Genomic DNA, 576716 nt, shown 5'->3' with positions numbered 1-576716 from the left:
GAATGGCCACAGGAGGAATGAGGTCGCTGCCCCATGCCTCTCGCAGAGATGCTGAGAGTGTGAATGAGAACAGCTTGCAAGGGGCTCTGACAGCAGGGCCTGGTGAGGAGACCTTTTGTAACCTTCCGGACCTGGCATTGAACCAGATGGCAAGTCATGTGACCCAAGTTGCTGTTCCCCTTTAGGCTTCCTTCGGGGCTCACATCCCAAATGCCCCTACCCTCTACAGTAACTCTGGGGAGGGGACAAGTGGTGGTTCTGGATGCACTGTGTATGTTAAATTTAATGGCTGTGTACATGCACATTTTTTCCTGGCGTGTCTGCAGCTTCTCAAAGGGGTCTGTGACCCATAAATTGTTTAACTTGGTATCAGGTTATCCAGACTGGACCCACATGGATGTTTACTTCCAGAAAATCCAGTTTCCACCTTTAAAGGTTGCCAACATTCACCCTGAAGAAGTGCTCACTTCTTCATTGTGAAACCCTAACATTTACCATGCATCCTCTGATCCTCTCTTCCTCCCAGGCAGACCTCAGTTTTCGGCACCTAAAGTGAACTGGTCTCCTGTTCAACCACACCCCCAGGCTGAAGGTAACATGCCTAGCTACAGAGAAACCATCTGCCTCATCCAGACATCCTGCGTCTCAGCAGCCCTTTCCCGAAGGCTTCTTAAAAATTTTAATTTAAATGGCATGGGCTTCTGCCTTATAGGAGTTTTTGTGCGTTTCCTGGAACTGAACACAGCTTCCTAACTTGAAGTACAAAGTTGTTCATGCACCAGTGACCCTATCATGGCAAAAATGATTTCCGTCTTGTTCTTGTCGAAATTCTTCCTCAATCCTGCTTTAATATGAGGCCTGAAAGCCGACTATAACGCGCTCGTGGAAGTCAAGTGCAGCAGAGGAAGGTTTTCCTCAAGGATTGCCCTGTCCCGGTAGAACTTCATCTTATTTTTTCACGTGTACTAAGTTCTGCAAAGTGTCTATGAATAGCCAGTGTGTCAAAGCTGGGTGATGATTGCCTGCTCCACAGAGGCAGTGTGGCTTAGCAGTTAAGGACATGGATAATGACCCTGGTGGCCTGGCTAGAAATCTGCCACTCCTTGGTGTACAGCTGTAACCTGCACCTCAGTTTTCTGAAAATGGGAACGGTCATACTTATACCCTGTAGGGTTCTCTGCACATGAAATGGTTTAATATAGGTAAAGCCCTAGAACAGAGTCTTAGGCACTATCTGTGTGAATGATTTTATGATTTAAGGTGGGTTCTATTTTCAGAAAGCTGAAAAGACTGATGAACTCCATAATAACATTGTGCCTCTAAGACACAATAATCACTGGCAATCTATTTCTAAGACTTTGTTTTCTTCACAAGTTAATCAAGACCAACGAACACTTGACTGAAGCTGAAGATTTTCTGCTTTCAGCATTCTAATGATATTCATCATAGTTTCAATTACAATAAGTTTGTGAAAACTTTTTATTACTAATACTTGTACTTCTGTTTTCCTGTTTTTGCTCATTTTTTACAACAATAAACAATAACACTTTCAAACAACTGCATCAACCTAACATATGGTACAGGTCAAATGGAACAGCAGTGCTTCAAGGAGAGGACCGTTGACTGGTGGTTGGGTTACCTTATGACATCTCAACCAGTTCACCAGGGGATGCGCAGAAGTCCAGGTCTGGTGAAGGAAAGTCAATTTAGGAAATGTCAAAGTCCAATGTGTGATGGTGGCAATGGTTCAAAAGCCAAAGATCACTGAGGCTGGGACATGTTTCCGGGTTCAGGTCCCGAGGTGCTTACTGAAGGGACAATTAGCATGACATTGGAGGCAGGCACCCTTCGCTTTAATAGCAGACTCATGCCAAGTAAGCTGGTTATAAAGTGACCATTCAGAATGTGAGTCATATGCTTTAAATTCTATGATAAAATACAGGGAAGTGGATGGCTTTGGAAAGTTCTGATGATGGGGCCAGGGACTGCAGTGAGATTTCAGAGCACTTTTAATCATTGCTGTTCCTTCCCAGAGCAGAAGCTTAAAACAGGGAAATTCTTGATTTTTTATTTTTTTAAATTTTGGTATCATTAATGTACAATTACATGAGCAACATTATGGTTACTGGACTCCCCCCATTATCAGTCCCCACCACATACCCCACTACAGTCACTGTAGTGACTGTATAGTGCATAGTAAGATGCTATAGAATCTCTACTTGTCTTCTCTGTAAAACAGGGAAATTCTTAAATGGAACTGTGGTGAACTCTGCTGTGCGCTCTGCTTAGGGTGCTACAGGTAGCGGCAGACCCTCGGGCCTGCCTTCTTGGTGTGGCCTGATCCCTCCCCACTTTTGTCCTCCTGGAGAATATCTTGCGTTATACTTGATAACGCTCACTAACATCTCCATTTCTTTATCCCACTTTGTGACTGACTGGGGTTAAGTAGAGCTGGTGTTCCTCTTTCGCCTTATAAGTAGGGCTAATGGAATTTTGATATTTTCCTTACTTTGATGGCTAGATTCCAGAAGTTGGGGGATTCACACGTGACTGAGCAACACGTGGCTCTGAAACATCAAGAGAGGCCTGATGCTGATGGGGGTTTTCACATGCTGACAGGATGGCCCCGTGGACAGAAGTTACCAAGGGCCCCAGTGGGGGGACCATCGCCCTACCACACTTCAAAAAGACTAAATACTGAATTTCCATCCCCTTGGTGACCATGCACCCTTCATTTTCATGCTGGGATGTGAGTTCTTTTAGTGATGGGGCTTGCCAAACTGATAAGGGATGGACGCTGTTACAATGTCAAATGGTGTTTTCTATCTCCTTTCCCTACTCCTGTCACGCCAGTGTGCATGTAAGATCAGTGATGCTCTCTAAGCTTGTGTCGCTCAGCCTGGCTGCCACTGTCTCTACATGATTCTGAGGACTCCCGGGAGGTCCCAGAGATGGAGGAGAGTCCAATCTTACGGTCCTGGCCAGATTGAGCTTTCATGATTGGCCTTGCCATCCTTATATTTCTCCAGACTGTAAGGGTTGCTTCTGCCTCAGAGCTGCGCATCTCTATCCTAGCGGCTCTCGTTAGCCGTAAGGTCTCGTCCAGCTCTCAGATTAGGTGGTTCCAGGGACTCCTGCTTACCTCCTCTTGCCAGACTCCTGTACAGTTGTCATAGCTGACAGAGCAGGATGCCATGTCACATTTCACCAGCAGGAATGGGCATTTAACATGTGCAATGCTTCCCTTTGAAAGTACCTTACCTTGAGAGTTCTAGACACTAAAATGTTACTACCTTTATCAATCCTGGAAGCTCACTCATTTACTTCAAAGAAAGTGTGTTAAAATTATCCAAGACCATTCAAAAATCCATTAAAAGGGGTTCTGGTATTTAAAACATTTTATTATTTTCCTGATTATGAGAGAAATACATGCTCATTGCAAAAAATTAAGAATATATCAAAAGTTACATAGAAATACAGTCTCCCAGAATCTTGTCTCTCAGAAATAACCATTAGCATTTAATGTGCCATCCTTTTTTCTGTGCACAACTATTTATAAAATTAGGTGGTACTTTATAAACAATTTTATACTTGCTTTTCTCACTTTGCATACCCAGAGCATTTCTCTATGTCATTATCTATTCTTCAAAAATACCATTTTAATGACTATATAATATTTCATTGTCTGGTGGTACTGGGATTTATTTAGCTAGTTCTCTATTTGCAGGCTTCTAGGCAGTTTCCTATTTTTCATGATTATAAATGATGCTGTGAAATTCTTGTCCAGGAAATCTTTATCTGGATTTCTGATAATTTCCTTAAAAGAAATTCTCAGAAGGGAAATTATAGTCACAGCCCTGCTGTGTGATACCTCTCCTTGCAGTTGCCTGGGGAGGTAAGTAACTCCTGTCACCCTCTGAGCGGGTGGCCTTTTCTGCCTCTTAGACCTGGGCAGAGGATCTTTATTCATCTGGAAGAGATGCAAAGGGGCCCCAGCAGCACCCCCAGGCTATTTACCTGAATCCACTGCATGCAAAGCAGAGCTTCCCCCTGCAGGAATCACTTCATAATTAACTTAGAGACTAAAGCATATTTAATTAACTATGGAAACCCTCCCAGCCATCTGCCTCTGTTTTTATTTGAGGAAGATGGCAGATCTTCTTTCCCTTAGCTACCTCTTTGGAGGTGGAGCTCATTTCCAGCATCTTGGTTTTCTTGTATGGAGGAGGGCCCCTGCTTTGCGGGCGGGGTTCCAGAGTGCTGCCTGCCGCTGGGTTTAGCTTGAGGCAGCAAGCTGGGTCCGAGGTCATGCAGGCCCCGGCCGGGGCAAACTAGGCCAGTCAGCGGCAGTACCTGCTTTGGCAGAGCCCTGGCTGCGTTCAAGGGCCTGAGCCTCTGCTCTTGGCTGCTGTCCTAGGATCATAGGCTTACGGAGCATTGGTGCAGGCCTCCCTTAGTTCCTCACCTTAGATGGAAAGGCCAATGCTTCCATCTCTTAGGCGAGGAAACTGAGGCCTGGAGAGGCTCAGGGTGTCCTGGGGGACATGGAGTCTGAGGCCTAATTATCTGTTCCTTTTCTGCACCTTCAAGGCAGCTGGTACATCGCAGTCAGAGGATTTTAATGGAATCCTAAGGGCTATAATGGCCCATGATGTCAGAGCACTTTAAAAAGTGCAAAATGCATTCCCAGATCACATTTTGCTGGATGCTTACCTGGGTCCAGGGGCATGCAAGGGAGACTTAGGAGGTCATGTGACTTGCCTGTAGTCACATAGCTGGTAATCGTGAGTGTTGAAGCTGAGATGGAAACACTAAGTACTCTGATCTGAGTTTTTAATACCTCAAAATGGTATTCCTCTGAGGGCCCTGACTGGGAGCTCTGGGCAGTGGTTCAACAGAACACTAGTCCAGTTATTTATTTATTAAGATATCACTGATATACACTCTTATGAAGGTTTCACAAGAAAAACGATGTGTTACTACATTCACCCCCACCATCGAGACCCCCCATACCCCATTGTAGTCACTGTCCATCAGTGCAGTAAGATGCCACAGAGTCACTATTTGTCTTATCTGTGCTAAAGTCCAGTTATTTCTTAGGATATCACCTCCTCCTGGAAGCCTTCCTGGACGGCCCCTGCAGGCTCAGTTTGGAAGGAGGGCTGGTTCTCTGCCCCTTTGTCACCCCACACATTCCTCAGTTTTACACCCTAAGGCTCCAAACATCGTGCTGTATCTCCAGTTCTAGCAAGCACCTGGCTTACATTAGTGGGTTGATAAATGATGTTGAATTCAGTGCAGTTGAATGGGGTACAGGGGTGCTCGCTTTAATAGCTTCCCTTCCTTCTTCCCTTTCACTTTTGCAGGGGGCGTCTGAGATCCCCATGGGGCAGTGCCATATGTGCCTTGGGATGGTCCCCAAGGGCTGCCATATGGACCTACTCATTCTGCCAGGCAGGCTGTGTGCCCAGATCTGGGGACTGACAGCAGAGATGGGGATCCAGTCCACAGACCCCAGCCAGGTAGATGTGCTGACAGGCCTGGAGGGGACTGGACACCTGCCACCAGGGTACCTTGGGATTTTTCTGAGACTCATTTTCTCCTCTATAAGATAAGGCAATCTGGCCCCTTCCATCCGCCATGTTCCATGTCTTGTGACTCTATTTGTAATGACCCCTGGCAGGGGCCAGGACCAGTGGGATGAGGACCACGGCAAAAGATAGAAAGGCAACTCCGTGAGAGGGCAGGACACCAGGCCTGCTAACTAAGCTGAAGTGCATCCTGCATATCAAAGGCTCCAGCAGAACTGGCAAGTGTGAAGCTTGAAGAGCTCCTGGATCTATTTTAATGTTCCTCCCAGGCTGAAAATATCTTTCCTTCTAAGATGTAAAAAATTTGCTCCCTGAGACTTGTCTTCAATCCCCTTCTCTCCTTCTCCAGGCACTACAGGCAGCATCGAAGGTGAGAGAATTTGTGATGATGAATTAAGAATCTTTAGGTATTTCTCTATAGCTGCCTGTTAAACCCAAAGCAGTCTTGGTTCCGTTGAAATCAGATTAACCAAGAAAGGTGGTTAACTGCCACCCGCCTTGGTGCTCAGCTCACCACCTGGGCCAGCCATTCTCTGAAAGACTAAAATGAGTGTGGAGAACTTACTTCTTTCTGTCAAGGTCCTGATCCACAGAATAGAAAAACAAATCAATGGAGGAAGATAAAAGCAAAATGCAGCTCCTTTCAGGGAGCATTAGGGAGAGAGAAATAGAAAAGTTGCAGCCGTTTGTTTTTAAAAATTAAGAGTGGGAGCACTTAACATTATCTGGTAAATACAACCAGCAATAAAACTAGACTTCAGCTATATACTGTGGCCAGTTATTGAGAGAGACTGAAGGCAGAGGAGGAGAAAGAGGCTCAAGTAATGGGGGAAGGGGAGACAAGCAGATTCAAAAGCAGGTGACTAGAAATAAGGGGGAGAAAATCGAAACAGAGAGAGAGAAATGGACGAAAGACCCACATTCAAAGAAACACCAAAGTTCAGAGGAGAAGAAGCCTGTACACACAACACAAACACAGGCACTTGGTGAGAAGAGAGACATTGCTGGGGAGGCCAGAGCAAGGGAAAGAAATGGCAAAGAGGGTGTGAGAGGAAGACAGGCAAAGATGGAGCTCATCCAGGAAAAGAGCTATTTAAAATAATCACTAGGGCCGTGGCTGGCTGGCTGTTGTTTTTTAAGACACAAGCATTAGCAGAATTGCTTCCTTTTTCAGAATTACTTTGTAATGTGTTTTCATTCCTATCTATACTTTGAGAAGCACAGAACTTCAAGATCCATTTCCCTCCTTTGCCATGGCAGAAAACCCAGTGATCACACTTCCAGGAAGGAAGACATCACACCCCACGAGGGAGCCTTTTGCGATGTTGCCACTGAAAACCTTTCAAGTACTAATGTGTTTTCACAGCTGCAAACTGTCCCGGGTCTCACCTCTCAGGGCAGCTAAATGGCCTGTAAGTAAAACCTCGTTTGTTCAGAGACCACCGATTTGGAATTGGGGATGATTAAACCAGGGCCACAACTGACTGTTCCACTCTGCTTGGTGACAGTTTGCTGAGCAAATGACTAATAAAAATAAGATGGCAGCAGATGGGTTGAATGAATGAAAAGAAGCACCAGGCTCTCTGGATACATCATGCCAAACAAATACCTTCCCAAACCCGCCAAGCACTCACACATGTCGCTGCTGGAACGGCCCTGCCTCTGTCTGGTAAAAAGCACTCCCATCGTGTTCGTCAATCAATTCCTATATATTAAGCATCTCCTCTGTCAATCCTCTTCCTACAATCTCCTACTCCCTCAGGGGTTAATCGGCCCTTCCTTGGGGCTCCTGACCCGGTTGTGTTAGCTGTGGGTCTTAACATATTCATTCCTCTTGGGCTTGTTATCTGGGGCTTTGGGGACATCCTGTGCATTGTAGGACATCCTTTACCCACTACCCACTAGATGCCAGTAGCCATAAGCCATATCACCCCAGCTGTGACAACTGAAAATGTGTCCAGTCACTGCCAAATGTCCCCTGGGTGGGGGCGGGGAGGGTGGTTAACAGAACCCAAACTTGGAAGGAGTTTTGTTTGGGTGTGTTGGCCCTCAGAGAGGTGCTTCCTCTGGACTCTCAGTGCTAGAATGGGGCCTGGCATAGATTCTGTGGAGGAGGAATCCAGACACCTGGGACTGTGCCCATTGAATTGGCCATTTGTGCATATATCATGTTGATCCTTGAAAAAGAAGCATGTCGGTACATGAGGTCTGTGACCAAATCCACAGGTCTGTTATTGAATGCTGCCCTACTATGAGCTGTGGGAACACTCATTGGGAATATAAAAGAAAGCTTCCACATTTAAGGCACTTGTGAGGGTCTAGCTCATCGGAAAGGACCTGCGTGGGGATGCTGATGTAGGGATGCCAGGCAGCTTATAATGAGGTTTTGACGCAATGCACGTTCCTCCAAGGGGCTACGGGCTTAGTGAAGAGAAAACCAGAGTGGGCTGCTGTTCCCGCGGGGGGCTCAGGAGACTACATGGAATGCGACCTGGGCCCTTAAAGGCGGGGGGACTCGGATGAGGAGAGAAGAGTTGGGGTAGATGTGGTGCGGCCTGGGATCTGGCTGGCCGGGCCCAGAAATAGGGTCTTGATTCAGGGAGGCCAAGTGTCTCTAAGTACGTCCTGAAAAGCCTTCATCTGTGTCACCTGGGATACCAGGCTCAAATGCAGTTTCCAGGGCCACCCAGGTGTGTGAATCACTTTTGGTGGGGTGGGCCCAGGACTCTGTATTTTTCACATACCCCTGCCCCCCTTCTTCCCTTCCAGATGATTCTGATGCTTACTGAGATTTGAGAACTATTTCCTTGGTAGGGAGGGTGCATTGTCTTAGCAATAGCCTTGGTCTTCCCCTGTGTGCAGCCGGCAGGGTTTACACAGTCTGTCGGAGGGGTTAAGTGCGCAGGCCGTGGAGCCTGGTTCCAGTACTGGTTCAGCCATTGTTAGGTGTATAACCCCAGGCAAATGACTTGAAACCCCGTGCCTCCATCTTCTCCTCTGTAAAATGGGACTGATAATGTCCCTGCCTCATAAGATCTTGGTAAACGTTAAGTAAGTCAATACATATAAATGCTTAGTATGTTGCCTGGCAGATACACATGCTTGTTCAAAAATATTAGTCATCATCCTCATAATTATCTTGTTAGCATTTGATGCTTGCTGAGGGTTTGAAAGGGCTAGAGCCACCTTTCTTTAAAATATACTCTGTCACCCACGGCCCTGCTCTGCTTACCTCACCTTGCGTCCAGTTACTCCAGAACCTGAAGGTTACTGGGCCCTCCGTCCTCCAGTGGGAAGCTGGCCCTAGGCTCTCTGAGTGAGGGGAGAGGCAGTACTGGGAGCAGAGGAGTGTCCTGGCAGGGTCACATTGCTCCTGGTCTGCTACTCTGAGAGGAGATACTACTTGCGTCAGCAGCTCTGGGGTGGACATATTGGAGGCCCAGAGCCTCCTCTTGTCCTTGCCAGGTGGCAGTGTCACTTCTAAGCAGCTCTCTCCCTGAAGGGTCCCGAGCCCAAGCAGAAAAGCAGGAAGGGTAGAAAACAGCTCCATCTGCGTGAAGGGCCGCAGCCACCTCCCCATCTGCAGCAGCAGGGTGCAGTGTCCCGAACCCTGGCCCACAGGTCCCCCTCTGAGCCTCCTGATAACCCTGCAGAGTGGGTGTGGAGGCCTTCCCTACACCATGTTTTTTTTAAAAACAGCCTTATTGAGAGAAAATTTGCATACCATACAATTTACTCTTTTGAAGTATGCAATTCCGTGTTGTATAATGTATTCACTGTGTTGTACATCCATCACCACTAATTTTAGAACATTTCAGCACCCAAAAAAAGGACATTTTCATCATTCTCATCTCCTACTCCTCCCAGCCCCTGGCAACCACCAATCCACTCTCTGTCTCTATGGATTTGCCTATTTTGGACATTTCATACAAATAGATTCATACGATATGTGGTCTTCTGTGTCTGGCTTCTTTCAGTTAGCATGGTGCTTTTAAGGCTCGTCCATGTTGTAGCATGTATCAATTCTTCATTCCTTTTTGTGGCTGAGTAGTATTCCATTGTATGAATATACCACATCTTATCCATTCCTCAGTTGATGAACATTTTGGGTTGCCTCCATTTTCTGGCTATTGTGAATAATGCTGCTGTGAACATCTGTATACAGGTGTTTGGTGAACATACGCTTTCATTTCTTTGGCTATATACCTAGGAATAGAATTCCTGGGTCATATGGTAACTCTGTGTTTTAACTTTTGAGCAGTTACAAGATTGTTTTCCAAAGTGGCTGCACTGTTTTACATTCTCACCAAAAGTGCATAAGGACTACAATTCCTCTCCATCCTCACCAACACTTGTTATTATTTGTCTTTTTGATTATAGCCATCTTAGTGGGTGTGGACTAGGATCTCATTGTAGGCTCATCCCACTTTATAGATAAGGAAATTAATGCTCAAAGAGGTGAAGCAATTTGTCCAAGTACACTCAGATAGCCAGAGACAAAGTCAAAATTCAACCAAGCATGTCACTTCCAAATCCACACTTATTTCTCTTACACCAGGCAGCCCTCTGACTGGATGACTTTGTCTGGGTTCCAAATGAAGTGGTCCTGAGCCCAAGTGGTTCTTGGGATTCACACTGGTCATGGGACAGGGACACACTCCTGGCCAGGCTGCAGGCCAATGCTTATAGAACACCTCCTATGTGCCCACATCAGATGTAAATAAATAAGGCAGGGACAATCCTTGCTCTCAAAAGGGACTGATTTATCAAGATGCTTCATCAAATGATGATGGATTTTTTAGTCTCTAGTTTCCTGTGTGCCAGCAAAGGGCAGAAAGCTGGCCTGAGGGAAAGGAAGAATGGGAAGGCACCCTTGGTGAGAGGCTTGGAGAATAGTGGTCTGAGCTCGGCTGAGGAAGACTTGGGCTGATGCAGAGGGGCATGGCCAGAAAGGAGAGGGTCAAGTTAGAGAGGCAGGCTGGACTGCTTTCAAGGATGGGGTTTAGCAAGTAACTGAGGAGTGATTAAGAGGGAGAAATGAAGAGAGTCTGAAGGAGGAGGGGAGACACAGCAAGGCTGCTCAGTATAATCATACCAAATACATGCCTTCTATTTAGTGAGCACTTCAGGGCTAGGCACTGAGCTGAGTGCTTTGTGTCTCTTACAAGGTAAATGTTAATATTTTTATTTTACAGGGGAGGAATCTGAGGCTCAGAGAGGCTATGTGCTTCAGCTAAGGACACACAGCTGGTGAAACTCAGCAAGTCAGACTTCAAGCCCCATTCTTTTAACCACTCAAATCCATGCTGAGTGAATAACTGAGGGGCCTTATGGGAGAACATGCTATCGGGGGCACTGGAAACGGGAACCCAGCTCAGCCTCCCTTCTGGAAGTCTGGCGTTTTTGGAAATAGAAAAGCTCTGGAGCTGATGGTTTTTCCTGTAATGGTTTCAGCCCGTTTGGGTTTTCACACTTCAGTTTACAGCCTCAGTCACTGCTATTTGCTCATTTATTTATTCTTTTTATGAAAAAAGCCAATGAATTTTTAATCAAATCGAACTTGAGTATGTGACAAGTGAACCAGAAACGCTTCCAAGTCTCAAGGTGGTGATGGTTGGGGGAATAGGAAACTCATCCCCATCTGCTTGGAAGGAGGTAGAGATGCCAGGAGTGAGGCCCCAGGGGTTCCGTCAGGGTCTGGCACAAGCGGGCAGGTCGATCCCACACCCTCGTCTCCAAGCTTGCTGGGGAATCATCTCTCTGGGGAATCACGTCTCTCAGGTATGCTGGCGGACAAAACATCCAGCTGCATGAGGAAGGTCTAGCCTGGGGGGTGGCCAACTGCTCCTGTAAAGGGCTGGATCCTGTAGGCTTTGTGGGACACCTATGGCTCTGTCACATCCTCCTGTCTTCCTCCTTCCCTTTCCCCTTCTCCTCTTTCTTCTTCTTCTCCTTCTCCTTCTTCCATAACAATTAAAAAATGTGAAACCCATTCTTACCTCCTGGGCTGTCCAGAAGCAGTGTGGGCCAGATTGCCTGTAGGCCTTAGTTTGCCAACCCCTGGTCCAGACATATCTTGGAAACTAGCTTGAATGAATTGCTGAACTTCTTGAGGCTTCCTATAATATATTTATTGAGCACCTACTGTGTGCATGTCTTCCTAGCACAGAATGTTCACATTCTTTTCCATGGAAAGAGCATGAAGATAAATCAAGAAGCTTAGTTTTAGCTGCTGTGGGTGTGAGGTAGGAGGAACAGCAGGGGACCTGGAAAGAGAAGGTCTGGGTTCCTGGCCCAGTGTCCAAGGAATGTGCAGAACCACACTGCAGAATGGGAACAGTTATGCATTCTTTGCAATATTAAATAATCTAAGGAATAAAATAATTTTGAAATACACTTTATAATAGTAGCCATATTTAGAGAGTTGGGGTTATATGTATCCACGAATAGCTGATTGATGGGATAAAGACTATAAAGCTATCATATCAGAGATGTCAGTTAAGGAGAGAAAAGTGGTTGAGTGAGATGCTGTCATTTGGGACTTACTATGTCAGGTCCTTTTACCTGTGTTAGCGTGTGAGCGATTTAGGCAGTATATCAGTTAGGACTGGGTTTGGCTGCTTCCTTAGGAAACCCAAAGTAACAGCTGTTTAAACAAGAAGTCTCACAGTGTCAAGAACCCAGGATACTCTCCTTTTGCTCCATCAACATTTTATGTAGCTCCCATTCCACAAAGTCTTCTTATGGTTCAAAGTGGCTGCTAAACCTCCAGCCATTAGATCTGTATCCCAGGCATGGGAAGGGAGAAAGGAGCAAAAAAGAAGAGGGTTAAAGGATCCACACTGGCACACATTTTACAGAAGTTTCTTGGAAGCTGGCTCCAAATACTGCTCTTTAAGTCTAGTTGGCCATACCTAGCAGCAAAGGAGACTGTGAAAAGTCAGTCTTTATTCTGAGTGGCCATGTGCCCAGCTAACACTAAGAGGTTCTGTTTTTAGAGAGGGCAACGAATGCTGAGTTCAGCAACTAGCTAGCTATGGCTACTGCAAGTAGCAAATTCACAGAAAGGACAGGTGCCTGGGTGGCTGGATCAGGGAGGGCTTCATCAAGGAGAGAGACTGAACCTAGCTTTGAAGAAATAGACTGCGTTTTAAGTGGTGGACCTGAGTGGAGAAAGCATTCCAGGCAGGAGGTAGAATGAAGTGAAGGGAAATACACTCAGTGTGTGGGGGGGGGGGGATAGTGAGCAAACTAGTCTTGCCTGAGCACCCCTGTAGAGGAGGTTGGAGGATTAGTGTTGGAAAAGATAATAAAAATAAACTGCAGCCAGTGGGGACCCTATAACCTTGGGTGATATGGTGCCTAGACCACTTTGTGTCTCCCCAGAAGCTCCTTTCCTCATTTCCTCCCTTGGATATGTGGGCCCTCTCCACATGGCGCTAGGACGTCCACCTCCACCCGCATCCACTCAGACCCCAGAGAACCTTGGCATCTTTGTCCCCCTGAGCCCTGTGAGTGGGGGTTGTGCCTGGCTCAGCAGTCTCTGTTCTCTGGGCTGCTGACTCAGGCTGCTCCAGCTGCTCTCTTGGGTTTGAACTTTCTCAGGGATAAGTTTAGGCTCCAGTCTCTGTGTGGTCCCAGCTCTGGGTTGGGGGTTCTCAAGTCAGATTTTCCCAAGATAACACTCATTCCAGCGCCATGGTGGTGTCGGCCGGTGGCTCACCCTCCGCTTGGAGAGACGGAGACAGGTGGGTGTGGGGTCACCCCAGCCCTCAGATTAGCTAAGAATAGGAAGCATAAGAAACCCCACTGCCCTCCAGTCACCCTGGTTAATCTCTAGCCTTCTCTTCTGCCCAGGCTGAGATGTGTAATCGGCCGGGGGCTGCAGAACCGGCGTGGGGCTTGTCTTAGCAATTCCCCTCTAGATGGCCTGGCGTCTCCCTTCGGAATGTGTGGGCACTTCATGTCTGAAGCTCTCAGCCTTGGGGCCTTAGGCAAAAGTCCCAAACCGTGGGATTTTGAAACAGGACATCCTGGCTGAATGTCCCGTTCAGTGTATTATTACATTTCTTGAGTACAAACCACGCGTCAGGATCCGTTAGCCCCTCAGCTATGAGGTTGTTACAAGTGAAGAAACAGTGAAAATGAGGGAGGATCGAAATATCCCGGGAAAAAGGCAGGAGAAAAGAGGCTGGGAAAGAGGTGGGGCCAGATCGCAGAGGCTTTAGGACCAGACTCAGAGGCGGGGACCCTCTCCTTTGAGCTCAGTGAAGGATTCTGAGCAGGTTGTGATGCGGTCTCAGTTGTGCTTTTGAAAACTGGACTTCAAAGTAAAGTGTGGGGTGAGTTGGAAAGCGTGGGATGGATGGCAAGAGAGGTGCAGGTGCCTTCCCATTAGAGTGTAAGGCCTGGGAAGGGCTGGGGTGTGGCAGGGAGAGAAGGGGAAGAGGAGAGGGGACAGGGGGGCGGGCAGGCAGAGTGGGGAGGGGGAGGTGGAAGGAATGAGGGTTTGGACCCTCTGTTTCTTTCATTCTTTGCTCTCCAGGAACATACAATTCCTGAGCGCCCACCACGTGAGAGACAGGCTTGGACACACAATGCAAGGAAGAGCCACAGTCCTTGCAGCTCACAAAGCGGAAGAGAGGAGGGGGACAGTGCCACTGGATGACTGCAGGGCCCTTTGGTGCTGAAGGGCCTTCAAAATACTGTCTCAGTTGATCTTTGTGCCTGTCCTGTGAAGCAAGCAGGACAGATATCCTCATGCCCATTCTACAAATGAGATAACTGAGCCCCAAGCAGGTTGACTTGCTCACCGATATACAGCTGAGTGGGACAGAGCTGGAACTCAAATCCGGTGGTCTTTCTGCCCCATCAGGCACACACAGGAAAGGTGCCCAGAGCTCTAGGGGCCATGGAGTTGTACAGAAAAGCCGAGGGTTGGTTCTAGAGTTAGACCGCCTAGTTCCAAAGCCTGGCTCCCTCTCAAACTAGCTGTGTGAAGCTAGGGAAAATTTCTTCACTTCTCTGTGCTTTAGCTCCTCATCTGTTAAATGCAAAGAATAATACCTACCGCCAGGGTTGCCTGGGGCTCACTTGAGATACTGTATGTAACATCTCAGCCCAGACCTGGCCCAAAGTAAGTCCCCTGTACATGATTCCACCATTACTCTTATACCTTGAGGTGTGTATGACAGGGAGGACACTCCAGGCAGAAGCAATGAGCCTCCTCAGGGGAATGTGGCAGGGACCCAGGCCACTGGCAGGACCGCCTCTCTATGCGCACACCCCGTGTAACAGCTGGCACTCGGTCTGCTTTTTCTCCTGCATTCTCCCCCATCCTCCTCTTTCCTTTTCTCTGTCCCATCAGTTTTTCCCTTTCTTCCCTGCCACTCTTTCCTCAGTTCTGCTGGGAGCCTGGGGGCTAAAAACTTTGCTGACACCTCCCCATTCCCTCCGAGTGATCATGGGCTGGGAGCCAGCCTTCCAAATTGCTTTGACATCCACTGAGGAGCATATTCCAGAAGTACCAGCTGTTCACCAGGTCTGCTAAAGGACATGGTTGGGGCACTGGGCTTTTCCTGGGGGGAGAGGCTTCTGCAGGCAGTCCCCCAACTCCTTATGCTGCTTCTCCTGATCCTCAGTCCAAATGGTCTCCCTTTTATTCAAAGGAGAGAGAGGAATATTACTGTAATCTGCCCTCTGGTTTCACAGAAGGTAATCAGGAAAGAGATGAAGGGAGAACTGGGCTCTGTGGTTGTCACAGCTGTAGTGGGAAATGATTTGTTCATCAACCTGTAAAAAGTTCCCAGCCTTGGCCGAGGTAATTATCAGCCTAGGTGGCCGGCCAGGTGGAGGTACGGGGGAGGTGAGGCTGTCATTTCCAATTCACCGACCTCCATTTGCTGCTTGGTCAAGGGGTTCAAATGAAAAGGTTAATGAAGAATCAGGGGATTTGTTCATCAGGTTAAGTCATGTATACACAGCACAAAGGCCATGTCTGTGCACGATAACTGCTTCAAAAAACCAATTCAGTTCTGCATACATTTATTGACACACACCTCCTTTCCTGCCTCCACCAACAGATGTGTCCCCATCTTTTCTGGACTGGGTGTATGCTAGGCTTTGTCTTTACAGGGTTGGGGGGCAGGTGATACATTTGTGCTCACTTGGGAAATGGGGCCCACACCACCATGGAGGGCAGCCCACAAATAGCTGGGCTCCTTTCACCCTAGCCATTGCCTGTGGTGTGTGTTCCTGGGCAAATCACCTCCTTTGTCTCAGGGCGGGCTGCAGTAGATCAGCAACTCTTAATCATGAGGGTCTGTGCGTGGATGGGGTGAGGGGAGTGGTTGCAACAATCACCTTGGATGATGCTTTAAACTCTGTCCCCTCCCAGGAGTCTGATATGGGCCCTCCACCTAATGGCATCCAAGTTTGTGGTACACATAGTAGATGCTATGGGGTCACCTTGATCCCCCCTTCAGGACTGAGGTCCTCATTCCTCCAGCTGCTGGGAGTGTTGGCAGATAGTGACTGTCAGCTGGGTCCCTCTCCAGGCATTGCTCTCAGCCCACACAGCCATCTCACTCAAGGTCATGCCACCTTCCTGCTTCCTGGGGCCACTGCATCCAACTATGGATGTGGGGTTGTAAATACGCATTCTTTTTTGCCCCCAGACAGGACGACTCAGAAGGGTCATCCCAGCTCCAGAGGTCCCTATAGGACTGGCCAAGAACTTTGTTGAAACCGCATCCCGGTTCAGCTAATCTCTCTTCTTTTCTCTCCTCCCTGCCCTCACCCCCAGCTGTTAATGCCAAAAGCACCCTAATAAATTTCCCATGTGCAAACCTCCAATTCAGTCTGTTTCCCAGGTAATCCAAAGTAAGGTAGTACAAAAAACATTGAGGATTATCAGACCCCATGATCACCAGGGCCATGCATCCAGTCAGCAAACAAGCATATGGCACCTATCTAGCCTAACTCCAGCCCTAGACGTCTGCCGGGATTGAGAAGAACTCCAAGTGGGCCTTGAAGGGTAAGTAGAATGTGGAGAGAGGTGGCAAGGCAATGAGTGCAAGGAAGCATTGTGTGTGTTGTGGAATTCCTTACTGTTTTATCCCAGCCAGTGGAGCAGCCGCCGCAGCAGAGATACAGCAAGTGAGTGGGTCTTTGAAGTTGTCACGGGTGGCCAAATTTCCTAACGCCAGCACTGGAGTGGCGTGATCTGACCTCTAACGGGATTATTGCCTATTGGAAGTCCTATCTTGTTCCAGCCACATGATGTGTGCCATTGGCATCCCCTACCCACCCCACTTTAAAGTGGTGATCCACCTCCACCCCACAGCCAGCATCAAACAGGAGGAAGCTTTTAGCCCCATAGTATTATTTACAGCCTTTGTCATGAACCTATCACTACCACATGCCATTTTCAGTTTTCTCTGAGTCGTTCCCGGAGACCTCAGCTGTGGCCCCTTTCCCTCTCCCCTGCCCAGGCCTTTGCAGACCCTCCATGACTCTGATGACTGAGGTTGCCCTCCCTTTGCCATCCCTCAGCCTTTGACTCCCTCCTCATTTGCAGCCCAGACATGTTCCTTGTCCCATCCATCTCCTGCCGTGCCAGAGGCACCCCCAGCCCAGGCTCTATCCTAGCATTGCCCTGGGTGGCCAGGTGCTCTGCTGGCCCATAGGCCCATGACCACAGACCACATTCAGCATTAATGGGAAGGGTACATGCAGCTCGTGAGGGAGTTGGGGACTGTGGCTCTGGCTGGGGCACAGACTGAGATGATCTTCTCATTCTGATCACAGCAAGGAGCATGCAGTGTCCTCTTCTTTCCAGGTCCTTCATCTCTACTCCCACCTGGCACAGTATGGCTTCTGGATCCCCGTGCAGGCCCCCCAGGAGAAAGGCAGGCTTGAGTGGAGCTGAGCCATCAGTAAGGCAGCAGGAGGCTTCACCTTGATGGAAATCAGGAGGGAGGTAAGCAGGAGGGAGAAGAGAGGTTCTGTCCACGGGGCTGACAGCAACCCTGGACATTAGTCACGGAGCTTCTCTACGAGGCTCAGTGCCCAGCAGGGCACCGTGAGGACCCCAAAGGGCAGAGGGAACCAGCTCCTGCCAGAAAGGGTCTTTTAAGCAAATTGGAGACCATAAAACGCCCACATGAGAACACAGGAATAATCTAAAGAGTCCATATAATCATGGGTCTCAGGAAACCGGATGGGGGAAAGGGTTCTGGCTGTCTTGATAAAGGGTCCCTGAGGCAAGCCTGATTTTAGGGTCTATGACCTTTAAAGAAAAAAACACTTTTTAATGAAATGTTCTTTCCTTAGTCACCATACCATTTCCTAGAATATTTAAAGCCTAAAGGCCTTGGATATAAAACTAGTTGATCTAACTGCAGTTTAAATTTAGGTACTAATGCTATGTTTGAAGTGAAAGCGTGTGATTGGCTTTTTAGTTATGTCTTTAAAAAGGATTGGTGAGTAATTCTTGTCTGGGGCCCATCCCCAGACCATATGGCTACGGTCGTCGCTCAAGCCCTGCTTGTTCCAGGCGCCCAGCTGGACGCAGGAGGCTCCAGGGGCTCGGCGCTCAGGGAGTCCTGCCCACCCTACCTCTGCCCAAGCAGTCCCAGGACCGGAGCTGCTGGGACTGTACATCCCCCTTCTCCACTCTCAGGATGTGCCCTCCTTTGGAAGGGGAGAGGCTGCAACTTGGGATGCTCTCTTTAGCGAGGGGCCTCCCTGCCTTCCCAAGTGGGTCTCAGGAGGGGGCAGCTTGCCTGCGCCTTCATCCAGATTATATCTTTGTGGATGGTCACTACTCGCAGAGGAAAGGACCTGCTTTAGCTCTGTCACTGGAAAAATTACTCTTTCATCAAACTGAAACACTGATCCCTGGCTAACTTGCTGCATGAGAGGCAGGTTTCATGTCTACTTGCCTGTCTCTCCTTTGAAACAAGAGGAGTTGACTGGATGGTTGAGCAGGTTTCATCCTCACTGTCTCCGAGTCAGAAGGTGTTGGCCGGGTCCTTACTTACCCTGGACATATGTGCACCCCATTCATCCTCCTCACTCCCTGAAGTCCTAACTCCTTGAGAGCTAATACTCAAGGAATTCGCCACTCACAGGCACCCTCTATTCTCACGTGGGACTGCTGCTTTCCATTTTATTTGGTTTTCTACCAACAGAGCTGGGCTTAACCAACCAACAGCACAGACCCTAAAGGATCCCTCACTCATCTCTCCTCTGAGACCTTACCCAGAGCCAGGCTCACTAGCAAACTCCTTCTTTATTTTCATGGACTCTCAAGGGAGAAGGCAGGGGACATGACCAACCCCAGGGCCTTAGTGCCTTGGAAAGAGGAAAGAAGAGAGAGAGGAAAGAATAGGGTTTCACTCCTCCAGACAAAGCCTTCACTCTGAAGTCTTAAGGAAGGACTGAGTGAAGCCAAGAGGATGCTGGTGCAGATGGGAAGGTGGGGATAGACACAAACCCCAATTCAGTGGGCGATCAAGATTACCCAAGGTTTCCCCAAAGACGCTTTCAGAAGGGACGTTGAATCAGGATTTGCAGAGTGATGGGGACAATTATGTTGTGAAGACAAGTAGTAATAGGCAAGTTCATTGTGTGTGGGGAGCAGGAGAGCTCAGTGGGCTCCAGTGAGCCAGGCAACAGGAGTGTGAGATGGGTTTGGAGAGATGCAGGACTGTGGGGCAGCCAGATGGCCAGGGCCCTGCATGCTGGAGTCTAGACGTGCTTCTAGTAGGAACAAGAGAGATGTTGGTCCTGATGCTGGGTTTCTGTGAGTTGGGTTTTTGTTCTGGGACTCCCAAACCTGGGGAGACATTGGGGCACAGGCATAAGTTGGTATGTGTTGAAGAGACAATGCAGATAGAATTCATTTGTGTCTTTATGGTTTCATCCAAATTAGTTGTAATCTGGTCAAGAGTATTAATTCAGTGTTTATTAGTATTTGGTAATTAGCTCCAACTCAACCCAGGCCTTAGAGACTGGCTGTCAGGCTGTGTGATTGCTTCCCTGCCGGGAATAAGGAGAATGGGGCTTCAATGTTTGGTAAATACTAGGCTGGGGAAGAGAAATGGATTTCTTTTCTCTACAGTTCAGCAATTTTGTTATTGTCAATTCCTATCCCAGTGGATCCTGCATCCCACGCACAGCCCTGGAAATTCTGTCACATCTGGCACGTCTGGGCACAGGAGAGGAAAAGCTGGGAGGGCCACCTGGAGGAGGGTCCAGGGCCCTTCTTAAAGGGAAGTCCAGCCGCCCTGGATGGGCCGCAGGGTTGCACCAGCCCTGTAGATCCGGCACCCCTCACCTCTTACCTCCGGCCCCAGTTTCTACCCTATTTTCTAGATGTTGTATTGCCTTTAGCAGAAATCCAAGAGCCTTTCCTGTCAGGGGCCCCAGGGGCTTCCCTTCCTGTCTCCCTCTTGCTCTCCGCTCCCCAGCAGCATGGACACTGGAGCCAGTGCCAGGTCTCACCACTCCCTGCCCTCTCTGGTCCCATTTGCACCAGGGGCCAGTCTGGGGAGCTGCAGGAAGGGTGGGGAAAGCACGCTGGGTCTGTGGACATGAGTGAGTCACTCTGAGTGGGAGTACATGACAGAGAGAATATGACTCAGTTAAGAAAACACAATGTGGGTGAAGACAGAGGATTGAAAACCTTTACCTGTCCAAGAAAATATGGAAACTCAGAGGCCTTGGAGTGGAAACAGCTGGTGCCCACTGAGGCCACATTGGCCTGATGGCCCTGCCATTCTCGGGTCTCTCTTTGGGTCACTGATGTGTACAGCACTGTCTTCCTGACCCTGTCCCCTCTGCATTCTTTGACACTTCCTTGTGTGTTTGTCTTGGTCCCTTTAGCCCTTCGTACCCAGTGAGGTTGGTGAACAAAAGTTTCAGGGACTCTTCAGCCAGCAGCTCCCCAGCGAGTAGGTCTGTGTCCATCAAAGGGGCTGAAGCTGGTGGCCAGTGTCCTAGCCTGAGTTTTAGAGCAGAGTCTACCATGGGGAAAGACTTTTAAGGGTCTGTCTTAGCCACTGAATGTGGCAATGGGCTGTGTGAGTCTCTCTTTTTGGAAAATGGGGAGAGGGATATTATCTTGGCCACTATGGGCTGCTGCCTTCCTTCTGTGGCCAGTGTCTTGAAAGGAGCAGGAGGGCAAAATGGTCTGCAGAGGCCAAAACGTACAAGGAAAAAGAGCAAGGGGACCTTGCCACAAGCCATACAGAACTGGCAACACCTGCCTCAGGGCCTTTGCACATGATACTCTCTTCCCATGTAAAGCTCCTTCCCAGTGTATCTGGATGGCCAATTCCCTCACCTCTGTTAGGTCTTTGTTCACATATCACCTTCTTAGTGAGGTTTTCCTGACCACAATAGTTAAAAATGTCACCCTACCCCCAGCATTTTCTATCCTCCCTTTCTGCTTCATTACTTTTTCTATAATAAATATCACCATTTAGCATACATATCTTTTACTTATTTGCCATGTTGACTGGATACCTCCTTCCACTAGAGAACAGGCTTCACAAGGGTAGGAATTTTTGTCTGTTTCATTCACTGCAGTATCTCCTACATCTAGAAAAGCACCTGGCATGAAGAAGGTGCTCAATAAATCTTAGTTGAATTAGTGAAACTACAAAGACAATTCTGAGTGCTGTTAGGACAGATTATAAGCCCAGCAATGGGTCACCCACTGTAGGGGATGAAGTGGACAAGGTGTCAGTCAGTGTCAGACTGGGATTCAGGAGAGCTGGGCTTGAGCCTCAACCCTACCCCTTTCCAGCAGGTAAAGCAGCCCGCCCTGCCTCCCTCCAGGCCAGGTGTGTGACACCCAGGCCAGGTAATGGAAGCAAAAGGGGGCTGTGAGTTATAAAGGGCTGCCCCTCACAGTCCTCCTCATTCTGATTCTGCCATTTTGTGTGGGGCTGGCCCGAGTGACAGTGTGGTCAGGGGAGTTTGGTGCAATTAGGAATTTCTTGGAGGAAGTGAGTGTTGAGCTGGGCTCTAAATGTCCAGGGATCGACACTGGCAAAGGTCCAGAGGAACAAGGAATGTGGGGTGGGAGAGAGGTAGGGCCTCTGTGGAGATTCAAGACACAAGGGACTAGGGGAGCTTCTGCGGCTGCGGCCACAGCTTCTCAGGCTAGCGTCTGCTGAGCTGCTGCACTCCACACAGGACATCCATACAAGGAATTGTCCCTCTCCACCGCCTTGGTGTGCTGCCGGTTGGCCTCGGGGCTGTAGAGACGGGCCTCCAGAGGCGAGAGCTGGACGGTCAGGGACTCCGGCCCTTCCCCTGGGGCCCTGCAGCCTACTCGCTTTGCACAAGGACCAACTCAGCCCCCCTGCCTTCTCCCCATGCTACAGCTTTTTGGTTTCAGTCTCCATTCCTCCCATTCCTGACTATACTTTCTATGTGTCTTAATGACATTCTCAAGACAGAGCATTTCTGTGCCTTGGAATCAGCCTGTGGATGGAGCAGCCACTTGCTCACTCCTCATCCAAGTCCCTGAGTCTGGAGGGAGACCAAGTCACACAGTACATGCCAAGGGGTACGTGGCTTCCTCCTTTAGCACTGGGGGGCAAGGAGCATTGATTGAGAAAGGCAGTTGGGCAGGGAAAACCAATGGCTGGGGGTTGAGTTCAAGTCCTCAGTACCGTCTTGCAGGCCAGGGCTCCAGGGTGGATTCTGGGAGAAAGATAAAGGGTCATTGTCATAGTGACCCTGACTGAACTTTAAGCTTTACTTTCACTGCCCCTTCATTCGCTCACCAACCCCCAATGCCCACCTCTGCCTGTGCCATCTCCCTGCCTGGCTCTTCTCCATTGATTCACATCCCACCTGTCCTTCAAAGCTCAGCCCCACCCCGTCTCCTGCCAGAACACTTCCTTAATGATCCAGCCTCTTGGTCTCCCCCTCCTCTCCTCTCCTTCTTATGGCATTTTTGGGGTCACCTCATGTCGCTGTTTGGTTCTGGTAACTTCGCTTTGTCTTTCCAACTGGCCGACAGCACAGACATCATGGACCCCACCTCAGGCCTTCGCTGGGCACACAAAGATCCTCACAGAACTGTACAGGCATTTCCCTTCAGGGCTGGAGGGTCTTTAACCATCTTCAGGTCAAATCTCCCCATTTTAGAGATATGCAAACTGAGGCTCAGAGAAGTGGAAGGTTTTGCCCAAGATGACATAGTCAGGGCAGAGCTGGGATTGGAATTTGGGTCTCTCAGCACCCTGCCCAGGAGAGAAGGACAAGAAGGGAGGGGCTCTGGCCGTGAAGTTGGTGTCACAGGCTGCATGGTAACCCGGAGCCAGGGCAGCCGGGGCAGCCAGGGAGGCCTCACACATCAGGGAGTAAGTGGCCGCCCACCTGGGGTGACCCAGAGATGCCTGGATCCCACCCTTCCCTGGAGGGACCAAGAGCCTGATATCCTACCAGGAGTCATTTGTGTGTTGGGGAACAGGCGCTCCCCAGTTTCTTCTTTTAAAACGCAGCCCCTAAGAGATGGCTGCAGAGCGTGCTGGCTGGGCCCTCCTTGCAAGGAAAGTGGGGGCAGTAGTGGAGGAGCCTTACAACCTCACCTGTTTCTCAGCCTGGCTCTGGCCATGGGCGTGGTGTGTGTTTCCCGATTGACAGGTGATCTGAAAAATAGCCAGTCCAGGGATCCAGGAGGAATACATTTCAATGAAATGTTTATTATCAGGGTTCTTCTGCTTTATGAGGGAGCAGCAGGTTAAGCTGACCAGCACAGGCCGAGTGGGGGCTGAGTTTTCCCTAGCTCCTGGGGAGGACTGGCCTTCAGGGCCTGCTCCTAGCCGCTGCACAAGGGCACAGGTGTGACTGTTTTACCTCACCTTCCTTTATCTATTCCCTGTGTAGAACTTGAGGGAGGGTAAGGGTGATTATCCCCATTTTGCAAGGGGGAAGACTGAGCCCCACAGTGGCTAAGTGGGTACAGAGAGAATCATGAGGCAGAAAAGAAATAGGGATGGGATTTGGGTCCTGGTGCGATCTCCACCCTAAGTGGACATGTGATTTTGCCCAAACCTTTTATTTTTTTCTGGGTTTCTTCACTCATTTATAGAGGTTGGGCCAGATCAATGACTCTCAGAATAGTTTTTTCCATCCATGAGTGCACACGCTTGCACCCCAGCCAGCTACTTCATGACTGCTCCAGGGGCTGAAATGCAAACCCTCATCCCCCGCTCCAAAAAATTTATCAGAGCAAAGACCAAGAATGGCATTGCAATGACACCCGTGCACCTGCCCTCGTTTTTATAACAAAATCCAAGGCTTTTGCATTGATGTTTAGGAACAGATGATCTATAGAGCACCTGGATCACTCACTGTCTTGAGAAACTCCAGCCTTCCTAGGTTCCCCTGCTCAAGGGCTGAGATGCTTTCTGGCTGTGCCCCAGTATTCGTCCACTCAGAGGGGAGCAAGGTTGGGCCAGGGCTGATGGCAGGAAGAGCTTGTCAAATGCCCAGATTCCTCTGCCACACAGGGAGCCTGATTTACCAGGCCTCCAGAGAGATCACAAGATGCTAATAGATCCCCTGGGGATGACAGGCTGTGGCAGAGGCTGGGAAGGCAAACTGCGCAGGCGGCTCTCACTCCCCGCAGAGTGCTAAGCACTGCGGACTGCAGTGGCTCTGACGCTGCTGAGCAGCCCTGACCAAGGTCACTCCTACCTCCAGGTGGACAAGCCAGATTCAAGGGCACTGCTGGATCGCCCTGCAGGAGCCTCTAGGCAGCACAAAGGGCCTCCCTGGTGAACCCAGGTTGGACATTTTTCTTGTCCTAGGCCAATTCTGAACTGATTTCAGAGGCTCAAAGTGCAGAGTGAAGCATTTCAATGGAACTTAGAGCCAGAGGAAACAGGAAGAAAATTACCACGTATTATGATCTGGTGGATGATGGTGAAGTCTTCAGGCATCATCTCATTTATTCCTCACTTTCCAACAGCCTTATGCTGCAGGCAGCATATTCTATTTATAGACACAGAGACGCCAAGCAGCTGGCCCAGGGTAACACAGCTGGCCAGAGGCAGAGCAGGAATTCCACCAGGCCTCTTTACTAAATCAGGTGAGGAAGGCCAGGAATTGGAATCCCGTTTAGGGGTGGACAAAGGGGGCCTGTTTCTTCCTTCCTTTGCCCTGAGTGAGCAGATACCCTCTTTCTGCACCAGCCCCCATTTGACTCTCCTTCTGAGATCCCATCCAGGGCAATGCATTTTCTCTTTAAGAAGCAAGAGAATCCTCATCTCCTGCCAGAAGAAATCAATAATTTATGAAATACTGCCCCAGCCAGAGCAGAGAATGATTTTTTTAAAATGCTTCTTGATATACTATAATAACAAGTCTTCTAAAGGGCAAAAATATTTGAATTAAGGGAAATGCATGTTTTAAGAGGTGATGGAGGACCTGAGATGGGCAGTGGGGGTGGCTGGGGAATTAAGAGAGACTCTTGGGCTGGGGCTGGCTCAACTGTCCTGAGGTGCCAAGCCTGAAGCCACCATAACTCAAACGGAATGTGTCCTGGGCAGAGCAGTGCAGAACTGGGTCCAGCAAAGGGCTCCAAAGGGCCTCCATCCTTGATGCTTATTAGGTGATAGTCATATGTGCCCAGGTCTAAAACTCCTCTGGATTTTAAATTCTTGCCTCTTGGGACCTGCTCCCCTAGACTGGTCCTCCAGGCCTTCCCACCCAGGTGCTGTGGGCACAGTCACCCACTGTGGTAGACTGTGTTACTGTTCAGCAAATATTTACTCTCCCCTCCTTGCTGTGTGGCCAAGTACACTGCCCTGCCCCACTGACTTTGGCTTTGCCAGCGGAATATGGGTGGGCATGACTTCAGCTCATCCAAACACAGACCTTAAATGTGCTTGCATGGATGGCTGGGCCTCCTGGGCTCCAGCCCTGTGCCCTGAGAAGAGCATGCCTGCTCTTTCAAGCTGGATCCCAGGTTGAGAGACATGTGGAGCAGAGCTGAATCCCACCCACAGCCAGAGCAGTCACAGGAGCCAGCCTGCAGACTCATGACCTCATTTTTTTTTTGGTATCATTAATCTACAATTACATGAGGAACATTATGTTTACTGGACTTATGTTTACTAGACTCCCCCCATCACCAACTACCCCCCACATACCCCATTACAGTCTCTGTCCATCAGCATAGTAAGATGCTATAAAGTCACTACTTGTCTTCTCTGTATTGCACAGCCCTCCCTGTGCCCCCCCTCATTATACATGCTAATCATAATGCCCCCTTTCTTCACCCCCCCTTATCCCTCCCTCCTCACCCATCCTCCCCAGTCCCTTTCTCTTTGGTAACTGTTAGTCCATTCTTGGGTTCTGTGATTCTGCTGCTGTTTTGTTCCTTCAATTTTTTCTTTGTTCTTATACTCCACAGATGAATGAAATCATTTGGTACTTGTCTTTCTCCACCTGGCTTATTTCACTGAGCATAATACCCTCTAGCTCCATCCATGTTGTTGCAAATGGTAGGATTTGTTTTCTTCTTATGGCTGAATAATACTCCATTGTGTATATGTACCACATCTTCTTTATCCATTCATCTGCTGATGGACACTTAGGTTGCTTCCATATCTTGGCTATTGTAAATAGTGCAGCGATAAACATAGGGGTGCATATGTCTTTTTCAAACTGGGCTCCTGCATTCTTAGGGAAATTCCTAGGAGTGGAATTCCTGGGTCAAATGGTATTTCTATTTTGAGCTTTTTGAGGAACCTCCATACTGCTTTCCATGGTGGTTGAACTAATTTACATTCCCACCAGCAGTGTAGGAGGGTTCCCCTTTCTCCACAACCTTGCCAACATTTGTTGTTGTTTGTCATGACCTCATTTTTATAAGACACTGAGATTTAGAGGTTGTCACACAGCCTCATTACAGAAAAGTGAATACACCCTCCTGCCCTTCTGCCTCCATGTCCCATTGGAGAAGCATCTTCTTACCTCTCAGCCAGGCGCCTCATTGTCAAATTCCCTCCCTTTGAGAAGTATCCACTTTCTTCCCAGACATGCTTCAGGGAGGGCAGAGCAATCTCCCCCACCTTTTTCCATGATGAAAGCCCTTTTATACAGTATTTACTCATGACTTATACCCCCAAGACTCAGTGATTTCATTTGGTAGCCATAGATGGGGACCAAGTCATGGGGAGGAACACAGTGATAGAAAAAGCAACAATGAATTAGTTATCCTTTAAAATTGATTATGTTCTAATGTATGTTTTATCCAATAAAGGAGCAGTTGAGGAATATTTGCAGAGCAGTACACAAACATAAAAAGTGGCATATTTATACCGTCATTGTTTTATATACTACAGATAATGTGGACTCCTTGCAATCTGAGGTACTGGGACAAAAGTGTGAATTTTGTTATAAGACAGATCACTGATCAGTAGGCCACTTAAGTTCCCTGGACCTCCGTTTTCTCTTCTGTAAAATGGTGGTAAAGACATCTAAGCTGGAAGGTTCTCATAAGTATTAAGGTAAGAACATGAATGGTAAAGTGCTTGGCAGATGTGCAAGGTGCTTGACTAATCTTAGCCTTCCCTCTCTTCCATCTCTGCTGCTTATTTAGCTCTGTGACTTTGGCCCAGATTTAGAGTTGATTCTCGGCCTCAGTTTCTTCATCTGCAGAATGGAGAGCCCAATACTTGTCATGTTGCTGGGGGGTGACCCTGTGTCCTGACTGTGAATGAACCTGGTGCAGGGTTAAGTACGGCAGCAAGTTACTCCTTTCTTTCTTCCTCAATATCCTCATCTTTTTCTTTGTGACCATGTGCAAACCACACGTCTCCAAACAGCTTTCCCAAGTCTCCCCCTCCACTCAGGAGCCTCCTTGAGGACAAAGCTCTTCTCCAAGAATGCATTTGCCACACGCTAACACACTGACAGCTGATGTCAGTAACACAGAAGACCTAATCACAGATTCATCTAAGATCCTGTTTACCTGCCTCAGCCATGATCATGTGCTCCTTTGGCCTACCATCCAGAATCTTAATTACAGCAATTAGTGCACGGCAGCGAGTGACAAACTGGATTTCTCAAGCCTCTACCAGATTCACACCTGCCTGTACTACCTGAGGCCAGGTGGGGTCAGCCTGTCACACCTGGCGCTCATGGTGTGACCAGGCTCCCACCTGTAAGACTTGATCACTCTCCATGACAGAACTAGAACTGGATTCCCCTCAGGCGGGGACTAAATGAGGCAGGAGTGTCTGGCTGAAGGAGAGACCACAGAACTCCTATTTTCACACCTCTAACTGGGCCGCAGTGGCCTGCATCGGGCTCCTGAGTGTATGCTCTTGCCATCCATGTGTCCCTACCTCTATCCTTTTGCTGTTTGCTCTGAGGACAGTGGCAGGATGGATATTAATATTCCTGATAGCGAGGACTGACTGAGCATCCAGTTGTGCTGGGCATGGCACTGAGAAGTAGTTCTAAGTGTGGTGGGTAAGAGCTCTAGTTTAGGGTTTGGAGCCTAGCTCTGCTGTGTGACCTTGGACAAATTACTTAGCCTCTCTGAGTCTCTGTTGTTTCCTCTTTAAAATAGGGCTCATAGGGCATCATGGGGGCTAAAAGGAGACAATGCTTGTAGAGTGTTTGGTGCAGAGACTGGCATGTCAGAAGAGCTCAAGAACTGTCAGATATCTTTGTGTCTTGATGATGAGATGACTTCTCCCAATAATTCTATGGAGTAGCTGACTTTATTCCCCCTTTTACAGATAAGGGAATGGAGACTCAGGGAAGCTAAGTAACTTGCCCAAGGTCACACAGCAAATAAGCAGCATTGCACCTGGTCTATGTAGCTCAAAAGCCCTTGCTTATAAATAAACCTGTGGGAGACCAATGGAACAGACTAGACAATCCAGACATTAACTCAGACATATATGGTCAATTAATATTTGATAAAGGAGCCATGGACATACAATGGCGAAATGACAGTCTCTTCAACAGATGGTGCTGGCAAAACTGGACAGCTACATGTAGGAGAATGAAACTGGACCATCGTCTAACCCCATATACAAAAGTAAACTCAAAATGGATCAAAGACCTGAATGTAAGTCCATTAAACTCTTGGAAGAAAACATAGGCACAAACCTCTTAGACATAAACATGAGTGACTTCTTCTTGAACATATCTCCCCGGGCAAGGAAAACAACAGCAAAAATGAACAAGTGGGACTATATTAAGCTGAAAAGCTTCTGTACAGCAAAAGACACCATCAATAGAACAAAAAGGAACCCTACAGTATGGGAGAATATCTTTGAAAATGACACATCCGATAAAGGCTTGACGTCCAGAATATATAAAGAGCTCACACGCCTCAACAAACAAAAAACAAATAACCCAATTAAAAAATGGGCAAAGGAACTGAACAGACGGTTCTCCAAAAAAGAAATACAGATGGCCAACAGACACATGAAAAGATGCTCCACATCGCTAATTATCAGAGAAATGCAAATTAAAACTACAATGAGGTATCACCTCACACCAGTAAGGATGGCTGCCATCCAAAAGACAAACAACAACAAATGTTGGCGAGGCTGTGGAGAAAGGGGAACCCTCCTACACTGCTGGTGGGAATGTAAACTTGTTCAACCATTGTGGAAAGCAGTATGGAGGTACATCAAAATGCTCAAAACAGACTTACCATTTGACCCAGGAATTGCACTCCTAGGAATTTACCCTAAGAATGCAGCAATCAAGTATGAGAAAGATCAGTGCACCCCTATGTTTATCGCAGCACTATTTACAATAGCCAAGAATTGGAAGCAACCTAAATGTCCATCGATAGATGAATGGATAAAGAAGATGTGGTACATATACACAATGGAATACTACTCAGCCATAAGAAAAGGGCAAATCCAACCATTTGCAGCAACATGGATGGAGCTGGAGGGTATTTTGCTCAGTGAAACAAGCCAAGCAGAGAAAGAGAAATACCAAATGATTTCACTCATCTGTGGAATATAAGAACAAAGGAAAAACTGAAGGAACAAAACAGCAGCAGAATCACAGAACTCAAGAATGGACTAACAGGTACCAAAGGGAAAGGGACTGGGGAGGATGGGTGGGTAGGGAGGGATAAGGGGGGGAGAAGTAGGGGGGTATTAAGATTAGCATCCATAGTGGGGTGGGAGAAAGGGGAGGGCTGTACAACACAGAGAAGACAAGTAGTGATTCTACAACAGGTTGCTATGCTGATGGACAGTGACTGTAAAGGAGTATATAGGGGGGACCTGGTATAGGGGAGAGCCTAGTAAACAAAGTATTCATCATGTAAGTGTAGATTAATGATAAAAAAAAAAATGCAGTTCCTATGTGGTGACCTCTAATGAGTTCTACACAATGATATAAAGGACATATAAAAGTGTAGGCAAAGGGTCTGTTTGTGTTTATACAGAGGATCAAAGCCTAATTTGGCTACCCCGAAAATGAACTAAGATACGATATGAAAGAGAACTTCCAACATCAGCACTCTCGGGAAGACTCATGACAGAAGATGATCATCAAAAAACCCCAACAAAGATCCACGCACTGCTACAGCTGTAGATGCACTCATCCCACCAGCTCCTGGACTTGCCATGGGAATGAAGGAGATATCTAAGCTGGCCTGTGCATACAGTAAAACAACAAATTTGACTGGATCTATACTGTTGGAACTCAACCAAGAAGTAGGAGAAGTGCAAATTGTAGCGCTCCAAAATCTTACAACTACAGACTATTTACTGTTAAAAGAACATATGGGATGTGAACAGTGCCCAGGAATGGGTTGTTTTAATTTGTCTGATTTTTCTCAAACTATTCAAATTCAGTTAGATAATAACCATCATATCATTGATAAGTTTTCACAAATGCCTAGGGTGCCTAACTGGTTTTCTTGGTTTCACTGGAGATGGCTGGTAATTACAGGTATGCTTTGGTTATGTAACTATACTCCTATTATGTTAATGTGTGTGCACAATTTAAGTAGTAGCTTAAAATCTATACATGCTGAAGTTACTCTACAAGAAGATATGTCAAAGAAATAATCAATCTTCCCATGTTTTCTCCCGCCTGCTACTTCTATAGCTTTTCTTCTTCCTTCCTAATTACAACGAATTCTTAAATAGAATTCGTGCCTCATATCAAATTTACCGAGTATCATAACTCCTCCAAGTGGTAAAGATACCTCAAGACAAATGCTGGGCATAGAAGCTACAGGGCATAAATATGCAAAGAAATAAAAAGCTAACCATTTCAAACAATAAGGCTTCTCTCTCACTTACCAACTTAACATTTCCCTGTATGGCCCCGGAAGATGACTGGTTAGCCAGAGACGGGTAAGATTCCTCAAGGGAGGAACAACCTAAGACAGGCACAGTCGCAGGGGGGTCATCAGGTGAGAAATTGGGGATCAACAGAGGTGAGGCTTAGAACCTCACCCCCCTGTTCTGAGAGAAATCTTCTGCATATGTGGATGTTTTATTGCCCTTGTCTAGCTTGGATTAACACATAGTCTACAGGCACACACCTGATCATCTATGTTTGCTCTATTACAACACTAAACTATGTTTTCTACCTTTATCTTGTATCTACCTACAACTTCAGCATTTTATTAAGAACAATAATAACAAAGAGAGAAATGTGGTATCCACATATAAATCAAGTATAAAAATCAAATGAGTATTCATATTTGAACTGTTTGTAGTTCATAATGCATGAGCAAAACTGAAAGTTTCTGTGATGACTGCCCTTGTACTGTTCACCATGTAACTTATTCACTATGTAAGAATTTGTTCTCCATGTTAGAACTTGTTCGTTATGTCTTACAAGATGGGAGACTGACGAAAATTAGGCTTGGGGTGGATTAATGATTGTGCATTGAGCATTGACTCCCCTATACAGAATTTTATTGTTGTTAACAACCATTTGATCAATAAATATGAGAGATGCCCTAACAACAACAACCAAAAAAAAGTACACACTTCCAATTGTAAAATAAATAAGTAACCGGGATGTAATGTATAGCATAAGGAATATAGTCAAAATATTGTAACAACTTGGTATGGTGATAGCTGGTACCTAGAATTATCATGTATATAAATGTTGAATCACTGTGTTGTACACCTGAAACTAATGTAATGTAATACTGTGTGTCAACTACCCTTCAATAAAAAATAATTATCTAAAAAAAAATAATAATAAATAAATAAATAAATAAATAAATAAACCTGTGGGAAGCCACTGTGTCCGATGGAGAAACAAATGCCTCCTGGGTGTCCATGTGGAACACTGTCTCATACCTACTGTCATGCCTGAGTCACTCTGTGGTGTGGACCCCTGGGGAAACAGTGGGGCTGTGAATAGACCTGGCTCAGAGCCCAACCCTTTGGGGTTGACAACCAGCGTGCGGCTCACTGCCTCTGGGTTTTTGCAAGTTCTTGGCACTCCTCAGCCTCAGTTTCCTCCTCTGCACAATGCAAGTGAATGAAGCATACTTGTGGCTTGGATCACATGCACTCTGGGGTGCAAAGCAGTGCAGTGTGGTGGCTGACATAGAGTAGACACTTGAGAAATGTGAACTCCTCTTTTTTCCCACTTGTTCTGGAGCTGGGGTCTCTCCAGTCACCCTCTGCCTGGGCCATCTCCCTCTCTGCTTATGCATGGGGCTGGTCCTAAGCAAGGCTCCAGCCATCAGCCCCTGGGCCCTTCTGTGGTGTCTTGTTCTGTGCTTGACCTTCACACAACACAGGGTGGATGTGGTGACACTCCACCCGCTCCTCTCTAGGCCTCTAGGTGATGTCAGTGAATCACTTCTTCTCTATGGGACTCAGTTTCCCCACCTGTCCCTTCAGTGGCAGACCAGATAGCTTCTCTTGGATGGCCTGCATCAAAATCATCTAGAAAAATATTTTAAAATACAGACCCTGGCCCTACCTTCTGGAAGATCAGCTTCAGTAGATGGGATGGGGCCTGGAGTCTGTATATTTGTTTCCTCAGGTGATTCTGATGCCCCCCACAGGTATAGGAACCATCAGCCTAGGATTTTAGCTCCCTGCAGTTCCCCTAGCTAGGCTGCTATTCCAAGTAGGTACCCCTCTGCCTGCTCTGTGTGCTCCCCTCCCTCTGGGCTGGGTGGATGCAACAGGGGACTGGGACTTGCTGGTTGGAAAGAGGAGTGACTTCCCAAGTCACACAGGAACCTTGCCAGATACCTTGGGGCAATCACAAGCTCCATTGGAACTGTTTCCACTTTCTACTGGGGATGAGGCTCTTCTTGGCTGGGAAGATTCAGGTTGGTTGATGTAGTGAGATTCCTTTTCTCATTTTCCCCAGACCACCCCCCCACCTCCCACCTACGAACTAAGGACAATCAGAGGTGTTGTCCAGGCCTTTGCTTTGTCCACAGTTTGAAACAGCTGTTGTATGAAATTGCTGGGGACAGGATGGGGGAAGGGATGGCTAGACTTCCTCATTTGTTTCCAGTTTTGGGGGGAGAGTATCCCATGGAAAATGCATGCTTTTTTTTGTTTTGAGAATGATAGGGATGGGCCATCAGAGTGGGCTTTGAAATAAGAGCAGCTCACCATCAGTAAGAAATAAAGGTCAACCATGACAGGAAAGCTCAGACTGTAGAAAGAGCTGTTTTTTTGTTTTTTGATGATATTATTTGTTAGAATCAGAGCAAAATCCAAAACTTATAAAAGAGTGTCCCCTGAAAAGTGCCCTTGTCACTTCAGACACTCAGTCCCACCCCACACTTTCTCCACAGAGACAGTCTATGTTGATAAATGCATACATGGGAAAATCACTTTTGTTCTCCTCAAAAAGGTAACATCCTATCCATACTCTTTTGCCCTTTGATTTTTCCACTTTACTTACCTTGGTGATCTTTCCATTTCAGCACATAGAGGGTCGCCACACTGTTAAGAGGTGCTGGTATTCCATTTTGTGGACAATTAGCTGATACTGTATTAGCCAGGTAGGTCATTTTTCCATCTTTGTTTTACAAGAGGTGCTTCAATACAATAGCACTGCAATTAGGCTCTTCTATACTTAATCTGTGGGATAAATATCTAGGAGTAGAATTTCTGGATCAGAGGGCATAAGAATTTTTTAATTTTGATGGGGCCAAATTGCCTCCTCAGAGATTATGCCAATTTACACTCTCACCAGCGTTATAGTAAACTGTGTTAGCAAATACTCTTTAAAACTGCCGATTTGATAGGTAAAAGAGTGCTAACTCTGAGAAGCCTAATTTACATTTCTTTCCTGAGTGAGGCTGAACATCTTTTCATGTGTCTGAGAAAGAGTTGTTCTTCCTTCCTCATGAGCTGTGTGTGTTCTTTACTTGCTAGTTTAGCATGTGGATCCATGTTCCTTTTCTTATGGATTTGGAGGAATCTTTACATATTAACAAAACAATCCCTTTGTCCTTTGCTAAGAGATGCCCATTTGTTGTTTGCTTGTGGTATTTTTTTCCATGGAGGAAATCTTGACTTTTATGTAGTCAAATTTATTGCTTTTTTCCTTATGGCCTCTAGAGTTTGTATCATATTTTAAAAGGTCTTCCCACCTCCAAATTAATTTCTAAAATCTTTTAGTAGTATCTTTATGGTTTCATTTTTTATGATCAAGCATTTGATGCCTCTGAGATTTGTTTTAGTATAAGGTGTGAGACAGGGATCCAACTTTGTTTTCCCATTGTTCCATGCTTTTTAATCCATCACATCCCCAGTGATCTGAAACACGATTTTCAACATACCCCAAATTGCTGCTGTTTTTTGTTCTCATTCTAGAGTGTTTTTTTTGTTCCATTGATCTATTCATATTGTTTTAATCACCATAGCTTTATACTATTTTAAATATCCAGTAGGTTTAGGACCCCCTCACTATTCTTTTTTAGAAGGTTTCTGCCTCCTATTACTTGGTTGTTTTTCTGTATGAACTTTAGGATGAGCCAGTGCCAAAAGGAAGAGGCTGAGGCAGTGGAATGTGGGGCCGCGCCTGCTGCCTGCCGCCGCTGGGCCTGACGTGCGTGCGCGTCCGACAGAGAAGGTGAGATGGAACTGGATACTTCACGTGACTTAGGGACGTTCTCCCTCCTCTCCCCCTTAATCAAGGAGGGCTTTCTGGAGGAAGAGAAGGTGAAGGAGGCAGAGAAGAGGGAGAAGGAACCGGAGGAAAAGCAGAGGTAGAAGAGAATCTCAGAGCAAGGAAGAAAAGAGGCCTCCTGGCAGAGAGGATTTGATGACAATTCCCTCCTGGGGAGAAGAGATGGGTAGGATGAGGCCTTTTGGAAGAGGAGCCAGAATCGAAGCTGCAGGGAGGTTTCCCTGAGATTGGAAAGGAGTGGGTGGGCGAGGAGGTGGAGGCCAGCTGGGAGGCCCAGGCCCAGGCAGGTGGGGGGTGGCCTGGAATTGATGAAAGGCATGATTAGAGAGGAGGCTGGGCTCTGAGTCACACCGGCCAGGCTTTAGTTACCAGGCTGAGCGACCCCGGCTGGTAGAAGACAGGCCGGAACGGAATCAAGTCAGGAGCTCCAGTCGTCCTACCCGGGCCTGTCCGTCCGTCTCCTCTTCCTTCTGGTGACAGAGAGTCCCTCCCACACGAGGACCCGTGGCATAGCGTTTTGACTACTGCTGTGATCAAATGGGTGCATTTGCTCCCTGAGAGGCATCAGAAGCCTGCTTTTGGGAGCTTGTGATTTGGTTGTATATCTGGGCTGTAACAGAAGCACATGGAGGGAGTGTTGTGGTTTCATTAGAAGTTACAGTTCTCCAGACCAAAGAAGGCAGAGGAGCTCAGGCCTGGGAAGGGGTGCAGAGACAGGACTGCCTCTCCGGCGCACGCCTCCGCCCCGCCCTGGTGGGAAGGAAGGAAGGGCTGTATGCACTGGAGCTTGAGCCTTGCCCGCAGCCTTGGAAGATTCCAGCAAAGGGTGGATGGAGAAGGAAATGAGGGCTTGGGTGAAAATGAGCCTGGAGGTTCTCTGTCTGCCCAAAGCTTCACTCAGCCCCAGTCTGAGTGACTCTCACCCCAGGGGGATGTCTCTGTGTGAGGAGCCCCTCAGCCCCTGGCAAGCCCCAGGCCCAGTGCTGGCAGACCACTTGCGAGGAGCTCTTTGGCAGCAGCGCCACCATCTGAGCCCCTGTAGGGGATGGCTGGACCCCTCTCCTCCCACTTTGCACCCTAAAGCTGGCTCTTCTCTCCGCTCCCTCCTGGGCTCCTCTGGCCTGGGAGCAGGGTCCTGCTTGCCCACCTGAGGACCTTACAAGGTTTCTTTCCTCGGCAGTTCAAATCACAGGATGTCATCAGGTCCAACTCCCTCCGAAACACCGTGGCTCAGAGAAGGCATGTGAGGCCCTGCTGCTGCAAAGTGAACCAAGTTATCGATGCGACCAGAATCCAGGTCACTGCAAGCTTTCCACTGACCCCGGGCCACCCCCTGTGTGCTGTGGGGAATGTTCAGCATCCCACTCCTGGGCTCACATCCTCACGCCCAGAGGAGTCTGCCTGCACACTAGGTCTGGGGCCGGGGCTGACGGTCCTTCCCAAGAGCCAGGGCATCTTGGTTTTACTGAGCTCAGGGGTCAGTACTTTGAGGAGCTGTGTTACAGTGGACGGACTGTTTGTTGGTGGTTGGGTTTTTTGATGCAAAATACAAGCTATGGCTATGAGGCCACCAACACAAATCCACAGGGAGCTTGTGGGACTCAGTAGAAAATGCTCTGGCTGAGGACCCAAAATTTAAGCTCTCTGGAAGTCATTTCCTCTCTCTGGGCCTCAGTTTCCCATTCTGTAAATTGAGGGGATTAGATTAAGTAGTCTTGGAAGGCTCTTTCAACTCCGACCTACTCTGATTTTCTCAAAGGGCTGTAAGGCCAATGACACTATGTCCCAAGCACCCCAGTACAGATGGGGTGAGGCCCTCTTAGGCCTCCCTAGGAGAGGCCTGCACCTTCTCCTCATCTTTGGCTCAGCGGATAATTGGTGGGTAGAACTTACTGTCCAGTCACCAGGCATTTCCCATACATCTCATTTTTAGAAGCAAGTAGCTGCTGGTGAGCCTGACGCCCCAGTCCAGCAGGAGGATTCAGCCCAGGAGGAAAGAAGCACGTGAGCAGAAAACTCTCCTTGCTGACAGGCCAACTCAGTGGGCTCCTCCTGCCCCAAGGCTCTGCTCTGTCAGGGCAGCCAGGGGAACCCCCAGAAAGAACATTTGCTCTCTTGAGTCCTCAGAGGGCAAAATATGCTTCATGAGAACTGGCAGAAGTACATAAAGTCAGTAGTGTAAACTATGAAACAAAAGCCAAAAGTCCGTTTATGATGAAATAGTATAAAGAAAAACCAAGAAAAAACCAAACTAAAGAAAAACCACAAGCCCTGCAGCATAATGACGGTGACAATGACACTTCAGATCCATCATCTCTGCCCAACCTTGCAGCCCCCTGCATGGACTTCCGGTTCATATCAAAATTTTGCAGAGCTTTGCATCACTCAGCACACATACTTCTGATCCTCCCTCGATCATTTTCAGCAGCAGTCGGCTGTGTTTTTTCCTTGGCGTCTCTGTTAGGGCAAGGCCAGGCTGCTATAACGAAGAGGCCCAATATTAACTCGGAAGATAGAAGTCTAACTCTCTTCCGTAATTAGGTGAACATTGCAGGTCAGAGGGCAACTCCGTTCACTCAGACAAACACACGGGAACCCAGATGCCTTCTGCAGTGTGGCTCTGTTGGCCCGCAGACGTGGTTTCAAGAATCAAGGCTGGGTTTCCATGATGGCACAGCCCCATCCATGGCTCCAGCCTGGAACTGAGCCCGTCTCCTTGCTCACATTCTGTTGGTGAAAACTTAGTCTGACAGTCACACTGAACTGCAAGGAAGCCTGGCTCACGTGGTCCTCAGTTAGGCTCTCCTGTGCTTGGATACTTTATTATTACTGAGGAAGGAAGGGAATATAAAGTTTGGATCTCTGAAGATGCTGTCAATCCAAAGTTTTCTTTCCCCTCTGACAGTTGCATCATGGGACCGGGCTGTTACAGCATCATCTGTCCGTTTACTGTCTCTCCCTCCCCCTTGCTCTTTCTTCCCCCACTCCTTCTCCCTCACCACACCTCTCACCCTTAGGCTTTCTTCCACCTCTTCCCTCATCTAGTCCAGAACTCCTAGGATAAGTAAGATGGACTTTCTAGGTGCACACCCATGCCCCAGCTGGTCAGAACTAACAACAATGATGTGTGTCCCTAACTCCTTTCCATATACTAGCTCTGACCACTTCACCTGTGCTGAGCCATCCCCAGGCCAAGTGGCGCTTGAGGATGCAATTGTGAAGAAGAAGGTGGACTGTACAACAAGAAATAGCACTGATTTTGTAGATAGGGGACCTGGATATCATGTCCTGGTTCTGCCAGTTACCAATTGTATGATCCCAGGGCAGATAGCTTGGCCTCTGCTCTGAGTCCTTTAAAAAAAAAAAAAAAAAGGAACAAATGCAACTTCATCTGCATACTGTAAAGAGGTTTTGTGAGGCTAAAGCAAAATAATGTTTGGGTAAAAGCTTTGTGTCTTTTGAAGTATTTTTCTCTAAGTAATTGAAACATGTTTGTTTATAGTCTGATCACTCCAGTTTCTCAGTTGGATTCAAAAACTCAGTCCTTTGGAGACCTAATTTTGCTGTTTGTTTTATCTGCTGATTTTCATTTACAGTGAAAATTATTTTCTTGTGTATCTTGTAATTTCAGGTTGTGAGCTCATGTTCACCTGGGCTTTCTTATCTGTGGGAATTCTGGGTTAAGAGCATCAGCTTCAAAGAGGATTAGCATGAGCACCCCAGGGTGCCACTAATCTGGCCCCACTTGAAGTAAATTTCTTGGTTTGGGGTTTTCCAAATCACATAAACAGTGTACATTTATCCCAACCAGCAGAGGAGAGGAAACTCTGATTCCGGATTCTCAGCAGAGACTGACTTTTTTCAACTCAGAGCCCAGGTCAAGACAGACATGTTTCCTTCAGTCTCTTTTTGCTTACCAGATAACTTTTCACTCCAGATTTAGCCCTTCAAGGATCTAGATTTTATACTGGGGTCTTAATCCTAACTTCCTGCCTTCTTTGGGTCCCCATGTGGATCTTAAAACTCAAGACCCTATGTTAAGGAAGTGGGATAATGCTTTGAGGGAAGCTGCCACCTTCAATATCATCTTAGCTTGCTTTCTTTTCTGTTTTTTCTTCCTTCGGGACCCCTGAGGATTGCCTCACCTGCCTGTGAATTCAGTGCTTCGTCCAAACGGTGCTTGTTGTGTTTTGCTTGGCGTTTCTAGGTGTTATGTGGTGGGAGAGGTTTTCAAGGTGGTCAGTGGACTCTGAAATCCCATTGTCTCTCAAGTCTTTTTTTAACTCCTTTTCTCCTCTTTCCCTTTTTATCCCTTCTCTTTGGCTCCTTCTCTCCACACTGAATCCACACTTGTCTGCTAGACTTCAGATGTTAGTTCTCCATGTCCTAAGGAAACATTCTGACATGTTTTCTGCAGTGCTCCTGGTAGACATCCCCAGGTCCTCCGTTTGGTTTTCCACCTCCAGCCCCTAATGTGACCTGTGAACAGCCCAGACACTCCACTACCCCAGCATATGCCCTCAACCTTTATCTTCTGCACAGACTTGTCAGAATCTCTCTTTATTCATCTAGAGTTCTTCAACGCATCACTATTCAACATGTCAAAATGTGCTCAGCCAGGAGCAGGTTGAGCTTTTTATAATCTCTTGGGAGCTTTCCTCCTTTGAATCATTGTGAGCATTATGCATCAGAAAAACTCAAAGTTTTGATCCTCAGAGATTCAAATGTCAATGCCAACCCTTCATTCCCAGCTCTTCACATTGGCAAGGTCCTGTGAGGTCCAACTATGAGCACAGAGGAACAGGAATTCGGCCAACCTCTTTCCTTCCCAGAATGTATTCAAGGAATATGAGAGAATTCTGGGGTGGGAGAGTGGGCAAAATTGTCCAAGAGGGAAAGAAGATTTTTGGCCCTAATTTGAGGGTCATTTTTCTCTCTGTTGGTATTCCTCTCCCATGGACTGGGCCCTGAGACCCTCATTCAAGCAGGACTCTGGGGAGAGTTTGCTGAATCTCTCCCCACAAAGGGAGTTGATAGGGACTTTGGGATGTGTCCCCTCTCTCAGGGGATTTTGCATGGTAATAGGAGGCAAAGCCTCAAGCCCACAGGACAGGATCCCAGACTTCCAGGAAACATTGGGAATCAGGGGTCCCATTTCCAAGGCTCCTAGACCTGTACCTACAAGGTTGTCCCTTGACTCTCTACTTCAGAATCATTGCTCCAGCGCTACACTCCATATGCAGTGTCCCATTTAGTGCTTACAACCATTCTATGAGTCACATGACATTATCATCACCATTTTGTAGTACAGGAAACCAAGGCTGAGTGAGGCAAGAGAGGTCCTATAACTGCTAGGTGCAGAGCCAGGTTCGACTCCAGGCCTGTCTTACTCTGAACCCTATCTCCACCTAGTGTGCTGAACTGTTTCCCGGAGGCTGAAGAAGGGTGGGCAGGTTGACCACTGCAATTGTCTGGGTAAGAGCTGACATCTGTGCATTACACTTCAGGAGGCCTGTAGCCCAATGGCTTTGGAGTCCGACGGGTTGAGTTCAAAGTCCAGTTATAGCCCTGACTAGCCAAGTGACTTTGGGTGATTCTTTACTCCAGCTCCCACCTCCAGTCTCTCCTCCCCTGCAACCAGAGCGGGCCTTTAAAACACAAATTGGATCTCACTCCTCTGATTCTTTATCTATTTTGTTCTCTACTTTCTCACCCATAAAATGGGGGTTGTGTGTTAGAATGAAAGGAGACAACGCGGTTAAGTATGGAGCATAGGGCCTGGCATGCAGGCACCCCCGGAAGTGTAGATAACTAATGAACTTGGGGGCTACAGGGTGGAGGCTGCAGAAAGAAAGGCTGGAGTGGTATATTGGCAGCAGGATACCCAATTCCTCCTCAGCCTCTGAGCTCTTACTCAGCGTCATCCTCCACCCCCTTCCTGTCACCTCCCGATGGCCATCAGAGGTCTGAAGCCTTGAGACAGGGACAAAGAATCCAGGTTGGACCCAGCACAAGGAGTCCCAGGCCGGTGTCGTGGGCTGCTAAGAGCAGAGCCAAGGAGGGTGATTTAGGCAGGATGATTCTAGTCACTGCCCTCCAAAGAGAGGGAGTGGGCTGAACTGGCTAGCTCCAGTCCTCGGGCTGGCTGCCAGCTGCCAACGCTGACAGGCTCATAAGCTTCACTGGTGCAGGCAACTGAACTAAGGGAGTGGGCTGATGGGCAGGAGGGATTTTTAGGCTGCACTTTAGGCGATGAGACATGGAATTGGCATCTGAGCGGCTCTAACTACAGGTGGGAGGAAGTCACCTGCCAGCACTTCCAGCCTGCAGGGAGAAGACCCAGGGGTTCCTGTACTTGTGGTCTGAGGGAGACGGACAACTTCTGGGGTGCCCTCTGGCTGGTGAAGATGGAGGAGGGCTTGCAAGAAAGAGAGAACAGTGCGTGCAAAGGCGTGGAGTTGTGAAACAACAGAGTAACAGTGTGCTGACCACTTAGGATGGTGAGAGGGAGGTGGCACTGGTGGCCCGGGATGGTGGGTGGAGTCGAGAGCTAACCTCAGAAAAGCCACAAGTGGGGGAAGTTTGAGTGCTGGACTTACAGCCAAGGTACCTGACTTACAAAGCCCAGGTCTGCCATGACCTGTGCATCCTTGAGCAGGTCATTCTCTTCCTCTTTGCCTCAGTTTCCTCATCTATTTATTTATTTCTATTTTTTATTGCAATATAGTTGATATACAATATTATACTAGTTTCAGATGTGCACCATGGTAATTCATCAACTATATACCTCACTAAATGCTCTCCACAGTAAGTGTAGTCGCCCCTGTTACTATACCAAGACATTAGAATATTATTGGTTATATTCTTTATGCTGCACTTCCATTCCTGTGACTAATTTATTTTGTTCTTGGAATTTTGTACCTCTTTATCCCCTTCACCTATTTCACCCATCCCTCTATCCCCCTCCCCTATGGTAACCACCAATCTGTTGTTAGTTTTTATGGGTCTATTTCTTTTTTGTTTGTTTTGTTTTTTAGATTCCATATATAAGTGAAATCATATGGTGTTGTCTCTCTTGTGTCTGACTTATTTTATTTGACATGATACCCTCTAGGTCCATCCACGTTGTTGTAAATGGCAAGATTTCATTCTTGGTTTCCCCATCTGTTGAACTGAAGACAGTCCCCCTCACATGAGTTAAGGAGAAGAAGAAAGAGTAGTTGACTATGCAATTTGCAAATTGCAAAGCGTTCAGTTATTTGGACTAAGAAGCAGACAGGAACAGCTAATCCTGGGGAATCTGTGATAGGAGGTCTGAGAGTCAACCAGGAAATAACTTCGCTGAGAAGAGAGAGGGAGAAAACAGGGACAGGTGGGAGTGTTCTGGTAGGAGACTAAATGTGGCCAGCAGGCAAGATTTTGGGTGTCTCTTGGAAGAGTCAATCCAGTTGCTTTCTGCACAAGCAGTAACGATACAGACTGGGCCTCTGTGGCTGTCAGTGGGTTGTGAACAAATAATTCTGTTGTTCTCTCTGGGTACACAGCAGAATTACATCCTCTGCCTTTGAAGCTTGGCATGCCCAGGACAGTATCCCTTCCAGGTGGAGGCTTGCAGAGCCACCCATCAGTGCCCCACCCTGGGTCATCCTGCCAACTTCTACCTGCATCACCTGCAGCTCTGTGCCTGGGGATTTTTCCAGCTCACAAAAGACAGCTCTGCTTGCATGCACAACAGGCTGGGGGTGCCAGGAAAATTACACACCATCACCTCCATCAGCCCCAGTCAGTGACGGGGGAGTTGGGCTATGAATACCTCAGCTTTCTCTGCCTGCAGGTGGGCTCACCCTGTGGCATGAGATCCTCACCACTTCCCTGGGATTTCCCATGGGATTATGTTCACATACTCACAGTGGTAGCTGGCTTTATATGCATTCTTTATTTGCTGCTTTCTTTTCCCCATTGCATTTTCCCACTCCAAATGGGAGTTGCTTGCAACTCCCAAGTAAACTTTCACACTTGCACCATTGTTTCTGGGTCTGTTTCTGAGCGGTCTTTCCTGCCGTCATGAAAATGCACTGGCCAAGCAACTGGCAATTTCCTAGAGAGTGGCTGCTCTGTCATCCTGAGGTGAGGACGACTGGACGCTGAGCCCCCAGTGGACTCACCATGGTCTGGTAGCAAGGGTAAGAAACCCACTGAGGTTGGGGATTGTCTGTTATTACAGGACAGCCTCTCACACTCTGATTGACCAGTCCTTGCCTCCTCTCCATTCACTGCAAAGACACAGCTAACTCGAGGCATCTTATGACAGAGAGAAAGACAGAAAGAACACACAGATATGGGCACGACAGTGTGAGTGTGTGTGTCGGGGTGGAGGGTGTGCATATGCGTGGGTTGGGGAAGAATGGGAGGAAAGGAGAGATACCAGTTTGAAGGGAAGACCAGCACAGGAAAGGAGGTGCCCAAGGAGCCTGGCCATGGGGAGCCAGCAATAGAAAGAATAAAAGATTCAAAGGCTCAGAGGTCCAGTGACAAGGGGCCATGGTCACATGGCAAGTTGATGGCTGAACTAAGCCTAGGACTTGGGCTTCCTGACGCCAGTCCAGGGCCCTTTCATCTGAGCTACGTACTGCATCCAGAGGGCATCCCTTCTTTCAGCCCCGCTGGAATTGTAGGAAGAAGCACACGGCAGGGGTCTCACATTCTCCAAGCACCTCTAGCTACCGCTCTGTCCTCAATGTCTGGACGACAGTGGCACATACACACTCAACACCGGGCTCTAGGCTGGCCCTTGAGCACATGTGGGGATGAGCAGTTAAGGCCCTTTTGCTTGCAAGTAACACAGATGGACTTTTGCCAGCTCAAGACGAAATGGGGGTTGAGCTACAGAGATACTGGGCCTTCTAGCTAACATCACAGACCTTGGGAAGAAGAGCAATGAGAACAGCTCTGGGGACTGAGCCCTGTGCCACGGACCTCCTTCCAGGGGTCGCCATTTCTGCCTCTCACCTGCTATCCTCTCAGATAAAAAGTTCAGATTTCTGGCAGAAGGAATCTGACTGGCTAGCCCTAGTCAGGTGTTCTTCTTCACTCCTATTTGCTAAATCCAGGCGAGGGTAAGTTGGGAGCACACCGGGGCCCACACCTGAGGATGGCCCATCTCCAGAGAAGAGGGAGGCCATGGTGAGCTCAGCAGACTAGAGGAGTCAAATTTGTACGTGGAGTGTCCTCTTCTGGCATCTGCTCACACCTCCTCTCAGGAGGTCCCCCTCCCCCTTTCCCAGGGAGTCTCTGTCACTCTTTGACCCTCCCTGATGCTGTAATTACTGAGGCACAAGGTGCTGTGGAGACAGTCCTCACACCCCTTGTGAAGATGAGCAAAGTCTACCGACCATGGGCACGTGAGGCTGAGGGCCGTTGAGCTTCAGGACAGCCTGGCTGTGGTGGGGTCCACTGCTGTTGCCTTTGTATATCTTGGTTTCTTCGCCCAGCCAGGGGATGCTTAGCATTGATCTGAGCCAGTCAGCACAGTCACTTGTGGACAGAAAGTGCTAGAAGGTGTTTTTACCTGCTCACCAAGTTCCTATGGGGAAGGCTTCAGGTTTGTCAAGAATTCCAGAGCCGGATTTCCCTGGCTCGTCATACCTGAGGTCTGTCAGTGGAGTTTTGCCAAAAGAGGGAGGCCTGCCCTTAGACTTAGCTGCAGAACTGCCCACAGCATTCCCTCAGCTAGCTCTCACCGCCCCTCACCCCCGCCTTCACTCCCCTGGGACTCTCTCTGGGTGCCTCTAGGCCAAAATGTCCTCCTGCTCTTTGGACAGAGTCTGACCAGAGGCCCTGTTGTTATTTTCAGTCCTGTTCTTGTAGTGGTCCCTGTGGAAGGAGAGAAAAATGTCACCCAGATAAAGACACAGAGCATAAAGGAGTAAAAAACCAAAGAGTGACATTTGGGAACATTTAGACAAGAATGGCTTGGGCAGGGCTGAGCTTGGGAGGAGGGAAAAGGTCAGAGCCTGGGCAACTGGGGACATCAGACGGCTGACATCATGACAGGAGATGCCTGGCCCAGGTTCCTCTTACATAATGATTAGAGGTTGCTCACTGAGCTCTGCCAGAGCACTTGCTGTGTGCTAAGCACCTTCCATTCATTGTCTCATTTAATCCAAGGAAAACCCTACGAGGTTGTTACTACTGTTAACTCAAATGAAAGATGGGGAAACTAAGCTTTAGGGAGGTAAAGTAACTTTGCAGTGTCCCATATCCAGCCTAGACATTGCCCCACATCCATCTGACACCAGATCTTAACCATTAAGTCTTGCTGGGCTACCAGGACCTCTGTGGTTTGGAGGTTCAGAGCACCTGAGATGTCTGAGGAGTAAAAAGCTTTATCTAAGCAGAGGAGACGTGCTAAGACAGAAATCCTCATGCTCCTGCAAAAGGGGGTGGCAAACGGAAATGAAACTAGCTTGGAAGTCAGAAATAATTGCGTCCCCACCCAGGCTTTGCCTCTTACTATCGTGCTACCCTGAGCAAGTTACTTATTGAGACCCACAAGTAGAACTGTGCCATGATTGGCCAGGCTTGGATCAGGTGATAAGACTTAGGCCAATCAGATTGAGCAAGATGGCTGCTCCCAGTCCAATCCCCTAACTAGAGAGGGACTGGGCAGTGCTTTGCCCAGAAAAGATGGGTGAAAAGTTCTGAGCAAATTAATATCTTTTATTTTTCAAATTCCAATTTTGTTTCTCCTCATTCCCATCCAATACAGAAGTGCCACTACAGAATTTACATTCTGCCACTTCCTGTCCCCTGCCCCTGGTGCTTGCCCCTCGGCTTTCTACCCGTTGGGCACAGCTTAGCCTGACTGAATTAGCTGGGCTTACAGGCTTGATGGGTTTTTCTGAGCTCAAGGAAGCTCCCCCTTCCTACATCTATCTTAAATGTCCTCTCTCCTCTGCTGTGTCAGCAATTTCACTATTGGAGATACACATTTTGGCGTAACAGGATTTGTTCACATTAAAATGCGTGTCTTCTTGTGAGCAGCACTCGCTGTCTGAACAATTATCTGTGATTCGGTACCAGAGGTTTTAGCTTTTTCCCACTTTGGCAGAGGAAAGGCGGAAGAAGGCTTGAGAGGACTTCTTGAGGCTGTGTTGGAGAGAGGAAGAGAGTCGTTGCAGAATGAAGCTGACCATCCTCCTGAGTCAACCAGTCTATTCCAGGTGAGTCCAGTGCCTCTGGAAGCCTCAGCCATTCTTATTTCTTCTTGGAGAAGCAGTAGCTGTTTCCCTCTTTTCTTTAGTGCCTCTTTCAAGTTTATTTATTTAAACTTTTAAATCATGCCGTAATTGTAGATTCATACACACTTGTAAGAAATCATACAGGGAAATCCCATGCTCGCTACCCAGTTCCCCCAATGGTAACGTCTCGCAAAACTACACTAGAATATCACATCCAGGACACTTACACTGATGCATCCGCATAGGGAACCTTCCATCACCACAGGGATCTTCCATTTGCAAGGGTCTTGCCGTTTTATAGCCACACCTACTTTCCTCTCCACCCTATCCTCTGTTTAACTGGTGGCACCCGCTAATCTGTTTTCCATTTCAATGCTTTGTCGTTTCAAAAATGTTATATAAGTGAAGTCATACACTGTGTAACCTTGGGGGTTGTTTTATTTCTGCATAGTTACTCAGCATAATTCTCTGGAGATTCATGCAGGTTGCTATGCGTATCAATAGTTTATTCCTTTTTATTGCTGAGGAGTATTTCATGGTAGTAGTAGCCACAGTTTATTTAACCATTCCCCTCTTGAAGGGCAACCAGGTGGTTTCCAGTTTGAGGCTATTCGGAATAAAGCTGCTATAAACATCTGTGTATGGGTTTTTGTGTGAACACAAGTCTTCATTTCTATGAGCAAAGGAGCTGGGACTAATTATTTCAAAATGATTTTTTAAATTACATATATATACTGAAGTACATACATAAATATATATACATATAAAACTATATAGATGGTATTTGTATTTTACATACTATGTATTATATAGAAATTGTAATATATGTATTAACATAATTTTAAATAATTTTTGTAATATTTTTGGATTTACCAAAAAGTTGCAAGGATAATAATACAGAAAATTCCCTCATGCCCCTCATCCAGTTTCCCCTAATAGTAACATCTCCCATTACCATTTTTCACAACTAAGAAATGACATTGGTCCACTACTATTAAACTCCAGGCTTTATTTTACCAGTTTTTCCAGGAATGTCCTCTTTTCTGTTACAGGAGCCAATCTTGGATCCCATATCACATTTAGTCATTTTTCTGTTCTTTGCATTAAGGCTTCAGCAAAGGGACAGAAAGCTGTTGTGGAGATGAAATGGGGACATGAGAAAGGCTTTTTAAAAAGGCTATGATATGATTGACATGCAGGACAATGCAGCCTTTATAGTGTACAGCTCTGTGGGTTTTGATAACACGCACAGTCATGTAATCACTACCACAATCATGACATAGAACACTTCCATCACACCCTAATTCCCACCTGCCCCTTGGCAGTCAACCTTTTCCCCTATCTTCAGCCCAGACAACTACTGATCCACCCCTATTGGTTTGCGTTGTCTAGAAAGTCATATAAATAGAATCATATGATATGTAGTTTTTTGGGGGTGGGTGGGGGGATGGGTCTGGCTTCTTCCACTCAGTAAAATGCATTTGAGATTCATTCACGTTGTTGCTTGTACCGGCACCTCATTTCTTTTGATTGCTGAATAGTAATCTATTGTAAGGATATAACAGTTTGTTTATCCATTTGCCAGTAGAAAGACATTTGGGGGCTTCCATGTGACAACATCTCTATATTCACATACAGGTTTGTGTGTGTGTGTGTGTAGTTTCCATTTCTCTTGGGTAAATACCTGTGAGGATGATTGCAGGTTGTATAGTGAGTGTATGTTGAACTTCATAAAAAACTGGCAAATTGTTTTCCAAAGTGGCTGAACCATTTTGCATTCCCAAAGAGCAATGTATGTGAGCTCCAGTTGCTTTGCTCAGTCGACACTTGGTATTGTCAGGTTAAAGTAACGGACAATTTTAGCAATTCTTTTTAAATTTTACAGACCTTCTTTCTCTCTCTGCTGCCCCCACCATGTGTACTGGTGAGGCAGGGTGGGGTGGGGTGGGTGTGGTCACAATCAGGAGAACCTTAGGAGTGGCTCTCAGAATCCCCCTGGACACTAGAAACTTCAGGACAGCAGTTTTTAGGAAGGGGTGACTGCTGGGAAATGCGAGGAGAATCAGCACAAGAGGAAGGGCAGGAGGGACCCTGGGGTCACAGGGCTGGCAGTGAAGGGCCTGGGGGCAGTGATCCACAGTGGCAGAATGTGGACGACCTGGCCTGTTCACTCAGGGCTTGTTGGTAAGGGGAAGGGGTCTCCCCAGTCCCGGAGGAGGCCCCACTGCCTCAGCACCCTCCCTCTGCCCTCCCAAGCCATCCAGCAGTTTCCAACAGAGAACTGCAATCTCCTGGGATCCCCACAGGCTAGAAGCAGTGGTGGGGCCTGGGAACTGAAAGCTTGGCATCGAGCACAGTTGTGTGACACCCGAATCTTGGGGCGGGTGGCTAAAGGGCCAGGTCCCTGGAGCCTCCTGGGATAGTCAGGGACAGGGAGGGGCAGCTCAGATTTCATCACTGCTTGGTGTGTGACCTGGGCTCTGACTGGGCAGCAGAATGATGCCAGGCCCTGGCCCCTGCTGGGTGATATCTTTCATCAAGAAATCACTGTCCTTTCCCAGCCCCACAGAGACTAGTCTGGCCCAGACTTTGGGTCTGGCCCAGAAGTAAAGAGACCAGATGTTAGTCGTGCTCCAGAACGGGACCCTAAACAGTTAGTTCGGGAGGGTGTGTGAGGTGTGCATGTGCATCTGTGTTGTGTGTGTCTGCAGCATGAGGAGGGTGTCATACAGAGACAGCTTATTTATGTGATCTTGGACCAGCAACTTAGCCTCTTTGGGTTTTGATTTCCCTGATTTGTGACTCAAAGGTGTAGACTTGAGTAATTTCCAAATTTCACCAAATATTAGCATCACCTGGTCTTTGTTTTTAGATTTTACTGATTCCTGGGCCCCACCACTGACCCACTGAATGAGCATCTCTGGGCCTGGGGCCCTGGCATCTGGATGTTCAACAGGCTCAACAGGTGGGGTTTTGGGCAACCAGCGGGGAGACCCATGACCTAGAAGTTCACTAAGTCCAGCGTGTGGCAGCTGTGCCACAAGTTAGGGAGACTGGTCCAGGGAGGTGGGAGGGGCCGGGGCAGGGGTGCCACTCAGTGGCCAAGAAGGAGGAGGAGACAGAGGTGGGAACCAACCAGAAGTGGATGCAGCGGGCATGGGGCTCATCTTGTGCAGACAACGGAGGGTTTAATCTAGGCAGGGAGAGAGCTAGGCTGGCACCCTGGGAGAGAAGTCTTTGAGAAGAGAAGCCCAAGTTCTTTGCCCACTGCTGTTTAGGTGCAGGTCCGAGCACCGTGATGCAGTTAGAAGAGCATCACCTTTGGGGTTCAGGAGAAGGAGAGGGTGGGAGCAAGGGAAGGGGAGTGGGGGCACATTCCATATCTGCTCAGAGACTCAGCAGGTCTCAGAGAAGCTGCCTCAGCCTGGAAGGACACTATAAGCCCACAAACCCTGACTGACTTCTAGGGAATAAATGGCCACTTACACCCTGGCCAGTCCACCCCCACTGTACCTGATTCTGCTTGAAGGACTCAAGAGTCCTGGTTTGCTGCTTCCTGGCTTTGTGATGGTGGGCAAATGCTCAACCTCTCTGACTCTGTTGTGTCATTTGTTAAATGGGAATAATAATTACACCTGCCGTATCTATCACAGTGTTAACTGTGGGCATCTCAAGATTTTATGTGTGAGGTCTAACTCAGTCATTCCTTTTATCTGCATTCCACCGTGAATGTCTCCCACCTGCCAGTGCAGTTTCCTTGTGTGTTTTCTTGTCCCAGGGCAGCTGGATGAGCAGTGGGGTCAGTAAGAAGCCGGAGGCGGTCCAGGACGCCTGAGGATGAGTTGTCACTTCTGAGCCTGGAGGGGGCTTCCTCTCTGCCCGGTTCATCCACGGCCAGTGGGAAGGAGAAAGAGAGAGAATATGAGAGCGCTGCCCTAAGCCCCCTTCACACCTCCGCCTGGGGAAAGCCGAGTGGGAAGAAGGTGGTGGAATCCCCCTCAACCCAGGGACAGGAGCTGAGGCCCCTGCTGCCAGAGAAGACCGTGGGTGGGGGTCTTCCTGGTGTGGAACCACTGCCCCTCCATCCCTTCATGTGAAGGTCAAGGAACTTTGTGTCCAAAATCAGGACAAGCAAGCTATATCATTTTCAAGGCCCCGCTCAAAGTAAAAATGTAGAGTATGTGCTCAGAAAGTGTTCAGACTGCATTATGCCGAAGGCGGGCTCCTAAGTGTGGGGCCCTGTGTGACTGCGCAGGTGGCAGCTGTGCCTCAGGAGAGTCTGGTTGTGGTGTGCAGGAGTGTGCAACATTTGCCACGGGGAATTGCAGTCATTTTTTGAAGTGTGTGCTGTCTGAGCGCTGCCTCACTGAGCCATGGAGGCCACTGCTCCGAACAGGTTGGGAGGCTCTAATTTGTCCGAACAAATAGGCCCCCTCACAACAAATAAGCCTCCATCCCTAGGATGGAGGCCTAGGATCCAAGAGGCTGCAAAGCCAGCAAGTACATCAGAAGGGCCGTGCCCCTCCCAGCAGTCCAGGTCGAGGCTGTAATCAGGTCCGTCACCATTCCAATGCAGTTTTGGTATTTGTCTTGGCCGATTAGTTAAAGTCCATTTCTCCCACTAAAATGCAACCCTTGCGACAGGGTGAGAGGCAGGGCTTGGTCCGTAATGCATGTCTGGAACCTAACACGTCTCTTGGCCCGTGGAAGTGCTCAGTATGTGTGGGTGAGCAAAAGGATCCGCTAGGATTTCTTTAAACCTCTGGCAAATGTTGGCTTTTAACTCTAAAAAACAACAACTATTTGCTATTAGTCCAACCAATTCCAAGAGGCACATCTCACACTGGATCACCATGAATTTGCACCAGTGTAGAAAAGCACTGTTTCATGTATCACACTGTGAGGGTTCAGTCAGTCAGTCAGTATGTACTGAGCACCTGGTCTTGGCCGTGCCGGGGCCCTGGGGATACAGTGGGAGATTAGCTGATGTCCCTGTCCTCGTGGAGCTCACATCCTGCGGGGACACAGTTAAAAAGCAAACACAGTTCACACTACACACACAACAATGCCAGGCAATGCTTTATACTATGGGGAAAAATAAAGCAGGGGAAGAGGATACGGGGAGGCAAGTGGGTGGGGTGCTATTTTAGACTGAGGGGTCCACAGAGGCCTGCAGAAGAGCTGGTATTGGAATTGAAGCTGCCACCAGAGTGAACTGGGGACTCAGGGCATCCCAGGTGGGGGACAGGATCCAAGAAGAATTCCTTGGAGGCTCAGGGTCCTTGGTGAGCCAGCAGGGATGCACTCTGTTCGCCATCAACATGAATTAAAAACTCATCTGGCTCAGAGCCTGGGCTGAGTCATCTGGACAGCAGTGGCCTCTTTTAAAGAAAAGAGTTCACCCCAAAGAGAGCAGCGTGGCACCCTGACAAGGACCAGGGGCTGTAGAGTTTGAAGCAGAAATGTGTTGAAATCCCAGCTGCAGCAGGATTACGGTTCATTTCTTAATCACCCTGTGCCTCAGTTTCTTCATCTGTAAATGGCCTTAACAGTGTCTCCTCCATAGGGTTGCTATAAGGATTCAAAAAACCCGTGTAAAGCACTTAGTGCAGTGCCTGGCATGCAGGGGGAGTTGGGTAAACGGTGCCCTTTACTGCTCTTGTGCATGCTCTGGCTCCCAGTGGACCTGTGCTTCTCACTCATTCATTCCACAGTTATTCCACTTGCTAGTTGTCAGGTATCCAGGGGAGGAACACCTGAGCTGTCCAGATGTGGCATGGACAGAACCCCAATCCAGAGGCAGAGCCCTGGGCATTCGGCCACTCCTACCTGAGTGAACTAGGCCATGTTGCTTTATCTCTTTGGGCCTTAGTTTCCCCAGCTGGAGGAGGGTTCAGCTTGGCAGTCACTAGGTGGTCAGTCCTGGGGCCTGTCAGCTCCAAGGACGCAACCCCATGAACGGAGAGGGGGGTGCCTCATGGGGACATGGCGGGAGCAGTCTGCACAGTGGGAAGGGGGCATGCGGCACATGCTCAGGAGCCTTGGCCGGCATGGAAGGCAGCCAGGATTGTTGCAGGAGGAGGCCGTGCTGCAGAGGAGTCAGACTGAAGGTGAAGGCACAGGAGGAGGACCTCTAGGAGAGGTCTGTTTTCTCCCGAATTCTGTTTTCACATCTAGTTCTGGGAGTAATGATGAAGCTTATTTGGGGGCCACCATACGAAGCTTATTTGGGGGCCACCATACTTTTTTGCACACCCTCGCCTCCTTTCTAGCCCGCCTTTCCTTGGAGTGCCTTGGCCTCTGGTACTGTCCCCTTTTATTTCATTCTCCTTCCTCCCACATCAAAACGTACCTAGCCCGTGTACCTTTCCCTCGGGGCTATGGAAAAGTAGGCCCTAAACGTGCTCATTCTTTTATTCACAAAGCTTTTAATGCGCTCTGTGCCAGGAACTATTTGGGTGCTGATGACATAGCAGTGAGTCAGACAGACGACAGTCCCTGTTGGATTGCATTCTTGGAGCTTGCATTCCAGAAAGTTAAGGGTCAATAATGATTTAGTGCAGCATCTTGTTAGAATGCAGATTCTCAGTCAGTAGATCTGGGGTGGGGCCCAAGAGTCTAACAAGTAATACCTTGTCACAGGTGTTCCTGGGTCACAGTTTTGAGGTGGTAAGGGTTTCCCTGTTATCCCTTGCAGGGGGATTAAAGTCTGAAAGAGAACTCCCTGAGATGGAATGACTTACCCAAAGGAATGGCAATCTAACAGTGGAGACCTGGGATGGTGTAACTGGTGGTGGGCAGGTACTTGAGGGCAGTAGGGTCACTGGACTGGCCTTATGCGTGGCTGCTGTCTTTGTCTATGTATAAGGCTGGCTCAGCTTTCCAGGTCTAGCTCTTTAGCTCCCCATTGCTCCTGTTCAGCCAGGCTGTGGGTGAGAACATCTGGAAGGGATTCCCTGGAACTGGAGGGAATTTCCAGGCAAATGAGGCTCTGTCAGCCCAGCCGGGAACATCCCCCACTGCCATCTGCTCCCAATGTCATTACAGAGTCGGTGTGAGAGGAGCATGGCAGTTCCATCTCCTCCAAGGGAACATCCACGCCCTGCTCTGGGCATGCCTGAGAACGCCCCCTGCTCCTGCTGGGGGCCTGCTGGGAGCCCAGGTCCCGGGGTGCATGGAGCAAGGCCCTCCCCTTCTCCCTTTCTCCTCTGGGAGGTGAGGGGCCTTGGAATTCCACAATGCTCTGAGGGTCTTCCCACAGATAGTGATGGAGGAGCGCTGCCCTGGTTGTCAGAGGCAGTGCTGTCAGCCCAGAACTTTTTCATCCTCATTAGGCAATATTTTTCCAACACTCTCTGGGCTACCGCATCTTGGTAACACCCACTTCCGTGTGCCAATGGCCCCATGCACAGGGGGCTTTACAGCTTGACCTCACCTGATCTGCCAGAAACTCTACAAAACTGTATTCTCACGTTCTTAGGGATAGGGACATGGCAGCTCAGAGAGGCCAGGCTACCAGCAGGAAGTGGCAGAGTCAGGATTTGAACCAGAGTCACCCAATGCCAAAGCCCAGTGTTAAGCCGTTGGTCATTCACCTCCCTACATGTTCTGCCAAGAGCAGGTCCTGGCCAGGAGCATGGCAGGGCTAGATGGGCACTCTTCAGCTGAAATCGTGCCTCTCCCTCTCCTCTGGCCCCAGGACTTTGGGTGGTTGTGCCCAGCCATGTTTGCCTCATCAGGCAGCACCTGTTAATGATTGTTATCAAGTCTGGAGTTACCCCAACGATGGGTCTCCTATTGTGACATCCTCCTTAACAGCCATTGCCAGAACAGAACATCTAATCCCAAACCAGGAGACACGGGTGCGCAACCGGGACCTCCCAGGGGACTCCCACCAACTGCTAAGTCACGGGGCTGCCGGGTAGGATAACCAGGGTTTGAGGTCTGCTCTTGTTGGGGAGGGGCTTGGACTGCAGTGCCTCTACCCTCCATCTCCAAGCCCCACCACCGTTTGGGGCTATGAGGTATCCTCTGATGCTACTAGCTGGGCATTTAGCTCTCTGTTATTCTGTTCTATTAGCCTCCCACCGCTAGTACTGTCCCCCACTCTTCCTCTTAGCATAGGTGCCCCTGGCCCAGGAACCTGTGCTAAACTGACAGATGGATTAGCAAGTCTTGATGTGTGGAGCTTGTGCCAAGCACAGTGAGACAGACCGCACTGCCCCTCCCTGTGGCCGGGCTGGGACCACAAGACTAAACAGGACACAAGATAGCTCTGTCTTCACCTGCTCTGCTGCCCCTTTGTCTGCTGTGCCCTCAGCTTTAAACCTGAGCTGGGCAGGTGTGATCTGGGAGAGAGGGCTCTTTGGCCACGATTGGCTGAGAGATGAAGGGCCCCTGAAGAAGGGCCTTTGTTTCTGTGGTTCACTTTCACAGCTTGGGGAGATTGGAGATAGTGCGCATTCCCCTCAGCAGACCAGCTGTGAAAGGCTCTGTAAAAGCCAGTCTGTGGGGCTCTCGCCTATAAATGGGAGGACAAGTACTGTTGCTTTAAGGGGCTGCACCACCTCCCCTCTCAGGGAGGAAAAAGAAGACAGACCTTGACTACCCAGAGGAGAGGCAGCAGCCTGGCTGGGGTGATGGGATCTCAGGGGGCAGGACCTCAGGATGCTTGGAGATAGGTCCTGGCAGTGGACCGGCTGTGTGTCTCCAGCCCAGTGAGCACCTCTCTGGGCTTTGGATCCCAGTGAGAGGAAGGAAGGAGTGATTTCAGAAGATGAGGGTGCAGAGTGTTGGTGAGAGAAGAGAGAGTGATTAGGAAGTGGCTGCGGGTTGGAGGGAAGGGGCACTAGGAAGCAGGCGGTGGGAGAGACTGGACAGGCTCCAGTGGGCTGTCTTCAGAGGCTGAGGGCCCCTGCCCTGGCCTCCACTGTCTCCTGCTCCTCCTCCCATCCTGGGCACCGCTGTCCAGGGAACCCATGCTGAACTGGCAAGTGGGTCATCAAGTCTTGAGGAGGAGAACATGTGCCAACCACGGTGAACTAGACTCCAAAGGGCTGCGCATCGTCCTTCCCCCCAGCACTACCCCATCCCCAGGCTCTGTTCTGGTCCTGTTCCCAGACTGAGGAGTTAAGGGGTCCACAGGTTCAGCATCAAGTCACCTGTTATCTTTCCGGTTCCCCTGGAATCCAGCCTCACCCTGGGCCCAGTGCCAGTTGTGGGCTTGGATCCCAGATCTGCAGCCTTTGCGGCTACACCTACCTTCTGCCCTGGGTCTCTACTCCCTCTTTCGTAAAATGATCATAATAACAGTGCCTCCTTCCCAGGGCTCCTTCAGGATTAATGAGATAACTGGAGCTCCCAGCAAAATGCCCAGATGTGTTAGGAGCCCTGTGGCTTTTAGATGGCTTCTCCTTCACCCCTCTTGATGAGCTCCCCAAGTGGGCATGTTTACAAAGATCTTGGCCAGGCAGCCTACAGCCGTGGTGTATGGAGCAATTCCCTGCTGCCACCATCAGTGTATAGGGCAAGGGGCTAAGAGGAGCTGTCAATTATTGAGCACTTTCAAGGGCCAGACCCTTAGCCTGCAAAAGTTGTAAGCCTCATATCATCCCCTGGATTGGAAACCAGCCCCCATTCCCAGGCTGGCTGGGCTGTCTCCATCACCCCACCCTATAAGACACAGTATCACTCAGGGGATGGGTGGCCAAATGCTGATGCAACCAGGTGAGGAATACTAATTCTAGAAGCAAAGTTCCCCAAATGGCAAGGTCAGGGCAGCAAGTCATGCTCAGGCGTACACAGAGAACAAGAGCAAGGCTAGCAGCCCCGAGAACCCCAAACCTGCTGGACTGGAGCCAGAGAGACAGAGCAAGCAGAAGCCTGTGGATGCACAGGGAGGGGGCTTATACAGTTCCTTCTGCTCAATGCAGTTCCTCCGATCTAATAGCAGTCAATAGGAAAAATGATTTACTCTACAAAAGTCCGATATATAAGCATGACTGGGCAACATTCCAGGGAGTCCCCAATCTCCATCATATTTCCAAGCCAAGCTATTTCTCCGAGAATCCCACAAAAGGGCCAGACACTTGGGCAATGTGCAGACTTGCCCAAGGTCAAAGACACTATTCCAGGTATGAATTTTATTGCTAACCAGGTGACACTTGAAGAGGTTCACAAATCAGGAGGAGAAAAAGTCTCTGGATGTTATTACTTAATATAGCCTGGGAGGAAGAATAGGGCTCTTTGTGGAGCAATGAAAGGGATCCAGATAGAGGCAGGCCCCTGCCCTCCTGAGCAGAAATCATCTTTTCCATCAGCAGTTTCTGCTTTGCATGGCCCAGCCTCATTGTTCTGCTGAATTCCACCTGGGGCCAGAAGAATGCATTCAAGTACATGGCAACTCAGTGCAAGCCTGCTCATTTCTACATGAGGACCTGAAAGCTGATCTACTCTAGCCATCATTATTTAGAAATATTTTGACAAATAGTTTCTTTAAAGATACTACTATTCCTCTCCCCTCTTTTTGTTGTTTATCTCTCCCACTCCCACAGGAGCAATGTAGTTCTCCAGCACAGGTGCACTGTAGGGCTAGAACATTGAATTGAAATGCAGCACTGGGGCCTCATAGACAGCGATGGTAATATGTGCACCCAAGAGCATAAATCCAGGTGGCTGCCAGCAACTACAGCTCCTCTAGATCAAACCTGCCATAGACACAGCCCCCCAGTCGTTCTCTTCCTGCTCTGTCCACCCCACTCCTCTGTCCTCCTGTTTTCCTCCTCTGTTCGTCCCAGCACTGGAGCTGGTGGTGAGTCAGTGAGACCTCTTTCCATCCTGCAGGACTTGGGGCCAGAATACCCAATAAGGATATTTCCAGGAAGGATGTGCAGCCAGCAGCAGAAGGCTGGGGGACAGGATGAGAAGCACCTATTTGGGAGGTAAGGCACCCAAAATGTCAAGGCCAGGGCAACAAGGCATAAAAGAGATAGCTCAACCCTTAAGGGTTTATGTTGTAGCTAAGAAGGTAAGGCAAGCTTTTCATCATGTCACTTACTGGCAGAAGGCAGCGCTGTAAGAGAAAGTTTGTTGGCCTGACAGATGTGAAGGGGCTGGTAGAACACACAACTGCTCCACCCAGGTTTGGGGGGTGTGGTAGCTTGTCCCCAAGGTGGCCGTCATCCACATCCTCCTTTTCTATGTACGTATATCATCCTCCCACCAAGAGCAAGAAGCTATTTCTCTCCCCATCGTGAATCCAGCTTTCCTTAGTGATTTCCTTAGTGGCCTGTAAAATGTGGCAGAAGTGACGCTCGGAATTTCAAAGGCAAGAGCATAAGCATCTTGCAGCTCCTGTCTGAGCCTCTAGGGACTTGGGGCCCTGAGCCGCTCTTCGAGACCAACTTCCCTGAGGCTGCCTTGCAATGAGGAAGCCCCAGGTGTCCTGTGGAGAGACTGGGAGGGAGGGAGAGACTTGCCAGGCCACCCTCTGTCAGTTCCAGCTCCCAGCCCCTAGAGTCATCTGAACTTCAGCCCCGAACATGCAGGAGCAGAGAGGAGACATTCCCTCTGTGCCCTGTGCAAATTCCTGACCCACAAAATCATGAGATACGATAATAATTCCTTGTTGTTTTAAGCCACTAAGTTGTGGGGCCTTTGCCATGCATCAGCCAATGACCAAAAGTTGGTGGAAGGTGTAGGGGCCGGGGAGCTCTGTGACCCCCCCACTTAAGACAGCACCCATCCTCTCTGCTCCCCAGGCCCTCCTCTGCCTAGGCCTCCGAAGCCCTGGGGAAGTCCCAGTTTATATTCAGTTTCCTTCTAGAAGTCCAGTTTGGAAACCAGTTCACTATTTGGGGAAGAATAGGAAACACTGGAGGACGGAGGTCCCGCGCAGCCCCTCCCCGGGGTGGTCCTGGTGGGCCGGGGGTGGGGGAGGAAGGCATGCAAGCCTGGGTGCACACAGGGACTGTGACTTCCCCCAGGGAAACCATTCCCCAGACTAAAGCCTGCAAGAGCTTGCCCAAGTGGCTAGAGGGGGGTTCTAGGGACCCCAAGGTGGGAGAGGCCGTGGGGGCACTTCTGGGTACGGGCCAAGGTGGGAAGACTTGTGGCTAAAGAGCTGGGCTGAACCCAGCCAAGGTCATAGGCAACCCCAGCGTTCCTCCTGGAGAAGAAAGGGGTCCTGAGGCTGGGCCCTGGGCCCTGGGAGATGGCCGCAGGAGGCTATCAATGCCGCCTACAGTCTTAGAATGCAGTCAGCTTCTGTACCCTCTACCTGGCACCACACCTCCAGCCATCAGGAAACACTGCAGCTTCCTGCTTTGGGGGCCCTCACACCCCTCCTTTCCCCTCCTTTCCTGTCAGATCCTGGCTCAGCTGGTCATTGCTTGGCCTCCCTCTGGTTCCCTGCACCCAACTTGCCCCTCCCCCTGTCACTCTTCTGCCATCCCCCCTCATCACAGCACACAGCACCCACCTGCCCAAACATCTCCAGTTACTTCTTGATCGCTGTGGGATGAAGCCCCTCTGTGGCCCAGTGGCCCCAGACGTTGGATGCCTGCCTGTCCTTCCAGCATGGCCCCAGCATAAGGCCTGGCTCCTGCCTCCCTGGCCTCCCTTGCGGGCCTGTGACCGCCTCTGTGTGGTTCTTGCCATGACTTTGCCAGACCTAAGCCTGCTGGGACTTCACACCTGCTGTCCGGTCCGATGGCTGGCTGCCTCACTCCTCAAAGTTGAGGGGCTCAGCTTTTCATTTCATTTCCATCAATTTAAATTTAAACACTGATACACGATACAGTTATTGACAAATTTTTAAGTATATGTGGAACAATTTGGGCATGTGACCCTACCTTTTCAATTGTTAACTTAGTGAAAACCAAATATAGATCTAGCTTAGGCAATGAAAAATACTGGTGTCTAAATTTGGCATCCACATTGAGATGCGCTATAAGTGTAAAATCCACACTGGATTTTAAAGACTTCATACAAAATAAAAAAAGAAGAAAATATCTCAATACTTTTTTGTTGATTACATGTTGACATCATATTTAGGATTTACTGAGTTAATATAGAGAGCAAAGAACAACAATATATCTTAAGATTAATTCTATCCATTTTTGTTTACTTTTTAAATGTGGCTACTAGAAAATTTTGAAATTACATATGTGGTTTGAATTCCATTTCTATCATAAACCACTGATCTAGCATATGATTCAGCCCCCCACCCTGCCGTCCCCTCCCCAACGCCCTCAGGCTCAAACACTGGCCCCCGTGGGCTTATGTGTAGCCCATACCTGGCATGCCGATCTTGGTATGTCTCATGCATATTTGCAAGTACATGCGTGTATTCCTGTGGCTTTGTGAACAAATGTTCCTATCCACGCATGCATGCATTTCTGCATCTGGACTTCTCCATGTTTTCGGTGTGAGAGCACCCACATTGCATGAAGTTACAGGCCAGTGACTGAATGGGAGCCCAGTGCCCATTGGGAGTTGACAAGGGGACAGGGCCTCGGCATGAAGCCTCAGGCTGGTTGTCAACCCCTGGGGCGCACGGGAACACAGTGTTTCCTGAGCAAGTTGATGAGACTGTCATGTAGGACAGAACCAACAGCCGCCCTGAAATCAAAATAGATGACAGCTCCTTCTCGCCCCTCGCCAACGAGGCCCGTCACTCTATCACTGGAGAGGAAATTAAATTGGTCTGGCTCAGTTTGCTGTTCCCAAAGCCAATTTGGTCGCTTCTGTGTAGTGTGTTATGCACTTCTGGGTGGTGTCTAATTGATCATTTGGTTTATTGATAAATTTCCAAGGTATGGTCTGTGGAGCTAACTGCACACAGGAAATCAGAAGGATGTCCTTGTTCCTTTTCTAAAGATATGAAACAACCCATCTATCCACCCATCCATCCAGTCATTCAGTTATTCAGCCAGTATGTATTGAGCACCTACTGTGTACTGGGCAGTGTGTACAATAAAAATAACTGTGGGGGGAGAGTCTGAAAAACTGGATTCCAACACCAGCCCTTGGGCAGGTCCCTGCTTTCTCCGGGTCTCAGCTCCCCTCTGTGAAATCAGGGCATTGGGCCTCTGGCTCTGGCACTTCAGGACCAATTTTCAGGGCAGCAATTCCTCATTTCCAGGCAGTGGTCCTCCCCTGGACCTCGAGGCTGCTTGGGCCCGACAGCGGGGGGAGGGAACACAGGACTCAGGGCTGCTGGCATCCCTCACTCCCCAGCAGACATGCAGGGCGCTGGAAACCCTTTCCGGCAGCACCCGCCCCACTGGCAGGATGTGCATTCGGGCAGCCCCAGGGCTTCTCTCCCTGGGGCCACGTGAGGGCTCCCCAGTTCCCGTCCAGCCCCTCATGCCCCCGGCTTCCCTTCCACCCTGGGCTGGCCCTGTTTCGGCCTCTGCTTCTTAGTGCCCTGCAGGCTGGCTAGAAAGCCCACCCCCTGGGCTCTGGGACGTCTCATCCGGCTGGCTGTCATGGGCCCCCAGGACCCATTCCAGGGCCTCCTAGGAACTTTTTGCCTCAGCCTGGCTGATTGGTGCAGAGTAACCGAGCTGTGCTCATCTGCTTACCCAGGGTTCTAAGTTCCTACCAAGAGAATCAGACACAGCAGAGGCTTTCTCAGATCCTCATCTGAGAGCCATCAGTCTTCGTAATGAAGGTGCCTCATTACAGGCTGTCTGGGCTGCAGGTGGGCAGAGGCAGAGGGACAGGGATGGGGAGAGGGGAGAAGCTTTGTCACTGAGCTATGGCTGCTTTGATCCTGCCTACAAAAAGCAATTTCCTCTGGCTCCTCCTCCTTTCAAACCCCTGCCAGCACACGTCCAAAACTACAGTGACGGTGGCATGTTGGAACATCCCAGAATTCAGGAAAAAGGACAGGAGGAAAAGTGGATGTTGAGAGCATCCATAGTCACCTCCCAGAACAATCCCCTCCTTTCCCCCAGCTAACCTCTCCTCTGTCCCATGAATGCACTCTGATTTCTGTGGTACCCTGAGCCTAGCTCCATGCCTGGAATGTTGTAGTTGTTCAGTAAGTACTATTGACTAAATGAATTTCTAGCCCTAGAATCACTCCAAGAAGATTTCTTGATAATAAACCAATTCAGGAGGGGCTCAGAGTAACATCTATTCACTCACTGAGCATTTGTTAGGCAGCTCTAGGTTCCTGGCACTGTGCCAGGTGCTAAGGACTAAGATGGTCAGACAAAGAAACCATTCACCAGTATGCATTGTGTTCCTACCCTGTAGCAGGCTCTGAGTTCTGGGTTCTGGACATAGAGAGGTGAATAGGACAGATATTCCTTCCTGCACAGAGTTCATATGGTCCCCTCCACAGGAGAAAGACAATAAGCAAGTACATAAGAAACACAATGATTCTAGATCATTTTAAGTATTGTAAAGGAAATATGTAAGTGCTGAGATGGAGAGCAATTTGGTGGCCTACTTTGCATGGGGCTAATCTAGGAAGGGCCTCTCTAGGACCTGAAGCCTGAGGAAAAGGAGCAGGGAGTCAGGAGTCAGGAGTCAGGAGAGGACACAGCAAGTGCAAAGGCCCTCGGTCTAGAAACAGCTCAGTGGACTTGAGAACCAGAAAGGAAGCCAGTGCAATGGAGGCAGGAATGTGCAGGGACACCCTGAACCCAGCCTGGAAGGGGCAACATTGACACCAAGACTTAAGGCTGAACTTGCCGGTTCTCTCTGGTCCAGTATAGCCCTCGGTCCTTCTCTCACCATGGACTTGCTCCAAGACTCCCTCTCTTTCCCTGCCAGGAGTAGGGGGCTCTACTGTGGTGCCAGCTGCACCCTGCTCCAGCCCAGAGGACCTTCCCCCAAATGATCTCCCTGCCCTGAAGCTTCTCAAAGCCTCTTTTGCTGCTGCAGGAAGCTGCTGGGTGGCAGCGACTGGAGCTACCTGGGGTAAGGGAGTTTGGCAGAAGTCACTGCAGCAGGGTAATATCACCACCATGGCGAGTCCCTGCCTTTCATCTCCCTGGAGCTTTTATTATCACTGAGCCCAGCATCTAACAAATAGCCCCATTGCTGCCTTTTATCTGTTTGGCTTTCAACTTGAGACACTCTCTCCAGGGGCCTTGCCTGGTGACAGCTCTCTTTAGAACTACAGAGTGGGCTATGCTAGACATTTGAGTAATAATAACAATACTAATAGTAATAATTAATGATGTAAAATCAGCTCCTTGCTTATTAGGATTCTGTGCACACCAGGCACTGTGCTAAATGCTTTACGTGAACCATTTTATGTAATTCTCACTACCCCCCTTATAAGACAGGTGTTGATAAGAGGCTCGGAGGGGTTAAGTAACTTGGTAAGGTTGCACAGCACACAACTGCTAGAACAGACATTAGACCTAGGGCTGTCTGCTTCCACCGAGGGCTGTCCAACTCCACACTCTTCCCTCTGTATACTAGTGGTTCCCAGCTCCAAGCTAGTTTCATCAGAATTATCAGGGGAGTTTGTTAAAAATTAGGATTTCTGGTTCCTCAGAAATCTGATTCTGCAGGTTTGGAGCGGGGCCCAGGAATCTGGTTTTGTTTGTTTGTTTGTTTCTATTTTAACAGTTTCCCCAGGAGATTCAGGAACAAGGCCAGATATATTTAGGTACAGGGCCAGGTGTATACAGGTACACCACTATGTGCATATGCTTAACCTTCAAGAGCAGAAAGCCGAGAGGAGGTGGGTTGGGGAAGGGGAGGTCTTCCAGAAGAGCACATCTTCTTCTTGGCCCCATCCCCCCACCTGTCCTTTTCCCAAACCCGGTCAACAGCCAGAAGTGAACCCTGACCTGCTCTCATCTTCTGCCTGCAAAGGGAGTGGCAAGGAAACTGGCTGAGAAGAGCCTGGTAGAAGAGCTTTCAGGGAACATGGGAGGGGCTTGGGGACAGGGTAAGAGGCATGAAGGTGGGGTAGGTGAGCTGTGGGGTCTCTGGTCTAAGTGTCTCCAAGTTAAATATGCGAAGAGCTGCAGTGATGGTAGACTAGCATGACTTTTCAATGATTGAACAAATATTTATTAAGTAGCAATGTCAACTGCTACTGCCCAGGAAAGGTGTTTTAGGGCAGAGAGGAGCCTAAACACTGACCTTTCCTCAAGCCTCCACGCCAGTGCCTAGCGTTCTTGTTGGGACATATTACTGCTCCAAGACAAGTTTGTTGAGTGAGTGAGGAGCTTCAGTTCCAGTAGGAGGGCAAGTCCAGAATCAAGGAACAGCAGAAATTAGTACATTCAGTGAAGTGCTAACACATGCTACGGGCTGGGTGGGCCTCGAGGACGATACACTACGTGAAATAAGACACATACTGTATGAGTCCACTTTGAAGAGGTCCTCCGAGGAATCAAATTCATAGAGACAGAAAGTAGAATGTTGGTTGCCAGGAGCTGAGGGGACTGGGGAATGAGGAGTTAGTGTTTAATGGGAACAGAGTTTCCATTTTGCAAGATGGAAAAAGTTCTGGAGATGGATGGTGGTAGTGGTTGTATAACAGTGTGAATATATTTAATACTACAGAACTGTACACTTAAAAATGGTTACATTGGTAAATGTTACATTACGTATACTTCACCACAATTAAAAAATTTTTGTAATTGTGCTACATTATCTTGCTACACTGATGGACAGTGATTGCAATGGGGTGGGGGTGAGGGACTTGATAATATGGGTGAATGTTGAAACCACAATGTTGCTCATGTGAAACCTTCATGAGATTGTGTATCAACCATAAATTGTGCTACATTGTGTAGGAGTAGTAAAGACTGTTATTTCCCTCCCAGTATCCCCTGTCCCCCTTTTCCATAGAGATACAAATTTTAGCTGGGCACAAGGCCACCCAGCTAAAATTTCATGTAAGTGTGGCTGAGGGTCACATGGGGGTCACACCTGGCAGAGCCATCAGGTGTGAGACCCTGAAATGGAACCACATCAGCCCTGTTCTGGACTTCTGTGTGAGAGAGAAATCGACTTCCATCTCCTTCAAGCCACTCCTATTTTTTTGTTTCTTTGTTATTTGTTCCCAAACTTAATCCTAATGAATACAGAGGGGGTAGAATGAATGGTGGTGAGAGTTCAGGGGGCAGCAAGGACCATGAGGGTCAGAGGATGCGAGGAAGGCCATACAGAAGACACTGGGCCAGTCCTGACGGATAATGGGGAGCGATGAATGAGGCCTGTGTCCTCAGGAGCTCACTGTCTGGTAGAAGAAACAGATGTTTGCACATTATCTGCAGCCAGGGCCACACTGCAGTCAGCTAACATTTGGGGAACCCTTGGCATGTGTCAGGTTAGGCACATGACAGACTCATATTTAATCTTCACAAACAGCCTTTGAGGTAGGTACTGTAATTCTCATCCCTGTTACTCAAGGGGAAACTGAGGCTTGTAGAGGTCAGCAGATTGTCAAGGTTGTATAGCAGAGGCAGATCAGGGATGGTAACCCAGACAGTTTAGCCCAGAGCCCATGCTCTTAACCACTTCACTAGGTGGAGTGTAAAGGAACTCAATGGAAGGAGGGTTCACGTTCATTTGTAGGGTCCTAGAGAGCTCTCGGCAGAAGGTGACATTAGTTCTGGGCTGTAAAGGAGGCGTGGCGTGTGTGTGTGTGTGTGTGTTGGGGCAGCGGGGTGGGGGCGTGTGTATTCCAGACCAAGGACACAGCAGAGGCGATGGCGGGGAGCTGGGGAGGCTGACCGTCGAAAGGGATGGGAGATGGCAGTGGAAGAGGTCTCCACACAAGGAGTTGGAAGGAAGCCCCCTCTCGGCCCAAGAGTATTCCTGGCTGAAAGGTCTGGGTTAGAGAAGGCTGTAGACCTGGGATGATGGATCTTCCAGATATATTATGATTATTTTGTACAAAGGCCAAACTTTTCTTGAGGAGAAAGAATTGGAAAGATACCATGGGGAGGAAAGCAGGCAAATTCCTACCTAGCAAATTAGTTGTCATTGGCTCAATTAGCATCATAGGAGGAGGTACCTGGGAAGGCGATTTTAAAAGAAAAATTGCAAAATGCTTGCAAATGTCTATGGAGCGTTCCAGACCATGGATTTTGAAAACTGAAGTCTTTCCAGAGAGGCTAAAGAGAATCCAGAATTAATTTAAAGCAGAAACTGATAACAGTTTTTTTGGACAGAAGGCATCCATCTGTACTCAGGGATTGGGGTTAGTTTAAATCTTGCTCCAAATGAGATTTTATCTTAAATTTAACAAGCAAAAGAGAGGAATTAGGTAAGTATTCATATAATTGTTTTAATGTCTCTGCTTTATGAAAAACCAATCTATTTATGAATGGCAGTTCCTGAGGAATCAGCCATCCCCCTGACTCATGCTCTGCAGGGACAGCTACTTGATTTGGGGAAAGTTGTCAAATGGAAACTAACCAGCCCTTCTAGGGCACCGTCCTGCCTTGCCAATGCCACCCACATTTTGGGAACAGAATACAGATAGGATGTGGGCTGGGGGAAAGAGAGTGGGCATGAGGGAGGCATCTGACTCGGGGGCAGCTCTGGCCTGCAGAGGGGTGAGCTCAACACCCCTCACCCCTTCCTGGTACCTTTTCTGTGAAGTGCTTGAATTTTCTGTGATCACAGCATTCCCATGGAGAAGGCAAAAGAGCATCCACAAAGTGGCATTATCTCCATTTTGCAGGAAAGGTGAGATGTGGTCATCGCAGGGAGGTGATGTGGTTTTCCTAGGCACACAGCTGCCAGGTAGTGCAGGAAGGGCCCCCAGTGACAGGTGGGGAACGTGGATGTCCAAGCAGAGGCATGATGGGTGGAGGCAGTGTCTGCTCCCACCCAGAGTAGATTGTGGGAGGGAAGGAAGTGGTTAGGGACTGAGTCTGGGGGACCTTTCTGACCCCTGTTCTTTCTCATGCCTGCCCACCCGGCCCCAGCACCCTCCTGCACTCAGTGGAGGGACCACCCCCTTCCTCAGGGGACTGCTTCCAAGTGCCCTGGAAGAAACTTTAGACCAGACCATTTGCCACCAAGCTCCCTGTCTCCCATGCATCTGGATTCATTTTTCTTTTTGCAAAAAAGGAAATGAAATTTTATTAAAAGAAAATCAATACCCACAACATAACCTGCGGCAGATAAATCAAAGAAGCTTCCGTGTCAGTCTCATTGCCTTTTGCAAGGATTCCCTAGTGTCCCTTCCACTCTGGCCAGAAATCTGTCACGGGGTCGCTGATAAGCCACTTCTGAGAAGCCAGCCCCATCCTCTTGTCTTGCCAGCAGCTTCGCTGGGCAGCCCTTCTCTCCTCCCATCTTGTCTCTGCCTCCAGCCCGGCAGATTCCCCCCAACACCCCGGCCAGCCTCCTAGAGGCTCACTCCTGCTACCCGCCTCAGTGCCCCGCCTCTCCAGCAGACCAGCTCACCCTTTCCTTCCACATGTGGTTCCATGTCTCCTCAACCAAGAAGCAGGCACTTTGGAGTCAACAACCTCTGGGCTCCTCTCATTCCTGTGTGACCTTGGGCCCACTGCATAACCTCTCTGAGCCTCAGGTCCCTCGGGATAAAAATGTGGATAATAACACCACTTCCACTGCACTTTGGGGTCAAGGGAACCGCCTAATATATGTAACAGCCCTTCACACATGCTCAGCCCTGAGAAGCTCTCAGTAATGTTGGACTTCTTTCTCTGGGCCCGTCTGTGCCTGCTCCTTCATTCAGCCTCTGGGCGCTGAAATGCCTGAGTTTATCCTGGGAACAGAGCAGCCTACCCCTCTCTCGACTTGGTGCACCCAGTGTGGTGGGCATCAGTCTCCCCCCCACCCCACCCAGGGACAGGGCTGAATTCTGCAGGGAAGGAGCACCCAGTGTACAGCAAAGGGAGATGGGGGCCAGAAAGGTGGAGGAAGGGAAGGAGCAAGGACAGGAGGAGGGGAAAGGAGAGGAGAAGGAAGGAGTAAAAGGAGGAGAAAGAAAGAAATCATGAGGGCAGGAAGGAAAGGAAGGAATCCGTCAGCAGCAGCAGGCATCTTGTGAATTCCACAGTGGTAGGTGCAGAGTAGGGGCTGGAGGCACCTTGTGGGGACGGCTGGATGTGAGGGTACAGGGAGGGGAAGAAGGAAGGAAGGGAGGAAAGGAGAAGGAGAGAGGAGAAGGGAACGTGGCCTCAGTCTGTGTGCCCCTGGCCCGGACTTCCCTCCCTCCCCAGCTCCACATCCGCCTGGGGCGCACGGGGGCCCTGCACTGCCCGGAGCACCAGGAATGCCCACCCAGGCCGGACAAGGCACAGCACGGGGGTGGCAGAAGCAGCCCGTCCAGACCCAGGCGCCCGGCCGGGGCAAGGCGCGCTTGCCCCCCTCCTCCTGAGGCCTTGCTGAGGGGCACGGGGGCTCCTGCCTGGCTGTAGGGGAGGGCGAAGCAGGACAAGCGCCCTCTGGAGATGACTGGGCTCGTGAAGGCCTGCCAGCGTGGATGGGCAGCCAGCTACCGCAGCTGCGGGGCAGGCAGGGGCCTGGCAGCCAGGCCAGACCTCTGTCCCCCACCCGAGGGAGAGAGGGGGGCTGCCAGAGCCCACACTCAGCCGGAGGTCCACAGAGAGCCTTCTCGCAGCTGGACTCTGCGGGGCTCTCCGAGGCAAGAAGAGGGAGGACGGCGGATCCTTAGCCTCTGGCCCCTTCCTTGAGATTCTTGTTGCAATGAACCCAGTGAAGCCACTCAATCTGGCGGCAAGGAAATCTGTTTAACTTGGATGCACTGTTTCCCAAATCTCTTACATCCTGGAAATTTTTTTTTCTTGAGGGTGCTTAATCCACATTTTGAAGATACTAGAGTTTTGTAGGATGCAGCTTGGAAATGCTGAGGTGGACTTGGGAGGAGAATTTTGGCACTGGAAATACTGGAAAGGTCACTGAGGTCCCTCTGGAAAACTCCTACCCATCCCTTGAAGCCCACATCAGATGCCCCTGAGCTCTCTGTGGTATTTCCCTACTGGAAGAATTAACCAGCTGTTTACCTGTGCCCTGTGGCCCTCACTTACCACTTTATTCTATTCATTTCATGTGTTGTTTGATTGTGTCTGTCCCTTGCTAGACAGAAGGCCCTTTGAGGGCAGGAGCTATGTGCTGTTCAACTTTGTTTCCCTACCACCTGGCATGCAATTTTCAATGTAATTTAGTGCAGTGCCCTTTTTTTTCACAAAGAAATAAGCTGAGACCCAGGGAGGAGCCAGACCATCCCAGTGTTCCCTGGTTGGATCAGTGCCTGCCCCTCCCCTTCCCCGACACTGAGCCGCTTCTCATGAGTGCTGGGTTTTCTCCCTGGCATTTCTGTTAACACTCAAGAAGGAAAAAGACTCAAGTAGGGAGAGGCCATAGCTAGTATCTCCATTTGGTTCGGCAGATGTGGGCTGGTCCTTTCTGTTCCCTCGTCATTACCTTGTTTAGGTCACTGGTGGCTGCAGGATTGGTTTAAAGGCTAAAGCCCCTGACCTTCGTCCTGCCCTGAGGCTGGTGAGTAGAGGACTGTGCTCCTTCTTTTGTGTCTGAAGCTGACTACGAGTGTCCTAGTGGGGGGAGCAACCATCAGTTAAATAAGCCAGGTGAGGACATGGCATCCTGGAAGCAACAGAGAGGGAGCCTTCATCAGCAACTCAGCCCCTTCTCCGGCCTTCCTCAGGGGCCTCAGGAAGGGAGAGCCTGGAACTCCGCACCACCTGTGGGGCCAGGACTGGGAGAGCAGGTGTAGGGGCCAGAGAGAGCAAGGGGGAGCATTTATGTCCTGGCATGTGTGTCTCCTGGTGTTTATGTCTGTGTCCTCAGTGCCTTACCCCTCCTTGGGGGTCACATTCAGGGTGTTGTTTCCTGGGAACAAGGGCAGAATCGTATCTTGGACCAACTAACAATTATGGGGTGGGCACATTTTGTGCTGATGCCTGGTGGGTGGGGTGGGGCACAAAAGACACAGGGGAGATAGTTTCCTAGAGCTTGGTTAGCAACTAGTTACCCCAGACATGCCTCTGGATCTTCTCCAGGGCTAAGCAGCCAGGAGGGACCCTGCAAGGGCAGAATGATCCAGTGTCAGCCTGGGGTGGGGCGGCAGGGTGAGCGGCCACTCTGTAGGCTGTAGAGGGGGCGCAGGTAGGTGGGGTCAAGGGCAGGAGGACTGGGCTTTCAGAAAAACCATGTGCCATTGGCAAAAGTGTGGGGTAACAGGACACCCAGGTTTCTGTAGGAGCCCTACCCTTGGGCTGGGGTAACTGAGTCCTGTGCCCACAGGGGCTTCCCAAGTTCCTCAGTAGGACGAAGCTCCAGTCATTCCAGGGGTGACTTGCTCAGTTCCCTTCCCTCCCGTGTTACTTCCCCCTCCCCTACCTGGTGCTTCCTGGTATCACCCCCAAATAAACCACTTGCTCTTGACTCCTTATCCTAGGGTCTGCTTCTGGGGAAATCCACCCTAAGACTGTACATTGGCACAATCTATTTGGAGGACAATTTGGCAATAAGAATCAAAATTATAAACATACATGCTCATGGCTCAACAGTTCCACTTCTAAAAATTTATCCTACAGGTATACCCACGTATGCCCAAGGATTTAGGAACAAGGCTATTTTTAGCACCACTCCTTCAAAGAGCCAAAATAAGAAACCACTAAATGCCCATCACTGGGGACCAATTAAATAACTTACAGTGCATCAAACCCATGGAATATTATGCAGCCATAAAAAAGGATGAATGGAGACATTTTTTATGGGCTGATTTGAAACAATCTCCAAGACAAATTGTTAAGTGGAAAGAAGCAAGGTACAAGAAAGCATGTTTGTATGAAGCAAAAGGAATATACAGCTATAATTGCTGGTTTATGTGAATAGACAGACTATCTAGAATTGTACCCAGAAATGGATAACCTTGGAGCCTCTGGAGAAAGGAATTAGGTGGCTAAGAGCAGGGAAGAGAGGGAAATATTTAGGATAGATCTTGTGTACTTTTTGACTTTTGCATCGTGCTAGTTCTGTGGTATATGTATATATATAAAATAATTGTAAAAGCATAACCATATGCCTGGGTACCTGACCGCAGAGATTTGGTATAATAAACAATCCAATTTTAGTTCATCTCAGGAATGTTGAACCCATAGCCAGTGGTGTTCAACCTGCCTTTTCTCTTTGAGCATTCCCGTCAGGTGGTTCTACACCTTTACCTCAGGCCTCTAAGTGAGGAAAGGAGGCCTGCGTCCAGCCTTGCCCCAAGATGCTAAGAGTCCAAGCCGTCCTTCCCCTAGCCCTTGCCTGGGATGCCAGAGGTTTCCTGAATCTTCCTGACACAGGGAAGGTTGCAGCCATTCCTTTAGTGATCTGTTCAGCACGCAGACTGCCATCTGTGAGAGGATGAAAGGAGGTGCCGCCGGGCTCGGTGACGTGGCCTCTCATGTGAGTTCCTGTGGGCGGGCCCTGTTCTGTTTCTGTATCCCAGGGGCCTGGCGCAGCACCCAGTACATTTGTTGGAGATGGGTGGGTGGATGGATGGATGGATGGATGGATGGATGCCTTTTTGCCCCAGAATTCCAGGTGCGGAGGAACAAAGGGGAAGAGGCCCCCCTCCTTCCAGCGCCTGGTGTCCGAGGTTGGTGGGAGCTGGCGAGCAGCGCTCTGGAGGTGGACACATCCGGCTTGACATCCCAGCTCTGCTCTCCTGCTGCCACGTGACCTTCAGTGAGTCTGTTCACCTGAGCTTTAGTTCCTTCATCTATGCGATGTGTGCGGAGGATCGAATGAGATTCCACAAGGGGCTGCCCACCCAGTGGGCTCTGCTAGGTGTCTGGCTCTCCGACTCCCTCCTTGGGGCAGAAGAATGACCACCACCGAGACCAGACGGTGTCCCCCAGTGTCGCCCCTTCGCCTCCATCAGCCTCCTTCATGCCAGGAAGGTCCTCCCCCTGTCTAAGCGACATCCTCTTGCTGTAGCCCGAGTCCATGGCTTCCCATACTCTTATCCCTGGGCAGGAGGGAAAGCTGTCAGCGCTGTCCCACGGGAGCCTTTTCCGGATCTGAAGGCACAACGGAAGTCAAGGTTGAGTCTTGTCAACTGTGGGCCCAGCAGCCCCAGCCCTCCCACTTGGCCCCCAGTCTAGTCTCCTTCCCTTTCATCCTCTCTGCCCCCTCCTGGGCTCAAGAACTCTGAGTACAAGGTCAGCTGAGAGTTGTCCAGGGTTCCAGGGCACAGGCCTGCCCCTTCTCCCCCGACTTCCTTCCCTCCACCCAAGGAGCTGGCAAATAGCTGAGATTCTGGTGACAAGGACATCGAACCCTGGGCCCAGCAGCCCTGACAAGTTGCATTTTACAATAAATCCCCACAATTAGCCCCTGCAAACAGTGCTGCTGTCGCTTCTCTGATGTACAACACGGAATTAGCTTAATATCCCTGGCAACCAATTCTCAGACTAAAAATAGTTAGCTTGTGGGTTCACCTTTCCCTGCTTGACATCCAGTCTCCGCTGGTGCCAGAAAAGGAATGAGTCTGGGGTCCAGGTCCTGCCCTGGTGCTGCGGGGACTGAGTGGCCAGCATTAACCCAGCTTTAACTAAGGTCACTGTCAAGGAATTATCCAGCAGGATAGGAGGCAGAGGCCGCCTTCTGTAGAGGAGGGAAGCCAGGCTAAGATGTTTTATTTTAATCCATGGGCTTTTTGAGTAGGCAGCCACTTTCCCAGAGGACTCCCTGGGTGGCCTCCTGAAGTACAACCTCTTCTGCACCTGCCACACCCTGACCCACTCAACAGCAGCACACACCACGCCTCAGGGGTGCAACAGACAGGGAAGGCTCCTGGCCCACTTGTCACCTTGGGCCAGTCAGTTCTCTCAGGTTTGCACTTTCCTCACCTGCAGAAAAAGGGATTAAGTGATGAGTCCTGTTAGGCATTGATGTGCAGACACTGTGGACTCTGGACTCCCAATTTCCAGCATGTTGTCTCAAATGTCCTCACAAACATCAAGGGCCCTGAAATGCCAACATATCAGCTGCAAACCCCTTCACAGGCCCTCAGGCAGCACATGCAGAGTGACAAGCCTTTGTCGGACCTGTATGTTAATTTTCCCTCTGAAAAGAAATCACTTTAAAGTTATCTTTGAAATCCTGTCAAGTTCTAAAAATCCCCAAATTCCTGTCTCAGAGCTACTTGTCTTACTCTCTCTCACTAGAGTCAACAGGAAAACACCAACCATCCCTATAAAACAGGTTGTTCATGAAGTCTTGTAAGTCAGTCACATCTTAGGATGAGTTTCTAAAGTCCTTTCCTGGAAGAGGAGCGTAGAGTCTTGGGGTCCCTCATGGTGGTACCCATCATGTTAGGACATTGAAAGCTTCACCTGGCTCCCCACCACTCCTATGAGAAGCCCCCATGTGGAAGCCACGGGCCTCCACAGCTGTGGCCCCAGCCTATCTTTCCAACCTCAAAACCTCCCAGTCATACTGTGGTCCCGATTTATAGGACTTCCTGTTCCCTGAACAGCCTGAGCACAGTCTCACCCCTGGGCCTTGGCTCACAGCCGTGCCTCTACCTGGGGTGCCATTTTCCCTTTGCCCCTCTGTCCCACACCACATTTCTCTGTTGGTGGAAACCTTACTCATCTTTGAAAATACGAATGCCACCATCTCTTTCGAGAAGTCTTCCCCATCCCGTGGTTCGAATGACCCCCTCAGTGTCCCTCTTCCAACAGCACTTGGAACTGTGTGGTGTCAGAGCCAGAAGGTCACAGGGACCATCTTCACAAGTGTTTCCCAAAGTATTCTGACTGTGACCCATGGTAAGAAATCCACTCTGTGCTATGACCCAGCACACACACATGTACACATACACATGTATGCATAAAACACATAAACATACATGCATATACACAGTGCATACATATACACACTCAACTACACATGAGTAGGTACACATGTACACGCACATGCAAACCCACACAGATACAAAACACACACCTGTACACACATACCCACAACTGATAAACGTTTCTTTCTGAGAAGTTGCCTCTGTGATAAGTGGTGCTCTCAAAGGTCTGCTCCCTTTTTTTGAATGTGGTTCTGACTCCCTGAATTTATTTCAACATCTTGTAATGAGTTGCTAACCACAGTTTAGAATATGCTGATCTAGCTCAACCCCTTATTTTGCTAATAGAAATACCACAGTCCAGAGAGAGAAAAGGACTTGTCCAAAGTCACACAGCTGACTGATGGCAAGACCCAGACCAGCTTCGCAGAGACTCCCTCCTACCACACACGAAGCCCTTGCCATTGGTCCTGCAAGATTGTAGGTCCACAAGGAAAGGATCGTTTCCCCAGCACCACCTGCCTCCCTCTGTGAAAGCCTTGCCCATAGTAGGTGCCCAATAAACGGCTCCATTGGACTGGTGGGATAATAATGAGAAAGTGTTGGGAAGTCGGTGATGGTCCTGGTGTAGTGCCTCAGCCTGGAGACCAGCTCAGCTCCAGCTCGTTAGCATGCTGGGCTTAACCAGGGCTTAGGATGCTGAGATGCTGAAATGCACCATGGAGCAGAAATCCTGCTGCAGTGCGGGGAGGGTGAAAGAGAGGTGGATCTCACCAGGGAAGGGATGTTGGAGGGAAGGTGGGCAGGGGTGGTGGTGATGGGGTGGGCATCAGAGTGTAAGGGGTCATTGAAAATCTGAACAAGCTCCAGAGAGAATGGAACTGGGAGAAGCAGCTTAGGAGGTCAGAGGGGAAGCAGGGATGTGCAAAGAGAGAAATAAGATGGTGGAGACGCAGAAATGAGCAATTTTGACACAGCTCTACCAAGTAAACATCAGAGGCAACACTGCTCACCAGGTGGCCGGGAGCCACTTGGAACTTCCCACAGCCTCATCCCCCACCACTGCCATCCCCTCCACCCACCAGAGGGGAGGTGCCACCAGCTCAGCAACCCACCAGAAGCCTCCCATCAAGTCCCAGGCCACACGGAAAATTAAAGCTAAGAGCTGGGCAGCCTAGGAGGGACAGTCACTGACAGGATGGGCAGCTACTCTGCCATACTATGTCCTTGGACAGCGAGAGACTTGGAGTGGGCAAGCACAGACTCCTCACGTGGCCATCCCCCATGACTGCTCTCTGTCCCTGCTGTGTACCTGTGATGGGCGCAGATGCAGAACACAGAAAAGGAGACAAGTAGGGTGGCCTGGCTGAAACTGGGGCCTGGAAATTCATTCATTTGACAAGTATCTATCGAGTTCCTGCTGTGTGCCAGGCCCAGGGCTAGGTGTGCTGGAGTGTAGCTGTGAACATGACATAGAACTTAGGGTGTAGCAGGGAAAGCAGACACGGGACAAGGGTGTTTTGAGTGGCACAGGGAAGCCCACAGAGCTAGCCTGGTGCACGGATGAAGGCTTCCTAGAGGGAGTGAGGTTTAAGGTAAAATTGCCAAAGACGAAGTTGAGGAGTCCAGATGAGGAGCTGGAATGTGATGGGTGGCCACGGGAGCCCCTCGGGTCTGCGGTTTGGCGGGGTCTCCTTGGCTGTGCAGCATTAGGAACTTTGTCATTGAAGCTGCCTCCAATGGGATAGAGCTCAGCAGGGCTGACTCACAGTAAATAAACCTTCCAGAGGCTGAGTCATACATCAAAATGCCAATTTGTTTGTCTGTAATGGAAGTATATTTGGCAGGCTAAGCCTCATCTGCAGCCTGCTTGGGGATTGGAAAGCCAGGGTGTGAGTCTCAGTGCCACATCACATCAGCTATATGGCCCACCTCTCACCCTCTCCGAGTCTTGGTTTCCTCATCTGAAAGTAGGGGTGATGATGGTTGCTTCAGGTTGTAATGAGGATTGCATGTGACACTACCTCATTTCTCTCAAAGAATATATCTAGTGACTTCTGACGTTTGTATTTAATTTTGACCGACCATGAATGCACATGGTACCAAGTGCCGAAGGTACCAAAGGATATGAGTTGAGAAATGAGTCTCCTCCCTGTTCTCAGCCCTGCTTCAATCTTCAGCTATCCACTTTTCCTCCTTGGAAACAACAAACAATTATCAGCCTCTCCTGTAGGCCTTTTTTTTTTTTATCTCCAAAAAGACTTCTTTTATATATATATATATATATTTTTTTTCAATAGTAATCAGTCTCCTTTAATTATTTATTTGTTTACTGAAAGAGAAACCACATATATTTTTGTTGAAACAACCCTGATAAGTTTTTTGGTTTTTTTTGAGAGGGCATCTCTCACATTTATTGATCAAATGGTTGTTAACAACAATAAAGTTCTGTACAGGGGACTCAATGCTCAATGCACAATCATTAATCCACCCCAAGCCCAACTCTCGTCAGTCTCCAATCTTCTGAAGCATAATGAACAAGTTCTTACATGGTGAACAAGTTCTTACATAGTGAATAAGTTCTTACATGGTGAACAGTACAAGGGCAGCCATCACAGAAACTTTCGGTTTTGATCATGCATTATGAACTATAAACAATCAGGTCAAATATGAATATTTGTTTGATTTTTATACTTGATTTATATGTGAATCCCACATTTCTCCCTTATTATTATTATTATTATTATTATTATTATTTATTTTATTTTTTTAATAAAATGCTGAAGTGGTAGGTAGATGCAAGATAAACGTAGAAAACATAGTTTAGTGCTGTAAGAGGGCAAATGTAGATGATCAGGTGTGTGCCTGTAGACTAAGTGTTAATCCAAGCTAGACAAGGGCAATAAAACATCCACGGATGCAGAAGATTTCTCTCAAAACAGTGGGGGTGAGGTTCTAAGCCTCACCTCTGTTGATCCCCAGTTTCTCACCTGATGGCCCCCCTGCGACTGTGCCTGTCTTAGGTTGTTCCTCCCTTGAGGAATCTTACCCGTCTCTGGCTAACCAGTCATCTTCCGGGGCCATACAGGGAAATGTAAAGTTGGTAAGTGAGAGAGAAGCCTTATTGTTTGAAAACGTTAGCTTTTTACTTCTTTGCAGATTTATGCCCTGTGGCTTCTATGCCCAGCATTTGTCTTGAGGTATCTTTACCACTTGGAAGAATTATGATACTCGGTAAATTCGATATGAGGCACGAATTCTATTTTGTTGTAATTAGGAAGGAAGAAGAAAAGCTATAGAAGTAGCAGGCGGAAGAAAACATGGGAAGATTGATTATTTCTTTGACATATCTTCTTGTAGAGTAACTTCAGCATGTATAGGTTTTAAACTACTAATTAAATTGTGCACACACATTAACATAATAGGAGTATAGTTACATAACCAAAGCAGACCTGTAATTACCAGCCATCTCCAGTGAAACCAAGAAAACCAGTTAGGCACCTTAGGCATTTGTGAAAACTTATCTATGATGTGGTGGATATTGTCCAACTGAACTTGAACAGTCTGAGAGAAATCAGACAAATTAAAACAACCCATTCCTGGGGACTGTTCACATCCCATATGTTCTTTTAACAGTAGATAGTCTGTAGTCATAAGATTTTGGAGTGCTACAACTTGCACTTCTCCTAATTCTTGGTTGAGTTCCGACAGTATAGATCCAGTCAAATTTGTTGTTTTACTGTATGCACAGGCCAGCTTAGATATCTCCTTCTTCATTCCAAAGGCAAGTCCAGGAACCGGTGGGATGAATGCAGCTACAACTGCAGCATCACCTGGATCTTTGTTGAGGTTTTTTGATGATCATCTTCTGGTATGACTCTTCCAGAGAGTGCTGATGTTGGAAGTTCTTCTTCATATCGTATCTTAGTTCATTTTCTGGGTAGCCTAATTCGGCTTTGATCCTCTGTATAAACACAAACAGACCCTTTGCCCACACTTTGATAAGCCCTTTTTACCATTGTGTATAACTCATTGGAGGTCACCACACAGGAACTGCTTTTTTTTTTTTAAGAGAAAGGAATATTATCAGAAAAATGTACCTCCATAGCCAATCATCTGACACCCTTTAAGTGATCAAAATTAAGGATATTTAAAGCATGCATTAATTGTTGATTTACAGTTAGTTTTATCCTATCAGGGAGTAACCCCCCTTTTCTTTCTTTCTTCTTTTTTTTTTTGTTATCATTAATCTACACTTACATGAAGAATATTATGTTACTTCTTTTATATTTTAAAAGTAATTACAGTTTTAAAAAAATCCAGAGAGAACAAAAATGAATACCACGAACATTTTTTTCTTTTTCCTGAGCCCCCAAGCTCACACACCCCATAGTGACCTGTGGTCAGTGGTTTCTCATGCTCCTCATTGCTGGTTCCCAATGCACCTTTCAGAGAGAAATCTGCCCAGGGGGCCAGGTTACAAATGAAAACATGCAGGATTAGTCAGGAAGTGGGCAGAAGTGATGGGAAGTTCCCAGGGGACATTTCTATCAACTTAGGGCCATGGAATGAATTGCCTTTCTTCACTCCAGGAGATTTATCATCCACCCACCACCAATCCATCCACCAGCCCTACTGGCTGGGCCCTCTGCTAGGTGCTATGGGGAATACAGAATGAATGAATGAAGCATGCTCTCTCCTCTTGCATCATTTATTAGTGGGACAAAGGACATAGATCCATGGATTTATGTAAGTCTGAAAGGGACAGAAGAGGTCCCCTAATATACCATTCACCACCACTTCCATTTCACAGACAAGGAAACTGAGACTCAGAGAGAAGATGTGACTTGCCTAAAGTCACACAGCAAGTGAACAACTAGGCCAGGGCTGGAGGGCAGGTTTTGGGGGCACAACCCTAATGTAAGGTAGGAACTGAAGCAGGAGAGAAGTGGGCCTGGAGTACTGTGGCAGTTCGGGATAGTGATGCCAGCGGTCCTAGAGAGGCGGCAGGGCACTCCAGGCAGCTGAGAGCGCCAAGGACAAGCACCAAAGCAGGGAGCCTGGGAGCATGATGTTACCGGGGAAGGTAGGTTGGGCAGGAGATTCCTGTCCAGTTAACGGGGCTCATCCTTGGGAGTTCAGCAGCCCCAGGCCAGGACCCCCAGGGGACCCCTAGAGTCATGCAGTGCACAGCTGTCTGCATCAGCACAGTTGGAGAGGCATGGGCACAGCCTAGCCTTGCTGCTCTTCATCTTGGACCTCCCCACCTGCTGCTGCCCCCTACCTCAGAACAATATCCTTCCAGTGAGGTTTGAGGAGACCCCTAGGTCTCTTCCTGACACTTCTACTAACCAGTCTCCAGCTGAATTCCCTCCACTGGGGTCTCTGCTCATTTGTTTTGGGGTGCCTCACATCCTGCTTCCAGCCCTTACCCTGTCTGTTGTCAGGCACCCCAGGGAGGCCTCAGCATCCCTCCAGTTCACTGGAGTCACATGCAAGAAAGGACTCATTGTGCACTCACTTTTGCAAACTCAGCTTCTGAGCAGCCTGCATCAGACCAAGGTCTTAGCAGGAAACGAATGGCCCACTTGAGTCAGCTCATTTGAGAAGGGTTTATTAAAGGGACTGTTTACAAAGATTTGCACAAATCAGGGAAACCGCCAAAGTCATGCAGTGTCTTGAGGCCACTATCTTGAGATTCAAAGAGACAAGGGGAGGAAGAGGTCACTAAAACCCTGAAGGAAAGTCATGGAGAGAGGCTGCCATGGGAGCAGCAGGGACCCTCAGTCAAGGCACACAGCCAGCCCAGGATTTATAGCCAGGGCTTCCTATTGGCTGAACCCAACAGTAAGTGGGAGGATGAGGAAGTTCAAGTGTACACTTCACACCAGTCAGCCCTGGAGCACACAGCAGGTAGGGAAAGGTCGAGGGTGGTTGTGCAGGGGCAAATAGAAGGTCCCCTGAACACCCAGGACCTCCTCCCTCACTGACACTCCCACTCTCCCTTTGGGTCCTCATAAGTCCTACTGGGATCTGCTCCTGCAAATGCAATCCCCACCTGTCTCAGATAATTCCCCCTCTTCATCTCCTCCTCTGCCCCATGTTTCAGGAGCCCTCTGTGCTTCTCCCTCACCAGGCCTGCAGGGGAGACCTAATAACGTTATCACCCCCTCACCCTGACCACATAGGGATGGAACCATCTGGCCAAGCTCAAGGCAGGCCTCTCATATAGGAGGGACTCATGCCAGCACGAGGGAAGGGCAAGCATGAGGCCTTCCTCTTCAGGAATGAGCTGCTGCAGTGTAGCTGCTGGGCCAAGCCCTGGCCTGCACTTCTCTGGCTCAGGCATGCCTGGGGTGCTGGCCCCCATCCAGCTGAGCCACTGGGGCCTGGCCAGATGGCAGCCAGCAAAGCTGAAGTTGGCTCTGAGCCACAGGCCTGGCTTTGGAAATCAGGCAGTGAGTGGCCCACAGAATGCAGCTTGCCCACAGGCACCTCAGGGCAGGGGTGGCACAGGCCAGCCTCATCCCGGCTGTGGCTGACTGCATCTAGGCCTCAAGTCCCCTGAGTCTTGCAGGGGCCATGGGGCATCAGCCAAGCCTGAGGAAGGCAGTGTGGTGCAGTGCAGAGCACAGGAGGCCGACAGCTGGGGGCATAGCTCTGCACCCAACACACCCAGGCTTGGAAAAATTGCTTCCTCCTCTGGGTGGGACCCTTTTCCAAAATGAGAGCTCCTATAGAACTCCAGTATTTAAAACTGGTTCAAGCAAAAGTGCACTTCAGTGCTCCTCCTCAGTCTCCCCATCACCACTTCTTGCTTCCACCCCAGCTCTAGCATCAGCCCCTGAGACATCTCTTGAAATCTTGGGGTTCTACAGAAAATGGTTTGGAAACCCTGGCCTGTGTGCTCCCCGAGTGGCCCCAGGCAGCTCTTATATGCTGTGAGTTTTTAAATGCATAAAAATAGACAAAATATTACCATAAATTCCCATGTACCCATCACCCAGATTCAACATTTAACAACTCATGGCTAATCTTGTTTCATTAATATCCTCACCCATTTCCCCTCTTCCTGGATTACTTCAGTGCAAAGCTCAGACATCCTGTCATTTCATCTGCAAATATTTTGGGTAGTGTCTCTAAAAGATAAGGACTCATTTTAAATCATAACCACAATGCCATTATCATGATTTTAAATATCTAATCAGAATTCGTATTTCCAATTGTTTACTTGTAGACCTTTTCTATTCAGTTTGTTAGAATCAGGGTCCAAATGAGATCCACAAATTGCTGCTGGTTGATATGTCCCTTTGGTCTCTCTTTGTCTTGTTCTGTGAGTTGTAAATAACTAGTGAAGGTCAGGGTGGCCAGTGTTCATGGGCTTCTCTGGGGGCAGTGAGGACGTTCCCAGGAGCCTGGACTGGAATCTGCTCAACCCAGATTCCCTTTTCAGCACCTGAGGGGAGGGAAGCAAAGGGGTGAAAAGGCCAGGCTGAGGCTCAGTGCTGTGGTTTCCCACCAGCAAGCTGTAACTGCCTGTTTGGGGGGGCCCCCACCCAAGGCTGGGGTTAGGTCAAGCCCCAGAAGGGGGGTACTTCACTGGGGGTGAGAAGAATCCAGAAGAGAACAGGTACCTACACAGTGCACAGCCCTGGAAGCAGGTCTGATCCAAGTAAAATTGACCATTAACTGCAAATGTTTCATTTGGCACCTGCCGAGATGCAGGGCTTTGCCAGAGGCTGGCACTGCAGAGACAAATGGGGTGCAGTACCTGCCCTCTAGGAGCTCGCAGCTCTTTGGGGAAACATATAAGCACAGGGTACAATCTAACATCTAGACTTCAGTGTACCCATCTGTAAAATGGAAATAATAGCATCTTATCTATTAGACTAGCAGATTTCTGTGAGAGCCCTCCTAGTTCTAAATGAGATTGTAGGAATAGGAAAAAAAGAATGAACTATACCCATAAGAGGTGGAGGGAGGAGGGCAGGGCACTAACCTGGGGGAAGGGACCGGAACATTCTCAGCAGACCCAAGTTCTTACGCCCAATTACCACCTGGATGGCCTTAAGCAGGACACCCCCACCAGCAGCGTTACATCAACGTTACACTAGGGCATCAGTGTTTTGGAAATGATGGAGTTGAGGAAATGTAGAGTGGGGAATCTTTGCCTTTCTGTGATTTTTTTGACAAGAATGTCTGCGTTTGGATCCTAGCCCCATGGAAAGCCCAGGTTTCTGCTGTCCATGGTACCAAACTATTGTCTAGGGCAAAAGGCCTCAACCTCAGCACTGTGGACATGCCGAGCCTCATCTTTCTTTGCCGTGGGGGCTATCCTGTGCATTAGGGGTGTTTAGCATCATCTCCCCACTAAATGCCAGTAGATATCCCCCAGTTGTGGCAACAAAACATGTCTCTATACATGGCCAAATGTTCCCTGGGGGCCAAAATCATCCCCAGTTGAGAACCACCAACCTGGGCTAGAGGGGTGCTATTTCTCGTAAAGATAAGCGAGTGTGGGCCGTCCTGTGGACTCTGCACACATGGCTAGCATCTCTGATCTGTTTTTGCTTCCAGAATTTCCCCAGGGTGTCAACCCTTCTTACTTCAGTGCATCCTTAAAAAGTCTTCTTTAAAAAACAAACAATTTCAATTGCCCTCCTGGTTACATTTAATAGATGCAAAAATATGGTAATTGTACGCAGGGTATGCACACTGGCCCTTGATTGATACAGATGCAGACTCAGAGAGAGGAGAAGGAGTGGGCAGGTCACCCAGGGCCTCTGTGGTGAAGCTGCCCACCCCTGCCTGCCTGCTGTCGCTGCCAAGCTGGTTCCATGGCTTGCCTTTGCTCCGCCCTTTTGTCCATCCACTGGGAAAAAAGAAAGGGAAAAACTGGTCCTAGAACATCATTTTCCTGGAGCCAGGGCCTCCTATCACCATACAGGAGGGTCCCTGAGGGTCTAGGCTCAGGTCACCTCTCTGGTGTATTGGAAAATATCTGGAGCAAGAGCGAGAGCTGGAATCCTGCCTGTGCCAAAGCCAGCCATGTGACCCTGGGCAAGGGATCAACCTCTGAGCTCAGCTTTCTCATCTGTAAAGTGAGGCTATTAATACCTCCTTCACAGGGTTGTTACAAGGATTAAATGAGAAAATGTTCGTTAAAGAGCTATGCGGTACAAACTGCCGTACAGATCCTGATTAGCATTGATATTACCTGTTGTTCTAAACCAGAGAATGAATAAGATCAAGCCCTTTACCCAAGGAGATCTAAGCCTGTCCCCGGCCCCATGCCAACTGTATCCAGCCTCACGCAGCCACGGCACCCCCGTCACATGACCCCATCAGGCCTGTCTCCTCCCTGCCTCGTATTTGTTCTGGTTGTGATCCTCCTGCCTGGAAGGTCTCCCTCTCTCTTCTTCACCTGTCTACCCACTTCTTTCAATACCCAACTCCCAACCCACCTGCTCGAGATCTTTCCTTTGATCAAGGCCAGTTTGCCTCCAACTGAGCTACTCTACAACCTCAAGCCAAAGTATGCACAGTATGGGGTAGATCTGGGTGGACTATGATGATGATAATTTATAAGGTTTAATAATAAAGACAGCTAACACTCTTGAACCCTACCTTGTGCCAGGCATTGCACTAAGCGCTTTATACGCATTAACTCTTTTTTTGAGTGCTGGCCTGCCATATGGGATTGAACATCTGCCTCTCTGCCTCCAGACCCCAACACAATATCACTTCCTTGGTAGAACCTTCCCCAATGGCCCCAGGCGGAATTAATATTCCTGCTTCCATGCCCATGGTGTCTGGTCCATTATTGACCTAATTTCAGTAGCTTTTAATTATTTCTCTGAGTGGCTGTCTCCCCTTCTGGCCGGTGAACATCCTGAGGTCTAGGGCCCTTTTTTATTAATCTTTATTAACCTCAGCATCTAACAGTGACTGGCACATAGTTGCTGTTCATTAAATGTTTGTTGAATGAATGCACAGATGAATGGAGCAATTAACACCATCTCCCCTGATGTTCATGTCATTTTATAAGCGGCTCCCTCCATGAGGCCAGTTTCCTGACCTCATACTTCAGAAGCATTCTAGACTAGTGCTACTCCAAGCATGATCCGTCTGCAGACTACTTGCTGTCAGTCTCTGACAAGATAAGTGCAGAAATTGAGAGTAAGCATTTAGAAAATTTAAAGCAATTTGACAGAATAGTTTTATGTCCATTGAATCTAAGAGTTTAAAAAAATTGGCTACTATTTTGTATGTCTTTATGTTTTTTTTCATGTTTCTAATAATTCAGTTCCACTGTATTTTGCAATTCATTCCACAACAGATCAGAAATTTTTAAATCAAGAACTGGTTCTTTGGCATACATAACCGGATTAGTAAGGTCCCAGACCACGGAACCCACTGAATGCCCACGGTTAAAGCCAACTGGAAGTCCCACCTTGCTGAGCCCCATCCATCACTACTTGTTCTCACATCTGTCTCTCTTGTTTGGAAGGACATGGAATTGTCTCTTTTATTCCTGTCTGGATTCCTCCTATTTCTCCTTTATTCCAAATCTGGCAGGTTACTTGAATGAAAGCTGATTCTGGTCTGGGCCTGGGCAGGAAGAGGAGTGGGCAAGGGAGAGGTCGGATGAGCGTTTAGGGGAAGAGAATGCTCAAATGCAGCAGGAGGCCACCCTGAAGAGGGTGGAGAGGCTGCTTAAGGAGACCACCCTGAGCCTAGGCTGGTGCTGGGATGGCTGGGGCTGAGGTGGGGGGAGGGCATGAAAGGCCTCAGAACTGGCATCTTCACCAAGCCAAGCAGATGAAAGCTGGGCTCTTGAAGGTGGAAGGAAGTAATTTCAGGACAAATGAAAGGGATATGGAACCCTTTTAAGGAATAGGTGTTAACATGAGGCTCTCAGTAACCCCCTGACACAGTCAAGGCCAAAACTATAAATAGGTAGGTAACAGAGTAACACAGAAGCCCCCTGTGGGAGCAGAGGTGTTAAGTCAGTAAAAGCAATACAGACTATCAACACTGGGAGGATGAAAAGTGCCATCAGTAGACGCCCCTTTAGAAAGAGGTTTGCATCTGAGGCCAAAAGGCAGGAAGAGCGAGGCTTGATTACAGTCTAATTGATGGTATTAGCATATTTAAAGAACATGCCACGGGGAGAATGAAGGGGCTCTGAAAGGCAAATGTAGATGGTGTTTATTAAAGAGAAACAGAATCTGGAAATCTGGAGCTGTCTCATCTCAGGAGAGTCAGCTCCAAGGTCAGGCAGGGCTGGGGAGTGAGGCCTAGGCAAGGCCTGAGCAAACCTCCCTGAGGACCTACCAGCTTCCTCCAGAGCTCTGATCCCACAGTCCACCAGTGCTGTGACCTCCTAATCAGGAAGTCCACTTCCCACAAGGAATTGCCTAGAAGGAGGGACTGTGCTGCCCATATGTTTGAACACCTCTGGTCCACTGGATGACGTCGATGGTGACTATAGCTAACCTTCATCAAGCCCTTTATGTATGCCAGGCACTGTGCCAAGCCATTTACAGATATTAATTCATTTAAACCTTTCAACAACCCCATGAGGGAGTTAAGCCTGCCCCCCAGTAGGTGAGAAAATTGAAGCACTGTTAAATAATTTTGCACATTTATACAACTTCTAAGCAGAAGGGCCAAGCCTCCAACTGAGCTGTCTGTCTCCAGAACCTTCACTACCCTAGACCACTCTACATTTGATTTTGTTGAGAATAAGTTGGCAATCTGATTGGTGCACCCATTTCTTTGGAGACTGGTTGGGGTGAGTTCAGGTGGAAGGCACTAACCTCATGGGGGTTTGCAAGACTCGCAACTGTGTGCTTCATCTAGAAAGTGCCACCCTATGTGGCTAAGCCAGTGTGACCAGCTGGCTTCCTGGGCAGTGCGCCTCCCCACTCAGTGCTCCAAACCCCATCAGGGCCCAGCCCTCCTGGCACTTTGAGCTGGGAATCAGCAGACTGAGAACTAGGCTCACCAGCTATAGGGCTTTGGACAGGTCGCCACTGGTCTGTGTGCCTCAGTTTCCTCACCTGTGAACTCAGTGTTAGAACACACTATCTCTTACAACTTCCCTTCTAAAGGTGGGACCTGTAAATGTGCTGGCTCTTACCCAAAGTCAGTGGGTGGAAGGGAGGAGGGGGGTGAGTGCAGCAGGGCACAGAATCCAGGGTAGTTAGGTTCAGAGTTAGACTTCAAAACCGGCTCTCTGCCACCCTGGGCCGGGGCTCTGTGAGTGCTCTGGCTTCCCCTGGCTGCAGTTGGCACAGCAGGCTGAGGCTCTGCCGGGTAGAGTAATTTATTTACCTCCCTTTTTTCTGCTCTGGCGGGAGGATGGAAGAGGCGGGAAGCAGTCAGAAGGTCTGTCCAACTGGAAAGGTTGGAGAGAAAAGTTTAAGGGGTGGAAGCTGCTTCTCAGAGCTGCGGTGGGATAGACAGCTAGGGAGCCAAGCCAGACGAAGACCAGGTCTGCCCGGGCAGCTGACCCCTACCCTGAGGCTTCGGCCTAGAGGGGGCGCTGTGGCCCCCACGCCCTGCCAGCTGGGTTCCTAGATGCTCTCCCCTCCGTAATGCAGTGCTTGCTCCACTTTTCCCCCTGCGGCGTTCAGAGGCCCACCAGTCCTGCAGGGCACTGCGGTCTCCCTTTCAGCGTGGGGTTAGCTCCTTCCCTGGACCAAACTGGGCAGGAGCTTAGTTTGTAAATTGAATGGGTGAACGAGCGAACAAATTAATTAATGAGGTATCCTGCCGCAGAGCCGGCGCGTCTGCGTGTACCTAGCGTGGCAGTGCCGAACGCTCTGGGGGTTGGTCCCAATGTCCAGGCCTTGCTGAAGTCGGGGCGGCGGGGACCTTCCGGCCAGTTGCAGGGCGGGAACTGCCCAAAAGCAGTTCCCAGCTTCACCAGGTTTGCGTGGCGGCTCTTCTCAGTCGGGGCTGCCCCTATTCCCCAGCCTCCAATAGCCCCGCTCTCACAGAGTCTCCGGAGCCCCCCAAGTCTCCCCATATTCCCTTGGACTCCCCAGGCCCGGACCTCAAGCCGGCGGAAAGAGGGATGCTGCCTCCCTCCCCGCCGCTTCCCCCCTCCCCATCCCGGCTTCTCCCCGGGCTGCGGCGGCCGCCACCGCCGCCAGTGCGCCCCGCGGACTGCCGCAAACCCGGGCGCAGCGAAAGGGGGTCAGCGCGGCGAGGGCGCGGGTAGCCGGCCCTGGGAAAGGGGTGGGGATTGAGGAGGCGGGGCGGGGTGGGGCAGAGGGGCGAGGCACGGGGGAGGACAGAAGGGGAGGGGAGCCGAGGCGAGGAGCGCGCGGGCCGACGGGGAGGCGGCGGGGCCGAGGCGGGCGAGCGGCGGCTGCGGGCCGGGCTGAGTCAAGAAGCGGCAGCCGGACTTCCCCGAGGAGGGGAGCGCGGGAGCCAGCGGGGCCGCGCCGGGCTGGGGGCCGGGAACCGCGGTGGCGGACACCTCCGTGCGCGCAGGGACAGAGGAGCCCCGCCGCCCACCCTGCGCCGCGCGAGCGCGCCACCGCCGGCCAGCCCCCCTAGGATGTCCGAGGGACCCAGACGCCCAGGACGGTGACCGAGCGAGCTCGAGAATGGGACAGCGCCCGCAGCCGCGGCTCGTCAAGGTAAGCGCAAGCCGGTCCGCCTTCGGGCGCGGGCGCCCCCAGCCCCCGCAGGCGCGGGCGCGAGTGGGCTGTGGATGTGCTGGGGTCACTAGGTAGACTGTGCACAGGTCCGGGGGGGCCGGGGCTTGAGGGGCAGTCCAGCTCCCTCTCCCTGGACCTTTGGAGCCGGCGTAGAGTGGGTGGGGGGAGAACTCGGGTGAAAAAAGCAATCGTTGTGGCGAAGCTGCCGGGATGTTGGCGGAGGAGGGGGTCCGCCCACCCGCCTAACCAGCTCTGTGTGGAGAATCGCTTTAGGCGTTGGGAGTCAAAATTTGGTTCTACCTCGCGCCCCTCCCATGCAGACCCCGACCCTGGGATAGGAGGTCTAGAGATGGGTCCCCCCAGTCCCAGCACGCTCCCATCAGCTGTCCCACCCCGCACGCCCCCGCCCGGTTCTTGGGAGCTCCTTCCTGCCCCTGCCGCTCCGTGGAAAGCTGCGAGTCCAGGGAGATAAATGTCCCCGCGCCTCGGAGCCCTTGATCAATATCGCAATCTCCCGGGAGGAGACTGTGCATCCGGCGGTGGTTACCGTTCCTGTGTCGCGGCCGGGCCGCCGGCGGGAGCACAACGCCGGCTCTTTGAGCCTTTGCACACGCGGGTCCCCGGCTGCGCGGGCGGCTGCGCCTGCTCGCTCCCGCCCGGGGTCTGGCAAAGCTATTCCGGCGCCCGGAGTTTGGGAAACTCGCCAGACCGCACGTCCAGCGTCTGCCGGCTGAAGTTCGGGGCGGTAGGGCTGCCCTCGCTTCGTGTACGCCTGGGAGGGACTGGAGAGTTGACAGCCTGGCCCGCGGTGGGCCACAGCAGCCACTTGCCAGTGCTGAGCGCTTCCCGAAGCGGTTCGTCTCGCTGGGTGTTGGCTCGCCAACCGCAGCCGGAGGGAGTGGTGGGTGGGCCTCGGCTCCGGCGCGTGGATCCTCCGCCTGAGGTTCCGGACTCTGCTGGGTCTGTGTGGACGACCTGAGCTACGAACACCAGCTTGACTGGGTTCAATGCGTATAAAAGCGATTACATTCAAAAGAATTGAATGGACTTGAGGAGGGGTGCGGATTGACTGCATTTCATTTTTCCATCAGTTTTTAAACCAACTGTACGGATCCCAGCTCACAAAGTGGTTTTGAGTTAAACCACCAAGACTAAAATGCAATTGGTGCGGGTTCATCAGTCGAGACGGTACCGGTTACTGAGGCGTTCTCCATTCTCGCCCTCCCTCTCCAAAATATTTATATGTTGATTTTTAAAAAATGACTGAGGATTGGTTGGATTGAACCCATATCCCCATCTCGTTCATTATTGAGGACTGGCGGTGGACCCAGAGATTACTTTCTGGGTGATCAGGGGTAGTTGGGAGAGGGGAGAAAAACATCCAGAGAGTCTGAATAGATGGCATTGAATGGTTATTTTCCAGAATGCTTGTGTGTACCAAACCTTGGTCTAAATTCACAAATCCAGCCAAATTCAGCCTTTTGAATGGATTCAAAGGATTGAACTGTAGGTTTTTGTTTTGTTATTTAAGCTTACATGGTAATAGGTCAATGTTCTTTCTCCAGCCTTTTTCTTAGAATCGTGTGCAAATCTCTACTTAGAATAATCACGTTTTCCTATAAGTAAAAAAAAAAAAAATCCTGTTGTTGGGAGTGTGTGTTTCTACTAGATGGTGAAGTGTATGCCCCTTGTCTGGCTTAATAAACTTAGTAGGTGTTCAATAAATATTGAATGAATGAGAGGCAGTGAATGAATGGGCAGCTAATGCTGGTTTCAAATAATACTGACATCTTTCTCTTACTTATGTAGCCTGTGCACCTTGCTGGATATTGTTCTACCTGCTTTGCAAATGTTAAGTCATTTTGTCCTCCTAACAGCCCTAAGAAATAGGAATTATGCCTGAGGCATGGAGGGGCTAAGTAACTTATTCAAGTTCACACAGTGGAGGAGCCAGATTTCAAACCCAGGCATTATGGCTTTAAGGTTTCATTCTGTTAGCTTTTACCAGAATATATTCTAAATCACTTAAATCTCATACTAGACTTCTGCCAGATGAGAGTTTGGGTAGTTTTGTCAGTATGAAAGTATGGATCTAGATGAGTTAATCCAAAATTCAGCCCTGTCCCCAACCAGTCAGCCAGGGTTGGGAAAGAATCCACGCTGGGTTGCTTACTGTGGGCCTAGCACTGTCCTGGTACTGAGAACAGGAGTGCAGAGGGAGAGTGGGCATGTGAGTGTGCATGAGAGGGTGGTGGTGTGTGAATGAGGGAGAGGTGATGTGTGTGTGTGAGTGCATGGATGCAAAGGAGGAGATAAGTGAAGTATTGTCTCTGCCCCCAGGGAAGGGGGGGCAGCTCCTCACAGAGAGACCTGTGTGTGGATCAAAACAGTGGTCTCCGTTGAGTATGAGGGTGCAGAAATCAAGGCCAGGCCGGGGTACAGTGAGTTCTGAAGAAGGAACTGGTTTAATCTCTGTTGCTCTTATCATAAAGCTAGATTTAGCATCATGACACAAAATTTGGAAACCACTGGGGAAAAAACCTCACCCTCCTAACACAACCACTAACTATTACCACTCTTTAAATAGTCCCTGCAGGCCCTTTTCCAAGTGCAGGTTTGGGCACAGCTGGGCCATTGGGCACACCTGCTCACTTACTGTGTCACAAGAGCCCCAGTCTGTCCTGTGTTATTTCCCAGCCTCCAGAGAGAGATCATCAACCTCTGCGTATTCCCTGTGAGTGGGTGTTCTCTGCCATCCCTCTTATCAGTGCACATTTGGACCATTTTCCAAATTGTTTCTTGACAAACAATATGGAGCTGGGTTTTTGAGAAGTGCATTGGCAGGAGGGATAATGAGAGCAAAAAAGTGAGTCTAGGGTGGGGCCATGGCTGCCATGGGGCATGGGGACAACTGACCTGGCCACAGACCAGGAGCACAGCAGGAGAGTGGGACTGAAAGCCAGCTCAAGCTGTTCAGATTCAACGTGACCAGCTTCAGGAGAGGCAGGACTTGGGCCAGTCCGGTTTTCAAGGAGGGTATAGATTCCTGGAAAAGCAGGACGCTGACAAAGGGCCAGTGAGGATGAGCTCAAGAGGAAAATCCATTTCTCACCTTCTCCACCCTTTGGCATCTCAGAGACCTTCAGCAATCAGTGGGGTTCGGTCGCACAGAGGAGTTTGGGGGGGGGTCCAAGGTGCCCCTTGGCAGCACTCCAAGTCCCCACAGTGCTTGCCAAGCCTATAGGCCTGAGCCCCAGCCACGGTGTGACCTAGAAGGAAGGGATTAGGCACAGGACGGATCATTTCAGCAGCTATTGGGGTGGAAAGACCATCAGCCTGGAAGTTGGCAAACCTGATTTCTGTCCCCAATATGCCTTTGATCAGCTGTGCAACTTCAGCTGGGTCACCTTCCCTCACTCAGCCACAGTTTCTCTGTCTATAAACAGAGGTATTGGACTGGATTCCATGTTACCTTTCACATCTCTGTGAAAGATCCATTTCCAAACACTCCTAAGGGCAATGACCATGACACAGGTAGGGCGGGGTACAGTAGGTTGAAGTCCCAGCTGCAGGGCCTTGAACTTGGTGTTTGGACCCAAGTACCCTTCTGAGCTCCGTGTCCCCTGTGAAATGGCAGCGGTTCTTAACTAATGAGGGTGAGGTAAGAATGAAACGAATACACAGAAGTGCCTGGAACTGGACCTAATAATCTACTGCATGTAGTAGGCATTTCACAAATGTTTGTTAATTGGATGGATGGTGTTACTTAGTTCAGTATTGTATAATCAGAGCGGACCCACTGCTGTTCCCATGAGATGCCAGTGTCATGTCAAAGCAGAGAAGGCTGAGAAATGCCAAAACCACCCTGGCAGAAAAGACTGGAACTGCCCCTTAAGCCCACTATGTTTAAAAAAAAAAAAGGAAAGAAAGAAAGAAAGCACTGAACAGCTGATGCAGCACCCTAGTGGTTTGGAGAATCTGCTTAGGGTGGAGACTGGGCTGGTGAAACTCCAGCCCCTTGCTGTGTCTGGGGGAGAGCAGGTTGGTAACAGGTGGCCTGGGGACTTTCTTGTTTCCTCCTGTGAGGAGAGGGGTTGGGATGAGTTCTCCCAGCTCTGGCTCTCTCTAACTGCTCATGGTATCAACAAAAGAAAGAGTGAGCCCATTTTGGAGCTAACACCAAGTCGAGATTTTAGCTGGATGAGTTTGTTAATTACAAATGACTACTGTCTACTTAGATTCTCAGGGGGATCCTGTCATCAGAGTCCCTTGGAAGCAGCAACTGTAAGTCATTATGAAATGACTTTGGACTTGTCTGTCTCAGCCAGCCATCTCTCACTTCATCCAATGTGGCAGTCAGCATCCCTGTGCGAATGAGAACATGAGGTGAAACAGATGTGGGCTTGAATCCTGACTCTGCTATGAAGCCTCAGGCAAGTGAGGTTATCACTCTGAACCTCAGTTTCCTCATCTGTAAAAAGGGGGAAAATAGTGCCTACTTTATGGGATAATCATAATGACTTCATGAGATGTCAGATTTGAAATTAAGCACAAATTGCAGTGTCTGGCATATGTTAAGTACTTAATAAATATTAGCTATAGTAGTCACTCACTGAATTTTGTCAATCCAAGGAAGATCATCAAAGGAGAAGTGGGGAGGAGATGGGAAGTGGAGGAAGGACCTCTTGGAAATGTAGAATCTCCTCTTGCCCAGGGTCCTTTTCACAGTCCATGGGAAGAAGGGTTAGGTCACCTGCCATTGGCTTGTTCAAAGGTCAGAGGACAGAGGTGCCTGCAATTGGCTCTCTGAACATCTCTGACATGTGAAAACATTTGATAATAAAAGTAGAGGCATGTAGGGAGGATAATACAAAATGATTAACTCACTGATGGGAACAATTATTTTGAAAACAACTAGCTGGATTCTATTAAACAACAAGTTATTAACTACGCCTGTTCAGTATAAATGGTGTCTGCTTCAACAACATTGAGAAGGAAGGAAGGGGGGAAGAGAGGGAGGAAGGTTTGGGGAATGTGGAAATATACTGCCTTTGCTATAAAATGAGCATTTGAGATGCAGTTCTGGGTCCCCTTTACACAGAACTGCATGTTCAAATGCTTTAGCCAAACATGTTCTTTACCAACTGTCCACCCAGCAGCCATGAAACTGGTTCAGGGACAAATGAAGATGTTTGTGGGGGCTCTTTCTGCCCTATAAACACACATAATTTCATGATCCCACCCCTGGGTCTGTTGGGCCCCAGGGAGCAGCCCCAACAAGGTGCTTAGAGGTGGGGCTTGTGGTGTGTGTACCTGTCCCCACCCCCTCCGCCTGTCAGTCTATTCCCAGCCTCCAGCCAATTTGGCTGTGAGACAGGATGCCTAGGTCAGAGCCCAGAACAGAAACTGGCCCGACTGGTCCAGCTGCTTCCGTGGCTGAAGAACCAGGGAGGTGGGGTTTGTTCTACACAATTTCGGGTCCACCTGCCCGTGAGTTTTAAGAGCTAGTGGGGCTATCCTGCGGCACAGTAGGAGACTTAGTTGAACGTTTAAGTGCTGGGAGGTTGGGGCCTTTGGGACGATGTATCACTCAGTATCCTTTGCAGATACATGGAGCCCAAGACTTGGAAGGCAGCTTGCCCACAGTGATGGGCTAGGGTGAGAGATGTCTGTGGCATTTCCGTTTATAGCAGGGATTTTTCCCCCGTTGGTCCATGTTTCCTCAGCCTCCTTGGAAGGGTATGTGAAGGGCTTGGTGGTTTCCAGAGGTCCCAGCCGATCCTGGAGCAGCCCTGCCGCTGTGGAGTCAAAGCTGGGTAGGGAGAGGTAGGGCGGTCCAGGGCTGAGGGCTGGGCTGCATGGGCTGGAGAAGGTCCAGGAGGGCCTGGCTACCTGGGAAGGGGTTGAGGGAAAGCCCTGGGCTGTCTAAGGTGCATCCTGACAGGTCCAGGCCCCCTGCACTGGGGGCCCCAATCCCACTGTCAGAAGCAAAGGCCCAGCAAACCCATGAGCCTGCTCAGGGTGTACAATTTATGATTATATATGAAGTAGGCATGCAGACAGACAGACAAGCAGTAAAAGACAGCAAGAGAAACTAAAGGTGATGCACAGATGGGAAGCATTGGCTGAAGTTGGCCTGAGGCAGAGAGCTCAGGACAGAAAGGCCTGGAGGGGAGAGGAGCGAGGCTGGCAGGGAGACCAGGAGAGGTGGCAGCCGGAAGAAGACATGCGCTTCATCTTTTCTTGTCTTGCTCCGTACTTTCTCCCTAGCACCCAAGAACATGTGCGCCCGGTTCGGAGGCCAGAGGTAGCATTTCCTCTCTCCATTTCTTAGAAGAATCACCACCCTGTCCCAAACCCACCGCCTGGAGCCTTGCTCCTCTGTCAGGAGAGCCCCGGAGAGCAGGGAGGGACGCTCTGAGGCCCGCCATGGAGCTCTCCCCATCCCACACCCTCCCAGTGCCCCGGGGCTGGCTCCCCGCGGAGTTCAGAAGGAACAGAGCCTGTTGCCTTTGTGGTCCTAGCTGGCCTCCCACATGCAGTCTCTTTCCTACACATACCTACACTCTCACACACGCTGGGACCCCAGGGAATGAACCACTTTTGCAGCATTCATAATAGTTTACACCCCCACCTCTTACCCCTCAGATGCTACTATACTGTTACCATGAACTCATCTCTGAGCACTAACTGGCAGGCAGGTGTGCGGCACCCACCAGCTCCAGGCCGGGGCTGGAGGACTGACTCCCAGAGGAGCAGCTGGGCACCCAGGGCCATGGGGCCGGCAGTGGGAGTGGATGGCAGGTTGAACAACCTCCCCTGGCCACATACACCTGGCTGGGAGGCCAAGAGGCTGGTCCCACTCTAGAGGTGAAGGAACAGAAGTCCCGCTCACCTGTCGGTCCTCACCTCTGGCCCTCCCTCTCAGTCACCCTGCTGTCCTTCCTACCAACCCCCTCCCACACAGAGTACTCATTTCCAACACCGCTCTGCCTTTGGCCATGCTGTTGCTGCTTCTGAGACTTCTGCCTCACAATGTCTCTGCACCAGTCCTGTCTGACATGACCACCAGTCTTCCTGAACATCCTAATCTCCTCCTCCAGGAAGCCCTCCAGTTTAAGTCCATCTCTTACCTGTGGTTGCTTTCTCTGCATCTCCTCCCCCTCACAGGAGTCTCTAGCTCATGGTGGGCTCTCAAACACCAGAAGGCCCTTCAGCTCTTTGGTGGGTCTGCCCACAGGAGGCTCAAAACACTTATTAGCCAGACCCCATATGGACTTCTGACCACTCTCATCTAACTCGAGCCCTTGTTCCCACCACAGATTCTGAGCTTTGCCTGGGCCAGGAGGATTCCCTTAAAAATACAAGACTCCTCAGCCCCAAGTCCAGTACTCCAAGCATGGTAGGCACACAATAGATGCTGAATTCATCAGACTGGCACATGGTCCTCTTGTGCATGATAACAGTGTAGCCCGTGCCCGGAAAATTGGACAACATCTGAATTGGTCTAGACACTTTTCAACAAGGTAAGTTTGTTGACAGCAGGTGAAGATGCACAACAAGGACAATTCACATCAACATAACAAATGCTTGATTGCACTAACAAATGGTGCTGGCAGCAGTCCCCACCGCCCCTTGAGTAGCACTGGTCTGAAGCCCTCCTTTGGGGCCAGAATTCGTGACCCAGAATCCCTGGTTCACTTTTCTCACGGGTCTGGCTGCTGGCTCTGCACCCGTGTGCCTCCCGCTATCGGTACTCAGGGGTGTAGTGGCTCTTTCTGGCAGCAAAGCTGGGCTGCTGAAGCAGAAAGAACTCTGGCCAGGAGGGAGGAAACCGCCCTTGCCCCTTGGCAGGTCTGGGTAGGTCCCTTCCCTCTGATTCTCATTCGTCAGCCTGCACCTTGTCCCTGAGGTTGGGGAAGACTCATGACAGTCAGTGGCCACGAGCGCTGGTTAAACCAGGGAAGCCCATTCTCTGTGGTGGGCTCCAGACAAAACTCACAGAATTCAGCCCACCTTGCTTTTAACTCTTGTCCCTGGGCTTTCCCAAGACAAGGGAGCTCAGCTGCTCCAGTGCTCCATGACATGGCTCGGCCTCCCGCCCCCAGGGTGCTAGCCAGGGGACAGCCCGCTCCAGAGCCTAGGCTGGGTGGGCCCCGCTCACTGGCCCTGGCCATGCCTGCCTGCCCCATGCTTCCCGAGGTTGGCCACATTGTCAGGCAGGTACCTTCCTGCTTTGCCCTTTCATCTCCCTGGAGTAGCTGACAGGGGAATGCTGGGACAGCATGGAGGGAAAAGACCTCCCATCTGCCCAACTGTCCAGGAACAGTCATTCATTCCTGCCAGTCACCTGCCTTCAGACTGAGGCCAGGAGGTGGGTGAGGGACTGAACCAATGTCCCACAGGGCGTTTGCTAGACAGACAGTTCCAGGGCCTATTCCTGTCTTGCAGGCCTGTGTCTCTTGTTCTCCCATTCTTTCCAGGGTTCACTTCCGCCTCACCATCTTCCTTCCCCTTCCCGACTTGTGTAATTTGCCAACAGGTGAGTCTTCTCAGAGCTAGGAAGGCACTGAAAAACCCTACAGCCGGGTTTCCCAATCTCAGCAGTCCTGACCATTGGGGCCAGTGGTTCTTTGCTGTGGGGGCTGTTGTGGGTAAAATTGTATTATTTCCAAGATCTCTCACTTGGCTTTAGTGCATCTGCATATCAACAGGCATTCCTCAGGGGTGGAGAAGTAGTTCATCTCCATATCAGTGGGTAATTACCTGGGCCACCAAGGTCAGGGGGAGGTCTTGCTTGCTTCTGCAGGAGAGAGAAACAGTTCTGGACTGCAGTTTGTAAGCAATAAGCGGATTTTAAACTTTATTTCTCTCTTTGACTGATTTCGGTTTTAGAGGTATTTTGCCCTGGGATTTCCTCTTCCTGGAGTTACAGCCGTCCTGCAAATCTGAGGATGTTGAGCCCCGTCCTGGCCTTTAGCCACTAAATGCCAGTAGCACTGCTCCAATTACAGCAACCAAAAATGTCTCCAAATGTAGTTACCTGTCCCCGAGGGAACGATACTGCCCCATTGAGAACCACTGGCCTAGTTCAGCTACCCTCAATCTGGGGACCCTTCAGGATCACCTGGAGAGCACTAAAAAACAGAGGGACTCCTGAGCTTCCCCTTGGGCATACTGAAGCTGAAAGTCTGAGGTAAAGCATGAGACACAGAATTTTCTATCTCTCAGATGCCAAGCAGTCTCTGGAAACTTGTGATTCCATCTAAATCACTTCTTTTACAGGCAGAGAAACAGACAGAGTCATTGCCTATCTTACAGACAATTGTATGGCTATTAGTAATGTCCTTAAATCTCCCTGTTCAGTGGGGTTTGGTGGTCCAGTGGTCCCTTTAAACCAACCCCCATGGCTTTGGAAAGCAGTTGCTTCTCCAGGAAAAATAGCCTCAAAACCTTTAGCTGTTTTCTAATAGAACCTAATTTTCAGCCATCAGATGATTTCCTTCCGCCTTCCTGGCCCTCTGCAAGTGCCCTTTAAAATGCAGTTTCTTGAAGGACGTCCCTTTTCTGCTGACATGAAATACCCCTCACGTCCCATGCGTCAGGGAGCAGGCTAAGCTGATAGTGCCACCTGCATAGTTGGGGACTTCGTGCCTGTCCTGGCACCTCGGCTCTGTCTCCCAGAATAGCAGATGCTTCTCCCACCCTCCTCAGGAATAGTTTCCCAGTGTCTGGGAGCTTCTCACACGGCTTATGGAACCAGGGGCAGGGGCCTGGATCAGAGCCCCTGCAGGGCTCCACTTCTTTGCAAGAACGAAACTCAACCCTTCTTGATGGAAGTGTCTACTCCATCTAGTTCCCACTGCCAGCTTTTGGGGAGCCAGACTGCAGCCCAGACCTAGAGGCCAAGAGGCATAGGAGACCTGTACCTCCTCTTGGACCATCCATGCTGGGGTGGGGGGAGGAAGGGAGGCAGGATAGGCGGGGAAATAGGTTGTCCTGCCCAGGGGCACAGTCTCAGGGTTGGAACACGGCTCCCAGGGCAGGCCCTCCAGTTACTGTGGTGAGCAACCTTGAGCACGTTCCCACCTCTGTGTGTGTCCATTTGTCATCCATACAGTGGAAAGAGAGAAAGGTTCCAACCTCTTGGTGTTGAGAAAAGCATATGAGAAAAATCCCCAAGTCTGTACTGCGTAAACCAGCTGGAACTTAGAGAAAGGAGGAAAGAAGAGAGGGAGGGAGGAAAGAAGTATGAAAGACAGGAAGAAAGAGGAAATGGAGGCTAGGGAAGACAGGGAGAGGTGAGGAGATGAAGGAAGCATTAGTGGGTGAATCCGAGGGCAAATCCCACCCAAAGGGGACAGAGTAAGTGCGTAAGAGGCAGGGAAGGGCAGGAGGCCAGCAGTGCTCCAGGGCGCTGCCCACCCCCCCCTTCCCCATGCCCAGCAAATCTGCCTCCTGGCCAGTGATGCACGCTCCACTTGGCAGCGTCGCTGGGAGCAGAGTGGTGGGGGCCGGTGGGTGTGCGTGCCCCGGGCAGGCAGGGCCCCGTCAGTGAGCGCTTCTGGGAGGAAGGCCAAGTCAGGAAGGAAGCAGCCCGCACACGGTTGAGTAACAGGGATCGCCACCGTTTCTTCACTGCTACCCGTGTGTTCAGCTCCGAACTGTCATAAATGCACCATATCGTTGAATCTTTCCAGGAACTTTAGGGTGTAAATATTTTAAACCTGTTAGCCCCATTTACAGGTAGGGGAACTGAGGCTCAAAGAAGTTCAGTCATCCAAGGTCACACCTGTAGGAAGGGGCACATAAAAGATTCCACCATGGATCTCTCTGGCCCCAAAGTTAGAGGACTGGATTTCTACTCTCCTTAAGTCCTGGATGCAGAGCATATTCTAGCCTGGAAAGGAATGCAAGGAACACACTGTCCTCACTTTACAGAAGAGGAAACTGAGGCAGGGAGAGGGTAGGGGAGTGACTTGTCCATGACCAAACAAGTTATCAGTCAGAAAAAGGATCTCAGCCCTGCACTTCCTACCCCAAAGGTCTTCTGCTTTCAGCACATCCTTCTGGAGTCTGAGGTGGGGATCAATGCAGGAAGTGAAGACCCAGAGTAAGACAATGGTCCTCGTGGACAGGAGAAAAAGAGATGCAGGAAGATGGGGAATAGAAAGGGAGCCTGTCAAGTGTCCTGGTGGGAGTCGTTATGGGACCCCTTGGTCAAAGAGGCAGACAGTGAAAACTCATCTATCTGTTCATTCGCTTGGTCAGTCATTTGTTCATTCAACAAACATGTATTGGAACCTAGTCTGTGCCAGGCCCCACTGAGCTTACAGAAGTAGCCAAACACAGACACTGTCCTCAGGGAACTTACAACACAACTGGAAAGTATATCTGGGACCTTTGCAGGAGGGTGGGTGCTTCCAGAACTGGGGCCTCATAGTCCTCACTGCCCCCGGAGTGGCTGAAGCAGGTGGCCGACCCACTGCTTTTAGCTCTGCTGTACAGCCCCAGTAAGGGAACAGAGGAGTGAAGGAGCAGGGAGAGGGGGCTGGGCACACCCTCAGCCCGGGGGCCAGGGAAACGGTGTAGAGGTGGAGAACACGCAGGCTTACCCTGCTCTCTGACTGTAGGCAGATTTCCCTTCACACTTTTTCCCACTCTGCACCACAGCAATTTAAGTTAATTAAATACAACAATAAATTATTTCTCATCTGCCTAGAATGATCTTTCACTGCTCACCCACTTTTGGGGAACACAGAGGTTCTTTCCCTTGAGGTGAGGACAGGTTGTGGCTGTCAAAGGAAAAGGCTGCTGGGGGCGGACCTGGGGGTGGGCAGGATGGAGAGAGGAGGCTGCTCAGTGGGCAGACGCCCTGGGCACTCAAGAGGGCTGAGCAAGGGCACCTGGCATCTCTGTCCTTTGTCCCAAATCCCATTTTACCCTGGCTGGTCTTCAGAGCACCTTTGTGTGGATCAGAAAAAGGCCCCGCTGAGGGTCCCAGCTCTGCTGGGGCTCAGCCTGCAATCCTACCCCCCAGTGACGCCTCCATTTGGCATCTCTGTGCAGGGCAGAAACTGCACAATTGCACATGGGCCTCCCCTCTCCCTGCATTTTCAGTCTGCAACTACAGCTATATCCCTTGTAGGGGCAGGCAGGTTTCAGGAGAGTTGATCGTGCATGATTTGTTTCTGTAGACTAGATCATAGTTTTTAAATGCAACAGGGGAACCAGCTTTTTTAAGAATTCTTGATTTATGACCCCTCTTCTTTTTCATATTTAGATTTTCTTCTCTCGGCTATACTTAAAAAAACAGGCTACATCTTGCCAACCACGTATCTGATAAGGGGTTAATATCCAAAATACATAAGGAACTTATACAACTTGATAGCAAAATAAATAATCCAATTTAAAAGTGGACAAAGACCTAAATAGGCATTTTTTCCAAAGAAGATACTCAGATGGCCTACAGGTACATGAAAAAGTGCTGAATGTCACGAATCATCAGGGAGAGGCAAATCAAAACCACAATGAGATAACACCTGGTAGATGTTAAATGGCTGTTATCAAAATGACAAGAGACAACAAGTGTTGGCCAGGATGTGGAGAAGAGGGAACCCTCGTGTGCTGTTGGTGGGAATGTAAATTGGTGCAGCCCCTATAAGCCAGCAATTACACTTCTGGATATTTATCCAAAGGAAATGAAATAACTCTCTCAAAGAGATATCTACATTCCCCATGTTCATTGCAGCGTTACTTAGGATAGCCAAGCCATGGAAACAACCTGTGCCCATCAGTGGATGAATGGGTAAAGACAACACTGTGTGTGTGTGTGCATACACATATAAAAGAACATTAGCCATAAAAAAGAAGGAAATCCTGCCACTAGTGACGTGGATGAATGAATGTTGAGGGCATTATGCTAAGTGAAATACATCACAAAGACCAATTCTGTGTCATCTCATTGATATGTAGAATCCAAAAAATAATTGAACTCATAGAAAGAGAACTGTCTGGTGGTTGCCAGGGGCAGGGGGGTGGGAAGGGCAAGGGGAGCAGAAGGTACAAGCTTCCAGTTAAAGTTGAGTAAGTTCTGGGATATCATGTACAGCATGGTGACTACAGTGAATAATACTGTGTTGTATATATGAAAGTTGCTAAAAGCGTAGATCCAAAGGTTCTCACCACAAAAATAAATTGTAACTGTGGGGTGATGGGTGTGTTAACTAACTATATTGTGATCATTTCACAGCATATACGTATATCAAATCATTATGTGTACAACTTAAACTCACTTTGTTTTATGTCAGTTGTATCTCAATGAAGTTGGAAAAAAACCCAGGCTACACCTGAGCACAGTGCAGAGCAAAGCAGGGTCAGAACGCTCAGATACTGGGGTTATGGAGTTAGGGGCACGAGGCTTGGACGCAGACCCCTGGACCAGGAGCAGGCCTGCCTTCCTTGGCCATCAGGTGGCAGTGTTTGCTGGGGTCGGGGGCTTGCCTCTGCGGGTCACCAAGGAAGGCTGGGATCTTGGCTGCACTGGGGAGTCTCTTTGGGCCCCAAGTCAGAGTCCACAGCAGTCTTTAAGGCCAGGGAAGGCAATAAAGCCCTGTTTTATCCCCAGTGTCCTGAAGTGCCTCTGTGGAGCAGGTACCTCTCGGCCCCCGCATCTCTCTGGGCCTCAGTTTCCCCACCTTCAGGTGATAAAGTTGCCAGGCTATGATAGCCTGCTGCTCAGGAACCCACTTGGCATACCAGGCCTACTGGATCCATTCCATTCCAGCTCAGTGTCTGAGCCCCTCCACGGGCTGCCTGTCCTCTCCCCAAAGCTCAGGACCCTGCCCTTACCTGGAAGCCCTCTCTCTCCTTCTCACAGTCCACGTCCACTCTGCCATCAAACACCTCCCCCAGGAAGCAAGGGGCTGGGTGAGGTCACTAAATCTGGTGGTTTAAAAAAACAAAACAACTTTCCTTTTAAGCTGAAAAGCCCCTTTCCAAGGAAAAGCTTACAGAAAAGGCAGAACGGCCTGACTGAGACAGGGGGAGCCCCTAGAGCTGCAGCCCCTCCGTCCACGCCTGGCTGGAACCCCTGCAGGAAGCCTGCTCTAGGTAAGCCCTCTGGGTAACTGAAGAAGACCCTGAGGCCCAGGGGACCAAGTCATGGTAACAACCAGATGGACGCTTGCAGGGGACTTGAACTTTCAGAAAGCATCTCTCTACCTGCTCTCCCCAAGGAAAACATCCCTGTGGCGCAAGTAAGAAAGATCCCATTGCCCAGAGGGCCCAGGGGACTCACCCGAAGCCGCAGTCAGTGGCAGGGCTGGGCTGTGAGCTCAGCAGCAGGAGGCGGCGGCTTGCTGCAGGATCCCTCTCAAATGCTGCAGCTGTGGCTCTGCCGGAGTGCCAGCTTGGCCCCTGACCCCTACAGAAGGTCATCCAGGGGCCCCTGGGGGATCGCCCAAGCTGAGCATCAGATGTAGTTGGGGAGGGGAGGGAAGGCAGTTCCCTTCTCCCGGCTCCTCACAACTTTGGGGAGGTGGGGCAGCCCCTTGGGGCCCCGGGGCCACCCTTTTCTCCCTCAAGTGGCCCTTCAGGGCCCTCCCTCAAATTAATCACCAACCATCCCATCAAAGGAAAGTGCACTTTGTGCCTAAAAGGCTGATCGGAGCTTCAGCAACATAGTTATTTACGGTCTCTAATAAGCATTTTCTGAGTGTGATTAACCTTTACGCCAAAGTCACACTGGGAATTGGGATGGCAGCTTCAATTCCAGCCACGCTCTGAGCAGGCCTGGGGGTGGGGGCTCGGGCAGCAGCTGTCAGGCTCCAGCCCTCCCACCCAGCTCTGTGGGCACCAGCACCCTTGTGCCTCCTCTGCCCATCCCTTCTCCCCATGTCTTGTCCTGACCTTGGCCTGGCCAGGCCAGAAAGCGCCATCGTCTGTCCTCCATCCATTTGAAAGAGCTGGATCACCTGCTTCCCCAACCCTAGTCCCTAAGCCATGCTAAAAATGGTTCTGTGACCTTGTGCACCTCGACTGAAAACTCTGCCCCATCTGCTTTTCCAGCGCAGTGCCCCTTCACGTCAGGGACCCCCTGGTTCCTTGGACAGTCATTTTATGTGACGCTATCATCGAGCTGTGTCACTCCTTGGCTTTCTCAGATTTAACATGCAAGGTCTGGCTCTTCGGCACGTGGAGAGACTGGAGCTGAGGCACAGATTTATTTAGGCCTTGGGGCTGTTGGGCTGGCAGACAGAAGCGAGGCGATCCCTAGGAGTGAGCCTAGCACTCCGCCAGCTTCAGAGGTTCAGTGCTATTTTGGATTTGCCCACCAGCTGTTGGAAAATGGTAAACCTCACAAAGTCCTGAGAACCTGGTTCAAAAATGGTTCTGAGAAGACAGCCAGCTCTAGGGCTAATGATGGAGGGGAATGGTCCAAGAAAGTGGCAGTCCTTCAGCCAAAACCTTTTGATTTGCTTTAAGAGAGGATGGTATGCCCGATTTGGGGGAAGCCCTCTGATGCGACCCCTTCACCACTTGTTCCAGCCATATTTTGTCGCGGGGTCTAGACTTGGATGAGAAGGGGAGGAACACAACATTCTGCACTCAGTGACGGGATTTCACACCATCCACCTTACGTGTTGGTGGACCCCAGATTAAGAACTCTCAGCTTTAGAAAGAAACAAACAACTTTGCCAAAACTTCTGGGGTCTTTTCCTACTGTGCAATAATTGCCTCTTGATGGAGATGGAAAACTAGTGAACATTGAAGAGGAAATTAACATGTGATGGCAGAAAATACACAGAAAAAATCCAACTTTTCATGGAAATGTGATTCAAGAATAAGCCAGAAGCCTTTACAAACACTTCTGCAGAGCAGGAGGTGGCACAGACCCAGACTCTGTCAGAGCGGACCTGTCCTGAGAGGAGCAGTGGGTTCGGGAATTTGAAGGAGCCTTTTTCTTTGTTTATGTGAAACCAGCCTTTTATTGGTAGAAAATGACCTTGTGAACCATCACATCTGAGGAGATGTGAGGGTCAGGGTTATAGACAGCCACCTAAGGGCAGACTGGGTAGCCCTTTGCTCTGTGGCATTTGGTCTGGTTTCATGGTGAATCCAGATTTGCTCTGCTCCTCTGTGAACCCCAGCGTATTAATATTAAAGGCTAAGATCTCTTGGCCTGTGTATTTGCTATCTAATTAGGACCCTGGGGCCTAAATGCTTGTACTGAGGTGGTTTTGTGCATTCAGAACTAGTCTGAGGTTTCCATTTGCAACATCAGGACCGCCAGCATCCAGCGCGTGTGCAGAGGGGACATGGGACACTTATGGGGTGACTGCGTTGCTTTGGTTTGGAAGGTTGGGGAAGATGCGGCCAAGGGGAAAGGCTCGGGACCCCGCTCTTGAGGACTGCAGAGTTGCCCGGGTGAAGGAGTGGGTCAGGGTGAGGAGGGGGCAAAGAACCGCAAGGGTAGAGCTGCTCAGACGCCAGCAGGATCCGTGGGCTGGGGAACTGGTGAGTGATGCAACATAAATAGAACATGGCTTGCGGTCAAGGGGGATCTGAAAGACCAAAGCAGGAAGAATGAAGTATAAAGCACGGCTTCAGTATTAGAAGGATGATCGTGGAATGTTGGGTAGTGGGGCTGATATTTGCAAATATGGTTTTTCCAGTGTTTTAACTTTGCCTGTGGCTGGGCTGAGTCTGGGAGCCCACTCCTACTGTGTGTGTTTCTGTGTGTGTGTGTGTGTGTGTGTGTGTGTGTGTGTGTGTGATGGGAGGTGGCAGGGGTGGGACAACAAGCTGGGGCTGGGATTTCTAGAAGAGTCCTTGGGCCATCCCTGCTGAGCGGCCCCTCTCCGGACAGCGCACAGTTGGGTTCCTGCTAACTGCTGAGCAGAGCAGGGCAGGCTTGTCAGTGAGGACACGGCTCTCTGCTTAGCTAGCAAGAGCCGCTGGCTCGCCTGGTGGCTTTCCTATGCTCTCTGCTTCTGCGTTTTCGTTTGGAAAATGAGGGTAAAGATATTTCTCCATCTCTGTGGGGATACTGAAGTTTAATTACTTATTAATAAAGTGTTGGAAGTTCCTTGGGGCCAGAGAGATGAATGGGTTTGTTCTAATAACTCCGGTGTCCCAGGAGCGAGTTAGCTGCCCCCAGTGCCAACCCTCCACCTGCTTCTTATCCTGTTCAAATCAAATTCCAGGGGAAACAACTGCCTCCCCTCCAACCATGACTAAATGAAGATCACCAAGTTCAAATCAGCCCACATGACACACTGCACCCTATTGTGGACCTCAAACACTATGTAATTCAGTATGTATTCAGCAAATTTGAGTGCAGTGAACAAAATCCCCACCCTCATGGAGCATGTATGCTACTTACAAAGGACTTCTATGCATACTGCATTGCGTAAGACTGGGAGTGAGGTCTAGGATCTGTCTTTACAGGTGAGGAAACTGAGGCACAGAGAGGTCACTTAACATGCCCATGGCAGCACAGTGAAACTGGTGCTGGGTGCCAGGTCTCTTTTGACTCTAAATCTGTAGGGAGGGTGGTAACCTCAAGGGAGGAGACACAGTGGTGGTGAGGGGGTACTAGTTGAAGAAGGGCAGCCCTCCAGGTGTGGGGCCCATGGCACTCTCCTCCCAAGGAGACTGAAATTCTGGGATCAGAGTGACATGGAACCCCTGGGAGGGTAAGGGGCAAAGGTTCTCCCCGGAATAAGGCAGCCATCTTTCCAGACACATTTATTCCTTCTGTGTCTGGGCCTCAGTTTCCGTATCTGTAAACAGAGGCAGCCACACCAGCCCCAGGAAGAATTTAAGTGCCATTGCAGATGTAAAGGGCTTGGTAAACAGTAAGGCACAGTTTGTGGTGAACAGTAATTAGCTGGGTGGAACTGAAGTCCTGGGCCAGGAAGCGGCTCATTAAACAGGAGGAAGCAGGCAGCTCACAGGTGCTCAGGGGGCAGGTGGGACGGGGTGTGCGTGTGCGTGTGCGTGTGTGTGTGTGTGTGTGTGTGCGCACGCTGGGACACAGTGGGGCCATCCTTGGGATCCCTCAGGGATGGAGGCAGCTTCCTCAGGCAGCGCTTGGTGGAGGCCCCCAGCTGTTCAGGAGAAAACTCACCTCTGTCCCAGGAACCTGGTTCCTGCTGTTAGCAGCCTCCCTTCCAGGCCCCTCTAAGAGCAAGGCAACTCCATGCAGAGAGGACTTGGGGGAGGAGGGCAAGCAGGCTGGGGGGCAGAAGGTGTTTGAGAAGAGACATGTAAGGAAGGAAGCAGGAAGCTTGAGGCCAGACTGGCTCAGGGCACAGTCTAACAGCATGCCCTCTCTCCCTGTGCCCACAGGCCCTTCTCCTCTTGGGGCTGAGCTCCATCTCCGCCTCCCTCCAGGACCAGCACTGTGAGAGCCTGTCCCTGGCCAGCAACATCTCTGGTGAGTACCCCCAGCCCTGTCCTGCAAGATTCCAGGTCACCACAGCCCCACACCGCCAAGGTCCCCCAGGGTCTGCACACAGAACCATGGCCTCTAGCAGGAATGGCAGAGAGATTTCCTCTCCAGGGCTCCAGGCAATTTATCGTATCTCCATGGAACGCTGTGTTGAAGAGGATCCTGAAGTCAAGTGTAAGTGTGGTGGGAAAAAGAGCTGCAATTAGGTGACAGCATCTGCTACAGGCACAGGAGGGGCATGTGGCAAGTGCACCAAGTAGTTATCTTCCCTGCTTTGGGGTGGGCCTCAGGGGAAGTCACCCCGATCCTTGTTCCTGTGAGAATCAACAGAGTAGAGCACTGGACTGTGACTCGGGCATCAGTCAGGAAGAAAGGCTGCTGTTCGTTGCTGCTAAGAGTGCCGGAGCTAATACGGTCGGTCGGGTGCTAACTCTGTGCCAGGCCCTGTTGGAAGTCTTTGAGATACAGTAAGCAGTTTTTCACAGTGACATTGTAAGTTGGGGGTTGTTACCCTCATTTTATGCACAAGGAAACTGAGGCAGAGCAAAGCACTTGTAAGAAGTGCTGGAGCCGGGGTTCGAGCCCAGGCAGCCCGGTTTCCAGATTGTTCTCTAACACCATGCTCTACACCTCCTCAGTAGAAAATATGTGTAACTGCAAATATCACTAATACTTGTATAACTTTACCATTTACAAAGTTCTTTTGTATAATTATTTCATGCTCATAAGAATTTAAGAGCCAACATTTGGGCAGATGAGGAAACTGAGACATGGGAGGGTTATAGAGGAGAGTTGGGTCTCTGGCGTCCAAGGCCATGCCGTTTCTGACTTGAAGTGTGCTGGCTGACCCCTCACTCTGGCCCCTTTAACCAGGGTCCTGGGGGTGGTGCTCCCAGCAAAGGTGGGGAGGTTCCCCTGCGCCTGAGGGTCTGCGGGAAGCTTGCTGTCCTTTGGTAACTCGTTTTGCTCTTCGGGTCTCTTCCTGATTCAATCCAGCTCATTAATTGAGCACCCACTGTGCACTGGGAAAACAGAAGGGCCTGAGGTCTGGTCCGAGAGTGAAGTCCATAAGCATACGTACTACGAGGGAGAGCACAAGGCATGTGCAGGAGCCATTCGTTTCTGACCCTGGGCCTGTGGGAAGCGGACGCTTCCACAGCTCAGAGCAGCTGCCACCTGGCCTGCTGGTCCACCTCTAGGGAGAGCTGGGGGTGGTGGGGGGCAGCAGAGCAGTGAGCACTGGACTTAGAGGCTGACTGGGTGCCCGTGCTCACAGTGCTGCTCAGTCTGGTCCTATTTGCCCTAGGGGCCCCCCACCAGGACCTATGGGGTGAACATGCCCTTGACGCCCTTGATCCTCACGTTACCCAAACTGTAAAATTGGCGGGGTGGGGGCAGCGGATGATACCTGCCTCAAGGACCTGTTGTGATTAAACACACTAGGTTTTATGGCAGTGTCTCTCAAACTACAATGTGCTGCACCACTGCTGAGTATTCTGTATTATTGTTGCAACATCAGAAGGCTCTTTAAAGTGCTTACCAAATAGCTTGAATGAGGGAAGGGCACTTGCCATGAATTGCTCACTACAGTGGAGCTGGCAGGGAGGTTAGGTCAGGGTGGCATGAATCCAGGGAGGCTTCATGAAGGAGGAAGTTTCAAGGTGAGTCTCTGAGAAGAGCCAATACGCTGAGCCAAGGATAGAGTTGACCGAGGATTAGCAGGTGAGTTTGGTGGAAGGACAGGGGAGGGGTGAGAAGGGAAGAGCAGCAAGCCTGGAGAGGTACTGGAGCCCAGAGCATCTGGCTGCAAAGTGGGCTAAGCTGGGCCATGGTGAACAGGAAAGCTCTTGGGCCAGACTCTTGAGTTCCAGTGGGTGGAGCTGGGAAGGAAGAGAGCCGCTCAGAGGCTGAGCCTGAGATGAAAGGCCCCGCCTGCAGCCCCCATGCCCTGGGGCCAGGCCAGTCTCCATTAACTTGCCTGCTGGGCTCTGGAGCCGTGACATCTCTGAGCCCACGCAGGTGTCACCTGTCCTTGGAGGCAGCAGGCCGTGACGAATGTTGTTCGGTCCCCGATGTATGTACTCTGTGCTCCTACCCCCAGCCCAGCCCAGCTTGGCTGGCTTGATGGCCCACAATCCATCACCTTCCACAACAGCCTGATAACGGGCCATTTGTCTTCCAACACTGAGACCTACCCAAGCGATGGGCACTGGTAGAGACAGATGGTGAGGGCGGGATGGAGGGACGGGGACAGATGGATGGGCGTCTGGCTGGGGCAGCTAACACTGAGCTGGGGCCTTTGGGGGGGCCTCTCATATGCCGGGAGCAGGGAAGGGTGGGTCCCCAGGGCCAAGCCTCCATCCACAGACTTGGCAACTCATAAAATCATGGCATGAATATGACAATGCCAGAAAGTAATAGAATTATTGACTAATGACATCAGAGGCAAATGGAATTAAAATATTGACAGGGACCCAGGGTCATAGTCCCCATCCCTTATATTAAGGTCGTGAATGATAACAACAATTAATGATAGCTAATATTTATTTAGTACCTACTATGTATTAGACACCATTCTAAGTGCTTTAATCTCATTTAGTCATCACAACATTGTCAAAGTATTGTTATCCTCATTTTATAGAAAAGGAACCTAAGCCTCAGAGAGGTTAAGTAACTTGCCCAAGCGTACACAGTTACTAAGCAGTGGCCCCAAGATGAACTAGATAGGCCTAATTCTGGACTTTTCCACCACTAAGTATGTGGTTGCTTAGACAGCCAAGATGCCCAAGGCCCCTGGCTGGCACGCTGGCCTTTATTCAGGAAGGAGGGAGAATTTCGTCTCCTGACCCCTTTCATTTGGCTTCTCATCTTTGTTCCCGCAGCCTCTCCCTCCCTTACTTCCTGTCTTGCACACAGACTTTCATTCCCTCCAGGATTTTCTGGGCTCTCAATGTAAAGGTCATGTCTGCTGCAGTGTTGCCCCTCACCCCTCCATGCTGCCTCCTGTGAGCTGTGCGGGCAGGAGGGATGGAGGGAGAGAGGCTGGGTGACAGTCCTGGGGAAGCAGAGAGCCTGGGGTGCATGGATGGGTGCAACCAAATGCCGTGGGCAGGTGTCAGAGCCAGTATGCAAAACCCACTTCTGCCTCTTAATGTCTATGTGGCTTTGGATAAGCAGTTTGACTGCTCGGGCCTCAGTTTCCTTATCTGTAAAATGTGGGAAGAATTAGCACCTAACAGGTGGTGTGAGACCCCATACTAGATGCTATAGAACCCTAATCAGTCCCACAGACCAGGGCAAAGAGTGCTGCCCTGCCCACACTCCCACCGCCCCGCATCCCAGCCCACTGTGGCCGGGGCGGGGCTCTGAGCGTTGGCTGGCACGTGGTCTAGAGGTCAGGAGGGCCATCTGTCAGCAGCGGGTCCCTGCCTTGGCTCTGGTCCTGGCTGTGGCAGGTTCCCAGTCCAGGTGCCCTTTGTCCTTGGCAGAAGGGGCTCTGGGGAACTGTCCAGGGCAGGAGAGAGGAGGAAGGGGGGCAGTGGTACACCAACTGAGAGCATGCGAGGCATATTCCAGGTGTGCCACACAGGATGTTCTTCATTCAGTTGACATTCACCATTCAGTCTTCCTGGTGCCTAGCTCAGGAGATACTAGGAATGCATGAGTGAGTGAGTGAATGAATGAACAGTCTACTGGGGGAGTTACCATGGGGTCATTAAATCAGACGTATGTAAAGCACCTGATGTGTGCCTGGCACACAGTCAGCCCTCCATAAATGCTGCTCCCTTCCTGATACCTCCTTGACTTTCCCCTCTCCCTTTAATGGCATGAAATGTGAACTAGAAAGAACACTCAATTTAGAGTCACAAATACCTGGCCAGAGTCTTGGTTCTTATAGTCATTGACTCATGACCTTGGGCAAGTCACTTAACTTCCCAAGACCTCAGTTTCCTCATCTGTAAAAGGGGAATAATGACATTACAGGGTGGATGAGGATCAATGAAATACATGAAGAAAGGCCTTGAAAACGTAGAGCATAGTCCGTATGTTATCCCTCCCTCCCTCCCCAGGATCGCACGCCTCTGGCGTCCCCCCAGGTCTGGACTCGGCACTGTCGGCATGACCCATGACAGACTGAACTCGCAACTTGCTTCCCTCACTCATCTGCTCCACCACTGCTCTGCTCCGTGATGCCATTCACAGAGGCTCTACTGTGGCACAGTGCCGGGGCTTGGCCTACCCCAGCCACCTGGCCTGCCGTCTCCTGGTGCCCATTAGCCCCAATCTAGGTTCTCTTTCAATTAAAGCACTTGGCCTCGAGGCTTCTGCCCCTTGAGCCCTGATTTGCATGAACACCCTAAGAATGCTTTGATTAGAAAGAAAACCAGCCTTTGGTACGAGCGCTGCTCGACACTGCCCTGCATCCAGCAGGGAAAGGGTGCCAGTCTAACCCTGAGAGACTGGGGGACAGGCTAATCTGGGGAGGAGTTGGCAGCGGGCTTGGCAAGCGCTGGTGTCCAGCCCTGAAGAGGCGGTGCCCCTTGGGTTCATGGCTCTCCCTGACTGGCCTGTGCATTCTCGTGCCAGTCCCAAGAACTAACCTCCCCGCGTCGTGATGGGCACACTAGGTCTCTACAGGACTGGTGTGCCAGCCTCCTGCAGGATAAGAGCATCCAAAGGCAGAGAGAAAAGGGACGACCAGAGGGCACCAGGACTGTCCTCAGCCCGGCCCCTGCCCTCTGGCGGCCAGAGCCTCCCTGCCCTCCGGAAGGGCCCCTGGGCCCTGAACTCTCCTCCAACACCCCCCACCCCCCCCACACACACATACACTCACACTCCACTCCAAAGAGCTCTTTAATTAAGGACAAATATTTGGAAGGGACTTTTGATATTCTCTTTCTGGTTCAGCTGTTTACATCCTTTCTTGAGTCACAGGCCCCTTTGGGAATCTAATGAAAGCCATGTTCACTCTCCCAAATTAGAAGGCATGTATAGACCAAGTCTTTCATTTAATCTCAGTCTCTATGAACTCTTAAAGTTTCCAGTAGACTGAGATTAAGAATTTCTGATCAGATCCAACCTCTTCATTTTATTATAGATAAAAACACTACCATGCAGAGAGAGCAAGAAACTGGCCTATAGTCACACAGCAAATTAGGAGTAGTGCCCAGTCTGAAGCTAGGGTTCCAGACTACTGGTTCAGTTCTTTCCTGCTCCCCCAGATGGTGTCCCCCTCCCTTTTCTCCCCATGCTCCACTTCTCCATCAGTCCTCTCCCAGGGTCCAGCACAGACCAGATGATAAACAGTGTATGTTTAGTGAATCTGGTTATCAGGCTAGCTGGAAGCTGGACCGACTTCATTTAGCTGGTTGCTCACTGCAGGACCAGAGCAGATGTGGTTTGGTTCCAGGGATGTGTGAGGGGGCTGGGTCTGAGGTTAGCTGAGTCTGTTCCAGACTGTTCCAAGCTGTGAAGTCTCAGAGGGCCAGTCTACACCAAGTGAGGGGCCAAAAGAAGTGCCCTCAGGCTATAAAGCAGAGGGTCTGAAGCATGTCCAGCCTTTCTCTAAATGCCAACCAGGACCTCGGCTTTACCACTACCCCCGCCCAGTCATCTCTGCTCCTCCTGTGCTCTGGAACTCATGCTGACTCCCTACTGCCTTAGCAGCAAGTTCAGATTCCTTCCCCTGGTGTCTTCTCTGAGTAGGACAAGCTCATCTCTGCTGTGTTACTCCTCCTGTCCTGTACCCCATTGGTGTGTGAGTGTGGCCCAGTGGAGGGGTGGGGAGGGCACTAGAGTGGGGATATTGCTCTGCCTTACCAGCTATCTCTGCTTCCAGGACTGCAGTGCAATGCATCCGTGGACCTCATTGGCACCTGCTGGCCCCAGAGCCCTGCAGGGCAGCTGGTGGTTCGACCCTGCCCTGCCTATTTCTACGGTGTCCGCTACAACACTACAAGTAAGGGGGCTTACAAAGGGCAAACCATCCATTGAGAGGTGGGACAAGGTGGGGAGAGCTTGGGACTTGCTGGAAATGGGGAAGTAATAATGATAATGGCAGTAATAACACTAATAATACCTCTTGTGGGTATGGGTACAAACCCCCTTTTCCCAAAGTCCAGCTCTATGTTCCGCTGGGCACTCCATGCTCATGGCTGCTGATACTCAACAATACCCTTGGAAGACACTATGTATGTAGCTATGTGGTGCTCATTATATAATTAAGGCGCCCAAGGCTCAGAGGGATCTTGTCCAAGGTCACCAGCTTGTAAGAGGCAAAGCTAGAACTGCATCCACGCTGTCTGACACTTCCTGTAGTTGACAAACTGGGTAGGTCAGCACAAGCCTACCACAGCCTGTGAATTAGGACAGGAATCAACAGAATAGCCCCAACTTTGTGGATGAGAACCCCGAGCTCAGAGAGGTTAGGACGTGTTTCCAGAGGCCTCCAGCTAGGAGGCAGAGACTCAGAGTTTTAGATCCATAGGCAGGGGGCTTAGCCTTGCATGGAGGCCCACAGGTGGGGAGGGAGGTGTGGGAGGACGGACCCAGGGTCTGTTCAGATACCAGATCCCCATGTAAACACCCCCCTCCCCTGAGGCCCTGGGCCCCCGCTCCCAGGCTTTGCAGCTCACTGCTACACCACCTGCCACCCTTGGAATTAATTTGCTCTCTCCTGTCAAAGACTCACGGCCCCTGATTATCAGAACAACAGCTGCAGGCCAGGGGCCCTGGCCTATCTAAAGGGAGGTGGGGAGTCCCTGCGTGGGCCCCTGGGGTCTGGTGGGACTGAGCTCAAGCCCCAGGAGGGTACTGAGGGCGACCATAGACAGCAGGTGGTTCACTCAAAGACTCGCTGGGTGACCTCTAGCACACTTTCCCCTTCCTGTGGCCCTTTGGCCCCTGGTCTGAGGATGGAGAGGGCTGGATGGCATGGCTTCTGAGACTTTGTTCAGTCCAGAACTCCCAAGTTCCTTCTCCTGCCCCTCCCTCTTTGCCAGCTGGGTGAGTGGGTTAGGGGTTGGGAGCTGCTGCCAAGGAGGGGTGGGAAGGCCCTAAGGAGGCATTGAGACAGGGCAGGAGGCTGGAACAGCCAGAGCACACAGCTTCCTGCGTCGGCAGCCACATCCTGGACCCTGAGAGGAGACGAGAGGCTCGGAGTGTGTGGGGCGGGGCTGCAGGCAGGAAGCAGAGGACCTGAGAGGAGGGCACAGTCTGCCAGCCTCTGAGTTAGGAGGGCCCATTTCACAGGTAGAAATGGAGGCAGAGAGGCCGATGACTCCCAAGGTCATGAAGCTCACAGTGCTGTGATCCCAGTCTCCCGGGGTTCCAGGAAGGAGACAGCATTAGGGCTGGCACGTGGAGGCAGAGTGGGCTGGGGGGCAGGCCCTCTCTTAGGACAGCACCGGGTCCTCCAAAGCAATTCTCATGTCTGACCTTCCCTGCATCCCAGTGCCATGGCCCCTGTCCAAGTTACCCAATCTCTACTCCCAGTTTCTCATCTCACCCCATCACTCCCCTGCTTGTAGTCAGACCTTCATGGCTGCTCATTGCCTTCATGGTCAAGTCCATGCTCCTGAGGGGGGCTGCCAGGCTCTCGGTGGCTACTGCCCTGCCTACTCTGTGGCCAGCCCCGGCCACCCACCATGAGCTCCCTCCACTCACCCCCAAGGGTGACTTGACATGCCCCAAATAAACATTTTAGTGCCTGGGCTCATGCTACTCGATTTGCCAGCCCTGCCTTAAATGGAAGCCAGGAGTCCTGGGATCTAGCTCCGGCTCCTTCTGTAATTGGTTAAGGAACTGCCCAGGGCCTCGGTTCCTCCCCCTGCAGGAAGGGTGGGAGCTTTGGGTCAGGTGCTCTCTCAGCTCCCAGGAGAGGAGCAGGGGGTGAGGGTCCCTTGGCATGGGATCTGGGCTGGAAGATGCCCCCTTTGCAGGTACCCCCAGTGCCAGAATGTTGAGGAACACGCCCGTGGAATCAGTAGCGACTGGGAACGCAGAGTCGCACCTAATCATTAGACACTAATTAATCCATTTACTGATGAGGCGCCGCCAGGACTTCTAGGCCTCCCCCCGCATGCCCTCCCTCCTCTGCATCTGATCTTCAGAGGGATGGGAAACATTGCCAAAAATATCCGTTTTCCCGTGATTCTCTGAGAGGACTGCTCAGCTCAGCACTTAAAGGCAAGGAGGTTGCATCCTCCCAGGCAATGACTCGCTGCTTTTTGGGGCTATTCTCTTTCAGGATCACCTCCTCCCTTCCCCTAAATCTGCTCCCTCTGGACGACTGGCCTGGGAGGGACTCCGGGCTCCTGGCCCACATGTGGACATTGCCTCTAATCCCCACCAGTACCCACTTGGATGGGGCTAAGTGACATGCTCTGAATCTTACATAAGGTTATAGAAATACAGCTCCAAGACAATAATAATAAAAGTAACAGCTCACACCACATGCCAGGTGGAGCTCCACGCACTCTGCACATGCTAACTAAAAATGCTCACTCAACCACTGTTAAGATCATTGCCATCCTGCAGATAAGAAAGCTGAGAGGTTGTGTGAATTGTTCAAGTTCACACAGCTAGTAAGGGGTCGTGCCAGGATTTGAACCCAGACTGTCTGCTCTTGATACTACTTTGCTCTGCTTCTCTTAGGGCAAGATGATCCCTGCTCTGTCCCAGCTCTCATGCCCCTTCCAACCAGATCTCCGCCCCCAAGTCCTGTTCCTGGCAGACATTCTGAAGCAGCCCTGGGTCCCAGGCATTTCCAGGCTGTGGCTGACACACCGATTCCCCCAGTTCCACGCCGCCCACTAGACCTTCCTGAAAACCCACTCAGCCCGCCAGCCCTCTGGCAGCTTATCCTTGTTTAGCAGTTAGGAGAGAATCGGCAGCTGCTTCACCAACCCCACTCAAGGGCCCAATTCTGCTGAGATTCAGGTCCACTGGCAGGGAAGCTGAGTAGAGCTTTAAAATCCATGTAGCCTCACTTCCCCACCAGCACAGTGAGGCGAGCAACCTCTCAGCAGACGGGCCAGGGAGCAGGGTTAGAGAGGGGCCCCCTGTCAGGGGTGGGGATGGCAGTGTCTCCCTCAACTGCCCACCCCATCTTCTCCTTGTCCTGATGCTGCCAGCAGAGAGGCAGGGCCCAGGCTGGTTGGCCCCTTGGGGATCGTGAGGGCAGGGGCCCGAGAGGCCGGCCCTTGAGCCTGGGCCTGGTGCCCCCACTCCGTGTCCCATGCGCTGCCCTGCCCCTGCCAGGCTCCAGTCTCAGGCATGGGGACGCAGGCTTCTCCAACCCTCCTTGAGGCCTGCTGGGTGGGGGTGTGACAGGAGGGTCAGTGGGAGCCACGGAGAGGTGCATAGCAGGGGAGGGGCTGCAAGGGAGGAGGCTCACAGCTCAATTTTCCCTCTAGCCAATGTTCTGGAGTCAGGGCCAGAGGTGATTAAAGGAAACATGTTTAGAACCACTGATGTCAGGCAGGGGTGCTGCTTGGGGCAGGGCAACCCCCACCAGCAAAGCAGAAAAAATTCAAGATTTGGATCCCCTTCAGTCCCTTCCCTACTGGGTTTCAGGACCCTGGTGCCCCTGGCGGGCCGGCAGGAAAGAGGGTGACAGGCAGCCTTTGTGCAGCTGCAGCCATCCCAGAGCCAGAGGTCAGGCCTCAGTTCAGACCACAGGGCCCCTCCCCATCTCCGCAGAAGGTGACAGGTTCTGGCTGCCCTGACCCCCACCTCTCCCTGGGCCACTCTCCTGTCTTTGTTCCCAAGTGCCATGAGCAAGGCTGGGAGTGAGTCATAGCAGGTCCTAATAATGAGATACTTGCTACATGAGGCTCCCAGCCCCCTGCCCCTGTGGCATCCCCCAGCGCACTCCTGCCACCTGTCATCTTCTATCCCAAGAGACCTCCACTGTGGACGCTCCCACCACATGACCCTGCAGTATAAGGCCTGCTGTGGAGAAATGCCAGCGTGGGCCCATCCCCTCCCCCTGCCCTGGGAGCCCCACATGTGAAACTACTACGTGGGGAACCTGCATGGGACGGCTCACCACGGTTAGTCACCAGTGGGACCCTATCACTTTCATGTGCCATGTGAGCTGGCACCACATACCCTTCCACCGTGTCATGCCAGGACTCCTGAGTGGGAACCGACTCGTCAGCTCTCACCTTTCTTCTTTGCTGCCATGTGAGACCCTAAAATGGGAGATTTCTCAGAAGGCCCCCAACAAGTAACCTGTCACCACATAAGGGCTTACAAGGAAAGAGCCCAATGGGCCACTCAAGCCTGCTCATGGGCCAGGTGGGTGGGGTCACCTCTGTACCCCTGCGGGTGCCAGTGGGTAAAAGAGACAGGAAGATGGGGGTAGTAGGTCATAGTCAGATCCCTCTCCCCAGCTTTAGTCCAGAGCCCCCAGCAGGAAGGCCCTGTGCTGGCCCAGATGGAGGGATGTATGGACAGACAAATGGATAGACAGATGCCCTGGTTGCTCTTCAGAAGAGGAGCCCGTGGGTCACTCGGACTCTCTCTCCTTTTCCCAGACAATGGCTACCGGGAGTGCCTGGCCAACGGTAGCTGGGCCGCCCGCGTCAACTACTCGGAATGCCAGGAGATCCTCGGCGGGGAGGTGAGGCTGGCCGAGGATGCGGCTGTGTCGCTGGGAGGGTCAGCGGCCCCACGGGGGCTTGTGCGTGCCCTGCGCCAGTCAGGGTGGGCGAGCCAGAGGCTGAGGTCAAGGCCCTGCCTCGGGGACTCCAGCTGGGAGCCAGTCTGTCCCGGGCTCCCCACTTCCTTCCCTTCCCCCTGCGCTCCTGGGGTGGGTTCTCATCCACGTCCACCCTGCCCACCTGAACGACCCATCCAGGTCCAACCTGTATCAGAATCAGGCATGGGGGCGGGGAAACAGTGCAGTTCAGAAAGGCCTTTGGACAGCCTTTTAAATATTTAAATGTTTTTGGGAAGATAATGCTTACACATAATACAAAATTCAAGAGGTACCCATGGGAATGCAGAGAAAAGTCACCCTCTGCCCCTATCCAGCCACTGGGTTCCCTCCCCAGAGGCAACCATTTTGCCAGTTTAAGTGTTCTCCCAGAGACGCTCTCTGCACATGTGGGTAATTATGTACATATATTCTTTTCATGTTTACCCAAATGTATATTATACACACCGTTCAACACCTTGCTCTTTTCATGTAATCATCCATCTTGGAGGTTGTCCCGTATCAGTACACAGGGAGAGTCTTCATTCTTTTTTACATGTTCCTAATACCACATGGTACAGGTGCACCTTAATTTATTTGACCAACCTTTATTCTCAGTGTTTGGTTATTAGAAACAGGGCCACAGTGAATGACCTTAAGGGTGCCATTCGGCAGACGCACGGACATATCTGTCCTCCTGACGTTGCTCCTGCCTCTGCTCCCCTTTCCCCCCTCCCCACATCTGCACCCACCCCTTCAGGGGGTGCTGAGGAAGGTGGGGGGTCATGGAGCTGGAGGAACCATGAGCAGAAAGCAAAAGGCAGAAGGGAGGATGCCCGTGCTGTCAGAGGGCCCAGGCGTCTGGGGCGTGAAGAGGGGCTGGTCTTGGCAGTCCCAGGAGCTCTAGCACCTGTAAGATCTAAATTGGAAGGGACCTTGGAGACCCTCGGTTCCATCTTGATCTGCCTGGTAATAAGTATCACCTAAAGCATTTGTTCAAATACAGGCCCCAGGGCTATACCAAACACACCCATTAAATCAAACTCTCCTAAGGAGGACCTGGGAATCTGTACGTTTTTAACAAGTGCCCCAGGGAGGCCTTCTCATGGGGAAAAAGTAAGAAATTCTGATCTACTGCAACCCATTCACCTTACAATGAGGAGATGGAGGCCTAGAAGAGGGAGTGACTCATGTGAGGTTGTGGCGTGGCCAGAGCTAAGTTAGAGCCTGGAACCTGGGGCTTCGGCACCAGGCTCCCCCTTGCCCACCGCCAGGTACTTGGCCTGAAGAGAGGTTAAAGTGGGAAAACAGCTTCCCCACCTCGCACCCTATACGGCCCTGGGTGCCTTTGTTAGCCCGTCCGCCAGGCTACATGTCACGAGATACTGGGCTTTGCCGTCTTTTTCTGGAAGTTGCCAAGACAGGGCAGAGCTTAGCCTAAAATAAGGACAGGCTCCCTCATGGTGCTGCTTTGGCAGGGAGAAAGGGTTGCTTGGGGTGCAGGGTGAGGGGCTTCCGAGCATCTCAGATCACACAGCCCAGACCTTGTGGCCTGCCCCAGGCTTGGTGCCATGGCCCAGCTCCCAGGGGCCTGATCTGAGCAAAGACAGCCCCCGGGTTGCTGAGCGCCCACACAGTTAGCCAACCTGGGAAGTCCTAGGGTTAGGGATGAGAGCATCCCCTGAACTGGGGGAGGGAAGTGGGGTTCCAGGTCAGGAAACATAGTTGAGCCTGAAGAGATGGGCTTGGGTATAGTTGGCTGGGCAAGGAGACCCCTTGGTGGGGTGGGGAGCTCCTACCCTGGCACGTAGTAGAGGAGGTGGGAGGACGGGAACGGGGCTCAGGCTCAGAAGCGCATGTCAGTGATGTCAGCTGCTTTAAGACCGCAGTTTGTGCCCAGAGAGAGATGGTAGGGGGAGGCGTGTCTGAGGCAAGAAGTCTCAGCCCCTGCACTGCACCCCACCCTGCTCTGATCATCCTGCTGTGTCTGCAGAGCCTGAGGCAGATGGTCCATCTCCAGCTGGAGGTCAAGTCACCAGCCTCCCGCCTTAGGATGGACAACCTTTCCCCGACCCCAGAGGAGCAGGCGTCTGTCCTCCTCTCGTACATCGGCAAGTTGGGAGATGCCATGGCTTCTCCCATCCTCCCCATCACTGGAGTCTCTTGAGCGTCAGGGGAAGGTCATGCTTCAGACAAATCTCCCCCGCTCTAATTTAAGCCCCTTCCTTCTAGGTGGCTGATGGGGGCCACTCAGCAGCCCTCCCTTCCCTCCAACTCCCTTCAGAGGCTCAGACGCAGAGGTCAGCTCCTTCAGCCTCCCCTTCTCCCCACCCTGCAGCTCCCCCCCCTTCCACCAGGACAGGGGTCTCCCTCTCTCCGCAGCGGGATTAGGGCAAGGAGGGTTCTGGAACATGGGCTTCCCATCACTCTCTCTTTGGCACTGCAGCAGGAACAGCACCAGCTTTGGAGGTGGATGGTTTGGGGTTAGTGTTCTGGCTCCTACACATGTGCCTAGTGATCCCGGGCAGGTAACTTAGCCTCACTGTGCTCCGGGTTCCTGGTCTCTAAAAGTGCTGAGAGTAGGTCCTTCTCTGCCCGCTGGTAGAGGGGGAGGGGCGTCTGCCTGGGCACGCCTACGGAGAGTCCTCCATCCCCGTGCCGCTCCTCTCCCTTTCATCTCACCTGAGGTCAGGGTAGGGCGTAGTGTACACCTAGGGGCGGGTGGTCATTGAGGGGAGACCATGGGTCACAGGGACACCCCCCTCTTCCGGCTGCTGACTCAGTGGGGGTACCACACATCCATACTCAGTGCAGTGCAGTACCCCCACCCTGGCCCGCCCCTGCCTGGCTTTACACCATCCTTTTCCCTGGCAGTCCCTGTTTGGCCCAGTTGCCTAGCATTCTGGTAATCAATTAATTTAATTCGTGAAAATGCCATCCTCTTCTGCCAGCCTCCAGCGTCACCAGATCCCCTCCCCACTCCCAAGATTCTCCGTCCCCTCCTGGAGCCCCTGCAAAAAGGAAGAGCCAAGTCTCCAGTTAATCCAGCAGCCCGGTTTCCCAGCTCTGGGACTGGGCTAGGCCCTAATTAAGCACCAATGCCCAGAGGGGATTGCAGATAATGGATTCACAGACCAGCCGCCTGTGAAATGGGACTTGTGAGGGCGCCCAGAGGCCAGGCTGCGGAGACCTGCCCACAGCCTTCACTACCAGTTGGGGAGGCTTGGCTGGTGTGTGGCCCAGCCCCTGGGATGGCACTGAGCCCCGGCACCGGCACATCCTGGAGGGCACACTTCTGTGGACAGGAAAGGGACTCCACGGGTCTAGGCTTGCGGGCTGGGGTTCACTGCTCACAGGGGTGTTAGTTGGAGGAGGGCTTCTGACACTCTTAGGAATCATCTGGACTTCTTGCTAAAATGAAGATTCCCATTCGGTGGGTCTCATTCTGAAGATGGCTGCATCTGAGCTGGTGCTGCAGAAAGATTCTGATCTGGTGCTGCTGGCGCTGGTGTGGGGGCCACACCTGGAAGACAAGTGGCTGACGTGCCTGCAGGTGGGGTGGGCAGGAGCTGCAGCCATCCCGGTGGAGAAGACCTCGGGTGGGGAACCGAGACCAGGGCTGGGGAATGGGCAGGGCAACGGGCACAGGCGGGCAGAGCTCACTGCACCATCCCCAAGAGGCTTGGAGACAGGCCTGGCACTGCCCCCATTTGGGACAAGGTCCGTCTTGCAGAGAGGTTGGTCAGAATCAGCTGGGCACTGATTACTTACTGGATTCTAGTCATTGAGGGTGCAGCGGAGTGGCCCCTGCCCAGTGCCACACTGTGCCACTTACCTCAGGGTACCTGCCAGCCTGAGGTCTCCAGACTGGACAGGGACAGCTGGCCAGGTTCTCAGGGACTGGCTGCGTCCATTTGTCCTTTGGGCACCCGGCTGCTTCCGCAGTTGATGGGGGCTTTCTCTCAGGCGGTCACTGACTGCCTCTCAGGGCATCATTAGGATCTCCTGGAGCATCTCTGGGCATCTAGTAGTAGCTTGTTCTCTCAGGGTGACATTGACCACCACTCCGGGCACAGCTGTCCATCTTGAAGGGTGTCTCTGGCCATTCTCCTGGTGATGATGGTCCTCTCTTGAGGTGACACTGCCGTCCTGGCAGTCTTCTTGGGCTCTCTCTGTGACACCCTCCCCAGCCCACCCAGCTGGCTTGCTGCTTCTCAGATTGATCAGGCTGCCGTGGCGGGTGAAGTCAGGGTTCAGACCAGCCATGGCCTCCAGCTGGAGGAGACACACTGAGGCGGCCCCTGAAATGGTTTGGCCTGTCTCCCCTTTCAGCCTCAGTGGAGAAAACCCCTCCTGAGCTCCCATCCTCCCCGCAGATGCTCTCAGAGGATCCTGGGCCCAGGACGGAGAGAGTGCCTCTGTTTGCAGATGCTGCTTATCCCCCAAGAAATGCACCTCAGGGACAGGGAAAGGAGGGTCTGTAAGACCGAGCAGACCTGGGTTCTGATTGCTGGCTAGTAGTTTGGGCCGGTTATGCAGTCTCTTCCTGTTGCTGGATAAATGGACAGAAGGACAGTTTCCAAGGGTAGCTGTGAGAAAAAAGGCGATGACATTTGTAAAGCGCCTGGCATGGTGCCCAATGTACAGTAGGTGCTTAATAAATGACTCATCCTACCCCAGACCATACAACCCAGGCACGGCCTGCTGTGGCGGCTAGAGAGGGGCAGCTGACGGCAGGCGGTGGTGAAGGGACTCCCTGAACACTCTCCTCACCTTGTCCGCCTGGGCCCTTGATCAAAGCTGGGGCGACGTGCAGTGCTGGGCCCCACATTGTCATTCCCCAGAGGCTTCACACTGTGGATTTGTGGAAAATATAATAAAAGGAAATTAAGTGCCAGCTCCAGACAGGCTGGCTGTGTGCATATCTTACAAAGTCTCCGACTTTGGTGTCCAGAGACCCTGCCACGTGCGTGGCGGGCTTGGCTGCCTCTGCTTCCTCTGTCCATGTCTGTCTCGCACGTGCACCCCTGCCTCCACTTACACCTCAATGGGTCTCGACCCTTCTGAGCCTGAGTTGGTAATGTGATTTCATGCCATGTTCCTGGAAGTCTCTGCCAGGAAAACCAGCCGCAGAGCTTCCTGGGCCTTCTGGACCTCAGAGGTTCTTCAGTGAGGACGCATCTTCAGAAGGGGTGCAACGGGAGGTGGGGAGAGCAGGGGAGGGAGAGCAGGAGGCATGTTCTCTGGGGCCTGCCATGTGCCCTGCTGCAGAGGCATGTCCCACGTCCTTGGGTGGGTGAATCTGGGCCTCAGTTTCCTCATCTGGATGATGGGTGGGGCTGGACTTGCTCCCTTAGGACCAGCTCTGGCATCCATAGATTCTGTAATTCCAGCAGGAAGGTCCACGCAGAGCCAGGAGCTCTTTGGCGGCTCTGAAAAGATGAACAAGGCCTCCGGGAGCACGTCCTTTTCTCACCCTTGTTGGTTTCCGTGGATCATCATGTCCCAGCCTCACCCAGAACCTGGAAAGGGGAAGGAGGGAGGCGCTAGTTGGGCTCCATTCACAAAACCAGTTGCTTTCCGACATCCATTCCCCCCCCCCCCTTCACCCAGTGCACAGTGCTGGAGCTCATCGCATGCCTCAGTCTGGCTCTCCGGGCCCTGCCCTCACGGGACCTAGAAAACGCAGAGTGGGGGCTTTGCTCTCTGGGGTCAGGAGGCTGCATAGAGGTGGGCACTGGGGACCACTGGCCCCCCCTAAGGGATGGAGACCCATTTGCAGCCTCAGACCCTTGCTGCTCTGCAGGTAAGAGGTAGTTTGACACTAAGTGACCTTGAATGGGTCAGCACACTTCTGAGCCTGTTCTTCTGGAAAATCCAGAACCTCTTCCAGATCATCCCACAGAGCTGGCATGAGGGTTTGAGAAGATAACAGATGTGAAAAATGCTCTGTAAACAGGAAGGCTTCATCACTCACAGAGCTTATGTTGATTGGAAAGAGGGGACATGGTGTTTCCAGCTTCTATCCATATGTGAAAGGAACTAAATAACACTGGGACCTCGGTTACAGTCCCAGGAGAGGATCCCATTCACTTCAGGCCTACCCCTCGGGCCAGGGTGGGACCTGGGAAGTGAGTAAGGGATCCTGGAGAGACTTTTTATGGTTTCCAGTGATTCCGTGGATGCTAATCCACAGCGCCTGCCCTTCCCCCTCCTCTCTGATAGGAGCAGGTTTGGACTGCAGCAGGATTTAGGGGTGATTCAGAATATGGTGGCTCAGCTCAGAAGTGGGTGGAGGAAAGACGTCCTAGAGGGTTGGTGTCTGCGCCCATGAGGTCACCTGGCATTGGTACTGAACGGAAACATGACTGAGAGCACGTCAGTGAGCTGGGCACACGCATTTGCGCACATGGTGTGTGCATGTGGAGATGAAGGCATGGAGCAGTGGACAGAGCCCGGGGTTCAGGGACAGACAGATACAGTCTCACGCTGTACGGCGCTGCTCCAGGGCGATGCTTGACGCACTGGCGGCTCAGGAAGGGGGGAGCACTATTACTACCACAACTCTGCCCTGCCACCCAAGGGGGCTGTCCTCACAAGTCCGGGGTACAGTGGCGCGGGAGCCTTACCTCTGCCCTTCTCTCCTGCCTCAGAAGAAGAGCAAAGTACACTACCACATCGCTGTCATCATCAACTACCTGGGCCACTGCATCTCCCTGGCGGCCCTCCTGGTGGCCTTTTTCCTCTTCCTGCGGCTCAGGTGAGAAGGCCCCCGTCCCCAGGCCTTGAACAGGTGCAGAAGTAAGATGAGGGGCAGCTCTGGGCTGGGGGCTGCTGGGAAGGGGCAGTCCAGTCCCCTCACCTCTGCGGGAGGGGTGACAGACATAGGAGTACCCTGTTTCTTGGAACCTCTGCCCCGGCCTGCCCACTAACCATGGGGTGGTGATGGCTAGGCACCGCTTGTGCCGCCTACTCCCAGGCCAGGCTGCACCTGGGAGACCCCTTGGGTTTGAACCTCCCTGGGTCAGTGCTGTTGCCAAGGAAGCAAGGGGCATCACCAGGCAGTCTGTGCCGGGAATGGGGTGGGAGCAGGAGCCAAGCATCGGGGCTGAATGCTGGGAGAGAGGCACCCCACTAGAGGCCTTTTATGTGTTCTGACCCTTAAACCTGAAACTACAAAGAGCAGAAGGGTGCCCACAGGAGAAGGGGCATCCACAGTAAATGAGCAGCCCCTGGTCCCTGGAGCACCAGCTGTGCAGCAAGCTCTGCCCCTGGAGCTCGGGGTGGGGGGGAGCAGGCCACAGGTATGAAGGGCCCTGTGGGGCATTTGGAAAGCCTCTGCCACCACCCAGGGTGACTTAGCCTGTCAGCCCCGCTGTGCACCTGTTTCCCCGCCCATACATGCAGGCTGGGCTGGCTGCTGGTCGCCTCTCCCTCACCTTCTCTCCCCCGCCTCGCTTCCATCACCCACCCTCCCCTGCCCCCAGGAGCATCCGGTGCCTGAGAAACATCATCCACTGGAACCTCATCTCCGCCTTCATCCTGCGCAATGCCACGTGGTTTGTGGTCCAGCTCACCATGAGCCCTGAAGTCCACCAGAGCAACGTGGTGTGTCCTGGAGGGGCAGGGCTGGGGCCAGAGGAAGGGTCCAGGTGGGGCTGCCCTGGCACAGGAGGGGCCAGGGCCAGGCCTTGGGGCGCATGGAACAGGAGTGGATTCTGGGGGGATGCCCCATCCTGCCGAGAGGAGGCTGTGGGCCCATAAGGGGAGCTGCTGCAGCCCCACCCTGACCCCTGGCTCACCATCACCTCTGGTGGGGGTGGGGTGGCAGGGCTGGTGCAGGTTGGTGACAGCCGCCTACAACTACTTCCACGTGACCAACTTCTTCTGGATGTTCGGTGAGGGCTGCTACCTGCACACGGCCATCGTGCTCACCTACTCCACCGACCGGCTGCGCAAGTGGATGTTCATCTGCATCGGCTGGGGTGAGCGGCCGGCCCCCTGCCCCAGCCAGGCTGCCCTCTCCTCACTCAGACCCGGCCAGCTGGCTGGGGGCCTGAGAAAGTGAGGCCGGGTTGGGGTGGTGTGTGCAGCGCTGCCCTCTTCCGCGACTCGGGTGGGGGTGGGGGGCCGTCTTGAAGGAGGCGTGCTGGGTGAGTAGGAGCTCTGTTTGGGGGAACCCCTGCCCACCTCTAGGCTCTGGGCTGCACTGGGATCCCCCAGACCCCACTGACAGGCTCTGTGACAGCTGGTGTCTCCCCCAGGTGTACCTTTCCCCATCATCGTGGCCTGGGCCATTGGGAAGCTGTACTATGACAACGAAAAGTAAGTCACCTCCCCTTCACTGCCTTTAGGGCCCCCTGCACCCTGAGGTCCAGGCTCCCTGGTCCAGCTCTGCCTGACATTCCCCAAGGGCCTTCAGCCTCATCACCTTCCCCGTCAGGCCCACAGCGTCTTCCTCTGTGTAGGACGGGCACTGGGGGCTGGACTCAGTGAGCGACCCCTTAGCAGTGTTCTGCTCGAGGTGGGGCTAGACAGGCAGAGCAGTGAAAGGGTTACTGGCAGTCTCTGGAGCCAAGTTCTTGGTTACTGTTAAGTAGGTATATGACCGTGGGCTAGTTACTGGGTGTGCCTCAGTCTCCTCATCTGTAAAATGGGCGTTCTAATAATAATGCCGACTTCTTGACAAAGGGTTGCCATGGGAATGACATGAATCAATATATGTTAAGCATTTAGTATAGTGCCTGGCACATAGTAAATGCCATATAAATGTTTTCTATTAAGACTACTTTTTTAAAAGATTCCATGGATTTCATAGATAATTGATCTGGGCAAATCTCAGAGACCTCTTCAAACTGTGAGGTCCTGAGGTGCCTTTGGACTCAGTTTCCTAATCACCCTGAAAACTAGACTTCCTCTGCACTGGTTCTCAAGCCGTGGCTCACGTTAGAATCATCGCGGGAGTTTTTAAAGATACCCGTGCTCAGACGTGACCTCCAGAGAGTTGGAAGTAACTGGTCTGGAGTGTGACCGGGGCACTGGAATTTTTTTTAACTGCCCAGGTGATTCTAACGTGCAGCTAAGATTGAAAACCAAGAGAGGCCAAAAAAATGGACAGCCAGGGGAGGTGCCAGGATGCTCTTCACCGAAGTGCCGTCGGGAGCTCACTGCCCGACTGGGGCTCAGGCAGCGTCAGTCACCGTGGCGGCTCTTCCCCACCACGTAGGGGGCGGCAGGGGCTTCAGCACAACCTTTCCGGGCTCAACAAGGCGCATATGGAAAATTATATTCATGTTTATCAGAGTGATCCTTGCTGACTCCTGCCAGGGGAGCTCTGTGCACAGCCAGTGCCTAGGGACCTGGGCTAGGAGGGAGCCGGTTGGCAGGATGGGGCCTGGCAGTGATGCCCGGAGGGTGGCTCCGGTCTTGGAGCAGGAGCATCGTAACCCTGGACAGTTGTGCCCATGCCTGCAGCTGTGCGGGTGAGTACAGGGGAGGAGAGGAAGAGCAGGTTCCAAGAGCTGCTCAGTTTCTGCGCGTGTGTGTGTGAGAAAGAGTGTGAGCGAGTGAAGAGTGAGCCTGAGCTGGAGAAGAAAGTTGGTCTGGGTGGCTCTGAGGCCCCACCTAGTGGTAACGTGCTAACACTGCCTCAGACAGGATCCAGGCGTGAGAACTTGCAGATGTGAGGCCCCAGACAGCTTGCATTTGGTCTGCACTGTTTTTTTGAACTTAAATTTGTTGCCAACTTTTAAAAAGTCAAGAGGTTTTACATAAAAATGTCAGTTTCTAGTTTATGGAAGCATCGTGAGGTGTAGGCCCTGTGGATCTGCATGCCCCAGGGGCCCTGCCCCCACCCACTTCCCGGACCTCCCTAGAGCTTGCTGGTGCAGAGCAATGATGCCTCTCAAGGCTGGTGGAGGCTGTGGACTCTCTACCTCAAGGTCATTCAGGCTCCAGTTAAGCAGAGTGAGAGGTTGCCGGCTGTTGGCTGCCCACTTCATGCAGGTCCAGGGCAAGGCTCCACTAGTGGGCGCATGCCAGAGCCACAGTGTGGACAGAGGGGACAGTGGTGTGTCGGGCACAGGCCCGTTCCACTCAGTGGTCTCCACAATCTCCCTCCCTGCTGTAGTGCCTGCTTCCAGCTTTACATTTTATAAGAGAAGATGCTATCCATTCTGCAGATGGAATAACTGAGGCACTGGGTCGGGTCTTGACCTTATGCCAGGGCTGCAATTGTTCACTGGCCCCAGTCCCACCCCAGTGAAGTGCTGCCCCTCCCCTGTGCCAATGAACTGGACCCCAGTGACCCCTTCCCTCTCCCCTTCCCTCTGTGGCCTTCTAGGTGCTGGTTTGGCAAAAAGCCTGGGGTGTACACTGACTACATCTACCAGGGCCCCATGATCTTGGTCCTGCTGGTAAGAACCCGCACAGGGGGGCTGAAGAGAGGGGCATGGTGGGGAGGGTCATAGTGCCCACTGTGGGGGGCAAGGCGCCAAGCAGGTGCAAACGCTAGTGAGGGTGGAGGGAGAGCAGGGGCACTGAGACCAGGCGTGGGGCAGCCGAGTCCCTGACCCCTCCACCCACCCTCCCTCCAACAAGTTGTGCACCTACAGCCACATCGCCCCACTGTGCTCAAATTGCAGATCAATTTTATCTTCCTTTTCAACATTGTCCGCATTCTCATGACCAAACTCCGGGCATCCACCACGTCTGAGACCATCCAGTACAGGTAACCGGTCCCACCTCCCCACCCCGGAGGCTTCAGAGACTCAGCTTCTGACCCAGGTCTCCCCCCAGGCCTCGTAGTCCCTCCTGAAACCCCAGCTCCCCCGTCTCAGATGTTCCCGGGACCTGCCACCGCCTCCCCCAGCCCCAGCCCCTTCCAGCAAGCCAGAGGACACTGGGGTGGGCTGTGACTCGGCCTCCCCACCCCAACCCACCCAGGAAGGCTGTGAAGGCCACCCTGGTGCTGCTTCCCCTCCTGGGCATCACGTACATGCTGTTCTTCGTGAACCCCGGGGAGGATGAGGTCTCCCGGGTCGTCTTCATCTACTTCAACTCCTTCCTGGAATCCTTCCAGGTACTGCTGCCCGTCACCGCACCCTGGCCAGGCCCCTGCCTCCTTGGGTGGAGATTCTCCCAGGCAGGGCCCTGGGGGGGCAGGAGCTGGGGGGTGAAGGGGGTGGCCTGGAAGCCAGGGGACCACACCCACCCCAGGCCCTTGACCTGCCTCCCTCCACCCCAGGGTTTCTTCGTGTCTGTGTTCTACTGCTTCCTCAACAGTGAGGTAAGGACCCCGGGCCCGAGGCTCAGGATGGCGTGAGGCCTGGTGGGGCTGGAGATTCTCCACAGCTGCTGCCCGGCCTCCCCATGCCAGCCCTTTCCTCCCTGCTCCCTGCTCCCAGGTCTCTGGGGACACGGCTGGGAGCCCCAGGAGGGCTGTTGGCGTGGGACCAGAAGCCAGGCTTCGGTCTCATCAATGAGTCTGTGAAATGGGTTGTTGAAACTGGAAGGGCTGAGCCCTGGGGCACGGGATGTATGTGGATTGAGGATAGGAATTCATGGCAGAGGCCCTGTGATGTCTGTGCGAATCAGAAAAAGGCACCCCTTCCTCAGACATTTGAGAAAATCATCCTAACAAATACGCAAATCAGCAACATTGGAGCTGTGACTGTCGCCCCTCCGGTGTGACCCCCTGTGCCCCTCACACCTGTGCACTGCTCTCCTGTACAGCTGCTGCCGCAGCCTTACTGGAGAGAGGAGGGTACTGGGACCCGGGCTTGTGTGTTACACTCTGCTCTGTGCCCACAGGTCCGCTCTGCCATCCGGAAGAGGTGGCACCGATGGCAGGACAAGCATTCAATCCGCGCCCGTGTGGCCCGCGCCATGTCCATTCCCACCTCCCCCACCCGTGTCAGCTTTCATAGCATCAAGCAGTCCACAGGGCTCTGAGCCGGAGGACCATGGACTGGCCCCCAAGATCCGTTGGGAAGATGGTCGCCAGATTCAGCCAGCTGCCCTGTCTGTGGAGGGAACGCGCTCCTTCCCATGGCCGGGCCCCCCGGGAGCAGCTGGCACCGAGAGCCTGGGAGGCCCGTCCCAGAGCCCCAGCTGAGCAGGAGCTCTAGGCCTACGAGAGCAGCCACAGCCTGGACCACAGGACGGATGGAAAGCCACCTATAGGACTGGGCTGGCCCAGGTCCTCTGGCCCCCCTTCCCCCAGTCCTCCCTGGAGAATGGAATGGGAGTAGAGTGACGGGGGCAGCCAGGAAGCCCAAAGCCCACGTGGGGCCCTCTAAGAGGTGTCCACCCAGACCACCAGAGGGCCAGCCCTCAGAGACCTGGCGCCTGTCCCCAGCGACCGTGGGGGCCGCTCACCCCAGGGGCATCACGGGACACTTGTGACAGCACTGCAGCCACCGTGATGATGCCTCGGGGCCTTAACAATGCCTTCTAACACACTGGGAACCAAGACTACATTGTCAGGAGCCCTGGTGCCATCATCAGACATCAGGCTACACTAGAAATCCTCCCAAGCCACCAGGACTTCCTGTGCACTGCGGCACTGCCATCAGAAATGCCCTGCCTTGCTGCCTTGCACCCTTGGACGTTTACTGCCCTCCATGCCACATGGGCTCCCACCTCCTTACCACCAATACTGTCAGCCTGATTCCTGTCACCTCCTGCCCGTGTGTCACCCCTTTGTGAGAAGATGGGAGTGGGAATGTGATAGGCCTGTGAGAAGAGCCAGGGTGTGCCCAGACAAAGCCAGTCCCCTTTTAAGGGGGCAGAGACTACCTGGGGCCATCCAGCCTGCTGGCTTCCGTGGTCTGGCCTCTGGGGTAGCCCCTCTGCTGGTCACAGGGAGCCTGTGGCCCCTAGAGGGCCTCCAGGGCAGCATGATAAGCTAAGCAAAAACGGAGAAGGGGCAGAGCACTTGGCCCCTCTCTGCCCCAATGCCGTGGAGCAGCAAGTGGCTTTTGGGGCAGCAGCCAGTCCCCACTGGACCCGCCCACATCAGAGGTGTTCCAACAACCTGAGCAGGGCTTTGGGGGTGTGGGGCTGGGAGACAAGGGTGTCAGCTGGCGGGGGTGGGGGTTGTGGCTGATGTAAATAATATTTATCTTTTCAACCAGTATTTGTGAAGGTCTGAACTATGCTGGGGCTGGGTGGAGAGGGTGCCACAGAGAAATGGAAGCCACTTGTTGGTCTTGAGGGCCACAGTGAGGCTGGGAAACCTGATGCCACTCACACACCCATCCAGGACTGTGTGCAGGGCGGGGACTAGGAGAAGGGCAGGGTCTGGCTGGGGCCCAGGGGTGAGGACAGCTCTTATAAGGGGGTGAGTTATAAGGGCCATTGGCTGAATGATGTAGCAAAGGACTGGGGGTACAACTTGAGCAAAGGGGTAGAAATGGGACTAGCAGGGGTGTGTCCCAGCATCAGGGGAGGAGCTGAGCTGGAAACAAGAAGTGTGGGGAAGCAGAGAGGCCTTGACTGTTGTCTCACCTTGGCACCCCCCGGGACCACAAGGAGGGGGTGGGGTGAGGTTAGGAAAGGAAGGTGATGAGGGGATGTGCACGTGCCAGCCACCACCGTGGGCAACTGACGCTTAACCTGCTGCAGAAGCCTGGGAGCTGCACTGGGACCCAGCCCTCCACCATGCCACCCGAGGGGCAAGGGGTATTTACTCACTCCACAGGCCATGGGGCGAAGGCTGCTCTAGACAGCGTGAAGCCCTCTGCACTTCCCACAGTCACATGGCCACAAGGAGGCCAAGAGAGACCACCTGGGCACAGCAGTGTGTGGTGGAAGCCAGCAGGTCCCCAGGGCAGGAGGGGGGTGGGACACCAAAACTCCCCCCGGCATACACGGACCAGCAGCCTGGGGGTCTGGCCAGGGAGGGCAGGGTACCCTAAAGATGACTGTGATGCTGAGGGAGGGGAGGGCTGATGAGGGAGGGTCTGACCCCAGGGAGGAACTGGGGATGTCCTTGAGGATCTTATGGGGTGCCCTGCTCTGCCAACTCCCAGAGTTCTTGTCCCACTGAGTAGAGGGATGGTAGGGGGCAGCTGGGCAGAGGAGGGCGGGGGAGTGGACCAGGGGCACCAGGACGGACAGGCTGACAGCTCCCAGAGCAGGAGGAGGAATCAGGAGGGGCCGATGAGGCTCAAGTGGCTGCAGCTGAGGTGTCTCTGTGGCCCCCGCATTCCACCCCAGAAGGTAGAGAAGACAGCAAGGCTTGTCCTGGACAATGTCAGGATGTGTGGGTTGGGGCACCCCCAGGATGGAGGAGCCTGAGGAGCCAGGTGACCCTCTGCAGGGGTAGCCCAGCAAAGGATCTGAGGGGCCAAGCTGGGGTGGTGCCCACTTTCCTGCCTGTGCCTCCTAGTTGCTTTAGCTGATGGGCACCCTGCAAGCCCCAGTGTGCACACACACTGCCAGGCCCTGCACGAGGGGCAGAGGCGAGCAGCACCCCAGGACCCGGCCCAGCCACTGACTGCAAAGCTCAGAGCTGCCAGCTCCGGAAGGTGGTTAGAGGACATCTCCAAGGCAAGGCTGGTGGCTTCAGAAGCTGCAGGGGGTTCCCTGGGCAGCAGGGGCTGGTCCAGATGAGCCTCGGGGCTCCTCCCATCCAAGCTGTAAGGGAGAAGCTGCTGCTCTGGGCACGTGTGGGAACCTCTGGGTGCCAAGAACTTAAGCCCCTCGGGCTGCAGGGTGGCGCCCAGAGTCTAACCCTTCCACTGCCAGTGTGGCCCTGGGCACTGGGGCTGTGGGGGAAGGCAGCCCCCAGAGAGGGCTGCTGAGCGTCACTTTGCCCTGGGATTCAGCTAGCTAGGGTTGGCTAGGAAGAGAGGTCCCTTGTGGGTGAGTGTGGTGGGCCAACATACACGGCACCACACTGTGAGGGCTGGGCAGCTACGGTGTGCGGTTCACCTCGGGACAAGCCCCTCTCTCAAGCCCAGGAGAGTTCTTCTCCATGCCACACCCAGAAGTGTCAGTCTCCAGAACTCTGCCAGCCTGAGCCCATTTCTCCTTGGGACTCTCCCTGGACACAGGTCGCGGTGGGGGGAAAACCACACTGGGGATTTGGCTTTCCAGCCCAGACCCCCGTGCCCCTGTCAGTGTGACAGCACAGCCTCCACCCCGGGGTCCCCAGCCTTGCCTCCAGGTTGCCCTGGTCCCTCTGCTGCTGCCGAATGAGATGCCCAGGGAGCCAGATCTGGGAAGACCATATGCTGGGAGGAAGAGAGGTCTTAGAATTCAGATAATACCTTAATTGTGGGTATTTTGTACATTGTTTTGCAATCCACAAGATCCCTTATAATATGTATTACCTAATTCTCAACTAGCTTGTGGAGGTAGAAACCAGTCCATTTTGCAGCCAAGGAAGTAGACCTGGTGACCCCTGAGATCAAAGGTCTTCTGGCTCCAAGACCAGGGCCCTTTCCTTTCCTTCCTTTGAATGAAGCCAGGGGGCTTACTTTCTGGAGGTCAGCCCTGATTAAGCAGCTCTGCGAGGAGGGGGCAGCGAGGAGGCCTCAGGGTGTCAGATTGTCTACTTGGGGACACGTCCCAAGTGAATATGGGACCAGCCCAAAGATGATCCAGCCAGTGTCCAGTTAATGAGCCCAGCTGGGTGAGAGCAATGAGGTTTCTGACGTCCATCCTGGCTCCCAGCATCCCCGTCCCCACCTTCCTAACATCATCCACCCCTCCGCTCTTGAATGACGTTTAACCACAAACAAAGCAGCCCAGACCCCGAGAAGCCTCTGTGGGTCTCCCTGTACCCACCCAGGCTCTGCCTAGCCCATTGAAAGATGCCAGTGGCCTCCAGCTCAAGGGTCTCTCGGGATCACCTCATCCAGCCTCCTGACTTCAAACCTAGCTGCCCAGTCTTGGTCCAAACAGAGGGAGTTGCTTTCTGCATTTCACCAACAGCAATACTATCATTGATTGCTTCCTGGGCACCAGGCGCTGCTAAGCCACTCACACGAGCTCATCTACTCTTCACACCACACTGTGAGGCAGGTGCTGTTGCCCCCAGTTAGATGGGAAAAGCGAAGCCCAGAGATGTTGAGAGACCTGCCCAAGAGCACGCAGCAGTGGCATGGCTGCCTGTTAACCCAGGCTGTCCTCACTGGGCCCCACCATGTACAACCCCGTGCAGCAGTTCTTTGTAGGGTGGCCCTCCCTGCCCGCTACACCTCCAGCACCCTGCCTAGGGAAATTCCTCCATTTCTGCAGTTTGTGAACAGACAATATTCAGAGACAAAGCTAGATCTAGGAGTTGGCACCACAAAACGTGAGCCTCAGGTGGCCCATTCCCTGAACCCCGCCCGCCCAGCCTCCAGGATGGCTGCAAGCTGCCAGCCTCCCAGTGTCCCCAGCCTGTCCCTGCTCCAACTCAGACCATCACTTCCTACCCCCGACCCTCTACAGCCCCCAACCTCTGCAGATCCTGCTGGGCAGGTATGGAGCCGAGACCTGGACCATCTATATTTTTCAAAATTCTCACCATGTTGGAAACACCAGGTCATCATTTGGAGGTAACTCCAGAGACCACCTTTAACAACGAGACTGCCACCCACTCCCTCTGCCCCTCCATGGGGTCCTGGGCAGAGGCCTGCTGCTCAGCCACATTGCTTGTTGGGCAAGGAAGATGGGGGCAGAAGCAGAGGTGGGCACCACGTGCTAGGTGTACCTAGTACGAGACTGGGAGAGTGCAGCGGGCACCCAGCTAGGGTGGGGGCCGGGGAGGGGGGACAGGCCGGGTGCTGCTTCCTCCCTTGCCTTCACTGCTGGGGGAGTGGGGGAGGAAGCAGGTGGCGATCCGGCCCCTTCTGGCGTCTGTGCCATCCTTGGGCACGCAGCTAGGACTGCACTGGCCCAGGAGGCAAGGCAGCTGAGCTGGACACCTTCCCTGCCCTTTCTGAGCTGCCACATGGGGCTAAGAGCCACTGCCCGGGCCTGCTGCCATTGATGCCCTGAGTCGACGAAGGTAAATGCTCCAGGCACCACCAAGGTCCTCAAACAGGGACAGAGACGTTGCCCCAGGACTGTCCTGGGCAGCAAGCCTGAGAGCCCAGGCCGTAGCTAAGGGGGGCAGCACAGAGAGAGCAGAAGCTACACATTCAGGGGGATGGATGCCCTCCAGGAAAGCTATGGAATCTGGGGTCTGTTGCAGAGTTTTGGAGCAGAAACTCAGACTGGGAAGTGGATGGTGGCTTCAAAGAGCATCAGCCCCTCGTGTGACCGCACCCACCAGGGCATAGTACAAGTGCTGTCCCGGCGCCACGTGATCACAAAGAGCAATTCCAGGGCTGGGGACTTGGGGGGCAGGATGCGGGAAGACCTGCTGGGAAAGCAGCAATGGGACAGACACCCAAAAGCCTTCGCTGAGAGGGCCCCAGGAAGAGCCTCAGAGAGAATGAACCTCAGGGGAATCCTCTGAGCCAAGGCATCGGAGCGCAAGAGTAGATCAGGGAGGAAGGGCAAGCAGATTTTTTGTCGGGGAGCCTGTGTTGCCAAACCACAAGTAGGGCACATGCCAGTCTGACAGGGTCCGAACTAAAACAAGGTCTGTCCTGAGCACAGTGTCCCTGGAGGGACTGGTGTCAGTCTTATTTTGCTTTGTTTATAATTGTGCTAAAATACATATAACATAGAACTTACCATTAAAACGTACAATTCAGCATCATTTAATACACTCACAATGTCGTGCAACCACCACCACTATGCAGTTCCAGAGCCTTTTCACGCTAACGGGAACTCCACACCCATTAAGCAGTTGCCACCCGACCCTCCCTCCTTCCTCCAGCCTCTGGCCACCACAACCCTGCTTTCTGTCTCTCTAGATTTACCTATTCTGGATTTTTCACAAAAGCAGAGTCATACAGTATTTGTCCTTTTGTGCCTGGTTTCTTTCAAGGTTTTCAAGGTGTCAAAACTTCATTCCTTTTTATGGCTGAATGATATTCCATTGTACGGATAGACCACACTATCCATTCATCGGCTGGAGGACATTGGGGTTCTTTCCACCTGTTCCAAGTTATTGTGAATAGTGTGGCTATGAAATTTATGTACATGTTTTTTTTTTTTAACATCTGCTTGCAATCTTTTTGGTATATACCGAGGATTGGAATTGCTGGGTCATATGGTAACTATGTTTGACTTATCAAGGAACCACCAAACTGTTTTCCCCAGAAGCTGCATTATTTGACATTCCCACCAGCAACATGGGAAGGTTCTAATTTCTCCACATCCTTGCCAGCACTCGTTATGACCTGTGTTTTTGATAATAGGCACCCCAAGGGTGTGTTGGTCCTTGGTGAAGAGACCTAAGACTCCCTACGTGGAGAGTGGGGCCCCAAGTGAGGGTCTAAGCTGAACATCAGTATCTGGGTGGCCAGAGTTTTATTAGCACAGTGCTCAGTAAGGGGTTGGCCTGCCCGGCTGTGCTCAGCATCTGGGTGCTGTGCTTGGATACAGAGGGGTGCACCCAGTGTAGACACTGCTACACTCTGAGGAGAAACATTTAAGCCAAGTCTTTTACCTAACTGGCCCGAACCAGTGCGCCGGCCCTCCTCTGCAGTGGGAGCCTGCTGGAGGGGCAGCTGGCGGCCTCCTGCCCTGGGCCCTGCCGCTTCTCCCCACCTTGGCTGGGGGGACACTCATCCATCTGTTGTCATTGCTCCCTAATGTATTTCTGACAGCTAACTTGTCCTTGTAATTACTGTTTGTAAACTAATTAAATATTATAGCTATGGATGAAACAGAATTGCACAAATCAGGAGAGATGTCTCTTATAAAAACTCATTTAAATGCTTCGAAAGACACAATCTGAGTCATACAAAAGACTAGCTGTCATAGTAGGTGTGGGTGAGACAGATGTAAATAACTGGGTGACTGGAGATGGGCAAAGTCTACCTGGTTCTCCTTTGCCAGGTCCTTTCTGCGTGCACTCCACCTCAGAGAAGCCAAAGCTGGAAGCTGGGGATGGCGACTCACTGGTGTGAGTTTCACAAGGAAGGTGACTTGGACCTGTAAGGGGAGACCCACCAAAGGGAAGTTCTTACAAAAAGAGCAGCGACTGTCTGCTTAGTCCTTGGAAGCTAAAATAAAATGTGTTTATGGGTTGAATTGTGTTCTCCAAAATGGTATGTTGGAGCCCTAACCAACAGTATCTGTAAATATGACCTTATTTGGAAATAGGGTCTTTGCAGATGTGATCAAATTAAGATAAATTCATTTGATGGGTCCTGATCCAATATGACTGGTGTCCTCATAAGACAAGAGGCACACAGAGAGAAAACCGTGTGACAGCAGAGACAGGCTGGAGCAATGCTGGCTGCCCCCAAAATCAGGAAGGGATAAGGAAGAACTCAGCCAGGGTCTCAGGGGGGGCATGGCCCTGCTGACACCGCGATTTTGGACTTTGTCTTAGTCAGCTTGGGCTGCTGTAACAAATACCACAGACTGAGTGGCTCCAACAACAGGCCTGCATTTCTCCCGGAGGCTGGGAAGTCTGAGGTCAGGGCACCGGCGCTCGGTTCCTCGGGAAGCTCCCTAGCTGCCGTGCGGGCCGCCTCTGGCTGTATCCTCACATGGTGGAGAGCAAGACCGTCTCTCTCAGAGCTCTTAGGGGGCCAACCCTCATGACATGATCACCTCCCAAAGGCCTTACGTCCAAGTACCATCATCACACTCGGGGTTAGGACATCAACATAAGAACTGGGGGTGGGCGGTGCACAGACATTTAGCCCACAGTGGACTTCCAGCCTCCCGCCTGTGAAAGAATAAACTTCTGCTGTTGTAAGCACCCACCATCACCTGGTAAGGCAGCCAAGGACTAATACAATGTGTAAAGTGTGTAGGTGACTTTTTAGTGATTCCCTCTTTAATTGACCTTCTCAATAAACCCGTCTCCTACCCAGGCCCGGTCAACTGGGATAAGTGGGCCACCCCTGCAGTTGGCTGTCCCTTGAGCGCTCAGCACAGACAGCGCCGGGCTAGACAGAAGCTCCTCACCCAGGCTGCGCTTGACTCTCCTCTCCACCACTCGTGGGTCACCTGGAGAAGTCCCTTCACTGCCCTGCACCTTGGTCCCTTACACTGCGAAACAGGGTCGCTCCCCACCAGATCACGCACATACTTCCTGAGCTTCACCTTCTATTCCAGAATCTGAGAGCAGCAGACAGAACAGGTCCCCTGTCCTCACGGAACTTGACCAGCGGGAGTCAGAAAATGAGGCAAAAAAAACAAAAACGTGAGCGCCATGAAGAAGGGAAAACCGGAGTTGTGGATAATGCCATGCTGAAGAGGAGGCCTATTTTCTCCTGGATGTTGTGGCAGGGACCATGTTGGCACTCAGGCCTGAGGATAAGAGCAAGCAGGGGGCAGGGAGCAGAGCCCCACAGCCGGGAGGCCTGAAGCAGGGGGCAGCGCAGTTCCCGGACAGGCGAGGCCTCGAAGGCGTGTCCGGTGTGAGCTCCGGACCTGTGGCCCGGGGCTGGGCTTCCTGAGCCCTGGGTTTATTCACCCATAAAGGGGGGGTACTTGGGAAAGGTTGAGCTGCCGGACCAAGGAGATCCACAATCAGCCAACGGCTTAAGGAAGGTGATGCCTCCTCCTTAATGGTCCTCGGTGATCCATGCCGCTCCTCCATGCAGACATCAGGGCCCGGTTCCTTTTGCTTCCTTTCTCCCCATCCCTTAAGACAATGTCCTCCTCCTCTGCAAAGTCAATGTCTTGTCCATGACTTGTGCAAAAAGAAAGGAGAAATGGACAAGGAGCCCCAGGGCCTCTGTCCAGCCTCACATCATTATGGCTCAATTTCATTGGCAAGAACTTGGCCATGTGACCATTCCTAACTCCAAGGGAGGCTGGAAATGAAATTCTGGTCACATTCCAGTAGAAAGCAGCATGGATTTTGAAGGACAGCATGCAGCTTCAGGCCCGGTAGGTGTAGTGCTACCTTCTTGCAAGGGTGTAATAAGTACAGATAAAGTATCTGGTATATATAACTGCTCAATAAAAGTGCACAATATCACTGAATTCAGGGCTCCCAGGGCCCTTAGAAATTCTCCGGTCCCAAGTCTTCATTGCTTTGTAGATAAGAAACAGGCGCAGGGAGGAGAGGCATCTGCCCAGGTTCTCCAGACCAGGTAAGAGGCATGGTCTAGGATCCCATCTGGGACCCTCCACCCCATCCTCCCACCTCTTATTTCAAATCACCAGGTCCAGACCCCTGGATGCCGAGCAGAGAGGGGCCCAGATGACCTCTCTACTGGAGGCAGGGTTGGGGGACAGGATCCTGAGAGGAACCCGGGGCTCGGCAGCAGCACCCTGGGCCCAGGCTTCACAGCTGTATTGTGACTAGCAGGTGTGGCTCTGGTTTCCAGGGGAGAGGCAGCGCTGCTCTGTGACAGAGGGCCACACCCTCCCACACCCCTATCCCGGAGCAGGAAATGGGCTGAGGGCCACTGACACATTGGGACACGATGCCAGGTGGCTGTGGAGGATGGCACGCCTGGGTCTCCTCCTCCTCCTCCTCCTCTCCAGAGCCATGGCCCTGGGGGAGCACGGCGTGGTCCACGTGGTGTCGGAGAACTGGAGCAAGGACTACTGCGTCCTGCTCAGCTCCGACTACATCACCCTACCCCGGGACCTGAGCCACACCCCACTCCTGCCCCTGCATGATGGCACCACGGCACCCTCGTGCCCAGGCAAGGACTCCTCCCACCGGGCCCAGTACGGCTTCCCCGGCCGGCGGCCCCTCCACCAGGCCACCACCATGGTCATGCGGAGCAACTGCAGCCTCTACGCCAAGGGCTGGCTGGCTCAAAGCCAAGGTGCCCACGGGCTGCTCATCGTGAGCCAGGTCAGCAGCCAGCAGTGCTCAGACACCACCCTTGTGTCCCAGGGCCCCCACAAGTCCCTGCCAGACCTCACCATCCCCGTGGCTGTGCTCCACTACAGTGACATGCTCGACATCCTCAGCCACACCCGGGGCAGTGCCGTGGTCCACGTGGCCTTGTACGCACCCCCAGAGCCTGTTCTCGACTACAACATGGTGGTCATCTTCATCCTGGCTGTAGGCACTGTGGCTGCTGGCGGCTACTGGGCTGGCCTGACTGAGGCTGACCAGCTGGGGCGGCGCCGAGCCTGCAGAGGAGGGCCTGGTGGGCACAGTCAGTGGGCAGCAATGGCAGCACAGGGAGGGCAGGAGGAAGAAGACGAAGATGCACCAGCGGACTTCACGCCAGCCACGACGGGCACGGTGCTCACCATGTCCAGCTCCATCCTGCTGCTACTCTATTTCTTCTACGACAGCTTTGTCTACGTCATGATCGCCATCTTCAGCCTGGGTGCGGGCACTGGCCTCTACAGCTGTCTCACGCCCCTGGTGCGCCTCCCGCCCCTGCAGCAATGCCAGCGGCCCTTGCCTGACCGCTGGGCATGTCTGCGGCCGCCACTGCTGGCTGGCCTGTGCACGGTGATGACTGTCCTCTGGGTTGCCTACCGCAATGAGGACCGCTGGGCATGGCTCCTGCAGGACACGCTGGGCATGACCTACTGCCTTTTTGTGCTGCAGCGCGTGCGGCTGCCCACACTCAAGAGCTGCGCCTCCTTCCTGTTGGCCCTGCTGGCCTTTGATGTCTTCTTCGTCTTTGTCACGCCCCTCCTCACCAGGACTGGCAAGAGCATCATGGTGGAGGTAGCCGCGGGCCCGGCAGATTCCCTGAGCCATGAGAGGCTGCCCATGGTGCTCAGAGTGCCCCGGCTGAGCTTCTCAGCCTTGACCCTGTGTGACCGGCCCTTCTCCTTCCTTGGCTTTGGTGACATCGTGGTCCCGGGCTTCCTGGTAGCCTACTGCCATCGCTTTGACGTGCAAATCCACTCACGCCAGGTCTACTTCCTGGCCTGCACTGCAGCCTATGCCGTGGGCCTGCTGGTCACTTTCATCGCCACGGCCCTCATGCAGATGGGCCAGCCTGCCCTGCTCTACCTGGTGTCCAGCACCCTGCTCACCAGCCTGGCCGTGGCCGCCTGCCGCCAAGAGCTCACCCTCTTCTGGACTGGCCAGGGCAGAGCCAAGACACCTGCCCAGCCTGTGGCAGGGCTCTGTGCTGACCCTTCAGTTGGCCCTGAGCCGAAGCAGGATGCAACAGATGTCCACACAACTAGCAAGTCTGAGGGGGCTGCTGACCACTCAGCAGGGGTCTTAGACAGCAACCTTGGGGAGGATGCACCCGAGACTGTCACCGTATCTGAGGAGGATGCCACTGGGCTGGATGGCCACAGTGACAGCTCCGAGGGCTGGAGTGATGCCAGCCTGGGCCTGATGAGCTGCCCCATGCCTGCCCTGGGGCCTCAGAGCAGCTAAGGCCACTGATGCCAGTGGCCGTGCTGGTACCACTGATGCCGCTGGTGCCACGGCCCTCAGAGCTGGGCCCTGCTCACGCCCAGGCCCAGGCCCATGGTGCTGGCCGGCCCTGGACGGGGCTCCACAAGAGGAAGGGCTTGAAGGTAAAGAAGAGCCTGTCAACCCAGGCTCCTCTGTGAAATGGGGTGCCTGGGACACGTGCTTCCAGAAGGGCTGGTAAAATATCACAGAGCAAAGCCACACGTGGCAAAAAGAAATCAGGGCATTAAAAATATCCCATATCTACCCAACAGAGCCTCTTTGTTAGGACTGTAAGAAAGCAGCGATCCATGGAATGAGTCTATGCACGGCCCAGATGGGTCCTTAGGATGGGTGCCATCCCCAAATGGTGCAGAGGGGTAAACAGGCTCAGAGAGGGCACGTGGCTTGTTCAGCGTTATTCAGCAAGGTCGGGATTTGCTCCCAGGGCTCCCAAGGCAGGGACTTCCCCTCTCACTGCCCACCTCCCACCCAGAGCATAGCCCCAGCTCCTTAGCCTGCAGACAGGCCCCGTCCCCATCCTGTCCTCCTGCTCAGGTCCAACTGAACCACTGCTGTTCCTTGATCATGCCACGTCCTCTCCCTCTCTTTGCACGTGCTGTTCCCTCCCAAGGGCTGAGGTGCCCTTCCCATCCCAGACAGAACTACCCCAACCCAGCTCCCAGACTCACTAAAACGTTCCTAAGCATCCTTCACATCCATCCTTGCTGCCAAACATCCCTGCTCAAGGCACCCTGGGCAGCAGCACCGTGCCTGGCGTGTTCCTGCACTTGCCCTCCTGCTGTATCCGCAGGCACTGAGGATGTCCCTGCTGGGTGCATGGCCTCATGGTGGGCACAGAGCAAGGCTGCTGTCTGGCTGGGGGAAGGGTGGCAGGTGGAAAACAGACAAGAAACAGCCTGAGAATCATCCCAAAACCGGAAAGGAGAGATGGGAGCTTAGACTTTAGGAGACCATGGCTCCAGTTCCCATGCTTCCCTCGCTGACTTTGATATGGACAAGTCTCTTTACCCCTTTGGGCCTCAGTAGTCTTATCTTCAAAATGGGGCTTATAATACCATGTCTACCTGCAGGCAGGGGCAGGTACAGGATGACCCCTTGTGAATCCCAGTGTTTTTTTAGGTCTTATGGTATGTTTATATATTGCTTCAGCAGAGCAAACAAACTCTGGGGCAAGGGAAGGCTTCCTGCAAGAGGCTGCGTTGGAGGTGAGGGAATCATATCCCGAGAGGTAGTGTGGTACAGGGGTTAGAGTTCTGGAACCAGCTGCTCACTGGGAATGCCAGCTCTACCACCGACCCTTCGTGTGTCACTGAGCAAGTGACTTGATCTCTCAGTGTCTTCGTTTCTTCATTAGTAAAACGGGATGATAATGGGACCTACCGTAGGGCTTGGGGGACGTCTGGATGAGTTGGCTTTACGTAAGGTGATTGACACAATGCCCTGCACGGAGGAACAGCTATATGAATATTAACTGTTTATATTGCTCCACTTTGCGAGAGCTGTTCAGAATCCTATCCGACTCCTGCAAGGCCTTTGAGTTCCGGCCCCGACTTCCTTCCCTCCGCAACCAGCGTTCCTGCTTCTACCACCACGAGTGAGCACACACCCGACCCCACACCCATCTTTCCCCAGCAGGGCCCTCCCAGGTGCTGGCTGCTCCACCTGCTCCTCCCACCCCCAGGCTGGGTTGGCCCCTCCCAGCCCTGGCTCAGATGCCCCCTCCTTGGGGAGGCCTTCCTTGATGACCCAGCCTCAACCACGTTACTGTCCACCCTGCTTGCTAGTTTGCTCATCTCCCGAAGGCAAGCATTAGCCTCATGAGGGCGGGGACTGACCTGTCTTACTCATCTGCACAGTTCCAGGGCCCAGAACAGATCCCGGCATGTAGCAGACACTTGGTTTACGTTTGTTGGAGGAATGAATGAGTGAATGAGTGAATGAGGAGCTGATCCAGCCTGAACTGCAGAGGAAAAGGGGACACCAAGAGGGAAGGCCCCACTGCCCAGGCCACCTCTCTGGGTTCCTGCAGGCCCTTGGTCAGTGTGGAGATGAGACTCTGAGGGGTCTGGTTGGATGCTGGGGTCAGGAATAAGGAGCCCAGTGGTGGGGGTTCAGGGAATGGGCATCTCAAAGAAAGCCCCACCCACTGGTCCCCTCAGCAAACGGCTCCTACGGGCTCAGGCTGGACAAGGGCACAGTGAGGAACCCGGGCCAAGACCCTGACCGGAGGTGTTGGCAGCCCCGCCCACTGGAGCCAGAGGCCATCTGGCCTGGACAGAGGGGCCTCCGCAGGCCCTGGCTCACCCCCAGCCTGGGTGGCCTCCCCACTGCTGATCTGCATCACTGGGCCCGCCAGGGGTGGGCTACACCCCTCTGCCAGGCCCAAAGGGGAGGGCTGGACAGAACCAAGGGCTCTCAGCCCCCCTTACCACCAGATTAGGGGACAAAGGAAGTCCTCTGTCCCAGGAATTTGCGGCCAAGGTGGTTTTGAGAACACTGGACTGGAGTTCCCTGCCATGGGGCTGATGCCTGCCTCCACAGAGAGGATTCTCAAGGTGAGGGTCTGAGAAGGAAAGACCCCCTTCCTCCGTCCACATCCAAACACCACAGATTCAGGGAAGAAAGAGTCCAACTCTCCTCACTGCTTTACCCCAAAGAGCAAACATTCAGAGAGCATTTTATCTACAAAATGCAAAGAACAGTACTGCCTACCTCAGGGGCTATGGCAAGAATTAAACCTTATAGGGAAGTGGCTGAGCCTGGACTCCAAAATCTTGTAGTGTTGCTGTTCTCTGATGGGCGTGGGAGGTGTCCCCTGCTCCTGCCCTGACCCCAGAGCCAGACTCTTTAAGCTGTGGGCCCTGCCTCACTTTACCTGTCACCTTCCCAGGGACTGGGCTGAATCCAGGCAGTTGGACCCAGCTGCCACCCATCAAAGGTGCCCAGAGCTGGCAGCCCCCATCTGCAGATGTGCAGTGGACATCTGCACATCTATGGACATGTGTGCACACCTGTACTGCACCTTCAGGCATGCATGCTTGTGCAAACACCTCCTTGTGTGTACAGACACCTTCGCAGGCCCCTGAACTGAACAAATGAAAACACCTATGTACACCCTCCCACCCCGACCCACACATACACAGCTCTGCCCTGCTGCTGCTGTTTCCTTCAGACCCAGCCGTTCCCTGTCAGGTGTGCACGGGTTGGGGTGGGAGGAGGTGCTATGCCTGCATTTCCCACCCCAGAAGGCAGGGTGGCCCTTTCCTGGTCAGGTGGGCACTGAGACCCAGGCTCAGATCCCCCTTCAGGGAGGGCAGCTGGCCTCCCCCAGGGGCTGCCTCCACTTTCCAGCCCTGGTGGCTCTTCAGGGAGATGGTGGACATGGACGGCCAGCTAATGACGGAGCAAGACAGCGGTATGAGAGCCTGGCCATTGCCACCTCTAACAGGTGGTCTTTGTCCTGGGGCCCCATGGGGCTGGCAGAGCTGGTGGCAGGCCTGTAGCCCGGTCTGATGGCTCCCCTTGTCCTGCCTGCTTCCTCCTCTCCTTTTGTACTCCTAACTCTATCTTGGCACCTGCTTCCTGGAGAGCCCGACCTATTACAGGTGAGACCTAACTCAGGGCAGAAACAGGGCAGGAATAGATCCCCCAAGGCCACACCCAGGACTCCAGGTGACCCAGACCCAGCTCTGGGGCTGTGCTTGGCTCAGGCTGCCCAGCAATTCTCTTTGCAGCCTCATTTAATCTCAGCCAGAACTTTGTGAGTTTCATTGTCGCAGCCTTAGTTCTTTTTAGCCAGTGAAGAGTTTGGTGCTGGAGCTTCTGTGTTCCCTGGATAATGCAAACCAGCAGGACCCGTGAGATGCTCTAATCCACAGGCAAGGAAAAGAAAGCTCAGAGAGGGTCAGGACCTGCCAAAGGGCACACAGCAATTCAACAGTGGAAATAGAACACAACTCTGGTCTTCTGCTGGAACCAGCTCCCCCGTGCATACCCTGGTCTGTAAATGTGCCTCCCAGGAAAGCTCTGAGGCTGCCACTCCTTTACCCTGTGCCCCAGTAGGTACACCCTCCATGCATGGAGAAGTAGTTGTGTGCATTGCCTGACGAGGAAGCCGTCTCCTTCAGCAGCATCTCCTCAGCCAGTGCCGAAGGACACAGCTGGACTTTGAGTCACCTGAGACCCAGGGCACTGGGACCTCAAAGCCCAACATTGTTATTCATTTGACACATGACACTAGGCAACTGAAGCCACCCTTCTGTGCCTCAATGTCCTCATCTGTAAAATGGGCTGCTAAGACTCACCTTGTGGGTAGATTGTAAGGATTCAGTGAGGTGAGGTATGTGCATGAACAGTCTGTGTTTGCCAAGCACTAACAGGTTGGATATACACATTATCTTATTACATGACGCCCAGCTTAGGGAGCAAGAGTTTCGAGGACAGCCTTGCATATCCCCACACGCCTCTTTCCCAAGTCAGCTTACGGCTCCTCAGGGTCGAGCTCCCAGAAGTGCAGTCATCCTTTTCCCTGGGTGTCGCCAGCCCATGCCCAGAGGGATGTGGTATGTGGGTGGATGGGTGTGTGAGCTGGGACACCACCAGAGTCAAGAAGAGGGGTCCTCCTGCAGACAGAAAGGCAGAAGGTTTGGAGCCTTCCTTTTCCTGCAACTCTAAACTTTGAGCGCTATGTGCTGCCACCTGCTGGTCAGTAGGATAAGAGCAGGTGGCATCACCCTAAGGGCCGCCAGGGGCATTCCATGGGGGAACGTTGGAGTAATTACTATCAGGGGTGATAGTAAAAAGATATATATTAATCTACCCATCTGCATAGTTCTGAAGCCCCTAATGGACCCAAGGCTAACCCTTGGACGGTGGATGTGTCCTGGAGAAGGGACTGAGTGTATTTTGGTATTTTATGAACTGAAGTAGCCCCAGCACAAAGCTTGAGGATGATGTGTGCCCTGACACTTATCCCACCCGGTAGCGTCAGGCCACCTGCACTTGGGCCATTGCTGGGGTGGGGCTGACTCCCCATATTGGCCTCCTACCACAAAGCCCAGACCCAGTCCTTGTCCTTGTAGGCCCACAGATGCCCCTTCCCACGCTCACAGCAGCGACTATTCATTTTGTCTGCAAACAAATCTCTGCTACTACTGGTTTACTTTTCAAAGGCTTAGTTTTATCTTTAGGAGTAACTCTTCCCAGGACCTACCCTTCGGCCTCTAGCACTCTGGTCTAGAGTTCTTCCAGGCAGGGGAGCCTGAGTCCAGTCTCACACTCACCCCCTGAGCCCACCTACGATCATGGGACACAGTCTCAGAGAGTCCCCAGGGAGGGAGGCTGAAAAGGCAAGCTGAGGCTGGTACTGGTAGAACGCTGGGCTGCTAAAATTCGGAGGAACTGTTCTGAAAAATGCCTTCAAGCAGCTCCCCGAGCCTCTTCAGGCCTTGAGTGGTGGAGAAGATTGTGAGGGAGAGTGGTATGTGAGGTCTGAGTGAGGTGTTGGCAGAGCCTCCAGAGACCTTCCAGAACTCTCCAGAACTGAGGACAGAGAGGGAAAGTGGTCTGCCCAAGGTCACACAGCCAGCCAGTGATAGGCCAAGACAACAAAGCACCTAGAAACTGACCCTGGAGTCCTTCAGGAACAGGAAACCTCAGACACAGGCACTTGTCTTTCAGAGGTGGTTTCATGAAGTCCCACTTCCTCCCACATATTTGGTCTTCTTAGAGCAGGAGGCCCCTGAGTCCAGAGTGAAAAGAACTGATCTGGGCAAAATCTTCAACCCTTCATAACCCACCCTGGGCAAAGCCTCACCGCCACCTGCATTTCTGACAGACACTGTGAGCTTGGGCGGGAGATGCAGCCCTCCTGAGAATCCTTGTCCTTCACAGCCCAGGTTTGGTTGCGGGCTCTCCTGCTGCAGCCATAGAGTGAGAGCCAAGGCTGGGCTGGACTCAACCCACTTTCCTGAATCCTTAAAACCAATTTGAATTGAATATGCTTTGTTGTCTTGGCCTATCACTGGCCTCCCCACCAAAATCAGATACACGCGTCCTGATCCCTGACTGTGAATGTTACCTTATATGGAAGAGGGAAAAAGGACTTTGCAGATGTGATTAAGTCAAGGGCAGTGAGCTAGGGAGATCATTCTGTATTATCTGACTTGGCTCCAAGTGTAATCTCAAGAATCCTCATGAGGGGGAGGCAGAGGAGAATCACACACACAGAAGTGGAGGGGCAATGGGATGATGGAAGCAGAGACGGGAGTGATGTGGCCGCAAGCCAAGGACGGCCAGCAGCCGCTGGAAGAGGAAAACGACGGGGATTCCCCCCTACAGCCTCCAGGAGGAGCAGCAGTCTGCCGACCCCTTGCTTTTGGCTCTGTGACAGATTTCAGATACCTGGCCCCAAGAGCTCTGAGATAATAAATGTCTGTTGTTTTAAGCCACCAAGTTTGTGGTAATTTGTTATAGCAGCCCCAAGAAACAAATACACTGGTCAACAGACATCCATGTCACAGGCTGCCTGTGTGCCCTGCATTGCGCTTGAGAATTAAACTTCTCGCAAAGCAGACAAAATAAAGACCCAGAAAAACAGCAAAACTCCCAGTCAGCCCATACGTTCCTTCCTGCAGGGGAGAGCCAGGTACAGGGGAGTCAGTGAAGGAGAGGCAGGAATTGGGGTCTCAGTTATAATAGCGAATGTGCGTGCTCTGCATTCAGGCCACTATATCAGGCTTCAGGAACTTGTTTCGCTGTTATTTTATTGTACTTTGGAGAAAAAGAGGAAAGCACAGAAAAATATGAAAAAAAGCACTATTACTGTTAAATTTTTGGTATAGTCCATTCAGCCAGTTTTCCCATTCATAGGTTTTTGTGTGTGTTTCATTTTCAGAGTTATAATCAAACTGTATATATACATTGGTATTTTGCTAGAAATACTCTATATAACCTTAGAACCTTTGTTTGGAATGGGCTATGCAGTTTCCACACCAAATATAATTACATAGTCCTCAAAATGTTTTATTGGATGTGTGGTCTGCTTCCTACAGCACCATAACAAATGTACTTGGCTAAAAATTTCTTTATGTATTTTAGAAGATTTCTGTTAGATCTAGTAGTTTTATTTCCAGGAAACTAGGGATATGAAAATCTTTAAAGGTTGTAATTCATTTTGCTAAATTACTTACCAAAACTTGTTTGTCAATCTATCCTCTGTAGATGCTTGATAATATGGAAGTGACCATTTTACTACACCCTCACCAGCATCTTTGCTAATTTGGTACAATGAAGCACTGCATCTCTTTGAATTCACATATCTCTTGACTAATAGTGAGGTTGGGTCTTTATTTCCATATTCTGGCTTATTAACAAAATGCTCTCCATTCTGGGGCTTCAAACAATGTCCAGTGAGTTACCATTTCCTGCTGATTCTACACTAAGATCTCTGGGATCCATTTTCTTCTTCCTATTTTTACAGACTTATTTCACCCCTCACCTGGGCTATTAAGATCCTTGTTTAAGAAAAGAGAACAACTCTTCTTGGTCATGTCCCTCCAGCTGAAAAACCTTGAATGCCTCCCTACCATCTGTGAAACCAAACCCAGCTTCTTGGCCTGGTGTTTAAGGCCATTCTAGATCACCTCTCCCCACCAGCCAACCTTGCCTCCCAGCAGCCCCCAGCCACCCTGTGTGTATAGCTCTCCGCACATGCTCAGCCTCTCTCCGTGCTTCTGCCCCACTGTTCCACTCACTCGGAATGTGCTTCTTCCAGCTTCCCCTAATTCCTATGCACATGGCATCCACTCAGATGCCTTCCACCCTCTCCAGCATCCCCACCCCACACCCGGGCAAGGCCCTGTCCAAGGTCCTGGAGACAGCAAGTCAACAGGACACACACAGTTCCTGACTTGGGGTTTCGCCATCAGGAGCAGGTGGAGATGGGCAGACCTTCTGACTAATTAAGACACTTGTGGCTCCAAGGACCAACTGCTCAAAGTGTCTCAAGCAAAAAGAGGAGCTTATTGGAAGGATGCCAGCTTTCTCAGAACACAAGGGCTAGCAGCCTAGTTGGGGCTCATGGGAACTGGGAATTGGAAAACCATCAGCGAGCAGAGCCGCCTCCTGCCCCTCCCGGCTGCATGGTCTCTGCATATCCACTTCCTCTCCTCCCCTCCCTGAGCCAGCTGCCTCTGCGCACTCACTCTGCCCTTGGCCCATTGTGGTACCTGCCCCAACTCTGCATGACGGTCCCTCAGCACCACCAGTGGGGTGATGGGATCACCACCAATGGGCAGTGGTCTCCATTTGGACACCATTCAGAATCTCAAGGGAGGTAATCAACTTGGCTTAGACTTACTCTGTCTGGTCAAGATGCTGTCATTGGCTGCTGGTGAGCCCATGGGCCCTGGACTCAGGTGTCTATACCTGGTTCAATCAGCTGCGGCTGGAGATAGAGGCCAAGGAGAGCAGCGTCAGGTAGTACAAAGGGTTGCCAGAATCTGAATTTTAACAAGATCCCTCAGTGATTCATGTGCTTATTAAAGTTTAGGAAGTTAGAGAGCAGTGGTTCTCAAAGAGGGACCCTGATCCAGCAACCTCAACACCCCTGGGAACTTTTCAGGAATGCAGAGTCTGAGGCCCCACCCCAGGGCCTAGAGGGGGCCTGGGAAAGAGTTGGGTGCTTCACACAGGTGCTCCATGTGAGCCCCACCCTGCCCTCTACTTTCCATGAGAAAATTCCCATCTTCTTTCCGTGATGGAGCCCGGCATTCTGCTCTCTGCCTGTCCCCTGTGGGGCTGGCAAAAAGAAATATCCCACACGCTGCTATATATAAATGTTAACACGTTGATGTTCATTTATGCTGGTCACAAGTGGGTCAGCTCTCCCAGCAGCCCTCATTTTCCTGTTCTGGTGACAGTGGGGCACATGATTTCCGTTGTCCCTTCACAGATTATGGGTTGCAGTGTCCTGGCTGGTTCCCACCTGTATTAGTTGCTGTCACAAATTACCACAAACCGAGTGGCTTTAAACAATAGTTTACTTCTCACAGTCTGGAGGCCAGAGCGTCCGTCCGTAGGGCCGTGCCCCCCTCTGAAGGCTCTGACGGAGAGCCCTTCGCTCCTCTTCCACCCTGGTGACTCAGGCTGGTGGCCGCAGAGCTTCAGCCTCTGCCTCCATCCTCATGCAGCCCTCCCTTCTTCCTTTCGAGGACCACCTGCATAACCCAGGATGATCTCATCTGGAGGTTTTGAGTGGACTACATCTGCAAAGACCCCCTCTTCCAAATCAGGTCACATTCACAGTTTCCAGAGGAACATGTATTTGGAGGAGGGGGACACCATTCAACACACTGCACCACCCTCCCTGCCATAGGACAAATGGTGTCCCTGCCCCATCTCTATCCTCCTCCAGTAGAACTACAAATGACAAGATTTCTAGTTAGTCACAAATTAGAGCCAAAGGGAATATATCAAAGAAACAAGGCACAGCCCCCCTTCTCAAGGGACCTGTGGTGGGATGGACCAGAGCAGCCAAGAGAGGTGCTGCCTTTGCACCCCCACCATGGCAGTGCCCACCCCTACCCACCACCTCCTGTCAGTTTTGGGAGCCACAGCTGGAGGATGAGAGAATCCCTGAGGGGGGATCAGGGCACACGGATGGTGTCCTGGGAATGACAGGGCCCCCAGGCTCCCAAGATGCACCTGCCCTCCCTTCTGCAGCTTCCATTCTGTCAATGCAGAAGGTGTGACAATTGCCAGGATGGCAATTAACGAGGGGACGATCAGCCAAGTGGTGAATTCCTGGGTCTCGGCAGCCAGCATTCTGTGCAGCCTGTCTCGGGGCCAAGGGAAATGAGACTTTCCAGAAAGAGAGCTGGTGTCCAGGAAAGGCCATCCTGGATGGCCTCTAATGTCATTAGCTCAGCCCAGCAGTATTGACAAGGGAAATGAGGAAGGAGCAGCCCTGGCCCCACTGTGCTGCTCTGGGGGCCGCTGTAAGAACCAGTCCCCTCAGCCGCGCACCATTAAATATGGACCAGGGGAGAGAGGAAGTAACCAGGAGGACAGGGCATTCCAGGGAAACAGGCGAGGGGGGCAGTCTTGGGTTCTTGTCCCAGCTTGGCCTCTAGTTAGCTGCATGAGCTTGGAAGTGTTCTTAAATAAAGAACCTCTACAAATCATTAGATAAAGAGAAACAGTCCAAGAGGGTAAGAAAAAAAAAATGGGCAAAGAATTTGAACAGGCATTTTACAGAAGAAACACAGATGGCCCAAAAATACATGAAAAGATGTTCCATCGCTCTAGTAATTAGGGAAATAAAACTTAAAACAACCAGAACACCAGTGGAAAAATTGGTGACGTCTGAATAAAGTCTGAAGTTCAGTTAATAGAATTTTACCGATGTTAATGTCTTAGTTTGGATCACTGTGTTATGGTTTTATAAGGCCCTAACCTTAGGAGAAGCTGTGTGAAAGGTCTCTGAGAACTCTGAATTTTCACAACTTTTCTGTTAGCCTAAATTATTGCAAAATAAAAAGGTAAACAATGACTACAACCATTACAGAAAACAACAAAAAGAGACTACTATCTACCCAACATAGTAGCAAGAATTAGAAAGATTAATAAGATCCAGCCTGGGAGGTAGTATTGTTGAGGAGAAGCAGGCGGAATACACAGAAAAGCTTCCAGGAGTTCCTCCTCCTCCTTGTTTCCCACAAGCCCAGCCTCATGAGTTGTCGGTGGTTACCTGCAAGTCACTTAGCTGGAGAGGGGAGGTTGTTGGTTTAGAACAGGCTGCAGAGAAGGCAGGGAAAGGTCCCGCCAGGGACTCATTCCCTGTTTCTGTTTCTCTTGGAAATGGAAGAGCCCAGGGGTCAGCCCAGATTGCATCACATGCCCACTTGCATGACCAGAGGGATGGACCCCATGCTAGGGGACCCCATCAGAACGATACAGTTCAAATGCACAAAAGGAGGATTTCTCCTAAAGAAGAAGGGGAAGGAGTCCTGGGCAGACAAAAACAAGACAGGGTGTGTCCACACTGCTCCCTGTGCAGCCCATGGTCTGGCCTTCCTGTAAAGGAAGGCTGGTGCCCTAACAGGCAAGGAGACCGTGGGAGACCTGCCTGGCACCTCCAGTTGCTGCTGCTTTATCTCCGCCCCCAGCTCCTGCACCCCTCTGCCATGCCCAGAGTACACTAGCTCCTGACTCCATCAGCTGCCCTCTCGAGGCATTCGCTTCTGAGGCACCAAAAGCCCTGGGTCCTGCCAAATCTGACTTTTTCAGCAACCAGCCTACCTGGAAGAAAGTTATTTTTAGACCTAAAAAATGGCAGATTTGAAGGGTCAGTTGTCTCAGAAAATCCATCCTTTGTGTACAAAGGATGGGCCCAGGCTTCTCAGCAGGATGCTGCTTTTCAGAGAATCAGATATTTTTAGAATTAAGAGACCCCCCAGAGGTCTTTTCTTCTGACCATCTCACTTCACAAACAAGGCAACAGGCACAAAGAAGTTGAGCATTTTGACCAATTATATTAACTAGTTAGTAGCACTGGCAACAATGCATCCTAAAAATGAATCAAGCTCAGGGCTTCCATCTGATGTTTACAAACTGTTGAAGAAAAAACATGGTGATGAAGTTGTCCGGGACAGGTATGCCTTACTCTTTTTGTTAAGGCTCTAAATTTAGGACATAGATTTTTTTTAACTATATGAATATTAAATCTAATTGTTTTTCCTTTGTGCACTCCCTACAAAACTCCTTATCTTTACATCTTTGGTCTTCAGTGGGCATGCATCTTAGCTTTATATTTCTCTGCCCTTCACCTCCACCTCAGGCATTTAAGGACCCAGAAGCAAACACTTCAGCAAGGGAATGTGGACCGAGGAGTTCTGTGCAAAAGAGTTGCTTCAATCACTGATCATTCTTTCTGGTGTATCTAGTTTGGATCTACACATTTGTCTGCGTTAAAGAGACATATACGCCTATATTTATAAAGCTTAGTACAATTTTTCTTCTTTAGTTCGTTCATAATTTTGATTTCAGATTCCAAACCCAAAGTCATAGGCTGTAACTGGCCAGAGAAAGCAGTTACTGTGGTTGAACAAGCAAACATGTGGGCCCTGAGATGCTATTGTTGGACACAAAAGCCCCTCTGTGACTTGCGAGAGCCAATCCCCCACACCCACAGCTCAAGAAAAGGGCACACACTGTGCTCACGCTCGGCTTAACCCTCCTGAATTTGTAAACAACTGACACATAACACAAACAAGTTGGGTTTTCTTTTTTAGCTTGCTGGTGTTTTTTAACTCAATTAAATGCTTGTTAATTAACTTCATGGGCTTTCTTTTTTAACCCCAGATTATCTCTACACTTGAATGGACTCCGCTGGCTGGTTTGAATCAGATGGTTTCTTCGGCTACAGGCTGATTTCTGTGCCTGTGCCTTGTGATAGTCAGGATGGGCTAGATTGTGGTGCAATAACAAAGAATACCCAAATCTCCATGGTTTGACCAAAGTTTTGTTTTCCATTCATGTTACATGTCCTGTGAGGATCAGGAAGGAGCTGGGAGATTATTGTCATCACTCAGGGACCCTGGCTGAAGGAGGCTCCATCTTGACATGTGCTTCCAGACTCACCTTAGCAGATGGAGAGAACTCTGGAGGGACTCGCATAAGCAATAAATGCTCCTGCTTGGAAGTGACACCCATGACTTCTCATCACAACTCACTAGTCAAAGCTAGTCACATGACACCATGCCACCACAGGGCACCGGTAAGTACATGCTCTATCTGTTCCCCAAATGGGGAGAGCAGTCCTGCTGGCCCACCCAGCCTCAGCATACACCCACACCACTCACAAGAATCCCACCTTCCTCTGGGAACCAGTAAAAGCCTCTCCAAGGACAGCACAATGCCAAATCAATTGCACTCAAACATTTAGGTCCTTGTGAGCAAGGTCTGGATGGGACTGAGGAATAAGAAGTAGGTATGTAGACAACCAAAGCCATAGAAATTTTTCAGCTGATTTATAGTATATAAGTTATATCTCACTTTTTTTTTAATTCACCTATTCTCCCATGAAGATAAAAAGTCATAGAGGTGCTACTGATGTGTACTGGGCAGATGCCGGGATGAGGCGATGTACCCTACAATATACAGGACAGGGCCCATAACAAAGACTTACACACTCCAAAATCGTGCCAGTGAGAAATCTTGTATAAAGTAATGCAAAGGTCACGTTCTCAAAAGAAAAACCACAAATAAATCCCCAAACCAAAACAGACAAAAATCTGCTAAGAGTCCTGTGCCACCTGGTGGAATAGCTGCAAGGTCGCATCTCCAGTTGCAGATGGTGCACAGGAGTGTCCCTGGGATGGCTACAGTGGGCCCTGCATGGGGAGGCGACCAGATCCTGCTTCTGAGAGCTGCTTACAAGTGGCTGGACTCTGCCAGCAGCATTCCCTCCCCTGCAGTGACAACCAAAAACATCTTCAGACATTGTCAAGTGTTCCTGGGGGCAAAATTTCCCCAGCAGGAGCCCTGTTCTAATCAGCTTTCAGGACACCGGTTTAGTCATGCCGCAGAGGGACGAGTGCTGACCTGGGAACTGTAAGGTCTGACTCTAGATCCAGCTCTGTCCTTAAATCACTCTTTTAAAAAGTGGCTTCCTTCTTTGGGCCTCAGTTGCCCTCTCTGTAAGATGAGAAGCCTGAACAGCACAATTCTGAAAGTTGGTTCAGAGCTTCTAAGGCTCTAGGGCTTGGGTTCTGGAACTTCCCATTCTAACTCTGTGCCAGTCATAAGCTCACCATCTCCCCAAAACAGTTGTGGAGGGAGGATTTCAGCTGCACAGCAGCATAGTCCAAATGACATGAGGAGGGCAGTGAGGGGACCAAGAGCATGGAAGGCTGGCAGCCAGAGGGGGGCCTGGGGAGTGGCAGTAGCAGTGGGGATCCCGAATGCACCAAAAGGCTGACCCTGTGCCTCCCACTAAAAAGCCACCTTTAGGTTAAGGAATAGAAGAGATGGATAAGGGGCTGGTAAAGGATTTTTGGAGGAGAAGTTATGAGAATAAATTGCAAGCAAAGGACGCAGAGAAAAGATCAAAGCACCCCAGAATTGGAAGCGTGTGTGTGCAGGCACATCTCTGCTATATCCTTGCTAAATGAACAATTTCAATTCAGCCTGAGTCCGCCTATAAGCTTAAAAACAATCATCACAGGATTGCTAGATTTGCTGGTCCCTTACTGGCCTCTTGATTCTTGTTCAGCTGTAAATAAAGACAGGGGCGGAGGAGGGAAGGGAGAGATGCCTGCTGCTCCTTGCCATCCACATTTCTTCCTGGTCCATCTCAGGATCCAATAAAGCTTGACAGTGGACTTCAAAGGGAGTGGGAGGTATTTAATAAAAGGCTGTTCAATCTAAACAATGATTCAGGATTTTTCAAAAGCCAGAAGAGACAGCCTGAATGGCCTTTTCCACTCTAGGTCCTGTAAAAAGGGTCTTTGCATATCTTTTGTCTTAGGTTTGTATTTGTTTGAAGGTTTTTATCAGCCACATTAACACTTTTCTGGATTGCTAATTAACTGAGTTCCCAGGCTGGGCTATATACAGTCAGCACCTATTTCTCAGAAACATTTCATCCAGTCATTCTTTTGTCCATCCAGTCTGTCAGCCACTCATCAGCTGGTTATAAAGCACCTACTGTGAGTCAGGTACAGTGTTATGGACTGAGGGCACAAAGGTGAAGAAGATGCCGCCCAGGTCTTCCAGGACATCACACATGGGCAGGCGGTCACACCCCAGTGTGGTAAGTGGGACACCCGGGGCAGCACCTGGCCCTGAAAGGGAGGTCTGGGGTGAGGGGGGTCAGAGCTAAGTTAGGCTAACGAAAGGCACAAAAGCAAGAGAGAATTTGGTGACTCACTGACCTATAAAAAACATGTGATTGGATAGCAGTGTTCAGAGAAGATGGTGAGGTATAACACCAAGCTGGCTGGCCTATATCTGCCAAGCCAGGGAGCTCTGTCTCAGCCTCTGTCCTCATTAACCAAGCTATGGTTCCTATTATACACATTCCCGTTATTCACACAGTTATGTTCTATAAAGTTGCCATGAACACTGAAACAGCAAATTCTGAACCATTGCTCTTGGAGGAAATACAGGCTTAGATTCCTGCAAGCCTCTGATCATGACATTTTCATCAACCAGACAATATAGAACCTTGTTTTATGTGTGTTTCTGTTTTAAAACACCTTATTTAATATACGTCATTGATTCATTAATGTTTAGCTTACAGTTAACAGCAAACAGCACTGCAACTCATGGCTAAATGACGCTTATCTAATGCACATATTTTCTCTGTGAGGCACATGACAGCCTAAGCATTATGTTTGAGGTTCATTTTAAGTGGCAAAATTACCAATACAAAAAAAAACACAAAAAAGGCAAATAGCATGGCACTTCATAGACCATGAAGAGGACATTTGTTTCCAGTATAGATGCCGAAACAAGAAGGCAGAGTGTTGCCTCGTTTGACCTCTGCTGGGAACATGCGCAGTTGGGCCAATTAAATTTTCTGCCACACTGCACATATCCATGAATAACTGCAAAAGACCACGTGTGTTGATTCGGAAGTTACACAAATTCACAAATGTGGACTCCTGCATAATTAGGATCACATTGCAAAAACATAAAACCCTAAATTCTTGGGACCACCAATGACCATTATATTCCACAGACCATTTTGATTCTCTCCATTTTGATTTTTTCCTGAAATACAGGAGAAAGGCATGAGTGAATTTAGAGCTATCTATGAATGTTAAGACTACAGATCTGGAAACTCATGTAAAATGACATTACCCTGAAGCAGGGTTTAAAACAGACCATCCTATGTCATTCTAGAAGGACAGCCTGTCAGAGGGTGACTTGCAGTTCACTCCCTGGTGCCGGAGAAGCCAGACTACTCAACTAACAGAATTATTTCTGACTGGAGCAAAGCAAAGAGCCTCAGAGCCCCACGGGGCTTCTCTTTTATGTCAGCTGTCAGCATTTACACTGTCTTTATTCCTATGAGGAGGAGCATGAGGAAATCATGGCGTCTTGGGCCTGCCGGTTGCTGACAGAAATGCAGCAGGCTTTGCCCAGCAATGTGTTGTGAGAACAGTCTGGGCAGCCTGGTGCTTCAAAATTTTCTGGGACAGACTGAAAAATAAACTGCTAAATCCCAGGAACCCAGAAAATTATTTATTTGAAATGGTAGACATGGGACTAATAGGTTGTATTTAATATTTTAAAATACAGGGAGTCTCTTATATAGGAAAACAAAGTTATAGAACATTGTTCCCTCACTGATTTCATCAATGACTTTCTTTTATCACTAAAGTGTAATTCATTACTTAGAATTTGATTTTTAAAGACTGTGTGCTACAAGCTGCCTAGATGGTACCTAATGCCATTTTGTTTTTGCATTTCCCCAACTTTTAAAAATCTACTTTTTAAAAAGATGGACTTTATTTTTTAGAGTAGTTTTAGGTTCACAGCAAAACTGAGTAGGAAGTACAGAGAGTTCCCATAGTCCCTCTGCCCCCACACACAGCCTTGCCCACTATCAACATCCCTCACCATTGTGGTACCTTTTTATAATCTGTGAGCCTATATTGACGCATCAATCTCACCCAAGGTGTCCACAGTGTACATTAGAGCTCACTCCTGGTGGTGTGCATTCTATGGCTTTGGACAAATGTACAATGACACATACCCACTATTACAGAATCACACAATATAGTTTCACAGCCCTAAAGATCCTCCGTGCTCCACCTCTTCCCAAGCCCTGAAAAACACTTTTATGGCGCCATAATTTTGCCTTTTCCAGAATGTCATATAATTTGAATTACACAGAATGTAGCCTTTTCAGATTGGCTAACCCTGAATGTATAAGATCAATATCAATTAATCAGTCTCTTGCAAATCGATAAGCTGTGAGCAGCTCGAGGTCTTGCTCATTGTTGTATCCCCAGCACAGAGGAGGCACTTAGCTGTTTGTTGAAAGGATGGATGGGTGTTGTCTTTATTTTAAAATATGAGATTCTCCCATTAAAAAAAATAAGGATACTGATGACAGTCAGTGGTAGTACTCAGAACTTAGTATTACTTGAAAAAGAAATGACAATGATATCTACTCTGAATAAAGAAGAGCTTGTAAAAAATAAAGGACAAACGCCAGACTGTCTCCATACATAGATATGTAAAGTCATGAGATCTGATTCAATTTTTAATATTTTGGTAACTTTGATAATTCTCACTACATCTTCCATAGAGTAGGATCTTGCAGCTGATAGCATGGTTTAAGTAAAAGATTTTGAGCTCAACTTTTTCAAGTTTTGTATTTGGGGCTCCCCTCTGAACACTCCCCAAATTACCTGACACTCCTCTAGGCAGGGAAATCCAGAGTATTCTTTATTTGAAATGTCAAATATAAGGAGAGGATGACCTCATGGATCCGTTATGCCTTGTCCCTATTTCTGGTCCCCAGGATCATCCTTGCTTTGCTGACAATAGAGCTAAGCTGCTGAGGCATGTGTAACCTGAACCCTCATCTGTGTTCATCCTGCTTCTTGCTGGAACCCAGGAAGCCTAGACAAGAGGCAGTGAAGGGGAGGAGAGGTAGGGAAGAGGTGTTCAGGAAGTGTAAAGACAGAAAACTTGAACCTAAATAATAATTAGTGAGAGGTAAGTCCAGAAAAATTAAAGCATGGATCTGCCTCGCTTTACATAATTAAGGTATTTACAAATATGCATGTAAATTAACTCCCATTTCAATTGTAGCTGGGGAACTGACCTTTAGGGTTTTCCTTTAGGAAACCTGGTGATGGTTCCTTCTGTGTGTAATGTTATTACTCACTTTCTAATTTAGCTGTCTTACATTGATATTTCCCTATGTTGCCTTTGAGAGAGGACTGCATTACTGTGGCTATTACTTGATATTCCTCCTCCCCCTGTGCTAGTATTTAGCTGGTCACAGGCCCTCTCAAATGAAGACTACATTTCCCAGCCTCACTGGCAACTATGCTTAACTCTGTGTAAATTCTGACGAATAGGATATTAACGAGAATATCATGTGTGACTTCCAGGAAGTATCCTTAAAAAGACAGAGATGCTCCCTTCTTCACCACTTTCTGGGGATGTGATGTCTGGAGTTGAAGCAGCCATTTTAGACTATAAGGCAGCATGCTAAGGATGGGAGAGAAACCAAATAGATGGACATGCTCTCCAAGAAGGCCTTAGAGTTTCTAAAACAGCCACTGACCCCTATTTCTGGGCTACTATATCAAGAGAGAAATAAGATTTTGTCTCATTTAAATCACTGCTGCTTTGCATTTGTTGTCACTCAGTTAAATCTAAGACTAACTGACCCAGTCATTAAGAACATGCTCACCGCATCTCACTGTAGCTTGTATATAATTCAATTAAATGAACTTATTAAACCCCCATTGCATAGAAAAAGAAGACAGGTGTTCTTGAGCTCAGGGCCCATGAATTTAGAAGGCAAAAAGCTTGTCTTCACTTGCAGTAAGGAATGTGTATCAATATCATATTGATATTTTCATATCATAGTACATGTGTTACAGATACCTCAAAATATCATTTGTATTTGTCCCTATTTGAAACTAGGAAAGCTATTAAACCCACTATTAGATTTTGTCATTTCATGCATTAATGAAGATGCAGGCTGGGTTCTCTGGGAAGCAGATTCTGAGACAAAGTTTAGCATGTGAGATATTTAGGTCATGTCCTGGGGAGCAATACCTGTGGAAGGGAGAGGAAGGAGCAGGATTGCAGAAAAGGAGAAGCCAGGCTATGCTACAGGCCAGCAGCAGCCTCAGCCGAACACCTGGGGTTGTCTGGAGCCAAGATGGGCCATCAGAGTTGCCCCACGTTGAATGCCCCTCTGCCAGGGTTAGTCATTAGATGTGGGGTGCCCCAGGGAGGACACAGCCTGAGGAGGCAGCTCTCTGCAGCTGAGGCCATCCCTAAAAGGTATGACAACTGCAAGCCATCAGCTGACAGTACAACGAGTAGGTGGGGCAACAAGTCCTTCCTTAGAGGGGATCTAGGCAGTACCTCTCCAAGTCCATTACCATCCATCCCTTGCACCATTCAGACCCACTTTTTAATACACATTCAGGGAGCAGCTTTTTCAGTATCGCAGTGGGCCTCTCTTCTTGGAGGAAACTTAGAAAACAGGAAGGTTAGTTTTCTCTCTTAACTTTCAGCTCCCCACAGCTGTAACAGGTCTTGGACTCACAACTCATCTCCCCATTCCACTATCCATTCTAGATTCCCCTCATCCTCTGATCCATCTCTGTTAGTCTCAGGGCTTACCTGACAGCATGACCCAGGCCCTCTTTCCTGAGGGGTGTGTGTCATTGTCACCTTGCCCTTCTGTGGTAAGCAGAATAATGCCCCCACCAAGGATGTTCATGACGTGGAACCTGCGAATGTTACCTTATATGGAAAAACGGACATTGAAACTGTGATTAAATTAAGTATCTTTCCATGATGAGATTATCCTGGATTATCTGGGTGGGCCCAATGTAACCATAAGGATTATAAATGAAACAGGGAAACCTGAGCGTCAGAGTCAGAGATACAAACCACAGAAATGAGGACTACTAGATGTGGCCTATGGACCCAGCACACTCATTATCAGCCAGACCCTGGCCAGGACTCCATTTACTGGCCAGCCTTCATATGCCTGCACTCTACTGAATGCTGTAATGATACTTCAGGTCTCCCAGTATCAGTGTCAATTCAGACCCTATGTCCAAGAATCCTCAAAATACTTGGGTATTCCTCTTTCTCCAGAATATATTTACCATAGTGTTTCAGGACCTGCTTAATGGGGAACCAGCCTCCTTTTCAATCAGTTGGTTCTGGATCTGAAAACTGGCTCACGTCTGAAAACCAGGCAGGGGAGTGTGACTTTTTATTGGGGTGACTGACTTGGCTTCCTGACCATTCATCCTTGATTTCTTCTGACGGTACAAGTTAAATAATACCCTTTCTGGCTGCCTGTCTCTTTTGCCCCCAGGGAATCTGTGTTGTGTTACCCAATTCCCTAACTCTCTGTATTTCAGGCCTGTTGGCCACCACTTCAACCTCAACAGTCATTGTGATAAATGCTTCTGTCCACATGGCTTCTGATGGTGCTCCAATTATACCTCTTTCGATTAATGAAAGACTTATGAGACCCTGGAAAGTACACTCATGTAAGATGTTAATAAAAGTAAAGGAAAAAGCATAGTAAGATCAAGAAATCACAGGCAAACATCGGAGATGTCCAAGACATCCATGTGCAGCTTCCTGTCAGTCACATAGAATGTTCTTCATCTTAAGATCATAAGCCACCAGGATATGTTTAAAATGCCTCGGTTTCAGAGAGGCTACAGTCTCATCTAAGGGTGGGTCCTTAAAATCCTTCTGTTTACATGGCCAAAAGAGCCTGCATGATTGGGCTTAATAAGGTAAACTAAAATTACATAACAGAAACCAGGTGTGAACAATCAATCTGTACAATTTCTATAAACAACTATGACAAGCTGGTACAGACTGTCCCTAGTGATTTTTGGACTCAGCACAGAGCTACATTGATCACTAGTTTAATTCCATTTTGGATGGATCCAGTGTCAGCACTATTTCTTTAGGATCCCCCTGAAGATAAACTCAGGGTTGCAACAATTGAGATAAGATTAACCCTGCACCTACACAGATAGTTATAGGCCACACCTGGCCTCTCTTTTTGGAGGGCCTATCATTCCCATTGCTCTCAATAGGCCTAATTCTATAACAACTTCTCCCATGCAGGACTGACCTACAGAAGAGAGTTTCTCTCAACCTTTTATATTGATGCCCCACTTTTCAGCACATTGCTTATGGATTTCATATGGAATATCTATCATATACTATATCATAGATATTTAAATATTTTAATAACTACATAATGCATTTTCTCTGTAATCTTATGTGTTTTAGTTTATGCATTTAAAAACATTCTTCTGAGAAGGGGCTTCATCAACTGCCAAAGTGTTCCATGGCATGAGAAAGGTTAAAAAGCCTCTTGCTATAAGCCCAGTTTGAAAAAGACAGATGCACCCCTATGTTTATCACAGCACTATTTACAATAGACAAAATACGGAAGCAACCTAAGTGTCCATCAGTAGATGAATGGATAAAGATGTGGTACATATACACAATGGAATATTATTCAGCCATAAGAAGAAAACAAATCCTACCATTTGCAACAACATGGATGGAGCTAGAGGGTATCATGCTCAGTGAAATAAGCCAGGCAGAGAAAGACAAGTACCAAATGATTTCACTCATATGTGGAGTATAAGAACAAAGAAAAACTGAAGGAACAAAACAGCAGCAGAATCACAGAACCCAAGAATGGCCTAACAGTTACCAAAGGGAAAGGGACTGGGGATGATGGGTGCGAAGGGAGGGATAAGGGCAGGGAAAAAGAAAGAGGGCATTACGATTAGCATGTATAGTGTTGTGGGGGACATGGGGAGGGCTGTGCAACACAGAGAAGACAGGTGGTGATTATACAACATCTTGCTACGCCGATGGACAGTGAATGTAGTGGGGTGTGGGGGGGACTTGGTGAAAGGGGGAGCCTGGTAAACATAGTGTTCTTCATGTAATTGTAGATTAATGATAGCAAAATAAATAAATTAAATAAATAAATAAATAAATAAATAAAGCCTCTGCTATAGAGGTTTACACTGCTGCCTTCTCTCACAGGAACTTAATTTGAAATCTGGCTTTTATCTTTCTCTCTAGTTACCATGACCCCTTCAAGGTCTGCTGATATATTCACATATGTCAGAATCTCATGATAGACAAGTTCAGGATCTTTTCCCATGGATCTTTTTTTACCTCCCGTGTAAGTCAGTGCATAGACAGTTTACCTTGCACCAAATCCTTTCTCCTCCTCTTCCTGGGCACAAAACTCTCCTACATTTGTTGGTCTCTCTTGCAGTTAGGGGTGGTCATGTAACTAAATCCTAACAGTGGAAGTTGATTAAATGATGTTTCCAGCCTCTAGGAGAGCCAGCATGCTTCCTCCATTTGATCCTTCCCCCTTTGCAGGCTGGACCCCATGTGCAATGGCCCAACCTTAATCACGCAAAGGCTTTAAGAGATGGCAGAGCTACAGATGAAAGGAGCCTGGGTTTCAGAGCCTTACAAGGAGGAGGTCACCCACCTACCTGGAATACTACCCCCTAGACATAGAGTTGTGTTTTGCCATTGCTTTGTTACAACAGTTAGCTTACCTTGACTGAAACAGTATGTGGTAGATTTGATAGCAGAGAGCCCAAATTGTGTATCTGGAGTTCTAATCCTCCCTGGAATTCTATTACATAAAGAAATTGAAGCCCAGAGAAGTTAATGAATTGGTCCAAGGTCACGCAACATGGCTAAGATTAGGACCCAACTCTTCTGAACCTAATCCAATCCCTATGCCATTCTGCCTTCTATGGTTCTGTGTGGTAGGGATGGTGGGCTGAATGTGGCCATGAGATTTCTATTTCAGCAAAAAGGAGGGATAAGGAGAAAGGGAGGGGGAAGAGTTCCAATCAAACAAGCTCAGTTGGCCCTATGCAGGATGAAGGAAACCTGGAGAGGACAGGGGCTCAGATTAGGGGGTCAGGTTAGTAGTGGGGAGGTTTGAATGCTGAGAAGATTAAGGCTAAAGAGTTTAATTTCACTTGGGCACAGTTGGAATCTTTAGGTATTTTTGAGCAAGAGAGTGCCATGATTTAAATCACTGTTTCTAAAGATTGATCCAACTAGGGGGTGCAAAACTGATCTGAGATGGGGAGAAACAGGAAGCTGGGAGACCAGCGATGTCACTCCATGTCCAGAACCAATGCAGCGGTCTTTAACCAGGATGATGGCAGTTAGAGTAACAACAAAAAGGTCAATTCCAGAGACTCAGAACCAGTGGCTTAAGAAATTAGCCCCTGTCTCCATTACCCACCCAGTATTCCCAATAATAATATGTTAACTAAACCATGTAAATAAAGCATCTTAATAACCTGTTTTTTGTATTAATCCACAACATACAATGTTGGTTATAGGTGTGTGTGTGTGTGTTATGTAAATTAAATCTTTAAGACAAGTTCCCATCCCCCCACGACAAAATAGCTGTCCCCAAATCCCCTGAGGTGGGGGATGGGTGGAGTGGGTGTGCATGGGTGACTAGGAGAATGGAAGCCTCCGGTCAGTTTCAGTCTGAGGTGTGCAATTCAGATCTCAAGCTCTACTTACAGTATAACGGTGTTTTTTCAACAAAAAAGATAAAAATAATTGAGAAAATGCTCTGCAATGCGATAAGCACTATTTGAACCCTCATCCAATTTAAATTTAATTCTAAGGTCAAGGTTTAACAGATTCGAATGCTCCTTGTTTAAAAACAAAAAACTGTACTACTGTATTACAACCGAGCCTGTTTAAGTGGATTGGCTAAGGAAAGAATTCACCTTGGTCAGTAACGGAAAAAAAAAAATGGAAAGAAAACAAATTGAAAGGAAGACCCAGGGAAACTGATCTCCGACAAGGGGGACCATTTCAGGAGACTCAAGGGAGGGTCTGGGTGCTTGCCCAGCGGCAGCAGCACGAGCCTGGACGAGGCCTGCATGTGGAAACCCGTCCAGGACTTTTCCGAGAAGGACATCCCCCCTGGACCACTGGAAGGAAAGAGACAGCAGAGTTGTGGGCGGAGCCTCTTCCCGACCCCAGGAAGCAGCCGAGCCTCCCTCCCGAGGGAGGAGAACCCTCAAAGAAGACAAAAGGCTCCAGCGGTGAGAGGAGACCCAGAGTGCGCGTGCGCCAATGCGCGCGCGTGCGCGTGGAGGTCAGAGCCGCGGCCCGAGGCCTCCAGGGACTGAAGACCGGGAAAGAGAAACGCCGAGAGGAGCAAGCCAGGAGGCGGGGGACGGCCGAGCGGCGGGGCGCTCGCGCGCGCCCGCTGGTGGCCGGAGGAGAAGACGCCCGCGGAGGTCTAGCAGCCCTCCCGGCCCCGGGGGAGATTCGCGCTCCCGCTGCTCGCGCGTGCGCCGCCCGCCGGCTCGGGAGCGCGCTCTCTCCCCGGTGCGCGCGCTCGCAGTCTCCGCCACCCACCAGCTCCCGCACCAGCAGAAGCGCCGCCGCCGCCGCCACCGCCGCCGCCCACCTTCTGCCGCCACCATCACAGCCACTTTCTCCTCTGCTTTCCTCTCCTGTCCTCGCCCTCTGTCGACTATCAGGTAAGCGCGAGGCTCCGAAATCTGCCTCCTGGTCCGCGCCCCCTGTTACTCCATGCCACCGCCCCTCGTCCCCCGCCACAGAGATGGGTTTCATGAGGTGAACATTGGTCGGGGGCGAGGCGGGGAACCCTTCTCTGTGCCCTGGGAACTCAGGGACTGGGATAGGGCGGCTTGTAAAGGGATCCATGCAAGGGATGCACGCACGCGTGTGAGAATGTGTGTGTGTGTGTGTGTGTGTATGTGCGCGCGCGCGCGCCGACGAGGGTACACTCGACCCTCTTCGCGCGGACCCGGGTAGAGGTTGTGCCCGGAGGGTGGGGCACGGATGGCGGTGACCTGGGGGAGAGGGCTGCTATGCACTCCCGATCGCCGCCTTTTGCCGCAATGGGCGTGTGTCTTATGTGTGTGTGTGAGGGGCGGGGGGTGTCCAATGACGACCCCCAAAATCGGACCTGTAATTCGATTTCTCTGCCCGTTTTGCCATCTAGCTAAAGGATTGGGTTCTAGAAAAGATGATTCCCTACCTGCCCCTCCCAAATCTCCGACAGCGATTCCGTGGGGCTTTCCCTGCCCCTGATTTCAAGCGGTGGCCCAGCCTCTTACCGTTTTCCTCCTTCAGAAACCCACAGGGGACATTTGGGGGCTGGGAGTGGAATCGGGGAGATGGGGAGGGGTCCAGGCGCTGTCACTTTGGTTGCCCTTCCCCCTGCGCGCGCCGGGCACCGAGACGCAAGGAGCGCCGTGCCCGAGAGAAGGTAGTACGCGGATCCCAACGTAGAGGCTGGGAAAGGCTGGGGTCACCTGGCCTTGCAAGGTGGAAGGGCTCAGCAGCTGCAGACCACTGCTCGTTGGTGCTCACAGCCGCAGCCCGGCACAGACGCGCGCGGGGGTTGCAGGTGCATTTCGGGGCGGGCCCCTTTCTCTGCGCCCTACGCTGGGCGTCCGGCATGTGCGCTCCCTGCCGGAGGCTTGGGGCTGGCGCGTAGGGCTCGCCCCTCACTGCGGCAGTGGGTGTGGATCTGGGTGGGCGAGGAGGGGGAGGGTAAGCTGTGCCTCCTCCCACTGCCACCCCTGGTTTTTTTTCCCCTCCGAACGCGAGGTGCCATCTTTTTGCGGTGTGTCCTATCTTTACTGTACCACGCCAAGCCGGGTGGCTGGGCTTCAGCGGACAGGGCGGGGACTGTCATTAAAGTGTGGGAGGTGGGGAGAGGGTGGCAATCAGCGCAGAAATCTTGGCGTTTTGCTGCTGCGGGCTTGCTGGGGCGTTCATCCAGGATCTTCCTCGGGGGCTCGCCGCTTTGTTTGTAGGATTACGTGGTCTGCGTTGCCAGCCGTGGTTTTTTGGCTTTTATTCTATAAGGGAGGTCCCCCCACCCCATTTTTCGCCCTCATTTCCGAGCCCTTTGTTAGATCTTGGGGCTTGCTAGGGTCGGTGAACTCGAGTCACAGTCCCGAGGGCACCCATGAAACTGGCGTGACCCTTCGCGGCTGCCTCCCGGAGCCCGGCCGCGCGCCAGGAAGGTCCGCCGGGCCTAAGGTGCGCTCTGTGCACCTGGCAGCGGAGGGACTACACCTCTCCCTACACCCGGCGCGTTCTGGGGGGACCACACCCCACTGGGCTGCGTACCTAGAGGCATCGGCTACACCCGGGAGGTTGAGGGGACCTCGCAGGCAGGGTCCCTCCCGCTTCACGCCGTGTTGCTTCGCCAAGAGGGAGAATGTGAGGAGAGGGCAAGAGGCTTCCTCTGGTGCCTCGGACCACACCCATTTTTCCGAGCTGACTTGGGGGGCCGGGGCTTGGAAGGGACGTTACCATGGAAACCACACGCGTTCACAGAACCGACTAGCGGCTTTGCCCCTCCCTTTCCCAGTAGAAATTTAAAACCCGGGTTAGGGCCGGCCGCGTCCCCTCTTGTCAGGGGCGCTGAAGGGAGCCCCCCCAACCCTGAGCCCTTGGCTCCTCCTAATTGGCTTCCGGCAGCCACACAGATAGGCATCCGTCTTGTATTTTTAACATTGCAGCTGAATATTATTTTAGCAACGTGTGAGATTTTCACTTAAGAGCCCAAGTTCACTGCTGCGCCTGAAACGCTGGGCGGGTACGGATCCCTGGCGAGCAAGTCCCAACCTCGTCTTCCAGCGGTGAGCCGGGTCTGCGCGGGTCTCTGATTAATGCGATCAGTGAATGCTGGAGTGAGGGCGCAGTTCTGAAAGGATGAGCGTCTTGGGGGCCGAAGCATCCACGCAAGCCTCGCAGGTTGATCTGCATATCCGGAGGTTGACTCGGCTCAGGGTAGAGAGCCCGCCGGCGGCCAGGCCGAACCTTCCCGGTTGGGGCGTCGAGGTTGGCACCGGGAGGCCTCCTTGCAAAGCAGGCGGGTTTCTGGAGAGCCTGATCCTTAGATCATTCCAGCATCTTCCGCTCCCGCCTCCCACCACCCACAGAGCTTGGCTCGGCATGCTGGTTCTAGACAGAGCGAGCATCTCTGAGCGGCCCTAGGAAGGGGGGCGGACCGCTGGCAGAGAGCTCACCTCCTGTCGGTTGGGGCAAAGGGAATGAGGAGGCCAGGAGCGAGCGCACTTAGCCCAATGCCGCGAACAAAGCCCAGGCCAGGCGTCCGCGATTTCGCTCCATTTTGCATAGTGTTTGGCGGTTCGCTGGGGCTCTCGGGTGGTCAAGGCCTGGGGGCTATTAACAGAATACCCAAGGCCAGATCATATGCCGATCCTGAAACTCCATCCCTGGCTCTGCGCGCTCTTTAACTAAACGGCCTCCTCTTAGGATCTTGAGGGGTGAAATGTTTGCTCCCGTGCTCTCATGGTGGAGCGCTGAGCCAGCCCGGCACCGATCCAAGGGCTATCGACTACTGTCCCTGAATCCTCATCAGGCCTGGACTTTTTGCGTTCCGGGAGACCCCAGTTGGCCTCTAACGCTCAGAAACCTGTAACTCCATGCCCGGCTTGGGATGGATGGTGGAACGTATGACCTCTGCCTACCCGGCCTGCCCCTCCAAGGCCACTGGCTCAGCAGGACGGCTTTGATTTTATCTGATCACTGTCCCTCCAATTGACCCATCCAGCAACAGAAAGAGAAACGCCTGTTTTTATTTTTATTTTTTATTTTTTTGCTGTGCATATTGCTTTTATTTTTTATTTTTTCCTTCTCTTTTTAAATTAAGGTATTATTGATATACACTCTTATGAAGGTTTCACAAGAAAAACAATGTGGTCATTACATTCACCCTTATTATTATTATTTTTTCTTTTGGTATCATTAATACACAATTACATGAACAACATTGTGGTTACTAGATTCCTCCCATTATCAAGTCCCCACCACATACTCCATTACAGTCACTGTCCATCAGTGTAGTAAGATGCTATAGAGTCACTATTTGTCTTCTCTGTGCTATACTGCCTTCCCCGTGGCCCCCCACTACATTATGTGTGCTAATTGTAATGCCCCTTTTCCCCCTTATCCCTCCCTTCCCACTCATCATCCCCAGTCACTTTCCCTTTGGTAACTGTTAGTCCATTCTTGGGTTCTGTGATTCTGCTGCTGTTTTGTTCCTTCAGTTTTTTCTTTGTTCTTATACTCCACAGATGAGTGAAATCATTTGGTACTTGTCTTTCTCCACCTGGCTTATTTCACTGAGCATAATACCCTCTAACTCCATCCATGTTGTTGCAAATGGTAGGATTTGTTTCTTATGGCTGAATAATATTCCATTGTGTATATGTACCACATCTTCTTTATCCATTCATCTACTGATGGACACTTAGGTTGCTTCCATTTCTTAGCTATTGTAAATAGTGCTGCGATAAACATAGGGGTGCATCTGTCTTTTTCAAACTGGGCTGCTGCGAGAAACACCTGTTTTTAGCATCATGAATTACGGCATTACCTTGTGTTTTATGATGCTGCTTATGTTTACCTTATAAGACTTGCTCCTCCATTTCCCCATCTCCAAACCCTTCTTTTAAACAAATAAGTAAATTACTCCCCTCCCTGGTGCCCAATCCAGAATGACTCTTGAAGCTGATCAATTCCTTAACCAACATTTGCTTATGTTTACTACAATAACCTGGCTTGACTCTTGTGGTTGTCTTTGGACAATCTGGGGGAGGGGCTTATTGGCTTTGCTGGTTTTTGGATGAGTGGCCCAGCACTGTGTGGCCCAGCCCTGGCACAGGGCTCCTCTGCACATGCCCATTGGAGAAGGGCGTGGCTTTTAAGTGGTTTCTAGTATCAGGAACAGCTCTCCTGACAAGAACAAAAGAAATGGATTATTCCCACAAATCCCAAGAAAAAAATGTAGAATTGGTTTGGTTGAGGAAGGATCAGATTAATTCCAATTGGAAAAAGAGCCCCTCCTGTTGAACATATTCTTTGACCCACATGCCCTTTGATGGCAGTGCCAGCCTGGGGATGTAACAGGATTTTGGTGCTCTTTGTTTAGGCTGAATTTTCCTTCGCCCTTTATCAGCTTGTGAAGCACATTTGTTGAAAATTTTAAGAAACTGTGTTTTTCCCACCTTCCCTCAGCATTTATATGTATGGTTTGAGTGGCTCCACAGCTGTGTGTACCAACATGTGTTAGTTTTCTAATTAAACACATGATAGTTTTACAACTGGACTGTGCCACCTTATTTAGTTAGGTAGTATCTTCCTCACTCCCACCTTGAAAAGGAATCACTCAAAAACAAAAACATCCTTAGGAACTTTATTATGGAGTGCTGGACATACAACAGGTATTAGGCCCTTATTCATTTAACAAATAGATGGATAAAGTGGGGAAATGTAGGTCCAAAAGTTGGTGAAAAGTAAGCAGAATGAGAGGGGGACTTTATTCAAGGTCATGGCATCAGGAAGGCTTGGGGACAGTCCAATCCAGTTTGTCCTCTGCTGTGTCCAAGGGACACCCAGAAAGATGCCCGCACCCCTTGGTTACCTCCATGCCCTCCCCTGCTTTCACGCCTTATGCCCTCCCACTGCAGCACCCCCTGCTTATGGCCCCAGAGCCTGGTTCCCACTGCTCACCTCACCCTTGTTTGCCCAAAGGGTGCAGAAAAAAGGGAAGAGGAGAGACCGTACTCCACCCCAGGGGAAGGAAGACCCTACCCTGCCACCTAAGGGGCTGCAGATGCTCCTCGTGAGGGGAGACCAGAGGGATGGAGGTGGGAAACCCCATTTGCTTCTGCTCCTCCCTCTCCTTCTTACCCTGCTTTCTTAATCATCAGAGAAAAAAATGATGAACCCCCCCAACCCCTCCACATCCGCAGAAATGCCCACCTGACCGACCGCTCCTAACCTGCCTCTCTGGGTGCTCCCAGTAGTGACTTGGAGCTGGCATGGGGGGCACCTCAGTAGGTGAGGGGAAAAGAAGACCCCAGCCTCACCCACTGGGCCACAGCCAGGAGAGGAGCCCAGTATTCCAGCTGGGACTCTCCACATTTTTCCTGTAAAATAGTGGTTCTCAACCCCTGGAGCCAATTAAATATTTAGACAGTTTTTTTTTTCACAATAAAATTTAAAATTTTATCTGTTTTTTAAAAAAATGTTTATCTTGGTGTGAGGTGGCCTCTAGTGAGTAGAGGCCAGGGATGCTACTAAACATGCTACAAAGCACGGGACAGATGCCCACGCCACAGAATGTTCCAGCCACAAATGTCACTAGTGCCATATAAACATTGTCACCCTGGCACTGTTCTCTTAATGGAGGCTTATATTCACTGTCATCTAGGAGTCACTGTTCTAAGAGCTCCCCAGAGATCATCTCGTCTGATCCTCACAACCCCCTTGCGTAACAAGTGCTGTTACGATCTCTGTGTTTCGGATGGGGAAATTGAAGTACAAAAAGGTTAGTAACTTACTAAAGGTCACTCAGCCAGTGAATAGTGGAGCTGGGTGTCTGACATTAGCCACATCCCTCTCTTAGCTACCTGTGGGCTTTATAGGTTTTATGGACTAACCTGGGAACCCAAGCATGACCTGAAACACTGACCTAGTGGAATATTCTAATTCCACAACCACTGGCTCACAAACGAACTTTTGCAAGAGTCTGAAATTGGAACCTAAAGCTCACGGTTTCTGATGTGGCTTTGACACATGGAGTGAGGGATTTCACTCAACTTCTGGGCCTCTATTTATAGAGCAAAGAGAAAAATATTCTGGGGACTTTAAACCTTCTCCCCAGATCCAGGATTTCAGGACTGCTCTGTCATACAAAGGAGAAGCCAGGTCTAATTGGCTCAGAGAAGGCTGGAAATGAAGATTGGGGATCATGACCGACTCAGTTACAGTAAGGGTCAAAGCACTCAAGTTTTAGGGACTTCAGATCCTCATCTTAGGTTCTGCCCTTCCAAGAGGTTGAAGCTTTGATACCTGCTGATCAGACCAGCCCTGAGCCTGTGGGTGCAAGATGCATCAGGAGGGCATAGAAGGTCCTCACGTAAAAATCTCAGGTCTCCCTTGGCAGAGGTGGACCTGGAGGCTTTTCTCACTTCTTGGGGCCCCGGCTCTGCAATAACTGTTCCGTTATACTGTGGTGAAGACGGACTGCCTGGAATTCTCCATCCACAGGACTTGCTGCCACCCCACCCAAGCAAACGTGCGAGGTAGGGGCAGTTCTGGGGCCTGCTGTGTGAGCAGTCAGACGTGTACCATGCATGCCGGTCTCACCCTATTATCTTGCTAAAGGGGTTGCTGTCCAAGAATTCTTTTCCTGTCGCCAGGCACCATGCTCCTTCCACCTCTGCCAGGTTCCTTTCCTGCACAGATGGCCCTCGCCTGAGTGTGGGGAGACAATGTGAGGCTGGTTCGTGATGGTTTTGAGCTTTTTGTGTTCTTGATTAGGAAACTCTACAGATGTGCAGTTAGAATCTGCTTCCACAAAATGCAAACCTGAATGACTTCCAGGCAGATTATCTGAATTTGGTTTTGCTTTGTTAATATTCCAGCAGGCTCTGTGCTTGCCCCAAACAGGGACTCTATAGATTAATCCCCAGAAATGTATTTTGTGCCTCAGTTATTCAAAGGTTTGTTAGCACCTTGAGGGCAGACGCTGTTTTCACTGTGACAGGCTCCCCGTGCAGGGCAGCGTCCTGCAGGTAGAGACATGAGGTCTGGCCTAATGGTTAAGGGTGTGGGCTCTGATCAGACCTCCTGGGTGTATATCTTGGCTCCCTCAGTATGGGACCTAAGCCTTGTTGTTTAGCCTTTTGGAGAGTTTTTTGTTGTCTGTAACTGGGGGTATGATAGTACCTATCTCGTGGGTTGTTGTGGGGTTTAAACGGGGTGATGCAGTGCTTAGCCCAGGCCTGAAACACAGTAATTTCTCAGTAAATGGCCTCATGGGCAGCAGCCTCTGGAAGGACACTTGTGACTGAATGAATGTGTAAAGGTGTCTATTGACCCTGGGGACAGAATCAGTTGTAACAAATAAAATGTCACACTGACTAGGGATCAAGATGCAAGTGGGCAGCTGCCAGGCTCCCCTGGAACCAGGCATTGTTGTTTAGGTGGAAGTGGACCCCCTAAAAATCACACATACCCATGTATAAATGTACACACAGGACTCTTGCCAAAGGCAAGCAGAGTAACTTATCATCTGTTGTCCCTGCTCTGTCCCCTTCCTTCCTGAAATCTGCTCCGTGCCCAGAATAGACTGTGTACTCTCCACACCAGCCTGAGCTGAACTGCCCTCCCTCCCACCATCCCTCCCACCTGGCTTAGTATGTTGGGTTCAGAGATCTTACTAGTTTTACTCATTGGATAAAGAGAGTGCTGATAGGATTAAAAAAGTAATGGAAGGCAGTGGAGGAGAGATTTTACAAATGAAATCATTAAACAGAGTGTTGAAGTTGGTAAACTGACAAGCAGGCTTTATAGAAAAATGTTAAATAAAGCAAACTTGTTGTATTCTGAATCCAGGGAATTTCAAGTATCCAATAAGCATGTCATATCTGCATTAATAAATGTGGTTTAAGAGACCTTAACAATGAAATGAAGACTGAGAGTCATAATACATCATTTTTTTTTAAGTCCTTAAACCAGAAAATCGTTAAAAAATGATCCATATATAGTTCAAACATCTGACTGACTTAAACCAGATAGATGCACAGGTATTACCCCATCTTTGGGGCAGGGCCCTGGCCTTCTCTCGGTGTTTGGGTCAGCTGGTTGGAATTCCTTGCCTTGTTTGCCTAAGCCACGCCCATAAAGCATAGTCCAGGTCTTCTGATTTCAGTGCCTTGCAACAAGGGCTTACACTGTGGAGTAATCTGAATGCAGAATCCCTGCAATTTTACTGTCCTTTTCAACCTTTGATATCTCACTTGACAGTTAAAAAATTGCCTTTATGAAGTCTTTCCAAAGCATTCAACTTGATTCTCTTATAATCAACTAATGATTTTAAGAGTTCATCTTTGATTTTACACTTGTATTTTACTAGCTTGCACCTTATTTAAGTTATATGATTACTATAACAAGTATGATGGACCTAGAAGTTTGGCTACGGTGGAAGGAGGCCTTGGCTGTGGACATCAGACCCTGAAGACCCAGCCTTGAATATTTACAGTGCTTCATTTCTGCTTCTTACACAGTGTCAGTGAGGAGAGGGCCTCCTGTGGGGACTTTTGTATTAAGGAAATAGTGGGCATATTCTCCCCTGACGTTTTGCCTGTCTCTAGCACAGCACTTGGAATCCATTCACATAGGATCCCAGTTTAAGGGAGCATTGCACAATTCTCCCCATAAGACTCAAAATTATTAAGTTCTCTTTATTCTATTAACTCCCCTTAGTGAAGGAGTTTTAGATCAAGATCCAAGAATTAAAAAACATTTAAATCAGCAAATTAGAATAAAATCTGGAGCCATTGATAATGATGTTTCATTCATAGCCCTTCGGCTGGACTTGTCCACTCCACTGCTAAATGAGGTATCAAAGAAAAAGATACATAATTATCTCTGGTCCCAGATACTGGTTTTCCTACCAGCGTATGGCCCAGTTTTCCATTTTCCCAGAAGGCTGGATGATGTCATCTGGGGACCAAGTCTGCAGTTGTACAGCAGAGTCCAAGGATGCCCTTTGATCTTCATGTCCTCCTCCCCAAGGCACCAAAGATACAAGAAGACCCCTGGGTCCATAATTGCCTGGCATGTGATCTGCAGCTAACATATAATGCCAAGCAGGAGAAGTGCAGGGAACAACCAGTTCATGGAGGAACTGTGGACCTGTGCCCCTTCCCCCAGCGTAAAGGACGGCTCTGCCTTCCAAATTCCCTGTCAGCAGAATTGTCCTAGATCAAATCCAGTTCTGCCATTAACTTACAGGCCATCTCAGAGCTGCTTCTTTTCAGTTGTTCTTAATTGGACAGTGGCATGAAACCATTCTTACCTCACTCCCCACCATGCCTTACCCCTCAAAAGGAGGCTGACTGGATAATTAATAATCAGAAGCCAAATGCTTAAATGTCCAAGGGAAGGTTACAAATTAAAGAATCTCTTTGGTTGAAAATATATATACGTATAAATGTATTTATGTTATATATATATATACACACACACACACACACACACTCTATAATAAATCATATTTATTTAAATGTGAATATTCATTACCTTCTTTGGATTTTCTATATTGGGTTTGCTGAAAACCTGAACAGCTTTCAACTTTGGTATTGATAATGCATTAGAATTTAAATCAACATATGTTAATCAGCCAAATTAAGGTTGTATATACAAATAAAATAGTTGTACATAACCTGATACGTTGGAGTACCATAGTAATCATGGTGTAGATTTGCACGAACCTGTCCCTTTCAAACTGCCTGCCCATTGCCAGAATCACCAGGAATAGCTCCCCAGAAGAGTCACTAGCCCTCTGCCATCCACTTTCTGTCTTGTCGTTTTCCTAAGAACAGGAAAATTCTGTGCTGGCCTCAACCACAGTGCAGCAGTTCAGCTTCTGCGTCTGCTGTCTGTCTTCTCCCTGTCTGTCCATCGTAACTATTTTCTGCCTTTACCAGTTTAGAAAAGAAGGACTTTGCAGAAGAATCCCTAAATCCGCTTGACTAATGGAGTGATCATTCACAAACTCACCCGAACCTTCTATAAACCTATGTAATCTTTTCCCCAGAGTTAATCTTGTGAAGATAACATGGCTCTTAGGCATCTCTCACTGGGTTCAATTCTTCCTCCTCTAGTTCTGAATTCCTCCTTCTTAGCACCACAGCGAGTGATGACTGCTTGCGTTCCCTGCAGAGTGTTAATAAAGATGGAATAAATTGACATAAATCCTTTTACTGTCACTAAGGTGCTATAAATAATTATGAACCAATGTTTGATGTCTGATGGGAAATGCAAGGGGAGAAATGTTTAACTGGCAGGATTCCTGTTATAAGTTGATGATCTGGGCCAAATTAGAAAAAAAAAACTTTTAAAAAGATCTCCCTATTGTTTGTTGCTGGCAAGACTGAATTCCGGAAGTTAGCCATACCCTCATTTGTGGACCTCTGTTATCAGTTGCTGCTTGGGCCTACCAAGCCCTGAATCTAATCGCAGCCTTGCTGTTTACCAACTGAGAGACTTATGGCAAAGATGAAGATTTCTTGAGCCTCCATTTTTCCATCTGTAGAATGGGAATTATGCAGTCTGTCCCCTTGTAATGGATAATGATGTGGTCTCCCTTCTCACTGAGTAGTCACAGGTTGGAGAAAGAAAATCTACGGGGCTTCCTTTGAGCTGCTCAGAAGACAGGTGCCTCAGGGAGGCTGTTTGCCTCCAGGGAGCCACAGTCTGATCTAAAGTCTCAAGGGCTGAGTGGAGCCTGACTCCAGAAATAGTAAAGGTGCCGCCTCCTCACTCACAGAAGGTACAGGCTGGTTCCCAGGGGTGAGCGCCCATCAGCAGGTACCTTTACTGTAACTTCCTATGATATCCTGCCCCTGCCAGTACCCACCTCTCCAGAGAGGGGCTGGGACTTCTTGGCTTGTGTTGTGACCCTCAGATAGAATGTCTGGGAGTCTTTCCATTTTCTCCTAATCAGACAGGGTCTGGTACAGAATCACATATTCTAATTATGCCCAAGGGCAGCCTTTTCCTGCCACTCTGGGTTTAGCATGTGATGGGAGTCGATTAAGGCAAGAGTGATTAAATTAAAGGCTAGCGTTTACTTTGATGGTAACAATTCTGATGGCTATTTGGTGACAGGAGCCCAGTAAAGATTCATTCATTGAACTGCTTTTGCTCTTGGAATGTGAACTGAGCTGGAGCCGGGCCCCAACCTATTTGCCTTCGCCCTGTCAGTGGAGGGTTCCTCATGCAGGCAGACGGTGGGTAGTGTTTCAGGGTACAAAACCCTGACAAACATCCTGACTGCTCTAGTGTGGCTGGCCTTGAGCACCAGTCTGGGTGTCTGGTGGCCCCATATCATCGACTTCTGGTTACCCCACTCTTCCCAAAGCTGCCCTGGTCTCCTCCACGTTAGTCACTGGAACCTGCCATCTTCCAGTCCTGATGTGGCAGACCTTGGATGTTCTAAACTCTTCTCCTCCCTCCACATCCTGGAACATATGTAACCAGCAGTTTCTTCCTCCCAGACATTGCCTGGGTTTGCCCCTCCCTCTCCAGTCCCGTGCTCACCAGTGCTTAAATGAGTTTAGACCTTAGCACTTCCCCTCAGGTCATTATGGAAACAATAATGAATTGTTCCCAATTTCAGTTTCCAAATTCCTACCCAATCTGTTTGGCAGATCATTGCCGAATCCTTCTTCCCCATGCAGCCCTGTCATCTGCCCTGCCCTACGTGAGTCCACTCAGGGGTCTTCTGTTCCTTGCTGAGCTAAACCCCACCTCGTGCTGCCTGCCCAGGTCACCGTGCCTGGGCTCAGCCTCCCTGACCAGTCCTACTGGTCCAGTCCCGCTGCTGACCTTCCCTGGTCTCTGTCCCGCCTGAAGCCTCCTCCAGCTGCTGCGCTCAGCAAGACCAGGTCTGTACACACTGCAGTTCTCACCAGTCGTCAGCACTGCGGAGGCTGATGCGTCGTTGTTTCCCTCTTACCTTGCTTTGTGTGCAGGTCTCAACATCCCTCTGGTTGTACGGCCTTTGGGGGCAAGGCTTGTCTTAAGCAGCTTTCCTGCTCCCCTGGGTGCCTTGCCCAGCCACGTATGGAGCTCAAAATAATTAGTCTTGATTCATGCAATTGGATGCTTATAAATCAAACAGGCTGATGTCAGATGAGTTTTACCAGTTTAAACAAAGTAAGTTCTCCACCTACTAGTACATGGTTCTATTGTACTATATACTTGAAAATAATAAAAACACATTCCTTTACTATAATTGCTGCTTTGCCATACTTCAGAGCAACTTAACACACTCCCTATTAGTCCAAATTAGGTTCCCTGTGTAAATGTTGCTAATACTGGTAGTAGTGGATTGCATTGATTTTACTGAAAATACTGCCACGTTTAACCCTCACTCCCCCATGAGGCAGGGATTATTATCCTCATTTGGCAGAGGAGCAAACTGAGGCCCAGCGACCTCACAGCTAGGGAGGGAAGCAGATCATGTTCTCTATCCACCCCCCTCACTCCTGAGCCTCTCCTCTGGCCAAGGACATGTGTTTAGCGCTGTGCCCTCCAGCCTCTGTGAATGGGTCATATGTAACATGAGCCTGAAGAAAATATTTTAAATGGAAAGCTAGCCTCTAAACTGGGCTGCCGCTTCATGTCGTCAGTGACGGCAGAACCGAATTTAGTGTTGTGGGCTTGTCCATACTTATAATAGAGAAGTTCGTTTTGCTTCCAGCTCACAGAAAGTATGAAAACTGCACAGTTTCCTTGGTCAAGGCAGAGAAAGCAAGCCCTCTGCTGTCAGGAAAAAGTGGAAGGGGAGGGAGAGAAGGAGACAAGCCTCCATCATCTAGCCTCCTGGGGTACTGCCCGATCCCTCTTTCTCAACAATCCACTTTATTTCCCCCTTGTCTACACCCGTGGTTCATGCTCAAGGGTCAGGAAAAGGGGGATGATAGGGAACAGAGAAGAGAGGGGCTCACACAGATGCAGTTGGGGTCATGCATACTGCATTATTTAGAATTTACAACCTCACTGAGGACTTTTGTGGTATTGAAATACATTTCCTACAGTCACCCTTCCATCTTACTAAAACAAGAGTCATTTCTCAGTTCTGTTCTTGCCTTCCACCTTCTCCCCAACCTTTTTAAAAGTCCACTAGTTATAAAGCCAACATGCCATATGCACCATATGTGAGATCCGACCCTAGTTTCTGTTCTGTTGGGTTTTTCTGGGGAGAAGGAAGAACAGGGATCATTTCAGTCTATAAATTGTATTCAGGGTGGGTAGCGAGTAGTTCTTCAAGAAAAGTCTTAGAGGCACCCCAAACTGAAAGACGGGGCCACGTGGAGGAACGTTGTCCATCTCAACACTAAGCACAGCCTGCTTAGCTCCCGTGGATCCAGGTGGAAGCTACAGGCTGTGGGCCCCTTTGCACACAGCCCTGGATGCAAAGTGAGGAGTATGGGGACACTGGGCAGGGCCAGCTCTCCAATCGCTCATTGGACAGCCCAGGGCATGCAGGCTGCATCTGTGCCCTGGGTGCAGGGACCTCATTGCCAAAGGATATGACCACAAAATAGACAGCAGACCCTATGTCACTCTGACTCCTGGGATTGTCACCTTCTAGTGGAATAAACCCTGTCCCCAATGGGCCCAAAGTCTGCAAAGAACTCTGGCTTTCTGGATACACTAACACTGTTCTAATTTGGACTAACTAGGGAATGGTCACTCATTAAAAAATCCTAGTCATTTTAATACGCTTCTTTGAAAGTCAACCCCTAGGTGGTGATTGGGAGAGGGGAGTAGTTCAGGAGCTCTTTAAATATACATAAGCATGGACGGGCTCACATTTGGGGGGCCTACATGATGTGATTTCAGGGTGCTGGGAGGTCTTCCCATTCCCCAAATGGATAACAAACAGATAGTACTTTACAGTTTATGTTACTTCTTTTAATTCTCAACATGAGCCTGTGAGTTAAGAACTCTTTTCCCTTCTCCAGATTACAAAACTGAGGGTCAGGGAGGTTAAGCGGGACAGGAAAGCTAAATGGCACCTGAAATCAGTTGGCTAGTTTGAGACTGACAGGGAATTTGAACTCAGGACTTGGGCTTTTTAGGCCTGGGCTGTTACACTCCAGAGTTCATTCTGGTCTTTCCATCCTTAGATTTCCATTCATTGCTTTAGCTTAAGGGGTCCTACCACTTATTAAACTGGGGTGAAGGGAACATGGGGGAGGGACCAGAAGAGGAGACCTCAAGCTGTTCCTCCCCCTGACCCAAAGACAAAAACATTTTTTATTTTTATTCTTTTATAGGGCAATAGGGCAGAGACCTGGAATTTTAGCTTAAGGACTTGTACCTTACAATAAATAAGTGGAAAGATTGCTTTTTTTCTCTTAAGAGAAGTCTATTCAGCAGAAGATGTGTTTGGGGTGTGGGCATAATTTGTGTTAAAAAAGGACTCCCTGCGTCCTAGTAATGGGGAGCAGGTGGCAGCCACAGGTGACGGGAGAAATCACCAAGTGAAGCATCCCCACTCTGGGCTGTACCAGTGGGCTGACCTGGCGGTTTGCCGCCCATCACCCACATTTCCAGGCATCCAGAAGACACAGAAAGAGGAAGAGCCTCCATCCCATTATGGCAGACCTGGCTAAGTAACATACTTTGTAATGCAAAGTTGTTTTTTATTTCTCTTACTAAAGGCTGAAAATGGTTGTTAGAATTTAAAGATAATTAATAAGTCACTTGGGTTTCTTTCCACACTACTGGTTTCAAAGAAAATTGATTATAATTTTCTGCTTTCACATTATTAGTGCCCATCATTTTATGTTTAATTTCCACAACTTTGTCCGATTCCACTTTTTGGGGCTTCCCCAAGGAACCAGGCTTGCTCACGCATTCATCTGTCTGTTGGGCAATGTTTGGATCATTTCTGTATGATCAGTGCCTGGAACAGCACACGGCACAGAATAAACGCTCAGCAATTGTTTGGTGAATGAATAAATGGATGAGTGCATGAGCTCAATACTGATTAAAACTTAAGGCCTTTCTTAAAGAGACTCGAGAACAGAAAGGACAAGTGCCTGACTTGTATATTCGTGGGTGATGTGCCATTTTAGGATTTTAAAGTACCGTTTTACATAAAAAACACCTTCAATGCTATTTTTCCTGTTAATACTTTCATACAAATGACCTGGAGGGTGGGGGGATACAGGTCTGCATTTGGAGTTTTAAGTGTTAAAAGTAGAAATACATGTACTATTTGCTGTAATCTTTTTAAAAGCTTTATATTAATCCTTTAAAAAGACTTAATATTAATCTAAGCCTTTAGATTCTCCCAAAAACCAGAATGTCACTGTGAACAGTGAGCCCTACTTCAGAGACAGAAGATCTTGAGGAGCAGGGCTGGGACTATGGCCTAGTCCCTAGGCTCATACCTAGAAAGTTGGTAGCATTTAAAGGCAAACCACTTAAGTCCCTGCCCTCTCATGAGAGTCTCAGGCCCAGTAGGGCTGTCAGAATTAGCAAATTAAAACACAGGATGCCTAGTTAAATCTGGATTTCAAGTAAACAATTTTTTTTTTAGTATAAGTATAGTGGACTACATTACACCCCCCAAAGATATCACATCCTAATCCCTGGAACCTATGAATTCAGTGACCTTATTTGGAAAAAAGATTTTGCAGATGTGATTAAATGAAGGATTTTGGGATGGGATTATCCTATATTATCTGGGCAAGTCCTAAATGCAATCACTTGTCCATATAAAAGGGAGTCAGAGATTAAAAAAAGGGAAGAGGAGAGAATGTGGTGATGGAGGCAGAGACTCGCGGTGAGGTGAGTATCGGTGCCCCCAGAAGCCGGAAGAGGCAAGCAAAGGATTTCCTCCCAGAGTTTCCAGAGGGAGTGTGTCTGTGCCAACACCCTGATTTCGGCCCAGTGATACAGATTTTGGATTTCTGGCTTCCTGAACTGTAGGAGAATAAATATCTGTTGTTTAAAGTCACTCAATTTGTGGTAATTTGTTCCAGCAGCCAAAGAAAACTAATACAATAAGTATGTCCCATGCAATCTTTGGGACATACTTACACTAAAAAAATTATTTGTTGTTTATCTGAAATTCAGATTTAACTGGGCAGTTCCTTACTTTATCTGGCAACCCTAATTCCCAGCCAAAGAAACGGGCTTTTGAAATTTTATGGAAAGCTGGGCTTCCTTATACTAGGAGTCTTTGTAAGCACAGTTGAAATGAACCAATTTGAACTTACTAACTACCCTCTGGGCGAAAGAAGGGGACAGTCACACAGGTGTTAATGATTTATTCTTTCAACAGTTATTTGAGCACTTCCTATAAAACAGAAACTCTGTGTAAGGGTGCATGAGTTAGGCATTAATCCAGGACATTGCAAACCATGCCAGATAAATCACATGAAATATTGCCGATAACTAAGCTCGGGTGATTCTGTGGTGCATTTCTGATACCTGAGCTACTCTTTGGGACTCTTGCATCCCTTCCCTTCAGGATGGTGGGGCCCAGGTGGTATAACCAGGTAGTTCCTGATCCGCTGAAGGGGAGACTCTACAGCTGACCTGAAATGGAGGGAGGGGGCAGATGTTGCAAGAGTGTGCTGGCTCTGGATTCCCGAGAGGAGCTTTCAGTGGATATAGATGCAGAATGCTTCCATCGTTTTCGGTTGAATCATACTCTAAATTGCATGGGACAAGGGGCAAATGTTAAAGACAAGCATGGCCCGTTCTCCCCTGCAAAGAGGGTTGCCCTGACCAGCCAGGACGTCCTTCTCTAGGCCCGAGGCGGGACTCAGCCGCCTCTTTCACTGCCGTCCTGCTCAGGTTTTCTCTTGCTTACCCTTGGGCTTTCTGAAACCAGACAATCCCCGGACTTGCGCTTTTAATGACACTCACAGATTTCACAGTATTAAAGCATGAAAGGGGCTTGAGTCATCCAGAACAGATGGGAGGGGGTCCTAGGACACCCCAGAATTGCTCCAGATGCTTTACCAAAATACCCATGCCTGGGAAAAGAGAAAAACAGGTAGTTTACAGAAAAAGGTGGGGTGGAGACTAAGCACAAAAAGATGCTGGACCTCGCCCATAATAAAAGGACTGCTGATTCAACCACAGTGCGATGCTGCTCCTGCATCAGATGGCAAAGATCTGGAGGGGTGGTAGGCCGAGGGTGTGCCTCCAGTGGGAGTGGCAAGCCATCCCTCTGGGGAGAGCCATGGACATCCACCAGATGCCCTTTGATGGAGCCTTGCGGCTTCTAAGAATTTCCCTTTTCCATATGAGCAAAGCATATGGGGAGTCACTGGGGAATCATCTGTTATGCAAAAGTCTGGAAATAATCCATGTGGGACTGGTTAATTAAAGTGTGACCCCCCAAAAATGCAGGGGTCCATACACATGGCTGTGGACACTCCCTCAGGTGCATTGCTGAGTGAGGAAGAAGGTGGGTATGCAGCGCTACCATTTACACAAAAGCAGGCGGGGTGCATGTGAATGAGGCCCTGTAGGTGGAGCCTGCTGGAAGGAAAGATGAAAATCAGGTTTTGACAGTAGCCTCTGGGAAGAGGAATTGTGGGTGGGGACAAGGAGATGTCGAATTCACTTTATATTCTTTTCTACTGTTAATTTCTTTTTTTTGTCATGTGTACATATTACCTTTTTTTTAAAGATAAATTCATACATATGCTCAGGCCCCAGCTCACTTCTAAGGTATAAAAGTATCTGGAAGAAGAGTTCTTTAAATGGCTCCCCAGGCCATGCTGGCATGCATGGTACCTTCTGGAGCAGACGCTCTGACCTCGCCCTCTAATGTCACGGAGGGGACTGAAGCTCTGGTTCTAGGCCTTTGTGGGCTAGCTTGGGCGAGTCACAACCTCCCAGGGGTGCCATAGGAATCGAACTTGCCAGGAGCACCACAGTGTGTATAGGGTTTAATCAAGCACAGAGGGCACCCTTGAAATGGAAGTAGAGGAAGGAGCAGGGCAAGGGGAGGTGGGCCCCGGTGTCATTTAAGTGTCTAATCCTTGTCTTGGTTTCTGACAACCCAAACTAGACCCATGAGCCATCCTGGTCCCCAGCGGGCCTGGTAACCTGCATTCCAGGGGCAACCCCCTTAGACGAGTTCCATGAGGGGAGGCTGGATGATGTGCCACTTTATGAGTTTAATGCCCAATGCTTTTTTATCAAAACCAACCCTAATGATATTTTTTCTCTTTACTGCTTTCACACACATGACTTCATTTCATCCTCCCAGACACTCTAGACTAAGTGGCACTTCCTGTTTGGAAGGGGAAGAAGCAAAAGCTGCCATTCCGGAGCCTCAGTAGTGGGGACAAGGGTGTGGGGCTTTCTGCTGTCAGTCCTGCCCTGGAGCAGGGGCTTGTCTCCAGCCCGGCACCTCCTGTCTTTTCTGGAGTAACTTCCATGGTGCCAATTCCACACCTGCTCCGCAGGGCTTCCTGGAATTCCTCCAGAATCCCCACATTCCTTGAAGGATGCAGAGTACAGCCCCAAGACCCTGCTCTTTGGGGATGTTTCCCAAACCTGGAAAAGCAAACAAGCACGTCCTGTTTCAGACGCAGAAGAGCTGTCCTCAGAGACGTTCCAGCCAATCCTCCCAGGGCCTCCTTTCAGTTTTAATTATGTTGTCCGCTTAGCTCTCCCCACAGAGGCTGATGGATACAGCCACAGCCGCCCCCAAGGCCTGAGCACCTCCCACTGTTAGTTAGCTAAGGGCCCCTCTGTTCAGCTGCAGAGCCCTGAACTCCCAGCAACGTGGAGGTGAAGAACCCCCGAGGCCACCCAAGTCCTACTGTCCCCCCACACCGAATGTCCCCCGACCGTCCTGATGGGCACCCCAGCTTCCCGGAGGATGGCAGCTCACAGCCTCATCAACCATCTGACAAAGGGACTAGGAGGGAGGAGAGAGACAGGGCCAGGAGAGAAAGGTGGAAGCGCTGGGAGCAGTCCTTCAACATGTGACATCCTTAAAATGAGTCACCACCTTCCCTTCAGCTGCCTTTTCTCCTGCTCACAGGACCTCTTCTCCCCACACCTCCCCTGCTGTCTGAGGTTTTACTGAGAAAAAGCCACCGAGGTGCCCACCCAAGGTGTTAAGGACCACAAGTTTGACGTTCTAACAGGTGCCAGAGCCACTTGAGAAATGAGGTGACATACCAGAGAGGTAAAGTGACCTCCCCAGAGTCACACAGCAAGTTCATGACAAAGCTGGACTATCACAGGTTTCCTTCCTCTCCATGCAGACTCCTCCCGTGTCCCACATTGCCTCCCTCCCACAGCTAGGGCACCCAGAGGGGAACCCTCAGACCTACCTGGCCACCGGGGCCCGCCCATGGTGGAGGCCTGGCCAGGAAGCACCAATATTTGAGATTCCAAGAAATGAAGGTGAAATCTCTTGGATGACAGAGGATGGTCTCTGGGAAACACGATCTGATTTGCAGATGCATCCCTTCAGCAGTACTTTCCAGAACATTCTCACTTTCTTCTATAGCAGGAAGACCTCTTCTGCCATTTCTTGCTGGTCTCCTCCCTGGGAGCCCCTGTTTCACTGATTCTGAGAAATCGCTTCACTTTTCAGAGAGCATGAGCTCTGCCTTGGAGGGATCTCATCAGCTGTGTTGAGTAATCAATACTGAGACCAAGTACTTACCCTTCATAGGACTGGGGGGCAGGAGCTAGACCCGCATTATGCCTGGTGACTGGGACTTACCCTCAAGGAGAAAAATAAAATAAAACAGAGGCAAAAACAGCAAAAAAGACATCTCTCGAAGAATGACTCTGGGTTAAGTTTCCTTTCACTAAGGCAGCCAAGCTGAATTGTCTTCACTCCTTTTGAAAGGAGAAGCGTGCCCTCTGCTTAAAAACAGGCCAGTTTTCCTAGAGCCTGTCCACAATTCCCGGAGGAGGCGTGGGTGTCCCTAGCAGAACAGCCTTCCCCTTGGGCCTACTTTAATAACAGAAGCAACATTTGTTGCTGGAAAATGTCAGTTAGGTTAATGAGGCTTTCCTTGCCCGGGGAGATGAAGCGGTTCCCAGCAGTGCTTCAGGGACACGCTGTCCGGGGAAGGGCTGCAGAACTGCTGACCATTCGGCCCCACGTGAGGAGCCCGGGACACCCAGGAGTGGTCTGAGTCATTTCTCCATCCACTTTGGCCATTTTCTCTCTTGCTGTCTCCTGGAGCCCCTTTTCTTTTCCTTTCCAAAGTCAGCCCATCCCACTGTTAGTGCAAAAGCTGCCAAGGGGTTCCCTGAGGTTCATCTCTCCTGCACCTGCCTGGCCTATTCTGAGCCACTCAAGCAGTTTTCCCCAAGCATTGATTTAACCATTTTACTGTTACCGTGTCTTACTCAATAAGTGGGTATGAGATGCAATTTATGCACCTCTTCCTGCCATCCTGGACTGTGGATGAGATGTGGTGGAAAGGGCCCGGGCCTCGGAGAAGGGCTAACTAGGACTGACGCTTGACTGCCCCCTTCTAGCTGTGTGACCTTGGGTAAGTAACTCAACCTCTCTGAGCCTGGTTCCTCACCTGAAAATGGGAGTAATAACACCTCTTTCAGGGCTGCTCAAGGCGTGGCAGTGATTTATGTAAGCCACAGAGCACAGCAGGTAACTGGCCTTTAGTTACACTACTGACACCTACTATGACTAGTTGTCATCACGGTAGACCCGTATGCAGCAACCTGGAAACGTGCCCCTGCTTTTAGTAAGCTTGCAGAGAGTAGGCTGTAGACCTGAAGGTGGGTTCAGAGGGACTCTCATTTCTACTTGCCTCACTTGCATTTTCCCCCAAATTAGATAGGTTTGTGTTTCTTTTGTGCATGTGTGGCTAAAAAATTTTACTATTTTAATACATGAGTAGATTCTCATAAAAAATTCAGACAGCAGCATGAATTACTTTTATAATCAGAAAAAAAAACAGATACTGTTTGAAAAAAGTCATCTCCTCAACTCCATTTTCCACCCTTCTGGTATTTTGAGTCTTTGGTGCTCCCTCTGCCTGCTGGCAACGCTAACCACTTACACCCTGCCTGTTGCCACCTTGCCACTGTCACCCTGGCTACTCCCGCCCAAGCAGTGCTGCCTCAAGGGACCTCCTCTCCCCACACTGTGGACCTCCTGCTGGTGGCTCCTACACCTTGCCACTTTCAGGAGCTCAGCCCTGCCCCATGCCCCTCCCCTGTCCCACAGGGACACCAGACTGGAATACCCAGCAAGGTATGGGGTGGCCGCATAGGCCCATCACCTCCAAACCCCTCCCAGTGCCTGGGAATCCCACAGACCCACCCTCCTCAGTCACCCCACCCACACAGGAGGTATCTGAAGTTTCCAAGGCAGCAGGATGGTTCTGCAGGATCCCTCTGCAGAGCCTGGGAATGCTAGCAGCAGAGCTAAGCAGTTACATTAGCAGCAGACTGGCAACATGGAGCCTTCATCCCATCCCGCCCCTCATCCGCTGTTTAGCACCTGATGCATGTGGGTACTTAATAATAATTAAATTCATAATGAGTATCAAACAGGTCAGCATGCAGTAAATGTATGAATCTTTGCACAATTGTTACACAGCACGATGAACGCGCCATTAGCAGTTAACAAGGGACAAATGTAAATGTGAGAAAAATCTGATTGCAAGGATTTTTCTTTCTTCCTTCCCTCCCCAGACTTTTAAATAAAAGTTGAAGGATAATTTCCCTTCCATGTTCCTGTAGTAGGATTTATAATGAAAAGAACTGGGACCTGAACCTTCATATGCCTGTCTGTTTCGATTTGGGCATAAATTTGGAATGTTTCTCACTCCGTGAGAGCTGGTTGCAAAACAGGCTGTGGGAAGTTTTCTCTCCCAGAATGGGCAATCAGTATCCCCTGCAGAAAAATCCTCTTCTCCAGACCCAGAAATGATGCCCTGGCAGCCATTTGGAGAGTGTGTCCTAAAAGACAAACTGGGTCAGAGTGTGAAGGCTGCTTAGCATTCCTGACGCACACTGGCGCTCTGAGAGAGCAGACACTGCAGGCCCTCCTTGCCTTAACAGCCCCTGCAGGACAGTGAGCCCTGGAGGCAGCACAGCTCCTGGCCTGGCCCACCTCACTTGCAGGGAAAGCTGAGAGGTTCACTATTGCTTAGTTAAATGAGTGACAACAAATTGCTTGTCACTCAACAGGCAAGGTGCAAAGAGCCCAGAGGAGCCTCATGTCTCCACATGCCCACATAGGAGCAGAGCTGGGGAGGCCTCCAGCCAACGATAGGGTCTTGTGGGAATGTGGGCCCTGCATGGCCAGATTATTCCAACCTTTCAAGATAAATCAGAAATTGTACTTTGGTGAAATATCCTGCTTTTCAATGTGAGTTACTAATTTAGCTTTGCAACTCTGCAAGATACTTGTGGGCTGTCTGGTTTAAACTCTAGCTGGAAGAATTCAAGCTAGACAGCAGGAAGAACTTTATGAGGTGGGGTTGTGAGACCTTGTGTATCTTTGGGGTATTCTGGTGCCATCCTGCTGGAAGTGGGAGGAGGGACTCGTAGATTCCCCTTAGGGACACTCAGCACACCGAAGCCCATGACCCTCAGCAGATTTTTTTTGACTAATGGAAACTCCTGAGCCCTCTCTCTGGTTCTGCATAATGACTGACTCTGGGTGACTGCAGGATCCCTCTGCAGAGCCTGGGAATGCTCATTCTAAAGGCTGTATATTTTACTCTTTGATTGTTTCTTCCATCTAGACTTGTTGGTTGCCATCTTTTAACTAGGGATGTTTTATCAAAATTCCCAGCCAAAGTGTCCAAACAAATTATAACTTAAAGTTTGAAAAAGTCCGGCATGTCCAGGTGAATGCCTACTATGTGCCAGCACTAGACTGCTTGGGAGACACTCAGTCCTGGTCCTTGAGAAGCTGGGTCTAGTCAGGCAAGAAACACACACACAGTAGTTTTACAAATCAGTTTCACATGTACAATAAAGGTGTTACATTATTATGTTGAGACATCTTGGCATACGAAGGTTGCCTTAAAAGAGAGACACCTAGAACATGTGTTACTGAAGCCTTCCGTCCAGCCCTGGCTGTTTTCTATCACAACTCAGGATTTTTCACTGAGAATGGGATGGGAATGCAGTCCAAAGATGGGACTGATGCTGGGACTGGATCCCCACCAGGGTGGCAGGTCCCTGAAATCATCAGGAAATAGTGGCCCCTTCATGGCTGGTTTAGGCCAGAAACTCCATACCACTTACTCCTGATTCGAGAACATGAGACATGCCCAGGGAGGGGCAGCCTGGACGTTGTCCGGCAGTCCCAGGTTTACTCATGCGCTGAAGAAATGCCTGGAGCCAGCCAGCCAGCCAGCCCTCAGGGCTCTGTGTGGTTCTGGACTCCCCACGTAAAAGGTCTACCCCAATAGTCTTTCTTACTTCTGCAACTTGTAATGAGGCTGCCGCTGTTCATTGATTCAGCCAATGTTACCGTTGCTCGGGACCTTGACCTACCCACTTTAGTCTTTATTAATGGCCCCCTTCTTGAATACAAACCAGAAGGGAAATAAAACTCAGCCGTCACCTCTGGGAGGGTTATCTGCCTTGAGACAATTTGTTCTGTGGTTTCACACGCACACTCTAGAGCCAGGTCCCTGAGTCCCAGCTCTGCCATGCCCTAGCTGTATGAATTTGGGCAGGTCACTCAACCTCTCGGTGCCTCAGTTTCCTCATCTATGAAATTGAAATAATGATAATTGTGAAGAGAATTAAATGAATTAATATTTGTAAAGTGCTTAGGAAAGAGCTTTGTATGTAGCAAGTGCTAAGTATTTGGATTTAGAAGAAAAGACCCTGAAGCCCATTCTCTGTGGATGTCACAAGCCCTTCATTTTGCATTTCACAACCAAGTGTGGTCTCCCTTGGCATCCAATTACAGTTCTTCACAAGCATGAGACAGGCCCCAGCAAGCCTTTGTGAAGAGGAGAGAAAGCAGCCCCCAGTCCGAGATGGTGAGACCAGAACATAGCCTTCTCCTCTTCGTCCTTGCCACCCATCAGGTGCTCAAAGTGTGGAATCTGCAGAGCCCATTCAAATGAAGTGTAGAACCGCATGAGTTTAAGTCACCTGTGACCCTGAGGATGCCTTTGCTCAGTTCATCACTAGCAGGGGTCATGGGGAGCAGAGGAGTGCATATCAACTCCCAAATAGTGCAGAGCAATGGGCTGGCTTCCCAGCCTCCTCCATTCCACTCTCCTTTGCCTGTTCACACATCACTTCCTCCTTGAATTCAAAACAGACCAAAAAACGGTGCTCAGAGCAGGGAGACAGAAGCCCTGGAACTCAGTGACTTTACAGACCTGGCTTCTCTCCTCTGGTGACTGTGACGTCATGCCTACCCTCCCTGGACGTGCAGCCCCTGGGGGCCCACAGGCATGACAGCTCAGTCCCATCACATATGTACAGCTGTGTGTGCCCATAGCCTCCCTGCAGGCCCTACTCAGCCCATCTTGGCCATCAGGGGCTTCCTGCTGGTTTGGAATTAGGTGACAACCAGGAGTGGTTTATGGAAAGTCATCCCAATGGAGTGACAGCATGTCCACTGCCACCCACTGGGGCAGGGAACTGCCTTGCACCTCTGTAGCCGAGGTTCACTCTTTGTCAACCCGCTCCTGGCAGAGAAGCGGCGGCGAGAGGCCCCGCTGTTTCCTTAGGTAATGTCGCTGTCCTTTCCTGGCAATACTGAGGACCGGTCTTAAATATACAATTGCCTCTTCCCTCTTGCATCTTCTTAGCTGCTTGGATTTGGGATCTGAATTAGGTTGGGAATTGTCTTGTAGGGGATGGAAGTCTGTAGACGATGAGCGGAAGCAGTGGTCAGACCATCCCAAGAAAACTTGAGATTGCTCAATGACTGCAGTGGCTCACTCTGCCCCCATAAGATGCTAGTGGGAGAGAAAATTTGGAAAAATTTCCAGGAGGCTGTATTGAACGTGGGGTAAATTTACTTTGACTCACACACCCCATTGGCAGGTTTCATCTATGAGCCCTAGTTTTCCTTTTCCTTTTCTCTCCTTGTCTCTTGTGTTAGACACATGATAGGGATGCAGAAATACATGTTTATGGATTTGTTTATTCATGCAGCACCCATTTGCCTAGTGCCTGCGGTGGGCCAGGCTGAATGGGGGCTCTGAGAGGTAGGAGGGTTTCCACTCCTCTCCTGGTTTCCCCTCTGAAAGGTGATTGGTGATGGGCTCTCCCTTGCAATCCCACACCTCCCTCCATCTGTGCCCCTTGGTCCCTCCGCAGTTCAATGACTGCATTTACTCAAGTCTGTTCCCATAACATGCTGTGGGAGAAAAAGTTTGGAAAATTTTCCAGGAGGCAGTTTGGCAGGATGTGTTAAAGAGGCTTAAACCTGTTGCTATCTTCTAACTCATAATTTAACTTCTAGGAATCTGTCCTGAGGAAATAATTAGAAACAGAAAAGGATGTATACAGTAAGATGTTCATCAAAATGTTGTTTATAATAGGAAATCTCAGCAGGCTACAAGTCTAATCTCTAGAAAATGGTTATGTAGAATAGTAGATAGCCTTTAGAAAATGATGTCTATGGAATTTTTAATGACTTGAGATAACAATTCTGACATAATAAAAGAGCATGGTGCAAATTGTACAATCATTGTAACCTCGACTGTTTTAAAATGCATAGGAAAAACCACATTGAAATATATGAAAATAGTGATGTCTCTGGTGGTAGGATTGTATGTACGTACTTTCTTTATACTCTTCTGTACTTTATTACACATGCATGCAATGCTTTTATAATAAGAAAAATATTGTTTAAAACTAAATTATACATATATTATACAAAGGGAAAGCAAATGTTAAAATATTAACAATTTTTAAGTCAAGGAGGATATTAGGTATTGATTATACTATTCATGCAACTTCTCCATAGACTTGAAAAATTTCAAAGTAAAAAGTCGGGGAGAGGGAGCACCTGGCTTCCCCTGAGCTCGCCATCTTCTCATGAATGATGGAAATACAACCATGTGATTTGACAGTTTTTAATTTGTTTTCTGTAATGGGCAAATGGTCCTTAAATGTCGGGGGAAGGTGGTATTGGGATTTGGTAGTCTTAGCAAGGAGGAAGGTAATGTCCAGACCTCAGGGGCCTTGGTGCTTTACCCGGCAGAGCCGAGCGGGAGGCCCTGGGCATCTCACATGCTAATTCGGCACTGTTCTGTTCTGGGCCAGAGTACACTCCCTGCACCTCCCCTGGCAGCAGTCTTGGGTGACTGCTGCGGCCAAGTCCTCCCCGACCCCATGCCCCGAATTCCATCCCTTCACCTCTCCCACCGTTCAGAAACCTTGCTTAGCTTCTATTTTTTCCCTTCTGTTTCTGTCCTCTCCTCTCCTGGCTCCTTTCTGTCAGCCTCTAGGAGGTTTAAATGATTCCCCTCTTTAAAATAAAACAAATGCCCCTTCAATAAACCACCCGAGCTCTCTCCTGTTCTCAGCCAGATTTTTGTGATGCATCACCGACACTTTTGCAGCCTCCGTTTTCTCCCAATGTGCCTGTCTTCCTCAGCTGGGTCCATGCTGGACTCAGACCTCTATCTTTTTACTGTCACTACTTATATTAGTCAGCAAGGCCAGGATTTTGCTGCAGTAACAAGTCAGAAATTCCAGAGGCTTCACACATCTGCCACCATGGCTTCTCTCATATGCCAGCTTTTGTGTTGTCTTTTAGTTCCTTGAAAACTGCCATTTCCTGCCCCGGGGCCTTTGCATGGGCTATCCCTTCTGTAAGGGATGCTCCTTGCTACCCCTCCCTTTCACCTGTTAGCTTGTATTCATCCTTCAGATCTCAGCATAAGCATCACTTCCTCAGGGAAGTTTTCTCCAACCCCCAGACCACAGAAATACCTGTCTTAGACGCCTGTGACCTGCCACCCATTCCTTGTGACGCTTGTCTCACTTAAGAGTGGACTCGCTCCTCCACAGGTGCCTCCACGAGAGCTAGGACATGTCTGTGTCACTCACTGCTCTGGTCCCAGCACCCTGGTTGTCAACCTAACTACCCATTAGCATCACCTAAGGAGCTCTTAACACTCCCGATGCCCAGGCCCCACCCCAGACCAAATGAGTCCTGCTCTCTGGGGTGGACCAGACATCAATAGGCATATTTTTAAAGTGCCATAAGGCATACCAGGGCATAAGCTTGAGAACCACGGACCTGATTGTGCTTAACACTCAATAGCGTTTTTTGAATGAATGAATAAATCTCTGAAAATTTGACCTCTCCTAATCTCCCCCAAAAGACAGGATGGTAAGGATATTTTCCCAGACCCAGTGCCTGGAAAGGGTGTATATATACCCACAATGTAGATTAGGAAAAATCTGCAGGTGAGGGTGCACCAATAGGCAGTAAAGGATTTCAGGGTTCAGCCAGGGTGTATTTGGCTTTCAATGGCAAGTGACAGCAGCCCAAAGAAACTGGCATAAACACAAGAGATAGTTTATTGGCTTCCAGGTTTTTAAAAGTCAGGGGTAATTCAGGTACAGCTGGATCCAGTCACTCAAGTGATGTCACCAAAAACTGATGCCTCAGCTCTACTTTCTCTGAGTAGTCTTTCTCTAGTAATGGTAAAAACAGCATTGGTACCACTAGGTGTGTGTCCTATTTAATAAGGATATACAGGGAAAGCTCAATAAATGTTAGCTCCACCACAAAACAAAAACAAAACCTTCTTACTTTTTAAAATCACAGCTCAGACCTTCCTTCTTTCCTTATTATTCTCTCGTGCCTGCAGTCTAGTCCTCTAATTCCTAAGTAGAGAGCATCTGAAGATGGATTCTTTGTTACCACAGTTTGCATGGGTTAATTGAAAATGCCAAGTTTACCAAGCCATCCTTTGCTGCTAACAGATCTCTGAAGCTCAGACTCCTGGTGGATTGGTATTAGGGGCCCAGCCCATACTGGCAAGCTGCCCACGTCCGGCAAGCTAAATTACTGCCTGGAAAAATTTAGTATACTCTGCATTCTTGGAGAAGTTTTGGTGCCTGACCACTAAGGCAGCCCTGAGGTGGGACATATAAGCCCCACTAGGCTTTGGCTCTGTCATTGTAGAATATTTTATGTCATTGTTGAACACTAAAGGAGAAGGAACCAAGATGGTACCAGATACTCAGGAAACAGACACAATTTTGCATCATTTCAGGATAGCCTTTAGAAGTAGGTTTATATCCCCCACATTACAAATAAAGAAACTGGGGCTCAGAATAGTTAAGTCGCTTGCCTAAGATCACACAGCCAGTAAACTGAAAAAAAAAAACAAAACAGAATTTGAACCCAGATCTTTCTGCTCCAAAGCTTGTATTCTTTCCACTACCTCCTGGTTAATTTTTTAATTTCCAAGATTAAACTGGTCCTCGTTCATGACACCTGCCTCCCATCCCTAGAAAAAGGTGAATGCTATTCAGAAGTTCTTCTAGCATGGGCTCACTCTAAATTTACTTTATTTTGCTTTGTCACGGCTGCCTGGTTCCCCTGCTGGAAGGCAGGGAAATAGGTCACGGCTGCAAGGACCACATGCTCTGGCTGCCGTGAGGGCGTCTCTGGTGTCGCCTGGGCAGGGGCCAGATGCTGCCGAGAGCATCATGCCCTGCGGCCCTGCTCAGATTTCTCATCCCTGGCTCTGAAGTCATCACAAACCTTCCCATTACTGAACTTCACATTCTAGAATTCACTGTCACTGGCTGCTTTGTGAGCTGGTGTTTAGAGAAAGGAGCACCTGGCATTAACAGGGAAATTTATGGCTTGGGGAAAAATTAATCTCCATTCTCTTGCAGATCTGTGGATGATTGAGACTCACTGGCATTGAAGGGGTTTACTCAGTCATCACAAGCCACTTTACGGAACAGTGAGCCACTTGCTACTCAGTCATTTAACTCTCCCCCCTTTATATGACAAAATTATCTTCAGAAATAATCATGAAAGGAAAGGATCATAATAATGACCAGAAAAGAAACACAGATAATAAAACATTTCTCTTGTTGAACTCTGTATGTATAATTAGCCACGATTTTTTTAAAGAAAAACAAATATTCTAGTACAAAAGAAGGAGAAAAGCACAACTCTTTATTAAGTAGTTTTTACATCTTCTGAGTTTCGATCCTTTGGATTCAGCCTGGCATGATGTTTTCTGTAGATCATTGTTCAGTTTCTAGTAAGTGAACTTTAATAAAAGTGAGACATCGGCAAAACAACTAAAACGTACCATTGATGGACTGCTTTATTTTCTTGATTAATTTTTTAAACATTACAATGCATAATTTAAAAATATCAATTCCATTTAAAAATATTATTCAAAGTCAGTAAAATATATCCTGTTTGAATAAAAGTTGTATTTGCCAAGCAAAAACATTTCACTTTGCAGTTCATACTGCATGTCACTGATTTAAATGTTAAACACAAATAAAAACTCCAAGTGGCCACACGGATGACAGAATTAAAGTAACTTAGCATCTGTATGATCACTGCGCTCCGACTGTTCAAACTTAGAATCCACTGCGTAAATGTAGGAATATGTGGTCTCACAGAGGCCGGAGGCACAAACACAGCTCAAGACTGTGAACTATTGAGAACTTACTCTTGAAACAGCCATGTAGCCAACTCCACATATGTTAGGGACAACTGGGTAACTGGGAGTTCTCCCAGTAACTTCCACAGGGAAAACAAAGTTTACTAAAGGGTACATTTTTAAAAGTGGTAAATCGAGGCTTCCATACATATTGCTAACACTCAAGAGCAACAGCACCAATTGCTTATAACTTAGACCAGAAAAATATTGTATCACTGGCATTGTTTAGGATTGCTGGCACATGATGCTCATAAAAGCAGGCTGACTTTTAGTTGGTTTTGTTATTGTTTTTAGATCCTCTGCAGATAGTCCACCCTTTATCATCCCTGCTGTGAGGCAGCCACTTTCTCTGCCACTCTCGGTCCCCACTCCAGTCCCTTGTCCTGGGGGAGCTGAAGGGAGATTGTAGAATATCTCTGGCAGTCCTCCTAGGAAACTGAGGCAATGCCGTGTTTGTTCAGGGAAGAGGAGGCCACTTGCTAGACCCCAGGTCCCGTGACCTTCTTCCCAGACAGGAAGCCTCAGCTCTGGGTTCAAGACCAACTCTCCAGTACTCCCAAGTGTCTCTGTACTTCCAATTTTGATGGAATTTTTGCTCTGTTATATTTGCTTCCTTTAAAATAAAAACAGATAACTAATAAAATGTTAGGATTGAGAAGCTGAAGTTTGCAATTGGTTTGAACTAAATTCTAACCAGGTTTTCTTAGGAGGAATGATACGATTTGTCACTTGCAATAATGGATTTACTCTGAATCTAGAAAGTAGCTTCTGTTTGTTATTTATACTTTGCATTAGTAGTCATTAGGATATTTAAATGGGTGGGTTGGGATCTAAATGATGCATTTATTCTTCTTTTCAGAGAGTAATTTATATTGTGGGTTTTAATCTAGCTTTAAAAAACTTTTCTTGGACAGTTGCCCAGATGATATTATCAGCCATTCAGTTCAGAGTGTGTATCCTGCAGAGGACTTTTGCTTGTGGACAGCCATTGGCTAGAGACTCTGACCAGCATATGAACAGGCATGGACTTGAGCACATCACAAGGCTGATGTAAAGCTGTCAATTCTCTGGAAAACAAAAACTGCTTTTCCAGGACTGTAGTACAATCAAAGGAGTCCTCTGCTCTGGGAGGCTGAAGCTAATGTCTTGTCTTCCTTTGCTGATGACTAGCTGGGTGACTGGGCAACTTGCTTAGTTTCTCTGTTCCCTCATGTGCAAAATGGAATAATAACCTTCTTACCAGACAGAAAATGGACCCAGAGTTCACAGCCTTTTTAAAGTTTTTTCCCTCTTGGAAGAACCTCTGATCCTGCAAAGCTATTTAACAACCACAGGTTAATAATTGGGAAAAGCAAAGGGAACATTTCTGTGTAGATAACTGTGTGTGTTTCTGTAGTTCTCTGGCTGGAAAGATGTAAGCGTGACTGGGGAGGTAACTGCCTGCAGCTGCAGCCTTCCAGGGCCCACCGCTCTGGGGAAGGTGGTTGCGCATAGCAGCCCATCACCAGAATTTGAAAATCCACTGTGGTGGGGTCTGCTCACTTTCACAGCTCATGGTGTATTGATAACTGTCCCTCCGAAGAGGCCTCTCCATTCCCTGGGGAGACCCTGGGCCCTGTGGTGCTTCTCCCAACCTCCTGCCCCCGCTCATCTCCCGCATCCCTCTCACAAGGCTTTATGCTGCTGCAACCGTTTCTAATGAGGAAGTTCTGGCCAGGGCTTCTTCGCAGGTTAATTATGTACCTTGCCAGTGCTTCTGGTCCAAGGATTGCCCTGGAACAGCAGTCAGAGGTGGGCATACAGCCAGGGTCGGTTTAGGTACTGTCCCTGCCCCCTCAGAACTCAGAGCTGGTGCAGGGATTTGGACTCTGCAGGAATTAATAGCTCCACCACTGGCCCCAGAGCCAGACCTGAAGGATGCCTGTCTTCATTCGTTGTTCATTCCAGCAAACAGGACTGTCACAGGGAGCCCGCTGGCTGCTCTGGCTCCTCAGGGAGCTGTTTCCCTGACTTTGGCTCAGGGCCTTTAGCTGGCACCTCCCCAAAAGTCTCTCTGATCTGGGTTCATCCAAAATGTCTCATCTCTCAACCATCGCCCTTTTGACAGCCATTGGCTAGATGATGACCTCTTTGCCTGGTGATGACCTCTTTGCCTGATAATGACCTTGTCACTGCCCCTCTGCAGCCAAAAGGGAGGAGTAGGTTCCTCCAAGCCTGCCCTCCCTTCAGGTCTTGGCTCAAATTCACCTTCTTCCCAGAGCCTTCTCCAGCCTTCTTTACCCCCATCTCCCTTCAGCTACAACAGCCTTTGTCTCTAGCACCTATTCCTTAGTTAGCTCACAGAATCACAGACTCCTGGGACACAAGCTCATCTGCTTTCTCTCTTCTGACCTGTGGCTTTGAACTGTGTTTTTCACTTCGTCTAACCTCCCAAACCAGACCCTAAGAGGGCAAGGAGCCCATCTTCCTACCCCTTTGTCCATCCTGGAGCTCCTGCACAGCAGCAGCATTCTGGAAATGGGATTGACCATGGGGTCGCTTTGCTCTGAAATTATCCCTGAGTCATTCAGTATTTGTATATGTATCTCCCTGGCCAGACTGAGTGTCTCTAAGGGCAGGGACCACATGTGCTGTTTTTCTGTAGATCCATGGTGGGGACTCGTACATGCCTTCCTCATAATGTGTGCCCTGCCCTGAGATCTCCCCAGCTGCTCAGCCAGGGCTGGGCCAAAGGGATTGCTCTGTCCTGTTTACACCATCCTCTCCCCGCCTGGCCCACTCCCTGGCCCATGGGTATCCTGGGACTGCCTTCAGGACTGGAGGGCATACATGCACATCCATGGACGTGATATACATGCACAGCCCCCAAGCACGGCATCAGTAATGCATTTTGTGCATGGAGAGCTGTTATAAACTTTATTTATTACACAGCTGACATGTCTGAATTAGCTCCAAATCCATCTCCAAGTGTGTGGTGATTGGTGAGCCTCCCACTTAGGAGGCCACTCTTCTCTCTGTCTGTTAATAATAGATGCTTCCTACAGCCTCGGCTTGGCAGCTTTGATCTAAGAGGGATCTTAACTGAAGAGACTAATGGATGGGTCTGAATCTGTGCCTTTTAAGCACAAAGCACTGCTCTTAATTAACCAGTTTCTATCCTTTCATTGGAAAAAGGCCCTCTCCTGTTGCATAATTAACAACCCACATCCAGACAGCTTCCAAAGTAGACGCCTGTTTCAGGCTTATCCCAGGTGTGTTACCTTGAAGGCCCAGGAAGCTGTAAAAGCCGCATGTGGCACCTAAGCACACAGATTATGCATGCCTGGGGTTGTACAGCAGTGTGAGAGGTCCAGAAAGACGACTTCCATTCCATCTCTCCCCACCTGGGAGAGGAAAGTTCTTGCATCTAATTCACTGTCAGAATGGAAAAAGGAGCGCTCCTTTCCCGCACATGTCCTCTCCTACTCTGCAATTACGTATGTGGTCGGAGCACATCAGTTAGCTGTCATCGGTGTGGCTTATGATCAGACTCTCCACCTGATTTAGGAAAATCTCGGAGGAAAAAAAGCACAGACCAGGTGCATCATACTATGCTGTGTCCCCTCGGATGGACACTGCAGAGGGTGCAGCCACTGGAAGACCAGAGCTGTGGGGAGCGGCCCTCCACCCTGGTCTCCAGCCCCACTCCCTCTGGAAAGCTGCTGGTGGTGCTGACACAGGAAAGCAGGGAGGAGGGGCCCAGCAGGGAATGTGGAGAGGGTGTGGCTGCCATTCTGGGGCTGTCCCTGTGCAGTCAGACGGCGCAGGCCCTGTGGGCTTTCCCACTGTTTGGCTGGATAGAAAGGAAGGCCGCCCTGTAGACTGGAAAGCACTCTGGGGGCAAACCAACCTGGTTCACACCTGGGCTCTCTGCCACTTTACCAGCTGACGCCTTAGACAAGCACCTATACCTCTTGGCGATCCAGAGCCGTTAGCTGCACAGTGGTGGTGTCATAGCCACCTTGCTGGAGACTGATTACGGCACATCAGGGTCTCACGTGATGCCTGCCACATGGCAGGTGGCTGTCCAAATCCATTTCTTTCCTTTCTTTTCCCTAGATCAAGTCTTCATTAAAATACCAGTCCACGTTAATGAGCAGTCAAGGTGTTGGCAAGGCTGCATTCCTTTCTGGAGGGTCAAGGGGAGAGTCTGTTTTCTTGCCTTTTCTGGAGCCTAGAGCTGTGTGCAGTCCTCGGCTTCTGGCCCCTTCCACCTTCAAAGCTGGTAATGCTGGTTGAGTCTCACAACACATCACTCCAATGCCAACTACCTTACCTCCATCTTCCATGTGTAAGGTGCCTTGTGATTACAATGGGCCTACCCAGGTAAACCCGGATCAGCTGTCTATCTTAAGGTCAGCTGATCAGCAACCTTAATTCCATCTGCAACCTTAACTCAATAGAAAGTAACATATCATAGGTTCTGGGGATTAGGATATGGACATCTTTGAGAGGTCATTATTCTATCTACCACATTGTAGTATACTACAAATTCATATTTTAATAGAAGATGATATAATAATCTTTTCAAACAAGATCTGGAAGAGGTGGAATACGTATCTAAATTAGGATATACATAGTCTGAATCATATTTGGTAATATCTGTCAGATTGCACTTTTTGTTTTTTACCAGATTTTCCTAAATAGCATCAGCTCCTTTTGCAGCCCTGTTGCAGCAGCTTATCTGACTTTGTATTTTTCCCACCCAGAACAGGCCCTTAGGATACTGGCCTGAGGTGTTTAACATTCTTTCTCTCTTGGATATGGCTTATAAATGAACATTTTGTGGCTCCCTGGAAAATGCTATCCAAACAGTAAGCCACAAGAATGCAAAGAAAATTGCAGCGCTCTTAAATTGTAAACGGTCTTTTAAAAGAAAGTTTCTAATTACTCTGCTCTTTCTCTTGAATTGAAGAACGGAAGTGTGGGTGAGAGGTCCTTAACAGATAATCAAACAGTGTGGCTTCCTCCTGCGCCTCCGAAGACCCGGTCACAGGTCAGGCACACCTACTCCCAAAATGTCCCTGGGGTCCCATCTGAGGAGAACCCTGGCTTTTGTGCACCACCTGCACTGATGAGAGTTTCTCTGAACTTAACGTGTTCCCTCTGAGCATGCTTCAGATTCTGGCGTCCTTTTTTGTTCTTCAGTGGGAAGAGGCAAATTCAGTGATCTGTACCCTACTGTCAGTGAACTCACTTTCTCATACTTTCTCATCATCTGTATAGCTTGAAGGAACCGATGTTTCCTCTTCCTGATAGGAAGCACAGATGCAATCTCCGAGTATTCTCATGGGAACTCAAAGAGAGCAGAGAGTAGTAGTATGAAAAGGGATAAGATAGCCTGTATACTACAAGCTTCTATTTTACAGCAAAGATGTTGTGGTATTCTCTAAGTGAACAGAACTGCATTTTGCCTGCAATATCAGATGCATGGATTTGATGCTGTGGAAAGCAAGGGCTGTCTGCTTTACTCAGGGTATCTTCAGTGAAACGTCCTCCTGACATCCACGTGAATCCTGGCTGCATTGCCGTCTGGCTGTGTGGCCTTGGGCAAGTTACTTCACCTCTCTCTGCTATTGAGGGACTCTTTGTTTAAAGTTCTTTCCAATCTTGAGAATCTGGGATTAATGAATCTGATATAGCCAAGCAGGGGCACCCAGACAAATGCCTGGAGAACAAGTCTGTTTTGGGGGGAGAGGGAGAAGGTATCAAAATGGGAGAGACCTTATTAATGACAAAGTGAGAAATTCAAGGTCATTCCTGATCAGCCAACACTCCACCAACACAGCAGTTCTAGCTCGTTTATTTTGGTCTCTTGAGGTTTACAAAGGGATGGGTGAATTTGAGCCCCCTCCCTCATCACAGAGGAACATTCTGTCCAGTGGGGTGTCAGATGTACCACTGTTATCCAGGGAGCTGGGGTAGCCCACACGAAAACAGGCTGGCTCTCAGATCTGAAACTATGAGCTACGAGCTTGGGTTGTGGTAGTGATTAATGTCCTATCTTCTCCTCCATCCCAGCAAAACCCACCTCCCCACCCCCAAGACTCATTGTTCAGCAGCATTTACTGGGGGCCTTCCTCATGCCAGGTGTGGGTCAGGTGCTGAAGACACGGTGGTGAAAGAGGAGGCATGCATGGGTCGCCCCCTCTCAGCATTAGCACTGCAGAGCCAGAGACAAGTGACCGGAGAATCACGGCGCCCCGCAAACGGGTGTTACAAGGGGCACGTGGGAGGGAGCTTGGCAGAGGCAGGAAGGGCTTCTAGAAGCAGTGACTGCTGTGGCAAAGCTTGAGAACGAGTAAGCCTGGGGAAGGAAAGTGGAGGAGAGGGCTTAACGGGGAGGGGAGACCAGCGTGTCAAAGGCCGGGAAGTGGAAAAGGGTGTAGCAGTTTCGGCGGCACAGGTCACCTGACCAGTAGGGGGCGTGGCTTTCAGTTCACGCTCACTTTTCACTGAGCCGCTCATGAAGGTATGTTGAGCACCTTCCCCACACCAACCACGGCTCTAAGTACTGAGTTGTTTTCAATGGCTTAAACTAAGTACAGGAGTCTCCACTGTCAAAGAGCGTGTGTGCTAATGGGGAGACGAATGTGACAGATACCCGGGAAAGACCAGACCCAGCACGGAGTGGAGGGAGAACAGGAGGGAATCCTTCCCGTGCCTCAGGATTTATGAGTTTCCAGCCTAATCTCACAAAGGTGGGATCAGGCAGATGTGTGAATTCTTTGGAAGTGCGAGAGTTGTGGTGGTTCCGTTTCTCTGACACCGTGGTGTGTGTGTGTGGTGGGGGGGTGCCTCCCTGCCTCTGGCCTCTGGACCCCTGAGCTCTGGGAGGAGATGGTAAGTGCCACCTAGCCTGCTGACTGGGAGAGCCCATCAGAAAACCACCCTCCTTCCTTGCAGCTTTACAGCCTTCCCAAGCGAGCCCTCCACCTGCTTTCGTTTTTTCCCTCTTTTCCCTGTGCATATCCAATGGCGTCTTAACAGTTAGCCCAGGATGTGGCGTTGTGCCTCCCCTGCAAAGATGTTTTGACCTGCCATCCCTGAAAGGCTATCTCGCCGCGACCGGCTCAGGAGACACGGGCCCACGCAAGAGATTTTATTGTCTGAAAGAGAAAATGGCTGCCCCCGGGGAGGGAGCAGCAGCTCGTGGGTGAGGAAGCGCGTTTTAAAGGAGTAGGGGTAGGGGGTGTTGTGTTGGGGATTGGATCTTAAGGGGTGGGCGACCATCTGCTCGTTGGTGGGGGGTCTTAGCATGCCAGAATCTGCCTTCAGTCCCTACTGGCCCATCCACCTGGGAACGTGCCGTTGGTCCAGAGCTTCTCCTGGTGGGCCACAATCCCCCATTCCACCAAGGCCAGGACCACTGCCCTTCCCACAGAAGGGAAAGCTTCTGAGATCGGACTAGCAAATGTGAAGCCTCCTTTGTGGTTTATCACAGAAAAACTTGCCCCAGAGGTTAACTTTGTGCCAAAGCCAATTGCCAGCAGAAAGGAGGTTTGTGTACAAGCTTCTTTTTTTATTTTTTATTTATTTTTAATTTTTTATTAAGGTAGATTGATATACACTCTTATGAAGGTTTCACATGAAAAAACAATGTGTTTACTACATTTACCCATATTATCAACTCCCCACCCATACCCCAATGCAGTCACTGTCCATCAATGCAGCATATTGCCAGAGATCCACTGTGTCCCTTCTCTGTGATACACTGTTCTCCCCGTGATCCCCCACACCATGTGTACTAAACATAACACCCCTCAGTCCCCTTCTCCCTCCCTCCCCACCCACCCTTCCACAACCCTCCCATTTGGTAACCACTAGTTCATTCTTGGAGTCTGTGAGTCTGCTGCCATTTTGTTCCAGTTTTGCTTCATTGTTATATTCCACAAATGAGGGAAATCATTTGGCATTTGTCTTTCTCCACCTGGCTTATTTCACTGAGCATAATGTCCTCCAGCTCCATCCATGTTGTTGCAAATGGTAGGATTTGTTTCTTTCTTATGGCTGAATAGCATTCCATTGTGTATATGTACCACATCTTCTTTATCCATTCATCTACTGATGGACACTTAGGTTGCTTCCATTTCTTGGCTGTTGTAAAAAGTGCTGCGATAAACATAGGGGTGCATTTGTTTTTTTGAATCTGAGAAGTTGTATTCTTTGGGTATATTCCAAGGAGTGGGATTCCTGGGTCAAATGGTATTTCTATTTTTCATTTTTTGAGGAACCTCCATATTGCTTTCCACAATGGCTGAACTAGCTTACATTCCCACCAGCAGTGTAGGAGGGTTCCCCTTTCTCTGCATCCTTGCCAGCATTTGTTGTTCTTAGTCTTTTCGATGCTGGCCATCCTTACTGGTGTGAGGTGATATCTCATTGTGGTTTTAATTTGCATTTCCCTGATGATTAGTGATGTGGAGCATCTTTTCATGTGTCTGTTGGCCATCTGAGTTTCTTCTTTGGAGAACTGTCTCTTCATATCCTCTGCCCATTTGTTAATCGGGTTATTTGCTTTCTGGATGTTGAGGTGTGTAAGTTCTTTATATATTTTGGATGTTAACCCTTTGTCAGATATGTCATTCACAAATATATTCTCCCATACTGTAGGATGCCTTTTTGTTTTGTTGATGATGTCCTTTGCTGTGTGTACAAGCTTCTTAATCTCAGCTGTTCCTCAGAGTGAACCACATTCTACTCGTTCTGGTGGAGGGCTCCAATTCCCTGCCTACAGGAAGATTAAGGGCATCTGTCTGTATTCATTTAAAAAAAAAAGTAATTTCAAGTGTTTTGCAATGTTTTCAAAACATCTTTATTGAAATTATAATTCACATACCATAAAATTCACCCGTTTAAAGTTACAATCCAGTGGTTTTTAGTATTCCTTTATGATTTTGCTTTTGGTGAAGACCCAGAAGCAGCTCAGACACAAGGAGGGGGACGGCCAGGAGTCGTGCTTCTTGCCTAATCTCTTGATTAATGAGTCACAGGCGTGTGGAGTGTCCCCTGGGCTTCCACCCCCAGGGTATAGTGTTTTCTCATTTTCCAACTAGAATTTAATTTCCTGTTATGTTTCTGAGTTCTTCGCATTTCTTTCTCTCCAGCTTTTTCTCTTTCACCTGGTCATTTTCTTTTCCTCCCCTCCTTGACTGTAACTTCTGTTTCTGAACATAAATGTTGTCCAGGCCTTTCTGCTGGGTAATAGACATTTGTGACAGACAGAGGATGCCTGGGCTTTTTCTGAAATACATTCTTGGGGCTTAGAACCTAAATGTGTGCCTCTGACTTTGATTTCCTGTTTCTCCCTGATCTGAATTTTGATGTGTCAATTTTGATTGACCCAGATATTCCTAGACCTGGGATAGATCTGGTTCCAAAGTTATGCTGACATTTTTCTTCCAAGATAATTTCTTCATTCCATATAGTTTTCCATTTTCCCCAGCTCTAGCTGGCTACTCCACTTTGTCGATCATAATAATTTAATCTAAATAAGAGGGACATGACCCAGGGTCCCACGCTGGGTAATATTTGCATCTCCTTATTCTAATTTAAATGAGAAGTCTTATTGATAAACTTTGCAATTCCTTTGACCCCCACACTAGATGCAGCAAAATTGTCTAGTTTCCTCTTTATCTAACAAACCTCTGTTTTTGTATTCTGACACAGCCATGGACCCTTGCTTTCGGAAGTTATGTCTTCTAGGGCTCAGAAGGCTGTAAACTTCAACTCTGGGGGGCTGCTCACAACCCTGCTTCTTTAAATCCCTTTGGAACAAGGTGGATATCAATACATAAACAATTAGTGCTCTCTGTGGGGTTAAGACACGTCACGCCTTACCTCACTAGATCTAGAGAATCGTGCCTGAAATAGGCAAGCGTTTTTGCCATCAGAGTGCTGGGTACGGTACCAGAGCTCTGCATTAAATGTGCTTTGGCAACCCCCAGCCCTTTGCCTCATGACTTTCCTTCCTATCCAGGGCCACCACTGGCTCCATAGGCCTTTCCTCCTGTAGGTGCCTCTGGTGGTGTTCCTACAGTCTCAGGTGAGAACCCACACATACTTTGCCACCCTAAGTGGCCTCTGCCTTCATGGTTGAGCACAGAGTGCCCCTGATGCCCACAGTCAGTGTTAAGTGTCTCGGCCACCTTGTCCTGTCAGCTACGCCAGCGGCTGCAGGCAATTTGTGATGTGTGGATAAAAGGAACTGCGACTTTTATCTGTGGACAGATCCTTGACTTTGTTACAAGGGTGTTTAGTTTTGCCAAAATGGGAATGTATTTTTTGCGTTTTTATCAGATTATAAACATAATCCATGTTTGTAAAACAGTATAATAAAATAAAATGTAGACACCATGTCCCTAATTTCACTTCCTTTCCCAGAGAAAAACCTCTGTCCAGCACATAATGTTTAGGATTTTTTGTCTGCACATAAACATATATATAGATGTTATTTTCTTGATTATGAAAATTCTGTACCTGCACATTTATATAACTGCTTTCTTCACGTGGAAGTACAGAGTGGCCCTGTCTCTGCTGTGGGCTCATGGCCCCCCCATCCTTCTTACAGAGGGGCCAGCTTCAGCAGGGTGCTCAGGACATGGTTTGGGTCCTGTCTCCAGGCATCACGGGTGCAGGGCATGATCTCACTGGGTCTGCTGTCTGCCCTGCCTGGCCGGAGGCCCCATCAGGAGAGCCAGGGTGGCACCATGTGTGGTTGGATCCACAGTGGGGGGGGGGGGGCTTTGTGCTCTGAGAAGCTGTTTGGTCTGAAAATACAAACAGGATACAGAAAGGTCGGGCTAAATCAGTGGGTGACAGGGCCGTCATGGTAATAACCCCAGCTGATCTTACGGAGCATTTACGGGGAGCCAACGACAGTTCCAAGCAACTGACCTACATTTACTTGTTTAATCCCCACATTTTATGGATGAGGCAGCAGAGGCTCTGAGAGGTTGGGGGACTTGCCCAGGGTCGCCCAGTGACAGATCCAGAGTGGAACCCAGGCAGCCTGGCCCAAGTGTGTGCTCGACACCTCCCTGAACTGCATGATCATTAACTCTGGTCCCAATGCCATGCCGGGGCACCTCTGCCAGAGGGGGAATTCGAGGATGGTGTGCTTGACCGGGTGTGACATTTCTTATGTGCGTTCAAAAGACACTTTTTATTTCTCATCCTTCCAAGACCATGCTGGGTTCAGGTTGTTCATTGCTGAGGGACACCTGCTGATTAACTGCAGGCTCCTGCTGTGCTTGGAGAGTGTGTGCTCAGGCACAGGAAATAGAAATGAACACATCTTTAAAACTACAACCTATCCTTCCTAATCCTTCTCTTCCCTCCATTTCCTACTTGTTTGCCATGAAATGTCATGGCAAAAAGAGCCAATTTCTGGTCATTCCTCGTGGCCTCACACCCCCGCCTTCCTCCCTGGTCCTGGGCGTGTTCCCCGCAAGCTGAGGCTTCGCTGCTGCTGGTCCCTCCTTCTGCGGGTCACCTTCCTCGTCCTCTCTGCAGGCCCATCACTTTGGGCACGAGTGCTCGGAGAAATGGGGAGCAAAGCTCCACAGTTGTTTTCTTGACATTTACCTTTGCTCCACCACATCCAGACCTTCCAGAAAGATCCCTTCAGTTTTCCTCTTCATGAGCAGACCCAAAGCTGCCCCGGCTTCTTCACGCAGTTACTCCCACACCTGCGGTGCAGAGGTACAGTCCAAGGCTCTCTTCCTGGCCCCTGATCTTATTCCTTCAGATCAAGTCTCCTCTTCTCCATCTTCAGACAGTTTCTCCTTGCTCATAACCCACATGTCATGACACTAGTACCTTACATCAGTTCACTCAAGTGGTGTCACTCGCATGCATGTATCAGTGACCCTCACAGTCACCCTCTGACACAGGTGTCATCATACCCACATACAAATAAGAATCCTTGGTTCAGAGAGTGCAAGTGACTGCTTCAGCATTGACCAGTTAGTGAGTGGTCCTTACTAAGCCTTGAACCCAGGGCTTTTGACTCCATACCAGGTGTCCTGTCCACCCAAATCCATGGCAATCTGAACCAGGAACAAGGATCCCTCAGGAAGATTTGGAGCTGATGCCTGTACCTCGGAAGCCGAGGGCTCAGGAAGTCCAGCCATTCATTCAACTGGCAAGGCCGGACTTGACGCATTCCACAAGAGGAGCTGGGGTTGAGCGGCCTCTGGGCACACCCGTGGGGGTAGACACAAGATGGCATCTCCAAGTCATGAGACCCTGATTCATGGGAGAGCCCAGGGCTCAAGGGGAGGCAAAGCAAGGGACCCTCCAGGCTCACCTTCGGGCTTGGGCTACAGGGGGCAGGATGGAGGGTGCCTCCCCAGCCCCTGCTGTGATGGTGAGGCCCGGCAGTGTTCTCAATGTGCCTGGAGAGATGGGCAGGCTAAGTGCTATTCATCAGTCCTGGTAATGGTGAATGGAGGAGCAAGTGCTTCTGAGAAACCATATGCTCTTTCGTAAGTGGCCCGAGGATGCCCCTGAGAGGCCTCCCAGTACCTGAACCCTGCTGCGGCGGGAGCCCTACTGAGGAAGCCCCTTCAGCCATGGCCAAGTTTACACATCTGCCCGCAGATCTGCTGCCCAGTCAGTTCCAGCAGTCACTCCCAACTGACTTCCTGTTGCTACGCTGAGCTTTCCAGCAAATCACCACATGCCAAAATCTGTCCCCAGCTCAGCCACTATGTCTAGGCTCACTTGATGTCCCTCAGCCTGTTTGTGCCTCAGTTTCCCCAGCTGCAAATGGAGCTAAGATAACCTGGGCCCCTCACAAAGGTGTAGTTGGGGTATCTCCTCCTGCATTAGGGCTTGGGAATGGGGCTTCATGATTTGCTCTCCCAAGACCGCTCGGTGTCACACTGAAGTCTAGGACTGCAGATTCAAAGCCATATTACGCCCTCCCTCAGCCTGGGCAATTGAGCATCAATGCATAAAATGGGGCAATAACATTCCCTACTTTACACCGGCTGTAGGGAAGATTAAATGAGATGAAATGTGTAAAAATGCATTGTTACAGAAGTATTTATTCTTATTAAGGGAAGATTATGGGTGACTAAAAAATGGTGGGGGTGAGGGAGAGTTAAAGGCCCCCAGCACTTTTAAAGTGTAATGTTGTGGTGGTTTGTGAACCATTTGCTGCCTGTTCGAACTGGAGGGCAGAGACATAGCAGCAATGCTGGAAATTACATCCATGGAGGATCAACCAAAAATTAAGAAAAAGCTTACTAATACCAGCATATTATTAAGTGAATAAAGTTGGCTACAGAAACACTAGTGTAATATGGTCATATTCAGGGAAGATTGTTACATCTGTGCATAGGAGTGGTGCAAGGAAGTTCCTTAGAATGTTAACACTGTTTTTGCTTTCCTCTTTCACATTTCTGTATTTGACTTTTAAATAATAATGATGAATCACTTTTATATAACAGTAAGTTCTCTCTACCACTCTCCCTAAGGATTAAGAGTGGTTTGCCCAAGAAAAGCACATTTTTGCTCTCATTTTCTTGGCCTTCACATCAGAAGAGAATTCTTACCCATTTGGTGCTCTGAATTCAGGAGATCCATCTCAGGTAGAATTAAAGTGGCCACCAGGGATGTTGGCGGTCCCTGAACGGGACAGAGGCTCAGCAGCCGTCTCCATTCCCCATCCTGGTGTGACATAACAGTGCTGTAACTAATCAAAAACGTATCAGAGGAGTGTTGGAGAGGAAGCTACTGCAGTTCTGAAAACAAAGGCCACCCAAGCATGATATGCCCCCAGCAGATGTTACAGCACTACTGGGCTATCCCAGCAGTTACAAGTTGGAGAAAAAAGATGCCTTTAGTGAAAAAAACAAAACCCAGAAACTTTAAAACCAGAATTGTCCTCTGATACAAGCTGTGAATTTTCTTACGATGGTGGATGTCAGCCAGCTGACATCAGCCATGACACGCTGTGCACGCACAGCAGCACCAACTCCCCCCGAGAAAGCCGGCTTCATTCATGCTTTCATACAATTGTTGATCTCTTTGGATGGAGGCCCAGATTATTCTGTTTCTTCTCAGCAACACAGGTCTTTCCTCTCTGTGGACCCCTTTATCTTCTCTCCACTTAATGTGGCAGTTCTGCTTGAAAGCTGGGTGACACTATTATTCGCATTTGGTTCTAGAACATTCTGTGGTACACTGTGATGTGATGTGACCACCATCTCACACTTCAGAGCTCTTCTGAGGTGTACTATGCCATCCTCTCTCCAGCAAGTTTTCCTGAGGACTTCCTGTGGCCCCGTCCCAGCCGGGTCCCGCCTCTGGGGCAACAGGGAAGAGGAGCCACATGAAAGAGGTGCAGCGCCTCAGACCCTCCTGGGGGACTGGCTCTAATGAAGAACCTCTGAGCATCAGAGTTGCACATGCTAGCCTCAAAGGGGTGTGATTTAAGCCCTTGAGGCTTTTTCTCTTCCTTGAAGTCCATGGGCTGCCTGCTTCCTGAGTAAAGGGATTTCCTAATGACCTTAGGCCCAGACTTCACCTTGGCCCAGGAGACTAGTAGGCCTTCCCTTTCTCTAATCTTTGTATCTTAAAACAGTTGGACCCCAAGCATTAAAGAGGAGGATGTAAATACAAGAAAGATTTCGAAGGAAACAAGAGCTTTTAGTTCAGTGGCTCGAGTGTCCTGTATTCCTAAACTGGCATCTCAGTCCCTGCTTGATTTAATCATTGTCAGCCGGCTTAATGAGGTCGGATCCTGGTGCCAGGCTGCCTGAGCTTGGAACCCTGACTGTTCCAGGCGTTGGAATGTCACCTTGGGCAAGTCACTCAGCCTTCCTGTGCCTCAGTTCCCCAATCCTTGCAAGCAGGCGTAATGATAGAGGCAATTGTGTGAATTAAATGAGTGAATACCTGGGAATTCATGAAATTCCTATCGTTATGAGGAATCCTGTTTTCCACCCTAGTGCAGGGGCAGACATGCGACGGTACAAAAACGGGAATGGAGCAAAGGCAAGACGGTTGCCGGAGCCAAAAATAACCTAGGAGGGCAAAGTTTATTTTAAGGTTATTTTCAGATTCGAGATTTATTGATCTGGGAGAGATCCATTGAGGGTGTTTGTGTTTTTAATAACATCTCTATTGAGATATGTCACGTGCCGTGAAATTCACCCGTTCAGGGGTAGGACTCAGCGTTGTCAGGATATTCACGAAGTTGTGCAGTGTCACTACTCCCAGTTTGGATGTTTTAACCCGAGGGGCTTCAAAGGCGCTCGCTCTCCCCTGACGGACGGAGCCGCGGGCCCGCAGGCGGTGACTCCGCTGAGTCACGGGCCGCGGCCTGCGGTCCGCCCGGGACAAGCGCGCGGGCGCCGGTGTCTGCTGCCCCCTAGCGAGGCTGCCCGCGGCCCGGAGACACCCCGCCGCCCCCCGCGCTGCGCTGTCGGACCCGCGTGATTCAGGCTCCAGAAGCTCGTTCCCTAGCGTGGTCTACGCGGGCGGCGTTCCCGGTGCGGAGCAAGATGAGCCAGGGCGCAGCACCAGGATCTCCTCCACTCAGACTCCAGCCAGGACAGGTGTCATTTCCCCGAGTCCTGGAGGGAAGAAAAGGGCTTTTTTTTTTTTTTAACTTTCTTTTGGGAAGTCACCCGTAGGAAACAGTGGCCTAGAGTGGATTTTAGCATCAAAAGGTCAGAGTTCACACCCTGCTCTGCTACTTACTACCTGTGTGACCCTCAACAGGTTATTGAACCTCTCTGAGCCTGCTTCCTCATCCGGAAAGTAGGGACAATACTTCTTCTCTTGGAGTCCTTGTGTTATAGAGATACTGTCTCTGAAGCCCCTGTGGCTGGTTTATGGTCAGGGCTCAAATAAACAGATGCTATTAATATGCTAAAACTGCCAAATGGGTGTCCGGTGTCACCCTGGCTTACCCAAGGAGCTTTCTAGAACCTGAGTTACTCATTATCAAAATGCAGTGTTGTGAGCAAGAAAATCAGGAGGAATAGGAAGAATGGCGGTAGTGGAGGGACGGCCCTGTGGTCTTCATCTGCTTCAGGTAGAGGCTGCCCTTGGTCACAGGAAACCTGCAGACCCCGTGGAGAACCTGAGCAAAGGCCAGGTGGGGGAGCAGAGACATCAGAACGGCCAAGGGCCCGTGTCCCAGAGTGCAGCAGGGCCAGGAGAGAGGTATTCTGAATCCAAACCAGGTCCCAGGCTGCCTCGGTGACCTTAGGCAAGTCATTTAGCCTTTGGGGGCCCTTTACCTGCCTGGATCTTGTGTCCTGCCACCTCACAGGTTTGTAGTGATCCTGGATGTCCTGTCATGGGAAAGTGTCCAGGAAAATGGCAGACATGCTCCAGGCAGTGAGCAGGTGCCCTGGTGATGCTCTGGAGGTCACCTCTGAGCTGGCCTAGGTGCCTGGGTTCCCTCGTCCACCTCTGGACATGGCCTGGGATGATCAGAAAACAAAGGTGCCTCTTCAGGCAAGCAGCTCAGAAGACATGAGCTCCACTAGGCAGAAAGTGCTCCATCCTGCAGCCTGGAAGGCCCTCTTCTTTAGGATTAAAAGGGTCCCAGGGTCTCACCTACACATCCTGGGCCCTAGGGGGCCCCTTGGCAAAAAAGAGGAAGAAATTGAAGATTGTCTGGTCTGGGGTCCCTCCTTCTGCCATCCCACCCCTTCCTGCTCTCACCTTTCTTCTCCCTCCACTCCAGTTTCACCATTATCAGACAAAAATCACAGTAAAAAGTCCCATTTTATCTTGTTTCTAAACTTTTAATATATTAAAGGACTATGGTATCCATCAATGGATAGGTGGATACACAAAAGGTGGTGTATCCATACAATGAAATATTACTCAGGGAGCGAAGGGCTGATGCTCTTCATCGGTGGATGGATCCTGAAAACACAACATTAAGTGAAAGCAACCACTCACACAAGGCCATGTGTTGAATGATTTCATTTATTTGAAATACCCAAAGGAAGTAAATCCATAGAGAGAAAATAGCGAAGAGGCTGACAGGGATTTGGGGGATGCGGGGAACTGCTTAATGGACACAGGGTCTCTTTTTGGGGTGAATGAAATGTTTTGGAACTAGATAGAGGTGACGGTTACACAACATAGTGAATGTCTGAAATGCCACTGAATTATGTGTTTTAAAGTGGTTAACTTCCTGTTGTGTGAATTTTACCTCAATTGAAAAAATTTTTAAAAAAAAAGGAAGACTGGGTGGCAGCACCATGATTTGATTCAGGGGTTCATCCCTCCCAGTACCCCCACCCCTTGCCCTGCCCTGCCCTTATTGCCCCTTCCCCTGCAGGCTTCTTGGTTCGCCTGCCCCTCACCACAGTGGGGACACTTTTCTCCCTTCTGCTGCCCCTCCCCACTCGGCCCCTGGCAGGGTGGCATTGCAGGGGTGCGACCCTGTAGGACGAGGCCGTGCGCCGCTCAACAAGCCCGTCATCCCCTCACAGGCCTCAAATTATTCATCTACAAAATGACAGGCACAGGCACCAGGACCCTCTGGTTCTTGTTTTCTCTTGTCAGGAGGTAGTACTTTTCCAAGGGTCCCTAAAAAGTGGCCCATTTTAGTTTCCAGGTTTAGCTCAACTTGTGCCTCTCCTAAAATTATCTTCCTTACCTCCCACCCTGCTGCCTCCAAGTCACTGCCTGGGAAAGCAGGAGGTAGGAAAGCAGAGAGAGAGAGTGGTTGCCTTAGAAGAAGAAGAAAACCAAGTGCAGGAAAACAGCTCTGGTTTGTTTATTTTCCTGTCTGTGTGTCTCTCTTAGATTACAGGGATCCCTGGGGTGATGACCATGTCTAGTCTGGGCTGTGGACCCACCTCAGAGCTGTGCTTATTTTTGTGTTTTTCCAGTCTGCTGTTTCTGCATGAAAGTCGTAGGGCCGGAATGTCTGGCTGTGCCACTTGTCAGGTGGTTTACACGTCCTGTGTGCAGTGCTTCCAGATCAATCATCCTGCCCTTGGCCCTCGAGGAGAAGACCACAGTGGTCAGAGAGGAGTGTGTGTCTCCTTAGATTTTCCACCCCTCTCTCGAAGGAGGCAGGGCTGAGACTAAGGACCTTGGCTTGGCTCCCAGGGTCCCCTGCCTCTCACCCAGGCCTGGGCTAGAGGGGTCCTGCTGTCTTGTGACCAACCACCAGGGCTCCTGAGCCGGAGGACACAGGCCCACTCGACCTACTTAGAATAAAGTGTCAGAGCAGGAAGGGAGCTCAGGGGCTATCAAGCGACATTCTGGGGACAAAGAAAGTTGAGAGATGTGACCTGGTCACACAGTCTCAGGGTGTCAGCTCTGGGCTGCACTCCTTCCACTCCCAGACCTGTGCCCCAACAGTGTTTTGTGGTCCCGGATGGAAGAACACACGGTAAGGGGCTGCTGAGGGCTCCGGGAAGACGGGCTTTGCCTCAGGGAATGGCCACTGACTGTGTGGCCTCGGGCAGGTTCCTTCCCAGGCTCCTCCTCAGCCCAACGGGAAACACGGTGTCTGTGATGATGATGATGACACCCACTCAGAGGCTTGCTGCACGGGTTCGCTCCTTGGGGGCACCCACACGGGGTAAACGCTCCTCTGACAGGGGCCATGGGAACCCCGACTGTATGCCAGGCCCTGGGCTACAGCTGTAAGTGACCCAGACAGGTCCCCCCCCGGTGGAACTTGCATTCTTGTGCAGTGTTTGTCTGAAGACTCAGAACAAGAGTTACTTCATTTTGCTCTCCAAGGACGTCTTCCTTCTGTTTCCTAGTTTCTGCTTGTGTGGAGTAAACTCGTAGGGATGCTCAAGAACATGGACTTGTCTTTCTTAACATGGCCAGAAGGTACTAAAAGATCAGCACAGGCACAGGTGGCCCAACCCAGCGTGTTGAAGAGGCAGCTCCCGTGGTCTCACTGAACGGGACGGCCCATGAACGTAGGGCATTTGCCATCTGGGATTGGTGGGAGGGGCAGGGGCAGTGAGCCTCCCTGCTTAGAGAGTTCTCCCACGTAATTCTTCTCCTCTCTTGATAGTAAAAAAAAGTCTTTAATTAAGTCTCAGCAAGAAGCATTGTGCATTTTGGTCAGCCCCTATATTCTCCAGGTGGATTTTTGCATTTGATGTTGGGTTTTCTTAAGCTGCTTCTAGAGGTTTCCATAGGGTGCAAGTCAGGAGAAGGAGACCTGAGGTCCTTCCTGGGACTTGGGGCAACACCACACTGTTCTGGGGCCTGGCGACATGCATGTATGGAGAAGCCTTTCAGCTGCCAGGCTGCCTGCTCAGCCCCAGGGAGCAGATAACAAGGCAGTGGGTCTCACTTCCCCGGCTTCCAGTGACCCCCTACCAGCAGCACCGCCCCTGCAGGGCTGGAGCAAGCCCAATAGCAAGCTGAATGGATTACAGGCTCGGGTGGAGAAATTGAATCATCCTTAAAAACATAGGCTATTCACTCTGCAAAATAAATAAACGTGCTTCTCATGGGCCAATAGTTTCCTTTGGTGAAACAGTAGAATGCATGTTTTAACAAGTTACAGATTTAAAGTAAAGAATGCAAGCAAAATTTGAATATAGATAAGAACGTAAAGAAAAGGCAATGAAAGAAGGGGAAATGGCAGCACAAATTTTAAGAATTAAAATAAAGACTGCATTTGGATTAAGATTATGAAAAAATTATGAAAGTTTCAATTATAGAAAGAAAAGATTAAAAGAAAAGTAAGCAACCTAAAAGGCTAGAGAGATGATCATGTAGGGAAATATGTTTTAAAGGGATTTCAAAAGGTTCAAAATAACTAAATGATCCCCTGAGCCACTTTTGCAATGCTTCTGTAAGTCTAAAATTACCTCCAAAGTTAAAATATCAATTAAATGAAAAGCTGACATGAATCTTGGGTAAAAATTAAAAGCAAAAATAATGTAACAATATAAGGATGTAAATATATGTAAAATAAGTCACATGTAAATAAAACTATATTCATTACACATATAGGTGCATATGTATGTTTATTATATATACTTATGTAAATATATAAAAATTAATGTAGGTAAAATAAGCCAAAACATAGCTGAGATTTTTAAAGGGTAAGAAATAAAAATCACCGCCGAGAAGTACAAAAGAGAGGGAGGAAGTGAGACAAACTAGAACAGGGGAGTTTCAAAGATATAACTGAGAATAAATATCAAGTAGAAAATGAATGAGATGAATAGATAATTTTAAAGGACAATATCCAAGTAAAAGACAGGAGACTCAGATTGGAAAAGACTGAAAATCAGTGGAACAACCTAACGTAGCATGAATGACCCATAGCAAAGTCCAAAAGTTCAAAGTTATGTTATTTTTAACATAAAGAACTAACTATTCTCCATACAGATGAGGGCAAAATGTGAGTAAATGGTCGTTACCGGCGGGCCCTGTTGCTGGAGCTCTGGGAAGGAGAGGGTGCAAGTCACTCAGCTCAGAAGCCTCAGGCCCCCAGGGGCCCTGTTCGGGACTGCTCGGCCCAGCCCTTGGGGTGCACACCTGGGAGTCTTGGTGGGTGCCTGTGAAGGGAGAGCAGGCCACAGCCCTGACCTTGGGGGAGCCCCCAACTCAGAGCTGGGGGAGTCAGGACACCCGGGTCAAGAGTTGGTTGTGCTGCACAGTTGCCCTGCGACTGAGCAATCCTGTTGCTTCCCTGTGCCTCCTCTTCCTCACCAGGGGTGCCAGGCTCTTCCTGTTTGGTCCTACCCTCCCTTAAAAGAAAAGATCAAACCACTAGTCAGCAGCATTTGTTTTTTAATGAAGTGGGAAGAGTGCTGGGCATAATAACATGTCAGGCCCCATGAACCCGACCACCTGGTGGTTTTGAATATGGGCCAATGTGATGCTGGCGAATTAAAGGCGCACATACATGTAAATAATCCTTGGGAGCATGGGGCAAGTGGGGCCTCTGATTGTTGGGGAGGTAGGAGGAGGCAGAAATCCATCTGCCATGGACTGGGAAGGTTGTACCTCCCTCTCCTGCCCCCACCCCACCCCGCAAGTGCTTAGGTCCCTGGCTTCACATCCTGCCCTCATCCTCCCATCTTCCTTCCCCAGGTGGGCCTTGAACCAGGATGGCTGAGCCCCGCCAGGACTTTAACGTGGTAGAAGATCATGCTGCAACATATGGGATGGGAGAGAGGAAAGACCTCCCCTCTCAAGGGGGCTACACCCTGCTGCAAGACCGTGGCGGCGACGCGGACCACAGCCTGAAAGGTCAGTGCACAGCCCTCCAGCGCAGGCCCAGGCACCTTGGGCATCGAAGCCAGCTGCTTGCTTCGGGAAGGGTTGGCTGGAAAGGTTCACTTCCAGATTTTGAAAGAAGTTCTAAATACTTTATTGTGTTAAATTGTCAGTAGAGTGAAGCCTCTTAATTTGAATGGGACAAGATATTGCCAAATGTGAGGCTATTTAAAAATAGACTTTCCAGTGGAGAGCTTGCCGCCTGAGTGGATGTAGTGTGATGGTTGCCGGGGCTTGTCACACTAAGGCAGGGTGCTTGCTCTCTCAGGTCTGTAGCCACACCTGCTAACCTATAAATCAACAGTATTCATTAGCATGCAAAATCCATGGTTTTATGCTTTATTTTTATCTCTTCCATACAAGTCTATCTGGGCCCTATCCAGCAAGAATTGGTTAGTGCTGAGATTCCTAGTGTACCTTCATTAATAACTTCTAAATATTCCAAAATACAGTCGTATAGCCATAAGTCCATAGCCTTATTGCCCCATTGGCTTGCCTTGTCCTTCCCCCTTCCAAACTGTCTTGGCCACTGAGTTCAGGGACCCCTATGGAACACACAGAGCCCTCTCTCCTGCTGCACAATGCAGCCCCAAGTCACTGCTGGGAGCACCAAGCCTTGGCAAAGCAGGACTGCATCCCTGCCCTCCAGACCCATTTCTAAGGAGACAGAAGGGCAAACAATCTTCTCCTCTCTTTTAATGCTAAAAATAGTAGAGCACTTTGTAGCCTGGGATGTGGGGTAGTGTGGGTAGTGGACGGAAGTGGCGGAGCTCCAAGGCGGGAAGGGACCTCCTCTGGGAACATCTGTCCAGGAAGGCTCCCTGCAGGAGGTGGGGTCCCAGGAGGTCCCTGGGTAGGGAAAGCGCAAGGAGCGGTCAGCCCTACCTTGGAGCAGTTTCAGGACTCACTGGGGAGCCCGGTTTCAAAGACCGACTTCAGTCTATCAAGGTGTGGGTGGAGAATGAGCTGGAGTCAGGCAGGACTTAGGGAATCAGACAGGTGGGCTGCAGACTGGAGGAGCAAAGGCCGAGTGGTATGCTGTCCAGGGAGCTCAGAGATTGCCCTCTGGCTTTCTGGGAGCCCTCCCAACCCGAAGTGGGGCGGAGAGGGAAATGCCTGCTCCAGCCAGCATTCCCAATGGGCCAAAGCACTCCTGCCAGGTGTCAGGCATGGTGACAATAAATGTGCACTCTGACCTTTCCCGGACCATAGCCTGGCTCCAGCCAAAGCTGCTAAGTTGCTGCTTCCATGGAGCTGGGTTGCTCCGAGTCAGGAAATCTGTTTTCTCCTTTAAATCCTTCTCAGCCCCTCCCTCCCTTTGTTCCCCACCCTATTTTCCCACCTATCTCCCCTTCCTCCACGAGGCCTTTCCTACTTCCCCCTTTCTCTTCTGCCTCCCTTTTCCTTCTCCTGCCCTCCTCTCTCCCCTACCATCCCTGTCCAGCCCTGACACAGGAGCATTAAGTGAGGGGTGGGTGGCCCCATGACCTCAGTCCCAAGGTCAGCATGGCAGGCTGCCTGCTGAAGCAGGTTGGATGGGGACCCAGTTTGCCTCTTTCCCTGACCAAGGCCCTAAGAGCTCCGTCCCCTGAGGACCTGAGCCCACGTCCCCATACAGGTCATTATTAGATGGCTGCTTTCACTTTCAAATGTCCCAATTTGGGTGATAAAGTCTATGGGTGCCCAGCCTAGCCCGGAACCTCCTGAAAATGATAATTGGGGCATTTCTGTGGAACTCTACTGCTGGCAAAGGCTTTTGTCCGCATTCCTCTGGTGATGCTCACAATAACCAGTGAGGACAGATGTTACTTTCCTCAGTTTACAGACGACATCTGGAGTTTCCTCCAAGATCACGGGGCTAGAATAGGTGCTGCAGGATCAGAACCTGGGCTTGGCCTCAGCTCTGTCTGCCTCCTGGCACTCTCAGCCAAATCTCCTTGAACACCACCTATTAATTAAATGCTCATGGGTGGACTCCAACTTAGAATCACAACATACTTAATTCTGCCCCATACGAGTCATGCCAATTACATTGTATTTAGGGTAGACTGGTTTAAAAATTAAGTTAAAAATACATACTATGTTGCAACAAATATACCATAATAATGTAGGATGTAAATACTAGGGGAAACTGTGTGTGGGCTACAGTCTCTATAGCATATTTGCAGTTTTTCTGCAAATCTAAAACTTCTGAAATAAAAAGGTCATTTTTTTTAAAAGTTCAGGAAGAAGTGTTTTTCACCACTTATTTTTTGAAGGAGAAATTAAATTCAATTTGTTAAATAAGAACAAGTTAACCAAGATATTTTGTGTCTCAGAATTGCCTCAAGTATGTTTGCTAAAACTCAATTCTTTGACATATACAGGGTCAAATGTTCTATGATAAAACACGTATATATATCATCTATATGCAGAATTTAAGTTGCAAACTGTTTTGTCACTGCAATGTCAGGAAAAAATTTATTCGAAGATAATTTGCTTAGCCAAAAAATATACTTCCCAAGAAAGCAAGTGACACCTAAGAGATTTTCTGTTCTCATCAAATTTGTTCTTGCCACTAAGGATTTAGAATGAGTTATTTTTATATTGGAAGTGAGAGGTATGACTTGGCAGAAGGTGTCAGTTTACTAGCAACGTTTTAGATAAGTGACAGACTACTTTGAACAATGGCAAGAAACCACATGTAAAATACTAGAACAAAGAGCATTTAAGTGGATGCTGAAACTTGCAATAGGACTAGATACAACCAAAGAGGGCTGCAAAGTGGGTGACAGTTGGTTAAGATAAAATACTGCACCCTGAGGATTAAAAGGTATCCATGGGTTAACTTTTTGTACCATCCAGATAATACATTCAGAAGAGGCTTCTTCTTCCTTCCCTCCCTCCAAGAAATTTAACAAGGATAATGCAAACAATGAGGATTGCAGGCTGGGGACAGATTGGGCGAGGGAGTGGTTGGGGGACAAGCATGCTTGGGGGGCACCATCATGCCCGTCTGCACCCGTGCTCTGACAGTTAAGGCTGGTCCGTAATAGCGAGACCTGGCAGGCAGTCTTCCCCACCGTGTGTCATGACGCTTCCTTACCAGGCAGTTTTGTCCAAAGCCTTCTCAAGGCAGTTTGCAGGTTTTGCAAGCTCCAGGCCCAGGGAGCTGTGTGTGTGCTGGGGGCTTGTTGAGAGTTAGCCCTTCCTTGGCTGGGTGGGTGCGGCCAGGGCTGGGTGTCCTGGGACGGCATTTCAGCAAAAGGGTACAGGGTGTCTGATCTCAAAGTGCACTTGTACACCACTTGCCTTTCCTCATCTTGGGGCTCTGCCTCACCCCCATCCTGAAACTGACTCCAAGGCTGCCCTCACCCCCAGGTGGGGTGCTTTCCCAGAGTCCACCAGAGCCTCTTTGGCTTCAAATTCTGAAAGGAGTTTTCTTGTAGGTGATTGTGGCTGACATCATTTCAGGTGTAACTCAGGGCCTGCTGGTCAGTATTTGCTGGGCGAAGTCCAGAGAAGCAACCCAGTGCCCAGTTAGAAGGCAGTGTGTCTGCCCTGCACTAATTCCTCTTCGGAAGAAGGAGTTGAATCTCTGAGTGTTTTTCCAAGGGTCTACTTGTCATTCATTAATGGCAGTGACCTCCCAGTAACCTCTCCAGTAAGGAAAGACCCAAGCAGCAGGTTTGCTCGTGGCTTAGCTCTCTGGTACCTGCTCTCCCTTTTAAGTATTAGAGCTTTTGCCTCAGTTGGAACCACTGGCTGATTGAAAGGCAGTTTCTCCTCTCACCCAAGAACTACACATGACCCACATCTCTGCCTGATGACCCTGGTGTAGGGGTGCAGTTGTGTTGGGCTGGGGGTGGGACTGGTCCCCCTTGTGATTTTATCACATGGCCACGGTCCATCCATGCTGGTGCTTTCCAGCTCTGAAAGACGCTGCTCCTGAGTTCTTCCTGAGGTCAAAAGTGGGGGCAGGAGAGGCAGACATTCTGAGGGGCTTACTATGTATGTTCCAGAGTCTTCCCTGCAGACCCCCGCCGATGATGGATCTGAGGAACCAGGCTCTGAAACCTCTGATGCTAAGAGTACTCCGACCGCCGAAGGTGGGGCCTCCCCGCTCTCACTGCTTCGTTCAGACAGCTCCTTCCATGCCTCCAGCCTGCGCTTAGCCATGCTTTGAGCCCATATGTGCCACCCTTGCTGGCTGCATTTGCTGCCGCCTCTCCCTCTGACTGAGAGATATGCTTGTTCCATGCTTTGCAGGATGGGGCTCAGGCCCCGGAAGGCTGGAGCCAAGCCCTGCTCTGATGCCTGCGCGCTAGGGCCAGGTATGGGCACCATCGTGTGCGCTTTGAGGCTGCGCTTGGAGAGGCTGGGATCCGTGGCAAAGCAGGGCCCAAACACAGCTCTACAAAGCCCCTGGTCCATGTCGACTGTCCACCCCAAACTCCTTCGGAGGCCCCCACCCACCTTGCTCTTCTTTCATGAGCCACCAGGTCCCAGAGCAGCCGTTTGGCTGAGGAAAGGGGCCGGTCTGTGTACATGTCCAGGCTCACACCTTAGGACTGGTCTTGGTTTAATATCCTTAATTTCTTGGACTCTGGGTTTGGCCTGAGCCTCTGGGCCTCGGCCTCTGAACCTTGGTTGTAGTGTGAGTTTTGACTCATTTTCTAGTCCTCTCTAGACATTAATTGTCTAGATTACCACAAAGCTCTCCATGTATTTCCTGAAGGGCTCCCTGGTCCTGATTTTGACCAACTCTCCTTGCTTCCCATCTATGTCAGTCAAGACTGTGTTTGTTTGCAGATAGGGAAAACCCAGCTGACTGGGCCATAAATATGAAGAGGCTTATTTGTCTCACATATTGTCAAACATAAGATGTTTGGAATTGGACAACAGCTTCCCAGTGTCATCAGTGCTCTTCTTTCAGCCTTGATGGTTGGATTGTTGCCTCATGGTTGCAAGGTGGCTGCTGTATTCCAACTATCACCTGTGCCTTCAAAGCAGGAAGAAAGTAACAAGGCAAACTGGCCAAAGGGGACCTGAAACCAAGTATGTTCCCATTTTATTAGGAAAACAAGCCCTATCTGATTTCTACTTTTGTCTCATTGGCCAGAATTGGGTCTCATGGCCATCCTTGGCTATAAGGGAGGCTAGGACATCAAGCATTTTGCTTTTTGGCCTTTTTAGTAGGAGAAATCAAGGGAGAAGGGCACTGAGAATGGCTTTTGAGTAACCAGTCTGTGGTATCGCCCTTTGGTCTGTCCAGCCTCCCCAAGGAGACTCTAGTTCTGCTCTCAGGACTCCTCCTGGCCCTGCCTATTACTGGATGCTGTGTCCCAGGATGGGAACCTGGCCCAGCATCTCCCCAGGCATATGCCTTTGAATGAATTCAGAAAGCGACTGTAAAGGGCCTGCCAACTGCTTGGGATAAGGGTGCATCCATGGAGGATATAGTAGGTGTGGCCCTTCCCCCAGGCTTCTCAGCTTAGGGAAGAGAATACCCAGGCCAAATGCTCTTTGCCTTCCTTCTTAGAGCAGGAGATGAAAGACATTTCCCTCTAATCTTGTTAGGACAGTTCTGCAAGTTGCCTACCACCCTGAGGAAGTCCTGAAACTCTAATGCCAGGTTTCCTGCCAGCTTCCCAGATCGTGGTTTCCAGCGCGCCATCAGCCTTCCTCTGGAAGAATCTTCCAGCCAAGTCTTGCCGCCCTCCGGACCCTGGACCGTGTGTGGGCCGCAGCTGCAGCTCAGCTCACCCCACAGGGAGGGCACCCTGCTGGGCCGGGCTCTGCAGGGCTGCTCCCCAGAGGACCATAATTAAAATGGCTCCATCTAACTCAACTGACTCAGGCTCTTGAGAAGCTTTCAAAGCTAATGACTCCTTATGTTTGCCCAGAACGGCCTGGGAGTGTGCCAGGGCATTACTTGGGGGAAGAAAGCCAATTTGGAAGTGTTCATGGTGGTAAGAGACCAACAGCAGCTCTTGGTGGTGGTTCTTTCACCTCCAGCCTCTGCTCTGATGGTGGGCCCATCGGCAGGCCTGTTGTCAAGCACCCAACTCTGGACAGGACTGGCCTGTCCATTGCCACCCAGGGACATCTGTGCTAAAACCATGGGTCATGGCCTCAGGGGAACAGGGAGGTTCCAACTGGAAGAACATTTGGAAGTCACCCGGTGATGATACTCCCGTTTTGCAGACAAGGAAACTGAGGCCCCAAGAGGATTAAAGATTTGCCCAATCATCTGAGACTCGCAGCAGTGATCTGATTTTCAACATTTCTTCTTTAAAAACCCTAGGGCCATTCTCAGCAGTTTCTCTCATTGCAGTGTTTACGTGGGGGGTGTCCCTGCTTTCTTGGCATGTGACCTGGTGTTTTGTGAGTAGTGCCACTCAAACAGTGCATTAACCTACTTCCTGGGGGAGGCGTCAGGCCGGAGCGCAGCCCTGGGCCCTGCTTTGTGGCGGCGCCTTTCTGCATGCAGCTGCATCCTCTCCTGCCTCCCTCCTCCTCCCTGTACTGCTCCCGCACAAGAAGCAAGGTGAGGGGCATGGGCTGGCTCATGCCATGCGCCCTAAGGGGACTTTCCGTGGTTTCCAGACGTGACAGCACCCTTAGTGGATGAGGGAGCCCCTGGCGAGCAGGCAGCCGCTCAGCCCCACACGGAGATCCCAGAAGGAACCACAGGTGAGGGTGACCCCCAGGACTGGGTGTGGAGAGCCCCTGCTGGGTGCCCAGCTGACCTGCTGGAGGAGTGGGTGCGAGGAGGGGTCATGCTCGCGTGCATCTGAGTAAGGCAGGAATGTGGGGAATGCCCGCTTCTGGGAATCTTGGGTTGTTCCAAGCTTGAGACCTTGATGCCCTGTTGCTTCCGTGGCTGCCTGCCAGCCTCCCAGAGGGCAGAGGACCTCCTGGATTCCTCCTAGCTTCGCCTCTCCTGTCGTGGCCAGCACATCAGCTTGGCAGAGCTCTCCCAAAGGTTGTCTGAGGCAGGTAGACAGCAGGTCCTGCCTTCCTCAATCTTGTGTCCATCCACCCTCCTGCTGGGGCTCTGCCCAGTGACAGGGTCAGCTCCCAGGGGCTGATTTATCCCCAGGACCACCCCAGTGCACAGCCGGGTCCAGATGACTGACCCACACCTTTGCGGGACCTTAATTGGACTGAACTGCTCTTGGAGTTCAGTAATGTAATCTACCATCCATTTCCAGGACCGTTCTTTCAAATGTATCTGCATAGAACAGGCACCTGAGACTGTCCAGTCAACACAGGCGATGGAGAGTTGTGACTCAGACAGGGCACCAACCAGAAATAGCACTGGCCTCAGGGCGCCAGAGGCCATCAAGAGCTGCCCAGGCCCTTAGGAAGCAGCTGGCTTAGCCCAGAGTTCTTGCTGTCATTTCCTTCACATCCTCTGCATTTGGCTTATGTAAAGTCTCCAGCTGCTGGCTTGGCAACTTGGAGAGTGCCCAGCGAGAAATGCAGAAGAGCTCTGGACAGGATTTCACCCACAATGGAGAGTGGGGAAGCATCCCCCTAGAGACAGTGCTCATGGCAGCCATCTGGGGAGCCTGCAGCCCCTTCTCAGGGCTCACATATCGACAACGCTCGTGCGGGGCCCCAGCAGCACCCCCGACTCCTTCAAAATAGTTTCTGCTCTGTGAGTTGGTCTTCTGAGATGGATGGAGGGGGGATGGCCTTCAAGCCAAGCGGACCTCAGCCTGGCAGTGAAGGTCATTTGAAAGCCATGGACTGACTCATGGGATGAGGTCCCGGGCAACTTGATTGTCTCCTGCTGTCCCTTTACTATTTACTCAGTGGGGAGCTCTTCCTCTGCTCAGGACAAGAAATCTAGTTCCCTCTTGAGTTTCTGATCATTCCTAGCAATCAAAAGTACTTTTGTCTCCATAGTCACAAAACAGTGCAAAATGCTCATTAGAATGTCCCATTCGTAGTCAAAGCTCATTCAGGGCTGCAGCCCCTCCTTTCTGGGGCTGGGGACAAGGAGAGGATGGGGGCAGGGAAGTTCCTGCTCGGTCGGCACTGCTGTGAGCTGGTGTCACACTCTCTGCAGTGTGTAAAGTTAAGTCTCTCTGGTGGAGACCTGTTTGGATTCTTCCAGACTCCCCTATCCCAGTTACCCCCGTGAAGGTGCCTCCTGCTGAGCACGATTCCAGCAGACATCCCCTCTCTCCTCAGCCCCTTGGAGTCAAGATCCATCCCAGCCTCACCTCTGCTGAGGTCGGCCTGCTCCTGCTGCTGGCCTACTGGACATGGCCTAAGGTGCCCCATGCCGATGCTGCCCTGTGCCCATATCAGGTCTGTGGGAAACATACGGGCATTCTTTGCCCAAGCAAACACTGTGCAGACTGGTCGCAGAGCTGCAGTTGCGCTCCTTTGCTCCACCACCAAAGCAGGACCAGACATCCCTCTACCTCTAGTTTTCAAGGTGGGGCTCTGATAGCAGCCCTCCAGGTCTCTAACCACAGGTGACATACACCAGTGTCTCCAAGTGGGGCCTTGAGGCCCTTCCCTGAGACTGAGATAGGAGGTGGCCATATAGCCTCTCTCTCCATAGAAATCTTCCTCAAAAATCCTCTCTTCTCTCCACTTTACATCCTCAGTGAGATGGGGAGGGTTAGAGCTGGGGGGACATTTTCTCAGCTGTTGACTTTGACAGTATGAACCTCAGCTTCTGCCATGTCCTGTGTGCTGTATCTTGGGCTCTGCTGACACATCTCATTTGAGGACCATTTGGGGGTGCAGTGTGGCCACCCCACTGCAGGAATCCCTCCCTTGCAGAGATGGGAGCCCCTGCCTCTCAAGGCCTCGGGGATATAGAGACGCCACATGGTGATGCGACAGCCTGGCTGCTGTCCCGCACCATCCTTCCCTCTGGCCCCTCTGAGCACACTCCTGCCTGGGAAGCAGGGATAGGGCAGGGGGTTGTCAAAGAGTGATCAGCAGCCTCTGATTTCTGACTCGTGCCAAGGCTGGAATATCGCCCCTCTGCTTTGGCATGCAAAAGCAGGTCGCCTTCCCAGCGCTGCGGTGGTGGCACCATCCTGGCGTGCCTCCTCATCTTCTCTGTCTCCAGGACTCTCTGCCTTTTAGCTGGACCCGCTGACCCTCTGAGCCTTTCTTCTACAACCTCGTCAGAAACTCAGACCAAAACTGTGCTCAGAGTCATGCTTCCCAGACAGCTGGCTGTTGTCAAATGACAAGGAACTGTCTCCGTCAGACCTCATGGGCAGCAGAGTGTCAGCTCATGGGGGTCCGGAGGGTGGGTGCCAACGAGCTGGCAGATGGGAGCTGCCTGAGCCCACTGTGGCCCCGGCTGCCCTGGGACAGCCCGCAGGCTCAGCGTTTATGAGGCCGCCCTGTAGCTGCCCAGTCCCCCGGGCATCTTTCCTGTCCCTCATGTGTGCTCTCCACGGTGGTCCTGTGCTGGCTGGTGGTGGGAACTTGGCATTCCTGTTTTAGATGTAGAGACTGAGTCACAGGTCTGTGAAAAAAAGATGGGTGGCCTAGCCAGCAACTTGTAGGCATTTCTCAGGGGAGGTGGTCTCTCTGTCACTGCCCGTCAGGGCCTGTTGGTTCTGCTGGGGCCATGAGACCGGTGCGTGTCAATGTGTTGGCCACCTTGTCGCTCAGGAAATTTTGTCTTCTTTGTTTGGGGTGAGCTGTGGCTCCCTATGTAGGAGCCCAAGACACCCCCAAAACTGCTCCCTGGCACTGCTGGCCTCCCTCTAACCGGGTAGCACCTATTCTGGCATGCTAGAGAAAAGAAACTGAGCAGCTTTGGGGCACCTACCATATGCTAGGCTCTTTGCTAAACACATTCACACAAATCCTCATATTAACTTTCACCACCTTCCTGCAAGATGAACCACTCTCATCCCTCGGGGTTCTGGATGAGGAAACAGACTCAGAGAAGTTAAGTAAATGGTGGTGCCTGGGTGTGAACCTAGCCTGACTCCACAAGCCACACCTGGTCCTTCCCTGCACTTGGGCATCCCCAGCGCACTGGCAGGGGCTGGAAGTGCAGCTGCCACTTGGACACGGCTTCTGTGGCCGTGGCTGGGCAGCATATTGCTTCTCAGACCCCACCCATTTTGTGTGCCTTTGTTGAGTGGGGCACTCAGGACCCTGGGTCCCCAGAGATCCCTTCCTAATAGATGGTGATCGCCTGTAATGTGTGTGTGTGTGTGGTGGGGTTTGTTTAGTGAACAGTTTTCATCGACATCCCCAGCAATGTCATTTGCAAAGAACCAGAGGTGCAGCCCCTTGGTGCTTATAAAATGTGCCTTTCCTGGATGTTTTCAGAAAAATACCAGAAGATGCAGAGAGCTTTGTTTCTGGCAAGCAGTAACTGTCTTTGCTTTTATCTTCTTCATTTGCTGACACATAAACCAGCTGAAGAAGCAGGCATTGGAGACACCCCCAGCCTGGAAGACCAAGCGGCTGGGCATGTGACTCCAGGTCAGTGGGCTGTAATTGTCTACCAAGACTGGGGAGTTGGGGGGAGGGAAATGGCAACGCTCCGATGGACTTCATCCTGAAAAGCAAATTTGAACCTGGGCCCTAATTTGTGGGTCCGGGAGACTTTTAGGAGTTGTTTCTTACCAAAGATGGGCTATTCAGATATAGAAAGAGCTTTAGCCATTTTTTTCCCTCCTAACACAATTTCTGAGTCATTCCTAAGATATGTAGTGTTGTGGAAGAGGCTGGCCTTGTCCAGCACAGGGAGTCAAGAATGAATGCCCAACAGAAGCACAAGGATGTATGAGGGGAGATCCTTCTGCAGGCTGCCGCCAGGCCTGTCCTAGCAGCACAGCCGTAGCCATACCACCACCAAGCTGTTCCTTTTCGACTTTGTTCTGTGCAACCTTCAAGCCTTACTATGACTTTCTCCAGCACCAAAACTGTTGTGTTCACAGAAAGCCGCTTCCTATAATCAGTTAGCATAAAATTAAGAACTTAATTGTTAAATCCTAGAGATTCCTTGTCTTGGGAAATGGAGACCTCTGATACAACATAGGCTGGGTGTGTTTTCTATCATTAACTGCATACATGAACTTGAGAGCCAAGTGTATACTGTGGAAGCTTCTAGACTGCAGAAGAGCTGGGAAGATGATGTTCGTTTCTCCAGAAAGTGATCCAGGATTTGTTCAATGTTTAGCACCGCCACTTGGGCCATCTGGCTTTAGGAAGTCTCTGGGCCCAAAGAAGTGTCTCACTGAGGGTATTTTGAAGCCTAACCACACATTGCTGCTCCCAGAGGGTCACTGTCCCATACTGGGCTAATGTTTCTCATCTTCCATGGTGCTGGAAGGTGTGTTTTGTTCTTAAGCTTACAAAGAGTTTCAAAAATATTAGAAGGGATAATCAATATAAGGAGAAACCTCAGTCTATGTGTTAAACAACTAGAATCCTGCCTGCCGTTTCTTTTGAGTCATGATTTTTAGCTTCGGTAAAAATTAGAGGCCTTTCCAACCTCTGGAAATGGTCATCTATTTGGTCATCTATTACCATAAAAAGAAGGGAATATGAGATTTTTCTACAAATTTTTATTGCAGGCTGTGTCTACATGTCCCTAAAACATACACCATGCAGCATTATCAGGCCAACACTTTTTCTGAAAAATTTACTTTTGTGCTAACTGAATTCAGTGCCTGTGACAGTGGCCTACTATCATATAAATATAAAGACGAGCACCAGATAACATCTGCAATGGAAAATGATCCCCAAATCTCTTTCTACCTCTGCTCCCAAGGCCAATATTTAGTGCCTTGATTGGGACTGCTTATCCAAACTGTCACACCCAATTCCCTCCGGTGAAACCTTGTGAAATCAGACACACTGGTGGTCCACAAACCCATCTTATTGCCAAAGGCCTGTGGTCTATTGGGTATTAAACAATCAGATTTAGGAAAAGCTACATGAACAAAAGCACAGTTATTAGACCTCTTCTTACTGCAGAAGGAAAACCTCTGGCAGCCTGTGTTCATGAAGTGCCTAAGGCAGAAAAAGATGTTTCAGGATGGCGCTGCAGTATGCGGAGAGTGAGGTGTGGGAAGACCTTACCCACGTCCTGCCCACATCAGGGGGTAGACCTTGCTTCTGTAAGGGTCACGAAGACCAGGCCTCCTGAGAGGGGCGCTGGGGGGTGCTGGGGATTTATCTGGACTCCTGAGGCCATTGCATTGTGTTCATCCAGATACTGTTCACCTGGACCTAACCGCCCCCCACCTCTGGTGATTGCTACATTTAATACTTACTGAGCACATGACAGTATTCTGGGACCCAGAAGGCTATGCTTCCAGCCTGGTTCCTTCACCCAGGAGTGTAATTGCATTGTGTTAGTTCCTCATCCATCGACATGCACACACTGTACAATCATATATTGATGACTTTTCAAGGTATGTTTACTCTTTATGTTTGGGGCCCTTATCTCTTTTATAGTGAGGGTCTTTTAAAGCCTTGCTGTTTATCAGAGTACAGCAACATCCCAGTCAAGAGCAATCTCTAGGAAGCTCTGAGAGGAAAGCTTTTTCTGAAAGGCAGTGGAGCCCTGGGCTGTCGGGGAAGTGTAGTGCCCGGCAGCTGTTCTGTTTAGCTGGGTGGCTGATAAGAAGCCTGGCGCAGCCTGCTCAGCCTGTCTCCCACCATGTGTGGTGTGTGTGTTTCCTGCATCTCTGTTGTTGGGCTGTTCTTCCCAGAGACGATCAAGGGCCCCCTAGGGAGCCTGTAGGCCTGCTGAAAGCAGAAATCAGCACAGCCAGTTCCTCCATGCAGGCTTCATTTATTGATCACTGCTGCGTGGCAGGCACTGCGGTCGAGGCTGGGAGCATGGAATGAATGAGGTCATGAGCTCCGGGCCCCAGGGTAAGGGTGAGAGGTGAGGGTGAGCTGCGGCCAGGCCTTTTGGTGGTGAGCCAGCAGGCAGCTGCACAGACTCTGCCTGGGTGGGGCAGAGAGGGACGGTCACGCCTTGCCTGTGTGTCTCCCCAGCTGCACACCTGTGTGGACACATGCGGTCTCCTCCCTCCCTCCCCTCCCCTCATCCAATCTCTTTCTCTTCCAAGACCCTGAATCCTTTGGGGTTCTGGGTTTTGTGTTGAGGAGGGCTGTGGAGTCATGTGGGTTCTTCTGTAGGGACTACATGGGATGTGTGAGGCAGTGGGAATTTTTTTTTAAGGTTTATTAGGAGAACCAAAGAGCATAACTCTCCTGTCCTTGATACACAGTCAGGCACTTTGAGGAGGGATTCCCGTTGCTTGGGCTGGTGTGGCAGGTCGTGGCGCCGGGTGGAAGCCATGGTCCTGTGCACCGGCCACGCAGAGCCCTATACGTCGGTGCCCTGCCTCACCTTGTGCAAAAGGCCTGTCAGTGATCCATGACCTGGATAAATCTGAATCATGTTTCTTTTTTAGGACTCCTGTGGCAGGTCTATTAATAAAGATTCAAGCCCTGAGGGTGAAAAATTGGGGATTTTCCAAATCTATCAAGAGCATGGGCTTTGGGTACTTGCTGATTTCATTTGGCAAAAAGGGGGTCAGAGAGCAAGGAGGAAAGGGGGTCCTCGCTGCACCCAAGTCAGGTCCCATCGGAGGCCAGAATCTTCAGGAGGCTCAGTGTCCCTGGAGAGAAGTTTCTGTAGACAGTGGATTAAGCACGAGGCGCCTCTGGATATGTGGATGTGCTACGAGCCCAACCAGAGCCACTATAGGCAGAGGAATAACACCGGCGCTAGACAGGCCTCCAGGTCACCAGGTCCAAGCCCCACATTTACAGATGAGAAAACTGAGGCCCAGGGCAGGGAGGTGCTCTCCCAGGGTCACCAATGAGCTGATGGCAGATAGACCAAGAGAGGGTTCATTCCAAGCCAAGAAAAGCAACAAGGAGGAGTCCCGAGCGTGCGCTTGGGTTTCTTGTTCAGTGGGCTTTGTGACACCACTTAAACGTCCTTTTCTTATTTCAAGAGTGTGTTCCACCTCTTAAACAACTAACGCTCCCTTGCTAACCTTTTACCACCACTGCCTCTTCAAACCCAGAGGAGCTGAGAGTCCCGGGCCAGCAGAGGGAGGTGCCTGCGAGGCCCCTGGCCAGTGGGCTTAGCTCTCAGGTCCAGCCTGGACACAGCGAAGCTTCTTGGGTCTCTGTGCTGCCTCCAGGGGAGAAACAGCTGGAAGCTCCCATCCTAGTGAGCTCTACCCGTTCCCAGCATCATCCCGTCTGCCGGCCACCTTCTCCAACAGGAGGTCCTCGGGAGCCCCCTCAGGAGTGGGGACCAATTCAAGGCGACTGGGCCGAGGAAGAGCTGCTCTTCCCAAAGCCCTCCTACCCTGGCCGTCTCCACACGGAACCTGGGAGCAGCAGGCCTGACCGCGAGAGCCTCCTCAGGGAGCCAGGGCACCGTGGGGCTGAGACTGAGGGTCCCGCCCGCCAGTGTGTGTCTGACATGCAGGGGGCTCCCACCCTGCCTGAGGGCCCCACGGAGGCCATGCACCAGCCTTCAGGGACAGCCTCCAACCACACAGAGGGAAGCCGCCATCGCTCTGAGCTGCTGGAGCGCCTGCTTTTGGGAAACCTGTACCAGGAGGGGCCACCGCTGAAGGGGGACTAGAGCAAAGAGAGGCTGGGGGGTGAGGGCGTCGATGAAGACCGTGACATCGACGAGTCCTCGCCCCAGGACTCCTCTCCCTCCCAGGTCTCCCCAAGTCTGCAGAGCTCCCCAGTCCGAGGTGGGCCACCCCCCGAGACAGTTCACAGAGATGAGGGTGCCATCCCCCTCCCTCTCGATTTCCTCTCCAACATTCCTACAGAGACCCAGGTCTCAGAGCCCGACGGGCCGAGCTCAGGGCCCCCGGCAGAAGGGCCCGACGCGCCCCCTGAGTTCCTGTTCCACGTGGAAATCAGAGCCAACGTGCAGAGGGAACAGGGACGTTCAGAAGTGGATTTGGATGGGGCTGCCCTTCTAGGGGCCCCTGGAGAGGAGCAGGAGCCCCTGGGCTCCTCTGAGGGAGAGGCCACAAAAAACGCTGACCTTCCTGACGCATCAGAAAAGCAGCCTGCAGCTGGTCTGCCGGGGAAGCCCGTCAGCCGGGTCCCTCAACTCAAAGGTCTGTGTCTTGAGCTCCTCCGCTCTTTCCCAGTGACCTCATGTGCCATCCAGGCTGCAGGCACAGCCACCGAGCTTCCAGCCCCTCCTTGACTCCTGCTGCTTCCAAGGCTCCTAGGGACAGCCACTAAGCCAGCCACCTGGACCCACTGCTCACCCTTCCTCGGCCTCTTGCCCCTCACGCTTGCCGTCGTTCTGCATGTCCCCAACACCCCACCCAGTGCTTTCTGCCCCGTTCATGTCTCTGACCACTTGGTTTATCCATGACGGTCCGTCAGCCGTGGGAGGAGGTTGGTGTGCTGCCCTCCCCAGAGAGGATAACAGCTATTCCCACTTTTGAGGGCTGATGATGTGCTTTAAATTCATTGTCTGGAAGCGTCTCACTCTCCCAAGTGGGCATAATTAGCTCCACTTTGCAGATAAGGAAACTGAGCTAAGAGAGGTGAAGGAAGTAACTTGCTGAAGGTCACCAAGTAATAAGCCCCGGGGCCTTCCAGAAGGTTCTGAAGTGTGCCCTTCTAACCCAGAGATGCAGAGGATACTCCCAGTCTTCCGCTGCCCTTGTCAGCGGGCAACACATTGCATGCAGCTGTGACGTAAAAGCGTTTGGAGGTAGCCAGGAGCCCGTGCTGAGCCTTTGGCCCGGCAACCTCCAGCCCCACCCACCCTGCCTGTGGCAGAAGAGAAACGAGATCTTCCTGGCCAGGCCCCCCTCCTCCTCCCTCAGTGTGCTGGGATTGCAGGGGTCTCAGGCCCAACTCTGTGGACCACAGCAGGCTTAGGAGCCGGACAGGTGGGAGGGGAGGCTTCAGGTGCTGCCAGAGGCCTCATGGCCACAGGTCCAATACAGTCACACATTTAGGACCCCTAGCATTTTAGTTATTTGTGGGGCCCAGGAACTGATGCCACTTAAAGCCTGCCAATTGCAAACATCTGTTAAATTTTTATTAGATTCTACTTGTCAAGAAAACTTTGAAATTTGAATACTATAGATAAAGGAACCCATATTTAAATTTTAAGACAGAAAAAAAAATCTTATATCCTATTTTAAAAATATTCTGAATTCCAATATAGTAGGGGACAAATAACTGTGGCAGGGTAGATTACAGCAGTGTTTCCTGAAATGGTGTTTTATTCAGTATTTGTCCACTGGTTGTTGATAGGTTTGTCCAGAGATAAAAGAGTCCTGGGGTCCAATAATTGTGGAAAAAACAGGCTAAACAAAGTTAAACAGGAGTTGCTGCAACAGGACTTGTCAGAGCCTTTATTATTCTAATACACATTATGACCCTCTGAGAGGGATACAGTGTATGAAATTCCCAAGTTTATTTTATCCTACCTGCTAAAATCTCCTGGAAGAGGGCTTTTTCAGTAGTCCCCAGTTTGGGAAATGCTGATCTAACAGATGATTTTATTATAACATGGATGATATGGTGGTTGATTTGGACAAAGAACCTGGAATTAGGTCGTCCTGGGACTCTTATTAAAATGCAGATTCCTGGGCCCCACTTAGGCTTAGTGTCTTGGGGTGGGCCCAGAAATCTGTTTTTAGCAGCCTCTCCCAGGATTCCACTGCACGATAAAGTTTGAAAACCTTTGGGCTAGATGTCAATGCTGGTCACTCCAGAAGCCCGGTGTCTAGTGGCCAGTGAGAAGGCTCTAGGAGGCCTCATTGTCCTTGGTGCAGGGGGAACACAATATTGAAACCAAAGAAGAAAAGCTGTAATCAGTTTTCAACAATGAATCTCAGTAGAGGGAAACGGTGAATTAGATGTGACACTGGTTATCAAATGGATTATTTTCACCAAAGGTGTGGCTTTCTAAACACAAAAGCTGTCCATGGTTTGGTCCTAAGATCCAGACAGTATCTGTAGGATGTATGATGGTAACTACTTAGTGGCTAATTTGGAGAAATAGCAAGGATTGGTCCCCCTTGGGAGGGCTATAGGTGATGAGACCCTCCAGGGCCGGGTCAGGGGTGGGATGAGCTTATCAGAGAGGAGCCGGGACTGGTCACCAAAGCCCCTAGTGAGGTGCAGGCTGTAGGAAAACAGCTCACCATGACCTTGGGTGACAGCATGAGCGGGGGTCCTGCGGGAGGCCAGAGCCTGGCTGGGCTGCTTTCAAACACTCCTCCTTAGAGTGTGGCTGGCCCCAGCCAGGGGAGGCTGACCCTGGCAGAGACTGGGAAGGAGCATGGGAAAGATGGGGCCAGCACCGTCCGCTCACCCTAACTGCCCCGTGCCAACACGCGCCTGGGATAGTTTCCACTGCCTCCCCTCTGCATGTCCCCAACCTCAGCCAGCCTGCTGCCCCCTCTTGTTGGGGTGCTTCAAGCAATGACCCCAGTGTGCTGTGTTGATACTAAAAATGAGAGATATAATAGATTTAAGGGGAAAGAAAGTCAACTGGGTTTCCACCAAGCCCATCTGAACAAAGCCTGTTGTACTGATCCCAAGAAAACGGCTTAACTACATCGGCTCTTTCCCTGTGCTGTGCAAACGGTGTAACACACATTCTCATTTTCTATTTTATCAGCTCGCATGGTCAGTAAAGGCAAAGATGGGGCTGGAACCGATGACAAAAAAACCAAGGTAAGCTGACGAAACCGTCCAGTTTATAGAGAAGCCAAGCTTTAGATCCGAACTAATTCATACATGTAACGTGGGGAGCGTTTGTCACTGAGGTACAACTGTCATTCAAAGTACTTTGTATTTTTTATGCAAAGTTTTTAAATTCCAGCATTTATTCATTTATGCCAATGAATTAATGCACCTAACTGCAATTCATTAACATGGTTTAAATGAAATGTTCCCAGTAAATGAAGGTATATGTTTTAATTTCCTGCAAGTTTGAATTGTGCCCATCTTACACTTTCCACTACACATCTGGGCTCAGCAAAAACACACACACACACACACACACACGATGTATAGAAAATACCATTTACTTAGGAGGCTGAGAGAGCAGCATTGAGGGAAGTGGTCTCTGCCCTAAAGCAGAAGGTCCTGGAAAAGCCCTAGAACAGAAGACCTATAAGGCAGGCTGTAAGGAAATGGAGAGGACTGGGAAGGCAGGGGTAGGAAAGACATTCAGAGGAGTAAGAACATCACAAAGACCCAGGAGCATGGAGGAGCAAAGACGGACAGCGGCATGAATTCTGAAAACTCTGAGCAGATTGGCTTGGCTGCTGGGGCTCCGAGCGGGGCTGGTGCACGGTTGGGAAAATATTGGAGGAGGGAAACCTGACCTTCCATGCTAAGTGGCCACATGTAGCTGCAGTGAATGAATCTTGCCATGGCAGCAATGTGATGTGCAGACTGTACTCAGTCTTCAGAAATGAACCTGAGGAACAGTAAGTGAAGCAGCCTGCTGCCGCTGAGTGATCCAGAGCCGTGCCTGTCCTCAGTCAGCGCTTGCTTTCAGCTAGTTGACTTCCTTAATGACTTGGGAAATTCTCCTGTAACCGCACAATAGTGTTTTCCCAGCAAAATCTTTCTGTAGCCCTAGATGAAGACCTGTTTTTCTTAAAGGCATCTAAAATTTCCAATATAAATTCTTCCTGAAACATCTGGGTCTTAATCAGTCCTGGAGCCCAGGTGGAGTCCCCAGATGCAGAATGTAGCTCTAGGAATTGGGTAGCATGTGTTGAGAGCTGCTCCCAAAACACCTACCCTGTAGGAAGTCAGGAGTTGCCTGACGGGCAGCTGAGGGTCCTGCGGGGACATGAGGGCCTCTGCCCTTGGAGCAGCAGCAAGAGCTGTGGGCCAGTCATGAGGCACACTCAGGGAAATCCCGGCTTCCTGCATACCCTTCGGTCATTTGTTTGCACACATGGGTACAACGACCCTGCCCTGGAGCTGCTCACAGCCTCACAGCAAGGAGTCAGCTCTCGCTTGAACCTTGGTCAGATAGGGAGTGCTGCTGGGGGGGCCTTGTGCAGGGAGAGAGGGGTCTCTTTCCTGGAGAAGGAGGGCTTGCTAGAACCCATCCTCAGCTTTTCTCGTCACCAGCCTCAGGACCTCAGCCTCTGTCCCTCCCCTTACGCCCCCACCCCATTCCTTGGGCCCGCCTCCTCACCAAGGCTGGTCAAAGAGATGGCCTCTGCCACTTGTTGGGGAATCCAAGGGTGGTGAGGACACAAACTCAAAAGCCGCCGGCCAGGCCCCTGCTCTGCAGCTGACTCCCGCCCTGGAACACCTCCAGACCTGGCTCTCAGGTTTATTCCTGGCTGTGGCCACTCCCCTTCCCAGCCTACCCTTCTCCACCCTCCCAGGGCCATGCTTCTTGGTGAAGTTCCCCAGAGGCAGTTAGGACAAACCACGAGTGGCAGTCACTCTCCATCCAGTGCCCTCCTGCCCAGGGGACAGCTCCCTCTGGGAGGCCATCCGGCTCTGCAGACACCTGTCCTGTTGGCACCTGCCCAGCCCAGGCTGTGTCCTTAGGTGAAATGTGTTCAAGAGCAAACACTGACCAGATTAGGATTCACCAGACAGTGTTAAGATTAGTTTTATTTGACACTTCAGTCAGAAAGAGTGTATATGTGTGTGTGTGTGTGTGTGTGTGTGCAACCTAAGTGATGTCAGGCAGAATCTTAAGACCTGGGGCAGGCACAATGCCGATTTTAGCAAGTATGATTCCTTCACTATGGTGGAAGAGGGCCAAGGGCTAGTAGGCCGGCATGAGCGCCTTACCTGGAATCGAGCAGAAAGTGGGGTACTTCTGACCCATGACACATTGAGACACATTCCACGAATCATGTACTTCGGCAATCTCCATTGATTCTTTGGGCATGAAACACCTTTAAAACAGTGGTCTCCAAAGTGGGGGGCACAAGAAGATGCAATGGGCTGGAGAAAGAACATTCTAGAATTTCTGTCCATTTTTCATTTTCTCTTTTTAAGAATCTGTCATATATAAGTTTGGTAGTGCACAGCAGCTGTTGGCATCGTAGTACATGCATTTGACTGACAAATAAGTACTAATCAGGGAGCAGGGCCAGTCCTGTTCTTACTGACCAGTAGGACTGATAAGGGTACACGATCCCCACAGTTTGGAGATCACTGCTTTAAACTGCTACCTGCCTTGTTTATTTTTAGTTATTGCCTTTTCAGTTTGTTCCACTTCCCCATGTGCTGACTTTTATTTTGATTTTATTTATGTTTATGTTTAAGCCATCCACACCTTCCTCTTCTAAAACCCTGAAAAATAGGCCTTGCCTTAGTCCCCAGCGCCCCACTCCTGGTAGCTCAGACCCTTTGATCAAACCCTCCAGCCCTGCTGTGTGCCCAGAGCCATCTTCCTCTCCTAAACACGTCTCTTCTGTCACACCCCGAACTGGCAGTTCTGGAGCAAAGGAGATGAAAGCCAAGGTAAGGAAACCACCTTTGGAAAGAATCAGGCTGCTTTAATGTGGTTTTCAAATGTATGTTTTTTTTAGCTGTGAAGACCTTTCTTCAGATAAGAATCACCATATAGAGCAGTTAAAATTCTGGTGGAAATGGAGAAAAGAGGGCTGGGTGCCGTCCTGCTCAGCTCCCTTAGGCCCTCCTAGCAGCGGCCCCTCAGGCACCGGGTGGGTCCCTCGTCTGCAAAGGCGACTCTCTTTGGGTTGCTCGGTCCCTGCCTGACGGGTAGCTGAGAGTGCGTCCACATTGCGCCCATTTGGCTTGGACACATCGCTGTGCCGCCGCGCCTGAGCCCCTAGTTCACTTCCTCCTGAACCATCCTGTGGTCCTTGTTTAATGTCAGTTTCTTTTTTGAGTTGTGTTATGTGCTGAGGTCATCGACTCGGTAACCAAACTCAGTAACCGCTCCCTCCCAGGCTGCTGTGCGCATGCGCTCAACCCTTGGCCTGTTTGCTGATTGACACTGGTGTTCACCCTGCCGAGGGCTCTTAGCAAACGTACCTGAGGGGCTACCGAAACCTAAGGGCTGGAGGGAAAGAACAGAAGAGTATGACCTATTGCTAGTCCAATTCTGTTAGCGCTCTCGGTCAGGTCAGCAGCATCTGCAAGGGTCTCTGGTGAAACCAAGCATCCTCAGTCAGATACATCCCCAAAGAGTCAGGAAATGGGTGTCTGCATAGGAATGGTCTGCCGTGTCCTGCCCATTGATCCACCCCGGGTGATCAGCCCTTACGCTCTACTACCGTTTTATAAAATACATTAGCACACCTTACACTGACAGCTCGTGTAAACGATCCCTCCAGGAGGAAACGGCATTCAGGGAGTGTGTGCCCAGCAAACCTCTGCGGTTGTAGGAGGTTGCATCTCATAGGCAAAGGGTCACCCCATCTTAGCCTCATTTTGAGTCAGTGCAGTTGGCATTGACTCTAGATGACAGCAACCTTTCACCAGGGTCAGACCCGCTCTACCATGCTTCCGTTTACAGGGGGTGGACAGTAAAACTGGGACAAAGATCGCCACACCCCGGGGAGCAGCCCCTCCAGGCCAGAAAGGCACGGCCAACGCCTCTAGGATTCCAGCGAAAACCACGCCCTCACCGAAGACCCCACCAGGCACTGGTAAGAATGTTCTCCGGAGCCCGGGTCAGCCGAAGCACTGTGTGTATGGTCCTCACTGCTGAAGGCCCTGCTGATGAATAATTTCTGGGAGCTGATCGACACCTGCAGTTTACTAACCACCAGAATGTTCATTTTATTTTTACTCCTTTTGATGATTTTCTGAGGTAGATGTTGAATCCCCACTTTTTATCAGTGAAGAAACCAAGATCCTGAGAGTTTGCATGCATAAGCTCATTCTAAACATGAGGAAATGTAGCCAGGTGACACACAAGAGGCAGGACAGGGGCTTCTCTGAGCCTCCCTGACGCCAAGCCCAGGCCTCCTGGGAGGTGCTTTTCAGCCCCTGTGGAGACTGGAGGCGCTTTCTCTGGAGACAGAGCGGCGGCCTGGATAGGTCACTCGGGGTCCTCACACAGGGCGCGTCGGCGCAGCCTAACTGCTGGGGAGGTCTTGCTCTGCCAGGGCGTGAGTGTCTTAGCTGAGCAGTTGCACACTGCGCCCGCTGCTCTGGGCTCCTGTGAAACTTGGTCTGTTTTGAGTACCAGGCAGGCTTCGGTCGAGCCATTTCGCTTCCAGTGCTCCTATTAAGAGTAGTGGTGCTCTTTGGGGTATGGGGACAGCCAGGCTGAGCTCCCCTCTCCCGCTAGTAGCGGCCTACCCCGGGCAGCTGGGTGTGGATTCTGCATGACTCAGGGGCATCTGGCCTGCGATGGCTCTGGAGTGGGGCTCAAGGGGCCTCACACAAGCTGTGCAAGAGGCCTGGGTCAGTTCAGTAGTGTCCCTGCTGGTGGCTGGCCCTTGGTGGTGACCCACAGCCCTTCATCCTGATGTGCGTGTTTTTGCCATGGCATTTAGCCGCAGTTTGCTATAGGGTGGTGCCCACAAGGACAGCTGCTCATTAAGACCCATGGTCGGTTTTCTTATGTAAATAATATGTACGGTAGGGAGTAATTTGCAGAATTATGACTGGATTTTATATATGATTCTGATCCTGCTTTTTTTCTCTTGACATTATGCCAGTTGACTCACACAACTGGAGTCATAACTGGAAAGAAGACTGTGCATTTCTCTTTGGCTCTTACCTGTTCCTGGGTGGCCACAGCAGGTGGACAGATCTCCCCCCTCAGGGTGCCTTGACCTTGCTTCCTGCCAGACAGGACCCTGCTCCCTGAACCCGTGCCCTGCCTTGCTTGCCTCTGTCGCATGGCCCAGCCAGGCACCACCTGTGCCCGTGGCATAAAAAAGAGCTCATTAAGACCCCATTTAAGCTTGATTATAATGAGGTTTTCTGTGGCTTTTTCTTTTTAAGCTACCAGGCAAATGCAGAGAAAACCACCCCCTGCAGGGGCAAAATCTGAGAGAGGTAATTCTGAGCCTGTGTCGCCCAGTGGGGACACTTGCTTTGTGCACAAGAGCTCACGCGTGTGCATGTGTGTGTGTGTGTGTGTGTGTATGGCTGGGACAACCTGCTTCTGAAACCTAGGTTTCACACCTGAGCCTGAAGCTAGGGCAGTGAGGTTTCTGCCCCTCTTCCTGTGTATGGCTTGGATGGATGTTCCCAATCCTGCGTGTTCACATTTACTTCAGCTGAGCTCTTTGTGGTGCTGGCAGCTCGGATTGTCCCTAACCAAGGTTAGGTGTGACATTCCCACCGGTGTTCAGTAAATGTGTGCCTGTGAGTGTCAGCTGCTGCGTCAGACGCTGTACCTGTTGCTTCTCACAGAGCCATGGGCCGTGGCTGCTCTCCATTTCCACATGAGGACCCAGGTCTAGGGAGACTGAGTGACTTACCTAAGGTCACTTTGCAATTACATGGTGCAGAAAGGATGTGAAGCCACCAGCAAGACCGCCGGTCAGCCTTGGGCCTGGAGGCAGGGGAGCAGCGGGCTGAGGAGCCAGAGGGACTGAGCCGGGAGGCCAGTCTCCTGTCTCCTTGTGTGAAAAAGGAGCAAAGACTTCATTTGTCCTATCACTACAGAGCCTGATGACTTTAGGGATGTCCCACGGACGTGGAAGTCCTAACATTGAAAATGGAGGTGTTTGTTCTCCCCTGGACAAGAGAAGCCACCCTTTGGTTCCATGGCATTTCCAACAAAGAGCCGCCCTTCCCCAGATTTGGGTCTGCAGGTTCCTGTCCGGTAGAGCTGGCTCCTGGACCAGGGCAGGGGCACCGCTGTGGGAAGATTGGAGCCAGTAGCAGAGCTCAGATGCCCTTGGAGCTGAGGGGAAATGAGCCATCAGCCGGCACAGCGTCCCACCCAGTGGGCCCAAACTCGAGTGCACTCCAGAACCTCTGGGGGTATGGGGAGAACCGGGTTTGCAGGCCCTGCCCCTAGAGAAGCTGTCATATCAGGCCTGGGTGGACCCAGGCATCTGCATCTTACGGGTCCTGCCCCATCATGGCCCCAGAGGTTCGGGGCAGGGTGTCTGGGCCACACTTGGAGGAATGCTGGGGGAATGGTGGACCCCTGAGGAGTAACAGGCGTGAGGGTACCGGGATAGAAAGCAGCGTGCTGGGAGCACAGGGCCGGGTCTGCAGGGAGAGGGCAGCCCAGCAGCTCTCCTGGAGGGCTTGGCGTGCACTGTGTTTGGAAAGGTGCACAGTGTGTGGGCGTGGGAGGAAGGACGTTCTTGGGGAGGGACCACAGGGCAGGGAACAGCAGCATGAAGCAGCATGGCTTGTCTGGAGAGCTAGGGACAGGTGGACATGAAGTAGGCGCACTGTTCCAGAGCCCAGGTACCACCAAGGACTTGGGGAGGGCGGGCAGGGGTCTGGCGGGAAAGGGGCCTTGAGTTCGCCAAACAGCTCAAAATTCACCCTTGCTTAAAGGGTCAGATGGATCCAGGTGAGGGCAGCCCCTGGGCCCCTCACCGCTTCACCCGCATTCCAGGAAATGGCCACCAAGAATTGCACTAGAGTTTTACAAAGCACATTTACATGCATTCCCGCCTGGCCTTCCTCACTGCAGGCATTATAATTATTTATGTCTTACAGTTGAGGCTCCTGAGCTCAGAGAGGGGAAGCAACTTGTCTGAGACCACACAGCTAGTTGGCACCTGTCTCTTGACCACAGGGCCATGGGGCAGAGTTGTCCCCTCTCTGAGAAGGGGTACTGGGTGGTCATTGGTGACTGGCCATTCTGTTGCTTTCCTGGGAAATGGGGTATCTTGTCCCTAAGCAACAAGGCTAGAAAGAGGAGACATTTCTCTGGAGATAGGGTGCAGGGAAGCCACCTGCTAGTTTTGCTGAGTTTCCAACCTTTTTCCCACCAGCCAGCCTGGGAACGGACCCTCAGGACAGGCAGCCCCCAGCACTTGGTCTAACTCCCACCCACCCCAATCCTGGCCTCACTCCCTCCTTCTTTTCCAGGTGAACCCGGGAAATCTGGGGATCGCAGTGGCTATAGCAGCCCCGGCTCCCCGGGCACTCCCGGCAGCCGCTCCCGCACCCCGTCCCTGCCAACCCCGCCCACCCGGGAGCCCAAGAAGGTGGCAGTGGTCCGCACTCCACCCAAGTCGCCGTCTTCAGCCAAGAGTCGCCTACAGACGGCCCCTGTGCCCATGCCAGACCTGAAGAACGTCCGGTCCAAGATCGGCTCCACTGAAAACCTCAAGCACCAGCCAGGAGGCGGGAAGGTAAGGGTGTGCGGGGGCTGCGGTGCGTGTGCCGGCCCCTCAGCACCAGCGGCTGTGTGGGACCCCCACACCTGGGGCGGAGGCGGTGGGTGACTCTGCTCCCAACCTTCACAGAGCGAGCACCCAGCCCCCTCCCAGTCCCTCCAGGGAAAGACAACGGGTTGCTCTGGTTCTATCCTTTATGGGGTCACCACGGAGCCATCAGTGCTCTGCTCAGGGCAGAGAATGTCCTGGCCCTTTCAGCCCCTGTTGATGGGACAGTATCACAGATTACAGGGCTGTGTCTCCGTGACCTGAGGCTTCTCAAAGTGGGGGAGCCCACAGAGGCTCCCCTGCCCACCTTGTGTTCAGAGCCTGACACAGTCTATAGGTGGGCGTCTCTGGCCCTCGCTGGACATTTGCTCAGGTCAGCTGTCTCCCTCGTCCTCCGCTCTGGGGGGACTCAGGGCTCCATCTTGAACGCCTGACTCTTCCAGGGGCAGTGGGTGGGTGCTCGTGACATCTTCGGGTCTGCTAAAGGTGGGGAACCTTGAGCTTCCGAGGGCCTGAGGTGCGGGGAGGTGGGGCCTGGCCTGGACCCCGCGCTCCTCGTCTCGTCCCTGTGCCCTGGGGCTGACATACAACATTCCACAGACTGGGCGGGCGGCTTGTACCACAGTAACTTCCTTCCTCCCGGTTCTGGAGGCCAGGAGCCCAGGATCAAAGCGTCGCAGTGTTTGTCTCTCGGGCCTCCCTCCGTGGCTTGTAGGCGACCCCCCTTCTCTGTGTCCTCACACAGTCTTTTCTCCGGGTGTCTCTGTGTCCCAACCTCCCCTTCTTATGACCCCAGCCATATTGGATTAGGGTCCACCCTAATGGGCTCAGTTTAACCTCATGACCTCTTTAAAGACCATTCTGAGGGGCTGAAAGTTAGAACTTCAGCCTAAGAATTTTGGGGGATACGGTTCAGCTCATAACAGCCCTCCAGGCAGCACCAGGGAGGCGAACAGAGAAGGGAGAAGAGGAGGCGTGTGTGGGCTGCACGGGGCCAGCCCCGCTCTTGAGATGGCAGACGGGCTGGGCCATTCACAAGGCCGGATGCCCCCGCGGCTGGGGGAGTTGACAGAACTCTGAGCCAACCTTTCCCCTTCAGTTGGGACCACCCGCCTCCACCTGCCACACCGATTTTATTTTATCGCTCTTGGCCAGGGCCTGGGTCGCCGTGGAGGGAGAGCGTCTTGAGGGCTGGTGCCTTACCTAAAACTCCGCTTCGCTCTCCATGGAGCCTCAGGACCTCCCGCTGGCCTTTCCCGTCCTTGGGCCCCAGGGTCCCACCCGGTGGGAAGGCCAGGGTGCCTCTGCGGCAGAGCACCAGCTCTCCTCGGTGCTGGTCCTCGGCCTGTGTTTACTTTCCCTGCAGTGTGTGCCTGTTGTCCTCTTTGTAAAGACGCCTGTCTCCTTCCTAAAGGGGCTCCAGGCAGCACTGGGTGCTGGCTGGAAGGTGACCTCTCTGCGAAGCCTAGGCCCCGAGAGGTACCAGGGAGAAAGTTTTCACGGTGGTGAGACGTTTCCTGGTGGCTTGCACAGCCCCCAACACACAACAGCAGTGTGAGTGTCCACGTGTGCCCTGTTCGCACAGCAAAGTGACTATTTGCCCCATTCTGAAAAACAAAATACAAAACCCACAAGGCCAGCTCTGCACCATTGAGAAGACTGTGCAGTGTGACCAGCATGCGCATGATGACTCATTACAAGGGGAAGCATAACCATCAGTCCCCTGGCCCGCAGGGCTGTCACCCACCTGCCAGCGCCGGCCGCCTTCCCGCCAGCCCCGCTGCACTGCACGCCATCTGCCCCAAGTTCATTCTGGCACTACTTGGCCCCATCCTTGCAGCTCTGCTGGCAGCAGTGTGCCCGCTGGGCAGGCTGGGCTGTTCATGTGGCTGTGGGCACTCAGAGGGCTGGCGCCTAGCATCCAGGGCTAGGGGGGACAGGAGTCCGAGGATGAGGCCAGGGACTCAGCGCTCGTTGGAAAGGGGACAAGGTGCCCCCAGTGTGACCTCTCTAGTGCCAACAGGTGTCCATGTCCACTGAAGAGTTAAAGGAGAAAGGGACTTTCTTTGGGACTTGATGGGAGAGGAGAGGGAGCAAAGTGGCCCAGGGAGGAGTAAGCTTCCCCCAGATTCCACGGAAAACCTAGAGAATGTCTGAAACAAAAGCTCAGCGGGAACAGCAAAGATCACGTCAATCTCCAGGGAAAAATGCAAAGAAAAGGGAGGAAGAAAGAAGACACCTGGGACCCCGAGAGAAGGCCTTTGGCTCCCAGAGTGACTGGCCTGAGGCCCCTGAGGCCGCCCTGAGATCCCCGGGCCTCTGTAACCTGCAGAGAGCCGGACATGCAGTGAGTGCCCCGTAGGTGTTCACTTGGCTCCAGAAGCAACAATGCCCCAAACGTCTGAAGAGCAACTCGACTCCCCACTAGACGATCGCTTGGAAGAAGCAGCAGGAGGCGGTCATGTCTGTAAACCTGCCAGAACCCCTCCCCTGCCTCTGGGCCGGACTGCAGGGTACCTTGAGATCTGCTGGCCTCGCACAGAACCTGCTATACAGTAAGTGCTGTATACTCAAAATTGAGGAAAGAAAGAAAACCCAAAATTCAGGAAAAGCTTTAAACACAAAAATGTGCATTGAGCTTTGTTTATAATTATAAAACAAAACAATTTAAATGTCCAACAATAGAGAATTAACGATGACACCATCCTATAAAATACTATGTAACCACTAAAAATCATATTTGAAAGGAATTTTTATATTTATAAAAAATTATAAATGTAGTACTATTAAGTTAAAAACAACATTGTATAAATTATGTAGGTTATGCCTACTATCTCTATAAGAAGTGTGCATAGAAAACAAAACATGACAAAACGCTAATAGCGACTCCTAGAGATGGTGATTATTCTCTATTACCCCTTCTCATATTTTCTACAAATGGATAGAAATACAGTTGTAACTGAACGTGTTATAGTAGATGATAGTAAAGATGAAAGAACACAGGAAGTTCATTAATTGAAAGGGGATATTAGCAAATGCCAGGATTTAAATCATATGGCGGAGGGCTTGTCTGTTGGTAAGAGTTCAGATATTAGGCAAATACTCTATTTAGTCCATAAAGGAACAATACCTATAAATACGGAGAGGCAGGAATTGTGCTTGTCTGCTCCATAATCTCTGTGTAATACATCAGACCCTAATTGTATACATATCACCAACATTACCACATGGGAATTAATTTCTCCTACGTCCCACTCATTCGGTTTGGAAATGAAGAATGCTTTTTCCTAGTGTACTGATAACAAATGCTGTAAGTGATGCGAAGTTGCCCCCAAATTACACTTAGAAGGAATTCATAATTTTAAGTGCTTTTGTAATTTAAAAAATGAAATGACTGCAGTCATAAAAATGATGGTTTTTAGGGGAGGGAAAAAAAGAACACAAGAAACATGAATACCAAAACAGAAATAACAAGATAAAAAATGAGAGCAGAAATGTATTAGAAGACACACCAGTAAAAAGAACCTACAGCGTGGAGAGCTGGCTCCTCCCTCCCTCCTTTCTGTACTCGTTCTCCCAGCGTTTCTGAGGCACCTCCGAGTGCCAAGCCTTGTGCTGAGTGTTCCTCCCCAGGGCCCGGGCCAGGGGCACGAGGCAGGTGAGCAGATAAAAAGGTGCAAGAGGACAGGTTGGCCCGGGAAGGACTTGCAGCGGAGAGCAGCCCGCACCCTCGAGGGTTCCCCACACTGAGGTCATCTGCACCATCGAGGGTCACTCACACTGAAGGTCACCCGTGTTGTGGAGTGTCACCCACAATGTCAAGTGTCACCAAGTCAGAGAAGACAAGACACTCTTGTTTGGGACCATCACTGGTCTTTGAAAGGACAGTTGCCTGCACAGTGCTGGGTACAGGGACCGAGAGGATAGTGGGCTGCACCCACTTGAAGTTCAGAGCACATGAGAATAGAGCGAAGGCTGGCACCAGCTGGGGAGGCTGGGGGGCGGGGGTTAGGCTGGAGCAGTGCTCATTCACCGAGAGCTAAGGAGAGTTAACGGCTGATAGAGGGAGGTCCCCACTGGGTGTGCTGTGGGCCAGCAGGGTGTTTGCCCTGACTGGTCAGGACCAGAGAGAGCAAGGGGACAGTGGGGGGATGGCCCACTGAGAGCCTCCACCCCACTGTCAGGGGCGAGGGGAACCGTGCTGAGAGGGCGGGGGAGGGCCCCGCCGAAGTTGGGGCAGCGCCGCCCTAGGCAGCCCCTCTGTGTGGTCAGTGGAGGCCTCAGGTGCCGTCCAGGGAGAGAGAGAAGGGGCTCGCCTGGGGCGAGGCTGCCTGGTCAGAACTGGGGGAGCCCTGTGGCTGCCCAGGGTGAGAAGGGATGTGCAGAGCCAAGTCCAGGAAAGGGCCCAGGGTCCTGAGTGTGCGGTTGGTCTGGCTGGTTCTGAGCAGCTGGAACTAAAGTCACTTCCTCTGAGGACATCCAGGCCGGTCCCTGGGATGTGAAGACCCAGGTGGACGGCCGCTACCAGAGCCGAAAGCCTCTGAGAGCCTGGGATGCGATATTCCATCCTGCCACGAGATGGCGCTGGGATGCTGCGCAGGACTATCTGAGTACTGGAGAACTGATAAATTTTTAAACTTCATTATATTTACTGACAAAGTCCCAGTTCTGTTTTGAAAAAGCACACATGTAGACATTTACGTGGAGGAAGTAAAGTGAATTTGTACCCGAGACAGTTTGCCTCTCCTGGATCAGGGCCAGGGCTCCGCTGAACCTGAGCTGAGGGTCAGGCCACGCAGAGCCAGGCTGAGACCCTCCTCTGGGACAGTCCTGTCACTCCAAGACCCTCTGGGCATCTTCTCCCTACACAGCTTCTGCGTTTCTGAGAAACCTTGTGTAAATGCCATCACTTTACAGAAGCATGGAGCAGTCACTGTTTAAAGAAACTAAATAATTCTAAAGGTTTTGCGATCTCTCTTTTGGCACTTTCTTGACAGATCCCAGGTAAGTTTTCCTGTGTCCGTTCTCAGGCTGACCACGTTGGGCTTGAAGAGAAGGCCTGCTGTGGCTGTCCAGTGCCAGCTGCAGGTTAAATTCCCACCAGCATCCCCATCCCCAGTCCTTAGCGCTCGGCCTGGTCACCGAGGGAGACCAAGCTGGGCCCCGCAGGCACCAGGCAGTGCAGGAGACATGCCTTGCCAGGGATGGCGAGCAGACGCAGGGCCAGCCTGGGTGCTCCTGGGAGGAGGGCTGGACCATCTGGAGCACCTCAAGAGGTCTGAGCCCAAACAGAACCAGATCAAGGCTTAATTAGGACAGCTTGGTGTCCTCCAGGAAATGATTTAAAGCAAAGTGGACCCAGCCACAACCCCACCCTACCGCTGCCTCTCTTCCAGGGTCAAACCCTGACCACAGGAATTTCTCCCTTGACTAGAATTCTTCCAGATCAAAAATTTCAAGCATCCAAACCATTGTTAGTTCCTTTGTTGGGTATTGTCAATGTCTGTCCAGAGCTGAGGCTCAATATACATGTTACTCTAGGTGAGAAATTAAGTTTCGGGATTCCAGTTTTTTAATGCCAACCATTATCCTTGTATCTCCTTTCTGTAGAGCTAGCATTCTGTAAAGGGTGTTAGCTTAATTTGATGGTTAACAGTAATTCAGGTCTGCTTTGTAAATATCCTTACACCTATTGCCAAACCCCACAAGGGCTTGTTGCCTTTTTCTGTGGGATTGGAACAAGAAAAAGCCACGTGGAAAGAACATTTCTGACATTTCCATTTCTATGTATGTGCAGATTTTATTATTGCTTTTCTGTCACTTGATTCAGTTGATCGATTTCTTGTACGGATTATTACAGAAAACAGAGTTTGTCACATAAGGAGAGTTATATAACTCATCATGTTTTCCTTTTTGCCTTGGCTTCCAGGAAGCTCAGAGCTAATTGTAATGATCAGTCTTAAAACTGTCGGTCCTGAGGACTTCCCTTTTTTAATTTTTAACCACTATCCTTTAAATTTTCTTATTTTATAATGGTGTGTGTGTGTGTGTGTGTGTGTGTGTGTGTGTGTGTGTGTGTGTGTTTGCTAATTCTAAACTGCTCCTTTGTGAAAGCAGGCAAGTCTGTGTCTGGGACTTAGCCAATAGAAAGTTATGGGGAAAAAAAAGATCCCCAAAGAAGGAGTTCACATGGGACTCCTTAAAATCTGAGAGTAGCATGAATGAAGTTTTGCTCAGGTAAAAGTTTGTTGTCACATAGACAGCCTGTGGCCACAGAAACCCCCAGATCTAGGTTTTATGTGGCTTCTGCCAGGGACTTGAGAAAGTCCTGAACCTCTCTCTGTGCCTCAAATGGCCTCATCGGTAAACCAGGGGAATGCCAGGAAGTTTTAATCAAAGATAAAGGCAAAGGAGTTTTTTAAATGCCCAGTGCTGGCAGCAATATGGTGAAACTGTCTTTCTCAACAGTGCTCACGGCATAATCTGATCCCGTTGGAAAGCCATCTGGAGAGCTGTATTGAGAGTATTTAGAACATTTATTAATTACTTTGACCCAGTTATACTTCTGGAACACTATGCTATACCAGTAATCAATAATACAGAAAAAATCCTTGCAGAAAGATGTTCGTGGTAAGGCTGTTTATATTACTTAAAATGGAATCAGGACAAATATCTGAGAGCACAGATATCACAAAATGGAATATCGTCTATTATTTAAAACAATGCTTCTGATGACTGGAGAACATGGCAGATGCTTAGGATATGATGTTACTTGACAAAGCAAGAAATAAAATTATATGTACACAATAATTACTTCCACTTGTATGTATAGGATGGTAGTTTTACTTATATATGTGAGATTTCAAGGGAATACAACAAAATGCAATAGCAGTGTGTTAGGGTGACAAGAAAATTGTTGTTGCTCTAATTTTTAATGTCTATTTTTTTAAATCATAATATTATGTTACTTTTCCAATGGAAAAAAAACATAGCTTTTTATTTAAAAGGAACATCAAAGTACATCAAGAAGTGGGTAAGATATGTGCTTCCCTGGTTTTTAGATTCACACCAATGAAATGAAGGAAAAAACTGGGGATAGGGTCTGAGAGAAACTCACTGTATTTTTATTTTGCCAGTTTTAGGACATCTAAAAATAATAAATATCTACTATCATTGTAATTTTTAATACTTAATATTTAACAAAGGAAAGACCATTTTAACACCAAAAAGTCAGATGGGAAGATTTTTCTATAATGTTCTCACTTCCCTGTATTGCCGAGGACTGTGGATCTCTTAATGGCGGTCTGTTTAGGTCAGAGTTTGGGACTCTTCTCCCTAGAGGAAGCAGGCTGGGGCTCTGACCCCTGGCCACAGCCACCGTAGCAGATCCTGGGCCCCTGGCAGCAGCCCCCACCCCACGTTCACAAAGGCAGCAACCGAGGTCTTAACGCCATCTCCAGGATTTTGAAGCAATGCTGGATCTTACTTGGGAGCTCCAGGTTGGCAGTTACTTCTATCTGTGATTCATAGAAACTAAAGCACACTGTTTCCAAACTCGGAGCCCCTGAGGGGAAAGACTCTCGGGGAAGATGTCACTGCTCTAGCAAACAAAGACTGCTCCAGGGTCTTTCAGCTCTCCTCTGTGCCATGGTGGTCTTGTATTTCATAGTTTTTAGACAAAGTGGGCAAAAATAATATTCTCCACTAAAACATTGATTTCCCCACACCGTCTGCCCAGTGCCCAGAGAAAGAGGATCCCTGCAGAAAGACAATGGGATCATTACCCTCTGGGCCACACCTGCTCTGGAAAGCTGAGCGAGGACCACCTGGAACACTAGCACCTGGTGGGACTGCAGACAAGGGTCAGCTGGTGGATGGAAGGGCGGGCATTACCCGGCCCTCCATGTGACAAAAGCCCCACATGGATGGGGTCTGGATTTGTGCTCTCCATGAAGCCATCCACACCCTCCCTATGATGATCAAACCTAGCCGTGCATCCGAGCAATGGACCAGGGGAGCATTAGAATGCCCCTAGAATCACCATCATAATTCTAGGTGGGGTGGGGTCTGAGATTTTTTAAAAAGTTACCTTCAGGTGATTCAAGTGCCTAACAGGTGAGAGAAGGGCCCCATAAAGGTCTCGGTGAATGTCCTGATGGTGTGTGAATGGTAGGTGTGTGAATGAGGACACAGGTGGGCCTTTTTATTTATTCATTCAGTGACATCGCCATCCCCACCTGGTAAACCCTCAACTTTTGTTTCTGCCTCGGAGGTGCTCCCTGAGGGCCTCCGTAATGCAATCCTTTTGTAAAGTGAAGCTTTGCCTCCTGGTGAATGTTGGTAAACCCAGTGCTGTAAGGTGGGGCCCACCTCCAGTCATGCAGAGCTCTGAAATGCCTTCCCGGGGCCGCTCCCCTGGGGAGGTGTGACTCAGACCTCCTCCCCTCCGTGGGGCCTCCTCTTCCCCGCCTGAGGTCAGAGAGCCAGAGAGCCGGTGTTGGTGCAGAGCACGAGGATCTGGGTGTGGTGTGTCACTCATCCTTTTTTCTGGCTATCAAAGGTGCAGATAATTAATAAGAAGCTGGATCTTAGCAACGTCCAGTCCAAGTGTGGCTCAAAGGATAATATCAAACACGTGCCAGGAGGCGGCAGTGTGAGTACTTTCACACTTTCCCTGCGCCGAACTGTGGTTCTGGGGTTTAGGCAGCAGCAAGAGTAGCTACACTTGCAAGACACTGCATGGAATAAAGCATCCTCAGGCCCGGGGACTATCCGTGTCCCTGGCTCCCCACATCTGTGCCCACCATTCTGGGAGAGGTGCCCCAGGATCTCTAAGTCCCCAGCCTGTGCAGGCAGAATGGGGAAGATGACTGATCCTTTCTCTGATGCCCGGTAACCACAGGCCACTCCACTCACTGCCCAGCAGGGCTCCACAAGCCCCACGGCCTGAGGTGGGCTGAAAGTGGAGGCACCTGAGACTGGGCTGTCACCTCTCCCCCTGTTCCCTGGACAGGTTCACTTTGAGGGGCTCCTCTACAGACAGACAGACTGTTTGTTGTGAGCAGCCGACACAAAGGTCTTAACTGTCCAGTCTCTGTTTCCACTTGTCTTCTGCACTTTCAAGGGATAAGCCCCGGCTCACGTTTACAGCCAGCTCCTTCGCTGGCAGAAGCTCCAGATGCAGAAGTGCCTCAGGGGCCTTCCCCAAGTTGAGAGTTGACAAAGAAATGCTGCATTGGGCCCTTTTACATTTGGCTTTCTCCAAATGTTCCTGGAGACTCCTTACAGCCCCAGCGGATGTAGCTCTGAGATGTGGGCCTCGCATGCTCTCTGCTCACCTACCCACTTGGTCAACTCTGCTGTTCTCCCGCTACTCTAAGTTCATGGTTCGTGGATGCAAACCCAGCGTCCTGAGATTCGGCTCCCCTTCCCTGCAGCCTCCCCCCACCCCTCTCTGGGTTAGCTGGAAGCAAATGTTTCAACACATTGGGGAGTGGAGGTTCAAGACCTGCGGAGGTCCACCCCTGGCGGGGGACGTGTTTCAGAAGGCAGGCATCTGCTCCCAGCTGGCAGCACCAGGGTGGCACGGGTAGTCCCAGGTGGGCTCGCTCTCCAGAAATGCCCATCATCTGCAGTGTTCAGTCTGCCGCCTCCTGCCCTGAGCACCTGGGTCCTGGCTCTGCCGGAGCGGTGGCCACTCACCCCTGGCTGCTGCATGGCGCTTCACTAATGCTTCCTCACCAGTGTCTGCTCAGTGCTTCCTCTGTGCCCCAGCCCCTGCTCTCCTGTTCCACTGCCACCTTGTCTTCTGGCATAAGAAGGAAAGAAAGTGTGGCATCGTCCCCGCCCGTGTCATGGGCTCCGAGTGCTGGTTGCTGTTTTAGCTTTGACTCTGGTTCTCTGGCTTTATTGTGGACACTGGGCTCTGGCCAGAGGAGGAAGGCCAGGTGCTTTCCGGTTTAGCTTGTGTCTGGTCTGCTGGTGGGAGGTTGTGCTGCTGAGGCCAGGGTCTTGGGGTGCAGCAGGCTGCAGACAGCAGACAGCTCCCTCCGGCCAAATTGAGAGGAGAGAGTACAGTCGCACTGCTGATGGCAGTGCCCAGGATATCAAGGGACTTCCCTGGGGGCGTCTTCAATCTGTCCTGCACTCTCTGCCAGCCTGTGGGCTGTCCTCCGACCTGGCAAAGAGCCACAGGATATCCTGGGCCAGCCCTGAGCTTGTCCTTGGCTCATGGCCACTGCTTGTCTGCAGCAGCAGCAGCCTTCACAGAAAGCTCTTCTCCGGATGGCAGGAGGCTTACAAGCACCTGCACCACGCCAGCCTCAGGTGTTTGGGGGACACTGGACCCCAGGCCTGTGCTCGGCCTCCGCCTGCGCCCTTCTCTCCGCAATCCGGAGGTGACTTTCCAGCAGGCAGGCCCTCCTGCTCTTCCCCCATCTCTGGCCCCTCTCCTGGGCTTGGCCGCCCCCTTCCCCTGAACTCCAGTCCTCCTGAGCCCCGCCCTGGCTCCCACCCTCACCCCTTCTTTCCCTTCTGCCATTCTAGGTCTCGCCTTCTCCACAACCACAACCTCCTCCGCTCTCACAAGCTACCTTGTGAAGAGAAGGGAGGGAAGAAAGCCGTGGGCCGGCCGCACGCATGGCCCCGCCCCGTGCGGCCCCGCCCACACCCGACCCGCGTGGCCCCGCCCACGGCCCCGCCCTCCTGCCGGCGGAGCTGCACCGCCCAGGCCTGCCTCCCCAGCGCCCCACCCCAGGGCGCGCGCCGTCCCGCGGGGGTCGGCTGCACCGTGGGCTCCCACACCTCGCCCTCCGCACTGACGCACGCAGGCCGTGTCCCCCCGTCAGCCTCAGTCAACTCTCCGTCAATAAGCGGCAAATATCAACACGATTTTCATTAACTAAAATAATTTGGCATTGTTCCAGAAGGCTGAGAGCCAAGTAGAAACCCGTTTTTTCCCGGGGTCCTTGTTAAACCCGAGGCCATCGCTCTGCGGGTCACTCCGAGTGGGCGCTGACTGGCCGCCTTCCCCCTCAGATGAGGGCCCTGCTGGAGGCCTTGGGAGGTGTCGCTCGGTGACCACGCAGGGACCCCCTCACAGCCATAGCTTCATGGACACTTCCAACAGGAGACCCTCCGCTGATGCGTGGTCCCCGCGGGAGCCCCCTCTCGGGAGCTGGTACTTGGGCTGCGATCAGAGGGCAGCTCAGGCTGTCATTCCCCTCAGGAGGGTGAGCAGTGTGGCCTGGCCACATGCTGGACCGGCAGGCGAGTCTGCGTCCTGGAGCCCCGAGGCCTCCCCCGGCTGTGCGTGTCCCAGCAGTCCAGCTCGACGAGACACTACACCTGTGGCTCCTGCTGTGCCGCCTGCCCCTCCTGCTGATGTCGCTTTGCTCCTTTCGGTAAAGAACCGAAATGTCCGGGACGCTGTGCGCTCAGGTGCCAGCTGGCTCTTACCACTGAGTAACCAAACTGCTCTGGGTCCTGCTTGGTGACTGTCACTGCTCTTGCTGTGCGGGCACTGGATCTGTGGAAGCTTCTGGGAGGAAGCCCACCCACCCTCTCCTCTGTGAGGCGCAGCAGATGGTTTTCTTGCTTTTCCAATGAGATTTCCAATGAGAAATGCTGCACAGAAGGATCATATTGATCCCTTCTTTATGTCCTCACTGAGTGTAACCCGTGAGTTTCAAGTCAGGAAAGTGAGTGGCTTCTTTTTGACACGTGTTCGCTACACAAATGGCCCTGCACAATGACACAGTATCCCTGATAGTCCCTGAGGGATTGAAAGCACTCCAGTCCCAGTTATTTTGTGAAGACCCAGCTCTCTTGGGGCAAGGTTGGCAGAATTCCAACAACACATTTTCCACCATGACTGGGGTGTGTTCCTCTCGGCAGACAGGAAACACTGTCCAGCAGGGCCTGGACCTCTACAGCTGCTTTTCACTGTGTTGCACTCATGATAAAACACTCCTATTTTATTCTCTTTGTCTCTATCCTGCTCATCCTCTCTCACCTGTAGGTGCAAATAGTCTACAAACCAGTGGACCTGAGCAAGGTGACCTCCAAGTGTGGCTCATTAGGCAACATCCACCATAAGCCAGGTAGCCCTTGTAGAAGGCGAGGACGGAGTGGGAAGGTCTGGGTGGGGACGGGACAGGACTGGGTGGTGCCTTCTCCGCAAGTGGCTGGGAGGGATTGGTGGGATGCGCCACCAAGGAGGGTATGGAGGGTGGCACTTGCTGGGGCCCATGAGGTGTGGCTGCCCTGTCTCACTCCTGAGCAGGTCCATGCGAGCCAGTCAAGGTCAGGATGGGGGACAAATGCTGGTCCTAAACCCTAACCCGTGGTTCTCCAAGAGGGCTGCACACATGGCCTTGAGGGCTGGGGAAGGGCCTGATCTGGCCCCTGAAGGCTGGCTTGTGGTTGTCCCAGTTTGGTCCCCAGCCAACGTGGGGGCCACTTCACCAACTGTAGCGGCTATGACATGGGACCCCTGGGCCATCAACATGCTCCTGCTGTGACTTTGTCTCAACAGAAGATACTATTGGAGTCCTACTGTGCTTACCCTCTCCCTCCCCATCCCACACTGTGCAGAAATCAGTGCTGTCTACAGATCTTTCTGCAGCAGTGGGACTGTTCTGTACTTCTGTCCAGTACGGTAGCCCCTAACTACACGTGGCTGTTGAGCACTTGTGGCTCGTGCAGTGGATGAACTGAACTAATTTTATATAATTAAAATATAAGAACCACATCTGGCTGTCCACCATATTGGACAGTGCCGGTCTGGATTCTGGATCTGGGGGGCCCAGACCAGGAGCTTCTGCCTTAGGCCCTGTTCAGGGCAGAAATCTTTATTTGAACCATTCCTGTGGGGGGAGAACCACCCCTCAATTGGTAACAGGATCCCACTGTGCAGCTTTCTCGGGTGACTTTACCCTTCCCAAGAAAGTAATGGAGCTCATATCCTCCTCAAGCCATGTATCCTGTGGTTCAGCAAGGTGCCGAGTGTCCAATGGGGAGGGAGGTCAGGCCCCGCCCTTGTTTAGGGTGCATTTTGCCATTTAGTTTAAGGGCTTATAGGGCTGCAGCTTATAGGATGTTGACTAGAAAGACTTCATTCTTTGGCCCTTTGGAAGCCAACCAATTTAGAATTTAGAATAATTTATCCTGGACTATGCTGTCATTTACCTTTGCATTATCTAAGGAGGGCGAGTTTGCTGAGTAAATATTTGACGCACACCTTGATTGTGCATCAGTCATGGTGAAGCATACTGTTTTCAAGCCCTTTGGAGGGACTTATTTGTGCCCAAGTCACGCTCTAAATAAAGGATAGTCTTACCTGCTCCAAAAGGTTGGTGTCTGCTTGGAATCGCTAGCTTAGCCCCCATCCAAGGCACGGTGCTCTTGTGTGTGTTGTGTTCCAGGAGGTGGTCAGGTGGAAGTAAAATCTGAGAAGCTGGACTTCAAGGATAGAGTCCAGTCGAAGATCGGGTCCCTGGATAATATCACCCACGTCCCTGGTGGAGGGAATAAAAAGGTAAAAGGGGCCGGGTGGGGAGGATATGCATTTGGATATGGCTGTTAATGGAGTCAGGTGGGCAAGTGGTCCAGCTTTTCAGAGAAGGAAAACTGAGGATCCCGTACTGGCTGCTTGATGTGGACTCTCAGCAACTACCAGGACTGTGGGTCTCGACCTTCGATGCCCATTGCAGTCACCTGGGAGCTTTAAGAAATTTGATGACCGGGATCCCACCCAGGAGATTCTAACTACAATTGACCCTTGAACATTGCAGAGATTAGGGGCACAGACACCCAAGCAATTGAAAATCTGCATGTAATGTTTGACTCCCCCCAAAATTTAGCCCACTGTTGACCGGAGGCCTTACTGAAAACAAACACTGTGAGCTTGTAGAGAAAAGGATGTTTTTTCAAATTGTTGTGACCCTCCAAAAAACTTTTCCAATATATTTATTAAAAAACAAGTCCAGCTATAAGTGGACCCTCGGGGGTCACACCTGTATTGTTCAAGGGCCAACTGCAATGGGTCTGAGGTGCAGTCCAGGCACCTGGAGTTTTTAAAGCCTCTCCGTGATTCTTTAGGGCAGTCAGAGGTGAGAGCCACTGTCCTAGGCCCTGGGGTTGGTGAGCATCCACAAAAAGTAGTAGCCGGCCAGTGCACCATAAACAAGTCATGGGAACATAACCCCATTTTCTAAAGGGTCACAGGCAGAGCAAAGCAATGATGCTGGAATCCAGATTTCAGCTGCGCCTCTGCCTGCCTGTCATGAGTGCCCACGGGAGGCTGCAGCACTAAGGACCCTGGCATTCCTGGCTATTTCTAGAGACTTACGGTCTTGCTGTGGGTGAGGATGTGTGAGCTCGAGGAAGGGGCAGCGTGTGTGTGGTCCAAGCCAGCACCCTCTGTGCCCGTCCCGGCACTGGGTCTTGTGGCTGCACCCCTTCTCCGCTGCAGAAATGCAGTGCATGCACCCTCTGGGGTCACCACCACACCGGCCCTTAAGCTCGGCAAGCAGCTTGCTTTTGTCTTTAGTGCCTTCCAGCAGCCAACTGAGGAGCAGCGGAAGGAGAAGGGATGCTCCAGAACAGGCCTAGTATCTGAGACCCAGCTCTGCATGAGAAAGGGCATGGCCCCAGGTGGCCTGGCAAGTTGGACGTGGCAGCCATCTTTCCACCACGTGATGCTTAGTGGCAGCTAGGGGTCCTCACAGCACATCACCGCACCTCCTTCCATACACTCCTCTGATTCTGAGCGACAGATGCCGCATCGTACATTTGCAGTGAAAGCCCGGCAGTACCGCCTCAGAGACACACTTGCTGGTGCGGGCTTAAGACAGAGGGCGCACGCAGAGACCTCAGGACAGGCCTGACTGTGGCAGAGCCCCACAAAAGCTGAGGGAGGGTGGGGTTCTGGCCCCCAGATGGCCTAGTGCTCTCCAGCTCCTCACAGCAACCCCACTTCCAGGATCCACTTACACATGTGTCATGATGTGCACACAAGGTTATCAGGGTTATTCATACACAGCACTGTTAGTGACACCCAAAGACTGACAGGACCTAAATAAACATCCCTGCGTGGGGAATAGATAAATGTTGGTGCGGCTGCTAAGACTGGGTACCATACAAGCTTCAGCAAGCACACGGGACCTGGGTACTCCTCAGGGGAGGCTGTAAGTCTGAGAACCAAGTGCAAAAGCCTATGGATATTGTTGCCATATTATTAATATAGATAATACATTCTATATATTTGATATATTCACACAGACACGTTTGCGTATGTATGGAACATCTCTGGAAGGGTACGCCAGAAACTTACAATGGTCACTGCTCTGGGGAGGGGTACTGGGTGGCTTGCTGCCAGGTGTCGGAAGAACCCTGCACACAATTTGCCACTGGAAAATGATGCAAGAGTCACGGCCACCCACAGCCTCCTCCCGCCATGGCCGCTGGCTGGCAGGGCTTGCCCCCGTTTCTCTGGCTCTGCGTCTCATCTTCCCTCCCCTCGTCTCTTGCAGATTGAAACCCACAAGCTGACCTTCCGGGAGAATGCCAAAGCCAAGACAGACCACGGGGCGGAGATCGTGTACAAGTCGCCTGTGGTGTCTGGGGACACGTCTCCGCGGCACCTCAGCAACGTCTCCTCCACGGGCAGCATCGACATGGTCGACTCGCCCCAGCTCGCCACGCTGGCCGACGAAGTGTCCGCCTCCCTGGCCAAGCAGGGTTTGTGATCAGGCCCCTGGGGCGGTCGGTAATCGTGGAGAGGAGAGAGAGTGTGGGATAAAAAAAGAAAAATGGTCTGGCCCTTCGCCCTCCGCCCTCCCCCAGCTGCTCCTCACAGATCGGTTAATCGGTTAATCACTTAACCTGCTTTTTGTTGCTCGGCCCTGGCTTGGGACTTCAAAATCAGTGATGGGAATAAGAGCAAATTTCATCTTTCCAAATTGATGGGTGGGCTACTACTAATAAAATATTTTTAAAAACATTTCAAAAGATGGCCACACCCAACATTTCCTTGGGCAACTACTTTTGATTCTTTTTTTCCCCCTCTGAGTAGAAGAGGGAGAAGGAGGCTCAGAAAGCTGCTTCTGAGGGACTCTTAAGGGACTGGGGGCGCCCCTGTTTGGCCCCATCCTGGGGGTGTCACAGAGGCAGCGGCAGCAGCAGCAAAAAAGGATTTGAAACACGGTGCGTTTGTGGGGCCACAGGCAGATGCCAACCTGTGTGAGTGGGCTGGGGTCGGGAGGGGAGAGGCACAGGGGGGCCGAGGCAGGGGTGGGGCCCGGGGAGCTGCTGCTCCCTGCCTGCAGAGGCAAGCAGCCCGGCGCCTGCAGCAAGCTCGGACCACGGGGCCTTCTGTCCTTGGCGGCCTGGGGCCGGCTGCGGTGGGTGTGCCCTCTTCTGGAGGGCAGCCGGTGGGAGAAGGGCTCCGGCCCCTCCTACACTGCTCAAGGGCGGTGGGCAGGAGGAGGACGGTGGTTGGCACCCTTTGGATGACTTCCTCAGAGAAGACTGACCTTGTCTTGGGCACTGGCCTCTTTCTGCCTCCCTGCAGGGTGGGGGTCCTGAGCTAAGGGGCTTTCCTCTGCCCCGCGGAAACCCTATTTTACTGAGTTCTGAAGGTTGGAACTACAGCCACGACTTTGGCCACCTTACAGATCTGGGACTGCAGGGCTAACCAGTTCTCTTTGCAAGGACTTGTGCCTCCTGGGGGGCGTCTGTCTGCCTGTTCCGGAGCCTGGGCCTCTGGAGTGGGTGGGAGTCTGGGAGGTGGGTCCTGAGCCTCTCGACCCTCCCACAGCCACTGCAGCTGCCTGTCGACCCCCGCCAGGCCAGTCACTGCTGGTGCCCCTCATTACATCACAGTCCCAAGTTCCGAGCCTCAGCCCTCCCCCTTCTGTCGTGGACTTTGTTTAGAGGCAGAGGCACCTGCCCTAAAGGTAGTGGTGCTGCTGAGGGAGGGCGCTGCCAGCCCAGGTGGGACCTCTGTCTCCCGTCTGTTACACTCATCCAGCTGGTGCACCCCTCACAACGAACCTGACGACCTACTGGGTTCACTGTCCCCTATCTCCCGGCACAGATGTGACTCAGGGTGGGGCTTGGCAATAACCTGGGATGTTTCTGCCTTGTCAACTTAGAGTTTCCCTCCCAGGCCTGCTCCCTTCCTGTGTTGCTGGCAGCAGGCTGGCTGTCCTGGTTGCCAGAGATGCCCCCAGGGCAGTCCCTGTGTCCCCCACTTCTGCCTCAGCTTCTGCCAGCCTCCCAGAGGGCCCAGCCGCTGCTCCGCCCCAAGTGCATATAACCAGCCCTCCACACCCCCGGAGGGGGGACGCACCCCTCGGAAACGGTTCTTCCCCCATCCCAGCTGGGAGCCATGCTGTCTGTCCCGCTGGAGCAGCTGAACATATACATAGATGTCGCCTTTCCCACCCCATCCGCACCCTGTCGCGTTGTAGTCGGCTTTGTCTGTTCATGCTTGGATTCACCAGAGTGACTATGATAGTGAAAAGAAAAAAAAAAGGACGCATGTACCTTGAAATACTTGTAAAGAGGTTTCTGACCCACCCTTGTGGGGGTCCTAGATGTTCCCCCTCCATCCCCCCGCCCCGCACTGGGACTCGGCTCCAGGGGGCCCGTGTGGCTCTGACCTGTTGGGGCCTCCCAATTTTTGAAGGGCTTTCATCACCATCTGGGACCCAACAGAGACCAGATTCTGACCTCTGAGAACCCTCGGTTGCAAAGAAGGCCTGAAGCACAGGGCTAGGACAGAAGCTGTGGTGCCCCCTCCCTGAACCCCCGAGCGTCATCCCTTGGTCAGGGCAGAGAGCCGTGTGTTGTCGTGTGGCTGGCCCTCTCTGGTCACAGCCTGGAGAAGCCCACGGCAGCCTTGACAGAGCCTCATGACTCCCTGCAACACCAGAGGAATGAAGCCAGCGCCGCCAGGGGGAGGGCTGCGGTCCATCCCTCTGCCTGGGGTCCTTCTCCAAGCCCTTCCTCACAAAGGGCAGCCTAGGCCTCCCACCAAGGGGTGGGGATGGACTGCTGCCCTTGGATGGGCCCCAGGGGCCCAAGCTGCCCGAGCTGTCACGGGTGACAAGTCAGGAGACACCATTCTGACAGCCATGGCCAGGGCACCGGCTGAGCTCGCACCAGTCCTGTTTGCTGCCACAGGGAACAGGAAGCAGCCTTTATGGAAAATTGCTGCTTAAAGAAATTCAGCAGCCTCAGGCCCAGTCCTGCCACTTCTGGTTTGGGTTCAATTCAAGCCAGCACTGGGGGTTGGTGGTAGAGGCCGGGACCTCCTGTCTAGGCTGGAAGCTTCATTTGCAGCTAGAGCTTCCCATTCAAGGAATCATCCGGGCCCAGAACTTTCCATTGTGATGAGGTCCCCCACTGCTTTGAGTCCCAGCTGTTCTTAGAAGGGTTCTGAGAAAGAAAAAGGATTTGTGGGGTAAAGATTTGGTAGCTGTTGGAGATGTGGCCCCTCGTTATTGCCCCAATCTGGACTCCAGTTCTTGTCGTTCCTCCCAGTCCTGGGCCCTGCTCTCCAGCACCTCCTCTGAGGGCTCTGGACTCTCCCTCCCTTGTGGGTGGGATTTGGGGATGAGCCTAAAGATCATTGTTTAGGGTGGTCAAGTCAGTGCTGGCAGGGAGATTGCAAAGGGATGCTGGCCCGTGACCTTAAATGACAATCGCCCCTGAGCTGGGCACTTCCCTACCCCCGGAGCCAGCTCCCTTGGGTGAGCTGGAGAGGATGTGCACCCTCCTGGTTCCTTCAAGCTCTCCCCTCACTTTATCAACAGCTCCATTTAAACTGACTTGTATGGTGGGACTGTACCCTTTGAGATTGCCTGTCGTGCTGCAGGGGGGAGTGGGGGAGGAACCTGTGACAAACTAACCACGGCCAAAGGGAGGTCCAGGAGGCGGCAGTTCACTGCCTTGCAACCCTTTCAGGCCTCCACATTCGCTAAAGGTCCTCGGGGTCTCACCTTTCCACCGACAGGTTGCCCAGGTCCGGCAGGCTGCCAGGCAGGTGCACGCAGTGAGCTTGTGGAAGAATCTGGAAAGGAGCTTGCTCTGGCCTGCTGCTCTCCTGCAGGGTTCCCAACCCCAGCACCTCCTCTAAGCCACTGGCACTTTCTCACCAGCTTTGGATAATGCAGCCTGTCAGGATCTCTTCCATCACTCTTTATAGCTTTGTCCCTCAAGTAAAGCCAAGAGCTGGGATGAAGGCAGAGGCAGAGATCATCAACTTGTCCCACCTGCAGATGGGTGGCTTCAAAATTCCGGTTTCTCTTCAGCTTTGCGAAGGGTTACCCTGGGCACTGACCCGGAGTCCCAGCTCCTAATGGACTTAGCTCTGTGCATTTGCAGTGTTAAACAGGACCATTTCTGGCACTTGCAAGTCCCATGATTTCTTCAGTAATTTTGTGGGTTGGGGGAGGGACATGAAACCATCTTAGCTTAGCTTCCTGTCTGTGAATGTCCATATGGTGTATTGTGTGTTTTAACAAATGATTTACATTGACTGTTGCTGTAAAAGTGAATTTGGAAATAAAGTTATTACTGATTAAATAAGGTCTCTCTGCATGGATTCAAAGGACAAGAAAATTATATAGGATGTATGTATGATTTGCAAGTCCTTTCCCAGCCTTACAGCACTTAGCTCAGAATAAGGATAATGTTCAAACCTGGATATCAGGATTTACCAGCTTTCTCTGGGGCCCTGAAAGTGAAAATAGTTCTCTGGCTGTTCATTTTCAGTTATTTCTCTCATTCTGGTGCTCATAAACCAAGCCAGTCCATCTGCAAGGGCAATTTCCTTGTGGCTGAACTCTCAAAGCTGCACTCAAAGAGTTTTTAAGACCTGTACCAGTGTCAGTCATTCAAACCTGAGAAGACTGTGGTGGGTATATGAGCTTTTTTTTGTCCCTGGAAATTAGCCTGGAGGCCTGGGGCTGAGGCAGGACCCTAGGCCAATCAGCTAAATAAATGGCTTAGATTTCCTTCCAGGCTTGAGTGCTGTCTCCCTCTCTCTTCTGGAGCCTTGTTACGGATTGGATTAGGGAATGTGTCCACTAAATCAAGATCTGTAGGAAAACAACAAAGAACCCAGTAACCCATCATGTCAATTTTTGTTCCTTACTAATTATTAATTAGGTCAAGGTCATAACAATGAACCCTTATATTTTCACACAAAACTTAACAATACTTTACTCAGCTTCCCCAGATGTGTTCTAGCCACTGCAGACAGCAGCTTAAGTAGAGCAGATCTTCACTGCAACTATACCAGCAGCAACAGGGCGGCCAAACAGAAGGGCTGCCGCAGGACGTGGGGCTCTCACAGTCAGGACAGGCAGCCTTTTTGGCTTTATAACCTTGACTGCCATGGAAAAGAATGAAAGTAAAGGGAGAACCAGGCCCTTACACTTATCTTGTACATAGAAAATCAAGCACTTAGCTTCTTCAGCAGAAAGATGCTACCGCCTCAGGTAGCAGGTGAGAACAAGCTCAGGCTTCATGCAAAGTACATTCACTCTCACTGACCCCTCACCCAGAAAGGGCCAATGTCATGAAATCTCTAGGGCAATTTAGAATAGAGCTAAAATGTCATGCTGCTGCCCTTTCTAGAGAAAGGACATCAAGAGGCAATGGATCCATTACACCCAACAAAAATAAAAAGCAGATCTACACAGACTCCCCTGTCCTCCTGGCACCCCCATACCTCGCCCACTCATGGAAACAAATACAGCCCGTCCAGGTGACCATCAAATGGCCCTGCCAGGTGTCCGTTAAGACAGAATGGCGCCCTCCCAAGGTTCAGAGCAAGTCAGAGAACTGCACCAAGAGGGCTGGTTCCTAAGCTGCCACCACTACTGTGGGCAATGTCAAGAAAGGCTGGAACACAACATTCTGTAACTTTTTTTTTATTATTTTTTTCACTTTTTCCTTCCTTTTTTTTTTTAAGCACTAGTCTGTGCTGTGCGAACAGAATCAAGACATTAACAAAGATCAGCTTCTCTGAAGAAAAGCATTTCTATAGAACAAAGACAGCTACATGTTTTGCTGCCAATACACAGCTCAAAGCAGGAAAAGAAAATATTTACAAAATACAAGGTTTTTTTTCCATTTTTGTTTTTGTTTTTTTTTAACAATGCTAAAAGGGTTATTCAGAATTTTCAACCTTATAAATAGAAGCACTTTTATGCATAGGGATATGGTGCATTATTGTTTTTAAAAAGAAACAATGACAAACCCTTTAACTTGCAAACAGAATCAAAAAAAATCACTAATGTTGAAAATTGTGAAAAAACCCCAACCATTAAGCAGTTTGTCTACTATTTTTATACGATTACAAAATGGCAAAAAATAAAATAAAACAAAGAAGTCCTTATTGCCCCCCCCCCTTTTTGGTGCTGTGATCATACATGAGACAGGCACGAGGTGAGCCAAGGGGTGGGTGGTGGGAGAGGCGCGGACCCCCAGCCAGGAGCAGACAATGCTCCACAGGCAAGGGCGCCTGAGAGGAAGGGGCCCGGGCACCGACGGGGAGCTGGTGGGGAGGAACGTGACGAAGGGATCTGTCAGTGAGAACAGAATTACACAGGGGAGATGGCTGCTCATTTCCCCAGCCCCCTAGTTTGCAGAGGAGTGTAAGAGAGGTTAAGTAGTCCTAACAGTGACTAGGTGGTGAAAACGGCTGAGTGGAAGGACTGGTGTGTGTGTGTGTGTGTGTGGATGAGCATGGGGGAGCAGACAAGAGGGCACGGAGGGGCAGAACGGGGGCCTGAGCAGCTGCAGCCAGGTTACTGCAGTTGAGGAGGAGTCACGACAGAGATGACCACATGCAGAGGAAACCCAAAGTCGGGCTCCAAGATCTGGATGACGAGGGAAAGTCATTCTGTGGGCTGAGCGCTCAGTGAGAAGGGGCTGCGGGCTGGGGCTGGGGCGGGGGGCGGGGGGTTCCAGCACAGCTGACCCAGGGGAAGCCAGGCACGGGCAGCAGGAGAGGGAGGGGCGGGAGCCCAGCGCCCGCTGCTGTTGCGCACCCTGACCGAAGGCGGCAGCACTGAGCCGGAGCTTCCGTGCCCTCTGCCCACTTGGCTGCCCCACCTGCCCACGGTGAGGGAGGGGCGACCATCTAGCATCACGGAGTCCAGTGATTCAACAGTGCAGTGGGTGTGCAGGGCCAGGCCAGCAGGGTCTTATCCTGACCTTCTGTTTGCCGACTGGAGAAGTGCTCAGGTGTGTGACAACAAACATGGAAACCAAACAAAACAAAAATCAAAACAAGAAAAAAAATACCAAAGTAGAATCTAAATTCCTTAAATTCACTAAAAACTGTGAAAATTTCCAGCATATGATGTTTGAATATCAAACGCAGAGATTTCTGAAGCTTTAATGCCAATAGTTAGTGAGTCTGTTTAGATTCTCCTGTCTTGCTCATCTGTGAGCTGGACGCTGAGCTGTGACTGCTGTCGCCAGATGCCGACTCTTGACAGGGACAACGGGAGGTGAGGTGGGTGCCACCTCTGTCTCCCGGCCAGTCTTGCCGCCTGAGGTGCGCCGAGTGCAGCGGGCCGCCCGTTCCTGTGCATCCAGCTGGTCCTCACACTCTGCCTGGGGGCTGTATGCCAGCGGAAAGGTTCGCCGCTCCCATGGCTGGACCGACTGCGGGCAGACAAGGGGTGAGGACCCCGTCCCAGCCTACTTCCTGCCCCAAGGCTTTGTCCCAAAATGTGTGGACTGGAGTCCATGACCAGTTCCTGGGGTGGATGGGGAAGACCCCTCCCAGAGTGGGCACTCTTTGAACAATGGCCAGTTCCATGATACCTTCAGAAGGTCAATTTCAAGGGCGCCCCTTGTCCCCTTCAAAACGGGGAGGAGTGTCATAAGATGAAGATCCACCTTCAGCAGGTATCTCCCTTCCCAGACTTATCCCTCACCCTGCCGACCCACCTCACGAAGGCAGCACCCCTCACCTGTTCATCCAGCCCCAGCTCTGGGGTGGAACACCGGGTGTCTTCGCTGGCGAGGTGCCGCAGAGTGTCCCGCGCCACAGGCGTGAGGGGGGCCGAGTGCAGTTCCGGGCTAATGGGGCTCCTAGGGGACTGACCGTGGGAGAACTCTGACAAAGAGTGGCCGCTGCTGACATCGGGGGAGGCAGGCTGAGGGGTGGAGGGGTTGGCACTGCCCAGCTGGGGTGTTGTCCGGCCGTCTGATGACCTATAGGACCTGAACACCAAGGAGTGCAAACGTGAGGGCCTGTATAACAGGGAGTTTCTTGTATGTTTGTTTCGGGGGGCTGGTGAGACAGCATGAAAAAGCATCCCAACTGGAGGACCAAGGGACTGGCACCTATGGTTCTTTCCTGCGAACTATGAACCCCCTTCATTTCCTCCCACTGCTAGGTACACAGGTAGGTACACAATATGGCATTTAAAAGTGGTGGACCCCTATCATCCCAAGAGAAAGGTGTCCTGTGAGTTCATAGGGGAAGGGAATTCGTGCAGACTTTGAAAACTATAGGCAAAGAAAAAAGCCCTAAAACACACTACTTTCGATCTAGAGCCCTAAATCTTTCTACTTGAGAATCCTGAGGCTTTCTGCCACCGTTTGCCACGAACAGGGAGGGTGGGACAGTTCTTTGAAGCTGGACGACAAAAACACACTCCACTGTCCGAGGGAAAGTTAACTCATGGTGAGGCCTCCAAACACCATAGACAGCCTGCTCCCGGAGCCCATGAGATTGCACTGGAGTTTGTCAGAACTGGACAGTAACCAACCACTCAGCAAGGACCCAGCATCCAACTGCTTGCACCCCCTTTCGTTCCAAGGAGCACAAAGGAAACTGCATTCCCAGCCGCTGCCAGTACATGAATATGAAGAGCAACAGAGAGACAGTGGCAATTCCATGGGCACAGCTAGGACCCAAACTCCCCTTCCACCCTCCCTCCACGGGCCCTGGAACCTGTGCTTGCCCCATCACCTGCTGCCCCGCCGCTGGGGTGGCACGCTCGTGGTCCACAGCCACCGAGCCCTCTCCATCTCCTCACATTTGGCATGCAGGGCGGCAAAGGCTGTGTCAGATAGGTCCTCAATCTGCAACAGAGCAGCTTCATTGATGCCCTCTTCCCTCCAGAAGCCAAGGGTAATTATGGGCAGACCAGTTGTAGAAGCAGTCCCACCCCATGCTAGGTTCTTCTCAGTTGGGACAATACAATGAGCCTGCCCTTGACGCCCACAGATCTTGAGGCGTCTGGAGTGTGCACATGTGTTCTTCTAAGAATGGCCATGCAGTTACCTCCTCATTCTCCTCCTCAGGATTCCCCTTCAAAGACTGAAGATCGACCTCTCGCCAGCTGCAAAACCAAGAAGGGGCATCATGAGCAGGCAGGCAGCCTGGGGCAGGATACATGTGTTCGTGCAAGAACAGCAGCCCCGCAGGCCATTCAAAGAGGCCCTACACTCAAATGCCTTCAAGGGCCAGAAACAGGGGAGGCAGGAGGGGAGACTATGACAAACTCAGAGGGACCGGCACTCTTGCGCTGACTGCTACCGTGTGGGAGCGCGCATACAGGGCCGGCCCACATGGAAATATGCGAAATTCTTTGATACTGACAAGTTCGGTATTTTATAACACATTTTATGTGTCAAACAAAACATGTCTATAGCCAGTCTGACCTATGGTCTAGATGGTGCTCGTATAATGGAACGAGAATTATATACAAAAATAATTTCACTCCTAACAGGCAAGACCTTCTCTTACAGAGCAGACAGAACCTGAGTCTAAGGCTCAAAGCTCAGTGATAAAAGAGGGAGAAAGGACTAACAGGAAGAAAGGGAGAGGGGAGGATTATTTCGGTCTCTACCTGGGAGTTAGGATTTCCTTGTACTGTAGTTTCTCTACACGGGTTGTTGCAGCAACAGACATCGGGATGACAATGTTGTTAATATCGAATGAACTCTCTCCCCTTCTCCTCCTTACCGGCTGCTGTAAGACAAAGGCAAATTTAAAAGGGAGGCACAATTCTACAAACATCAAATCATAAAACAGGGTCACCATGACCCGGCCCTGGGTCCCTGGGTGGGGACTGGGCAGCAGGGGGGCACAGCGCAGTGCATGAGGAGGTGCTCCCCAATGACGAAGTCCTCAGGAGGAACGCCAGGAGGCCCTGAAGAGTAGTAACCTGGTCATAAGCCTCACTGGCCACCTCCTCCCTTCATGGGCTCATGTGGACAGACTTCTGTTTAATTTTACAGGGGCAGGTACCCTGGGGCCTTGAGAAAACTACTGTGTGGTTCCTACTCCTCCACACACACTTTCACTGCCCCCTACCTTTTAAATGCTCCTGTTTTTATCCTTGTCTATGACTCAGTAGCTCCTAAAAGCAAGGTTTAGGCCTAGCGGTGACTCTGGATTAAAAAGATGAGTTCCTTACACTGAAATATGCCCAAAGATAGGCCCAGCTCAACAGTTCATCTAACCTTGGTTGCCATGAAAATGCCTCCTCCTGGTAGATCTGAACTCTTCAGCTAAATATGCACTCACCATCTGCTTAGCCCTTAGGTGATTTCCCCCTTTTCTGATCATTCTTCTTAGGGAAAGAGCTGAGAGCTTTCTAGCTATATCATTGGAGACGGGGGAGGGAAACTGAGGAAGAGGACCTGGCTGAACAGCTCCCACTCCTGGAGAAAGCAGTCCTGCTTCCACAGGGAGTTGAGATCACACTCCTTATAGGAGGGGCCGGCATCTACAGCAGCTGCAAGATCAGAGGAGGAATAAAGCAGGGAGCCAAAAGGCTTGGCTTCCTCCATGCGGGGACAAGTCCCCTAGCTGCTGGTGCCCAGACAGCAAACACCCTATCCTGAAACAGACTGGCAACCAAACTGTGAGAGGCCAGAGGGTAACAGTGGGATGACACACATGCTGCCACGGCAACAATACGGCTGGCAACACCTGTGAGGCTTTATTCAAACCCAAATCAAGGGTGGCCACCCAGAGGGGAGGGATTAGTGAAGCAAGATGAGCAGGAGGCTGTTTCCTACAACCAACCACTCTACTCTTGTTTCTGAAGGTAATGTGGCTGCTTCATTCCATCACTTCAGGACATTCTCAGAATGTTGAAAGGCAGTGCTCCCTGGCCAGGATTTTAGCTGCTGTCACCTGTGACTTGAGCTTTTCACAGTACCCTTTCCACCTCACCTTCCTTCTCCACCAAATTAGAATATTGTCACTGACCTCACAAATTTAAGATAACTGGTTAATAACCAAAATAGTTGGAGAAACTTTTGAAAATCTGGTCTGGCGAGTTTTGTGGCTGAGGATAAGTGACCTCATGCACTGAGGCCTCTCTCTGCCAGTGCCACACCTCTGCTGAAACTCCATGTCCACTACAAGAAGTGTGCCTTAAAGAAGCCTCAAGAGAGAGCTTTTCTTACTTGGTTAAAAATTAATGTGGCTGGTGGAAACAGCTGTCTATTCTCCCTCCATCTTCTTGGGCATGCAGCTAGTACCTTCATGGGACAGAGCTGGGAGTGGGTGGTGGGACTGTTCAGTGGTCTCGAGCTCCCACCCTCCACCCAGATGCCCCTGGTCCATCAGGCACTCATTTGGGCCAACTTAACTATTCCTGCTCTAGAGTCAGAGGTAGAGAGCAGGAGATGGGAACGGAAAGTGGTTGCCAAACCTGGTCCACATCAGAAGCAAGATAAAGAGTGCTTTAAAAAGTCTGTGTCTCCTCACCCCCCTTTCTGATTTTTTAAAGTCAATGAGATGATTCTGATGCACCCACCAACTTTTGTGAAGTAGCACCACACCACACCACCCTCCTCCCATTTTGTGGGCTTAGATGTTTCTTAATGTAAACTGTGAAGGGGTTTCAGAGCACCTGCCTAAGTCACCTTTGCAGTGCCCCAACCCAGGCTCACTGGTGAGGTGCAATGACTGAAGAGCTGCCTGGGTCTGGATCACAATTATAACCCCCACAAGCTGCCTGCCTCATGCAGTTTACTTACCCTTGGAAAGTCTCAAGTCTCACTGCCTACAACTGGGCAACCTGAATAACACCTACATCTCAGAGGGTGTTACAGGAATGAATGACATGACATTGCAGAACACTTAGCACTGACACAATAAACATTACATTTGCAGCATTTTATTATTACTATCACCACTGTTATTATAATTACTTTATAAAGAACCCTTTAGTGGGTACAAAGTTGCTACAGGTATATGTGTTCAAGGAAGCACACGCCAAGGAATTAAAACATTAGAATGAAATTAATGGGAATGTGTGTGTGGAATGGCTGTGCAAACAGCTTTTGGGATGGAGTGTGGCACTGTAAAAGCTGAGGCGGAGCGTCAAACAGCCTGCCATTGTGAATGGACTACATGTAAGTACTGCCGGGCAGCCTGCTGGACCTGTACCTCCGCTCTGTACACCCAAAAAGCACGGGCTCCACCTTCTCCCTTCCCGTCCAGACTCGCACTCACCACACAGTGAAAAGGAAACCAAATGTCTCCAATGCCCATAGGTATCTCTCCTTTACCATCCTTTCACGTTTACTTCTTGGACCAACAGGATTAGAGCCATGGTATTGTTGAGTCCTGTGTGAAACTGAGTCCCACTGATCTCGAATAGTCACAGACCACCTTAAGAGTTTGTCTCTCCATCAAGCTTCCTAAGGATGGCTTAGCACAGTTCCACCTCTACTACGAAAAGCAACTCAAGGAAAACAACTGAACAGGTGAAATACTACCACTTTGACTTAAAAATAAATGACCATATAGCATGATGTGTTGAGTCCGCACAACCACCCTGGGCCTCCACAGCCGTCTGGAGACGCTGTGCTACAGTTACCTGACTGAGATATAACTGCACAGGGACGTCCAGCCCAACCCCCTGCAGGTACTTACCGACGTGCTGGCTGGAATCTGTGGGCTGGAGCTGCTGGGTGCAGAGGTGTCTGACGAGGTGGAGAGTTGTCGCACCAAGGGACTGTGCGGTGGATGGTGGGTGGCCGCCAGGTAGCTCGAACTGCTCATGTCTGTGTGATGCTTTAACACTGCAGAGGTCAACAGAAGAGAGGAATACATGGCTATCTCAGACAGCTCTACTTCTAGCACAAGCTAGGAAGGCCAGCAATACACAGTAAAAGTAAAAATGCTTTCTAAGCCTAGAGGACAGAAAGATGAAGCACACTGGTCAAGGGGAGATAGGGACCAGGCAGAGGCTGCTGCAGCACTAAGAAGTGTCCTGCATTTAGAAGCAGTAGGGTCCCTCTACTCTGCCTTCCTAGAAAGTGAAGGACATAGCTGTGGGCAATTAAGAGAAGCCGACTGCCCCAGGAAGCCTTCAGCAGGTGCAAATGCAGGTAGAGGTGCCGGGCCTGGCCCTACCTTCACTTCTCTCAGATGAATGGTCTCGCAATCTCATTTTGCTGTGGTTTGGGTCGTGCACGGGTGGCGGTGGGTTGAGCAAGCGCTCTGCTTTTGGCGCTGTCACTCGCTCCACCACAGGCACGGCCCCCACATCGTCTAAGTGCTGCCTGTGGGTCCTGTCAGGCCGGGTTTGGTGATGGGACAGCTCTGAAGAGGGGAACAGAAAAAGAGCTGTGAAGTATCTTCTCTCAATCTTTTTTTGAGTTCCAAGCTCTTGAGTTCTCTCTAGGCCAGTGACAGATACCCAGGGCAGCAGGGCAGCCCCCCGGGGACTGAAGCTTCTAACAAACAGCACAATGGCCAGGACAGGCCAGGGAGCCCATAGGGGTGCCACAGAGAAAGTGCCACAAGGCTACAGAAGACAGCCTGACCGCAGGTGGACCCAAGGCCATGCCACTGATGGCTGCTCACTGTGCATTTTGGGTCCTGCCCCAAGATGCATGGTGTCTGAAATAGCTTTTGAAATCCATCGAAGATAAGCAGAAAAAGTAGACTGTGAGCTGAACTTCTATCAGTCCGTTGCCTCTCCCGACCCCAGTAACTTGAGAATATAAAAGGAACAGAAAAATTACTGGAGGACTCCCCGGTCCCCTGAAACTTACTGGCTGTTGTTAGAAAGGAGCTGACCAGCTGGTGCCTGTCTTTACGAGTTGGATCTGGCAGACTGCCTGGCATGGGTGCTCTGTGCTTAAGTGAAAACTTTTTGGGAGGTTTGATTTTGTCAAAAGGCTTGTTCTGCCACTGAGATTTCAGCATGCTCTGGAAGTGCAGGCTTGTGGGAACATCTGCAAGAAACATGAAACACTGCAGGTGAGTCCAGACACCTGGCCTCTGGGCTCCTCTCTCATCAAGTGAGGTGTGTCCACCAGTAACTGTGGCTCTACACTGGGAAAGAGTAACACATAATACCCTTTTCTGATTTGCCCAGTGGCATGATGAACAATAGGGCAGGCACTGTCATATGGAAGATCTGTTTATCTGAACTTGACCGAAGATCATGGTTTTATTCATAAGCAAGTAACTTTTGCCTTTATTTTCAAGTTCAAAACAAAAAAACCATCTAAAATACCTTTGTTAGATTGATGTAGTTATCTTTTTTTGATGTAATCTAAGTTTATTAACTTTATTTTATAAACATCTGGTTTCCCTTCTTTCAGAGACATTTAAAATGTTCAAACTTACTTCTTTCTATCAGTTTAGAATTAGCCAGGATGTATTTATTCAACAAGCATTCATCAGGAACCATATGTACTAGGTACGTCTTCCCCTCAAATAAGAACTATACCATTCTTTCCCCTCTTTCCTCCATAGCCCCACAACCTCCAACCTAGAGATTATCTAGAGTTTTTTCTTAGCTAATTAATTAATAGGCAATGTGACCTATTCATCTTTAGACTTAAATAATTTATTATTTTGTTCACCATTTATTGTACCTTTCCATTTTCTTAGTTACACTTTTAATTTTTCTAAGAATATATTCGTGAGTCATTTCTTTAGAAAAAGTATTTCTAGATTAAAACTAATTTTCTTAGACCTTCAGATATTGCTCCATTATATTCTAACATCCACTGTTACAGATAAGATGGAATCTGATTCTTACTCACTTACAAGTGATCTTTTTTGCAAAAACAAAAACAAAACCAACCAACCAAAAACTTAACAAAGTATGTATTTCATGTTTTTTGATGCTATTATAAAGGATAGCACTTAAAAATTTTTCAATTTATAGTTGTTCATTGCTAGTATATAGAAATGTGGTAATTTTTAATATATTGACCTTATATCCGATGATCTTGCTAATAAACTCATTACTAACAGGTTTTTTTAAAGTTGCTGTGGATTCATTAGGAATTTCAACATACACAAGTATGTCATCTATGAATAGAGATTGTTTTACTTCTTTCCACTTCGTATGCCTTTTACCTCTACTTCTTGCCCTCTTATGCTGGAAGAACGTCTAGCTGAAACTGAAATTTCCCTTTTCATATTCTCAATATTCTAAAATTTCACCACCATGGATACTTGTATGGGTCTTTTTACATGGTTCTGAGCTTTCCAGGGTCCCTTTTAAACCTGAAAACCAGCACATTTCTCTTTACCTCCCAGTTCCTCTTGGGAACCACTAACACCTGGGACATACTTAAAAGTTTCAGCCCCCAAGTCCATACCCAATGCTGAAGGTCAGAATGCAATACCACTGCTAGACGGAAGCAGATACGGGGGGCAGGAGGAAAATCCAACTTAGTTACTCCAAGACAAGCCCAAATTTATCACCCCGACAAATGCCCACATCCCATCCCCACTTCTCTGTGCTCTTTTCCATTGTGGGAGAAAAACCACCCCCATACAGCTCCTACCCTACAGGCATTCACTCCTCCATGTGCTTTGGGCTACTGTTTCTAGTTTTATTTCTCCAGTTATCCTGTTCTTTCATCTGTCAAAAATCACTCCAAATTCTAGTCATCAATGGGCACGCTCCCTCCACGCCCTAAACTATTACAGATGTATTTATTTTCCAAACATTTATGGGATTTTGGCTCCCAGAGAGGATGAAGGATGTGCTCCTTCTGAGCCAGGATTGGGGAGCAGAGAAGAGGGGGATCAGTGGACCCATCACTGTGGAGCTAGCATTGTGTGTGTGTCATCATGTGGGCATCAATCTTCCTCACACTTCCATGATGTAAGTATCACCATGCTCCTTCTAAAGAGCACACTTCAGAGAGGAAATTAACTGCCCAAAGTCACACAGTTTAGGAACAAACAACAACATTCAAATTCAGGGTGTGTGTAACCATAAAGCTCACAGTCTCAGCCACTACTACACCATGAAATTTATTCTTTGGTCCAGAGAATGAAAAGGTTTAATTTTGAGGTGGAATGCAGTGTTTTTGAGTTCTGCAGCTTTATGTAAAGACATTTAATCACTCTTTCCTGTAGCACAGACCATGGATTTCATGACACTTCAAAGAACAAGTTTGAACACCAGGCCTTTCAGAACTGGAATGAACATATTCCTGAATGAATAACATAGTTCCCTTCTCAAGATTTCCTCCAATGGGCAGGCAGCCTCAGCACCAGACATTGTTTCCTAATTCTGAGAAGAGACCAGTAGCCCTTAAGGCAGTGAAACAAATTAGGAAAACTATAAACCTTTTGATAATGAATATTTGTTACATGTCCAAGTACTGAGTTACAGTCTGTGAAGACACTGCTATCTTCAGAATTTTCCCTCCCACAATCATCCTTCTTTTTCCCTAAAAATAAATTCATCTATCTCAACCTTTTAAAAGAAAAAAGTAAGCTTTCAGCCACCTGGGGAAGGCCCAGCCAAGGATGTTGAATCTCACTGTGCTCCCAGACCTTCAACTCCTCCCTCAAGCCCCTCAATAAAATAGCTTGATTTCCCTTTGCCCCCCAAAATGGTCGACACTAAAGTAAAGGATTTCCCATTAATAAGCAACCAGAACCGAGTTTAACAGCTCTAATGGTACCCTTAATTTAGTGTGGTTAGGGAAAGGGGTGTACTCTAACCCCCTTAACATACAATTGAGTATTGTTAGAGGCATTCTGAGAGCTGGGCTTAACTGGGTTGTATCAAGCAGGCTCAAGAGAGGGGGGAACACTTCCTCTATACCCCAGAATACACCTGTCAGTCCATGAATTACTCTACTTGGCAAAGGCGATATAATGGGAGTGCAATGATTTCACTTCTTCCTTTTTATTTTCCCCAGTCAGTGCGCTCCCAAACCTGAAAATCAAGCCACAGAAAAAAGAAGATATAGATATGAGAGACCTGGTTATAGTAGAAATAGCAATAGGCTAAAAATAAATAGGGTTCGATTCAGGTCCTGACTCCACTGCTGAGGAGGAGGAGACAAGAACAAACCACTCAGCTGGGCTTTAGCGTCTTCATCTGTTAAAAGAATTTTAGTTAAAGAGCCATTTCAACTGTAAATCATGGACTGGCATGATCAGGGCTACATGGGGGCTGGCAACTTCCTAGCACACATGTTCTGGCTCTCCTTTCCTTTGCTGCAGACACAGGCTAAGCAACCACAACACAATTTCCTGTTGTACCCCAAGACCTCAGATCCATCTCAAAAAATCAAATAATGGAATCCAGACAGCCATTATCTATCAACTCAAGTAAGCACAAGAGAGTAACCTATTTATTCCTGCTAGACAACTGACTACTAAGTCCTCCTCTCAACTCCAACTTCTTAAACTAATGGTTCTTCAACTAAAATTCTACTCCCAATCCTCTCCCCCTCATTTAAATGCTCTGAAGTGGAAACTGGTGCAATTGTAGAGTAACGCTTTGTGCCTTGTAGAATACACCTCTTTGTGCCCTGGAGTTGTGGTTATCTAGCCAAATCAAGAGCAACCTCCCCTATAAACCCACTGAAAAAGCAGTTAGGAACAATCATAAAATATTTAAGAGACTCAGGCCTCTACACTTTGCTAGTAAGTGTGCTGTATTTTAACTACTTTCATGTGAGAATAAACAGGAATTCAGTTAAATTCCTCAGTCAGTGAACAAAAACAATCTTTTAGGAATTGCTGGTCTAAACATCTGGTCTCTGTGCAGAGCTAAAACTGAAATAGAACACAATAAGCTGGAGGACTTCACACATTTCCTACCTGCACTGGGAACAGCATTAGTGCTATTATCAGGGAAGAGGGTGAAGATGACAGATCAGGTCAGTAAAAGGAAAATAAGTGATTAATAACATCATCTTGAGCCACTATTTCCTCAAACAAAATGAAAAGACCCTGACTTCAGGCCTACCAGGGTATGATAGCACGATTTACTCGACTGTTCTGCTCAATACTTTCCACCATTTTCTCATGCACACTTTCTTTGGATATTTTTGTAATGCTCACTTCCTCCTCCTACTGGTAAGTTGCAGAAGCCTCATAAACACAGCCACTAATTGTCCTGGCAAGCTCTTTCAAAAGAGCATAGATCTTCATGGCCAGCAGGTGGTGCTCTTATTAAACCCAAGCATATTTTTACCATTCTTTTCCCCAAGGTTTATACATCCTGTACATTCAAGCTACAGATGAACTGCCTTGATTAAGTGAGGAGATAAGGAAACAAAAGCCCCTCCTTTCAGAGTACTAAAGGGATATCACACCCTAATGCCTCCACCTTCCAGCCGTTCACACAGTTCCTCAAATTCTATCATCTCTAGCCACACCAGGAGGATGGGGATGAGGTGTGGTCAAGGGAGGAGACTCTAGGATTAAAGAGTTGCAGTTGGTTCCCATCCTAACAAACTACAAAAACTAGTTAGACATCAGTAAAACTACTTAAAAATGAAAAATTGGAAATCCTGCCATCGTTAAGTATCTATAGAAGAGGTTTGCAAAGGGTGGCTCAGAGGTCAGGTTAGGGGCAGACATGTGTGACTCACAGTATTATGATGTCTTCTAGTCTTTACTGTTATTATTCTACACAGTGAAAAATGGGGATTCTCAATACTTAGGAGGTGCTGTTCACAGAATAATGGTGCCCTCTGGAGTTGGGCATCTTTGTGGCCCTGGGAATCTTCCAATTTGCAAAAAGCCTGCATTCTGAATGTAATAGCTGTTTGGATCAAAGCAAAATTACCCCAACAGGAACAGTATTAGATACAGTGATTGGGTCCCCAGGTCAACCCACATAAAGTCTAATTTATCCATAGGCAAATATGTTCATACATCCTGTTTGGGATAATAAACAAAAAACGTATTCTCCTTTCCAAGTCTCATAAGAATTATTTAATAACCAACTCTCTTGTCCAAACACCAGAGTGTGTAAGAGAGACAAAGAAAACTGGTTAGAGGCAAGCAGGAAAATGGAGATGATGGAGATCACAAAAAGGGGTGCTCCATATCTTCCCTTTCTTTCCCCCTCACTACTACCGTTAATTGTTTAGAATGGGATGGAAGGGGAAGCTTAACGGCAGGGGTCAGATACAAGGACATGATGCAGTTACTAGGGGATGGGTACCTCTAGTAGTGGTGTTGAGTGATGTAGCAGCAGATGTCAGGCAAATGGTTTGGGCTTATTTGATTAGGGGGTGAGGGAGGCAGTTCACAACTGTACATGGCAATACTGCAGACAAAGGAATGACCATTATCAGCTGATATTCAATGAGTATGGAAGAGGCATTATCAAAATCAGAACAGAACTAGAGACATTTCAGGCTTCTTTATTCAAATATGAGATCATATAATTCAACACTGTAATCCTGAGAGAGTAACCCCAAAAATGTTAAGTCTTCCTGGTGACTACATCTGTAGCCAGAGTCTAGAAACGGGTAGAAACCTGACTTCTCTTAATAACGTGGCTAGGAAGGAACATGGAAATACAGTGAAACAAAGGACAGGCATCAGATGACCCGGGTTTGAATTCGAGAGCCACCTAAACTCTGTAGCCATTTAGCCTAAGACAGACCACAACTTCTACAAACCTGTTTTTGAATCTGTAAAACTGAAGTGGCACCTTACAAGATTACTGAGAGAAGCGCTCTGCAACCCATAAATTGCTATACAAATAATTAACTCAAGTTATATAAGCTATAATTGAAATGGCAAGAGAAGGTAAAAGTCATCAGCTTGAGAATCGGACGCCCAGAGTAAACAGTTTTGTTCTAGTTAATTTACTGCTCCACCACTCCTAACCTAAACACTATCTAGTTCACTATCCATATGCTCCAAGTTTTCTAAATATTTCTACTCTTACGGGAAGTCACATGGCAGCAGAAATGTTCTACAGTGCTCGTTCTCACAGCAGAAGGGAGTTTTAATAACAAGGCATCAGACAGTATAGGATTTGGGTGGCCAAGAAAGAATTCAATAATTTGAAAACAGATAAAGAGGGGATTACAGAGTCATCCAGTGCTGGCTGGATCAACTGTCAATCAGAAGATGGGATTCTCTAGGACAGGTATCAGTAATGATTGTTTGTATAAACAAAGTTTTTTAGAACAGCCACACCCATTTGTTCACATATTTTTTATGGCTGCATTTGTGCTACATCAGCAGAGTTGTATAGTTGCAACACAGACAGTATAGCCTGCAAAGCTGAAATCACTTAGCATCTGTCCCTTTAAGAAAAAGTTTATATACTACTCATGCTAAAAGCTTCTGGTTTTTTCCTCATATTACACCAACTAAATCTTACATGCCACTTAATTCTCATTCCTCAGACTCCTACTTCAGCTATCCTCCTCTCAGGTATAGCTGACCCTTCAACAACACAGGGGTGAGAGGTACTGACCCCTGCAGAGTCAAAAATCAACATGTAACTTTTGACTCCCCACAAACTTAACTACTAATAGCCTGCTGTTGACTGGGAGCCTCACTGATAACATTAAACAGTTGAATAACACATATTTTGTATGCTGTATGCATTATATACTGTATTCCTGTAATTAAGCCAGAGGAAAAAAAGTATTTTTTCAAAACTGGCAAATCCCTCCCACCCCCAATTTTCCAACATATTTATCAAAAAACATCTGGGTTACTCTCTCAGGATTACAGTGTTGAACAATGCAGTTCAACCCATGTTGTTTAAGGGTCAGCTGTACTGTACTCCTATTTCAGTTATTTTCCTTTCAAGCACTTGTATCTGTAAGGTGTTACTAAGGACAGGGTAGAAGAAAAACCTGGTCCCTTATCCTCAGGAGCTTAAATTTAAGTCAAGGAAAACAAGTCTATAAATGGCCATAATATAAGCCATAACATATAGACAGACTATCTCAAGATTGACTTGAGAGGAAATGCTTACACTCTGTAGGTTGGGCCAGAAAATAAGATGACCTGAAAACCAACAACCAATCCAAACTATGAAATCACTGGCTTCCAGTGCTCTCCATCTAGAACAGTGGTTTCAACATTTTGTGTGCATACCCCCCACCATTTGAAGTATAATTTTGAAAAAACTCCAACTAGTTGTAAAGTATGTATTTTCTAGAATATTACACATGCTTTAAAAATATTTTTATCAACATCTTGGCATGTAAATATACTTAGCTTAATTAAGTGAAGGAAAAATTTTTCTTTTAAACCTACTTAGTCAATCTAACTTTCGTCAAAGTCTAACTGCAGACATTCTCTTAATATTTATCCTAAGGTGACAGACAAGGCATAGAATCTTGCTAGAAGTTATATTCTAAACAAAATAAGGTACCTTCCCCCTCCATCTTCATTTTTTTGAGTTCATATTTCTATTTTACTTAACTTCCACAGGATTCTCCTTCAGGAGCCACGAACTCTTGGAAACGGTCCCTTTGTTTGGTCTCCCCACTGCACAAGGTTTTTATACTTTGGGGCAAGACTCAACGTGGGCATGAGGAATGGCTTTCTTTTGTGAAACGGGAGAAGAGCAATTATGAAAAGGGAGGTGGGAAAGGAAAACTGGCAGCCACAGAGGCTTATCAGGCAGATTAACTTTAGAAAAAGAACACATACTAACACTGAGGATCTACATGTATCAACAATCTTGGAAGGCCATCACGTGACCACAGTAATATGCACACCTCCGGTATGAAGACATCCTCCCAGGACAGCACTGCCCATCCTATTTTACATCATGGCACACACAAAAAATACTTTACAGATACACTGAGGTGTAATGTACAAGGGTTCAACTATATTGAAGGGATGTGGTAATCTCTCTTAAGCAAGCTGCAATCTTTTAGTGGCACACTCTGGGCAAAAGTTCTAAGAGAAGTCTTTGTGGGTAGAAAGCAACACCTTACAGTACCTGGGTTGTACCAGGATCTTGGCTTTCTGTCACTTTGAACCCTTTAAGTCTCATTTATTAGACTTGATGTTCTGTGGCCTTTCTTACCATCTGGAAATGCTAGAACTGCGTGAACACAGGAGTCCAATTGGGAAAGGCGTTCCAACAGAGGGGCTTCATAGTGGATTTCTGGAGGCATGGTGTTGGCGCTTCCTGAACCACAGAGTGCACAGGAAGAGTTTACATCGCAACCAGGGCGCACTGTGCTGTTCCGGTGAACCTGTGAAAAGCCAGACAAAACCGACAAATCAGTGTCTGATAAAAACCCAGTTCCCCAACTCATTATGCAAAGGACCCACCCTTTCTAGGTACCTACGTGATGCTGCTAAAAGAAAGTTTGATTGGTTTGTTAAAAGATTTCCACTTTGAAATGGACTAACCTTAAAAGTAATAAAATAAACTTGCTGTTTCTTCAGTGATGAAATCCAATTATTTGAAGACTTGTGCGCTTATTACCTAGGTGTCAAACTTGCGAAAGTCTAAAGCTACTGGAACTGCTTTCTGAGAACACTCTACAAACCTGCATGCTGCTACCACCATGGTGATTTTCAGCCCGCTAAGGTGAATGGATAGCCGGCTCCTGCCTCGGGTGGGACCTAACTTGTTCTCTTCAGCAACTTCATCTACCTAAGAACCTTAATAACCAACCACACCTCTCTCGTTCTTTCCCAACTCCTCCTAAAAGACTTTCAGTGGTCTCAAACAAGGTGGCATATTTTACTGGACTAACCTAGCCCAAAGCCCACTGTTACATAAAGCTCACGCTTAAGTAATGAAAGTAATTTGGCATGGTGAGTGTTCACAACCAGTCTTTGTGTTAGATTAATTCCAAGGAGATAAAATTATTTCCATGAAGCTTTCTTTGTATACATGGGAACAGGATAAGAAATAAGCTCTCTAGCTAAGTCCACAGTGAAATATAGTTTAAGTCTTAAAAAGACTTACTCCTATAAAAAACGGGGGGGGGGGGATTTTTTATAATTTCTTGCTTTGAGGAGAAAAATTCAGGTCATGCTGAATGCAGGATCCCTAGGTTCTAGTTTATGAGGAACAAGTCTGGCCTTTGCCCAATCATGACCCATAAAAAGAGTCATCGGGCAGCACATAGTCCTAGAAGGAAAGGACTTGGCTGTGAAATGGGGGCTGTGAAATGGCTCACTGAGAAGGATGTTAGGGATGGAAGGGCACTGTCACATAAAGACAAAAGGGTAACGTTTAATTCTGCCAGTGAAAGCTCTATAACAACCGGGGGAGCTGCATTTAGTTTCAGGCAGACATGTCTGGAAAGCTGTTTGTTTACCCTTATGGACATGTAGAGGATTAGGATGAATATGAGAACAATGTGGTCTTTATCAACATTCCCCAATGCCTCCTTCTTGCAACCACATGGATGACAGGCATGCAAAGAAGGTCCTGTGGAGGTTAGATGGGGCAGACGCACTGAAGTAAGAGAAAGCCAGTAAGCTGCTGCTGCAGATGCCACTGAAAGGGAATTACATCAACTAAACATAGTACTTCTGTGTAGACAGTAACTGGTACTGTTTTGGAAAAAAAAAAAAATCCCTTGCACCCTATTTAATCAGTGCTGGCTTTCTGAAGGAGATAACATTTTGAGATAAAGAGAGGGGTACATTGGCAGGGGCGAAAACCACAGACCACACATAGATGAATGGGAGGATTTAGGTAATTACTTTTCGACTTTCTAAAAATCCTAGGGGATAATAAAGTTCTAAAGCCAGGACCAAATTTTAAACATTAAAAGATCAGAAATACATTATCAGAAAGTTAACAGTAGCCTAATGCTACATCACAATGCCTACGTCATTTACCTCATTTCATCTCATCACGCAGGCATTTATCATCTCAACATCATCACAAGGAAGAGGGTGGGTATCGTACAGTATATTTTGAGAGCAAGACCTTATTCACATAAATTTTTTATACTATATTGTTACTATAATTGTTCTTTTTTAGTTATTATTGTAAATCTACTATCCAAATAAAACATAATATGCAGAGAGGAGAATAGAGGAATGTGTAAGAAACCAGTGATGTGCTTGCCAAGGGGGTGTGGTGGTGGGGAGGAAGATTAAGAGGGCTTTCATTTTCTACATTGTGCATTTGTGTAATGCTGAGACGTTACATATTTTTGTATTCCATCTAATCAGGGAATATACATGTCCTAAAAAAGGGGCACAGACTAGTCCGTCAGTGTCTTTAAAAACATTTAAGTACAGATAATTTTCTATTCAATTAAAATGGCTGATGCTGGCAAAAAGAAACAAGAACACTCTAGTTCTTTTCAAAAAATGGAATTCTGACTTAAACCCTGACAAAGGATATTTACACACATAGAAATATCAATCTCACTTTTGAATGAAAAAAACCTGAAGTATTAATATATAGAACATAAGAGTATATAAAAATATCTTAGTACAAATTAATACAAAAATGTAATCTTTGGAACTTTTTTGAAGGACAGGTTTGGACAACTTTAAAATTAGTTAATTCATACTTGCTTTGCACAAACCCACAGCCAGAATTGATCCTACAGATATACTTGTTAAGTACACAAAGTCACACACACAAACAAGATGCCAAATTGCATGCAAGGATCCATTTGTTTTATTTTAAAATCACAACAAACATAAAAAACCTACCATGAGCAAGTGGGGATTTATTCCTGGACATCAAGGTTATTCAGTAACATGCTACCAATTAACACAATTTCAGACTTTTTAACTGCCCACTCAACATCTCCATTTACATGTCTTAATAGACATCTCAGTTCAAAATTGAACTCCTGTTCTTCCTGTCTGCTAGCTGCTTAAGTCCTAAATCCCTGGGTTCAGCCTAAAGTCTCTTCTTTTCTCATACCCCATTATCCAATCATGAAATCCGATTGTTTCCACTTTCTAAATGTATCTGGAATCTAACCACTTTAATACTACCTCAATGGCAATCACTCTGGTCTAAATCACTATCTTTTCTCATTGGGTTTCTTAAATAGCCTCCTCAACTGGTCTTCCTGCTTGCCCCTCCTTCCAACTAATCAAACATACTAGTAGTAATCTTATTTTACAACCTCAGTCAGATAGATGATGCCAGTCCTTGGTTCATAACCTTCCACATGGCTCCTGAACTCATGAGGAATAAAAACCAGAGTTCTTGCAATGGTGCACAAAAAAAGCCCTATACCTCTATCCACTCTCTGGCTTCACTGTCTTTTATTTCCCGCTTCCCTCCCACCTCATTCTGCCAGCTCTTCTGACTCCCTCGTTACTCCCCCAGCATGGCAGGCAAACTTCCTGACTGCAGTTCTTCCAAACTGGCTTCACAGTCCTTTCTCCTCACATGTCATCTTTTCCTCAAATGTCACATTCTTAAAAAGAACTTTTCTTTAAAAACATGCAAGTGAAAAAAATTCTATTCTTGACTGTAACAATCATGAAATAATACCCTGAAATAAGTTTAACAAGTCCTTGGAAGATGATAGGAAACCAATTTATTATTTTGAAAATTGGTAGATAAAAGGGAATAAACATTAATCATGCTTTTTTTTGTACAAACTGTATCTCAGGGTAAACCAATAGTTGACAAGGGCAATTTTCTTTATGAACATAGTCTAATCAATAAATAAAAGAGATGATACAGTAGAATATCACTATTATTCAACTCCTTAATGGAACACCCAGGCAATGACCATCAATGGCTGGTAACACAAAAAGAAAGAAAGACAAGACATGTGTTTTCTGATCCAAGTACACAAGCCACCTTTTTTGTCCTTTTGCTAAAACTCAAACTTAGATTTTCCCAAGTCTATATCCAACTACCAGTTTTCAGGAAATGCAGGGAATAGATTAATACATGGATGGAAGGATGGGTATGTGACAAATGTAGTAAAATGTTAATGGTAGACTCTAGGGGGTAAATAAACAGCTGTTCATTGTGAAATTTATTCACTCTATTTGAATAATTTCGTAATAAAATTTTGGAGAAGAAAACAATGACACCACCAGAGGTGTTCTTCTGGTCATGATGGAATAAGTGATCAGATGTACCCTTTGGCCATAAACTAGAAAACTGGACAATGTGCAGCTTAAGACTGAGAAACAAACAAGGCAGTCTCTGAAGCTGCATTGGCCTTCTGCCTGCAGGCACACTGCAGAATGCACAGCAGTCGGAGGGATTCTGAGCAGAGCAGGAAGGTTGTACTGAGTTGACAAAACAAACTCCCAGAAATCAGAGTTCAGAGGCTCAGGTGACTGAAAACTGTGAGGGAGAATTCTTGAGAAGAGAAAAGCTACACAGAAAAAGAGCTCCAGAGATCTTCATGAGAGCCCCTTGAAAACTTGCTGAATACTACTAAGAAGCCCACATATCGGGTGAAACCCCATCGGTTAGGAAAAGGACTACTGAGGAGCTATCAACAGAATGGTCCCAGAGCTCACACAGGTGGAGAGGCTTCCTAATGGTGACCCGCAAATTTCATGGAACATTCTGGAACAACCCCAGATGATTCCGATTTATTAGTAGAGCTAAACTAAGTAGGCTCCTCTACACCCTCCCTCATATAGGAAAAGTGACCCTTAACCAATTTATCTGCCAATAAAACAAAGCTTCTTCAAAGGCAGGTAACAATCCATATGCTTTAACAATGTAAAATTAAATGCCCAGCATCCAATAAAACACTGTTGGATATGCCAAAAGGCAAGAAAGTTACGCTTCAAGGATACACTCAGGCAAATGTAAGCCACAGGATTCAAAGGGATAAATAACCCAGTTTTCTTAACGAATAAAAGGGAAAGGGGTATGATGAATGTAGCAAACCAACACTCTGAGAGTAACTAGAGAAGCTAGACTTTAAAAAAATACAACAAAAACTTCAAGATATGAGAGAAATGCTAACACAGTATTGGAAGCCAAGATTCCAGCAAGGGAAGAATCATGAAATGTGGAGCTGCCTCCTCCTGGGGACAACAGGAGATTCTGGAAAAGATGCTTAGAATTTGGTGCCTTGGTAGAGGGCCACTTCTGTGGACAGAGAAATGAGCAGAGCTTCTGATGGTATTGTAGGGGGTGAAGGGAAACATTAGTGATTAGAAGAGCCAAATTCTCAGTGAAAAGAAAAGACAGAAAACTAAGTATGACACAAGTCAGGTCTTCACCTTAAGACATCTGGCAAATTCTGAAGCTGTGATGGATTCAGGAGGGTAAGTAGCTAAACAGAAAGCTCCTAAAAGTAAAGAGCAGTTTGTGACAATCTCACTTTGATGAGGAGACCAGAGTTAGGCATATTAACTGGCCAACATATGAGGCTCTCTTGCTGGAAGTGGGGGTAAGAGACAAGGTTATGCTCTACAAATGGAACCTGGCCAAAACTCAGCTCAGTCCTTAATAGCATTAAAGTTTCAGCCCCCATTCTATATGCCTAGCAAGGCAAGAGGGTGAATCTGCTCTGGAGAGCAAGCATTGGAATCACTAAAAGCTTTTAAATATATAATATCCAACATTGACTGAAAAGAAAACAAGCAATGGGAGCAGAGCCCCCAATGATCCAGATTTTGGAGTCAGCAGATAAGGATTTAATAAATATTATTAATATGTTCAGGAAAATACAGAGATAAAAAATCAAAAAAGTCTTAAATATGTATATGTAAATAAATCAAAAGGAAGCTTAAGAACTCAACAGATGAATTTGAGCAGAAGAGAGGATAAAAGAACCAGTAGATAATAAGAACTACATAGATTAAGCAACAAAGGGAAAAAAAGAAAATACAGAACGGAATGTAAAAGACACATAGGGCACTGTGACAAAGTCCGGTGTACTTGTAATTGGAGGCCCAGAAGAAGACAGAGAATGGAGAAAGCAGGACTTGAAGAGCTAATGACCCAGTTTGTGCTAAAACTGATTTAAGACACCAATCCACAGATTAACAAGCAGTATGAAAACACAAAGAAAACCACCTCTAAACATATCATAAAACTGTCTAAATTAAAAGGAAAAAGATGAAGAGGAAACCTATAAAATTAGATTTAAAAAACTCATAGGAATGTAGACCTTATATGGATCGATTCAAACAAACTTTAAAAATCATTTATGATAGTATTTTGGTAATATGAACATAGTCATTCATGCTAACAGTAAGAAATCACTGGTAGTTAAAAGCATTACTGGTGGCATACAACACTGAAGATGGTACAACTTGATGCAATCTTAAAATAGCTTGAACTTGCAATATACAGAACTTGTAACAGTAGATTCTTTTAATTTGGTAAGTAGAAAGCAGAATCCCAAGGAGCTAGTCTCAAGTGTCAATGGAATAAAACGGAGAGATTTCGAAATCTGTGCCAAAATGCAAATGGTTCACTGTGCATATAGCAGTGAAAGACGAAACGTGGAACGGTTAAACCACTGCATCATTTCCTTTGTGACATCTAAAATGTCAAGTACTATTGATATTAAGAAATACATATATGCAACTAATAAATCAAAAGTATATGTGTATAGCAATTAAAACCAATAAATGTAAGTGCACCAAATAAAGAATGGGCAATCTTTTTGTTTATTTTTTTAATTTCCTGTAAATTTATTTAGACCACACTGGAAAATAAAATGGGATCAATAACTGAGTCAATATTGCAAGTAAAATTTCTATCCCTTCTATTTACTTTAGGATATTTAAAAATATTGTATCTATTCACTTTTTAAAAACTTCATTTGTAACAAGTGGAAATGTTGGTGGTAAAGGCTTCATTTTTAAACTTTTTAATTTCAGTATTGCGAAGGGTACAAACATCACCTACAAAGAGATTACAGAACAGAAAGCAGATGTTCTGAAATGTTTCTCTTGAAACTTAGTAGTTCGTGAACATGCTCTAGCACTATTGCTTTACAAAGGTTCTCTTGTCAAGTAAATTGGGGAAACAAAATACAGCTGAGCACTGAACAGGCGTTTGAACCACAAAGGTCCACTTATATGTAGTAAATATATTTTTTAAAAATCTGGCAATATGTAACAATCTGAAAAAAATTTTTTTCTTACAACTCATTTTATAAGAAAACAGTATGTAATACAGAATATGTTAATTGACTATGGTATCTTAAGGCTCCCAGTCAACAGTAGGCTATTACTAGTTAAGTTTTTGGGGAGTCAAAAGCTCTATGTGGATTTTTGACTGCACAAGGGGGGGGAGGTCAATGCCCCTAACCCCAGCATTGTTCAAGGGTCAACTGTAAAATATTTCCCTCTTTTTTTTTTTTACAAAAGACTTTTAGGTCTTTCTTTAACATATTTTATGAATTCTTGGAGCAGAAGACACAGCATGAAATGCTTTCTAAATTGACTCACCCATCATATTCATACAGTGGTGGCAGATATTTCAAAGTTTATGCTCATCACTACTTTAAAGTTATGATAGTCATCATACCTGCTGCTAAGTTTTGTTATTTAATGCATTAATAAAGAGGAATGCATTACATAAAGAATAGTAAATACATGTTACTATACCACAAATTAGTATTTTAGTAACTATTTTAACTTGGTTTCTCCTATAATCCAACATTTTATGCATTCAAAATTTATTCTGAGAAATCCACAGGCTTTATTACACTGCCAAAGGGGTCTATAGGCAGAATGAAAAGTAAGAAATTCCAAGGAGTGAGAAACAGAAAGAGAACTCAAAGTCAAGGCAATGACAGGAAAGTCTCAATCAACCAGCCAGGAAAGTGGCAAGGAAATTTAACACCTAACCCTGGGCCCTTAGTGGAAAAGTCACCTGAGAGAAAGTGAAAGCCCAATCCTCAGGTAAGAGGGCCAAATTCATACTTCCTGTGTATGTGCAGGGACCTTAAGCTAAGAATCTGCCATTCAAAATTCACCTAGATTCCTGAGGCATCTTCAGGAGCTAACGGAAAACTATATTGGAACAGCCCAGGGATCACATGACTCCTACAGAAAACATGCCTCCCTCACCAGAGAAAACTCACCTCCCTCATACCTTCATTGTGAAAGATTGCTGAGTCATACAAGAACACAGACTGATATGAGGCAGTCACAATATACACAAAAATAGGAAGAACTTGTTTGTCCTCAGCAAGCTAGAAACAGAACAATTTGAAAGCAATTTTTAAAGTAGGTGCACTAAAATTGTTTGAAGAGATGAAGGAATGGAAGTCCTAAAACAAAAACAGGAAAGGACAAAGAAAGATGTTTCTACAAGTAATCACAAATTCTGAATGAAAAGCACACACTTAAGTTACACACAACTGACAGGTTTAACAGTAAATTAAACACAGTTGCAGTGAACAGGAGGAACACAACATAGAATTATACAGAATAAAGCACGGCAAAAAAAAGAGATGGAGTTAGGCAGTATAAAAAGAAATTAAGAGATATCGAAGAAAGAACAAGAAGATCCACAATTATCTGAAAGATATTCTATATTAAAGAGAGAAGAGATGAAAAATTTAAAGAAATAATGACTAGAATTTTTTCAAAACTCAAGACAAACAAGACTCTCAGATGAGGGTGCACATCAAGACCCTAAGTGGTTAAAAACTAATTCAAACATCTAGATATGCACATCTAGGTATCTAGAAATTGCAAATTATAAAAACAAAACCAAAATCAGGGGGCTGGGAGACTTAAGTTACCAGAGCGAAGACATAGAAAATCTATAAAAGAATGACAATTAAACTGACACCAGCATTTTCATCAATGATAAATACTGAAAGGCAATGAAATACCTTCAAAGTGCTGAACACAAAATTTTACAAGCAGGTCAGCCATCATCAAGAATAAAGGCAATCTATAAAAAATACATAAATGTACAGATTCATACACAAAATACAATTCTGTATGTCCCTGATATATAAAGACTGACTTTATAGCACATAGACCATTGTTGGAAGGCTACTTACTAAAAAAACGGATGTATTCTGCTAGAAGGATGGAGTGGGATGCAAGAAGTAACCATGGACAGGAATGGCGAAAGTGTTGGTGTATATAAATGCGTATGAACCTACAAATGACTAGTCTGGGAGGGATTTAAAAACAAGGAAACTAAAATAATAAAGATAAATGATACATAACGGGAAGAAAAGACCAGAGTTTTAAAAAGAGGCATTTTGAAGTTCTGTTGTTCCCAAAACAGCTACAGATGAAAAGAACAACCCCAGCAGACAGCAGGAAAGGCATAAAATCCAGGCAAAGAAAAGGCAAGGCAAGGCTTAAAAAAATTATGACAGGAATTATTCCAAATACAACAGTAATTAGAGTAAACGTAAATGGATTTAACTCACCTCCTAAAAACAGACCTAAAACAAATCAACACCGAAAAACTTAAAACAAAAAGATGGAAAAAGATGTATCAAACAAGTACTTACACCACAGAAACCTATTCAGAGTAAAAAGCATTAATTGAGATCAAAAGGTTAACAACATAATGATGAAAGGAAAAATGACCCAGAAGAGGTATCAATCATGAATTTTCACGTATTTAACCAGTCATCCTGGACGTATGTATGCATGAATAAAAAAACAATAGAAATGAGCAGTGGGGAAATGAGATGCTGTTTAAAGGCACAAACTTTCAGCTAGCAGATAAATCCTAGAAATCTACTACACAGTATAGTGATTGCAGACAATGCCACTGTATTATAAACATCACATGTGCATAGAGACTAGATCTTTATTCCCACCACAAAAAAGAAACGATATTATGTGACATGGTAGAGATGTTAGCTAAGGCATTCACAATGGCAAGCATGTCCCAAAACACACGTGTCAAATCCACATGTTGTATACCTTACTCTTAAACACAATGTTATATATCAAATACATTTCAAAAACAAATAGAAAGTAGAGCAAAGGATACAGACTATATGAGCATAATTAATAAGTCTAAGATGTGAGTTAAACCCAAGAGCCCTGAAATCAACAAACAGGATATGGATATACTCACACGCACATATTGATTTGTTTAGGAAATGTGGACTATTTGTAAGAGCTGAATGAAACTTACTTGCATCAACATGCTAATCTTGAAAACACAACAAAGTGAATTAGAAAAAAACCAACCAAACAAGCTACAGAACATGCATACTGCCACAGCATTTATAATGTTTGTATCAACTTTAAACAAAACCGCATTTTGCTCTTAGATACATGTATGTGTAGTAAAAGTATAAGAACAAGAACGGGGGGTATAAACACCAAATGCATGCAAGTAGTTATCTCTGGGGAGGGAGCAGGTAAAGGAGATGACAAAAATAAAAGGAATGTTACTTGTAATTGTCTTCTAAATATTAAACATACGCATGAAATAAAAAAAAAAAGTCAAGATATTAACGTTTAGGGTGGTGTGTACACAAATGTTTGTCACATCATTCTTTATACTTCACAGAATTAAAAAAAAAATCAGAGCGGAGGCAGGTAAAACTGTCAAGTTTTCCATACACAAGGAACCCAACTTCTTCATCACAATAAACTCAATGGTGCAAAAGAACTCCAGAGAAATCGTAGTTTAAGTAAACAACTACTGCTAAGTATGAAAGTTGCCGATACCCAAGAATTGAACTGGGAATAGCACCTATCAATCCGCCTTCCACTGAGAATTGAGAAAAGGATTCAACCACCATGAGTGGCAGAGATAAGAACCAATGCTGTCGTACTGGGTGACTAGAATAATGTCCCCCCCACAGACCCTACCCTAAAATTCATACCAATCCAGAACCACAGGATCTGATCTTATTCATAAATAGTGTCTTTGCAGATGTAATTAGTTTGACATCAAGTAATTGGATTAGGTAAACATTAAATGCCAAGTGGCTTTATAAGAAGACCGTGTGAAAACACAATCAGGAAAGGCGACCCTGTGAAGACAGAGAGGAGTTATGCTGCTACAAGCCAAGGAATACAAAGGACTGCTGGCAACCACTAAAAGCAAGAAGTGTCAAGAAATTATTCTTACCTAGAGCCTAAGAGGCACAAGGGCTAACACCTTGACTTCCAGCTACCAAAACTGTGTTAGGAAGCTAATATACAGCCAGCTACTAAATTTCTCTAGTGATAAATACAAAGTCTGGATAGACTGACTTACTTTTAAAGAATGATGAAAGGGAAACGAACAGAAAACCTCAGCATGGGGACTATGAGTAGAGAACACTGCAGAAAAAGGGAAAAAAAAGAAAGCCAAACTGAACATAGTTCTGGAAAACTACCTAGTAAACACATCTGGTTAAAACGATTAACAAAAACTTTTGGCACCTCCAAAAGAGTAAAAAATAACACAGCCTCTATTATAAGGCAAGAGGATGAGATGAAAGGGCAGCAGAACGACATAGAAAGGAAATATAAAATCTGAATAGAGAAAAGAAAATATTAACCTATGGTAGCAGAATTAAAACCTATGAAAGAGGAAATGAAAGTCAGAATTGATGATACAGAAAATTAAAATAGGATGTGGGCAAGAAACTTAATTGTCTTTTTCCTTTGCACTATGGGAGAATCAGAGATGAAAACAATGACAGAAAAGTTAACAGGCAACATATGAATACTTACTACATGCATCCAAACTGTGCCAATTTTACTTCCAGTATCTAATATAATGACCACAATAATGTAAAGCAGTAAGACCTACATCAAAAGGATAGAAAATAATAACATATAGATAACTGGTATACTTAAAGGAAGGCAACTACAAACTTAAGGGAATAAAAAAACCAAAGCTATTTGAGGGCAAAACTTGACAGAGCTATAGAGAACACACTGCAGTTCTGAAATGAGAGAACTGTTCTGTATTTGTCTGACCTAATATGGTAGCCACTAGTCATATGGAACTATTGAACACTTGATATGTAGCAGGTATGAATGACATACTTGATTTTTTATCTTAATTTTAAATAGCTATGCATGGATAGTGGCTACCGTATTGGACAGTGCAGAGTACTCAACTCAGTTACCAACAGAAAGGATCTGAACAGACCAACCAATTATCAGCAATGAAATTGAACTAGTAATCAAAAACCTACCTAAGAACAAAACAACTGTATCAGATGGCTTCACCGCTGAATTTTATCAAATATTAAGTGAAGACCTAATACCCATCCTCCTTAAAGCTATCCAAAGATAAGAAGAAGAGGGAATACTTCCAAACTCATTCTATGAGACCAGCATCACTCTAATACCAAAAACAGGCAAAGACACCACAAAAAAAGAAAATTACAGACCAATATCCCTCATGAACATAGATGCAAAAATACTCAACAAAATATTAGCAAACCAAATTCAAAAATACATCAAAAAGATCATCCATTATGATCAAGTAGGATTTATTCCAGGGATGCAAGGATGGTACAACACTCAAAAATCCATCAACATCATCCACCACATAAACAAAAAGGACAAAAACCACATGATCATTTCCATAGATGCTGAAAAAGCATTTCACAAAATTCAACATCCATTCATGATAAAAACTCTCAACAAAATGGGTATAGAGGGCAAGTACCTCAACATATAAAGTCCATATATGACAAACCCACAGCCAACATTATACTTAACAGCGAGAAGCTGAAAGCTTTTCCTTTAAGACTGGGAACAAGACAAGGATGCCCAATCTCCCCACTTCTATTCAACATAGTACTGGAGGTCCTCACCACGGCAGTCAGACAACTCAAAGAAATTAAAGGCATCCAGATTGGCAAGAAAGAAGTTAACCTGTCACTGTTTGCAGATGACATGATATTGTACATTAAAAAACCCTAAAGAATCCACTCCAAAACTACTAGAACTAATATCGGAATTCAGCAAAGTTGCAGGATACAAAATTAACACACAGAAATCTGTGGCTTTCCTATACACTAACAATGCACTACCAGAGAGAAATCAGGAAAACAATTCCATTCACAGTTGCAACAAAAAGAGTAAAATACCTAGGAATAAACCTAACCAAGGAGGTGAAAGACCTATCTATACTCTGAAAACTACAAGACACTCATGAAAGAAATTAAAGAAGATACCAATAAATGGAAACACATCCCATGCTCATGGATAGGAAGAATTAATATGGTCAAAATGGCCATCCTGCCTAAAGCAATCTACAGATTCAATGCAATTCCTATCAAAATACCAACAGCATTCTTCAACGAACTAGAGAAAATCATTCTAAAATTCATATGGAAACACAAAAGACCCCGAATAGCCAAAGCAATCCTGAGAAGGAAGAATAAAACTGGGGGGATTATGCCAACTTCAAACTCTACTACAAAGCCACAGTAATCAAGACAATTTGGTACTGGCACAAGAACAGACCCATAGACCAATGGAACAGACTAGAGAGCCCTGATATAAACCCAACCATATATGGTCAATTAATATATGATAAAGGAACCATGGAAATACAATGGGGAAATGACAGCCTATTCAACAGATGGTGTTGGCAGAACTGGACAGCTACATGCAAGAGAATGAAACTAGATTATTGTTTAACCCCATACACAAAAGTAAACTCAAGATGGATCAAAGACCTGAATGTAAGTCATGAAACCATAAAACTCTTAGAAGACAACATAGGCAAAAATCTCCTGAATATAAGCATGAGCAACTTCTTCCTGAATGCATCTCCTCAACAAAGGGAAACAAAAGCAAAAATGAACTCATATGACTACATCGAACTAAAAAGTTTCTGCATGGCAAAGGACACCATGAACAGAACAAAAAGGCATCCTACAGTATAGGAGAATATATTGGTAAATGACATATCCGACAAAGGGTTAACATCAAAAATATATAAAGAACTCAGACACCTCAACACTCAAAAAGCAAATAACCCAATTAACAAATGGGCAGAGGATATGAAGAGACAGTTCTCCAAAGAAGAAATTCAGATGGCCAACAGACACATGAAAAGATGCTCCACATCACTAATCATCAGGGAAATGCAAATTAAAACCACAATGAGCTATCACCTCACACAAGTAAGGATGGCCAGCATTGAAAAGGCTAAGAACAACAAATGCTGGCAGGGATGCGGAGAAAGGGGAACCCTCCTACATCGCTGATGGGAATGCAAGCTAGTTCAACCATTGTGGAAAGCAATATGGAGGGAGGTTCCTCAAAAAACTAAAAATAGAAATACCATTTGACCCGGGAATCCCACTCTTTGGAATTTATTCAAAGAATACAACTTCTCAGATTCAAAAAGACATATGCACCCCTGTTTATCGCAGCACTTTCTACAATAGTCAAGATACAGAAGCAACCTAAGTGTCCATCAGTAGATGAATGGATAAAGAAGATGTGGTACATATACACAATAGAATACTATTCGGCCATAAGAAACAAACAAATTATACCATTTGTAACAACCTGGATGGAGCAGGAGGACATTATGCCCAGTGAAATAAGCCAGACAAAGACAAGTGTCAAATGATTTCCCTTATTTGTGGAGTATAACAACGAACCAAAACTGAAGGAACAAAATAGCAGCAGACTCAGAGACTCCAAGAAGCAACTAGCGGTTTTCAAAGAGGAGGGCGGGTGGGGAGGGAGGGAGAAGGTGACTGAGGGGTATTATGTTTAGTACACATGGTGTGGGGGATCACGGGGAGAGTGTAGCACAGAGAAGGCACATAGTGGATCTGTGGCATCTTGCTGCACTGATGGACAGTGACTGCACTGGGGTATGGGTGGGGACTTGATAATATGGGTAAATGTAGTAACCACATTGTTTTTTCATTGTGAAACCTTCGTAAGAGTGTATATCAATAATACCTTAATAAAAAAAGGAATGATAATAATAAGATTGACATCAGTCTTATTTTTTGCCAAAACAAACAGAGCAGTCACCCTCTTCCCCTGCCAAAAAGACAGTGGAACAGTTAGTTTTAAGGGAAAGGTTATGATCTAAAAACTTTAAACCACAGTCGGTCATATTGGTATTTTAATTACTGAAAAAAAATCCAAATTAAGAACTCTTAATAAATAAGCATACAAAGGTATAAAAAGGACTGTCAGTAAAAGCAGTGAAATGTTACAATCAAAATAAGCCTTTAAATTCAGTTTCAAAACTGAGTATGAAATGAAAAACTATTCTGCATTACATAAAATACCCATCAAACTCAAAGCCTCTATTAGATTAAAAGCAAAACCTTGAATCTGCTTTTATGTTTCAAAAATCATATAGAAAATGCTAAAAATGGAGAGAAAGCTGCATATACTATTGTGTTAATACGAAGAAAAGTAGAATGTAAAGCAAAAACAACTACTGGTGAGATAGAAGCTCTAAGCCATTAAGAGGATTTAACTATAGAAAACTATTCAGGACAACAATGAAAAAAAATTTTAAGTCAACACAACAGACTACAAATGAAGCAGAAACCTACAGAACCATCACTATGAACAAAATGCTATAAAAATTAGTAATTCATTAACAAAGTTTATTTAACATTAACAAAAATTCATTAACAAAGTAATTCATTTAAAAAGAAAAGACTCAGGATTTGGAAATTCAATCCTCAACTACTGGGAAAAGAGCTCAAAAACAAAAATAGTCCTCCCATCCCCCAAAATCCCACTTCACACATCAAATGCTATGGAATGCCATTCCAACTACACTTAGAAAAAAATTTAAGAAGTTATATGCTTTTATTAATAAACTGAACATTTGAGTGGGGAAGAGGGGCTAGGGGGCCCACAAGACTACAAGACCAGCAAAGAACTGAGCTTCAAAATGACCAAGAAAATAGAAAATCTGCTGACAAGATCAAGAGAAGACACACAGCATTAAAACTGAGAAACAGATATAACCATATACAAGGATTTAAAAATTAAGAATGCTTTCTGTAAAATTTCATATGAATACATTTCAAAACATCTGAGAGAGGGATAATTTTCTGTAACAGAGATGGTCTTACAAGAAGATATGTCAAAGAAATAATCAATCTTCCCAGGTTTTCTTCTGCCTGCTACTTCTATAGCTTTTTTTCTTCCTACCTAATTACAACCCTTAAATAGAATTCGTGCCACATGTCGAATTTACTGAGTATCATAATTCTTCCAAGTGGTAAAGACACCTTCAAGACAAATGCTGGGCATAGAAGCCACAGGGCATAAATATGCAAAGAAGTAAAAAGCTAACCATTTCAAACAATAAGGCTTCTCTCTCACTTACCAACTTAACATTTCCCTGTATGGCCCCGGAAGATGACTGGTTAGCCAGAGACGGGTAAGATTCCTCAAGGGAGGAACAACCTAAGACAGGCACAGTCGCAGGGGGGCCATGAGGTGAGAAAATGGGGATCAGCAGAGGTGAGGCTTAGAACCTCCCCCCTCCTGTTCTGAGAGAAATCTTCTGCATACGTGGATGTTTTATTGCCCTTGTCTAGCTCGGATTAACAGTCTACAGGCACACACCTGATCATCTACATTTGCTCTCTTACAACACTAAACTATGTTTTCTACCTTTATCTTGTATCTACCTACCACTTCAGCATTTTATTAAAAATAATAATAATAAAGAGAGAAATGTGGTATCCACATATAAATCAAGTATAAAAATCAAATGAATATTCATATTTGAACTGACTGTGTATAGTTCATAATGCATGAGCAAAACCGAAAGCTTCTGTGATGACTGCCCTTGTAATGTTCACCATGTAACTTATTCACTATGTAAGAATTTGTACTCCATGTAAGAATTTGTTCGTTATGCATCAGAAGATTGGAGACTGACGAAAATTAGGCTTGGGGTGGATTAATGATTGTGCATTGAGCATTGACTCCCCTATACAGAATTTTATTGTTGTTAACAACCACTTGATCAATAAATATGAGAGATGCCCTCACAAAAAAAAAAAAAAAAAAAAAAGTACACACTTCCAATTGTAAAATAAATAAGTAACCGGGATGTAATGTATAGCATAAGGAATATAGTCAAAATATTGTAACAACTTGGTATGGTGATAGCTGGTACCTAGAATTATCATGTATATAAATGTTGAATCACTGTGTTGTATACCTGAAACTAATGTAATACTGTGTGTCAACTACCCTTCAATAAAAAATAATTATCCAGGAAAAAAAAAAAAAAAAAAGAGATGGTCTTAGATGGTTTTACCTCAAGTTCCACTAAATTTAGAGAAATTGATACTTCCTCAAAAATCTTTAAACTTTTCAATAGCACAGCAAATGGTGGTATCCCAATCCACTTTTAGTAAGTTATCCTACATCAAAATCAATAAACTTCTAAAAGTATTGCCATTAAAATCAGGAATGAGATGCCTCACCATGACCAGTTATTTGACACTGTTATGAAAGTGCATCTGGTCAAGGAAAAGAGGTAACGGGGGTATAAAGGGGTGTTAAACAGTTTGCCAGTGACAGGTAGCCTACCTAGAAAATTAAAAATAATCAACTAAAACACTGCTGAGAGTTCAGAAAAGTATTCAATTACAAAATACATTATCTAAAAATTACCACTCATGAAGTACCACTAACAGAAAATATTTCACTTATATCATGAATATACCAAGAATGTAGGGAACATGTAAGAACAGAATGAAGAGATAAAATACTTGGTAATGTGGAGAAATTCTATGTTCTCTTAATACTGTAACAATAAATAATTCTCACTAAAGGAACAACCATTAAAAATCCAAAGCAAAGCTTATGGAGGAATTTCACTATCCAAGTAACTATTTGGGCTCTATTCATTGTGCTGTTAATCACAAAATAGTAGCTCAAAGAATTAAGAAAATCTTTGGGCTTGAGGACAGTTAATAAATAAAATATAGGAGCTTCTACTTCTGTTTATTTTACCTCAGCCTTTCAAACTTTATTTTTTAAGTGTGTTATATAATGCATATGCAAAAACACTCTCATAAACGTTTGGAGGTTATTGTTCTAAATACTGGGTGATTGTTGAGTACCTTGGGGGCTTTAATTCCTAAGGAGCTTTAAATTCCTAAGGAACTACAACTTTTCACAAGACATTCCTTCTCCTTCCCAAAAGTTTGGCTAGTATTGAAAAGTTAGGCCTCCAAAGCCAATGACAACAACAATAAAGAATATATCCCATCTGATATCAAATTATTCAGTTTTAATACTAACTCAGTTTAGTCCTCAACCACAAATGTCATGACACTAAGCCTCAAGACAATGTCCTGTATGTAATTTCCTATGTGTCCTCAAATGTGATACAAGTAGTAGAGGACCAGTGGGAATTCTACAGATTCCAACTTTAAAATTTAACCCAGAGTGTATGTGGTGGGGACTTGATAATGGGGGGAATCTAGTATCCACAATGTTGCTCATGTGATTCTATATTAACGATACCAAAAAAAAGACAGATGCACTCCTATGTTTATCACAGCACTATTTATAATACCCAAGAAATGGAAGCAACCTAAATGTCCATCAGTAGATGAATGGATAAAGAAGATGTGGTACATATACACAATGGAATATTATTCAGCCATAGAAGAAAATAAATCCTACCATTTGCAACAACATGGATGGAGCTAGAGGGCATTATGCTCAGTGAAATAAGCCAGGCAGAGAAAGACAAGTACCAAATGATTTCACTCATCTGTGCAGCATAAGAACAACACAAAAACTGAAGGAACAGAACAGCGCAGACTCACAGAACCCAAGAATGGACTAACAGCTGCCAAAAGGAAAGGGACTGGGGAGAGTAGGTGGGAAGGGAGGGAGAAGGAGAATAAGGGGCATATGACAATTAGCACACATAACGTGGGGGAGAAGCGGGGCGCATGGGGAAGGCAGTACAGCACAGAGAAAACAAGTAGTGACTCTACAGCATCTTACTACGCTGATGGACAGTGACTGTAATGGGGTATGTGGTGGGGACTTGATAATGGGGGGAATCCAGTAACCACAATGTTGCTCATGTGACTGTATATTAATGATACCAAGAAAACCCAAAATTAACCCAGAGCAATCCTATGTAATTATACTCCAACACAGACTATAAAATTCTAAAATGCCAGAACATTGCCAATCCGTTTGGTAAGAAATGCTATTTTTAAAAAAATTAAAAAGAGGAGCTTACTCTAAGGCCAACCACAAATCTCAAGGTATGTTATTTTTTCCTTTTAAAATACTATTTGTACTATTATTTATTTAATTTATAAAGTAACTTTACTTGACAAAGTAAAAAGCAACCTATTATTTGCCCCAAATTTACATTAAAATTTTTATTGATCTGAAATCTCAGTATCGAGCAATTAATGTTTCAGATTAAGTTATAAACATCTACCTCATAGAAGCAGCAGGGCAGGAAATAAACATAATGACATATATTATAATTTCCCACTGAGTGTTTCTTCACTAGCTAATTGTTAACATCTACCATACTAGACCCCTAAAGTGATGAAACATGTAATAAGTAACAATATATGCTACTTGTAATGATCTGTCCCAATATTACAATGAAATCATGATAAAGGAAAGCACCTCATGTTCTCCCTGGGTTTTACTACATGGAAGATAACCACAATTCAATCTCCCATTCTCAAAGCTCTCTACCCTTCCAACTCTGATACTCAGTCACCACACCACCCTAGTGATTCTTCCTTAAGACTAGTATTAAAATCTAATGCATCTTCAGAGGTTTGGAGCCTTTGGAATATTATTTCTTCCAGGCTTACTATTGTTAGTCTTCCTTTCTACTTCTTGTCTCTTTTCTGCCAGTCTCCTCCAAATGGCAGATTTATTTTCCCCCAAACAGCTTATGATGCTTCACTGCTCAAAACTTTTTCATTCTCTAACATAAAACCCAAATCAATAGTTTGGGCATTCAAAGCCTTTCATTATTTACTGACATATATCACTACCTTTTATTTCCATCAAGTTTATCTTACTGAACCTTTTGTTGTAGTCACAGATTTTAAGAAACCAGTGTTAAGATTATAAGATACTGGAAACACAAAGGTGCTACTACACTAAAAGTACATCTCAATTGTAAGATATAGTCTAATTTTAGAAATGCTGCTAGCCATGATTCAGGATGATAGCCCATCAAACACAGAAACCAAATGAGTTACCTAAAGTGAGTTTTATACTGGTTCTGGAATGCAGTAGAGGAATAATTTAAAACGCAGGTAAGCCAATAATATTGTCATTAAATATCGGCGATCGGCGTTTTTTTTGGTATTATTAATATAAAATCATATGAGCAACATTGTGGTTACTAGATTCACTCCATTATCAAGTCCCCACCACATACCCCATTACAGTCACTATCCGTCAGTATAGTAAGATGCTATAGAGCCACTACTTGTCTTCTCTGTGCTATACTGCCTTCCCCATGCCCTTATGTTATGTGTGCTAGCTGTAATGCCCCTTATTCTCCTTCTCCCTCCCTTCCCACCCACTGTCCCTAGTCCCTTTCCCTCTGGTAACTGTTAATCCATTCTCAGGTTCTGTGAGTCCGCTGCTGTTTTGTTCCTTCAGTTTTTGCTATGTTCTTATACTCCACAGATGAGTGAAATCATTTGGTACTTGTCTTTCTCCGCTGGCTTATTTCACTGAGCATAATACCCTCTAGCTCCATCCATGTTATTGCAAATGGTAAGTTTTGTTTTCTTCTTATGGCTGAATAATATTCCATTGTGTATATGTACCACATCTTCTTTATCCACTCATCTACTGGTGGACACGTAGGTTGCTTCTATTTCTTGGCTATTGTGAATAGTGCATATGTCTTTTTCAAACTGGGATCCTACATTCTTAGGGTAAATTTTTAAAAGTGGAATTCCTGGGTCAAATGGTACTTCTATTTTGAGTTTTTTGAGGAACCTCCATACTGCTTTCCACAATGGTTGAACTAATTTACATTCCCACCAGCAGTGTAGGAGAGTTCCCCTTTCTCTGCATCCTCACCAGCATTTGTTGTTCCTAGTCTTTCCTATGTTGGCCAGCCTAACTGGTGTGAGGTGATACCTCATTGTGGTTTTAATTTGCATTTCTCTGATAATTAGCGAAAAACATCTGTTTTTTATATTCTATACTCTGGCAAATACGATAGTACCCACCTATGTAATGATGGACAGAAGCATGGGGATGGAGATAACAAAGATAACTTGAATTAATCCAGAAACATACATAATTCCTGCTAAGATTCTCCTTTTTCTTAGAAAGTTGAACGCAAATTTTACTACAATAAATGTGAACTCTGCCATTTGCCAACATCAGAACACTTTTTATCTGTTAAATTCTTTGCCACCTAGCTCTACCACTTAAAAGCAAGCTCCATGAGGGCAAAGACTTTTTTTTGTTCACCAATGAAACCCAGGTGACCTGAAGAATACCTTGAACACAATGGACACTCAAAAAATTGCTTAATAAATTTGCTTGACAAAATCTAGCACCTCAGGAAGGTGCTAGAAGGCAAGATGCTTGCTTACTAGCATGTTTCACTGAGCAAAGAAACACAGAGAGCACCTTAGAGAACGGCCTTTGTCTCTTAACTTTGGCAGAACTCCAGCATTTCTGCTATAACCAACAAATGGTTTATTTCCCAAACTTAATTTATCTGTCTTATTTCCCATGCAGCTTACTTTTGCAGGTCAGGATGGCTGTATTTTTAGAAACTGGCATTGGAATCAAAGGGTCTTTAGTAATGCTTTATGTTACCCCCTGCCTCAACTGTCTTTAAAAAATTTATATGTATCTTCAAAAGAGTACATTCGTTTTTACACATGGACCAGAAGCTACTGTCAATATCAACAAGAAAGGTTTGCTACTTCCCAGATAAAAAAGGAAAGAATCCCAGGAGGCCACGCTACACTTCAGATAATTTTTCTAACCCCCGTAAATGCCATGACACAGTGGCCAGCAAACTGAGCAAGGGCACTAAATATTTCCTCATGAGAGTTTTTTGTCATTCTGTTTTGTTATAAAAGCACCAGGGGCATGACCAAAACTACTTTCTCATACTTGACAGTAATTTACTGTTTTCTTGATTTCCCAATGTCAACTCTTCAGCTTCTCAGAGAATAATTTAATTTATATGACTGTTAATAAAAAATAAAGACTCAAATGTCAATGAGAAACCTGCCAGCATCTTATTCTTTTCTGGCATTTTGGTAATTCAGGTGATTTGAAGAACAGACAATGAAGAAAGAAACAGTAAAGTCTGATAGTTAATTTTCACTTATAATATTTTCCCTTAAAAAAAAGACCATGGCAAAATTACACAGTCCGATTGCATACTATAACAAAACAAGCCAAGCAAGAATCTACTGTTCAAATATTAATAGTTCCAAAAATTCCCTTCTCTCCCTCTTTGTTTTCTCATTAACAAATATATAGTAATAGCTCTATCTTAAGAAAGATTCTCCTTCAATAATCACACAAGCTATTTTCTCTGTTCTCCTTTTAGAGAAGCATTCTTTGAAAGCATTGTCTATAATGGTCCCCTCAATTCCTTCCCTTCAACTCTCTCCTGAACCCATTCCAATCAGAATTTCACTTCTCCCTCTAACAAAACTGCTCACAAAGGTCTCTAACAACCTTGGCCCTGGCCAAATCCAATGGTCAGGGTCTCAGTCTTCATCTAGCTTGACCTGTCTGCAGCACAGAACACATGCAATCCTTCCTCTCTGAAATGCCTTCTCCGCTTGGTTTCCACATATCATACTCTCTTGGTTTGTTCTGCTTCACTAGTCACTCCTTTCCAAACTCCTCCTTTTCATGTCTCCAACTCTCAGAATGCCTCAAGGCTTAGCTCTGTCTGAGCTCCCCAGCATTCCCTATTCCATTCCTCTGCTGCATTTTTCTCCCCAGCACTTAATACTCTATACATACTACATATTATTTTCTCTCTACCCACTAAAGTATTTCATGAGGGTAAGGATTTTTGTCTGCTTTTCTTTATTGCTGTATTACCAATTTACAGAACAGATCTCATTCGCTGTAGGACCTCAGTAAGTATATGCTGAATTAGTGAATGAACAGAAGTGGTAAGATTAACAGCCACTTTGACGAGTAAGTCAGACACTCCAATAAGGAAGTTGCATACACTTCATTTGACCTTCAAACAACCCCATGAGACCTCTGAGGCTCTGTGGGGGCAGGGTTGGGGGGATGGGTAAAGGGCTGCAGTGTAAGGTGGAGGGGTGTTAATATGCTCCAAATCACAGGGCAGTGCCATGATTCAAACCCAAGTTTATTCTCTTCAAAGTTAATACTCTTAACCACTGCATGGTATTATTTTTACTGGAGTAATATTTCATTACTTTCGGAATAAAGCCAACTCTACTACTTCAAGAGTCAGCAATCAAAGGTTTCCTGTAGTTTTGTAATTAATCTCCATTTTTTTCTGTGAAGACATTCATTTAGTAACTTCAGTTTAGAAATTTTAATGGAGATTCTTATTGAAAAGAAAAGCATTCCAACACTGCCATTTTCAGTGACACCAGTACAGGTGAGAAAGCACAACACTCTCCTTCAGAATGTGATGGCAGCACTTCCTCTCTTTCATTTCTATTAAAAAGTTCAGGCCAAGGGTTTTCCAAATGTGGCTGAAGAGTCACCTGCAAGCTTTCTGTTTTCTGGAAACAAGATACCCAGGCCTAACTGCAGAGCGACCAAATCAAAAGCTCTAGGAAACAGCTCAGGAATCCAGTATTTTATAAAGCTTCTCTGGAAACTGGCAGTTAGCCAAGTTTGGAAAATACTAGTTAAGTGAACCAAAGCTGGCAAGAGACTAACACCTCTACCTGAGCATCTGGCTCCCTTTTTAACAATGACAAAGTCTGACTGATACTGACCTTCTTGGAAAGAGGAACGATGCTGTTGGGTCTGACGAGCCTCCGTTTCTTACAGCTCAGTATAGGACGTGTTCGGGCTGCCACACAGGTGCCATCAGTTGATGAAGAAACCAGGTTCAGTCGTTGCTTTTTATGTAACTGTTCTTCAGCATCAGAGCTGTCACCTGGAATGTGGTCTGCCAACATAGGCTGAAGACTACACAAGCGGAAGGAAGAATATTTACTTCTCAGAAGACACAAGGAAACAAAGCCTCTAATACTGGTTCACCCTCCTCTATTTGTAAATGTTCACGAACACAAACAGGTATAGTGGAGCAGAAGCAGGTTATCTATTGATGCTGATGTCTACTAATCTAAGTGTGTGCAGTGTCTGTGCTTATTTGTAAGCCTCCTGGTTACTTCAACTCCATCATGTCTGAAAAATGCAAAAGTCAGTAAGTGAGGCACTCAGGTCCTAGTTGTGAAGTCTTCTTCTCCAACGGAAATATAAATAAAACCTAGAAAATTACAACTGGTAAGAAAATGATGAATTTTGCAAGTGCTAATGAGCAGCTGCTTCCTGAGAGTCAGTTCTCCTGTTAAACTCAACTTAAGGAATCTTTATACACTGTCCACCTGTAGAGGGATTCCTTGAACTTTTATAAATACAGCTTTATAAAGGCAGCCTTTAGGGAACTAATCTGTTCTAGAGTAGAGATCTTACATAAACTTGAGGAATTATATTAAGACTAAAACCAATCACAATGATTCACAATAACTGCAGGATTTTGTTTTTCTCCATGCTGAGTTGCTTTCAGGCCATAGTATGCAGAAGGGAAATATGCCAGAATGCTAATTAAAATATATCTGCTATAATATTAAGTGATAAGGTTTCTGCTCTTTTAAACCAGTTAGTCCTGGCTAGGGATAACTAAAAGCCCCAAACTCATTTACAAGCCTACCAAGTGTAAGCAACAGAAGAGATAAAACTTACGTATTAATGACTCCATTGACAGGTCTCAATGCGCCACATGATTTGGTAGACAGTGACTCTGAAGGATGACCACAGGCACCATGGTTTTCCAGTGGTTGAGTAACAGACTCCATCTGAATAAGAAAAAGATAAATAAAAATACATTACCAAAATTAAATCAGTAGCACCCAGCCTGAAATGCAGCATCATTTCATTTAAATGAAACACCTATATTTTTGATGACCAACTTGAAAAACAAAACTTGTATGACTGAGGAAAAGAGAAAATAAGAGAATTAGGTTTTGATCTGGGAGGAAGGGGGTAAGGAACCAAACTATTTAACAGACTAAAAGTACTAAGTGCCTATGACAGGGAAATGACGTAATGACTGCATGGAACAGAAGCTTAGCAAATTAACTAAAGTCTTCAACTAAGGGTTGAGAGGGACACATGAGTTCACTATCAAGACAACTAAAAGGAAATTTAAATGTAGTCAGTGTCTGCTTAACCTCACAGTGTATTATGGAAGCATGTTTCCAGAAAAATGTACATTGTGTGTATGGGTGTATATATATTTATATGTAATACATATATGTGTGTATTATATATATTCCTGTGATAAAAGAAATTTTAAAATTAAATAAAATTTCAATGAATAATTACCTAATGCTATCTTTTAGTAAGTATTGTCTTTGGACTATACAAAAATCAAATATATGCTTACAATATAAAATAAAAAAAAACAGAGGTGGGACATAATTAGGGAAAGTTTGAATTTACTATTTCAAAACAAATTACATATTTACAAGGCTCAAAAAGGGATATGTGCAGCCATGATATGTCACTATATGGAGTCTCTGCAGTGTAGGCAATAAATTCACAGACACAGTAGTACCTCAGCTCGGAAAATTGTTGGAATACCACAGGACTGTGGTCTTTGTCTCCTTACACTATAACTGATTTTGGGGTGTTCTGAAGGTCTTCCTGTAACTGCAACCATTGTGTATCTTGAGGCTGAAATTCTATTTATCAGAATTGCTGAATTTTTTAAATCTTTATGCTCACGAGAAAACACCAAAGGATCTGCAGCCCTGACAGTCGTTGTAGACAAGTATCAAGAAATGACAACAGACTGGGAAGCTAACTAAAAGTTTTAATGCAAATTACTCAAAAAGCTAGATCAAAGTATATAAACAGACAACATGTTTAGGTAAACTACCATGAATGAACACTGGGAAAATGTTCTGCCTTCCTCATTATATGTGTTATACATCTAGTAAGGTATCACAAATATCTTGAACAATTTTATTAGTCAGTGATGTCATAATTATGGTGAATCTGGCAATACATACTCATTGCCTATATGTTACACTTATTTTCTCTTGGAAAGTAATATGGTATTAAATTCTAAGAGTTGCAAAGATGTTTTATATCCTCTGACAAAATATTTTACTTGACCCTAATAATCTACCCTAAAGAAATAACACATCCCCAAAATCAAAAACACAAAGGCAGTCAGTCACTGAAATTTTATCATCTAAATGCTCAACATTTGAGGCAGTTATAAATTATAGCACACCAAATGAGAATATTAAAAATGATTACAGTTATTTCTTTTTCCTTTATGGCAGAAGAAAACATAAAGATAAAAAATAATAGTCTTTTATGCAGAAACAATTTTAGAAAGGTTTTAAATTCAAATTATTTTTAATACAATTGTGGTGACTAAAAATGTACTTCCACAGATAATGACAAGACAAAAATAGTGTTACAGGGATAGAACTATTCTGAAATTTTCTGTATATTTAGATAATATTTTTACATAAAAAAAATAAATAAACCCAAGTACCTTCCTGGATGTTAATGAGAATTTACAATTCAGCGGGAACCTCAAAAAGCCCTAACAAATATTATGGTATGACAGAGGATTGGAAAACTAAAAGGATTTAAGATTCAGATTGGCATTAACTAGCAGATATGTGACTCCAGGCATGTTACAGCTTTCCTCGATTTCAGAAGTTCTGGTTTACATGAAGAATTTTCCTTTCAATATGAAAATGCTATGACTATGAACTTTTTGCTGATATACTGATCTTAAGAACTTCTGTCAATTCTACATTCACTTAAAATAATAACTTTAGCATTAAATTGTGGCAGAGCTCTGATTTACGTATCTACAATATGCTCTACAAGGTGCCATTAATAGGTTGAACCTCCACTGGATTAGTGTTTCTTTTATAGGAATTATGGGAGAGTTAACTGCAAGGACACCTGTCGAGACAAAATTCTTCAACAAAATCTCATTTCAAAACAAATTTACCTTTCTTACAGAAAGTCTAAAGAAGAAAAAGCACCAATCACAAGTAGTCTCATTACCTACAGATAACAACTGCTAATAGCCTATCTTGTTTTTTCATGCCTACAGGTATAATATATATAAATGTCACTAATATTCAATGTGAATTTTACTGATTTTGTTGGAGAAACCTCAGCTTCCCTGGGAGTCATTCTGTTCCCAAATTAGAATTTAAGTCAGTGGACAAAGCACTGTTTAGCACAGAAATGTCTGTCAGGGATATAGAAGCACACAGCAATGAAGAGCATGAACATCAGTCACAGAGGGAATGTGCCTAGTTTTCAGACCCAACTACACAAGGAGGCACAAGAACATTCAGGAGACCTTGGAATATTCTGTAGTCAGGCTGAGATCCCAAAGCAAGGCACTGGGGAACTAGAACTAAGTTCATCACTCACTCTCAAATGCAAAGAGCTTTAAGTATTAACCCCAATCCTCCAATAGTGTTCCACCTGGAAAAAAAAACTACAACTCACAAACACATGTAATTGTACTTAAGAGCTTCTTAACGCATTCACACTGCCTTAAGAAGTGAACACTCCCTCTCTTGCAAAGACTACAAAGACAAAGGGTAGAGAAACATTATCAAACACTTCACAAATGTTCAACACACACAAATTTAAACCTGATCTTTACTATGGCAGTGGTTTATATCACTAGTATTTTCAGAAAACTGAAGCATGACTCAGTTATGTGTCACCCAATGGTAAACTGAAAAAACACTGAAAGAATTTAAGCCTCTTCCTTTCATAAAACAGAAGTTATTAAAGCCAGAAAGAGAAGAGTAGAAAAGCCAAAGTGGTAGACAGAACTTTAATACCCTTTTTTCCTTAAAGAAGAGCCCCACGGGAGTGCCTTTTGGGGCAATCTTAAGAGTTAAAGGTAGCAAGTTACCGAAGTGATTTTTCCCTGACTGAAAGGACCAGGTGCACAGATTGAAATGTTTAACACAGTGATAGGATTCAAATGTGTTTTTCATAAAAACAGGCATCCTCTGATTCATTACTCCACCCTCTTGGACAGAAAGTGTGACGAAGAGCTAGATTAAATTAAGGTCTTACAAGGGTATTTTCTGTGGTCTAAGAACCCATGTCCACTGAATTTATTTTACCAAAAAAGACAAAGGGTAAAAACTTAAAGACACACACTTAAAAACATATATAGTAAGATTAAACTCTAGCTGCAAGATATGTATCTATCTTTACTTTAGTCATTCATTTAATGCCATGTAACAACTGATCGAAATACCATTTTCTTAAATGTACCACATTTGTTTGTCTAGAAAATTTAATTCTGACAAACACTATCAAAATGGAGAGAAAGACTAACTGGGTGTAAGGAATTCAATTTTTATTCAGTTTTTCACTTTATAAGAATAATTTAATGTTTTGAGCTCCCCATCACAATGATACTTAGCAAAGAGTTGCTTAAAATCACCAAAATATTGCTGGCCCATAAATAGCATACCAGTCATTTCCATGAACTAGCACCATGACCTGGAAATTATGCAAAATTGGGAGTGGAATGTTCTGAAAATTCCACTTCCACCAAGTTACTTACCTAGGCTTTAGGTTCTACATATGTAAAATGGGATTTACAGCCTCACTTTCCTATGTTTTCACATTGGACGTTAAAATTTATACACTTACATGAAAGCAATTTTGGATTATTCACTTTTTAAAATTTCAAGCAGCATAATGCTTTAAAAGTCCTAATTGGTCCATCAGTGTTTTTTAATAATTGTGGATGGAATACTCTACCACCAGTATCCATCCCCCTATTCTCTATCTCAAAACCCAAGGTGAGCCAACATACCATTTATTAGTCCCTGTGACTGCAAAACTTGAAGAGAAAAAAAGTTGTAACTACCTAACCAATGGCAGGAAGATTATACTACAGATTGTTTAAAAAGGAAAAGCAACTGTCATCAGAGAAATGCAAATTAAAACCACAATGAGATATCACCTCACACCCGTAAGGATCACCATCATCGAAAAGACAAACAACAACAAATGTTGGCGAGGTTGTGGAGAAAGGGGAACCCTCCTACACTGCTGGTGGGAATGCAAATTAGTTCAACCATTGTGGAAAGCAGTACGGAGGTTCCTCAAAAAGCTCAAAATAGAAATACCATTTGACCCAGGAATTTCACTTCTAGGAATTTACCCTAAGAATGCAGCAGCCCAGTTTGAAAAAGACAGATGCACCCCTATGTTTATCGCAGCACTATTTACAATAGCCAAGAAATGGAAGCAACCTAAGTGTCCATCAATAGATGAATGGATAAAGAAGAAGTGGTACAAATACACAATGGAATATTATTCAGCCATAAGAAGAAAAATCCTACCATTTGCAACAACATGGATGGAGCTAGAGGGTATTATGCTCAGTGAAATAAGCCAGGCAGAGAAAGACAAGTACCAAATGATTTCACTCATATGTGGAGTATAAGAACAAAGAAAAACTGAAGGAACAAAACAGCAGCAGAATCACAGAACCCAAGAATGGACTAACAGTTACCAAAGGGAAAGGGATTGGGGAGGATGGGTGGGAAGGGAGGGATAAAGGCGGGGAAAAAGAAAGGGGGCATTACGATTAGCATGTATAGTGTGTGTGGGGGCACGGGGAGAGCTGTGCAACACAGAGAAAACAAGTAGTGATTTTACAGCATCCTACTGCGCTGATGGACAGTGACTGAAGGGGTATGTGGGGGGACTTGGTGAAGGGGGGAGCCTAGTAAACATAATGTTCTTCATGTAATTGTAGATTAATGATACCAAAATAAAATAAAAATAAAGGAAAAGCAACAGCTTTTCTTCTGAGAAAGAGGCTAGGAGGGATGATTTTTAGCATGCCTTTCTTCTGAGAAAGCATTTATCCTTCATTTAATAGTTCATTTGTTATCTCCATCATTCCCATAAAGTAAGGAAAGGGTAGAAGTATGAGGCTTATTTTACAAATAGAAACAAAAATAATAAAGTCATCTGTCAAAAGCCACAGAAGCAATGTTTTTGCTAAAACAAGTAAGAGGATATAAGAAACTACATGTATCTGCTCATTTGTACAAAAGAAATATAGGCAGGATAACCCAAAAACTAATGAAACTGGCTACACTCTACAGGGAATGGGGACAGGATGGAAAAGAAGGGGAAAATGGAAGAGGCTAGGAGGGATGATAGCCTTTTGTATAGCTGTGACTCTTAGAACTCTATAATGTTTCACATACTCAAAAGATAAAAGGTGTGTGAGAGGGGAGCAAGACGTGGAATACCACAGTAACAAAAGAACCTAACTGTATTATGAAACGATTAACTACTCACATTGAAAGGTATGAAGAACCTGAACTTACCTAAACATAACTTCAGAAAACAGTATTTTGACTGTATATTTGATTGTAAAATAATGTAAAACATACTGTATATTGTACATAGTATTGTATTTTGGTTAATGTATTTCTCACAGGGGTATGAGTTGGCAGTTATGAAACTACTTTGTGTGGAACTAGGGTTGAACAATAAGTATCAATAAGGATCAGGAGAAAGGCTCTGGTGTTGATCTGGTATTAGTATGAACTCAAGGTTTTTAACATATTCAGATGGGTAAAGAAACACAGATGTGTGTATATGTATGTTAGCTATACATATATGTATTTCCTAGCGTTGTCTGTTGAGAAGTCCTAGAAGCAATGATACAAGTGGTAATAAGCACAACTAGTATCCATATCTTGTTTTCTAAATCCTGTTTGGCAATAAATAGAGCCAGGGGAGAGGAGAGGTAAAATACAAGATGAGCCCAGAACACCTGGTGCCAGAAAGTGAATACTCAAAATAAGAGGGTGGCATGTTTAAAGGACACAGGAGCCAATCTGAAGGAGGTCCCAATACCAAAAGTTGAGACAACTGGAGCAACTGAATGAGTAACAGTAACATTATAATCCATACAATAGAAGTGATATCCATAAATCCATTCTGATATAAACTGAATAACTGTCTGACTAAATAGAGGAGAAAAGACAACTCTTCCTAACAGAATTTCAATTAACAAATGTAGAAAAATCAACATTTAGTAAACACAAATCAGTGCTGCAGGCAAAAATCACCAGTGGAGAAAATTATGGATTCAAGTACAATGAGCAACATAACAGTGCACAGTATCTCCCTAGGAGATACTCACTCCTTACAAAGGGAAAATACTGACTTCACACTGAAGAAACCCAGCAGGCACTGGGTTTCTTTCATGTAAGTGAAAGAAGCTATGACCACCACCATTGTGTACCCACAGTGTAGTGCACTTCTGAGGAAGGCACATATCACTTCTGTGGTATGAATGCGAAAAAAGTATAACCTCAATAAGACAAAACGGGTGACTCCAATTGGAGGAATGTACAAGTAACTGACCAGTATTCTTGAGTCAAAGTCATGAAAGTCAGACTGAGGAACTCTCACAGATTGGAAGAGACGTAAAAGAGATATAAAAACTAAATGCAGTTGGAGCCAAGATGGTGGCGTGAGTAGAGCAGCGGAAATCTCCTCCCAAAACCATATATATTTTTGAAAATACAACAAATACAACTATTCCTAAAAGAGAAACCAGAAGACACAGGTTCCTAAAAGAGAAACCAGAAGACACAGGACAACAGCCAGACTACATCTACACCTGCGAGAACCCAGCACCTCATGAAGGGGGTAACATACAAGCCGCGGCCTGGTGGGACCCGAGCGCCCCCCACCCCAGCTCCCGGCGGGAAGAGAGGAGTCAGAGTGGGGAGAGAAAGGGAGCCCAGGACTGCTAAACACCCAACCCTAGCCATCCGCACCAGAGCACAGACACACAGTGCATGGGGTACTGGATACTAGGGAAACAGGACAATAACACGTGTGAGCAGGTCCCCGCAGCCGGCGCCCACGGGACAAAGAAAAGCGAGTGCTTTTTGAAAGTCTTAAAGGGACAGGGACCCCACAGCTGGACAGAAGCGTCCAGGGACACTTAGCCCAGCAGCTGGAATCCCAGGGAACCAAGGGCACCCTAACCCCCTAAGCAGCAGCACTGCTCGGAGGCCCCTCACAGCGATAAACAGCCTCCTGCCCGTTTGCCCTCCGATGCAGCTCTGCCATATTGGAGCAGCGGCCTAAGGCCGGCCACGCCCACAACAACACGGTGCTTACTCCACAGCAGCTGGGCAAGAATCAGTGACCCTGTCTGCATGCAGCTGTCCAGCACAAGCCGCTAGGGGTCGCTGTTCTCCCAGGAAAGGAAGGCCACAAACCAGCAAGAAGGGACGTTCTCCCAGCCGACACACGCCAGCTCCCCACAACTACCTCTATCACCATGAAAAGGCTGAAGAATTTGATACAAACCAGACTAACCCAGACATCCTCCCAAGAGGGAATCTGGGGAGATAGACCTAACCAATCTCCCTGAAAAAGAATTCAAAATAAAGGTCATAACCATGCTGATGGAGCTGCAGAGAAATATGCAAGAGCTAAGGGATGACATTCAGAAGGAGATTACAAAAATGAAACAATCTCTGGAAGGATTAATAAGCAGAATGGATTAGATGCAAGAGGCCATTGATAGAATAGAAGAAACCTGAGAACAGGAACGCATAGAAGCCGATGCAGAGAGAGATAAAAGGATCTCCAGGAATGAAACAATATTAAGAGAACTGTGTGACCAATCCAAAAGGAACAATATCCACATTATAGGGGTACCAGAAGAAGAAGACAAGAGAGAAAGGGATAAAAAGTGTCTTTGAAGAAATAATTACTGCGAACTTCCCCAAACTGGGGGAGGAAATAATCAATCAGACCACGGAAGTACACAGAACTCCCAACAGAAGGGACCCAAGGAGGACACCACCAAGACACATAATTAAAATGGCAAAGATCAAGGATAAGGACAGTTTTCAAGGCAGCTAGAGAGAGGAAAAAGGTCACCTACAAAGGAAAACATCTACAAAGGCTATCATCAGACTTCTCAACAGAAACCTTACAGGCCAGAAGAGAATGGCATGATATATTTAATGCAATGAAACAGAAGGGCCTTGAACCAAGCATACTGTATCCAGCACGATTATCATTTAAATATGAAGGAGGGATTAAACAATTCCCAGACAAGCAAAAGTTGAGGGAATTTGCCTCCCACAAATCACCTCTACAGGGTATTTTAGAGGGACTGCTCTAGATGGGAGCACTCCTAAGACTAAATAGATGTCACCAGAGAAAATAAAATCACAGCAAAGAAAGCAGACCAACCAAATACTAACTAAAGGCAAAAAATAAAATCAACTATCCACAAAAGCAGTTAAAGGAAACACAAAAGAGCACAGAATAAAACAACCAACATATAAAGAATGGAGGAGGAGGAATAAGAAGGGAGAGAACTAAAGAATCACCAGACAGTCTTTATAATAGCTCAATAAGCGAGTTAAGTTAGACAGTAAGATACTAAAGAAGATAACCTTGAACCTTTTGTAACCACGAATCTAAAGCCTGCAATGGCAATAAGTACATATCGTTCAATAATCACCCTAAATGTAAATGGACTGAATGCACCAATCAAAAGACACCGAGTAACAGAATGGATAAAAAAGCAAGACCCATCTGTATGCTGCTTACAAGGGACTCACCTCAAACCCAAAGACATACACAGATTAAAAGTCAAGGGATGGAAAAGATATTTCATGCAAACAGCAAGGAGTAAAAAGCAGGTGCTGCAGTACTACTACCAGACAAAATAGACTTCAAAACAAAGAAAGTAACACGAGATAAAGAAGGACACTACATAATGATAAAGGGCTCAGTCTAACAAGAAGACATAACCATTATAAATATATATGCACCCAACACAGGAGTACCAGCATATATGAAACAAATACTAACAGAACTAAAGGGGGAAATAGAATGCAATACATTCATTTTAGAAGACTTCAACACGCCACTCATTGCAAAGGACAGATCGACCAGACAGAAAATAAGTAAGGACACAGAGGCACTGAACAACACATTAGAAAAGATGGACCTAACAGACATCTATAGAATTCTACATTCAAAAGCAATAGGATACACATTCTTCTCAAGTGCACATGGAACATTCTCCAGAATAGACCACATACTAGGCCACAAAACGAGCCTCCGTAAATTCCAAAAGACTGAAATTCTACCAACCAACTTTTCAGACCACAAAGGTATAAACCCAGAAATAAATTGTACAAAGAAAACAAAAAGGCTCACAAACACATGGAGGCTTAACAACATGCTCCTAAATAATCAATGGATCAACAAACAAATTAAAATAGAGATCAAGGAATATATGGAAACAAATGACAACAACAACACAAAGCCCCAACTTCTGTGGGACGCAGTGAAAGCAGTCTTAAGAGGAAAGTATATAGCAATCCAGGCATACTTAAAGAAGGAAGAACAATCCCAAATGAATAGTCTAACATCACAATTATCAAAACTAGAAAAAGAAGAACAAATGAGGCCTAAAGTCAGCAAAAGGAGGGTCATAATAAAAATTAGATAACAAATAAATAAAATTGAGAAGAATAAAATAATAGAAAAAAATCAATGAAACCAAGAGCTGGTTCTTTGAGAAAATAAACAAAATAGATAAGCCTCTAGCCAAACATATTAAGAGAAAAAGAGAATCAACACACATCAACAGAATCAGAAATGAAATAGGAAAAACCACAACAGACCCCCCAGAAATACAAAGAATTATTAGAGACTACTATGAAAACCTATATGCAAACAAGCTGGAAAACCTAGAAGAAATGGACAACTTCATAGAAAAATACAACCTTCCAAGATTGACCAAGGAAGAAACACAAAATTTAAATAAACCAATTACGAGCAAAGAAATCGAAGCGGTAATCAAAAAACTACCCAAGAACAAAACCTCTGGGCCAGATGGATTTACCTCCGAATTTTATCAGACATACAGAGAAGATATAATACCATTCTCCTTGAAGTTTTCCAAAAAATAGAAGAGGAGGGAATACTCCCAAACTCATTCTATGAAGCCAACATAACCCTAATACCAAAACCAGGCAAAGACCCCATCAAAAAAGAAAATTACAGACCAATATCCCTGATAAACGTAGATGCAAAAATACTCAACAAAATATTAGCAAACCAAATTCAAAAATGTATCAAAACGATCATACACCATGACCAAGTGGGATTCATCCCAGGGATGCAAGGATAGTACAACATTCGAAAATCCATCATCATCCACCACATCAACAAAAAGGACAAAAACCACATGATCATCTCCATAGATGCTGAAAAAGCATTTGACAAAATTCAACATCCATTCATGATAAAAACTCTCAACAAAATGGGCATAGAGGGCAAGTACCTCAACATAATAAAGGCCATATATGGTAAACCCACAGCTAACATCATACTGAACAGCGAGAAGCTGAAAGCTTTTCCTCTGAGATCAGGAACAAGACAGGGATGCCCACTCTCCCCACTATTATTTAACATAGTACTGGAGGTCCTAGCCATGGCAATTAGACAAAACAAAGAAGTAGAAGGAATCCAGATTGGTAAAGAAGAAGTCAAACTGTCACTATTTGCAGACGACATGATACTGTACATAAAAAACCCTAAAGACTCCACTCCAAAACTACTAGAACTAATATCAGAATTCAGCAAAGTTGCAGGATACAAAATTAACACACAGAAATCTGTGGCTTTCCTATACACTAACAATGAACCAATAGAAAGATAAATCAGGAAAACAATTCCATTCACAATTACATCAGAAAGAATAAAATGCCTAGGAAGAAACCTAACCAAACAAGTGAAAGACCTATACCCTGAAAACTACAAGACACTCTGAAGAGAAATTAAAGAGGACACTAACAAATGGAAACTCATCCCCTGCTCTTGGCTAGGAAGAATTAGTATCGTCAAAATGGCCATCCTGCCCAAAGCAATATACAGATTTGATACAATCCCTATCAAATTACCAACAGCATTCTTCAATGAACTGGAACAAATAGTTCAAAAATTCATATGGAAACACCAAAGACCCCAAGTAGCCAAAACAATCCTGAGAAGGAAGAATAAAGTGGGGGGGAATCTCACTCCTCAACTTTAAGCTCTACTACAAAGCCACAGTAATCAAGACAATTTGGTACTGGCACAAGAACAGAGCCACAGACCAGTGTAACAGAACAGAGACTCCAGACATTAACCCAAACATATATAGTCAATTAATATATGATAAAGGAGCCATGGACATACAATGGGGAAATGACAGTCTCTTCAACAGACAGTGCTGGCAAAACTAGACAGCTACATGTTAAGAGAATGAAACTGATCAGTCTAACCCCATACACAAAAGTAAATTCGAAATGGATCAAAGACCTGAATGTAAGTCATGAAACCATAAAACTCTTAGAAAAAAACATAGGCAAAAATCTCTTGGACATAAACATGAGCGACTTCTTCATGAACATATCTCCCCGGGCAAGGGAAACAAAAGCAAAAATGAACAAGTGGGACTATGTCAAGCTGAAAAGCTTCTGTACAGCAAAGGACACCATCAATAGAACAAAAAGGTACCCTACAGTATGGGAGAATATATTCATAAATGACAGATCTGATAAAGGCGTGACATCCAAAATATATAAAGAGCTCACGCACCTCAACAAACAAAAAGCAAATAATCCAATTAAAAAATGGGCAGAGGAGCTGAACAGACATTTCTCCAAAGAAATTCAGATGGCCAACAGACACATGAAAAGATGCTCCGCATTGCTAGTTATCAGAGAAATGCAAATTAAAACCACAATGAGATATCACCTCACACCAGTAAGGATCGCCACCATCCAAAAGACAAACAAAAACAAATGTTGGTGAGGTTGTGGAGAAAGAGGAACCCTCCTACACTGCTGGTGGGAATGCAAATTAGTTCAACCACTATGTAAAGCAGTATGGAGGTTCCTCAAAAAGCTCAAAATAGAAATACCATTTGACCCAGGAATTCCACTTTTAGGAATTTACCCTAAGAATGCAGCACTCCAGTTTGAAAAAGACAGATGCACCCCTATATTTATCGCTGCACTATTTACAATAGCCAAGAAATGGAAGCAACCTAAGTGTCCATCAGTAGATGAATGGATAAAGAAGATGTGGTACATATACACAATGGACTATTATTCAGCCATAAGAAGAAAACAAATCCTACCATTTGCAACAACATGGATGGAGCTAGAGGGTATTATGCTCAGTGAAATAAGGCAGGCAGAGAAAGACAAGTACCAAATGATTTCACTCATGTGGAGTATAAGAACAAAGGAAAACTGAAGGAACAAAACAGCAGCAGAATCACAGAACCCAGGAATGGACTAACAGTTACCAAAGGGAAAGGGACTGGGGAGAATGGGAGGCAGGGGAAGGATAAGGGTGGGGAAAAGGAAAGGGGGTATTACAATTGGCATGTATAATGTGGGGTGGGGGTGGGCATGGGGCGGGCTGTGCAACACAGAGACGATAAGTAGTGAGACTACAACATCTTACTACGCTGATGGACAGTGACTGTAATGGGGTTATTGGTGAAGGAGGGACCCTAGTAAATATAATGTTCTTCATGTAATTGTAGATTAATGACAACCACAATAACAACAACAAAAAACTAAATGCAATTTAGTGAGATTGGACCAAAAAAAGGGATGGTGAGAAAAAAATGAGTTATACAAACTGCTAATGTTAGGGGAAGCTGGATAAAGGGTATGTGGAGACTCCACATTACTTTTGTGTAAATCTAAAATCATTTTTTTAAAGTTAAAAACAAAAAGGAAAAATTTACCTCCAGCATTAATAAATAAAGCAAATTTCATTGATACATACATCACATATCAGTCTACAGCTTCCTGTCACCTATTGGGTAAAGTATAAGGTCACTATGATAAATACAAAATCCATTATGAATTGGCCCAATCACCCAAACACTCCATCACGGAAAAGTATTTGCAGTTCATCTATAACAGCCAGGCTCTCTCAGGCCTCTTAGACATTATACATAAAGTAACCTCCCTGCTGGAACTCACTCCCTACCCCATCCTTCAGCAAGTCCACAAGATTCAATGTTAAGTACATCCTTTGCTATGAAGCTACCTTTACCGACCTCCTTTAGAAGAACTGAGAATTCTTCCTCCGCCATTCTCTAGGTATCTGCCTCTTGGAAGAGTATGAAGTCCTTGAGGTTTATTAGATACCTAGTTCTTCTTACAGGTGTTTCCTAGACACACCCCACAGTCTGGAACAACAGTGAGCTTTTACCAAGTGTTTATTATGGACCAAACACTATGTCAAAAGCATATTACACTTCTTCAATAGTTAATTATCAACAACCCTAAAGATGAAGAACAGAATCACACTCTTACCACCCAAGAAGCTTGAGGGCAGAAGTGTTATGGAAATTCCTATGGACTTTCAAGAAGTCATATATTGAACTTTGCCACCAAATGTCTGATGCAGAACTAAAGGGATGAAAACACTTTTGATTGGTTCTCAGATATCTGTGGATATTGGAAATGCAGATGAAGGACTGAGGAACTGTATTATTATTTCTACTTTACACAAGAAGGTATGGGAAATGTGGGGCGGAAATAGGGTTCTATAAATGTCAACCAGGCCAAGGTGATTGGTAGCGTCTGGATCTGTTAAAACCTGTTTTCTGTTCAATCATTCTAAATAATTCTATCAATTACTTAGTGACAAGTGCTGAAATTTCCAAGTACGACCGTGGATTTATCTATCCCTTCACTTGCATGTATTTTAGGCTTCATGTATTTGAAGCATCCATCTGTTGATGGATGTTGGGTCTTCCTGATGAACTGACCCTTTTTATCCTTTATCTGTTAATGATTCTTAAAAACTATTCTGCCCATATCAATATACCCACAATAGCTTTCTTATGCTTACTATTCAGAAAGTATCTTTTCCTGTCTTTTTATTCCTCATGATGTGTTTACATTTCTTTTAGTAGAGATATTCTGCCAACAAATTGTTGTTCTTGTCTCTGAAAACTGATCTTTTTCATTCAAATATCCAGCCATTATTTCCTCAATTTCCCCCTGTACTGTTCCTTCTTCTACTGAAACTATATATATTTACTGTTTACTTAGGACTAAGTCATTTCTGAACATTTCTATGTTCAGTCTTTCTGTTCCTTGCATTGAGTAATTTCTACTGATCTGTTGTCATGTTCACTGACCCTTTTTGTGTAGTTTTCAAACTGCTGTTATCAATAAACTTTTTATTACTGTACTTTTTAATTCTATAATTTTTGTTCTACAAGTTCCATTTGATACTTTTTAAATTTTCATCTCTCTGCTGAGATGCCTTGGCATTATTTGCTCACTTTTACTTTAAATCACCAAACATATTTTTACTAGATGCTTTTAAGCCCTTACTTCCTAATTCCAATCTCTGAACCGTCTCAGGATCAGTTTCAATTGGCTAACATTTTTCATGACTGAGGATAACATTTTCCTATTCACTGATATATCTAATAAATTTTTATTACATATAGACATTGTGTATGATATGTTGTAGAGATCCTGGATTCAGCTAATTTTCCCTGAGGAGTGATTTTTGCTGTAGCAGGCAAATTTCTAATTGGTTAGAAACCAACTGACTTTTGATTTTGTGGAGCTGGTTTTATGTGCTTTCACAGAAATATACTGGAGACAATTTTGGATTTCTCCTTAATACTACTGTGAATCCCTTAATTCTGGGAAAGTCTTTAACCCCTAAAGTAGGAGCCCTCTCTGACTTTAGTGTGAAGTCCAAGGCATTTAGCAAGTCTTGTTGGTATTGAAACTCCAAATTCTGTCTCCCTGCAATGGGCAATGACTGTATTTTCTGTTCAGCTCTTTCAGTCTACCAACTGTTGCTTTGTACTAGGCTCTACCAAACTGCACAATCATGTACAGTTCAGGGGTTAGCTCAAGAACTGAGAGGGACTTATATAGATTGTGGAACTAAGTCTCCTGCCCCTCATGACTCCTCTTTACCACTATTCCTTCTCTCAGTTTCTAGCTACTTGGCAGCTGTGAACTCCATCTGCTGACAATATACAAGCCAATGAGACTATGGCTCTCCAGCTGAGTTCCAGAAACCCTGTACCACATGGACTGTGCAGGCCTTCATCTCTGAGAATATATTTTGCCTGAAATTTTGTTGACTTTCTTTGGTTATTTTAAAATGCATTCTTCTCCTACCTAGTAATAGGCATAGTAGGCTCCAAGTTAGTTTTTTTGCTCGTTACTCTTTCTTAATTAGGGGAAAGGGGACTATTATTTATTCAAGAGAAGGAGAAAGGTAAAGGGTTATGTTTCAGAACACTGGAGAACTCTCAAGGCTTTTAACATTCTCTCTTCCCAGGGACATACCCTCTTTGTTCAGAAGGCTCTTTAATTTCGTATCAGAATTTATTAAAGCAGTTGACTTTATCACAGCTACAAACCCAGAGGACCTTAGTCTCTCCTCCATCTATTCTTAACTTTCAAACTGCTTTTGAATTAGAAGTCAGATTGAAGGATTTTTTTAAAAGGCATTTTTGTACAAGTTTCTACTTAGATTTTCCCTCCCCATATCAGGGAATATTCCTTGTCTCAAAAGAGGCTAATACAAGAACAAAGACAAAACTGAAAGAGCAAAACAGCAGCAGACTCAAAGAACCCAAGAATGGACTAACAGTTACCAAAGGGAAAGGGACTGGGGAAGATGGGTGGGAAGGGAAGGATAAGGGGGAAAAAGGGGTATTACGATGAGCACACATAATGTAGTGGGGGTGGGGGGGTGGGAGGGCCAGATATGGGGAAGGCAGTATAGCACAGAGAAGACAGGTAGTGATTTTATAACATCTTACTATGCTGATGGACAGTGACTGTAATGGGGTTATGTGGTGAGGACTTGATAATAGGGGGAATCTAGTAACCATAATGTTGCTCATGTAATTGTACATTAATAACACCAAAAAAAACAAAAAAAGGCTCACTCATATATCCAGTCTCCAGGGGTTTTTGATCACTGGTTGGGCCCCTTTAGAATAGTTTGTTTCAGCAGTATCTGTGCTGTGCTCATAACCAAAGCAGATATATATACATACTTTCTGTCAAAGAAACAGTCATTCTATTTGCAAATAAGGCAAAAAGGTGATCCTGTGGATCATATGACTAAGGCATTAGTTAATTTGTTTTACTATAGGGCCCAGATGCCATCAAATAGATTTTTTAGAACATTGAAGAGTTACAATGGATTTGTGTCTTAAGTGAAAACAACTCCAAACCATATGGCTTTATTATTCTGTAGGATATTAATGAATTTCGTGTATTACTGAGTTATCTTGTTCCAGCACTCTTCCCTTCAATGACTATATATATATGCCAATCATTGTCTGGTATCAAGATACTGTTACCAGTCTGCCACCATCATGATTCCCACCTTAATCAGTAAATCACCGTATATTCCTTTGAAAATTATGTCTAGCTTCTTAAAACCATTCTTTTGACGATTAAAAAAAAATTCTCTTTGGTTTTTCTATGTTGTTAATCTCAGTGAGTTTTAGAAATGAAAATATAAAATAGATACAACAAAATAAACACCACCTCTGACATAATTATTTTTAAACCAGAAGTCTTCAATTCTGGGGGGAGCAAAGACAGATATAACAAAAAGGTCAATAAGTATTTCCATTTTGGAAAAAGAAATTAAATAAAAATGGAGAATAGGGTAGGTAAATGTGAGTACGAAAATTTACAACTGCCCCTATCAAGTGTGACCTAAGATTTTTTAAAGCAAAATGGAGAAGACAAGATATAAATCACTTGGGGGAAAAAAAAAAAAAAAACAGCTGGATAACAGAAAGGCAAAATCGAATAGTGCCCTCCTACAATGAAAAACTTTGCCTGGCAACTGATGTATTAGACACAGCCTTAAAAATATTTGACACTTTAAAGTACCTTTAAAACACTTAATGTCTTTTGAGGAATATATGCTTTGCCGCCTACCCCCCAATACAAATATACTGCCTTCTGTCTCCTTTGTTTCCTTCAGAAAGCAAGACACTTTGAAGATTTTTCAGAAAGCATGCAGATGTAATTTCACAAGAAAGGGAGTGGGTTAACCTCTCCTTGAAGACATATAGTGACAGTGTATACATACTCAATTGTTTTCATAATTATTATTTATTTTAGTGAATCCAAAAAGCATTCCACTGTACAATGTAGAAACTACTGTGGCCAACACAATGAGAAGTGAGGAAGATGGTAATGACCTGCAAGAATCTTATAATCTAATATATGGCATACACATGCAAATGAATGATGGGTAGGGAAAGGGACAGGTCCCTAAGCGGTGCATAAGCATGCAGCACATATGCAAATATGCATAAATATAACAATAAGAATCAATCACAGCGAGAGACTGTTATGCTCTATCCTTCACAAGAGCTGAGGTGAGAGAAAACATGACTATAGGTTAACTGAAAAATTTTGGAATATTGTACACAAATATACAAATGTCTTTAATAAAATTCAGTCTCATTCACCTATGCTTCAAGTCTCATGTTTCTTGTATGTATCATACCACCAGCACCAGCTGACCTTCCAACTAACTGGTAAGGTTTTTCTGTCACTTGTAACAGTTTATCCTAGTCAGAGCAATCTCTAAAACAGTTTAATCACTTTTAAAAAATCCGTAGATAGTATATAATGAACTCATATTATGGACATGAATGGAGCAAAATATGGCATTCTATTAATTGAAAACTACTTTCCTAATTAAGAACCATCAATCTCTTAATGTCTTCACATGTATCCCTAGCATCAGCAGCTGGCTTTAAGCACTCTCATTAGGGAAGTTGGTTACCACCATATCATGAGAGTTCCTACTAATGATAATAATAAAGAACAGCAAGCTTTGTTGATTTGCAGATGCAGGCAGACTAGCTGGCTTAACACACAATTTACAGAGCAAGCACAACCACTAGCCTCCTAAACAAACTACTGTCACAGGACTTTGGAATTTCTAACAAATGATTTAAAGCAAGAAATGTTCATTCATAAAAGCCAGTGATCTACAGAACGTGAAAAAGTGAAACAAACAAAAGAGTGCTCTTGAAATTCAGAAGGAAAAGAAATTAATTTTGGTACTGAGAGAAAAAAGGAAAGGGAAGAATTATGGAAGAGGGAGATCTGAACTAGGCTCTAAAGGATACTTAAGATTATGGAAAAAGACAGCTTTACCTGTATTACAGAATTAAAGAGGGAAACTCATATTTCAACATCTGAGTTAAACCTCTACTCCAACCTTTTCATCTTTAAAGTGGTTCAGAAAGGTTACCTTACTTGTCAAAGGTGTCAAAGCCAGTCTCCTGATCCCCATAATATTCCACAGCACCAACTTGCTCTGGCTGTTGTCTTAAGAGTTAGGAGCTGCTTTTAAATTCCAAGGTCAGCTACAAAACTGCATAAGGGGCCGTGCACTGCCCCATTCAGAAATTCGGGTCTTAAAATGTCCAAAGTGATCAAAGGGGATACAGTCCTTCCTTCAGCCAATACAAGGATCCTTGCACTACAGAGAATACAAGCTGACACTATACCCTAAATTCTCACTCACTGTCTTTTATACTTACCAATTTTTCATTCCCACGATCTGTCTTCACCTCAGAACTAAGTGGAAGAAATAAGTCTGTTGTATGCTCTGGGGAATGCACCTCCCCAAGAACTATCAAACCCTGCAGGACAGAGAGAAAACAGCTTCAGTGAGTGGTAATGTAAGTTCCAATTTTAATTTAAGAGTTAGTTTCAAAAGGTTTAGAGGCTGGGGACTGGTTTACCAGAGGCCTTTTCCTTATGCTATAGCTCTGAAATAAAACACACCACCATAGTTTTGCTTTCCCAAGAGTTATTTTCAACACAAAGCCTAGCAATGGCAATGAGTACAGCCTCAGCCTCAGACCCAAGCTTGCCCTTTCTTCCACTTGAATGCCCTGACCTACAGATAGTTGTTACCATTTAGCACCTTTTATTCAACATCTTCCAGATCTGAAAACTTTACCAGAATACAGTATTTTATACTATATTATCAACTAGACTATATACTGTATTAATAGCAGCAATGTAGTCTTTCCAGTTAAGCTGATCACAAATGTGGCTTAAGGATTACCGCAATGGATGTGCTACAACTGTAAATGATGAGCTTCTGCAACCAGAACTACTGGGTGAAACGAAGTCACTACAATATACTAGAAATGGAGAACTTAAAAAGAAACAAACAAACCAGAAAAACAAAATTGTTCCAAAAGTACCTGTTTCTCCTAAGTATAAATTTCATTCCGGATTAGGCTCCTGCTTGTTTGACAATTGCAAATTCAGATTTTACATTCATCCCACCCAGGAAATAGAGAATGTAAAAAGAAACCTAAAATGACTCCGCAAATCCTCTCCATTGTAAAAAATGCACCCAGCTTGGCAAAGGCAAAAGTTAGGTCACTAAGAAAATCAAACAAAAAACCACACAAATGAATTCCCCCATGAATGCAAGCAGAGGTGACCAAACTCAGGTTCTGACATTGTACAACAGAAGGACTGGATACAAGTGACCAGGACTTTGTGCCTTTGGTTTTTTAGTCTAGAAAATGAGATGTGACTGACAAGAAGCTTTCAATGGAAATTCTGTATTAAGAATCACCTGGGGAAAGGGGAGGGCTGTACAACACAGAGAAGACAAGTAGTGATTCTACAACAGTTTGCTACGCTGATGGACAGTGACTGTAAAGGAGTATATAGGGGGGACCCGGTATAGGGGAGAGCCTAGTAAACAAAGTATTCGTCATGTAAGTGTAGATTAATGATTAAAAAAAAAAAAAAAAAAAGCAGTTCCTATGTGGTGACCTCTAATGAGTTCTACACAATGATATAAAGGGCATATAAAAGTGTAGGCAAAGGGTCTGTTTGTGTTTATACAGAGGATCAAAGCCTAATTTGGCTACCCCGAAAATGAACTAAGATACGATATGAAAAAGAACTTCCAACATCAGCACTCTCGGGAAGACTCATGACAGAAGATGATCGGCAAAAAAAAAAAAAAACTCCAACTCCAACAAAGATCCACGCACTGTCACAGGTGTAGATGCACTCATCCCACCAGTTCCTGGACTTGCCATGGGAATGATGAAGGAGATATCTAAGTTGGCCTGTGCATACAGTAAAACAAAAATTGGACTGGATCTATATTGTTGGAACTCAACCAAGAATTAGGAGAAGTGCAAATTGTAGCACTCCAAAATCTTACAACCACAGACTATTTATCGTTAAAAGAACATATGGGATATGAACAGTCCCCAGGAATGGGTTGTTCTAGTTTATCTGAATTCTCTCAGACTGTTTAAGTTCAGTAGGACAATATCCACCATATCATAGATAAGTTTTCACAAATGCCTAAGGTGCCTAACTGGTTTTCTTGGTTTCACTGGAGATGGCTGGTAATTACAGGTATGCTTTGGTTAGGTAACTATATTCCTATTATGTTAATGTGTGTGCACAATTTAATTAGTAGTTTAAAACCTATCCATGCTGAAGTTACTCTACAAGAAGATATGTCAAAGAAATAATCAATCTTCCCAGGTTTTCTTCTGCCTGCTACTTCTATAGCTTTTCTTCTTCCTACCTAATCACAACCTTTAAATAGAACTCGTGCCACATGTCGAATTTACCGAGTATCATAATTCTTCCAAGTGGTAAAGATACCTCAAGACAAATGCTGGGCATAGAAGCCACAGGGCATAAATATGCAAAGAAGTAAAAAGCTAACCTTTTCAAACAATAAGGCTTCTCTCTCACTTACCAACTTAACATTTCCCTGTATGGCCCCGGAAGATGACTGGTTAGCCAGAGACGGGTAAGATTCCTCAAGGGAGGAACAACCTAAGACAGGCACAGTCGCAGGGGGCCATCTGGTGAGAAAATGGGGAGCAGCAGAGGTAAGGCTTAGAACCTCCCCCCTCATGTTCTGAGAGAAATCTTCTGCATACATGGATGTTTATTGCCCTCGTCTAGCTCAGATTAACACATAGTCTACAGGCACACACCTGATCATCTACATTTGCTCTCTTACAACACTAAACTCTGTTTTCTACCTTTATCTCGTATCTACCTACCACTTCAGCATTTTACTAAAAATAATAATAATAGAGAAATGTGGTATCCACATATAAATCAAGTTTAAAAATCAAATGAATATTCATATTTGAACTGACTGTGTATAGTTCATAATGCATGAACAAAACCGAAAGCTTCTGTGATGACTGCCCTTGCACTGTTCACCATGTAACTTATTCACTATGTAAGAATTTGTACTCCATGTAAGAATTTGTTCGTTATGCATCAGAAGATTGGAGACTGACGAAAATTAGGCTTGGGGTGGATTAATGATTGTGCATTGAGTATTGACCCCCCTATACAGAAATTTATTGTGGTTAACAACTATTTGATCAATAAATATGAGAGATGCCCTCACAAAATATATATATATATAAACATACTTCCAATGGTAAAATAAATAAGTAACTGGGATGTAATGTATAGCATAAGGAATATAGTCAAAATATTGTAACAACTTGGTATGGTGATACCTGGTACCTAGAATTATCATGTATATAAATGTTGAATCACTGTGTTGTACACCTGAAACTAATGTAATGCAATACTGTTGTCAACTACCCTTCAATAAAAAAAAAAAAAGAATCACCTGGGGAACCTTCTATCAAACTATATTATCTGCCCAGGTCCAACATCAAATCTACTCAGACTCTCGGGGGGAAAGGGGTGGATATTGTACACCTTTTAAAAAATACTACTTGATCAGTGTTGACTCAGCATCAGAATCCCTCAGCAAACATCCTAAATTACAGATTTCAGGGCCTAGAGATTTTGACTGTTACCAGTCTGAGCTTCCAATGCCATTATGACAGGTTTTTGTAAACCAATGAACCAGATGATCCATCTGGTCCTTTCTAACTCAAAAATCTCTATGAACTAGGGGGTGCAAGAGATGAAAAGGGTGGAAGAGAGGGACATTAAGACAAAGGAACTATACCTCAGTATAAAAAAAAAAAAAAAGGATAACTGAACACTTGTTTTCCCCCTGAAAGCAAGGAAAACAAAAAATATTTACCTATTCTGAGTAAGACTATGACTAGGCTATGTAGCAACTGAAGTGGACACTCCTCAGAGAAGAGGAAAAGGTCATTAATTAAGCAAGAAATATTTGCCCTAGCTTTCAAAATGAGGTTTCTCTGCTAAAATAACTTCTGTACAAAACATTTTCTTGCCTCAATCACAAGCATAAAATAGACCTCACAAACTTTATTTCAAAGTAAAAACTATTAGTAAAAATAGCAGCTCTCTTGCACACTATTCCCTTCTCAAAATATTATATCTGACATCTCCTACTTAAGAACAGCAACCACCTCCCCATTTCCTGTAATAAAGCTAACCCAAACTCACCTCAGTATTTGAAGTCCCAATCTGTCCCTACTTTATCTATTTCCAACAATTTTCTCTAAATTCTGATTACAGTTACATCAGTCTATCTTCTAGAAGATGTATGAATGTATATCAAGTTGTCACCGCTGTAAGAGAGGGTTATTAGAAATCTATAAAGGTTACTACACTACCTATTCTTATGTCTTTGTTCATATTGATTCTGCCCTTTCACTATATTTACCTATCCAAAATCTTATTCATCCTTTCAAAGAGGTTGTCAAATCCAAGTCCCATCTCCTTCCAGGAAAATGTTCCTGGTTAACAGCTGAGGCCCTACTTACTTTATCCACATTGTCAGACTTCCTAAAGCATCATGGTTGTGTATTACATTCTGTGTATTTAAATCTCATTTCCAGAGCAGAACCTTAGGCCGATTTATTTATTTCATTTATTGTTGCCTCAATTTGGTATTTAAAATGTTAACTAATGGTAAGCTCCTTGAAGACTTGACAAATACAAATATATTTGAATCCTCCATATTATCTAGCACAGTCATACGCCAAGGAAGGAAATGCATGACAATTATTTTTTGAGTTTAATGTTAATTTTTTCCCCCTGAACAGGAAAATATTGTTTATATTAATTATAGCCAGGAAACTAAATAAATCCAACTGTTAGGTATAGAGTTACTCTCTCAATTTTTTTAGGTGAGAAGGTAAGTCAAGGTGCAACAGCCTATATTTTCTAAAGGAAAGTATTTTTCCTTAAGCTACTGGGTAATTTGTAAAAAATACAGCTCACAGAGACAATGAAGAAACCCTTCTAAGAAATTTTTGTAAGACATGATAGGGTCCATTTATTCACCATTTTACAGACCCAGAGGATGCAGGTCAAAGGTCATGTCAATAGGCCAATCCATGGCAAAACTAGGGCTGAAGACTGAGTCTAACTATTCTTTTGTTCATTCAAGTCAAACCATTACTTATTCACTCATCAAGGCTTTTTAGGTGCTAGGGATATAGAAAGGAAGAGATATATCCTTTCCCCACACCCCCTAAATTCTCTGCTCTGCCCCACCTCACCCCATCCCCTCAAAGTGCTTAATATTCTAATACTGTGCCAAAAGCAGGCAATAACAATATGAGGAAGTAAATTTTATGCAGTACATTAGAAGGTGATACATGCTATGGAGAAAAGGACAGTGAGAGGATTAAGAGGTGGGAATGGGCATTATTTCCTATTAGGCAGTCATGATAAACTGCACTAAGAAGGTGGTATTTTAGCAAATACTGAAAAGAAACAGAAGAACAAACTTTGGGATATCTGGAGTTAAGAGCTAATGCAAAAGTTACAAGGTTCGAGCCAGCTTGAAGATTTTAAGAACTGAAAGGAATTTGATATGGCTGGAGTAAAATGAATGAATGGAGTTCATGGTAGGAACTGAAGTCAGAAGAGGTAAGGGGGAAGGGGAATCTTGCAGAGCCTTACCGTAATTCATTATGAGTATTTGGTTTTTATTCTCAGATGGCAAGTCTGAAAAGTTTCAAGCAGGAGGAGGAAATGATCTGCCTTATGATTTAAAATCAATCTAGCTTATTGCACTGCCTTGAAGACTAGCAGGTGACATACAGAAAAACAGAACAGTTGCTTGGACCAAAGTGGTTGGATTCTGGATATATATATTTGAAGACAATATCAATAAGCTATGTAAATATACTTCTTGAGAGGTGAGAGAGAGAAGCGAGTCAGAAACTCAGCCTATGTTTCCAGCCTCTGCAACAAGAATAGAGCTTTCATTAATCTGTTCAGAGGTCTTTCGAATGCACGTTAGTTCTAATCAAATCTATTTTTGTAAATATATGCAAGTGCTATAATGACGCAGCCAATATTCATCCATATATTGTCCTTCCACCCCCCCACCCCCCACAATCTTTAAGTTCACTATAAAACACAAAACCAACCATTAGGTTCTTTATACTGCATCTCATAACAAAAAAGATGAACACAACTAAAAAGAGGATGAGCAAGTAAAAAGCATTCAAAAAGCTAAAATTTGTTCATTCAGGTGACATTTATTGAGTGTCTACCATGTGCTGGGTGGTGTGAAACCCTCAGAATAAGAAATGAAATACATTCCACTCATAGTTTATCTTCGACTACTCTGGATAGACAGGTAGGCAAAGTATTACAATGACAGTGCACAAGTTTAGGGAAGATGACATGAGAGCAGAAAAGAGGAAGAGACTAAGTGAAGTGGAAGTAAGGCTTTACAGAGGGGGTCTATATGACGACTTAAAATACCCTAAAAACACTTAATAGCCATGAAAAGGAAGGTTATTAACAGCAATGAAAACCATAAAGTTTCACTCCACACCTGTCATAGCAACCTCAAACTGGGTTTTCCTGGCACTCTGGGTTTACACTGGGTCCATGATGCATGGTTGTGGCATCAACCCTGAATGGCAATAACCTCTGGGCTGTTGCCCTCTAAAATAGACAACGACTGGCATAGGCCAAAGTAAAAAAGGCTGGGAGAGTCTCCCCAACCTTCACCACCACTCCCCAAAAGTCAGAACCAGGATCATGCCTTGGCTGCTCAGGCATACAGGACTCCTACATAACAACCAAAGGAACTGGGATAGGTTACACTGCCTGCATCATATAGCCAAATAAATTATTCCTTTGTGGAAAAACAAAGCTGTCCTACATGAGTCAAAAAAAGAAAAGAAATAAGATGAACCAGAACTGAAAAAGGTCAAATAAATGACAGAAGAAATTGTGCTAAACCTGATTGCAAAACAGGGCCAAAGCAAGCAACTTAGACTGTTCCCCCTTTACCAATTTCAGATAATATAAGGAGTCAAAATACAAGATAAACAAAAACACCACCTCTGAATTTGTGATACAAAATTAAGATGCAACTTCACTTACTCTATTTCATTCTGAGTAAGTTATCTTCCCCACCCATCTTAAGGTTAAGTCCACTATAGACCAGTTCCAAAAGAACCATCCTGGGTTACATGGACGAGAGATAGTTGTCCACAATGCCTTATACCTCTATTTATATGGGAACTTAACTGCTTTACACCATTTTTGAAGACAAAAGTGTTCTAGGCTTCTGCTATTCCCATTCAGTTCCTTTTCTAATCAGAATCATCAATGCTCTTCTCCCTCTCATTCCCGATATTTCCATCTTTAGTTTAGCAATTGCGGTGTAATTTCACAGATCAGTCACAAGGGATTAAAAAACGATATAACATGTCATGCTAGACATGACTGTTGAAGACTATGTTAAAAGAAAGAAATCTCCTTTAGCAATGGAACCCACCTGGTCCCTGTCTTGTCCCCCATCAGTTTTAACGTGTGAAATTTACATTTATGTTCAAGCAAAATGATGGAAAGTCTACAAAAGCAGAGTGTGTTAGACAGAAAATGCTCTGGAGTAAGATAAATAGCCTGAGCTCAAATTTATCTCTACCACTTAAAAGCCTCTGAGCTGTAAGATTTATTCTGTGCATTAAACAACATGCATGAATGTACCTGTACAAACTCAATGTACATACATTGTTTTCCTTCCTCGTTCTAAGGCATGAGAGCATTTAAAAAAAAAAAGGTTACTCAAATATAAAAGTCAAAATACAGAAGTATGGAGAAGAGTACAGAGGAGCTCCTAGAAACCATATCTTTTCTCTAAAGAGTGACGTGACTTACTCCCAAAAAGAGACTCTATATAACCTGGCCTGGAAGTTAATAACTAACTTCTGATAGAACAGTATTGGTATAATTACCTAGCAGTTCCCAAACATTTTCTTTTTTGGAATACATCACTTTAAGAAAGTCAAGATTAATGTGCCAGGAAGTGAATCCTTAAAAACAAGAAAGAAAAGCCTTACCTTCCCCATTCAAGGACAAAGTACTGTAACTCTACAGCTGACCACCAAACCTAGAATCATTTCATGAAAATACCTGTACAACCCAGGCAACTCTCGCAAATCTTGGAGCAGGATGAGAAATAGAACACCAACCCACTTTACTAAAACACAGTGAGTTAAAAACCTCCCTTTTCAGCAACTAAAAAAATAGCCAAGTGCTAAAAGCAACTGCTAACTTGAGCAACAAATACTCAAATCTCAGCTCTTCATTCACTTGATTGTATAACCATGAACAAATTACTTGACCACTTTGACCTTCTATTTGTTTACATTAAAATTTCTAACAACAAAATGCTTACATAGTGCAGGGCACAGAGTAAATGCTTAAAGACTATTATTATACTGAAACATGAAGAACAAATGAATGTTAATATATATTTTGGGGAAATTCCATTGCTTATTTGTTATACAGGCTTATATACTGTCTCCCCCAAAATATGTGTCACCCAGAACCTATGAAACAGTCTTGCAGATGTAATCACGTTAAGATGAGCCCTTTAGTATGGGTCCTAGATCCGAATAGGACTGGTGTCCTTGTAAGAGAGATGCACACTGACAGAAAATGGCCATGTGAAGGTGGGGGCAGAAACTGGAGGGATACAGCTATAAACCGAGGAACACACAGAACTGCCAGCAACAACCAAGGAAGGATTCTTCCCTAGAATCTTCAGAGGGAACATGTCCCTGCCTACACTTTAACTTCAGATTTCTAGTTTCCAGAACTGTGAGAAAATAAAGTTTGGCTGTTTTAAGTTTACCACCCAATTTGTGTTTTGTTAATGGCAGCTCCAGGAAACAAATACATTTGTTTTAAAAAGACATTGTATAAATATAAGTTTTTAATAAAGCTCTGGGTTTTCTTGACATATTACTTATTGAGACTGTAATTCTACTTTTTACTTTGTGAGAATTTTTTAATAGACATTGTATATTCAGACTGTAAACAAAGAAAACATATTATAATAAAGAATGCTTTATTTTACAGACCACAAAACTGAGGCTCAGAAAGGGTCAGTGACTTTTCCTCCAAGGTTATATAGCTATGCAGTAGTGAAGCCAGGACTAGAATCAAAGATTACCAAGTCCAAGTCTGGTGTTTCTTCAACACATTATGTTCTGAATGACAAACTCTTGGGTAATCAAATACATACACAAAACTTCAGAATAACTACTTTCCAGATATTTAGAAATACTTCAGATTTCTGAAAGTTTCCTGATACTGCTCTGTCATTACTGCTGAGGAATAAGAACCAAAAATGAATTAAGAGTATCTTCTTACACACAGCTTGTGAGACTGTAAACTGAGCATACTGACAAAATACTTCCCTGAAGTATGCATCAAGAATATAAAAGTATACATGCTGTGACTTAGGTAGATGTTTACTATGGCATGCTTCATAATTCTAATGAAGAACATAATTAAAATAGTCAACCAGGAAAGGTAATAGAATGTAGCCAATAAAAATGTTTTCCCAAAAAAGAATAGGAAAATGTTCAAGGTCCATATTTAACAACTAGGTTTAAACAAATTATTTAGATGCACAGAAAAAAATGAGTGGAAGAAAATATGCCAAGATGTTCATAGTGGGTAACTTTGAGTTCGGGTTTTGTTTTCTTGAGTTTTAATTTTAAGGCTATTTGTTTTGAAGAGCAGTTAAGTTCACAGCAAAGCTGAGAAAGTACAGCTATCCCATGGTGGATTTTCCCCCCTCCTTTTTTGTATTTCTCTGCATTTTCCAAGATTCATAAGAACTGATGCACACTATTTCATCAAATCTAAGACATGCTTTTCACATCTCAACATCTTATCAAATCAGGGTGCATCTTGTAATTAATAGTATGTCTCAGTTTAATTTAAATTATTTCTTAGTGGTATATAGGTACATAAAAATGATTCATCTTACAACAATAGCATCTTTGAGTCTATGAAATATAGCAGCTTTATAATGGGAAATTAATATATACACACATGTAAACACTCATGTTTATGAATGTATATAAGATAAATAAAGCAACAACTATGACTACCATAGTACCAGATTTCAATTGTTACTACGAAACTCTAATTCTCAAATATGGAAATTCCCACTTAACTAACTACTGGCTATAAAAACCTAGCGACAAATACTGAAGGTGTCTCTGACAGAGCCAAGACTGTTTTTCTCCTTAGGACAGGCATATCTAGTCACCTCTTAACTACTCTTATTACCATAACATTCCAGCTCATTATCTACAAATTTCAATTTCCTTTGTGAAGAAGAGCTAAGGAAATCAAAATATTCACTACACTTGGTAAGTATTTTTAGTTTTAAATCTTCATTTGCTCTAGCTAATTTTTAAAGTTAGTTAGGATTTAATTTGTCCCCTATTCTAAGGGATCAAATTACTTAAAGTTAAGCCCTCTGGACTTTGCCCTCTCTAAAACATTCTACTAAACTTTTGGAGAATTAGATATAAACCCATTGTGGAAAGAAGCTAGAACACTTCAGTGGAATGTTTGGAATAAAAAATTAAATGATATAAACAAGAGGCTGCAGAACTTTTACTTGAAACTTTCATAATTTTGTTCAACTTGTCAAGTTAGTCATCCTTTAACTTTTGGCCCACTATTTAATTTAATGCATACAGTTCACAGTACAGCATTTCTCTTAAGGCTTTGACCAGTATTAGGGTAGCACAAAAAAGCATGACCTATATTTAGGAGCAATAGGCTCTTCATCTAGACCCATGTGTCTAGTCATGGGACTCAACTGCATCAAGCTAATACAAAAAATATATTGTAAGAATGTAAGCTTCATGAAAGCAGGCTTTTAAATTTACCGCTGTGACCCTGTTATGGAGAACAGTGCTTGGTACATGGTAAGCACTCAACTATTTGCTGAATGGATTTCTCTTGCATGCACATTTATCCCTCAGTCAAACCCAAACTCAGCAGAATACTTTCTAAACTGATTTTTAAGAAGAAAAACTATGCATGGTGTAATTGTCAAAGATAAAAGCTGTATGGTAAGAACCCATCTTCTGCAGTCTTCTATGTAGGAGGGCACAGGAAAATAAAAATTCTGATCACCAATTTCTAATTCTGCCTAAATAATCTTTCAGAAAAAACCCTATTTTTTCTCAAGAAAGCAAGGGGAGCTTAGCAGTAAGATAGAAATGTATTTAAGTAAAAAAACAAGGTGAATTATCACCACTTTTCCACAAATATAACAAAAAATGACAGTTTCTTTTTCTTGTTTCCCATTAGCCCAGATACATAAATTGTTCTGTTCTAAACACATGTTCAATTTAACATTATATTCTAACTGTGTTGTCTGCACTACACTAAGCAACATCAGGCTCTTAAGCAAATTAAACCACTGTATCAGATCATATTAATTCTTTTGACACAGTTAAGAGCTATTGAGGGATAGGAGAAAAAGGATAATGGTAGTTTTTAGATGGGCTGAAAAAGACCAGACGTTTATTCCTTACCTTATTAGCACGTATCTGTTTGTAAATATCTGTTTGCTGCCGAATTCGATATTCCAAGTCAGAAACATGAGCCTGAAGCCAGTTCCAGCGGCTGACAATAGCTGCTCGATCAGCAGCCCATCTCCATTCTGACCTGCGCCTCCTAAAAGGAAATAAACTGAGTGAAATCTAAGAGTATCAGTAACATTTATACCAAATGGGGGTGGGAAGGGTTTAACTTCTGAAGGCCTTTATACAGACTAAATCTTGTGCCGAAACCCCCCAAGATTTTATATGTATGTATGTATGTATATATGAATGTCATGAGAAACGTGTGGATAAAACTCTTCACATACAGATACTTCCTGAATTAACTAGATGAAAACTGCCTTTTAGTATCATCATCCTGTGGCACATAATTTCTTTGAAACTGCTTTAATTTCTCAAGAGATAAGAAATATTTTTACTTTAAAGTAAGACATATATAAAGAATAAAGTTTATCCAAATCCACCATGAATTATTAAAGCTAATCAAGAATTCACCAAAGTTGCCAAGAAAAGATCAACATACAAAAACTAACAGTTTGTATATGCCAACAAGCAGAAAATACTCATTTTTTTAAAAAGTATCATTCACAACACCAAGTGCTAGTATTATACACTAAAGAGTTTTACAGAGGAAATAATAAAAACTGAAAATATAAAAGACCTACACAAATAGTGATACTATTAAGATGGCAAATTCCATATATATCTATAAACTTAAGTTCCAATCAAATCCCCTACAGGATTTTTAGTGGGAGCTGACAAATAGATCCAAAAAATCACATGGAAAAATGTATCAACAGTAGAGAAATTCTAAAGAAAGGTGGAAACTCACATTACAAACCTACTGAAAAGCTACAATAATGGAGACAGTCTAGAAAAACAGACCAATGGAGACAGAATATAGAGCCCCAAAACTCAGAACTGGAATTACAAAAGAGATGGCATTCATATCAGTGGGGAAAGAATGAACTATTCAATAAATGGTATTGATATGCCCAGTTTTTTTTTAATTAAGCTATCATTGATATACAATTTTATGAAGGTTTCACGTGAGCAACACTGTGGTTTCAACATTCACCCATATTATCAAGTCCCCCCACCACCCCATTTCAGTCACTGGCTATAGCACAGTAAGATGCTATAGTCACTACTTGTCTTCTCCGTGCTGTACTGGATATGATCAGTTCTTTACATGGAAAAGTAAACTTACTAGTTTCCTTCTTCATGAAATAATACCATAATTTAATATGCCATGTAATTTAATATGCCATATAATTTAATATGCCAACAAGCAGAAAATCCTCATTTTCTAAAAAAGCATAATTCACAACACCAACAAGTGCTAGTATTATACACTAAAGAGCTTTAACAAAGGAAATTTTGGAATTCCTAAATCTAAAAAGCCAAACTTAAGGAATTCTATCTTTGGAACTTCAGAGCAGGGAAGGATTTAGGTCAGATTTTTTTTTTAATTAGCTGATTTTCAACATACAACAAAAGATTTAATAAAGTCAAAGGCAAGCCACCTGTTGGTATAAGATATCTGTAACACACAAAACTTATGATCAAATACTGGAATATACAACCCAACACCAACAAATAGGTTAAAAAAAAGATAATCTAATAAAAGATGAATAGAAAATTCATGTAAGAGAAATCCAAATAGCCAATAAATACATAAAAATATGTCACACCTGTTAGATTTGGGTTAAAATGTTAGTATTAGGTCAAATATTAAGCCATCATTTCAAATCCAGGTTAGAAAAACCAACTATTGGTGAGATGTGGAAAAGAGCAATTCATGCAACTGCTGGTAACAATTAAAAACTTGCACCACTACTTTTAAAATAATTTGGAGATACTTGGCTAGGTAGAAAATGTGCATACCCAACCATCATGAAACTCTTGTTTCTGAGATGACCTACACATCTGCGTGAGGAAACAGGTTCACTGCAACAGAGTTTGTAATAGCTACAAATTAGTTACAGTCTAATTTACTAACATAGGGGAGTAGATAAATTGTAATTTACTCCTTTAATGGATTTTCTATAGCAATAAAAACAAATTAAACTATAATAATCTGTATCAATATGACTATACCTCAGAAGACAATGCTGAATGGAAAAACCATGTAGAAACTAAAATTAAACTAAAATACTATGATAGATATACACACAGTATTACATTCATCAGTTTCTCTATGTATCAGCAATGACTAAATCTCAATACTGTGGAATAGAAAAATTATATGAAAACTAAAAAAGAATAAACATACAATGATAAGAATTGTTATTAATAAACAGCAAATGTATAAAAACATGCATGGAATTGATATACAACAAATTCAGGCCAGGATCCTCATTACCTCTGGGGAAGAGGAATGGAGAAGTGGGATTTCAGCTCTATCTAGAGTATGTTTGACTTCACTTAGTCCCGCTTTCATTCAGGATACATATAACTACTACTAAAAACTTTAAATGGCTGTAAGTGAACTTTAACATAGTCCACTGATAAGGTGACATATATTAATAAAAGAGAACAAATCTAACCACAGAAGGGCTAGAAATCAGATGATACTTAATCACACCATAATAATTAAGACCAAAGGTGACAATGGTATTTTATGGTCCAGAACTAACCACTCAAGTCAACCACTGTGATAAAGTATCATCCAATTATTTCTCTTTTAAAAAGAAGCATCTTACAGTTCCTTAACCTATAAAAATACATTCTTTTTTAGGTACAATTATCTGGTCCATTGTTGGCTGCAGGTCTAGTTCTAGCCCAAATTCAGGAAAGAACCTCAAGAGGTCAAGTATAACCTCTGGATCATTCCTAAACTAAAAAACTTCCCTCGTTTTCTAAGAGACAAAGCTAGTTTAATCCTCATATCCTAATTTCAACTTTCATTACTCTTCAGTGTTCACCATTTCCTGTAAAATCTCTTGGTTTTTTTACAGGTTCATCTCATTTCTGAGGCTACCAAATTACCACGTCCCAATCTGTCACCCTTGGGCTATTCCAATAACCTCCTTAGCTACTATTCCTAACGTAAGTCACATACGACTTTTCCTAAACAAACTCCCCTCAAACCTGTTTCTGCCTGCCACTCATGTGTAAGGAACCACAGGGCTCCTTTGTTTCTTTCCAAATCCTAGCTCTATAAGGAAACAAACTGATTTCTATGGGAGTCAAACACTGTAGACAGCAATTTGGGGCCAAAAACTGATTAATAAAATTAACACAACATTCATTTAATCACAGTTTATTCAGACAAATTTGTTTTAACAACTGACAGTGGCGAGGCCAAAATAAAAGCCCAATATACAGGAAACCAAAGCAAAGCAAAGATTTCTTGTCAAGTTTACAGAACTTCCTCCTTAGTCACCCTTGGTGGACAAAGAATCCTAGCAGTCTCTCCCAGAGACCCCACAACTTAGCTAATAAGCCATTTCACAACAGTGTTCCAGGACACTAAGAACTCTAAATTGGCAAGAAAGATGAAACCTAGTTGTTATCTCTTAATTTAGACACATCTTAAATGAAACAATTTTTTCTCTCTTGTTTGAGGTCAAAAAAACAATGATGAAAAAAAAAACCCAAACACTTTAAAATCTGTTTCAAAGTTTTAGAATACAAAAGGAAAAGAAAATTACTTAAAATATTTCCATTCACAAGAACTCTGATGGATGCTTTTTTTTTAGTATTAAGGAAAAGCCCTTTTCAACTGTCCTAAGGTCAAAATTAGAAAACCTTCTATACAAGTACTCTTCTAAATATCAATATAAAACCAAACTTTCTGGTAATATTTTTTGGAGACTGGCCAATAAACTAATGAATGACAGGCAGCATTAGTAAGGGGGTGTTACTTTAATCCCCAACTTATGACGGAATTCCATTCTACAAATACATTTGTTATAGTGTAGAACCAGAAGCTATTTTTAGTAGAAAGTTGTCACAATGTTGTACTGTATTTGATGAAAAACTTGAAAACCCACCCCAAGTGTCCAAAAACTATCTTGTCTTCAAAATACCAGAAATATGGGCAGAAAGTTTAACTGCTGGCTAAGGGGTGAGGTGTACAGTGTACAGTTAACACGGCTAAAAATGTTACCAAACTCAAGAGTAGACAACCACAAAACATTCCCACAACAGTAAGAATTCACATCTTACCTTTTTTTCCCTTAATAAAAACAACAGATCACAGAAATTGTTTGCCAGAGTTAGAGGTGGATTTCCCCCTTAATATTCAAAACCTAAGTTTATTACTCTGATAATTTACAGCTCAAAAACCAAGAGACACTGATTTAACATAATATGAGGGTCATGCTTATAGACTTCAAAAAAGGACACATGAATTAGGTTGCAGGATGATACTTATAAATAATGATGAGTTGGTTCGAATGTAGCAGTTATTAACAATGAAGAAAACGATGTAGATTCCACCACTGATGAGCCTTTAAACTTTTTCTTATTACATTCTACTCTGTGCTAACAAGTAGTGAAATAACTGCTTTAACTGTCTGTGTGGGACACCAGAATGTCTTCTAATGCCTTTTTTCTGCCATGTACACTTCATCCCAGTTTGTATCAAAATATTTGTTTACATGTACTGTGTTACTTGCCTAGTGACATTCATTTTGACTCATATTTTGCTCCTTCCTTTTATGAATGTTTTATTTGAAAATTTGCTTTGTCTGCATGTACTGTATAAAAATTCATTGAAATTATACACAATGAACTGCTTTTTAGTTGCCTAAATGCAGGAAGACACAGTACCAATATTTGCTTTTATAATACCACATGAACAGTAAACTTTTGTTGTTAGCTATATACCAGTACATATTTGTATCAAATAATGTATGTTGTATAAATACATTTTTTTTTAGCTATATGAACTTATACTTCAATAGGTCTTTTTACAGGGATAGTAGAACACTGCCACATACCCAGAACTTGGGATGTTTTATACCATCTAAGAATATAGGATATTTATTGTATCTACTTGAACAACAACAACAAAAAAAAAAAAACTTACATTTATAAACACTTTGAAACTGTAAGGTGGGAAGTAATGGAACATTAGACTTCAGCTTACATGATGGACAATGCAAAAAAAACAAAACAGAAAAGGCATTGACTTTTAATTATTTAAAATCATCTTGAATTGTAATGTTAATGGATGTTTCATTAGAAGAGGGCAAACAGATCAATCTCAGACTTATATAAGGAGATTTATCCTCTCTTAATTGTGGGGACCAAGTTCCTTCTATTCGAAATTATACATTCTCAAAGACGTCACTGATAAAACCTTTTCCTTGCACCATAAGTGGTAATGATCTGAAACACCCAACTCAGAGCATTACAGCTAATTTTGCTAACATAAAAAAGCACTAAGGAATGTAATTTCTGCTAATACAGAGAAAAACAGGGATTTGCAATTCCATACTCCTTACTGTCAATTTATAACAAAATGAGTTCAACAAAAGAGATTACCAGTATCAACTCTGTATTTGATAAACCCTATATTAAATGTCTACAGCACTGCCATCGATAGCAGAGCAAGAGAGAGCAGTGGTAGAATCTTTCTTTTTCTCAAAGATAAACTAAAGCAAAAGCTGACTTACGTAAAAATAACACTAGAGCTAGGCATGAACCACATCAAACACGTGACGTAGCACTGCCTTTAATTAAGTCACCCAGTTCAATTTCAAGATGGAAAATCTCCAAGTCTAGTAGAACACTGCTGGTGGACTATACTTTACCCTGATCTAGAATTAAAAAAAAAATCTCACTAAAATAACAATGAATATGCTGGAAAGACCTAAATGGTGGTAATTCCATCTTTGATTCTGATTTCAGTCATCTCCATTTCTTTCCTCTTATGCAAACAAAAGTTCTATTAACAAATTTAAAGTAAAATGGCTGCCCACGACAAGTTACAAAGAACTATGTTCAACCAAAACCTGGTAGGTAAATTATTTGACAGTTACGTGCTACTTCCAAGTGTGTAAGAAACTCTGAGACACCTAAATTCTGGGATCTCCAGAATTTTTGATTATGATCAAATTATGAATTATATGATTTATGATTATGATCAAATTATGAATTATATGATTTATAAAACCAATAAAGTAAAATTGAGATCATCCCCAAGCATCCAGAGCATACAATTGTTAGATTCACAGTATCCAGGGTAAGAGTTAGGGTCACTATGGAACAGGAAAAGAAAATCTTGACATTGCTGAGGGTCACATATAAAAATGCACATGCAAGTATTCACTACCTAGGCTCAAAAGCGGTATGAAGGGGAAGAGCAGGAAGATGGGTTCAAGCCAAATGCTCACTTTTATTTACCTTTGATGATCCCAGACGTGAAAACTGACATCTGGGAATAACAGTAGTATCTGCCTCACAGGAATGTAGCACCCATAAAACGACGCAATCCTGACTATAAAGTATTATATGTTAGGAAAGAACTATTAAATAAATATAACCTTGCTTTTCAACTCCGTATCATATAAGATACAAAAGAGGAAGAAAAAAGGTGAAATAAATAGATGGAAAGAAATCTCTAAAAGGCAGACGACTTCAGGAAATAGATGTTTTGGGTTAGCAACAGAATTCTGAGTTTCTTGAGCACCGGACTTCATAGTCATCTAAATGTGAAGTTCTACTCTATAAAGAGTAAAACCTAAGTAGTTCATTAGAATAGACACTGCATTCAGTCATAACTTCAATGACACTACCCCCCTCTCCCAAAATCAAAGAGATGAGGAATAAAAGTACGGAGTATAAAAAGGAACTAAATTGTCTAGCGTCAAATATTCCATGCTTTAACTGTAAAATAAAGCTTAGATGAAAATGGGGTAAGAGACCATTTCTGTCACTCTCACTAGGTTACATCAGCTTTCTGGAGAGGTCTATAATAATAGGGAACAAATGTACCAGAGCCCATTCTAAACTGCAATTCATTCTGATAAAGACTCTGAGGGTTGAACACTTAACCCTTGTTTTACTGTTTACATTCAGATTACTCTGAAATTTAATAGTATTTGTATATTTTGGTAGATTAATTAAGCCAAACCTTTAGCTCACTAGGAACTCTTACTCCCCTCCCTTCTCCATTTAACAAATACTTAATCACCTATTATTTATCAGACATTATAACAGGTGCTGGAGATACAATAACAACAAATAAGAACTGTGACTCATAAATTTACAGTTTAATGGGGAAAACAAATGTTAATAAATAATCAGACAAGATCTGAGATAAGAGATCTTTATTATATCAGACTTAGACTGGAGGATCTGGAAGACTTTGTGCTATAAACATTTAACCTGCACTCCAAAGAATAAATTAGAATGTGAATAAGCAAACTCGCCAGGAATGAAGGGGTAGAGAAAGAGCCCATAGAAAGGTGTAGAAGATACTGGGGATTGTGGAATGCCTTAGCAACAAGAAATTACACAGATACAGGTTATGAAGCTGGAGCTCAGACATCCAACAAGGGGAAGAATGCATTGGAGTTAACACTGGTATGGGGAGGCAGGGCCAGATCATGTAAGAACTCTGTAATCCATGTTAGTTTTATGAAACAATAAAAGCAGTGCTGATCTTGGCCCATGTTTCCATTTATCTCAGCCTTTTTAAAAATAAGTAATGTCAAATACAAGCTGACGGATAATGAACACATGCCCATCAACTAACTTCAACAACTATCAACTGTTGGCCAACCCTACCTCATTTTCAACATCTAATACCCAACCCCATGAACTAATTTTGAAACCAATCTCCATCACCAGATTATTACATGTATATATATTTCCCTATGTGTCTCTTGAAAAAGTAAATTAACTTAAAATACCACATATATGTATACATATGTAATATTTTTTAAAAACAGTAATTCCTTAATATCAAATATTCAGTTATTGGTCAAATTTCCTGGTTTGTCCAAATCCAAGTCAAGTAAGATACACACACTGCATTTGGTCAAATTTGTAAAATTTCCTCTCTTCTTGCAATTTATTTGTGGAAACAGAGCTATCTGTCCTTTACAATTTCCCATGTTGTGGATTTTGCTGATTGTATATCCTTGTCACAAAACCCTTAACTTTTGAATTTTTTAAACTGACACCTCTGAACTTATAGTTTGTTCAATCTGTTAAGTCAGCTGATTAAATTATTTGTACTTTTGTGAATTCAATTTTTACCCATGTAAGACATTCAACCTTAAAGAATTATTTAAGGTACTTCAAACTCCTCTCAATGTCTACTGTCAGACTTTATTAAAAATGGTTAATATATACATAATATATATAATCTGCCAAACACAATAAAAGACAGAAATGTAATGATTCCCTAATACAGCTGGTCAGCAGTACTCAGGCCAGTCTGCTTGTCATACCCCTAATGCAAGTCTCCAAACTGAAAATATCAAGAAGCATTTTTTATGTCTAAAAGCCACCTCCTTCGGGGGGAGGAAAAGGGGGAGTTCAGTGAACTGCATCACACAATTCATTACTTTGTATTCTTCAAACTTAGTGTGATCTCTCATTTTATTTATGTATTTTATAGTTTTAAGTATTTATTCTATATTTTATTATTTATGTATTCTGTATTTCCAAGTCTCGTGCATTTCATACAGGATTGGTCTTTAACTAGATTATCCATGCCTCCTTATGGACACTGTGTTTTAACTGTAAACCAATTTCCAATGATATCTGCACATACATGTAGTTTACAAATAAGAATTCCCAGGAAATCTTAATTTTCAAACTGTTAAAAAAAAACAAACCTGAAAGACAGAATTCCTTGGATACCCTGAAGTGTATTCTAATGGAGAAAAATAAAGGATGACAAAGACGGTTGGAAGTAGCTTACAGGCTGGTTGTAGAAATGGACATGAAATCAGAGCATGAAGATTTGAAAGAAAACATTGGACTAGTTAGTTACTACATCTTTTTTGAGAATAGGACTCTTATGTTTTAAAAATAAAGCAAAATGGAAAGCTAGTACTGAAAAGCATTCAGCTAGTCAGAGAATAGCCACTCCAGAGCAAGCCAATCAGTTTCTGTCTACTTTTCTGCCTAGAGGGTCCATCTTTTTAGAGTGGATTCCATTTTAGAACCTTTCAAAAATCAAAGAGAGGTTAAAATATTCAAATTCTGTATGATACTAATTCCTCCTTTGAAAATCCTAAACAGTGAAATAATCCCATTTGCTCAAAAGCTGTAAATTAAAGTCTAGTGAGTTTGACCCAGCTCACTCATCTAAGCAAGAGACTGACTACAATAACATCTTACAAATTAAAGTACCTGATGTTAAGCAGCTGGGGACTTAGAAACTTCTCACACCTCACCTTCTCACTTAGAAGCTTTGTGAGAAGGACCCAAGAAAAACAATCCTCCTCTCTTCGCCATTCCCCAACTCCGTAAAAGAGAGTGAAGGAATAGAAAAGTACAAATGTACTGACAAGGAGGGAAGCAGGAGGAGGGACACCAGCACTTCTTATTTCACGTTGAGAACTTGTTTCTGACTCTCTCTAGAGCAATCGAAGAAATCCTTGCATTTAGCCTAATAAATTAACTAAAATATTTCCTCCTTGGCTTAAAAATAAAATACAGCTTGCTGGAAAAAGTATTGTTTGGAGTCAGTGTACACAAGATTTCAAATCCTGGCCCTGCCCCTCGGCTACCTACTATCACTGAGCCAGCTAATTTAAAGATGAAAGAACAGAAGTTCCTATCAATGCTCAACCTTCAGGAGTGATGTTCTAATTTCAGTGCATGTAAGAAATGGCGGAGTTGAAGCGAGTCGCAGGGACCTGCACAAATAAGAAGCTTCTTAGTTCTCATGCAAGAAGTGTGTAAGACCATACTTAAAAAAACACTACTCAGGCAGATGCGGGAGCCAAGATGGCGGCGTGAGTACAACAGTGGGAATCTCCTCCCAAAAACATATGTATTTTTGAAAATACTACAAATACAACCATTCCTAAAGTAGAGACCAGAAGATACAGTACAACATCCAGACCACATCCACACCCACGAGAACCCAGCACCTGGCGAAGGGGGTAAGATACAAGCCCCGGCCTGGCGGGACCTGAGCGCCCCTCACCCCAGCTCCCAGCAGGAGGAGAGGAGTCAGAGCGGGGAGGGAGAGGGAGCCCAGGACTGCTAAATAGCCAGCCCCAGCCATCCGCACCAGAGCACAGACACACACTCCGTGCGTGGGGTGCTGGAAACTAGGGGAACAGGACAGTAAGACCTGCGAGTGGGTCCCCGCAGCCAGCGCCCCCGGGACAAAGAAAAGCAGGTGCTTTTTGAAAGTCTTAAAGGGACAGTGACCCCACCGTGGACAGAAGTGTCCCGGGACACTTAGCCCAGCAGCTGAGAACCCCGGGGAACTCCAGGCACCCTCACCCCCTGGGCAGCAGATCTGAGACCCCTCATGGCGATAAACAGCACCCTGTCCATTCCCCCTCCGGTGCCCCACCGTAGCAGAGCAGCAACCTGAGGCTGGCCATGCCCACAGCAAGGGAGCTTCCTCCATAGCGGCCGGGAAAGAAACAGAGACCCAGTCTACGCGCCACTGCCCAACACAAGCAGCTAGGGGTCGCCGTGGTCCCAGTAAAGAAAGGCCAGGAGGAAGCAGAAAGGGTCTTGGCTCTCCCAGCTGACAGACGAGTCAATAGCATACCACTGCATCTATCAATATGAAAAGGCAAAAAAATTTGATCCACACCAGACTAACTCAGACATCTTCCACATCCTCCCCTGAGAAGGAATCTGGGGAGATAGATTCAACCAATCTTCCTGAAAAAGAACTCAAAACAAAAGTCATAACCATGCTGATGGACTTGCAGAGAAATATGCAAGAACTAAGGAGGGAAAATACAGAAATAAAACAATCTCTGGAAGGACTTCAAAGCAGAATGGACGAGATGCAAGAGACCATTAATGGACTAGAAATCAGAGAACAGGAACGCAGAGAAGCAGATGCAGAGAAAGATAAAAGGATCTCCAGGAATGAAAGAATATTAAGAGAACCGTGTGACCAATAGAAACGGAACAATATTCCCATCATAGGAGCATCAGAAGAAGAAGAAGAGAGAGAAAAAGGGATAGAAAGTGTCTTTGAAGAAATAATTGCTGAAAACTTCCCCAAACTAGAGGAGGAAATGGCCTCTCAGACCACAGAAGCACACAGAACTCCCATGACAAGGGACCCAAGGAGGGCAACACCAAGACACATAATAATTAAAATGGCAAAGATCAAAGACACAGACAGAGTATTAAAGGCAGCCAGAGAGAAAAAAAAAGGTCACCTACAAAGGAAAACCCATCAGGCTATCATCAGACTTCTCAACAGAAACCTTACAGGCCAGAAGAGTATGGCATGATATATTTAATGCAATGAAACAGAAGGGCCTTGAACCAAGAATACTGTATCCAGCACGATTACCATTTCAATATGAAGGAGGGATTAAACAATTCCCAGACAAGCAAAAGTTGAGGGAATTTGCCTCTCACAAACCACCTCTACAGGGTACCTTAGAGGGACTGCTCTAGATGGGAACACTCCTAAAAAGAGCACAAAAGGAAACAGCCAACATATGAAGAATGGAGGAGGAATAAGAAGGGAGAGTCATCAGACAGTGTTTATAATAGCTCAATAAGTGAGTTAAGTTAGACAGTAAGATACTAAAGAAGATAACCTTGAACCTTTGGTAACCACAAACTTAAAGCCTGCAATGGCAATAAGTACGTATCTTTCAATAATCACCCTAAATGTAAATGGACTGAATGCACCAATCAAAAGACACCGAGTAATAGAATGGATAAAAAAGCAAAACCCATCTATATGCTGCTTACAAGAGACTCACCTCAAACCCAAAGACATGCACTAAAAGTCAAGGGACGGAAAAACATATTTCATGCAAACAACAGGGAGAAAAAAGCAGGTGTTCCAATACTAGTATCAGACAAAATAACTTCAAAACATAGAAAGTAACAAGAGATAAAGAAGGACATTACATTATGATAAAGGGCTCAGTCCAACAAGACGATATAACCATTATAAATATATATGAACCCAATACAGGAGCACCAACATATGTGAAACAAATACTATCAGAATTAAAGGAGGAAACAGAATGTAATGCATTCATTTTGGGAGACTTCAACACACTACTCAGTCCAAAGGACAGATCCACCAGACAGAAAATAAGTAAGGATACAGAGGCACTGAACAACACAGTAAAACAGATGGACCTAATAGACATCTATAGAACTCTACAACCAAAAGCAACAAGATACACATTCTTCTCAAGTGCACATGGAACATTCTCCAGAACAGACCACATACTAGCCACAAAAAGAGCCTCAGTAAATTCAAAAAGATTGAAATCCTACCAACCAACTTTTCAGACCACAAAAGTATAAAACTAGAAATAAATTTTACAAAGAAAGCAAAAAGGCTCCCAAACACATGGAGGGTTAACATCATGCTCCTAAATAATCAATGGATCAACGACCAAATTAAAATGGAGATCCAGCAATATATGGAAACAAACGACAACAACAACACAAAACACCAACTACTGTGCGATGCAGCGAAAGCAGTCTTAAGAGGAAAGTATATAGCAATCCAGGCATATTTAAAGAAGGAAGAACAATCCTAAATAAATAGTCTAATGTCACAATTAGCGAAATTGGAGAAAGAACAACAAATGAGGCCCAAGGTCAGCAGAAGGAGGGACATAATAAAGATCAGAGAAGAAATAAACAAAATTGAGAAGAATAAAACAATAGAAAAAAAATCAATGAAACCAAGAGCTGGTTCTTCGAGAGAATAAACAAAATAGATAAGCCTCTAGCCAGACTTATTAAGAGAAAGAGAGAATCAACACACATCAACAGAATCAGAAACGAGAAAGGAAAAATCACGACGGACCCCACAGAAATAGAAAGAATTATTAGAGAATAAGTATGAAAACCTGTATGCTAACAAGCTGGAAAACCTAGGAGAAATGGACAACTTCCTAGAAATATACAACCTTCCTAGACTGACCCAGAAAGAAACAGAAAATCTAAACAGACCAATTACCAGCAAGGAAATTGAATTGGTAATCAAAAAACAACCGAAGAACAAAAAAATTCCGATGGATTTACCTCGGAATTTTATCAGACATACAGAGAAGACATAATACCCATTCTCCTTAAAGTTTTCCAAAAAATAGAAGAGGAGGGAATACTCCCAAACTCATTCTATGAAGCCAACATCACCCTAATACCAAAACCAGGCAAAGACACCACCAAAAAAGAAAACTACAGACCAATATCCCTGATGAACGTAGATGCAAAAATACTCAACAAAATATTAGCAAACCGAATTCAAAAATACATCAAGAGGATCATACACCATGACCAAGTGGGATTCATCTCAGGGATGCAAGGATGGTACAACATTTGAAAACCGATCAACATCATCCACCACATAACAAAAAGAAAGACAAAAACCACATGATCATCTCCATAGATGCTGAAAAAGCATTTGACAAAATTCAACATCCATTCATGATAGCGAGAAGCTGAAAGCTTTTCCTCTGTGATCGGGAACAAGACAGGGATGCCCACTCTCCCCACTGTTATTCAACATAGTACTGGAGGTCCTAGCCACGGCAATTAGACAAAACAAAGATTTACAAAGAATCCAGATTGGTAAAGAAGAAGTTAAACTGTCACTATTTGCAGATGACATGATATTGTACATAAAAAACCCTAAAGACTCCACTCCGAAACTACTAGAACTAATATCGGAATTCAGCAAAGTTGCAGGATACAAAATTCACACACAGAAATCTGTGGCTTTCCTATACACTAACAATGAACTAATAGAAAGAGAAATCAGGAAAACAATTCCATTCATAATTGCATCAAAAAGAATAAAATACCTAGGAATAAACCTAACCAAGGAAGTGAATGACCTATACCCTGAAAACTGTAAGACGCTCTTAAGAGAAATTAAAGAGGACACTAACAAATGGAAACTCATCCCATGCTTTGGCTAGGAAGAACTAATATTGTCAAAATGGCCATCCTGCCCAAAGCAATACAGATTTGATGCAATCCCTATCAAATTACCAACAGCATTCTTCAATGAACTGGAACAAATAGTTCAAAAATTCATATGGAAACACCAAAGACCCCAAATAGCCAAAGCCATCCTGAGAAGGAAGAATAAAGTAGGGGGGATCTCACTCCCCAACTTCAAGCTCTACTACAAAGCCACAGTAATCAAGACAATTTGGTACTGGCACAAGAACAGAGCCACAGACCAGTGTAACAGAATAGAGACTCCAGACTTTAACCCAAACATATATGGTCAATTGATATACGATAAAGGAGCCATGGACATACAATGGGGAAATGACAGTCTCTTCAACAGATGGTGCTGGCAAAACTGGACAGCTACATGTTAAGAGAATGAAACTGATCAGTCTAACCCCATACACAAAAATAAATTTGAAATGGATCAAAGACCTGAATGTAAGTCATGAAACCATAAAACTCTTGGAAAAAAACATAGGCAAAAATCTCTTAGACATAAACATGAGTGACCTCTTCTTGAACACATCTCCCTGCACAACGAAACAAAAGCAAAAATGAACAAGTGGGACTATATCAAGCTGAAAAGCTTCTGTACAGCAAAGGACACCATCAATAGAACAAAAAGGTACCCTACAGTATGGGAGAATATATTCATAAATGACAGATCCGATAAAGGGTTGACATCCAAAATATATAAAGAGCTCACACACCTCAAGAAACAAAAAGCAAATAATCCAATTAAAAAATGGGCAGAGGAGCTGAATAGACTGTTTTCTAAAGAAGAAATTCAAATGGCCAATAGACACATGAAAAGATGCTCCACATCACTTGTCATCAGAGAAATGCAAATTAAATCCATAATGAGATATCACCTCACACCAGTAAGGATGGCCACCATCCAAAAAAGACTAACAACAACAAATGTTGGCAAGGTTGTGGAGAAAGGGGAACCCTCCTACACTGCTGGTGGGAATGTAAATTAGTTCAACCATTGTGGAAAGCAGTATGGAGGTTCCTCAAAATGCTCAAAATAGAAATACCATTTGACCCAGGAATTCCACTTTTAGGAATTTACCCTAAGAATGCAGCACTCCAGTTTGAAAAAGACAGATGCACCCCTATGTTTATCACTGCACTATTTACAATAGCCAAGATAAGGAAGCAACCTAAGTGTCCATCAGTAGATGAGTGGATAAAGAAGATGTGGTACATATACACAATGGAATATTACTCAGCCATAAGAAAAAAACAGATCCCACCATTTGCCAACAACATGGATGGAGCTAGAGGGTATTATGCTCAGTGAAGTAAACCAGGTGGAGAAAGACAAGTACCAAATGATTTCACTCACATGTGGAGTATAAGAACAACGGAAAACTGAAGGAACAAAACAGCAGCAGAATCACAGAACCCAAAAATGGACTAACAGTTACCAAAGGGAATGGGACTGGGGAGGATGGGTGGGAAGGGAGGGATGAGGGCAGGGAAAAAGAAAGGGGGCATTACGATTAGCATGCATAGTGGGGTGGGGGGGCACAGGGAGGGCTCTGCAACACAGAGAAGACAAGTAGTGATTTTACAGCATCTTACTACGCTGATGACAGTGACTGTGAAGGGGTATGTTGGGGGGGACTTGGTGAAGGGGGAGCCTAGTAAACAATGTCCTTCATGTAATTGTAGATTAATGATACCAAAATAAAAATAAATAAAAAAAATAAAAACACTACTCAGAACTACTGAGGCTTAGGAACAAAGGACACATCTTCAAGAAAATGAAGTCAAATCATAAAACCGATTTGTTGGTTCAGTAATCAGTTCTAAAGGTAAACCAAAGAATTTCTGGTCCAGACTAGATGGTATAGACTTTTTTCTGCCAGCTCATCCCTGCAAAACATTACTATAAACCCTGTAAATAACACAAGGGGCAACCAAAGAAAAACTGAAAGGTGGAAAGAGGAAGGTGAACCGGTGGGACTTCTGGACTAGAACAATATAGTGACAGAGCATCTAAAAGAATCCCATTCAACAGAAGGTAACCAAGGCCTGGCATTTCCTGACTTCCAACCTCCCAACAAAAATCGGCCCACACAGGCTCATCACTCCCGTGGATCAGGGAGTACCACCCACAATACCAGATGAACCCTGCAGTAACAGAAAATAGGACTCATCAGGAGATTAGCTAACAGTAAGACGTGGATTTCTCTTTTACTACTCCATTTATCTTTCTTTCTACCTCAAATATTCACTGTCTATTCTCTCTCTTCCCATTATCTCTTAAGTCCAAGTTCTTACCCCAACTTAACTAAAACTTCTAGTCAAGGTCTCCATGTGCTAAATAAATCCAACATCCAGTTCTGAGCCCTTACCACTGACTTATGAACAATAACACAGGCGATCATTCTCGCCCTCCTTAAAATGCTTTCTTTACTTGTCTTTCAAAACATCCTATTAACCTGGTTTTTCCCTTGATTTCTGAATTCCTTCTAACACTCCAACTGCCCATTTTATTTATTATTTATTATCTCCAATATATTGTCATTTATTATCTCCAACTTTCTTTTATTTCTACACTAACTTCCTAGGTGTTTTTTTTCAATCTCACAGCTTCAAGTATCAGCTGTGTTTCTGACTTTCAAATTTTTTTAGAGATAGGAATCAGTCAAGACTGACCCACTGGCATTCCAGATTCCTATATGCACCTGCATACAGGGCACCACCATTTAGTATCCAAAAAGCACTTCAAATGTACTGTGTTCAAAATGGATTACTTCCCCTTCCCTTATACTACTACAAACGTGCTTCAACTGGATGGATCTGTTCAAGTAAAAAACCCATTATCCTTAACTGCAAATTTTGTACCCCTATCTCCCTAACACACCACCCCATCCCTACAGTTAGTCCTTCAGCAAATTTTATTGGCACTATCTTCAAAATATATTTAGTACCCAACCACTTCTTGCCACCTTACCATCACTACTTTTCTAAAGAGCCTCCTAAATGGTCTCGCTCTCACCTTTGTCCATATTCAGGCTATTCAGCATGAATATAAGCAGCCAGAGAAATATAAAAAAATGGGCAAGTAGAGCACACCAATTCCTCTCTATCCAAATCCATTCTAGTTAGTTCTCACCTCTGAGTAAAAGCCCCAAGTCCTTACAATGACCTATATGCCTCCAAAAGGTTATGTAGCACTACCACCCCATTCCTGCTACCTCTCTGGTCTCTCATCTCCTGTTCTCCTCCTGGATCATTCTATTCAGTCACTGTTTTCACTGTTATTCACTGACCATGCCAAGCAAGCTATGGACCACAGGGCGTTTAACTTGCTATTCCCGAGGCAGACATCGTCACTTCAGGTCTTTTCCTCAAAAGCCACTCCAATGAGGCCCTCCCTTGCCTACTCTATCTTAACATCCCAAGTCTTCACCCTTCCTCTGAAACACACACACACACACACACACACACACACACACACCACACACACACACACACCTCTCCCCTATTCAGTTTTATGATTAGAAATTACATATAAATTATTTTAATTATTTATCTTACTTATTGTCTGCTTCCCCCACTAGAATCCTTTACAGGAGAGCAGGGATATTTTACTATTAGATCCCTGGTTTCTTCGTGGTAGGTATTCATATATTTGGTGAAAGAGAGGGAGGAAAACAGAAAGGGAGACAGGGAAGGAGGATGGAGGTTAGAATCATGATCCTAACTTCCTTGCAACAGATAAAAACCAAAGTAATCCTAGAGTGAAGCTAACTTCTTTCTCATTTGGTGCCAACAGATTCCAAACCATTCTAGCCAATCTTGGCCACAGTAAAAAACAAGAAATTATAGTCCACACTCTTAAGTGCAAACCTCCACAAATGGAGAAAATAAAGCTGTATCACAAAACATTTTGCAACGCATTTGGATCTATATTCTTAACACCAATGACACACAACTTGAATGGATGATTACTAAGGGTACAAAGAGTGTTTTAAATGTTTTACAAATAATAAAATCCAAAATTCTCACATCTCAATTCCCCCATGCTTTCAAACCATTTATTAATGGTCAGGATCTTGAATTCTGTGATATACATACGATATTCTATTTCAAAGTTTCTTGGCAACCTTTGAACATCCCTATGTACACTTACCTACTCAATATACAGACTTGAAAATTGTCAGGTTCTTTTTTATTATATATAAATACATCTGCTCCCCACTCTACCTCTAACAAAAAAAACCTTAAAAGTAACTTGTAATGACCTAGTCAGTCCTCAGAGATCAAACTAGCCTGCAGTAAAGAATGACTAAAGGCACAAAGAAGGACATTTTTACTGTACTAACAATTGGGAAACCTCTGTAAGTAGCAAGATGCATTACAGTACTAAGCACAATGCCTAGGATTACAATAAGCACTCAATAAATGGCAGGTGCTGCTGCTCTAACTTCTATCACACTTGGCTCAACTCACTCAGCTACCACAAGGTATTCCATGTCCTTCCATCTAATGACAAACATTTGTTTTGGTACATATATATTCCTTGAGAAACAAGAACTTGAGACCAAATATCTTTTGTTCAGAATCAAGTTCCAGCATGCTTGGCAGGATGTGTATGGAGGAATGGAGGGTGATGAGGGAGATGGCTTCACAGTAGAGGCCCCTCCCGGGAAAAAAGTGATGATCATATTTATCCACGAGCTCAGGATCATTGGCAAGTTAGCACAATAACTGTTCATCTTAACTCATAATGACCTGTTCTTGCAATGCTCACAAAAACCCCTAGAACACAGGAAAAATCTTTCATGTGCTCCTAGAATAAAAGCAATATGGTTATGTTAGAGGCTCTGATTCTCAACTGGTCTAGTGAGAAAAAGCGCAGTAGTCAGATAATAGGAAACTTTAAAGTTTTATTTCATTTTACTCACGTTTCCTTGAGAATTAAATGACATAGAAATTATAAGAATCACAAATATGGCTTTTTCTGTGCTGAACACTGCACATTATATTAATTCATGTAACTCTGAAACCCTGTCAAGAGGTACTATTATCATAATTATACAACTTTACAATGAGGAATTTAAGGAAATACAAAAAGTTAAGTAACTTGTCCAAGGTCACGCTGCCATTAAGAAGCACAACCAGGACTTGACCTAGGCACTCTGGTCCAGAGTTCTTATTCTTAACAGCTGAGATATAAATTTAAAGGAGTATTGTTGCCAAATTAACTTTCAGAATTATGTCAAAAGGCAGGGGGCTTAATTCACTGGAGAAAAGTTCTGTGGAAAGATGCTGAAACAAATGAAAAGATTATTTTAATTGTCCAATGCATGCAATTTAGAAAAAATACTGGTAAATAATACTGTGGTCAAAGAAAGAATCACAGAAATATTTGTGCTGAGTTCTGAAAGACACGAGCACAGAAATGAGATTTGGGTAAGGAGTGGGAAAAGCAAATCAGGAAGCAGTAACAGCACAGATAAACATGCAAAAGCAGAAAAGAAAAGCTATGTATGTCCTGGACACAGAACAGGAGTGATAGGTTATACTAGTATTATTAGTAATAAAATGGCATTGCCTTTAGTTATCAGGTACTTAACCCATAACTGAAAAGAAGATAAAGAACATTGAAACTTTCAGGCATAATACAAGATAGAAATTAAAAGCACATCTCTGGAAATACAAAGAAAGTTTCATATTCTTGGTTGTGGTAACTTTGTATAATTGTGAATTCTTTAAATTCTTAAGTCTGATGCATTCTTTAAGAGATTTTTTTTGTTTCTTTTGTTTTTAGAAGGGAACATAATATATAGAAGTGTGGAAAACAATCTTGACAAAGTAATTTGCAAGTTCACAAGGATGAACGTTCAGAACTTGCCAAGAATACTCTGAAAGAGAATATAAGGTAGGATCTGCCCCACTAATTATTAAACTTACTATCTATAGGGCTAGTATAATAAAGATACCATGGTATTTGAACCAGAATAGACAAATAGATCAGCAGACCAAAAAATACACTATAACCCTATATGCAAATATGCATATACATATATTATTGCAACTTAAACAACAAAGGTTCATTTCGATTGTCAAAGGTAAGTCATGTATTTAATAAATAGTACTGGTATAACCAACTGTGCACTTGGGGAAGAGGGGGAGGAAATTTCTATTTCACACTATATGCAAAGATAAATCTCAAATGTACTAAAGAGTTTAACATAACTGCTACATTGGGTAGGCATTCTTAAAGAACAGAAGAAACCCAGAAACCAGAAAAGTTAATTCTTTGGGAAAATTGTCAATTAAAAATTCTCACATTCTTTGACCCAATTATATACCATTTTTTAAGATTCCATCCCAAGAAACAAAAACAGCAATATAATCATATTTACTATTGGGATAACAAAACAATTTCTGAAGATAAATGGCTGAGTAAATTATATACATCTATTGTAAGATTTATGCAGTCATTACGAATGGGTAAGACTGTAAGGGATTAAGCTGAAATGATGTCTAAATATACTGTTAATTTTTAACAAGCAAATTTCAAACCATGTTCCAATTTTAGTTTTAAAAGAAGGAAAAGTGAAAAAAGTAAATCCATGTATAAGTATGAAGAAAAGACATGCAGAGGAACTGTTAATACTGTTCATAGGACAAACTGTTAATACTGACGTAGGAAAGAATTTTTCTGAAAAGACCTCTGTACTACTTTAAATTGTTCTGAGCACATATTTTACAATTAAGAAAATTTTTTCAAGGTAAATTGGAACAGAATTTTAAGCATGAGTAACTGGAAATTCCAGAGACTACAAAGAGTATTGAAGAGACAAACTGAAGCCCCTTGAATGTTGAGAATTAACTCCTGGTTTTCTGTGGCATCAATGAGAATTCCTTTAAAGGGTATTTTCATTTTTTCCTGAGGGTTATGCTTTTCCTTTATAAGTTCTTAATCAGGGCTATTTTGTTCTCCAGAGAACACCTGGCATGTCTGGAGACATTTTTGTCACAAGAGAGGGAAGTGTTACTGGCATTTTTAGTGGGCAGAGGCCAGTGATGCTGCTAAACAAACTACAATACATAGAAAAGTATCAATAGAGCTGGTTGAGAAACTCTGCTCTGTATCAATCATTGGAGGTACAAAATCTTACCTTTCCCAAGTCAATCTTTCCTTTTGGCCCCATCATGGCCCCACATTTTTGTAGGCTTTTTAGTGGATAAGCCACCAAAGTCTTATGGTTCTTTCATAATCAGATGAATGGCAAGGGAAAGTCGAGGCTGTGACTCAACATTTTTTTCAAAACAATGAAATGAATACAACAGAAAATTAGACTATGTAATATGTGGAGTATGTATGTAGTAAGGGTTAGTAACTTTTATTTCAATTAGGTGTATGCAAGCCAGTGGGTCTCCAGATTCATGCACAAGTACAGGAGTCATGTAAACTGTGTATCTTACTGTAGAGATCATGCTAGGACAGACCTTATAGCTACTGTTCAGTTATCTCATCCATAAAACTAGTAAGCTGGGCTAGAAAACCTATGAGATAGTTAATTTACAAGATTATTGACAAACCTATGCAGCATGAAGAACATTTTGTATATACAGCTGTAATTTATACTGGGAGGAGGGGGAAATTATTTGTAACTAGGTAGCTTTTGGCAAGGTTCAATTCAACATTCTTCATGCTTCAACAAAATTATTTCCCTTAGTTCTAAGACTCACTAAGACTTTGTAAGTCCTTGGATCTTGATCAAACCACGAGATCACGTCTAAATCTAACTCTCACCCTTCTCAAAATGTGCCCAAAAATTTAAAATCAAAAGAAACTTTAAGAGATCCTCTCTTAAGCATCTCAATTTTTTAATGATCAAATGGGACCAAAATGGTACCCAAAAGTGAACAGCTTTCTCAGAGTCCTAAGTCAATTCAGTCAGTCAAATTCTTAAAGCAAACATCACAGTCTGGCATGCTGACCTGCGCTAAAAGTTACATTCTGATTTTTAAAGTTAGTTTGGTTTCTTTAAATGGCACAGGTAACTGTGACTCAAATGTCTTTTAAAATTTCAACAACTATTTTACTGACGCAGAAATAAGAACTTTATTGATAATACCATGTTTGACGTTTTCCTCCTTAATAAAAATATATAAAATTAAACCTAATGCCTTATACCTAGAAGCAAGCAGCAAACATAAGAACAATAGGAAAATATACACTGGCCATCCAAATGGCAATATCTATGCTTAACCAATAAAGAGTTCCACCATTAGAGGAAATCAAGCTCCCAACCTATTGCGTACTTGTATGACCCTCACTCACGTTTCCTCACTTGCAAAATGGGTCACTAGGGTCCTTCTGGCTCTAAAATTCTAACCATCTTTGCTCCTAAATATCATTATAAACAGGAGACCCAAGATTTTGCTCACAGTTGAAAGCATGCTCCTGCCAACAAGGTGCCTACTGATGATTAATTCCACACTGAAATAACTGGTGTGTCAAAGTAGGGTCTGTCTCTAGTTTTTATGAAGTTACCCAGAGTTCCTGAACTGTGAACTATGTATTTACCAATTTGTTTACTATTAAGACCCTGGACCGAGAAGTAGCTTGGAAACAGACCCTAAGTAACTCAACATTTAAAACTAGTCTATTTACATGAATCAAACTGATTTAAGTATCAAAACAACTGTATTCGCAAATCTGTATTCTTCTGAAGAGGGAAGGAGGATACAAATTTCTTAACTTGTTGAACTAAAGCTAGAAAAATTTTACCCAATGTTCTTAAGCAGACATACTATCTTAAGTTCCCCCTGGAGTTCTACATTTTTTATAGAGTTTATAGTAATTTTTCCCAGACAGTTTAGTTATGACCACATGTCAACATTTCATCACCATCTTTTAAGCAAGGGAAAAGGTCTCTAACAATTCGATAATTCTTGAAAGAATGTTTTAAAGGAAAAGGGATGTAAAATCCCTTTAAACTAGATAACAAAATGAAAGCAGTGCCTGATTAAAAGTCATTAGACTCCTGACTTAACAGTTGACAAGTCAACAGAGTAGGTAACTAGCTTCAGCAAGACAAGTCTTAATCCCATTAAAGTTCATCAAATGCTTCAGCATTTTAACAAAAATGTTCATTTCTTCCCAGAAGGTTATAGATTCATTGCACAGAACAATTCCGTCCAGACGTTTGGAGCAATTTTTCTTTTCCAATCTCTCCTTTTGATTTAGATACTCTCTAAAGAACCTACATAGGTAAAGGTCCATCTCACTGTAATTTTGTACTAAAGACCACAATTAAATGTGCTCCAATTTTTCTTTTACAATACTCACCTGTTTTTATAAGTAAAGCAAGCAAGATTATTTGGAGGAACAAAAGGAGGTGACAAGTCTTTCTTTCTACTGCAGAAGAGGAAATAGTATAAAGGTATAGAGAACAGCAACAGCTCTATAATCAACCCCACACCCCCATCCGCCAACCACCAATTATACAACTCCTGAAAACTAAACAGGGATCCTTGGGAAAACATATACTGTAGAGACAGAGATGATTTTAGAGGTGTAGTACAGGATGGCATATATAGCTTTTCAAAGACCTGTATGTGATTTCAAGCTAAATTAAAGACCACTATGACATTACAAATGAGACAACAGTTTATTTGAAGGGCACTCCCACTCCCACCAAAAAGTGTGTTTGAACAGTCCAAACAGCTCCAAACAATCCAAACAATAGATATCTTCATAGATGGGCAGAAATGGTAAAGCAACTGCAAACATGCACACACAGCTTCTAATGTTTCCTCAGAGATCACTAGAGTCATCATAGAGGGTGACTATAAAATACTTTAGCTGCTTGTAGACACCAGGCAAATGCCACAAGACTGCTAGAGTGAGTTATCCCCCAGGGTAAGTTACCAAGTCCTGAAGCCAAGAGGGAACAGTCAGGGTTGAAAAATACAATGGAAACAGTTTGGTTCATGGAACATTTCCTGATTACTTTTAGAACTCCCATTACTAATTATAGAATCACAGAAGAAAGGAAAGGAACCCAAAAAGCCAGTCTCATAGATACTGCAAATGATCTGCCAAGACTTAACGGCAGAGAACTAGACCCAACTGCCAAATGAGAGGATTTTCTACCACACAAAAATCAAATATTTAGTAGTTTAAATTTTGTTAGAAATAGCCCAGTTACATAATCGGTAGTCTCTCCTTAAGGGTAGGGGGCACACATCCACCTCCACTGGATGCCTGGAACCACAGAGAGTACTAAATCCTATATATGCTGTGCTTTTTTTCTAAATACACACTTGCGATGGAGTTTAATTTATGAATTAGGCACAATAAGAGATTAAAGGCAACAACTAATAGAACAATTACAATAATTTACTGTAGTAAAAGTTATATGAATGTGATCTCTCTCCCTCTCTCAAAATACCTTAACCGTGCTGTACCCACCATTGTACTTGTGATATGAGATGATAAAGAGATGATAAAGTGCCTATGTGATGAGATGAGGTGAATGAATGTCATAGGCATTGTGATGTAGCACTAGACTCCTAGTGACCTTCTGACAGTGAGTCATGGGGATCATGTGCTTCCAACCAAGGTTGACAGGAGGTAAGTCAAACCACAGAAAATGATAAGGGGGGAACTACTGTATTCCTCAAAGGAAATGCTGATAAAGGCAAATAACCTATTAAATTATTAGAATCTTTTCTACTAAGGCATAAAGCATTAAAAATATATCAGGAGGGAAGAGTAAATCTATATTCATCTGTGGCTCTTCCGTTCAGCCTCTACCAGTGACTCCCCCTTCACTGCTAAGCGCAATGCAATCTCAACTTTAAATTAAGAAGTCTTCATTAATAGTCCTCTAACAACTTCTATTCTCCAATAAAGTTCAACGACTTTTCCAACAGCAAGTAAAAGTTCCATCTTTTTTCTTTCACAGCTTGGCACAAAGGAATTATTTTACACATGTAACAAAAATCTGTAGGTCTGTAGCTACTGAAAGTGCTTAAAAATATTTTTTAATGGCAAAATAATCTCAATAATTAATAGTAACATGTAATGTTTTAAATTATATGTTTAAAGTGTAAACTGGTACATGCAACTTTGAAAAACATTGTGTTATGGTGGTTTTAAAAGATGGCTGCAAATTCTTTGACTTCTATCTCTTCATCTTGAATCTGAGACGGCTTATGGCCACTGTAGTCAATAGGATATGGTGGAATTTTATCTAGCAGACTTCCCAGGCCAGGTTATAAATGAACAGGCAGCTTCCACCCTTGTTTGCTTAATATAAAGATGCCATCTAAGAGGTCTGACCCCTGACGCTGTCATGCTGAAGGGGCCAAGTGTAGGCACATTTGGCTAAGGGTCCCAGCTGAGCAAAACCCCCCAAGTATCCCTAACAAAGTGCCACACATGTGAGTGAAGGCATTCTGGAAGTGATCCCATCTAACTGGCTCCCAGCCTTTGACTCTCCCCAAGCTGAGGCCCCAGATGTCCTTGAAGAGACAAGCCATTCCAAATGTATCCTGATTTCTGACCCACAGAACCTGTGAGAATAACATGAACCGTGTCTCAATGCCATTCATTTTGAGGTTGCTTGTTAAGCTTCAATAAATAACAGAAATAATCATCATCTAACAAAACTGAACAACTGCATACTTTACTATCTATCTCTTTAAAAATAATCAAAAGTAACCTAAAGATCCCCAGGGAAACTTTAAAAAGCTGTGTGTGCATGTTTTGTGATCACCTTAGCATTTTTGGCCCTCCAACAAAAAATTCTATCTTTTGGCTTCCCTATACATTTTTTTTGGGCAAAGACAGGTACCTGATAAAACTAAAAACAAAAACATTAATTTAGGATAAAGAACAGTAGGTAAGTTCTTGGTAACAGCAGTTGCAGAGTTGGGGCAGTAGTGTCACTTTTTAAAAATAAAGCCATGATGCATGGACCAGTAGTAACAACAGTGTCATGAGCCCAGAAATCCAATAAAAAAGAAATAAATATATGCACATAAAAAGTACATAAAATGGGAGGACATGGTATGACAGGACTGGTAGGACAGAGTATCCACATTATCTTTAGGGTAAGAAAAATCCTTGTTCTAGTTTAAGATAGCAGATAGTTACTGAAGTCCAATTTGCATTCTGCTCACTTCTGTTTAAGTACTTATGAAAATAACAAGTTTAAAGTTTCACATAGCTAGAAACCAAGAACACTGATTAATCTCTGAATATTCAGAGAAATTTCCAATAACCAAAACTTAGAAGCATTAAGGGGTGTGGAGGGAAACCAAACCATCAAACAAAGAAAAGTAGGGTCACATGAGGAAAGCCAGTGAAGCATCTACTACCAGTCCCTGCAGCTAACCTTTAAAGAGAAATGGAATTTCTTTCTTTCCTTCATTATATTTCAGATTACGAAATGAAAGCTAAACAGAAGTACATAGAAAACCATTTGATATCCAAGGATATTTAGCTGGCAACCAGAAGAGGCTGAAGCTGATAAAAGATTGAAAGTGGTACTCATTTACTGCTTCTAGCAAGGAAGGAAAAGACCACAAACCAATTGGATCAGGCCACCCAAGAAGCAACACTACTTAGAATGGGAAGGCAATGTGACAAATCAGAAAATCCCTCCTCAGGCCAGCAAATCTGACCAACATCAATATCATCAAGTCCAGTCAGTAGCACCTAAAAAGAGGAAAGTAGGAAATGAAATGGCAACAATGGACACAGGACCAAGTTGTTTACCTGCTAACACTAAGTCTTTGCAGAGGCCTTTTCTTCTAGGCAAAAGAACTGCCTGTCTTGAAATCTCAAGAGAAAAAAACAGGGAAACTATCAGAAGTAGAGTCGTAGTACAGGCTACAAAAGTGGCCTACAGAATATAAAAAATAATGTCCCCAAACTTAAAATTCTCACATCCTTACAAAAGTGTGTGTTGATATTCTTCCCCTCCTCTGTAAAACAATACAAAACAATACTCTTTGAGTCCAGTTCCTCAAGCTAAAAACCTTGTTATCCTTAACTACTCCCTCTTTGTCTCACCACCTTATTCAATCTACCAGAAAATCTTTTGGCTCTACCTTCAAAATACATCTATAAAATGAATTTTAAAAAAATTTTCTTAATGAATAAAAGAATAAAAAGAAAAAAAATACATCTAATCTCGGACCACTCTTGACCACTTCAACCAAGCAAACATCATTTCTGCATAGAAATGGCACCAGCCTCCTGAGCGGTCCTGCCTCACACCTACATGTCACTCCTCTCAGAACCTTCCCATCCAATCCAGAGTAAAAAGCCACAGCACCTACAAGGTTCCTGGCTATTTGTCATCTCCTTTCATTCTGACTTAGAACAGATTTGACTTACAACAGTTTCTTCTCCCAGATATCACTGAACAATGTTAATGTTCCCTTACTTCCTCGAGGTCACCTTACCAAAGCAGCCTTTCTTGACAGAAAAGAGTTAACCTGCTTCTGTTGCTACCACCGTCCCCAGACTGTTTTGTTTTCAGTAATATTTATCCTCTAACATATATTTGTTTATTGTCTCTGGTCCTCCAGTATCAAGAGGGCAGGAATTCTTATTTGCTTTTTTTCAATAACGTATCTCCATAAACCTAACAGTCTTTTCATATGCAGTAAGCATTCAATAAATGTATATTAAATGAAGGAATACTGGTGATGGTGGAGGTGAGGGAGTATCCTATTCACAGTGGTTCTTAGTAGTAACTATTTGCATGCCTGGGAAGTCAGCCAAAAATTTTACCAAGGGATATTAGTTTATAGATTCAATCTAATCCCAAGTAAAATCCCAATGGGTTTTTGTGTGTGTGGGGAGGGAATTTGACTGATGGATTTGACCACAAATTTAAAACTTCTAGAACTCAAAAAAGCATACAAATTATAAGGCAAATAAAAAGCTAGGAAAACAATCTGTACGTACAAACCAATTCAAAGACAAGCAAATGATTATATAAGATTTGTTTATATAAAAAATATGGCCAGTAAATACTAAGGGTTAAACTACTTTAGTAAATCAAAACAATAAAAAAATTAAAGGGTGCCTTTTTGCCTAGCAAATTGAAAAAGTCTTTAACATTTTTAGATTAAGGTTACCTGTGACCGCAACAATGGACACAGGACCAAGTTGTTTACCTGCTAACACTAAGTCTTTGCAGAGGCCTTTTCTTCTAGGCAAAAGAACTGCCTGTCTTGAAATCTCAAGAGAAAAAAACAGGGAAACAATGAAACATTGTTGACATTGTTGACAAAACAGCAGTTTCATTCTGGAGAAAAATATAACATTTATCAAAAATCTTAAAACTGTCCTTATCTCATGACCAAAAAAATGTCCAATCTAGAAATTTAACCTAAGATGATAATCTGTGATATGGAGTAGGCATTACTCACAACAATATTTTTTAAACTCCTACATAAGAGATCACAAAGTTAGGTCACTTTCCTGAAATTGGTTTTATTTGCTTGTCACTGAATTTCTCTGGCCTCCATAAGGGTATCAAAATTTTTTCTATTATACACAAAGACAAGATCTGCTGATGCTGGCTGGGTCTTGCAAGTCTCTCAATGACTATTAGCTGAACAGCAGCTGATTCCGTCAGATGTGGCACATAACTCACAGTTTCAAGAACATCCCCATCCTGAAAGACTGACTTGATTCCCTTATATTATATATGCCTGATCTTAAGTTATCTGAGTTGGAAGCCCTACACTAGAAGTCAAACTTTAAGCCTATAGGGCTTTCTAAACAAATACTGTTGGGCCCCATCCCCAGAATTTCTGATTCAGTAGATCGAGGTGGGGTTCCATAATTTACATTTCTATTAAGTTCCCAGGTGATGCTCAAGCCTGGGTCCAGAGAGGGTACTTCAAGAATCTTACACTGATGAAAGCTTCCTCACTGGAGCCAGAGAGGAACCCAGCCTCCCACGAATCACACAATAACAGGATACCTGAAACAATATTGGGGATTCCATTAATGGCAGGGGAGATTAGAATCTAATGGATAAAACAACCAATAGTCACTGCAGATGTCATAGCACTCTTTCCCCCTAATCATTAAAGGTGGAAAACCACTGCCCTATATTAAGTTTATAAATAATCCTAGATTAAATTCTTAGTACTATTTTTTAAATTCTACATTCTTTTTAACTGGTTTTATCTATGCCTGAAGTTTTAATTACATCTTCTACATTTCATGTATAAAGTAATATGGGTTGCAAATACTGTTGTAAAAGATACCTTATAACTCCAATATTTCATGACCAACGAATGTATTATTACCACCCTAATATTTTCTACTGAATTTGTGAATTTGATTTCTTTCTCCAGCTGACACTATATATATAGTAGCAACACTTGTTGAATACCTCCTTTGTTAAGGGCATTGCTACACAAATTGTACATGAATTTCATTATGCAATCAGTATAACATCTCTATGAGACAGTGCCGACTATCCCCATATTGCAAACGGTGAATCTGAGGCATCAAGGGATTATTAAGTCATTTGCCCAGAGAAGAACAGGCTCCATGTTTGAACCAAGGCAATCTGGCTCCAGAGTCCTCACTTTTAACCATTTCACTGCACTGCCTTGATCATCTAAAATTCAACATATCCAAATTCCAACTTTCATCCAAACTAGCTCTTCCTTTAAACTTAATGAGTGTCAAAATTCTTACCTTCCTACTTAGGCTCAAATCATGAAGTTCCTGCAATAATTAAGTCCTATTACATTTCATTATCTGTCCCTTTTCTTTTTATTTCAGTTGATCTGAAAGTCCTTTAGGCATTCTTCACCATCTCTCAAGTAACTAGTCTTTCTGCCTCTAGTCTCCCCCCAACCAAGAATGCTGTGCTCCTCATTGCCTTTGGTTAAAAGCCAGATAACAGGGAATTCAAGATCTTAGGTACCTCCTGGACCCATTTCTCTGGTCCACATACAGATAAGAACTTAAAACACACCAACACACATGTAGAACTTTCCTGATTTCTGAGGGAGAAGAGGAAGGGATGGAAGGGAAAAACTTTAAGGAGAAACAATGTTCAACCTTTAAAAAGCATCATTTCTTAAGTATAAAAGTATAAGCTTTGCAACCAGAGCATTCTAACACACCCCTCTTTCATGGAGCCATTAACTGTTTAAAAAGAATCTTTAATTACACTTTAACCTTACACAATGTATACATCAATTATATTTCAATAAGGCTGGGGTGGGGCAGGTGGAGAATGCTTTAACCACAGCAGCACCCCAACATAACAAAATCTGAACACCAAAGCAAGTTTCACTCTAGGGTCAGTTATGGACTGCCAATCTCAAAACAGAACAAAGTTTGAGAGACCCTGTATGAACTTGTTTGAAATGAAGAGACCTCCAAGCTGCTTGTGAGGGGAATCCCTGTGTTTTAGCCTGAATGAAAGCAGCCTAATTTCCTCAAGTATATTTATATAAGCCATGCAGTTCCACACAATACATTTTTGAAGAGCCATATCTGCCTAGTCAGATACCAGCAACTATCTTTAAGGTAATATAACAGGTTGTTACCTTAAATAAAATGTGAAAGAGGCAGCACTTTAAGGAGAGCAGAGGTGAAACTAGACCAACTAAATTGGAATATTTGCTCCAATGCTGACATGCCACTCTGGGCAAGTTTCTCTCCCTCCTGCCCTGAGCCTCAGTTTCTTCATCTGAGAAGCTACCTAACTTCAGAGTTGGAATAGTGATTTAGTGAGATCATGTGTTTCATGTCCCTAACATGAGAGTAAAGGCACTAGAACATTAACAACCTCCTCTCTTCCTCATCCTATCATCTAATGTGTTAAGAGTTAACAGGGTGATGGGAATAACAGTAATTCATTGTCTTGCTTCCTGTGATTTTAAATGTTTCAATAAAAGTATTTTTAATAAAATATTGCATGAATTTTTTAATGTATATTAGAAAAAGACAGACCCAAATGACCTATTATTTCTTTTCCTTCCTCCCCAACATGCACATGCATAATAAACTCTTGCCATAAATTCTCTCATCATAACAAGCAACTTTCAAGTAGAGACAAGTTATATATTACCACAAATGCCATTGTTCCTACCTCCAACACACTGCGCTGCCCCTAAAGCTGAAAATCACTCATCTAAAGAACATTTTATATAAGAGAACTTAAAATTCTTGGAGTAGTACTATTTCTCAATTAGAGAAGGAAGCACAGACATTCCATCATAATAGCATTAATAATATTGTACAGCTCCATGAGAGATACACAAAATAGAACACATAGTCCACGCATTTGAAACACAGAATGCAAAACAGATACTCAATTCACCCTAAAATCTGCCTCCACATAAAGGCATAAAGATGAAAAGTCAACAACCTGCTGGTTACAATCCCTTGAAGGGACCATGGAGACTATTCTACAAAGCTCAGCAGACATCCTACAAATGGGTGAACCACCCTGCAAAGCAAAGGGAAGGAGGAGATAAGCAACTGAATAAAAGAAGAAAAAAAAAATTATAAATCAGAGCAATCATGTTCTTAAGCCTGTTAGCACATATGGTTCTCTCTTCTTCCACATGTCATTAACTATAAAAACTGCTGCAATATATTGGCAACGTCCAAGACAAAAAATTTTTGGAGGAATGCTATGAAGAGCAACAGTATTTACCATTGCTTAAGGTAAGAATCTAGAACTAAGTAACTAAATAGAATGTGAAAGAGGCCTACTCTAGGCATCTAATTGGTACAAAATTATGTTAGAAACAGATCTGAACTGGAGGGAAAAGACAATCTGACATACTACTGCAAAAGAAGAAAAAAAAGACAGGCTTTGGTAATGAACCAAAGACCAAGATCAAAGAAAACATGATATAATATATTGGCATGATTGCTTTTTGTAATTGAGAGACTCAAAGAGTAGTTTTAGGTTTACAGAAAAATGGAACAGTAAGTACAAAGTTCCATATACTACACCCCTCCCCCCATCTCCTCTGTGATTAACATATGGCTTTAGTGTGGTACATTTGTTACAATTGACGAGACAACTGATACATTATTAATTAAAGCCCACAGTTTACATTAGGATTCTTCTTTGTTTTGGGTTTTGACAAATGTATAATGAAATGTATCCATATCAAATTTTAAATATGTAAATAGGTAAACTTTAAATAAAGTGATATGCTAGCATCTCACAAAATCTTTATCATGGTAATATAAACTGAACTCCTAATCTTTCCCCGTCCTCACATACGTTTCCCACTCTTCCCCCATCTCATTAAAGAACACCACCTTCCTTTTACTGGCTGAGACAAAAAAAACTGTCTTTGACAACCCACATACCCAGCCCATCAGCAATTCTTACCTGCTCTGCCTCCCTTCTCACCAACTATACCACCACCCTGACCCAAGCCAACATCCTCTCTCACTAGGATATTACAATACCCCCAGTTTAACTCATTTCCTTGCTTCTATCCACAGCAGTCAGTATTTCTTTCAAACTAGGTAAGCTTATGTCACTCCTCTGCTCATAAGTGACATGGGCTTTCTACCTCAAAGCTACAATCCTTTAAGATCTACTAGCTTCTTCCACACAACCTACCTCCACCCACCTCAGCCCTCTTTACCACACTCTGACTTTACCTCCTTCCTATTTCCCTTTCATAGCAGAATCTACACAGGGGCTCCCTTGCTGTTAACGGTTACAGGCAGGTTTTGTTTGTGGGGTTTTGCACCTGCTGTTCCCCCTGCCCAAAGTGTCTTCCCCATAGAACACCCCCCCATGCCAGGCTACCCTATTTTAACATTGCATCCCCTCCATTTTCCTTGCACTCCCATCCTCCTTGTCTGCTTTTTCTCCACAGCAATTATTGCCATTTAATATAATAAACATTCTACTTATGTATTGTCCTGACCTCTGAACTAGAAAATATGGGCAGGGATTTTGATGCTTTGTTCTCTGCAAGAACTACCAAGTGCCTGGCATTCAACAATAGGGTAATGGGTCCTGAAGGTAATAAAATTAGGTATTGGTAGAAAATTAAAACCAGAATATAGGTGCTAACACTTAGAGTCTAATAGAGAAAAGGTTTCAGTTCTAAACAATTCAGAGAATAATTCGAAAAACACAGAAGTTCCTTCACTCTCTTAAAGGCATTAAGTTTCTCTACTAGAAAAGTGGCCAGGGTCTGAGAGGTTGGGCTCCTGCCCTTTTGAGACAGTCTATTTTCTAGTCCTTAGATAGCCACTAAGTCTAACAGACAGGAAGAAATTTGTGGGTTAAGGGACACAAAACACGTTTAGGCTGCTATTATAAAGACAAAGATGCAGTTAGCTATAGCTCTTAAAGATAAACAGGTATGCACATTGTGAAATACAAAACATTTCTAATCATATAACAAAAGTGGTGCAAGATTAATTGGCTGAGAAATAATGGGGGGAGGGATCTCCCATTAACTACAAAGACAGTTAGAAACAGAGAATTAATCCATCCCGATCAATCAACTTAGATATTATCAAGCTTTAATGTGAATAGAAATACTTCTAAGTCTAGAGTTCTAGATGGCAAATACGTCTCCCTATACAGGAGTACCACCCAAGGCCCTGGGGGCTCGGGGAAAGCAGTCACACAATTCCATACATACAGTAACACATCTGGCTACTCTTTATTCTCTGCACCAACAGCTACATTCAGTGGAAAACTCATAAAATGGGCAAAATAAGGAAACCCTGCTCATTAACACAATAATACTAACTCATACAAGTGTGCCCTGACTAGGGAAAGATAAGTTAAAGAATAATACAGTTGAACCAACAATTTCAGCCTTTCAGAGCAATATGTGTGTTTTGTGTTTGGTAGTATCAGATGTTGCCATCTCTACTGTCCATTTCACTTCAGTTCCCATGCTTTAAAATCCCAAGAACAGAAAGTGATGAGTATACTACACACTATTATTAGTAATATTAAAAATAACTACCACTTCTTCAAACCTGAAGGGCCTGGTTTCTGACATCATTTTCTAATCTTAACAACCTAACAAAGGAAATACTGTATCCAAAGGCTATTAGGAACTAATAAGCAATTTGAACAAAGTCACACAGCTAATCAGTGCCAGCAGGAATTCAAACTCAGGTCTGACTCAAAAGATGTCTGCATTCTAAAATATACCTCAATAAAGCTGCTTTTAAAAATGAAATCCACATTCTTTCCACTAGACCACACTGCTTTTCTTAGTGAAAACTGAAGTCCTTGTGACAAATTATATAAAGAACATTGGGTTCTGCACAATGTCAAGGAATCCTATCAGTAGAATGTTTTAGCAAAATAAAGGAAAAAGGGCTTAAAATCTGAAAATATTTACCTAAGAAGAATTGTTTTATTTTTCCTTAACTTCGAATTAAATCAATTTGAGGCTTTCACATTCCACAGTCCTTTCCTCCAAGATATTTGAGTATCCCAAAAACAAGTAAATAAATAGCCTGGATATTTATCTCCTTTGTTTGGTAAATAGAAGAAGCAATGCAAAGATATTTCTGGCTGTACTGCTCAACAAAAACTGTCCAACCAATATGGAATCTTTTCTTCAAATATTGGTTATGGTCATTAACCTAACCTCTATGCAATCTACACAACTGGATTATCATGCTAATAAAGGACAAAAGAGGGAAGCCACAGGAAATTCAAGAGGTAATTTATAACACTCTCATCAGACTCATAGACTGCATCCATAGTAGGATTACAGGAGCCAGCAAGAACTGTATCTTTAAAAATGTCTTTTATGGAACACCACCACGTTCCCCAGAGAGTTCAAAAGGTTATTTTCACTCCTCACAGCTCCTGTAAGTATTAAGAAGGTCAATCACAGCTCAGAGTAACCAGACTTTCTGAAAAGGAATTCTATTCTGTGTTCCTGCCAAGAATCTTCCTTTCCCAATAATGGGGGCACTGAAAGGAAAAAAAACAAAACAAAACACAAAATGAGCTATAAAATTTGTGTTCCTAACCTTTGAAATAGCATAATAGCTAGACAAAGTAAAATGCTGATGACTGAACACAGACAGCATCTCTGTACATTCCCCAGTGTAAGGCATTTCTCAAGCCAGTTACTAGTTGAAGTACCTGTGAAGAGTTCACCCCCTTATCGAACTATAAATTGAAAACACCACAGTACCTACATCAAAGATACACACACACACACACACACACACACGCACGCACGCGCGAGCGCGCCTTTCCCTAATTCTTAACAAGGACCAAAAGGTCCTGCCTGATCTGGCTCCTGCCAGGTATGAGCATCTCTAGAAACCAGGCTCAAAGCTTGTCATTGCTCTTTTATGCTCTGCCTGCACTAAGAGACCAAAGGCAAATTCTCTGGTAGCCCCTCTCACAAAACTCTATTTGTCCTTTGCTATGTTCATCGTAATCAGATTCACAACCATTTTTTTGGAAGCCCAATTTTCAAAATAATTTTGCTGTAGTTAACAGGAGGAAATCCCCATTGACATTCCAGAGGTGGAGAAAGACAATAAATGAACAGGCAAGAGTGAGTGAGTGAGTGAGTGGTGTTGTGTGTGTGTGTGTGTGTGTGTCTGTGTGTGTGTGTGTGCGCGTGAAAATGTCACTGTATTGTCAAGTTATCCTTTTACAGCTGTTGGTCAAGTACACCTCTTTAAAAAGTGGCAGAGATCTGACCAGGAGGAAGAACCAAGGTGACACATCTCTGGAAAAGCTTTCCAGGCACAGGGAATAGTAAATGAACAGGCAGGAATGCCCCTCCTAGTCTGCCAAGTAAGGGTAAGATGACCAGTGTGGATGGAACACAGTGAGCCAAGGGAAAAGCAATAAAATGCACCAAACAGGTAAACAGAAGCAGACAGACTTGGATCCTACAGGGCAAGGCAGCCCATGATAAAGGGTTGACTTTTAGTTTAAGTGTGACATTAAGTCTTTGAAGAAATTTGAGCAGGGGCACCACTACATTTTTAAGTTTGCTGTGGCTATTGTGTGAACACACTGTAGGTGATCAATAACAGAAGCAGGGAGACAAATTAGGAAGCTGCTAACGATGTCCAAGCAAAAGATGACAGTAGCTTGGACTAGGGTGGTAACATTTGAAATGGGGGATGGTTATTTACAGTCAGAATGTATTCTGAAGGTGAACCCAACAAGATCTGCCAATGGAATGAACGTGGACACAAAAGAGAAAAACCTGGTATTTGTGTCTCCTGTATGAAAATGTTATCTGACCACTATGAATGCAGGGGTCATGTTTGACTTACTGAGGTCCTTGAACACAAGAACAGTGCAGTGTGTTCTAGACAAATGAATTAATGAATAGCCTATTTCTCAAAAAAATAAAAATACAAGCATTCAGTTTCACTGGCAAATACTGGTAGGGTACCAGACATGGAAATTAAGCACCTTGGGAGAAGAATGAGGAGGACATTAAAAGATTCTCAACTAAAAAAACCCAGAGACCCATGTTTCACTGAACTTGCAAACTCACCTCAAAGCACCACCTGTCTGTCTGAAAATGGACTACGTATAAAAACAGCTCATCTAGTTAAATAAATCATACTATCTGAGCAACTGTGGTTTTTTTTTTTGAGTTACAAGACCGGCTACACCACCTGACAGGATTACTTAAATTGACAGACCTGCTTCGCCAAGTAGAACTAGAGGTCCTTGGAGTCCTGTGATATCAGAAACCTGGTACATCGGTCATAAACCAAAGTACGCTGAATGTTTTTTTTTTAAACAGAGACAAAGTAACATTAGCAGACAAAATCTGTTAAAGGGTTGAGAATGGAAATCATTTAAAAAATAACTCAATATCTACTCTATTCATCTGCAGCATTCCAGGATTAAATTTCTATGTTTTAAGTGAGATTCAGATGTGACATTCTTAATTTCCCTCTGTAGGATCTACAGAAGGTTGTGTGTGTATAAGAGAGAGAGACAGACACATACAACTCACACCTATTTTCCTCTAAGAAATTTACTGGAGTCTAAAAACAGAACTTAGGGCACTATTCCTTCCTGCTGGCCACACATTAGAATTATCTGGGAAGGTTTAAAAACATGAATGCTGGAGAAACCCCCCTCAACCCCAACACACACACACACACACACATCCCCATCAATTAAATCAAAACTTAATGGGGTGGGGGGAGTCTAGTAAATATAATGTTCCTCATGTAATTGTAGATTAATGATACCAAAATAAAAAATAAAAAAAATAAAAAACTTAATGGAGGAAGGGCCTGGAAGTTTTTCTTAGATGCTTTCCAGGTGATTCCATTTAGCAGCCCAAGTTGCTAGCCACCAACCTACAGTAATAAAAATTAAAGTAGAAGGACTTAAGGACCCAACATTTTTTGAGTCAACTGAGTCCTCGTATTAACATATGGCTCACAGTGGGCATTTTGGACAAGTAAAATGACTAGGCTCAACGGCAAAAGGTTCTGTTTCATACACACTTAAACAGCTTAGGTTAAGAACTTAAAATTTTAAATTCTTAAATAATCCTTTAAAAAATTCCCAAAATAACACAACTTAAAAAGTAAAAGCCCTGGCTAACCCCACCCATATTCTTTCCTAGAACTTTCATTTTTTAATTGCACTGCCACAACAACAAAACTAGAATCAATCAAGATGTCTTTTTCCTATAATACGAACAGCAATAACTGCTGCATAGTTAAATGTGTTTCCAGCCAAAGAAATACTTCTAGAGAATATAAAATAGTCCCAGTTTGTCTCTCCCTCATCACTCATCAACAGCCCACTACGAACAAAGAGTCTGTGCATTCATTGTATCACTAGAGTACAGGGCAGTGAAATTTCCAGTCCTCAGTGGCAAAGAGTGTAAGAAAGAGTGTCCTCATTAAGAAAGAGTGTAAGAGTAAAGCAAAACCTTAGTAAAAAAGCATACCTTCCCATCCTCCTGAACACATGAAGATGGCTGCCATAGTTTCTTTTTCAATTACATCCTAAAACCCTATGTCCTAGTATATTTTAGAAGTATAAGTTGATCTTCACCCCATTATAGGTGTTCAAACTGCCACCAGTTTTATTTTTAAATATCAGAGAATGACAAAATTCCTACTGTGATCGATGATAAAAAAGAAGGAAACCTTAGTCTGGTTTTTACACTGATTCAGCCCCTTCTACAATAAACTGATTTTTCAAACCACAAGTGGATAGGAATACAAATAAAATATGGGAAGCATTTTAAGGCATAGTATTTGGCTTAAAGGATCTACACAATTTCCCTTATATGTCTGATATCTGCAAGTCAGAAAATCAGAACATAGGACTTTTCATTTCAGATTCCAAATCAACTGGTGACACCTATGCATTAAACCTGTGTGCCTAATAGGTACCTGCCAAAAGGATTACAATGACAATCCATCACCTTCACCATCTGAACCATTACAACGTGAACAACATTCTGCTGAGCACTATACAACAATCAAAAGACAAGGTCCATATTCTCAAGAAGCTAATAGATTTAATTGAGGAGATAAAGCAAGAGAGCAATAGAACAAAGGGTTAAAATCAAGCAAAACAAACTTAAGTCTTGGCAACAGTTCCCAGCCTGGAATCTCAGACACAGCAACAGAAAAATTTGTTGGTAAGTCAAATAGTTAAGAAGTAAAACTGTATGTGGGAGTCCTAAAAACTTGAGAAGCCAAGGTTGGAAACCACTCATTTGGTCAAGAGAAAGGTGGTTTGTCTATGCATGCAGATCAGGGCAGTCTCAACTTTGTAAGTTACTAGCCTTTTAACTTCAACAATTTACCTGACTGAGGATAATATCGTTGAAAGAGGATAGTACCTTCCAATCATCATTAGAACCAAATGCTATAAGTATAAAGTGCTTTGCACAATATCTGGCACATAGTTTCAAATACTGGCAATCACTATCATTACTGTTAGACACACAACAGTAAAATCCTTCTATTGACAGTATTATTTGATGACAGAAGTCCTAGAGGTTCTCCAGGCAGGACTCTCAGCCCAGCAGCACTGGCATCACCTGGAAACTTTCTAGAAACTTGCATTCAAGGGCTCTGCCAAGGACCCACCAAAGCATAAACCCAATCTTGGGTCCAGCAACCTGTGTTTTAATAGCCCTCCAGGTGATTCTGACAAGCACCAAAGTTGGAGAACTACTACTTTCTAGTCAAACCTCTTACACATAAAGAAAGACAAACCTGAAAAGATTAAGTGACTCATGCCAAGTAACAGTAACTGAGACCATCTGTTTAGGATTCATTATATGCCAGATACTATGCTGGCTACTTTACATCTGTTCTGTCCTCCTAACCCTGCCAGGTCCCATTTAACAGAAGGGAAACTGAGGTTCAGAGACAAAACAATGAAATCAATACATACAGCGTATTTATAACTTATGGTTGGTGCCATGACGAAAAATGGATGATGGGACAAATTGGGGAAAGCCATCTTGGAAAAAGTGGTAAAGAAAGGAACCACTGGCATATTTTAAGCTCATGATAATATACTTCCTCTTTCCTAAGGAAGAGACTAAGATAGTCATGCCAAGAGCTGAGAAAAAAAGTGTTAACAGGGAACAGGTAAGGGCAAGAGCTCTGAGAAAGGAATGATTATGACTGGTTCAAGATAAGGAGGCTAGAGCACAAGGCAGAGGATGAAAAACAATCCAGAACAATGGCATGTAAGGTCTTAAAGGCTACGGTGAGACATTTAGGTTTTATCATAAAAGCAATAGGAAACTCATTAAAGGTTTTTAAAGCAAGTAAGTAGCATGATAGATTTTTAAATGACTACTTCAGCTGCAATATGAAGAACAGACTTAGGAAGAGAAAAAATACAAGGAGACCAGTTAGAAGATTATTGCAGTGGTTCCAAGAGAGATGAAGGTGGCTACAGAGGTCAAGTCAGTAGATTCAAGATATATTCTGGAGACAACCAGAAAAGTCTTGTAGAAGACTGAAAGTAGGAGTGATCAAACAGTTATCAAGGTTGTTAAGGACTGAATGTTTACGCCCCACCAAATTCATATACTGAAATCCTAACCTCAGTGTGATGGTATTAAGTGAGGCCTCTGGCAGGTAATTAGATCATGAGGGTGGAGCCCTTATGACTGGGATTAGTGCCCTTCTAAGGGGAGACACCCCCCCCTCCCCACCACCACCACAAGCTCTCCAGCTCTCTTTCCTATGAGAAGTATGAAGCATGCAGCCCAGAAGAGGACCCCAGTCAGCTTCCGACTGAACTGGCATCCTGATCTCTGATGGAGAGCCTCCAGAACTGTTTGAAATTTCTATTGTTTATAGCCACCCAGTCTATGGTATTTTGTTACAGCAGCCTGGACTAAGAAAAAGATACACTCCATAGACTTTATTATATACTGTAATGGCTGGCAAGGTGTGGAGGTGGGGCAGCACCAGGTGTGGTGAGAACGGAGTTGATCAGAGTGGAGTAAGCTGGATTTTAGCAAGGGGAATCAATAACTCCATTTTAAATACATTAAATTTGAAATACTTAAGACAAATTATTGGATATAAGTCAGAGCTTCAGAAAGGGGATAAAGCTGGGCTGGTGATATAAATTTGGAAGTCTTGATATATGTATGATACTTAAGCGACAGGACTGAAGATCACTTAGGAAGGGTTCAGATAAAGGCAAGGGTAGGGAGGGAGCTGAAAATGAAACCTGGAGGCACTTCAACATCCAAAGGGCAGGGAGAGGAGGGGGCTCAGAAAATCCACATAGAGAGGCCTTGGGACAGGGATTGCCCAGGGAAATGTGCCATCTTCTAATAATTAAATGAATTCTAGGTGGTATCCCCTTTATGGTTTTGGGTCTACCCAATCCTCTTCTCTTCTGAAAGTCAACCATCAGGTGGACCTCATTTCTACTCTTCTGTCCCACTATACAGTCTTTACCTCATTCCTTTGCATCTTTTCCAACACACACAGGAACAGTTTTAAAAATAAAAAGACGGGGGGGAGGGGTGGGGCAGCAGAAGAGCTACTATCTTTTAGAGATAGATTCTGAAATATTTACAGAAGAAATACGTTAAATAGAATTGGCTTCAGAATAATCAAAGTGTATGTATATGTACGCTGGTGTGTGTGTCGGAGCAAGGTCTAGATAAAACTAGAATAACTACTAAGAGTTTATGTCTGTTGTAGCCAGGTGATACACACATGGGAGTTTATGGCACTCTTCTTTCCACTTGTAATGTAAGCTGGAATTTTCTACAGTAAGACAAGGTGGTGAAGTAGGAGCAGGGGACAGGGCAGCTGGCTAACACCAGCCCAAGAGGAACCTCTGGATTTTATCCAGAGTATTGAGATATAGTCAAGGTCACAGGGGTTGACTCAGACATTCTAGAAGATTAAAGGCATACCAATGGACTTTAAGAATTAAAGATTTTTTTCCTAAACTATGTATTGTTATCTTAAAATGTCTCACAAATGCTAAATAAAGTCAGGCCCAAGTCTACCAAAACAGTGACTCAACAATTCTCCCAAGGGCTAAGGCAAACTAGGCTCTACTCAACACTTGCATTTCTTAAGACGTCTGCTTGAATTTAACAAAATTTCATCATCTTGAGAATCTCATACATTAGTCTGGGAAGCTATAAAAATATTTACACACAACTGAGTAGGCATCAAGTGTTCATATGTGAAAAATCACTTATCACACACACATTCTATGAGACTCAATAGTTGTTCACCAGTGAGAAGTTGGGTGCTGCTTGCTCTTCTGAGTCATAAACCTATGCATCAGTCAATTAGGAGAAAAAAAGAATCCACAGTAGTCTTCACGTCAAAGACTCCAATTTCAAGATGAGAGCTCCTAATTTAAACATTCTTTAAATAAAGTTATTACTTTCTTCTCTACACTACATAGACTAACGTACCTTTCTGTGATCAAAACTTTCATTTTTGAAACCTGACAGTTACTGAGTGCATCACAAAGTTTAAATTTTATCTTACATATATACTTGTATGTTTACATACCCATAATCATCCTTCACAAACCAAGTCTCTGCCTCCTCCTGCTAAAATTAAAAATTTCCCCTAGAAATTCTGAGGACTGAAATGATCCACAGAAAGTAGAAATTTGGCAGTATCAGCACTCACACTTAAACTGAAGTCCTTAACTGTAAAGCATGCGACATAAATGCACTAAGTAACTTTGGGGTTGCGCAAAGGCCAATACCTTCTCACTTCTTACTGACCTTTATCAACCGAATTTGTGGGAATTTCCCTTCCCTAACCCACTTCAGGTTCTCTGTTCCCAGAAACTTCCATGAAGATTTAGGAAAAGCCAAAAAGGGAAGGGAAGATAAATGTTTTTAAAAATTTACATAGTATCTTTCCATCCAGAGCTCAAAATTAAATAAAACCTTGACAAGAAACCACAAGGTCAAAGCACTAATGACCTAGAAGGCAAAAACACAAGTGCAATTTAACTGCCATTATGGACCAAATTATGACAAAACACAGTATTTCCTAGAATCAGTGTATATTAAAAAACGAAGCAAACTGTTCAAGGTTTAATTTGTCATGATCACTTTTATTTTCTGGGCTGGGAGTTTAGTCCCACAAACAACACAGAACTTAAATTTAAAAAACAATCATAATTCAAACATATATAATCAATTAATAATGATAAAGGAGCCATGGACATACAGTGAGGAAATGACAGCCTCTTCAACAGCTGGTGTTGGCAAAACTGGACAGCTATATGTAAGAGAATGAAACTGGATCACTGTCTAACCCCATACACAAAAGTAAATTCGAAATGGATCAAAGACCTGAATGTAAGTCATGAAACCATAAAACTCTTAGAAAAAAACATAGGCAAAAATCTCTTGGACATAAACATGAGCAACTTCTTCATGAACATATCTCCCCGGGCAAGGGAAACAAAAGCAAAAATGAACAAGTGGGACTACATCAAGCTGAAAAGCTTCTGTACAGCAAAGGACACCACCAATAGAACAAAAAGGCATCCTACAGTATGGGAGAATATATTCGTAAATGACAGATCTGATAAAAGGTTGACATCCAAAATATATAAAGAGCTCACACACCTCAAGAAACAAAAAGCAAATAATCCAATCAAAAAATGATCAGAGGAGCTGAACAGTTCTCCAAAGAAGAAATTCAGATGGCCAACAGACACATGAAAAGATGCTCCACATCACTAGTCATCAGAGAAATGCAAACTAAAACCACAATGAGATATCACCTCACATCAGTAAGGATGGCGACCATCCAAAAGACAAACAACAACAAATGTTGGTGAGGATGTAGAGAAAGGGGAACCCACCTACACTGCTGGTGGGAATGTAAATTAGTTCAACCACTATGGAAAGCAGTATGGAGGTTCCTCAAAAAACTCAAAATAGAAATACCATTTGACCCAGGAATTCCACTCCTAGGAATTTACCCTAAGAATGCAAGAGTCCAGTTTGAAAAAGACATATGCACCCCTATGTTTACTGCAGCACTATTCACAATAGCCAAGAAATGAAAGCAACCTACGTGTCCATCAGTAGATGAGTGGATAAAGAAGATGTGGTATATATACACAATGGAATATTATTCAGCTATAAGAAGTAAACAAATCCTACCATTTGCAACAACATGGATGAAGCTAGAAGGTATTATGCTCAGTGAAATAAGCCAGGAGGAGAAAGACAAGTACCAAATGATTTCACTCATATGTGGAGTATAAGAACAAAGGAAAACTGAAGGAACAAAACAGCAGCAGAATCACAGAACCAAAGAATGGACTAACAGTTACCAAAGGGAAAGGGACTGGGGAGAATGGGAGGGAGGGGAGGGATAAGGCTGGGGAAAAAGAAAGGGGGTATTACGATTAGCATGTATAATGTGGGGGGGGCACGCATGGGGCGGGCTGTGCAACACAGAGAAGACGAGTAGTGAGTCTACAACATCTTACTACGCTGAAGGACAGTGACTATAATGGAGTATGTGGGAGGAACTTGGTGATGGGGGGAGTCTAGTAAACATAATGTTCCTCATGTAATTGTAGATTAATAATACCAAAATAAAAATAAATAAAACAATCATAATTCTTCAATTATTTCCAGATTAAAATACTACTCTTGAATACTTGTTTTGTTATTTGGGTGGGGTTATACAGCATAGCTGGAGTATAGTATAACAGAGGGATAGAAAGCAGATACTACACAGTAAGAGTGTCAAACCATTCTTCCAAAACACTAGGCTTATCTCTTCTTCTAAGCTTCTGTTCACACTTATTCCCTTGGTTTACTTCAATCCCCTTTTTACTCTTACTTATTCTCTACCCAACCTCATCCCCTCTCAATATATGATAGTCAAAATAGTATTTCATGCTAAAGTATTCTCTAAAACATTTCCAGATATCATTTCCCCCTTTCTCTAAATCTTAGAAGCTTATTACAAGATTTTTTAGGATGTATACTTATTCTGCTCTGTATTTATCACAGACTACTTATACATCTGACTTGGCATCCTTAGTCAAAGCTTAAACTATAGCATGTTATCCTCCAAGCCCAGCAAAAAATTTTTATAATATAGCAGATACTCAATATGTATTGGAAAAAAAAGGTGAATTCACCACATCTACCCCCCCCCCACCACCAATACAAACAATTGTGGTTAAGTTTTCAGTGTGCACTTAAAACAATCTGACGTGGCTTTCATCTTCCTGTTTTGAGAACTGTTTCACAAGAATGATTCATCCTTCAGTGGAAAAATCCAGATGAAAAGGTAACTAAGTGTGTTACAATTAGCTCCCAAGCCTCTCCAGCTGCCCTCAGAAGTGCAACATGGCTAACTGCAGCTGAGGCCACTTAGTGATACGTCCTAGGTACAAAAAGCTATCCAGATACAGAATTCACATTTCCTGACTCCTGACTTGACTTCGGAAGAACACTGCTCCCACACACGCAAAGTAAACACTAGCCTTCAGTTCCTTAAATTAAGGGCAAGTCTGATTGTTTAGATCTATATTTATCTAAAGGTCTGAAAAATCTTTAAAAATACCAAGTCCAACAGAAAGGGCAGGTAGTACTTTTTACCTGATCCAAAAGCCTCACCTGAGAGCAAGAACTGGAGTCACAGGATGACAGTAAGCCACCAGTATACTCAAAAGGTTAGACAGAACTCATGAAATAACAAATATAGGACTCACAAATTTTACCCCAAACCAGGAATCTTGCGATAGAAATTATTAAGCCTTTCACATTCAACTGGCCCAGTGGCTTAAAAATCAATCCTAAAGGCACCAGATACAGAATATTACCATTAAAAGTTTCTAATTTGCTATGAAGTCTTAAGTTTTGAGAAGAAACTTTTCAATTCAGTAAAAGGGAAAGCAGAGAAAAGAAAACTAAGTTACTGCTCTATCCCCAAACCTAGAGCAAAACCTAGGACATCATAGGAAGGTAATGTATATTTACTAAATAAATGAAGAAATCCTCTTCATCCTTTACTGAAGTGAACTCACAGTATTTCCCTTATTTTGTCCTTTTATGGCACTTGGCCAAATTTTTGGAACCAAGTTTAAAATCTCCCATAGGCAAAGAAAAGAATAATGCCTAACCTGCTTTGAAAACCATGACAAATACAATTAAATACTTGCTTTCACCAATTTCAAAAGTCCTAGTTCCCTCAAGTCATCTTATAGGTTCCATTATTAATCTTTTCAGTATGTATTTCTCCACCTGGGTTCCTCCACTTATATCACTCAACCATCTATATGGACACATGCTTATCCAAGCATTCAATGAATTGCTTACTATGTACTAGTCAGGAGAGAGAAGCACACAGAAAACCTACACTGTGGAGTGAGGCAACCCTGTTCTAATTCTCGCTTTTAACCAATTACTAAGCCATGTCATGGTGGCAAGTCACTCATACCTAGTATTCATTGTTCTTATCTGTAAAGATGTAAGGATTAATATGTATATGAAAGCATAGGGTCAACAGTAGGCACTAATTGAGTGTTAGTTTCCTTCCCCCTTCCCTCTCCTGTAATAGACCCTTTGAGTTTGCGAACTATCACTCAGCAACAGAAAGCATTCTTAAAAAACACTCCTAAAAAAACACAAAACACTATAATTAAACAACACACTTTTGGCCCTGCTCTCAAAGCTGCTATAATAATTTAAGTAAATCACCACAATCAAGAGAGAAAGAGTAATTTTCTACTTTTCTAAAATTAAAAAGCAAACAAACCTCATAATACATTTTGAAAGTATTAAAGTAACAAATGAAATCATCATTTCCCCTTCCCCTATTCCCATCCTTCAGAAATAATCACTATTACTCTGGACATATATATTTTTGGTACCAAAGTTCTGTTATGGGTATTTTGAGAATAAAGAACAGCATAAAGAAGGAGAAAATACCACTTAATCAACCACCAAAATTTTAAAAACAAGTACATTCCCATTTTCAAATTATATTCACTTCTATTTTAAAACACATGATGGGGAATAAATAGTCTTTTAATGATTAATGACTAATGATGTTGGGACAAAATGCAAAAGCATGAATTTGGACCCCTACATGTCCCATCATATACAAAATTAACTCAAAGTGCATCATAGGATTAAATGTGAGAGCTCATACAATAAAACTCCTAGAAGGAAGCAAAAGGAGCAAATTTTTCATGACCTTTGGTTAAGCAGTATCTTAGGATATGACACAAAAGCAAAAGGAACAAAATTAGAAGATAAAACTTACTGTATTCAAAACAAAATTTTTGTGCAATGAACACATCAAAAGTGAAAACTCACAGAAGAAAATATCTGCAAATCATCTGACAAGAGACTTGTATCTAGAATATATGAAACACAACTCAACAGTTAAAACAAACCACCCACTTTAAAGATGGGCTAAGGATTTAAAGAGACATTTCTCCAAATGAAATATACAAATGGAGAAGTACCTAAGATATACAAATGGATATACGAATGGATTAACATCATTACTCACTGGAGAAATATAAATCAAACCAAGATACCATTTCACACCTGCTAATATGGTTACAATTAAAAAGAGACAATAAACAGTCCTGACAACAATGCAGAGCAATAGGAACCCTCTTCCATGGTTGGTGGGAATGAAAAATAGTGCTGTATCTCTGTAAAACAGTTTGTCAGTTACTCAAATATTAAACATATGATCCAGCAATTTCACTCCCAGGCACAGACATGAGAATTCAAAGCACATCAACACAAAAACTTGTAAAAGAATGTTCATAGCAGCATTATCCATAATAGCCAAAAGGTGGAAACAACTTAAAGTCCATCAATGGAATAATGAATAAACAAAATGTGTTACAACCAAACAATAGAACATTGTTTGGCCTTAAAAAGAAATGAAGTACTGATAAATACTCTGTCATGTATAAACCCTGAAATAGTGTGTTGAGTGAAGAAAGCCAGATGCTAAAGGCCACATATCGTATGATTCCATTTATAGGAAATGTCTAGCATAGGCAAATCCATAGATAGATTAGTGGTTATGAGGGGCTGGAGGAATAAACGATGGGGAAATAACTACTAAAGGATACATGGTTTCTTTTGGGGTGATGAAAATTGTTCAGAATTATAGCTGCTCAGTTTTGTGAATATACTAACACAATGAACTGTACACTTTTCAAAGGTTTTTATGGTATATGAATTATATCTGTATTTTAAAAATAACAGTAAAAATCTTTAAAAATTTATTGACTCTGCACTATGTCAGACCAAATGTTAACTGGTACCTAGCAACTTATACAAAAAATGTTTTAACACTAAAATCTTCCTGTTTATAAAAAGGAGGGTTCTACAAAGACATTTTCTTTTTTCAATTTGTTGTGAAACTATCACCACCATCCATCTCCAGAACTCTCTTCATCTTGCAAACTCCATACCCATTGAACAGTAACTACTGATTCCCCCTTTTCTCAAGCCCTAGCAAACACCATTCTACTTTATTTATGAATTTGACTACTCTAGGTATTTCGTGTAAGTAGAATCATATAGTATTTGTCTTTTTGTAACTAGTTTCTTTCAATTCACATAATTTCCTCAAGGCTGATTTCATGTTGCAGCATGTGTCAGAATTTCCTTCCTTTTCAAGGCAAAATATACTCCATTTTATGCCCATGCCACATTTTGTTTTTTCATCTCTTGAAGCATACTCCCAGTTGCTTCACTGACTTATCTTTTATGTGATCAATAACTATCTGGAGTAAATCAATTTATTAGGAAAAATTAGATTCTGTTGATACTTGCACAACTCCATGAAAATAAACTAAAAGCCAAAGAACTGTATAATTTAAATGACTGAATTATAGCTCAATAAAGCTGTAAAAACAGATGGAGATTCTTTCTCATTCATATTAAATAAGGTAAAATAGAGCCTAGCACAGAACCCCACCCACACAATCAGTGTGAAATATTTCCAGTGCCGGAACACTGGGAATATCTGCTGTCATTTTACTGCTTCCTCTAGCCAATATTCTGAAATGGATTAGGAATGAAATCTTTAACAAGTGATCTAGCAAGAGGCCACTGAAGTTACAAAAATAATCCAAAATTTCATTTTCAATTAATATGATCAGTCAATTATTGTGACAGTCCAAATTTATTTTTGTAGTTTAAGATAAATGAAGAGCCAATCATAACCTTTACACTAACAGTGACAGTGACCCACAAAAGTCATGAGTTTCCATTAATTATATAATCTATCCCAACCCTTTCCTTCTTACATAATTCAGATGAAATAAATGACATCTTTCCCTTGCTTTAAATCAGTGGTTCACAAAACCTGATCTTGCACCAAAATCACTAGCTGAGCTTGCCTGCTAAAACACATACACTGCCCCATACCCAGAGTTTCTGGTTAAGTAGGCCTGATGGGAGCCTGAGAATCTGGAACTTAAATTCCAAGGTCATGTTCATTCTGCTGGTTGGAGGACCACACTTTGAGATCCACTGTTAAATCAGAGTCTAACAGCAAATTAAAAGGTCTAGATAAAATTTAAAATATCAGTATTGTATATGTATTGCACCTCAGTGAAGATTTGGGGTGGAGAGCAAAAAAAGTTTGAAATTGGAAGTTCTTGCTTGTGTTTTCCTTATTTCTCAAAATTAAAATATATATATAGAGAGAGAGAGCTTAAGCATGCAGATCAATAAGCTTAGCCTCTGAAAACTTCTAACTTTGACACAAAATAAATAGCTTTCAATGGTGTCCACCCTAAAAACAAGATTGTTCGCACAGTAACTATTGATAAAAGTTCTCACTAGAAAAGTTTTCCACAGAAAATCAAAGAGGAATGAATGTAGAGGGGAATACATATTAAGAGGCAGTGGTAAACGTGGATAGTTCTAGGTAAAGTTAGCTATTATTGTGTGTTACCATAATGAATTAAGTATTTGCAAAACGGTTTTTTAACTGCTGTCTTCTGCCTTTCTCTGTTGTACTAAATGCATACATCTGTAAGATTCTTCATCTTAAATCATGAATTTCATTATGTCAGAACCCTAAGCAAAAATGTTCCTAGTGCTTAAATAAAAGCATTCTGAACTCCTCCTCCCAAGCCTTTTCAGAAGAATGTCCACAACTGCCTCAAGTAACCTCCCTGCTGCTATACACAATTTAGTAATGGCCATGGCAACTCTGCAATCCAGCCACTGAGTGTGCCCAGCGAAGGATCAATGCCACTGATCACTAACACCACATATTTGGGCTAGATAAAAGGCAGATAATGTGAAAGAAATCTTGCAGTTTCTGGTCACATTTTGTTTCCTAGTATGGTAGGTGGTTCAGATACCATACTTGACTAAAACCTATCTCCCACCTCACACTAGGAACCCAAGCCATCTCAATTTTCAAAATACAAACCTACCTGTCAAGACCAATATAGGTCCTGAGATAAGGAATATCTACAAGTAAACTCAGAGTTTATCCCATGGAACAGGGTCCAAACTGAAGTTCTGGCACTAGGAGTGATTTCACAGAACCACAGATTTAGCTACAGAGACAAGAAACAGCCAAAGTGCCCTCCTCTTCTCTCAAGGTTGGCTACACTCCTAAATCAAATTCACTGAAGGGAAGGAGGGGGCTGTTTAAAAGTGTTTGGTAAACAAATATTTCCATGCAGTATCTTGAGTTCACAAACGGTCTCTCTTAAACTAAGATGAAAACATTCCACTGGGATACTGTGGAAATACTGGATGCAAAGTAAGAAAAAGGCAATTTTCAACTTAGATTCCAAATAATGGATTGTAATTACAATTGTGGGTTCTTTGTTGTTTTAAACTATATGAAAATGTCAAAAATGGTAAGCTTTAATAATCAAACATCATATTCCAACCTTTCCCAGAGCCTTTATGGACTGACCATGTTCTCTTAACTAAATTAAAATTTGGAGAAAGAGATACAAGCTCTTCAGAGTATCAAGCAGAACATCCTCACAGTTGCACCCTCTCCTAGAAAGACAAGGACCAGTTAAGAACTAATTAAACTAATCAACTGCAGACACATCATTAAAGCAAAATCTCTGCTTTAGGGTTTATGGGTAATCTACGTTTCTGCAGTTAGGATCAAAAAGGCAGCTGCACAAAGACAAAATGGGGAAGACTATATGTGAGAAAGACAAAGGTTTAAGTTGACAGAATGGATAAGACTGCCACAGTAGCAGTTCTGCTACTGTGGCAGTAGCTGAACTACAATAATAAAAAGTACTGTTATCAGAATAGGGGTTAAGCATACGACCATTCGACTCTAATATTAATCAAGACACAAGGCAGTTGTCTAACTAACAGAGGGATCCAGACAGAAACACAAAGAGAAGTAACAAACAAAACACAACAGAAGGATGGTCCATCAGACCTAAAAATGGTTAAATGAAACCAGGCAAAAATTTATAGACAGAAAACAAAAGCACATGACATTCATTAAATGAAATAATCCTAGTTAAAATTCACTTAATAAAACATAAGCTAGTCTACTATCAGTCCATAGGTGAACAGTGACTTTCAAATACTTAGAGCAGCTATAATGAGAAGACATTCTATGAGAGGGGAGAATCAAAAAAATTAACACCAACATAGAAGTTGCAAAAAGAAAAATTTTCCTCCACAGATATAAAGTCTTTCCCCTGTTCAAGAAGTGGTGACATCTTCATTCAAACCAGGTATGGACAACCCTTTTAGGAGAGTTACTATAATGTAGTATAGTAGTATACTTCACTCATCTACATGAATGTAATGTAATATAATCCACTCACCTACATATGAGTGAATCTGTGCTACATTCAAGATTTTAGCTCCCTGTCTACTACTAACAAGTTATGAGTCCACAGATGAGTACATTTATCTAGAACTTAGTTTCCCCAACCATAAAATAAAGAGGGTAGCCCAGGTACCATCCAAGGCCTCTTAAAATTCCTACCAAATTCCATAACTCAATTTTTTCCTTTTACATTAATGATATTAATGTAAAAGGAAAAAATTAAGTGATTGCATTAGAGCACATGAACTGACTAGACTTGGTTTTCATGCCATGGAACTATCACCTCAAAAACACTGGCAGTATTTTAAATATGTACGGATAAATTTTATCAAAACCAACAGTTCATAAAAGTCTTAGATTAAGGAAAATGTAACCACACCACCATTAGTAGTGCCAACTAATTGGCAGGCAGTGATTTTTCACTTACATTATCTTATTTAATATTTTGAAGATGTGCAAAGTCACTACTAGGTGTTTTGCAGATTTCATAAGAATTAAATCACCAGAATAGTTTTAGTTTAAAATATCACTTATCTTGCCATTATTCTTTCAAACTTTTGGAGAAAGGGTAAGAGGAAGCATGCAGATACAATTTTAAGTTGTTTACCAAAAATGAATTATTTCCTGATATTACTTATTCCTAGATTTGTGAATTAGGTAAGAAAGCAGATAAAAGATGCAAAATGATTTTTTTTAGTACTTGGTATTTTTGCTACTTACCAGCAATAAAAATATCTAATGAAAGAGATGGTACTCATAAAAACACTGAAAAATACAAAATGCTCAAAAATACTCTTATAAAATAGACTAATACAGAAAACTGGACAACCCATATTCTGGATGGAAAGATACTCTTTTTCAAATTAACATATAGGTTTAATGCAACTTCAAAAGTCCCAAAGGGAATAGAAAAGTAAGTGATCTTAAGAGACTGGTTAGCTATTTGGGAAACGAGGTGGAGAGGACTTACTTAGAGCCTCACAGCATGCAACAAAAAATGTTTTGATTGATTAAAGAATTAATTTCTAAATATAAAACCACTAAAAACTTAGAAAAAATAGGCAAAAATCGCCTACTAATATCTGGAAAGATGGAAGATTCCCAGTCTTTTAGGTTGAGAAGGAAAGCTCAAGAGAAAAGATCACTAACAGACAAAAATTCAATTTGTAATTTGTATCTTATCTGATTTTGATTTCCAGGATGTTCAACAAAGAACTACAGCACTGCTATAAGACTCATAAAAATGCTTAAGGAAAGATTACTTTTTAAAACATTAAAACATACGAGAATGTTTGACCTCACTAGTAATTTTTAAATGGAAACTTCAAGTAAAGATATTATTACTTTTCACCCATCAGTTTAGCAAATATTAAAGGATCATCCTCCATGTTAACTGGAGTATGATTAAACAACCCAACACACCACTGGTATGAATGGTGGAAGAGGAAACCTTCTTGGAAAGCAACTTAACAGGATATACCTGCAGTCTTTTGAATGCCCTCTTTTATAGATTGAGAACCTAATAACACAAAAAGAAAGAGCTTTATGTGCAAACAGCAAACACTAGAAAAGTCCATCAATGGTAAAAGCAAGTACATAGTAATGGAAATCTTTTACACCTTCTCTTCTCATACCATGTTCGATCTAATCAATACTAAAAATCACAAATTCATAAAAATCCAACTCCGTAAGTACACTGTAAAGACAGACACATGCATACAGATACCATATACCCAAACTAAAAAGTTCTCAAAGGCCATGAGATAAACAAAAAATACAGGACCTTCATATGAAATCAAGGGAAAAGCAAAAAGTAGGGTGGAGAATATTCATTTAAGAGCCAACTACCATATTATGGGATCATACATTAAATTTCTCACAGCAGTTCTGTGAGGCTGTTGTCTTCCCAGGAGAAGAGATGGGAATACCTGAGGTCCAGAGTGCTTGAGTGATGTGCTAAGGACCACAAAGCTACTAAAATGATGGAGGTGGAACCTGACATTTCTCTCCACTACGCCAAACGAAGGGAATGTTTTCTACAGTTGCATCAAACCGAAGTAACATTAGAGGTAAAACACTTCTGTCTCACACATCTGTGGTTCTTTGCTTTTTACAAGTTTTTATTACTCTTTTGTCAAGAAAAAAGGCAGTAATTAAAAAAATTAGTCCAAGGAAGGATAAAATCATAGAACTATCATTTTGAAGGAGAGAAAGGTTCACTTTTCAAGTCCTTTCAAAATTCGTATTATTCACAACAGCAGGTGCAGATTGTATAATTCTAGATTTGCCACGGTGATACCAGACCTCTAGGGATAATCAAGAAATGTTTGTTGAATGAATGAAAGAAATACTAATTTAAAATAGAACAAGAAATTCCAGATTACCACCTCAGTACAAGAGGCCTACAATAAACAATTTCTGAAATACCAGCAAACTAATTGCATATTCAAATTTAAACCAAAGACAAGTTGAACAAACTCTGCCAATTCCTATGGCTCTCAAATTAACTCTACCAAAATACACATTCAAATTCAGCATTCTTTCTAATCACTCAAGAAAATAAAAGCACATAGGGACAGAGTCTGTTGAACCTTTTATAAACAGTCATGAATTGCAGGAATAGGTCACCAGGTACTTAAACTTGTATACAATAAATTAAGGGGAACGCTATCCAGAAAGAGGCCACCACTCTCTCTTCCCAAAAGATATAGCCAGGGACACTACAGAACACAAAGTAAATCCTAAGAATGGAATTAAAAGCATTTAGAGTAGCTGATGGTGATAATTTGCTTTTACAGTTAACCTCTCCCACAAAGGAATGATAGTGACACTGTGCTTAAGTTTCTATGTGAAAATACCACTATTCAGTCAAGCCTACTGGGCAAAATAACTTGTCTCTCTTTCCATACAAAACAGATGGCACTTCTTTTAATTCCCCAGATTATTTAAAATTATTTCAACAGCACACATGATAAAGAATAAGTAAAGTATCAAGATAAATACTAATCTGTTTAAAATTTCACTGCAAGTTGGATATTCTAAATTGGGTTTCCAATTCTTAACAGTGGGAACAAGGTCAAACTACTAGGTAGTAAAAAGATGTGGCTAAAAATAGATCTTTTAGGACTGACAGGTACTACACAAATTCCATGTTCCCATCCAAAAATCTGCTTCTATATTCTGCTTTAAACCCACTTCACACGAAGAAAACCATGGGAATGATTTTGCATGAGTAAATGTCTTTTCTAATATGACTTAAGAGTACTGGTAAACTCAAGAATACACATTCACTTACTGTTATGTTCCAACTCACCCTCTATGGGCCCATCCCATATTTCAAATACAGACACCACTATCAGGCCTTTCCTATTTCCTAAGGTTCTTAGGAAGACAAATATAGTGATTTGTGCAACCAATTTTCTATTCCTATTTAAGCAGTTTGATAATGTAGTATCTGGAAATAACTCTAAACTCCCCAAACCTCCATCATCCGGAATTTTGAGAAGATAACAGCTATCCAGAAAAGCGATCTTCCTGAAAAACACTGCTGTGCTATGCTGAAACACAGCATTACTTTCAGGAGTAAGCAACTATTTAGGTCTGAATTTTCATGCAACAGCTCCACGAGATTTATTTTAAATCAAAAGAGCATGTACATTGTCAAGCTAGTACAGCTTAAAAAACCCCTTCTGCTACGAACTAGGAAATCAAACTGTAAAACTTACTTAAGTATGTCTAAAATAATAAGCTCCAAGTGAAATGAAGAGCTTGGAGGTGCTCCATCTACATTAGCTTCTCTAAAGTCTTTTTGTTCTCCATTTTAGATAGCTGAAAACATCTCCTAAAGAGACAATTAGTGTACCTCCATACAGCCCCCTCAGCAAGCACTCATTATTATGAAACTAAGTTGTGAAAAGCACTAAAATAAATGCATCACACATCCACAAACTTCTGAAAGTATCACCACCTAGTATCTGAATATGCTTTTCATTTTTACAGGAACTTTCACTTACTCATTTGATCAAAATAATAGGAAACGGCAAGCCATCAAGCCACGTATCATCTCCATTCTACAGATAAGGAAACTGGTTAAGAAAGGTTACATGGCATAACCAAATCATAAACTAGCTGAGTTGGTATATGATCTTTCGACATTCCGGGGCTCTTTGCTCTTCTATACTGATCCTAAGTGTAAAGTTGAAAAATATCTATCACAGAAATTTGACAGGTTGAAGATTTCCACATCTAAATAATGTTTCTTCTTCTATAAAGTATAAGATCCAATCAACTAAGAAATGTGTTGCTTCAAATCAGAATGACCTGGAAAAGTTACAGTATTTGGATACAAAAATATGATCCAATTAAAAAAGTGAATGTGCTCAAAATGCAAGAAATCAATATATGTATTTTGCATTACTGCAAAATTGTAAACCTGTTTTAGGGGTGAAAAACCTCAACTGATGAAATACTATATCATCTCATGATCTCTTGCTTGACTAACTTAAATATTTCAGTATGCTTACAAGAAGTAAAAACTTGGGTCAGCATAGGGGGTTGGGGGAAAATCTGTTTTCCACACGAGGCATTATCTCCTAATAGAAGGCTATAGGGCAGTCTTCTCTCCAAGTTTGGTGCAAGGACCACAAATACTAGAATTATCTGTAAGGTAAAATCCATGGTAGAAAAAGGCCCAGGAATCCTATCTTTAAAAGTGTTGGGGTGAGTCTAATGAACATAAAGTTTAATAACCACCAGAGAACAAACTGAGGATGAGTTTAGAATAGAAATTAGGTTGGCCTTGGTAGCTGTATAACTTGAGCAATTATTTACCATGAGCCCTGGTTTTCTCCATGGTAAAACAGGGGTGGTAGTACTAAAAACACAGGCCCAACAGGAGTCACTTCTAGGTCAAATCACAGAACTGGGGCTTAATGCCTTACCTAACTGCAGTTGCAGCCTCTCCCAGGAGTGAAATTTTAAACCAATCAGCCAGGAATTTCCAGATCCCTAGTGAGGTCATCTGCATAAAATCCCAGTTCCTTCTAAGGGAGGATGACCATACCTGAAACAATCCTAATTTCTTCTTTTGCTTCTTGCCTTACCCTTCTGTAAGAACTTTCCATTTTGTACAGCTCCTCAGAGCATTTCTCTACTTGACAGAGTGGATACTGCTTGATTCATGAATCGCTTAATAAAACCAATTAGATCTTCGAATGTATTTGATTCAGTTTTGTTTTTTAACAGTAGTTAACACAATATTCCTATTTCATAGAAAAGTTCTAAAGCATTAAAGGAGATGGTTTACAGAAAGCACTTAGCATACAGTTTTGACACAGCAATAAACAGCAACAACTATAGTGGAAAACTTCCTGTATTTATAAATATTTTTATTAGCACTTTTGACATGAGCAAATAGCACATCAGGCTTTATGCACTGTTGTGTCATTCTGTTCCTTTGCCTACAAGAACTCCTGAAAGAAAGCAGCATTCAAAAATGAGTCACTCACATGATTTGAAGAGAACTGGAGGGACAGGGTCACATGTGGGCACAAATCAATATTCTTTCCCTCAGGTTTTAAGACCAGCTGGTGAGTATGGAGAGTTTTGTCACATTTTAAGGATCAGAATTTAACATTACACACAAGCTGTTGAATGTTCACATATATAACCATCAACTGGTAAGACAGTGAGTAAAACCCACTCCTAATCAGACACAGGGAGGAGTATTTGTTGATCAAAGGTAGGAAAAATTCATGCTTCCAAAGATCAGAGCTCCAAACCAGCATCTAAAGTTAAGTCGTAACACAACGAACATACAGAATGGCTTACAATTAAAAGTGTATTCTATTCCAAACACCATCCACAATCACATTTAAAAAATTGTTTTTGATTCCTTCCTCTCCTCTTCCTAGACTCTTGAACCTAGTCAACTGCCAAACTGTATAAATTTTTCCCTCTCTCTCATCCATTCTCTCCTTTCTTTTTCTACTAGGGCTACTGCAATTCTGGCCTTCATTTGACACAGATCTAGCCCCCAGCCTAACAATGATGAATTAGTATTTCTGGTTCTGCCCCATAATTCAGATGTTGTCAAACTTTTTCTTCATAAGGTTAAGATGGTAAATATTTTAGGTTTTGCAGGCCATAGGTCTCTGTCTCAAATACTCAACTTACCACTGTATAACTAAAGCAGCCATAGACAATATACAAGTGAATGAACATGGCTGTGTTCCAATAAAACTTATTAACAAAAACTAACCAAATACAAATATAAAAAATAAAGAAATGGATGGTCTCTTGTCAAGAGTAATTCAGTCTAATGAAGATCCTTTCACAGATAAGTAACAAAACATATTGAGTGCTAACCTTCCAACTAATTCTTAAAAGATGCAAACAAGATTATTTCAAAATAACTTCAGGCATTAAAGCTCTATATTTAACAGTGAGTTATAATCAAGTTAAGTTCTATCAAACTGAAATTAAAATGTCAAGCTTCTTACAGTGGCCTACAGGCTTTCTGACTTTATCCCTATCACTTTTTCTATATTTGGATGGAGCACCATGTATGGTCCTGCCATCCTGGCTCTCCTGCTGAAAATCCAACAAGCTGAACTCAGTCCCACCTTAGGCCTTTGCACTTGTTCTCTTCAAGAATGCTCTTCCTCAAGATCTTTACAGGACTTCCTCTTACTTCATTTAGATCTCAGCACATGTCAGCTATTCAGAGAGCCCTTCCCTGACCACTATTTAAAATAACCACCTCCCTCAGTGAACCATCACTTTCAATCTCCTTATGCTGTTTTATTTCTCGTTATAGTCGTCATTAACTGACCGTCGGTCATTTACTCATTATCTGCCTACCATATTAGGATAAAACCTCATGAAAACAGTAATGTCTTATGGCAGCTATATCCCCAGCAACTAAAACAGTACCTGGAACACACAGAGTCCTTGATACACATGTATTTGTTAAATGAATGACATGTTATGAGTGATGAGAAATATTCCTTTGTTACAAATCACACAGCTTCTTATACTCAACTGCCTCCCATTAAATCTAGCATGTCAAGGCTACTCCTAGGACGGGTTAATTTGAGGCTTCAGGAAGTCATTATACCCACTTTTCTGGACAGAAGGTCTACAGCTTTTTTTCTAAAGGATCCCTAAATCACAAAAACATCTAAGGAGCGGTGATTCACAACTTTGGCTACACCATGGAATTTCCTGGAGAATTTCTGAAATACAGATGTCTGGGCCCCACTCCAGAGATTATGTTTTACCTCGTCTGGAGTACAGACTTGGCATCAGGGAATTTTTTTCTTAAGCTACCCAGGTTTGATCCACAACTAAAGCTGAGAAGCCCGCAACTTGGAAGAAACATGTTAAAACATTATCAGATTTCTCAAGGCCACTTAACATGGGAGAAAATAAAATATGTAAACTAAAAATTCTGAAGAATTAGCATCTCTACCTCTGGCAAACAGATTAATATACAACTACCTGAATAACTATACCATAAAAACATTTTCAAACAAAGATAAATATCTCTACCTCCACTTAAATATTTATCTGACATTGGGATTTTAGAGCTTACCCCCAGAAGACAAATTGCAACATTTTTAATTTAAAATTCATATATTTCATTTAAAAGTTCACTTTTAATAATTTACTAGATTAGAAAACCTAAACATATTGAGAATGACTTTTGAAGACTAATCAAGGACTATTACAACTATGAAGCCCTTTGTAGTTTTAATGCCAAAAACTTCTTTGAAGTAATGTATTTATACCAATCAGTGCCCTCATTTAGCTTCTACTGTTATACAGGATGACAAACAGTAGATTTAGGTGATACTGACAACACACACAAAGGAGAAAGAAGACGGAAGGGGAATTTCAGAGATTTATGTACATCATGCCAACGTTTTGAAAAGAGCAGGTGTCAGAATGATACAGGTGGTAGGTTTGTTTTGTTTTGTTTGAAAGTCCTACAAGCGAACATGTAATAAGCCAATTCATTGCTACCAACCCAGAGTATCACATGGTACTGGTTTTTACACCCTTACCCAAGTAGCCCCTCTAAAAAAAGTAATTGCCAGGATTAAGAGAGCAAAGCAGCAAAATGCTAAATATTTGCACAATAAATAAATCCAGAGACTCTGAAGTCCACAGTGTCAAATAGTTTTAAGTGTTAGGCTATTTAGAATCACTGAGAATTCATTCCACCTACCCCTCTCTGCCTGTCTTGACTACTGAATGTAGGGAGAAATCTGCTGACACTGAAGCACCAGATCACAAGCCCACCTACAGAACAACAGAAACAAAGGAACAACTTTGAAATCTAGCAGGTCTTTGGGGAAGGAAGATGGACAGCTAGTAAGACCAAGTAGTCATACTGCAGTGATACTTTATTCAAAACATTATTAAGTTCTCTTGTCAAGTTAAGTGAAATAAATTTAATGAGAAAGTGGGAACAAAGAGACAAGATGCATAAACTCATCAACCCATTTTAGTTGAAGAGACTGGGGAAAGAATAGGAAATGCATAGGAAAAAGAAGTAAAACTCAGTGTTGGAAAATTCCTCTTTAAAATTTCCCTTCTACACAGATGGGCACAGGAGCAGCTTTAGCTTGCTGTGTCATTTTACTCTAAATAAAAGAGTATCCTCTTATGAGTAACCCTCTCTTTTATCAGGAGCCTATGGATAAATGTTCTGGGATTAACGAGTAAACAGATAAATGAAGCCATAGATACACATTCCCAAAATGTGGGCTGGAAATGGAAACACAGCAGCACAAGATGTGAATTCTATCGGCTGTTCACAAAGTGTTTTCATGTACATGAGTCTCGTACAATAGGAATAGAACACTGGTATAGAGAAGAATGAGATGAAAACTAAAAGAAAGGGCTGCCTGGAGAAAATAGGAGTTGAAGACCTCATGAAACATCAAGAGACTAGGTCATTTATTCAGTAGTAGGTTAACCCAAAAAGCTTACAACCAACTCATTCCCTTTAATTTAGTGACATGAGAATAAACAAGAAAATTATCAGTGGGAAGATGACACAGAAGCTAAGAAAATCTGATCCAAACAGAATTGCAAGGTGGGGGAAAACCCAGCCCCAAGAGTTAATTGCCTATGTCAGGGAAGGAAGGTAAGAGAACAAAAAGAGTTAAACAGTACAACAGACTATTTCATGACCAACCTGATGGCTTGATATTATACAAAGGACTCTCCCCTCTGCTCTAGACACTGCTTCAGTAGCCTGTTATTCTTGCAGCTAGATAATACTGAACTCAACTATATCCCTCTAAATCAAATGCAGCATTTTGAAATCAGTCCCACTTCCCTTACCTCTTAAACTTCTGAAGTAGAGGCTAATAAACCCACCTGGATAAAAGGGTATCTAGTTTTAAGGGAAAAAGACAAAAAGGTGTAAAAGTGATGAGAAAGAGAAGAGCTGAAAGATAAGAGGGAAGAGACGGAAGAACAAAGCAGCAGCTTTGTCTACCTCAACTGAGGAGGGTTAACTGGCATATATATCCATGTGTTTCAATCTATGTAATTGAAAATGGGGGCAGGGCCTAATTGATTCTGATTTGTCCCTTATGGGGGATATTCCTCCTCTTGATTGTCCTTACATAATTTCTACTTTAAAGGTACAGTTCGATTCATCAATGTCCATATTCATTGCAAAGCCTTTAAACACTACTAGAATACAGTTAAAATACATTTTTTTCTTAGGGCCAGTGATGGACAGGGGAAGGAGCAAACAGAGCAGAAGTACCCATACGATATGGTTTATAAGATGCCACCTCAGGATTTAATCTCAATTTTAGTTTCTTCCTAAAGGACATTTCTGGCTTTGGTATAAAGTTGACATTAGTGCCCTTTCCCCTCCAAAGAGACATAAAGATGATACAGTGGTTCTCATCAGGGGTGACTTCTATCTCCCAGGACATGTGGCAATGTCTAGAGACATATCTTGTTGTCACAACTAGGGGGAGGGCACTGGGGGTACTTGGTGGTTAGGGACGCAGAGATGCTGTGAACCACCTTATGATGCATAAGGCAGTGCCCGACCCCCAACTACTACCCCCAAACCTATCTGGTCAAAATGCCAGTAACTGCTCATTCTGGGAAACCCCATCTAAACAAATTCACTTCTGCAAAACTACATAAACATGGAAGAGAAGAGAAACAGAGTCCATAAAGTTCCTCCCATCTGTAAGAAACCTATTTATAGAAGTAGTCTAAAAACGACAATCCTGTCTTATGGAAGCTATTACTCAACTGACAAATGAGAATTCTGTCACAAATGTTAGGAAAAAAGCTTGTAAATGTCAGAAAAATCTACAGAAGTCCGTTCTAAGTAGTATTTTTTAATGCAGATAAAGTATCAATGAGAACCTATTAAATTCATTTTTCTAAGTAAATAATAACATTCAAGCTTGAAGTTAAACTGGCACACTCATATATCACACTAAAATAAGGTGATACAACTCTTTCAGAAAGCAATCTGGCGGCAAAAATAACCATAAAAATGATATCCTTTGATCTGAGAACCTAATTTAAAAGGATATGATGTACCACAGTACTCACTGCATAATGTTAAAATGATGAAAAACTGACAATGTCCAACAATGGATATACATTAAAAATCTAAATTTCGTTACTCTTATTTATGTGCCAGTCACTGGGACAAGTATATAAACACTTTACATATACTGTGTCTCCTCTATCCTAACAAAAACCCTGTAAGGTATTCTACGTAGCACGTTACACAAGGAACTAAGGTGCATACATCAGAGTAAACAAGAAAATTATCAGTGGGAAGATGACAGAGAAGCTAAGAAAATCTGATCCAAACAGAACTGCAGGGTGAGGGAAAACCCAACCTCAAGAGTTAATTGCCTAGGTCAGGGAAGGAAGGTAAGAGAGCAAAAAGAGTTTAACAGTGCAACAGACTGTTTCATGCCCAACCTTGCTAGCTCTCTAGAACAGAGAGCTAGCAAATTATAGAGAGGGCCTAGATTCAAATCCAGGTGGATCAGACTCTAAAGCTCCACTCACTGTATTACACTGAATGAAATGAGTAATTGAGACAATAATTCGATGGATTATGCATCTAGTAAAAATAAGACTATGTATATTTATACATATAGAACACATACTTTTCAAATACCCATGAAAGTTTTAACAACTGACCATGTCCTGGGTCACAAAGACACAGCTCAAAATCCAAAAATCACTAAGGAACAGCCCACATTATTTGAACAAAATGCAACAAGACCATAAATCAACAGATTTTTAGAAGGGTAAAAAAAAATAAACTGGAAAACATAACACATCTTTCTAAATAATTACAATGAAGAGAAACCAGAAGTGCTCTACTATTTAGAAATGAACAATGAAGATATGACACACCAAACTCTTAGAATTTGGCCAAAGAACTCAGAAAAAGTGCTACAGACTTAAACATTTATTTAAGAAAGTAAGAGAGATTGATAATAAATGAGCTAAATGTATAATGTGAAGAAGCTTTGAAAAAAAAAAGTCCAAGTAGAAGAATAAAGCAAAATCAATGAAATAACAACTGCAAACAAATGTTAGTAATAAAATCAGAAGTTATTTTTTTAGAAAAACATTGATAAAGCAGAAAGTTTTGTATCCAAAAAGAAAAAAAAAATTCAAGAGTAGATATAAGTAAAGCAATACAAATAATAGATCCATGGGGAGATTTCAAGAGATCACCAGGCAGAATCTCATGCCAATAAATTTGAACATCTAAGCAAAATGAGTGATAAGCCACAAAAATACATGGCAAAAATTGAATTTTATCAAATATACTAAGGAAGAGACTAAAAACCTTAAACCAGTAGAACTTTAAAATAAAGCAGACCCACTCATAAAAGTAAAGTGGCAACTATGTAGTTCAAAACATTTTAATCAAGTTCTATCAAAATAGCAACAGATTATCCTTGTTTACTATTCCCGAACAGAAAAAGATAGGAAAACTTACCAAATCAATCTCTGAGCCTGCCATAAGTACAGACAGTCTAAAGGTAGACTATAGGCCATCAAAGCTATGAACAATGGGAGAGGGAAAGCAGCTCTCCCTCAAAAAAACATTTAACAAATCCCATTTGATATATGTTAAAGGAATAATCCAGATCATCCAAATAATCCGTATCTGATAATGTTTGGCCTAAGAACTCCCCACTGTAATGTAAACTCAAGGGAGAGCAGAGATTTTTGTCTATTTTGTTCTTGTCTATCTCCACTGCCTTGAAGAGCTCCTGGCAAATAACATGCATTCAATAATTATTTGCTAAATGAATTCAAGGGTCAATCAACATCAGGAAATCATTTAAATGCTCTAAGGGGAAAAAAATTACTACTTTCACAGAGACTGAAAAAAGCATTTATAATATTCAATACTCATTTGCAACAAAATTCCTTATTGAATTAAAAATTTAAAGAACTGTGCCTGCCCTTTCACAAAGGACAATTACTACAAACCCACAGCACAAATCACATTCAATGGCAAAATGTAATTTCCCTAAATAAAATGAGGACCCAGATAAGCAAGTCCCCTACTTCTGGTATTATTCAGCCATGTACTAGAGGGTTCCAGTCTTGTGCCATCAGACAAGACTAACAACTGAGAAGGAGAAAACAAAAATGTCACCATCTGTCACTAGGTGACTATCTACCTAGCAAAATCAAATATAAATAATTGAAAGAATTGCTGAGTAGGAAAATTCAGTAAGGCAGCCAAACAAATCAACATAAAAATCAAGTTTTTCAACATACAAGAAATTATTTCATTCTTAATAGCACTAAAATCTGTAAAATACATAGAAATAAACAGAAAATGTGCAAGGTCTACAGAAAGTATAAATTTTACTCTAGACATGAAAGACCTCAAATGAAAAAGATACCAAAACTTGGCAAGACCTAATGCTCTCAAGATGTCTTATCTTACCTTGAGCAGTCACAAATCAAAACAAATCCAAATCCCAACATAATTTAAACGAAGCTGATAAATGATTCTAAAATTCATAGCAAAAAAGATAGTGAGCAAGAATAGTACCCTAAAAAAATAAATATATAAATAAAACTTTAAGTAAAAGGAGAGCACACTCTATCAGATATTTAAAGCTATGGCAAATAATATACATCATAATATATAGTTCTATTGTATGTAAAATACATTGTATCACTGAAAGCTTTAGTAATTCAGTGTTATGTGGATGCAGAAATTGACATGGGATCAATGAAACAAGGTTACACTTTACCATTTATGTATATGGACTTAGTGTACAATTAAAGTAGCATTTCTAATCATAGAAAAAGCATAGCCTACTCAGTATATTGTTAGGGACAACTGGTTTTCCATGAGGTTAATTAAGGGGAGAAGGGTGATAAAAATTAAAATTTTACCTCAAATCATACACAAAAAACTTTAGATCAATGGTGGGCAGAACAGGTGAAGGGAGTCAAAAGGTACAAACTTTATAAAATAAATAACCTCAGTAAAAAAGTACTTTGAAAAAATTTAAAACTTTAAGAACACAGTCACTCTCCTCTTAGGGAAACTCTTCTCCAACAAAAGGCGTTTTCACTCCAAGTAATTTCATTCCATTGCTTCTCTTCCCCTAGTATTTGACATCTCTTTTTGATTCTCCTAGTTGTATCAAATTAAGCCTATTTTCTAAGGTCAAAATCCAATCACATCACCAAGTTTCCTACTGTGTATGTTAGATTTACAATAGTTAGATTTGCTGGGAGTCAAGAGCTCCAGTACAAACTGGACTCTTATCCTAATCTTCAGCACCGTCACTTGACCTCTCTGTCCCTCGGTTTTTCATCTGCAAATGATAAATTTGTGCTTATCTCCATAGTGAGCACTCTATTTCATCAATCTTGCATCTGGACTTCTCCCACTTCCTGTCTCTCATATACAGCTAGGCTACCTGCTTTTAAACCCTCACCCTGCGCCAAACCATCCTACACCTCCAATCCATCCAGCACACATCACTATCAAAGACTTTTATGAACACTTTAGTCATGCCATTCCACGTTACTGATTCTCCATTATTCTTAGGATAAAATCCAAATGCACTAGGCTGACATTCAAAAACAATGTGACCCCACCTTACCCTTCCAACTTCATCTTCCACTTCCTTGAGGCTTTTATCTCTAGCAGATAATCTCCTCCCTGTTACCCAACACAACATCCTTATCTGAGGTCCCTATTTCCTCTTGGAAACCTAAATGTCATCCTTAATCCAAACTGAAGTTCAACCTCTTCTCAGGTCTTTGGCTCAATTTAGCCCCTAGTAATCACTTCTTCCTCCTAAATTTCAGCACTTAATGCCTGTACCATGTATCTGGTACTCAGTATACACTGCCTAATTCTAATGCTTCACTTTCTACTTGAACATGGGGAGATATAATCAGTCAAATATATTATCCCTTGAAGACAGGAACCAAGTTCTCAATTCTTCCCAAGTGTTTTCGTCATTCCTTATTTTACTGTCAGAGAAACTTTCCTTGCCCTTGGGAAGCAAGGTTATCCTGATGATAGATGATCCGGAAAGGCAAGTCTCCAATTACCTTGAAATCTTTTCATTTATGATCGTTTGGTCAGAGAATTCCAGATCTCCTTTTCCGAAATTGCCACAGGGACACTTTTGACTGTCCTCAATGATGACATCTTAGTTTCTACTCAATTATCAGCTCTAGTTACTCCACTGATTACTGCTGGAAGACTACCTATTAAAGGAAAATGAACTGTTGCTCTTTGAAGGCTAGCCTGCTGAGAAACATTCAAGAGCAACAGGGTATACCTCACCCTTCCGCATAAGTTTCTCAGCCAGTTTTAATGTTTATGGATGAAATTAAGGAAATTTACCTCATCTGTTAATTCCATTACACTATTTACAGTAAACCATGGAAATAACAAATAATCGAACACTGCTTTGGACATTAATGGATATAACCTTATAAAATTCAAAACTAATCCACATCATCTTGAATGTACATTTGAAAATATCAAAATTACCTCACATCTCTCAAGTCTTGGGTCTGAGACCTCCTTGCTATCACTAAGAACAAAATAAAAGTATTCGCAGTTGGGAGGACAATCACTGCATCAAGCAAACACAAAATTAGCCTTTCCACTTAAATGTCTAAGTCAAATTACTTTTGTGAATGCCTGTAAGGATTTGCATAAGAGATCAATTTCAAATACAGCTGGGTAGAAGCAAAGTGAGTCTTAAGTAAGTCTCACTCACTCTGTTTTCATCTTACAAAGATTAGCCTGTCTTCCCGCCTTGTGAATAAAGATCTTGCAAAATTCACAATGCAAAGGGTGTGCCCAAAGAATACTTGCTGGAAAAATCTGCTGGGGAAGTGCCAGTTTACAAAGAAAAACATTTTCCCCCAGTTGGAAATCTAGAGAAAACAGTGGTTGCAGCAACTCAGCTGAAAACTCTCAAGATCTGAAAAAATATTTTTTTAGAAAAATCCCAGATCTTTTTGTTCTCAGAGCAAAATTCTATGCAAGACAAGTAAATGAGTCCATTTCTTTCACCTAAAAAAACAGTAACTAAAATTCTACCTTTGATATTTCGCAGTGTCAAAAGGCAACCAGTCCCTTATTTGTTCTATACAAATGAACTTTACAGTCTGTGATGGTTCTTAATTGTTTCTGGTAAAGAATCAAGAGAAAAATTTGTTTTGCTTTGTTTTCTTTTTAAAAGTAAGAAAGAAAATTCTTGTTACTGTTTTGATTATTTTGGGAGGAGGAATAGACAGATGATTGTTTTTCATTAGGGATATATATTTGCAAAGCATAAACAATACCAACAACCTTATGAAGCAAAAAGGATACCCATTTGGTAAAAGCCTTTGTCTTAACTCTCTCACTACACCCCATCATTAATGTCCACTGTACCCTGATTTCAGGTTTCTTCACTGCCGCAAATAAGTACAATAAAAAAATAAAACAACAGTTACTACAGGCACACACACCGGCACCAGGTTGCCTCAAGAGAAGAAAAACAAGTGAGCAGAATGCTGTAAGCTCTGCCAGTGATTCCCTGATGGGACCCAGTCTGCAAACTCCCTGAGTTAATGCAGGCAGTGTGAGCTACACGGAGGGTCACCTGGCCACTCAACCTAGCATACCTCAGTAAAATGGATGGTATGCCTAACAGTGATCAAAGCCATTCCCATCCCAGTCTGGGTCTCATCACTCCAAAACAATAAGCAAAATTCTTCAGAAAGGCATAATCCTGATGTTATCAGTAAGGAACTTTATGCCTAGGAACACTACAAGATAAAACTAAAATTAACAATTCTCAATGGTAGTCCAGAATGCTGGCTTTCTACTATATTGCTACCTCTTTAGTGCTAATCCCACAAATGCTAAAAAAAATAATAACCTCTAGTTTATCCTTCAGGTTTTCTGATGATTATCAAATCAATAAAAATATCAAGTGATAATCATAAGTCTCCCAGACATTTACATGAGTGGGTAGAAAACCAATCAGGATATTCTTCAATTGCCATGTCATGTCTTTGAAGTTCTTATGGTAACCACATTTACCAGGAGATACTTCTTGAGGAAAATACTTTAATAAACATTAAGTACATGCTTAACAATTTATACATCTGGCTGTAAGCACAAGGACAAAGACCATACAATACTTTCATAAAATATTTCTTTTTCTATCAACTGGGGAAGAGGATTTTTCAAAGTAAGTTAAAATATAAATCACCTCTTTAGAATGTCAATAATGTTTATTTTACCCACGTCATGGGAAAAAAATTATGGAGGTCACTTCCCTGGATCATTTATTATAGCAGAGGAAAACCATGTAATCTTCTCATCATCCCTGATGGTCAATGCCAAGCTCATCAATGTACTGTGCAGTCAGAAAGGAGTCCGAAGAGCTCTGTGCCTTCAGGTTGCTCCATTTGTCCAAACAGAATCATCATCTGCTCCCCTCATATCAGTTCCCAGGGAAAAGTAGTAGAAAGAACAATGAAAAAGAACTAGCTTTTATCTTCACCATGACTCCAAGCAAATATTTAACGTTATCTATAGTCCTGGATCTCAGCTGTAAAATGGAGATATCATCTTCATCATGACCGTTTACCAAATGTAACCACCTAACATACAGTAAGTGTAACTGATATATATATTAACTCTTGTGTTTCCTTCTCTTTTTAAAAATCACTTTAGCCACTGCTTCCTAAATGCTTTGGTCTGCCCTAGCAAAATTCCGCTCCCCAACCCATTCAACCTGTATTCCACAACACAGGTACTTCAGGCTTCAGGGTAGCCTGGTTAAAACCAGATACAGTGGTTAAGATACAGCCCATGATACTTTTCCTCAAAATGTATTTCCAAATTACTTAGTTAACATAAAATCTCTATCTAGAACATAGAGTTAAATGACATCTTTTACATTTTGTTTGGTAGATCTCTTTCATTAACCAAGTCTAAAAGGGCAGTTTGATTGTTTCCACTAATATAGCTAGTTTTTATACCTAGGCTATAAATAGCCTGAGATTATCTTGACTTTTTACGAAGCTAACTGTATTAAGCAAGTTACTTAAAACTTCTTGTTCCTCAGTCTGAGTCTGTAAAACTAAAATATATAATATCTACCTCATTGTACTCTGAAGATTAAATAAGTTAATGAGTGTAAAGCATTGCCTACTTCAAAGTATTCAACTAATGTAAGCTATTATTTTTTTTTCCCCATCAACATGTCTCAACCCTGTCGTCTGATTAGGCAAAACTGGTTAAAAATGTTGTTACCTACTCAACCGAATCAGTTCAGTCAAAATCCTCCTGGGGCCCCATCATCTCCCAGGTTTCAGACTAATTTAGTCCCGAAGGTGGTAAGCTCTGTCTCCTTCAGTTTCTGTCTCCCCAGGATGCATCTCTCAAGTACCAGAACAGATAGGAAACAGGTATTAAAGGGTAAGCAAGGAAATGGTCACTACACACACACGATACCATTCAATTCCCTGGATCATGTCCTTTAATCTATTAGGCAAAAGTAAAACAACTTAGAGGAAAATGATTTAAAACAGAATATAACCCCTCTTCCTGGTCGCCATTTCTCAATCTCTACCTTCCCTCCAAAAATAATTTTCTCCACAAATCCTCTTACCTGTATTCTGAATATAATCTATACAGTGTATATACTTGCTACAATGCTACTAATAGGTTGCCAGAGCAACCCACAACACTTGCAATTTAACCATGTTTTATTATATTGTTTGAGGAATCGATTACTTTTATCAGATTGAAACTGATTTCAAAGTAATCTTGTTTACCACTGATGCAAAAACCTTTCTTCATAATTATATCAGTATAAAATCATTCAGACAGGTTAAAATTGCCATAAAGCTGCCATAAAGCTTTAATTAGTTGGGAATCATAACTAGTTAAAATTTACTTTTTGTGTTTATTATATACTGAGACACTTCCTTCAAATTTATAAAAACTCAACGCTCTCTTTACAATGAATACTAGCATAATTTCCCCAGATACACAGTGGGAAATAGGAAAAAGACTGGTAGGCATGAATTTCTGCCTAGCTTGCAAAATAATCTAGTCCTTTTTGGTCTTTGTTTAGGGAGAGAGTAAAGAAACTAAAGTACTATTAATTTGGAATCGAATGTGGCCCCAGGCTTTTCCTTTTACCATGCCCATGAAACCTAAATAGGGTGCTCTGCAACTGATGCTGAAACCTCTGGGTATACCCAACAGACAAAGATGTTTAAATGAAAATTAGTGAGTGCCCACCACACTCAACAACCCCCTCCATCTCAGCATGTACATCCAATCTAGTTACTCCTGCCAAAAACCTGGGAATCACCCATAACTAACCTCTCTGCCCTCTTTAACACCACTCATCACATCCCATCTATCACAATCATCTCTTCAGCTCCAATATCCAAATATCTCACTCTTTCCCACCAAAGGTTGAGTACGCCATTCTCTTGTATCTGGCTTAACAAAACAGCTTAACTGGTGTCCCAAAGTCCATATCCATTCCATTCTTCACAAAATAATGAGTCTTTTAAAAATCCAATAATATGTAAACCCTGTCTGTTGCTTCACAGTGAAATTTTAAACCTGAGATGACTTGCAAGGCCACCTGTATGATCTGGCCTCTAGCTACTTTGCCGGCGTCATTTCTCACCAGTCTCCTTACACTTTGCTCTGTTCTTCGAAGGATCAGGCACCTCCCATTGCCAAGGCCTTAGCATATCCTGTTTTCTAGTCTGTAATGCACTCACCCCTTCCCCACCACCAATTAATACTCATCATTCAGGTCTCAGCTTACATGTTTTCTTCAGGATACTTGCTATGTCATCCCCACCCATCTTAGTTCCTGATATGCATCCTCCTAGCACTCCTGAACTTTTGTTTCTGTGGCACCCACCACTGTAAATATATCACTAACTGTGATTATCTGCTTAAATATTTAATCTCTCTTTCTAACCTCTATTGCCATGAGAGGAGGGCAAAGAGCACTCTCTTACCACTATATATCCCTACCACCTAGCACCTCGGCCCATACTAGGCATTCAATACATCTGATAAATGAACTAATCCATTCCAAAGTCTCCAATGTAAAGCTTTGATGCCCTTCTGTACAGGTCAATTCCCTCTCTTTACAGAAAACTACTGTAGCCCATTTCCTGATTTTTGACACTTGCTGGAATTTATAAGGAATACAGAAACCTTTATTTTCAAGACACTAGTTAAGAACCTGGACATGCATGAGATATTAGAGTTATTTTGCAAAATCTCTTCTTAGTTACCCAAGTCTGAAAATGCAATCTCTGATGATCCCTCTTTCATTGCCCCATACAACCATTGTTATTAAGTTCCATTAAATCTACTTCTGCATCATCTCTGGAACTTTCTCTTTTCCTTTTTACACTACATTTACCACCCTTACCTATTACTAGTTCTCAAAAATATCCTCCCCTCTAGGCACTAAAGCCCCACTCCTTTTAATCTCTGTCCTCTGTGTATGCCATGTCTCTATCTGTGCTGACCTAGCTAGCACAGTAGGCCACAACCAAAACAAAACTTCCTATCAAAATTCTAGCCACTCTTCAAGGCTCATTTCTAATATCCTTTCTTTCCAATTCCATCAACCAGATGTGATCTCTTCCTATTTCATTTGTATCACCTAGCATTTACCTTTTAGTACTATGTGCCAGGCACTAGTATTCTTTTCCATGTCTCCCCATCAAAATTACAAACTTCTTGAGGATAGAGAATCCATGTACTCACCTCTGGTACCTCTTGTACTTACACATTTGATCATTCAATAAGTACTATATGACCACTTGAACACTATCACAAAAGAGTACTTTCACTCAATTCGAGAGAATGAAAATACTAGACACAAAGCAAAAGAAAACATCAGTAGCAACTAGATCTGCAGCAAATGGGTAACCCCGAATTCCTGTCCTAACTTCCTTCAGAATCTCCCAAGAAGCACCAAGAATGATTCTCACTACCTACATGTCTGGGGGCAGAGGAATACAGAAGTTCCTATTTCTGCCACTGGATGTCATATGCAGGCTAGCAGAAAAACAAGGGGCATTAAAGCAAAGGTGTTCAGCAAATGAAAGTTTACTCAGCTCTGAAGTAACTTCCGTTAAGAACACAATGGAGTTTTTCCCATATATGTATCCCATACACTAAGAAATACAATAATCACTTCACTGGACTATGGGGGAGAAAAAAACCCAAAAAACTAAGGCGTTAAAGGAATCAAAGCTCTAAGTCACAAGGTCAAGAAAGCTATTTTGTTTCAAGTTACAAAGCCAGCTCTAAATTTCCAAAAGCCAATAGGAAAATATAAACCTAATGAACAACACAAATTAGAGCATCCAGGCAATAAAAGCAGACTTGAAGCTTAGGGACTTTAAAGGACTTCTGCCTCAGCTTCCCCAAATGCAAAAAAAATGGTGCTGAGAACAGCTCCAAAGATGTGTAGTTATAATTTAAAGTAGCCTGAGCTCTAGAGATCATATAGTTCAATTCCCATGTTTGTATTACCAAAGTGGCTACATGACTGATTAGTCCTATAGCTAGTTCGTAGCAAAGAAGGGTGACATTTTAGGTCTCATGGCTAATATTCCTTACTTCATCACTCCCTGTAAGGATAAGGAATAGGAAAATAAGGACAAATCAAGTTAACTGTCACCACTGGCAACATCATGTACATGCTTAATAAATTCAACGGACTACAACACAAAGCATTCCAGAATACCTAAAAAGCAAACCATACAAGCACACTAATAAGTCATTATACCTTGAAGTTTTCATTAGCAACTCCAAGAGAGTGAAATCCTCAGAAGTAAAGTCAATGCAATCAAGATAATGCAAACTCTAAATAATTTTCCTAGTGTCACTAAACCGAGCATCTAGTTTATTTTTACCCAACCCTGATCTGGAGCAGATTTCAGAAGGCTATCAAGCTAATAAAGCATAGGTTAGCATAAAACAAGCCAGAAACAAAAATATGAAAAACAAAACCAGGGAAAACTAAAACAAGGCCAAACATGAAGCTTAGAAAAAGGTACTACACAATATGACCTACAAGCCGGCTCTAAACTTCCAAACGCCAATAGGAAAATAGAAACCTAATGAACAACAAAAATTAAGAGCATCCAGGCAATAAAAGCAGACTTGAAACTCAGGAAAAATAATTACTCTTGGTTGCACAGCACTCTCCCTGAAGTTCTAATAAAGAAGGTATTGTGTAATATAAGGATATATTTAACATACCTAAGACAACATATATTTCAATAGGCACAATGAAATGTTTTATACTGACCATCAAGATAAGCATATACAGTTAAGGGAGGAAAAAAAAAATTTTTTTCTTTTTTTCAAGGGAAGCAAGGTCTACATAATGTCCAGGTACTCATAACATTTCTGACCTAAGAAAACATTTAAGGAAGTATTTGAAAAAAATTATTTTCCTAACAGCAAGTGGTTGCTAGAAGTTTATAAGCACAGGGGCCCAGAAAATGAAAACCCATTTTAGCAAAATGAGGTATGGGTCCAGGAATTCACAACAAACTCTTAGAGGGTAGAGAGTATTAAAAAAAGAAAAGCTAAAGAGAGAGCACACACAGGCACACGCACATGCCCTCACTCAATAGTTCTGTTACGCACATACTAGAGAGCTAAGCTTTTATTTTTACCTCTACAGTTAAGAAACGTTAAGGTATTTACTGAAACATAGAGCTTGCATGCTCTTCCTTCAATCAAGGAGATGATGTTTAAATTCCTGCTCCTTTCCAGTTATTTTACTGAACAATTATATAGCTGAAACCCAATATAGTGCAGAATTTTTTAATTGTTTACATATACAAAAACAGGAAGATATATAAAACATTTAAGGAAGATTTTCCAAGAGCTTAAAATAAAAGAGTTTGAACGTAAAATCAGATAACTAAAAAAAAAAATTTAAGAAAAAGGAACTTCTCTAACATGTCTCATCAAATGAGAATTTACTGTGAAGTATAACACAATGACAAACACACAATTTACCAAAAATCCAAGAACATGTAAAAATCAATCATTCTGCTACTCGTAACATGTGCCTAGGCCTTACAATGGATCATTGCTTTTCCTCTTACAGGTAGGAAAGAAAAAAACACACACACAAATGAATTCTTAGTGAAGGCTTATCATTTTTCACAGAACCATCCACTCATAATTTAAGTAACATGATTTAAAAACAGTTTATTTCAACAGTTTTCACTATTAAATACTTTCATCACAGCTGCCTAGACTAAACCTAGGCACTTCTCTGGCAGAAGTACTTCAGCAAAGGAGTGAAATATTAAACAGGCTACTGGAAGGGGGAAAAGTTGAAACTCCCCAGCTGGGTCAAGCTCCTGAAGAGTTAACTAACTTTCTATTCTAGAACTTAAGAATTATAAACGAGGTTATAAGATTTGGGAGGAACTATTTAATCATGAAGAAAAGACTTCTTGATGCCGAAAAATTTCCCCTCCTGTTTTTTCTTTCTTTAATCAAAGCAATGCTTCCATTCTCTCTGCTGCCAACTGCTGAAAACCTTTAAAATACTAAGAAGGTCAACAAATATCTGGCCAAATGTCAGAGTTAGGAGTCAATCTGGTGACCTTGCTCAATAAGAACTTTAAAGTATTTATGCTTTATTGGTGCTTTTAATTTAAATTCAATTATATCATAATATGCAAAACTGTATTTATTTGACAGTACTTTTAGCCCAAATTTTCCTTAATTTAGTATGTTCTGATGCATGGAAATTCGAATTTTAAAAGCATCATTTAGTTGACTTGTTAAGAAGATTCAACTGATCCCCCAGAAGTTTCCTAAAGTGATGTTAGCTGTCCTTATATTGTATACCCTTACAATCAACAAACCGTTATGTGAGAATGCCCAGAACTAAACAGTGACTGGATGAAGTTGTCTCAAATTACTAGATTATCCCACCAAATAAGGAAAGTTCTCTCTTAGGTATTTTGATTTCACTGGATTGAAACAGTTACGCACAGTATTAACTTAGAAATGTTTATAATACAATGTATCCTAAACAGTAACTTACAAACAAATGCTGGGGAGAATGCTGAGAAAGGAGAAACCTCCTACACTGCTGGTGGGAAGTAAGCTAGTTCAACCACTGTGAAAAGCAATATGGAGGATCCTCAAAAAACTAAAAATAGAAATACCATTTGACCCAGAAATTCCACTCTCAGGAATTTACCCAAAGAAAACAAGATCACAGATTCAGAAAGACATATGCACCCCTATGTTTACTGCAGCACTATTTACAACAGCCAAGATATGGAAGCAACCTAAGTGTCCATCAGTAGATGAATGGATAAAGAAGATATGGTACATACATATACACAATGGAATACTATTCAGCCATAAGAAACAAACAAATCCTACCATTTGCAACAAAACAGATGGAGCTAGAGAGTATCATGCTCAGTGAAATAAGTCAGGCAGAGAAAGACAAATACCAAATGACTTCACTCATTTATGGAGTAGAACAATGAGGCAAAATTGAAGGAACAAAATAGCAGCGGACTCACAGACTCCAAGAAGGGACTAGTAGTTATCAAAGGGGAGGGGTGGGGGAAGGCAGGTGGGGAGGGAGGGAGAAGGGGATTGTGGGGTATCATGACGGGTGCACATGGTATGTGTGGGGTCATGGGGAAGACAGTGTAGCTCAAAGAGAACAAACAGGGACTCTGTGGCATCTTACTACACTGATGGACAGTGACTGCAATGGGGTGTGGGGGAGACTCGATAATAAGGGTGAATGAAATAACCACATTGTTTTTCTTGTGAAACCTTCATAAGAGTGTATATCAATGATACCTTAATAAAAAAAAATAAAAACAAAACAGTAACTTACAGATTGTTTTCTTCTTAAATACACAAAATAATACATGAAACTTAAAATGCTCCAACTACACTATTTTATGTGAAATTACTCTTAAACACAAAATACTCAGTATTAACCAAGATTTTTTAAAGCAGTGGTTTATGCAGCAGTCAGTGAGGATAATGCCACAAATACTGACAAGCTAATTTGTTACTAATCTATTTAAGGAAAAAACATATTACAGCAATAGAAAACATGTATATACAGAAGTACACTCCAGTGCCATAAACTAACTAATGGTGATGAAACTAGGGCTACAAAGACGAAATTCAGCAAAATTATCCATGCTTTTCCCCCCAAATTGAAACATAAACCAAAATCTCTTATTTCAGTGTCATCCATGTGGTAATATAAAAATCAACAAAAAAGGAAATTTATTTATGCTTAAAATCATAGCTGTCTGAATGAAATCTCCAGTGAAAATCTTAAGTCACCTTTTTACTACAGCCAAGGAACAATTATTCCAAATAGCCACCTATTTCAGCCTTCTTCAATAATCCAACCTTTATAATATCCCTACCCAAAGAGGAAATGAAAGAGGACCTACTTAGTCAACTCTCCTGCCCCTCTTGTCCAACTACTCATGTTTCCCTCTCTCCTAAGTCTAACACTTAGAAGTAGATAAAGGCAGACTGACTCTTTGTTATGGAGATATACTGTAGTCCCTTGTTTATCTGTAAGGAGCTGAATGCAGGATTAGGAGGAAAGAACATGAGCACCTCTGTCTCCACCATGCCAATATGAAGTGCCACCGAAAGCTTGGCATAGGAGTGCCACTGAAAGCTTGGCATAGTTCTCCTCAAACAGATTTGGAAAACCACTAAAAATTTATCCCAAATATGTCAATACATTTAACTTAGCTGAGAGAAAATAAAATCCAAATCTGATAGATGAGCTCTATTAGGAAGAGAATCAAGTTGTGTTTGGGGGCAACTTATTAAAATACTCTGAAGCATTTTCTGATTATTGGTCCTTAAAACATAAGGATATCGACAAGTGTTCAAATTGAAGACTGGGAATACTCTCTGCTGAAAGCTCAATTAAAAGCAACTATAAATTTCAGCCAAGTTAACTGGGTCAACTAAATTTTTGTCCCCACTTATTAGAAACAAAAGCTGAAGACAAGCCATAGAAACTTACAAAAAATATCCTACATGCAGCTTCAGAATGTATCTAATTATTCTTTTGAAATAAGTATAGGTACAGCTTTACCAATAGGATGTCTTGTAGTTTTTACTTAGTAAGATTTCAAAAGGAAATTAGCAGCTATTAGCCTACAGAAGCACAACACTATACCAGAAATATCTTCCATTTTTTCACTAGCAGGTATATTTACACCCACCTGCCTAAAAAACAACAACAAATGGAACCTAGGCACCTATATAAAGAACCCCTTTCTCCCCGCGATGGGAATTCACTACGTTTTTCTCCCTTATCCCAACATTTCTCAAGAACGAAATTCTGCATGGGTTTTACTCACAGGGGTACATGGCGCTGCTCAGGATCAGCTCTGGTCAGTTCTTCCTCTTCAATATCAGACTCTCCTCCTGAACTACTATCAGTGACGTCTGAATCGAAGGCTTGCTCACTGCCCCTCAAGTTGGCTATACCACTAGCTGTAAATCTCTCTAATTCTTCTGAAATTGAATCACTTTTCAGTAAGTTGCTCAGTCCCTCTGAAGTGGTGGTCTCACTGGCAGCTTTTCTCAATGCAGCTTCAGCCTTTCGAGTCAGCATCAACTGGCTCCGGGGCCTCAAGGATTCCAAGTTTGGCAGTTTGTTCAAAGTTTTCTCTAAAAATCCACCCAGCTGATGCTGTATATGCCTCTCCACCTGCTTGGCCTGCACAACCTGTAAACGCTTCTGTAACCTGCGGGCACGGCTCTCAATATCAGCCTGTCGCCGCAGTAAAGCTGTTATCCTTGTGTCAGAATCTAAAGCACTGAAAAGAATGGAAGACAGGGGAGACTTTTTACCCTCTAAATTGACACCCCCTAAGTTAGAACTGGAGTCTGTGCCAGGTGATGATAACCTACTGCTTCCTTGAAGTGCCGGCTGTTCAATGGAATTTACAGAAGATTTGTTTGCAGTGCTATTATTGCTAAATATAGTTGTGTGTTCTACATCAAGGCTTCTATGTGGAAGAGTGCAATTGGTCATACCCCCCTTCAAGTCCCCACATTCAGATGCCACCACTTCACCACCTTGAAGAGAAGATGAAATGAGAGCTCGTTTTCCCCCATTGAGGGAACTGGAATTGTCATGATCAGTATGTGTTGAACTTTTAGTCAATTTCTTAGCCAACCCATTTACAGGTGCTTGTGGCAGAGCTGTCTGACCACTTGTATTCATGGTTCTGAGATTTTCTAAGGAAAACTCCAAAACTGGCTGTCTCCCCAACAGCTCAGCTCGGAGTTCATAGGACTGAGATAACAGAGGGTGAGATTTAAGGACTGTCTGCTTGCTGAAGACACCTTGCAATTTCAATGACTCCTTTGACGGAACAGACGTTACATCGGAGCAGAGATAAGATGCCACCAGTGGCTGCAACTTCCCCAAGTCTTCCTTGGTAGGATTATTTCGGAAGTCTAGACTGGGATCCTCTGCAGCAATGGCTTTTCTTTTGGTTCCGTTGGCAGCAATAAGGATGTTGGCGTTGCCGTTATTTTCGGCACTGCCAGGGGACAAAGTGGAAGATGGGGGAGCCAGTTTGAACCGGATATGGTGTGCTTCAGCGGCTGCGTCAGTGAGAGCGGGCGCCATCGCAGCCATTCAGCACAGAGAGACAGGAAGTCCAGCCTCTCCTGGTGCCAAGGCCAGCTCCACGGCCCCTTACTGCCTCCCCAGAGAACAGACTACAAGAGAAAGAAGAAAAGCAAGTTAGAAATACAAGCACATTAGAAAACAACACACATGTTTTTAATACAAACACTAATTAAGGCTGTAATCCAAACTCTGCCCCCAGAACAGAAACACTCAAAACCATTCTGGAGACTCAAATATCCTTCATGGAGGGGGAACATGAGGTGGGGTGGGACAATCCCTGCACAAGAGAAAGAACTCCACCCCACTTTTCTGCCACTTGTTACCACAGATTAAAGGTAGCCACAACATCATCTTACTACAATGATGGACAGTGACTTCAATGGGGTATGGGGGGGGACTTGATAATAAGGCTGAATGTAATAACCACAGTTTTTCATGTGAAACCTTTGTAAGAGTGTATATCAATACCTTAATAAAAAATAAATTTAAAAATATTCAGTTAAAAAAAAAGTAGCCAGAACATAAGTTCCTTTCTGACAGAATCACAAATTGTTAAAGCTAAAGCATCCTCATTTAAAAGAAAAATCCCTTTAAAACATCCTGAAATTAGTGGATTTAAAGCAAATGTATCAAACTAAACATCTAGCAATTAAACAAAAAAGAATCAATACAGAACTCCCCATCCCTACCAAAAAGTATGTATGCCAAATGTCGTAGGTCTGTGCATTTTTCTGGCCAGAGAATCCAGTGTTCATCCACTTCTCACTTCCCTGCATGAGATCACACTACAAGACTAACTCACCCATAGTCACACCTGTAATACCAGTTTGCTTCACCAATTTTCTTTTCTTTCACTGTTCTCAGTACAGGCCACCTCTCAAATTAATTGCCCAATGTGTCTCTCTCCCTTTACCCCAAAACTTCTTGAAATAGTATAACTAACTGCCTCTGTACTCTTCCATAATCTGGCTCCTATGCCTACTCCTCTGGCAAAGGTTACCAGTAATTTCATTATCAAATCTAATGGCCAAGTCTCAGTCCCTATTCTGTCTGACTTCACTAAAGCAGCATTAGGTAGTACTGACTATTCTTGAAATTCTCCTTTCTTGATGTCCTTGACACCAAGATCCCTTCTTCCCTCTTCTCTTTCAACCTACTTTCTTGGCAACAACTAGTCTGGTGAGGCCTCCTAATACTCAGAAACACTTGCTGAGCTTTACTAGTCAACTGTCCCATGTCTATGTTCCTCAAGCTCCCTGAAATTCAAAATTTACTTCTTCCAACACACTCCTCATCCTGTTTTATTATCTCAGGTAATGGCATTGCTTTCATTAGTAACCCAAGCTAAAACCCTCTTCTTCATCCTTGCCTCTTCTCCATCCCCTTTGATTTATTTGGTCTGAAAGCAAAAGGAAATAAATCTATGTGAAGAACCAAGCCAGCTATCCTTCATATGCAGTCTATGGACTTCTTGGGAGCTCAGAGATCATTTCAGGGTTCCACAAGATAAAAGCTCTTTTCACAGTAATACTGAAACACTATTTGCCTTTTTTCACCACACTGACATTTGCAATGAGTATGCAAAAACAAGGCTAAGCAAAACTACAGGCTCTTGGGCACAAGTCAAGGCAGAGGCACCAAACTGTACTAACAGTCACTGATCATATTCTCTATTCACTTACTTAAAAAAAAAAGTCAGTTCCACTTAATGTCCTAATGAAATTATGAAAATTACTGATTTTATTGTAATTTTATTACATGTTTTTTAATATTCTGTGTGATAAAAGGAAAAGTATGCATACAGCACTTAAGCTTCTTTAATAAGTCTGAGAAAAAGCACTTGTGCAACCGAGCTGCAAACTGAACTAGCTTTTTTCATGGAACACTATTTTTACTTGGTGAAAGGACTGAAAACCTATAGTTATTCAGACATTTTCCTGAAAATGTTCAAAGTGAACCTGTCACTGCAAGGTATTCTGATAGTTACTTTTTCATAATATGTAATGGGTTTTGTCATTTTTAAATGGATTAGTAAATAATTAATTTTTAAATCTCTCAGTTTCTAATACATCAACTATTGATAATAATCTATAAAAGCTCTTTGTGGTTCTTCACATTTTCTAAGAGTGAAAAGGAGCCTTGAAACCAAAAGGTTTGTGTTCACCAAACTAAAGCGACCTACTCCCCCTTCACACACCAAAAAGACTAACTTCCAATCTGATCAAACATTCTTATCTTTAGATCAGTACCAACATAGAATGGTAAATCCTACAGGACTACACTAAGATTTTTACAGTATGACAGCTCAAATTATTAATATCAAAATACTTAAGTAAATGACTCAGAAAAAAATATCCATACAAACACCATACACTTGGGTCAAATTTGTTCGTTGCACTATATAAGTTTCTCATTCTAAAATTATATTTTAATGGACATCCCACAGAATAAGTAGACTGTCTGGGTCTTACAGAGTTTTATCCTTATGGACTTCCTAGCATATAGCATTCTGGGTAACACAAACTGTTCTGTGTCCACTTTTTCTATTTCTGATTTTAAATTTAATAGTAATTCCTAATACAGTATAAACAGTTGTGTTACAGACCAACTGACAGATGAATCAATGAAAGTTATTTGTTTAAAACACATTGAGTTGGTTTTATAACACACAAAACCGTTTTCTCCCATAAACAAAAATGACATCAGATCTTTCCAATCAATTCAATTGCCTCTCTCTTTTGAATTGATTTCAATATATAGTTGATAGTAGCAATGCAACGAGGCACATTATCAGTGCCAGATGATTAAATACAACATGTGACAAGAGTATTTGTAGCCTACTACCCAAGAACACTACAGTATCTCAGCAATGTCAGGAAACAGCCTCTCTCTGGGGACCCAAACAGAGACACAGATGTTACACAGCTTACACAAAACTTAAAATTTACTCAGGAAAACTCAGGCTCACCAAGCACACACAAAGAGTGTACAATTAGCATCACACCACAGAAGGTACTTAAGCAGTGCGCATTCCAAAGTTATTTTAGAATTACTCAATTCTTTAAAGTTCACAACATAAAGAAAAATCTGCTGGCACAAATCCCACCTCTTTCAAGAAGCCTTGTCTGACCCTCTGAAAGTACATCTGTGAGCCTGACAGCAATCCCATACATCTCAAAAGAAAAAATTTACTTTGTTTACACATTCTCCTTGGTCTCAGCATCCCCACAATGCACTGCAAATAGTAGTTACTAAAACAGTCATCTAAATAACTAGGGAGGGGGAAAAGGAGAGAAGGGGGAAAAGTGACTCGTTCAGGAGGAATTCATTCCTCTCTTTATCTTTCTATATGAAAACAATACTGTTCGGAAAAAAAAAAAAAGACTGAAATCTACATCCTGTCCTTTTAATGACTTGAAATACTATGCTAAAATTCAGTATCACCCCCAAAGGCACTCACAGATAAGGGGAGCAGGTCTGGGTCCACATCCTGGGCTCTACCCTCAGGTTAAATTATTTAGTTTCTTCTGTTCCCTCAATTTTCTCAACTGCAAACAACAGAGCCTACCTCACAAGGCTGCTGTGATTATATGTATCACTTTCAATTACTTAGCCCAGTGCCTGGCACATGCACCCATTATTTGCATTATTATTATAACCTATAGACAAAAAGCAAATATAAAAGGAATAGTTTTTGATATGACTTCTTAACACAAGGAAAAATATAAAGCAAATAATTCTCTACAATGTATTTAAGGACGCAAGCACATACCAAAAAAAAAAAAAAAAAAAAAAAAAGAAGAGGACATGGCATATATCTAGTTAGCACTCAATATTAGCCATAATTGCTATAAACCACCAAAGCTTAGAACTTTTTAATACATGTCTACAGTTACTTTTAGTATTTTATGATGATGCTCATAATAAAGAGAATGCAAACCAAATGTCCAAAAATTCAGTTAAATTATGAAAGAGCCATACAACAGAATACTATGCAACCATAAATAACAACAAAGCAAATCAGTATTTACTGCTGTGGTTAAGGTGCTTGTTTCACTGTTAAAGCAGGGGGAAAAAAGTGTTACGAAACAAAACATGTACTATGACCTTATTCTTTTTAGAATTTTAAAAAGTAGGTGGAAGACTCTTGTCATTTGTTTTCTGGCTTATGTAATGTCTTCACCATAAACATGTTATTACTTGTAAAATTGAAGGAAGCAAAAAAAAAAAAAAAATGCATATTCTTAAAAGAGCTGAGAAATCTGAGCAAGGCAAAATGTCTCAGCAAATTTCTTAAATTTAACTTACTGAAGTAAAATGCTGGCTCCCATCCCACTTGAATCCCAAAAGCTTCACTCTTCCCAACAATTTAAGGCAGAGAAAGATTGTCAAACAGTTTTACCAAACAGCACAATAGCTAAATCACCTTTCTCCAAATGCATTAAAAGATGTAATTAATTTACATATTAATCCTCATAACAACCTGGGCAGTAGGTTTTGGGCTGGGATTTTAATTTCTAATTTACTGGTGGGGATAGACAATAAAGTTATATTGTACATTCAGATAAAGAAGCCTAGAATAGCCTGATTTTTAATTCACCTAATAAACCACAATTGGACAAACACAGATGGAGCAAATGTACCTGCTGTCACTGACACAGATTAAGATTCTGCAGTAAGCTTAAAGAGACAAAGGAGAGGGGCTATCTAATCAAGGTCCTTTAAGTCTATAAAAGGTTGGGCTAGGCATTAATGGAATCTCCAGTTTCAAGAGAGCATTTTGGAGACTGAAGATGTCAGATGGGTTCAGCAGGCAAACACATGTGGGAAAAACTTTCCTGATGGAGATTCACAATGCACTTGACACTGAATACTCAAATGTTTGCCTCTACCAAACTAATTTAACAAACAAACACTTCTTATTCACTACACTTATTAATATCTTGCCTTACACTGTTCTGAGGGATACAAGTTAGGATAAGGTTTAAATATGTGACCTCTAGGGTCCCTTTCTGTGCTTATGATTCTATTAATTCTAAATTGCAATACTGGTTCAAGGACAAACTTCCACCTAACACAAGTACCACTTGGGACACAAAAATATATCCCTCGGGCAGTTTCTCAACCTTAGAATACTGACAACTTGTGCTGAATAATTTTTTGTTATGAGAAGAGGGGTCTCTCCTGTGCATTGTAGGACACTACCAGCATCCCTGGCTTCCACCCACTAAATGCTAGTAGCACTCTCCTACAAATTATGACAACCAAAAATGCCTCCAGACATGTCAAGTGTCCCCTTGTGGGCAAAATCACACTTCCCAATTGAGAACCACTGCCTAAAGATATAAACTCGAGAGGCAGATAAATATACAGACAGATAATTCTTTCCAGAAAGCAAAACATATCCAATTGTTTCAAATATTGCAAGTCAGTACCAACTCCACACCTACAAATGAAAAGCTTTATTCCTTCTAAGTTCCCAAGACAGAACTCCAGGTATACAAGAAATAATCTGCCAGCATCCACACTGCAAAATTGTTGATAAACTAGAGAGAACCAAGGGGAAGGGTCTGGCCATTTGGCTGGCCAACAACTGCACTTTTACTGAAAACAGAAGCAAAAATCAGATGGGGAAGAAAAGTTTGTCCATAATGTGGCTTCCCCTACATCTTCCCCACCATTACCTCATTACTCTGCACAAAGCAACAAAAGAAACTGGAGGAGGAAGGATGGTTAGGGAAGTGTCTGTGAACTTGTCAAAATTTCAGTTGAAACTTGAAAATTAACTAAAATTTCATTATGTCAAAGGCAAGGGCAAGAGAATGGTACATATGGCATTCAAGTAAGAGGAAATGGCATGGGAAAAAGTAAGGCTGTGGGAAAACACAAGACATGCAGGAGGTTTTTAGAAAAATGATCTATTTGCTTGAAATCCAAAGTATATTTTAATACCGCAAGTAGTATAGGAAAAGATGAAATGGCAGTCTAAAGCCAGATCATTAATGAACAACCTTGAATAGCCAGCCTTTTCTCAGATTTAAAGGCAGCAAAATGTCATTAAAGGTTTTTTCAAAATGGAAGTGACACATTAGATAACTGTGCTTTAGAGAGACCAGCTAGGAAAGATGGATTTTTTAAAAAAGCAAAAATGCAAAGACAATCAAGAAGCTAGTGCAATCCAGAAAGAATGCAACAAGAACTTTAACTAAGGTGGTCACACCACAGCAGTATGGTCAGTTTCCTCCAAGCTTAAAATCCAGAAATTGGGAAGGGCTGGAGTCTGCACACGGGTCAAATAAGTGATACAAACAGAAAACATAAAGACTCTTAGAGATAGAAGTCTCTTTTCCAACATAACTTCACCTCCTTTAATGATGAAATCCTTCATTCATTTCTCATAACACTGTTCAGGTTTGGTACATCTTCTCTATTCCTAAGCTACCAACCCAAACCCCATGGGTCATCACTCACAACGAAATTATCCTAGCAGCTTCCTAACACCTTAGTCCTCCAATCTATTCCATACCTTTTCAACACCTCACTTTTCTCTTCTCTAGAAAAGCTCCTAGTGCCTTTTTCATGAGTCCCAATTCTCCAAGATGAAAACTTAGAACAGTATTAGAGCATGTGCATCAGGTGGCATGGACCTAGAACTGACCCCAGATCCATATTCTTTGTGCTGCCCATTTACCTTTTAGGCCCCAAACATAATTAATCCTTCAATATACAGCACCTCCACAAAACTACTCCACATTATTCAGATTCACATTGCTTTCTTCCTGCTTAAATTTCTATCATGCACTTAAAGTCCCTATCACTCAATTCAAATTACTGGAATGTTCCCTACTCATCGATGTCTTAGTTCTATTTCCACAATAGGCAATGTACTTAGTATCCTTCTTTCATCAGCTCCCTAACTGCATTTAGAGCCTGGTGCACTGTAAGCACTTACTGACTGGGCTACAGTAGTCAAAAAAGACCTAGTGAAGTGGGCCTTCAATTTAAGTAAGATTTTGCTAATCAGAGAAAGATGAGGAAATTCTAATCAAGAAACTGACACAATCAAAACAACAGGGATCTGGGAGATGATCACCTGGGTGAACCAAGTGGTACACATACAGCTTCTCAGGAAGAGGAAGACAGGAAGAAAACAGCTACGTAGTGATTTGATGAAATACTGAAAGCTACATTATGGGACACACTACAAAGTATTTCTTTGCCATGGAAATACATACATGTAAGTTATAGAATACAATACAGAGAGACAAGATTTTTATTATGGAACAAAGAAATAATGCAGACTTCACAACCCAGTCCCTAACACTTTTCTATGTCAACAGGTCCTCTTAACTGAAAAAGTTTTATAATTACTAAGCTATAATACAATAGCTCTGAATGACTGCTGCCAACATTAACAGACCTTTTACATGTCAGTCACTGTGCTAAGTGTTTTACATATACATTCTCATTTAATCTTCACAGTAACATTATAAAGTACTCTCATTCTTGTTTTATAGATTAGGAAACTTGGATGCTCAAAAGTCAAGTGATGTGTCCAAGATCACAGTTACTGAATTGCAAAGGCAGGATTCCAATTTAAATCTCTTAACTAATTTTAATTATTATACTAGGTAGATTAAAGCTAGGTTTAAACTGGAAGGGCCTTAATTGCTAGACACTGGATTTCAAATTTTAGTCTTTGGAGTAAAGTCAATGAAGGAATGAATACCAACTGATTATGTCCAATGAATATCTTATTAAAATGCTTACAGCACTCAAAGCACCCCACTTAGTGCCTACAAGGACCAGCAGACAGACACCACACTGTGTGATTAGGAAATGGAAAGGGGGACGGCATCACATTAGGGAATCCTCACACAGGCTGACAGTGGGTGAGGTCATAAAAGGCTTCCCAGACGAACATCTAAGATGAAACCTAGAGAATTAAGTAGGGCCCAGCAACCCCCATTCAGCTACTCCAAGCATCCCCTATCAAAAATCCATTCCCTGTCCCCAACGCAAAATCCAAAACTAATTCCTGCTCCTCAACACTCCCTATGTGAGTGAATCCAGATCCGTCACAGATTTAGTCTATAATAGATAATCTCATTTAAATATAGACACGAATAACAGAAAGACCACAGGATCTCATGGTCTAATATTGGAGGCACTAAGAATTATAGCAGTTTTATTAATGCCAAAGAAAGAAAACAGTAGATACAAAGGTAATCCCATATGATAAAGCACTGTTTTGACTGGAGGGGTCAAGAAAGGCTTCCAGAAAAAGATGACATTTCTGACTGAATTTTGAAGGCTGAAGAGGGAGCATTCAATAGACAGAATGACAGGCACTTTCATTCCATCCTTTATTCCACTGCCTTAGTTCAGAACCTCATTATGTACTACAGTAACAACCTTCCAACTTTTCTTTCTTCCTGTCTTAGCAAGCCTTCAATCTAGCGTCCACTACCAAAATGACTATTAAAAAGGAGGGAAGGGAGAGAAGAAAGAGAACAGGTATCTGACTATGCTATGCTCCTGCTTAAAATCCTTCAGCAACTATAGGCTAAGAATGAATCCAAACCCCACACAGCATGTATTTGCTCCTTTTTACACTCACCCTCACCCAACCTGTCCCCATTTCAGCCACCTGAATCTTATAGTTCCTGGCACTTCCATGCGTTGCACCTTTGTTCATGCTTCTCTTCTGGCTTCAAGACCACGTGCCCTTTCATGTATTCCCCATTCATTCCGGGTTAAGTTAGGGATCCTTTCCTCTCTAGGGTCTTTTCCGCACTATGACACCCTGGACACAGCTCATAATGTAACATAAACTCCCAAATTTGTCTGTCCCCTCCTTCCCTAGATTGTACACTTCTTAAAAGGAGGATTTTGATTTTTTTAATCTCCATCCCCTACATGAAGTACTGTAGCTGGCAGACAGTGGACCAGTTGAGCACTGTATATTGAAAGCATCAGATGGAGATCCATTATGAAGTTAATGGGGATGTCTGATCATAAAGCGGTAACAACCTAAGAAGAAGCAGGTTATCAACTCAATCTAGGACAGACCTCATCTACTTCAAATTCCAGTCATTTACATTGCCAAGCACCTGCACTTGGATTGGCGAACTTTTTAACTGTACTTTTAAAACTATTTGGTTACATAAGCTTTTTGAAGGCACTAGCTATCTGAATTTTAGATGCAATTACCCAAACTTTCATCCAGTAACTGCACTTCTAGGAGTCTATTATTCAACAGAAAAAATAGTCTCACAGATAAAGATGTATACACAATTCTTTCACTCAAGAATCATAACACCATCCACCAAAACACCTCTGAACTTAAAAAAAAAAAAAACACTACTTGAATATCATGCAGTTACTTAAAAACAAAACTATATATGTTGAGATAAAAAACCTCTATATAGCTAAGTGGAAAAAAAAGTCAAGTCACATTAACAAGTATAATCCCATTTGAAAACAAAATTGTTTTGAAGGACTACCTATCAAAATATCTGCTGGTGTTTATCCTATTTCTAGTCTATACTGAATTCAAATTTCCTACCAGTCCAACTCATAAAAGGCAAAGAGGGGAAAATACACTTTTATCTCATCTCTTTCTAACAAACTTTAATAATACAAGTACTTCTGAACACTCTAAAAACAGAGACTTCTTGAAGGGTCCAAGCAATTTCAATAGGTTATTCTTGGGGGTGGGGAAGAATCCTTAACCAGAATCCAGGAATTCCACTGAAATGTAACTTATTCCTTTACAGTATTGAACTGATGATAAAAAATAAATTTTTCCAACACCAGGGAAATGTTAAAAGTTAATACTAACACCCTTCTTTCATTCCCTTGGGAGGCCAATGGGAAAACTAGGAGGTAAGAAGTAAATCAGTATCTGAAAATAACAACAGTCCAGGTTTATGTATATGTACATATACATATATATATATATATATATACACATACATATATATATATATATATATATATATATATATATATATATATACTTAAATTCTTCAAACATCCTCAGTTATCCATGGTAATATATAAGCAGTTTAATGAAATTTCCCTGACACTTCAACTTATCAGACCAGTATTTCTACAAAGTCTCTCTACTAGCAACATCAGAAACTAAGTAGCTTTTTTGCCTCTGTACCTTCACACCCTAGGGTATAGGTATTAAAAAGCAGTCACAAAGGCCAAATAGCAAGTAGCAAGAGAAAACTTGGGCATCAGTTATTAGAAATTCAGTTATTAGAAATTTCTGGTTTAACATCCTAACAAAATTATTATTCATCTCTTTTATTCCCCAACACTTCCCCTCCAACTGAATTTAACCAGGTTTGATCTTAAGCAGCTCCCTTTAAAAAAAGAAATTAAAAGGTGAAGGGCTCAACAGTAAGTTTGATTCCATTCAAGCAACTTTTTCCGAACAAAGGCAGAATCTGCCATACTTAAATTCAGAGCGAGATCTCATTTGGGATTCCTGGTTCAAGTAACAACCAGAGTTTTTGATGACATTTAGATAAAACTGCACTGAATTTACCTCCACCTTGCATTTCCTGACTTGACTCAAAAGCTTGGGGAGAAACTAACTCTATTAACTAAAGAAAAAAAGGCAAGTATACAGTCAACAACAATAAAATATATAGCTAACTAATTCTCAGCTAATAATCCCCTCATAGGCTAGGGCATTCAAATACTAAAATTGTACGGAAAAAAAAATTGTATGGAGCTAGTTTAAAATCTTGGAAAAGCAAGGTTTGCAGAAGGCAACATTTATTGAGCAGCTATTATTCGCCGGACACTGATAGAACAAAGAAACAAGAATTTAAAACCCCTCCACCTTGAAAGGACTCTTGGCATAAATGTTTAAAATCTTCATATGCAATTTTTAAGCTTTTCTTTCAGACTATACAAGTTTGTTTTTCTTTCTAATAAACATGAGATGTGCTCTCTACTTTGAAGTCCTCAAACCATGCATTTTAGCTTTTCTTTTACTATCTCAAAGAGACAAGAAAAAGCTTAACACATAAAGAAAAAGTATCTATTTCAGGCTTTCTTGAAGTCTAGGCTTATTGATAAATCACAAGTTATTGGCTTATTATACCCTGTACATTTTACGTTACCTACATCCTAAAAAACAGGTACATGGCATAATGTAGGAACAAAAGATAACTGAACTGGAAATTAACAGTGACCTTCCCAACCATGCGTAATGTTTCTTTCATAACCCACAACTCTCCCCACAATCTGCAAGTGATACCAAAGGATACCATTTACCTCCTACCTCTCTTTATGGCCTTCAAATGTTGGTGACCTCTCAAACGGTGGGATATTTGTCCTTTCTGACCATTATTATGGCTCACTGAGTTTTGATCTCACAATTCAGGGACTGGGAAGTACTGATGAAAAGAGTCTTACTTTGTGTTACAAATTATTACAACTCTAAGCAGGAATTTTTTTTTGCACAACTTTTAGTATCCCAGAGGCTAATATACAACTTGTAAAGACAAAAACTATAATTTAAACATACATCTTCAGAGAAGCAACATGATGTCTCAAAAACCAGTCTTAATATAAATTTCCAAAAAAATAGTTACAGTTCTCTTTTAGGGAAAGGAGATAGTCCAAATACTCTGCCCTGCCACAGTAGGCAGGCCAGGTGTTCGGGGTCATTTTATTACAGACACCTGCACTGTACTCCTTCAAAAAGTGATCACATAAAAGGGCACTAATGTAAAATGTGCTCCCTGAGACCTAGAACAGTATAACCAAGCAAGGCAGAAACTTGCTTAAAATAGAGAAAGAGAGCAAAGGTTCTTTAAAATTCTAAATAAACCACTCAATGATGAGATATGCTCTGGGGCAATCAACCAAAGACCACATACTTAGTCTGCACGATTCCCTCCTTTCCAAACTCAAAGGAATGGAGAGACCCTTACAGGGAAAAAAAATCAATTAATTAAAAAAAAAAAAAAATACCTCTCCTTCTCTCTTTCTCTCCAGGAAGGAAGTCACTTAGTTTCTGTGTCCTAATGGCCTTAACCAAGAAGAAAAAAAATAACCCCTACCAAACCCACCAAGGAAGCTGACTAAATATAAGAGATATAAGCATTACTCTCTCAACACAGTATTTTCAATGACTATTGTTTAGTAAATCCAATATGGATTACTAGGTCCTTTACATACTAGTATTTGTTCTAGTATAACAAGATAACTCAGCTTTACTCACCGAAGTTCCTACCTTCTCAAACCAGCTTCACCAACCACAATGGCACTACGTTTACAGGTTATATGAAGTCGTTACATCAAAAAGAACAAATCTAAAACTTGCACAAATATACAATTAATATCTCTGTGGTCAACCCAATAAAATCAAAAGGATGTAAAGAGACACTGGTTATGGTGTTAACTAACGTTACTAGAGATGTAAGAGCTTTGGCAGTGTCTGAAGAAGAAAAAATTAGTTATTTTCCTTTCTTTTCAACTGAGAAAAAGTTCAAAAGTGAACTAAGGCTTTCTCATATTCTAGATTCCAGAATTTTCCTCAACAGTATAATGATAATTCATCTAACAATCAAAGCTCTGCAGGCTTAACCATAGAAATAATGTGTGTAGGCAGGAAGAAAGAAAATCAGACAACAATTTCACATCTTACTTTGGTAAAGCACAAGTCAAATACTAATGTTCCGAATAAGGCTTTCAAGAAAGATTCAGGAACACTTCTAAATACTTCACTTAATAGATTCGTATAGGTGGAAGGACCAAAAACTCCACCCTACCTCACGACTTGAGCAATATTTAACTGAGCACTCTTTTAACTGTACAGACACAAATCAAAATTACTTTTTTCAATAGTTAAATGAGGTGGTCATTAAAGACCAACTATCTTCACCTTAATACAGATGTTACGTCCAATGCTTCCCTTCAAAAAGTGCACACTTGGGAAATAAAGTTAACCACCTCGAATCATTAGATCACTAACAAATACACCAAAAATATGAAGATCACAGGAACTGCATACTTTGTTGGATAAACCCAGTGGAACTAAAATCAGAATTCCACAACAAGAAAGAGTTATCCCACATTTATATCACTTTTTTTTTTAATTCCCAAAGGATAAGCATTTTTACCTCACCTTATTTTTAGAACTACACATCACACTGTATATATCACATGACATGATGTAACTGTTAGCAAAGAAAATGGCCCAAACCATTGAAAATATACATTGTTAAAAGGAAACAAATCAATGCATACTTAATCACTACAGTTCATATTTATTTTTACTTTAATATGCTTAACTCATATTTTTTTAAATTGGAAAGTGACTAGTAACCCAAGTAGAAACAACAGAGAAATGTACTTGGTATTTTAAAAGACAAGAATTTACCCAATTATTGGGAAGACTATTACAAAGAAACATAGAACACAACATTCTTCTAAAGAGCTATAGGATTAAAATCAAAGTCTCTGGATCCAAAATTCAACAGAACATAATGAAATACCTTTAGGTAGGAAAAACAAATTACTCAAAAGCATTCACTGTTGTTAGGAAAAAAGAAAAACAGTTTTAACTGATAACGCCTGCAGACAATTGAAAATTTCTAAATTGGTCAGGTAAAAACGGAACCAAGTACACAGGGAGGGGAAACACACCCATTAAGGCTTTGTAAATAGTGGTATTTCAAATGACCCAAAAAACAGAGAAATCAGAAACTGCAGACTATTCTGAGAAATGGAAAACATTCCAATGTACTACTTTCCATACTTCAGAGTGCTTTAGAGACGAAGTTCTGTAACAATTCATATCATGATTATGCAAGGCAAAGATTATGTAATTTTATCGTTTATTATAAATGTTCTCCGATTCTAAAACTAAACCGTTTTGATTTCTCCAATGGGGAAAGGGAAGGCTCTAACCAGGCTACAATTTTAAAATATAAACACACACCCCAAAACAAACAAAAAACACAATGATTGCTAGCCACGTGACAAAGGAGATGGCAACACCAGGATTGTGAATGGAGAGGAAAGAGGCGAGGCAGGGGGACTGGGGAGATTTCTCGGAACTTTGGGGACCTCGAGGTTCGGGTCTCCCCACCCTTAAGATACCAAACTCAAACCCTACGAGTTGCACTGTTAACACTTTCAAGTACTGTTTTATTAACAGGTCACGAAAAATGCTCCAGTGACCTCCAGAATAAAGGGGAGAAAAAACGGGAGGAGGAAAAGAGAGCAATTTAAAGTGGCGCCATCATGTCACCCTTCTCCCCTAAGGCAATCAATAAGCAATAGTTAAGTAATGTGTTTCCCCAAAAAACCACATTGGGATCCCGACAATGGAAAACAAAAGGATTTTTAAGTAAAACATACGGATTGGGTTGTTTAGCGTATGAAAAACAATCAAACTACATGCTGGAGAATCTAAAGACCGTCAGCCGGAAAACAGGCCCCCCAAACTCACTTAAAAGCAAACAAATGTCTCTTCCTCTTTAGTTAAAAAAAAAGTCCGCCTGAGAGACGAGATCTGAAAACCTAAGTGACCTTAATTTACAAGGCAACAAAAATAATGAAACAAATAACCACCTTACTAAACAATCAAGAGTTGTGATACACAACCGTGAAACGAGCAATATGTGTGTTTCGAGCAGAGAGAGGCCTTCTGCAGTCAAAAGAAGTTCAAGGCGAGACCCAGAGTTTGTTTGGGTTTTTCTACGGGAACAAATCGTGTTCTTAAGGCCGCATTTTTAAATAGAACGCCAAAGGAAAAGCTGGCGAACGAGGCGGCAGCTGCTGGGGAAGGGCCCCCGCACACCCCCGCCCTTGGGGCGACTCCCCAGCCCCGGACCCGCAGCGGGGAAGCCCGGAGAGGCCACTTAAAGTTCCGGGGGTTTTTCCTGCCCAGCCCTGCCTTTCTAGTTACAACTAACAAAGAGAGGGAGAAATGGGAGCCACAGGGAGAGCGAGGAGAAGGAGAAAGGGCAGCGGGAGGAGGAGGAGAGGAGCAGCACCTACCACGTGATGGAGGAGCGTTGCCCGGGCGGATTCAGCCCCACAAAATGGGCGCAGTTTGCAAACAGCCCCCGGCTTGGGTGCCGAGGGCCGGCGGCGGCAGGCGGGGGCGCGCGGCGGCGGCGGCGGCGGCTCCGGCCCGGGCCGCCGCTCTCCTCCCCCCCGGCGCCCGGAGCCGCCCTGACTTTCCGGGCGGGGGGGCGAGGCGGAGGGGGAGGGGAAGGCGGCGGCGGCGGGGAGCGGCCGCTTTTTCTTCTCTATCGGGCCCTTTCTCCGGCCTTCCTCGGCTCCGGCGGGGTCCGGCCACGGCCGGGGACCGCAGCCCGGCAGGGAGGACGGACGGGCGGGGGCAGAGGGTGAAGCCGCCCCCCCGCCCCGCACAAACAAGCGCCGCCGTCTGCAGCCCGAGCCCGCACCCCGACCGCCACCCCCGAACGTCTCTTCCCGGCCGGGGAGCGCGCTCCGGCCGCCCCCCGCGCCGCCGCGGCGAGTCGACTCGGCTTCGCTAGGGTGCTCGGTTCTCCCGCCGGCTCCACGAGCGGTGGCGGCGGTGGCGGCGGCACTGGGAAAATGGCGGCCGAGCTCCTTTTCCCTCCCCCCCTTTAATCTGAAGCGGAGGGAGAATGGAGCGAGCGAGCGAGCGGGCGAGCGCCGGGGACACGGGGAGGAGGGACAGCAGCGCCTCCGCCGGCTGCGGCTGCGGCGGTGAAGGGCCGCTCCGCCCCGGCGCGCCGCCAGGGGGCGCCTGCCGCGCCGCCCCCGCGGGCCGCCAGGAGGCGCGGCCGCTGCCGCCGCCGCCGCCTCAGTCATGGCTCCACGCTGCGGCTGCTGCCTCTGCACCTCCATCTGCGGAGGTCGCGTTGTCGGGACCCAGCTGCTCCCAGACGTGCAGCGACCACACGCGGCACTGCGGCAGAGAGGAGCCCCTTGCTCCGGCCGAGGTGAGGCTAACCTGAAGCACTGACGCCGTCACATTCCCTCGGCGCTGGGGCTGGCGGGGCCGCGCGCGGGCTTTAAGGGGCAAGGCGGGCTGGCGCGGCGGAGCAACAGAACGTGAGCGAGGAACTGTTTGCACTGTGTAGTAAATTAGGCTAATGCCATCGGTGCCACACTATTCCAGGGCTAAACGGGCGCCGAATCGGGTAGGAAGCTCTCTGGCCAGTGCAGCGCTTTCCGCCGCCCTTTGTCCTAGCAGCCTGCCTTCGTACACTGCAGCACGCCTGGGCACTAGCCCCAGCGCAGGGCTCCGCAGCCGCCAGCGTAGTGGGGGGGGGGGGGGGGGAGGCGCACGTCGTCATTGCGCAGGCGCGGACCAGGGCCCGCGCCGGGCCAGCCCGGGAAGGGACTGCCAGGAGCTAGAGGGGAAGTGATGGCCCACCAGCGCCTGGCCCGCTGGGAACTGTAGTTTTCGTTGAGAAGCACGCGTCTTGTTTTGAGTGTCACGGCTTGGCAGATCCGCCAAAACAGGCAAATGGCATTACACAATGAGCATTTTACGCTTCCTGTCGCCACCAAAAGGAAGTTCACTGCTATGCTAAAAGTTTAACAAAGAACTCTGTAGAGAAACCCAAATCTCACAACAAAAACAAACTTCCCACTTTCCTACCAGAACTGGTTTAAAGTGGTGTCACTTTATAATTTCTCATGACCCGTTTGTCCGTACAGTATTTTATTCCTTTCCCACAGGGCCTTAAAATAATGAAACTTTTTCTAGATTAAAAAAATTCAGCAATATAATGCAAACTGTCACATTTACACAAATTATAATTCACCCAAAAGATAAATTCAGTGCCATGAGATTTAAAAAAAGGAACTCTGGGATTCACCATATTACTTTAAGTGAAGAAGAAAATGTTTCCAACAATGAAATCATCAAATTAAACAGATGAGGGGCAAGGCACTTACCAAAAAGGAAGATGAGAAATGCTCAGTACTGTTTTGTGGCTTACCAGAACCAGTATCCGGTGTTATGCATCACATCTGTTAGTCAAAAAAGCACCCTGACAGTTTTAGTCCTCACACAAAGTTACATACACTAACTCACCAGCTCCTTCAGCATCTGCATCTATGTTTCTGTAAGTTTCCATCTGTACTCTTAAAATCACACACTGAATCATAATAATGGTTCTAAGATATCAAAAGCAAGCAGCTGAGAAAGTCACAGGGTCAAATTACACAAAGAATAAACATACACACACACACACACATACTTGTATACACATACAACAGAGACCCTAGTCTTGGCTTGTTAATTTACAATCCTGGGAAAGAAAATTTAGTTAAATTTAAAAATGTACAAATACAGCTCCACATAACTGGTAGTCCCACAAAATACGGCAGAACGGTGTTTAACACAAAATTCCAGGACCAATAGATGGCGAACTAGAGCCCTAATCAGAGAATTCTGCAACCTAAATGAGCAGAATGAAAAGCACCAAATAAGGCAAAGCCCTTTGTAGTTATGTTCAGACACCCACCACAAAATAATCTTACTACTGCTTCAACTCTTAAAACTCAACTGCCAGATTTAATAACCAAGTAACCAATATTACAAATAACCAAGGTTACAAAATACAATGTCTCAACAGATTCAGGAAAAGGTAGAAATGATCCTTCTAAAACATGCATTTTGGGGAAAAATAAATTCCAACTTTCCCTCTCTCACTGCTTGGCCCAAGAGTCAGGAGTTCACAGTGTTTGTGGCATTTAAATCAAGCCAACCTGTTTTACTTTGTTATCTCAAATCAGATGTCTTTCTCCTTAGGCACCAATTTTTACAAATAAGAACAGTCAAAGATAAGCCACTACAGCCAGAACTCCTAGGGAGAGAAATACATTTTCTTAAAATTTCTCCCAGAAACACAGTGTATGTTAAGGCTGATTAAAGACAAACACATTTTCTATAACTAATCCTTGAACATGGGTTTGAACTACACAGATGCACTTATATGTGGATTTTTTACAATAAATATACTAGGAAGGTTTTTAGAGATTTGTGACAATTTTAAAAACATTTTATTTTCTCTAGATTACTTTATTGTAAGAACACTATGATGTAATACATATATAAAATATGTGTTAACAAACTGCTTATGTTATCAGTAAGGCTTCTGGTCAACAGTAAGCTAGTAGTAGTTAAGTTTTTGGGGAGTCAAAAGTTAAAAGCAGATTTTTGACCGCACAGCACCCCTAGCCCCAGCAACCCCCATGTTGTCAAGGGGGGGTCAACTATAGTAACTTATCAAATTGCTCCTGGAATAGTCAATGTGGTTGACTCTGCTATCCACTCTATCCTAATGGATTAGTTTTAACCCATTCTTTTTTAAAATGATACGTTGGGAATGGCCATGGAACCCAATCCTAATCAATGAGATATGAGTGGAAGACCACTAGAAAGCTCCTAGGAGAGAATTGTGAGAAAAGCTTCTTCAATCCTAAAGATGAGATGAGGAAAAAATAATCCCTCTTCCTTAAGACAGTGCTAAACATGGTAACTCTAACTGCTACAGTCACAGTACAGCAAGCCTGAAGATGCCACCAACATCAAAGGGAAACAGAATGGAGAGCTGGCAAGAACCTCAGTCCTTCGTGACAGGATTAAGCCATTATATCAAACAATCCTGACATCTGGACTTCCAGCTACATGAGAACAATGTAACAACAAACATTTCTTTATCGTTTAAGCCAATTTAAGTTTGCTATACCTGAGGTCAAAAACATACTAATTATTTTCTCATATTTTAAAACATTTGCATTATATTACTTTATTATTTATATTGTCATATTACATCTTTATTAGTTATTCCTCAGAAAAGCCCTCCCTTTTATATACAACTCAGTACCCATACATGTGTTCATTATGCCTAGAAAAAGAGGATCATCCCTCCTTATCAACATTCCTTGTTCATTCCTCTCCCCAAATCCTCCTCCAATTTTTTTTCCTTCAAGATGTGTCATGTTCCATGACACCACCATTATCATTTACTTACTTCACTTAACAATAACGTAAATAATTGGTACTGTATTACCCTGTTCTTGTTTAATGCTCTCTGTAATTCCTCTGAGGTTGTTTTCACACGTCAGTCTTACCTCCTGAAGCTGACCTAAGCTGAAAGCCCCTAAAACAGGAACCACGTTATTCCAACTTCAGATTTATTACTCTCATCTATACAATAAACATATTCCAAAAAGGCACTAACTTTCCCAACATGAACCTTCTAAAAGCCAGAAATTCTTAAACAGAACATTCTACCACAAATTCAGTACTTCACATTTCCATGCTAATCTCAAAAGGACAGAGGATTATTCTGATCTGCAATTATTAGGTTAACTCAGAAGAAAGTTCTAAAGCCTAAACCATTTCATTTCAAAAGGATAGGGACCCATTTTTGTTATTTACCCCTGCATCCCAGGGACCTAGTGCAGAGCCTTGCCAAAACAGGCACTTCACTGAGTAAGTGAAAAAAGGTGTAGTGTTGTAATTAAGAGTACAGGGTCCAGAGGTAGCCCTAGATTTTATCCTGCCTCCATGACTTATCAGATGTATTACTGAAAAAGTACTTAATCTATAAGCCTCAGTTTCTACTCTGTCAAAAGGAGATAATAATAGTGCCCACCTCATAAGTTTAACTATTACTATTATTGATTAATGAAGCTCTTTTCCAAAGTTCATTAATTGAAAGTTTAAAATATGAGATAAGTGAAGGTCAATACCTCTTCCATAATTTAAGCTTCAAATCCCTATCTACAGATTTCAGCAAACAATGTTTTCACCCATAAACTCAGGCAACACAATATGCAAAAATACTTTGACCTCCCTAAAAACATACTTTAATTTTGAAAAAGATTATTTATAATCATAAATCTAAAGCCATATAAAAAATGTTCAATGCATTTATTCAAAAATATTTAGTGAGCACCTATTAAGCTAAAGACCTTTTTCCAGATATAGAAATGAACACACCAATCTAGGACAATATTAAAATTATAAAAGAAACATCTTTAAACTGAAATTGATACATGTGCTCATATTATGAGCTAAATATTAAGTAGAATAGCCAGAATAAAATGAATAAAAGTTAAAAAAATAAAATAAAAGAATTTTGGATATAGAAGGAATATGGAAGACCATGTAATTCAAGAGAGAACAGTTAGGAGACTGCCCAAAGCCTCAAAGCTGAAGGAGATGCTCAGTTCTGGCTCTCGTCCTCCAATTCTCACATCCCCCACTGTATCACCTGTCTATTCTAGAGTTATATCCTTCCAGCAGAAACATGCTACACACTTGGCCATGAAGAAGTGCAAACATGATAAAGGTATTAAACCCAAACAATACTACCTATTTCAGTTTCACAAGTATCAAGATTTCTCAAAGGCAAGTAAAAGAAAATTCTCACACTGATTATAATGACTATAAAGCTCAGAAATTAATTTTTTTCATTAAATGGAGGTTTCAACTGATTCAAAATATTATATATTCTGTACTCAGTCCAGCAGCAACAAACTTTCTGTAAGATTAAACAACTTAAGGCACTTGAAAAACTTTTCTAAACGGCAAAGTATTAAAAGAATGCATGGCATTCCTTAGTTTCAATCCCACCTAAAAAGAAGATAATTTTCTTCCTCATACTAAAGATACAGACTCCCAAATTTACATAAAGATAGTATCTTACCATTTCACCATAGATGTGATCCAATAACTCATTGAGGAGAAAAGCTAATCTTAGCAGCCTCATGATTTAAGAGTGTTAGTAATGAGAACAACAAAGTTTTACAGGTTGACCCTAAAAGCAGTCCTAAATCTGGAAATAATTTTATCTTGGTCTAATTCAGAAGAATAGCAGCACTAATATTCAACTGAATACAACTGTACCACTTAAACAAGTCAGGTTCTCAGGCCATCAGCTATGTTAAGATCTAACATGCAAGACTGACGGTTTTCACCTCTGCAGTACAAGATAGTACCTACACAACAGACTTAGTCTAGTACATGCAGTTTAAGCAAGATGTTATATGAATATTTTAATAGCTTCTCAAGTAGTTAAACAAAAAACTAGGTGGATTTTAATTCATTATAATGCTTTGAACTTCAATGTAGGACATCTTAAAATTCTCAAATAATTAATCAAAAAAGTTAACTGACCAAATATAATAGAAGGAGTGCCCTCACATACAATTTTGCATATGAGGCAATGTCAAAGGAAACAATGTGCCCAGGACCTAAACGCTACCAGATAATAAACTTGAATGTCAGAATTTGCCCAAAATTTAACCGAGAAACTGCCTGGCTTCTTTTCCAAATTTATGTTAAAAGTAAACATGCAGAAGAACTTCAACCCATAAGCAGCCAAGTTGTGGAAGGCCTGATAAAAAAGTCAAAGGGAAAAAATGTTCAAAGAGAAAAGAAGGCAACAGGTGCACAAGGCAAAAGGCATTGAAGTTTTTCAATTTTGCTGAATTCAAAGTCAAGACGCAACTTCTAAAACTTGCCCTGATGGCATTGCAAACCTAAGGATTCGGGAGATAGCAAAACCTACAATGGAGAGGCACACCATTCCTGGAAAAGAATATTACTTTTAATGCACTAATTTCTGGATTCTTGAACTGGGTTCTCTTGTATACTCTGGAGCATACAGCTATGGACTAGTGAATAACTGAAGCCACTGAATAAATGGGAGAGACCTTGCTGGAATGTTAATTTAATCAAAGGTTATAGTAAAATCAGATACACTTTTGTTAAAATAAACACAAATATATTACAGAGCAAAATGCAAAATTCTCATTTTTTTCAAGACAGAGCAGTCTTCAGAGAAATGTCCATGTTGTGACATGGTGCTCTGGACAACCCCAGCCCCTGAGAGTACTTTAAAGGGAAAGTTCGAGAAGCACTGCTTTAGATCATTTATAGATAAATATGCATGCAAAAAAAACCCTGAACATACAAATAATAAAACCTGAAAACATCTGGTGTAAAAATTGTTGTGGCACAACATTTAATATATAAATGAAACCATCAGCTAATTAGAACATGCCTGGAATTCAAGAAATGCTAAAGTTCCTGTCTTATCTCTGTCAGTCCTTTACTAAGAAATCATATATAATTTTCTTAACAGCAGTCTTTTATCATTTCTGAATTAGACTGATACAAATAACAGAACACAATATTCAGTATTTTTAGCCATATTCCAAATTAATTCCCACAACCAAATTTAGACACAAATTTATCTAACAAAATTTGTCCCAAATGAACTAACTTCAACCAGCAGAAGAGAAAAACAAACAACAAAAAAACAGCTAAATGAAACTGTATCTTCTGTAGTATAAATAAGAAAAAAATCCTTCTGTGCTGGGGAGGGGAAAAACTACTCGCGCTTCCTAGAATATCTATGGTGGCATTATCAAAATGTCATCTTTTGGGTAATATTTAGGCTAGGGCATTACGTTTTTATAACATGTAACAGTAATACTTATATTCCTGCCTTGAATGATTTTCTTTGATTTTCAATAAAAATGGGTATCTCCTTAGAACCCTATCATTAATTCCCATTCATTTATAAATATTTACTGAGTGCCTACTAAATACTAAATACTGTAGTACTTCTGGGAAAAAATACTGAGTTACCATCATAATCTATGTGGTAACCAAGAAAAATCCCTTCTATTCACTGATATTTTAAAAGGTTAAAAGTTCAAAGCTAGGAAGGAATTGGACAATAAATAGCAAAATAGTAAAATTTTAGTGCTTTATGTTTCCAATTCCACTCTCTCCTGGCCTCTATTGTGAAGCCTGCCTAAACCACCCCAAGAAGGCTAAAATTACGTATTATTTATGGCAAAAGCAGAATGAAGAAGCAAGCAAGTACCCCAAGAAGTTAAGTATCCTAAGATGTTAAGTGAACCAAACAAGAGACAAGGATCTACAGTGTTGGCCTAAGAAGCTCTACTCTGAATGTCTCCAAATAGGCAAAAATCAAGAAAAAGAAAATTTGTGGCTTAATCCAGCTGTATTTAATTCTGTATGCCCCCTTCATTCTCAAATATTTTGTTACTACCCTGAGGGGAGGCTTCTAGGTCTCTTTTGACTGTCACAAATTCAATAACACATATTATTTCTTAAATATTAGTTATATTAATTATTATCTTCATTCAGTAATAAGCAATTAGAATTTACTATTTCTAAATGAACATAGAAAGTTAAACCAAAATCATCTCAAGATGAAGTCAAGAACACATCTCAAATCATTTGATAAAGCTGTTATTACCCTGATACAAAACCAAAGACATCAAAAGAAAACTCCAGACCAAAATCTCTTATGGCTATAGATGTAAAACCCATTAACAAAACACTAGCAAATGAATACCAAGGATCATTTTTATGTTTATACCAGTAACATGTGAAAAGGATTGTATACCTTTGCTAAGTGTGATTAATCCTAGAAATTCAAGGTTGGTTTAATATCTGAAAGTCAATTAATATAATACACCCTATTAATAAATGATAAAAACCAAATGATCATCTCAATTGATGGAGAAAAAGTGTTTGACAAAATCCAACACCTTTTCATGATAAAAACATACAACAAACCAGGAATTAAAGGAAACTTCCTCAACCTGACAAAAGGTATCTATAAAAAACTCAACAGTTAACATACTTAATGGAAAGAATGAATACTTTCTCCCTAAGATCAGGAAGAAAACAAGGATGTCTGCTCTCACCCCTTCTACTCAACACTAGTACTAGAGATTCTACCCAGGGCAATTAGGCATGAAGAAGAAATAAAAAGCATTCAGGTAACAAAGGAAGAAGTAAAACTGTATTTGTACATGACATAAGCTTGTATTAAAAAAATCTTAAGGAACCCACAAATAAACTATTAGAGCTAATAAACAAGTCCATTGATGTTCCAGGATACAAAATCACTAGACAAGTATCAGTTGTATTTTGGTAACACTAGCAATGAACAATCTGAAAATTAAATTAAAACAATTGAACTTGCAATGGCATCAAAAAGAATACTCAGAAGTGAACTTAACAAAAGAAGTATAAAACTCATACTCTGTAAACTACAGAACTTGTCAAAAGAAGGTAAAGAAGTCTGAATTATGTGGGATGACATAAAGTGTTCATGGAACAGAAGATGTAACACTGTTAAGATGGCTAATTCATCTTTACATTCATTAGATCCCAGAATACCCAAAACAATCTTGAAAAGAATGAACAAAGTTAAAGTACTCATACTTACTGATTTCAAAGCCGAATTCAAAGCTACAGAAATCAAGACATGCAGTGTTGGCATATAGATAAATGGAATATAGTTGACAGTCCAGAAATAAACCCTCCCATTCACAGTTAATTGATTTTTGATAAGGGTGCCAAAAAAATTCAATGAGGAGAAGGGGAAATAGACTTTCCAGCAAACAGTGCTGAGACAACTGGATAATAACACGCAATAGAAGAAAGTTGGATCCCCGTCTCACACATTAACTCAAAATGGATTACAGACCTAAACATAAGAGGTAAAACCATAAAATTCCTAGAAGAAAACCAGAATAAATTTTCATTATCATGATTAACAGTGGTTTTTAGAAATGGCACGAAAAGCACAAGTGACAAGAAAAAAACAGGTAGATTGGACTTCTTCAAAAATGAAAGGACCCTATCCTTGTGTATTAAAGGACCCCATTAAATTGAAAACACAACCCATAGAATGGGAGAAAATTTTTGAAAATCATGTGACAAGGTACTTATATCCAGAATATATAAAGAATACTTACAACTCAACAATAAAAAGACAATTCAGTTTAAAAAATGGGCAATTTGACAGAAATAGGTATATCTCCAAAGAAGAGATACAAATGTCCAAAAAGCATATGAAAAAAATATGATCATTAGTCATAAGGAAAATGAACACAAAACTGTAAGATGATACCACTGCACACCCACTAGGATAGCTATAATCAAAATGAGGGACTATCATAAGTGTTGCCAAGGATGGGAAGAATTGGAACCTTCATATATTGCTAGTGGTAATATAAAACAGTGTAGCTACTTTGGAAAAGAGTTTGGTGGTACCTCAAAAAGTTAGACAGAGTTACCATGTAACTTAGCAATTCTACTCCTAGGTATATATCCAAGAGAACAAAAAAAGGTGTCCAAACAAAAACCTACTCAAGACTGTTTATAGCAGCATTATTTGTAATAGCTCCGAAAGATGAAAACAACCCAAATGTCTATACTGATTAACAGATAAGCAAAATGGGCCACATCCATATCATTCAGCCATAAATAAAAAGGAATAAAGTACAAATATATGCTACAACATATGAACCCTGAAAACATGCTAAGTGAAAGAAGCCAAAAGAGCACATATCGTATGATTCCATTTATATGAAATGCCTAGCACAGACAGGTAAATCATACAGAAAGTAGATTAGTGGTTGCCAGGGGCTGGGGGACAGAAGGAAATAGGGAGTGACTGTCAATAAATACAGGATTTCTTTTTGGGGTGTTGAAATGTCCTAAAAGTAGATTGTGGTGATGTATGCGTAACTCTGTGAACAGACTAAAAGAAAACAATAGTACTCTTAAATGGGTACATTTTATGGTATGTGAAATGTGTCTCAATAAAGTTATGGTAGGGGGGTGGGAAGGGGGGATGAAGCCAAAATAACACTTAATTTCTAAACAATTTCACTTCACAAAAAAAGTTGAACCACTTGTGAAAATATCAGAAGGCAAGCCATAATTCTGTCACTTATTTCCCCTAAGAAGAGTTTACCTCAGAGCACTAATCTGCCTTCAATCTCATTGCCAACAGATTATGTAAGCAAAAATTAGGTTCCCATCAAACTTAAGTTACTCTAAGTTACTGCCTATGTGAGAAAGAACTGAAAGACCCAAAATGTCATCAATAGGACTAGTCATCTATAGGAAAGATATAAACTAGGACGACAGTAAGTGAGTGAAGGATTTATGGAACATAAAATCCTAATACTGGAAGAGTTACTTCAGTGATACAGGATTGAATGTATTATTATTTTAAAAGCCTAGACAAAAGCAACACTTATCTGCCCAAAGACTATTAAAAGAGATAGTTGGCAAAGCTTCTACAAGAAGCTAGTTCAAAGAGAAAAAACTTGACATTGTCATGCCCAGCACTGTCCAGAGTATAAAGAAGATGCCCCGATACAGAAATACAGAACATAAGAAGAGTTTATGTGCAGACCTGGAAAGAGAATGTGCTCATCAGTTCAACTTATTTCCAAGCCAGATTGATCATTTTATTTTCCCCCATAAATCAATAATTCTTTTTTGTTTGCATATAGCCCAATATAAATGTGATTAGCATGTAAGTCTATCACCCAGTAATTATTAACTGATATAATTAATGCAGGACTGGCATTCAAGTTCTCACCCTACCACTAAGTAGCTATGTGACAGGGCCAAAGACTTCACTGCTCTCAGTTCTTCACATAGAAAATAAGAAAGTTTGACTGACTTAAAGTGTCTTTTCAACTCTAAAGCTCAATGATTCAGAAATCTGAAAATTTTAACAATGTGGGGTTCAACACTTTATATGTTTAACAACACAAAAACTTCTTTTGGAAGGAACTGATATAAAATTTTAAGTAATAAAATAAGTGTTTTCTCAAAATAAATTAGAACCTACTATAAAATACACATAGAACTTGGTTCTAAATTATAATCAGAAACTGACAGATAGGACCCACTAGTAATAGAGATAAAAAAGCACATTAAATTGACATTCTGTAAAGTCAGAAAAAACTAAAAATATATTACATGATTGCCCAATTTGAGAAAAGAAAATCTGAACTTTAGTTGGATAAAATAAAGTCTAAAAAGCAAATGTGTAACACAAAGCATAGATGGACTTTAAAATACTTTACTGAATACAAGAGATCAAAAAAGTCAGGTGCTCAAACTTTTAAAGATTTTTTATATTGCATATATAATAGTTTACAATATAGTGTACAATATAGATTTGACATTTATACAAATTACAAAATGATTACCACAATAAGTGTAGCTACCATACAAAGGTATTACAATATTACTGGCTAGATTCCCTAATATTGTACTTTTCAATCTCATGACTTATTTATATTTTATAAACTGGAAGTTTGTGCCTGTTTTGGCCCTTCACTGTATTTTGCCCATCTCCCTACCCCAACCCCTCTGGCAACTACATTTGTTCTCTGTGTTTATGAGTCTGTTTCTTGGGGTGAGAAGTGGGGGGGTGTTTGTTTCTGTATTTGTTTTGTTTTTAGATTTCACATATAAGTGAAATCATATGGTATTTATCTTTCTCTGTCTGACTTATTTCACTTAGCATCATACCCTGTAGGTCCATCCACGTTGTCACAAATGGCAGGATTTCATTCTTCTTATGGCTGAGTAATATTCCATTAACCAAACTACTTACATTGCTAAGTAGTGAAGGGGTTGGGAGGAAGGGGGAGGAAAATGACTTTTCTCTAAATAGAAAGACAATAAAGGAGGAAAAGCAATAAAAGACCATAAATTGTAGCTGATCAGGTAGACTAAGACCTATGTCAACAAAACAACAATTAAAATCTTGCAAGAAAATGCAAAGCAACAAAGAGGTGGTTTAAATATATAAAAAGCCAGATGCCAAATAAATACTGGATGGGTCACTTGATAAATAGGATATACACAGTGATAAAAGCAAGACAGCTGATAGTTCATTATTTTAATTTGCCTCAGTATTTACTGAGACAGTATGAGGAAGAAAAACCTATTTCTAAATTACTCTTTAAAGCATACAAATCACCCATAGTGAATCAAATCCATCATTAAACAAACAAGATGCTTCCCAACTAACACATCAGATGTTAGGTAGTCATGGAGTCCCAAAATATTCTCTGCATTTTAAAAGAATTTAAGTATAAAATTATTAAATTGCAGGGAAGAACTTGGCTGATAGTCACATGAGAGGAGTGGCCTCCCATAGCCACAGGAGGACAGAATCCAGATCTAGTTCCTTTATCAGCAACATCTACCCAGCCCTTTGCTCAGCTCCTGGCATATTTAGGCACTCAAAAATATTTGAAGAACAAAAATATGCCATCAAAATAACTCCCTTCTACTCAAGAGAAAGGCTCTGGCTGCAAGCTTCAAATTTGCCAAACTGGCAACCTCTAGCACAGGATGGGATGAGAAAACATATCCACATGAATAACCTTCTGAGGAAAAGACGACATGGCTTTCTCAATGAGGAAATCAAACCAGTACCGCACCCATTTACCCGAATTATCTGAGGACAAAGTATGAGATTAAAATCTTAGGTAAGATTTTAAATAAAAGGCTATTTAGAAAGAAAAAACCTCAGTGACCACAAAACTGAGAATATTTACCACAGATGGGGCATGACTTAGAAACAAAATTATGGACGGATGCTGAGACACTGCCCCAAATGAAGAACTGTAAGCAGAAATTGATCTTAGGTAATATTTTGGAAATGCTACACTTAACATTTTAATAAATTATATGAAAGATATACAGAGAATTCCCCACTTTATAGATGGAATAGTGGGCTTCCTGATAATGAAATGCTACACTGTGTTGGAAAAATAAAGGAACTGAATGGTGGAAAGGATCTTTAAATGTATCAAATAAGAAACATTTGCAAAAACCAGGATTTATTTCCAGCTTTGAGAATACCTTTGGCATGCATGTAAGTTGTCTAAGGATGTGAAGGGCCATCCCGCAGAAGAGAAACTAGAGTTGCTCTAGGCAGTTCCTGTGTAGACAAATTAGGCCCAACATGGAAATTGCAGAGGGGCACATTTCAAGGTCAAACTTTCTAACCATCAGACCTAACTAAAAAGATTCTTCCCTGAATTATCTCTAAGAGCCCACTGAGATACAAGAAGCTAAAATACTGCAGACAGGAAAATGGCAGCTATTATATAATGGACAAGTATAAGTAAGGCATTTACAGGAAAAAATCTAAGTTGTATCTAAAGGATTCATGGCTTCAAGTCATGGCAACAAGGAATTTTCAAGTACTTATATATAGAGAGTTCCCTAAAGACAATGTAATCAATGAGATGTTCTATGTAAAAAAGGCCAAGGGTGGGGAGGGCCAAGGAGGGGGGCAAACTCTACTGTCAACAACAAGGAAAAGGAAAAGACTGTAAATAGAACATATTTTTTTCTATCCTTTTAACAAATCATAATTTAGCTATATCTGAAATGCAGTTCTGGTTAGTTACCATAAATCCAGAAGTCAAAGCAATGCTGACAAAGATCCAAAGAAGTGTAAATGGAATGACTAAGTAGCTAAAGATTACACTGAAGATTGTTTTAAAATCAGCTTCAACTGAGAAACATGAAAACCAAGGGGTACAATGATCAAAATCAGAATATATATCAATATGGTAAAATTATTCACCAAATCTCAGTACAATGTATCAAGCTTTTGAACTTGAAAAGATAAGAGTCTTTTTTCCACTATAGATACAAAGAAACTTGTGGAATGTGTTATCACCAAGAAGTATTTAGTGTTAAGAATACTCCAGAATGTATAAATTTATGTATATTGAGTCCATTGTGGGTCCTACAGGACAGAAGTGACATCTGAGATGATTCCTTAAATTTCTGTGGTTAACATCTTATAAGATGACAATGCCTCACCTCAAAACATCCCTTGGTGCCAACTGAGATAGGACAATTGGCCGATAGCCCCCTCTCTAATAGATTCAGTGAAGCTTGTTGGTAGAGTTCCTTTCATTCTTTTATACATGTATGAACATGTGCATTTGATACACACACACACACATTCACACACATGATATAGACACATATACACATTATCTTTTATACATATAGGATCCTCCTTATATAGCTCCCTATTTATCATATATACAACATTCTAGGACATTAAAATTTCTTAGAAAATATTGTTTTATGGCTACATAATCATCCATTTTACATAAGCCATAATCTCGCTGTTCTCACTAGTATAAATAATGCTACAATGTGTATCTTTGTTCACAAATCTTTCCATATATCTCTATTTTTTCCTCCTTAAGATAAATTCCTAGAAGTAGAATTACTGAGCTCTTTCCAGTAATACTGTGCCCAGTGCACATTTCCACTAGCAGTTTTGGAGACTGACCCCCTTAACTACTTTTGATGGCATAATTCAATTTCCAATTTGATAGGTTTAAAAAATAGTGCATCATTTTAATCTGTACTCCTTTGATTACTTTTCAGAATGAAAATTTTCTCATATACCTCTTGGTCATTTGTGAACTTTGATCATGTTCTGGGTCAGTAAGGCTTTTTCTTAATGTTTTGGCTACAAAAAACTTTAAAAACCACTTGAAAATGAGTCACGGATCCGTGGCTTCAGCTCCCCCTGCTGGCCAAAAGTTACTACCATCATCGAGACAGATAAAAAGAAACCACAGGTGACAATGAATGCTTGTCCATTTTCTGGGCTGTTGCTACTGACACAATTTATACAGTGATGAAAGATAAAACATTATATGTCTAAACTCATACTTAAATGAGCTGTGATGAAGAAGGGGGGAGGTACAAATGATCACTAACTATATAAGAACTAATGTTACAAAGAATTCTAAAATTATAATCATCACTGCCAAATATACTACCTGGTTGGAACACCACAAGCCTAAATAGTATTCATTTCCTTATACTTTATTCTAATAATGTGAAAACATTTTAGTTACCAGATGACATTGGTCTGCCAGTAAACTGGTTCTTTTTTTCAAAAGCAAAAATAAGAAAACAAAACACTTATGCCCTTCATCATTTAACAGAAGATTATTTAAAAAACAGAAAACAAAACCTCGTTGCAATCCTTATTCCAAAGCTACAAAGTGCCCCCACTGACTAGACTGGGTTCTCTAGAGTAAGGTTCCAAAGGGTAAGGTCAGGATTGGCAAATGGATGTGACTGCCTCACCTTTTCCACCAATACCCTTCAAAGATGCAGTCCTCAGACCATTCATTCAACACACATTCACTCAGTGCTATCACATGGCAAGCAGTGATGATAAAAGACAAGATTCACACTCTCCAAGAACTCAGAGACTAGCTGAATGCAAGAGGCAAACCTGCAGTCACTATGCAACAGCAGTGCTGGGTGCATACACACACTCAGAGGCAGGGCCTGTGAACAGAGGAAGCTCTCGGTGTCAGCTACTGTTGTTATTATTGTATCATCACTGTTATTAAAAAACCAGGAGGAGTAAGTTTCTAGAACAGGATGGAGGCCACTTTAAACAGAAGCAACTACTTATATGAAGGCCCAGAGGCAAAGAAGCAACAGGTGTACAGAGGAACTGCAAGCAGTTCAGCACATTATTAATATATTTCACATTATCCTGAACAGCAGGGCAGTGCTTAGGAAGGAGTAGAGGAGGTGATCTGACAGGGGCCAGGACACCAAGGGCCTGGGTGCTTGGCAAAAGCATTTGAGCTTTACCTTGGAAGTCAGGTTAGCCATAAGGGGAGGAAGCCTATGATCATATGATGAGATCCACATTTTACAAGATACACCTTGGCAACACTTTGGAAGGCAGAAACAGTCAAGGAGAATGATCCGAAAGTGACTGAAGGTTATCCAGGCAAAGGGTGACAGAGGTCTGAACTCAGAAGGGAGAAATGGGGATGACTAGGGAAACATTAGGAGCTAGGACTAATGTGACTAATGTGCTGCATGAAGGGATCCTGACTTGAGTGGCAGGTGGATGATGGTACCACTCATGGGGACATAAAGATGGGAAGAGATGGGACTTGGGGAAGTAGATGATGAGGTCACTTTGAAATGAACATGGAACATCCAAGTGGAGATGTCCAGGAGGCAGCTGTGTGTATGGGACTGGAGATCAGCAGACCATTTAGAGCTGGAAAAAACACACTTCCAAATCATCAGTAGCTAGATGACAAATGATTTATCTAAGATGTTCCCCACGATCTACATAGGGTAAAAGGAGAAAGGGCCAAGGTTAAGACAGACAATGATGTGAAAAAGGAAAAAAAATCTGCAAAAAAAATAGAAAAAGAGCAGCCAAAGATGACAATGACAGAACGAGCCAGCACCCCCGTTTCTACTTTGCTGTGTGCCAGGCACTATTCTGTGTGCTTTCATACATGAGCTTACTTCCTCCTCACAGCAGTCCTTTAAGGTAGGGGCTATTATTTGATTATTTTTCCCATTTTTCAAATGAGGTTACTGAAACACAGAGAGGTAAAATTACTTTCCCAAAGTCACACAGCAAGCGGCAGAGCTGAAATTTGAACCTAGGAGTCTGGCTCAAGAGTCCATGTTCTGTTACCACTATTCTACAAAGCCTCTCAGAAATGAAGACAAGAGGCCAGAAGGGACTGCCACCACCATAGCCACGTGGAATGGTCCACAGTGTCAGAGACTACAAGGAGGCCTCAGAAGAGAAGGGAAGGAAGGGATCCTCCGAATTTGGCAGGAGGGATGAATCTATAAGGACAGTTTCAGTGGAACACATGTGTAAATGCTAGAAAGGGACCATGGTTACAGTTTAAGATTTTTTATTCTTAAAAAGTGAATGAGACTTGAGTGTGTTTATAAGCTGGGGAGAAAAGCCTACTGGGAATGGGAGGTTGAAAATTGGTTGGGAAAAGAGACAACAGCCAGCCAGAGGTTCTTGTAAAGAAAAAGAAAGTAGCTCAAGAGACCTGATGGGTGGGCCTAGTATGGGAAGAGACAAAGACAGGGACAGGGCTGGACCCAAAGAAAGTCTTCCCTGATAGGCTTTGTGTGTTCTATGATCTAAGAGGCAAAGTCATGAGGGGAAGGGAGGTTTAGTTTATAAGCAAGGCAGCTATTTAACTTCTGAAGACGCCCCTACAGTAATGCTTTTCAAATATTCATCTATATTTCTGATTCTTTTACCCGATTTCACTCTCATCTGGCTGTCTCACTTATTAAATTACGATCTAGGTTGCAAACATCTCACAAGATGATTTCTAAGCAAGAAAAAAATGTAGCAAAAGCTAAAATACCTAGACTCTTCAGAATAAAAAGGTAATTTTTTTATAAGATAGTATTTTTCAATTTCTTCAAATCAAGTACCTTAATATATTCTCTGAGTTTCCAGAACTTACTATAGCTACTCCCTTTGTCCTTTGGGGCAAACCAGCCAACAAATGCCCTGAGCTGCCATCTGCCCACTATCTGACATCTCTCCCCCATTCCAGCACCTACACTGGTGATCTCTGCCCAGCCTGGCCAGCACTCTCTCTGACCTCGCTGTACAGTACCAACAATTACCCTACACTATGAACTCCTTCACTTCAGTATAGGGAGACGGAGAAGGAATTTGGGAACTCACCTCTGATGACAAGTGACAAAGCAATTATATAACACGTATTTATCTAGAGCAATCCCAGACCACTGTGAAAATCAGAAAAACAACAGACCTTTCCATTCCATAAAACGCACACAGGCAAAACCACATCATTTTGCATCAGACTGCCAAAAACTCATTCTTCACATATTCCATCCATAGACAAGTCCCTCCAGCCATCACTAAAGATCTATTTACTTGTCCTTGGCAAATAATTTATACAAGCTTAGCTTGCTGGTAGCCTGGCCTGCCACAGAAAGAAGCTTTAGAATAGAGGGGAGGGAGAGCTATGGGAGGCTGGGACAAGGACAGTAACAGCCTGATCCTAAGGTAGATCATCCAAGGAGATAGTAACAGACCAAAAAAATGTTGAGAATAGCCCAATAGTGTGTTAATACATACATACTAGTCCACCAACACCGTGTATTTTATGGTCTCCAAAGACACATATTTCAGATGGTATAGTAACTCACAGGCATAGTGAGGATTTTCAATAACTATGGATTATTATGAGATAAAATTTTGTGTAGGGTATTTTCTTTAAGGAGACAGAGAAGCATGTAATACCTTTCGAAAGACTTTTACCTAAATTCTAACTTTTTTAAGTTTTAATACTGGAAGTTTCAGGAGAGGAAACCAAGGTAAGGTTTAGCACAAAACAGGTAAGCAGCAGTCACATCATCAGGGGTCTATATTCTATGTTAAAAAGTTTAAACTTCACCCTCAAGGCAAATAGGAGGGGAAGAGAAGCAGAGGGCTGGCCAATCGGTCAGGCCAGAGGAGGAACTTCCTCAAGGTCTTGCTATTTCTGGGATGACCCACACTGTCTACTCCAAAAATGTCAGTTTGAAGCCAAATGTTGGAGGATATCCATTCCAGCTTCAAATATCACACTTGACTAAATAGAAAGCATCTCTCTTCACACAGGGAAGGGGGTGTTAATTCCACATTATTGGGTATCCTTAGCTTCCAAACCCAAAGAGACATATACCTGGGCCTAATTCTTTCCAATTAAGGAAAGCCCAAGGCTCCACCAATTTCCACAAAATTAAGACATGGAGAGCAAGACTGTATTCTTGGCCTTAATTAATGAGACAGAATTTTACTGATACCAAAAAAGAATAATCTTTCTAAAGTTTCAATTTTATATAAACCTTAAGATTCAATAACAAAAATCTATACATATTAAAGATAAATAAGAAGCCTAAAGAAATAATCTGCTTCTTTAAGTCATGTTACCTATTTACACCAAAATTTTCATTGACTATGTGTAAGTGTTAAGGGTCTGCCACCCATGATGAGTGACTAAGTCTGTGGGGCTGATAAGGCTACTAGATGCTGTTATGGGTTGAACTGTGTCCCCCCCAACAAAAAAAGTATTTTGGACTCCTAATTCCCAGTACCTCAGAATGTGACCTTAGCTGCAGATACGGTCTTCACAGAAGTCAAGTTAAAATGAGGTCATTAGGGTGGGCCCTAATACAACATGATTGTTGTGCTTTTAAAAAGGAGGTATTTTTTAACACAAGCCACACACACAGGGAGAACTCTATGTAGAGACTGGAGTTATGCTGCCACAAGCCAACGACAATAATCAGAACCTAGACAAGAATTACAACTACCAGAAGCCCTAGACCTTTCAAGGGGGCATGCCCCTGCCCACAGACTTGCAGCCTCTAGAACTGAGAGAAAATTAATTTCTTTTGTTAAACCACTCGTTGTGCGGCACTTTGTTATGGCAGCCCTGACAAACTGATGCCATGAAGAATACTAGCAGCTCGTGTTTATTGAGCACATACCAAGTATTATTCTCAGCACTTGGCATCAACAAACTCAGTTAGACATTACAAAGTCCACTCTAGAATCTAGGTACTATAAGTATACACTTTTTACAGACGAGGACACCACGGTTCTAAGGGATTAGGAATTTACCCACCGTCAAGCAGAGCCCCCACTCTTCCACTAAGCTACGAGGATCTATTATTAATAGTAATTATAGCAATAAAAAAACAGTAGTGTTCACTAACCCAGCCACTATGTCCTTTACAGATATAATGGACACAACAATCTTCCAGAGCAAATGTTAATATTATTTCCAGTACAAAGGGGAAGACTGAATCTGAGATTAAGTAACTACCCAAGGTCATACAACCAAGAATTGTATAGTGTATCTAACTGCCAATTAGAGGTAATAAACAATGAAAATCTTTTTTTTAACTAAAACTTTTAAGAGCTGGTGAAATTTTTTCATGCCTGATCTTGCAATTCAATACTAGAAACATACATCCACAAATTCAAAATTCTTAGCCATCTCAGGAGAATGTATGTCCTAGATTATGGTACCCTTTGTGTACAGATTCCTTCACCACTGCTCTCTCAGTGACAGCCCTTTGCTGTTACTCTGACTTCCAGACACAAGAGAAGAAACAGTAAAAAATTAGTACTAATTTTTAAAATTCTGTAATTTTTTAAATTTCATACAAACACCAGAGAATATAGAAACACATGATACAGTGAGAAGTTTCCTCCCCGCTCTGTCCTCTACCTGCCCAGTTCCTCAACTTAAGTAACCAGTATCACCGTTTTATTGTTTATTCTTCTAAAGCTTGTATGCATATAATAAGCCAATACAACTTTCTTTCTTAAAAAAAAAAAAAAAACCACAAAGGGTAACATCATACAACTGTACTGCATCTTGCTTTCATCACATACCTACGTATTTTGGAGATCTTTCCATTCCCAGAAATTGTATTTTAATTCTGTCCTTTCGTCTGTCAAGAATACTTCTTACTTACTTTCATTATATGTGTCAGTCTAGCACACAAGGCACCGAGCAGTCCCCTCAGAGCTGCCTGAGACAATGAGAGCAGCCCCGTTCCACCCACACCCAGGGATCGCCTCTCCGCCTCCTCAGGGCTCTCTTCCTCGCTCTTCTCTCCAACTTGCCGGATTCTCTTCCTCCTCCCGCCCCCTCCCCCAGCTCACCCAGGCCCTAACCCGGACAACAGACCTACAACTCATCAAACATCATCCATACTGCTCAGGCACGGCTAGGAAGAGAAGAGCTGCAGACTCCTGATCTAGAGAGAAAGGGGTAAATAATATCCATGGAAACTTCGAATTAACAAGAATGCCTTAAATTGAGGACTCTTTTTGGAGTTATTTTTCCTTTGTTACTTATGTTCTCTTTGGTATTGTGTTTTGTGAAAAGGGTGAGTATTGGTACTATTTTCTACAAGATGGAGATAAGCACATACTCAAGTCTAATGTGTAAGTAATGCCTGATAGAAACGGTTCATTCTGAAACAAGATAATCAGAAACAAATAGTAAGAACTATAGAAAATGAACATTTTGGCTCCTAAGGATTCATTTTAACTGGCCTACCTTTTTTTTTTTTACTTAAAAATAAATAGCTATAATCTGAATATACTTCTTAGAAACATTTTAAGGATATTCTCAACTGAAGAAAAAATAAAATTCTCTTCCCCTTTTTATTTTCCACCTTGCCAATTCAATTCTATCCTCTTCCCCCAAAAAGTGCCCTTTTTTTGCTGCCTAAATCAAACACTTACAATTTTTTAGTTTTTTTAAGCAATAAAAGGAGGAAGAAAATGCTAGCCAATAAAAAATTTGTTTAGACTCAGAAGAGGTCTTCCACTGATTGGTAGGGAATATAAAATTAAGGCAGCCACATAGCTACATTCTTAAGTAGTTAATACTTGGTAAGGCATAATATGGAGCACTGACTTCAATTCTGTATTCCTGCTATGCCAGAGGCCTTTGGTACAATTTCAGGGGTTAACGTGGAACTATGTTATAATTAACACACTTAGTTCAGAGATACAGAGGTATATCCTTTTTTTTCTTAATTTTTATTGAACTATCATTGATATACAATCTTATATGGGTTTCAAGTATACGACACAGTGGTTCAACAGTTACCTGTATTACAATCCTCACCCCCACTAGTGCAGTTACGATCGGTCAACATGGAAAGATGTTACAGAATCACTGACTGCATTCTCCATGCTGTACTACTATCCCCATGACCAACTTATATTGTGATTGAGAATTTTTGTGCCCCTTTATCCCCCTCACCCTCCCCACGAACCTACCCCAACCCCTCCCCACTGGTAACCACTGATAAATCTTAAACATCATATGTATCTCAAAAAGGAGTATCTCTATGTACATAATACAATATTTAAAACCTGTAAATAAAATCTGATATATGGGTCCCAATTTCTTTGGGTTTTTAAAAAGGATACTAGAACCTGCTAATGTCCCCTTGCCTGCTTCCTAAAGATAACAGAGGCCACCAGGTCCTGGCACTAAACACTAAGCACCAAAGAGAAATACTCTTGTACAAGGTCCTCCAATTCCTGTAGGTTCAAGAGTTATGGATGGGTCCCCCATGCAACCCTTCCAACTCTACAGGGAGAATGGCTGGAAAAACTGTGTCACTTTGGCTTCCTTCATACTAATAAAAGCACTCTATATCCAACAATAGCTGGAATAAAAATGAAGATGAGAACTCAGTCTACATTTACCTAAACATTTCTCATAGTCCAAATATTTAGGTTATACAAACTGCATTATTCTGATTTATTCACTGCACTAATTTATTCACTGCACAAACTGCATTATTCTGATTTATTCACTGCACTAATCTGCAATTCCACAGAGCAAATTACCGTACAACAATCTTCACTACACTGGTATCTAGCTCAGAAGGAAGGGAACCTGTGGCATGGGGTGAAGCTGATGGAGGGCTTCCACCACTCCGTATCTTTTTCTCTATCCTTCCTCCCATTTTCCTCCCTTCGTCTGTCTGAAGCTTTTCCCTCTGCTTAGTCCTAATGACAAGTTCCTTGGCCATCTCTGTTCAAGAGATTGGAAGGAGCCAAGAGACCGAGAGCCACCACATTGACAAGAGCTATTTCATCTAAAGATCACCTGTCCACGCTGCCCAAAAGAGGTTTCTTTTATCCTGTGAGATGAAACTTGGCACAAAGTACTACCAGTTGAGAAAAATGGTGTAAATTCACATGCAAACGACTAGGGAGCAGCAGCAGAGCTCTCCAGAAGAGCTGTACATGTAAACCAACAGGTCTTAGAATATTCTACTATACAAAGTTTCAGAGTAAACAAATGGTTAATGACACATCTTTGGCAGCACATGAATCAGCTAGATTTGCAAGAGTGGGACACACCCTAGTGCCTATGACTCTAAAGTACCTGTTTGAAAGTGGACCTAGGTGTCTGAATTGCCAATCCATCCTACTAAGATTGGAATAGGATTTTACAACTATGTGGGTTGTCATAATTTAAAGTTTAAAAAAAGACCACATCATTATTAGAGGAGTGAATTTGAGAACTTCATTAATATTTTAACACCAATAGTTAAGAAGCAGTATCATGTAAGGAGTAACCAATCAGTCCTAAGAAGCAAACAATTGTTTTTGAGGGGAAAGGAATGTCAGGTAAGAGAGTTGAAGAACTGCAAATTCAAGAATTAGAATATTCGCAATTCTGAAGAAAAAGAAAGAAAATGAGACCTCTAATTAAAAAATAACACATCTTACCTTAAGATGCATCCAAATAGCATTCATAGTGTCAGGAAGAGTTCAGACAATATTCAGAAATGAGCGAGAAGGGAGTCTTAGTAATTCCTCAGTCACCAAGTATGAGCAGGGAGAAAAATACTGTTTCAAGAAGGTATCTGAAAGAGGAAACTCTCATTTAGACTAAAAAATAATCAAGAATAAGCACACAGTTTAAGTTTCTTTGACAGGGATTTGTAGTACTATTTGTCTCACCATCCTAAAAACATATACAAAACATAGACCCCTTTGGAAAAGGGCAAATGTGTGTATGTGCATCTCCATATATATGTAGAAATATATTTACATTAAAAAGTGGATTGAATGTGTAACACATTATTTTAGATAATATAAAATGGCTTATCCAATAATTAGAAAACCAAAATCCCAAATAGAAAAATGATTATCCAGGGTACCTCATAAAAACTATTGAAAAGTGATGTGTTAACTGACTATGTAAAAAAGACCCTTGCACTTAATTTTAATAAATTAAAACCTCTCTGATCATTTTGATTGTCCTAAATTTTATCAAGTTTAAGTTTCAGAGACCATTCTACATTAAAAATAGTATCTACCCATGACTGAAATGCTACAAGCAAATAAAAGACCCTTCCTTCCTAGAGATCTTTAGGAGCAGTCCAAAGAACTTAATTTTGAGGATGGGAGAAAGGCAAGTTTGCCAGGAGGCAGGAGGATGGATTAAATGACCTCTGGTAGAATCCTTGTTCAATTCCTAGGCCTGAATGAAAATTCCAGCTTAACCAGTTACTGCTTCGCTTAAAATGGAGGCTTGCCCGAGTAGGGACAAAAATAACAGCACCCACCACTGTAAAATAAATTTTGAAATTTCAAAGACTACGGTGCCCTCATTTTTAAGAAAAATAAAAAAAATCAAACCTCTGGAGTAGATGGTTATTGCTACGCGTTTGCCACTTCGGCTTGGAAGACTTGGCATCACTTTCCTAACCGCTCCTCGGATTTGGGGGTGGGGGGAGGAATTTGACTCTTGACCCAAGTCTCGGAAGGGTTTTAAAGCCCCTCCATGATCCCCACCAAGAGAAGAGAAAGGGGAGAGCCCGAGCTCCCACCCCTCCCCCCACCTTGAACCCCAGTCCCAAACCTACCCCCCCCACCTTCCCTCGGCGGGGCGAACTCCGGCTGCCCCATCCCCATTGTTAGGGAGGGGGCGAATGCGGGAGTGGGCTCAGGGAGGGGGCGCCCGCGGCCGCTGCCCGGCTGGCTTCAGGAGGGGCGGCCCGCGGGATGCAGCTTCCCTTCCTCTCCGCGTCGGTCCGTCCCACCTCGGCTCGGCCTGGCGCCCCGGGCTCGGCTCGGCGCCCCCGGCCCCGGGCCACCCCCGCGGCAGCCAGGCCCCAAGGCCCGTCGGCCGACATCCCTCAGCCCAGACCTGCGGGTGGGAGAGGGCGGGGGGTCCCTCTGCCCCACACACGCGTCCCCGCTCCCCCAGCCCAGCCGCTTCCAGGGCCCTCGGCGGCGCCCGCTCCCCGGGCCCTTCGGTCCCCGCCTCCCAACCAGACCACCCCGTCGACCTCCCGCGGTCGGGGCCGCCCCCCCTTCCCCACCATCACCTCCACCGACTCGGCCCCCACCCCCCGGGCACCAGGGCCAACGGCAGCTCCCCCGGCCCCGGACCTACCTGCACGGCTCAACCAAGCCTAGAAGTGGGGGCGGGGAAATCTTCCGCCCTCCTCTGTCTCTCATTGGCCTTTCCGGGGCATATCGTGAGCGCCATTGGCTGATGGTGGGTGTCCGTCAGAGCGGTGGGGCGGGACAGAAGGAGAGGGATGCTGGTGCCTCAGCGTCTCTGTCTCTGTTGTATCTCTCTGTCTCTGTCTCTGCCTCGGCGCTGGGAAACGAGAGACATTTGGACAAGGCAATAGGAAAAGGGCCCAAAGTGGTAGGAATAGAAATAGGAATCCTTTTAAAGATTCCCCAACAGTCTGCCACCCGAACCCCCTACCTAAGTCCCCAATAGATCCTCTTGTCCATCACCCCTAACCCCGGCCCCTCACCCCTGTAGGTTCTTCATCCAGGAAGCGTCGTGGTGAATACTCAAGGCCGGAAGGCCAAATGGGGATTTTATATATGTATATAAAATATACACATACAAATACTTATATACAAAGTCAACCAGATATAAGGCCACGGGGGCCTGGAGATGAAAGGGCACACATTTTACAGGGAAGGACTTGAGATATAATCAAATAGAAGGGATCAAAAATCCCTCTTAAGAACTAGTAACAGTGGTTTCCTCCTGGGAGGGGAACTGAGTGCCCAGAGGACTGGGCAGGAGGAAGTCGTACACTTCACTGCTGTAGCTTTTACTGTTCGTGCCATTCACAAACATTATAGTTTTTTAAAATCGATTTAAATTTTAAAGTAATTCCGAGTCGGCAAAATCAGGGCGACAGACAAGATGGTCGTCCAACATGCAGGCTAGGGAGCAATCTCAGTTTTAAATGTTTAGTTCCAGGTACCAGTGATAAAACCAAGTAGAAGTGTCCCATAGGCAACTGGAATTTTGGAACTTGGGATAGGGTGAACAATCTAGAAGAGATTTATGGTTCTTCACCTACCTAGGGTGATCAACGACCTGCTAACTGGTAAACTCTCCATAGAAGTATAAAAAGACACCCACAGTTAAAGTCAGGAGGATGAAAAGCAACAGTGAGGCAAGAAAACAGTATTGAAGAAGCATGAAAGTTAAAGGAGGAAGGGTCTCTGAAAAAACCGAGTAACAAAACTATGAGAGCATGACTGGTTTTGAGGCTCACTTCAGGGACCCTCTTTAGGCTCATTCAATAAGAACAAAAGCCAGGAAAATACTCATAAAGCAGAATTCTTAACTTTTTCACACCACAGACCCTTTTGGCAGTCTGGAGAAGCATACCGCCCCCTTCTCAGAATATTTTTAAATACACTACAACATACCTAAGAATTTAAAAAACCAATTATATTAAAATACAACTGTCAAAATATTGTTTAAAGTGCGATATAGTAATACATGTGCTTTACATAGTATATTAAATAATAAGACCTCATGGCGGGCCTAAGGACCACCACAATTTCAAAGTAGTAAATAAGCATAAATATTTCAAGATACCTGTGACAACTGTCATGGAACAGGAAAATATCTGTGATTCCTATTAGTGAAAAGATCACAGGTACTGCTAATATTACTTGGTTTGTTGTCTCCACTCAGAATTGAAGGAAAAGCTAATTTTTTGTCAGACTTCGGCAAAAACAAAGGCATATTACTTTTCTTGATCTAAAATTCATGAATTTCCTAATCTGAGGGCCACAGGTTAAGAAACTCAACTCTAAAGAAATTATCTTTCCCACCCTCCACACACCCACACAGGAATCTAACCCTGCCTTCACCCCTTATTTCTGTCTCTGTCCCCACTTACTCCAAGCACTCTCTGGTTCCCAGTCCTGCCTAAAGATGTCTGGTTCCCTGTGACACAGAAAACAAAGAATTGTGAATGAGGGTTGAAGAAAAATACATACATCTTGTCTTTTTCAAAGAAAAAAGAGAAAGCTATGAGGCACACTGCAGATCTGAGAAGAGGAGCCCAGGGTGGGGTATCATTCCTTCCTAAGAGGGAAAACAAATTATAAAATGAAAACATCTTTATCAGTTAAGAAAGAATCTTTTCTTTGAGTTTATTAATTTTGATTAAATCAGCCATAGAAAACATCTTCAATCCAGCTCCTTATTTAATATATCTGTATAATGGTGCAAAAAATATTACCTACTTCCTAGGGTTTTTGTGAGGATTAAATTAGTTAATACATATAATGGATTTAAAACAGTACCTGACACAGGCTAAACACACAATTTTTAACTATCATTATTACTATGTTTGGCATCTTGTATTCCAGGTCATTCCATGAAAATTTCTAGTTTATGTGCATTAACTTCAATAAAATAATTAATTCAAATTAATTAAACTGATTATTTGTGTTAATGATATGTATAAAACAGATTAAGAGCAATAAGGTTAACCCAGAACACTTCCTTTCAGTTAAATGCTTCAAAACTAGAATACTCCTTCCAGCTACACTTTCATTGCTCTAGCAATGGGGGATGTGGGTTTTTTTAAAAACCCAGCACCTTTTTGAAGGGATTGTAGACTTGGGGAAAAATACGAGCTATTCAGATTACAAAGGGTTAACTTCCATAATGCTGTATATAAAGACCTCCTACAAATCAGTAAATAAAGACAAGCAAGCCTCCTACACTGCTGGTGGGAGGGTTGACTGGTACAGCCGCTTTGGAAAAGACTTTGATATACTCCAATAAAATTTAAAATATGCCTACTCTATCCCAGCAGTCCCACTATCGATATATGTCATAAGGAAATGCAGAATTTTAAGTGTCAGGGTTACTGTACAAGACTATTCCAAGTAGCATTGTTCATCAGTGCCCCAGACTGCAAACATTCCAAATGGCTACCAAGCATAAAATGCTTAAATTGTGGTGTATTTCTACAATGAAAATTAATAACCTATGGTTATAATCCACAACCTGAGTAAATTTTTACATAGTTAATACTGAACATAAACAAAAAACCAAGATGTAAAATATATATATATATATATAGTATGACTCCATTTATATAAAATTCAAAAACAAACAAAACAACTCCATTACTTAGGGATGCAGATAGGTGATAAAATAACAAGGAAGAGAAAGTGAATGCAATAAAAGTCCGGTGAACCAGTAGGGGGCAGAGGGAGTCTTTTTTGTTTGTGCCTGGGGGTAGGTTTGAGGCAAAAGTTCCCAGTGTTCTCCTTTTTGATGAAGTTGTGGGTACACATGTACTTTACTCCATAACTATTTATGAAAATGTACCCAAAAAGTTTTATCTATTTTTCTGTGGGTCACATTTCACAATGAAAATATTGTTAAAAACAACACCTCTGTAGAAAAATGGACAAAGGATGACAGAAATATCACAAAAAGGAAAATAGGAATGGCCGTTAAACTAATGAAAAGATGCTCAATTTCACTAAAAGACAAACATTTAAAACTCCACTGAGATACTGTTTTCATTGAACAGGTTGTGAAGATAAGCAGCGTTTGCTAACATACTGTGTGGAGAAGGGAAGTAGCCATTTTTATACATCACTGCAGAAAATATAAGTTGTTCAATGTCTATGGAGGGCAATTCGGCAATAGCTATCAAAATTATAAATGCAAATACACTTTAACTCAGCAACTCTATCTCTAGAAATTTATTCATTTAGTCCCCAAATATTTATTGAGCATCTATTATGTGGCAGGGATTGTTTTATGCTCTAGAATTTATCTTACTAATATATTCTCTGTAAAGTCTGGAAACATGGGGCTGTTTATTTCATTATTATCATTGAGTGACCCTTGATATCATAGAGTTGAAGGCTTGAATCTCAACCAGAGAATATGTTTAAGATTATATCAGAGCACATTAAATAAAATGAAGAAAGTATAATAAATATTGCCCCTACTTGCAAGTTTTTAGATAATCTGTATATACAAGGTTATTGGTTTGCTTTTTAACAAACACTGTAATAAGAAAAGAAAAACTTAAATGCACTTCATTATAGGGCTGTTTAAATAAATTATTATTTGAATCCTGCTCTGTCACTAGGGCTGGATTTGTGGGCATGTGACTTATGTACTTCACAGAGGGCCCACGTTCTGATAGGTCCCTGGCTCTGCTGTTGCCATCTGGAAATTCTTAACAATTTTACTTTTAAACTTGGCTTTTTAAAGTGAAGTCCAATGGGACAATGAAGCAAATGTGAGACCAGAGGGGCTACGTGCAATTAGGCGTCACCATTCCTTGTCATTCCATTCACAAATAGCACTTATGATCCCCCGTGAACACAGAATCCTGGTGAGACCCATGATACATGGGAGTTCAGCAAGACTCAAACTGAGTACAAAGTAAGTGTGTTACCTGTATGACCAAGTAAGCCCTGAAAGGCCATGCTTTCCACTGGAACTAGAATTTGCTTTGGACCCAGAAAGAAGACAGTGGCATTCCGAGAAACATGAAAGACCTAGGAACTGTATGGTCTCTTTTCTTACATTACTTCTCTTTATTAGCCAGTCGCTCAGGCTGAAAATAGTAACACAGAAGGAAAAGGCATACAAGCCAACCCGGAGTTCCTTTGCCTCTCAGTCTCTTCTTACTCATCAATAAGCTGCAAGTAGAGTATTGGGAGAATGCGTGTGTTTCAATAAGTGAAATCAAAATGTTTGAGTTAGTTTATCCAGAGTTCCCACTGTTCTGATAAAAATAAAATACGTGTGGAAGTACAAGATACAAAACACAAATTGTATAATTTCAGAGATTCGACAGATGAATTAAATGCTTCTTTAAAACCATCATTGCACAATATAAAGATGGATGGTAAAATTCATACTAATGATTTAAATTTTTAATTTTTCTTTACTTAGATGACATTAAGTAGTAAATTAAAAAACAGTGTAAGTCAAGACAGAGTCTGTGAAAGGAAGAAAGAAGCTTTATATTTTAGTACCTTCAATAGTATTTCTTTCCTGCTCTTTAAAAAAGTGGCCCACATTTTCACTTTGCCCTGGGTCTCTCAAATCAGGTAGCTGATCCCATCCATCACTTAGTAGTTTTGTGACATGGGGCAAGATACTTAAACACTCAGTGCTTCAGTTATTATCTCTGCAAAATTGGAATAATAATCATATCTAGTTCATAATATTGAGAGGACTAAATATGCTAATATAAGTGAGACTCTTAGAATAGTCTTTAGCTACTACCTAAGTATTAAATGTTATTATCACGATTATTGTGTTGTTATTATCAAATACAAAATGGAATAATATCCAACAATAAAAAAGAAACAGGAAGTTCTACCTACATGCCCAGCTAGAAAGTGGTATCTAAACTATATTAAGTGAAAAACAAGAAAGGTACAAGCAGTTTTTATGACATTTCCATTTGTGTAAGGAAGGAGAGAGAAAATGTCTTTACATATGTACTGGTATACACTTAAAACCTGTTTCTGGAAGGATATACAATTAAATAACACTGGTTGCTTCCAAAGAGAGGAAACGAGTAGCTGTAAGATGGGATGAGAGAAGAATTTTCTCCCTTTAGGCTTTAAACCTTGTCAAAGTATCACTCATTCAAAAATAAGTTGTCAAACACTTTAAATGTCTATTACATTTTATTTTACCCAGTGTTCTGCCAGGCACAGTAGCCTAAATAAATAATTGTTGGCTGAAATCTTTCTTAAAAAACTAAGCAGATAAAATCAATTATGAGTTTGTTTGTTTTTCTAAATCAGACACGTTGGTATCAAATGTAACATTCTAAAGTAAGGACAGGAATTTCAATTCTCAACTCCAGTATCTAAAGTAAACTTGAAATTTCCATCCTTTTCTTTTTTTTTTCAAGTTTCCATTCACAGACTCCTATGTGGTACCTTACAGAGAAACCAGAGAAAATCTTGGTGACTAGGCAGACCAGATAGGGCTAAGAAGCTGTGCTAGTCCCAGACTGGTTTGTTTGTGCTAAGTTGGGGCACCTTCCACCTGCCAGGTGCTGTGCTGGAGGAGCAGGAGAGTGCAGCAGTGAACAGGAAAACTAACTTCCATCCCCAGCAAGTTACTGCAATACACCGAGATGAGTTCATGGAGCTTCAGGGGACCATGGTGCGTATATTAGGAGGGCAAGCAAATTCTGTCCCCCAGTTTTGTTGCCCCAACAATTGCATTTAGATCTTATAATAACAGCTCATGTTTTCTAGTCAAAGATGATACACCTGAACCACTATCAGAAAACCTTTTCCTTAAGTTTGGTTGATCCATTTACCTGCACCTGTGGGCCTCATTGTGATCAATCAATCTGTGAACATCAGGAGTAGGGATATAATTTGGGACCATGTAACTCACTAACAGTAAATTCCAACAGCAATGGTTTTACCATGTAAGATCTTAGGCAAATATTTAATGACTCTATCTCTCAATTTTCTCAATAATATCTACCCCCTGGGATTGTTGTAAAGATTAACAAGGTAAAGTTTAGCATATAGTAGGTGCTCAGTGAAGGTTGACTGGTGCTTTTGTTATTGTTGAACCTTTCAGACCTGGCCTCCTGGATTAAAATATTAGAAGAGATGAGATCCTAAGTTGTACATACTGACCCCATATTCATTCATTTGTATTGATTTTCCTTTACAACATCACATATTTATCTTTTCCTTTTATTCCCACTGTCATCATCTTAGTTAAGAGATATTGGGCAGTGATACTCAGCAGGGCTGGAGTAAAATGCAAGTAGATGTGCATTGACTCTATTAATTCCTAAGTAACAGCACAGGTCACGGGGTTCTCCCTCATGAACCCCAGTGGCTGAATGCTGCCTGCTCTTAGCATTTAGGTTTCTGTCCATCTCAACCTCAGTAGTCATTTAAAACACAGTTGTTGAAGCAGCAGACTCACAGAACCCAAGAATGGACTAACAGTTACCAAAAGGAAAGGGACTAGGGAGGATGGGTGGGAAGGGAGGGATAAGGGGGAAAAGGGGCATTACAATTAGCACACATAATATAGCGGGGGGGACACAGGAAAGGCAGTATATACAGAGAAGACAAGTTCTATATTCTATAGCATCTTACTGCACTGATAGACAGTGACTGTAATGGGGTATGTGGGGGGGACTTGATAACAGGGGGAGTCTAGTAACCATAATGTTGTTCAAGTAATTGTACATTAGCGATATCAAAATTTTAAAAATTAAAAATTAAAATTAAAATAAATTAAAAAACAAACAGTTGTTGAGCACCTGCTATGTCCTGGTCACTGCCAAGACTCTGAAATGCAATAGTGAATGAGAAGGTGACTTTGCCTTCAAAGTTTATACAGAGGTGTGAAAGACTGATTCAAGCAGGCAAAGCCATTCCTATGGGATAAGGGCTGAGACTGAAGGAAGCATGGGGGTGAGATGCAGGGAAGCACAGAGGAAATGCAGATACAAAGCCCAGAAGGTGAGTAATAGCAGCCGCTTTCCAGAAACTGATAGTTCAGTACGGTTGAAGCATGGTATTCAAGAAAGGAAACCAGAAAACACCAACCTGGAATAGTGGTCCTCAACCTTTAATGTGTACAAAATCTACCCTTGTTAAAACAGCCTCCTGAACTTCATCCCTAGGAGCTTCATTGGCTGAGCTAGAGAGGGGCTGGCTCTTCAGATATGTTTGTGTCTCTTTCACCCATGCCCCCTCTATTGACTTACTCCCTGCTTAACTCTTGCTGAATGAATGTAAAGTGCTGCATTAAACAAGCGTGGTGTCTTCAGTAACTTCTTTCATATTGCCTACTCTCTGACATCCTGAACCTAAGGGGCTTAGGTTTAACCTTGAATTAATACTCCTAAAACATATCCAGCTTCAGAACTTCTCAGAGCCAAATGAGGTCTTCACTGAGACTTCATCAGACCTCAGCTTCTCCCTCTGTTCAATTCTGCTTCCTTTCCTTCTTGTCCATAGATGTTGATCCCAAGGGCATTCCCTAAGAAACCCTTGTACATTAATCTTGTTTCAGAGTCTGCTCCCTTGGAGAACTCCGTCTATGACACCTCACTTCAACTGTCTCTTAGGAAGCTCCACCAAATGGGGCTATAAATGAAGGAAGAGAAAGGCTTTGGTTTCAGGAAACAGGAGAACAGTCGTAAAGGAAGAGCAATGGAATCCCCAGGACAATGGCAAAAGGAGATATAACAATGACAACTAGAATGCAACCAGTCCAGATAGAAGCAGTTCTGCAAACTGCAGAAGGTACTTCTAGAAGATGAAATCGATAGAATAACTGACATAAGTGAACACACTGAGAGGAGATTTGGATGAGTGATAAAGAATTTGGAGGTGAATTAATGATAAGTATTTAAAAGTTGAAAATGAGAAGCAAGGCAAATAACTAGGGTAAACAAAAAGTAAATAATAGTTTGTTATATGGCTCAGTTGTGAACAGGGTTTAAGAAGTTATGAAATTGTAAACCCTAAATATTGCTCTAATCACAATTATAACTATATTAAAGGCAAGATGGGAAGCTTATGTGTACAGGGAGAAGCAAGGGAGGAAATATTTTTTAAAAATCTTCAATAGATAACTCCTAAAACTGGAAAATCAAACACTATTTGGAGAATGGAGATAAATATTAAGAAATGGCAAAAAGATGAAAGTGATTCCCTTTGGCGAAAAGATGACTCTCTTTGCAATTTTGAAAACTTTTCTCATTATTTAAACTCTATGAATGTGTATCTTTGAAAAGAATAAAAAATAAAATATAGTTTTTAAAAAAGAAGCCATACCTTGTCTTAGGAGGGTTTATCCCAAATATGTGAGAGAGTTCAATGTCCAAAAAATTAGCAATGTTATTTATTTACCACAGTAACAAACTAAAGAACAAAATTTGCATGATTTAAAAGTATATTTTTATTTGGAAATAATTTCAAATTTCCAAAAAGTTACAAAATATAAAAATTATACTTAGAATTTGGGAAAAAAAGATGGCAGCATGAGAAGTGAGTCAGAAATCTCTTCCCAAAACCACATATAATATGAAAATATAACAAATACAACTATTCCTAAAAGACTGACCAGAAATAAGATTGTATCAGCCAGTGTACATCTGGGAAAAGAGAACGGAAAACCTACATCACGGAAAAGGGTAAACTAACAAAGCTGCGACCCGGTGGGACCCAAGCTCTACCCCCAACCCAGCTCACTGGCAGGAGGAAAAGAAACAGAGTGGGGAGGGAGTAGAAGCTCAGGACTGCAAAATACTCGTCCCTAGAAATCTACTCTGGAAGCAGAAACCCACATTGCATGGTGCTCTGAAGATCGGAGGAGTTGACAAGCAAAGTCAGAGATAGATTCCAGCCGCTTATAGAGAAAAGGTTTCCACAACCAGCTGCGCTGGGACAAAAGAAAGGCAGGCACTTTGAAAGACTTCCCAACAGCGAGAGGGCTGCTAAAGGGGCAAGGATTACACAGAGCTGGCTGCTCAGGAGAAGGAAAAGGTGAACAAAATCATCATGGCACACTCAGCCCAGGAGGTTGGGAATTTTCAGGAGCTTCAGATGCTCCATTCCCCTGACTGGCAGTGCAGCCCCAAGGCCCCCCGCTGTGATAGGCAGCCTGCCACTCCTTCCTCCCCTCTGGAACCTGCGTGCAAACCAGTCAGAGAGCAGCCCCGCTTACGCTTACGGCAGCTTAGGGCCTTAACGCAAAGGTTGCTCCCTGCGCATAGCTCACTGGCCCTGACAATGGAGGCTGGTTCTGTGGCTGGGAAGCAGGAAAGAGCTCACTCATTTGGGTAGGCACCAGCACTTCTCACCTGCAACCACTACCAACACTCCAGGTACTGGGCAGCTCCAAAGACCAGAGCTTCTGGGCACTAAAGGGCACTGCCTACACAAACCTAATATTTCTCATTAGCCAAAAGGATTATGAAAAGGCAGAAGAACCTTATTCAATCCAATATCCCTCAAACACCAGAAAGAGGGCTTAGTGAAACTGAAATTACCAATCTTCCTGAAAAAGAACTCAAAATAAAAGTCATAAGCATGTTAAAGGAGCTACAGAAAAATATTCAAGAGCTAAGGGACAAATTTAGGGGAGAGATACACACTGTAAAAAATACAGTAGCTGAAATGAAAGATACAATGGAGGGATTCAAAAGCAGATTTAGATGAGGTAAAGGAGACAGTAAATGGAATAGAAATTAGAGAACAGGAATACAAAGAAGCTGAGGCAGAGAGAGAAAAAAGGATCTCTAGGAATGAAAGAATATTAAGAGAACTGTGTGACCAACCCAAACAGAACAATATTCACAGTATAGGGGTACCAGAAGAAGAAAGAGAAAAAAGGATAGAAAGTGTCTTTGAAAAAGTAATTGCTAAAAACTTCCCCAATCTGGGGAAGGAAATAGACTCGCAGGCCATGGAGGTGCACAGATCTCCCAACACAAGGGAGGACCCAAGGAAAACAACATCAAGACATATAATAATTAAAATGGCAAAGATCAGGGACAAAGACAGAGTATTAAAAGCAGTCAGAGAGAGAAAAAAGATCACCTACCATCAGGCTATCATCACACTTCTCAGCAGAAACCTTACAGGCCAGAAGGGAGTGGCATGATATATTCAATGCAATGAAACAGAAGGGCCTTGAACCAAAATACTCTACCTAGCAAGATAATCATTAAAATTTGAAGGAGGTATTAAACAATTTCCAAATAAGTAAAAGTTGAGGGAATTTACCTCCCACAAACCATCTCTGCATTGTATTTGAAAGAGACTGCTCTAGATGGAAGTGCTTCTAAGGCTAAATAGCTGCCACCAGAGAAAATAAAACCACAGTAAATGAAGGAGACCAATTACTTACTAATAAAATGCAAAATTAAATCAGCCAACCACAAAGTCAGTCAAGGGATACACAAAGAGGACAGAATATGACACCTACCATATAAAGAATGGAGGGGGAAGAAAAAAGAAGGGAGAAAAAAAATCTTCAGATTGTGTTTATAATAGCATAATAAGTGAGTTAAGTTAGACTGCTATATAGTAAATAACCTGCCCTTGAACCTTTGGTAACCATAAATTCAAAGCCTGCAATGGCAATAAGTACATATGTATCGATAATCACCCTAAAAGTAAATGGATTGAATGCACCAATCAAAAGACATAGAATAAGTGAATGGATAAAAAAACAAGACCCATCTATATGCTGCCTACAAGAGCCTCACTTCAAACCCAAAGACTACAAGTGAAGGGATGAAAAAAGATATTTCATGCAAACAATAGGGAGAAAAAAGCAGGAATTGCAATACTTGTATCAGATAAAATAGACTTCAAAACAAAGAAAGTAACATATTCTCCCATACTGTAGGTTGCCTTTTTGTTCTACTGATGGTGATCTTTGCTGTATAGAAGCTTTTTAGCTTGATGTAGTCCTACTTGTTCATTTTTTATTTTGTTTTCCTTGCCTGAGGAGATGTGTCCAGGAAAAAATTGCTCATATTTATGTTCAAGAGATTTTTGCCTATGTTTTCTTCTAAGAGTTTTATGGTTTCATGTCTTATATTCAGGTCTTTGATCCATTTCGAGTTTACTTTTGTGTATGGAGTTAGACAGTGATCCAGTTTCATTCTCTTACATGTAGCTGTCCAGTTTTCCCAACACCACTTATTGAAAAAGCTGTCTTTTTCCCACTGTATATTCAGGGCTCCTTTATCACATATTAATTGACCATACACACACAGGTTTATATCTGGCTCTCTATTCTGGCATTCCTACCAACATTCCATATATTTATAGGTCTGTTCTTGTGCCAGTATCAAATTGTTTTGATTACTGTAGCTTTGTAGTATAGCTTGAAGTCAGAGAGCAGAACCCCCCAGCTTTGTTCTTTTTTCTCAGGATTTCTTTGGCTATTTGGAGTCTTTTGTGGTTCCATATGAGTTTTAGAACTATTTGTTCTAGTTCATTGAAAAATGCTGTTGGAATTTTGATAGGGATGGCATTGATCTGTAAATTGTTTTGAGCAGGATGGCTATTTTGACAATATTAATTCTTCCCATCCATGAACACAGAATAGATTTCCCTTATTTGTGTCTTTTTTAATTTCTCTCAAGAGAGTCCTGTAGTTTTCAGGGCATAGGTCTTTCACTTCCTTGGTTAGGTTTATTCCTAGGTATTTTGTTTTTTATGATGCAATTGTAAATGGAGTTATTTTCCTGATTTTTCTTTTCTCCTAGTTTGTTGTTACTGTATAGGAACACAACAGATTTCTAGTTTTATTAATTAAAATTAATTTGGTATCCTGCAACTTTGCTGAACTCAATTATTAGTTCTAATAGTTTTTTGGTGGAGTCTTTAAGATATTCTATGTATAATATCATGTCATCTGCAAACAGTGACAGTTTAACTTCTTTCTTACCAATCTGGATGCCTTTTATCTATTTGTGTTGTCTGATTGCCAGGGATGAGACCTTCAGTACTATGTTGAATAAAAGTGTTGAGAGTGGACATACTTATCTTCTTCCTGATGTTAGAGGAAAACCTTTCAGCTTTTCACCTTTAAATATGCTGTTAGCTGTGGGTTTGTCATACATGACCATTTTGTTGAGTTTTTATCATGAATGGATGTTGAATTTTGTCAAATGCTTTTTCAGTATCTATTGAGAGGATCATGTAGTGTTTATCCTTCTTTTTGTTAATGTGGTGTGTAGTATTGATTGATTTATGCATATTACACCATCCTTGCATCCTTGGAATAAATCTCACTTGGCCATGATGGATAGTCCTTTTAAAGTATTTTTGAATTTGGTTTGCCAATATTTTGTTGAGGATTTTTGCATCTATGTTCATCAGGGTTATTAGTCTATAATTTTCTTTTTTTGTAGTGTCTTTGGGTTTTGATATTAGCGTGATACTGGCCTCATAAAATGAGTTTGGAAGTATTCTCCCCTCTTCTGTGTTTTGAAATACTTTAAAAAGGATGGGTATTAGCTCTTCTTTAAATGTTTGGTAGAATTCAGCTGTGAAGCCATCTGATCCTGGGTTTTGTGTTTGGGGAGTTTTTTGATTACCAATTCAATTTCATTGCTGGTGATTGGGCTGAGCAGATTTTCTGTTTCTGCCTGGGTCAGTCTTGGAAGGTTGTCTTTTTCTGTGAATTTGTCCATTTCTTTTAGGTTGCCCAGTTTATTGATGTATAATTTTTCATAGTATTCTCTAATAATTATTTGTATTTCTGTGGTATCCATTGTGACTATTCCTTCTTCATTTCTGATTTTATTTATTTGTGCACTCTCTCTTTTTTTCTTGAAAAGTCTGGCTAGGGGTTTATCTATTTCATTTATTTTTTCAAAAAACCAACCCTTAGTTTCATTAATTTTTTCTATGCTTTACTCTTCTCTATATTATTTATTTCTGTTCTGGTCTATATTATGTCCCTCTTTCTACTAACTTTGAGTTTCTTATGTTCTTCTTTTTCTAGTTTCTTTAATTGTGAGTTTAGACTGTTTATTTGGGATTATTCTTGTTTCTTGAGGTAGGCCTGTATTGCTATGTACCTCCCTCTTAGAACAGCCTTTGCAGCATCCCACAAATATTGGACTGTTGTATCTTTGTTTTCATCTCCATGTATTGCTTGATTTCTATTTTAATTTGTCCACTGATCCATTGATTATTTAGAAGCATGTTATTTAGCCTCTATGTGTTTGTAGGCTTTTTTTCTTTGTGTAATTTATTTTTAGCTTCATACCATTGTAGTCTGAGAAGTTGCTTGAAACAATTTCAATCTTTTTAAATTCATTGAGGCTCCTTTTGTGGCCTAGTATGTGATCTATTCTGGAGAGAGTTCCATGTACACTTGAGAAAAATGTGTATCCTGCTGCTTTTGGGTGGAACGCTCTGTAGATGTCTGATATGTTCACCTGATCTACTGTCTTGTTCAGTGCCTCTGTTTCCTTATTTATTTTCTGTCTGGTTGATCTATTGATGTGAGTGGTGTGTTAAAGCCTCCTAAAATGTATGTGTTAGAGTCTATTCCCCCTTTGATTCTGTTGGTATTTGTTTTACATATTTAGGTGCTCCTGTGTTGGGTGCATAGATACTTATAATGGTTATATCCTCTTGTTGGACTGACCCCTTAATCATTATGTAATGTCTTTCTTTGTCTCCTGTTACTTTCTTTGTTTTGAAATATATTTTGTCTGATAGAAGTACTGCTACTCCTGCATTTTTCTCCCTATTTTATGCATGAATTATCTTCTTCCATCTCTTCACTTTTAATTTGTGTATGTCTTTGGGTATGAAATGAGTCTCTTGTAGGCAGCGTATAGATGGGTCTTGTTTATTCATTCTGCCACTCTGTGTCTTTTGATTGGTGCATTCAGTCCTTTTACATTTAAAGTAATTATTGATAGGTATGTACTTACTGCCATGTTATTCATTGTTTTCTGTTCATTTTTATAGCTCCTCTCTGTTCCTTTCTTCCTCTTATACTCTTGTCTTGCTATTTGATGGTTTTCTTTACCTCTGTGACTGGGTTTATCTTTTAAAATTTTTTGTGTATCTTTTATAGGCTTCAGGTTTGTGGTTACCATAATGTTCAAGGATAGCTTCCTGACTATGTAACAATCTATATTAAGTTGATGATTGCTCTACTTTAAACACAATCTAAAAGTATGCCTTTTTTCTTCTTCTTCCTCCTCCACACTTTATGTATTAGATGTTATAATCTGCACTTTTTGTCTATCCCTTGACTAATTTTGTGTATAGTTGGTTTTATTACTTTTGTTTTAAGTTCATATTTGCTTGGTAATTAATTGGTCTACTACCTTTACTATGGGTTTATTTTTACTGGTGAAAACTATTTAGCCTTAGGAACATTTCCATCTTTAACAGAAGTCCCTTTAACATATCCTGTAATGATGATTTAGTGGTTATAAATACCTTCTGCCTTTGTTTATCTGGGAATTGTTTAATCTCTGCTTCAAATTTGAATGATACAGGATCACGGGAAGATGGCGGTGTGAGTAGTTCAGAGGAAATCTCCTCCCCAAAACATATATATTTATGAAAATACAATAAATACAACTATTCCTAAAAGAGACACCAGTGGATGCAGTACAACAGCCAGGATACATCTACATCTGTGAGAACTCAACATCACACGAAGGGGGTAAGATACAAGCCACAGCCAGGTGGGACCTGAACGCTCCCCCACCCCAAAACCCAGCTAAGAAAGGAGTTGGAACGAGGAGGGAGTGAAAGCTCAGGACTGCTAAACAACCAGCTCTAGAAATCACACCCGGAACACAGACACAAGGTGCACGGGGTGCTGGATATTAGAGAAACGGAAAAGTAAAACCTGCGGGCAGGTCCCCGCAACTGGTGCCCCTGAGACAAAAGAAAAGCGAGTGCTTTCTGCAAGTCTTAAAGAGACAGGGACCCCATAGCTGGATGAAGTTGTCACGGCAAACTTAGCCAGCAGCTGGGAATCCCGGGGAAACTTAAGCGCCCTAAACCCTGGGGAGGCGGTGCAGCTCTGAAGCCCCTCATGGCACTAAGCAGCCTGCCAGTCATTCCTCCCACTGGCGCGGACCCCCCCACACCGGCCCAGTAGCGGGAGAGTGGCAGCGTGTGCCAGGGATGGCAGTGCCGGAGGGGACAGGGAGCAGATCCGTGCGCCAGTGGCGCCAGACGGGACCAAGAGAGGCTTGTGTGAGCCCGCAGCGGCGCGACTGAACAGCCTGGGCACGGCTCGTGTGTACCAGCGGCAGTGAAGCCAGAGGAGCCCGGTAGAGGCCCACGTGGGAGAGCCCCGCAAGCACCTGCAGCAGAGCCAGAGGGAGCAGGCGCGCTCCCAGAAGCCAACTGGAATCCCAGCCGAATGCACAGCTGCCCGGTCCAGCCCCAAAGGCCGCTGCTGCCACACAGCTGCCCGGCAGAGGTGCTGCTAGCATGGAGGAGTGCACCTGGCATGCCTGCCACTCCCTGCAGGGCTCCGTGCTGCTCTGACGGAGACCCCACCCGCAGCAGCTTAGGGGACTAACCCGGTGGCTGCTCCAGGAGTTCAGGTAAACGTCACAGGCAGCGGAGAAGAGCAAGGCATCCAGCAAGCAGGAAAGGACTTTCTTCTCCCAGCTGACACACCCACAACCTGCCTACAGCCACCGCTATCACCATGGAAAGGCAAAAAAATTTAATCCAGTCCAAGATAGTTCAAACAACACCTGAGAAAGGACCTGCAGAGGCAGACCTAACCAGTCTCCCTGAAAAAGAATTCAAAATAAAAATCATAAACATGATGACAGAGCTGCAGAGAAATATGCAAGAGCTAAGGGATGAAGTCCGGAGGGAGAGTACAGACATCTGGAGGGAGATTACAGAAGTGAAACAAACTCTGGAAGGATTTATAAGCAGAATGGATAAGATGCAAGAGGTCATTGATGGAATAGAAACCAGAGAACAGGAACGCATAGAAGCTGATGCAGAGAGAGATAAAAGGATCTCCAGGAACAAAACAATATTAAGAGAACTGTGTGACCAATCCAAAAGGAACAATATCCACATTATAGGGGTACCAGAAGAAGAAGAGAGAGGAAAAGGGATAGAAAGTGTCTTTGAAGAAATACTTACTGAGAACTTCCCCAAACTGGGTGAGGAAATAGTTGCTCAGACTATGGAAGTACACAGAACTCCCAACAGAAAGGACCCAAAGAGGACTACACCAAGACACATAATAACTAAAATGGCAAAGGACAAGGACAGAGTTTTAAAGGCAGCCAGAGAGAAAAAAAAGGTCACCTACAAAGGAAAACCCATCAGGCTATCATCAGACTTCTCAACAGAAACCTTACAGGCCAGAAGAGAATGGCATGATATATTTAATGCAATGAAACAGAAGGGCCTGAACTAAGGATATTGTATCCAGCACAATTATCATTTAAATATGAAGACAAGCAAAAGTTGAGGGAATTTGCCTCCCACAAACCACCTCTACAGGGTATCTTAGAGGGACTGCTCTAGATGGGAGCACTCCTAAAAAGAGCACAGCACAAAACACCCAACATATGAAGAATGGAGGAGGAGGAAAAAGAAGGGACAGAAATAATCATCAGACTGTGTTTATAACAGCTCAATAAGCAAGTTAAGTCAGAAAGTAAGGTAGTAAACAAGCTAACCTTGAACCTTTGGTAACCATGAATCTAAAGCCTGCAATGGCAATAAGTACATATCTTTCAATAATCACCCTAAATGTAAATGAACTGAATGCACCAATCAAAAGACACCAAGTAATAGAATGGATAAAAAAGCAAGACCCATCTATATGCTGCTTACAAAAGACTCACCTCAAACCCAAAGACATGCACAGATTAAAAGTCAAGGGATGGAGAAAGATATTCCATGCAAACAACAGAGAGAAAAAAGCAGGTGTTGCAATAATAGTATCAGACAAAATAGACTTCAAAACAAAGAAAGTAACAAGAGATAAAGAAGGACATTACATAATGATAAAGGGTTCAGTCCAACAAGAGGATATAACCATTATAAACATATATGCACCCAATATAGGAGCACAAATATATGTGAAACAAATACAAGCAGAATTAAAGGAGGAAATAGAATGCAATGCATTCATTTTGGGAGACTTTAACACACCACTCACTCCAAAGGACAGATCCACCAGACAGAAAATAAGTAAGGACACAGAGGCACTGAAAACACACTAGAACAGATGGACCTAATAGACATCTATAGAACTCCACATCCAAAAGCAACAGGATACACATTCTTCTCAAGTGCACATGGAACATTCTCCAGAATAGACCACATACTAGGCCACAAAAAGAGCCTCGGTAAATTCCAAAAGATTGAAATCCTACCAACCAACTTTTCAGACCACATAGGTATAAAACTAGAAATAAATTGTACAAAGAAAGCAAAAAGGCTCACAAACACATGGAGGCTTAACAACATGCTCCTAAATAATCAATGGATCAACAACCAAATTAAAATGAAGATTCAGCAATATATGGAAACAAATGACAACAACAACACAAAGCCCCAACTTCTGTGGGATGCAGCAAAAGCAGTCTTAAGAGGAAAGTATATAGCAATCCAGGAATATTTAAAGAAGGAAGAACAAACCCAAATGAATAGTCTAATGTCACAATTATCGAAATTGGAAAAAGAAGAACAAATGAGGCCTAAGGTCAGCAGATGGAGGGACATAATAAAGATCAGAGAAGAAATAAATGAAATTGAGAAGAACAAAACAATAGAAAAAAATCAATGAAACCAAGAGCTGGTTCTTTGAGAAAATAAACAAAATAGAAAAGCCTCTAGCCAGACTTATTAAGAGAAAAAGAGAGTCAACACACATCAACAGAATCAGAAATGAGAAAGGAAAAATCACGACGGACCCCACAGAAATACAAAGAATTATTAGAGAATACTATGAAAACCTATATGATAACAAGCTAGAAAACCTAGGAGAAATGGACAACTTCCTAGAAAAATACAACCTTCCAAGACTGACCCAGAAAGAAACAGAAAATCTAAACAGACCAATTACCAGCAACGAAATTGAAGCGGTAATCAAAAAACTACCCAAGAACAAAGCCCCCAGGCCAGATGGATTTACCTTGGAATTTTATCAGACATACAGAGAAGACATAATACCCATTCTCCTTAAAGTTTTCCAAAAAATAGAAGAGGAGGGAATACTCCCAAACTCATTCTATGAAGCCAACATCACCCTGATACCAAAACCAGGCAAAGACCTCACCAAAAAAGAAAACCACAGACCAATATCCCTGATGAACGTAGATGCAAAAATACTCAACAAAATGTCAGCAAACTGAATTCAAAAATACATCAAGAGGATCATGCACCATGACCAAGTGGGATTCATCTCAGGGATGCAAGGATGGTACAACATTCGAAAATCCATCAACATCATCCACCACATCAACAAAGAGAAGGACAAAAACCATATGATCATCTCCATAGATGCTGAAAAAGCATTCGACAAAATTCAACATCTGTTCATGATAAAAACTCTCAACAAAATGGGCATAGAGGGGAAGTACCTCAACATAATAAAGGCCATATATGATAAACCCACAGCTAACATCATACCGAACAGCGAGAGGCTGAAAGCTTTTCCTCTGAGATCGGGAACAAGACAGGGATGCTCACTCTCCCCACTGTTATTCAACAGAGTATTGGAGGTCCTAGCCACGGCAATCAGACAAAACAAAGAAATACAAGGAATCCAGATTGGTAAAGAAGTCAAACTGTCACTATTTGCAGATGACATGATATTGTACATAAAAAACCCTAAAGACTCCACTCCAAAACTACTAGAACCAATATTGGAATTCAGCAAAGTTGCAGGATACAAAATTAGCACACAGAAATCTGTGGCTTTCCTATACACTAACAATGAACTAATAGAAAGAGAAATCAGGAAAACAATTCCATTCACAATAGCATCAAAAAGAATAAAATACCTAGGAATAAACCTAACCAAGGAAGTGAAGGACCTATACCCTGAAAACTACAAGACACTCTTAAGAGAAATTAAAGAGGTCACTAACAAATGGAAACTCATCACATGCTCCTGGCTGGAAAGAACCAATATCATCAAAATGGCCATTCTGCCCAAAGCAATATACAGATTCGATGCAATCCCTATCAAATTACCAACAGCATTCTTTAATGAACTGGAACAAATAGTTCAAAAATTCATATGGAACCACCAAAGACCCCAAATAGCCAAAGCAATCCTGAGAAGGAAGAATAAAGTGGGGGGAATCTCGCTCCCCAACTTCAAGCTCTACTACAAAGCCACAGTAATCAAGACAATTTGGTACTGGCATAAGAACAGAGCCACAGATCAGTGGAACAGAAAAGAGACTCCAAACATTAACCCAAACATACATGGCCAATTAATATACAATAAAGGAGCCATGGATATACAACGGGGAAATGACAGCCTCTTCAACAGCTGGAGTTGGCAAAACTGGACAGCTACATGTAAGAGAATGAAACTGGATCACTGTTTAACCCCATACACAAAAGTAAACTCCAAATGGATCAAAGACCTGAATGTAAGTCATGAAACCATAAAACTCTTAGAAAAAAACATAGGCAAAAATCTCATGGACATAAACATGAGTGACTTCTTCATGAACATATCTCCCCAGGCAAGGGAAACAAAGGCAAAAATGAACAAGTGGGACTACATCAATCTAAAAAGCTTCTGTACAGCAAAGGACACCATCAATAGAACAAAATGGTATCCTACAGTATGGGAGAACATATTCATAAATGACAGATCCGATAAAGATTGACATCCAAATATATAAAGAGCTCACACACCTCAACAAATAAAAAGCAAATAATCCAATTAAAAAATGGGCAGAGGAGCTGAACAGACACTTCTCCAAAGAAGAAATTCAGATGGCCAACAGACACATGAAAAGATGCTCCACATCACTTGTCAGAGGAATGCAAATTAAAACCACAATGAGATATCACCTCACACCAGTAAGGATCGCCACCATCCAAAAGACAAACAACAACAAATGTTGGCGAGGGTGTGGACAAAGGGGAACCCTCCTACACTGCTGGTGGGAATGTAAATTAGTTCAACCATTGTGGAAAGCAGTATGGAGATTCCTCAAAATGCTCAAAATAGAAATACCATTTGACCCAGGAATTCCACTCCTAGGAATTTACCCTAAGAATGCAGCACTCTAGTTTGAAGAAGACAGATGCACCCCTATGTTTATTGCTGCACTGTTTACAATAGCCAAGATACGGAAGCAACCTAAATGTCCATCAGTAGATGAATGGATAAAGAAGATGTGGTATATATACACAATGGAATATTACTCAGCCATAAGAAAAAGACAGATCCTACCATTCGCAACAACATGGATGGAGCTAGAGGGTATTATGCTCAGTGAAATAAGCCAGGCAGAGAAAGACAAGTACCAAATGATTTCACTCATATGTGGAGTATAAGAATAATGAAAAAACTGAAGGAACAAAACAGCAGCAGAATCACAGAACCCAAGAATGGACTAACAGTTACCAAAGGGAAAGGGACTGGGGACGATGGGTGGGAAGGGAGGAATAAGGGTGGGGAAAAAGAAAGAGAGCATTACAATTAGCATGTATAGTGTGTGGGGGCACAGGGAGGGCTGTGCAACACAGAAAAGACAAGTAGTGATTTTACAGCATCTTACTATGCAGATGGACAGTGACTGTGAAGGGGTATGTGGGGGGGACTTGGTGAAGGGGGGAACCCAGTAAACATAATGTTCTTTCTGTAACTGTAGATTAATGATACAAAAAAAAAAATTTGAATGGTAATATTTCTGGGTAGAGGATTCTTGGATGAAAATCCTTCAGCTTCAATACCTTAAATATTTCATGCTACTTCCTTCTGGCCTTTAAAGTTTCTGCTAAGATGTTTGCTGACAGCCTGGTAGGGTTTCCCTTATTTTCTCTCTCTGGCTGCTTTCAATATACCCTACTTATCCTTATCTTTGTCTTTGTAATTATTATGTCTTGGTGTTGTCTTCCTGGGTTTCCTTTTGTTGGGGGCTCTCTGTACTTCCATGACCTTAGTGTCTATTTCCTTCCCAAGTTTGGGGAAGTAGTCAACAATTATTTCCTCAAAGAGAATTTCTATCCCTTTGTCTCTCTCTTCTCCTTCTGGTACCCCTATTGTATGAATATTGTTTCATTTGGACTGGTCACACAGCCCCCCTATTATTCTTTCATTCCTAGAGATCCTTTTTTCTCTGTTCCTCAGCTTCACTGTGTTCATATTCTCCAATTTCTATCTCACTGATTTTGTCCTCTACTTGCAGCGATCTATTATTCATTCCCTCCATTTGTGTTTCATTTCATTTACTGCATTCTTCAGCTCTTGTATCTCTTTGTTGACGTCCTCCTTGAGATCTTTAATATACTTCTGCAGATCCTGTTTATGACTTTTATTTTGAAATCTTAATCAAGAAGATTGGTGACTTCTTTTCATTTAGCCTTCTTTCTGATGTCTTATCGTGTAGTTTTGTTTGGAACATATTCCTCTGCCTCCTCATTTTGTCAGGGCTTCTGTGTTCCTTCCTTGTATTAGATGTTCTGCTCTGCTTCCTGGTCTAGAGATTCTTGGAAGTGGCAGCAAGCCCTGCTGTGGAGGGCACGTAGGTGTGCTGAGGCAGCCATTCACTGGGTGGAAGGGTACATGGGCTAGCAGAGTGGCACAGCATGTACAGTGGCAGGGTGCTGGGGCTTGTGGACACTAGTGAGTGCTGTGCGGGGAGGTCTCTTGGGCAGCAGTGGCCCACAGCTGCTGCAACAGTGATTCCTGTGGGCACTCTCTAGCAGCAGTGAGGAGTGCAGCACCCAGCTTGGCCACCCCTGGGGAGGAAGGAGCTCCTAGAGTTGGCTCCTGCAGGTACCTCCCCAGTTGGGCTGAAACAGGGCTGTGAAGGATGAAAGAGTCTCCTTCTGCCCTCCAGGCAGCGAAGTCCAAAGCTGCTGGGCCAAATGGGTTGGCACATTAGTGATGCGCAGGGAGGAGCCTCAGGGCTGAGCCACCAGCTGTGGGGATGTAGTGTCTGGGTCTCTTGAGAGTGCTCGACCTGTTGAGCTAAGGGAGGGCTGGGGAGGTATTGGCCATCTGTCCTTTCTCCAGAGGAGAGAGCTCCATCCAACCCTTGCCCCTCAGCTCCTCTCCCACTGCTGGCAAGTTTTTCAAACTGCTACCTCTGTGTTGGATCTGGACAGGACCAGCAGAGCTTGCCTTTCCTCCAGAGGTGGCTGGTGTCTCAGTACCCAATGCTTGTGGACTCTGTTCCTTAAGCAGATCTCCAGGGCAGGTATACAGAGCTCCTGGGCACCTATCCCCTCCCCACTCTGTTCTTCTTCCTCCTGCATGTGGGCTGGGATGGGGGAAGGGCTCAGGCCCCCCCTGATCATAGCTCTGTCACTTCATTCTTCCCTATATTGCCTTCTCTTCTTCCCCAGGTGTTGATGGTCCGTTCTGCGGTCTTCAGTTCCTTTTCAGGTTTAGTTGTATTTACTAATTGCTTCCTTGGTGTGTGTGGGAGGAGGTTTCCGTCTTGCCTCCTTACTTCACCATCTTGAGCTCTAGGTTGGTATTGCATTTACTTGTCATGTCTTTCATCTCTAATTTGGAACATTTCCACAGACATCTTTATGACATTAACATTCTTGAAGTGTACCCACCCAGATGCTTTTTTTAAATAGAATATTCTTTATTTTGTACTTGTTGAATGCTTCCTTTGTTTAAATTAAGGTTATGCATTCTCGCTGGAACATAGATGATGATGTGTCTCTTTCAGGATGAAGGTACACAGTATCTACCTGTCCTTCATTGGTGATATAAGTGACATTGTCCAATTTCAAGATATTGTCCAATTTCTCCACTGCTATTCCTTTTTCTCCTTTGCAATTAGCAAGCTGTGTGTGGGGAGCACAATTTAAAACCATGAAAACACAGTGCTTCTCAGATTTCACATCCATTGATGAATCTTGACCTGATCCAATCTTTATATCACAGTTATAAAATGAACCCAGTACTCCCTCTGCATTTACTGGCTTTTGGCTGTGGGGGTGACAACACTCTAAAAGGTCTGGAAGGCAGAACCACTGAACAAAAGAGGATTATTCTCAGGCCTCAAGTCTAGTGAAATTTGCCCTGTTAGGCTTTGGAGTTAACTTGGGATCTCTCTCCCACCCCCCACCCCCCGGGCTATTTCTCCCTTTTGGAATGAGAGTGCCTATCCAATGGCAGTCTTAACCATTGTATTTTAGAAGAGTGTAACTAACTTGCTTGATCTCACAGGTTCACAGCTAGAGAGGGATTTGCCTCAGGTCTCACCTAAGTCTGATTTTAACAGACTTGGACTTCACACTTCTCAGTTGATTTGGGAATGAGATAAAGACTTTTGGGCTGTTGAGGTGGAATTAATGCATTTTGCATGTGAGAAGGACATGAATTTGGTGGGGGGAGGGTCAAGGAAAGAATACAATGGGCTGTTTATGTCCTCCCCAAATTCACATGTTGATATCTTACCCCCAAATGTGGTGGTATCAGGAGGTGGGGCCTTGGGAGGTGCTCAGGTCATGAGGGTGGAGCCCTCATGAATGGGATTAGTGCCCTTATAAAGAGATCCCAGAAAACTCCCTCACGTGTTCTATCCTGTGAAGACATAGCTAGAAGACAAGCTTCTATGAACCAGGAAGCAGGCCCTCATCGGACACTGAATCTCCTGGGACCTTGATATTGGACTTCCAGTGAAAATGTGGTTTAAGTCATCCAGTTCTATGGCATTTTTGTTACAGAAACCTGAATGCCGTCCTTTTCTTCTCTTTTTTTTTCATTAATTGTTGATTTGGGCTCACAAAGTCCTTTTTATTCAATAGCTCATACTTCATTATTATACTTATTTGGGGACCAAATATCTCAAATTTGGCCTGTGGGAGCCCCTTCATGTTGGCCCTTCTGTCCTTGTGACATACCTCCGTCATTTTTTTTTTTCTAACTTTCTTTCTGGCATAGCATAACGTTTACTTTCCATGTCCCAGTCTTAGAGCCGGCCATTTCTCTGAGCCATGGTTCTTTTAGTGGGGAAACGTATGAGACCAAGATTTGGGCACCAAGAATGCTCATTACTACTGGGCTGTCATTGATTCTTGGCCCTTTCAGTGGGTAGAGTTGGACGATATGTATGAATATGTACAAATACACGTTCCTACAAATATATGTATATTAAATACTTGTGTATATAACATACATATGCCTATATACCCATACATATATTTTAGAAATCATAAATTCAAAACAATTTCAACTCCAATTAATGCCCACAGGTTTTCTGCTTTTTTCCTCTCGATATTTGTATGTATGTCTTCCACAGTGAGAACTCTGATCTCCAGTGATATCAAGGTAATTATTCATTTGTTCAATCCTGTAATATATTTAAAAGTTTCCCAATTGCTTCACTCCTACTACTAAAATAAGCAAACCTATTAAAAAGAGTTGAGGATTTGCTTGCACTTTTATCTGCATTCCTGCCCCAGTCCAATCCCCAGCCCAAGACTGAGGGAATATAAATCAAATACTGTGTTCATAAACTACTTTGATTAGTTATTTTTCCTTCCCTCTGCTCCCTTTCCCAGGGTGGTTATGGTATTCATTTGAGATACAGTTAGTTTCAACATAGTGCATGTATTTACGTGTTCTAGAAAAGTTTTAGAAAAGGCAAATCTATAGTGATGATAGCAGATCAGGGGATAGCTTGGGGATTAGGGACAGGGATTGACTGCATTGTTCTAAACTACCTTTTGGGTAGTGGTTGCACTACTATATATGTAAGTCAAAACTTATCACATTGTTTTGTCACTTAAAATTGGTGAATTTTATTGTAAATAAGTTATACTTCTATTGGCAAAAAAAAATAGTAAGTTCATTTTGTTCAGTTGATTTCAGTTTTAGTCCCCTGCCTCTTTCCATTCTGTGTTTTGAATGCATAGCATATTAATATGCTTCCAAAAGTAAAAATATTGCAAAAAGGTATACTCAGAGAAGTGTACACTCCCTCCTGAATCCCTTCCACTCCATTCCTCCCTACCCGTTCTAGGTGAACAACTTCACTATTTTCTGCTTTATTCTTTCAGTATTTCCTTTTGTGAAGATAAGCAGGCAGACATATTTGTTTCCCTATTTTCCCCCTTACACAAAAGTAACAATCTTTTTGCACTTTGTTTTCACTTAACATCTGAAAGGCATTCCATAACAGTTCCTAGAGATCTTCCTTTTTTGTGTTTTACAGCTTTATAACACTCCATTGTGTGCCAGTTTATCCCACCAATCTTCTATGCTTGAACATTTAGTTTATAATATTTTGCAATGACAAGTAATGCTGTAACTGTTGACGCATATGTATTTTCATATTTTTGAAGTGTATCTTCAGCATAAATTCCTAGAAGTGGGATTGCTGAGTTGAAGAACAAATTAAGTTTTGTTGTATACTGCCAAATTCCTCTGCACAAGGGTTGTACCATTTTTGCATTCCCACCACCAATGTAGATTGATTGTTTGCCCACAGCTTTGTCAACTCAGTGTTTAGTCATTTTGAATTTTTTCAGAATTGAAATTTTGCTGTTGGGTGAGAAATTATATCTCAATGTAGTTTTCATTTGCATTTCTCCTATTGAGGTGAAGCTGAACTACTTTTCATGCTTAAGGGTCATTTTTGTATCTTATGTGAATTGTATGTTCATGTCTTTACCTCAAAATTAACTTTTTAAATACATTAGGAGCATTACCCCTTTACCTGCAATGTATGGGAAAATATTTCTTCCTAGCTTATCATTTGTATTTTTTTTTGTTATGCAAAAGGTTTTTGATTTAGTCAAATTTAACATTTATTTTTCTATTGAGGTGGCTTTTCACTTTCTCGTATGCTTTAAAAGGGTATTTCTTTTCTTTAGCTTTGTAGTTGAGGGAACCTTTTCATCGGCAGAACAGGTCATTTACATTTTATAGCTTTTGCAGCAGTTATGTATGGGCATATTCTCTATTCCAAATAATTTCACGGACAGAATCCTTAGTTTCAGAGTCCTAATCTGAGAGTTCCACTCTCTTTTGTGCAGTTTAGGGGTTTTGCTGGTGGGGGTGGGAAGAAAGGTTGACTTGTCTTCTTTTCTGCCTGTCTACATTTCCCTTTTTCTCTCACCACCTCTTTGTATATGATTTTCCGTGAGAAACACTGCTTCTGTGGGGCTGCCACACCCAGTCCCATGTTTTCAAACATTCCTGTGCATCAAGGGCTCTGGTCTACAAAGTCCCAACCTGTGTTGAGTATTTTGCATTTATTATTTTGTTTTCCCTGTAGATTGTCTGTGCTTCCTCCAAGTCCCCTATTCCATTCTGCCCTTTCCCATCCCTCTTTCCTCATTCTCTTCACCCGTAGGCTTATGGTGGTAGCAGGATCTCTACAGGAAATTTTTTCCTCTACTTAACGGTAATTTAAAGTTACAGAATTCTCCTAGTGATGGAGGCTTGAATCCTGTATAGTTTTTTGTTCTACTTGATTTTATGGTTGTTTTGGGAGAGTTAGGGACAGATTTGTAATCAGGCTTCTGCCCAGATATTTCAATATGCTTTTCTTAGTAGGCAGATACATTTCAGCATGTAACCATGATGAAAGCCATTGAAAACTAGCAACAGAAAGGAGGTATCTTGAGTATCAGTGGTTATAAATGGTAGTTGGATGTTGGGGATTGGCAGTGAGATTAGCAAAGGGAAGAACATACAGCATGTTGGTGGTTTTAGCTTGTGTCACTGAGTTGAAAGCTTGAAAAAATTAAGAAGCATTTTCTTTAAGACTGGGAACAAAGACAGTGATGCTTGCTGTTATAGCTGCTACTGCTCAATATATTGGTGATACTGGCCATAGCCATTAAAAAGGAAAAAAGATGAAGTATTTTATAGGATTAAAGAGGAATTAAAATAATTATTTGCAAATAATACAATCTTAAATAGAAATCCTACACAAACCCTTAGAAAAAAGGAAGTACACTAAGTTGAATACAAGGTGAGGTGCCTAAAAGCAGTAACTCCTCTACAGCAGTGTGGCAGGTGCTACAGGCTATCGAGCCGACAGCCATTCCACCTTCTTCTTTGCTAAAATCTGTTTCTGTGTGTCCAACCCCACAAAGTCATGATTTATCTAAACCAGTCATGGGAAACCCACTCCCTCTTTCCAGATTCCAAATTTACCAGCATCCCCTGTGGCTAGTAATGATTATAGAATAATGTGTACTAGGTTGTTCTTGGGAAAGATTTTCTTTTCGTAAATGCTTTGGTTTTTCGAAGCCTTAGTTTCTTCTTGTATAAAGCCAGTTATATGTGCCCTACCTTGTAAGACTGTAAGGATGAAATGAGACTACTCTTATTTCAAAGTGACCAATAAATACTAAATAAAAGGCAAACGCTACTATTATTCAAGACATGCAAATGATTATGGGCACAGTTGAAGCACTGATGAGTGCAAGTACTATGAACTGGCAGTAAGTTTAAGGAGTGCTATTATATACAAGGACATCCTTTACCCAATCGAGTCTTCATTATTAAGAAACTAAGAACTACTGATGAATTTTTCTCCTTGTGTAGCACCTTGTGCAGTGATTTACTCACAAAGCATGAAGAATTTAGCATCTCAGAAAACTTGTTATTGGATTATGCCAATGCAAGCTGTAAGTTCTACATCAGAGGTTGAAAATGTAAAATGTCAAATTATATGTAGACTATAACATGTACATATATAGCATGTATGTATATGTATATATTTACATATAGTCAGATAATAATTAGTAATGCTTTGTGGGCCAGTCTGTGCAACTACTCAACTCTGTCACTGAAGTGAGAAAGCAGCCATAGACAATATGGATACAAACGGGCATGGCTATGTTCCAGGAAAATGAAACAGGCAACAGGCTGATTTGATCTGCAGGCCACAGGCAATCCCTGCTCCAGATTAAGTTCTACAGCAAACTTGTTTCACAGAATCATGTCTTGGCATCAGCCCAGTTTTCCGTAACATCATCTCCACCCTATTAATACCACTTCATATTTATCATTGCTTTAGTTTTACAAAGCACTTCCAAGATGATCTGATCTTCAGTCTCCTGTGAGCTAAGCAGGGTAGATTTGATATTCTTTGTAGTGATGAGAAAAAGGTTTAAGTGAATTGTTCAAGGTCACAAAGCTCCTGAGAGGCAAAATCTACAACACTTCCTAGATATCAGTTTAATGCTTTTCAAAAATGCATGATTAGAAAACTTAATTCTACTTTATTATTCTTAGCTTCCACTGTTACTCCTTTTTATTCAAACTCCAGTGAAGCATTATGCATTTTCAAGTACTTAAATTTTCTCCCCATATACAACTTTTAGCTCCAAATAGAAAATTCTACTTTGAGGGTGTTAAACATAAGAAGAATGTTTGTGATAGGAGAAATTGGTAATAAAAATGTTAAGAACTGAAAGGAAATTGAGGATTTGAAATTTTCTATTTCAAAGCAACTTCTATTCACTTGAGAGATAACACACTTTTAATTCCTGTGCGAGAAGTAGAGACAGGGTACAGATCAAAGCACCATCAAAGGATTATGCATATATGATAGATCTGAATCTATGGTTAATAAAGTTTCCTCTATAAAACCCAAACTTCCTTGATACTCTATAGTAGACAATTTCAAATGCTAGAAAAGAAACCTAATAGTTAACATTAGCCATAATTTGAAACTTTTAGAGCAAGTCCAGAACTGAATAAAAGGGTTTGAATATACACCTATACCAAGTATCCAGCTCTATCATCTAATAGCTGAGCCTCAGTATTTTTTTCTTGTAGAATGGAGAAGTATCTACCATCTGGGCTTGAGGATTGAAACTATTGTAACCAAAGCAGAGTACGCGTGGCAAGATCTCATTAAACATTTAGTGGTTTGCACTTATGAAAAAAATTAAACCTATATTGCACCTTCACAAGCCATTAATTAGCAGCTAAACAAGCCAAAGAATATATTCCTGTCTATGCCTCCAGCTATCCCTGTCCAGCTGACAGTAAATGGCAGGTTCTAGAGAAGGTTATGAAGTCTGAGTGATGCCCTCTGATCTGATCTCATCCCACTTCATGTGTTTCCCCACTGGTACCCTTTCTTCAAGTCTCAGCAAAGTCCTTCAGCTCTCCACACCTTCTCCAAGGTACCAAAGTAGAGTAAAATTTAGTTTCTATATTCTACTTCTTTCAGATCTTTTTTCTTTCAGATTTTAAAAATAGATTCTAATTGGAACAAAAAAGCTTTATGGTCCCTTTTAAAGAAATTTCAGAAATCACATTAAAGAATAAGCAGTTAACTTGCAAAGTAGTAGCTGTTGGCAAAGGACTTCTGTAGTTTAAAAAAAAATTTTTTTAATTACCATTTTTTCTTACAATATTTATTTTAAATTTCAAATAATACTAAAAAAGGAAGAGTGTAAGTTAAAAAAAATTAGATAAACATTTCCCTAAACTATTGTGGAACATAAAACTGTATTATCTTTCACTATTTTGCTGTGCCTTACTATAAAAATACAGACGGCACAGCTCATATAGCTTCAACAACTTGATTATAAATTGCTTTCAAAAGTAATTTATTTGGATTTTCCACATCCTTTAATGAATTGCAAATATATTAACAGAAAAGACTTTCCCCCCCAAGACTGTACAATTTCTGAAATAAGTCAGGAAAAGCAAAAGGAAGACACAAAATCACATTGTTTCAATGCAAATAGAACACACACATCACATCCACACTTGCATTTTCCCAGGTTTTCACAAAGAAAACGGGTCGGGTCACCATATTTCTCAGTGAAGACCCACTCTATACTCTGGCTAATCAGAGACTTCCAAACATTTTTCTTCAAAAAGAGCATTTTTAATAGACTAAATACTGGTTATCACTGAGTTTTTGTTTAAGGTACAACAGCAGCATGGTTCAAATGTTACTTGCAGTTCTTGGAAAAAATAAGAATTTTAAAGTAAGAAAATACAGAAAAAGTAGGGACCACCTTTCATTATGTTGAGTACCATTGTTTTCTTGAAAAAATATTTCCAACTTTCTAAAATCCCGGAGTTAAGAACCATTTCCAAGGGAGAAAAATACCCAATGCCACAACATAACTTCTGAATGAAAGAAAGAGAGAGAGAGAGAAAGAGAGAGAGAGAGAGAGAGAGAGAGAGAGAGAGTGTGTGTGTGTGTGTGTGAACGCTTAAAGAACAAAAAAGGATGTTAAAGTACTTAGTATTTCTGATTTCCTTCAAAGTAACTTCTGAAATTTGAAGCAAACATTTTGCTTGATCAAAATATATGTCCTCTTCTGGTTGTTTGATCCCCATTCCATGCAAATAAAGAATGGAAGGAGGGTAGAAGGACAAAGCCAGAAACAGTTACTAGGTGGAAAATAAGGCTTCAAATACTTAAATGACTTTGAAAGTATGTGCGAGGAAAAATGAAACCTGGCCAAGCTTGGGTTGAGTGTCCCTCAGCCAGCTATTGCCATGGTGTGTCTTCCACAACTATCTTTTTATTGTTGGTCTCAAAAGTAGTACCAGAAAGACTCTCACCTCTGGCACAGGACATAAATTCCTACTCTAAAAAGATAACTAATTATATATCAACAAATTCTGTTCTGAGCTTAGCTTTCTCTAGGCTTTGTGACATAGACCTCAGGTTGAAGCTTTCTGTGAAACTTTGTATTTGATACTGTTATACAGCTGGCTTATAATTTGCCAATTAAAAAAATAAAAGAATATAAAATTAAATATTATAGAACTAACAGATAATAAAATGGAATATTTGTTAGAACCCAAAAATTCCTTGGGGAACTTTAAATGATATTTATTTGCTCCAAACCTTTCCTTTTCTCGTAAGTTATTTTTTAGGCAGCACATATTACATAGATTTAGGTAGGAAATTTTGTTAAATATCTCTCTGGTGCCCAATATCTAAGACTCTGACTTGAATTAATTTATAATGGTATCTAATCCACATTTAAATGAGCAGATTAATAGTAAATGATAGAAAATTACTGAGCCTACAGGCTAAAATATTTTCACATCTTCTGTAATCCACCTATTTTCACAGCTTGACTAACAAATACAGGTAACCAGTAGATAAGTTTGTCCTTCATCAAAAAATCCAAAATAATAATGGTAGGCCTGTCATTCATAAGAAACTATCATTTGTTATACTCTAACATTGGCACTTAATAAAATATTAACTAAAGCTTCTCTAAAAATTTCAATACATTACAATAAAGGAGATACACAATTTAAGACTTTAAATCTGTTACTGTGAAATCCCAGTAATTCCCATTTTAGTATGCATAATTAGATCTTTAAAACTGTGGCCATTCCCTAAAGACACCAACCACTATAATGACAAACTCAGGAGAGAATTTATTGCCTTCATAAGAAGTTTTTTTTTTGCAGCTAAATATTTCTGATACCCTAAACCCAATCACTCTCAGTTTTGCTGACTCACTACTGAAAATAATTTGAAGCAGAGAGCCAAAAAGAAGGGAAATGACCTCAAACAAAGGTAACTACACATACTCGCACCCTGCTTAAACACTCAGAAAAGTCAAAGGGTACTGTCTTGAACAAATACAGATTCAAGGTTATGGTACAATTCTGACTGTATTAAGGCTTTCACTATCATGATCTCTTAATGTCTCTCCACTTTAGTGTTCTTATTTTAATTTCTTATGGTGAACTTCAATGGTTGGTTATGGGCCTTGTTTTGGCTTTTCAGTGGGCAACCACTCTATCATCTCTGAGTCCTGAAGGTGATCCCACAGAGCTCAAAGAGAAGAGGCAATATGGTAAGGACCAGCTTTGAAGTTTGCAATACCAAGACAACAATGATCAACACTTTGAAGCAAGATGAATAAATTAAAATTCTTGGGTAGACATTAAAGCATTCTTGTACACTGTTATGGAGGGATATTTGATTCCTACACATCAGCCCCAATATGCCATACATTTATGGGAGACACTGCAAGTTGAAGGTAATTTACATTCCTTGGCAATCAAGTTACTGTTATAGGCAATGTCTTTTATTATTCCATCTGGCACTTGCTAACACCATTCTTGAAGAACCTATAAATGAAGGTCAGTCACTCTGTTTATCAGGAACAGAACCAAATAAAAACAAATTTCTGGGAAAACAACCAAGAAATTTTGATTCATCACTATTTTCCATATCTAATGGTTCCTTCAAAATAAAACATAACTCTTCCTTCCATGATAGTTTTCCAACAAAGGGAGATTAAAGAAAAAAAGAAAAAGAAAAGAAAGTTCCCACCCTAACCCCCTAAATTGTCATTCATACTGGTGAAAGAGCCAGTCTTGTTAGCAGCTCAATATTGCACTGCCTTTCATTCTGTGTTCAGTCAGGGTCCAATGAAAGTGGCACACTCATGGTATAAGGGATGGATGAAGACACTGGCGGCTCCAGAGTGAAGACTCAGTATATGGAGGGACAAGAAACATGTCAGCACTAGTCACACATCCAGTTGCAAACGTCTGATTTCCAGAAGTTAAAATTCATCACTTTCAGCTGCATGAAGTTGTGTGTCGTCTGCATCTGTCATGCTGCTCTCCTGGGATTCATCTGTTCCCACTTTAAAAATAAAAGTCCACAGTAAGGTGTCTGATGAATATTTCTTGTTGCTCAGGAAAACAAGGAAACTATTATATTTAGAGAGATGAGACCTTAAATAAAGGCCTTTAAAGATCTTGATATTCTTCAAGAAAGTGCAGTTGAAGTTTCTTATTTTACAGCATGTCTGAGAAGATTTGTTTATTGCATTTAACCTTTAAGTGTTTTAACCACTAAAACTGCCTCTCCCTAATGAATTTCCTATTCCTACCCTAGGAATTAGAGCTAGTTCTCTGAGACATTAAAAAAATTACTGACACCATTTTGGGGATAGTCCCTGCTAGTGCACAGGAATATAGACTGTAACCTTCAGTTTAAAAAGGATTATTGGGATTACAGGAATTACAGTTTAATTAAAGCCTTTCACCAAGTTTTCTGGAATAAAGTCATCTTAGGTTATCTCAATTCTCTTATTGATATTGACACATTAAGTCTTAATTTCTGGAACAAAGTCATCTTAGGATATCTCAAGTCTCTTATTGATATTGACACATTTAAGATATACACTTAATTTAGAGAGAGGGTATTTACTGCCTTAAACTATAATTCTTTGTTCCCTCCTCTTTCCTTGACCCCTCAATTTATATATATTAGCCATATTTTTAGATTTTGTATTTGCCAGAGCTACAGAATTTGAATAGCTACTATAAGATCTGTCAATACTTTAAAATGTACATAAATTTATCATCTGCCTAGCACTTACAATGTTTTCAACATACTGTCACATCTATCATCTTTCCTCCCCCAACGGCATTCCTACAAAGCAGATAAAGCAGGCATTAGTTACATATTAAACTTAAATTGAAGCCCAAATAAAAATCAACCATGGATTTGTCAAAGTCACACAGCACACTAGATCCTGAACTGAAACTAGTTACCTATATTTTGTTTTATTATCACCTTACTCAATTTCCCTAAAGTTCTATTTGGTATAAAGAATATACCATTGGTTGGAAAAAACATAAGGCAGCCCCCAAATCCCTACACAAAACATAGTGTTCTGAATATTCAAACGTTCCATGATTATTCTGTGCCACAAAGAAACATCTGTTCCACCCTGCCCTAGTCTGATGTTGTGCTTCACTCGTTCTCTGGTTTGAGTAACCATATACAAATCTACTTCACATGGTGATACTCACTGATCTGTTCTTCTTGGGTAATAGGCTCCTCATCATCTGGAAGGTAGCGTTTATCAATTGCCTCTTTAATCTGGTTATTGGCTCCTTTTGGATCTAAATCCATAGCCCAAGAGAAATTCATCAGGGCGAGGTGCGTTTGACCTAACTTCTTGTAAACCTAAAAATAAACAGCAGCACTACATTTTCCATTAAGTTGTAAGCTTCAACTATAAAATCCTAAACATTTACCAGTTCAATTAGGCTCCTGACTTGGGAGCCAATACCCCAATCTGCCAAGAACATTTTTATCCCATGGAAGAACTCACACCACCTTTTGAGTTCCTTTTAATGTATTTAGATATTTTCAGAATTCCTTGCCTCTCTCTCTCAGGTAGTAAGCTTCCAATAAATAACACTCTGATTGCAACAATGATAATGGAAAGAAATGTGCCATAAGTTATTTAACATTCATTTACACTGATCTTAAATGGAATTACAACAACTCTCAATCTCTGTTCACTTGGTATGTGGGGTCCAGTCTGTGAAGTCCGAACTAGTCTGGCCTCTTCTTCTAATTAAGACAACAAAGTACCATTAATTTCCTTCTCTTGGGGAATATCTAAGTACTTTACTGATAACTGGAAGCTAAGGTTTCTCCAGGAGGTCCTCCTGGAAAAAGTAGGAAGCTATGAACTCATTACTGGACAGTGGCTGTAAGTGCTAAAATACTTCCAAAACCCTAGCAGGGTTAGGCTGATAGGGTATGTGTTTTTGCTTTTTCATTAGGATATCTTCTTAAATGCTAAAACTAAATCCAGTCTTTATTCCCAGAGTATTTAGTTCAGAGCTCTAACTGAATTTGCTTAATAGATATTACACAGTAAGTATTATATTTACTCTTCAGAAGTTAATATTTGTTATGAAACTCACAGTATACGACCATGGCCCCAAGCTTTACCTTTCCTATTAAGAAGTAAACGAGGGATTCTTTGGGAACAATTTGTTTCAATTCTTCAAGTTCTTGCAAAGCAGACTGAAAAAAGCAAAGAAAAACAGAGTAACAAAATTTTAGTTTCGACTAAGCAAGTGTTTTTATTTGATTTCCCAAATCATCTTAGTAAACTGACAGTATTTTAATTAGTGTTCTTCCTTACTACATTAATTCTTGTGAAAATAAAATGCATGAAAAATACTTGACAATAGGAACTAAGAAATGGAAGGAAATAACCAGAGTACACTGAAAACATACACACACATAAGCAGGTGGTGACAACTTTTGCGTTTGTCACCATTTTATTTAAAATTACAACATTCCATCACACTGTGTGAGAAAGTGTTTTGAAAACTAAGTTGCAGAACAAACAATTCTAAAGTAATAGACCTTCTCCCAGACGCAAGCCTTAAACTGAGTACCAACCTGACATTTTAAGTACTGATAAAGAGCCTAATATTTAACCCTCTGAACTGAGTTAAAATGGTAATCTTTTTTTTTTTTTAAATGGTGATCTTTTGACCATTGCTACAGGGTTGGGGAGATTAAGAAAGATAGGAAAATTAGATTTGTATTTAAAGACATGATTAAAAATTAAACTAAAATAATAAAACAACAGAATAAAAATAAAGATAAAACTCAGAGGACCCTGAGGTGCAGCTGTCACTGTGGTAAGTCCCAGTGATGTAACCACATCCTTCCCAGAGGGGCACAAACTAGGCAGCAGGTCAGCAGTAAAGTTAATTTGGTCATCTGTGTGTGTGTGTGTGTGTGTGTGTGTGTGTGTGTGTAAAAACCGGCTCCCCAAATGAGATTGTCCATTTTTTACCCAGCAAATGGAAAAAATAAAAATAATTTGGTGTTACATAAAGTTACCATGAAAGAAGAGAATCAGGTATTCTCATAACCGAGGGTGGAACTGTAAACTGATGCAACATGTTTGTGAGGACAATTTGGCATTATCTATTTATTACATTAAAACTGCATTAAAACTGGCAACCATTGATTCAGCAATCCCACTGCTAGGAATCTGTCCCAGGGATATACTCAAAAAAAGCCCACTAAGTCATCTTTAACCCAATATTCAACCCAATACATTACTGCAAAACACTAGCAGTAATCAAAGGTGTGTCTGATAGCAGCCTAGTTAAATAAATTATGGTCCATCATCTATGGAACAGTAGGTCTGTAGGTGCTCAACTATATGCTTAAACAAAAAGCAAAATTCAAGATCCAAAACAGTATGCACAGTACTATTTCTTTTGTAATAAAACATACATACCAGACACATACAAATGCAGTTATATGGTAGTCACATAAATATTTATCTGGGCATATGCCTATTTTTTTTTTTTCTGGCAGAAATCAATACATATATGCCCCTAAACAAGGTAAGAACAGTTTACTTTTGGGAAGGGGGATGACTGAGTTAATGGGAGAAGGGAAGCCTTCTATTTTTCACTTGGTAGCTTTCTCTACATTTTAAACTTTCTAATATTATGAACATTGTACTTTATTTCCCCTTAATGCCTGCAGAGGTTATCTACCTTTTGTTTTTTCTTCTCTACAGCTCTTTGTAGTAAAATAAAATCCAAAGTCAGGTTTAAAAAAAGAGAGAATGAGATAAACACCAAATATGTATTCTGGGAGTATTAAGCAAATAAAGTTGTAGAACAGTATGTATAATTGTATTACTTTCCTATTGCTGTTATAAGATATTAGCAAAAATTTGATGGCTTAAGACAGATTTATCTTCTAGTTTTACAGTTTAGAAGTCCAACATGAGTCTCACTGGGCTAAAATCAAGCTGATGGCAAGCCTGATTTCCTTTCTGGAGGGATTCTGTTTCTCTGCCTTTCTTGGTGTCTAAAAGCAGCCCAAATTCCCTGACCTATAGCTTGCCTTTCTCCATCTTCAAAGGCAGCAAAGGTGGGCTGAGTCCTTCTCATGCTTATTCTGATCACAGCTGGGTCAGATCTTCCATTTTTAAGGATTTATGTGATTAGGTTGGACCCACCTGAATAGTTCAGGATACTCTCCCCAACTCAAGGTCCAGAACCTTACATCTGCGAAGTCTCTTTTGCCATGTAAGGTACCATACTCACAGGTACCGAGGACTAGGGCAGAGACATCCTTCGGGGCCATTTTTCTGCCTACCACAATAGTAGAAGCCTATTCTGTTAAGAACAATTTAAAAATATACAAGTAATGAGAAAAAGATCTGGAGAAGTATGTTCTGAACTGTTAACAGTACTCCTTCCTAGAAGGTAAGCTTAGGAAGCATTCAGCTTGTATTTTTTATACTTTTATATTATTTGATATTTTTGGTAATAAGCATATTACTTTCATAAAAAAAAACCAAAAACATAAAGAATAAAGCAGTGATCAAATACAGTGGGATCATAAAGATATCAGAGGATTATGGAACTTAGGTAACATAAGGGCAATTTTTTTCTTCATTGTTTTGTTTAAGAATTTAGTTTTATTTCTCTAAAAAAGGTATAAAGCGTAAGAAACCAATCCTATTTCACAGTTCTAAAAAAGTTTAGTACTTCCCTTCCCCTTAACCTAAAGCCAAAGGTAATCTCTTGGCTTTTGTAAATTTTTAGTGGCATTATCTAAAATCTTTTCGTGGGAATTATTATGAAAGTAGCTCGGTGGTGGGTTCACAAGGATTCATTATTGTATTACAGTCATGTTTACAATTTTCTATAATAAAAAGAGGAATAAAAAAGAAGACTGAAGGCAACGTACACACATTTGCACAGGCACAGTATTTGTTTAAAATACTATGTATTTTATACAAGTATATAGGAGGCTCTGGTGCAAACGTAACAGTTCACCATCTTCCTAATTGTTGGCAACCCAAGAGAAATAAACTCAGAGGACTCCAAGGCTGAATGTGTCTAAGAATTACAACTGCATGTCAGGAAATGGAAGATGTATTACATATGATAATTCGATGAGGCAAGACACCTATTTTCCTTCCATTGTAATAGTGTAAAATATACTTGAAATATAGTATCAAAATGAAAGATCTGTGGTCACAGATATTACTTATTTAATAATGAATCACCTAATTATTAGTTACTTAAGATCACTCAGTTCACCTGTCAAATATTACTGATAAGGACAGATGACAACCTCTATCACAATAAAGAAGACTGAGATTGATTTTATTTATTTATTTTTTATTAAGGTATCATTGATATACACTCTTATGAAGGTTTCACAAGATAAACAATGTAGTTATTATATTCACCCTTACTATGAAGTCCCACCCCATACCCCATTGCAGTCACTGTCCATCAGTGTAGTAAGATGCCAGAGTTCCTATCTGTCTTCTCTGAGCTACACTGTCTTCCCCATGACCCCACACATACCATGTGCACCAATCATGATACCCCACAATCCCCCTCTCCCTCCCTCCCCACCCACCCTCACCTTTGGCAACCACTAGTCCCTTTTTGGAGTCTGTGAGTCTACTGCTATTTTATTCCTTTAGTTTTGCTTCATTGTTATACTCCACAAATGAAGGAAATCATTTGGTATTTGTCTTTCTCTGCCTGACTTATTTCACTGGGCATAATATCCTCTAGTTCCATCCATGTTGTTGCAAATAGTAGGATTTGTTTCTTTCTTATGGCTGAATAGTATTCCATTGTGTATATGTACCACATCTTCTTTATCCATTCATCTACTGATATACATTTAAGTTGCTTCCATGTCTTGGCTATTGTAAATAGTGCTGCAATAAACATAGGGGTGCATCTGTCTTTTTGAATCTAAGAAGTTGTTTTCTTTGGGTAAATTCCTAGGAGTGGAGTTCCTGGGTCAAACAGTATTTCTATTTTTAGTTTTTTGAGGAACCTCCATATTCCACATGGTTGAACTAGTTCACATTCCCATCAGCAGTGTAGGAGGGTTCCCCTTTCTCCACATCCTTGCCAGTGTTTGTTGTCCCTAGTCTTTTCTATGTTGCCCATCCTAACTCGTGTAAGGTAATATCTCATTGTGGTTTTCATTTGCATTTCCCTGATGATTAGCAATATGGAGCATCTTCTCATGTGCCTGTGGGCCATCTGAATTTCTTCTTTGGAGAAGTGTCTGTTCATATCCTCCGTCCATTTTTTAATAGGGTTATTTGCTTTTTGGGTGTTGAGGCATCTGAGTTCTTTATATATTTTGGATGTTAACCCCTTGTTGGATATGTCATTTACAAATATATTCTCCCATATTGTAGGATGCCTTTTTGTTCTGCTGATGATGTCATTTGCTGTACAGAAGCTTTTTAACATGATGTAGTCCCATTTGTTCATTTTTTATTTTGTTTCCCTTGTCCGAGGAGATGCGTTCAGGAAAAAATTGCTCATGTTTATATTCAAGAGATTTTTGCCTATGTTTTCTTCTAAGAGTTTTATGGTTTCATGACTTACATTCAAGTCTTTGATCCATTTTGAATTTACTTTTGTGTGTGGGGCTAGACAATAATCCAGTTTCATTCTCTTGCATGTAGCTGTCCTGTTTTGCCAACACCATTGTTGAAGAGGCTGTCATTTCCCCATTGTATATCCATGGCTCCTTTATCATATATTAATTGACCATATATGTTTGGGTTTATATCTGGGCTCTCTAGTCTGTTCCATTGGTCTATGGGTCTGTTCTTGTGCCAGTACCAAACTGTCTTGATTACTGTGGCTTTGTAATAGAACTTGAAGTTGGGGAGTGTAATACCCCCTGCTTTATTTATTCTTCCTTCTCAGGATTGCTTTGGCTATCTGGAGTCTTTTGTGGTTCCATATGAATTTTAGAACTATTTGCTCTAGTTCACTCAAGAATGCTGTTGGTATTTTGATAGGGATTGCATTGAATCTGTAGATTGCTTTTGGAAGGATGGCCATTTTGACAATATTAATTCTTCCTACCCATAAGCATGGGGTGTGTTTCCATTTATTGGTATCTTCTGTAATTTCTCTCATAAGTGTCTTGTAGCTTTCAGGGTATAGGTCTTTCACTTCCTTGGTTAGATTTAATCCTAGGTTGTTTTTTTTTTTGATGCAGTTGTGAATGGAATTGTTTTCCTGATTTCTCTTTCTGCTCGTTCATTGTTAGTGTATAGGAATGCCACAGATTTCTGCGTATTAATTTTGTACCCTGCAACTTTGCTGAATTCAGATATTAGATCTAGTAGTTTTGGAGTGGATTCTTTAGTTTTTTTTTAATGTACAATATCATGTCATCTGCAAACAGTGACAGTTTAACTTCTTCCTTGCCAATCTGGATGCTTTAATTTCTTTGAGTTGTCTGACTGCCGTGGCGAGGACCTCCAGAAATTATGTGGAATAACAGTGGGGAGAGTGAGCATCCTTGTCTTGTTCCTGATCTTAAAGGAAAAGTTTTCAGGGTCTCGCTGTTAAGTATGATGTTTGTTAAGTATGATGTTGGCTGTAGGTTTGTCATATATTGCCTTTATTATGTTGAGGTACTTGCCCTCTACACCCATTTTGTTGAATGTTTTTTCAGCATCTATGGAGATGATCATGTGGTTTTGGTCCTTCTTTTTGCTGATGTGGTGGATGACGCTGATGGATTTTCAAATGTACCATCCTTGCATCCCTGGAATAAATCCTACTTGATCATGATGGATGATCTTTTTTATGTATTTTTGAATTTGGTTTGGTAATATTTTGTTGAGGATTTTTGCATCTATGTTCATCAGGGATATTGGTCGTACTTTTCATTTTTTGTGGTGTCTTTGCCTGGTTTTCGTGTTAGAGTGATGCTGGCCTCATAGAATGAGTTTGGGAGTATTCCCTCCTCTTCTACTTTTTGGAAAACTTTAAGGAGGATGGGCATTAGGTCTTCACTAAATGTTTGATAAAATTCAGCAGTGAAACCATCTGGTCCAGGCTTTTTGTTCTTAGGTTGTTTTTTGATTACCAATTCAATTTAATTGCTGGTAATTGGTCTATTCAGATTTTCTGTTTCTTCCTGGGACAGTCTTGGAAGGTTGTACTTTTCTAGAAAGTTGTCCATTTCTTCTAGGTTATCCATTTTGTTAGCATATAATTTTTCATAGTATTCTCTAATAATTCGTTGTATTTCTGTGGTGTCCGTCGTGATTTTTCCTTTCTCATTTCTGATTCTGTTTATGTGTGTAGACTCTCTTTTTTTCTTGATAGGTGTGGCTAGGGGTTTATCTATTTTATTTTCTCGAAGAACCATCTCCTTGCTTTCATTGATTCTATTTATTCTTCTTGATTTTATTTATTTCTACTTTTATCTTTATTATGTCCCTCCTTCTACTGACTTTGGGCTTCATCTGTTCTTCTTTTCCTAGTTTCGTTAATTGTGACTTCAGACTGTTCATATGGGATTATTCTTTCCTGAAGTAGGCCTGTATTGAAAAATATTTCCCTCTTAGCACGGTCTTTGCTGTATCCCACAGATTTTGCAGTGTTGAATTATTGTTGTCAGTTGTCTCCATATATTGCTTGATCTCTGCTTTTATTTGGTCATTGTTCCATTGATTATTTAGGAGCATGTTATTAAGCCTCCATGTGTTCTCATTTTCTTTGTGTAATTTATTTCTAGTTTCATACCTTTGTGGTCTGAGAAGCTGGTTGGTACAATTTTAATCTTTTTCAATTTACTGAGGCTCTTTTTGTGGCCTAGTATATGATCTATTCTTGAAAATGTTCCATGTGCACTTGAGAAGAATGTGTATCCTGTTGCTTTTGGATGGAGTGTTCTGTAGATGTCCGTTAGATCCATCTGTTCTAATACATTGTTCAGTGCCTCTGTCTCCTTATTTATTTTCTGTCTGGTTGACCTGTCCTTTGGAGTTAGTGGTGTGTTGAAGTCTCCTAAAATGAATGCATTGCATTCTATTTCCCCCTTTAATTCTGTTAGTATTTGTTTCACATATATAGGTGATCCTGTGTTGGGTGCACAGATATTTATAATAGTTATATCCTCTTGTTGGACTGACCCCTTTATCATTATCTAATGTCTTTCTTTGTCTCTTGTTACTTTCTTTGCTTTGAAGTCTATTTTGTCTGATACAAGCACTGCTACTCCTGCTTTTTTCCTCCCTATTAGTTGTGTGAAATATCTTTTTCCATCCCTTTACTTTCAGTCTGTGTATGTCTTTGGGTTTGAAGTGAGTCTCTTGTAGGCTGCATATAGATGGACTTGTTTTTTTATCCATTCAGTAACTCTGTGTCTTTTGATTGGTGCATTCAGACCATTTACATTTAGGGTGATTATCAATAGGTATGTACTTATTGCCATTGCAGGCTTTAGATTCGTGGTTACCAAAGGTTCAAGGGTAATTCCCTTACTATCTAACAGTCTAATTTAACTCACTTAATATGCTACTACAAACACAACCTAAAGGTTCTTTTTTTTTTCCTCCTTTTTCTTCTTCCTCCATTCTTTATCTATTAGGTATCATAATCTGTACTCTTTGTGAGATTGATTTTAATTACTGTAAAGCAGCAGGTCTCATACTTTTTGGTCTCTGGACCTCTTCACACTCTTAAAGCTTATTGAGGAACCCAAAGAGTTTTTATTAATGTGGGGTATAGCTATTAATATTTACCTTCTCAGAAATTAAAACTTGAAAAGTTTAAAAAGTATCTGTCCCTTATTAATTTAAAAGTAACAAAAACAAACCCACTATATGTTAACATAGGCAATGTTTTTTTAATGAAAAATATTATTTTTCAGAACAATATTAAGTCAATGAGAAGAGTGCCACGGCTAAACATATTTACAAATCTCTGGTTAATGGAAGACGGTTGGACTTTCCTACTGCCACACCACACAAAGTTCAGAATTGATGTTTTCTTTCTATGAATGTATGTTATAACTGTCAACAAAATTTCATGTATCTACCATGCCCCCCAATAATCTAATTACAAAGATTTTGAGAAATAGTGTCTAACATAGCATCAGAGTTTTCATTTTTGCCCTACAAGACTTAAGACTTACATGATTAGATAACAATACAACACAGATATGTTGGTACCTAGCAATCTTTTTGCCTCAGAGAGGCTGAGGTGACCCTCTAACACCATTTGATTTTCATTTTGGAGCCAAGACATTTCAGCAGCAATCAGTAACTTTTCCAATTGGTAAATTTTTAAATTATTTTAATGTAGGTATATCGGATATACCTATATCCAACCCAGGCATCAAAGTAGGCCTTATAATTTAGCCAAGTCCCAAACTGGTACTCAAAAGTAGCCACAACCATTATAACTGTGACAACGGGTTAGATTAGAACTTGGGCTTTTTGAAGCAAGTACAGGGCTGATTTATATGGCACACCTGGTAGGTGTGTTGGCATTAGTGGCTTTAAGAATAACAATTGAATAAACTGAATATTATAATTGAATAAATAAAATCCTTCAATCAAAGAATCTGACTACATATCTAAAGAAGCATAATAAAGCAAAAACTGAAAACAAATACTGAATTATAATTATAGTACTGAAAGGGCAAGTTATAAGTTGAAAAGTTTATTAAAGAACCTTTTTTTTTTTTGAGAGGGCATCTCTCATATTTATTGATCAAATGGTTGTTAACAACAATAAAATTCTGTATAGGGGACTCAATGCACAATCATTAATCAACCCCAAGCCTAATTCTCAACAGTCTCCAATCTTCTGAAGCATAACGAACAAGTTCTTACATGGTGAACAAGTTTAAAGAACATTTTTTAAAAGGACAAAAACAGTAGAACTAGACATCCACTAATTCATAAAGAAATATAGTAAGATTAGAGACTTACTGCATAGATGAAAAAAATTAATTATATATTTGATCCCTTTATATATCTTTATTAGTCTTGAAAAGTTAAGAGCTTATCACTGGTTTTGTATTTTTCAATTTCAGCAATTTCAATGTGTACTGGAAGAATAGATTTCTAGGTAAAGAGTAAAATGGATTATTTGGCTCAAGCTTTTCTGTGCACTTAAATTTTGGGTATTTTTTTTGGATAAGTCTTTGCTCTTTTTAGTAAGAATGAGCCTGAATTTGAAAAGTAACCTGGACTTTAAATCAAAACTTTGGATTCATGGTTTATAATTGAGTAAATGATAATAAAAATACCATGTCACTCTATGTCTCTTATCTCTTTCTCAATTTTCCTTATTTCCTCAATAAATTTTTTAGGCTATAGCTCCCTAATTTGTAAAACAGTGAGAAGAGAGAAATACATTAGATTAGATTTAGTTTCCTTGTTATAAGCTCTTTTTTTTAAAATATTAAATTTGTTTTCATTATCCTCAAGACCTGGTGGATTCTGGAGCCAGGATTATTAGTCACTTGTGGTGTCTTGTATATATCTCTATCTCTGAAGTCCTGTTAACCATCTCCAGAAGGCTTAACTTCTAGAGAAGCCAAAGGGCTTGTTATAAATTCTTAAAACTCAGTATATTTTTCCTTTTATCTACTGAACATGTATTATTTTTGTGATTGTTTGATTAATGTCTATTCTCCCTTTAGAAAGGCACCAGGTGGTAAGTTCTTCATTTTCTCTCAAAGGCAGGAAACGTGGCTGCTTTGCTCACCACTATATTCCTAGTGCCTGGCATATACTAAGTACTCAATAAAAATGTACTGAATAATGTACACACATTCATTTGTCACTTGTTCACATATTTTGGTCCTAAGAGGATGGTTTAATTTTTACCTTTGAGGTAACTCCCTGAGTAAAACTGTCTTTCTATATACAGAGTCTTTATAAGGCATAACCACATATTCCTAAATACCCACACACCCATCCTTCCTATGAGTGTTTCATTAAGTAATAAAATCACAAAAGAAAATGAAATTTATAGCTTTTGAAAATGGGGAAAAATATCTATTCTGAGATAAAAATTAAAGTATAAGTCAACACTAAACTCTGTTTTCTACCTTTATCTCGTATCTACCTACCACTTCAGCATTTTATTAAAAATAATAATAATAGAGAAATGTGGTATCCACATATAAATCAAGTTTAAAAATCAAATGAATATTCATATTTGAACTGACTGTGTATAGTTCATAATGCATGAACAAAACCGAAAGCTTCTGTGATGACTGCCCTTGCACTGTTCACCATGTAACTTATTCACTATGTAAGAATTTGTACTCCATGTAAGAATTTGTTCGTTATGCATCAGAAGATTGGAGACTGACGAAAATTAGGCTTGGGGTGGATTAATGATTGTGCATTGAGTATTGACCCCCCTATACAGAAATTTATTGTGGTTAACAACTATTTGATCAATAAATATGAGAGATGCCCTCACACACACACACACACACACACAAAAAATATATATATATATAAACACTTCCAATTGTAAAATAAATAAGTAACCGGGATGTAATGTATAGCATAAGGAATATAGTCAAAATATTGTAACAACTTGGTATGGTGATACCTGGTACCTAGAATTATCATGTATATAAATGTTGAATCACTGTGTTGTACACCTGAAACTAATGTAATGCAATACTGTTGTCAACTACCCTTCAATTAAAAAAAAAAAAAAAAATTAAAGTATAAGTAAATTTTGGCTTATTAAGGGGCAAAACTTAAGCAAGCAATACAATGCTGAAGACCATTAAAATATATGTATCTTACCTTATATTTTTCATTTGCAAATAAAACCGAGGCTCTGTGAAATTTGCATAGGGGGTTCTTGGGATCAATAACAATGGCTTTGTTTAGGGTATCCAAAGCCTTCTCAGATTTCTTCAGTGCATGTTGAACCTGTAAGAAATAAAGGTCTTTTTAATATGTCTCTTTTTAATATTTATGAAGAAAAGTGAAAACAAAATGTGACTCAAAACCAACACAAAGATAATAAACTACTAGAGATAAGGTTGTATGATTTAACTAGACTGTCCACTGAGTTAACTGGACTTAGTAATTGATTACTAAGCTACTAACAGATTCTCAAAAGTCTTTTCCAATTCTAGTACAGCCACTTTAAAGATAAGAATACTGAAGTCCAGAGGTGTTAAATAACTTGCTCTGGGATCAGAACCTGGGTCCTCTAGTACACAAAGCTACCATCATGTATCCATAATGATAAGATTCTATTTTTAGAGCAGATACTTGGTTACCTTTAAGTCTAAAAGACAAGAAAGACACTGGTTTTCTCTTCACAAGAAAACCTGTGAAGAATTTAGCTAGAAAATCCATTTCAATCAGTTTATTATGGTCTTCTAAATATTAGTCTTTTCAAAACTGTGTTCCAAGAACCCAGAGTGAATTGGCCTATGAATTTTCCCAACTCTGTTTCACTCAGAACAATTACACTTTTTCCTAGTTAAGGAATTTATTTTAAGTAAGAATTCTTCTGCTTTATATATTTGAAAATCATTCATCTGTAATACGGGAAGTGAAGTAAACTATTATTGAAAATTTTTAAATAACCTGATTATTTAATTAATTTTGAAATAAAATCCAAACTGCACTGCACTGTTCATTCATGTGAATACACTCATAATCTGCTGTGTTCCTTCTTGGACAAGTATGTTAAAAACAAAGCGGAGTGAATGGATATAGCTGTGGAAGTTTAACAAATATCACTGTAACAGGAAAGTAAGGGTAGGCGCTACCAAAATCTGGCTGCTAAATTCATCTATGCAACAATCTTCGCAGGTCAGTGCTACATACGGCCAACATTATGCCCACAGGATGCAAATCTGAAACACTAGTTCCCTATAGAAAAGCATACTCTCTTATCTGAAAACTCCCTCAAATAATCCACTCAAATTTTAAAACAATTTGTTCCACAATAATAGAAAAAAGCCTGCTTTAAAAAATGTCCAACTTCACTAAAAGGTATCAAGAGATATTTAAGTTTGACTTGCTTATCTTAAATGATGAAAAAAATAGTTTTTAAGTTAATAAAACACATTTTCTGTATTTTGCATAGTAACTACAAAGTTGCCATGTCAAATTTTAAGAAAATTAAAGAAAACTAGAATTCTTTCCCCAAAATGAATAGTGAACCAGAATAACAATTTCCTCATCCTGCATGCCCATTCCCACAAAGCCTAACTTGGCTGAGAGAAAGAAAATGGGGCAGGGGAGGAAAAGAGGGGGAGAGAGAGAGAGAGAGAGAGAGGGGTGAGGGGACAAGAACAAGAACTTGAGGTAGTACCACGCTTACAGAGAAGCTAATGAGATTTTTAAAAGTGAACCTACCTTTTCTCCTATCAAAGTACAACTTAACATCAGATACATTAAAAAAATAAAAACATAAAAACAACAGTGATGCACATTGCCTTGTAAGAACTTAAATAGTTTTGATATATGCAGAGGCTAAAACACAGGGAACTGTGGTGAAGGGGGAAGCCTAGTAAACATAATGTTCTTCATTTAATTGTAGATTAATGATACCAAAAAAAAAAAAAACAAACACAGGGAACTATTTGCCTTAAATATGACTTAATTTAGTAGCTAAATGTTAACATGGAAAAGTGCTTTCAAAAAATATGAAGTATCTCATGTGAGTGTTATAACAACACTATGAGAGGTTGGCAAGGTGTTATTATTTGTCATTCATAAAAAATAGAAGCTCAGAGAAATTAAGTGACTTGCCCAACAGAGAAGGATACTCCAATGATATCTCTTTATGTCAAGCAAAAGTGACATTTTTGGCTATAAAAAAATCCAGAATATTGTTTAAAGAATAACAGAAAGTCCTAATTTTCATTATTGCAATTAAGCGAATAACAAACACATTTTCAAAGGGACATTAACTGAACAATGTTTAGAAAGCAACTTACTACTCCAATATGGCAAAGTAAAACCGAACTTTGAGGGTTGATATCAAGTGCTTTCTGGAAATGCATTTCTGCAAGGCTGAATTTTTCTTGCTTGTAATAAATCATTCCTAAACCATACCTGAAAGTATAGAATAAAGTACAATTTTAGGGATATGATATTTGGCTGCTAATTTAGTTCAACTAATAGAAGAATATGCATGGTACCTGGCATTTTAATAAACCAATAGAAAAATACTAGTGGTTTTAGGAAAGACAAAAACTAATGGTCATGATAAAAATTATCAAAGCATTCTATACAAGTCATTTTTACAAGTAAAAACAATCAAACAAATAAAACTAGGACAATAGGGGAAAAAAGATAGCACATCCTTAAACCCACCACTATAGTCTACATTTATTAGATAATTTTTACTGAGTAGTTATTATGTGTGTACTAGTAACTTTGTTAGATTCTTTATGTGAATTATCTCAACTAATCCTAGGAGGAACCAAGGAGACAGACACCATTATCATTCACATTTTCAAATAACAAAACTGAGGCATAGAGAAGGTAAATAACTTGCCCCAAAGTTAAATATCTAACAAGGATTCTAACCAGATCCTTCCTTTATGATTCTAAACCCTAAACTCTTAACAATGCTATCTCCACATTCTTTGTTCAAATACAATGATATATCATTATAATTATAGTATGCATAGTGTCATGTTCTGCTTCCCTTCTCCCTATTTGTTGTATTAAAGACATGCTCCTATAGACTTCTAAATCATAAATTTTACAGGCTATATAACAGTATATAATAAGTTGATATACAGGTATTTCTCTTGCCCTTTCAAAACATCAAATGAATATAGCATGACTGATTTATATTAAGGAGGCATTTCTTGGTCATAACTAGATCATGATGATGTGGAGTAAGCACCAAATGAATATGAAAAAAAGTATAATATAGCTTGTTTATTTGAGTGGCTTTATCTATCATCGTAATAGTGTTAGAGGTGAAGAAAAGGTATAAAATCTGTGTGCTAAAAATGGTGAAGGTGGACATGATGAAAGACTATTTACTTTGAAGCTGGAACAATAAATCTGCTTAGTGTTTACTTAGATAGTTAAACTTACCTAACTACCTCAATATTTAAATTATTCCCAGTAGAAGACTGTCAATCTGAATATTCCTCCTTCTCCCCAATGCAAAGAATTATTTTTATAACATGATTTTTGATATGGTAAAGTTTTTAAGACAACTACTGCAACAGAGCAGAACAGACACTACACATTTAAAACAAACACAAGTCCTTTTAAGAACTGATTACTTAAAATATTACAGAAAACTTTATATTATATGAAGAGAAGGCAGTGTTGGTAAACCAGACTAATATGTCAGCCGAAGCTAGTATGACCTGTCAGGACATCTTTCAGGCAATATAACTGTCTGAGATGAGATATAATCCATTAAAAAAAAAACATATACACAAATCAAAAAGTGTATTTTAGTAATCTAATGCTTCAGATTTAGTGATGAATAGAATGATAAAATCCAATGGCTATGATTAATCCAAAAGGCAAAAAAAAACACATGTCTGACATAAAAACTATCATAGAGTTATGATATCAGAATTATACTTCTTGGTATCTGAACTATTAAGTCAGCCAAGAAAAATACAATAAAATGTCAGCAGTAAATAAAGAGTTGAGGCAGAAATAAGAACAAACTTATGTATGTCTTGAGTGGTAACAACATGAGCCAGGTAATAACTTCCTAAACAGAGACATTACTTAATAAACTGGAACACTGAGTTTTTAATAAACTCAGTAAACTAGTACTTAATAAACTAGAACACTGCCAAAAAGCAATACATAGTGGATAGTTTTAATGTTTATTTTCTATAATCCAACAGGTGAATCATATTATTTGTCCCCTGTACCCAACCACTCTCTAACCCAATGACCATTTCAGTGTTCTAAGAAAAAGCAACAAATCAAGTAAGAGAACCAAGTATTTGCAAAAGTTTGGTAGGAGAGAAAGATGAAACTACTGAGTATAAGGATCAGGTATTCTATCAACATTAATTCATTTAAGAGTTTGTTAAAGGTATAAATTTCACATAAAAAGCATTTTGGTTCCAAGTTCTCAAACAGTATATATCAATCCTAAGTATTAGTAACCAAAGTCATGACAACTGGTAACAAGAAAAAGTACTGAGTATTAGCCCCATCAAAGAGACATCATCCTTGCACTTCATTAGCACTTACCATGCATTATAATGTCTAGGATTGACTCTGATAGCATTTCGAAAACAAGCTAGTGCTTTGTCTAATTCTTCAGTTAACACAAACTCATGCCCTAATAGAGTATAGGCATACGCATAATTTGGATCAACCTGGATAGCTCTCTGGAAGAATTTAATTGCAATATCATGTTCCCGTTGCAAACTGAAACAGTTCCCTGCAGCACACCAGGCCTTTAAAAAATGGAAACAAAAACCAAATGCAATTAAAATCTTGTTTTTCTAAAAAAACCAAATCTATGAGTAAAATCGACTCATCTCACTTAAAACAGAAAGACAAAATCTAGAGTTTTAATAGGTATGGTCAATCCTCATTATTCATGGATTCCATATTTGTAAATTCGTCTGCTGACTAACATTTGTCAAGACAAAATCAGTACTTAAGAGTGTTCTGGTGGCCACTGGTGGGTCCAACATCTGAGTTGCTCAACAGGCATGTACTCACTTCAGGTCAAAAAAGGCGACTGACTGCCTTCTTGTTTCAGCTCCCATCTAGAACTGATCAGAGGACAGAGACTATAGGGGGCAGTGTAATTCAAGGCTCTGGCTCTGGGCCAGTGGACAGATTCTGAATCCCAACTCTGGCACCTGTTTGTAGTGTGGCCTCAGGCAAGTCACTTTAATACCTCTGAACCTCATTCCTCTTTTACAAAATAAAGAAAATAGAATCTACCAGGGTGAGCTGTTTTTAGGGTTTAAGATTATAAACTGTGTGAGATACATGTGTGTGTCTATATGTATCTCTCCTAGAAGCAATGGCTCAGAATTTGCTAATTCAGTGTTCACGGAAATGGTAGAACATAACTACCAAGAATAATGAGAATTGACTGTTTTAAGCATGTTAAAGTACCACTAAATATTCCCAAATGCACCAAAATAAAATTTTTACAGGACTGGAGCATATAAATGAATTGTGCCTATGTCTTAAAACAATTAAAATGACTATTTTAACTTAAAATTAGCACTTTTTTCAATCTACATAATTTCTGCTTAATGAATGGTAATCCAGGTGACAACTATTTTAACACTGCCAAATCCTGATTAATCGTAAATGAAATTATATGCTTTGTGATTTTTCTGTTTGTAAATCTGCACCATATATTCTAGGACTCTCTCTTTTTCTCTTGAGTCCTTGCCTATATAGAGAAGGGTGCAAAATAAGTATGGGTAATACTAAATGGTGTTTGAATTATTTGGTTCATCTCCATTTGGTAAGGGTGATCAAAAGATAACTATATAAGCATTGGGCTTTTGTTAATATATACCTCTGGTGAATTTTTATCCATGTCTGTTAAGTCTTTTGAAAGAACTGAAAGAGCAACATCTTTTTGAAGATGCCAAAGTGTTGTAGAGTAGATCTCCATGCCTTCAACTCTGTAATTCTCAATCCTTCTAACCTCTGAGAATATTCTTTCAGCCTGAAATACAAAAACTAGTAAGGGGAAAACAAGTTGATACAATTTACTTATATACAGGGAGAACACTGGGCACTGTTTTCACAGGACTTAAATGCTGCCTTGTTCTACACAGCATTTATGTGAATTGGTAAAACACAAGAGCAAATTGAGTAACTTTCCATGGTAGGTCAAATATATGCAATTCACACTTAACTTAGTTTTTATACGTAAATCATGGTAAGAACATGGACTCTGAAAAGAAAATTTAAGTTACCACCAAAACAGTCAGAAGAGTAATCTATACAAAAGGTTATAATTTAAAAAGGACAAGTCAACAATTTTACTCTCAAAAAATGCATTTCCAAGTTCTAATAATGGCTTTACAGAGTAACTCTCTCAGGAAAGGTGGGAGAAGAATGACTTCCATAACACAAAACCTCCCTCTGCCTGAGTTCAAGGAGAACAGGTTCAGCTGGCCCTAACCCTATGGCACGTCTAGCTCTGAACACATCCAGCAATGTCATACCTGCTGGGAACTGTAGTCCCTACCTAGTAATTCCCTTTTCTGGGGCAGCACTCTCTGGACTTTAGGGTCCCTCCTCAGCTATCAGATCAGATTTTTTCCTCACCACACTCACAGCTCCCTTCTGTGTTTTTTTTTCCTCTGAAGTTTGAAGCTTTGGGTTATATAAAACAATTAGTTCCTAAGTTGATTAAAATTCAAAATGTTTAAAATTCTGAAAATCAAGTTTAGTTTAGAATAAGGAATATTTGGACTGTCCTTAATGAAATGAAGATTACAGAAAATAAGGAAAAAGCATTATAAAACTAGGAACTTAATTCCAAGGAATGGTCATTTCTTATCTATGATCAGCTTGATGATTTGTAATGTCCCTGAAATCTCTTAGAGGTTATAAAGGTAAGCTTTTCAAACAGGCATTGATTATAAGAAGGCAGACCTAACCCCAGCTAAATACAAGTTTTGGAAATCTTTTGGTTTCAAATTTTTCAGAATCTATTGCTTCCTCTGAAAAGTGATTGTGGCATAGATGAAAAATGAAAAAATACTCATTGAATTAAGTTGAAATAAAGACTTTCTTTAAATATATGGGTCACTGTTCTATAATTAGGGGAAATACCAAGATTAGTGTATTTTAAAGTACCCATGAAATAGTAAGTTAGAAATAATTTTGAATAGGACTTGCCAAACACACTTTTGCCTGTGTACCAGTAAAGGACCAACATCGGTCACCCTGCAATGACTAAGTCTTTCTGTCTACAATTCATTTCCTTCACTACACAAAATTACATGAATAGGCTATCTTCTACATTTATTCTCTACTTTCACCCCTAGATCTTTGCATAACTCATGAAGGGAGGAATAACCTTTTTTTACTGAGCATGCTTTTATAAAAACAGCATCATACTTCAGTGGCCCCCAATCTTACCATGCTTCAATTTTTCTTCATATGACTTAATTGCTACTTATCCTTATACATTAATTGGCTTATAAGCTGTCTTTTTGACTAGAATGCAAGTTCTATGAAGGCAAGCAGTCATCCTGCTGGCTATACTACATTCTAGAAGAGAGTCTAGGACACAACACACATTCAAATAAATACCGAATAAATGAGCTGGAAGTAACAGACCAAAAAAGTAACCTTTTATTTATATTAGAGAAATTTTATTACAGGTTTTAAAGTTGTTTCTTTAATTTTTTTTAAGTTTAGGGGTTAGAGAGAAATTGCTTTGGAAGGAGAATTGGGGCGAAAAATTTAAATTGAAAATTAGATTTTCTTTGGTTTCATGTTACTCATCTCCTTTTCTGCTATAAACATGTAACTTAAGTAATGAACGTAATTAAAATTCAAAGGACAAAAGCCTTATGATAAGGACCTTGTGTCCTAGATTACGTACTATATTCTTCATAGTATTCTTTAAGTTATAAAGTATATTAAATGCCAAAAATTCATCCCAGTATGAACTCTGTATATTGTAGAAAGAATTTTGATTGTAAATATTTATTATGTGGTAAATCTCTATTTCCAGATTCAACCAAGCAGGGGACAAATACTCCACATAGGAATATATGGATAACTTGAGTTCTCTATAAATTTACCTCCAGCAACTCCAAAAAATTTTAATTACTTACCCCTTAACATTTGTAGGAATTGTATTTATAAATTATAAATACTGAGAAATAAAGATATTATGCAATAAATATTGACCTTTTAAATCTAGCCTTTTCAAGCAAAGGCATTTTAGCTAAATTTAAATTATCTCTAGAAAAGCATATGTAACTCTTTTCTATACTTACTTGCATGTACTCTGAAAGTTCAAAATAGGCCCTTCCAATTTGGCACAGTACCCAACCAGTATTGTAGTGGTGAGAAGGTAGATGGCTCAAGATATTTATAGCTTCTTTGCAGTTGTATGAACACAAAGCTAAATAACCTTTCCCCATTTCACGAAGAAGGCTCATCAAACCTTCTAGGAGAAAACAATACAGTAAATAAAGGAGAACACAATAAAAGTTTGGTTTTCTATAAAAGAATTCATTAAAAATTCTAACATCTATCTAGAAAAAATGGATTGCACTTTAGTGAACTTAGAAATTTACTTAAAATAAGTGAATAAAGTAAAACACAAAAAAGATAGTAAGGATTTAGAACAGACCTGCAGCTGCTTTCTGTAGATTAAATGCCTGGATCTGAGGTGTGATTGTGGAGATTTTCCCTTCAGAAATGATGGAAGAGTCCAATTTTGTAATTTCCAGGCTATCATTTATGTTAGGTTGAGTTATTCCTCCTTTATTGGTTTTACTTTTTGTTTTTCTGTTTGGGATTTTAGGTGGAAACTTCATTTTTAATTTTTTGCTATTCTCCTGTATAAAGGAGGAAAATCCCACACTTGTTACACTATATATTTTAGACTTACCCCCAATCCCTCCTCAAAAATCAGATATAAAATAAATGTACAATTTTGATTAGGCTATATTTTTCTCAGAAATTTTATAAAAACAAAAGACTCCAAAGTCACTTAATTTGAAATGTAGTAATTCTAAAAATAAACCACATTAGTGTTTAAAGTAAATCAACAGTAAGTGTTGCCCTTTTCTGGAAGTATATCACCTTCGTTTATTTTTTTAAACTGAAAAAATAAGTCAATGTAATACTGTAATTTTCTCACAGCACCATAACTGTTAAGTTATAAAATTGTTAATCAGTGTATGTCAAAGTTAAAAATTATCCATATTTGTTGCTAGACCAGTAAAATTTACCTAGGCATAATGAGGCCTCCAACTGTGCAAAGAAATGTGCAAAGAAAGCACAGAAAATTTTCATTTACCCTTTCCCCAGTTTTCCCCAATAACATCCAACATAACTATAGCACACCATCAAATCCAGGAAACTGGAACTGGTACAATACTACCAAATAAACTATAGATCTTATATTTGGATTTCATCAGTTTTTACATACACTTTTTATTCCTTTTTTTTTTTTTTGGTGTATATAGTTCTACGAAATTTTATCATATGAACAGATTTGTGTGATCAGTCACCACAATGATACAGGGCTATTCAATCACTGCATAAGGAAACTCCCTGTGCTACTCTCTCTAGCAGCTACACCCTCCACCAGTCCTGACTCCTGATACCGTTGATCTACTCTCCATCACTCTAACTTTGCCATCTGAACAATGTTTTATATATTTATTAAAAGACAAAGAAATTTACAAATGGTATAGATGACTAACCAAATTTTAAAACATTTTTTAAAAAAATTCTTAATTTCTTAATTTATTAGAGATGGAGTCATCAATGTGTAGAAATCTTGGAGGAGCATTAAATAGTAAACGTGACATACGGAAATCTATTACCTTGGTTGTAGAGCTGTCACTAGTAAAAAGTCGAGAACTTCTTCGAGGCAGTGCGTTTGGGGGAGATGTGATAGTGGGGCTCAATACCTGAGGTGTTGTACTAAAAAACAATTGATAAAAAAATATACATTAAAAAAAAAAGTTTATGACCATTAACTGTTTTAATCCAGGTATATTAAAAAACATGCATTCATTATGTTTGCACTATAAAGTTAACAAGTTTGGTTAGTCCTTTTCTCATCTCTCTATGAAAACTTAGGATTTAAAAACTATTTGTGTTACCATAAAATAATAAAGATTATGGCACAGATCTTCATTCTGAAATCACTAATTTGAACTTAAAATAATCTACATAGAAATGGTGGGTCAGTAAATGGTAAACACCTCTATAAATTGATTATCTTTAGCCCTCATTTGTAACTATACCAACTTAGGGAAAAGGAAAAGGTAGTTAGACATGGAAAGTCTAAATGTGGGATATCTGACAACAAATAAATACCAACAGAACAAGGAGTTATTTTCCCATAAATTCAAATAGCCATATCAAAGTTTATTATGTTCAGACTAAAAGGAATCTAATAACCACATAGATACATTTTTTTACTTTAAAAGCAAACCTTAAAAAACAAGAATTCCATTCTTAGCAAGCAAATGTAAACTCACTGAGAGTGGGTAAGTCTATGGACTAAACTGGTTACAGTTTATGGGAAATCTACTAGTATCTGAGTTTGGGTCAGAGGGTTCTAAGTAAGGAGATGCTGCCCTGTGAGTTAAGAATGCCCAAGCAGTCCTTCCTTAATCCTTTCAAAAGATAGAATCTCAATGCAGGATTTCAGCAAGTGAGGTCATTTGGGTTGGTCAATTAAGTATTTTTTTTAATGACAAAATTTTTTGACTCTTTTAGAGCTGTTTAAGGTTCACAGAAAATTGAAGGGAGAGTACAGAGTTCCCATATGCCTCCTGCCCGTGCACCCCCCGTCACATGTGCCTCTCCCACTGTCAACATTGTCTACCAGAATGGTAACTGTTACAACTGATGAACCTACACTGACGGTATCATAATTATCCAAAGTCCATCTCCCTCTTCAACCACTCATCTTTCTACTTTCAGCATGTTTTGCCTTTTCCAGAAACTAATTCATTTTTAAAAGTACAATATGCTTTTTTGGTACAACTATGTGTCATTTGTACTACAGCGTAAATTATATTTTGCCAATGAGATTACCTAATTACAGAAAACAGTTTTGCCTATGAAGTGAGGGGGATAATTTCATAATTTGGAGCAGTTTATGAGGAAGACAAACCTGAGAAAGATGAGATTTCTTTAAATCTACAAACAGCTGCACGAGGATAAATCTTGTGGGGACAGAAGTAAAAATAATAAGAGGAAGGTTCTGGGCATGGGAGGTTAAAGAAAATTATCTCTTCCTATATCATAGGTTTTGTTAGGGTTCTGTTAGCTCCAAAGGGCCCTCTGACAAACGGGAAAAATGCCCCATGTCTGACAGGCACCAGAAAATGAAGGCAACAGAAAATGAAGCCACATACTGAGGGGGGTTGGGGGTGGTGTGTGTGTGTGTGTGTGTGTGTGTGTGTGTGTGTGTGTGTGTGTGTGTGTGTGTGTGTGCGTGCGTGTGTGTGTGAGTGCGTGTGTGTGTGTGTGTGTGTGTGTGTGAGTGCGTGTGTGTGTGTGTATGTGTGATGAGAGGAGTGTGCTCCAGGACCAGACTGTGCTCCAGGACCACACTGTTGAGGTATGAAAGCAGGTTCTATCGCTTACTGCAGCCCATGTGATTACACTTTTAATAGCGTTGTTTGCTGTATGAAATGTATTCTAGTGGCTGTTAAGAAAATGCCTTGGAGAGATTATAGAAATTCTTTTTAGAGGGTAATGTGTTAAAAATGATGACACACAAATTTTCCTGGGTAATTTGGAGAACTATGTTATTCTAATCATGTCTTAAAAACAACATTCTAAATTAAAGAACAATCTTCTGTGGCCAGTTATGATGGAGTAATATAGGCCAGATCGACTCTCCTATTTTTACACTGGACAAAATATATGAAGCACTGCTTCTTAGACATCAGACAGCAGGGAGCACATGCTTGAGGCAAGTCCTGAGGATGCAGTGCAGAGAAGAGGAACATAAATTAGAGCTCAGTGGTCTCCCTGTGTTGAGAAGAAAATGTTGAGAATTCAGGGAAGCCTAGGTAGCTAGAGTTTGCAAGTCAGAGTACGAAAGGAGAGAGCTACAGCGAGGGGAGCTCCAAAGATCTGCAGGTTCCCTACAGTCTTCAGTTGAAAGCTCATCAATACAAGTATTTTTTACTGTTGTATATTAATTGTCTGGTCTTTCTCCTAGATTCTTAGGGGCAGCTTCTTAATCCTCAGATTTTTCCAACTACTGGGAGTCTTTTATTCATGGTGGGCCCCTGGAACTACGCCTGAGTTCATTATGCTAATGAAGTGACACATGGTGGGCTCCCAGGATAGGGGGCTGGCTTGCTGGAAAGGTCAACTGTGATTACAGGGTTGGGGCTTTACGCTAGGTGATACCTATCTGACCTCCTCCAAAAAGGGAAGGGTGGCTGAAAACTAAGTTCAGTCATGTGGTTAGTGATGTAATCTACCATGCTTACATAATGAAACCCCAATAAAAACTGAATTATCAAGCTCGGCTGAGCTTCCTGGTTGGTGAACACGTATGCCAGTAGGGTGACACATCTTGATTCCATAGGGAGGGGACACAGAGGCTCTGTGTTAAGGACCCTCCCAGATCTCACCTTATAAGTCTCATTTGTCTGGTTCTACTTTGTATTCTTTATAATAAAACTGTAATTGTAAACTTTCCTAGATTCTGTGAGTTGTTCTAGCAAATTATTAAACCTGAGGAGATAGCAGGAACCTCAAGTTTCAAGTCAGCTGGCCAGAAGTACAAGTGCTGGGGAGCCTCTGAACTGCCAACTGGCAACTTAATGACTGTGACTTCAGTCTGCAGTGTCTATGTCAAGTCTGGGTAGTTAGCATCAGAATTGCATTACAGTATTGCAGTGAGGAAATGACCCAAATCTAGGGAAACTACCCAAATCTGGGGAAAGAACTACTGGAAAGAAGCAGACAGAACACAATTCTTGGCATACACCCTGAGCTGAGAACAGCTCACATTTTTAATAGCCAGAGTGAAGAAACCTCATACTAAACAGGCCACTGAGTATTCAAAGTACTACTGCCTCAACAGTGGAGTAAAATTAGTCCAGACCAAAGGCTGCTCTTGTCCCACTTAAGGAAAGTTAAAAAGCATGACTGGAAAAGATAAAAGTTAACAAGTAACTTAACTGCATCCCAGAATAAACTTAAAGAATGCTTAAAAGAATAAAATATTCCAGCATTCAACAAAGTAAAATTTCCCATAAGTGATATCTAATCAAAAAAATATATACAAATACAGGAAAATATAACCTATATTGATGAGAAAAATCAACCAGTAAGACCAAGAATTGGCAAACTAAGACTCAGTAGACAAGATATCTAGTTTAAAAGTGCTATTATAATATGTTCCATATGTCAAAATGGTAGAAGAAAGCACGGGCATGTTAAAAGAACCAAATCAAACTTCGACATGCAAAATAGAATGTTTGTATTAAAATATGCATACTGATACGTGGATGTTTTATTGCCCTTGTCTAGCTCGGATTAACACATAGTCTACAGGCACACACCTGATCATCTACATGTGCTCTCTTACAACACTAAACTATGTTTTCTACCTTTATCTTGTATCTACCTACCACTTCAGCATTTTATTAAAAATAATAATAATAAAGAGAGAAATGTGTTATCCACATATAAATCAAGTATAAAAATCAAATGAGTATTCATATTTGAACTGACTGTTTATAGTTCATAATGCATGAGCAAAACCGAAGGTTTCTGTGATGGCTGCCCTTGTACTGTTCACCATGTAAGAACTTATTCACTATGTAAGAATTTGTTCTCCATGTAAGAACTTGTTTGTTATGCCTCAGAAGATTGGAGACTGACGAAAATTAGGCTTGGGGTGGATTAATGATTGTGCATTGAGCACTGACTCCCCTATACAGAATTTTATTGTTGTTAACAACCATTTGATCAATAAATATGAGATGCCCTCACAAAAAAAAAAAAAAAAAAAAAGTACACACTTCCAATGGTAAAATAATAAGTAACTGGGATGTAATGAATATAGTCAAGATATTGTAACAGCTTGGTATGGTGATAGCTGGTACCTAGAATTGTCATGTATATAAATGCTGAATCACTATGTTGTACACCTGAAACTAATGTAATGTAATACTGTGTGGCAACTACCCTTCAAAAAAAATAATAAAATAAAATACGCATACTGAGATTAACAAATTAGATACTACACACAAAAAATTAGTTAACTTAAAGATATAGCAAGAAACACTACCCAAAATGAAACAGAGAAAGGAAAAAGCCTGAAAACGAAAATGAACTGAGTATTAGTGAACCGTGGAACAACTTTAAAACAGCTTAGTATACATGTATTTGGAGGCCCAGAAGGAGAGAGAAGGGGACATGGACAGAAAAAATAGTTGAAGAAATAAAGGCCAAAAGTTAGCTAAATTTGATACAAGCTATAAACTCACAGATCCAAGAAGTTCAGTGAATGAATCTGAAGGCCAGAAAGAAAACTACACTACAGCACATAATTTCATGGCTTAAAAAACAGTGAAGATAAAACCTTCAAGAGAAGAGATTATATACAGAGAACAAAAATGAGAATGACAGCAGACTCCTTGTTGGAAACAATGCAAGCTAGAAGATAGTAAAGCAACACCTTTAAAGAAAAAACTCAACTAGAATTCTGTATCAGGTGAAATCTCTTTCAAAAACAAAAACACAGATGAAATAAAAACTTTCTTCTGACATAGAAAAGCTGAAAAAAGTCATCACCAGCAGACTGGACTATAAGAAATGTTTAAAGAATTTCTTCAAGATGGAAGAAAAGGATACCAAATTGAAATTTGGATTTGCAGAAAGGAAAGAAAGAAAGAAAGCACCACTAATAGTAAATATATAAGTAAAGATAAAATAGACTTTAAAAAAAAATCTCTAGAAAAGATAACTGACGAAGGCAAAAACCACAACCATGCAGTATGGGATTTATAACGTGTGGGAGTAAAACATATACCACCATAGCATACGGCCTGGGAGAGGGGCATGAAAGTATATTGTCACCAGGTTTTATACTGTACATGACATGGTATAATATTACTTGAAGTGAGACTTTGATAAGTTAAAATGTATATTATATAGTTCATAATGCGTGATCAAAACCGAAAGTTTCTGTGATGACTGCCCTTGCACTGTTCACCTTGTAAGAACTTATTCACTATGTAAGAATTTGTTCACCATGTAAGAACTTGTTCGTTATACTTTAGAAGATTAGAGACTGTTGAGAATTAGGCTTGGGGTTGATTAACGATTGTGCATTGAGTCCCCTATACAGAATTTTATTGTTGTTAACAACCATTTGATCAATAAATATAAGATATGCCCTCTCAAAAAAAAAAAAAGTATATTATAAATCACAAAACAACCTCTAAGAAGACAATATAAAGAGTAATTGTTAATACGGCAATGTTATGGGTTGAATTGTGTCTTCCAAAAGGATTATGTTGAAGCCCTAGCCCCCAGTACTTGTGAATGTGACCTTATATACAGATGTAATCTTTACAGATATAATCAAGTTAAGATGAGGTCATTAGGGTGAGCCCTAATTCAATATGACTAATAGTCCTCATAAAAGGGGAAAATCTGGATACATAGACACAAAATGGCCATGTGGAGACAGAGGCAGATCCTGAGTCATGCTATCCTGAGACAAACTAAGAAATGACTGGAGCTATCAGAAGTGGGAGAGACAGGAAGGATCTTCCCCCAGAGGCTTCAGAGGTCTATGGTCCTGTCAACACCTTCCGGATTTTGGATTCTATCTTTAGAATTGTGAGTAAATACATTTCCATTCTTTTAAGCCACCCATGTATTTTGTAATGGCAGCTGTAGGAAACTAACACAGGTGATAAAGGGGGTAAAGTGCAATCAATACAAAGAATACAAAACTAACAGTTGATGCCTATAACAGTACATTTGTTTAGTTTCAAGTGAAATGTATAATTTAGTAGATTATGTTTATATATTCTTTAGGATTGACATATCCTTGGCCTCTCCTTCTCATAACTGAGCCCCTGGCGATCACTATCACCTGTCTATCTGCAAGCTGGCACTCATGATGAGACTTACCATTCTGGCATTTTAGGAATATTGATTATTGATTGAGGCCTTTCATACAGTCAAGGTATATATACATGTAAGTGTCTGTTTTAAGACTTATGGTACATGTTCACTGTTTTCGAAGGGGACAGAGTTGTATCTTTCTCTTAAAATATTAGCTATAATTTATTTTTGAGTCCCTGAACAGGAGAATAACTTCTATTTAATGCTTTCTGTGTGAAAATGGATTATTTGAAATTTATTGGAAGATTAATTTTATGATCTGTTTATATAAGTGCATAATAAGGGAAGGGAAGAATACAACTTTCCTGTACTTGACCAATGGAGAAGTCATGTAAATAAGAAGAAAGTTATTTTGAAGGAGTGTCAGAATATCTGATTTAAATAAATTCATAAGGGAATTAGAGTAAGCTAAAAAGACATTTCAGCTAATTCTTATTTTGATGCATTATAATTTCCAACTAAAACCTAGAGTGATCTTTTCAGTAAGTTAGAAATTTCAAATTTGACATATTCAAAATTTATAATAGATTCCAGAATTCTTGGGAGTCAAACCTGCCTTAACTGAAAAAGTATGATCATGTTTTACAGCAACAAAAGGTGAACATCATCAAATAATAACCATAATAAATACCTTGTTTGTGGGCCAGAACTTTGTGTTTGCGCAACAAGAATTGGAGTTACCTCTCGACTATTTCCACTCTGTGAGAAGACAGACTTTGTTCCAGTTTGGCCAATTCTGGCAACAGACTGTAAAACACAAAATGTCAAAGGTTTGTGAATTGTGAATTACATTGTAAATGATAAAAGACAACATGATGCTCCCATCTGTATTTTCCCATACAAGATTTCGTAATATATACTGTCATATGAAAACACAAACTATTAATGTTGTTATTTTTGTGCTATTGTAATTATTGTTTTATTAGAATGAAATCAGCTGATTTCCTCATTTTAACCTCAGTATTTTTATCTTTATACTATCCTTTCATCTTTCACTTTACTTCCCAAGGAAAGGCTCAAAATTCCTGCAAGCCATTCATTACGTATCTTTTCCAGTTGGGGCTAAGTGCTAAAGAATTTTAAGACAGCTACAATTCCCAAGATTTATGATCTATCAGTATACATAATTTATACAATATTACATATTATATAATATTTTTGAAAATAATGTAAGATTTTTAAACCTTTCTTTGGCACTTGGTAAACTAACAGTTCTGTAATAGTTCAGAGGAGCAGATTTTAAAAAATTAATTTGATTTTCCAAATACAGGACATTGCTCTTAGAATTAAAATTTCTTTTTGGTATGTTCAATCTTTTATTAAATTAGCCTCTGCTCCCTTGAAAGGGAAAAATTTTTTTGCTTGCTCCTTCTGTGACTTATCACCTTATTTCTACTCATTTTCATCACTTAGCATAATTATAAAGTGATCTATGACTATTGTGCCAGTGGGTATTTTTAATTACTACCAGATAATTTTCTTCAAAACTTATGTATTTTCTATACATAAGCCAATGTACACAACTGCACATTACAAATAATCACTAATAAGAACTTTCTCACCTGATAGGAAAGTCTTATTTTGGCTTTTCCTGCATTCTATGGCATTGATCATCTGCTCCTTTCTGAAACTGTCTAACTTCCAGAATAGTAGAGTATCTGAATTATACCACTTGATTTGTTGGCCTCTCTTTCTTCCACCATTTCAAAACTCTGGTTTTCTCTTTTTCCCTAGGAGTGCCTGGCCATCTTGACAGCTTTAATTGTATTTCCATCACCAGGCCATATTCTTTCCTCTATGACTAACTACCACTGAATAGTTTCACCTAATCTACCACCACCTTAAAATAAAACTTTATAATCCTTCCTCCTCCTCCTTCCTCAAATTGGGACCTTTAGATTCACTGAGGGGACAAAACTTAAAGTCAATTCTGACCCTCTCTGATTTAACAAAAAAGTATGTACTGCACTCTCTACTCAGTTTGATACTTTTAGTTGTTACTGCATGCAGATTTACAAGTAGAACTTTTCTAGGAAGGTCTTCTAATAGGTGTAAGAAGAGAACAGAGGCAAAAGAGGATGAGAGGGCAAGTGGCCTTTATTATTTGGGTCCTCAAATCATGTACCTGTTCCCTGCCTAACTTGTCCTTGATGGCTATGGCTCACCTGGTTTTAGTCTACTTCACCTGGCATGCCAACCACCACCCTAATATGCATTTTCATAACTGTAACAAATTAATTTCCACAATTATATTTCACTCCCATAATAGTACAACAGAAGGTAGTTGCCAACTTTTAAAAATCAGATTTAAAATAATCACCACATTAACTACTTTGCAACCACTTTTTACTACTCTTGGGGTTCCTATTATCATTCATTAAAGCACCATTATAGAAAAAGAAATTGAAGACTCTAAGGAAGTTCAGAAGTAAAAGTCAAAAAACAACACGAAAAAACATGTCTTTAGGAGGGTAAGGGGGCTATCTCAGTCATTCACAAACTAACTAGTATGACTTAGTTACGCATGGAAATAAGCATTTTCCATATGTAACCTAATTTAATTCTCACAGAAGATAACCCTGCAACACAGAAATGGCACTTTGGCCTCCACTGCCATAGACCTATATAAGAGAACATTGTTAAAAGAGTCTCAAAAATGGTTACAGTATTTGCTATAAGGATATTGTCAAATATTTTTCATTTTACTACACATTTACTACATTTATGTGGATCCATCATAAAAACTTTATTCTCAGAAATAGCTGGCTTTACATGAATCCATTTTTTTCATGTTAATGTTAGTACAATAAAAAAAGTGGTGAAGACAAGTGAAAAACTGGCAGGTATAATTTCTGTTATTTATATTCAAAGTGATGAACACAATCTTAATTTTGTTTAAAAAAAAATTAAAAAATAAAAATCTGAATATGTTAATTTTATGTGGTCAAAAGAGCAACTAGCTTTGTGTCAACTGCTATAACCAGGAGGCTATGACAATGATGACCTTCTCTTACATTTAGATCTGCAACTCTAAGGCAATAGCAATTATATAAAGTTAGATTCTCTCTGAAATTGCCTTTAACAGATTGGAATTTCAAACAAATTTCTTTCACAAATACCAAAACTGCATTTTACATGGAAATACCTTTTTTGAAGGGGCTCCGGTGGATGGCACGTCAATTACAGAAGATGTATTAGTGTAGTTTTGTAAATAGGATCCATCTCCAGGACTTGGGGTTTCTAATGGCAAAATCCCAAAACTGAGAAGAGGTTGAAATCAAGGTGTCAAAAAGTCATCAAGGCATATATAAAGCAGCAGTATACTTAAATTAGAAGGTCTAAAAGGAAGAGAATGGCAAATCAGTCTTGGGGGCAGTGAGGATCTGAGGGGCAGATTAAAAATAAGCTGTGAATGTAGACTATTCCACCCACCGTAACTTAAAAACAAACAAACAAACACGTAACTAAATTGAGCAGCAACTACTGACATCAGGAGATTAGAAATAAAGAGGAGTGCTTTGTAAAAGCTAAGATCCAGATGATCATATTATCTCAAATTCTTGGAATTTATGGAGTTTAGACACTATTACAGAGATAAATATCTCTAGAGACCATTGATTCCATCTGTGGATTTAATGAGTTGTTGAAATCTCATGGTCATGCTATTTTATTAGCTTCCTGGCCCCAGGACCTAATTCATAGACTGTTCTAGCATATAATTTCTAATTTTGATACTTCCCCTCTGGGCTGGGTTCCTATACATTTACACACATATACTTCTATTAATTTTGACAAAAGATTTCATATTGATAAGTGTCAATCCTGTGTTTTGGAAAATAGTACTTTTAATAATAACTATTGTTGCTCTGATTTTATCATAGCATTCCAACATTTCCAGAGGTTCACTGCTATTCACTGTTGCACAGCCACAAAGACATTATCTTTTAGTGCATACTAGCTGAATAAGGCATATTTAAGAGTTTAAAATTTTTCTCCAATATTTACTATTAAATTTTTATCACTGGTACTGTATTTCTTTTACTTCATTTTCTGAAAACAAAATAGGTCCATTATTGACTTATTTAACTTATTTCCATAATGATTTAGAAGTTGCTGTTCATATTAATTTATATTACTAATAATATGAATTATTATTATTATAAGACCATTTAATATTACAGCACATTTTAAAACATTTTTTGTTTGTCTTACCTTGGGGTTAATGGGCTAAGTGCAGCTGGTCCTCCTAATAAGCTTCGACCAGTTTTTGGTTTATTTTGAACCTGTTTAGACAATATGGAAGTTCCTGTTCCAAGAGGGACAGTATCTGGTGAAATTACAGCTGAATCAATATAAGACACTGAGCAATCTGTATTCAAGGAGTACTTTGAATTGGAAGATTCTAAATTCAGTCTGTTTAATTCCTGAAACAGAAAATTTCTACTATGTCATTTACAATACATTATTTATAGTTTGATTATTTTCATTTCCATAATTTAATGAACAGTAGCATATAATATATACTTACAATTGTGTCCTGGGGTGTTTCCGTAAGAACTGTTTCTGTTTGTCTATGAGATAAACTATGATTAGATACTAGTGTTGTGCAAGAGTTGGGCAGACAGTTGCTAAAGTTCTGTAAAGATGTTAATTTAAATGTTTGGTCAGGATCTGGCTTTTCACCTGTGAAGGGAAAAAAAAAGTAAGCCTCTGAGGAAATGAGGGTTAATTTGTTTTTCAAGTATGCCTTAAGTCAGTGGAAGTAAGGCCTTATCCAGAATTTTAAAGCTCTCCTGTTTCAGTTAATCAAATTTATTTCTGAAAAACCTATCCATCAATTTATTGTAAAAGTTTACCTCTCAGATAAAGCTGCAAATTTAAGAAATAAACTAAACTGCAACGACAATGATTTTAAATATAATAAGGTCACAGGAAAGTGCAGATTTCTGTTTGTTTTAAAACAGAAAGCAACTAGATCTCATTTTGCTCAAAGTAAGGAGGGTGGTGAGTTGAAACCCAGTAGACTTTAAAGTTTAAATAGCACTTCCATGTATATAGACACAACAGTGTTTTAAAATGATCCTTCATGCATCCCAGAGTATATGTACTGACATACTCTCTCCCTATACTGTCTAGGTCTTATTTATGTAACAGTTTCTGCTCTGAGCATTCTATTAGTATCTTTTCTTACTCAGAAAGCTATTTTGACTAGTGTTATACCCACAATATAACTCATTCTAGAGGACACAAGAAAGGCTACATTACTCCCTAAAACATATGCTTCTACTTTATTTCTTGATCTCAACTTTAACAGCCCTTAGCTTGGAAAAATATTTTTCTTGTGGATAATTTGTGTCACTCTGAAAATTAGAGGGGGAAAGGAAGAAGAGGAAATGAGGTAACCCTCCCCCAGCCATCTCTACAAACCTACCTATTTCACATAATGATTCAAAGGGGGACCAGAGGAAAGGATTTAAACTAAGGCTCTTTTGGTAACATTCTGATCCTTTGGCAAGCCGATCTGTCTTGCTGTAAAGACAAAGAGATTAGACAAGCTACATTTATTACAAAGAAATTTTTGCTATTAGGAAAATTAGATAAATCTTATCTAAGTTCTGAGAGTACTCCTCTTGAGGCTACCCTAAATTACCTATTTCCCCATTTTACCATCCTTCAATCTCTCGTTTAGGGGCAGTTCAAGTCAAAAGTCAGGTGAAAGCAAGTAGAACATGAATTGAAGGGAATGCTAATGAAATAAACTACCATTGCTTTCTTGGGTATTATAATTGCTTTTCGTTTCCTGTCACAGATAATAGAATTACTGAAGGAGATATGGCAAACATCCATATGTTTCAGAATCTTATTCTTAATTTTTGATGTAATACTCTAGCAGTAATTTCAGAAGTGTCTTAGTGCTTCAAATAGAGCATATTTAAATAAATGACCAGATTTTCTAAAAGCAGAGGTTGTAGCTCTTAAAAAAGGAAAACGTATGTTCTTCTAAATCAGATGTATAAAGGCTTATATTTAAAACATAGAAAGCATCCCTGGACCATTATACTTGGCACAACCTGGGAAAAAAATTAAGATACAGCAATTCTTCCAAAATACTAAGATTTTATAAAGGATCAGATGGCATCTAGCTAAGGTTTTCAAAAGAACCCTCAAATGAAACTGTCAGCTACACTATATAATCTGTTTATATGCTGTCAGTGTGATCTCGAGAACTGTAAAGAATACCCTCCCACCTGGGGAAGTAGGTATTTGCCTTACTTCCAACTGTTGTGAGTAAAAACTAGAATAAATGTTTTTAATAGCGATAGAAAGTACCCCCAGTTGAGGGATATCTAGCTTCCCACATCTGCCTAACCTGAGCCAAAACACACATGGACAAAGAGGGAAGCAGAAGGCAGACTTTCAGAAAATGTAAATAATAAGTTTTATCAGTCTATATCTATGATTGTTCAGATGAAACTTTTTAAAGGAAAAATAATTGTCACAAGAATGAAATAATCATTTACCATGGATAAAAGGGTAACTTAAAAATAGGAAATAAAAAATGACATAGAAAGAAAATTTTTTGAAAGTAATAGGAGTGGTAAGTGACCAATCACTGCTTGGGAACTCATTTAACAAAAGGCCATGAAAAGAAAATGCAGTGAAATCTCAATGTTTGAGGATTATCCTAAACCCAACAGTTCTTATTGGAACTGAACTAAATGAATGATATTTGGTCCCCTTATCTCTTACAACTAACTATAGCTTGCCCAGACCTTTGTGTGTACTCTCTTGCAACGGACTCTAAGACTTCTAGGGATAGGAAATTAGATCTTTCTCATTTTTGTATTATCTCTTTCCTGTTTTCAAGTAGCCTTAAAGCCCTTGCTTTGCTTGCACAATTTAACAGACACTTTTCTTAATAACTAAAAAGCCATTTTTAAAGTTGCACTGGACAGTTTAAATTATGTGAATGGCTAGAAACGCACTGGACAAACTGATTTAAGCAAAGATAAAATAATCTATTTAAGGAAATATATTCTGGAAATGTAAGAAGTGATCCTTTGTGATGGAAATCCTCTTCCCCAGTATTATTTTTATTATATTTTCTTTTTACATTGGCAAAAGGAATATTCTCTTAAATTCTGATAAGTTGACAAGACTGATTTTTATAATAAGCTAGAATCTAATTAATACCATAAAATAGAAGAAATTTAAAACAAAATTAGTGTCTGCTAAGAAGAGATTAGATACAAACATATACATGCATTGTTACAGATATATGTATAAATAATATAAGAGCTAACTGAGGAAGAAGTTAGGAGTGGAATTATAATAACCCAATCTGGGAGATAAATCTCTAATTTTTCATTCAATAGAGAGATAATCTAAAGGGAAAAAGATTTAAGAAAATTAAACTGCTTAGAGTGCTCCAAATTTAGATGGAATTTTTTTTTTTTTTTTACTAAAACCCAGAGAGGAGCTTCCCAAAGATTGGGGTAAAAAAATTATTTAGATGGTACTGGGAAGGAATAGGTAAATATAAGAACCACACTTAGCATCAGTTGTTTCTAAACATGCAAGTCTTATTGTGTTATTGTAGACAAAAAGATCAATAAAGTGTCTAGCAAAATACTGCGGAAAAAAGATAACTTAACAAGCTGTATGTAGTTACAAAACTAACTGCACGTATGTATTTATATTACTAGGTGTAATTTTGGTCATAATACAGGCATATGATGGCTGAAATGAAAAGCCAGGTTTTGGAGCAGGGTTGTCCCCCACTGGATACTTAACCTTTTACTCTTTATGATGAATAAAAAGAACTCATCCTTATTCCTCTGAACAAGGAGGAAAAAAAACTTCCCTTCTTCATGGTTAGGACCTGATTCAACTGCACCTTCAAAAACTTTTGATAATTTTATTTAAAGATAATTAGTAATACATATATAGCATTTTTGTGATTTTAACACTTTATTTTGAAATAATTTGACTCACAAAGAAGTTGCAAAAACAGTACCTAATTCCCATGTACCTATCCTATATCCAGTTTTCCTCAATAATAACATCTGACATAACCACAGGACAATTATCAAAACTGGAAAATTCACATATAATACTGTAAACTAAGCCACAGACTTTATTTGGATTTCAGCAGTTTTTAAATGTACTCATTTGTACAAAACTTCTTGAAATTTTACCCCACGTATAGGTTTGTGTGACCCCCCACCACAAACAAGACACAGCACTGGCCCAACATTCCAAAGAAACTCCTCAGCTACCTCTGTATAGCCACACTCTCACCTCAACTCTCTGTAACGTCTGAGAATCACTGATCCATCTCTATCACTATTATTTTGCCATATCAATAATGTTATATAAACGGAATCATATAGCATGTAAACTTTTGTGGTTGGCTCTTTTCACTTGCCATAATGCCCTTGAAATCCACCCACATTATTGCATTCATAGAGTTTGCTCTGCTTTGTTGTCGAGTAGTAGTCCATGTATGGATGTAGTTTGCTTGTCCATTCACCCACTGACTTTGGATTGATTCCACTTCAGGCATTTACAAATAAAGCTGCTATCAACATTCATATAAAAGTACCATTTGACATTCCCACCAGTGAAGTATGAGAAATACCACTGCTTTACATCTTCACCAGCACTTAGTATTCTTAGTTTTTACTTTGGCCATTCTAAAAGGCATGTAGTGGTTTCTAATGGTGGTTTCTATTTGCCTTTCCTTAATGGCTAATGATTTGGTACATTATTTCATGTGCTTATTTGTCATCCATACATCCTCTTTGGTGAAGTGTCTGTTCAAGTATTTTACCTATATTCTAATTAATTTTCTAATTTCCTTATTATTGAGAATTCAAAGAAACCAAAGTTTTTATATCAAGTCTTAGTTAACCATCTTACTCTTCTTAACCTGGTAGAACTGATTCTTATTTGACCAAAATACTGCTCAAACTTTATCTCAGTACTTTTATTGTGATGATAAAAACTTACAAACTTTTGTTTACTTCTTTCCTCCTACTCTATCATAAACCTTTGAGGGCAGGGACTACGAGCTATTTATCTTTACATTGCCAGTGCCAAGTATTGTGTTTAGCCAAAATGGGGGTGGGTCTTCAAGTTTCTTGAATAAATGACAAAAATCATAGTTATATGAACTACTCCAAGTCCTTTTATTAAAATAAAATAAAGATATTGATATTATATCTTTACTTACTCCTGTTCTCTAAAAAGAGGTATCATCTGAAAAAGAACCCCAAAATTCAGCCAAATAATTTATTCTGTTCGAAAAGACATTTTCAAGGTTTTTTAAAAACTACTATTCAAACTATCCTCAATTTATCTTAAAACTGATGCTATCCTAATTCTTTAGACAAGCAGTCCTTAACCTTTCTTCCATGCTATGCAGCAGATGACATTTACACATGCAATGCACTCCTATGGGCAGTCAAACAATTCCTATTACCTAATTATATCTCCACTCCCTATTCCCCACTTCAAAGAGTATTTCAAAATAAAAATCAGTGAGAAAAATATTATTACAGTGAACTTATTCTCACTTGCTTTTAGAAGACTGAATTTAAATATAAGTAAATTTTAAATCAATTTGCAAAATCACTATTATTCAATTACCTTTGTAGAAAATTTCTTGTGACACCTCAAAACCATTATACCAGATAGGAACTGTTATTCTTTATTACTGAAACTTCCTTCAAGCCTCTAAGGAGCAAATTAAAAAAACAAAAAACAACAAAACTTAACTCTTTTCTTCCTTTTGTTCACATGAAGATATTTTACTCACCCAAGGTAAGAAAACTCATATGTGAACTCAGGTGTTAGGTGCTGCTATAGCTATCATCATGAAGGCAAAGTGGACAGTCAAAATCAGGATCATCATCTCTGCTATTTTACAGGGTTAACATGGTCATGGAACTATAAGACTGTGTAACAACTCAGCTATGTACTATCTGATAAAGACAGATCAACATAGGTTTTTTTAAACTACAAAGCATTATAGTACTAGAAACAATTTTCTGGTCATTTGACTCATTCTTACCAATATACATGTCCCAGCAATGAAAGAGTAAAGCAAGCTGAATCACCAAACTCTGTAACAATATCATCATGGCTTTTCTGCTTATTAAATACTCCACCAGATAAGATCTGTTCCCCTTCTGCAAGCCTTTAAAACACAAATTTACAGATTTTAAAAGGTCAATATAAAAAGCATTGCATGTAAAGCTACATTCTTCATTATCAGTGCACTTCTTACCATGGTGTAAAACAAAGTAAAAAGCTCACAATGCCTTTAGAATAGCAATAAACATGTATTTACAGTCATTTGGGAGACTGGAATTTTACAATCTTAAAATTCTAGTCTTGTTTTAAAAATAGAACTAGTTAAATTAGTGTATGTACAAATCTAGTCTGAGCAGCATGTACATTACTCATGTCAAAAGAAATGGAAGACCATTATGCTGGGGGGAAAATATGAATGGTTCTTCACTAACAGATGTGGTTGTCCTTCTTAGTTCTGTAAGTCTTTCAAAAAGGAATGTGCAAGCAAATTAAACAAGACTAACATATTCTAATTAAAACTGCAGACCTAACAGCCTTAGTCATTTTTAGGTTTATAAATGAAACTTCAATAGCATTTTATCTTTTGTCAGTTACGTTTTCTTGATATAAAAAATTATAAATATTTCCCAAAGGAAAAAAAGTTGCTTGATTTCACCATATGTTTTTAGCAAATCAGAGTTTTTAATGGTTTGTGTCTTAAAGTTTTTCCCAAATCATCAGGTAGAAAACTCGCAAATATTTATATTTGCATATTCTAAACATAAAAGGTGATGTTTAAAGTTCTTTTTCTGTCAGTGGGACTTAAAAATATATACAAGTATTTGTAAATGGGATAAGAATGTCTGACTTAAGAATTGGCTTAAGAAATTGGCAAATAAAATAGGCAGATTTTAAAGAATTTAACATTAGAATCTTTGGAATACAAATAATTCAATAAGAACTATCTGAGACATTAAAGATATTTTAGTCAGACTTAATTTTAAAGTCATCAATTAGATACTAGAAAATAAAATAGTTATTTATCATCTATGGAGACTTTATGAGGCTTACTTATATCCTTTCACTTTAAACCTACAGCTAAATACACAGTCTTTTACAATTATCTAACTGTTCAGTCACTTTTACCATCATTCCATCTATTAGAGCATAGAAAATTTAACAGTATATAACTACTTATATCTCTAGCTGCCTCCAGATTCAGAATAGGGACAGCTGACTTGGTTTAATGGTAATATGCAAAAGAAGTACTCTCCTCAATCTGTGCCCTTGCTTCAAGGGGTGGGAGTTGTGGTTCCCAAATAGAATGACCTTGAAAGGCAAATAATTATACAACCTAGACACACAGAAGCATTAATCTCAGGTGAACTGGTAAGTATGTTTTTAAACTTATTCCAATTGGTCTATCAATGAAAGCCAAAGAAAGGAATTAACACTTGGAGTCATTTTAGAAAATTATAAGAATTAGTTATAACTTAAGTTTCTCCAGAGTTAAATTCTATTTTTGGCCTAACAATGAAATCTCTCTGTAACAAAAGTAATAATGCCATAGGTAATATATATAAACATTTCAAGTTACTGAAATAGACTAATCTCTACTACTAAAAAAGAGGAAGGGGGAAAGAAGTCTATCAGTTTACTCTATCAAAAGAATTTTATTCAAAATTATACAGTGTAAGTAGAACAAAATTATATAGAAAAGATTAAAAAACTTACTTGCTGAGATCAACACAACATTTTGCAAGCAGATATTTACACTGTGGTGTTGTACAACTGTGTCCTTTCAAGAGTCTATATGCTTTATATGCCTTTCCTGAGCGATAATAACAGGTTGCCAGTAAAAACAAGGCTTCTTCTGAGTGTACTAAGAACACAAATGGGAGGGGAAAAAGGCTATTACTCAACTATGTTAAATGGTAATCATTGTTTATCTGGTAATAAACAAGTTTAGCAACAAAAAAATTAGACATGTTACTTAACATAAAACAATCATTAATCCAAATTTGAATTCAGGAAAAATGCTTTAACTGACTGAAAAGTTATTCCTTAAGTCCTGATTACCTTCTTCCTACAAGGAACCAAAGAAATAAAACAATGGAAACAATCATTGTTTTCTCTGCAAATCCTAAGAGAAGTAAACATACACATCTAAGGTTATTTCGTAACCCATTTTTAGAAACACAGATTTGTGATTTTCCTTCTTTCTTTGCCCTTTGTTGTTGCATTTACGTTGACTCTTTTAGATTGGTTGGGAGGTACCTTTCAAGACTACTAGAAAAGTGTCTTGTTTTTATATAGTATTTTTCTAACAGACCTTTTGAGAGGATAGAAGTCAAATTTCATTAGAGAGGGAAACTCAGGGTTATAGACCTAATTACCAAACTGAAATAATATCTACATTAGCAAAGGACCAGCTTTAAAAAAAAAACTTATTTCTAATACCAAATGTACACTAAGTTACATTTAAGATAGTCTAAGATAAAGGAAAAAATTTCTGAACTGTGAATTCCCAAACCATTTAAACACTCAATTGACAGACTTGACACTTACATACAGTAACAACACTTAAACTGCTCTCCAACGGCAAGAGCTGTACTCTATTCTTTATATTAGGAAATGTCCTTTCCATCTTAAGTTAATGAAAAGTGACATTTTCTTCCCTTATTTACTCTCTCCCAAAGTGTCCATCACCTCTCTTCCAGCCTCTTAACCTTAGTCAGCTAAGGGATCTTCCAAGTCAGTGGTTCTCAAAGTGTAGTCCCCATATCAGCATCAGCATGACTCAGAGGAGTTTGTTAAAAATGGAAATTCTTGGTTCCCACCTCAGACCCACTAATTCAGTAATTCTGAGGATGGGGACCAGTGATCTGTACTGCAATAAACCCTTCAAGTGATTCTGATGCACGCTACGGTGTGACAATCACTGTTCTAAAGAATTGTCACATCTTCCTAAAAAGTTAACTTCACTCAAACATTTAGAATAGAAATGTAACTTGAGCAATCCTGAGAAGGAAGAATAAAGCAGGGGGGATCTCACTTCCCAACTTCAAGCTCTACTACAAAGCCACAGTAATCAAGACAATTTGGTATTGGCACAAGAACAGACCCACAGACCAGTGGAACAGAATAGAGAGTCCAGAGATTAACCCAAACATATATGGTCAATTAATATATGATAAAGGAGCCATGGACATACAATGGGGAAAGGACAGTCTCTTCAACAGATGGTGCTGGCAAAACTGGACAGCTACACGTAAAAGAATGAAACTGGATCATTGTCTAACACCATACATAAAAGTAAATTCGAAATGGATCAAAGACCTGAATGTAAGTCATGAAACCAAAAAACTTTCCAAAAAAAAATAGGCAAAAATGTCTTGGACATAAACATGAGTAACTTCTTCATGAACATAGCTCCCTGGGCAAGGGAAACAAAAGCAAAAATGAACAAGTGGGACTACATCAAACTGAAAAGCTTCTGTATAGCAAAGGACACCACCAACAGAACAAAAAGGCATCCTACAGTACGGGAGAATATATTCATAAATGACATATCTGATAAAGGTCTGACATCAAAAACAAATAAAGAGCTCACACACCTCAACAAACAAAAAGCAAATAATCCAATCAAAAAATGGGCAGAGGAGCTGAACAGTTCTCCAAAGAAGAAATTCAGATGGCCAACAGACACATGAAAAGATGCTCCACATCGCTAGTCATCAGAGAAATGCAAATTAAAACCACAATGAGATATCACCTCACACCAGTAAGGATCGCCACCATCCAAAAGACAAACAACAACAAATGTTTGCGAGGATGTGGAGAAAGGGGAACCCTCCTACACTGCTGGTGGGAATGTAAATTAGTTCAACCATTGTGGAAAGCAGTATGGAGATTCCTCAAAATGCTCAAAATAGAAATACCATTTGACCCAGGAATTCCACTCCTAGGAATTTACCCTAAGAATGCAGCAGCCCAGTTTGAAAAAGACATATGCACACCTATGTTTATCACAGCACTATTTACAATAGCCAAGAAATGGAAGCAACCTAAGTGTCCATCAGTAGATGAATGGATAAAGAAGATGTACATATACACAATGGAATATTATTCAGCCGTAAGAAGTAAAAAAATCCTACCATTTGCAACAACATGGATGGAGCTACAGGGTATTATGCTCAGTGAAATAAGCCAGGCGGAGAAAGAGAAGTACCAAATGATTTCACTCATCTGTGGAGCATAAGAACAAAGAAAAAACTGAAGGAGCAAAACAGCAGAAGACTCACAGAACCCAAGAAGGGACTAACAGTTACCAAAGGGAAAGGGACTGGGGAGGAGGGGTGGGAAGAGAAGGATAAGGAGTGGGGGGAAGAAAGGGGGCATTATGATTAGCATGTATAATGTGGGGGTGGGGCACAGGGAAGGCTGTACAACACAGAGAAGACAAGTAGTGATTCTACAACATCTTACTACGCTGATGAACAGTGACTGTAATGGGGTATGTGGGGGGAACTTGGTGATGGGGGAGTCTAGTAAACATAATGTTCCTCATGTAATTGTAGATTAATGATACCAAAAAAAAAAAAAGTAAGGTGCTCTGCCTCATAAAAAAAAAGTAACTTGAAATTTTACTCTTACAAAGGTTTTTTGTTGTCATATATATGTGCAGACAAACCCAACAGAATCCTTCTTCTCTGATCCACCTTACGACTTTTCTTGAAACTCTAGTGTAAAAAACAATATACAATGAATGTTATGTAGTAGATGATAAGAAATTCTGGCACATGTAGTAATGGGATATACAGTAGTAGTATTAGTGCTTCAGAGGAAAAATATGAATGGGGAGCTCTATGGCAGTGGGAACAAATTGTTAATTCCACTGAACTAGAAGCACTAATTCACACTGAGTTAGAAAGTGTGATTTCTTTTAGATTTTGCAAAGGCCTGGTTTCTTGTCACCTTGTCAATTAAGTTTCTAAAATCTATTGATTATACTTGTTTAACTTTCAGCCATAACAATGCTTTATCAAATGTTTTGTTTCTAAGTACTTATGTTTAGGTCCTTTTTTACTGCAGTAAAATTCCCTAATAACATAAAGATATCAAATATTGCATGCATGCACATATCTGATTTTAGTGTCATAAGGCAATGAAATTTGTGAAGCAAAATAACTTAAAAACTGCATGTTCAAATGGGAACATGGATTGGAGGTTTAAGCAAAACTGAAAGACTAATGAAATTGTAAGATAATGGAGAAAATATAGAATAAGTTGAAGGGTTGTGAAAAACATGGCAATAAATGGGTGGTTTGGGGGCTCCATAGAAATAACTTGACAGCCCCAAACACAACTAGTGAACCAGTAGTAGACAGCTGTAAGAAATCTAAAAAAGAAGGATAAAATGTTGAAAAATAATTTCATCTGTAACAGTAACTCCAACTGACTGACAGTGGCTGCCTCATTCTCTGTTAAATTCAGGAAAATTCTAAAGCTGATCATGGCTTAACTAGTAAGTGTGCAGAGATCAAAATAACAGGTACCAGAAATAGTTACAGATGTCAGTATGACATGTATTTATCGTGCTTTACTTAGAGCCTTAATTAAATTAAGCAGTTGGGAATTATAAGGTCCATAATATATTTTATAATTAGGAATAAAGTGAGCACTGACTCCATGAAGTCACTCTTAAGATAATGAGAACATTTGCTATATTAAGACCATGCATGTGTCCCTAGATGTAGTTCTTTACCTAAGTCTGGTTTTATAAATGCTAGTGATAAACTAAGTCTGATTTATATAGTGCACCTGAGAAATACCTGTGACTACGTATCTGGATCAAACTAGAGAAATGAATAGTAGAGCTAGTAATAACTTTTGAAGATAACCACTGCTAATTTGATGATTAATAGTTGCCATTAAATGACTTGTAAAACTATTGTTTTATTTTCTGAGACAAAAATAATATTGAGAAATCAATCATGTCAGTTAAATTCCAGTACATCCATATGATGGAATATACTATAATTGTCAAAAAGAACTGGCAGTGAAAGATTTCCAGAATGAATTGTTAAGTGAAAAAAACAGCAAGAAGTTGCAGAATACTGAAGCTCCTGTTCTTACAAAAGGTTTAGGCTTTAAAAGTTGAAAGGTCATTTGATGTAAGTCCAAAATACTTAAGAGGGTTTATACTTGCATCCTCCAGATACATTTCCATCAGACAGAAAGGTGAATTGGCCCTTCAGTGCTTTCAGAGATGCCCCAGAGAGGTACCTCTTCTTCATGCTGAACTATAAACTACATAAGCAGACCTTTTCCAAAATGGACTAGTTTTGGCAAGACTTAAAAAGTTTGCTGAGGTTAGTGTTCTCTCTTTAGCCTTGATAAACTATACAAATATCACAGAGAACTCATTGGAGGTCAGAGTACTCTGCTTGCTACACTGTCATGAACTCTGATGCTGTAAGTATTCAAAGGGCATAGAACCTATGGAATCATCTATGATTTGTGATATACATTTCATCTTGATTATCTTGAAGTACACCAACTACATACAGGCTGTACAGCACATGGATTAGACTACTGACTCAAGAGCCAAACTGCTTGGGTTCAAGCACCACCACGGCTACCACCACTTATTAGCTATGTGTCTTAAGGCAATTAACTTCTCTAACCCTCTGTTTTTTCATCTGTAAAATTAGGATACAGTGATACCTACTTCTAAGGGTTGCTCTTAGGATTAAATGAGTTAATATATGCAGAGTATTTAGGGCAGTGCCTGACACATAGTAGGAGCTGTATGTGATACTATTAAATTATTATTATTGGACTTCTCCTAAATTTATAATACCTGAGAACAGTCATTTGATGTTAATGTGGTATATACATACATGACATTGAGCCACAAGCTCAAGTAATTCCATTTCATTACTTTTTCGTACTGTTTTGAATTGCCTGGGTGCTGTACTACTCGTAAGTGTATGATCCATCCATCCTTCAGAGTCATTTTTGTTGTTGAATATTTCACCTACATATACTAACTTCAGTATTTTAGTATTATTTCCTATTTTTATTTTCTCTACTTTTGCTTACATCCTAAACTTCTGTACAAACTGGTTTTATATTTGTGGTATATGATGGGCTTAATGATGTTTTAACTACTTTGAAATCATGCTTGGAGAGAGACTGAAAAATTTTTTTTAATTTAAAATAAAACCAAGTAAAATAACTACGTGGGAGGAAAAAAAGCATTATTTAATAAATAATATTGAATAATTAAGTAAAAATAAGTTAATTTTTTTTAAACTACCAAAAACCAAGTATTTATACAGTTGTAGAAAGATGACAATTTTCCAGAGAAAAGTATAAATGAGAGAAAGTATAAATGACAAAGCTGGTAAGATAAACTACATAAAAATTTAGAATAATACACATCAATAGAATTAAGATTAAAAAGCAATAATCTGGGGCAAATATGCAATAAAGATACAGCTTACAGAAGTACCAATAAATTTAAAATAAACACGTCAGAAAATGACCCAGAATCCCTCATAGATATAAAAATGCAAGACAAAATACCTCACAATTCTCAAGTGAGCAAAATTACATTAAAATGGTCAAATCTGATACCAGCAGGATTATGAAGAAGTTTTAACACTGTTGATGGCACCCCAGATGATTATACCTCTCTCTGCTGGGTCATCAACTGGGCAAAAAGTAATTTGTTATAGAACTGGTGATATTCTTTGACTTGCACATTCTATTTTAAAGTATACAACCCAAGGAAATTACTTTAAAGAAAAAAAAAAGCTGTACATAATTATCTATATTAGCATCTGAGAAAGACAATTATAATAATTAATGACAGAAACAAAAATACATTACCAATGAGATATCACCTCACACCAGTTAGGATGGTCAACACAGAAAAGACTAGGAACAACAAATGCTGGCGAGGATGCGGAGAAAGGGGAACCCTCCTACACTGCTGGTGGGAATGTAAACTAGTTCAACCATTGTGGAAAGCAATATGGAGGTTCCTCAAAAAACTCAAAATAGAAATACCATTTAACCCAGGAATTCCACTCCTAAGGAATTTACCCTAAGAATGCAGGAGCCCAGTTTCAAAAAGACATATGCACACCTATGTTTATTGCACCACTATTTACAATAGCCAAGAAATGGAAGCAATCTAAGTGTTCATCAGTAGATGAATGGATAAAGAAGATGTGGTACATATACACAATGGAATATTATTCAGCCATAAGAAGAAGAAAACAAATCCTACCATTTGCAACAACATGGATGGAGCTAGAGGGTATTATGCTCAGTGAAATAAGCCAGGTGGAAAAAGACAAGTACCAAATGATTTCACTCATCTATGGAGCATAAGAACAAAGCAAAAACTGAAGGAACAAAACAGCAGCAGACTCATAGAACTCAAGAGTGGACTAACAGTTACCAAAGGGAAAGGAACTGGGGAAGGTAGGTGGGAAGGGAGGGAGAAGGGGAATAAGGGTCATTACGATTAGCACACATAACATAGGTTGGGGGGGCACAAGGAAGGCAGTATAGCACAGAGAAGACAAGTAGTGACTCTATAGCATCTTACTATGCTGATGGACAGTGACTGTAATGGGGTATGTGGTGGAGACTTGATAATGGGGGGAATCTGGTAACCACAATGCTGCTCACGTGATTGTATATTAATGATATCAAATATATATATATATATATACACACATTACCAACAGATTGTTTATTGAGCATTTATTACCATGCCAGAAGGCTGAGCCAAGTGCTTTAAATATATTAATTCTCATTTAATTCTTCAGTTCTATGAGGCAATTGTTATCTTTAATTTTATAGATGAGAAAACTGAAATACTAAGATATTATGTAATTTGCCCAAGGTATACAGCTGTGCATTTGAGTGACACGGTGTTTACATGGAGGCTGTAGAGTCTAAATCCATGCTCTTAGCCACAGGATACAGACTCTTTTCTAATAAAAAGCCTGGTGAAAAACACCTAAAGATTGGAAAATGATTAAGTAAACCACAGTGTAAAACCTGAAGCAACTGTACAGTTATTAAAAATAGCGTATAAGGAAGTCCCACAGATAAAAGGAAAAGTTTTTATGAATGACTGTCAATCATAAATAAAAAACAAAAACGATACCCAGAATCTGATTATGGTCATAAAAAGTGATGGCATTCCATATATTTTATTCATTTATGGTTCAAGAAACATGAATAGATTACAAACCTTCTGCATACAGTCGTTCTGCAAGGAAAACTGCATCTCGGTAAGCATAGTGGTTTAGTGCTTGCCATATAGCAGCCTGCAAGTGGAGCAAAAAGAGCATAAACATACAAACATATGGAGTTTCAAGGTAACTCCTAGCACACAGACTTGCCTATAATATCAACATCCCTAATTTAATAAAACATCAGTGCCCAAAGTGGTAAACTCCATAGTGTGTTAAATAAGTCTCTTCAAGGCATGGCTCCTAATACCTGAACTTATTCAACTCTCCACAGACTTTTAGGCCTCTGTGCCTTTGGACTTTAGTTTACTTCTTTTTGGGTAATGTGGGCTCACCTACCTCCCCTTATAAACTGCTCACCCCTAAGACCCAACTTAAATAACACCTTAAATAACATCTGCTTCATGCAGCTTTTCTAGCTGATCTCCAGACACTTCTTCGGTAAACTTATCTCTTCCAGTGGAGCACTCATATCAGCTATTCATTTACAGGTTTGCCTACCCCACTAAACTACACTTTTCATGATACACGTGAGGGAGATATTCAAACGTATGTCACCCTCTCACAAAAACCTTACCACCAGTTACCACCAGTTACCTGTAATGCTACTTTATTCTCATCCACTCAAGGAAGCATACTAGAATACAAATAAATAAATCTATCATAGGAAAAACTTTTAATTTAACATATTTTTTTATTTTCAGAGTTATGAAACATATTACATAAAGTATGCATCAGATAGAAGGACATTTTAAGTAATAATAAACAAAAACATTCAGAACCATGTACTCACTATCGAGCTTGACATAAAATGTTACCAGTCTCTTTAAAGATATCCCCTCCCTAAGGGCTTCTCATTGGTCACATAACTTCTCTCTGACTTAAAGAGGAAACCACCATCCTGAATTTTATTAATCTTTCTTTTGGTTTTCCTCACAATTTTTATACATTTGTATGTATCATCCTTAAGCAATGTAACATTTAGTTTCCCTCTTTTTGAATTTTAAATAAATACCATCATATTATATATATTCTGCTATGATTTGCTTTTATAACCCAATATTACATTTTGAAAATTCATCCTTGATATATGGGCCTGGAGTTAATTCATTTACATTGCTAAATAACTAATATTTCCATGGTATAAATATACCAAAATGTATTTTATTCATTTTATAGCATATGAACATTTGTGTTTTTCCCCCAGTTATAACAATGCTGCAACATTATATTCATCTGAGTCCATGCCTAAGAATTTATCCAAATTAAGATATATACTTAAAATGAAATTATGGGGTTGAGTATATATGCATGTTCATCTTTACTAAGTAATATCAAATCATTTTCTGAAATTGTTGGTTTAATTTACACTGTTAACAACGTTTGAGTTTCTAGTAAATTCAGAAAGATTGAAATCGTACTAACCAACTTCTCAGATAACAAAGGTATAAAACTACAAATAAATTGTACAAAGAAAACAAAAAGGCTCACAAACACATGAAGGCTTAACAACACACTCCTACATAATCGATGGATCAATGAACAAATTAAAACAGAGATCAAGCAACATATGGAGACAAATGAAAACAACAGCACAATGCCCCAACTTCTGTGGGATACAGTGAAGGCAGTTCTAAGAGGAAAGTACATAGCAATCCAGGCCTATTTAAAGAAGGAAGAACAATCCCAAATGAATAGTCAGCTTAAACTCACAACTACTGAAACTGGAAAAAGAAGAACAAATGAGGCCCAAAGTCAGCAGAAGGAGGGACATAATAAAGATCAGAGAAGAAGTAAATAAAATTGAGAAGAATAAAACAATAGAAAAAATTAATGAAACCAAGAGCCGGTTCTTTGAGAAAATAAACAAAACAGATAAACCCCTAGCCAGACTTATTAAGAAGAAAAGAGAATCTACACACATAAACAGAATCAGAGATGAGAAAGGAAAAATCACAATGGACACCACAGAAACACAAAGAATTATTAGAGAATACTATGAAAATCTATATGCTAACAAACTGGATAACCTAGAAGAAATGGACAACTTTCTAGAAAAATACAACCTTCCAAGACTGACCCAGGAAGAAACAGAAAATCTAAACAGACCAATTACCAGCAATGAAATTGAATCGGTAATAAAAAAACTACCCAAGAACAAAATTCCCGGTCCAGATGGCTTCACTACTGAATTTTATCAGACATTTAGAGGAGACATAATACCCATTCTCCTTAAAGTTTTCCAAAAAATAGAAGATGATGGAGTACTTCCAAACTCATTCTATGAAGCCACCAGCATCACTCTAATATCAAAACCAGGAAAAGACACCACACAAAAAAGAAAACTACAGACCAATTTCCCTGATGAACATAGATGCAAAAAATACTCAACAAAATATTAGCAAACCAAACTCAAAAATACATCAAGAGGCTCATACACCATGATCAAGTGGGATTCATCCCAGGGATGCAAGGATGGTACAACACTCGAAAATCCATCAACATTATCCACCACATCAACAAAAGGGACAAAAACCACATGATCATTTCCATAGATGCTGAAAAAGCATTCGACAAAATTCAACATCCATTCATGATAAAAACTCTCAACAAAATGGGTATAGAGGGCAAGTACCTCAACATAATAAAGGCCATATATGATAAACCCACAGCCAACATCATACTTAACAGTGAGAAGCTGAAAACTTTTCCTCTAAGATCGGGAACAAGACAAGGATGCCCACTCTCCCCACTTTTATTCAACATAATACTGGAGGTCCTAGCCACAGCAATCAGACAACATAAAGAAATAAAAGGCATCCAGACTGGCAAGGAAGAAGTTAAACTGTCCCTGTTTGGAGATGACATGATACTGTACATAAAAAACCCTAAAGAATCCACTCCAAAACTACTAGAACTGTTATCTGAATTCAGCGAAGTTGTAGGATACAAAATTAATAATACACAGAAATTTGTTGCATTCCTATACACTAACAATGAACGAGCAGAAAGAGAAATCAGGAAAACAATTCCATTCACAATTGCATAAGAATAAAATACCTAGGAATAAACCTAACCAAGGAAGTGAAAGACCTATACCCTGAAAACTACAAGACACTCCTAAGAGAAATTAAAGAGGACACTAACAAATGGAAACTCATCCCATGCTCTTGGGTAGGAAGAATTAATATTGCCAAAATGGCCATCCTGCCAAAAGTAATCTACAGATTCTATGCAATCCCTATCAAAATACTGACAGCATTCTTCAACAAACTGGAACAAATAGTTCTAAAATTCATATGGAACCACAAAAGACCCCGAATAGCCAAAGCAATCCTGAGAAGGAAGAATAAAGCAGGGGGGAATCTCGCTTCCCAACTTCAAGCTCTACTACAAAGCCACAGTAATCAAGACAATTTGATAGAGAGTCCAGATATTAACCCAAGCATATATAGTCAGTTAATATATGATAAAGGAGCCATGGACATACAATGGGGGAATGACAGCCTCTTCAACAGCTGGTGTTGGCAAAACTGGACAGCTACACGTAAGAGAATGAAACTGGATTACTGTCTAACTCCATACATAAAAGTAAACTCGAAATGGATCAAAGACCTGAACGTAAGTCGTGAAACCATAAAAGTCTTAGAAGAAAACATAGGCATAACTCTCTTGAATATAAACATGAACAACTTCTTCATGATCATATCTCCACAGGCAAGGGAAACAAAAGCAAAAATGAACAAGTGGAACTATATCAAACTAAAAAGCTTCGGCACAGCAAAGGATACCATTAGTAGAACAAAAAGGCATCCTACAGTATGGGAGAATATATTCATAAATGACAGATCCGATAAGGGGTTGACATCCAAAATATACAAAGAGCTCACGCACCTCAACAAACAAAAAGCAAATAATCCAATTAAAAAATGGGCAGAGCATCTAAACAGACAGTTCTCCAAAGAAGAAATTCAGATGGCCAACAGGCACATGAAAAGATGCTCCACATCGTTTATCATCAGGGAAATGCAAATTAAAACCACAGTGAGATATCACCTCACACCAGTTAGGTGTTTGGCCACCATCCAAAAGACAAACAACAAATGCTGGCAAAGTTGTGGAGAAAGGGGAACCCTCCTACACTGCTGGTGGGAATGTACATTAGTGGAAAGCAGTATGGAGGTTCCTCAAAAAACTCAAAATAGAAATACCATTTGACCAAGGAATTCCACTCCTAGGAATTTACCCTAAGAATGCAGGAGTTCAGTTTGAAAAAGACATATGCACACGTATGTTTATCGCAGCACTATTTACAATAGCCAAGAAATGGAAGCAACCTAAGTGTCCATCAGTAGATGAATGGATAAAGAAGATGTGGTACATACACACAATGGAATATTATTCAGCCATAGGAAGAAAAAAATCCTCCATTTGCAGCAACATGGATGGAGTTAGAGGGTATTATGCTCAGTCAAATAAGCCAGGTGGAGAAAGACAAGTATCAAATGATTTCACTCACCTGTGGAGTATAAAAACAAAGAAAAAACTGAAGGAACAAAATAGCAGCAGACTCACAGAACCCAAGAATGGACTAGCAGTTACCAAAGGGCAAGGGGTTGGGAAGGGTAGGTGGGAAGGGAGGGATAAGGGGATTAAGGGGCTTTATGGTTAGCACACATAATATAGGGGGAGAAGGGAGGGCAAAGGGCAGTATAGCACAAAGAAGACAAGTAGTGACTCTATAGCATCTTACTTCATTGATGGACAGTGACTGTAATGGGGTATGTGGTGGGGACTTGATAATGGGGGGAAATCTAGTAACCACAATGTTGCTCATGTGATTGTATATTAATGAAACCAAAAAACCCAGAATACTGTATGAGTTTCTATTATTCCAAATCCTTATCTACACTAAGTATTGTCAAACTTTCTAATTTTAACCAATGATAGATGTAAAATGGCATGTTTTAAATTAGCATTTCCCTGAACATTAAGATGAGGCTGTGTTCACTGGTAATTTATTTCCTATTTATTGGTCTGTCAAATGCCTGTTCATGTGTCATACATTTTTCTGTTGGACAACATGCCTTTTCTTACTATATTACCTGGCATTTTTAGGAGCACTAGACCAGAAAGATTTCTTTTAATTTTGTGTGTCATGTAACATTAACTTTTAGCCTTTCACATAAGTTACCTGGGTATGTTTACATTTTACCTATCATTTTTAGACACCAAAGGAGTTTCTTTTAACCCCTCTGGATTTCTTTTCTGTCATAATATAAGAAAGTTCTCCAATTAATTTAAAAAATTATTCATGAACTTACATATTTTTAGTAACTACTTTTGAGATATCTCCCAGCTGATCATGAATTAACAGTGTTGTTTTTTATTTTAACATGTACACTAGCTCATAATTTGTTGAGTGATTTAATAATTGTTAGGATAAAACCAGTAAGTTCTGATTACCTAATGAAGATCATTAGCTAACATTATAATAGTAAATAGTAAACCTAGATTACACTTTAAGTGATTAGTATACTTGGATATAGTAAAAACTCAAACATTTGAATGAATAAACAAATGTTCAGTAACACTGTGATGAATATGATTAATTCTAATTTTTTAAATTAAATGTCCCAAAAGTAGTTGGTGACATACTTAGCCCAAGGGTATATTTTTCTATTTCCTCAAGAAAGAAACTGGTAAATTAACTTTGTTTGGAATCTCTGGTTTAACCTTATTGTTTACAGTCTAAATTTTATAAAGTCTCAGAGATGTCTGATCTGACCATTCCCATCCATATACAAGGGAAAGGAAGAAGATGAGAATTTAAAGTTATTTTTAGTTAAATATACTAACACAGGCAGCATTTTTCTCCAATGTTAGTGTTCTTAACCCAGTTATTTCCAGCTACTTCAAGAACTACCTAAAACTTTGCTACTCAGAGTGGTCCCTGGAACAGCAATGCTAGCATCCCCTGGGAGCTTTCTCAAAAGTGTGGAATCTCAGACCCCACCCTAGACTTACTGAATCAGAATCTGCATTTTTAACAAGATCCCCAGGTGATTTATATATATATAAAAGTTTGAAAGTTCTGATCTAAAGAAGACTTATTCTAACTAAAAACTTCTCTGCTCAGAGGAATCCCCAAAGCCAAAGAGGTTGTCTCATGCAATGTTAATTCAAGATGTTATGCTAAATTTCTAATCCTTTAGGATATGTTCCTTTGCTTTAAAAGAAAGTCTTGAATTACTCAAGTTTTAAGGCCTCTTGTTTGTAGGTCTTCATGTTCCTTCTTGGACCAAACCCATTTCTTATGCCTATTAAAACATCCCATGTTAATGGAAAGAACCCCAATACCATCTCCTTTCATGACCCACCTAAATTAGTTGGGCTACAAAGAACTGTTCCTTTGGTCTGAAATTCAATACCAACTACCATTTCACTTTTCCAAAATATTTTCAGAAGTAGCTGTCATATCCTGTAAGATGATTCCACCAATGTGCATAAAAATGTGATTTGTCTGCTTTAAATAAGAGAAACCCTAGAATTTTCAGATGCTTATAGACTCCATAATATTTGCCAAAAAGCCAAATTTGTCCAAATGCCCTATTTATAATCTCCAGAAGACAAAGCTGCCATATATGCTTGTTGCTAGAATACCTCCATACAAATTAATCCCACAGTGTCTCTCAGTATCACAGAAAAGAATACTTTGAATACTGAAATTTCATACCACACTAAAAAGACTCATTAGTAATAGGAGGGTCCTCCATATTACTGGGAATAAAGAAGATGTGAAGAGAAAAGAGAAAGCCACAAAATACCACTAAGACCTGTTTAAGCGGACTGTTAGAGCATTACATGATTCTTCCCTAATTAGAACCTCATAAATAAAAAAGCAAGTTGTGCTGAAACAACCAAAACCCCCAATAACATGTACCATATTGTTACGGATAACTCCTCCCCATACCATTAACTAAGGGTCTAACCAGTCCTTGGCTTTGCTTCTGACAGCATCTGCCCATGCGGAGAGCAGCAGCACACTTAGCTATTTAGACTACAAAGGTAGACACTACTATTATGTGAAGGATTGTTTTTGTTCTGTTTTGTTTTTTACTGATTTCAGCATGACTTATGAATGAAAAGCAATGGGGCAGGTGTGTCTTGTCTAGCCTTTCTGAACTGGAGGGCTCTAGTACTCATTCATCCAATAAATACTTACTGAGTTCTTACTATGTGCCAGGCACTTTCTAGACTCTAGGAGTACAGTGACCCAGTAATTAACAACCAGTTTCTGTTCTCATGGAGTACCTTTCAGTGTCACTCCTGTTTAGCTCAGTGGCTATCAACCTTTGCCTGATGGTGCTCTATACCTCAGATTCACCAAATCAAATTCCTGGAAGCTGGGGTTGAGTTCAGGTACCTTTACTTTTAAACCTTTATATCGGTAAGCAGAGTTCAGAACGAGTCTTCTACTTTTCTAGATATGTAGTTCTTCCTTTCTTTATAGCACAGTCTTCTGAAAAACTTATCAAAACTATGTACCTCCTCCCCAGGAAAAAGCACGAGCACATATATACAGAAAACCTGTGTACAGTGTTAGGGGTTCACAGATATCCTAGTTCATTAAGAATTATTGGTCTAGCTGATGGGAGATAGTATCAGTCTGATACATAATGGATGTGCAACAAATATTTGTGGGAATAAATTTTGATACTTAGAAGAAAGGGGAAAAGACAAGTTACTGACCTAGAAGGGCACTTCCTCTTTCGTGTATTAGGGACTACCACAGTCCTAGTGCCTTGAGCACTAGTGCTGCCAGGACTGGAAAGTGTTTGTTTGAAACTCAAAATGTTGTTTACCATACAAGGTCACAGATGTCGGGCAAGTATACATGAAATAATAAACATATTGGTAACTCAATTGGGGTACATTATGGATTTAAACGGTTTTAATGGACTGGCTACTGAATCTAACCATCCTTTACAGAATTGAACCTAAAGAAAGGTACCTAGAATCTATTCCCTCTTTCCTAGTCCCTGTCCATAACAAAATTTTCATTCTTTTAAAACTCTTACAGTCTCCTAAGTGGTCTTCCTGCCTGCAAGCTTACTGTAATCCATCCTGTCCCAGAATTACTTTACTCAAACAAATATCATCACTGCTAAACAGAAGATGATAGATAGTGAGGGACTTGGCTTCAAATCCTCATTCCATGACTTACTACTTCTGGGTCTTGAGCAAGTAACTTACTGTCTCAAGTCTTAGTCTCTCACTTAAAACGTAAGATTCCAGTAAAGTACATAACGGTTTCCAAGCACATAACTAGTAATTTAGTCAGTACATTTTAGCTGCTGCCATCATCATATCTTCCTCCTTGATCAAAACTTTCTAGACTCCTCTTGAATAGCCCCACAAAGTTTACAAAATAAGTATTATAGAATAAAGCACAAACTCCTTAGTAAACCATTCAAATTCCATCTGGCTTTAATCTCCCCTTTTCAGCTGTTTTCATATCTTATCAAAGCTGCCTATGGTCTTGAGCCAGAAAAAGCCTCCATTGGTCCCTAAATATCCCTGTATTTTCATACTTCAGAGTCTGCATCTGTTGGGGCTGCTATTCTTTGTCTTTAACTTCTATCTTCTGAAATTTTAGTTATCCTTTCTTTAAAATTCAGCTTGCATGTTGCTCTGCTTTTTATGAACCCTTCACTGATCTACCCAATACAAAAGTAATTACCCTATCCTCTGAGGTTCTAGACAATTTGGTTTATACTTTTTTATTCAGGGTGTTTATTAGATTTGGTTATATTATTTGGTTAATTAGGTTGTGACTTCTTGAGGATCAAAACCAGATTCTATTTTTCCCTATAATTCCCTGGTTATTTTACTTAAATAGTTACTTACCTAGTTATCTTAGTTAACTGCCTTTAAACATAGTAAGTGCTCAATAAATGCTGAATGAGTATTTGTTTTGGAAATCAATCCATTTTCCATTTACTAACCTACAAACTTATAGAAACCCAACCTGAAGGTAAAACACAAGTTAGGACATTCCTACCATAATTAACTTTTATTAATATGAATAAAAGGAAACACTAATGTTGACAATACAGACAACACAAAATAACACCTAGTTATTTCTTCTTTGACACAATAAACATGAAAGAGCAAAGTAAGCAAGAATCTGGTAAGGAGATATGGGGGTCAGTCTGACAGTGAGGTTGAAACTGCTCAGGTTTTTGGGCAAAAAAATCTCTCAGTGGTGTGATCTATAAATACCTGGAAGATATCCAGATTTTTCTGGTTAATAGCAGCCTAGATCATGTCATATACTTCCCTCAATACTACTCAGATTCTTTGCCTTACCATCTTACTCAATATGCCTACCACTTTTGAAACACATCATTCATTCATTCAGTAAACATTTATTGAGCATCTGCTTTAACGTATGATCCTGATGTCAGTAAAAAATAACAAAACCCAATCTGAGAAAATCAAATTCTTTAGGTGGGCTTTACAAAGCCTTAACATTTTGGATTTTTAGGTCTTAAGCGACAGTAAGAAATTGTGAATAAAGTCAGGCATTAATTTCGTAAGCACCTTTTTGGTCACTGTCATAGTCACTCTGATTTTTGTTTTCTGGGAAGCTGAGCCTTAGAACAAAACTATGTGGTGTTGGCAAGGAATGAATATAAGAGCAGGTGTTAAAATATGCTACAGAAACACTGCCATCTAGCCTACATCTCCTCTATACTACCTCACAGCAAAGAGATAAACTATGAGTGTTTTCCTAAGAGAATTTCAACATTTGGGCTGCATAATGACTCCAGAAAAGTCACTCAGAAAACAACTGACTCAACAATTATTTCTTGAATGCTTATTAACCCCAATCCAGGTCAGATAAAGAGGGTCCTTCTGACACTAACGAAGATGACCAAGTCATTTCTCTGACCTCTAGTTTTAATCATCTGTGAAATAAAGATAAAAACACTCATCTCTGAGATAAGTCTGGCACAATGCTTGGATGAATTCTAAACCCTACAAGAACTTATCTGGACCTCTCGTATTCTACCAGAACACATATGACTTAGGGTTCTGGAACCATATGCGCAAGTATCTTTCAAAATGCTACATCTTTAAATTAGTCAACTGCAGTAATAATGAAAGGAAGAAACTCAATAAACATTTACTTTTTTTAAAAATTAATGTATCATTGATATACAAGTTATGCTCAGGTTTCACATGAGCAACGATGTGGTTATTGCATTCACCCATATTATCAAGTCCCCCACACACACCCCGTTGCAGTCACTGTCCACCAGTGTACTAAGATGCTATAGAGTCACTACTTGTCTTATCTGTGCTATACTGCCTTCCCCTTGCCTCCCTGCCCCCCCATATTATGTGTGCTAACCATAAAGCCCCTTAATCCCCTTATCCCTCCCTTCCCACCCACCCTTCACAACCCCTTGCCCTTTGGTAACTGCTAGTCCATTCCTGGGTTCTGTGAGTCTGCTGCTGTTTTGTTTCTTCAGTTTTTGCTTTGTTGTTATACTCCACAGGTGAGTGAAATCATTTGGGCCTTTCCTTTCTCCGCCTGACTTATTTCACTGAGCATAATACCCTCTAGCTCCATCCATGTTGTTGCAAATGGTAGGATTTGTTTTCTTCTTCTTATGGCTGAATAATATTCCATTGTGTATATGTACCACATCTTCTTTATCCATTCATCTACTGATGAACACTTAGGTTGCTTCCATTTCTTGGCTATTGTGAATAGTGCTGCGATAAACATAGGGGTGCATATGTCTTTTTGAAACTGGGCTCCTGCATTCTTAGGGTAAATTCCTAGGAGTGGAATTCCTGGGTTAAATAGTATTTCTATTTTGAGTTTTTTGAGGAACCTACATATTGCTTTCTACAATGGTTGAACTAGTTTACATTCCCACCAGCAGTATAGGAGGGTTCCCCTTTCTCCACATCCTCACCAGCATTTGTTGTTGTTTGTCTTTTGGATGTTGGCCATCCTAACTGGTGTAAGGTGTTATCTCATTGTGGTTTTAATTTGCATTTACTAAACATTCTCTTTTTAAAGGTGACCATTTCTTCCCTGGATTGCTTTAATAGCGTCTCATCTTATAGGGATTGATCCATTCTCTCCCTGTAAGGTTTTCAGAAATCATGTCTCATCATATTACCCCTTTACTTAAAAATGCTTCAGTGGCTTCTCATTGTCCTTAATGATAAAAACCAAAGCCACCAAAATAGGCGGTGTGGTACAGTCCATGGTAACCTCTCCACCTCATACTGTATCATGTTCTCCTATGCTGAGTTAGTATGACCTTCTTTCAGCATCTCAAACCTGCCATATTACTGTCCTAATACAGATCCTTTAAATATATATTGTACTTTACGTGGCATAGTCCTCTTTTCCTCCAAATTGTACAAATGCTAGTCATTCTTTGGACTTTTTTCTCAGAGAAAGCTTTTTTGGGACCCCCAGATGACGTTAGGCATCCTTATTAAGCCTCTAACAACACCAAGCACCTTTCCTTTTGAATACTTCTCAGTGTTGTAATTTTACTTATTTAGGAGATTATTTGAGTAATGTCTTCCTCACTATAATACAAACTTGAAAAAGGTAGGGATTACATCTGGTTTTGCTCATTATTGTATTTCTAGCATCTATTATGTACTTTTTAAAGCAGGTACTTAACTAATGTATGTTGAAAGAATAAACAAATGATTTCTGATTTCTGGAAGTCCACCCATTGTTAGCATCTTATTTGTCAGTCTAAGCATTAAGGTTCTATGTTTTCTTGTATATTCAATAGTTAAGGATTTCTGGAAATCTCTATTGAAAGAAATTCCATGCACACAGAAGAATTACTTCATAATGTAAATAATTATCACCTAATTACTCCTTTATAAAATATGGGGGTTTCCTAGGAACCTACTTGTTTAATTTTGCTATAAATCAAAGAATGTGGTGAAAGAAATAATAATCAAAGAACGTGGTGAAAATAAATAATAATACCCAGGATTTGATTTTGGAGATCTGTGTTCAAACTTGTGTGTCCGCACTTCCATCAATGAGACTTTGGGGGAACTGTTTAACTTTTCTCAGCCTCAATTTCCTCATCTGAATAACGGAGCTCTATTTCTTTGATTTGTGAGGATTAAATGAAATGATACATATAAGGTCTCCTAGCATACTGCTGGCACACATTTGGCACTTAAAAAATTCAATAAATATAACAGGTTTCTTTTATGTAACACTTCCCAGCATATCCGCCACAACTCTTTACTTTGTAATTTATAAGTCACAAAAGACTCAGTGATTCACTAGTTACATTAGAACTATTGATCACCAGGTAATTTGATACATGTACTAGGGACATAAAGTCCTAGAATTTTGAATTTTCTTTTGTCTTTTTAAAATTAAAAGGAAAAAAAAGTATCATATTCAAGAGTACTATCCATTTTTTATTTAAAAATCAAGCTTTGTTCAGAGTAACATTATCCCTTTATCACCAGTTTTTAAGAGGGTCAGAAAGGGATTGTGAATGCAGCCAACTTATACTCTTGAAGAAGTGAAACTTATCACAGAGAGAATCCCACATACAGCTCCATCACCACTCTGCTCAAGTACCTCTAAGTTCTTGCGTGATGTCTGTCTCTCTTGGGAGAATGGGGTAGAGAATGGACTAGTCTCTAAGGCACACAAATTGGGAGCTGATGATGAGCGGGCTAAGATGAGGCCCCTGGTCATTCACCTACTTCTGCTCAACTGCTGGTATTGGACCTGTCCCTAGAAGAATATCACTCAGTGCATCACCTCAGGAATTCTACAAATTAAAGCCAGATGGATGAAATGCTGCTAAAGTTATAAAGGCAAACAGAGCTTCATAAGCAAAAGTTTAAAAGAGATATCGTATTAAGTTAATGGGTTAGTCCTAGTTTCATTACTTTAAAAGACAAAACAGCATAAAAATTAAACGACTAATTTCCTTCCTTACTTGCTCTTGAAAATGATTATTTAAAATATAAACAAACCTCTGCAAGTTGTACAACTAATTCAGATTTCAACGTGACCACAAAATTTTGTTTCATCAGAAATGAAAATAGCTGCCTTTTTCTAGACCATGAAAAAATAGATAATAAGAGCGTCAGATAAGAAAGAGAAAAAAAATCACTGAGAAATTTCCCTATTATACCTTACAATTTAATTACTAGAACTCTAATTTAGGTTAGGTCGACATCAGTGGTTCTCAATCTAGGTGACTTTGCCCCCCCTCAAGGGACATTCAGCAATGTCCAGACAGGGAGCATTTTTATTTGTCACAAATAAAGGGCACATCTAGTGAATAGAGGCTAGGAATGCTGCAAAACACTGATAAACAGGACAGCACCCTCAGAACAAAGAATTAGCTTGCTCCAAACATCAACAGTGCCAAAAATGAGAAGCCCTGGTGTACATTACTACGTAACTGGATTATTCTACTAGCTGTATGTTTCCCTCTTATCTTGTCCCTCCTTCCCAACAGAACCAGGTTAATATTCCCAAAGCAGTGCTTTCATTACATAATTCTTCTGTTCAAATACCTATAATGGCTATCTATTACCAATATATTATATCAAACTCCTCAGCTTGGATGTTTAGTCCCCTATAACCTGATTCTACTTGGTTAGCAAAATCTTCTCTCTTCCTGCTCTCAAATCCCATTCTAGCCAAAGCTGTAACTACTTTACTATTCTCTTCTTCCTAAACACCATTCTCAACTTTGGGCTCTTGCTCATGCTATTCCACGCCAAGAATGTTCTTTCTCTTCTCTACCAGTTTAAACTCTTCCAATCTTCTAAAGCTTTAAGTTCTACTTCAAGAAACCTTTCCCATTTTTCTGATCTGCAAGGACCTTTCTCTTTCCTGAATTTATTATTATCTTTGAAATCAAATACATACTGTCTTGAAACATTATCCAACTGTTCTTGTTAAGCATTCTTATCATCCCAACAAGCCTGGACCCCTCCAAGATTACAGGTTGTATCTCCAATGTGTTGGTTTTACAAATATCTCCAATTCAATTTGTTCAAAACAATTCCTAATTGTCCTACTTCAAATCTGTTCCCCCTTCAAAGGATTCATTAAATGGTACCACCAAAATGAAATCCAGGCAGATATTCTTGACCACATTACATTTTCACAATTGTCAGAGAGATCTTAACATCTACATGATATCATGTCAACCCTCTGCTGAAATCCTGCAGTGATTCCCCACTACAACTTAGTATAAAACTGAATTTCTTATAACAGTCTTCCATTATTATGCAACTCCAGCCACACTGACCTTCTTTCACTTCTTTCAATGCCAAGTTCTGCTATGTCTTAGGGACTCTGCACATGCTGTTGTCTCTGCCTGTAATGCTCTTAAATTACAGATTTAGCTTCAATGTTATTTGCTCAAAAAGGACTTTTTTGTTGTTTCCTACTACCTCCTTTGGGGGTCCAACTACAAACCTGACTCTTGGGCATAGGTTAAGTCCCTCCTTTTAAGTCTGTCCTAACACCCTATTTACAGTCCTTATCACAATTTGTAATTATTAATTTGTGATTACTTGTCTAATTCTTTCTATACAGACCATAAGCACAAAAAGGACTATTATCAGGACATAAGTCCATAAAATAATTCAATTAATATGTATTTGTAATGACATCCTCCTTCACTCCCACTCTTTAAAACTTACTCTCTCAGGTCAGGTACTACATAGCACTTATCTTCAAGATACTATATTGTAGCTAAATATAAAATAGGAAAATACAATCTATTTTCCAAAAGAAAATTTCATGAACAAATGTGTTTTGCTAAATTGAATAAATTTTTTTTGAATAAAGATCACATAGTCAAATGCCTATTGACTTATCATTTAAACATACATATTTTTTTAATCATAAAATAGATTAAGAAATTTCATTTTTTTCAACTCTCACTGACTAGAACAATTTTACTGGAACTATTCACATACCTCTTTGACGTCAATAAAGCCATTGTTTTGTTTTTGTTTTTGTTTTGTCATCTAACACAATTTTCCTGAATACACCACCTTTGATTCTAAGTTATTTGAAATATGGTACCCTTTGAAGTCATGTTAAATGTTGTCCCTGTACATCTTATCTCAAGCCAAAAGTATTCTTCACTATCTAATTAGCTCTAAAATGGTATTATGTGTATAGTACCCACTTACTATACTGCTTCTAAGGTGATTTTTACAAGGCTAGTACAACTTCATCCAACACTTAACTGTGAAGTCCTACCCCCAGGAATATTTGATAAATCTATTAAAACATCTTTGCTTTATTTCTTTAAATCAATTTCATCAGGTGAATTTTATAAACATCCAAATTAGCACTGATTCAAGTCATTTAGGCTAGTGTGTCTTCCCCAAACAGGTGTATTAGAAATAAAGCAACTGACAAAATTTCTGTCTCATAATAGGAGATTTCTGTAAAGACTCAAATATAAAGTAACATTTCTCTATGAGAGATAATTTGGAGGAGGAGCTTCTATGAAGGCTTACATGGTCTATGAGACTGGGTATTCCACGTTAAAACTTTAAAGAAACAAAAAAAGCAGAAAACATTTGCTTATCTTTTCTCTCAACTGCTTCCTATGCCTAGTAATTCCATGAACTCTGAGGCACCCCAGAAAGAAACTTTTCAACTTAACTCTCATTCCTTTATAAATACATTCAATCATCTTATTTTCTTCCTTACTCTTTCCCATTTTCAGCATTTTCCCTGATCAGTTGATTTTTATAATTTTAGCCAATGTTGCCTATTCCTCTCACAGATCACTTCTTGAATGACTTGTTCTTATACTCTAAGTTACAACCCAAATTCTAACCCCTAGCCATAGCCTAAAATTTCTTACCACTGTCTCCAAATCTAATGGACAAAGATAGTGCGTGGGGCTGGGGGACAACAAATTTGACTCATAAGCCTTAAAAATACCTAAGTGTATTATTGCTAAGAGCACTTTAAGGAAAAAGAGGAAATCTGATGGACACTATCTAGGAATTGACTACTTATGTGTTTTCTTCTTTTTCCTATTTTTATACAAGTTGAAATTATTATTAAGTAGTGGTTATAGGCTAGCAATGAAACTAGCTTACCATTTTAGGAGCCTTTTGGTGCCAGAAAAGGCAAATGTATCATTAACTATCAAGACAAAATTACAAGAATATGAAACAGAAATTAAACAACTTGAGTGATCTGCTTATTCATTTAAGGTACACATAGCAACTTCTAATTTCATGTTTGGCCTCAAAAAAAAAAAAAACTTTGAAAGGGAATCTTTACTAGTAAGAAGATTCTGAATGGCAAGAAATTGCTTTGGAAGCACTGACACAATTTACAAACTGGTAAATTTCCTAAGACAGAATACCACATTATAGAATTCAGACACTAACATCAGCTATAGATAAAGAGCTGGAGAAGAAGCCAACTAGGAGGGATTGGTATTTCATCCAGGGAAGAAAAATTAAGGAAATATGAAGTATAGTGTACTTCCATTTGATATCACAGGCCCATTAAGGGGAATATGAAGGAATTTCTAAAATCAGTTTGCTTTATAACTTCAAAACAAAGTCCATGACCCAATGACAGCAGTTGGTAGAGGTCAATTATTCTAATCAAGTCAAAGGTCAAGTGGTGGGTCGAAAGTCTCCCAGACCTGGTCCAAAACCAAGGAACAAAAGATACAGTTTCTTCAGATGGCAGGTGGAAAAATGACTTAGTACTGCATCACACACTTAAAATCCAATAGGGTTTCTTCCATGCTAACAGAGCACTGTGCGTCAAAGCACACCTTGGTGTGTGGTAAGAGCAGTGAAATGGATGGAAAAACCACTATTTGTCCTTCATTTCATGAACACCTTACAAACATGCACAATAAAACACTCCTGATCCCCATCACAGGTTATGAAAAAAAAAACAGATTTGCCGTTTCCACCCCTTCCCCTTGGTATAGGTGCTTGCACCTCAGCACTGGGCCTTGGAGTTCTCCTCTCAGATCATTGTCCTGTAGTTAATTCACTGAGCGAGAAAAGCAACGTAGGCTACAAAGTCTAATGCCAAAATATAAATTAGTATTAAAAATTCCGATCCCACCCTCTCTCCATTTCACATAAAACAAAAACAAAACCATCCCTCTCCCCTGCCGCAAACTTGCCCTACGGATCTGAAGATAGTACAAGCTCCGATTAAACGTGCTTCCCAATCATCCCTTAGTCAAGAGAGCACCTGGGGCGAGTTTTCGGTTCCCCCCTCACCTCTCACCCCGGCCCCGGCCAGGCCCCTAGACTGACAGGAGGGGCTCGCCGGACGTTGGCTCGGGGGGAGAGGAGGCATTATGGCCGAACCCCGCTCACACTAGAGGAAGAAGTAACGTAGGACCAGAGGTAACAGGGCTTAGGTTGCGGGCAAGGCCCCCGAACTGACGGGAAGATAGGCAGGAGCCGGCACAAGGGGAGGCGGGAGAAGCAGCCGGGCCTAGGCCGCAGCAGGCCGCGGAGTGGCCATACGCTGCTTTCCGACCGCGGCTGCGAGCCAAGACTCAGAGAGGGCGGTTATCATTACCTGGACGGGTTCCTGCAGCACCGTCATCGTTGAGGTTCAGGCCCACTTTCTGCAGTGCCTCAGGCCCCCCCGTAGCGGCTCCGGCCCTGCCAGCCCCGGCTCATTTAAACTCACCAGCGACCGTTACCGGGGGATGGGGAGACCGAGAGATTGCCGAGTACCTACGAGCGGGACACGGAAATACCCGAAGGGGAGAGATCTGCGCGGGAGCCAGACGGAAAAGCCCGGAGGAAGCCGGAAATACCCGAGGTGAATCGGCGGAGGAGGATACCCTTACCGGAAATTGTCGAGGATTAGCGGAAACTGCCGAGTCTGATCCAGCACGTAAGTTCCTCTTCTCAGCCACGCCTTCACCCACGCACGCCACGCCCAATCGGCCACCCAGGGCTGGGCCACGCCCAGTCGTCAACCAGCAGGCTGGGCGTGTCCTGCGCTGCAGGCGGGGAGCGTTACGTGTCCCTGACGAGGTCTCCGTTCACCCCTCCTAGTTTCTGGACTAATTGGTCCGCGCTGGATTAAAGAAAGGGTAAAACACGAGACTTTGGGGTTGATTATATTAATCAAGAAGTATTTGTTGAGCTTAGGTCAGTTCATCCGTTCCAGAAGTACCTGTTCATGGCTCGGCTCAAAGGGAAATAGGAAATTTGGTTGGAATTACACTCTCCAAAGATTTAGTATGGTCCCGTCCTCAAAAGAAATTATGATCGACATGAGGGAAAAGCGATGAAACAGAGTACTGTATTATGTGGTGACCATTGTAAGTGATGTAAAAATTGAGAGGAGAGGGAATTTGAGATTAAATGAGGAAAGTTTTATGAAAAATAAGAGGGAGACAAACTGGGTTTTGAAGGATGGATGGAATTAGAAGGAATTAGTAAATGACGGGAAGCAAAGTGTCATCAGTTTGGTAAGAGTTAAGGCATTAACTGAAAATAATCACTCAGGTGACTGGATCATTGAAAATCTCAGAAGGCAGGCAGAAATTTTTATTCTTGATAGAGGAGGGAAACTGGTATATCAAGAGATCCAGAGGCCTGATTTTGAATCTTATCCCTGGGACTAACTAGTTTTAGGTCCTCAGGCAAGTCACAAACTGAGCTTCTATTTCCATAGTCTGAAAAAAGTAACTGAAATAATTAAATTCATTAATGTATATGGCTGTATAACTAAGCTCTCTCCAATTTCCTTCCCGCTCCCTCTCCCCCAAAAATGAAACAGGGAACTATTAAAATTTTGTTTTGAGTAGATGAAGAAAATTCGTTTTTGAAGGTTAATTTTCTAATCAGTACATCTCTAGGCTAGGTGTGGGACTCATGATATATTCCATTGTGTGGAAATTTCCCCTTCTGGTTCTCACATTTTGTGCAGGTGAAACCAGGTTAGAGTGGGTCACTCCCTTCCTTTGGGTGATAGTGGAATGAGGTCTTTTTTTTTCTTTTTCTTTTAGGTCAGTTGGCAGAGCTATAACTTTCACCACCAGCCACCTCTAGTAACAACTGCTATACTTGTAGCCCCATAAAGGACAGGTGCTAAGGTGACTTTCTGTGCTGCCCTGTGCACTGTTCTTTAGGCAGGATTATGCTGGATGAATTAGAGTGGAAATTGTTTTCTACACTGCCCAAAAGGGTAGCCACTAGCTATTTAAAGTTTAGTTAAAATCAAGTGAAATTATAAACGAAAGTTCTTCAGATGCCCTAGCCACATATCAAGGACTCATAGCCACATGTGGTTGTGACTCCCATACTGGGTAGCACAGATACAGAGTATTACTGTCATTGGCTTGACTGAGGCTGGAAGATCCAAGATGGCTTCATTCCCATGTTTGGGGCCTGAGTGCTAGCTGTTGGCTGAGTACCTCAGTTCTCCTCTACAGCTTTGGCCTCTCCTCAGTCAGTAGTCTAGCCCCAGCTTCTTGACTTGGTGGCTGGCAACAAAGGTGAAAATAGACACTGTGAGGCCCCTTAAGGCCTAGATTTGTAAGTCAAACCCCATTACCTCTTGTTGGTTAAAATAAGATACAGAGCCAGCCTGGATTCAACTGGAGGAGAAAATGGGCTTCGCCTCTGGATGGGAGGAGTAGCAAAGTGACACTGCAAAAGGCACATGCAACAGAAGGGATTGATTGCTGGACCATCTTTGGAAACAATCTACCAGGTATGATCTGAGAGAATCTGCTAGTGGGAATAGAACAAAAGGGATGGGTAAGATATATTACTCTTAAAAGTATCAAAATACTCTTAACACAACACTCCAGATTTATTCTAATAAATTCAGAAAAAAAGAATAATATTGCTTTTATTGTCTAGATAACTTCTATTAAAGTAAACTAAAGTTGTATTTGCAATTTTTAAGTTACATGACACTATTTGCTCATGCTAAGCATGTGGTCATTTTACACTCACAATTTTTTTTTTCCACACAACGTGCTGCCAACCCAGGTCTTGTATTTGCACAATAGATTCTTGTAAACTTAAATGTAGGAAGTTTCACAACACAAGATACATGAAGATGATTTTTTGTTGTTGTTTGAAAATGTGTATCTAGAGTCAGCATTTTAAAAATCTGTGATGCTTTGCATTCTGGCTCTTAAGTTTAGAATTTGCTTAATGCCTTTTCTCAGAAAATAGCATCTCTTTTCTGACTGTTGTTCACTGGGGTAATACAACTGTTGTGGTTTTCTACTCATCTGCAGCAAGGCCACATTGTTTGAAGTTGTGCTTTGATGGGATCTTTTAGAGCATTTTTACTTCTCTGTTCCTGACTGACCTACTTAAACTCACCATGCAGCAAGCACTTTGGCATCCTGCTGTCATCCATTATCCACATAGGCAAGTAGAGTTTGGTTACAATAAGCATTATTCCAAATACAGTAAATTATCTCTTTTCCTTGGCATGCTTCTTGGTCTGTTTCTACAATCAGATTTGAAGGTCAGCATTTAGGGAACTGTTCAAGAAGCTAGATGTGGGGTCATTGGAAAAATGTGGGTCCCACTGAAATATAGCCCAGAGTACACTTACTCTTCTGAATCCTTCAGCCCTCCTCTGTACCCTTCGTTAGTCCTTGTTGCATACTGCCTCTTAACCTTCTGATATCACCTGACCTTGAGGCCTTTTCCCACCACGTTTGCTCCTCCCTCTTGGTCAAATCATCCCCTTCCTTCAGCATCTCTGATCATACAGTCTCTTGGCTTTCCTCCTACCGCTTTGTTCTTTATCAGTATCCAGAGCCCTCTCTAACATTAGAGTGCTTCAGGGGTCTTCTTTTCACCCTACGCAGTCTTCCTGGGCAAATTCATCTATTCTTGTGCCCTCAGTGTTACATCTCAAATTGTTCCAAAGTCTGTATCTCCAGCCAGACTGCTTCATAGACCTCCAGACCCAAATGCCTAGCTGTCAACTGGATGTCTCTATCTGGATGTCTCACATTCACTCACAATGGAACTCCTCATTCCTTGTACTTGAAATATTTTGTATCCCAATTTAAGGCCTTGCCATCTTCTCCATTGTCCAAACCTGAAACCACTCTTATTTTTAACTCTAACATGCAGTCAAAACTCTACTAATTTTACTTCCTAAATATAACTTCATGTTTCTTCGTGCTCTAGTCTTACCTACCCCCAAAACAAATCTGATTGTGGTTTCCCATTGCTCTCAGGATATAGTTCAAACCCTTTAATTTGTCTCACAAGGCCCTCCAAGGTCTAGTCTCTGCCTCCTTATTCAGCCTTATCTCACCTATTTCCCTCTTATACTCTTAATTTCACCCAAGGGGATTTCTGAATATGTCACTTTGGCATGGTTATTTTGAGCTGAAAGCAGTTAAGCAGCAAACACAGAAAGAGCTCTTTACGTTCCCCTTATCTGCCTAAGAGCAGGACATAATTTTTCTTTTGTGAAGGTGTTTCCTCTCCCCTCTCGTACCAGGAGGAGGAAAACAACCATGATCACTAGAGACAAAGCTGGCACTGAGTTGGGTCTACACAAACTAACCTTATGACAATAACATTTATCTTCCATTAGTTTCTCCGTACATTTACCTTTCTACAATTTACCACCCCTAGAAACCCAAATGCTTTTTCCTATGTTTTGTCACTTGTCCACAAATTTATTACCCTTTCCTTTGCTAAGATGGTTTGTAAGCTCCAACCACCTCTTTGAGATACTTATCATTGAATTCTCCTGTGTGTATGTGTATTGCACGTGTAAATAAAGTCTTGTTTTTCAAATTCCGTTCATCTGTTTTTTGTCAGTTTAATTTGCAGGGCCCCAGATACTGAGGCAAATAAGGCAGAGGAAAGTTTTTTCCTCCCCTACTCCAGCTGCATGGAACTTCCTGGCCCCCTTTCTTGATTCGGAAGCTTTGCATGTACTACTCTCTCTGTACAGAATGCTCTCAATTCCACTCTTCATGTGGCTATCACTGCTCATACTCCAAATACACTTCAAGACTTTTTCTGACTTACTAGAATACAGAGATAGGTTGACTATTCCTGCTATTGCTCTAGTGCTACCATACTTGTCCTTATTCTCATCATCCTTAACTGTAATTACTTGTTTAATTGTTCATTTCCTATAAGCTCCATGAAGATAGAAGACCTGGATGCCTGTTCCAGGTTGTATTTTGCAGACCTAGTACAGTATCTGGCACATAATGGGTATTCATTCTATTTTGCTTAATGAATGAATAGAATAAACTCATTCTGTTCCTATAATTATTTTTTGTTTATTGATTGATATTATATACTTAATATTTGTGTTCCCCTCAAAACCCATATTTTGAATTTTGAATTCATATGTTGAAGCCCTAACCCCTCAGTGTGGCTGGATTTGGATAGGGAGCCTCTAAGGAAATAATTAAGGTTAATGAGGCATAAGGGTAGGCCCCTGATCCAAAAGGATTAGGGGTTTTATAAGAATAGACACCAAAGAGCTCACTCTCTTTTTCTCTACCATCCTCCCTTGCACACATACACCAAGGAAATGTCATGAGACATAGTACAAAGGTAGCCATCTACAAGCCAGGAAGAGAACTCTCACTGTAAACCAAATTTACTAGCACCTTGACCATGGACTTCCAGCCTCCAGAACTGTGGGAAAATAAATTTCTGTGTTTAAGCCACTCAGTATGTGGTATTTTATTATAGCATCCTGAGCAGACTAATACAATTGATTATTTATATATAATCTCCCTAAGGGAAAGCCAATTCTTATATTTCTCTATGTTGTTCTTGGAAAAGGTCAATTTTTCCCTTAACTCTTTAACTTGTTAAATTCAACTCATCCTTCAGGCCTCAGCTGTGACATCACATCCTCAGAATATTCCCCATCCTACATAATATAAATTATTAGCTCTATCCCAGGATTCTCTGCCACAACATCTTTGTTCTTTTCCTTCATAATATGTATGGTAATTTTAATTATATTTGTTTAATATAAGTTCCATTAAGACAGGAATTTTGGCTTACCTTGTTATCCCCATCACCCAGCATAGTGTCCTGACATATACAAATAGATATTAAAATATTATAAATATAATCTGTGATTAAATGATGTGAACACTTAAATTTACCTCTTACTGGTCATAACTTGGTGCTTTTTTGAATTCCCCCTTTCTGGACCCAGAGAACATTCTGTTCTTGCATATAAGTCCTTAAGGGATTTAAAGTCAAGGCAATGTCTGAAGTTTTGAGGCTAATCAGAAAATAAATCTTGGTTGAAGTTGAGCTCTGAGATGTGCTACATGGCCTATGGCTAGGAGGGTGGGGAAGACTTCAAAAGCACAGAGAAAAAGATAAACTGTAAGGAAAATAGCTTGCCTGGATTGGAGACTGTATAAACTTTGTTGAAATGGTGGTGTTGGGGAGAGCTGATAAGCTTTGGGTTCCAATCTGATGATTTTAGGTGATAAAATAGATCTAGGGAGCTGCTGGTGGTGATGGAGCTGGTGGGGAGTGACCTCATGAGAGTGGAATTTGAGAAAGATCCTGCTAACAGCTGAGGATTATGTGAATTGGAGAGAGAGTAGCTGGGAATGCAGCAAAGAGGCTGCTAAGGAGTCTAGGCAGCTCTAAATTTCCATTTTTCTAGGATCCTAGATGGTTGAATCTGAAAAAAATGGAAAATGAAAATAGTTCCAAATTATTCAATTCTAATGAGAAATATTCTTATCCAATTCCTTCTCCTTAGGGCATTCAGATTCTAACCAGAAGGCTGCTTGGTGAATACAGACAGAACCAAACGAATGAATTGAATGATCTTTCTGGCTATTATCTCCTTTTCTTCAGAAGGGACATATATGCCTGACCGCTAGAAAAAAATATCTCTATTATCTGGAGAGGACCTTTACCAAATAATAGAGTCTTTGTTTCTCCTTTTTCTAGGTTCTAGACAAACTTTCATTTTTCTCTAAATAAATTGCACAGCAGTGGATTAAACACGAACTTGAATATATTCCAGTCTTGAGTGCATATAATTGGAATAGACTTTTTTGTAGTTATTTGTTTTGTAGTTATTTGTCACAAATATAGGATTTGGGAGATAGATGATGAGCCAAGTTTAAAATATACTGAGTTACTTATTTCTCACTCAGGTGAGAAATCTCGAAATATCAATTGAAAAATGAGAAGCTTGAACAATTTAGAAAAGAAGTTGGGGCTGCAGACAGGTTTTGCAGGAAGAACTAAATGCATTCTGTTTTGGTTTTGTAATACCTTGTAAAACCTCTGAGAGAGTGTTCATTATAATATTAAAACTACTTCTGTCTGTATCCTCCATACCATCATTGGGGCTGGGATGGCCTTTTACTTATCTTAGTAAAAGTACCTGCATACTGTACATGCTAAATCAGTGTTAGTTGAGTGAATGAATGAGAGTAATCAAGAGAAAGGAGAGAAAGGTCAGTACAGAACTTTGGTGTTGTAAATACAGCAGGGAAGACCTAGAAACAAGACCACTCGATCTAGCCACAGAGAAGTCACTGGTGGAGTGCTAGGGAGGAAGTCAGAATTCAAGAAGTAAAAGAAAAAGTTGGTGGAAAGGGAAGCCAAGAAAAGAGAACTATCTTTAGCATTAAAAGCATGTCCCCAAATGCTGTGGACAAAGTGCTGGCTAAGGGTTTGAGTCTCTTTTTCCTGTGGGTGGCAAGGCTAGCTCTTTCACTGATGCCTTCTTGCTTCCTTGCCCCTTTGGGGGCCACACTTCTCTCTGAGGGGACCCCTATCAACTCCATCCACTGTTGCCTTGGAGTAGTTCCTGGATTCTAGTCTCTCAGGTCTGCCATGAGTGTGACCTTGGGCAAGTCACATTCTCTCAGAGCCTCTAAAGTCCCTTGCAGCTGTCAGCATGTCTGGGAAAACACAGTTGGGATGGCTCGTGAGGATTCTGACTTGCTCTCTTTTGCTTTTCAACTATAAATTGCTTTGCCAACACCAGTTGTCCTGCCCTCTGCTTTGGATCCTTAGGCCAACTCTAACCCCCCTGTGACTGGGCCCCTGCCAGTGTCCTCCTCCTACGGGTTCAGTTTGCAGATATGACACTAGGTGGCACTACCTTGATCGCAGCACAACCCTTTAGACTGTTGAGAGATAGGCCAAACATATTAGCATTCTCCACCTGAGCTAAAGCAGCCGAGGAAATGCAGTTAAATGGATGATTTAAAGTACTCTGAGAGCCAGTGCTACCATGGTCCTTGAAATTCTGAATTTAGACCTTTCCACTCCTTTTCCCCCTATACCTTTGGTGCTCTGGGTCACTGGAACTTCAAGTTTTTCATTGCTTTTTTCCTCCTTCCTTGATGGCACGGAATCGTAGATGCAGAGGATAGGGTTAATTATTCTCCTTGACTTACAAACTTCTTTCATCGATGGTCCATGCAAGGCCTCTCTTGTTTATTTATTTATTTATTCCCTTTTAGCTCATCTCTTTTCTTGGCTTCCCTTTCCACCGACTTTTTCTTTTACTTCTTGAATTCTGACTTCCTCCCTAGCACTCCATCTAGTGATGAGCTAAATGATGAGACATTAGGGCTCATCTCATCCAAACTACACTCACCATAGGCAACCCTCAAATATTTTCAATGTATATATATTTTTATGTGTTCTTGAATAATGGGCAGTGCTTCTAGTATGCATGTATTTTAAATTTTTTCATAATATATTTTATTCCACCCAGTATAACCAAAAGTTACTGTTTCAACATGTAATCAGTATAAAAATTACTGAGTCAAAAAAGTAGATTCACATACCTGAGTTGTTCCAAGCATACTTTAAAATTTTTCAAAACTGAATCAAGTACTGAAAAATATCATTTTCCTTTAATATTTTCATCCAAATTGGCAAAATTGCTTTATCTGTTTTAGAACTGATTCGACTTTGAAGCAAAAACCTACCAGTTTCAAAACTACGTCTAAGTAAAGTCACTAACTCTTGTGTCAATTCAGTATTACTAAAATGAAATTCAAGGAGATAGTGCATAAATTGGAAAGCAACTCTAGATTTGTTAATATCAACAAAATTATTTTAAATTTCTCCTGTCATTTTTGCAGCCAGTTTACATTAAGCTGTTGCATACAATTAAAGTCTTCTGTATATTTTTGTTAAGAAAAATGTGTACTGATTTGCATTCCGAGAGGTTTCAATTTTAGTGTAAATTTGTACCTTTCTAGCTAAGTTGCAATTAAGAAGCTTCAATCTTATCTCAGTAATATGTAGTGAGATAATATGCATATATTTTTAATTTATAGAAATATTACTATGGTTTATATCTCATTCAGTTTCTTATTACCATGTTTCTTCTGTGTGTATATCTAATAATCCTTTACTTCTAACTGCTACACACTCTCAGGGTCCACATTCAAATTTTACCCAGGCATCTCCTAGTGATAGAGACCCAGATAGCTTCCAACTCCTGCCACTACAGATTATGCTGCAGTGAACAACCTTCCTTATTCATGTCCCTTACGAACTCATGTGAGATTTCAAGGTAAGAGGATACTTACCTTGATTGTCCTTCTAAACCGCATGCACTTCTACTTCTCTTCTCCATATTTCTTAGCTTTTCTATTTCTTGGCCTTTCTTTTTTTTCTTCTATGAGCTATTCTCTCTTTTGTCTTTCAATTCCCTAACATGCTTTCCAGATGAGTCCATCCTGCTACTTTTAAAACTGATTGTGCTGCATTTTAGTTATTAAATTTTTATACCTAAAATGATGCTTGTTTTATTTAAGTTTTTTTTTTCTTATTTTAACTATTACACTTTTCATTTATGATATTTCTGTTTGGTTCTTTACATTTCCTTGTTCTGGTGACATATTGGTAATATATTCCTTTATCTCTTTTAGCATATTTATTGAGCACCTTTTAAAATCTCAGTCTGTTTATTGTCATATTTCTATTTAAGGCACAGTCTGTAATCAAATGTGTTGTATCCTTTTAAATTAGTGCTCCTCACCTGTCTTATTTTTTTGCCCACAGGCATATAGGTTGTTCTGTCCAACAGTGCACAACAGTGCCATTGAACTCAGAAGATGAGGGTGTGTGTGTGAATGAGCCCTAAGTCTGAGAACCCCAGGCACCAAAACCCCCAAGTTAGTCAGGCCCAATTCACAAAAAAATAACTCCTCATGTCAGGCTTCACCCTTTGTCTACTCTCCCATCCCCTAGCCAGGGAGAAGCAGCCTTTGGTAGGTAGGTAGGTAGGCAAAGGGTGAGGATTCATTTGCAATTCTCCTGTCCTAAGAGTTCAGAGGATAAGGAAGGGGAACAACTGTCCAAAGTTCTGTTGCCCGAACCTGGTTTTTATCTGCTCCTCACAAGTACAGTGCATTTTCAGTACCCTGATGTTACCCTTTCCAGCACCTGGATCATAGGTTTGAGTCACATAGGCAATGGTACATTACTATTTGTTCTAAGACAGTGTGGAGGGAAAAGAGAAATCAGAACCCCAGAGCTCCTTTTTTTTTATCATTCCACAGCCATGCCTCACCACCTCCTGCTCCAAGCCAAAGCCACCACTCTCCCATATGTACACCAGCTCAAAATAGGCTCCCCTTCCCCCAAGGGGAGTCTCACAGTTTTCTTCATTTCTTGGTATTTTCTCTATATGATTCTTCTGCGGTTTATCTTGGGAGAGGGAGCAGTAGTCACACTAGGACCCAAGCTTAAGGATTTTTAGCAGTTGCTCTGTGCTAGACACTGTTCTAAGCATGCCGCCCATATTAACTCATTTAATCCTCACAACTACCCTATGAGGTTATGCTAGCAGCTCCATTTTTCAGATGGGAAAACTGAGATAAAGAGTTAACTGGCTTACCTAATGAACTAACTGAATCAGGACGCTAACCCAGGCAGTCTGGCTCCTGAGTGGGCCTCTAAATCTCTGCCTCACAGCAGAGCCCAGTTTACCCAGTGCCCTCTGTGGGGACAGATGGATGTAGTGTTGGTCAGGACATTGCCTCATGATGTCTAGCTTGAGACACTGGCCAAAAGAGAGGAGGGAGGGTAACAAGGACAAGACATTAACAGCCAGGCCTGCTGTCAGCAGCATTTAATCCAGGCAGGAGACTCTGATGAATCTCTCTCCGGGCAGGACACAGGCTCTGTGTGGATAGAGGTGAGAGGAGGAGGAGTGTGTGTATGTAAGCTCAGCCCAAATGAGGGCCAATGTCAATCCTCTTCCGTGCCCTTGTATGCAAATTTGACGTCATAGTGTAAACTGGTTGGTGTGAAATTCTGGCCTGTGTTTTCCATCTACTGAGCCTGACTGTCCTTCCAGAGGGAGCCTCTGAATGGGCTGGAGCAGCTCTGGCTCTGGGAGCACTAGATGCCTTGCAGAGGCTGCCGGTACCTGCTACTCCACGTGTCTCTTCGCTTCTGCTCCTCTTTCCTTCTTTCTTCCTTTTCTTTGCTCTGATTGGCCAACATGTATTGGAGGCTAAGACATGTCAGAGGCCCTGTGAAGGATACTCTAGATGGAGAAGATTTGAAGGTGAAAGTCAGTGACCATGAAGCAGAATGAGGACCGTGAGAAAGGGACAGCCCTGACTCCAGGCACTGGGCCTTCATGAACTGTGGGCATCGTGAATTGTAGTAATAGCAAGGCTAGTATCAGGTATCTTGATTCTTGATGCACAGCTCTTTCTGGGAAACCACAGCTCTCTTCTAGTCACCTCTGAAGTGCCAGACACAATTTTTAGCCAGGGTTGATTAGAGAATCAGAAACTGATTTGAGGAGCATCTCCTCCTCCACTGGATCACCTGTGGCCTAAGGTCTCAGGCAAGCGGGCTCCTCATCTGAGTGTTGCTGACAGGCTTTCTGGCCCCAGGGACCTGTCAAATGCTTTCTGAGCTGCAAATATTTCACACTGTGGGTACCCAGTTGCCACCCTTACCCCTCCTCCATTCCTTTCCACCTCTTCCTCACTCTTAAACAGGACACCTTACAATCTTGTTAACCACTGCCACCTTACTTGTCCCTCCCTCCTAGGGGCCCCCCTTTTAGAGTTCCTTCCAGGAAATCTGAGAAACCTGAGCACACCTCTAGCTTCATCTGCCTGGGAAAACAAAGTGAAATGAACGGCTATGAATGCTTCCCATATGCAAGAAATGGTTTGTGGTGCCTTACTTAAAATATTTCATACAAATTTCACAATGACTAGAGAAAGAAATGTTTACTGTTGAATGTCCTGAGGGTCCTGGGCCCAAGATTAGGAAATGAGACCATGCTTGTCTGCCTCTACAGCCCACCCCCTCTCTATGTGTTCAGATGCCCCTCAGGTCCCATTCAGCTTTCTAACCTCATAGCTCTGTTCCCAAGCAGACTGGATATTTTACTTCTCTTAATTTAAAGGAATTAAAAATAGCACAAGAAAAAAAGAAAAAGGAGAGAAAGAACTGGAAAGGATAACCATCCAGCTCTCTGTCTTTTGAGGATCATCGTGCTTTCTAGAATCATTAAAATAACTTGTTTTTTAACTAAAAGGGGACACATAAGAGCATCTCATTCAGTGATTATCTTTAAACTCTTAAACCATGGAACCATTTCGTAGAAAACTATCATGTGGCCCCCAATATATAAAACACACAAGAGTGATGCTGACTGAAGTGGTAGGGGTCGGGGAGCTCCAAGACCTCGCGTTGCTGCACCCTTACAGCTGGAAGCAAGTTAAGGGAGACTTAGGTGTCTTTTGAAGTTTGAAAGCCCTTGATTATCACTCATTTTAGAAATAAGCAAGCTGAGGCCCTAAGAGGGGAGGTGGCTGGCAAAGAAAGGACCAAAGTCTGAGTCTTGCAACTTCTGACCTACAGAAACCCCATTTTGTATATCTCTGTAGGACACCGAATCCAGGAAGGGGTTGCAGGTTGAAGTAGAGATGAAGAGAAGCTGGGATTCCTCTTTCCTCCTTCCTCATCACCAACAACCTGAGCTCCCAACCCCCCTGGGGAATGAGGCAGTTGGGAAAGGAACAGACAGGGAAAACAGAAGGATGCAAGCAGAGGCACACGAGAGCAGGTGCCAAGGAGTCAGAAGGAAGAGTGAAAGTGAGGCAGAACAGGGAGAGGCCAGTGAAACGAGGGAGCGAGGGAGGGGCTGGCCCAGCCCGGTATCAGGACTGGCCCAGGTTTTGGGTCCTGGTCTTGCTCTAGTATCCCCTTAAGCAAGCCCTGGACCCTTTCCTGTCTCAGTTCTTTTGAAGGCTTCTCTGCTCAAAAATGATGAGAGCATGTATAGGCTACAGGAGGGGCAGGGTGGGTAAGAGCCCCAGCACAGGGAGCCAGAATTAACCGGCTCAGCTCCGCCTGTAAATAGCTCGATGTCTTCAGGCAGCTCAGAAGTCTCCCTGGGCCTTAGACCCTTCTCCTATAAAATCAGATGGGATGAGATGCTCTCTGCAGGCTCTTTCAGCTCTGAAATATCTGAGCCATGCATGGGCAGATGTGGGCTCCAGGGCACCTGGAACGGTAAGCTTAGGACCTAACAGGGACCAAGCATTAATAATGTAGCTATTTAGTAGTCTAGTAATCTTGTTTTATAGGTGAGGAAACTGGGCCTAGAAAAGCACACTTTTCTCCTTGTCTCAGCTTTATTTCTCTTTATCCTCTGAACAGTACAGCCTTAAGATGCAACTCAAAGCAATTCTGTGCGGTAGATAAGCTTTTTTGTTTTCTGAACATTTTATTGACTTTCAGTGTTTTTTATAAAAAACAGTACATGCTCGTTATGAAAATTTCCATTCACACAGGAAGTGAAAGAAGTAAAAAAACTGCAAATTGCTGTCATCCTCCTGTCCTCAGCCCCGGGGTCCCCAAGGACATCTCCTGGTAACAGTTTAGTGTATTCACCCTGACTTTTCTGATGAACACACAGACATAAATTTACCCCCAAATGTGATTACAATACCAATTATTTAAGAATTTCTCATTAGTTATTATTATTTTAATATTATTATAATATTGTATTATAATTAATATAATTATTAATAATTATAATTAATTATTAATAAATTTTAGAATCAGGCACATCCAGGTTCTCATCCAGCTCATAGCAATTAACTGAGTGACCTTGTTATTCAATCACTTTTAGTCTCTATCTCCTCATATGTAAAATGGGCGTAATAACATCTACCTTAGAGGATTGTGATGAAGACATAATGAGATTTTTTTTATTAAGGTATCATTGATATACAATCCTATAAAGGTTTCACATGAGCAACATTTTGGTTACTACATTCACCCATACTATCGAGTCCCTCCCCTTCCCCACTGCAGTCACTGTCCATCAGGGTAGGAAGATGCTACAGAGTCACTACTTGTCTTCTCTGTGCTACACTGTCTTCCCCATGACTCCCACCACACCATGCATGCCTATCATAATGCCTCTCAATCCCCTTCTCTCTCCCTCCTCATCCACTATCCCCACTTCTCCCCTTTGGTATCTGCTAGTCCCTTCTTGGAGTCTGTGAGTCTGCTGCTGTTTTCTTCCTTCCGTTTTGCTTTCACAAATGAGTGAAATCATTTGGTACTTGTTTTTCTCTGCCTGGCTTATTTCACTGAACGTAATACCCTCTAGCTCCATCCATGTTGTTGCAAATGGTAGGATTTGTTTACTTCTTATGGCTGAATAATACTCCATTGTGTATATGTACCACATCTTCTTTATCCATTCATCTACTGATGGACACTTAGGTTGCTTCCATATCTTGGCTATTGTAAATAGTGCTGTGATAAACATAGGGGTGCATATGTCTTTCTGAATCTGTGATCTTGTTTTCTTTGGGTAAATTCCTAAGAGTGGAATTCCTGGGTCAAATGGTATTTCTATTTTTAGTTTTTTGAGGAACCTCCATATTGCTTTCCACAATGGTTGAACTAATTTACATTTCCACCAACAGTGTAGGAGGGTTCCCCTTTCTCCGAATCCTCGCCAGCATTTGTTTTCCCATAATGAGATTTTACATGAACGTCAGTTAGCAGTGCCTGATACATAGTAATCACTACACACACACACAGAGTCTTGGGGGGGCACAGGGAAGTAAGAATTATAATAAAAACGAGACCCAAGTTCTGGACCTCCTACCTCATTGACTTTCAGCCACACCTTTCTGCCTCCCCTTGGCCACCCCTCCAGGTGCAAGTTAAAATACTCAGTACTTGTTGAATGAATGATTGAGGTGGGTGCGGTTGGGAGACCAATTGATTTGACGGCTGTGGAGTTCCTGGGATGCCTGCTCTGGGAGACAGAGAGTTTGACCCTGTGGGACAGAGTGGGTTGGCTGGACCAGCTGTTGTTTCAGGGCCCCAGGCTGGAGAGCTGAGCCACAGGGCAGAGCTGAGGCCCCAGAGTGGCTCTCAGCTTAAAGGATCTTGGCTTAAAAGGAATGTGCAGTGGGCTGTCTCTGCTCAGGAGGGGCTAAAAAAAGCCTTACCCTCCCCTGGGCTTTGTGTGAGGGTTATCAACTGCTCAAGTCAGCTCATCTCTCTGGCTGGACTGGCATTTTTGAGACGGTCTGTTTTCCTGACCCCTCTGGGTTTCCACCAATTGGCAGTAAGGGGTCCGCCTGACCCAGAGGTGGAGGCTCTGAAGGGGGAGGCGTGGAGGGAGGGGCAGGGGGAGGGGGCTGGTCCCCCCAAACCTGGTGACAATGCACAGTTGTCAGCTCTGCCCTGCTGGTGTTTCTTCCTTTTATAGCCAGCAGCAGTTGCTGTTGCTCTCACCCAGCCCCTCTGTGGGGGCTCCTGCCCAGGATAAAAGGGGAGGGCAGTGGCCCTGCCTCTGTCTCGCCAGGCACTACATCTCTGGATTCCTTCCTAGGTCCCATCTCCACTGAGGGTCCCAGTAAGAAAACATGCCTCCCAAGAAGCCTGAGCCTAAAAAGGAAGTGGCCAAGCCAGCCCCAGGCCCTGCCCCAGCTCCTGAGCCCCCTAAGGAACCTGCCTTTGACCCCAAGAGTATAAAGGTGAGTGAGCCTGAGCTGCTGGGATGGGATGGGGATATGGGGGGATGACTTTCAGAAAACCTCTTTTCCCGGGAGCTTAGAGAGAAGGTGAGGGCCGTGGTGTCCATGCCCCGGATCACAGTGCATGGAATGGTGGAGCAGGTGTTGGGGCCTGTGAAGAATATTCCAGGTTGCAGGCCTTTCCCTCAAGAATGGGTTTCTGCTCTGTCTGAGAAAGCCCTGCTCTGTTACCCCAAATTTGCCCAGCAGAGCTGGGAATAGCAGGGAGGTGCGACCACCCAAGCACCCAACCTTTTTTAAGGTGTTGTGGGGACAACCATAACAGAGCAGAAGAGCCTGACCCTTTCCCCTGGGGTGCTATGGCATTGTTGTGGAGAAAAGACACATGGTGGTAAGTACCAATGTGACTTGGAGCAAGCGATGTGAACGGTGAGGGAGTGTGCTCCCTGGGCGCTGCGGGTCTGGGAAAGGCTTCACTTGCAAAGACCCTTGCAGTGGGTGGGTGGTAAGGGGGCAGGGAGGCTCTAGATAGAGTGAGAGGAGGCTGCTTCCCTCTTCTCCCTAACCTGGTGAGAGAGCTAGGCCTGGCCTCCTCTGCCTCCCCAGCCTTATTCCCTCTCTGCCACACCCTGCTCCCCTCACTGGAAGGTTCCTTTCCCTGGAGCTGGTGTGGGTACTGTATGCTGACCCTGTCATTTGCGGCCTACCAGCTATCTGGCCCAGCTGCTGAAGGAATGGAGCAGGGTGGGGTGGGCCGAGGAAGGAGGGCTCCGAGGCCCCTGGGCTGTGGAGCAGTTCTAAGCCTTGGCACCAGACGGTAAGAGGACAAGTGGCTACTGGTATGAAGAGCTGTAATAACAGATTAGGGGTGGTGGGCCCCTGGAGATATTTACATTAGGGCAGGGCTGGGGGTGGTGCGGAATTAGATCAAAATAAGGCCTCAGGACCAGGGCCCGAGATGAAAAGGCAGGGAAACTAAAACCCTCCATGGCCCTCTCAGGATTCCTACCAGCACCCACAGCCCCAGGGTTTGTACCCCTGCAGTTGTGCCAAGGACACTGGAGTTGATCTATAATGGGCGAGAGTAAGCAGAATTGCTTGGCCAACAGATGCAGGCAGTTGCCTCATCCCTGAGCTTCGATGTGGTACAGTCTGGGGAAACTGAGGCAGAGTGTAAGACCTTGATAGTACCTGAAGGTTTTCTTGGTCATCATCACTCTCTGTGTGGGCAGAGCGTGGCAAGAAAAGCTGACCATCTCTGCAGTCAGGACACCTTTATTTCTGTTTTTTCCTGATAATGCATTACTCCCGTGGGACAGCCTGGCCCCTGGCCTGGGCAGCTGCTGCCTGCTGGTAGCAGATGAGTGCCTTCCCTTTGGCCTATCACCCCTCTGGCCACCCACCTCTGCATTCCTCTCCCCTGGCTGCAATCTCTTTTACATGTCTGAACCTTCTAATACTGGGAGTTGTTGATATTGCTTTAAAGTGAAAAAAAAATTCAGATGTCTGCCACGAGAGCCATTTTCCCTATCACCACACTTACCCAGTTCCTCTGCTTAGAAGATTCTTTGCTCAAAGATAGAGCAAAAGTAAATGTAAGCCCAATGTGTGTGCTTATGACCATACATTCTGATTTTATGTTTTCATGCTAATTTCTCTTACACATCTACACATTTACTTCTGGGGCTTAAAGCAGTGCAAAGTAAGGCAAACTGCACCTTTCCTCAGAGAATTCATGTAAAGCATGTTTCTTCCTATTTAGAGGGTTCCTTTCACTTCCTGACCAACCCCACCTTTGGCAAAGTCCATTCCCCGGGGCACAGCTAGTTTCCTTCCCAATCCAGGTTAACCCCTCTCCCCCTTCCTAGCTTATCCCAGCCACCTCCAGGGTCCACATTAATGGAGGCCAGCCTGGGGTGGACACAGCCCAAGGACAGAATTAGGACTAGGAATGGTGGTGCATGAAGAAGCTGCTCCAGGATTGGTTACCAGCACCAGTGGAGAGGGGATGGCAGGGAGAGGTGGTAGATGAGGACAATGAAGAGACATACAGGTCCTATATGACAAGTGATGACTCACACTTGTTCACTGTCACTCATTTGCAGAGCCTCCCACCTGCTTCTTCTCTACTCAGTGTCCAATTATTATGCACTGGGAAGGGAGGACCCAAAATTTATTCTTTCACTCAACAGATGCATTTGAGTGCCTGCTCTGTGCCAGGCATTTCGGTGAACAATAACTAAAGTCCCTGCCCCCACGGGAACCCTGCCTTACAGTCACAAAACACCAAGGACCCCCCGCCCCCGCCGAGTACTCGTGCTGTCCCTGAGAGGGACATGTGCTGGCGGGTGAGGGAGGTGGATTGAAGAAAAACATTGAAGGAGATGGTTGGAAAGTCAGCATCAGGTAGAAAAGGGCGGCCTTGGGTGAGGAGTGGTGGGCACCCAAACAAAGAAGGGAGGCTCATGGGGTAGGGAGAGCCTGAAGCAATGGAAGTGAGGGCAGCTGATAGCCAGTTGGGATGAGGCAGTGACTTTTGACCCAAAGGAATTATAGGGAGTTCGTGTGGGTTCTAGAGTTATCTAGAATAATGCTCTTTCTCTCTCTTTCGCTTGGAGCAGTCACTTCACAAGTGGTGTTGAGGGAGCTATGGAGGCTGCTCTGTTTGATAGCCTGTCAGCTGTGGGCCGTTCTTCGAGAGACTCACATTTTACCCTGAGCCTCCTGCCCTCCTCATCGTTGGCCTGCTGCAGGTGACTGACTGCGGTGGAAGCCACTGCTTCTGTGTGGAAGCCTTTCGCAGTCTCAGCCCTCCTCCTGTTTCTCTCCCCACAGATAGACTTCACTCCTGACCAGATCGAAGGTGAGTAGGAACAACCAGCCCCATTGTCACCCTTTCCTGGAGGAGGAGGAGTTGTAGTCAGCACTGTGACAGTAATCACCACACCCTCATCCTCGCAAAGCTGTATTTGCCAAAGGTTTTCTAGTTCTCCCTTTCAACTGCAACATGTTACTAAAGTACTTTGCACGGATTAACTCACCTAATTCTCACAACACCATTTTACAGGTGATAACACTGAGGCACAGAGGAGTTGGGTGACTTGCCCAGTGTCACACCTGCAGCTGGTGGTGCAGCTTGGGTAATCTGATTCCAGACCTGAATTCTCAATTATCCTGCCAGACTGCCTGGAGCATAATAGGTGCACAGCAAAAATTTCTTTTTTTCTCTCTATCCAAAAAACTTATTATTCAAGGTACTTAGAATCTCTCATTTCCATTTCTGTTACTGGGAAGTCCTCCTTAAGTTGCTAGCTTCCTCTCCCCTCCTCCTGTAGTCTGACAAGATGCTCACACACCGATGGTGGCTGGGCCTGTGGTGACTTGAGGGTGCCTGTTCCACCTGTGATCTACATCAACACCCTTCTCATTCTCTGATAAAGACAATTCATTTCCTCAATTTTATGTAAAGTGTTATTAGGTGCAGCTTCAAGACCATTCTCAGGCTTTCCCACTGTCCAACCTGATTGTTGCCCATTAGGCCCTCCTCTGTATGAGTCTGATGTTTAAGAATAAAATATTTCATCATGTGATCCCTGCTTTACAGCTGGGTCTCACTGTTACAGCAACTTACCCCTGCCTGTGTTTCTCCCACCAAATGCCTCCAGAGCACCCTCTAGATACCCTCTATCCATTTGAAGGTAGTTGTCAAAATCCTTTTCAGCTCTATATTCTCCAGGTGATATGGCCCCAATTTTTTTTATGCTTTTTTTTTTTTCTCAGAGGAACTAGCTTCTAACTGTTGATTGCCTTCTCTGGTACTGCTCCAGATTTCCATATGCTTCTAGAAAGGGATTACCACCATTGCTCACTGCTCTAGTAAACAGCTGACTATAACAGACTATTGAGAAAAGGTTTCTTCTGGGTCCATGAACATCACACTCCTATACCTCAAGATCACAATGGCTTTACTTTTTCCTAACAGCCTTCATAAAGTTTATGTGTGTGCCAGGCTTGCAGCATTAGTAGGTACAGTAGACCTCTTCCTCCTCCGGCTTCCTCCCGGCTGTTTCCTTGGCTTCCTTAACAGTTGCCAGAAGTCCCATCTGCATCAGCCTATAAATGAGGATAATAACACCTATAGCATAAGGTTTTTATAATGATTAATGAGGTAATCCATGCAAAATTAGCTCGCAGCCTGGCCCATGGTAAGTGCTCAAATCATAGGTGATTATTCCTACTATTCTCCCTCATGCCTCACCCCTATTAAGTGTCATTATAGTCTTCCTTTATGAGGAGACTCCTTTTATTAAATCTGATCTCACTCTTCTGAATGAACTAGGAGATCAAAAAGTCTGAGTTCAGATTCAACTAACATATTCATTGAGCACTGAATTTCTATCAGAAGCCATGCTAATTGCTTTAAAAGTTAAAAAAAAAAATGAAAACCTTCTAGAAGCAGTGAAGTAGGTGTTACTTCCTTTTGACAGAGGAGGAAACAAAGGTTCACTGAGGTTAAGTGACTTGCCAAGATCACACAGTTAGGTGGTAAAATTGGGATTAAGCTCAGCAAGTTAGCATTGTTTGAGCATTTAGCTTGTGCAGGACATTGTGTTAAGATTTCTCACATATTATTTAATTTGAATGCAATTTAAGGATCCTCGGAGGTAGGTGCCATTTATAGAAGAGAAGAGGCTTGTGGAGGTTAAATATTTACTTGCCCAAGGTTATAGCTAGTAAGCAATGGAAATGGAATGTGAACACCATTATTCACTAACGTGAAAGACGTGAGGTTTTATATCTTTTAAATTCATACGAAGTCTAATAAAGAATTGCAAGTAAATGACTTGGGGAGCCTGCTTTGACATATGAAGTGATTTATGAATAATCCATATGGAGCCTCTAAGGAAATAAGTGTTTCTAAAGTATTTGGAGAGGATTAAAGCAGCTTTCCTCTGAAGTCCTTCACACATTCTTCTTTGGTTTATATTGTTAATCTGCTTAGTAACCCATTTCTTTGCCAATGGCATAAGGTATCTTCAGTGCCATTCCTAATCCAAATTATCCCCAGTAATGAATTGGTTGAATCAAAATTAATGAGGAATTGAGTTGAGGTTCTTTGCAGACTAGGAGTGCCTTAATTCGGTCTTGCCCCTTGGACACCTGCCCTGATGCCTTCAGGGAGTTTGATCCCTATAGTTATGAGTTGGCTCCAGAACTAGGAGCTGTAATAATAACCACCAGTTTTTGATTCCCTAATCACATGCTAGACACCATACTTGGCATGCTGTGTAATCCGCCCAGCAACCCACTCAGGTGGACACTGTGTCCCCACTTAGAGCTAAGAATAGGAGGGCCCACAGAGGTTAACAGTTTGCCAAGGCCGTGTGCGGGTGGTCTGTTCTTTCCCCACGTCACCTTCTCTGGCTGGGAGCCCCCTTTCAGCCTGGAACAGGCAGTACTGATATTAGCTGACTTTCCAACGGGTCCTGTCACTTTGCAGAGTGCCTCCACATCCTGCCACCTCCTTTGACACTCAGGGTAACTGGTGAGAGTGGGGGTGGAGCCTTACTCCCCATGTGTACCCAAGGAAACTGAGACCCAGCCAGGCACGGAGCCAAGATGAGAACCAGGAATCCTGCTGCCTAAGCCAGTGTTATTCTCACTTTCCTGCCATTTTCAGGGGTCAGGCACGTCTCCTACACCAGGGAACGACATGTGCGTGGAAGGGGTGGAGGCAGGGGAGACATTCAAATTATAAGACGAGTGACTGCTAGAAGAGACCCCGGCCCAGCACCAGAGCAAAGCCCGGAGGCTCCAAGATGCCTCTCCGGCTATTAGAGGATGGGGTGGGGCCAGGCTCCAGGGAGGGGCTGGGATGACGGCTGAAGGGAAGTACTGAAATATTTCATGGGCCACATTGACATGGTCTTCAGGCTGGGTGGTGGAGATGATCAGCCCCCAGCCAGGGCCTTCACTTGGCCCAGGGGGCTACAGCCAGGTCTTCTCGCTGCAGAGTTCAAAGAGGCCTTTTCCTTGTTCGACCGGACCCCGACTGGAGAGATGAAGATTACCTATGGGCAGTGTGGGGATGTTCTGCGGGCCCTGGGCCAGAACCCCACCAACGCCGAGGTGCTGCGCGTCCTGGGCAAGCCCAAGCCTGAAGGTCAGTGGGGGCCTGGTGGCTTGAGCTCTGGTGTCTACCCTGCCACCTCTGGGGCTTTCCTACTGCCGCCTTAGCCTCTCAGGACCAGCCTCCCCTCCCCAGGTTACCCTCTTTCCATTGCTAGAATTTATCTGGAAACCCTTAATTGACCCCCGATAAATGGGCCCTCAGCTTGTTCTTGTTTACCACAGGTGGTTAGGAGCCCCTGGAGAGCAGGACCAACATTCTGTTGCTTCAGCGTCTTCCTCTGGCACCCAAGGGTGCCAGAGACACCGGGGCAGGGAGGTTCTGTGGGCATCTGATAACTATCCACCCACCCGCACACCCCCAACTCATAGCTCTTAGGGAGGTGTCACCACGCTGAGATGTCCTGGGACCACTGTGAGTTATATCACAAATCATTTGTTTCTAATAATGGTTAGAGCACTGAAGATTACAAATTATTTGTTTAGTATAAATTAGAGCAGATTCAAGATTAGCTGTATAATAATGTGCCTCTGTCACTCATTTGCATTCAATAGGTTTTAGTGAATGAGTTTAGAAAGTGGTGCAAGGGAGTGTGTCCTATTTGCGGAGGTCATTGTCAAATGTGACAGTAAAGTTAACAGCGCTCGAACACACATGTTCTGAGAGGTGCGGCACTAGAGGCTGGGCTCCTTACTGGTTTCTCACCCCCTTCCTTCCCCTGACTCCTTCCCCTTGCTGGTGAAGAGACGTGTGGGGTGAAGGATGTGGGCAGGAGGGGCCAGAAGACCAGGAGGACCAGTCACAGGGCTTCGTATAAGCCAAAAGGTGTCTGGCACTTCCATTTTGGGGGATTCCTGGGTTGTTATAAAAGAAAGAAATGCCAACATTTGTGCTATTTAAAAATGGTTTGCGTCTATTAAATTAAATCTTTAACACACTACAGTGTGAGAGAAGTGCTAGTCACAAGAGAATTGCAAATTTATAAAAATTATTCATTCAGAGTTGCTCCAAGCAAGGTAGTCTAGTGATGGGACCCAAATGCAGAGTTATGCAAAATTTTCTTCTTGCAATCCTATCACTTTACCTCTGTGGCTGTGTGTCGGTCACATGTCCAAAGTCTAAATTGTGCATGTGAGACCCGGGCTGTGCAGCCCGTCAGGCCCCTCCACCCCTGCTGTCTCTGTCCCCAGCTTCCCTGCCAGCTGGCCACCTGGAGCAGGGGTCTGGATGGAGTCACAGTGCCGTCTCTCCTCTGCCCTGGTCCTTTCACCGAGAAGAGTGCCCCAGAGCCAGTCTCCAGGCTGCTGCTGTGGCTCTGTGCCCTCTAGGATCACTGGAGGGTGCCCTACCCAGAGGGTGGCTGCTGCCAGGGACAGGTCCTAACCTGGTCTAGCTGGGGTGAGAGCCCCCCGACCCTCTGCTCCCCTCAGGCTTCTGCTCACTTGCATTCTCTTTCCTTGCCCGTGTCGGCCTAAAGAAATGAACACCAAGATGCTGGACTTTGAGACGTTCCTGCCCATCCTGCAGCACATCTCACGCAACAAGGAGCAGGGCACCTATGAGGACTTTGTGGAGGGGCTCCGGGTTTTCGACAAGGAGAGCAACGGCACAGTTATGGGTGCTGAGCTTCGCCATGTGCTTGCCACCCTGGGTATGCCAGCTGGGCAAAGGCAAAGCCCAAGAGGGAGGAATGGAGGGGTGGAGGTGCCCAGGTGGCATTTGTTCAGGGGACTTGTGGGGGGGTCCCTGCATCCTTGATCACATCTTGATCCAGGCCCTGTCTCCCTGGGCTTTGTAGGAACACCTTCCCCAACTTCATTCACTCAGCAGGCCTTGGGAAGAGAGGAGAGCAGGTTGGCAGAGCGGGGCTGAGGCCTGAGAGATGGGCTCAGGGCTCCTGACCTTGTGTTTGCCTCGGTCACTGGGTGGTGGCTGTAGGGTAGTGGGACAAGGAGGGGCTTTAGGACCCTTGGCTCCACCCTCCAAAGCCTTTAGGGGAGACCTGCTATGACCACTTCCCAGACGTGGGGAGTCTTCCTTCAGCACTTGGGGGGAGTTCTCGGGTTTCACCTGTCTCTCCTTTGCCATCTGTAACTAAGTGCCCACTGCCTCCCGCCAGGAGAGAAGATGACAGAGGCTGAAGTGGAGCAGCTGTTAGCTGGGCAAGAGGATGCCAATGGCTGCATCAATTATGAAGGTCTCAGGCCATGCCTTGCTTCCCTGGGCACCCAGGGATGGGTGGGTGGGCACCGTTTTGGTAGGGTGGCTCTGCAGAAGAGCAGGGACCCAGGAGCTAGAGGACATGCACCAGGTAGGCTTTGATGAGCCCATGGATATTGCTGTTTTCCATCTGGGAATGAACCTCTCAGGGTAACTGAGCATGGATTTTAGAGAAAGCTCTGTGATACACAAGCTGTGTGACCTTGGTCAAGTCACTGAGCTTCTCTCAGCTTCAGTTTTCTCATCTGAGCAGTGGGGTGATGCTGGCATTTTTCTTAAGGTTTGCAGGGGTTAGCAAAGATAATGTAGCTCATTTCATTCCTATCTCATATCAGTGCAGAGAGTGACACAGAGCAGGGGTCAGGTTTTTTCCTTTCTTCCACCTTCTCACTGTCAACCTCCAAATAACAGAAAGAATCACAGTCCTGGAAGGTTTGAGGTCAGCCAGTAATAGGGAAGGGGGCAGAGGTTTAGGGGATGAGAGGGCACGAAAGAGCTGAGAGTGCCAAGGGCAGTGCTGACTTCGCCTTCTTTCCCAGCTTTTGTCAAGCACATCATGTCTGGGTGAAGCAGACCCCTCCAGGGTAAGTGCTGGTCTCTTCTGGGGTCCCACAGCAGCTCCTGAACCACCACCTTCCCTAGAGCTCCTCTGCCCCAGTCTGACCCCACTGACCCCTAATTAGAAACCAGGGGGGTCCTGATGTGAGGGCAGCCTGGCCCTGCCCATCATTTCCCCTCCCTGTCGGTGTTCAGCTCCCTCATTCCCGTCCTGCCCTGCCTCCCACCCTCCCTGCTCTTTGCACCCTATCTGGACCCTCCTTGGTCACCTCCTTCTCTCCCAGGGTTTCTCAAGGCAAGACCACTCCTCTTTCCATCTGGCCTGGGGCCCTGTGTGTGATCTCCTGTGTGTGAGAAGGCCAGGTCCCAGTTTTAAGAGCATGTCCCTGGCCTGTGCTCTTGACTCTGCTCCTCTTCCCTTCCCTGCACCCACTGGGCTGGGTGCCATCCTGATAGGGGTGGGGGCTGGTGGTAAGGGGTTGGGGTATGGAGGGTGAGATGTGCTTTCCATCTAGTACTTTCTTTCAGGTGCCCAGCGCTTGGCCTTAGCCCTCCAGGGTGACTGGGCTGGAGCTGGAGTCCTCAATTAACCACAGCCCCAAGGACCTCCAGGATGGACGCCCTCTGTAAATAAACAACTCCAGCAAGGCTGGGACGAGTGCCCTGACTCAGACCAGTCTCTGTGTTGTTTTTAAGACTAATTAATTAACTGAGTTGGGTTTTTGCGGGTATGTGTGTGAGATAATGTCACCTGAGGCCTCAGGTATATTTCTCAGAGGAATGGATAGGACCTGGGAGCTGGAAGCACCAAGGTCAGGCTTGAGCAGAGAGCTCTGGAAGGGTCTGGGTTTGAGGGATGGTAGTCAGGACGAGGTCCCTCCTACGCTCACTCTGCACCTTGTCTTACCTCCAGGCAGCAAGCAGGAAGAGGGATACCAGGGCTCCTCAACCCATCTTTGCTCTGCTTTTTCTTTTTAAAAGAAAACTGTGGTATAATCCACATAATATAGAATATCCTATCTTAACCATTTTTATGTGTACAGTTCTGTAGTATTAAGTATATCCATATTGCAGTGCCACCAATCTCCAGCACTTTTCCATCTTATAACTGAAACCCTGTTCCCACTAAACAATAGCTCCCCATTTCTCCTCCCCCGAGCCCCTGGCAACTACCATTCTACTTTCACCCCCGAGCCCCTGGCAACTACCATTCTACTTTCTGTCTCTATGAATTTGTCTACTCTAGGAACTTCTTCAGAGTAGAATCATGCAGTATTTATCTTTTTGTGGCTGGCTTATTTCACTTAGCATAATGTCTTCAAGGTTTATCCAGGTTGTAGCATGTGTCAGAATGGCATTCCTTCTCAAGGTGAATAGTTTTCCTCTGAACATATGTATCACATTTTGGTTATGGTTCTTGTTTGGGCCCTTTAGGTGCCTCTTCCCCTGTGCGCAAAGCCTGTGGTACCTGATTCAGCCCTGCTTGTTCTGGACATCTCACTGGCTCCCTGCTCACACCATGGGCTCCACACCCAGGACTCCAACTCAGCGTTCTGGAAACTGTCAGGGTCAGAGGAAACAGGAAAGTGTCAGGGTCAGAGGAAACACACCCTCAGGCTGGAGCCCAGGGGAGTCAGGAGAAGCAGTGTGGAAAGGAGAGAGACAAGAAAACCAGCTATTGGGAAGGAGAAAGATGATGTGATAAAGTTGGAGACACACACCCATGAGCAGACTCATTTATATTGGAGCTCAGGGGCCTCCTCACTCCTGTAATGGGACTCCCTATACCCCTGAGAAACCCCCGAGGTGGATCAGATACTCCTCAGAGTCTTCCTGCTGCCCGGTCAGGGCATTTGTCCATAGACCTCTGTGGAACATCTATAAATGCAGCCAAGGCTGAGATTTCATGAATCCAAA

General features: G+C 43.6%; 6 protein-coding genes and 1 non-coding gene across 22 annotated transcripts; 5 read left to right on the top strand and 2 right to left on the bottom strand.

Annotated features, from left to right (window-relative positions):
- The first annotated feature begins 86117 nt into the window (after positions 1 to 86117).
- Positions 86118 to 128693, top strand: CRHR1 (corticotropin releasing hormone receptor 1). 2 transcript variants are annotated; one of them, XM_057501590.1, is made up of 13 exons: positions 86118 to 86443; positions 104819 to 104906; positions 110761 to 110880; positions 115463 to 115548; positions 122280 to 122383; positions 123111 to 123231; positions 123455 to 123608; positions 123888 to 123948; positions 125966 to 126038; positions 126267 to 126352; positions 126568 to 126703; positions 126869 to 126910; positions 127435 to 128693. In XM_057501590.1, the coding sequence occupies exons 1-13, from the start codon at positions 86411 to 86413 to the stop codon at positions 127573 to 127575; spliced, it is 1245 nt and encodes a 414-aa protein (XP_057357573.1). In that variant the 5' UTR covers positions 86118 to 86410; the 3' UTR covers positions 127576 to 128693. The 2 variants fall into 2 exon arrangements, with proteins under 2 accessions (XP_057357573.1, XP_036755796.2); XM_036899901.2 differs by having other exon boundaries at positions 86119 to 86443; positions 122277 to 122383.
- An 8453-nt stretch (positions 128694 to 137146) lies between these two features.
- Positions 137147 to 139191, top strand: SPPL2C (signal peptide peptidase like 2C). Its single transcript, XM_036899729.2, is given in 2 exon segments — positions 137147 to 138962; positions 138965 to 139191. Coding segments are annotated over 2 exon segments (2043 nt in total).
- A 24046-nt stretch (positions 139192 to 163237) lies between these two features.
- On the top strand, positions 163238 to 255716 carry MAPT (microtubule associated protein tau). The gene is given in 14 exon segments (XM_057501589.1): positions 163238 to 163471; positions 214216 to 214374; positions 218403 to 218489; positions 220990 to 221076; positions 224803 to 224868; positions 228444 to 229511; positions 232049 to 232104; positions 234685 to 234882; positions 235904 to 236036; positions 239407 to 239672; positions 248266 to 248358; positions 251725 to 251806; positions 253130 to 253242; positions 255239 to 255716. Coding segments are annotated over 13 exon segments (2607 nt in total). The 5' UTR covers positions 163238 to 163471; positions 214216 to 214232; the 3' UTR covers positions 255455 to 255716.
- A 4918-nt stretch (positions 255717 to 260634) lies between these two features.
- Positions 260635 to 451457, bottom strand: KANSL1 (KAT8 regulatory NSL complex subunit 1). Of its 6 annotated transcripts, none has more exons than XM_057501585.1 (16): positions 451439 to 451457; positions 449764 to 449900; positions 409464 to 410838; positions 331988 to 332129; positions 320729 to 320830; positions 301732 to 301844; positions 300759 to 300954; positions 277010 to 277181; positions 268770 to 268952; positions 268126 to 268314; positions 267643 to 267791; positions 264596 to 264717; positions 264028 to 264085; positions 263713 to 263825; positions 262706 to 262958; positions 260635 to 262394 (listed from the first exon to the last, which is right to left on the bottom strand). In XM_057501585.1, exons 3-16 carry the CDS (start codon positions 410753 to 410755, stop codon positions 262167 to 262169), a joined length of 3312 nt encoding a protein of 1103 aa, XP_057357568.1. In that variant the 5' UTR covers positions 410756 to 410838; positions 449764 to 449900; positions 451439 to 451457; the 3' UTR covers positions 260635 to 262166. The 6 variants fall into 6 exon arrangements, with proteins under 6 accessions (XP_057357568.1, XP_057357567.1, XP_057357570.1 ...); XM_057501584.1 differs by lacking the exon at positions 451439 to 451457 and adding an exon at positions 450679 to 450860; XM_057501587.1 differs by lacking the exons at positions 268126 to 268314; positions 451439 to 451457 and adding an exon at positions 450679 to 450861.
- A 30122-nt stretch (positions 451458 to 481579) lies between these two features.
- CDC27 (cell division cycle 27) lies at positions 481580 to 550630 on the bottom strand. Of its 7 annotated transcripts, none has more exons than XM_057501580.1 (20): positions 550441 to 550630; positions 532799 to 532874; positions 525253 to 525400; positions 523517 to 523642; positions 518873 to 518970; positions 517970 to 518124; positions 517654 to 517865; positions 516587 to 516701; positions 514073 to 514188; positions 507141 to 507240; positions 505937 to 506144; positions 505578 to 505747; positions 503129 to 503281; positions 501829 to 502037; positions 499578 to 499695; positions 497419 to 497547; positions 486744 to 486818; positions 485807 to 485899; positions 485371 to 485423; positions 481580 to 484628 (listed from the first exon to the last, which is right to left on the bottom strand). In XM_057501580.1, exons 1-20 carry the CDS (start codon positions 550465 to 550467, stop codon positions 484616 to 484618), a joined length of 2394 nt encoding a protein of 797 aa, XP_057357563.1. In that variant the 5' UTR covers positions 550468 to 550630; the 3' UTR covers positions 481580 to 484615. The 7 variants fall into 7 exon arrangements, with proteins under 7 accessions (XP_057357563.1, XP_036738838.1, XP_036738837.1 ...); XM_036882943.2 differs by having other exon boundaries at positions 505578 to 505750; positions 550441 to 550629; XM_036882942.2 differs by having other exon boundaries at positions 485807 to 485963; positions 505578 to 505750; positions 550441 to 550628.
- LOC118911349 (small nucleolar RNA SNORA72) lies at positions 529210 to 529318 on the top strand. Its single transcript, XR_005024419.1, has one exon. It is a non-coding gene; the product is annotated as a small nucleolar RNA SNORA72 (small nucleolar RNA).
- A 1827-nt stretch (positions 550631 to 552457) lies between the features above and the next one.
- Positions 552458 to 575466, top strand: MYL4 (myosin light chain 4). 4 transcript variants are annotated; one of them, XM_036883260.2, is made up of 8 exons: positions 552458 to 552594; positions 565747 to 565891; positions 568727 to 568754; positions 571905 to 572054; positions 573499 to 573672; positions 574141 to 574218; positions 574781 to 574825; positions 575328 to 575466. In XM_036883260.2, the coding sequence occupies exons 2-7, from the start codon at positions 565781 to 565783 to the stop codon at positions 574807 to 574809; spliced, it is 570 nt and encodes a 189-aa protein (XP_036739155.2). In that variant the 5' UTR covers positions 552458 to 552594; positions 565747 to 565780; the 3' UTR covers positions 574810 to 574825; positions 575328 to 575466. The 4 variants fall into 4 exon arrangements, with proteins under 4 accessions (XP_036739155.2, XP_057357566.1, XP_057357565.1 ...); XM_057501583.1 differs by lacking the exon at positions 552458 to 552594 and adding an exon at positions 565352 to 565439; XM_057501582.1 differs by lacking the exon at positions 552458 to 552594 and adding an exon at positions 565367 to 565479.
- The last annotated feature ends 1250 nt before the right edge of the window (positions 575467 to 576716 follow it).

Source organism: Manis pentadactyla, chromosome 4 (genome assembly GCF_030020395.1).
Source record: "Manis pentadactyla isolate mManPen7 chromosome 4, mManPen7.hap1, whole genome shotgun sequence".
Lineage (NCBI taxonomy): Eukaryota > Metazoa > Chordata > Mammalia > Pholidota > Manidae > Manis > Manis pentadactyla.
Note: the sequence above shows the minus strand (reverse complement) of the source record. Positions and strands in the feature narration are given on the sequence as shown.

What these genes read in the sequence shown, in the direction of transcription:
- CRHR1 (XM_036899901.2), top strand. Translation starts at nt 86,411, where the DNA reads ATGGGACAGCGCCCGCAGCCGCGGCTCGTCAAG. An exon ending in TTCCTCTTCCTGCGGCTCAG is followed by an intron (nt 122,384 to 123,110) that starts GTGAGAAGGCCC and finishes CCCTGCCCCCAG; the next exon opens with GAGCATCCGGTGCCTGAGAA. An exon ending in CCATGATCTTGGTCCTGCTG is followed by an intron (nt 126,039 to 126,266) that starts GTAAGAACCCGC and finishes CTCAAATTGCAG; the next exon opens with ATCAATTTTATCTTCCTTTT.
- MYL4 (XM_036883260.2), top strand. Translation starts at nt 565,781, where the DNA reads ATGCCTCCCAAGAAGCCTGAGCCTAAAAAGGAAGTGGCCAAGCCAGCC. An exon ending in TTGACCCCAAGAGTATAAAG is followed by an intron (nt 565,892 to 568,726) that starts GTGAGTGAGCCT and finishes CTCTCCCCACAG; the next exon opens with ATAGACTTCACTCCTGACCA. An exon ending in CCATGTGCTTGCCACCCTGG is followed by an intron (nt 573,673 to 574,140) that starts GTATGCCAGCTG and finishes GCCTCCCGCCAG; the next exon opens with GAGAGAAGATGACAGAGGCT.
- KANSL1 (XM_057501585.1), bottom strand. Translation starts at nt 410,755, where the DNA reads ATGGCTGCGATGGCGCCCGCTCTCACTGACGCAGCCGCTGAAGCACAC. An exon ending in AAGGAAATCCTAACTCCCAG is followed by an intron (nt 264,086 to 264,595) that starts GTAGAGACCGAA and finishes TTGGTTTTGCAG; the next exon opens with CTGGCGAGAGGTCGATCTTC. An exon ending in CCCCAGCGGCGGGGCAGCAG is followed by an intron (nt 262,959 to 263,712) that starts GTGATGGGGCAA and finishes CTTGGTGTTCAG; the next exon opens with GTCCTATAGGTCATCAGACG.
- CDC27 (XM_036882940.2), bottom strand. Translation starts at nt 550,467, where the DNA reads ATGACGGTGCTGCAGGAACCCGTCCAG. An exon ending in AGTTCTGGCCCACAAACAAG is followed by an intron (nt 507,241 to 514,072) that starts GTATTTATTATG and finishes ATTGTTTTTTAG; the next exon opens with TACAACACCTCAGGTATTGA. An exon ending in TACTTTGCCATATTGGAGTA is followed by an intron (nt 497,548 to 499,577) that starts GTAAGTTGCTTT and finishes TATTTCTTACAG; the next exon opens with GTTCAACATGCACTGAAGAA.